Consider the following 576,716-nt stretch of genomic DNA (forward strand, 5'->3'; position numbering starts at 1 on the left):
CTGACTTGGTGAACTCTGCTAGAGAATCATTAGTCCAAAATTAATAGCTAAGCATTGACGTTTTGTTTTGTTTTTGTCAAGACAGGGTTTCTCTGTGTAGCACTGGCGGTCCCAGAACTCACTCTGTAGACCATACTGGCCTCGAACTCCAATCTTCCTGTCTTTGCCTCTTGAGTGCATAGATTAAAGGTGTGTAACACCACTGCCCCACAAACACTGTAATTTAAAAAAATTAATTGTAGATGATTTGAAAGCAATCATTGTTAGAAACAGAAATAAATTTGTTTTGTATTGTTTTGTGGTACGTGTAGGCACATATTCTACCATGGAATTATACCCCCAGCTCAGAAATACTAGTCTTGAGACAATCTCCATTTACTATATTATCACATTTTTAATATGTAATTATTGGGACTGGAGACATGTCTCAGCAGTCCCTCTGGAGGTCAGTTGCTAGCATCCATGTCAAGAGTCTGTGGTTAGAAGTACTTACTGCTCATTCAGAAGTAATTGGAATTCAGATGCCTATTGGATGGCTCCCAACTGCCTGAAAGTCAAGCTCCTGGGGATCCAATGCCCCCTTATATTTGTACACAAGTGCACATATACATAAATAAAATAATTTTTTTAAGTTTAAATTCTAGAGGCTCAGCATGCTGGCACATACTTAAAATTCCAGCACTTAGGTGGTAGAGACAGGAGGATCAGAAGCTTGAGGCCAGCCTAAGCTACACAGTGAGTCCCCATCTTAAAAAAAACAAACAAACAAACAAAAAACCTACCATATAAATTGCAACTCAGGAATGTATTGACCATGATCTATTTCTAAAGATCAGCAAATTCATCTTTTTTTATTTAAACAATTCCCCATTTAAGTATGCAGTTTTTATGTCAGTGAGATGGCTCTGCAGGTAAAAGCACTTGCCACACAAGCCTGACAAACCCGAGTTGGATGTCTAGAACTTGTAGTGTGAGTTGTCATCTGACCCCCCACACACACACACACACCATGGCATGTACATAGCTGCACAGATACAATAATAATAAATAAAAACTAACAAAATAATATTCTGAGGAATCTGAGAAATACATTTGGGATTAAATTTAATAGAACATCCATGGAGAATGTGTAAAAAGATTAGAAAGTACTAAGTTTAGACCTAAATAGTACTAGAATTCTATCAGCTCATGAATAAAGAAGAATCAGTGACTTAAAGATATCGCTGTTCCTTGAAATGGTACATAAACTCAAACCCATTTCAATGATAATTCCAGTAACCTTTTTGAAACTTGGTAGGTGATTTAAAATTAATATGAAAGGAAGAGAGAGAGAAAGGGAAGGAATGAAGGTAGGATGCCGAGTGCACTGTGTGTTACAACTTCTAATGAAGAAGGCAGGCGTCAATCAGTGTAGACTCTGAACCCCATGTGTGTATGGAATCTTGCTCCATGACAAAACTACCCCTGCTGTTCCCCAGGAAAAGGTGACAGTTGGCAACAAAGATTAGGGAACAAAGGAACAACAGACTTTCCCAGAGATTATAGAAATACTGCATATGGGTTGTTGCAGTAGTCCCTCAGGTCTGTCTTATAACATACCACAAAGTGAGTGGCTTAAAGCATTCAAAGTTTACATTCTCACAGTTGTGCAGGCTAGCAGTCCAAAATTCTGCTCCCTATGAACTTCAGGGGAGAATTGGTCCTCTTTTCTTCCTGGTGTCTAGTCTTTGCCTGGTACCTCTGGTTTCCTTGGTGTATAAATGCATCACTTCAGTTTCTGCCGCCAATGACAGGAGTGTTTTCTTCCCTGTGTATGAATCAAGTCAGGGACCATATACAGAGCAAATACCAACTAGATGGAGGTACACAGGAAAAGTTTTATTAGTCCTAAGAAATGATGAATATGGAAGGGACGTTTACAATTTGGAGCATAGATTAAATACAATAACAAGCAAACAGTGAAAAGGTGATTCATTTATGTTTATTACAATTAAGACTTAAAATCACTAAATGACATTGAAAGTGATAAAGAAATTAGAAAATGCTTTCAGCACATAAGGTCAACAAAGGATTTATATCTGTATATCTATATACAGTAAACTCCAAATTGATGGTTAAAAAGAGCTAGTAGGAAACACAAAGTTAAACAGATGGCTAAAATAAACCGGGGGCTAGGGGAAGTCAACTTTATTAGTAACCAAAGAATTGTAAGTTAAACCACAATGAATGCCTTTATACCCACCAATCTAGCAAAAATTGAAAAGTGTTAAAATAACAAATTTTCTTTGAGCCTGTGAAGCAGTGAAAACACTCTCTGACCAGAGTATAAATCATAACTACTTTGAAAAATGGTGTAGGGTGTATTACATAGGAAGCAAGTTGGACAGTGTGGGTACCTTGTGTCCAGCATTTTACTTGTGGGCATGTACGTGTCCCCCAGGAGATGAACGTACATACAAAGGGCATGAACATAAGTTGTTCATGACAACATGGCTTATAGTGGTAAAAACTGCCTAGATGCCCATCAATGGAATGAGACAGGCAGGGGGGTCTCGTGTTGTAATGTTGAAGTAGCTATGTAGCCAAGAATGACCTTGAACAGTTAATACTTGTGACTCCATCTGCCGAGTATTAGGATTAAGAGGTATGCACCTCCACACTCACCTTCACAATGGTATCCTTATTGTGACAGTTACATCTAGAGCTGATTGAGAAGAACTAAGGTTTTAGAAGAATAAAGTCATATAATTCCATTTATAAAATGAAAATATTAAAATACAAAATATATGTTAAATAAAAAGGGATGCAACTTGGGTGGGATATGAAAAGGTAGATTATACAAGGGCTTCTATGTACTGGAATCATTGTGTTCCTTAAGCTGAGTGGAAGTTGTACAAATTTCTTTTGCATATATTAAATACTTAATAAATAAAAATGTTTAGAAATTGTTTTGAACAATGGGAGAATATTAGAAATGTTCATCTCAATCCAAAGATAATTCAAGTGCTGAATACTTAATTTAAAATGTTTTGACTTCTTTATAGATGAAAGAAACTGAAAACAGGAAGGAGGAAGAAAGGCCTGCTGATACAGTTGTCCCATATTTTTGCGTTGAAATAGCTTCTGCCACTGTGGACCTGACAGCGTCCCAAAAGCCAGTTGTAGGGGGTTAGCTGAATTCAAAGCTTATTCACAGTATGCCCATTTCCTGCTCATTTTGTTTCCTTGGCATCTTAAGTATTTGAAACAGATGGAAAATGGTTCAACATTAGAGTCTCTTCTAACATGTCAGCCTTTAAGATTTCAAAATGTGAGTAGGTGACTAAAATTCCAATTTAGTCAAAGTTGATTATAGGCCATTCTTAGGGCAGCCTTGCTTTAGAACATTGGCTTTCCCTTGAAATATTCTTAATGATACCTTACACTTGCCCATTTCTATTAAAGTCACATCGTTAATAGAAAGATTGAAATAAAACCAGCTTTTGTTTCATTCAAGTCTATCTTATCACGGTATTCATCATCTAGTTAGTAGTTGAAAAACCCCAAACCTTTATCACAGAAAACAGCATGGAAACTTTCACTGTGAATCCTAGTTAAAACAAAACGGCTAAGAGTGAGGGTGGTTTGAACTGATTCATGTGACCCAGAATCACTTCCAAAGACAACTAAGAGGAAAGACATTTTGAGAACTGGCAGGGGTTTATGGTATCTGGGATGTAGCTGGTTGTTAAGTGCTTGTGTGCCATGCATGAAGCCTGAGTAAACTAGACATGACACTTGTAATCCTAGCAATTAAGAAATGGAGGTGCACACCTTTAATCCCAGCATTTGGGAGGCAGAGGCAGGTGGACCTCTGTGAGTTCCAGGCCAGCCTGGTCTACAAAGCTACACAGAGAAACCCTGTCTCAAAAAAAAAAAAAAAAGTCATTGTAATTCTAAATCATCTACAGTAAGGTTTTTGTCACTTTTGTAAGTACTGGAAGCGTGTTTATACATTTTTTAAAAAGGGGTGGGCAGCAGACATAGCCAGAAGATGGAACATAGTTCTTTAGAAATTTAAAGGGTCCCTCTCAGATTGGAGCCTAAAGATCAGATGCCAAGGAGTGGGGTAGCATGCTTTCACGGTGTATTATCTGTACATGGACACTTCTTCATAGCTGCTGGATGGCATGGCCAAACTTGCCCTAACACTAAATCTTAATTATTTGTGTTCAGTTATGTAATTTTAGTGTCGAGTACTCTGATATCTATGTGCTTAAACTGCCCATCCTCAAGTTGTAGTTTTCACTCTGAAAGTCCTTTGACCAATAATATCCCAGGTTCTCCGAGCCATATATCCAAGGCTTCTCTTACCTAAGCAGGCAAGAAAAAGAAACAGCAAAGATAGAGTCAAAGTTCTTGGGAATTCTGAAAGGCTAGGTAGATCTTCTCCCTACAGGGCTAACCCCAAGGAATACCTTTCCAAAGGTAGTCACAACATTAATGTTCCTTCAAGCCCCATCTGCACAGGTTGCTCTCTGTGCCTTCTTCAAGGTCAAGTGAATGCTGCATTTCAAAGCCAAAAAAGAGAAAGAGGCTTTTTTGACTCTCAGGACTCCACCACGAGGGGGACTAAAGCTCATACAAGAGTCATTGCCCCACCCCACCCCCTTGTGGTCCTTAAGGTTTCTCTCTCCTTGTCAGTCACCAGAACTATCAAAAGACAAGATTAAACTTTGATGGAGATGATGGTGGTGGCTGTACACCTGTAATTCCAGCACTTGGAAGGCTGAAGTAGAAGAATGATTTTGAGACTAGCCTGGGCACTACATAGCAAGACCCTAATCAGAAGAGAAGAGAAAGAATAACTGCATCAAATTTAAAGATCTTGGTTAGCTTTTGTGATTCAGCAATTCCTTGTTCTGTCAAATAGAATGTGTCTGATGAGCTGAGCAGAGGTTGGTTCATAATCTGAAGACAGAAGTAGAGCAAAAGGCATATTGGTTGTTTCTTCAAAGTTACATTCCCCATAAAGGTTACTTTGGAAGGACAGGAGGCTGAGGCATGAGGATTGCTGGGTGTCAGAGGACAGTCTGATCTATACAGTGAGTTCCAGACCAGCCTGGACAACAGTGAGGCCTTGTCTCCAAAAATAAAACAAAGTAGAAGAAATCTCTTATCATGCCAGCCAGTACTTGCTTATTTAGAGATTTGGCTACTACCTTTTACTCTCTGACTTCTTGGGTCCAAAAATGGACTTATTAGGGTTTTTAACTGTCGAAAAACTGACTTCATATTGCATTGGTCAGGTGGGCTGAGTACAGAACTCAGACCAAACCAACAGCCTGTTGTAAAGTTTACTTAGGTTGTGCTCAGTGTGGTTGTTCCAAGCCTGCTTTTCCTTACCTGCCCTTCATCCTAGAAAGGACTGCAGGAGGATGCACCAGAACCCAGCCAAGCTTGCCTGGTCAGTCTTTCATCTCCAACAGAAATGCATGGCCACATACTTCGTTTACATTTGCTATCTAATGCCCAGGGAACTAAGGCTCTTGTAGGGGGCCCCTGTGCAGGGTTATATTAGGATGAATGGTGTAGATTCTGACTCCAAAGTCTAAATTCTTTCCATTGTTGACTCTTCCCTTTTTAAGTTTCCTCTTTTGCCACATAGCTTTTCTTCACTTTCTAAAGTGTAAATTGGATTGTGTAATTGCTTTTTTTTTTTAAGTAGATTCTGTTTCCTACCTAAGACAAAGTTCAAATTTAGCCTGAAAGAAATGACTTTTGATGGTTATGAAGTATACACTGAAATAGTTAAAATGATAATTTTTGTCTTATATTTTGTCACAGTGGGGGTGTGTACATATGGTGAGGGGACGAAGCCTGTGGTGAAAGGCCATCAAACAAGCTTTTTTGGAGGAGGCAGTATCCTGAGTCTAGTAGTAATCAGGGGACCCGAGAGCAGCCATTAAAGTGCCAAGCCATGAAGCCCCTTTGCTTAAAGCAGACCAAATGTAGACTTGGTTGGGAAAGCTATGAAAGGCCGTAAGTGATCTTAAGTAAGCACATTACTTCATTTTATAAAGGTCACTGGCTACCCTGTGGAAAAATCTGTCAGGTGATGGCTTCTCAGGAACAGGACAGACAGACAGGCTAATAAGTCATAGTCATAACAGCACCACTAATATGTAGAGCTGCAGCCGTTAGGAAATATGGGGCTCAGAGAGATTTCCTCATTTGGAGAAATCTTTCTGTTGCATTGCAATGCTACATAGAAATAGTTATCCCCAAAACTGAGTAAGATACCTTGGCCACTAATCACTGTTTATATTGAGAAAAGAATATTGAGATCCATATGACAAATAATGGCAGAATAAGATAAACTCTTTCTGGAAAAACCAAAAAGATGGGCAGGTATTGGAAAGAGCTGACTGTGCTGTGAACAGCATGTGATGAATCTTCTGGGTGGTTGCATATGTGAGTGTGAACAAGAGAACTTGTGCAGAGTGCAGTGCACAAGAACAGCACACCGAGTGCATGTACATATGAAATCTGAACATATGAAATCTGTGCTGGATTTTGATCAACTCTGGTGTTTTGGCTGTGATGTTGTATTCTAAGATGTAACTTTTGGCAAAGTCATTCCGGTGCTCCCCTCCTGGTATTTCTTAAAATTGCAAGTGTATACCAGTTTTCCCAAAATAAAAAGTTTAACAAAAGAATTTTATTTGGAGCTCCTATTTTTAAATATTTTCCTCCTTTTTGTTTTTCTGCTGGGGGTTGAACCTCACACATGCTAATTAATTAGCATGTTAATATCTTTGAGTGATACATTCATTTCAAGTATTTTTCTCCCTGTTTAATAGAATTTTACATAGAAAGTGTGGTGGGTTTTGTTTATTTGGTTAAGAAGGGTCTTACATATCATGGGCTGGTCTTTGAACCCACTATGTAGCTGAGGATGACCTTACACCTCTGGTCTTCTGTTCTTCAGCTGGGAGTTTATGTGGTACTGGGTATGCAACTCAGGCCATGTGTATGCTAAGCATTCACTCTACTGACAGCTACATCCCCAGCTCCAGTAATAGTTTTGTTTGCTATTTTGTTGCAGAATGTGTGACTGCTTAGTCCTTTAACCTTTTAGCATTTTTGAATGGAATATACCTTATAATTCATGGAGACATAGCATCAAGTCAGTGTGATTGGTGGTGTCATTTTATTTCCTCAGTGACGTGTAAAATACTGAGTCTCACTATCTTTGGTTTCCTAGACTTGATGACCTTGCTGTGATACATTTGATTAGTGAATTGTTGGTTCCATTGGAAAAGAAGAGTAGATGGCAAAAAGCGTGTTAGACAATGCTTTCTGGTTTGCCAGTTACCAGGAGTTGGCTTCTTTGCTCCAGACCTACCTCTCTCTACTCCATCAGGTGATGCTGAATCTGGGCTCCTACCCAGTGTGTCACCTGGCTCTTGGCTGTGCAGTGCTGAGAAGGGACATAGCTAAAGAAGGAAAAAGGCCCTGGCTGTTTCCCGAGCCCATGAGGGGCACTTGGGCAACATTTCTTTACTCCAATGGCAGCAGTTCCTTCCTGTAGCATCAGCTGAATGAATCTAGTTTTCTCTCCTTTCAGGATCAGTACCATGGCACCCTCTGTGGTGATGGCACTAAACCAAAGTCCCCTGCTTAAAGGCACATGGCCTTTCCTCATGTGTGCCCCCCTCAATGCACAGTGGGAAGTTCTGACTTATCTCTCCACATCCCTGTCAGTGACTAGTTAATAACTTTATACCTCGTTAAAAATTCTTTATATTACCCCTTATGTTAAAATTTCTCTGCTAAAATAATGAGTGTGGTTTCTGTCTCTTGGGTGGACCTTGACTGATAGCTACTCCATAGGCCCGCCAGTTTGAACATGCTCTGTATCTGCACATCTCCCACAGTACTCTGTTCCCTGCTGCCTGTGACCTTTTGAAATGTGAGATTCACCCAGTTAACCATCAGTAGGCTCCCATGCTGACAGTAAAAGAACATTATTAATGAGGCCCACAGAGCCATGAGTTGTCCAGCCCCATCTGCTAGATCTGCTGGACCTGCCTTCATCTCTTAGTTGGCTGAGAATGAAACTGAGAAAGAGGCCACTTATTAAGGAAGCCATGATATGTCAGCTTGCTGCCTTCTGTAATAATTATGTAAAAAGAACTATAAAACTGTACATAACCTCTGAAGCTGTATTACCACCTTCTTTAAATAACGCTTGCTTCTTTGGAGTTGCCATTAGTTCCAAATGCAACATTTGACTGCAGCACAAACACAGTGTACAGGTACTTGTTTCTCCAGAACTTTTACTCCTGTTGCAGTACAATGCCTGGAGCAGCCGTGGCTTCCCTTCCTTTCCCTCTAAATCCTCTCAAACTTTCATGTTGTGCCAGGAGCTCTGTTCCCTTTCCTTTAAGCAGAGATAGCATATATCTTAGTTGTCTTGGAGAAAGCTTGGAAGGCCCAGCGCAGGTGAATGGCTTGTCTGGATCCTGTGGGGGTGTCATAGCAGAGCCAGAGATGGCAACACCCACCTTGTATTTTTTGATGACCATGAACCATCATGTGTGAGGCAGTGCTAAAAGAGGATGCATGTGTGTGACTGTGTAAGTTAATTTCTTTCTAGATCTGAGTTCGAGACCTTGAACTTGCCCTTCCCACTTCCAGCTGACTAAAAAAGGTGTCCTAGAACTGTGTAGTGTTTGGGGCGGGGTGGAGTGTTTGCCAGGAACTGAGCCAGGAAAATGTTACAGGAGTAAGCTTACAAGACAATAGGAAGAAACCAGACTTGCCTCAATAAACTGCTGTAGTTACTCTAGTATGAACACGTAACAGTATTCTACTCCCAGCCAGAGTTCAGTATGCAGTGCATTAACAGATCTCTAGATCTTACCTCACCTGTGCTCCTACTCTAGTTTCTGGCAATCACCATCTTACTTTGGTGGTTGGCATAGATTTGCCTGTGATACTGGAATCATGCCATGTGTTCTTCTGTGTTGAGCTTATTTCACTTAGCACTATGTCTGCAAGTTTTACCCAAGTTATTGCCTGTTGCATATTTTAAAGTTATTTCTGTATACTTTTTAGAATATAACTGTTTTGAGGCTGCTTGTAATATTCCTAGACAGTGACTTAATACACTAGAACCACCACTGCTATCACTACCATCTGCACTGGTGATCAAACTTGGGACCATAGGCATGTTAGGCAAGTATTTTACCATTGAGGTACACCCCAACCCCAGAAATTATTTTTAGCTCCTGTAACACAGCACCTTACTGATTCTACGTGGTAGTGATGTAGAGAGGAAGCATTGCTGGAGAGCATTGTAGGTGAGAGACTTATATTCCAAGAACACCTGTGTAGTTGGTTGTTATTTATTCTTTGCTCTTTTGCAAGCCCCACCACCCAGCTCCCAAATAAACACACACATTGAGTCTTACTCTTTCTTATGAATGCCCCGCCTTAGTTTGGCTTGTTTCTTGCCAACTTTTCTTTTTTAATTTTTTTTTTTATTTTATTTATTATGTATACGGTCTTCTGCCCACACGCCAGCAGAGGGCACCAGATCTCATTCAAGGTGTTTGTGAGCCACCTTGTGGTTGCTGGGAATTGAACTCAGGACCTCTGGAAGAACAGTCAGTGCTCTTAACTGCTGAGCCATCTCTCCAGCCCCCAGCCAACTTTACTTAAATTATTCTGACTACCTTTTGCTTCTGGGCTTTTTCCTTTTCTTTCTTCTGTATCTCTTACTTTCACTCTTACTCTGTGGTTGGCTATGTGGCTGGATGACTGGCCCCTGATGACCTCTTCCTCTCTTGCTCCCCCTTGTTTCTCCTTCTATTTATACTCTCTGCCTGCCAGCCACACCTATCCTTGTTCCTGCCTTGCTATTGGCCGGTTCAGCTCTTTATTAAACTATCAGGTGTTTAACTCTGTGAAGGTGTGATTCACTGCTCGTCTAAAACACCTGATGACCTCTTCCTCTCTTGCTCCCCCTTGTTTCTCCTTCTATTTATACTCTCTGCCTGCCTGTTCTTTTGCTTTAAGAAGCAAAGGTATCTATTAACTACCTTTCCTGGCCCAAACTTCAATTTGTGAGTGGAAGAGGGTAGGGAATTATAGTTGGGTTTTGGTAATAGTAGTTGAAGGTCTAGTTAGGGAGACATGGTAGAGGAGATGGGGGTGTAAATTAGAAGCCACAAGAGTGACTTCAGGAGCTGGGCTTGGAGTAGAGGCTTGGTTTCGCTGGGGAATACAATGTTAACTACCTACCCCTAGATGTTTTGGAGGAGCCACAGGCATAAATCTGATCTTGGAAGGCATTCTGGGAAGAAGCCCAGCCTGCCTTTTGGTTTTTCAGGTTGGTTTGGGCAGGTGGCATCATGCTGGAGTGAAGTTGCTGTCAAAAACAATGTGATGAAAAATCAGTGCACCTAGGCTGGTATGGTCACCAGTCGTAGAGATGTGTTTGGTTGCCTGTCCTTCCAGGGAGCTCAGGCTGAGCTTCTTAAAGGCAGGCTGTGTCTGGTTCACAGACCCTGGAAAACACCTGGCACTTAGTAGGTAGGCATGGGCTATTTTTCTTAAAAGAGGAGTAAGCAGTCTGGTCCTCAGGTACACTTTTTGAAAAGCAGGTGTGGAAGGGAGGAACTCCAGCAAAGAGGGCTGAGTAATAAGGATCCAGCAGGAGGCCAGAGACTGCTTCTACTGGTGCACCAGGAAAGTAACAATTCTCAAAATGATGACAGGAGCTTACTTTACCCTTGTGTACTGTGACCTCCCACACCACTAACTTCTCTAACCAGCTACTATCTATTCTGCAGACTTAGGCTGGGAAAGCTGATGTCACCAACAGCCACCCAGACCTGCTCCCTGTGCCTGTGGGCTGCTTATTCCTTCTTCCTGTCCTTGTGTTTTTGCTCCCATATGGGCCTCCAACGAAGCCCTCTTTACTGCTTACCTGAAAAGATTTCTGCCTTGCCTGAATTCTACCTTGCTAAGCCCTGGTGTATTTTTCTACAATATCGATCGATGCCTGCAGAAATCACCAGGTTTGCCTGTTTTCTTTTTCTGGAATGTAAGCCCCAGTTTGTGTCATGTTCTACTCTTTGTACAAGTTGTGGCCTGTAAGCTATAAGAGGCTTGAGAGTGTCAGGGTGGGGGATGTTGACTAAACAGTTACTACCTTTGTTTTAAGCACTTCATTTGTAAACGTGAGGAACCTTCTGAGCAATATACTAAGATCCTGTTCACAACTGATGTCCTTGAGGACTGCTGTAGCAGGCAAGGGGTCTTTCTAAACTGTGGGTCATGACCCCTTAAAGGGTTCCTATAACTGAATGTGGGTATTATGAAAAACTTGGCAACACTAAGGTTTCTGAAGATGCTGTGACTAGAAATTAGCTCAAAATCAAACACAACACATTTCAAGTTTTTCTGGCAGTGTTCGCCAGTGTTGCATTTATGCAACTTGGCTGCAGACTGCAACCTTGGTTCTGAACACACACCGGGTGCACTTTGCACTGGGCATGCCCACACACCTCCAGATACTGCCTAAAACACTTCAGCTCCTATTTAAGACTGTTTATGTTATGAATTACAGTATTTTTACTGTGTAGACAGTTTCCTGCTCTTATGGAAACATACAGCTTAATTTCAGAAAACAATGACTTTTAATATTAATATCTCAGTAAATGTCAAATTAGTATATCTTTGAATTGCTATATTTTAGAATATTTGAGTTTAAAAATTGCTGTTTGAAATCTGGGAGCGAGTTTACAGCTATAATCCCAGCACTCCAAAGGCTAAGGCAAGAGCCTGGGCTACAGAGTAAGCCCTGTTTCAATCCCTTCCCCAAATTACTGCCTGAGTCTCTAACCAGGGTTTTATAAGAACTGGTTAAATGAGGGTCTAGAAAGATGGCTTTCTGTGTAAGCTTGAGGACTTGGTTGAGTCCCTCGCATCATGTAAAATGCAGGGCATGGCCACACATACTTAAAAATGCTGAGGACAGTCAGAATTGCTGTAGGTTGCTGGCTTGACAGCTTAGCTCTAGGCTCACTGACAGACCCTATCTCAGTGGAAGAAGGTAGAGAATGACAGTGGGACACGTGATGTGCTCATCTGGGTTTTTGAATGTGTATGTGGACATGAATACCCACACATGTGTGCACATGCACCATATATATAATAAACCACACTCATATACACAAATTGAATCACTAAGTGAATTTTTTCTTGTGACAAAGATAGCCTCCTACAGTTTCTAAAATGACCCTAAGTATACTATTCTCTGCCATTTTGAATGTGTATTCTTGCAAAGCAGCACTCTCAGCATTACTGGTTATAAAGTCAAGATGTCAGTCAGGACTGAAAAACACTGAAGATGCTCTATGTTCTGCATCATCAAATACAGCCAAGATTTAATTCATTTTGTAATAATAAATGTGCATATCCATCTCTTAAGTATGCAATTTTGCTTTCTGTCTTTTAAAAAAATACTACAAAGGGCCAGAAAGACTGTTCTTTGGATAAAGGTGCATGCCACCGGGGTTGCCTGGTACATGTCTCAGGCAAAGAGATACCACAAATGGAAAGGATTTTAAGAATTTCTGCCCTAACTGGCCACCAAGCCCCTGAGCTTTTTAACTGTGAGGTGAGGGTCATGGGGTTTCTAGTAGGGATCCTCACTGAAGGATCCCCATTGTTGGTGACTACACATGGGTTGCCATCTGAATTGTGATTCAAAAAATAACAGTGTGACCTGGAGCTAGGGTTAAAGGCAGCCATTGAGTGTATCAGGTGCAGTTTCTACTTGGGGGTAAGAGACATTGTGTTCTTATGCTCTCTCCACCTCCCACCCTCAGCAAGAAACCTTTGTCACTGTCAGCTTGAGAGTAAGTAGGAAGGCTGGTGGGGGCTGGGAGGAGGACTCTGACTCTGCTCAGCAGGAGACAGCAAATAGGTGTATGAACTCTCTACACTCTGTCTTAGAAATTGCTTACCCTTTTTGATTGTCCCTTTATGGCTTGCTTTTAGTGCTTTGTGCCAAATTTCTTGTTTCCATTCTTTTTCCTAATTTAAAATTTTTTATAAATAGCAAAAAATGCACACACAGAAGTGGAGAGCAGTATTGTGGGAACTCTAAGTTGGCCAGAATTAGTAGGCTAAACACACCTTCCTGCACATTCCCTTCCCTTTTAAAGCCTTTGTTTTAGGAAAAAGGAAATTGGTGTATTTGGAGAGCAATTGTTGGCTTTTCATGACAAGACTTGTCAGTCTAATTTGGTAAGGGCCTAGAGCTGCGGATAGAATGAATAGAAAAGATAGAGCTGAAGCAGCCATGCTGGGGAGGAAACAAAGCCCTGGATATTCTGCCCATCTTATGGGATACCAGTGAAAGCTTTCTGGAGGTTTTCTTGGAGCAACCTCCAAGTGTCTAGGGCCCTCCCACTCCCCATTCTACCAGAACTCAGGCCAGGCTACCACGTGGAAAATGCTAGTTCTTTTGTTTTCTGTGGTGCAGCATGACAAGAGTTTTCATTTCTGACCGAGGCCTTCTTGTCTAGTATACAACTAGTCTCCCTCCTAAGATAAACTTTAAGTGTCTAGTGTGGGTTCCAGCTGGTGTTTTTTAGGAACAGTGTTCTGCCTCAGCAGAGCACTAAGAAGCAGACTTACTTGTTTAGTTCTTTCTTGAAGCTGGTTCAGCCAGCTAAAGGAAAGAAAGGAGGTGGCTGCCATCTTGGAGTTATTGTTCTCTCTGTCTCTGTCTTCCCCCATCCCCTTCTGCTATCCCCTGCTCAAAGAATCCCCCTGGGGGAATCTGCCTGTGCCCCTCCTTAGCCCAGGTGTACTGTGTTTGAGAATTAGATGTTGCTTGGTAGGCAGGATGGTTAGTTAAGAACACTGGCTGCCTTTACAGAAGACCTGGGTTCAATTTCCAGCACCCAACATGATGGCTTACAGGTACCAGGCACATAGGTGGTGCACATGCATAAATGCAAACAACGTGCGCACAAATGTAAAATAAAAATAAATATTTTAATCTTTCTTAGAAAAATATTTTTAAAATAATTTTTAAAAGTAAAAATTGAACATACCAACTGTAAAAAGGTTGCACAGACAGGCACTGGCAATATGCTCATCTGGTAGAGGAACTTTCATGCAGGCCTGATGATGACCTGAGCTGGACCCTTGGATCCCACAGATGACAGAAGAGAGCTAACTTTGGAGACTTGGCCTTTGACCCCCCCCCCCATATATATGTTGTGGCACACACATGCCTCAGCATTCACACAAACTTTTTAAGGCTGTACAGTTGTTTACAGCAGTAGCGGTAGCAGCAGTCATTTTGTTTCCTTCCAAAGGTATCTGTCCCTATATAAAGATTACCTATCAACTCTCTTTTACTTATATATACTAAAGCATGAACTGTGTTTTGCATCTTGCCTTTTAAATTGAGCAGTGTATCTTAGAGACTTAGTTTTGTTAGTGCAGAAGGAGCTTCTTTATACAATTACATACTAATCCCTGAGTAGATAAGATATTTAACTAGTTCCCTAACCTTTGTCATTACATTGTTACAATGCCTCGTTGTCCTCATCGTCGTCGTCGTCGTCCTCTTCTTCTTCTTCTTCTTCTTCTTTCTTCTTTCTTCTTCTTCTTCTTCTTCTTCTTCTTCTTCTTCTTCTTCTTCTTCTTCTTCTTCTTCTTCTTCTTCTTTCTTCTTCTTTTTTTTTTTGTTTTTGTTTTTGTTTTTGTTTTTTTCGAGACACGGTTTCTCAGTGTAGCTTTGGAGCCTGTCCTGGCACTCGTTCTGGAGACCAGGCTGGCCTTGAACTCACAGAGATCCATCTGCCTCTGCCTCCCCAGTGCTGAGATTAAAGACGTGTGACACCAACATCCTGCACAATGTGTATTCTTTGCATATACAATCCCCTACATGTGTAATCGTGAGTAATTATTTTCCTGTGCTAAATTCCAAAAAATAAGATAGCTGGGTCAAAGACTATTTTAATTTTGATAAATAACTGCCAGGTTGTTTTGCATAGAGATTTTGCCAGATTACATTGTCACCAACAGTGGTGTCTGTGGGTGCCTGCTTTCACTGTTGACAGCACTGCTGTTCCATATGTTTCCTTTCTCTGATGTCCACCTCTTCTTTTCCCCACTGGGTTGGCTCCTCATTGATATATTGGAGCTCATGTAATGTGGAATCTATCTAGCTCATGGCAATATAAAGTACTGGCGTTGTTTTCTCACAATACTGACTTTGTTCACAGAAATTTATAGCTGATAGTTATATTAACATTTTCTATAGTCAGATATGTTGTCATTTGTTATGGCTTCTGAGTTTGTATCAATTAGAAAGTTTATCTATTCCCAAATTACATATTTTAAATTTTGCGCTGTTTCCTAGTATGATTCCCTCCCTCTTTTCCTTTTTTCTTCTTCCTTCTTTACCCTTCTGGAGCTTATTCTTTGGTGTAAAGAGTGAGGTGTGTAGATCTCATTTTATAGAGATAAGTGCTTTCTTGGGAGTAGAGCGTCTCGTACTCATAGCTGTTTATCTGATTCCTGCAGGTAAGTGTGTGATGTGGGAGAGGCCAAAGTGGGAGCTCCTGTGCTAGCTTATCTGCACAGCTGTTTTCACAATCTTCATATCTCCCATAGTAGATCAAAACTGATTTAAAAGTTGGATAATTTGGGGCTGGAAAGGTAGTTAAGAGCACTGGCTGCTCTTCCAGAGGTCCTCTGAGTTCAATTCCCAGCAACCACATGGTGGCTCACAACCATCTGTAATGAGAATCTGGTGCCCTCTTCAGGCCAGCAAGCATACATGCAGGCAGAACACTATACATAATAAATAAATCTTTTAAGAAAAAAGTTGGATAATTTGCCAGAATTCTTGCCATTAATGTTTAAAATACAATGTAATCCTTTTATATCACATTTTATTTATTTATCCATTAATTATTTCTGGGGTGTGTGTATGTACAATGTCATGGCACACATGTCATAGACAGCATGTGGGAGTTGGTTCTCCTTTCTATCAGTGTGGGTCCTGGGGTTAAATGCAGATCATCAGGCTTAGCATAAGCACCATTTACTCACAGAGTCATCTGTCTTGCCCTACAATGTGATTTTTCTTTTTTAAAGATATATATGTATGAGTGTTTTGCTTACATGTATATCTGTGTGCCATATGCATTTCTGGTGTCCTAGGAAGTAAGAAGAGGGAGTTGGATTCCCTGGAACTGAAATTATGAATGGCTGTGAGCCATATGGGTGCTGGGAATCAAACCCAGATCCTCTGCAAGAACAAGTGCTCTTAGCCACCAAGCCATCGCTCCAGCCCCCTACAATGTGATATTAAACTGAGTTTCTCCTCCTTATCCCTGACTACACTGTAGAAGAGGGGAGGACACCTGGGAGAAGAAATGCCTGTCACGGTTGACTATGTTTGGGTGTAGGGTTATGAGACAGAAATTCAAGAGAACTTAAAAGATCCTTGGAGTAATGAAACACTTCAGAATTAAAGAAATACCATGTGTATTCATTAATAGAATCTTTACATTCAAGCCATACATAGTGTGCCAGCTGCTATGTGAGCTTTGACACAGTTTAGGGTCATCTGAGAAGAAGAAATCTCAACTAAAATGCCTATGGGTCTTGTTTGCTTGGGTTTTTTTTTTTGTTTTTGTTTTGATTGTGGCCAGTACTACCCTTGAGGCATGTGATTCTGGGGTGTATAAGTAAGCAGGCTGGGCAAGCCATGGGAAGCAAGCCAATAAGCATCACTCCCCCATGGTCTTTACATCAGCTCCTGTCTCCAAGTTCCTGCCTTAAGTTCCTGCTTTTGGTCATGTTTATCATAGCAGTAAAAAGGGTAACTAATACTTCCTTGAAAGAGGGGAAAAGGCCTTTTTAGTAGTACAAAAAGTATCTCTCAGAAAAACATAAAGTTTACACATAGCTCTTACTAAAATCCTAGACAGTTAACAAGGTTCTCTCATTCATTTTAAACATAATCAGGTTACCTAAATAGAAATTAGGTGCTACACTGTGTCTCTGTGAAGACTTGGATATCATTTCGAATGGGCTAGGCATTCTCTATCTGACCTCATAAATTAAGTGTTGCTATGGCTGTTACCAAAGGCTATATGTAATTCATATTTTAGATTTTAAGTCATTTCCTCCCCCCCATGCAATTTTAATTGAAGAACTGGGTCATATGAGTTCACAAGTCAACCTTATTCTGTAGTTCATTACTTACTACTATTAAACATGTTTTCATTTAGAAATATACATTTCCTTCAGAGTAATTCAATTATTCCGTTTTCTAAATTTACATAACAACTACTGGCATACAAGAACAAGACTTTCCATTTTTACCATTCTGAAAATAGAGTACAAATTATAAGCATTGAGAAGTAGGATACAACTGTCACCTGTGGAATCTTTTGAATTCAGGGTTGCTTTTCTTCTGTGCTAATTTTTTTTTTCATACCAAGATAAGTGTCACAAATAGCACCCTTTCTTGTAGCTTTTCCCAAATTAGAATGCCAGATACAAACTAAATGGGAATGGTACAGTACCACCAAGAAATGAGCTATGACTGAGATTGTCTTTGGAAAGTAGGTAGATAGAAAAAGGGTAGATAGATCATTCACAAACACTTTTCTGGATTACCAAAGAAGTTGATGCTCTGTCATGTATCTGCCTGGCTCACTTGCTATAAACCTTCATAGATAAAGTCCAGTTTGTTTTTTAAGGCACAAACCTAAAGGAATGTGTATATTACTTTAAGAACCAAACATAACTGGACTCTTCTGATCCTCCCTGTGTCTGTTCCATCATACCTGTTAGGGCTAGACTGAGGACTTATGATCAGCGAGGAATGCAATATACTGTTTTGAGTTCGTTTTCTTCACATGGATTCCATAAACTTTAATGTTGCTTTAAAATAGTCTTAGGACATCATTAACCCTCATTTATTCTGTGTGCAAGTGTAGCCTGTGGGAAGGGATAGCTTGGTGGTAGAAGAGGGCCAGGGCTCCTGATGCTGTTGGCAAGAAGTACCCTAGGACCACAAACCTCTTTTCCCCTTGGATGTGCTCAGCTCCTAGCTTCCAGTCAGCACCTGAAGAAAAGAGGCCCTGGTGTGTATGGCCATGGTAAAGCACTCCCTTTTCCAGGTCTTGGCCACTGACGCTGGCCACTGATGCTGTTGGATACTCTGAATTTAGTCAGACCCTATACTTGAATTGCTTTTCAGTTACCATAGAGTGGAGTTTCAACTTAACAGTCTTAATTTATTTCAAAAGTTAATTATTACTGCTGATGTTATTTGAAGTGGGATCTTACTCTGTGGCCCAAGCTGGCTTTGAACTCGGGGCAGTCTTCCGAAGTGCTGAGCTTACATGCACGAGTCACTACATCCAGCTATTTAATCTTTTTTAAATTAATTGTTTTGTTACTGTGTCTGTGAGCATGTTGGTGCCACAGAATGGATTTGGAAGTCAGAAGAAAGCTTTTGGGAGCCTGCCTTTCCTCTCACTGTAATATGGGTTAATTACCTGCTAAGTCACCTCACCAGCCATGTATTCTTTTAATATAAAATAAAAAGTGCATTGGCCCATACCCAGAGGCAACAGATAGCACAAATTTGCCACACCTGAGTGTTTGTGACTGCATCCCCATCTACTGTTAATGTGTTCAGGTTCTTCTAGGTATGTGTACCTTGGTGCAGTGGGTTCTAAGTGACAAATTTATTTTCTTTTATGGATAGGAACATAGTTATCACTCTTGTAATAAGTAGTTCTTCACAAAGCTTCCTTTTCAGTTTCTTGCTATCAAATGTGGAAGGTAGAGTGTTTCTCTGAATTGTGGGGGTTTGTTGTAAGTTTTTGTTTGTGGATTTTTCTGGTTTCTGAGTTTCAAACAGTTCTTTGTGGCTCCAGATTATAAATACTAGAGTATGGGTATAGCCATTATCACAGTGCTATTTCTTAGCCTGTTTGGGTATCAATAGCATTACTACTATTAGACTGCCTTTAGGAGCCTGCCATACTCATTATATATAGGAAAGAACTTTGGGGAATAAAGTGGGGACATAGTGTTAGCAAAGTTTCATTTACCAAAATTTACCTTAAAATCTAAGGTAAAGTACCCCCCCTCCCCCGTCTCCATGTTTCTGTCTCTCCCTCCATCCTTCCTTTCTCTTTTCCCTCCCAACCCCCTTTTACTAGCTAACCCAGAACTTGCTATGTCACTGTGAGGTCAGACTGGCCTTGAACTCCTAGAGGATCCCTGCCTCTGTCTCCCATGAGTGCTGGAATTAAAGACATGTGCCACCACACCTGTCATAAGGGGTCTTTTGAATTTGAAGAACCTTTGGGTTTTTTTGTTTTTGTTTTTGTTTTTTGGAGACAGGGTTTCTCTGTGTAGCTTTGGAGCCTATCCTGGCACTCGCTCTATAGACCAGGCTGGCCTCGAACTCACAGAGATCCACCTGCCTCTGCCTCCCGAGTGCTGGGCTTAAAGGCATGCACCACCGACACCCGGCAAAGCTTTGTGTTTTAAGACCGTCAAATCCACAAGAATGAAAAATATACTTGATGTAGACATTGCTGATTGAATACAAGAATCCAGAGGGGTTAAAGCAACAAGATAGGAAGGTAAAGATGAGAAAGGAGAGGTCATTGTGTTGAAAGATAAATTTTGTGTCTATCAGAGGGGTGTGCTGCTAGTGCAAAACCTCCATGTTAGAAGTCTGTGATCTTGACAAATAGTGTGCACACTGAAGATGGAATCTCACTTGATAAAATGAGAACTTGTTCATAGGACTAGAGGAGTTATTGTGCTGTCATGAAAGCAGATGCCATTTAGGAATTTCATCTATAACTAAAAGAACCTTTTCTCTTTCTTGTATTCAAGATAAATTGGCATATAATAAACTGCTTGTATTTAAACTGTACAATTTGATACATCTTGATTTTATATATATATATATATATATATATTAATATGTTCTTTACCATCAACGTGTCCTTTTACCCACTTATCATCCCTCCTATCCATCTTTTCTCACCTTTCCCCAAACCTCAGTTAGCCTATCTGTCTACCTTCTGTCACAATAGATTAATTTACATTTCCTGATATTTTTGGGCAAATGGAATAATTCAGCAGCTCCTTTAGTCTGGCCTCTTTTACCCATCATCATTATTTTGAGGTTTATTTGTATTGTGTACATCAGTACTTCATTACTTTTATTGCTGAGTAGCAGTCTGTTGTATTCTGTATCTTAATTTACCCATTCACTTCTTGAAATACATTTGAGCATTTCTGGTTTTCAGCAATTACAAAGAAAGCTGTCATGATTGTTTATTTGAAAGTCTTTGTTGGAGGCACACTCTTTGCAAGTGCAATGGCTGGGTCATAAGCAAATGTATGTTTCACTCCTTCAGAGCTTGACAAACTGCTTTGCATAGTGATCACATCATTTCGTAGCCCCGCTATGAGACAGTACAGTTGCTAATGCCAAGCACGATCAGAGTGTATTATTAGTGGAGTGCTGCTGTTTGATGTTTTGATACATGTAACACTATGCATTATTTTACACAGTTCCCAAGGAAGCTTGAAGATGTTATGTGTTACTGACATATTGCCTATCATGCCACAAGATGCAGCTGAAGGCAGGAGAAATGTCTGTACCCTTCTGGAAAAAAGTGAAATGCATTGCTAAAGTTTTGTAGTTGTAATGCTATGTTTTCTTCCTGTGAGCCACTTGAAATGATTTCTGTCTCCTAGCAGTGTTTGGCCATGTCTTCTAATTTAGTATCATGTACAAATTACATTAGCATCCCATTAACACATCCAACAAATGAAAAAATGTTAAGAACAAATCCAACAAAGATATTTGGAGTACCCTACTATATAATTTCCTCTGCCTAGATGGATGTATTCCAACAGGCTCCCTTTCTTATGCATTTGAAATTAAAAACACTTTCAATGAGTAGTTGGAGCACTCTGTTTAACTCTGTTCACTGCACTCCTTTTGTTACTTTTTCTCTTCCCAAATATTCATGTGGTATCATTAATCCTTAATTGGTTTTGATTGGTAATGGTTTGTGCCTAGTTATTTTCTTTCTGTTTTATAAATTGCAAGGATTACCTTTTGTCTTTTAAGGACATACGTACTTGACAAATCACAGGTATTAAATGTCATTTGAAAAATTGTGTTTAAATCTGTTGAGGGGAGTTCTCAGTAGGCAGATACCAAGTGGCATGCACTTCTTTGATGGGCAGAGATAATTAGTGGTGATGCCATCTCAGGGGTCCTTGAGGATCTGAAAGCCAGGCTCCAGGGGAGCTTTTTTCTCCTCTTGGACAGTCAGGAAACTGCTGTGACATTTGTAAGCTTCAGGACCACATCATCCTTGTCCTGCTGTATGACAGGATGTGAATCTGTGTGTTCCCCATTGAAGTTGTACATAGGTGCTCTTTATGGTAACATAAAGGACTTTGTCTTTTGTTATAAGGAAGTCTGGGAAATAGGCCAGAAGGGACTTGGAATTGGCATTGGTGTTAACAGAGCTGAGGTTCGTACCACCACAAAATGGAATAGCAGCTAAAAGAATTACTATGAACAGTGTAGTGTAGGAGAGAAGCATTCTGAATGACCTTGTGGCATCTTTTGTGCTTAAGACAAGAAACACTTGGTTAGCAGAAAACTATAACAATTGGAATGTGGCAGGATGAAGTGTAGATTCTAGGATATTTTTGGAATTGAGTGTCTAGGGTTGTCAACTAAAATTTTTCTAAAGTTCTCAGACATGACTTTTCAAAATGGTTTAAAGTATGGGTCCTGGGGCTGGAGAGATGGCATTTTTTGCTCATGCAGTGGACCAGGGTTCAGTTCCCAGCACCCATATGATGTTTCACAGCTGTCTGTAACTCCAGTTTCATGGGATCCATTGCCCTCTTTGGATCTTTGCGGGCACCAAGCACACCCATGGTACCTATACATACCTGCTTGTGAAACTCTACACATGAAATAAAGTGAGTAAAAAAATTTAAGTATAGGTCCCTGGAATGTGTTAATTAGAAGACAAAAAAAAAAGGTAGTAGTTGATGTATTTTTTTTTTAATTTTTGTGGTGATAATTGTAGATTTCATGTGCAGTTGTAATAAACAGTACAAAAGAATTTTGTATACTCTTTAACCCAGTTTCCACTAGTGGTAACTGCTTATAAAACTATATAGTACAGGATCATAGCCAAGATTATGACATTAGTACAACCCATGGATCTTACTATTTATGTATGTATGCACATAAATAGTTCTACACAGTTCTGTCACATCTCTGTCACTATGGAGACAGGGCACCTTTATAACCTCCTCTGCCTTGCCATCACCTGCAGCCTATGGCAACCACCCACTTGTCCTTTCAGAAATGTTACGTAAATGCCATCAGACAGTATATGATTTGGCTCCTTTCACTCGGCAGGACTCCCTGGATACACACTAATAGCAGTTTGCCTCGGGCACGTTATCCATGTTGGGAGTGTGACTGTATCTGTTCAGGTCTGTCTACTAGTCTATGGAGTTGTTTTTAAACTCTGGAACTATAAGAGCTGCCACTTAGACACCCAAGGTGTTGGGGTGGTCTTGGAAGCTACTGATGGCCAACTATCCAGACCTTTATAAAGGGAAGATTCTCCTGAATAACTGCAGCCATTTCCTGTCCAGTTGAGCCTCAGCCGTTAGTTTAAACTGATTGTTCGTTTTACTCTAGTGACTGTACTAGCCAAGATACTCACAGTTCTTCCTTTCCTATTCTTCATGGGTGATCTTTTAACTGGGCTAACACAGTGTGACTGCATATGTGCTGTCATACAGTACACAGCCTTTGGCATTGACTCTGTCACTCAGCATAACTCCCTGGCAATTTATCTAGGTGGTGGTATAGTTTTTGCTCATCCTTTGAAACACCAATGCCACAGCAAGCTCTCCTCATAGTACTCAGAAGTGCATGGAGATGGAGAACTGAACACTAAGAGCATAGGCTCCCCCCCCCCCCCCCGTTGCCTTTATGGTTAACAGGTCTGGTTGATAGCTCTAGGAAGGCCAGATGCACTGGCCCTCTTTGCTGTTCAACTCTTGGCCTCTGCATAATACTCAACATCAAGCAGATACCATAGGAATAAATGAATGAGGCAGAAGAGAGTATTTTCAGTAACAGTCTGGGGCTTTGGGAGTGTCACATGGTAAGCATAGGAAAGTGTGAGAGTGTCAGTAGACTGGCTGTGGCTCTCTGCCTCCCTCTAAGAAAGTAAGCCCCTAACAAACATCAGGCTCTTTACTAGTCTTAACCTTGTCACCTCTTCTCTCCTCTCCTTTTCCTTTTCCACTTCCCCTCTCCCTCCGGCTGAAGCTCACAGTGTTGCCCAAGCTCTCCTCAAACTCCTGTACTCCAATGTGCTCCTGCCCCAGGTCCCCAAATGGCTAGACTACTAGCACATAGTATGTGCTGTCTGATAGGAGTTTTCTCCATTTAGATCTCTATTCAGGTGCCACCATCTCAATAGTGGCAGCAAATGTCTCACATTGCCTGTCTCTTCATCCAGCTGTATTCATGGTATTTGTCATGATTTTCTGGCATTGTGTTTCTTGTCTCTTTGTCCAGCGTGTCAGCACTCTGTAGACAGGGACTGTTTCCTTTGCTTGCTGTTATGGATCAGTAACTGGTGTGCCACAGTCATGAAGTGTGCTTATTAGATTTTAGCCATTACTTGTGAGACTTTCTTTTTTCCTTCCCTGAAACAGGGTTTCTATGTAACCCTGGCTGTCTGGAATTTGTTCTGTAGTCAGGCTGGCCTCAAACTCACAGAGTTGTCTGCCTCCCTGAGTGCTGGGATTAAAGGTATGTGCCACCAATGCTGGCTTTGAAGCTTTTCTTTAAACATTTCTCCTATTTAAAGGACAGAAAGCATTGTTCACTCTGTTGTTTTTTTTTCAACTTGAACCCAGGGCTTACATATGCCAGGCAAGTGCTCTATCACTGAATTACACACACACACACACACACACACACACACACACACACACACACACACACACACACACAATTGGGGGGGGATACTTGCAGTGTTCACTCTTTCGATGATAGGTATTTACATGGAGCCCCTCCTTTGTTCTCAGTACCTGTGTGGGGCAAGTGACAGGAGTCAGGCTGATACCACCTCCATACACATCCATGTATTGAAGTGTTCAGGATGCCTTCTCTGGATAAGTCCTGTTATAGTAGATCTCAATATTGATACCCATTGGAAGAGGTAGCCTTTTGGTTGGGGGTGGGGATACTACAGGGTTTTGTGAGTCTGATTCTGTGTCCAGTGTAGGAAGATGTCTGCCTTATGATTTTAAAATGCCTTTATTCTGAGAGCACTCCTATCTCTTATTGCTCCTTGATACTTGTCATTCCCTGTGTAGAGTGTGTTCTTGCTATCCACAGGGACCAGTGAATGCCTTGCCTCAATGGTCTCCATTCCTAGGCCATCTTACCAAAAGCCTTTCCCATGTCAGATAAGACACTGCCCTCTTCTGCCATTCTCCATCAGTTCACCCTGCCCTGTCACCACCTGAAGCATGTATTTTAGGCACATATTTTGTTGCATGCCCTGTTTATTCCCTGTTCCCTCAGCAAGCTGAAGCCTCACCTTGTCCCAGAACTTGGGAAAGTGCCTGGTTCATGTTGAGACACCTAGTGTTTGTTAAAGAACAAAATCCATTTCCAGGCCACCTGGTAGAAAGACAGGATTGTGTAAAACACAGAGAGGTGTCTCTAAGCCACATCCCTAACAAGACCAGGTACACTACTGAAAGCCATTTTATTGACTTTAAGGTTAATGATAGCATAATGTCTGCCTTAATATCTGCAGGATAACAGTTGTCTTGTGTACAGAAGAGGGCAAATTTCTTTGGAATTTGAGTTGGTAAGGAAGATTTCATTGAAGCAAGTGGGTATGAGAGCTAGAATTTGACAGTAGACAATAAAGGCACTTTGTTGGTGGTGGTAGGTGTGCAGAATGAATGAGTAGGGGAAGTAGAGGTTGTATTTGCACCCTGAGTGCCAGCCAGTACTGGGGAGTTGTAATCCAGATCAACTGTTCTTAGCCTTCCTCTGCTTGGTGTCAGGCTGCAGGAGCTTTTGGGCAGATTTCAGAAATGTCTGCTCCATTGTTCTTCAGTATTGTGAACTTTCATGAAGAGCAGGATTCTTCTGTACCACAGCTCAGGCATTATTGGATGTTATTCAGGTATTGACTTTCTCTCGTGTGTGTGTGTGTGTGTGTGTGTGTGTGTGTGTGTGTTGTGTCTTTTGTTTGCCTATATATACTTCAGTTCCTCCAGTACAAACACATGAAAGCAGAAAGAACACAGATTTGCCTCCCACAGGGGCAAGTGCTCGTACCTGGTAGTAAACCCAGCTCCTAGACAATGCCCCTTCTCCTTTTATGTCCAGTCTGCAGAACACGGGTAAGCAGATGGGCTGCCCTGGCCTGGCAGCCCCAGTTTCTAGCCAGGAAGGAGTCCCTGGGGGCTGTGAGGGATTTGAGGAGCCCTCAAATTTCATACATATTTGGAAACTGAGTCCACCTGGAGACAATATTGCCTGGCAAGTAGGAAATCAGTTTATACCTACTGTATGTGCTGAATTGATTCAGTAACAGTTTGGAAGGGAAGAGGTAGGTACAAGAGAAACAAATCCACCTGCCATTTATACTTAGAAACTGTGGATGGTTAAGGGAAACCCACCTCCTCACCTGGCATTTACATTTGTTTTGCATTTACATTGTTTTATTTATTTTTGCATGTTTGGTAAAGTTTTATTACTATTTTTTAATGTGCATTGGTGTTTTGCCTGCATTTATGCCTGTGTGAGAGTATCAGATCCCCTGGAACTGGAGTTACAGACAGTTGTGAATTGCCATGTAGGTTCTGGGAATTGAACCCAAGTCCTCTAGAAGAGCAACCAGTGCTCTTAACTGCTGAGCCATCTCTCCAGCCCCAACATTTGGTAAAGTTTTAATATGTAAATTTAAGGAATATATTTGTATCAGCAGTTTTCAAGCCTAGTTGCATGTTAGAACACTTGGGAGGAGTAGTTTTAAAAATCCCAGGGTGATTCTTATGTCACCAAACTGGAATGCTGCCCGGGTGACAGTTTTGTGTTTGTTGTTTAGGAAAACAAGTCTTGAATTTAGAGTTCGATATGCTTTTGAAACATCCCTTTTTGCTTGTTTCCTGAGTTGCTCTGAGAATGAGCCACTGAGCTAGTGCCCAGGAAGGCATTTGCAGCCCTTTCTCCAATGCTGTAGTGGTTTTTGGCAGACAGAGATTCATCTCCTGTACTCCTGAAATGTGACCACCAGAAGCAAAGATCTAACCCTGCACAGTGGTTCTCCAGAGGCTGAGGCAGGAGAATTGCCTCAAATTTGAGGTCAGTCTGGACTACACAGTGAGTCTAAGACAGCCTGGCCTGCTACTGTGAGACCCTGCCTCAAAATAAACCAAAACAAAATACAGTATTGGTTCCTTACTGCCATTGACTCTTCAGCCCCCACTGAAGGATTTCCCTCCCACTATTGCCTCCTAATTGCAACTTTTTGAGCCTTTGTAGCAAAAAGACTGCCTGGTGGTTTGGGGCCTATCTCCTTAGTTTCCCTTTACTCATAGCAGGTTTTCAAGCTTTCCTTGACTTTGACCTGGGAAACTTTCAAACCATTTATTTTGTAGTTTGCCTCTTAGCTCTCATGGTGCAGTTTTCTGATAGATCCCCAGTAAGTCTCCATGATGGCAACAGGGAATAGATTATTTGATTGAGGTGGTGTCTGCCAGCCTGCTATTACTCTTCCCCTTCAGAATAAAAAGTTGTTTTTTGTTTTTGTTTATCAAGACAGGATGTCTCTGTAGATCGGGCTGGCCTCGAACTCACAAGAGATCCGCCTGCCTCTGCCTCCCTAGTACTGATTAAGGTGTGTGCCACCACAGTGCACAATATTTTGTAGGTAGATTCTTAAAACTCTTTGAATGTCCCATTCCTCTCTCATAATTTATTCATTTCTTATTTTTCCTTTGGCCTTTGTGTTTTACTAATTTATATAATGGTTTATAACATCTTCTAGCAATACTTACAACGATCTTATGTCACCCCAGATAGTGGAATCCCCTTCAGACTGTCTTCTAATTTAAGGACTCCTATTTTGTGGCAAGCAGTCTGTTTTCATATTAAACTTTCCGGGACTGAACCCCTGAATTAGTGTTTTGGTATGCTCCCTCCCAATAACTGGTTCTTTTAGTTAAGAATGGTACTTAATAGCTGCAAGTCTTTGTGCTAAATTGGATTTAATCTCTGCCAGCTTACCTCTAGTTTCAATGGGATTCCTTGCCGCAGGGAAATAAGGTAGATTTTGACCATCTGAACACCCAATGCCTTCCTCTGGCCAGCACACAAATGTGTGCACACACATGCTAGCTAAATAGGCTATTACTATTTGAATATTCCTTATTTTGTAGCCTCACAGTTACAGATATAGGGAGGGAGGGTGGGGGAAAGGAGAGAGAATAAGTACATAGGTAGTTACATGTATATGTTATGTCTGTTTATTGAAAACAATGAGTACATGTTGGTCACCAATTTAGATCCAACTCCATGTGTTTGGTTTTTTCCCCATTGCATTTTTGTAACTCCTTTTTTTTTTTTTTTTTTTTTTTTTTTTTTTTGGTTTTAGAAACCTGGATGCTGTTGTCCTACTAACCTACTTTATTGTCACCCTTCTATGTGCTAGTGCCTTCCCATTGCCATTGGAGTGGGTGTCCTCCTTGCTCTGCTTGGGCTCTGAGTCAGTACAGGGATCTTTTAGAGCTCCCCAAATGGTATTTCTTATAGATAGGGAACACCTGAATTAAGAGGCGAGTCCCACACTGTTTGAGTCAAGCAAGTCAGTGGTGGGCTTTCAAATATAGTTTGGCAAAGTAAAAATTCCCTAAGAAGGTAAAAGGTAAGGAGAAGACTTAAATTCTACCAAGATGCTGTTGAAAAACAAAAAGAAAAAACAGGGAGAAAGCAAAGCTTGCCTCCTAGAAAGCTTTGAAAAGTATTTGCTTTGAATAGAAATATCCTTCTAGTGTACATGAATTTCATTCTCTTCCCTGAATTACTTGTTTATAGGAAAGAATTTGAAAAAGTTAGTTGTTTTTTGAGAATGTATCTTGTTAAAAAACCTTTTTTAGTGTAGCATTTTAAATATAAATTTAATTTTGGAAATTTTAGACATAAAAATGACAACTTGATTTTTAAGCAGGAGATGTTTGGACTGTGACTGTCCCTCTTCTGTAAGCAGTTTCACTATGCAATGTGGGAACTAAGTTGTAGTAACAGGAACTCTCATCCTCTCCTTTTGCTCCATGAGAGGCATCACAGCATCCCTAAATTTAACAGGAAAGTAAATAATTTTTTAAAATACTGTTTTGTGGATTTTTGTTTGTTTGTTTTTGACAAAGTGTCCCTATGTAGCTAGCTTATAACTCAGCAATCCTCCTCACTCTTTCCCAGAGTGTATCCCACATGCTGGAATTACCCACTGCCATGTCTGGTGTAGGAAATTCTTGTTTTCTATGGGGAAAATACTGATGGTCTATTCATGAGTGCCCACTTTAGTTCTTGCCCTGTTTGCTTTGTGTAGTTGAATGTTTTTGACTAGATCCACTTTCTTCCCTAGACTCTACTCCCTCTGGAACCATTTTTGTGGGTTTGCCACTTGCAACTTTATTAGTTCCTTGTTTCTTTAATCTTTTTATCTTGGTCATAGTCTAGATGATGTCTGTGAAGCCATGAGCTAATATGTTATTACTTAAAATCCTAACTGCCATAGGCTGTGTCTGTTCCCTGCTGTGGGGACTTCCCACAGCTATGTCTCTGACTGCTTTCCTCACCAAGGTTCAGTTGGTGAGGGGCTTGTTGCCCAGTGGGAACTCTGTAGTTGAGGTTATATTCTTGGTTAGTTGGCCTTTTTTCTCAGTAGATACATAGAATGAAAGCTGTTGGGCATTAGAATAAATGTTATATTTCTTTCTTTCTTTCTTTCTTTCTTTCTTTCTTTCTTTCTTTTTATGCAAATAGCACGAGGCTTTAATGCAGTTGTTTAACGAGCTAACCCCTAGCTTGGGCCTTTCGTCCACCCACTATGGCGGATGGCTCAGGAAAGACCAATAAATGTTATATTTCAAAGGTACTTTGGATTTGCAATGTAAATTGTATAATTTTAAGATGTAGCACAATTCCTCAACTGGAGGTCTATTAATATGCATTGGTGTTTTGGGGGGGGTTGGTTTTGTTTTGTTTTGTTGTTTGTTTTTGTTTGTTTTTCTGCTGAGTGGAACAGATTGACTTGATTTGTGTTTGTAGGAAAAAGATACAGCTATGAACCCACATACCTTCCTTAAAAACACATATAGTGAGATCAGATCTGAACTCCTTTGGTGGGGATGGGGGAGTGTCGAGACAGGGTTTCTCTGTGCAGCCCTAGGTGTCCTGGAATTCACTCTATAGACCAGGCTGGCCTGGAACTCACAGTGATCCGCCTCCCGAGTGCTGGGATTAAAGGCGTGTATGTGCTGCTGCTGCTGCCACCACCCTTTTAATTTATGCTTTTGTTTTAGGAAAAACAAAAAACAAAAAAACTGGCAAGTGGTGCATACCTGTAATCCCAGCTCTAGGACAGAGGGTTACAGTTCAGAGGCCAGTAGATTCCTAGGGTTTACCAGCCACTCAGTCTACTAAAAACAGCAAGCTCTAGGTTCCATCTCAAAAAAAAAAAAAAAAAAAAAAAGAGGTGGAGGGGCTAGAAGAATGGCTCAGAGTATTTGCTCTTCTTCCAGATCAATTCCTAGCACTCAGTTGGTGGTTCACAGCCTTCTTTAACTCCTGTTCCTGAGATCCGATGCCCTCTTCTGGCCTCCTCAGGCACCAGCACACCTATAGTACAGACAAAACACCCATACCCCTAAAATTAAATTAAATTTTAAAAAAAAGCTAGAGTGATGGAGGAAGAAACCCAGTCTATTAGAAGCCATCTATGTATTATATTCAAAGCAAACCCACTACTAAGTAAAAGTACATTAATAATTCTCTTGAATGTGTCTATATACAGATACTATAGAAATGCTTGTAGGCCTCTTTGAAACCAAGCTTAATGTAATGGATGTTTTATGAAAGGGATGGCAAGCCATGACATGGGAATACCCAACAGGCATGAGTTTTATATGTTCTTTTGGTTTAAGTAAGTTATTAGTACTGTGATCTTTGCTACAGAAGTGGAATGTAGATGTGTGTATATAACCTTTACAGTGTGTTACTTCTTTTACAGAGAGAAGGAGCAAGAAAGGGAAGAACAGTTAATGGAAGACAAGAAAAGGAAGAAAGAGGATAAAAAGAAAAAAGAAGCCACCCAGAAGGTGAGTTGGGCATTTAGGTCTGTCTTCATATTTGCCGGGCATCCATAATTAGTGACTGCCTTACTTGAATACCTGATAATGCTGCCCAAGACATTAGTTTGTTTGAAAGTTTAAAAATTTGAATGGATGGTGGTGGGCTGAATGTCTACTTAGTAAAGTGTGTTTTGAGTTCAGTCCTCAGCACTGGAGGGAGAAAAAAAATGAATGATGCCAGTGTAACTTTATTAAAACATTGACTTTCATTTAGGGCTAAAATTAAATTTCTTCCAAACAGAAATTAAACATGAACCCCTTTTCACTGTATTCAGTGGCAGCTTACTCTTTCCAGAACCATTCCTGAGTAAACCATATTAAATTCCCATTCATGAGAGAGGTGTAAAGAAGGACTCCATTCATTCATTAGGCTGATGCTGCAAAAGGAGCATTGTGTAATGTTGGCAGGACTTGGATTCTAAATGTCCATCTGAGAATTGGCTGTTGTAACAGCACCAGCATTATAAGACATTCAAACATGATTTAGATTTGTTGCTTACAACTGGGAAAAGTATTGACTCTTACACAACTGATCTTCAAAGTAGCATTCCAAGAAATAGTTACAATGGAGTAAAGCCTAAATTGTAGTCATGAATTGGTATGTGGACCAAACCCATTCATTCTTGAATAATTGGGGACTATAGAAAAATGTACGAGGGCTTTTCACTAGAATGGAGCCTGAGCAATTAGTAGTGGGGAGCAGGTTTGTTTGAAGGTACTTTTCCAGAGTGTAGTATAGTACGGTTAGCCTGTCCTTTAATGCAACAATGTAAAAAGCACTCTAGGGAGTCCTAAGAATAGATTGTTTAGGTCAGACTCAGTCTAAGTGTGCTAGGATCTGTTTTGAAGGCTGCTTAGCTACAGGACATGCACTCCACAGATGACCATGTTTTCATAGATGGTAGTGATCCAGAATGATTACCAGCCACACATGACTTTTAAAAACCATGGTAGCTTTCATTTAATTACATTTTGGATAATATATTGGAAGTATATAAAACAGGGCCTACATAAAAATGCACCCTTTTTGTTTTTTTTCGAGACAGGGTTTCTCTGTGTAGCTTTGGAGCCTATACTGGCACTCACAAAAATGCACTTTTTAATATGAATTTGTTTCTCACCATATTTTTGTTTCATCTTTTATTGTTTTGTGAATTTCATACATATATACAATATATATTTTGACTATATTTGCTCCTCCCATTCCTCCCCCCACTCCTCGGATCCACCCCACTGCCAACTCCCAATATCCTGTCTTCTTCATTTTTTTATAGCCCACTGATTGTAATTTGTACTACTCATATAGTCAAGGGTGTGGGGCCATCTACTACTATGCTTAGTAAGGGCCTCACCCTTAAAGAAAGTTTACCCTGCCTCAGAAGCCATCAATTGTCAGTAGGTCCTCAGCTAGAAGTGTGGCTTCTAAGACCCCTCCCCTCTTGGTGCTGGATTATTAACTGGGTTGGTTTTGTGCAAGTGTTTTCTAACTGCTGTGAATTCGTAAGTGCCGTGATTCTGTCAGGTCCAGAACTGTTTTGGTCCTTCTAGCTCTTATTGTCTTTCTGCTCCCTCTTGCTCTGTGGTTCCTGAGCCTTGGGGGCATAGCATTAATTTTTAATAACTCTTCCTACAATGTTTGATGGTCAGTGTAAAAGTGCTTTAGCAGATTGACAGTTTGTAAAAGCGGGTCAGATGTTGTCTTAACAATGTAACAGATCCATGGCTAGGAATCCTGCTTACTTGCTTTGGGATTCTTTTCTTTTGTGGACCTCTTGTGGTTTTGCTTTTATATTATAAGGAGTATATGATGAGTGTCCCTGTGTCATTGCCCCCCACACACACACACACACACACTACCCTGTAGCAATATCAGAAGTAGTTTCCATCTGTCTTCTAAAGATTTCCACATACACATCCCCAAGCCCATTATGTATTTAGCAACTCATCATTTTAGGCTTTTTCATAGAGTCTTACTTATTACTTGAAGTACTTTTAACAAAGCATTCATAAAATTTTGTTCAAAATTTGCACAATTCAGTCTTATATTCTGCTTTATAACTTTTATGATAGCAGCAGGTATCAACTGAACATTGGCATGGCTGTCTGATGTAACCCTTTACCAAAACCCTGCCGGGGGTGGGAGAGGGGTGACTATCTCACTAGATAAATGGGTAATTGAGATCACATAGACTTGGTTTTCTTTTTATATTATTATTTATTTAACTTTATTTTATGTGCATTGGTGTGAAGGTATCAGATCCCCTGGAACTGGAGTTTTAGACAGTTGTGAACTTCCATGTGAGTGCTGGGAATTGAACCCACCCAGGTCCAATTCCACAGCAGCCAATGCTCTTATCCACTGAGCCATCTCTCCAATCCCAGACTTGGTTTTCAAATCTTCCTTTACAACCACGATTGTTGCTTTCAGGATGAGCCCCTCCTGCTTTTTAAGGTTGAGCTCAAAAGTATTTGAGTTCATACTCAGGAGGGAGTCTTTTTGTGTTAATGTTGAGTTTAGTTTCTGGCCATAGCTGTTTGATTTTCTGAAATTAGAGCAATCAGAATGTCTATTCCCAATACAGGGACTATATCATTTAGCAGGTAGATTTTTTTTTTTTTAAGTTACGGGGTTTTTGTTTTTTGTTTTTTGTTTTGCTTTGTTCTGGTGTGTTTGTTTTAAATTTAGATTTCCTCCTAATCTTAGTTGTGTGAGTACAGCTAGACATATGGACATAACTTCTAGAAAGATGTCCAAATTGACTCAGTTGTTTTGGATTTCAGCTAAGCCTGGGCACTGTGTATCCTGACAACTTGAATTGCTTGAGTTAATAGAATTAAAATGCTCTTATAATACAGTACTGAATTTAAAAGCAAATCTGTTATTTGTTTTGCAGGTCACGGAACAAAAAACCAAAGGTAAGATTTTTATCCTCTTTTTGTGTTTAGATTTCACTCTGCTGTTGACTCAGCCTGCAGTGCACTCAGCAGAGAGTGGGTGCACAGTAATTAAGGTGGGTTGTTTGTGGCCACTGAAGAGAGCAGTAATGACAAACTAAAAGCACTCAGCATTGTCTTTCTAGTTGGCCTTACATTTTTAGAAAGCAAAAGGGTAAATATTTTGTTTTAAAACTGTGTGAATCATGATTTTGAACTGAACTCTTTCAGAATTTTTAGTAGAACAGTGACAAACTACCAGCTCCTAGTTTCAGGTGGGAATTGCAGAGTGCACTTACCCATCTTGGTACATGGAATGCATCAAGTCTGAAACTGGAATGTCAAATCTAAAATGTTCACAGCCTTCTGAACTGGGGCCTGGACTGTGGTTTGGTTTGGTTTTTTTTTTTTTTTTTTTTTTATACCAAATTTTGAGTAAGTTAACTTTGCTTTAAAAAACTGATGTGTTGCAAACAGAAGCAAGTGGCCCTTAGGTCATTCTCAATCTAATACTGTCCTTTTCTGTGGGTTTTTTTTTTTTTCTGCTTCCCTAGTTCTAATTATGTAGTTTGTGTTTTGTTTTTAATGATGGTCACTGGATTAGCAAGCCTTAAGAATGGGAGGGAAAATTCCTTGAAATAATGCTTACTTTTGAGCACTTAAACATGTGGTTCTCCATTGGGTGTGCATTAGAATAGTTCAAATAGTCATCAAAATACATGCACTCAGGCTGCTGCCAGATGTTGTGTATCTAGGCTGGAACCCTTGTAGATGTACTTTGAAGTGTCCATGAAACCTCAGAACATGAAAACCATTGCCTTGGCTTAAAAGAAAAAGTCAGATAAGGGTAATGGAGACTTGGATTTGATGAGAGTCCCTTTAATGAGGAGGTGGTTTGGGTGATTTGGTTTGATTTGGTTGATTTTGTGACTAACAGGCCAAAGCATGCCATTCTGTGATAGAAGGCCAGTAAAGGTGGTCCATCTTCATGGGTGTTTTATGTAAGGATAGCTTTCTTAGGAAACCTAATTATGAAAAATAAATTCTCAAATAAGTACATATTAATGTATTATATTTCGAATCAAAGGTTTATCAAAGACTGTCCTGGGACTTTGTAGTGATTTAGAAAGTAAATTGTGAGAAACTGTTGTTATAATTATCTTAATTGGTTAGGAGGATAATGTTCTCCTCCTTGTCTAGTTCAGCCAGTTCCCAACCTACAAGTAGGCTTTCTTCTAGAAAAATCCATCAAATAATATGCATTTTTTCCCTAAGTCTATTTAGAAGTATACTTTGTGAATGGACTTTGGAAACAAATATTTATCAGACTTGGCGGGGGGGGGGGGGGTGGATTCACTATATAGCTATAGCTAATCTGGACCTCATGGTGTTGGACAAGCTGGCCTTGACCTTAAAATGATCCTCCTGCCTCTGCCTCCGAAGTGCTACGATTATAGGCACATGCTAGTGGCCTATTAAAGGACTTTTACAGTGGGCATTGGTGTTTCTTGACCAGCCAGGCTCTGTGTTGGTAAAACATAAGGAATATGGTAGAACTTGGGTTCCTAAGCCTGGCCACTTAAGCCTGCTTCTAGTTTATAGAAAACAAAGCTCACTAGGCAGTTTTTCTCCAGATGGTAATAACGATACCAGGTTTTCACGAGTTCGAGCACACGCACACAGAGTTTTCTCTTCTGCCAAAGTTTTAAAAGTCAAACTTTCCTTCCTACGTACTTCCCTCTCCTTGGGTCTTTTTCATACCTACTGTAGATGAAACATACTTCCCTGTCTCCTTAGTCTTCCTACTCCCTCAATGAGAAAATCAAGTCACATTATCCTAAAGGGAGGGAGATGAGGCCTAGCTTGGGTCTCTAAGGATTTAATTGTTGGAACCAGGGAAAAGGCGGGAAGTTTTAAAAAGCGCATACATATGTACATGCGTGTATACGTTTCTATTTCTATTTGAGGAGTGTCAGACTCACCAGCCTTGCTAGGTTTGTTCCATTTCTTGGTCAAGTCTTTGTTGGGCACTTTCTACCTTGTTCTTTTCCCTGAGCTGACATTTCTGGGTCCTGTTCCTCCCCCGACTGACATTCACCTTCTTAAGCGATCTGCCCTTAACTCTGAATCTACTCTTTCCCCAGCAGAGAAAAAGAAAAGACTGTGTTGGTGCCATGTCTTGGGTTGTACAAGGACTGAAGTAAGATTTTTCTGTATTTCAGAAAAACAGTGGATTGGTTTTTTTGTTCTTCCTTTATCTTCCACTATTAAAAATAGTACAGTAAGAATCCCAGAGAGGAGAGTAGGACAAGGACTTCAGTTAGTTCTCTGAGGACATGGGCTAGCTGTGCCTACTCAGCTAAAAAGAAGAAAAAGCACTTGGGCAAAAATTTAGATTCTCTTTTGTAGATATTAGACAGGAGCAAAACAGTCCCTATAATCAGGCACTAGGTCAGATTTAACTAGGTGAAATTTAACAGGGAAAAGGGTAAGGCTAGGGTTAAAAGCCCAATTACATGAACTACATAATGGCAGAATTTGGCCATAACAATTTAGCCTTGTTAAAGGGTGCTATAGGATGATGATTGCCTTAATGAGAACTATCAGTATGGAATGAAATGACAGGTTTCTAAAAACTAGCATGACCTTTAGCTGCTACAAAGTATCCAGACTGGGAATTGCAGGTCTGTAGATGTCAGTATGGAAAGGGAAGTCTCCATGGACTATGCATATTTTGGGTCAGGTTGGCCAAGAAATTTATCACTTCAGGCAGTTTTAAATATGTGGGGTTGTTTCACTCTCATGTCTTCCTAACTGGGGACCCTCAGGTGGGGCTCTGGTGGCTAGAATGGAACATGTCCACAGTAAATATCTGGGGTTTGTTTTGTTTTTTCCAGTGAGGCTTATTTTGACCCTAGACATACCAAGTATGAGTCAAAGAAGTGGGTGCAAGCTTCCAGATCAATGGGTCAGTTTTTTAGAGACTGTGGTTCAGAGCACTAAATCATAACCTTGCCCCCCTACCCCAGTGGCACATATCTTAAGGGAAGCATTTCCCATGGTCATATCTTGGTTGTGTGTCATTTACTACACTGGCTTCTGAGTTTTTTTCAGGAAGCATAGTATAGTGAGTAATATGGTAGTGGTTCAGATATACTAGCTACAAGGCCCCCAGGTTGTAGAGGCACTTGTGTGTTCTAATAGGTGGGAGCATTTGGTTAGAAATGGAACTAGGGCCAGTGAAATGAATCATTGGGTGAAAGTGTTTGTCATTCAAGCCTGATGATCAGGGTTCAATCTCTAGGTTGGTGGTGGAAGAAGAAAACAAACTCTCAGAAATCGTCCTCTGACCTGTTCACGTTTTGTAGCATGTACACACCTGCATTTTCTCTCATACATAACTATACACACACAAATAAACAAACAAATAGGGAGGTAGGGAGGGAATTGCCTCTCTCTGAGTGAATATGAGCTGTTAGAAAACATACGTTTGAATAAATGAGCGTCAAATTCTCATGTGGGAAGAAACAATGATGGACAGTGCCTGGATAAAACAGTGGTGATAGCTGGGCGTTGGTGGTGCACGCCTTTAATCCCAGCACTCGGGAGGCAGAGGCAAGCAGATCTCTGTGAGTTCTTGTAGACCAGAGTGGTCTACAAGAGCAAGTTCCAGGACAGCCTCCAAAGTCACAGAGAAACCCTGTCTCAAAAACCAAAGGGAAAAAAAAAAAAAGAGGAAGGAAGTAGAGTTGAGCTTTGGGTTCCTAGGGAATGATGTGTGTGTTGGGTGAGGACAGACTGAATCTTAAACACCTCTAGGCTGGAGCGCAAGTTTGGTGATGACTTCACTGTTCTATGAGATAATGGAGCTTAGGGCTGGGACCAAGTTGGAGGGGAGCAGAGAGGATAAAAGAGACCTAAGTTTGAGATAATGGTTTAGGAAACAATTACACAGTGATAATTAAAGCTTCTGCAGAAGAGTGTGTTCTCAAACAGCTCAGTGTAAGAAGTAGGGAACCCCACCTGTTTGTATGGGTAGATGGAAACAACTAACTACTGCAAGTGTCCTCAGTCCACACACACAGACAAATATATGTGATTCAAAAGAAAAAACAACTTAAAGATGTAAACTTATGTGCTCCGTGTGGTGACTTGTACCTGTTATCCCACCCAGACTTGAGAGACTGAGGCAGAATAAAGCTTGTTTCAAAATTCCAAAGTGAGTGAGTGTATGTCTGTGTATGCACATATAGTTAATGGCCAAACTAGCTGCCCTTTTGGAATTATAATTAAAAGGATGTTCAAAAGCAAGGGCTGCTACAAGCTAAATCTGACCTGCTGCTTATTTTTATACTGCCTGTATACAAAATGAGTTCTTTATATTATTCAGTTGTTTCAAAGAACAGCGTCCATGAGAATATAAAATTCCTGGCTCACCACCCCTGAATAAAGTCTTACTAAAGCCACAGTTTATGCCTACTTTCACTCTTCTATTACACACTTGAGTTGCTGAAGCTAAAGCCTTATGCCCAATGAAGGCTAAATATCTACTGTTTGACCCTTGCTCCACAGTATGGAGGACCCCAAAGGAAAATGAGGAAGAATTGAAGAGCTATCCAGAGTAAATTCAAAAGAACCGGTAGTCAGGAGCTGCAGGCATGGCGACAAGTGACCAGTGCCCTCTAGACTGGCAGTGAAGACACTGGTGACTGGAGGAGGAAGATGTTGAGTACAGAAGCCAGTGTGTGTGAGTGGAAAGTGAAGAAGTAGAGACAGTGGTGGAGGTCACTGAGAATTGTGGTGTGGGTTAGTCACCCACGAGTAGGTCTGCCTTTGAGATTTTAAATGGTTAACCAAAAATAGTATATTTTCTATACCTCTGTTTTTGTTTGTTTAGTTTTAATTTTGTTTTTGTTTTATTGGGGATTGAATCTAAAATCTCTTGCTCACCACAGAACTACATCCCTATCCCTTTTACAAACATTTCCAGATGAAATTTATGTATGTTTTTGGTCTCATTAAGATAAAGTGATGCTAGCTTGTATTGGTTCTGTGTACTTGTTGGGTCTGTTGTGCAAATATACAGTTCAGAAGCTTGCCATGTACAAACGTTTCTTAAAGAACTCATGGGAAAATGGCACCTTGCTGATGCTTTCAGAATGAGGACAAGTAGAAGCTGAAACTGCAAAAAAGAAAAAAATGTGTAAGTTAAGAGAATAGGAAGGGGAACAATTCAGTCAATAGAGTATGTAGTTTTTAAAGTATACGAGTAGAAATTAGAAAAATTGGACACAGTATTCTACAGTGTTTTATTTCCTGTGAGACAGAGACTATATTTATTTGAAGCATAGACTTTGGTTTGGTTGTTGTTTTGGTAGAATTGAACCAGAGTTGAGCTAGGCAGGCAGCCACATCAGCCCTAAAGCATAATTAGGCTTTCTCTGGCAAAGAAACTAAGACCTTGAGGCTTTTGAACCCCTACACCTATTTGGTTCAGTGACTAGAGTAGCTCATTTTTGAACTATTTATGCTTCAGCCTACAAATCATTGCTATTGAGAAGAGAGGCCTGACAGGCAACACATTCAGACTTGGTACTCTCTGATACCTGACACTCTCGAGGTACACTATTCTGATGTCTTAGCTTTGAACTTGGGGAATCAGTAAAAATGTTTCTGCTCCTGCCTAACAGTTCCTCCAGTAGATGTCAAGGGTTTTGCTTGACTTTAAAATGTTGCAGACTGAATTTATTTATTGTATGTGCATGTGTGGTCACAGGACAACTTGTAGGAGTCATCTCAATCATTCTAGCATGTGAGTTCCAGGTATTTTAAGCTTGGTTACAAGCACCCCTACCCACTAAGCCATCTTGCTGTCCCTCATTTGTTTAAAGTTCATAAAGAAGTATAATAAAGAAAATAATTAGCCAGGCAGTGGTGGCGATCGTCTTTAATCCCAGCATTTAGGATACAGAGGTAGGCAGGTCTCTGAGTTCGAGGCCAGACTGGTCTATAGAGCTAGTTCCAGGACAGCCAGGGCTGTTATACAAAGAAACCCTGTCTTGGAAAAGAGAAAGACACAGAGGGGGAGAGAGGAGAGGAAGGGGAAGGAGGATCTGGCCATGCCCTCCAGCACAGTTTGCTTTTCAAAATAAGACCTGGAATTTCAGCAACTGGGCTCCAGAGATAGCACCATGCCAGAGGAAAAGTAGTGGAGCTGTGTTCTCATTATCACATATGTCCTGTCTTTGATATGATTGGGAGAAAATGCCACATGGGAGTTGTACAAAGATTTTTGTACAATGTATAGCACTCACCAGGGTTTGGTAGAGTAGAGGTCCTAACCCATTTGTAGAATGGCAGTCTCACAAACTAGCTGGGAAGAATTCCCCTAACCTTCCAGAAACAAATACTTCATTTATCAGTTATCTGCCCATCACCTGCTGTAGGTTATGCAGTGGGCACTGTGTTAACATTAGATGGCTGGCTTACGTTTTTACTCTGCTCATCACGTTACAGCCACCTCCTTTTTACTGGGACGCCAGTACTATATTATAATTGGCTAGGAATAGGCATATGAGTTTCCTGGAACTTACTTCAGCCAACTATTCTTTTCTCCTGTCACTCACAGTATTCAGTAATGTTCAGGGGTGGCTAGTCTGGGCCCCTGTTTTCTGATGATGTATCTCTCTCCTCATAAAGGAGCCGACTAAACGGCAACATGCTGGCCCAGCATCAATTCAGCAGTCAAAGCAATACTGCTACCAGAGCCGGCTGGCAGGGGTTGGGCCTCAGATTATTTCTGTAGTACTGCCAACTGGGTAGATTTTCTTGCAGAAGTGGATGATCTTTTTTTCAGGAAAGTATTTAAAACTCTTGTTCAAGAATAAGTACTGATTTTATAAAAGAAATGTAGAGTTGTGGTCTTTTGTCAGGATAAAGACAGAAGGTGCAGCGCTAGGAACCTCTGTAAGCAGGGTTGAGGTAGGTAGGAGCCAGTAGGTCCAGCAGGGTGTAGTAATTTCATGGTTACTGTGCGCATTTCTATGCTGTTTGACATTTTATAGCAATGAAAATGCTAAAATGGATTTTCTAAAATAAAAGCTAAAAGATTTCTAATGTTTCTGTTATGTAAACTGTCCCTGATAAGCCTTTGCATCCAGGTGGCTGTAGGAACCAAAGTCAAGTGGAATTTTGTAATTCTCTAGGTCTGTAGTCCTCTGTAGGTGCCAACTCTGTATCTGTCTTACAGGGAGGAAAATGAAAGATGGTTTCTGTTCTTGAGGGACTTACGGCCAGTGAGAGAGAGGTCTATAAGTAGAGATTTCTCATGTAATTCACTGTGTTGCAGGAACATGGAGAAAGCATTCTCTACTTGGCTTCAGAACAGTTCACAGAGGTCTTCAAAGACATGGAGTGGTTGTCTATAAGTTAACTTAGAGCGTTGCTAACAAGCCTGACAACCTGAGTTCCAGCTCCGGGACCCACATGATCAAAAGACCCACCTCCCTCAAATTGTCCTTTGGCTTCCATGTGCTTACCATAGCATGTGTACACACAGAATAAGTAAATGTAAATAATAATTTTTTTTCCTTAAGAAATTGGAGGATATCGCCTGGCATTGGTGGCACACATTTAATCCCAGCACTCGGGAGACAGAGGCAGGCGGATCTCTGTGAGTTCAAGACCAGCCTGGTCTACAGTGTGAGTTCCAGGAAAGGCTCCAAAACAGTACAGAGAAACCCTGTCTGGGAAAAAAAAAAAAAAAGAAAGAAAGAAAGAAAGAAGAAAGAAATTGGAGGATAAGAAGGTCCCTTGGGCTACTAAGGATTTGAACACAACCATTTCTACCTTCCAGGATTTGGTGAAAGTGGTGATTATTTCATTCCCCACTTAATTGACCGAATGTGCTATTTTTGATTCTTTGTTACTGTCATCTGCTGCCACCACTCCTACCTTAATAAAGTGAATATCCTGGCAGGAATTTGTAAGGCTGTCCCTTGAGAACAGAACAAAAGATTTGTCTTACTAGAATGGTCTCATGTGAGCTTTCTTAAAAACAGACTTTAGAAAAATATACTTAATTTCAAAGACTTTCCTAACTCCTGTCTTTCAGTGCCCGAAGTGACGAAACCAAGTTTAAGCCAACCAACGGCCGCCAGCCCAATTGGCAGCTCTCCATCGCCACCAGTCAATGGTGGCAACAATGCCAAAAGGGTGGCAGTGCCGAACGGACAACCGCCAAGCGCCGCCCGCTACATGCCTCGGGAGGTGCCACCGCGATTCCGTTGCCAGCAGGACCACAAAGTGTTACTAAAACGTGGGCAGCCCCCTCCGCCGTCCTGCATGCTCCTCGGGGGTGGGGCAGGGCCTCCTCCCTGCACAGCACCTGGAGCAAACCCAAACAGCAACGCACAAGTGACAGGAACGCTGCTGCAGAACGAAAGTGGGACTGCACCAGGTAAGACTCTAGGGGCCAGCTTCAAAGGGAGAGAGAACATTTTCCTTGTTTATTTCCTGACAGCAATTCCACTAAAATCATTGCTAATATAGAGAGTACTGTGCAGAAGATGGGAGAGGATCCCAGCATAAAGTATGCACAAGCAGTTCTCTGAAGCTGTGTTATGGTGTCTTGACATGAAACGCTAATAATAGCATCCTTTACCTCCTAGGTTCTGTGGTTCATCAGCTGTGTTCAGGAAGTGAGACTTACATAGGGATTTTTCTAAATCTTCTAGAATCTTAAGTTTCCAGAATGATCACATAGTTGTATAGAATCTGGAGAGAACACCAGATAATACCATTCAGTAGTTTTTTAACTGGGTTTTTTTCTTCTTCTTCTTCTTCTTTTAAATCAGTGTTTAGTTTTATAGCCCTGGATTTTTATTTATTTATTTGTTGGTTTGTTTGTTTGGTTTGGTTTTTTGAGACAGGGTTTCTCTGTAGCTTTAGAGCCTTGTCCTGGAATTCACTCTGTAGAGCAGGCTGACCTTGAACTCACAGAGATCCGCCTGCCTCTACCTCCCAAGTGCTGGGAGGCGTGTGCCACCACTGCCCAGCAGAACCCTGGATTTTGAGCTTTGTTAAGGCACTGTAATATAAACATGAGAGTTCTTTCTGTCTTTTGAAACAGGATCTCTTGATATAGCCCAGGTTGGTGTCAGACTCACAATCCTCCTGTCTCAGCTTCATGAAAGTGTGTGCCACCAAGAGTTTTTAATGAGTTACATAAATAAATAGCAAAGAGTTTCCATTCCCTTTAAAAAAATTAATGTGCCTTTTTATATTATATTAAATTTTAAATCTTGAACTAGACAGAGAGAGCTCAGCAGGTAAAGTGGTTGCCACCAAGCTCAGTGGCCTGAGTTCCATCTTCAGGCTCCATCCATGTAGTAGAAAGAACTGATTTCCAAAAGTTGGCTTCTCACCTCCATATGTGTGTCATAGCACACATACAAATAAATAAATAAAGATAATTCTACAAATACATTTTGAAGAAAAAAATAGACTTTGAATATCATTAAGCATCCAGTCTCAAGGTGTTAAGACTCTGTGCTTTCTCATATGTATATATTGACAGGGTTTCTCTAGCACTGGCTGTCCTGAAATTTGCTTTGTAGACCAACCCAGTCTCAAACTCAGAGATCCACCTGCTTCTGCCTCCTGAGTCCTGGGATCAAAGACATGTACCACCACCACCCGGCTAATTAATATATATATTAAGATTTTATTTGCTATGTAACATTGTTCTACGTGCATATTTGCCTACAGATCAGAAGAGAGCACCAGATCTCATTATGGATGGTTGTGAGTTACTATATGGTTGCTGGGAATTGAACTCATGAATTCCGGAAAAGTAGCCCGTGCTCTTAACCTCTGAGCCATCTCTCCAGCCCCCTATTTTATGTAATGTTATTTTTAACTCATATTAACTGAAAACTGCTTGGTTAATGGAGAAATTAGTTTAGAAAAAAAATCACTAAAAACATTATTAGCCCACCACCACCACCACTAAGAATGGTACATTCTACTGAAATATGTACTGAACCGTACTGATTTATCAGATTAATCTCTTTAGGAGTTTGTACCAATATGATCCATACTCCTGTATTTTGGCAGCTAACTCGGGGACAGTCATTCAGCAGAGGCTTATAGAGCAGAATGCACAGGCAGGCCATTGTGTGGAATTCACATGTTAGCAAGATAGGCTCTAATGAAAAGATCAGTGTGAGAAAGGAAGGATGTGAACAGAGGGTTACCATACTGAGGAGAATGGATCTTGTTGGAGAAAAATGATTTTTCAGGTGACAAGCCCAGAAGTGGATCCATAGATGAAGTGACACTTGAAATATGTCCATAAAGATGAATAAATCTCATTGGATTTGGGAGGAAAAAACAGTAGATCCAAGCCTAGAGTGGTGCCAAGGGTCAAAAGGTGTGTTTATGGACTGTAGGCATCTTTGTGGAAAATTGTATAGGATGCACCGGGAAGACTGGTTGGCATTAGAACATCTTGGTAAAGCCAACCTAGGGGTTTTGCTTTTCTGTGTATTAAGGAATTCTTGAAAACTCTCAGAACAATGATAGAACCAAAAGGGTATTTTAGGAAAACCACTCTAGCCACAAGTGTTAGACTAGCTTGAAGAAATGTAGCACGTTTAAAGTCTATTGCATTTTCTCAGGATACAAGAAGGTCCTTCTGTGTCAGCAGGAGTGGCAAGTAGGTAACTTTGAAAGCTGGTCTGGAGCCAGGCAGTGATGGCACAAGTCTTTAATCCCAGCACTCGGGAGGCAGTAGCTCCTACCTCTGTAAATTCCAGGCCAGCCTAGTCTACAGAGCTAGTTTCAGAACAGTTAGGGCTGTTACACAAAGAAACCCTGTCCCGAAAAACAAAAAAGAAAGAAAGCTGGTATGGACTTAGTACATACAACAGTAGCCAATGACAAAGGAAACTCCAGCATGTTCTCATAACTCAGCATATAATGACCCGATGACCTGAGTTCAGTCCCTAGGACCCCCATGGTATAAGGAGAAAACCAACCCCAGCTAATTGTCCTCTGATCTCCAAATTGGTACCATGGCATGCTCACATATTATGCCCACTCGAACACACACATACATACATACACACACACACACACAGAGAGAGAGAGAGAGAGAGAGAGAGAGAGAGAGAGAGAGAGAAGTGACCCTAGGCACTGAGTTAAAATCCCACAGGAAGCCGGGCGTTGGTGGTGCACGCCTTTAATCCCAGCACTCGGGAGGCAGAGGCAGGTGGATCTCTGTGAGTTCGAGACCAGCCTGGTCTACAAGAGCTAGTTTCAGGACAGCCTCCAAAGCCACAGAGAAACCCTGTCTCTAAAAAAAAAAAAAAAAAAAAAAAATTCCCACAGGAAGATGGACCAGGTAGATCCGCTGGGGCAGTCAGAACTCCAGGTATAGATGACAATGTATGTGCAGCTATGGCTAACAGATGATCTCTTTTCCAGAGTCAACCCTTGGAGGTGCTGCTGCTTCAAATTATGCAAATTCCACTTGGGGCCCGGGAGCCTCCTCCAACAACGGCGCCTCCCCCAACCCAATTCACATCTGGGACAAGGTGATTGTAGACGGGTCTGACATGGAAGAGTGGCCTTGCATTGCCAGCAAAGACACTGAATCTTCTTCCGAAAACACCACCGATAACAACAGTGCCTCGAACCCTGGCTCTGAGAAGAGCACTCTGCCAGGAAGCACCACTAGCAACAAAGGAAAAGGGAGCCAGTGCCAGTCTGCAAATTCCGGGAACGAATGTAATCTTGGGGTCTGGAAGTCTGACCCTAAGGCTAAATCTGTTCAATCTTCCAACTCTACTTCAGACAGCAGCAGTGGACTAGGAAATTGGAGGAATGTGAGTGGTCAAGATAGAATTGGACCTGGCTCTGGCTTCAGCAACTTTAACCCAAATAGCAACCCATCTGCCTGGCCAGCATTGGTCCAAGAAGGAACTTCTAGGAAAGGGGTGTTGGAAACAGAGAATAGTAATTCCGGTGCACAAGTAAGCACAGTAGGTCAGGCATCCAGGGAACAGCAGTCAAAAATGGAAAATGCGGGTGTTAATTTTGTTGTCTCTGGCAGAGAACAGGCTCAAATTCATAACACTGATGGACCAAAAAATGGAAACACTAACTCCTTGAACTTAAGTTCACCAAACCCCATGGAAAATAAGGGAATACCCTTTGGGATGGGCTTGGGGAACACCTCCAGGAGCACTGATGCCCCTTCACAAAGCACTGGAGATCGAAAGACTGGGAGTGTTGGGTCTTGGGGTGCAGCTCGGGGGCCTTCTGGAACTGACACAGTCTCTGGACAAAGCAATTCTGGAAATAATGGGAACAATGGAAAAGACAGAGAAGACTCCTGGAAAGGAGCTCCTGTTCCAAAATCAACTGGGTCAAAAAATGACTCTTGGGACAACAATAACAGGTCTACGGGTGGGTCCTGGAACTTTGGCCCTCAGGATTCTAATGACAACAAATGGGGTGAAGGGAACAAAATGACATCTGGGGTCTCTCAGGGAGAATGGAAACAGCCGACTGGGTCTGATGAGTTGAAAATTGGAGAATGGAGTGGTCCAAACCAACCAAATTCTAGCACTGGAGCATGGGACAATCAAAAGGGCCACCCCCTCCCTGAAAACCAAGGCAATGCCCAGGCTCCCTGTTGGGGAAGGTCTTCCAGCTCCGCAGGAAGTGAAGTTGGAGGTCAAAGCACTGGAAGCAACCACAAAGCAGGAAGTAGTGACAGTCATAATTCTGGCCGTCGGTCATACAGGCCCACACATCCTGATTGCCAGGCTGTCTTGCAGACTCTTTTGAGCCGAACTGATTTGGACCCCAGGGTGCTCTCAAACACTGGCTGGGGCCAAACTCAAATTAAGCAGGACACAGTGTGGGATATTGAAGAGGTGCCAAGGCCTGAGGGGAAATCTGACAAAGGAACTGAGGGGTGGGAGAGCGCTGCCACACAGACCAAGAACTCAGGGGGCTGGGGAGATGCACCTAGCCAAAGCAATCAAATGAAGTCTGGATGGGGGGAGCTCTCAGCCTCGACAGAGTGGAAGGACCCCAAGAGCACAGGAGGCTGGAATGACTATAAGAACAACAACTCTTCTAACTGGGGAGGACGAGCAGATGAAAAGACACCTTCCTCTTGGAATGAGAGTTCCTGCAAGGATCAGGGGTGGGGAGGTGGGCGCCAGCCCAACCAAGGATGGACTTCTGGGAAGAATGGTTGGGGTGAGGAGGTTGAGCAAGTAAAAAATAACAATTGGGAAAGTTCTGCAAATAAGCCTGTGTCTGGGTGGGGTGAAGGAGGGCAGAATGAAATTGGAACTTGGGGTAATGGTGGGAATGCAAACCTAGCTTCAAAAGGTGGGTGGGAAGATTGCAAAAGATCTCCTGCATGGAATGAGACAGGCAGACAGCCCAATTCCTGGAATAAACAACACCAACAGCAGCAACAGCCACCACCACCACCACAGCCCGAGGCTTCTGGTTCATGGGGAGGCCCACCCCCTCCACCTCCAGGCAATGTTCGACCTTCTAATTCCAACTGGAGCAGTGGGCCCCAGCCTACAACCCCTAAGGATGATGAACCCAGTGGTTGGGAGGAGCCATCCCCACAGTCAATTAGTAGAAAAATGGACATCGATGATGGCACTTCAGCTTGGGGAGACCCTAACAGTTATAACTACAAGAATGTGAATCTATGGGATAAAAATTCCCAAGGGGGCCCACCGCCTCGAGAACCAAACCTGCCTACCCCAATGGCCGGAAAATCAGCATCAGGTAGGCACCCACCCACTCTTTTTTCATAGGCTTTAGTAAAAGAAATCCTGGGCTGGAGAGATGGCTCAGAGGTTAAGAGCACTGACTGTTCTTCCAGAGGTCCTGAGTTCAATTCCCAGCAACTATATGGTGGCTCACAACCATCCGTTATGAGATCTGGTGGCCTCTTCTCGCATACGTGTAGGCAGAACATTGTATGCAGAACATTTACTTACTATGTAGTAAGTAAAAATAAATCTTTAAAAAGAAAGAAAAGAAATCCTATCTGAGGATAGTTCCTCCAGTTCTAGCTTTGTTGCTCTGATAACCTCTTTCCATAGAGCACTAGAGATGGCATCTGCTCTAGTACATTACAGTGGTCATTCTTGTTACAAGGAAAAGATGACAATACTCTTGGTCCCTAGAGTAATTATTATTATTAATGGTTTGTCCAAGACAGGGTTTCTCTGTGTAGCTTGGCTGATTTGGAACTAACTCTATAGACCAAGCTGGCAGATCTCCCTGCATCTGCCTCCCAAGTGCTGAAATTAAAGTCTTGCACCTGGCTAGGTTCCCAGAATTATTTTTTTGCAATTGTATTGGTCTGTATAATTTTAAAAAAGCAACCACCATACAGCTTATTCTTGCCAAACAAACTACTACTAGTTTAAGAACTAAAGAAGAAAGAGATCTACTTTCTTTCCCTCCTGGCTCTACCTGTGAACCCACCCTCTGTGCTTTTCCCCCAGCAAAGGAGAACACTCTGGTGTTTTTTCAGAAGCCATCACAATGCTGTATCACAGCTGGTGTCTGGACAGTTGGACAGTTGGGGGGTCTCCAAATTTATTGATGCTCTCTGTGTTTTGGTGCTCAAACACAGAGACTTGTGTATGCTGAGTAAGCATTCTGTATTCCCAGTTCCATCCAGTGACTGAATGGTTGGCTGTAGAAAGGAATATACTTAAAAGATGATCTTAGGACAGTCAGATATTAAACTGTTCCAACAGCTCTTAATTCTATTCTCAGGTTGGCTCGAATGTCCCTGTAAAAACTCACCAATCGGGGCTGGAGAGATGGCTCAGAGGTTAAGAGCACTGGCTGCTCTTCCAAAGGACCTGAGTTCAATTCCCAGCAACCACATGGTGGCTCACAACCATCTATGACAAGATCTGGTGCCCTCTTCTGGTGTGCAGACATACATGCAGACAGAACACTGTATATATAATAAATAAATAAAGATCTATTTAAAAAAAAAAAAAAACTCACCAATTTAGAAAATGCACCTTTCAGGGTTGTTTTATGGTTTTAGTTAAAATTAATCATAATGTGAAGTTTCCCAGTATTCAAAGTGAATCTAGTTTTTAAGTAAATGTAATTAGGAACACTAATTATCATGCAAAGTGACTGTTTTTAACTAGCTCCTTTAAAAAAAAAAAACTAAAAAAAAAATGAGGACAGAAATAGAGACTACTCTTTAACTTCTTATCTAGAATCACACTTGCTAATGCTTTGAAATAAAACTCTTCAAACTGCACAGAAAAGCGAAATACAATAAATGAGAGAATCTTAGCCTCTTGGGTTTCTCACCATAATCTCTTAGAATTTGTTTCATTCATAAATCTTGCTCTTATCTATTACAAATATACCTAAGCTTTATTTATTTATTTATTTTTATGGGGGGGTTATATTTCTTTAGTGTTCATCTTGCTTTTTTTTTGTGGACTTTTTGGGGTAAAGACAGGAATTCTGAGACTGGATCCCAGGACCTTTCCCTGGGTAGGCAGGCAGTATCCCTTATTTATGTCCTATGTTTAAGCTTTTTGTAGCACACAATAGTTCTTTCTCTTAATTGTTTCATATATAATGTTCATTTTATGGGCCCAATATTTATCCCTCTGGTAGATACTTAAGTTGCACTTTACCCACACTTGATGTAACCTATCTTCTAATATTTAAAATGCTTCAATTTTTGTACATATAATTTCATCACTTTACTACATATATCTAAAGTAAAATTTCCTGGCAGTGGAATTTCAGAAGTCATGTACATTAGACCTTTGAAAAGTCACCTTGCCAGATGCCCTCCATGAAGGTTGAATTTGTTTCTGCCAAGATAGTATAATTGTGTCTTTCCCCTTTAATTCCACTGGATGTTAAATGTTCAATGGATCCTTAGAGACATGCTTTTCTTTCTTTCTTTCTTTCTTTTTTTTCCCAGTCTGGAGCAAAAGCACACCACCTGCTCCAGATAATGGAACTTCAGCCTGGGGTGAGCCAAATGAAAGCAGTCCTGGGTGGGGTGAAATGGATGATTCTGGAGCATCGACCACAGGCTGGGGAAACACACCTGCCAGCGCTCCCAATGCCATGAAACCCAGTAAGTGGATTTGGTTTATAATTTGAGGAATTCCTTGTTAATTAGAAAATAAGGTGTTTTGGTGAGGGCTGTTTTATTTAAAGTGTTAAGTCAATGCAATTCATAACCTGAAACATCAAACAGCAGCAAATGGTACTGAATATTGCTGGCATGTGTTCAGGTGTTTACCGTGACCTAAGTTATTTATATTGCTGATTTAAAAACAAATGAATGGCCAAGCACTAGGAATGCTGAAGCCCACAGGTTGGTTTCTGTGAGTTCAAGGCCAGCCTGGTGTATGTAGTGAAATCCAAAACAGCCAGGGCTCATGGTGAGACCCTGTCTGAAAAAACAAAATAAAATAGAATATAACAAAATAAAAACAAATGCAGGCTCCTCAAGCACTTGTCCTCACATGTTACTGAGTTTGTTCCCTAAACCCACATTGTAGAAGAGACCAACTTGAGTAAGTTGTTCTTTGACAACATCCTTGCACATGACCCACAAACAATAAATGAAAGGAAAAAGAAACAAACTAGATTTAGTATCTATCCAGAACTGTAATTTGAATATTGTGCATTTTTACCCAAAAATGTAAATGTGTTCATTGAAACTACTTTATTTCTCCTTTTTTTTTTTTCATATAATTAAGACATGATTTCTCAGTCATCTACTCACATAAGATTTTAGGTGTGTTGGGGGTTGTTTGGTTGGTTGGTTTTTGCTTTTTTTGGTTTTGTGGGATTTTTTGTTTGTTTGTTTTTGTCTGACAAAGATGTCTTTGAAGTTCTTAAATGAAGAATAAGCTACATTTGATGTAACTGGCCATTTGTAGTCGCTAATGCACAAACTATTACTTGATTGAATTGAGAATATAGTATCAGGCGCACATTTCTACTTCACTAACTTTCTTGAACATGTTACATCTCTCTTTCCTGCTTAAGCAGACTTAAGATTTAAGAGTTTTTGGTTAGGCCAGACGGTGGTGGCACACACCTTTAACCCCAGAACTTGGGAGCAGTGGCAGGCTTATCTCTGTGAGTTTGAGACCAGCCTGGTCTACAAAGTGAGTTCCAGGACAGCCAGGACTGTTACACAGAGAGACCAAATTAATTAATTAATTATTTTATGGAATTCTCAAAACTTTAGATAAGAAAAAGAATTACTTGTATCCCATGATATTCAGGACTTTGTGAGGAATATGTTAGATTTAATCCAGAATTCACAACCATGCCTATGGGGCTTTGTTATATTTTAAAAGTCTTCATCCACTCCTCCACTTCATAGACTTCTGGAGTTTTCTGAACACCTTGTTCTCATGATTTCCATGGTGAAGTCAGTTGTTTATCCTGGGAAATAGGATCTAGTTGACTTGAAATAGATCCAGATTGCTAAAGAGGCCTCACACAGATTGTTCAGCAGGACTGTAGAATTTTCACCCGTCTTTCTCAGCTTCAGAGTCACCTTTCCACCACAAATCCATCATTTCCCTCCTGTGCTTTGTAAATGTGTTTTGTTAGTCAAGGTCATTTGTAGTTGTAGCTTGTGTCCTTTCTCTGGGTGATTTGAATGTCTAATGCTAAGAGGAAGGAATAAATCATTTAGCTGATAACTGGCAATGTGATCTTCCACAGCCAAAAATGCCTTACATTTGATATTAAGTCCTGTGATTAAAATCAGATGCTCAGTCAGACATGTAGTGGCTCATATCTCTAATCCCAGAACTGAGCAGAAGTCGGCCTTGTCTACAGAGTGAGTTCCGGGACAGCCAGGGATACACAGAGAAACCCTCAACAAAACCAAATGCTTTTCTGTTGAGTATTCAGGGCCCAGTGCTAGGCAAATGCATAGCCCTGAGCTTGTAGCCTCAGACCCACTCTTGAGAAAGGAGGCAGGAGGGAGGAATGTGAAGAAAGAGAGGAGGTTAGTTGGAAGTCAGAGGACATTTTTTTGGAGTTGATTCTCCTTTTTTTTTTTTTTTTTTTAAACAACAGATTCCAGGGAAGCACCTTTAACTACAAGGCTGTCTTACTGCCCCCCCACCTTAAATTTTTGGTTTTTGGGTCAAGGTCTCGATATGTAGTTCAGCCTGGCCTGGAACTCAGAGCTCCCAGGTGTTGGGATTAAAGGTATGGTGTCACCATGCCTTGCCTGCCAGTCCCTTTTTTATGGGAAACGTTTGTTAAAAGTTCAGCTCTTCTCTGAAAGAAAGTAATCATCACTTAGCTACACATTTCTTTTAACTTTTATTATTACTTGTTTTATGTGCACAGGTATTTTCCCTGCTTGGATGTCTGTGCACCACATACATACAGTACCCTCAGAGGCATTGGACTCCCTGGGACTGGAGACAGGTGTGAGCTGCCATGTGGGTGCTGGGAACTGAACTTGGGTCATCTGAAATAGCGATCAGTGCCATCTCTCCCAACTCATTTTTATAAAGAGATCAGTATGATATATATACTTGGTTTTAAATTCCTATTGCTTGTCAGTACAGTAGGTGATATAAATCCTATGCTTATAGAATATACATATAATGCAGGTTATATAAAATTGTAATCCCTTGTACCATCTGTCTGTTAATACTTTGAGTAACAGTCCTGCCTATTGCTTTTCTGCAGAAAGTCCCTTTGTGTGGCTAGGATGAACTCTGTGGGAGAGTCGTGGCATTTACTTATACCTGCTATAGCGTGGAGTGCTACAGTTCGAAGAGCAAGCCCTGTGCTTTGCAAGTGGGAACTCATTTGGCTCTCACAGGCCTGGTCTCAAGGATAGCAGCTGTCACTGGAAATAGTACAGAGAAGAGCCATTTCCCAGCTCCCCACTCCAGTTCTGTACAATAGTTTTGAAGGAAAATGAATGTTTACTTACAAGCTTCATATTAACAATATTTGTTTAAAGGGTATGTTAGTAGAACAGACTGTCCAGTATCCACCCCCAGCTGTCCCATCTTTCTTTTCTTCCCCCATTCTGTCTTCTATATTTTCTCCTTTCTCACTGAAGCCACATCTAGTATTCTCCTTAGCTGATGCATTTCAAATATGTCTATGGACCTAATAAGCTTCAACTTTCCATGGCCTTGTGTTTTTTTATTCCCATTCTTATTTTAACCTCATCCCAAACAAGGTAGACAGCTGGTTTTTTTGGCTATACCTATTTGGTAGTATAAAACAAAGACTTCACGGGGCTGGAGAGATGGCTCAGCAGTTAAGAGCACTGGCTGCTCTTCCAGAGGACCTGGGTTCAATTCCCACCACCTACATGGCAGCTCACACCTGTCTAAAACTCCAGTTCCAGGGGATGCCTTCACACCAATGCACATAAAATAAAGTTAAATTATTTAAAAAAACAAACAAACAAACAAAGACTTCACTTCAGCAGCCATGCTCATTAAGAGAAATCAGTTTCTTCTCAATGAAATGTGAAATGTATATTCACTCTCCCACACATACATACTTTTTGCTGATAGTGTGGGACAGTGTGGGATTGTTTGGGATAGTATCTGAGGTAGTCCATGGAGGCCTCAAACTCCTCCTGCCTCAGCTTCCCAAGTGGTAGGATTGCAAGTATACACCACCACCCAGTTCTGAAATTTCTTATAATAGTGATGAGTTCTTTTTAGTTTTGAAATTGCTATCTGCGGGGCTGGAGAGATGGCTCAAAGGTCTTTCTTCCAGAGGTCTGAGTTCAATTCCCAGCAACCACATGGTGGCTCACAAACCATCTGTAATAAGATTTGGTGCTCTCTTCTGACATGCAGGCAGAACACTATATAAATAATAAATAAATAAACCAATCTTTTAAAAAGAAAATTTGCTATCTACTTGGTTCAGAGAAGAACCATAGAAGCAGTCAAAAGAGCTTGATTGTATGGTCTGTTGTCTACTCTCTTTAAGTATAATTCATTTGCCTTACCATGTAGCTAGAATAGACAGAACTGCAAAGATATTAAAATGCTGCATTTGGAAGGAGCGTCTCTAGTTTTGTTACATGTACTTACTGCAAAGAACTGATAGACTCTTTCCTTAAAGATACCAAATCTATGCAAGACGGCTGGGGGGAGAGTGACGGACCGGTCACAGGAACTCGCCATCCTAGCTGGGAAGAAGAGGATGATGGAGGAGTCTGGAACACCGCCGGCTCTCAGGGAAGCACTTCCTCCCACAACTCAGCCAGCTGGGGACAAGGAGGAAAGAAACAAATGAAGGTAGTGCTTCAGAAATGCTCTGACTTGCTTATTTGTTCCTAGAAGGCAGAACTGAGAATGTGCACATGTAAGGAATGAGGCAGCTGGCTGGAGTCACTGAGATTCTAAGTCAAGGGAAAAGGGTTTTTTTTGTTTTTTGTTTTGTTTTGGTTTTTCAACACAGGGTTTCTCTGTATTGCTTTGGAGCCTATCCTGGAATTCGCTCTGTAGAGCAGGCTGGCCTCGAACTCAGAGATCCACTTGCCTCTGCTTCCCGAATGCTGGGATTAAAGACATGTACCACCACTGCCTGGCAGTATTTTCTTAAAAATTAGTAACTACTTCCCTTGTTTTCCTTCATCTTCCTATCCCATGACCTTGAAATCTTGAATTATAGAAGTGTCACTGTGGGTAAAATATAATTGGTAACATGGAGGTAGTTAAGTTTTGGGTTCCATGTTATAATTTAAGTTTCTGAGGCCTGCTTTTAAAATTCCTTATGCTTTTGCATTTGAAAACAAAGAAGTCCTATGGATGTAAATTGTTGTGAAAATGTAGAAAAGAAACCAAAGGAAGATAATACTGGCTTTCCAGTGGTGATGGGTCTTGATTTTACCTGATTCACCCCAAGGCCCAGAGTCCTTCTTCCAGTAAAATGAAAGCCAGCCCAGTTTTTAGCACTGCCATAACTAAATGCTGTCCTCACATCCTGTGCCAAGCTGTGCCTTCCATATATCCCCCTTTCCCTATAACAACCAAGTTTCCTTTTGGATTATCATTTTATTACTTACCTTACAGTCCTGGGGATGGAGCTCAGAGCCCTGTGAATGCTAGACAAGCACTCCACTATTGCTTTTGCATAGGGCCCTGGTATTTCATCTATAGCCATGATCTTTGCACCTCAACAACTTTCTTGGCAGATGATTCTTTTCACTCTTGCTTTCTCTTTTACACACACACACACACACACACACACAGAGAGAGAGAGAGAGAGAGAGAGAGAGAGAGAGAGAGAGAGAGAGAGAGGAGGAGAGAGAGGGGGGGCTCGGAGAATAAGGAACACACACCCTATGTCTAATTTCACCCTGAAACCCCTGCTCACCTGTGAAATGCTTCCTAGCCAATATTTTCCTGGGCTTCAGATCCCCCATACTGTCTAATGAGACTTTCAGGACGTCTTCACCCCTTGGCTGGAAGCTGTGAGTTTCAGTACCCTGACTTTTCTTCTGTAGCATGGAGCAGTTGGTTTCTCTTAGAGACATTGGTTGAAGCAGTTCTTCATAGGCTCTCTTTCCCTAAGGGCTTGACTTTCCTTACTTTAGTCACTAAAAAAATTGCACTGTGCTGCTCAGCATCTTGGTACTTTCGTGTTGTCTGCTCTGTTTTAGCAGTCTTAGTCATCTACAAATTAGCAGTGGATCCAGAAAGATCCTAATTGAAGCCTCCTACTTAATTGGGAGTTGAATGTTTCTACTCTGATGCCAGTGATTCTGACCTTCAGTACTAAGGACTGTTTTTTGTTTTTTTAATGTGATAAAATACACATGATGTAAAAATTGTCATCTTAACCATTTTTAAATGTGGAGTTCAGTGGCATTAAGTATGTTCACACACAGTTGTGTTCCTCTTAAAGCTGAAAGATTGTGCTAGTAGACTCACTATCTCTGCTTCCTTCAGGACTTTTTTTTATATCTTAAGTAAATATAAGTATCCCATTACTTCAAAAAAAAAAAAAATATGTCTTGAGCCAAGTGTGGTGGCACACAACCTTAATCCTTGAAGTCCTTGAAGACAGAGGCTGGAGGATCGGGAGTTCAAGGTTATCCTAGGTTATATAGTGAGTTTGAGGGCATCCTGTCTCAAAAACAACAACAATAATAACAATTATGATGTATCATACGTAGCACATGGAGTTTTTATCTATAGGATGCACAGGTGCACAAAGCCCAACCCCATCCCACAAATCCCTGCCTTCACAGGAGTGAGAATGGAGCAGATGGAGAAACCAGAGCATCCTAAGAGTCATAGACCTACCCTACTCTCTTGTTCCTGGAGGGCAAGTATAGTGTCTTCGTCCAGGACTCTTTCCCACTGAGAATGAGAACCAGTAACCTTATGTGAACCAGATGAAGAGCTTCCCTGGATGTGTTCTACTTTGCCCCCACAGAGGGTGATATCCAATTCAAATAGGCTCCTTCCTAAGCAGCACTTACCAGTAGCAGTTCTTTCCCTAATAGAATCCTGCTGGGGTCGCAGGAGAGCATCTTACTGGAGGTGACCGTGGTAGCATGCACAAGTTAACATTTACACAATCTGTTACTGACTTCTTTCCATGTAAAAAGTAGAACCTCATTTTCCAGTTCACTGTGATGAGTAGGAGTAGAAGCATGACTGAACCTAGGGCTTATTAACCATTAAAGTAAAAGGGAAAGTGTCAAAATGACAAGCTGTTAGGTTCAGAAAAGTTAATTCTCAGCTCTGCATTGTCAGTGTAGTTTGTAGCTTGGGGGACTGTGATAAGCTCTGTGACTGAGATGACACATTTCATTTCTGCAGTGCTCACTAAAAGGAGGAAATAATGATTCATGGATGAATCCTCTTGCCAAACAGTTTTCAAATATGGGATTGCTGGTAAGTTTTATTTTTCTCATGTGTAAACATCCCAAATTTCAGGCTTAGTACAAACTTAAGGACCACTGCCATGTGCAGTACAAAATTACAGATTTAAATACAAGTTAGCCCTTAGAGCTAAGCAATATTATTTTCTATTTTATTAAGTGATATATATCGACATTAAAAGTAAATTGTCTTTGTTGGAAAGGTGGAGACAAAAAAGACACTTAGATTGACATTTGTACCAGTGTTTTCATCATTGTTTTAAAAAAGAAAACTATAAAACTATGGTAGGATTCATTATCTAGAGAATAATTCATGCAGAATCTCTAATTTCCTTATCTCTTGGGAATGCTGTTGGGACGTCCTGTCCTGGTTGCCAAAAGACAAATGATTCAGTTTGGTTACACAGTTCAAGATTTGATGCCTTGACAAGTCACCAGAAGAAGTTGTCATCATTTGGCTACCATTTGTGGAATTTGATCCTGCACACTTAAGAATGAGTTTATTTCTCTAAGCAGCTGTTGAACTAGTCCTCTGTCCATAACTGTACTGAGGTTGATTACATGTGGAATTGAATGTTAGACATTTAATTAAGCATGGATGGCCATCAGTTTACAGTTCACCACAGAGGGTCTTGTGGGGTACTTCTGGTAAGATGTGGCTTTCACATGAAAAATGGCACCTTTTCTCTAATTGAAAATGTGTATAATTGTTTCTCACTTGTGTTTGCTTTGTTTTGTTCAGAGTCAAACAGAAGATAACCCAAGCAGCAAAATGGATTTGTCTGTAGGTATGTATCAGTCCACAAATAGAACTGGGGTGTATTCATGGCCATGACAGGCCCTTGGGATCTCCTACGCAGCTTGAGTTGAGGCGATCAGATCAATAGATATTTGATTAATGCTTTTCTCTGTATAAGATTTCATGCAAGACCCAGTATAGAGGTTGAAAATTCAAATGACCAAAGAGCCAGGAAAGAATGTAAAGGAATGTTGTGTGCCAGGTGAACTGGTTAACTGTGAAGAAGGAGTTTGCCTCAAAAGCCAGCCTTGCTCTACTGGAGATAGTTTTTGCATGAAAAATACAAGCTTGATTGGACCATGCCTTACTAGCATCAAGATTTTTTTCACTCTGTTTTTGTTTTGTTTGTTTTATTTTTTCTGAGACAAGGTTTCTCTGTGTATCCCTGGTTGTCCTAGACCAGACTGGCCTCAAACTCAAGAGATCCACTTGGCTCTGCTTCCCAGGTGCTGGGACTAAAGACATGCGCTACCAACACCTGGATCAGATTTTTTTTTTTTCTTTTAAGTACTGGAGGCTAAATTCAGGTTTTTTAAAAATTATCTGTGATACTGCTAGACTAGATAGACCCTTAAGTTGACACTCTGTACCCCAGGGTAGTTCTTCACTGACATACTTCTCCATTGTGACTAGGGCAAAGGGAGGGACAGCCCTTTATCTGTGGGAATTTTCCCAGTAATGCTTCCACTCACCCTAGGGAGCATAAAAAGAATCAAACTAAGAGTGAGAGCAAACAGTCCTGGGTAGCAGTGGCAAATAGTGTTTGACCTGTAACACAATGATGTTATCATTCAGCAGAATTATATCTGAGAAAGAGGGAAGGAAACGGTCATTGAACATACAGTCCTGGCTGAGCAAGCACTGTTGACATGATCAACTGTGCTAAATTCTTAAGCTTTGAATTTTAGGGCAACAGGTGTGCCTCTTGGTGTTTGTATTCCCCTTAAGTGCTTTAAAACTCCAACTGTGTATCTAACTGGTGCTAATAAGGAAAACAAGTAACTTCTCTCACTGAGAACATTTGAGTAAGATGTATACATCCAACACATCAATTGTGATCTATATATTGTTTAGTCAGTTTTGCCTCAAGGCTCTCCTCAGTCTTCCACGGTAGATAGTCTGTAGCAGGTGTGTATTTAATTTCTAAAAGTTGGACCATATGTACTCCAGGGACAGAACAAGCCCTGAACCAGTGAGAACTCTGCTGGTGTCATTCAAAGAGTAGAGAGAATTTGTTCCTAGGACCTCAGAGAGCAGGTGGGCCAGGTCACATGTGGCTCTTGAGGGAGATGTTAATTTTTTTTCTTTTTTTGAGACATTGACTCTTAAAGTTTTTATTTATGTACTTTAAGATAAGAAATTTGATGTGGACAAGCGAACAATGAATCTCGGGGATTTTAATGATATCATGAGGAAGGATCGACCTGGGTTCCGTCCACCTAATTCCAAAGACTTGGGAACCGCAGATAGTGGGCCTTACTTTGAGAAGGTGAGTTGCATGCTTTATTTAAGTTATGTGTTCTTACTTGTCTTCTGATAGCCAGTTCTAGAGAAAGCATAAACTTAACTGAATTCAGCAAGTAGAACATAAATGTCACCAGCATTAATGTAGCAACATGAAAATAGCTGATGTCAGTGAGCGAGAGCCATCTGTCCTTACTGATTTTGTGATGGAACTCTGAGTTTTGAGATATTCATGGAGTTTGGGAGAGGTCATGGGCACTGAGAGACAAGCTTACTCTGCACTCTTGATCCTGCTGCTGTGCCAGCAACAGACAAAATCTGGGCTTTGTGCAAAATATGTATCTCCTACGAGCTTGAGTTGGTCTAGAAAAGCTCTCCATCTTTCCCACTTCCCTATTAGCTTGTGTTTAGGTAAATGGTTTATTTTTCAAATTCTTATTGAAGCAAGTAAGTTTTACTCACTTGTTCTGATTTTTAACATTTCTAATGAAATTGTTCCTTGATTCAGAATACTGTTTCATAATGCTCCTAATTCCCCATAAGACATTAAAATTAAAACATGGAGATCTGGGCCCATAGCATTGTTGCCAGTCTGGTGACACCATATTCACAGGAAGATTGACTGGCTTCTGCTTCAGTAGCCATACTACCAGAGTAGTAAGTATTAGACTTGTAAAAATAAAGTGTCTGGCAACCCTTGTCCTTTGCAGTGGGCTGACAGGGTTACTAACTTAGAGGAAGAGGAAGTCTCTGTGAAGTAGGATGACAGATATATTGGGCAAAGTGTGACGATTATTATCAGATCCAAATTTCATCCTGGGTTATTGCTAATCCACTCTGTTTATTTCTAGTGTGTCTCTCTTTCCCTTCTTACATTCTGTTGCTTCACTAACCAACACTCATTGTGATTGGCTAACTCCTACTACCTTTCAGCTGACTTTGCCTTTCTCCAATCAAGATGGGTGCCTTGGGGATGAGGCTCCCTGCTCTCCCTTCTCCCCTTCTCCCAGCTACAAGCTGTCTCCCTCTGGTTCCACACTACCCAACGTCAGCCTTGGAGCAATCGGCACAGGGCTCAACCCCCAAAACTTCGCTGCTAGACAAGTAAGGAGGCCTCTCAGATTTGTAATTGCTTGGCTGTGGCCTCACCTTGGCCCTGGTCTTCAGTTTATTGCATCATTTGTCTGTCTTGGGAAACTTGTTGATTACTGAATGCACAGAATGATACTAAGTGTAGGTTTTACATCTTTTAGCCCATAGAACCCATCTTTCTTCATGTTTCTCAACATGGATTTTACTTTAAATCTGTTTCTTTTATCTCTTATTTTTGGTTATAACTAATTTAGGGAAATCTGATTGAGACTCTATAGGTACCTTATATAATCTAGTAATATATTTGCCACTTTTTAATATAGATTATATGTTTGGCTGGAGAGGTGGCACAGCAGTTGCTGTTCTTGTAGAGGATCTGGGTTTTGTTCCCAGCACCCATATGGCAGCTCACAGCCTCCTATAATTCCTGTTTCAGGGGATCAGACACCCTCTTCTAGCTTTTGCACTCACCAGGCATACACATGATGCACAGACATACATGCAGGCAAAATACTCATACATAAAATAAAAATAAATATTTTCAAAAGCTATTAGAATATATGATAAATAGTATTCCTAGGGTCTCTTGGTTAGTTTACCTACTAACTAAACATTAGTAGCAAAACTAGGAAGATTAAGAGTAAATATTTGGGGGGCTGGAGAGATGGCTCAGAGGTTAAGAGCACTGACTGCTCTTCCAGAGGACCGGGAGTCAATTCCCAGCACCCACATGGCCACTCACAACTGTCTGTAACTCCAAGATTTGACTGTCTCACATACCTACAGGCAAAACACCAATGCACATAAAATAAAAATAAATAATTTTTTTTAAAGGAGTAAACATTTGAGGATTACGTCATCTTAAAAAAAATGTCTAGCTTCTTGGGCCTGGGGATTTGTCTATCATCTTTAGAATTTAAACCACAGTGGCTGGACTGTAATGGTGCACACCTTTAATCCCAGCACTCGGGAGGCAGAGGGTAGATCTCTTAGGCCAACCTGATCTACAGAGTGAGTTACAGGACAGCCAAGGCTACACAGAGAAACCCTGTCGAAAAAAAAAAAAAAAATTAAAGGACATAGAAAAGGAGATCCTTAGTAGTGAAGCTATAAAAAGTAGTTATTGCTCAAACATTTGCAGTTGCCAAACCAAGGGCCACACAGTAGCATCAAAACTGGCAGGGTCCATCGGGGGATTGATGATTCATACTTAACTCTTATGGGCCTGAGGGACACAGCAAAGATGCCAGGGTCTGTTTTAGTTTTATGGAGAAAACAGGAATCTGGGGCCACCAATGCTATTATAGCAACATCTCCCAACAGTGGTGTTTCCCTAACTCTAGTTCTGTGATTTCACACTTATCACTGTGCCTTTCATTTGAAGATGAGCCCAAGAATATAAATTATACAATGTGTGGTTCAATCCATTTTGTTTCATGTGATGACTTTTTCTTTTTTAAGATTTTATTTATTTATTATGTATACAACATTCTGCTTTCATGTATATCTGCACACCAGAAGAGGGCACCAGATCTCATTACAGATGGTTGTGAACCACCATGTGGTTGCTGGGAATTGAACTCAGGTCCTCTGGAAGAGCAGTCAGTGCTGTTAACCTCTGAGCCATCTCTCCAGCCCACATGTGATGACTTTTACATGAACATTAAAGGCTAAGGTAAAGCAGGACTATTTACACCATAGTCAAATTGTGCACAGTCAAATTGTGCATAGCCAAATCCTGTGCAGATTTAAAGTAGATTGTGTTGTGCCCATGTATTCAGATTAGTTATCTCTGGATTGGAATCATAGACTGCTTTTCTATTTCCTTTAATCTCAGTGTTTTTAGTCTGTTTTTTATTTGCTTATTTTATAGTTTCCTAAAGGGGATGGCTATATGTAGCTTATTTGAACAGAGAAAAACAATGTTTTGAGGATGCTTATTTTATATTAAGGTATAGAAAATATAAAATGCAAATGTGGTTCAAGGCTCACATAAATACCTAATGCTATTAGTAGGTAAACTCAAATTTAATAGACCAGCCACCAGCTTGGCATTGGACGTTTTTTTAAAAAAAGTAATTCATTGTCTTGAGGGGATTACTGCAGAGTCCATCAGTACCTGGTGGTACAATATGTCCCTATCCAAATACAGTTCTAACTGTTTCAACTGCTTTCCTATGGAGTTTGTTACATTTACTTCATAATTAAATGATAAAACTTAAACCTGGCATGGCAGCACACTTTTAAACCCAGTACTTGGGAGGCCAAGGCAGGAGTTTGAAGCCAGCTTGGGCTATAGTGTAAGATCCTCTCTCTAATAATATTTTTCCTAAATCACACATTTACTCAGCTTGCTAGTTTTGTTTTAAATTATGTAAATTTATGAATTAAACCCTGGGTTAAGGCAAATAACCCCAGTAATTAGGAGGACATAGACATAGTCATTTTAGAACTTCCACATATACCAGAAAAGCTTGAACAGTACTCAGATAAACAACCACTACATGTATATATAGCCTTTGAATTACTGTCTTCTTAATTCCTAGATTTACTGTTTTTGAAGGCTTTATATATATGTTTATCCTCTGAAAATCATCAAATCTGAGCCAAGAAAATGAGCTCATATTAATATAACAGGAAAGCATTTTTATAGACCACTATTGGCTTGCTTGTACCCACTTCAAAAAACATCAGAATGCTGTGTGTGACTTCAGACATCCTTCACTTTTTGTCAAGAAGCCGAGAATCTTACAAAAGGAAAGGCTGAGATTTAAAATGACTCTAGCTGGACTGGAGACTCTCAACTATAATCCCAGAACTGGGGAAACAGAGGTAGACAGATCTCTGAGTTTGAGGGCCACCCTGGTCTACAGAAGGAGTTCTAGGATAGCCAGGGCTACACAAAGGAAAATAAATAAATAAATAAATAAATAAATAAATAAATAAATAAATAAATAAATAAATAAAGTGACTTTAAACTGGGTGCAGTGATGTGAGTTAAACAACCCTTGGGAAAATAAAGTTTGTGGGTGAGCTTTGATCTTTTTATGATATATACAGATTTTAAATGCCATTTCTACTTTGTGTTTGTAGTCATTTTTAGTTTTAGTGCTTTTTAAGTTCCTTTATTTGCCTGTAACAATCTCTTAATCTAATTTTGAATCATTAAAGCCATCACAGTATCTTTAGTATTCTGGAATTTAAAGATGCTACTTTAATTCTTTAAGATTATCTTATCCCTGTGTTAAACTGAAAATGATGACCTCACTTTACAAATGCATTATTAGCTGTCTTTTCTGAAGATGTTAAGTGGGGTGTTTTCAAATGAGTGATTGGTGGGTCATGGATATTTGCAAATGATTTGTGCATCCTATAGACCAAGGCTTTATAAAGTTGTGAAAATGCCAAAAGGAAGGATTAAACTGGTACAGAAACAAAAATGGAAAATGACTGTATCATGGTTTTAGTAGACATCAAGAAAGAGTTCCATAGTTTTGTTAGCACAGAGGGAAATTCATTTTACTTTGTTCTTGAAATGAGGAAGGAGGCTTTGGGTAAGATACCCCTAGTGGGTCCTTTAACTCAGGCCTTGAACAGGCCAAGACATATGATATAGAGACTCTCAGGAGGCCAGGTGTGATGGATGGTGCATGCCTCACTGTCAGCCTCACTGCCAGCATGAGCTGCTTAGTAAAACACTGTTGAGGTGGGGGTGGGGTGGGGGCAATCCTCAGACAGAACAAACAGTGGCAAGTCATTAAATGGGTTTCTTTCCTGAAGAACTTTCCTTAGCTAGAAACAAATAAGAAAGGGAGGGTCCCAAGAGCTCAGTTCCCCCTGCTCTCATTGGAAAATTAGAAAGGAGCTCAGTGAAGTGGTTCATTGGGAATCATGGAATTGAGTTGTTTTTTTTTTTTTTTAAATTAGGCTGATATTTATGTTTTTGAATGAAAAGTTACAGGTGAGTAATGTTTATTTCCATGACCCAGAATGAGATTGAATACATCCTTTTCTTATCTTGATGTGAGACTGATGAACATTTACAATATAGCAAAGAAAGCCAACAGATTCAGGACAGGGAAGTGTGCTCAGAGCTAGAGTGGGGTGGGGTGGGGTCCCTGTGGATGGATAGCTGTGATTGATTAAGCCAACTGATTGAGGGAAGTGATGCCAGAGTGTTACTGTACAAGTGATACTTGCTTATGGTGTATATTTTTACCCATGTGCCTTTTAAGATGGATCTCAGATTATAAAGTTTGAGAATTAAATTTAAACCCAGACTTTTGTGGTGGCACACACCTGTAATACCAACACTTAGGAGACTCACCTTGACTTTGAGCCCAGGCTGACTATAGAGTGAGACCTGTTACAGAAAGAGCAGTTGTGAAGTTTTGCACAGCCCGTTCCTTTCAGCCACAAACAATGTAGTGCTACTTCTAAATTTGACTGAATTTTTTAACTAAATTTTTAAAGATTTTATTTATTATGTATACAATGTTCTGCCTACATGTATGCCTGCAGGCCAGAAGAGGGCACCAGATCTCATTATAGATGGTTGTGAGCCACCATGTGGTTGCTGGGAATTGAATTCAGGCCCTCTGGAAGAACAGTCAGTGCTCTTAACCTCTGAGCCACCTCTTCAGCCCCAAATTTGACTTTCAGTTTATAGAATTTATCAGACTACCTCTGGTGAACGATTGGCCTGTGACTCTGTTTGAGTAACTGTCCCCCAACATCCCAACATGAAGATCCCCTCAGTTCTAAAATGAATGCTATCATTCCATCTTGATTCTTCTTAGGAATAGAAACTAGAACTGCTGTTTAACTATTTTCTTGAACTGACAGAACGTCCTGACTGGTGCTGTTCCCTCTGCAGGGCGGCAATCATGGTTTGTTTGGAAACAGCACAGCACAATCGAGAGGTCTGCACACTCCAGTGCAGCCACTGAGTTCTTCTCCTGGTCTCCGGGCACAAGTGCCTCCCCAGTTTATCTCCCCCCAGGTAAGCTGGAGTTAGAGAACATGGAACTAGTGGCCTGTTGATACTGCCGGGTTGGTGCGCATTAAAGGGACAGCTGGACATTTGCCAAATCCAGATGCCAAGTGCAAGATTGTTGGAACAGAATATCAGCCCCCCTTTTTAAATTGCATCATGCATACAAAGTCCGTCCTTTGCAACTACTAATTGTCTAATACTGTATTGGTTTTGTTTTATTTTTGTTCCTAATTAAAAATAGTTTGTAGTCAAGCTATAGTGACTCACACCTTTAATCCCAGCACTTGGGAGACAGAAGTAGACGGAGGTCAGTGAGTTCAAGGCCAGCCTGGTCTACAGAGTGAGTGCCGGGACAGTTATACAGAGAAACCCTGTCTTGGAAAACAACAGCAACAACAAAACCAGTTTATAAATTCTAAGGTAACTGTGTTCAGAAAGAGAATGCCCTCAGGGATTTGCCTGAAGATACACAGAATTATGAAATTCTTAGTTTTTCTGTAGAGCTCTAAGGAGCTGTATGCTAAAATACTGATTTCCTACTCAGAGAGCCCTAGAGCTGGTGAAGAGGCCAGTCTGACAGGACTGTGCAGAGGCAGCAGTTAGTGTGATAAATGTCAGATAGCCAGCAAAGTTTGGGACCAGGGTGGTGTTTCACCTGCTTAAATGTTCCTGGCATCACTAGCAGTGACATTTAAACTGAACCTTTAAGAGTAAGTTCAAAATTCTGATTTAGCCACATTAAAGAGACCTTCCCAGCCACAGGAACTTTGTGCCATTGCAATGATAGCTGGAGTTGGTGTGTGAAGGAAAGGATTAGTGTGAACAGGTTGATAGAGATGCATGCAATCCTCAGTGGGATGAGAAGAAACTATACAAGGAATTAGGGACAGAATATGGCAAAACTATGTTTGCCTTGCTCAGGAGTTTTGTTTTTTTAGAGACAGGGTCTCACTATAGCCCTGGCTGGCCTTAAAATCAGAGATCTTACTGCTTCTGCCTCCCCAGTACTGGCATTAAAGGCTGTGCCACCACACCTTGGCAGTGTTAAATCATTATTAATGAATGTTTCATTAGATACATTTACCTTAATTTACTTAACACTCTTCCCCTTTTATTGGATATTAAATTGTTTCTAAATTTTTACTATAATAAGTAATCTGCAGAGAAATTCTACAAAAACCTTCATCCATATTAGTTTCATTCTATGTAGTGCAGACTGGCCTTGAACTCATGATCCTCCTACCTTAGCCTCCCTAGTGCTAGGATCACAGGCATGGGCCTATATTACTTCTAAACTTAGTTGTCCAGAATGCAGTTTTTGAGGTTTTGTTTGTTGCTTTTATAAAGAAGAGACACTGAAAGTTACATTTATCACAAGGCTAGGAATGTTGTTCAGTTGTAGGAAGTTCACACAGCATGTGTGAGGTCCTAGGTTCTTTTCCCAGTATAGCCAGGAAAAAAAGAAAGAATTGTTACAGCCTTTGTTTCTACAATTGAGTATCCCTCCATCACTGGGGTATTCAGAAAGTAACATTCTAGTGGCTTTTGATGTACCTTTACATTTCTGCCATTTTGCTCCTGCAATGCATTGTTAAAAGCCATATTGATTGCTGGGAGATCTTCACTTTCTCCAGCCCAGCTGGAGACTGAGGGCTTTTAAGCCAGGGTAATTAACTCTCCACAATGGCTATATGCAAACATGCATGTTAATTACTTTGCATCCTAGGTTTTAGCAGCCATTTTTTCCAAGAGCATAGTGGTGATGCTTTTTGGTCTTTTTGTAACTCTTAGGAGACACTGTATCTATAGCCTGCAGAGGCAATGGAGCAAGACCTCCTGAATATAACTCATAAAGTCTAAAACTTAAGGAGCATATACAGTGGTGCAATATAAATATCATAATGCCTTATGTTGGTGTGCTCTTCTATATCTGGCCATCTTTAAATAGTGTTATTAATTTGGCCCTTTTTTATTTTAGGCAATGAAACCATATAGTATATATCAAAGACTATACAAAGCCAGGCAGTGATGGCATGTACCTTTAATCCCAGCACTAAGGCAGGCAGAGGCAGGCGGATCTCTGAGTTCAAGGCTAGCCTGGTATGTAGATCAAGTTCCAGGATGGCCAGGGCTACACAGGGCTACAGGACTCTCTTGGGAGAAAACAAAAGAAAATATATACTATATGTAGTATATATGAAGTATATAGGGAAATTGTAGAAGGTATGTTCCACATACTTGTCATAAAACTGTGGTGGGAGCCAGACCCCACAGTCATGGTATGCTCATATTGTGCTGTGAATTCAGCAGTTCAAAGAAAGATCAAATATGTTTTTAAGATGGGTAACACTCAGCATCACCAGGATGGAGAGGAAGTAAACAACCTCACAGTAGAATTGATTGGGTAACCAGTTGTGGCTGAGATCATGGGGGGAAAAAATGAGTTGATATATAGTTGATATATAGCAAGTCTGAACTTGATCAGATATTTCTAGACTAGAAAAGATAGTCATGCATTCTAAAGGATGTTCAGGGGTGGTGACTTGAAATTAATAGGGGACTGCCAGATTGCCAGGTGTAGTAGCACATGCCTTTAATCCCAGCACCCAGAGGGCAGAGACAGGCAGATCTTCAGCATGGTCTGCATAGTGAGTTCCAGGACAGCCTGGGCTGTGAGTGGTAATTTCAAAGGACAGGGCAGGACAGAGAAACCTCCATTGACAGCTTAGTGAGTAGTGGGCTCTTTTCAAGCTGATCAATTTCAGGCTGGGCAAAAGTTCTGCTTGCATCCTTCTAGATTATCCTCAGCTCTACCTAGCTGGTTCTTCGTTTTCATCTATGGTCTCCATGGGGCAGCAGAGTGCCAATAAGTAGACAAAAATTATTTGAAAATAACTTGGTGAATTACTCTTATTTAGAATATTGGCAGTGTGTTCATTTAGTAAGCACTTATAGAGTATCTACATAAAGATAAATGCATTAAAAAAAAAAACGAGAGACCTATTTTCATGGGTTCAATATTACCTTGTGAGGGTGGAGCTAGGACTGTTGCTCCTTGATAAGAGGGCTTGCCTGTCACTGATTCAGGCCTTGGGTTTATTCCTCATCGCTGCAAAAAGTAAAGAGAACTCTGGGAAGCAAACATTTAAAATACTGTTGGTTCTGATTGATATGGAGCTTACAGTTGAATAGAGAGTTAGGATGTGATCACTAGAGAAATAGACCTGAGGCTATATTAGAAAAAGTCTGGCTTTGCAAAGTTCTTAGGGATGGCCACATCTACTTGGTGTTAGACTGTACCTAGAAAATGACTTTCTGTTCTTGGTTCTGCATTGAGAAACAGGTGAAAGAAGCAGGTGTGTTAGCTTGATGGTGGAGAACTGAAGAACCGTTCTGTGACATAAGAATGGATATTTACAAAGTACATTTCTAAGTCTTTAGCATAGAGCAACTCAAATGTCTCAGACAACACATGGAGGTTTTTATTGGTTGGTTTAGTTGCTTAATTACTTTCTATTCCTGTTTTTGATGTAGACAAATAAAATTCAAAAAAGGTTAAATAAGGTGCTTGTTCTGAGTCACAGCTTAGAAATGATAGAGACTGGGATACGTGCCTAGAAGACTGTCTCAAGCCCTAAAATCAGTTTGCCTGCCTGCTGCCTGCTGCCTGCCTCCTTTCCCTTCCCTTCCCTTCCCTTCCCTTCCCTTCCCTTCCCTTCCCTTCCCTTCCCTTCCCTTCCCTTCCCTTCTGTATTTATTTACTTAGATTCTGTTTAGATATTTATTTGGTTTTTCAGGGCAGGGTTTCTCTGTGAAGCCCTGGCTGTCCTAGAACTCTTGCACTGTAGACCAAGGTGCCCTCGAACGCAGTGATCTGCCTGCCTCTACCTCCCAAGTGCTGAGGTTAAAGGCGTGTGCCACCGCCGCCTGGCTTTTTTATTACTTTTAATGGGTCTCTATGCATTGTCAGAATGGCCCAGAATTCCAGGGATCAAGAGATATGTCTGATTCCCAAGGAGTTGTGACAACAAGGCCTTGCCCCATTAATACTGAATAAGCTCTTAGCCCCTGTGCTGTGTGGAAGTTTTAGGGTTGTTCTCTATGGTTCAACTGACAGTGGTACCAAGAATAAAAGTATGGGGGCGTGGGGGCTGCTGGAGAGATGGCTCTACTCTTCCAGAGGTTCTGAGTTCAATTCCCGGCAATCACATCAAAGCTCACAACCGCCTTGAATGAGATCTGGTGCCTGCACTCTTCTGGCCTGCAGGGCACATGCAGGCAGAAGACTGTATCTTAATAAATAACATCTTAAAAAAATTCCGGGGGGTGGGGGGGCTTTAATCCCAGCACTCCAAAGTCAGAGGCAGGTGAACCACCCCAGCTTCTGGTAAACATTTGTTAGCTCTAAGCAGTTTAGCACATTTTGTTATATGGCATGTTTCAAATGCTGATTTCTCAATTAGAGAAAAGCCATATTGTCATTATTTTTTTTTAAAGATTTTTTTCCCTGATTTAAATTTTCATCATTTTTACTGCAAGAAATTAGAAAGTCTTAGGTGAAAATGGAAAGGTTCTTAACAACCTCACAGCCCAAAGATAGATAACCATTGTTAACACTGTGGAGTATCCTGCAGAGTTTTCTCAAGAAAACAGCAGTGCTTTAGAGCTATCAAGAGACAACAACGACAAAAAAAAGTTTTTATTTTGGTAAATTCTAAGGATTTTTTTCCTTTCTTCTGTTAGGTTTCTGCCTCAATGCTCAAACAGTTCCCCAACAGTGGCCTGAATCCAGGTCTCTTTAATGTGGGGCCTCAGTTATCTCCTCAACAAATTGCCATGCTGAGCCAGCTTCCACAGATTCCCCAGTTTCAGTTGGTAAGTAGCATGTTTTCTCCTGTTGCTAAAAATGTTATTTGCTTCTCTTTTTGCTTTGCATTATTTTCCTTCTCTTTGTCTCTTTATGTTCAAACTTTTATCCAGATGATTAATTATGATTAAAAATTGATATGTCCATTTGCCTGAAGATAACCTTAATTATAGACTAGGAACTTGGTTATGAGTGCTCTGCATGTTCACTCCATGTCAGTCTTAGGAAGCTGTGGTTCCCTTCTCATTGTTTTGTAGGCATGTCAGCTTCTCCTGCAGCAGCAGCAGCAACAGCAGTTGCTACAGAACCAGAGAAAGATCTCTCAAGCCGTGCGCCAACAGCAAGAACAGCAGGTGTGTGGGTGGGGAGGTCCCCTGGTGCTCTGGGTGAGGATGCCTTTGACTGAACAGCTACTGTGGGATACTGGCTTATCTGTTCATTTCTCTTGGGTCCTTCCTTAATGGATGCTGAACCTGCAGCTAGCAAGGATGGTGAGTGCTCTCCAACAGCAGCAGCAACAGCAGCAGCAGCAGCAGCAACGGCAGCCTAGCATGAAGCATTCGCCATCTCATCCTGTTGGACCTAAGCCACATTTGGACAACATGGTACCCAATGCACTGAATGTGGGACTCCCAGACCTTCAGAATAAAGGGCCAATTCCTGGATATGGTTCTGGTATGTTCTGTGTTGTAGAAAGTACTTAGTGTAAAATCTACCTATCCAATCCTGTAGTAGCAGGTGACTTTGCTTTTTTTTAAAATGTTATTTATTTTCTTTCATAAAAATTTGACGCCAGCCTGGTCTACAGAGTAAGTTCCAGGACAGCTAGGGCTACACAGTGAAACTGGAGGGTGTGGGGGGGGGGGGATTTGAGATTTATTTTTATGTGTTTTGATTGCGTGTATGTCTGTGCACCACACATGTGCAATGCCCTCAGAGGCTAGAAAAGGGTGTTGGATCCCTTGGAACTAGTGTTATAGGTGATTGTTAGGTGTCATGTGGGTGCTGGAAATCAAACTCTGTTCCTCTGGTAGAACAGTCAGAGCTCTTAACTGCTGAGCCATGTCTCCTGCTCCCCTCTGTTTTTGCAGTGGATAATGGTATGCTATAATCCCAGCACTGAGATGTGAAGACAGTCCTTGGTACTCAGTGGCCACCTAGTGTAACATAATCTGAGAACTCCAAGCCAATGAGAGACCCTATCATTTACCAAAAAAAAAAAAAAAAAAAAGGCATCTTCTGATTATCCACAAAGATTGACACCCCCCCACCATGCACACATGTTAGCACACACATGAGCATCCATATAATCATACATGGAATTCATACACGAACATATACAAGCCAATTAAGTATTTATATATCCTCTGCATGCTGCCCATGGCTGAGGTTGTATCTATAAAAGCATGTACAAGTTTTAAGTGTTTCACTTCACTGATATGACAGTTTTTTAAAAGGTGGGGTATGGCACAAATAAGGCTAATTTTTTACATTGAGAATTTCATCTCTTTAGAGATGGGCAGCATGCTGTAAGCAGGGTCCATTCAGTGAGACAACACTAATTTAAAAATAAAAAATAATAGCTGAGTATAGTTGCACATATCTGTTAATCTCAGTGGTTAGGAAACTAAGCCAAGAGTATTTCAAGTTCAAGGCCAGCCTGAGCTACATAGCAAGGTGTTAGGGTTTTTGTTTGTTTGTTTCTTTAATGGCATTTAGAATTTATTTTGGTAAAGAAGATACCAATCTGTGTAAAAAGGAAAAAAAAAAAAAAAGACTGAGAAGACCTGAAACCTGTTCCTGGACCGGCTGCTTTCTGGCCTGACCTACTAGGATTTCTAGCTTGAGCTAGGAAGTAGTTAACAACTAGGGTGTCTTTGACCTGAGTCTCAGCTTTAACTAGCTGTCTTCTTACAGGTGACCTGAGAACTGACTTAAACTCAGAATAGCCTCTCTGAGACTACAAGTGGTAGAGTGAATACTTAATAAGTACAAAGCCTGGCTTCTGTTCTCTGTTCTGAGAGGAAAAATACCTTTCTTCCACTTGACATAGGACAGGCCCTTTCCTGCACTTGCTTGCTCTTCTCTGGGCTATAGAAGGTCAGTGTGGCCAGTAGAGGGAGCTTCTCTTCATGACTTGCAAAGTACAATGGTGACTTTGCTACCTTCTCAGTCCTGTTTTCTTTAAGGGGTGAGCTTGAGCGAAGAGGCCAGTTAGTATAGATGTGGAGGTGCTTCTGACTGTAGACTTCAGACACAGCATACGAACACAAAACAGGACATCTTGCCTGTAGTGAGACTTTTTTCTGGTCTGCCAGCTCGCAAATAATGACACAGAGACTTAATATTGATTATGGAAGTTTGGCCTTTAGCTTATGCTTTTCCCTGCTAGCTCTTATAACTTAACTAATCTGTCTTTATTAATCTATATTTTGCCATGTGCTCAGTTACCTCTCTGTTCCATATGTCCGACTTGTTCTGTGTCTCACTGGTGTCTCCACTCACCTACATTCCTTCTCTTCCTCTCCCCAGAAATCATGCCTATCCACTCAGCTCTTTATTAAACTAATCAGAAGGTGCCTTGGCAAAGACACATGGCAAGTCACAGTGTACAAAAAATTATCCCACAATATTTCCCCCTTTTGTCTAAATAAAAAGGGAAGGTTTTAACTCTGACACAGTAAAACCTTATACAGTAAGGGCAATTATCAAGTCAGAATACATTCACAATGTCCAGTCCGTATGTATTTCTCAAAGTCAGAGAAAGTACTCTATTACCTATCCTATCCTAGTGAATCCAAAGTTTTATACCTAAGCCACTTTCTATCATAACTTGTGTTGCCAACCTAAAAATACCTTTTTGGACCTTAGAAACAGCTTCTTAGATAAACAACTTAAGCTTTTATGTTTCTCGGCCTTATAAACTTTACTCCTCTTATGTAAGTTTCTTTTCTGAATTTGGTAACAAGGAAAACTGTAACTATCTATTCTTCAACCCCATCAGAGACCCAAGAAGAATATATTAACTAAGTAAACAGGAAGTGCAGAGCAAGCAGCTCCCAAAACTGTAGAAATGACAGAAACAGCTGGCTGGCTGAACAGTCAACCAAGGTTCCTCTACAATGTTGGGGCATCCATCTTTGGCCTATAGGCCTAGAATATCTGACAGACTTTTCTGTGAAGCAGAAATTTTGTAGGACTATCCTACCCTGACTTGACAAAGTTCAGTGGTCACCTTTTGTGTTCTGCTTGTCCAGTATGGAGAGCATACTTGTCAGTAGTCGAGGCAAGGGCAGTTTCTTGCCCAGTGGCTAGCTTTGCCACAATGAAAACAAACTCCATAAGGAGAATTTTTGATGCCCATCCTCTTTTTTTTTTTTTTAAATAGATTGGTGCTGCCAGGAGCATACCTATCTCACTGTCATGCAGAGCCTTAGGTTATTAAAACATCTTTTTTTTCCAATAATTTGTTTAACTTTATTTTATGTGCATTGGTATAAAGGTGTTAGATCCCCTAGAACTGGAGTTACAGACAGTTATAAGTTGCCATGTGGGTGCTGGGAATTGAACCCAGGTCCTCTAGAATAGTCAGTGCTCTTAACCACAGTTCTATCTCTCCAGCCCCTTATTAAAACATCCTAAATGCCATATTTTGTAGGTCTCAGAAGTGTTTGAAGATCACCTATCTAAAATATATGCTTAACCTTGAAAACATACCTGAGTACAAATTTTATTATTATGGATGACTAACTACTAACCTAGTTTGTAATAATAACTTTCAAGGTTAGAATTATGTATTACATTTTTTAAATAAACTGTATGGGGCTGGGTAGTGGTGGCGCACGCCCTTAATCCCAGCACTTGGGAGGCAGAGGCAGATGGATCTCTGTGAGTTCCAGGCCAGCCTGATCTACAAAGAAACCCTGTCTGGCAGGGGCGGGGGTTATAAAGAAATAAACAAACTGCATAAGCAATACCTTAAACAAGAGTAAAAACATAGATATATAGATATATAGTATATTCTGACAAAAATAACCTTAAATTTGTATCAATATACAAAAATACATACCAATATAAAATATTTGAGATTAATAGTTTTATTAATAGTTGAGATTAATAAACTACTTTGTAGTTTAAAAGTATTCAGTATTCTACCCTTTTAATCTATCATTACTATATTCCTCCTTTTCTTTTCAGAAAGAGATTCTTGAATCCAACCTCCCTCCTTTAGTTTCCTCCCTTAACATGACCAGTAAAAATTTCCTCCTAAACATGACAAACATCCATAACCACCAAATGACCAAAAACTACCCACCCACCTCTTGGGAATGTGGGTGGCATATTCTTTTTATTTGTTTTTGTTTGTTTGCTTGTGTTTGTTTGTTTGTTTGTTTGGGGGGGCAGGTTTCCAGACAGGATTTCTCTGTGGCTTTGGAGCCTATCCTGGCACTCGCTCTGGAGACCAGGCTGGCCTCAAACTCACAGAGCTCCGCCTGCCTCTGCCTCCTGAGTGCTGGGATTAAAGGCATGTGCCACCAACACCTGCCCCCCCCTTTTAATTTTATTTATTTGTTTGTGGGGTTTTTTAAAATAATCTTTTAATTATCTCTTATGTACACTGGTGTTTTGCCTGCATGAATATCTTTATGAGGGTATTGGATTCCCTGGAACAGGAGTTACAAACAGTTGTGAGCTGCCAAGTGGGTGTTGGGAATTGAACCTGGGTCCTGTGGAAGAGCAGTCAGTGCTCTTAACCACTGAACCATCTCTCCATCCCCATTGTTTGTAGTTTTTCAAGACAGGGTTTCCCTGTATAACAGTCTTGGCTGTCCTGGACTCACTCTGTAGACCAGGCTGGCCAAACTCAGAGCTTCTGCCTTTGAAATGCTGAGATTAAAGGCATGCACCACCACACCTGGCTAGACTTATCTAATTTTATTTAAATATTTTATTTTTATTAATATTAAACTATATAATATTTACATAGTATACCTAGTGAAGAATAAAGCTGTATATAATGGAAATTATGAAAATAAAAATAGGACCAACAAGACAGCTCAGTGAGTAGAAGAACTGCCACAAAGCCTGACAACCTGGTTTTGATGAGAGTTCACAAGTAGATAAAGGTCACCATAGAAGTGCTCCTGAGTGCAGCCATTAGGGCATGGTCCACATCCTGGTGCCATCCTGGTACTATACGACAGCAAGAAGAGTCTTTACCAGCCAGTCATATGCCTCAGCATACCAGGCAAGCACTGTGCTGTGGACTACATGCAGTCCTCAACATTTCTGTTTGCACTAAGTTTTCCTCTTAAGTTTGGGTTATAGATTGACTCTATGATGTCATTGTTTTGGCACTCAGCCCCCACATTTCCAATGAAGCGAATGCCTTTCTTAAGCTTCAGTGAGGTCTGCTCAGTTCTTGCCTCTTCTAAGGTTTATGACTCATTTCCTACTCTTCCTATGTCACAGAAAAACTCAATAGTTTAAGTTAAATAGCATTAATTTACTAAGTTTGAAAGACATTATAAAGGGGGCTGGAGGGAGGCTCAGCTAGTTAAGAGCTCTGGCCACTCTTCCAAAGGACCCAGGGTTCAATTCCCAGCACCCACATGGCTGCTCACACTGGTATGTAATTCCAGTTCCAGGGCTTCTGATACCCTCACACAGACATGCTTGCAGGAAAAATACCAATGAACAGGGACTGGGGATTTAGCTCAGTGGTAGAACGCTTGCCTAGCAAGTGCAAGGCCCTGGGTTCAGTCCTCAGCTCTTAAAAAAAAAAAAACCATTGAACATAAAATAAAAATAAATTATATATTTTTTAAAAAGGCATTTTAGAGTAACTAAATTATTATGTGAGGACAGCCTTGCTGTTGGTTTTTTTACTCTTTACTCTTTTGGCTTTTTTATTCTTTTGGGGGGCCCACCACTCAATTCCCAAATAAATCACAAACAGAGGCTTATTCTAACTTATAAACACCCGGCCTTAGCTTGGCTTGTTTTTTGACAACTTCCCTTAACTTAGATTATCCCAGCTATCTTTTGCCTCTGGGCTTTTTCCTTTTCTTCCTTTTGTGTATCTCTACTTTCCCTCTTACTCTGTGGCTGGTTGGGTGGCTGGCCCCTGGCATCCTCCTTTCCTTTTATCTTGCTCCTTCGTCTTTTCACCCAGATTTCTCCTTCTGTTTATCCTCTCTACCTGCCTCCCTGGCCTATCCTTTCTCTTGCCTCGGTATTGGCCATACAGCTCTTTATTAGGTCATCAGGTGTTTTAGACAGGCAAAGAATCACAGCTTCGCAGAGTTAAACAAATGCAGCATAAACAAATGTAACACAGCCTCCTTCTCTCCTTACCAGTCCTTGTGTCTTTGTCATCTTTGCCCAAAGCTGTGCTTTCAGAAGCCTGCAGTTGCAACACCTTGGCCTGCTTGCCTTTCCAAGGCAGAAGTGTAATGTGCAAGGAGCAACATATTTAGCCCCAGGGACTCACAGACAGCCCTCTTTCTTCCAGAGCCCCTGTTCTCCAGTCTCATTTTATTTCCGTTGTAGAAGATAAGTTTGCTTGGCTTTATAATCTCCAGGCTGGAAAGATGGTTCAGAGTGTGTACTACTCTTGCAGAGTACCTGAGATCGAGGTCCCATCACCCACAACTGCCTGTAACTTCAGCTCCAGCTCTGATGCCCTTTTTCTAGCCTCTGCAGGCACTCTTACCCACACACAGTTACACATAGTTAAAAATAAAATCTACTCACCACCCTCACCCTCCAACAAGCAGTTGGGCTACATTATAAATGTGTGGAGAAACAGGGTTATTATAGAAATAAGAAACATTTTAGACGAAGGGCAAGAAGGTGTCAGATTCCCCCTCCCCTGACTTATACATTCATAAAACCAAGCCAGACACTATGATAAGCCCTGGGGAGGAGAATATAGCATGGGCCTCCATGGGACTTGCATCTATAGAGCTTGAGAAAGAGCCATCCTAAGGTACCACCTTACATTAGGAGAGCAGAGTAAGAACATCTGGGCTCTGACCTGGCTGGAGCCCCATAGAAAGCCTGTTGACTGAGGTGTGTGTTTTACCCTATCCACCCACCAACCCTCGTTTCTGGGCTGTGATAGAAGTCCCCTCCCCAGGACACTAGCTTCCCACAACTCATCTCATTTTCCTGTGGTGATGTATACCATTTCACTGCCTTGCTTTACCCTGTAGTTTCTGTTTTGAGTGTCAGCTCGAAAATTGCATTGTGACCCAGTGGAGAATGGGTGACTGACCCAGTGAGATTACATTAGGGAGTCTTTCAGGTTGTATATGGCTTTCAGTCTCTGGTACTGTGTGGTGAGAGAGCCTGACAACACTGAACTCAGAATCTCTAAAATATGCCTTCTATAACTCACTCTGAACATTGGCTTTCAGCTTGATCTCTCAGGTTGCACCCCAACCTCCATGTGTTACCACTTTTACTTCTAAAACAGTGCTCTTGTGCACAAGTCTGTCTCTCTCTGTCTGTCTGTCTGTCTGTTTCTCTCTCTCCTCTCCCTCCCTCTCTCTCTCTCTCTCTCTCTCTCTCTTTCTCTTGCTCTCTGTCTCTTTCTCTCCTTCCCTTCTCTCCCAAAATTTCTTTTCCGTTTTAGAGGAAAAAATAAAAAGACTCTAGCCACTTAGCAGACATAGACACACTGAAGTGTCATTTGACTTCTTGTCATCCTCTAAGCACACTTGAATGTCATGAGTCAGACCCTTTACTGGTTTCTCTCCTGGCACCCTTAACACAACTTACTCTCCCATGTTAGTGTCAGAAGTAGCTGGAGAGTGGTTGAATCTGGTCAGCTGTCTGGCACAAATATTTGTTTGCTCAGTGAAAATGTGGGTGCAGGAAGACAATGACATGTACCTAATTACATGACAATGACACCCATTTTTATACCATTAAAAAAAAAAAGACAGCAGGACCCAAGATTAGAGTTTGAAATCAAGTGGCTGATTCTGTATAAAGACCTTGTGAGTCAGCTGCAAATTGTCAAAAGGTGTTCTTGGGTTCTTCCTGGGGTAATTGGTTTATTTATTTCTTTATATTTTTATTTTTTTCAAGATAGGGTTTCTCTGTAGCGTTGGTTGTCCTGGCACTCACTCTATAGACCAGACCAGACAGAGATCCACCTGCCTCTGCCTCCAGAGTGCTGGGACTAAAGTCATGTGACACCAACATTATCATCCTGCCCCAGCCTTGGGTACTCGGTTTCTGGTTCAAGACATAAATAGACATAATTGTGATCTCTTTCCAGGCTTCAGCTCTGGTGGCATGGACTATGGCATGGTTGGTGGCAAGGAGGCTGGGACTGAGTCTCGCTTCAAACAGTGGACCTCCATGATGGAAGGGCTGCCTTCTGTGGCCACACAAGAAGCCACCATGCACAAAAATGGTGAGAGAGCATCCTCATGTTACTAACAGAATCTTTTGACCCCTACTCAGTCCTTGAGCATGTTTTGTTGGCTTTGTATGTGTGTGTTTGTGTTTTCTTTTTAAGACTGGGTCTTCTTTTGGATCCCAGGCTGGCCTGAAACTCCCAGAAATCATCCTGCCTCAGCCTCCACAGTGCTGCCATCAAAGGTATGTCCCACCACACTATAAAAGTCAGTATTTTGGGGCTGGAGAGATGGCTCAGCAGTTGAGAGCACTGATTGCTCCTGCTCTTCCAGAGGACCTAGGTTCAGTTCCTAGCACCCACATGGCAGCTCATAACTGTCTGTAACTCCAGTTCCAGGGTACCTGACACCCTCATGCAGGCAAAACACCAATGTACATAAATTTAAAAAAAAAAAAAAAAAAAGTATTTCAGGCCAGCTTGAGAGGCTGAAGCAGGTGGATCTTGGTGAGTTCAAGTAAAGCAAGTTCTAGGCCAGCAGGAGTTACGTAAGACATTATCTCAAAAAAAAAAAAAAAAAGAAAAAAGAAAAGAAAAAAAGAACCTTCTTTAGTTAAATAAATGAATATTTCAATGTCTTTCTTGTAGCTCATGCTGGACTTAAACTCAAAAAGTCCTGCTGCCTTAGTCTCCTGTGTATTGGGATTAACAGTGTATACCATCATGGCTTCTTTTGTGATCTTTTATTTTTTTTTTTTTTTAACTCTTGTATATCAGTGCACCACATGTATGAAGTGCCCTTGGAAGCCAAGAGAGGGCATTATATTGCTGGGGACTAGGGTTAAAAACGGTTGTAAACCTCCAGGCAGTGGTCGTGCACATCTTTAATCACAGCACTCAGGAGGTCGGGGCAGCAGTTGAGGCCAGCCTAGTCTACAGAGTGATTTCAAGGACAGCCAGGGCTATCTATGCAGAGAAACCCTGTCTGGAGGGTGAGGGTGGGAAGTGGCTGTAAGCTACCATATGGGTGCTGGGATTCAAAACCATGTCCTGTAGAAGAGCAGCCAGGGCTCTTCACTACTGAGCCATCTGTCTAGCTCCCTTTTGTAATTTTTTGTGTACAGATCTTTAACTTTTGCTAATGAGTCTCTTGATATTTCCAAATAATCAAGATCAGATCTATCAGAGGAAGAGTACGCTTGCAATTCACATTACGAGGTATTTAAAGGGTTCTAGTTAAGGATGGCATAATGTCTCACTTGTCATGGGATTGAGGTTATAATTATGAACTTGGGCACCCATAATATTAAAACCCTATTAAATCAAGTGGCTGAGAGAACAGGATCCTCTTGTTGAGGTGTTGGTTGGTTGGTTTGGTTTGGTTTGGTTTGGTTTGGTTTTCTGAGACAGGGTCTTGCTAAATATTTGTAGTCCATGTTAATCTCAAACTTCTGGCTTTTTGTTTTTTTGAGAGATTGGAGATCAGTATCAGATTTTAAAAGCCCCTTCCCTAAACTGGATATAGTGCATACAAGTTGAAGACCAGCTTGAGCTACATAATTTCAAGGCTATACTGGGATGCATAGTGAAACCCTGTCTCAGCAAAAGAAAAACCTCCCTCTGAACTCCAAAAGAGACTAGAACATGAGCATTCATAAGGATTGGATTTTTTTTCCAGAGCTCCTTGTTCTTTGTGAATTAGTGTCCCGCCAGGACAGCATTGGAGTTGTATTTTGAGTGTGGATTAGCCTTGCTGTCCATAATTTTGTTGAAGGGTTTCTCCATTTTCCTAGAAAAAAGATAAGAGGTCTGGACCTTCTTCAGCCTTTGATGTGTTGTTTCATTTGTCAATATTTCACTTGGACTCAGAGTTGTCTCTATGAACATCAATAAAAATAATTTCTGGTTCTTGCCTCAAAGCCCTGGCAGGCTCATCCAGGCCAACTCATTCAGTCTGCAGCCTTTCAGGTTTCCATCCATTATAAACTCTCTTTAATAAGCCCATTATAAAGCCTCTTTAGTAATCCCATCCAGAGACTGGAAAAGGAGCACCCAGAGCTCTCTGCCTATCCCTATTAAGCATGATCAAAATCAAGAATAATTTACTGAAATTACAAAATCTGTTTTATGGATTGAGTAACCCAGTCCTGTGTCATCTGCACCTCTGGGCACTTCTCCCTTAAACTAGTGATTTGCCAGGTCTGAATAATATAAAATAGCATGTGAGAAGATGTCTCAGAGGTACAATATCCTCTCATTTCCTTAGCAGCCCCCAAGATAATTGATCTTTTCATTTTCCATTACCTCACTACTGTGCCTCTGAAACAGATTTCTGTAACTGTCATCAGAAAAGTCAGTGTCCTCTTAGCAGAGAATGGAGACTATTTTAATAATATCCCTTTTAGTCCAAACCAAACAGATTGCTTTATTAAATATTTATTTAAGCATTTTAATACATTATTCTGCAAATCATTTTATGTGCTCATGATCACCACTCTAAGCCTATGTCAAATGAACTTTATTTGGGAAATAAGGAAATAATCTTCTATAGGCTCCTGAATTTTTATTTAAAATAAAATTTGTTATTATTGTTAACTTAAGGAATTTTAAGCTTTCAACTTTTCCTGCATGAAAATGATTGAAGAAGGCACTAACAAAGCCACAAGAATACCCCTGGGAATACAGTGACAAAGAATTTGCTGTTCTCTGTATGTGAGGCGGCCCTGGGTTCAGAAATGTAGAGTTCATTGCTGACATGCTGGCAAAGACCTTGGGTAGGAATTCCACCTCAGTGATTTGAAATTTAAAGCAGCTGTAGATAGATGGCACATTGCAGATTCCAGACAACCCAGGCTCAACCAGCCCTTAAGAGCAGGAATTAGAAAGCATTGATAGAAAGCTCACATAAAACTCTCCAAGGTACTAAATTTGTTCAGAGTTTTTCCCATTCCTTACTTTTGAGTGATTAGTGTAGAAACCATGGAGATACTGTGCTTCATAGTATATATGAGTCACTGACTTTATAACACCATGGGGCTTTCAGAATAAGAGCATTCCTGCATAGGTGAGAAATGGAATGAATCATTTTGTTCATGCTGCATTAGTGGTAGGAGACGGGACGACAAACAAAACTGTCTTTGAGTTCCTTTAAAAAAAAAATGACGGGTAAGAAAGTTCTGTTTATTAGTTCTGTTTATCTTTTTTAATGTTTTTAAATTTCTTATTTTATCTGTGTAGATGTTTGGTCTGCTTTTATGTCTGTGCACTGTTGCATGCCTGTTCCCCACAGAGGTCATAAAAGGACATTAGATTCTCTGGACTGGAGTCAGAGACAGTTGAAAGCTGCACTGTGGATTCTAGGAATCAAACCTGGGCCATCTGAAGAATATCCAGTGGTCTTAACCTCTGAGCCATTTCTTTATCCCCCCAGGAGATCTTTCTTAAACAGTTAATTATTTCTCTCTTTTCTCAGGCTCTATTGTGGCCCCTGGTAAGACCCGAGGAGGGTCACCATACAACCAGTTTGATATAATCCCAGGTGACACGCTGGGTGGCCATACAGGTCCTGCTGGTGATAGCTGGTTACCTGCCAAATCTCCACCAACTAATAAAATCGGAAGTAAATCCAGCAATGCCAGTTGGCCTCCAGGTATTGTTCCTAAAATGCTTTTTCTAGAATAGTGCTTCTGTTTCATTTAGGTTCTGAACAAGATTGTGCCACTTGCTTTACTGAGGAAGCCCCGTGCTTTCTTTTCTGCATTAGTAGTTATTGTCTGATGAAGGCAAGGCATGCACCCTGATATGTGTGCCGTGGGAAAATAAAAGATCTTCAAGAAATGGGGAGTTAAGAATAATAAGTGGCCTTGCAGCTATGTATAGGATGCTTTATAACATGAGCTCTTTAAAGTGTGTATTGAATCGATTGACATATTCATTAGTTAGATATGTCATTTATATGCCTCAGGTACACAATGATGGGTTCAGTAAGATTCATGTGTCTCTCTTGCTCCCTCCTTCCTCCCTCTCCTCCCCTCTGTATTCTGTTTTTATTATAGAAAATTTAATAGCACAAAATTACAAATTAGTATTGTTCTTCTGTCTATATGTAATTCAGACATAAATGGATAATTACATTTTATTAGAGTAAAACAGTGCCAATTGTTCATATATAATACATATTGCTATTCTCAACACAATTGGGGAAATGTCAGTTTGTTAATGCTATCACATAGCTTTAAGTATCGAGTCAATGGATCCATAAAAACATGATAAGTTTTCATATATAGTTTTTCTCATGATCTGTTTGTTCCCCACTATCCCTGAACAGTCTGTGAAGCAATGGTCACTTATATTTCATTTTATTATGTGCATTTGGGGCAATATCTAATTAAAAAAAAATAGGAAAGATCACTGGTCTCAAGCCCAGATTTTCTCATAGTTCTTGACCTAACTTCATTAGGCATGAGCTCCTTCTTTCCCTTAAGACTTGAATTCCAGCCGGGTGTTGGTGGCGCACGCCTTTAATCCCAGCACTCGGGAGGCAGAGGCAGGCGGATCTCTGTGAGTTCGAGACCAGCCTGGTCTACAAGAGCTAGTTCCAGGGCAGCCTCCAAAGCCACAGAAAAACCCTGTCTCGAAAAAAACAAAAAAAGACTTCAATTCCTCTAGTAGCTGGAAAAATCATGTGTGGATCCAGACTTTGAACATGATCCCGTTCTCTACCAGGTGAATGGGTAGACAGTGTACTAGAGGACTTGCTATTGGCAAGAGCATTTATTCAGAGTAAACTTTTTTATTTCATGATGAAAATCCGATGTACAATAGATTCATTGTTTAGACTTTTCACAGAGTCATGTTTTTTTTCTACTAAACAATTATTTTAGCATTATAATAATAAATAAAAGTCAGGCCTTTACTTTAATCCCGGCACTTTCTTCATGTCTCAGAATTCCAACCAGGAGTGCCATGGAAAGGTATCCAAAATATTGACCCTGAATCTGACCCCTATGTGACCCCAGGAAGTGTGCTGGGGGGTACAGCCACATCTCCCATTGTAGATACTGACCACCAACTGCTGCGGGATAACACCACAGGTAAGTGAGCACCTGTGTGTAATCTATTTGTGGTACCTGATAATTTAAACAGAAAATGGAAGACTGTTGCTTTTATTGTTCTTTTTATTGTTTGGTTGGATTTTGTTTTCCCTTCTCTTTAATTTTAAATAAAATGCTTACAACGTTTCCCTGGTTATACTGACATTTGTTTCCAATATTTTCATCTTCATTTGTCACTTCAAGGGTCTAATTCTTCCCTCAACACCTCGCTGCCTTCACCTGGTGCCTGGCCCTACAGTGCCTCTGACAACTCCTTTACCAACGTTCATAGCACTTCAGGTACTTGGTGGCTTTTCCTCTCTTGCTTGACAGTTGACTGTTTATCAGTGGCATTTACTTCCTAAGGAGTGCCTATAAAGGAGGTGAAGAGCATGGGTCAGCACAGATGGGGGCACAACCTTCCTTTGCATTCACCATTCTCTCAGGGAGCTCCTAGTCTTACGGAGATAGGGTAGGGCTAACACAGGACTACTTTGGTCAAAGCCAATGGGAATAAAATGTCATACAACTGGGGATATTCAGAGGACACAGTTAATGACCTGAAAACCAAATGCTTCTGTTAACCAGCCAGCCAAGAAATCAAGGGCTATAGGAAGAGATGGGTTAATCCCGATGAGCATTGAGGCAACCAGTGATAGCTTACTCTTCCCCCAAAATCTGACTTAGAGACAAAATGAGAGTCAAAAAGATTAACTTGCCAGTAATACCTATTGAGTTCCTCATTATTTGGTGGGGTTCGGGGGAGGGCTAATTGGACTTTTGTCATTTATTTGTTTATTGAGACTTCATGAAGAATGGAAAACTAATAGCAGCTGGAGAGATGGTTCAGTGGGTAAAATGCTTGCTGTACAAGTATGGAAACCTGAGTTCAGTCCCCTGCACCCACATTAAAAAAAAAGAAAAAAAAATCAGGCAGGGCTGGAGAGAGGGCTCTTCAGGGGTCCCAGGTTCAATTCCCAGCACCCACATGACAGCTCACAACTGTCTGTACCTCCAGTTCCAGAGGATCTTGCACCTTCACAGACATACGTGGAGGAAAAACACAATGCTCTTTAAAAAATAAATAAATCAGGCACAACTCAACACACCTTTAATCCCAGCATTCAGGAAGTAGAGACAGGTGTAGCTCCATGAGTTTGGGGCTAGCCTGGTCTACATAGCGAGTTCCAAGACAGCCCATACATAGTGAAACCCTGTTTCAAAAGAAAAAAAACCTGAGCTATGGTACGTACAACTAATCCCAGTGCTTGGGTTGCAAAGACAAAAAGATCCCTGGGCTTTGCTTGTAGCCAGTCTATCCAATTCAGTGCTCTACAGGTTAAGGGAGAGACAGTATCTTAAAAAGAAAGAAGTTGTATCGCATCAACAATGCAACAGTAATACTATATGCTAGCTGAGTGTTCCTACAGGCATTATAGTAAACTTTAGCGTGAGCTCCTTTTTGAGTTTCTCCTACTGTGTAAATGGGTTACCCTCATTCAATAGATAAACTGAGATGATTTTGAATGAATTCCTGCAGGCTGGCATGGGTTAAGACCCTATGTCAAATACCAAACAAAAATATTGTTGTATTTCCCTGTGTCATACTTAACAGGACTTCATTTACCTGTAAGCTGGCACAGTACTTATTACACAAACCGGATGACCTGGTCTGATCCCCAGATCCCACAATAGGAGAGAACCTCCACATATGTACCATGTTGTCCACATGTACACCCACATTCACACCTGTACATGTACACCATAATATAATAACGAAATGATGAAATTTTTGTCTAATGCTTGCATTTGTTTGACTAAGAACCCTTTAGGTTGTTTTCTTTTGATACAGGGTCTCGCGTAGCTCAGGCTAACCTCACATTCATTTCACTCCTCCTCTCACATGCTCTTATCATAGGGATGTGCCAAAACTGGCTAAGTACTGAGATACTAGTTACCTAGGTTGGTCTGCGTTCCCTTGGGCTGAAGCAGTCCTCTGCCTCAGTCTCCCCAGCAGCTTGCCCACATAGACACGTGGCTACCTTCTCTGGCACTCATCTAGTTCTCTCATTCCTATAAAAGCCCAGATTTCAGGAATTATCTCCTTGCAGTTGGACATTGACCTGAGACTTCCCTAAGACTGAACTTGCCTATCCTTATAACTTTCTTTTCTCCCTAGCTCAGTCCCTTACTATTTACCTCACCTTTCCTCTCTTCCTCATTCCCTGGGTCCCAGGCCCTGACTCTCACTCTCAGGAATATATTTGACAGCTGTAATTTTCCTCTCCACTCACTTGTTCCGCTCTGGTGTCACCCTAGTTTGTGCTGAGTCTTTTGGAAACTTTGTTGCAGCTTACTTAGTCATAATGTACCTGTGGCCTCTTACTTCTCTGCCCCCATTAAAACTGGAAAGGCCTTACACTGAACCTGAGTTTTCTTTTTCCTGCATCCCTGAGCACATCCTTTAATGTAAACCCTTCAGATCTATCTTTGCAGAGCCTCTGCCAGCAGCCTAATGCTTTCTGTCTTCTGTGTATTGAACATATGTTCTGTTGCCAAGGTTAAAAATTTGGTTGTTCTGTTTCCCATCTAAACCAGAGGCTCTGCAAGATAATTGTGTTATCTACATTACTGTCAGGTACCTTAAGCATAGTAAGCAATAGTACTTATTTGATAACTTTGTTTTAGATTTGTTTATTTTATTGTATGTGTGTGAATGTTTGCTTGTATATATGTGTACCACATATGTGCCAGAGTGCCCACAGATGTCAAAAGAGGGCATGGGGTCCTCTGGAGTTTCGGTGGTTGTGAGCCACCATGATGGAAATCAAACTCAGATTTTTGCAACAGTAACAAGTATTCCAAACCACTGAGCTATTGCTCTAGCCTTATTGATTATTTTTAAAATCAATGTTGGTGTCAAGGCACAAGCAGTGCATTATTTTCTAGTTTTGTTTTGTTTTGCTTTTCATGGTAGTCAGTGAACATTGAGTGAGTACTCCAATTCTATTTGTGTTAGCAGTCTAATAACCCTGTCTATTATCTTGACCTCCTTAGGAATACTTTCTCCATGAATTTATCTTCTCTTTTCAGTTGTATTTACCCATGAAAGTAGTAGGAGATTAGTTACCTTATTAAATCTTGGTTGGTTCAAAGTCATTTTAAAATTTCATATTCAGCATGCTCTAAGAACAATTATTTTCATACTGGTCCCCCCCCCTTTCTTTTTTTCCTGACACACAGGGTTTCTCTGTGTGGCCCTGGCTGTCCTGGCATTCACTCTATAGACCAAGCTGGCTTCGAATTCACTGAAATCCGCCTGCCTCTGCCTCCCTGTTGCTGGGATTAAAGGCATTTACTACCACTGCTCAGCTCATACTGCTCCTCTTAAAATATATGCTTCCTGTCGGGTGGTGGTGGCACATGTCTTTAATCCCAGCACTCGGGAGGCAGAGGCAGGCGGATCTCTGTGATTTCGAGACCAGCCTGGTCTACAAGAGCCACAGAGAAACCCTGTCTCGAAAAACAAATATATATATGCTTCCTTCTACTTTTCAATGTTTTGAAACAGTTATAGAATATATATGTGTGTGTGCAGATAAAATTTGTGTCTATTTGTGGGCAAATGCCCATGTAACCTGATGCTTACTGACTTTTCTCTTTTCACAGCAAAGTTCCCTGATTACAAATCCACGTGGTCCCCAGATCCCATAGGACACAACCCCACTCATCTCTCCAACAAGATGTGGAAAAACCACATCTCCTCCAGGAACACTACACCGCTGCCCCGCCCACCTCCTGGCCTGACCAACCCCAAACCGGCATCTCCCTGGAGCAGCACAGCACCCAGATCAGTCAGGGGGTGGGGGACACAGGACTCTCGGATTGCCTCGGGTGAGAAGGATCTGCTAAGCAGGAATAGCTGTTTAGCACTATGGGGAGGGCTGACCATGGAGGAGAGCATGGTTGTCTGGTAGAAGAAAAACTATCTTTTGATTGAAAAGTTGCAATCAGTACAGATGAAGGGACCCAGAACCTCTATAGGGTACTTGAAGTACAAATGAGCAACTGTAGAGGGGGAGGACAGTGGGAGGGAATACTATCTCACAAAAAGCAAATGAATTTACTGGGATCAAGGACTAGAAGAGACCATGAAGGTCAGTGTTAGACAGACAGACAGACAGACGGTCTGAATGAAAATGTTCCCCTTTATAGTTCCCTGAGAATGTTGGTGATTCGGGTGTTCTTTTTGTTTTGTTTTTCTCACTCTTCCTCATCCTTTTTCTGTTGTTTGCAGCCTCTACCTGGAGTGATGGTGGCTCTGTCCGTGCTAGTTACTGGCTGGTTCTTCACAATCTCACTCCACAGGTAACCTTATTTTCTTGTGCTTTTCTAGATAAGGCTTGATTTTATTTAAAGAAAGAGAAACTGGGCATTGTGGCACACACCTTTAGTCCCCAGCACTTGGGAGGCAGACGCACGGAGATGTCTGTGAGTTCAAGGCCAGCCTGGTCTACATAGCAAGTTCTAGGGGTACATGGAACTTTTGTCTCACAAAAAAGGGAAGAAACAGTAGAGGAGCTTGGCAGATACTAAAGCTTATTTATGAGACTAGAGAGATGGCTCATGGCTTAACAGATGACTGTTAAGAAAGCTTGCTGGTTATGCGGAACACCCAGTTTTATTCCCAGCACCCACATCAGATGCCTGTAACTCCAGATGTAGGAGGTCTGATGCCTTCTTCTAGCCTATAAAGAAAGCAAATTTATTTCATGGCCACTGCAGAGGTCCTTTCAACAAGATGGGTGCTGGCTCCTAGGCCTCACCCTCACCCTTACCCTCACCCTCCTGGTGCTAGAGGTGAGCAGGCGCTATGAAGCAGTGAGAATGAGGTCGTATGACCTACTGGTCAGGAAATGTGTTGTATAGATATGCCACTTGGATGGTATGTTTTAACCACATACAAAAACTTGTTACCAGAAAGGACTTGGAAGATGGCCAAGCTGGTAAAGTTCCAGTTGGAAATTTCTTAGGCCTTTTAACATCCTAGTGTCTAATAGGATTCTCTATGGAGAAATGCATTTCTGTTTTGTTTTTTTTTTTTAAATGAACACTCTAAGATCTTTTTATTTATTTATTATGTATACAACATTCTGCTTCCATTTATATCTGCACACCAGATATAAGGGAAGGTGGATCTCTGTGAGTTCGAGGCCAGCCTGGTCTATAGATATAGCAAGTTCCAGGACAACCTCCAAAGCAATACAGAGAAACCCTGTCTCAAAAAAAAGGGGGGGGGATTAGAGCTGCCTAGTAAAGATACTAATGTCACTCCTAGTTTAAAGTGGTTAGTAGAGCAAAGTTGATGCATGGGGCAGTTGACTTTCCATCACCAAAAATGTGTTTAAAGGAAATCTGTCTCCTGAAAAGCAATTTGTGCCAATTGCTGACGTACTTACGATTATTTTCTGTGAAGAGCTAACATGAACTGCTGAGTTTTATTCTTCAGACTTCCCACTGGTGCTGAAAATGGAACTTAGGACCTTATGTATGTTAGGCCACTGTTCTACCACATTACACAGCTTTTTAAGGCATTCCCAATTGTAACATTCCTTTTCCAATACAGTGAACTGAAGTGTTGGAATTAAGGCTTAAATAAATATATTTAAGATCTTGTTGAAAATTAATCCATAGAGTAAATAGGTTTGTTCATAAAACTCCTGTGTTGGAAAAATTATCCATAATCCCTTCAGCCCTTGGTCAAATGGACTTAGTCAAAAAGGAGTTCCCCTCTTTATATGGTCAGAGGAATGTAATAGTATTGGAGTGAATTGTTTTTGGACTAGGCCAGTTTTAACTGTCAGTACTTTTCTTGTCTGTCTCTGTGAGATTATTTATTGAGGAGGCAGAAAAAATAAAGTGTTAGTAATGATGTTGATAACTTTGCATGGTATCTTTAATTCTCATTTCTGTCCTTTTGAGCTCTACAAATCAGCACACACGTGTTTGTTGATCTCTTTTAAAAATGAGGCTTATGTTTTATGGCACTTATGTTTTTATTTTTAGTTATTTTTATATAGAAACATTACAAAATAGGAATAATGGGTCTTAGCGTCGTTCTTTAATTGTCCTAGAATTAATTTCCCATGCCTCTTCTACATCTTAGCTCACAAGTGTTGTTATCTCTTAGATTGATGGGTCAACCTTGAGAACGATCTGCATGCAGCATGGTCCACTGCTGACATTCCATCTGAATCTAACCCAGGGCACTGCCCTGATCCGGTACAGCACCAAACAAGAGGCAGCCAAGGCCCAGACTGCATTGCACATGTGAGTACTGTATCCTGCAGACGCATGATGCACACAGGAGTGTTCTGGCCCTGAACAATGACAAACATGCACAAAAGAACCTCAGTCATGGCCAGGCATTGGTGGCGCAAACTTTAATCCCAGCACTCAGGAGGCAGAGGCAGGCGGATCTCTCTGAGTTCGAGGCCAGCCTGGTTTCCAGAGCGAGTGCCGGGATAGGCTCTAAAGCTACACAGAGAAACCCTGTCTCAAAAAACCAAAATAAAAGAAGAACCTCAGTCATGTATACATGCAAATACTAAGGTGTGCCAGTCTTTCTACCTAACTCTGTTTGCATTGTCTAACGTATGTCATAGGCTCATAATCAGAACTTCAAATGTAAATAATTTGTACAGTAAATAGATTGTACCACAAACAAAAACAATGTTTATGAAAATGCAAAACATCCCAAATGCTATTATTTTTCATGGTAGAATCTAGCTGCTTACTGTGGTAACATGTAGATAAGAAATTTTATTTGTTTTTTTGTTTGGGGTGGTGGGTGGGTTGGTTGGTTGGTTGGTTTTGGTTTTTCAATACAGGGTTTCCCTGTGTAGCCCTGATTTTCCTGGAACTCACTCTGTGGCTGACCTACAAATCATAATCCACCTGCCTCTGCCTCCGGAGTACTGGGGTTAGAGTCATGTGCCACCACTATCTGAACTACCTGGCCTTCTTTGACTCTTTGTTGTTGTTTTGGTTTTGTGGTTTTTGCTCTTGTTTTGTTTTTCAAGACAGAGTTTCTCTGTGTTGCTTTGGAGCCTGTCCTGGAACTCACTTTGTAGACCAGGCTGGCTTTAAACTCATAGAGATCCTCCTACCTCTGCCTCTCAAGTACCAGGACTAAAAGCATGTGCTACCAACACCCAGCTTTGTTTGACATCTTGAGACAGGGTTTCTCTGTGTAGCCCTGGGCTATCCTGAACCTCACTGTGGAAACCAGGCTGGCCTTAAACTCATAGAGATCTGCCTCTTCTGCCTCCCAAGTGCTGGGGTTAAAGGTGTATGCCACCACACCCAGCCCAAAGAAGAAATTATATGTAACGGGGTTTTGCATGAAGTGGACAGGAGTGGATCAGACTCTGACTATCCTCTTTCCCTGGTGAACAGAAAAATGTTGACTCCATTGGGCCACAGACACCATGACAAAAATCCACAGAGAACACAAACAAGTGATAGTCAAGCCCCAGCAGCAAGTCCTTCCCCTGGGATGGAAATGGTGCTCTAGGTGTTGGCACTGGCTTACCTGATATTAGTGGATGTCCTTCTTTATCTCACATGGAGCAAACAAAACAAAACAAAAGAAACCTGACAATCTTCTTGCTTTTGAAGACTTGGGATTTTTTTAAAATACTTTAGATTCACAGCAAAATTGAGAGGATGGGACAACTTCCCATAATAACCCTGACCCACTCCCTCAATAATACCTTATCAATATCACTCACTAGAATGGCCCATTTGCTACAGTTTATGAACATTCATTGGTAACTAATCCACCAAAGTCCACAGTTTACATTAGGGTTATGGTTACATTCTGGATCACTGTTGGTGGTTGATGTGAACAAATATATGTTGATAGATCCAATATCACATCATTGTGTCGTTCAGGTTAGTGCCATTGCCCAAAATATCCTCTGTGCTCTATATTTACTCTGTGTCTCTTATCTCTGTCTCCGACACACACACACACACACACACACACACACACACACACACACACACACACACACACACACACACACACACACGCAACCAACCATACAGATGGACTGGAAATGTAGCTTAGTTCTTGCTTAGCATACATAAATCCCTAGGATCAGTCTCCAATACTGCACAAACCAAGCATAATGGCACACACCTGTAAATTTCAGCACTTGGAAGGTAGAAGCAGAAGGCCAGCCTGGGCTATGTGAGACCCCCACCTCAGTCAATCAATTAGCAAGCAAACACAGTGGCAAAGGGCTGACAGCATTGACCCCTCCCGTGCTTGTCATCTTTTAGGTCACCTTGCTCTCTTCTTCCTCCTCCAGGTGTGTGTTGGGAAACACTACCATCCTGGCCGAGTTTGCCACTGAGGATGAAGTCAGCCGCTTTCTGGCTCAAGCTCAGCCCCCTACACCTGCAGCAACCCCAAGCGCACCTGCCACAGGATGGCAGTCACTGGAGACCAGCCAGAACCAGGCAGACCCTGTTGGACCTGCGCTGAACCTTTTTGGTGGGTCCACCGGGCTCGGGCAGTGGAGCAGCAGCGCTGGTGGCAGCAGTGGGGCCGATCTTGCTGGCACTTCCTTGTGGGGCCCCCCAAACTATTCTTCTAGCTTGTGGGGAGTCTCAACAGTGGAAGATCCCCATAGGATGGGCAGCCCTGCTCCTTTACTACCTGGTGACCTTCTGGGAGGAGGGTCGGATTCAATCTGAACTTAGAACTTTCAACTCTGACCTCGTGACCTTTTTTGGAACAGCAGCAGCACTAACTTGACCTTTTCGTTTTTTTTTTCAACTTGCAATAAATACATTTTTAAAAGGAAAAAAGAAAACGGAGAGAGAAAAAAAGGTGGGTCATTGACAGACTGTCTGAGCACATAGTTGCCTCCCTTAAAACTTCAGTTTTTTCGTTTGGAATATGAATCCAAAAAGAGAACATATCACTCTTGAAATACTTGAATCATGAACGCCAACCTAGAAAGACAATGTGAAGCAAGTACACATACCATTTAAATTTAAACACAAAAAAATTAAAAAAATTAGTTTCTAGTTTTTCACTTTTTTCATGTTATATGGAAGTTGTTGCTAAGAAACATATATACTGAAAAAATAGCTTTTTAACTTTGTTTGCACTGGGTGTGTTTCCGTCCTTAGGTCTACCATGTTTGGGTGGGGGGAAATTCAAAAGAATTGTTGGGGGAGGGGGGAGGGAAGACTTGACGGAGCCTCACTTTAAAAACAAAAACAAAAAAAATCTTCAAAAAAAAAAAAAGGAAAATTTTTGTGATTGGCTGGTTGATAAATACCAGTGTGTTCTGGCACATGTAACTGCCCAGGCATGCTCGTTCTGGTATGTGTGTGCACGTGTGTTCATGTGCATTTGTGTGCATCCTCCTCTCTGTCTCTGTGTGTGCCTGCGTCCTCCCTCTTCATCTCACCCCACCCTGATTTCTCAGAAAGCTGCATTGCTGACAGTTCGCAGGCTGGCAGGCCGGCCATCTGCTTTTTATTTTTTTAGCTATGAGAACACAGGAGCACAGGGAGCTGCTGCAACTCAAGCCACTTCTTCGGGCTGCATTGAGATGAAGGGTGCTTTTCAATGATTAGAGCAGTAGCCAGAATGTGAGGTTCCCCGGCTTTCTCTTGACCTAGCAGCAGAGCAAAGCACTGCCAAGTCCAGCAGTTGAGGTGGAGGTACCTCTTAGAGCACCTGTTGCTCACTTCTGTGCTGTGAAATGAGCTGCCCCTGGGCACCCAAGAGCTGTTAAGTCCCGAGCAGGCCTTTTTGTTACTTTGAATGGGAACAGAAGATTCAGTAATTTTTAAATCATGTGATGCTTCAAAAGCAGAAACTGTGTTCCCACTTCTATGTAATCAGGTGTGAGGACTTTTTTAAAAGGAATCAGGTAATGCAAATTAAATATTCTTATTGTTTCTCATTATCATTTGAGGAAAACAGCAAATTGTGAGCAGCCTCCTGGAAGCATCGCAGCTCCTCCCTCTCTGCTCCTCTCTCGCTGAGCATTACCTGTGCCAGGCCATGGCGTGTTACAGCACCAGGCCATCACTGACAGAAACGTTTACTTAACGAATGTTCTTAAACCAGTGTGTACTTCAGGCTTCTCCCTTTGTTTCTCTGTGTTGTGTTTCCTGTGTATGTGGTTTTGCTTAGGCAGAAATAACTTAGCAAAGACTTAAGTATTGCACCTTGTTTTGGTTTTGACCTCTTTTTCTTCCTTGTAATGTTGGGGGGTTTGTTTTTTGTTGTTGTTGTTGTTGTTTTTTGGTATTTAAAGACTTTTTTTAAAAAAGCATCAATGTAGTAGTTCTCTGGGCCGAACAGGAGGCAATGTTTAATCCATAGTTATCAACAACATGTATGTACTTACTATGTTGGAATCAAAATATATCAAACTGCTTATTGTGAAGAGAGTGAAAGCAAACCTGAAGGGGAACCCTAACATACAAAATAGATGGGGGGGGTGGGGGAGATGTGTGCGGGTAACATGCTAGCACTTGTGTGGATATCCCAGTCTGCATCGTACTGTTTGTTCAACATGAAGTGCCGACATTCTGTACCAGCAATTACCTGCCCATTCCAACCCCTGGTGGGAGCAGACCTCTGCTGTCCTCTGTGACTTGCTGCTATTGAGGACAAGGGAGTTTTTCTTTCTTTAGCATCTTCAGTGAAGGATACAACAATGCCTAATGTATTTGACTTTCAGCCTGTCTCTTTGTGTAGGTGGGTATGGGGGTTGTGGATAGGAAAATGAAAAACAACAAAAAAAACAAACAAAACCAAAATTGCATGTAAGTGGCTTTGTGAGACAATGAGTGGGAAGTTCTGTAGTCTTCTTAGCTTACCCTATTGAATATAAACCTGGCTTCAGAAGAGGTTGACAGGCTTGGTTCCTGTGGGCACTTGTGCTTGCCAGTCTGGGAGCCCTTGGCAAGTGGGTAGGCAAATGAGTTTGCAGTTCTGGTTTGTTCCTACAACACCTTGTTCACATGGACTCAGCCTTCCTCCTGCTCTCTGGTTTCCATCACCACCATCCCCCTCCCACCTCTGCCCCTACAAAATGTCTCCTTCCAGCCCTGCTGACTCTCAGTGTTTGAGCAGAGCTGTGTTGTGGGTGGTGATGTCCAAGTGAAAGCAGCTTATATTCAGACATCTGCGGACTAAAGGCTAAATCTTAGTGTCTCCAGACTCCTGGGAGCTTATGGAGACTGTCCACTGCCGCTCTTGGTTCATAGCCTTGCCTGCCCTCTTCTCCTCCTTCCCCTCCTCCTCTTTCTGCCTGTTGGGTCCTTGACCTGCACTATGGCTTAGTTGAGTTCCTTACGATACTACGGTGAAAGCCGGGTGCTAGAGCCCCTCTTGTTTACAAGACATAATGAGGGATTTGAAATATGTAAAAATAAACACGAGAAGCTAAACTGTTCTTCCATCATAAGCGTAAAGGGAAAAAAAACTAAAAAACTTTAAAAAAAAAAGACCAAAAAGTGCGCATATATATATATATATATATATATATATATATATATATATATACACACACACATATATATATACACATATAAATATATATTTTAGATGAAGACTAACTCTGGGAGCATTTAACAGTGTTTTTGTTTTTAACATTTATTTTCCTGCTTTAAAATTTGCAAGCATTCTCAGGAATTCTAGGGTAGGCAGCCAGTTTTTTGAAGATGGTTTATTTAAACGTATCTTATCCTAGATAGACAGCCGTTTCTTTCCCGTTAGTAAACTTTTACAAGTTCCTGAAACTTCAAAAAGTTTAAACAATTTTTACTTACAAAAATGTAAAAAGTCTCCGAATGTTATCATACAGGGGAGTTACACATTTTAAGATGCATAGAAATGTTTTTTAAAAATTTAGCAGCAACAAGTAAATTCATTATCTTAACAACAGTCGGAGAAGGATTAAGTTTTGTGAGCGCTGTCAACGGCCTCACTGAATAGGGTAGTATTTGGTGTACATGAGTAGGATTGCCACCACACTGTTAGCTTCTGTATAAGGCTAGGCTGGCATCTCCCCAGTCATGTTTATGTTCTCTGATGCAGCCCTTCTCCCTGTCTCTCCAGCCCCATCAACAAAAGAAAGGAATAAAGAAAGAAACAATAATTTAAGGAAAAAAATTGGCTCTAAACTGTATAAGTAGTATGGTTGTTGGATTGCTGAGAATCTATGTAAAGAGTTAGGAAATATTTTAAACAAATCTTAAATAGAAGCATTACTAAAAGAAAATTACCTATGGACTGTTCTGTTCATGAAGACTGTCTGTTTCACCTCCATCTGTTACAGGAGGAGGAAACAGAAGAATCTAATAAGGAACAAGTGGTTTTGCTTTTTTTTTTTTTTTTTTTTAGCTCCCAGCTACTGTTGTGCTTGTTTTAAATGCTATTTTGAAGATCTGCTGCTTACTGTCCCCATCCTGGGTGGTGGAGATGTGGAGTGTTTCCTTTCGATTTTGGTGATACTGAGGTCTCCTTTTGTATTCCCTCCTGGGGCCAAAGGTCATGGCCACAGCTTCTTTTCAAACTTTAAGCTTCCCAGTGGGAAAGAAACTCCAGCTCCACAGGTAAAGTGAGTGGGTGGGGTTGCTACCTGCATTCTCTGAAACCGCTTTAGTGCCTTCGTACATACACCCAGACATCCTGAGCAGGGGACGAATGTGTATGTGCATGTGGTCCAGCCACTCCACAGTTAGTAAGATGCTTGCTTATAAAGGAAATCAGAGTGGTTCTGGACAGGCCCCACAGGCAGTGGGCTAAATCAAAATAAACAAAAATTGAAGTTAAATACCTTTTTTTTTTCTTTTTGTCTGATAATGTGGGATGCCAAGTTCTTTCCTGTGTTGTGTGCCCTCCATAGGTGCTGACTTTTCCATGTGTAGAGAAGGGTGACAGTTACAGTGACCGGGAAAGTCTTTTTGTGCTGGGCCAGTGGAAGAAGGCTCCTGCTTCTCAGCTTCTGTTTTCCTCTGTCTTTTCCCTGCCCCTCCCCTTCTTCCATTTGTCACCTTTCTGGAAGCTTTTGTTACTGATTGGCAATGACCCAAGAAGAGAGGATGTGGTGAGAGTGTCTGGAAGGTGGAAAGCCCTTCCTTTCCCATGGTATTTATTCTTTAGTAAGAACCCTGTCTACCAAGACATTGGGCAACTTCATTATACATGGAAAAATTCAGTGAGCATACCCTTCCAGCACGTTCTGACATACATACAGAGGCTTGCTAGTCACCACCGTATAGATTAGTTTGTGCTTATAAGTGTGAGCTTTCTGTTTTATACTAGGTGTTCCTTGTGGGCTTTTTGTTTGTTTTGTTTTGCTGTAAACAACTCCTTGTTTTGTTTTTCCAGAGTTTCTCTGTGTAGCCCTGGCTGTCCTGGATCTTGCTCTATAGACCAGGCTGGCCTCAAACTCACAGAGATCAACCTTTTAAATTCTTGCTTAGTGGTAGACAGACTTATATATGTCTCATGAGCATCACAGACTTGTTTCTGTCTACCATATGAGTAGCCAAAAGAAAAGCACAAGTGGGGGAAAGAGCTGTCTTCCATCACTCGGGAGAACCTCTGCTGCTGATGAGACCCAGTGCCATGACCCCATTTAAGGGTTGAGAAACACACAGGTCTCTGATACACTGGTTAAAAACACAACAACAACAACAAACAAACAAAAACCAGTAGCCCATATAGCATCTCTTGGTCTCAGCCCTTAATCCTTGAACTTATTTCCAATTTGTAACATTCATAGGAATGAACTTAGCAGTATAGCAGTGCTGGTCCACAAACAACAAAGACTCCACATTGTATGTCTACCCTTGGTGTCCCTAGTGAAACATGGCCTGTGTATTGCCATTCAGTTAGTACCACCAACAGGGTTTTGTATCGAAATGGCTTGTGGTCTAAGAATTTTCCCACTTCTGTTATGAATGTAGCGTGTTCAAAATTGAATGTGATGTGAAAGATAATACTTAAGAGGGGGAGAAAGAAAGGGAGAGGAATTTTTCTGCAAAGAATTTGGAAGGGTTCTAGTAGTGTACCTACCAGAAACTGAACATTAACTTACTGCAAACACTTCATTCTCTTCTTGTAGTTTGGTGCTGGGGATGAAACCCAGGACTTTGCCGTGCTAGGCAAGCATGCTCTCTATGCCTGAGCCACATAATTCCTCTAGCCCTATACTATCACTGTTATCCTTTTCTTAGAAGGGGTGTGATTTTTGTAGGGTTAATAGCCAGACTCTATTTCGCTGACCTCAGATGCTATGTACTTAAATAAATTTCTCATATTCTGCCATTTTGACACTTAAGTGTGTCTATGCTGAGCAAAATGTGTACAGCAAGCCTGCTTTCCAGTCAGTGTCCATGTGACATTTTCATCAAGCTTGGTTACATCAGCCATCTCTAAGATTGAGGCACAGTTGAGTATAGAGAAGGTCCCATTCTTCCATAACCTGAGTTAAAATATGGCATAGTATCGCTTTGGATTAGTATTTTTTATTCTGACTAAAGGTCTTCAACTAGGAGCAGAGACATTCTTTCTTAGCTGTGGGTTTGTTTTTTTTTTTTTGTTTTGTTTTGTTTTGCATTGTTTTGTTTTGTGTTTGTTTGTTTTGTTTTAAGAAACTATTCTGCAGTATTTTTGCCAGGTTTTGTCACAGTCCATGTCAGTGCATTAACTATACTTCTTAATGTCACTGCAAAGAAAAACCTTATTCTATGATCATGTCTGTCTTCTGTGAGTGCAGCTAGGATTATTCTAGACTGTGTGCAAGTGACTGTCCATCTTTAGATTCCAGTGGCCATGCAGAGCCCTTTTGCTCTTTATCTACAAGGACAGGGCTATTGAAGACATCATCAGTCTTTAAGAAAAACAAGAATGTCCCCAAAGTTTGTATACTCCCTATAATAATGCCCTATGGCTTACAGCCAGTGCCAAAGGTATGCTTTATCAATAGAGGTGATTCCATTCATCAACAATAGTGTTTTTATTCTCCATCTTAAATTTGACAGAGGGGTAGCCATACCACATTCTTTAGATTTGAAATCATCAACTCCAAGAATCTAAAAATATAGTAACAATAAAAAGTTAATAGTGGTCCTGGCTTGGTGGCACACACCTTTAATCCCAGTACTTGAGAGGCAGAGCCAAGTGGATCTCTGTGAGTTCAAGGCCAGCCTGGTCTACATAGCAAGAGAGCCTCTGTTTCATAAACCAAAACCTGAACCAAAATCAGTCGTCGAAAAACTGCCAACAATCCCCACACACACACACACTGCCAAAGGCGGACATGAAAAAGATACAAGATGATCAAAGAGAGGTACTAGTCAGTGGAGTGCTAGGTTCTGCCAGCTCAGCATCCATTCTGTCCCTCGTGTGTATGGCCACCTGACTGGGTCCTGAGCAGTCAATTATTTCCATCAATTAAATGGTTTTTAAGATAGTAGCAAAGTGACAGAAATGTTTTTTGCCTCTTGGAATTTAAATACCTCTTTCTGGTCAGGTGTGCATGGATTTGTTTTCAACAAGAAGTGGCCCATGCCAGGAAATGGAGAGGCTCTGCAGAGCTGAGCGTTGTTCCTGGTGGTGACAGATTTACCTTTCCATGGGAGGGGACAGGCCAGGTACACTTTCATAAGCAAGAAGTGTCCTATTTTAAATAAAAAAGAAACAGTGTTTCCCTAGATCGATATGTGCCTCTACTTAGTTTTTACTTCTTTGGAAATAAACTTCCAATTTGACCCATTTCCAGCCAGTACCAGTAAATTGGGATGACTTCTTCAAAAAGGGAAACCATTCCTTCCTGCATTTCTCTTTCTTCTCCCTGGCTCCCTGGACCTTCTGGTGGGTCATTCAGTTCTTGGGCCACCGGAAGGGTACTCTCCCCACTCCTGGGGGCTGTAATGGGACTAGAGGCAGATGGAGCAGCCTTACTTTATGTGACTGGCCTTACAGCAGGAAAAGGTGGTAGATGCTGAATGTGTATGCCAAAAACAAAGGTGTGTGTGGTGGTGGTGGTGGGGTGTTCTTTATGCAAAACAAACCCTTGGGAATCTTTCAAGAAGTCACATACCTTGTAAAGGGAGGATGGTCACTCACCAAGTGATAGGTTTTAGCTTGAAACTTCTTTTTGCCATAAGTTTGGGGTTATGTTACAATAGTTGTGTTTAAAACACTACCCCCTTTAAATTTTTTCCAAGGATTTAGTAAGTGTAGTATTTCTGAATGTGCCTTTGTCAGTCCAGAGACCAACTGTGGTCTGTCAGAGTCTCCTGGCAGCCCCCAGACAGCTGTTGGATTTTCATGAGCGCCCATTTTGCATAGTGTGGTTGTGCTGAAGCGATTCTGGGTCTCAGGCCCAGAGGTTATGAGCAAAGCCCAGGCTAGTCCAGTGCAGGTCAGCTGTGTACTTCTGCATTCTCTAGTTGCATGTGTGAGTGAGTGTGTGTGTGTTTCTGTAAGCACTGGAGCAATTGGGATGCAGTGATTTTGGTGATCTGTTCATGCATGTAGAGAAGGCCTTTCTGGCTTTACGCTGCAGAAGGTGGATTTTTCACCCTCTCTGCCTTAGGAGGCCCTGGTTTTCCCAAATGCAAGTCACAGCAATGTTGCTATTTATGTGAACAGGGTATTTATTGCACACAAAGAAAAAGGTTTTGAAAGAATCAAGACCAGTGTTTAAAAAAGAAAACAAACTCTGAAATCATATTGTAATTATTGAGAACTGTTGTAGTTAAACCAAGAAATCTGTAGTCTCTTGTGTTTTTCAATGACCCCACCTCTCCCACTCCCTATCTTCTAAAGAAGGACCCTGCTCCACCATCCTCAGAGCTCCCCCACAGAAGAAAGCAGTCTCCTAGGTTCCCTTAGCTTCATTCAGGAAGACAAAGGGAGGCTTTACTCACTCCTGGTTGCCTTGGGATGTATTCTTATGCAAATGTGAATTTAACAAGAGGTTGTTGGGTTTGTTTTTGTGGGGATTTTTGTTTTTTCAACCACAAAAAAAGGTCCTTATGTGGTCATCCTTTCATCCTTGCTCCATTTTGTAACATGAATTTGTAACTATGCATTTTCTGAAAAGGGGAAAGAGGGGGAAAGAAGTCAATTTGCATCTTTATATTTTCCAGTTTCTGTGTCCATGGTCCACGTCTGAGAAAGGAAGAGGAGGGGAAGCTCAACAGGTCAGCATAGTGAGGGCAAAAGGGACCTCCCAGATCCCGCCCTCTGGCAGGTCTAATTTCGAAGCAAATTGGGGGGGGGGGGAGTCTGCCATGCCTGTCCATCATTATGGTGCAGGATTCTTGATACTGGCCATGCAGTGTTAACCCAGGGCAGCCATGGAAGCTCACAGGCTCAAGTATTCTCTGAACTCAGAACCCTTTCAAGCTCAGGAAACCATGCCGCACTCTGCTGACCTGAGAGTTCATCTTTACATCATTTTGAAAACTCCTCTTTTGCATTTCTTTGTTGTCAATCATTGCGAAGGGAACCATTCCTAGTTCTGAGCTGAGAAAGAGGGCTGTTGCCTGCTGTTGATTGACAAAAGCAAAAAAAAAAAAAAAAAAAAAAAAAAAAAAAAAGGCTTCCCTTCCCTGTCTTTTATCGCTGATCTCTGCTTCCCTCACCTGTACTGAGCTGGTGGTGCAGTGAGTTGTGGAGCACTGGAAGGCCTTTGTACTTCCTCTTCTTTGTTCTGACAATTCCTTTGTGGAGTGGGACTATGCATTACCCTGGTCTAGGCATTATTACAACACATAGTAGCAGAAGTGAGAGACGTTCAGCCTGTATCCAGTGTTTCCCACACAGCAATCTCTGTTATGTTCACAGTACTGTAATGAGTGACAGACTTGATCACAGTCTTTTTGTGTCTGTGCGAGGTTACACAGGCATGATCTTATCAGGGTTCCAAATCTGCTCAATTGCCTTTAAACAAAGCAAAACAACAAGAAAATCCTGATGTTTCAAGTGTCTGACGCAAAATGATACCTCAAGGTACATTTGCCCTGCAATGTAAACCCTTCGCTCCTCTCCTTTCTTGACATCAGTGAGCTATTCTTTATAAAATAAGCATGTTTAAATAACCGGATAAGTCTTTGAAACATTTTCTTTGCTGTGAAAATAACCTTAAAATATGATACTTGCATTTTAAGCCATCAGAAGTTTCAGATCTGAATTCTTTTCATGTTGAAGAAGAAAAGCAAAGCAGGTCAGTGGGGTAGAGCTTTGGGTTTGTGGTATGGCTGTTTTCTCCCAGTGTTTGTCCTCCCCACAGCACAGGACAGCAGACCACTCGCTGTGCATGCCCTACCTAGGTGCCATCTATTCTAGCACCAAGGTCCCAGGATGGAGAGTGTCTGAATTTCTCTCTTCCATATATGCTCCATCCCCTCCAGGGACTTGAAAAGGTTTTGCACCCAGGGACCTTGAGTTCTCTGCCCTTTTTTGTTCACATGCACACACTTCTTTCCCTTTAGTGTGGTTCTTAAGTTCCCCAGTGGAGTTCAGTCCCTGGTATTGCAGTCTGTCCTGTGGCTTTTTCCTGCAATGCTCTGGAAATATATTTCTTACTTAGAAGGAAACTCATCTGAGGAGACATGCAAACAACCCTGAAAACCCTGTGTATCCTCAGAGCTTCCATGTTGCTTAAAGCTGACATTCTTAGAAGAAACACAATGCTGCTTGTGAGGGCATTGACAGCTGCTGCCCTCCTAGACTTGGGCTCCCATGAGACAAGATTAGAGGACTCCTCTCTTATCCCACTTTAACTCAAACCCTATCTGCCAAGCTCTTTAAGTGCTCTCCCTGGTCTTGTTCAATGACGACTTCCTTTGAGGGAAGAATCTTGATAAAAGTGCATGGGCGTCTCCTGCCCATCTTCTGACTGGCACTGTTCACTTGGATTTTACTTCTGTAGTTTGTCTGGAGACCCTTGCCTATCAATGTGCTTCCTCTCATCGCTAGGGTTCTGCCTGCCCTTGTTTTCCTCTCTGATGTTCCCAAAGGGCTTCGCTGATGTCTGCGCCTCTTTCCTGGGATGTCCCCTTACTCCACCCTTTGTACACACCAGTGACCAAAGTGTATGCAGTGGTTTCAACACAAGACATCAAAATGGTGCAGGCACCTCTAGTGTGCTCACAGACATGTGCACAAGATTCTGCACCCTTGGCCTTAATTTCAGCACGACTTAAGGTGCAGGAACATTTTTAACAGGTTTAAAAAAAAATCTCTTCTGGGAGGGAAAATAAACCAGACCCAACCACTCAACTATCCCCACTCCCCAACTCCCCACAATCTGCTTACAACTTCTCATTCTGCATCCACCCCAGCCCTGCTCTGCGCAACCAAAATCAACAACAAAAGCAACCTGAGGTGAGGTTTCTGGACTGTTTTATCTTTCTCCCTTTAGATGGAGATACAAATGCTGCTTTGGGTTCTGTAATCCTAGGGGGCTATGTTTACATAGTGAAATTCATTCTACCAAATCAGGAAACAGTGAGTGGGAGACCCTTCAGCAAGAGGTCACTGAGGCTGAACCAGAGGTGAGAGGACCTGGGGATGTGGCAGAGGAGGAGAGAGATGCTATTTAACTCATTGTGACACCCTGTTCACTCCTTCCTCTCTGCTCTCAGTGTCCCTTTTTGCCCCTTTAATCAAAAAGGTTTAGAGAAAGGCACCAGAAGGAGGCTGAAGTTTTAAGAGGCAGCTTTCCAACCTTGCACACAAACAGAAGGTACCGCAAAAATCCTCTCATCTGAAACACTCAGCAGAAACAACCTATCAAAAGGACTAAATCGCTGCACACGTTGATGCTCTCTGCAAGTTACCTATAAGTGTTTTGTTTTCTTATACTTGAAATTGCTTTTATATTATTTTGGTGACTTTCTTTTCTCTCTTCCGATGGGCAATAGAAACTGCAGGTGATAAGTTTTACAGATGTTTGAGGGGAGAAAAGGATGTGGCATTGTCTTTTTTAACCTAGAGGTTCAGTCAGACTCCCATATGGCAAAGTTGCTCATCTTACTGGTTTAACATGGACACAGAAACTAGGCACTTTGGTGGTTCACTTGCACGGCAGGCCGGCCCCCTTTCTATATTTTATTTTACTTTTTTAGTATAGTGGTACTTAAAATCACTGGTTCACTTAAAAGAAATGTTAAACTCTACTAATGTACAAATAAGCTGAAAAGTTGCATTTTATGTGTATTTTTTGCCATAGCAGGTACTGTATTTCTCATGCTGGATTTCAAAGTGTGTATATATATATATATATATATATACATATACATATATATATATGTACATATATATGTATATATATATATATGTATATCAAAAACAAACTGAAGGGTGGTGTTTTACCGGGTTGTGGCAGGTTGAGTAATAAGGAATGAAGTCGTAGTCATTTCATTAAAACTGAGAGGTGATGTAATGCATATAGAAACGTTTTCTGAAAGGTTTTTTTTTTTTTGGAGGGGGGCTTTTAAACAGCTTATTTTTTGTTTAGTTTTTATTTTATTTTGGAAAGATATGATTGTATTATGTGCAACTCAGTTGCTTACATTATAACTACAAATATTTTTGAGTTCCTGGAAAAAGAAAAAAAAAAGAAAAAAGACTAATAAATGTGTTTGGCTGCTAAGCATTTACTATTGTGGTTTCTGGATTTGTTGTGTTTAATCTGCACTGAGTCCTTCAATATCCCCCTCCCCTTCTGGTCCACACAAAAACATGCCAGAAGTCCTACGTTTTGAGTTTGAGCCTTCTTCTGAAATCCATGGTGGTCAGAAGTCATTCAAGCACTTGAGTGGGGTGAGATCCACCAAGCGGTAAAGTCCATGCTTTGTATGTGCAAGGCAGAGTTCAAAACCTAGCACTACAAGAAAGCTACCCGGAAGAACCTGTGCTTAAAAACACTTGGAATCATCTTACATACCATCCAGTTCATTCTTCATAAAGATTGTAAACATTGGCCAGGTATTATGGCTCACATCTTAATCTCAAGCAGGACTGAAAGTTGAAAGTTAGCCTGGAACTCTAGTGAAATCTTGTCTCACCAAAAGAAAAACCAAAAACCAAAAACTCAAAAACAAAAACCTGTGGATGTAGCTCAGTGATAGAGTGTGTTAGATCCCAACTTTAATCCCAACTTTCTTTTTTAAAAAATTTATTAATTTTTATTTTATATGCATTGGCGCTTTGCCATGGGTGTCAGGTCCTCTGGAATTGGAATTCCAGACAGTTGTGAGCTGCCATGTGGGTGCTGGGAATTGAACCTAGGTCCTCTGAAAGAGCAGTCAGTGCTCTTAACCCCTGAGCCTTCTCTCCAGCCCTAATCCCAACTTTCAAAACAGAAGAAAATGTATATAAACACTGGGACATGTGGGATGAAGTGCACATCTTAAGGGTCTGCCTATCCCGAGCCCACATCTTGTTTAGATTTTAGTTTGACAAATAGAGATTAGAAAAAAAAAAAATCATGAAAATCTTCATTGCCAAAAAGGCTTTAAATTTCAACTGGCAGGCCGCGCGTTGGTGGCGCACGCCTTTAATCCCAGCACTCGGGAGGCAGAGGCAGGCGGATCTCTGTGAGTTCAAGACCAGCCTGGTCTACAAGAGCTAGTTCCAGGACAGGCTCCAAAGCCACAGAGAAACCCTGTCTCAAAAAACATACATACATACATACATACATACATACATACATACATAAAGTCAACAGACAGGGTGAATGTGCAAGTTGTAATCCTGATTCTTAGAAAGTGGAGACAGGAGGATGAGTTGTTCAGGGTCTTTTTTGACTATGTATAACAAGTTTGAGCAAGCCTACACTATGTGAGAGCCTCCTTTCTCACAAGTCCACAAAGAAAATCCATCATGTCTTAGGGCACTGTCACTCCTTCCTCCTGCCTCCCAGCTATACACTGGAAACTTGCTCCCAGGATCCCAGATGTGCATCTCTGACTATGGCATGGCTTCCTGTCCTCCTGGCTCCTGTTCTTTGATGGTATCCTTTGCAGAAGTTACATTCCATAATGTCAGGATCATGCTGTTTAATGTCTGTAAGCTCCACTGCTCCTCCTTTCCTGACATTCAAGCAGTTTCTGGTGGGAAAAGGGGTCAAATATGTAACCTATAAATGTACACTTAACTCCCTGCCGAAAGACCTGAACACTTCTCAAATTCCTGCATTTCTCTGATCCGTTCATTTTACCACTGCACTCCCAATTATTTACCCAAATTTGCTAAGTCCCAGCTACTCAGGAGGTTGAGGCAAGAGGATTCCTTGAGCCCAGGAGATAGACACTGGCTTGGGCAACACAGCAAAAATATCTCCCTCTCTTTGTTTTTTGTTTGTTGTTTGCTTGTTTTTTAAGACAAAACCTCATGGGGCTGGAGAGATGGCTCAGCAGTTAAGAACACTAACTGCTCTTCCAAAAAAGTCCTGAATTTATTATGTATACAGTGTTCTGTCTGCATGTGTCCTTACATGCCAGAAGAGGGCATCAGATCCCATTACGGTTGGTTGTGAGCCACCATGTGGTTGCTCGGAATTGAACTCAGGACCTCTGGAAGAGCAGTCAGTGCTCTTAACCTCTGAGCCATCTCTCCAGCCCAATAAATAAATAAATCTTAAAAAAAAAAAAAAGACAGGACCTCACTCTGCAGCCAGACTATCCTGAAATGCCTTATGTAGCTCAGGCTAGCCTCAAACACTCGGGTCCTCCTGTCTCAAGCCTCTCAAGTGCTGAGATCACAGGGATAAAACACCACACCTGGTTTTACCACTGCATTAGCCCAACTGATTTCTCATGTCCCGTCCCCTATACCCTTCTAGTTTATATGCAATAGGATATATTTCACAGTACAAATATGATAAAGTCATGTTCCAACCTTTAGTGACATCCTAATAGAATAACTAAGAAAGTTTTCACATGGCTCCCAAGTACCTGTACCCCTGCCCCCAGACTCACTACCTATCCTCTTCACACCTCAGCCTAATTCCATCTCACTGTTGAATTGCAAGGCCTCCCCTTTGTTTAGAGAAGATGGATGATCCTCATGAGTAATAGGATGCTATAGCAAATAAACAATATGTGATGATCATCCACTCTTGTGATCCCACCACGGTATAAACCTGCCTGAGGCTGAAAGGCAGAAGAATCCCCTCAGGCTTGAGGCTAGCCTGGGCTAAAGGGGCTAAAGGTAAGACCCTATCTCAAACATAGAAAAAAGTTTTTGTTTACATTTTTGTTACATTTATGCATTTGGGCTGGAGGTGTCAAAAGATGATTTTCAGGACTGTTCTCTCGACCACATAGGCTCTGGAACTTGAACTCTAGTTATCAGGAAGCCCCTTCATCCACAGAGCCATCTCTCTGGCTCAAGGTTTTTATTTTTGTTTTTTGAGAACAAGGCTGAAAAACAAGGACCTTAAATGGGAAAAATATAGGCCAGAGATGCAGATCAGTAATTAGACACCTGCCTTACATATGGGGCCTAGACTAAGGTCTAGTGAAGGAGGAGACAGTTATAAACAAAGCTGCTGCAGATGTAGGTACTTACCTAGCATACACAAAGGCAGGGGTGCTAGGAGCTCAATCTTGTAATCCTAGCAGTGGGGAAGTAGGGACAGGAGGATAGAGGTCAAAGGTCATCCTTGGCTACACAACACGTTTGAGACCAGACTAGGCTACATGAGACCCTGTCTCAATGAAAAACAGGAATAAAGATGGAATCAGAGAGATGGCTCAAGGGTCAGAAGCACTTGCTCTTACAGAGGACCTGGGTTCAATTCCCAGAACCCACATGGTAGTTCACAACTATCCCTAACTCCTGTTGCAGGGGACACAGTATCCTCTTCTGACCTCTGTAGGCATCAGGCATGCAGGTGATGCATATACATACATGCAAGCAAAACACATAAAAAATGAATAAATCAGATTTTAAAAATTTGAAGACCTGGTATTTGAATTAGGCCACAAGAAAGGCGGAGGGAGTAAAACTCCCTGGCATGCAGAGATGGCTCAACAATTGAGAACACTGGCTGCTTTTGGGGTGGTGTTGGTGTCCGCCTTTAATCCCAGCAACCAGGAGGCAGAGGCAGACAGATCTCTGTGAGTTTGAGGCCAGATGGTCCACAAAACGAGTTCCAGGGCAGCCAGAGATGTTACACAGAGAAACTCTCTGAAAAAAAAAAAAAAAAAAAAAAAAACACTGGCTGCTCTTCCAGAGGGCCTGGCTTCTATTCCCAGCACCCGCTAGTGACTCACACCCTTTTCTGGCTTCCTTGAGCACAGCATGTGCGTGGTATGTGGTGCACAGACTTACATGCAAGCATAAGACACATACACAAAATAAAAGTAAAAAGTCAAAACTAATTGAGAGATGCTGCTTCAGTGACAGCCAAATGGACAACGTATCAAGGCACCAATCAAACACAGCACTTTGGAGGTCTCGTGGACTCACAAGGTAAGCCTTCTAATCAAAGAAGAAAAGGGGTGGGAGAGTATGAGTGGTGGTGCAGGCCTTTAATCCTAGCACTCGGGAGGCAGAGGCAGGCGGATCTCTGTTTGTTAGAGGCCAGCCTGGTCTAGAGTTCCAGGACAGTCAGGACAGAGAAACCCTGTCTCAAAAAAAAAAAAAAAAAAAAAAAAGGAAGAAAAGAAAAAGAAAGAAAGAAAGAAAGGAATTGAGGAAGATAGGAAAGGGAGGAACAGAAATTACAATGCTAGAAAAGCAGAAGAGAAAGACAAATTGGTTGAGCTCATCGTTCCAGGCAGAGAGCCATCATATCTTCTTGTCTTCTCGACTCACTGTGCTCCTGGGGAACATCCACCGTATTTTTCAGTTGAAAATCCTAAATACCAAAAGATTTCAATAAGTCGACCAAGGGACAGGGCCAAAAAAGTATGAAAATGCTGGGAATGGCTAGTGAAGAGACAGCCAGGAAGCAGGGGACTCCACACTAAGCAGACCCCAGGGTAGCTCTTGATGTTTAGCAGAATAATTCCATGCATTAACACACACACACACACACACACACACACACACACACACACACACAGAGGCACTGGAGAGATTGCTCAGTGGTTAGGAGCACTGGCTGTTCTTCCAAAGGACCCTGGTTCAATTCCCACACCAACATGACAGCTCTCAACTAATTGTCTATTGCTCCGATTCCAGGGGTCTGGCATCTTCACCAACATAAATACAGTAAGCCACCAATGCATATAAAAATAAAAACATTTAAAAAACAACAGTGTGAGTTCAGGACTAGCCTGGTCTACAAGAGCTAGTTCCAGGACAGCCTCCAAAGCCACAGAGACACCCTGTTTTGAAAACACCCCAAAACAAAACAAAAACCACAACAACAGCTAAGCACAGGGCCAAGCTCCAGGAGTCCTGTTAAAGAGAGAGAGGGAGGATTGTTTGAGTCAGAGGGGTCAAGGTCATGATAGGACCCACTGAGACAGCTGACCTGAGCTCTTGGGAGTTCTCCCCAATGTGAACACACAGCTAGGGAGTCTGCATGGGACCAACCTAGGCCCTCTACGTGTGCGACAGTTGTGTAGCTTGGTCTGTTTGTGGGGTTCCTAGCAGTGGGATCAGGACCTGTCCTGAGCATTTGAGCTGGTTTTTGAGAACCCTTTCCCCATGCTGGGTTGCCTCTCCCAACCTTGATGCAGAGGAGGAGCTTGGTACTGCCTCAACTTGATGTGCTGTGCTTTGTAGACACCCATGGCCTGCCTCTTTCTGAATGGAGACTGAGGAAGAGTGTGTGGGGGGGTGTAGAAGGGAGGTTGGGGGAGAGAATGGGAGGAAGGGAGGGAGAGGAAACTGATAGGTATACAAAATAAATGGAAAAAAAAAAACCAAAACACAAAAAACAGTGTGGTGTTTAATCCCAGAATCAGGATGCAGACGCAATGGGATCTCTGAGTTTGAGGCCAGCCTGGTCTATAGAATGAGTTCCAGAACAGTCAGGACTGTTGTACAGAGAAACTTTGTCTTGGAAAACCAAAAACCAACCCAAAGCAAAACAGCTGGTCATGGTGACCCATGCCTTTAATCCAGCACTCAGAAATCAGAGGCAGGTGGATTTCTATGATGCATTCAAGGCTAGACTGAACTACATAGTGAATCCCAGGCCAATTAAGGCTACAAATTGACATTCTGTCTCAAACAAGTGAAGTCAGAGAAGGAAGTAGGACCAAGTAGAAAACTAAAAGGTAAAACTATAGTTAGACGAGGAAAAAGTAAGGGAAGACCAAGTAAAGCAGAGGCAAGCAAGAAGGCTTGTAAGGCTTGTGCCAGGTTCCCAGAGCCCAGAGACTAACCCAAGGAGTCGACACTCTGCTGCAAAACCAAAAGGTTTCTTTTTATTTCAAACTGGCCAGCTAGGCTGTCACTGCATGGTGGGTAAATGAGATGCCAACCAGCCAAAAAGAGAAGCTTTTAAAGGGGCAGACCATAAGGTTGAAGGCCACAAATTACAGTGTTTCCATGTTTACTTAAGGTCATACAAAGTACAGAGTTAGTCAGTAACTATACATTTTAAGTGAGATACATTTGAGTGAGATAAGACAGGGCATGGGCTTGCAGGGTTACAGGGTCACAGGGTCTGTCAGTTATCTCCTGGGCTGGGGGATCTTTATGACCAGCAATTAGCAAAGGAATGTTGACAGGAGTGGTGGATGGGTACCTCTCCTCTGAGAGCAGGGGATCAGGCACCAGTCATGGCACTCCTGATTTAAGGAATTAAATTTTCCTTTATCATTAGATGTTACCTTTTCAGGGCCTAAGTTTTTAAACTTTTATTAATTAGAATTTTTGGTCCCTCAGGCTAAGAATAGTTGACTTCGAAAGCATCTGTGTGGAAAGAGAACAGTGAGCCACTAAGCTACATCAAAGCAACTATATCCCTGAACCAATCCAGAATCCAGCCTGCTGCTGCTCAAGGACCTTGGGCCAGGCATGAGTTGTTTTGTTCGATGGACAACGTTTTCTGGGAGAAGTCAGGAGGCACTAAGGAGCTATGGAAAGAAAGCTTGAGGAGGTGACTACAAGGGAGGCTGGGGAGGAGGGAGCAGTGTTCAGATCTAATGTTCCTGCCTATTTTTGTGGCTGAACTATGCTTCTCTAGGTGGGTATTTGCCCACCTATCAATTGTTTAATGAGTATGTACTCTCTGCCAGCTATGGTGCTGGGTAAAGGTAACCAAAGCAGATGATGGAATCTCTGTCTCTATGACAGTGGTTCTCAACCTATGGGTTTTATGGTTGGGGGTCAAAATGGTCGAAGCATCAGAAAGGCTGAGAGCCACTGCTCTATCAAGATTGTTGTCAGTTGGCAGCCATGGTGGTGGCACAGGTCTCTAATTGCAGCATTTGGGAGGCAGAGGCAAGTGGCTCTCTGTGACTAGAGGCTGGCCTGGTCTACACAACAGTTTCAGGACAGGGATACATAGTGAGACCCTCTTTCAAAAAGACAAAATATAGCTGGGCAGTGGTAGTGCATGCCTTTAATCTCAGAACTTGGGTGGCTGAGGCAGGTGGCTCTCCGTGAGTTCTAGGCATCTCTGTTTAGTTGCTTGGGTTTGTTTTGTTTGTTTTGTCTGGTGGGTGGTAGTTGTTTGAGACAGGATCTCAAGTAGCCCAGGTGGTCTTAGAGGGTCTTAACTTACTATACATAGTTGAGGATGACTGAACTCCTGATCTTCCTGCCTGTGTCTTCCAAGTGGTGGGTTTACACAAGTGTACTACCATGCCTGGCTTCTCAAAACAATCTTTTGTTTGTTTTATGTTTTTTTTAAACAATTATTTAGAGTGCATGTATTTTTATTTGCCCTTTCCTGTACAAATAAACATAGAAGTCAATCAAATTTTAACGTTATTTTTAGTTCTTTTAAAAATGTATACGATTTTCATCTTTATTCTGTCCCAGAAAATTTGAATTGTGGGTCTGATTTGTTCTCGAGAGGTTACACACTGGGTAATTCTGAGAGGCTGCTCTGTGAGCAGGGAACCTGCACGCGGGCTCTGAACTTGTGTCTCCCACTGAGTCTGGCTCCTGAGGGACAGCAGTGCTTCCAGACTCCACTAGGGCTCCTTCCAGGCGTCCCTACGAATGCTTCTGGAACCTTCCTTTCTGTGTGAAAGGCTAGTCCTAATGTGTGTTCCCCAGATGGATAAACTGAAGAGGTACAGAGCGGGGCACCGACTTAGGAAGCTTCGATCGTGCTTCGTATAAACCAAGAGAAAAGCATTGACCCTCAACAGGGGTGAGCGAAACTTGACGTACTTCCACCACCCAGGTCAGCGACACTGCTAGGGACGGAGCCAGGGAGGAAGTCCCGCCCAACGCGCGCCCAGGCTTCCGCTTGTGGCCCTGCTGCTCGTGTCGACCCGTCCCGTGTTAGAAATGGCTGCCGCCGGATACTCTGGCGATCCTGAATGCTACCATTCTCCCCTGGCGTCCCGCTATGCCAGCCTCGAGATGTGCTTCCTGTTCAGCGACAGGTACAAGTTCCAGACGTGGCGGCAGCTGTGGCTGTGGCTGGCGGAGGCTGAGCAGGTAACTGGCCGTGCCCGGCGTCGCGCGGGAGGTCACAGCCCGAGCACCTGCTGCCCGGGCAGCAGACCCGGAGGCCTGCACGTCCTTTGGAGGACCTCGGGTTTTGGGAGTTAGTTTCCTTCCACAGCACAGCTCGAGTGGCATGCTATGTAAACCTTGCAGGCTCGCGGGGAACGGCGCTTGCAGCCAAGCCTGCCGACCTGAGTTCGAACTCCAGGACGACTTGGTGAAAAGCCCGAACTGGCTCCCACGCGCTCATGCATACATACACACGGACACACACACAAAATAAGTAAATTGCAAAACAAAAAAAATTTTTTAAACCGTGTAGCAAACTTGGTGATTTCCCCCCACCTTTTAAAAAAGAAGGTATAGCCGGGCAGTGGTGGCTCACGCCTTTAATCCCAGCACCCGGGAGGCAGAGGCAAGCATGAGTTCGAGACCAGTCTGGTCTACAAGAGCGAGTTCCAGGACAGCCTCCAAAGCCACAGAGAAACCCTGCCCCGAAAAACCAAATAAATAAAAAAGAGGTTGTGGTTTTTTTTGTTTTTTGTTTTTTTTTAGAAATGTTTTGCCTTAATGTATGCATGTTCACCACGCACATACCTGGTTGCCAGGAGAGGGAACTAGTTAACAGCCTATTGTAAGCTGCCATGTGGGTCCTGGGAACTGAACTTGGGTCCTCTGCTTACTCTTAACCACTGAGTCATATCTCTCCGCAGCCTGAGTTGAGCCCTTAGCTGCTTTGCCTTGCTCGGTGCCTTTGAAGTTAGTGACAGCTTTGGAATCTGTTTCTGAGCTGCTGTTGCCTCTTCTTTGTATGTGTTTTGCTCTGAGATGGGAGGATCTGGGCAGGTGTTTATTACAGAGGATTCCTGGGTTTGTGGGGTTGATTTGGTGGTGGTTTGATTTTGGTGTTGGGGGAGAGGATTGGCTTGTCTGTCTTTTGAGATAGCATCTCACTGTGTAGCATGGCTGGCCTGTGGCTGGCTTCAAACTCAGAGATGGGCCTGCCTCTGCCTCCCAAGTATGAGATTAAAGGGGTTCAACAACACAGCCACTTTAATAGTTTCTCTTACACAGGCTGCATGTACTATTGTTCAGTCCTTTTTTTTTTTTTTTTTTTCAGTCAAGGTTTTCTCTGTGTAGTCCTGGCTATCCTGAAATTTGCCCTGTAGACCAGGCTTAAACTCTGATCCACTTGCCTCTATCTCCTAAGTGCTAGGATTAAAGGCATTCGCCACCACTGCCTGTTCTCAGCCCAGTATTTTTAAAAATGGATGGGGGGAGAGGTTTTCCAGAGAAGGTGAAGGAACCTGAAGGTGATCCAGAGAGCTGTAATGTTTCTCAAGTTTAAGAGCAGGTTAGCAGTGTACTCACCAAGAACGCAGTGGCTAGGAAACAAGCCTTCATCCTGCATTCCCAGTCCAGCCCCTCCACTGTGCTTCCAAACACCTCATTTCTCCAGGGCTGCCTCTGGCGTCTGCACTGCTTTAAGGCCTTTTCAGTAGTCTAATAGTACTTAAACATATAAATTGTGTGTGTTCTCTCCATTTAAGGCAAAAAAGAAAAGTTATAGACTGGAGAGGTGGCTGAACATAGCAGTTAAGGGCTTGAGCTGCTCTTGCAGAGGACCTAGGTTGAGTTCCCAGCACTCATGTCAGGCAGCTCCAGGGATCCAACATCCTCTTCTAGACCCTACTGGTACCTGTACTCACGTGAAAGACCACACACACATACACACACACGTACGTTGCGGGTTTTTTGTTTTGTTTTTTTCGAGACAGGGTTTCTCTGTGGCTTTGGAGGCTGTCCTGGAACTAGCTCTTATAGACCAGGTTAGTCTCGAACTCACAGAGATCCGCCTGCCTCTGCCTCCCAAGTGCTGGGCTTAAGGGCATGTGCCACCACTATCTGGCTCACACACTCATTTTATTTTAATGACTTTTTTGAGATTATGATATAATTGCATCATTTCTCCCTTCCTAGTTCTTTTCTAGGATTGAGGCCTCATGAGCTTCACCCCTTCCATGTTAGCATGGCTATTGGTGTCATCCTTATTTAGCTCTTGTTTCCGATGCCATGTTGGTGAAATTTCATGAGAACAGCTTCTCTGACATTTCTAGGAGACACAATCTCACAATAAACCCCCTTTCCTCTAGCTCTTACAATCTTTCTGACCTCCCTTCCACCATGATCTGTGAGCCTTATGTGCAGTTGTGCTGTAGATGTATCAGTTGGGATTGGGCTTCACAACTCTGTTTTGATAGGTTGTAGTTTTCTGTAGTAGTCTCAGTCCATTACGAGAAGTTTCTTTGATGAGGGGTGAAACCTACAGTTAGTATATGGGTATAAAGACAGATATTTAAAATGTAGTTTAAGCTGGGCGTTGGTGGCGCACGCCTTTAGTCCCAGCACTCAGGAAGCAGAGGCAGGTGGATCTTTGTGAGTTCGAGGCCAGCCTGGTCTCCAGAGCAAGTGCCAGGATAGGCTCCAAAGCTACACAGAGAAACCCTGTCTCGAAAAACCAAAAAAAGTAAAATAAAACAAAATGTAGTTTACAGATTGTGCTGGTTTAGTAAATGGCCATTGTGGGTTCTCCAAGATCCATGACTTCACTAGCCTGGGTAGTTGGCCAGGTTTCCAGAACTGGGCATGATTTCCCTTCTGTTTGAGCATGTCTTAAGTCCAGTTGTAGAGCTGTTGGTTATCACCAAGAAATTCGCACCACTATTGCAACCTTGGGGTTATGATGTCATGCTGGTCTTTTTTTTCTTTTTCTTTCTTTTTTTTTTTTTTTTAAGATTTATTTATTTATTATGTATACAGTGTTCTGTTTGCATGTATGCCTGTAGGCCAGAAGAGGGCACCAGACCTCATTGCAGATGTTTGTGAGCTGCCATGTGGGTGTTGGGAATTGAACTCAGGACCTTTGGAAGAGCAGTCAGTGCTCTTAACCTGTGAGCCATCTCTCCAGCCCCCTAAAAAAATCTTTAAAAAAGTTGTTCCTTGCTGGTCAGTGGTAGTGAATGCCTTTAATCCCAGCACTCAGGAGGCAGGGGCAGGCAGATCTCTGAGTTCAAGGTCAGCCTGGTCTACAGAGTTCCAGGACAGCAAGGGCTACACAGAGAAATCCTGTCTTGAAACCCCCCTCCCAAAAATGTTTCTTATAAAGGTTACTTATATTAGCTTACCGATTTTTTTTTTTAAGCCACGTCAGATAAGTATTTTTCTTGTACCTGTTTCACGGGTGAGGAACTGAAGCTTGAGGAAACATAAGCTATTGGTTTTCTAACAATAGAGAGAGTAGGACCTTACGTGCAGTGTGCTCTTTTTTGTACTCTTTTCCTTCATCTGATATCCACAGTCTGTAGATGAGGGTGGTAGTGTGCAAGCCGTGCTGGAGTCACTGTAGTTTATAAGTGGCCTCAAGCTGAAACTGGAGTATAAGGTTTATCTGGTTTACATGTGTTGATGCATACATAGCTGTGGGTGTGGATTATCTGTTAGAACACTGAATTAGTAGCAAAAGCCAGCTGTGGTGGTCCACACCTTTACTAAAGCTTTACTTTTATTTTACTTTTTTATGTGTAGTTGTGTATCTGTATGTGGATATGTGCTTGGTTGAGTGCAGGTGCAGTGGAGGCCAGAGGACCCCCCCTGGAGCTGGAGTTACAAATGGTTTTGAGCAGCTATGTGGGTGCTGGGAACCAAAGTCAGGTCCTCTGCAAGAGCAGTAAATGTTCTTAACTGCTGAACAATCTTCACAGCCCCAGCACATGTGTTTAATCCCAGCATTTGGGAGGTAGGGGGAGGTGAATTTCTTTGAGTTTGAGGCCAACCTCATGTACATAGCAAGTTCCAGGCCAGCCAGAATACATTGAGACCCTGTCTCACAAAAAAAGAAAAGAAAGGAAAAGAAAAAGTAGTAGCATACATTCCATAATAACTGGTTGAATTGGGGAAATGGTGAGGTGCTAGAGTGATGATGGTTCAGCAGTTAGGAGCCCTGACTGCTCTTCCAGAGAATCTGGGTTCTTTTCCCAGCAGCCACAGGGCAGCTCACAACCATCTGTAACTTCAGTTCCAGAGGGTCTGAAGCTTTCTCTGGCCTCCTCGGGCACCACACGCACACATGAGATGTATACTATACATACAGGTAAAACATAAAAATAAATCTTTTTTTAAAAAAGAGAAATGAACTTGTGGTGGTGGGTATTTAATCTCATTGGATTAAAGGCAAAGGCAGACAAGTCTCTGAGTTCAAGGCTAGTCTGGTCTACAGAGTTCCAAGACTACACAGAAGCTCTGTCTGGAAAAAAACAAAACAAGAGAGAAATGAAAGATTAAGAGGAAGACAAGAGACTCAGCATCAGAAGTATGGATCTGTATCGGTGGAGTGAGGGTGGGGTACACATGGAGGTTACCTGACCAGCCTTTGTGGAATGGATTCTCTCCTTCCACCTCTGCATGAGTTCCGGGCTCTCCTTGCAAGTGTTTTAGCAGCTGAACCAGGCTTGTTTCCTTTGGAGACCGTGTTTGATATGAAGTCAGAATTGTTCTGCTTCTCCTTCCCAAGCGCTGGGACCCGGCATGAATTGCACTACACCCAGCATTATGGAATTGTTCATTGAGTTGCTGTAAATACATCTCAGTCAGGTGGAAAGCCACCACACTTTGTGCACTTACGTGTCCTGACTAAGGATTAAATAATAAATAGAACAAAGGTCTCTTCTTGTTCAATATGCCTCAAGAGAGCTGAATGGGTTAATTAAATAAATGTGTGACAATGTCATATATAGTGTGCTAGATAAAACCAGGCTAAAGGAACAGCATTGACTGACACAGGATGTTACATGGATTTAGAGAAGGCCCTTCTTGATGTCATTTGAGCCCAGAGACTAGAACAAGAGAGGCAGGAGTTAACAGTCAACATCAGGACTCTGTTGTTTCCTGTTTCGGAGTTTTCTGAGGAACCCATATATTTGAACTTGTTACCCCAGGTTTTAATTTAAGAGTTAGTTCATTTTACATACTTGAACATAAAGGTCACTGGATTTTGTTTTGCCTGTTCTGCAGACCCTGGGTTTGCCTATCACAGATGAACAGATCCAAGAGATGAAGTCAAACCTGAACAACATTGACTTCCAGATGGCAGCTGAAGAAGAGAAGCGCCTGCGGCATGACGTGATGGCTCACGTGCACACGTTTGGCCACTGCTGTCCGAAAGCTGCAGGCATCATTCACCTTGGTGCTACCTCCTGTTACGTTGGAGACAATACAGTATGAGCCTATGCTATTTGTCCTTGGGATTCGGCCTTTATAATGTATTTGTGTGTTTTTAATTTTCCAAACTTTCTAAGGGCCTTCATAACTGCTGTCGGTTTTTGAAAAGAAAGGATAGTATTACAAGTTCTTTTTTAATTATTGATTATTTTATGTGTTTGGGTGCTTTGCATGAATGTCTGTGTACTATGTGTATACAGTGCCTGTTGAGAGAGAAGAAATTGTGGGATCTCTTGGAACTGGAGTTACAGCAGGTTGTTAGCTGTCATGTAGGTGCTGAGAATCGAACCCATGTCTTCTGGAAGAGCAGCCAGTGAGTGCATTTAACCACTGAGCCATCTCTGTGGTCAGCCACTGTTCCTGCCTCTATTTCCAGAAAGCTGACCTGTACATGAGTTCATAGAACATTTCTGCAGATGAGAAAATGTAAAGAATGGTGTAAGAAGCAAGCTGTGATTACACAAGTAGAAAAGCCAGGGGCTCTGTGGGTTGTGTGCAGTAGAGTAGGAGGGTCATTTGGATCCACAGCACCCAGCCTTAAAAACAAACATTAGTGAGGCTACCTCTCAAAAGCACACAAGCCCAGGAAGAATGGCTTCAATCAACACTTGTCACACTGTATTTGAGACCTGAATTTAGATTCCAAATAAATTTCAGATGAAGATGGAGTTTTTCGAGACAGGGTCTCACTCTGTAGTTCAGGCTGGCCTTGAACTCAGAGATCCTTTTGCTTTTGCCTCTGAGTGCTGGGATTAAAGGCCTGTGCCACTGCCTAGCTTTTAATTTTTGAGATGGGGTTTCAGGACACGATTATGTTACCTAGAGTGGTCCTTTGCTGGAGCGCTCTACTTCCTGCTTCAGCCATCTTGAGTAGTTGAGTACAGGTGGGTGCCACTAGGGCCAGCTCCTTTTTAGTGTTAAATAATGCATAATTAAAAATATCTTTGTGTAATTGGTCAGATGTGGAATAATCCTCTTAATTGGATTTTTGTTGTTGTTTTGGTTTTTTGAGACAGGGTTTCTCTGTGTAGCTTTGTAGCCTGTCCTGTAACTTGCTCTGGAGAGCAGGCTAGTCTCGAATTCACAGAGATCCACCTTCCTCTTTTGCCTCCCAAGTTCTGGGATTAAAGGAATGCACCAGCACCACCCGGCTGGAAAATATTCTTTAATTACGTATATTTACTTATGGGGGGAGTGAATATGCAACCATGGTGTGAGCTTAGGGGGGTCAGAGGACAACTTGTGGAAGTTGACACTCCCTTTCCAGCCTGTAGGCCCTTGCGATGCAGCTCAGGTTAACAGTCTTGGCAAGCACCTCTGACTACTGAGCTATTTTGCTTGCTTGGAAAATCTTTTTTTAAAAGTTCCCAGTCCCCATGATTTTTGTGACATAGGGTATGTTGTGGAGTTACCCAAAATACTTTCTTTTACCTCTGACAAGAGCAGCTTGAAGGATTGTGGATGTAGCTCAGTGGTAGGCCACTTGTCTAGTATTAGTGAGGCACTAGATTCTTTCCCCAGAGCTGGGGAAAAAAGAAATCGCAATTTCTTAAACCTTGATGTTTTAGATCATGCCTTCCTGTGCTAACAAGGATAGATGAACAGGGCAGGGTGACTTAAACCTGTAATCCCACCACTCAGGAGGCAGAGGCAGGGAGATCTCTGTGAGTACAAGGCCAGCCTGTCTACATAGTGAGTTCTATGACAACCAGGGATACATAAACCTTGTCTCAAATAAATAAATGAAAAGGTGAGGAAAAATAGGAGAATACTGATGGAATGAATGTGCCATATAAGAAGATAAAAACTTCACAGACTAAACCACACACTGAACAGTAACGGTTTTGTACCTTATAGGTCCCAGTAATCCAGTAGTCATACCACTCTGTAAATTGCTCCCCACTCCACAATAGCATCTCCTGTAGCCAATGCCAGTCTTTAGCTTGAACTTGCTGTGTGCAAGGAGACCTTGAGTTTATCATACTCCTGCCTCCACTTCTCAAGTGCTGAGATTACAGGTGTTTGCCACCATTCAAAGTTAATGATGCTGGGAATGAAACTCATGGCCTGGTGCATACTGGGTGAATATTCTGTCCACTGAGCTACATCCCCAGCCTAGCTTGACACTGTTTAATGTGAAATCATTGAATTTTCCTTTCAGGACCTGATTATTCTGAGAAGTGCATTTGACCTGCTTTTGCCAAAGGTAAGATGTTGAAGTTTCCTACCAGTTTAGGTGCGTCATAATAGGAGTTGTCTGAAATTATAAGTTACTCCATGCAGTGTCGATACCTAAAGCTAGTGTTCTCAAGTCAGGGACTGGGTATATCATCTGTGGAGATAATTATCTCTTCTTAGGTTAAAACATAAGGTACAGTGGTTACACATCTTTAATCCCCACAGTGGGGAAAGAGGTGGATGGATTTCAAAACTGAAGGCTAGCCTGGGAGAGTGCAAGTGGTTGCTTTTAAAGCACAGCCTTTTAAATGTAGCAGGTGCAACCAGAGACGAGCTGCTGGAATATTTTGTTCAGGCCATGACTTGGTCCTGTTATTTTGCAATGGTCTTAGAATAGTTTATGACATGTTAGGGAGTTGACTCAGTTTTGAAATGTTGGTTCTTATAATCCTTTCCCAGATACAAAGGTGAAGTAACACAAATGCTGTCTTCCCTGAGCTCAAGATGTAATTTCATGTTAAATTTTGTGAACATGTAGCTGAATTACATAAAGAACTCAGTTGGATTCACCCTCTTCCCTCCACATGATCTTTCTTGTAGCTTGCTAGAGTGATCTCAAGACTTGCTGATTTTGCTAAGGAACGAGCTGATCTGCCCACCTTAGGTTTCACACACTTTCAGTAAGTGATAAGATAACTGCCGGGAAATTGAATTTAACTGTGTGCACGTTGAGGCCAGAATCTCAAAGCATAAGCAGATATCTTTGGACACTGTTTGGAAATGTGCCCGAGACCTTGATTAGAAAACTTTTCTGGGGACTGGGGCTGTTGCTTGGTGAGAATGTGATTGTCTGGCATGCTTGAACTCTTTTGTGTGTGGGGGGTGGGGGTGGGGTTGGAGTCAGGGTTTCTCTGTAGCTTTGGAGGTTTTCCTGGAACTCACTCTGTAGATCAGGCTGGCCTTGAACTCATAGAGATCCTAATATCTCTGCCTCCTGAGTGCTGGGATTAAAGGCGTGCACCACCACGTCTGGCTAGCATGCTTGAACTCTTGAGTTCAACATCCAGCATGGAAAGAAAGAGTAAGTAAGCTACACTGAAGCCATGCATCGAGACATACAGCTCCTGGGTGGCCTGAGGTAGGAGGATGGCTTGAGCCCATGAGTTCTAGGCTACACTAAACAAAATAATAAGACCCACCTCAACAGTGAGAAATGTAACTTTGTAATAGTCATGTTTATTTATCTATCTGTGTGTAGCCATGACAGTGCAAATGTGCTCAGAGGACAACTTGTAAGAGTCCATTCTTTGCTTCTGTGATGTGGTCCAGGGATTGAACTCAGGTCATCAGGCTGGGCAGTAACAACTGAGCTATCTCACTGGCCCAGGAATTAGCAATTTGTTTATGTTACTTAAAAGCAAAGACTCTTTTTTTTTTCTTCCTTTCTTAATGTGTGTGCATGTTTCGTCTGCATGTATGCATGTTTTTATACACCACTTGCATGTTTAATGCCTAGAGAGAAAAGGGCATCAGGTCCCTCATGCTAGAGTTATAAATGGTTATGAACCATTATGTGGAATGAGCCCAGGTCCTCTGGAAGAGCAGCCAGTGCTTTTACCACTGAGCCCTCACACTCCTTTTTATTCTTTCCTTAAGAGTCTATCCCAGGGCAGGAATACAGACTTGAGGAAAGCATTATGTCAGGAGGTCATTTATGATATTGCTAGAAACAGTCTAAATGACTGGACTGATGAGAATAAATAATTAAATAAAGTATGTTGAGTCCCCTGTACTGATGTTTGAGATTGCTGTGTCTAGCACAGCAAAGTAACTTGCTGATCTTCTGCTCTGATCTGAGTACTCTGTCTATTCTGAAAGCTGCTGCCAGGAAGCCGCTTCTCTCAGTGTTACAGCAGGCACACTGGGCACGTTAAATACCGGGGAATTTAGCTGATTTCTTCACAGATGATATGGAAACAAGATAGGCTTGTTCAGGGGCTGGAGAGATGGTGCAGGGGTTAAGAGCACTGGCTGCTCTTCCAGAGGACCTGAGTTCAATTTCCAGCAACCACATGGTGGCTCATAACCATCTGAAATGAGATTTGGTGCCCTCTTCTGGCCTGCAGGCATGTATGCAAACACTGTATACATAATAAATAAATCTTTTTTGGTTTTTCGAGACAGGGTTTCTCTGTGTAGCTTTGGAGCCTATCCTGGCCCTCGCTCTGGAGACCAGACTGGCCTCGAACTCACAGAGATCCACTTGCCTCTGCCTCCCAAGTGCTGGGATTAAAGGTGTGCGCCACCAATGCCTGACTAATAAATAAATCTTTAAAAAAAAATGTTGCTCATAAGGCAGTGTGAGGGCCCTGGTGGCGTAGAACAGAGTGAGTTCTAAGATAGCAAGGGCTACACAGAGAAACCCTGTCTCGAAAAACCACGGGAAAAAAAGACAGTGTGGAAGTATGCTTAGGTTTATGTTATGGGGAAAAGAGAGAGACTTAAATAACACAAAAAGCAGGTATAGTGATACACTCCTTTAATCCTAGCACTAGGAGGCAGGGCAGATAGATCTCTGTGAGTTCAAGTCCAACCTGGTCTGTGTACAGATTCAAGGCCAGTGAAAGATACATAGATCTTTTCTGAAAAGAAAAGAAGGAAAAAAAAATGTAGATGGGGGCTGGAGAGATGGCTCAGAGGTTAAGAGCACTGGCTGCTCTTCTAGTGGCCCTGAGTTCAATTCCCAGCATCCACATGGTGGCTCACAACCATCTGTAATGAGATCTGGTGCCCTCTTCTGGTGTGCAGGCATCATACAGACAGAACTGTAGTACTAAAATAAATAATTCTTTTTAAATAATGTAGAAAGATTATCATCTTGTTAATTTGGCTACCCTGGCTTAGGTAATAATAATTAAAAAAATTTCCCCATTTTGGTCTGTGTGTTAGCAAGAGCTCTCCTAGAGCTATACTCCAAGCCCCATAGTTTCTGCTTTTCTTTTTATTTTGTTTGTGACAGGTCTCGCTGTATAGCTATAGCTAGCTTGAAACTCCTGTGTAGGCCAAGCTAACCTCAAACTTGAGCTCTGCTTGCCTCCTTCTTCCAGGGATGAATAACACGAGATTAAAGGTGTATGCCACCTCACCCAACACTAGGCCTGTAACTGATTTTTAGGATAGATAAGCACTTCTGTGGTTACTAAAAACAGCCCTAAAAAGATGTGTCATCTTTGGAATGCTAAACTGTTTTTAGTATATTTATAGTATATGATAATTAGCATCTTAATTTCATATCTCCATCGGCAATCACTTCTGCCACCCTCCCCATCCTGGCTAGCACAATGCTGATTTTTGTATATTTGCTGACCTCAGAGACTTCATCTAAATGGAATCATGTAGAGTATATGACCTTGTGTGAATGACTTCTTTGCTGTAAAGTGTGCATAATATTCATAGTGCATCATTTCTTCTTATGGCTAGGCAGCATCCCATTCCATAGGTGTGCCTTATTTTGTGAGCATTTGGGTTGGCATTTTACAGCTGTCATGAATGGTGTTGCTATGGACATGTCCACACAGATCAGTCTGAGTGGAAGTCAACAAGGAAGTCTTGTTTAGATGTCCTTGTGTGTCCTTTATATAGTGATGTGACTGGATGTCGCTGGCTGTCTCAAGCATTTCTTGTCAACCTCTGGGAATATAGCCTTAGCCTTTGATTCAAATACTTCAAGGGGCTGCTGATTTAAGTCAGTAATCATGTCTGATTAAGATGTATGAGACTCTGGATTCCATCCCTGGGAACTTGAAAGGAAAAAAAAAAAACCTTTAATAAAAAAAATTTTTTTTTGTTTTGTTTTTTAAGACAGGGTTTCTCTGTATAGCCCTGACTGTCCTGGAACTTGCTCTGTAGACCAGGCTGGCTTCAAACTCTGAGATCTTCCTGCCTCTGTCTCCTGAGTGTTGGGATCAAAGGCGTGTGCCGCCACCACCTGGCAAAAATGCATATTCTCTTAATGTGTATTGGGGCCTATGGGTGGGGGTAAGAGGACAGTTTGCAGGCTCTTGATTCTCTCCTCCCAGCATGTGGGTCCCAGAGACCAAACTCATAGTGTCCGACTTCTCAGCAAGCACCTTTACCCATTGATCCATCTTACCAGCTTATGGTTCTGTTTGTTTAAAGATAGTGTTTCCTTGAGTAATAAATACATGCTGGCCTCAAACCTGCCATCCTTATCCTCCCCAGTGCTGGAATTATGGGTGTATTAAAAAGGTTCTTGGTAAAGCGCTATGCTAGCACCCCTTTATATTTATTTTGTAGTAGCATTGATGCCCCTTCATCCTTCTTTGCTTTGGCTTTTGGCTTTTGTTTTTGTTTTGTTTTTTTGTTTTTTGTTTTGGTTTTTCGAGACAGGGTTTCTCTGTGGCTTTGGAGGCTGTCCTGAAACTAGCTCTTGTAGACCAGGCTGGTCTTGAACTCACAGACATCCACCTGCCTCTGCCTCCCAAGTGCTGGGATTAAAGGCATGCACCACCAACGCTCGGATTGTTTTTGTTTTTAAGATCTCTTTATTATGTAATAGTGTTCTGCTTGTGTGTATCCCTGCAGGCCAGAAGAGGACACCAGATCTCATTACAGATGGTTGTGAGCCACCATGTGGTTCCTGGGAATTGAACTCAGGACCTCTGGAAGAGCAGACAATGCTCTTAACCTCTGAGCCATCTCTCCAGCCCCTTAGCTATTGTTTTGTCTTTACTAGTTTCTCCAGTTGTTACATTATTCGCTTTCTAGCTGGTAATGGTAGCTGTCAGGTGCAGGTAGGCCTCAAGGTGGGACCTCTGTGTTCTCTTTGTACTCCTTTCAGGCCTGCTCAGCTGACCACTGTTGGGAAACGCTGCTGCCTTTGGATTCAAGATCTCTGTATGGACCTCCAGAACTTGAAGCGTGTCCGCGATGAGCTCCGCTTCCGAGGAGTGAAGGGCACCACTGGCACTCAGGCCAGCTTCCTGCAGCTCTTCGAGGGAGATCACCAGAAGGTATTCTGAGGGACCAGCAAAATGGATCCTTTAGTAAATTCCAGGACCCACATGGTGGAAGGAGAGAACCAGCTCCTGCACAAGCTGTCCTGTTTCCATACTCATGTCATGTGAGTGTATGTTCACACACACACCCAAGATAAAAATGTTTAAAGAATATAACAAAATAGATGCCCACACTGCATTCATCTCTTAATGTATGCAGTACCCAAAAAGAGATAGTCTGAAAGTGACCTAAGGGACAGCTCACCTCAGTGGTGCTAGCCACAAGACAAGGCTGCCTTTGGCTTGAATCCAAGACCTGGCAGGATGACCATTTGAAGTATACCCAGACTGCAATTCTTTTTTTATTTTTTTTCCCCCAAGACAAGGTTTCTCTGCGTAGCTTTGGAACCTGTCCTCAAACTTGCTCTGTAGACAATGCTGACCTCATACTACTCACAGAGATCTGCCTGCCTCTGCCTCCAGAGTGCTGGGATTAAACGTATGTATACCACCCAGCACTCTTTTTTTTTTTTTTTTTTTTTTAATTTTATTTTATGTGCATTGGTGGAAGGTTGTTGGATCCCCTGGAACTGGAGTTACAGACAGTTGTGAGCTGCCATGTGTGTGGTGCTTGGAATTTAACCTGGGTCCTCTGGAAGAGGAGCCAGTGCTCTTTTATTTTTGGCTTTTCAAGACAGAGTTTCTCTTTGTAGCCTTGGCTGTGCTGGGATTAAAGGTCTACACCACCACCACCCAGCTTTTGAACACCTACATTTCTAACAGGATGTATCTTGTCTTTCTTAAAGGTGGAGCAGCTGGACAAGATGGTGACAGAAAAGGCAGGGTTTAAGAGGTATATATCTGGGGGAAATGCTGGCTCCCTGTTAATGATGGGCCTCTAGATTCAACTGTTTCTTCTTTTCCTCCTCCTTCATGTGTGTGTGTATGAATGTTTTACTTGCATGTATGTCAGAATAGGGCTTTCTATCCCCCTAGAACTTGAGTTACAGATGTGCTGGGAATAGAGTCCAGATCTTCTGTGAGTGCAATCAGCAAACTTATGCCAAGATATCTCTCTCTCTTTAGTCACTTATTTGTTGTTTTGTGCATATGGGTGCTTTGTCTGTGTGTATGTCTGCATATCATGTGTATGCAGTACCCCTGGAGGCTAGAAGAGGGTGTCAGGTCCCCTAGAACTTGCCATTTCAGACAGTTGTGAACTGCCATGTGAGTGCTGAGTATCAAACTCAGGTTCTCGGGCTGGAGAGATGGCTCAGAGGTTAAGAATACTGGCTGTTATTCCAGAGGTCCTGAGTTCAATTCCCAGCAACCACATGGTGGCTCACAACCATCTGTTATGAGACCTGGTGCCCTCTTCTGGTGTGCAGATATACATGGAAGCAGAATGTTGTATACATAAAAAATAAATAAAATCTTTAAAAAAAACAAAACAAAACCCAGGTTCTCTTCAAGAACAACAAATGAAGCTGGGCTTGGTGGAGCATGCCTTTTATCCTGGTACTCAGGAGGCAGAAGCAGGCAGATCTCTGAGTTTTAGGACAACCGTGGCTACATAGTAAGATTCTGTCTCAAAAAACTAAAAAGAAAAAGCAAGAAGATGAGCCATCTCTCCAGCCCCTGGTTTCCTTACAGAAGCCTTATGCCTATTGCTGCTCTATTTTGGGTTTGTTTGTTTGTTTGAATTTGAATTCCAAAGTCTTCCAACCTTAGCATCTCACGTTCAAGAATTACAGTCATCAGATGCCATGTCTGGAAGTGTCACTGGTTTTGTTTCTTTCCTGGGACCCCCTCAGTGAATTAGTGTAACTCTAATCACCTATGTTGAGCTCCACCAGGCTCTTCCATGATTCCTTTCCCTTGGCATCTCCTGGAGCTACAGGACACATAGGCATAGTAGCTTCCGTTTCCTCCTCAGATCAGAGCACTTTGCTGGGGATTAGTAAACAGGGGAAACAACTTTATTCAGGAGCCAGTTGTCAGCATAACTGAACATACCAGGAAGCCAAGCCATCACTTAGGATCATTTTTGGCTTATATGTATCACAGTCACTTTTTTTTTTTTTTTTTAAATAAGGTTTCTCTGTGTAGTCTTGGCTATCCTATTGCTTGCTATGTAGACCAGACTGGCCTCAAACACAGAGATGTGTCTACCTGCCCCTGCCTCTATAGTGCTGGGATCAAAGGCATGCACCACCACACCCAACTGACAGTTACTTTTTTTGTTGTTGTTCAAGACAGGGTTTCTTTATGTAGCCTTGTAAACCAGGCTAGCCTCAGACTCTCCTGGGATCCACCTGCCTCTACCTGGGATTAAAGGCTTGTAACACCACCACCTGGTGACAGTCACATATTTTAACATAGATCTCTTTTTGTGTTTATTTTCTAGAGCTTTCATCATCACTGGACAGACCTATACACGAAAAGTGGACATTGAAGTGCTTTCTGTGCTGGCCAGCTTAGGGGCATCAGTGCACAAGGTAAGGGTGACAGCCTGTGGGGTTTGGGGTGGGAACTCTAAGGAATCCTCAGACAGACCAAAGCAGCCCTGGGCTTTCAGTTAATTGTATCTCAGTACATTAGTCACAATAATTTGGTACCTGTAGGAAAGAGGTACCAAATTGAGGTGTGCCAAAGGGAAAGAAGTTATTCCTACATCTACAACATATTCACCTATTGAAGGAGATGTTAACATTGAAATTCCCCAGCCAGATATAGTCACATATGCCTGTAATCCCATCACTTCAGAGGGAGGGGAAGAATTGGCTCAGGGTCCTCTTTGGCCACATAAGAAGTTCAAAGCCATCCCATGCTACATGAGACCCCTTCTTAAAGAGAAAAAAAACGATAATCATAATGTCTTTCCATGATCTGTGTCTCTTTCTTTTTTGCACTCACAAGTCAGGGTCTTACTGTGTGGCCCAGGTTAACCTCAGACTTGAGCGACTTGCTGAGGTTATAGACACATTGCCACACTCAGCTTCCTCATACCTGACACTGTTCTTTGATTGGGAATGTTTCTACTGCTGTTCTGTGATGCTTGGAATCCCAGGCCCTCTGCATTCCAGGCAAGCACTTCACTACGGAGCCACCTCCCTAGTCTACACTCTTTGCATTTGTCATCTCTGCTTTTCAAGAGTAGAGAAAAGCCTGAGTAGAAACTCTCTGGGAGCTCCTAGGTAGGTAGGCCTGGCCTTGAACTCAGCAATAACACACACTAAGAGTTTATCTCCTGCCCAAGAGTGTCACCTGCCCAGCAGTGGTGGCGCACACCTTCAATCTCAGCACCCAAGAGGCAGGCAGATCTCTGTGAGTTCGAGGCCACCCTGGTCTACAGAGGGAGTTCCAGGACAGACTCCAAAGCTACATAGAGAAACCCTGTCTGGAAAAAACAAACAAACAGCCCCAAAAGAGCTTATCACCTGTGTGCATCTGGTCCCCTGTGTAGCAAGTGTGTAGCATGATTCCTGGTCTGCCTCCACAGATTTGCACTGACATACGCCTCCTGGCAAACCTGAAGGAGATGGAGGAGCCCTTTGAGAAGCAGCAGATTGGTGAGTATAAAGTAGAGGCTGCTGGAGAGGTGGGTGCACGTCCATGACTTTCCAGTGTGCACCTACCAGATGCTCATGCTCTTGCTATCCCAAGATGCCTTTCTTTCTGCCTTTGCATCCTGTCCTCTTCTGTGGGCAGGCTCAAGTGCAATGCCGTACAAACGGAACCCCATGCGCTCTGAACGTTGCTGCAGCCTGGCCCGTCACCTGATGGCCCTTATCATGGACCCACTACAGACAGCTTCTGTGCAGTGGTTTGAACGCACCCTGGATGATAGTGCCAACCGGTCAGTGATGGGGACAACATACGGAGCACATGGGAGGAGGAAGGAAGGAGGGAAGCAAAAAAGACATACTTGAATGTGCCCACTTTCTTCTTTATCCTCAAGAAGCTTTGATTGGAGCAGTGTGCTTGGTGCTTTGCCTCTAGTGCAGGGATTGAAGAGTGACTGCTTACAACTTAGGAAGGAAGTGTTAGGATGTAGCTCAGTTGGTAGAATGTGCTAGCCTAGTATGCACGAAGCCCGGGGTACCTCCTAAAAACTAGACACGGTGGCACACACCTGTAATTCCAGCTCTCTGTGGGGGCAGAGTTGGAGGCAAGAGCATTAGAAGTTCAAGGCCGGGCTGGAGAGATGGCTCAGCAGTTAAGAGCACTGACTGTTCTTCCAGAACAGTTCAATTCCCAACAATCACATGGTGGCTCACAACCACCTTGAATGAAATCTGGTGCCCTCTGCTGATGTGCAGGCAAAAGACTGTATACATAATAAATAAATAAAATCTTTAAAAAAAAAAAAAAAAGTTCAAGGCCATCCTCGTAGGGAGTCAGCGTCCACCCTGGCCTAGAGACCCTGTCTTAGGAAACGAGACATAGGCCCTTAAAGGATGATTAGGAGGTCATAGGGAGCTACCTAGTCAGCAGCTTATGGTGCCCTTTGGCTAAGCTGTGAACACAGATAGCAGCTAGTCTACGGAGAATCTAAAGGCCCCCAAAGGAGTCTAGCTTTGCTATGAAAACCTGTTTGTTCATGTTCTCCCATCTGTTTCATATTTTTTAAATTAAGGTTATTTTATGGGTACAAGTATTTTGCCTACATGTGTATGTTTGCCTGTGCACCATGCATGCCTGGTGCCCACAGCTCAGAAGAGGTATTGGAATCCCTGACCTGGAGTTACGTATGATTGGAAGTTGGCCATGTGGGTGCTGGGAACTGAACCCAGGTTCTTATAAGAGTAACAAGCACTCTTAACTGCTAAGCTATCTCCTGTACAGGTTAAATAATCTGTAGATTGCACATCATACCTGATACTGTGTAAATGCTGGGTGAGTAATTGCTGTCACTGTGTTATTTGGGGAATAAAAGAAACTGACTGCCAAAGTAGTTTATTTTTCCAAACTTTATTGATCTGTGGGTAACAAAAGCCATGGTTGTAAAACTCTCAGATACAGAAGGCTGTGGTAGATGGTAAAACCTAATTCAGATGGCCTGCAGAAATTGCCCAGCATCATTGAGGGAGTCCTGTGCAGGTGGCACTGAACAAGTTAGACCATGTAGATGGAAAGGAAGGGTGTGAGTCCAGTCAGACAACTGGAAGCCTAGGTGCTGACTGGAGAACTTGGTGACATCTACTGAGACAGAACCTACTACAGGGGAGAGCACATTGGTAGCAGTGAGCAAGAGACAGTGAGGGAATGGCCAGTTCCTGCTGGAGTCTGAGATGGAGCCTTGGGTGTAAGGTCTGCTGCTTGGGTAGGCAGTAAGGACTAAAAGTGGAGATATAGGGGTTATGAGGACATTGGGCAGTTTCCTTCAGTCTCATGATGTCCTCACCCCAGAGTATATAAGGCATGAAAAGCCAATAGGGCAGCTTCTTGGTGTGTCTCTGACATTTGATTAACTGAATGCCTTTGTTTCGTAGACGGATCTGTTTGGCTGAAGCATTTCTCACTGCAGATACTGTATTAAATACCCTACAGAACATTTCTGAAGGATTGGTGGTGTACCCCAAAGTAAGAGGCCTCTGGATATGGGAAGGGCAGTGCTCTGAAGTGAGTGTATTGGGGTACTATAGGCTGGCCCAGGGGAAGCTCTTCTACCAGACCTCATTCTTGAGTCCAAGACAGCATAAGGAAGCAGATCTGTTTAATTCATAGAAGTTCATACAGACGGAGAAAAACCTTGAATTAATTGTCTTGACCTATGAGCAACTCAGGTAGTCAGGCAGAGAAAGTGGCACCAGTTGCCTTGTTTTATTTTGTGAGTGGGTTTTTGTTGTGGTTGGTTGGTTGGTTGGCTTTTATTTTTGAGTCAGGGTCTCTCTGTGTAGCCCCTTGCTGATCTGGGCTCACTATATAGACTAGGTTGGCCTCAAACTCACATAGAGTGTCCTACTTTGCCTCCTGGAATTCTGGAATTAAAGGCCAGCAGCACCACACCTGGCCATTTGCTTTGATGTAGATACCTAAACCAGATGGAGTCTTCTCCATCATGTACTCAACTGCAGTAGGGCAGTGAAGTTTAGCAGATGGAGGGAGGGTAGATGATGTGTATGAATGTCATTGCATATGTGTGTGTGTGTCATGTATGTGTAGTTCCTGTGAAGAACCAGAAGGAGCTGACATCCCTCAGGACTGGAGTTAGCAGGTGATTGTAAGCAGCCATGTCATTGTTGGAACCAAACCCAGGTCCTGGGCAGGAGCAAGAAGCACTCTTAAGCACTGAGCCAGCTTGCCAGCCAGATTGTTTTTTTTTTTTTTTTGTTTTGTTTTGTTTTTTTTTTTTGTGTGTGTGTGTGTGTGTGTGTGTGTTGTTTTGTTTTAAGACAGTGTTTCTCTTTGTAGCCCTGGCTGTCCTGGAACTTGGTGTGTAGAGCAGGCTGGCCTCGAACTCACAGAGATCTACCTGCCTCTGTCTCCCAAATGCTGGGATTAAAGCCATGCGCCACCACCACCACATTTAAATTGTTAGGGTTTTGTTTTTTTTGTTTTTTTGTGTTTTTTTTTTTTTTGAGACAGGGTTTCTCTGTGTAGCTCTGTAGATAGACCAGGCTGGCCTGGAACTCAGAGATCCACCTGCCACTGCCTCACTTAAATTGATTGTTTTAAGGGGTATTCCCATGAAGCTGTTTCTGAAAACTTAAAGACTTTTTTTTTTTTTTTTTTTTTTAAGAAAGGGAGGGAGGAAATCTGGATTTGTAAGAAAACCAAGAAACACTGTCCTTAATAAAAGCATTGAATCACTCATCTCTGTCAACTGTGGCAGTTCATAGCCCTACTGTGCATTTTCCTGATCTACTGGGTATACCCTGGCTTCATAATGTTGAGACATCCGTCTTGGCCCTTTTAGGTAATTGAACGGCGCATTCGGGAAGAGCTGCCTTTCATGGCCACAGAGAACATCATCATGGCGATGGTCAAAGCTGGGGGCAGCCGACAGGTATGTTAACAATGAGTGAAACTGGGTACAGTGGCGCACACCTTTAATCCTGCACTCAGGATGCAGAGGCAGGCGGATCTCTGAGAGTTCAAGGCCAGCCAGGGCTACAGAGAGAGATTCTGTCACCCAAAAAAGGTGAATCAGAAAAATGGTTGTCATCCGTGTTGTTCTTTTGCTGCAGCTGAGGGTGAGCGAAACACGATCTACCAAACTTCAACAAACCCACATGGAGTTTATTTGGGGAGCGGAGCAGAAATGAAAAGAGGACAGGCAGGAGGTGCTTGCTTATATAGGGAACAGTAATGGTTTAGAGTGAGTCTCAGCAGTTGAGGCCATTGAAACTGGAGTCATGGAGCTGCTGTTGCACAGCTCTGCGAGGCTCCAGTTCCACATGGTGTCTGCCCTTATACAGCCACCTAACACATGCATGATGCAGCCTTTGACAGCTGTCATCAAGGAGCAATCCTGGGGCAGGGAGAGAGCCTGAAGATTAGAGAGGCCTTGTGACCAGGAAAGGTTCCTTAAGGTGAAGGCCCAGGCCCAGGAGAGGGCTGGCATGGAGTTACAGGCAGGTACTGAGAGAAAACCACAGGGCGGGAGGAGAGAAGTTGGGCGCAGGAACCAGGCAAGATTGGGTTGCTCAGGACCCAGGATGAGGGAGAAGCCAAGATGTCAGCAATCCCACCTCTTCTTATTATTAAAAAGTAGGAGATTAAACAGCGGATGTCACGTAAGGCAGGAATACGGGGCACTGAATCGTCCAGCTGACTTAGGGAATGTTGACCATCTTTTGGGGGGCGGGTAGCTGGGGTGCTGTCACGTCCTGGGGTAGCTGGTTGTTTCATTGTAATCCATGCTGTATGGAACTCTCTGGCACCTCTTAGACCTTTACAGTCACTCAGGAGGCACAGATGGTTGATTTGAGGGCACTGGACATGCTTGATGATCTTTGTGTCTCCAGATCTGTGGCCACTGGCTGGCATTCCTGCAACAACAGCCAATTGATTGGATTAGGAATTTTGAATGACTTATTGGGGATACATAGAGAGGAGATTGATGAGAAGGGTGTAATTAGTAGAAGCAGGAGCGTTCAGAACAGCCTGAGAGGAGGAAGAGGAACGAAAGCATATGGGGTTCCCAGTCTGGCACAGTGTTGTTGTAGGGGTGAAGCCTTATTCTTCTGAAATCAGGGACAAGGTAGTTGACCTCGGTGTCTTCCAAAGCTTAAGGGAACAACGTCCTGTATATGAATGAGGGTTGAGCTTCAGGTGGAGAAGTAAAGGGTTTCAGGTGGGATAAGTGAATCCATTGGGGGAGGCCCTCAAGCTTAGCAGCCGTTGGCGTTATAAGAATTACCTTGAAGGGGCCCTGCCATTTTGGGGAAAGGAGTGAGGGGCGTTAATTGGGGATGCACAAGGGTTGGCACATGGTTGAGGTGTAGGGAGTGGTCAGTAAAGTTCCATAGGCGGGAACAGAGATGATGAAGTAAGGGTGTAAGCAGGCGATCAGGGAGAGGTTCCTGAGGGGAGGGCGGAAAGACGTGCGTAAAGGTTGAGTACCACAGAATGGAGAGGGACCACTGCAGAGTTAATGGGCCAGAGGCCTTAAACTAGGCTGTGGGTCCCATTAGATTTTTTTAATTGCCAGTATAAGGTGTTAAAGGGGGAGGATATAGGATGAAGCAGTTTTTTTTCTTAGCAGGTCAGAGATGATAGGTTTAAGTCCCCTAACTAAGGCTCTGGAATGGGAGTGGGTACTGGACTCAAGTAATGTACCTCGAGCGGTCCTGTAACTGAATGACAGTGGGGGAATGGTGTCTAGCCACAGAAGGGTTTTGGGTGTCCCAGACTTGGGGACACTGAGAGGCTGGCAAAGAAAGTAACACATTGGAACCAGTAGAGTGGGTGGCTAGGAGTAGGAGGAGAGGAGCCGCTGGCGAGTCTGAGGTTAGGCAAATGGGGGAACGAAAGAAATAGAAGCTCCTACTTTGGCTAAAAGACCCCTTCCCAGGAAGGGCACAGGACAGGCAGGTATAACCAGAAATAAGTGAGTGAGGAGAATTCCCCTGATAGGAAGGATTGTAGCCAGGCTGGCTTTGGTAGTTTGGGAGCACATAGCGGCCCGAGAGCAGGTAACAGGTAGGTGCAAGAATTGGGCAGCTGGAGTGGCCCACTGCTGGAGAGAAAAAAGCTGGAGCGGGAGAAGGAGCAGAAGGAGTAGGTGGATGTTGAGGACGAAATGGTAGAGGTTCATCAGCAGGATCCAAACCAGCTGGAGTTTCCTCTGGCTCCGCTTTCATAGCTAAAAGGGCACGAGATGGAGAAGAGAAAGAGGAAACAGAGTGTTTAGCAAAGAGGTAGAAGAAGGCTTGGATATATGGTAACTCCTTCCATTTACCTGTCTGCTGGCAGTAATTGGAAAGGTCCCGTAAAATATTGGGATCCAAGGAGCATGGCCAATTTGACTTAGGGGGTATTTAGGCCATTTCTTTGTACAGAGCTAAGTGAGTCTGGGTGCCTTCACAGATGACATTAATTGAAGGGTTTTCAGATTTTCTTTTTTCTTTTTTTTCTTTTAAAGATTTTATTTATTATGTATACAATGTTCTGCCTGCATGTATGCCTGTAGGCCAGAAGAGGGCACCACTTCTCATTACAGATCGTTGTGAGCCACCATATGGCTTCTGGGAGTTGAACTCAGGTCCTCTGGAAGAGCAGTCAGTCAGTGCTCATAACCTCTGAGCCATCTCTCAAGCCTATCAGAGGTAATTGTCATTGTCAGCAAAAGGGATCAGCTGTGACCTTAAAGATTATGGCTGGGGGTGCCCCCGCCAGACAATCAACAGGCACTCCTACAGGTCCAAGGAAATATTTACACTGACAGGGAGATGGGGTGCCTTCCCAAATTGTAGTGAAAGACCCCCGAAGAGGTACTTTCGTAGAAGGAGACCCGCACCCAGGAATCAGCGAGACCACGAACTTGGATGCAAAACCGCAAGAGGCTTTATTGGAGATACGGGTACCCGGGCGACTTAGCTTCTGTGAGGCCAAGCGCGCCAAGCCAAGGGAAAGGGGTCCTTATATAGGGAAAAAGGCGCAAGCTAGAAACAGGGATTCTATTGGATAATTCTAATGAGGCATTGTACAGAGCTATTCTCATTGGTCAATGTAAATGAGGCGCTATACAGAGTTATTCAAATGAGGTGAAATACAGAGTCATTCAAATGAGGTAAAGTACAGAGTCATTTCTATTGGGTGGTTCAAATGAGGCACAGAGCCATTCCAGATCAGCATATTCTCAAGGTCTGGTGTCTGGTACAACAGACTCAATTCCCCATTCCCCCCTCCGAGTCCAGATGGCTGACCTTGGGGGCGAGGGCCTTGGGACGGAGTGTTTCTCATCGGGCGGGGGCTCAGGGGCAGGGCCCCAGGCCGCCTCACTTGGTGCTCGCCCTCGTGCCGGCCCACCTGGTGCTCGTTGCTCGGCCCCAGCCCCGGGGCGCGGCACCAGGCGGGCGGGCCTGGGTCGCCCCGCCTGGGTGAACCTGCTTGGGAGGGAGCCAGCCGCCAGGCGTGTGGGTGCGCGCGCGTACGGGAGTGTCACCGAGAGAGAGAACGAGCCAAGGGGCGGGGTCTTTCAGTAGCTGGTGTTGTGCAGGATCCCAGCGGGTAGATAGAAAGTGGACTGTCAGTTCTGGATCAGGATCCCTGAGTGTCTCCCGCTGTCAGGTCTAAACACCCAGTTATGATGAACTAACACCACCTCACTCTCTCCCCAGGATTGTCATGAGAAAATTAGAGTGCTTTCCCAGCAGGCCGCTGCTGTGGTTAAGCAGGAAGGGGGTGACAATGACCTCATAGAGCGCATTCGGGCAGATGCCTACTTCAGCCCCATCCACTCACAGTTGGAGCATTTGTTGGACCCCTCTTCTTTCACTGGCCGAGCACCCCAGCAGGTAACTGTCCAGGATGCTTTCAGGAGTATTGTCTCTACAATGCTGGTTGTAGGACCTTGACCTCTGGGGCTGTGGGAGGAATGTGAGAAGGGCCACGTAGAGAGGCTAAAAGTATAGTAGAGGTTGGCCATGGTGGCATGGGCCTTTAATTCCAGGGTGGGTTACATAGTGAGTTCTAGGCACTCTAAGGGTTGCATAGATGTATAGAGAGACCCTGTCTCAAAACAAACTAGTAGAGAACCCTACCCCCACCCCAAGGTCTCAGAATTCTATCCCACTGTGGTATCATCAGAATTAAAATGCCTAGAGCATGGCAGCCAGCACATAAGCATCATAGAACACTATCATCCAACAGTTTGAAATGAAGAGCTTGTTTTGTTTTCTCAAAGATCAGAACCATGCTTTTATATGCAATGAGCAACTTGTTTAGGCCACAAGGACTCATGTCACAAAAAGCCCAGATTCTTTCCAGCACCAGCTCCAGGGAATTCAGTGCATTCTTCTAGCCTCCATTAGCTTCGGTATACACATGCAGACACACACAGAGACATGCGATTAAATAAAAATAAAGATCATGAGGACTTTGAGCCAAGGCAGTGGCCAGTACAGACAAGGGGAAGAAAGCTGGTCCCTTGGAAAGTGGTCAGATGGGAGTGGGACAGAGGATGGAGAAATCAGATTGCAGTGTGGCTGCCTGGCAGACTTTAGAGCAACTGAAGAGGCACAGGTGAACCCGCCTCGGCATGCTGGTCTTTGTGGATGTGCCCGGTTGATGTGTTTGTGTCTGGGAGACATGGCCAATAGACAGTTGAGGACAGCACATGCTTAATGGAGGAAGTTTTAACAGGCTAGATCTTAGTGCTAGAACTGGTTTGAGGAAGGTACTAACATTTTCTTTTGTGTTTGCTCGTCTTTGGCAGGTCCACAGATTCCTAGAAGAGGAGGTATATCCCCTGCTAAAACCCTATGGGAGTGTGATGGAGCTGAAAGCGGAGCTCAGGCTGTAGAGTAGAAGAGAAGTAAGGAAAATCATTGAGAGCTTGCTAGTTATGTTGTTGAGAAATTAATTCTGCAGTGGAGAGCCACACCGTAATCCTAGCACTCAGGAACCAAAGGCAGGTATGGATCTCTGTGAGTTCAAGACCATCCTGATCTACAGAGCTAGTTCCAGGACAGCCAAGGCTACACAGAGAAACCCTGTCTCATACAAACAAGCAGACAAAAAGAATGTATATTAAATTTTGTTGCCTAGGGTTCATAATAGACAGGCGTACATTCTTGTTTTCTCCCATCTTGTTTTGGCCTGGAATTCACAGAGGATCTACCTGCCTCTGTCTCCCCAGTAGTGGAATTAAAGGTGTGCGCCACCATTCCTGGTTCTTTTCTTCATTCTTTACAGCAACAGAATCTAGCTCATACTTTTATCCTTTCCAGCTGCCTCAAGTCTGCAGTATTTCCTGATTTACAATGAGGCTGTGTTCCCATAAAGCTTTGTAAGTTCACCTATCAAACATTGTAATGTGCTTGGTACCACTGTAGCCTTCAGTCAGAGAAGGTTGTAGAGCACAAACCCTATCGGTAATACAGTCAAATGTCTGGTGTAGTTTCCAGGGTCTTATGCAGGCACACCTTGCCACACACTAAGCTAGACTCTTCTTTAGTCCTTTTCTCAAGTGTGTATTGGACTGTAAAGGAGCAAGAAATTCCTGGTCCCTGTTAAAAAGGGATGAAGTTGAAAATTCACCTGGATCCAGTGATTCAGTATCATCAGATACCTGATTTCTGTTCTTTTTGCCTAGATTAATGAAGTTTGTAGCTAAAGAGCAGGAAAGAACGGTGTTGCTGGGTCCCTTTAGCTCAGGTTGTGCCTATTTCATATTTTGAAGAGGCTTACTTATCAGGGAAATGCTAACTGGGTAAATGGATTCCATTGTGGCATCTGCCAGTCTTTGATCTTTGTTAAGTAGATTGGAAGCTGGTTAGACAAGCTAGTCAAAGCTTGAGTGATGAATTTTCCAACTGGAAGTGGGGGGGGACTTTAGATGTAGCCTTGTCTCGGGCTGCATATTTTGGTGTAGATGAAAACAAAGGGCTAGAAAGATGGCTAGCTCAGCTAGTGAAGGTCAGCCTGGTTTACACAGTGTCAGTCCAGTCCAGGCTACATAGACAAACCCTGCCTATAAAACAAACATGAAGATAACTAGGAGAATTAACCAACTTGGTAATAACTGAGATTTTATCTGGCAAGGTAAATGTAAACAAGTTGACCATAAACTCAGTAAGAGCCAGAGCTAAGGGGGTTGGAGAGATGGCTCAGAGGTTAAGAGCACTGACTGTTCCAGAGATCCTGAGTTCAATTCCCAGCAACCACATGGTGTGGCTCACAGCCATCTATAATGAGATCTGATGCCTTCTTCTGGTCTGCAGACATACATGTAGGCAGAACACTGTATACATAATAAATAAATCTTAAAAAACAAAAAACTCCTTGTAGAGTACATGTGACCTCTCCATAAAGATGGGTTCTGTATATTGACTACATGAGACATCTTTTGTTTTGCTTTGTTTTTCGAGACAGGGTTTCTCTGTGGCTTTGGAGGCTGTCCTGGAACTAGCTCTTGTAGACCAGGCTGGTCTTGAACTCACAGATATCTGCCTGCCTCTGCCTCCTGAGTGCTGGGATTTAAAGGCTTGTGCCACCACTGCCCGGCTACATGTGACATCTTAAGATATGGTCTTAGTCATACAAATAGAGCAAAGGTCGGGCTGTAAACTACCTCTGATCCTATCTGTAAAGTACATATGACTTCTCCCATATAGATGGGTTCTATATATTGGCTAAAGAACAATACTCAAGATAAGGGTCTGAGGAGGATGATTGAGATAAACATAAGAGTTTGGGGGAGCCAGGTATGGCCTGGCTATACCATATTGCAGAGGTCACAGTCTGTTAGCCACATACATTCCTAGTCTTCAGGTCGGGAAACAGGTTATATGTCTGTTTCAAAGAGGCACACACCCCTGTCTGTATTTAACATTTCTGGTTTCTCTGGTGCTTATCTGTGAGCACAAGGACCTCTGTCCCCTACAGCATAGCGAGTGCTTTAACTACTGGGCTGTCTCCCCAGATTTCCATTGTACTTTTTTGAGACAGTCTGATTGAACCAGGAGTTCACTGATAGATAGGTCTAGGGTGACTGACTACCCAACAAACCCAAGGGTCCTCCCTCCTTATGCCTTCTCCCTAGCACTGGATTATAGGAACCCACCACCAAATTTGTCTTTTTATGTGGTATTGAGGACTCAAACTCAGGTCCTTGTGTTTGAATGTTTAAACACTCTGCCAAATGAGCCATCTATCTCCCTGGCCCAGAAAAATGCATTTGTAAACCTATTGAACACCATAGTTGCATCTTCCTTTTACTTCCCCTTCTCCCTCCTGAAGGTCTCTCAGTGTTGGCCTGGCAGGGCTCCAAGTCTTATTATGCTCAGGTAATCCTGACCCAGCTTCCTTAGTAGTTGGGACTACTTGTATACATTACTGCTCAGGACTTCCTTTTGAAAAGAAACGAAGGATCCCTGTAGTTCAGCTATTCAGAAGGATGGAAGTTTACAGTCTGCTTGGGCTACAGGTTTGGACTTTGTTGTTTTGTTTGTTTGTTTCAGTTTTTTCCAGGCAGGATTTCTCTGTGTAGCCCTGGCTGTCCTGGAACTCGCTCTGTAGATCAAGCTGGCCTTGAACTCACAAAGATTCACCTGCCTCTGCCTCCCAAGTGCTAGGACTAAAGGCGTGCGCCGCCACCACCCAGCTTGGGCTACAGGTTTAAAGCCAGCCTGGGTAACCTAGCAAAGAAACAAAAGAAGACAGGATGTCGCTCAGTTCATAGATTGTTTGTCTAGCATGCCAGAAACCTTGGTTTGATCTTCAACACAGCATAAACTGGGCATGGTGGTACACATTTGCAATCCTAATAATCAGCCTGCAATACAAGCTACTATATCTCAAAAAACAGGGTGGGGGAGCATGCCTCAAAAAGGGGGAGGGATTTGAGATAGCTTAGGGCTGAAGGAACTTGCTGCCAAGCCTGATAACCTAAGTTTGACCCCCAAGATCCACACAGTAAAGCTTGGACCTCCACATGCATGCCTTGGCACACATGCACATAACATACATACATGTCACAACATCAAAATAGGTAAAATATAATTAAAAAGAAAAAGGGTTAGGGAAGCAGCCAGAGTAGCACATGTCTGTAACCCAGAAATAGGGAGGCAAAGGTGGGTAGATCTCTGTAAGTTCAAGGCTAGCCTGATCTACATAGTGATTCCAGGACACTCAGGATTATACCGAGGCCCTGCTGGGGGCAGGGGGGTGGGGAGGATTTTGATTTTGAGAGATTAGGGATATAGTCGGTGGGAGAGGACTTCAATTTCAAAATGGAGGCCCATGTTGAGTCCCCTGTACTGATGTTTGAGATTGCTGTGTCTCGCACAGCAAAGTAACTTGCTGATCTTCTGCTCTGATCTGAGTACTCTGTTCTGAAAGCTGCTCCCCTCTCAGTGTTAACTGGGCACATTAAATACCAGGGATTTTAGATGATTTCTTCACAGAGCATATGGAAACAAGATAGGCTTGTTTAGGGGCTGGAGAGATGGTGCAGGGATTAAGAGCACTGGCTGCTCTTCCAGAGGTCCTGAGTTCAAGTACCAGCACTCACATGGTGGCTCAGAGCCATCTATAATGAGATCTGGTGCCCTCTTCTGGTGTGCAGGCAGGAACAATGTGTACATAGTAAATAAAAAATTTAAAAAATTAAAAATTAAAAAAAAAAAAGATAGGCTTGTTCAGCTAGACTTTTGTGGTGACAGCTGGTTTAGCCCGAGTACTTTGAATGGGTGAGTTTGTGTGTTACTTTGGTCTTTTGTTCCCTGTATTTACACACTTGTGATTAGACTAAGTGCAATCTGTTTCCCCTGCGACTCTAATTGGAACTGCAGGTTTGCTGGAAAAGAGAAACTTTCTCTAAAATCGGATTTATGATCAGCCAGTGTTGAAAACCCTGACAAACTGGAGAGATGGCTTAGAGGTTAAGAGCACTGGCTGCCCTTCCAGAGGTCCTGAGTTCAATTCTCAGCAACCATATGGTGACTCACAGCCATCTGTAATGGGATCTGGTGCCCCTTTCAGACCTGCAGGGATACATGTAGACAGAACAGTCTATACATAATAAATAGATAAATTTGAAGAAGAAAACCCTGATGGGAATCACACTGGACAGCAGGGGTTGGGCAGATCACAGGACAACAGGCTTCCTATCCAGCTGCAAACAGCTGTACACTTTCAGTCCTCTTCTGTTGATATCAAATCTCATCTTTGTTACTTGCAAATATATCCTTAAATAAAAACACAGTAGTGGAATCTGGACTGGCATAAACCCTGTGGAGTCAAGTGAGCTGGGACTGTACACAAAGGGGTCTGTTACAGAACGTATCCAGAAGATACCATGTTCTGGGGCTGGAGAGATGACTTTCGTGGGGGAGGGGGGCACTTGCTGTTCAAGCTTGAGGACCCAGGTTCAGATCCCAGTACTCACTTTTTGTTTTTGTTTTTGTTTTTTGAGACAGGGTTTCTCTGTGTAGCCCCAGCTGTCATGGAATTCCCTCTGTGGACCAAGCTGGCTCTGCCTTCTAAGTGCTAGGGTTAAAGGAATTTGCCACCAAGGCCCAGACGGTACCCCCTTTTAAAAAGCTGAGTGTGTTAGCACTGGAGAGATAGCTCAGTTGTTACGATCACTGACTGCTCTTCCACAGGACCCGAGGTCAATCCCAGTACCCACATGGCAGCTCATAACTGCCTATAGTTATAGTTTCAAGGATCTGACACCTTCACAAAGACATACACAGGCAAAACAAATGCACATGAAATAAATTTTAAGAAGCTGGGTGTGGCCACACATGCTTGTAATTCCAGTACTGTGAGCAAGAGAGACAGGAGGATCCATCGGTTCAGTGAGAGACATGTCCCAGGGGAAGAGTGGAGAATAGATGATCAAGACACCTAATATCCTAGCCTCCCACACATATACATAGATGCTCACACCTGGACACACATGCCCATAACCACATATATACATACATGATTGAAAATAAATTTTAAAAAGAAATACCATATTTCTTCCCAAGATCAAGGCTCACCAACCTTTAAGTGTCATCAGTGGGGAAACAAGGCTGAGTGGTTTGCCTGACACAAAGATACTTGCTTGACTTGACATAGAGAACTGTGAATTGATCAACATTTAAAAAGCAGGTGGGATGGGGCTGTTGGTACACATTTTTTTTTTTTTGTTTATTTGTTTTGTTTTGTTTTCCAGACAGGGTTTCTCTGTGTAGCTTTGGAGCCTATCCTGGCACTCGCTCTGGAGACCAGGCTGGCCTCAAACTCACAGAGATCCACCTGCCTTTACCTCCCAAGTGCTGGAATTAAAGGCGTGCGCCACCAAACGCCCAGCTGATGGTATACATCTTTAATCCCAGCACTCAGAAAGGAAGAGGTAGATGGATCTCTGTAAGTTCCTGGACAGCCTTGTCTACAAAGTGAATTCCTAGACAACCAAGGCTACATAGCAAAACCCTGTCCCAATAATAATGATACATCTAAGAATATTTGGGCAGCACAAATTGAAATTGGGTGAGTAGAGAGGACAGGGTGGATCCAAGAAGAGCTGGGAGTGTAAATATGATCAAAACACAAAGAACTAATAAATAGTTTTAAATGGGGCAGGATATGGTACATGTCTGTAGTCTAAGCCCTTGGGACATGGAGGCAGGAGGATCAGGAATTAAGGGTAGTCTCTGCTACATAGTAAGTCCCTGGTCAATCTGGATTACACAAGACCTTTCGTCAATATATAAATAAAGGGTGAGTTTTAGGCTAGCCAAAACAGTGGCAAAATAGAGAACTCTTGAGTTGGAAGTCTACATAGTTTCGGGACAGCTGGGGCTACATAGGCCCTGTCTCAATCTGTGTCAATCAAGCAATGGTTAAGCCAGCAGAGCAGGTGATATATAGCATTAACATGTGAAAAACATGCAATTTTTGTCTCAATAAACTTAGATGGTTTCAGATTTCAAGTTGCAAGGTAGTACAGCTATAATTTCAGCACTTGGGAGGCAGTGGCAAGAGGCCCCGGTGTTTGATACCAGCCTAGTCTCCGTAGGGATTCCCATCTCAAAATAGTAATTTCAGATTTATTCAAAAAAGTGTTTACCTCTTCAGTCCACTCGTTCATTCTTATTGGCATAGTTGCATGATAACAGTTGTCAAAAATAACCAGTATTAATAGGTTCTTATTAACTGAAGTCTTCAGTCTTTAGCTAATGGCCTTTTTCTGTGCCAGAATTCCATATGGAAGAGAAATTCTACTGCTGTGAAGAGACACCATGACCACAGCAACTCTTTTAAAGGAAAAAACATTTAATTGGGGTGGCTTACATTTTCAGGTTCAGTCCATTATCATCACGGTGGGACATGGTGGCATAGAGGTTTGAGGGCAGAAGTGGTGCTAGAGACATAGCTGAGAGTCCTACATCCTGGAGGCAACAGGAAGTAGTCTGTGACACTGGGAGTAGCTTGAACATAGGAGAACTCAAGTTCTACCCCCACAGTGACACTTCATTCAACAAGGCCACACCTAGTAGTGCCACTTCTTTGGGGGGGTTCTTCAAACCACCACACATTTAGTCGTTAACTTTTTCTGTAGAGTCATGAGCACACCATCTACTCACCCCAGATAAGACACCCACCCACAACCAACTAGAGACACAATTTTACCTAAGTCTAGCTTGGTGAACCTTCAAGTTTACTGGCTTGCTTACAAGAGCGTGGGTAACCCCAAAATAACTGCAACATTGAAAAGTCTCATGACAGCAAACATGTCAACTTCCCCATAGATGGATAGATGGGGCCCCCACTTCAGTTAACCTTCCAGTTGCCGTATGTTCCTCTTAAGTCTATATTGAAGCTGGGCAGAATTATTTATTTATTTATTATGTATACAACATTCTGCTTCCATGTATAATATCTGCACACCAGAAGAGGGCACCAGATCTCATAATGGATGGTTGCTGGGAATTGAACTCAGGACCTCTGGAAGAGCAGCTGGTGCTCTTAACCTCTGAGCCATCTCTCCAGTCCCCAAGCTGGGCAGAATTATGTATGTCTGGGGAGAGGGGGCAGGAAGGGTAGCTGGAATTCAGGTGAGGGGCTGATGTCCCTCTGCCCAGTGCTTGTATGCCAACAGTTCTGACTGGGGGTGGTTTGTGGGTTGTCACAGCTGCCCTGATAAAGATGGTAATGGCTACTCTGCTTGAAGAACAGCATTCCATAGCAATCATTGTAACATTTTTTAAAATACTGGAATTCACATACATTACATACAAGTGAAGGGGTTAAATTCCCACTTTTACAACTGAATTTAGGTTTCAGTTCTCTTAAGGACACACAGGTGTTTCTCCCAGCAAAGAGCCAATTATCCACTGTACCTTACATTCAGAGTTGAGGGAGCAAACAGAAGATCTAAGTCAGCCTCACAGTATCTCAAGGACAAACCCAGCAGCTCCTTTCTGGGTCATGTCCAATCTCATATAGCTGTGTCCCAAATTGATACAACTAAACCTCAGGCAATTAGAAATATACTAAAGTAACTGATGCTTGCTCAACCAATTAAGTTTGAGATGACCTAATTTCTCCTGAAACTCCCCTTAGCTATGCTTAAAAGAAGCCTGCACGTTCCTCTCTTCATCATTGCCATTTGATACAGGTGTCACCCTTGCATGCTGGAATATTAAACCCTCTTTGTTCTTACATATTATTTGAATCTGGGGTCTTCCTTCAGTGTTTCCTTAGACCCTTCACAAGATATAACTTTTACTGCAGATGTAGTCTAATGAATGGACATTTTTACCTTGAAAGTTCAGCTAGTTCTGACTACAGAATTTGGATTCTCTGCTGGAGGTCTGGTGTGATATACGTATCACCTTGTAAATGCCATGTACAGAGAAATTCTGATAAACCAACTTTTTGTTTTTTAAAACATGATCTCACTTGGTAGTTTTGGCTGTCTGAACTTTCTGTGTAGACCAGGCTGTCCTCAAACTCACAGGTCCACTTGCCCAAGTGAGGAGACCTGAGATTAAGGGCTGGTAAGCCAACTTTCTGAAGAAAAGGGTTTATTGGTGAGTGGATGGTAATTTGCCTTCATGATTAGTCCTAAGTGGTGTTCACACCTGTAATTCAAACACTTGGGAGGTGGAGGCAGGAGGATCAGGAATTCAAAGCAATAGAGTAAGTTCAAAGCCTGCCTGGGATACATGAGAATCTGTCCCAAAACACAAGAGGCTAGTGAGATGGCTCTGTGGACAGTAGCTTGCTGCCAAGCTTGAGCATGCGCATTTGATTTCTAGAGCCCACATGGAAAAGGAGAAGACTCAGTTGTCATCCAACCTCCACATGCATGCCATGGCACGTGGAACAGCAAACACTAAAATAATTATAAACGCAAAAATGGGAAATAAAAGCCCTGCATCAAGAAACTGAGCTACATTTCTGGTTAGAATTTCAAGGCCATCAGAAGATGAGGCTACTAGGACAAAAGGTTACATGAGAATTTAAGAACTACTTCAGAGTCCCTCATTTTTTTAAAAGATTTTATTTATTATGTATATAACATTCCATGTTTATCTGCACTGCAGAAGAGGGCACCAGATCTCATAATAGATGGTTGTGAGCCACCATGTGGTTGCTGGGAATTGAACTCAGGACCTCTGGAAGAGCAGCCAGTGCTCTTAACCTCTGAGCCATCTCTCCAGCCCCTTGTTTTTGTTTTTTAAGACAGGGTTTCTCTGTAGTTTTGAAGTCTATCTTGGAACTTGCTCTGTAGACCAGGATGGCCCCAAACTCACAGAAATCTGCCTGCCTCTGCCTCCCAAGTGCTGGGATTAAAGGTGTGTGCCACCACCGCCAGGCTCAGAGTCCCTCATTCTTAATCCTCACGAGGGAACCCCTGAGAAATACATGGCTCATATCCAATAGTAAGACGAAGTGTGTTTAGGGGAAGAGATGCTGTCTCCATAAAAGTCACCAGTCACTTTCCATCCTCTGATGTTCTTCCCTGTCATTGCCATGGCTTGAGGGCATTGGGAAATGGGCTTTTGAACTTTGACTGTAATACCTCTTCCATGGTTTTAAATTTTAATAAGACAGCTGTCTTTAAAATGTTCTAATTAGGATAGTGCTGCTTATATGAGTATAGGCAAATACATCTGAATTGTAATGCAAAAATCCAAACAAGGTTTGGGTAAGAATTTAACCCATATTTCATTAGATAGATGAGTTGTTCACTTTCCCCCCAAGTATGAAAAGAGAATAGCAGACTTTTAGGGGCTAGAGAGATGATTCAGCAGTTAAGAGCACTGACTGCTCTGCCATAGGACCCAGGTTCAATTCCCAGCACCCACATGGCAGTTCACAACTGTCTGTAACTCCAGTTCCAGGGCTCTGACACCTCACACAGACATAAATGCATACAGAACACCAATGCACTTAAGATAAAATTTTTTTAATGTTTATTTCATAAACCATAATGACACACACCTAGGAATGATCTCTCTGCATACAGGAGATGAGACAGGACTATCAGAAACTGAAGGTCATCCTTGGCTAGAGAGTTTGAAGCTAGCTTGGGCTACATGAGACCTGGATTGGGGGCTTTCGAGCATGCCCTCCCCCCTCTCTCCTCTCTCCTCTCTCTCCAGAGAAGTTCTGTCTCAATACAAACAAATGGTTTCATTTATTTTGTGATAGCCTAGGATAAATTAATATTACTTTTTTTGTTTGGCTTGGTTTAGTTTAGCTTTTTTGAGATAGGGTTTCTCTGTGTAGTCCTGGCTGTCCTGGAACTGTAGACCAGGCTGGCCTAGAACTCAAGAGATCCACCTGCCTCTGCCTCGAAAGTGCTGGGACTAAAAGCTTAAGCCATCTGTGCCCAGCTTCTCTCAGCTCTCAAAATCAACTTTTTGATTCAGAGAACTCTGCCATTCTGGTTTTGGTTGGTGAAGCTTCTCCTGTTTGAGTAATGGGGCAGGTGCTAGTTTTCTCACTCTTGTGCACACTGGGGCAGCTCATCTAAATTATGTCAGTCCATTTCCAGAATTGAGAGGGGCCTTTCCCTGAGCATTCTCTGTCCAAGGAGCTTTTTCTGTCTTCCTGATTTCTGACTAATGTAGCCTAGACATATTGGTAGAGTTCTTATATAGCTTCATGAACCAGACATGGTGGCACACCCCTTTAACCTCAGCACTTAGAAGAGGCAAGCAGATCTCCTGAGTTTGAGACAATCCTGGTCTATACAACAAACTCCAAAGCTACATAGAGACATCTTGTCTAAAACACAAAAACTGGGGGACTGGAGAGATGGCTTAGCAGTTAAGAGCACTGTCTTTTCTTTGAGAGGACCCGGGTTCAATTCCCAGCACCCCATGGCAGCTCACAACTGTCTGTACCTCCTGTTCCAGGGGATCCAACACCTTCACACACAGATACAAATGTAGGCAAAACACCAATGTACATAAAATAAAAATAAATTATGAAAATATGTTTAAAAAAAAAAAACCTGAGGGGCTGGAGATGGCTCAGCTATTAAGAGCACTTGTTGCTCTTTCAGAGGACCTGGGTTCAATTTCCTGCACCCATGTGATGATTCAGAACCATCCGTAACTCAGTTCCTAGGGATTTGATGCCTTTTTCTAACCTCCCCAAGTACCTGGTATGCACATGGTACACACACATGCAGGTAAAACACTAACACATAAAATAAATCTGTAAATTTGTAATGTGTGTGTTGGGGGAGGGTGGCACACAATTAGAAGAGGTGCTGCAGCTGAGAAGACAAATGAATTTCTTAGATAATGAACGCAAATCCCATTTTGCCACTTACTAGCCCTCGTAATTTTGATTGATCCTTCTCTAACCATCGTCGTACGACAGTCCTCCGAGCAAGACGGCTTCCATCATCATGAAGTTGCACCTGTTTGCTCGAAACCAACACAGTAGGGTTTTTTGACTGCTGGCATCCCTCGTAGAAGGAGGGGCTGACGAGGGTTACTGTGCCCCCCACCAGAGATTACAGCTGCTCCTTATAATCTCTGGAGGCAGTTCTGCCCCGATTGCTCATGGCCTCGGGAATCTCAGAATGTGCTAGATTATATAGGTTTAGGGAAGCTGAAAGCAGCTCCATCTACTCAGCTATGGTGAAGACGAATGGCCGTGTGGCTGCTTTGTGGTCACCCATGCTCCTGCAGGCAATTCATCACCTATGATCTATAAGTAAGCCTAATAGATTCGTTTGCTCTCTGGGTTGAAGTTCAGTGTTATCATACTTGGATCTATCATTGGGACCTTATAAAAAATGAGTAGATATTTATGTTTCCTGGGGAAGGAATTCTTGACAACAAATGGGAATGATACCATTCACTCTGTGTTCATCTCATTGTTGTGCTTGAGCCTGCCTTGTGTTTTGTAGTCTTGATTTTCATTCACCTGGGCACAACTATAAACCAACACTAGGAACCTTAGAAAGCAGCTCTTAGATGAAGTGTCTTTTCATATTTGGGTGAAATGTCCCTTTAATGCTGTTGAAACAGTTGATAGCCCTTCTGAAATGGGGCAAGAGCATTTTTAAGCTAGATTCCTTACCAATAGTGACAGTGGCAATTGTCATCATTCTGGACTGTTCTTTGGTACTGTGTTTAAACGTTTCTCAAACACATCGAGTTCTCACAGCAACCTTAAGGTCTGGGTTCCCATGGATACGCTATGTTAAAGGAATGACTCAAAAGCAGGCCCCCAGGCTCCACACACTGCATCCTTCTTGGTCATAACCTCAACCAATTAGTGCTTCCCCTAGGGCCTGACTAATGGAAAACTGGATTAAGCTGGTTTGGAGGCTTGTTCTGTGAGCCTGGAAGAGAAGCCCAGTCTCAGGCCTTGTGCATCGACCCCATCCTGACTGCTCCAAAATAACCCCGAGCTGCTCACAGGACGGACCAGGCACCTGAGGCGTCTCCAAAAGGAGGCCTGGAATGCGGAGTGGGCCAGTCTCTTCATAGAACTACAGTCCCCAGCATGCTCCGCAGCCGCCGGCTCTGCGGTCCGCGCATGCGCGGAGAGGCCGCTGCGCGCTGACTGGGAGCCAGCCTGGAGCAAGACCTGCTGAGGTGGCCGCGAGACAGGTGAGTTGGGTGCGAGTCTCCTCACGAAGCGGACGCTCACTTGTCCCTAGGGTGGAGGCCGCGGGCAGCGGTGGGGGCTGAAGGGAAGGCTGCGGGGAAGACGCCGCCTCCGGCGGGGGCAGCAGGCTGGTGTGGCGCGACTGCTCCCACGGTGACCCGAGACGCGCGTGACAGACCCACCCCTCCGGCGGCTCCGGGCGACTCCGGGAAACCGCGCCTGACGCGGGGACGCCTGTCTGTGAAGCGGGGCTGCCGCGGGCGTCTCGGCAGGTGGAAACTCCTTCAGAGCGAACTTGGGTGTTTTCATTTAAGACTCAGGTTCAGCATCTAGGCCGAGTTTGTGCGCGCTGCCGTGTGTGAGCATCGGAGAAACTGAGGCGAACATTTAGGCAGGGTCGCCTTGTGAGCTTCCGGTTGGAGTTCTGGAAATTACTCTGAAATTTTGGCTTTAATATGGCAATAATGGGAAATACAGATGCTTCAGAGTTTCTTTTTTGGTGACAGATTGTGTCGAATCGTCCAGTATCATGCTGTATAGGAAATTTGTGATGGGTCCCGGTGGATTTTGTTTTGTTGTTTTTGTTTTTGGTGGGATAGTTAGAGATGACCCAGAGTGTTTTTTTAAATCCCTTAAAATAAATTTTTCTAGTTAAATTCAAATTTGTTTTTGAGACAGCGTTTCCCTATGTAGTCCAGGCTGGCCTAGAACTCAACAATCTGCCTGCCTCTGCTTCCCAAGTGCTGGGTAAAGGTTTTCACTCGCAAGCCCTGAAAATTCAGATTTTTAATCGGACTAATTTTCAGTTTCACCTTTTATTTGTAGTTTTTCTAACTGGGCTGGTGACTAAATTTAAAGGTACACACATTTCCTAGTTCTTTCCCCCATTATTCCTTTTGTTAGCATCCAATTCTTTCTGGACTCTAAGCATTAGTTACCTGTGTTTCACATACTCATTTCTTTCTGTTCTCCATGAGCAATTTGCTATTGATTCTAAGTAAAGGTTGGTACCTTGCTTGTTGTTGTTTTTGATAATCATAATCAAGTATAACTGTTATTTACTTTGTGATGGCTGTGGAACCCATGGCCCCTCTCCACTACAGAGCTGGTCCCAAATCCTTACTGTACCCTTTTTCTCATTTATCTCATCTTGATTTTTTGTTTGGTTGATTATTTAAACTTTTAAAAAAATTTTTTTTTTTTTTTGTGTGTGTGTGTGTGTGTATTCACAAGTGTGTGTAGGGTACCTGCAGAAGTCAGAAGATGGCTTTGATCTGTAGAGCTAGAGTTATAGGCAGTTGTGGTGAGACTATTACGGTTTCTGGGAACTAAATTCAGGTTCTCTGCTAGAGCAGTATTCACTCTTAACCACAGAGATATGGCTCCAGCCACTGATTGTCAATAGCTAGTCTGGAATTTTTCTGTTGTAGACCAGTCTAGGCTTTCTACCTCTGTCTCTTAGATGTTGAGCTTACACATGTATCACCACACCCAACTCTGTTTTTAACCACAGATCTGTGTGAGAGGGGAGGTATTTGGGTTGATGCATATGACCCACAGACAAACATTAATTTAATGGGACTGTGGGAGTCCTGGATGTGGCTTGGGTAGAGTGCTGATTTACCATGGTGAGACCTTTTGTTTAGTTCCTAGCAAGAATTAAGGTTGTGAACAAAAAGTTGTCTTTACATAAAAACGCACTAACCTTCTTTCTTTGTGAATTTGGGAACTTGTCACATTGACAGAAGAATGAACTGGGGTGGTATGCCATAGAAGTGAGAGAAAGTCTGAGAAAGTGACTCAGGACCATTTCTTTCTTACATTGTGCCTGGAGTGGCTGCAAGAGCATCTTATTGGCTTAGAGTCCCAAAACAAAAAATATTCTGTGTATGTATTTTCACCTTATCTCTTCTTTGTTATCAATGAAGATTTTGACAGAAGTCCAAAATCTCATAGATTTGGTAAGTTAACATCAGTTTCATCAGCTTCTTCTCCAGACTGTGCCTATTACTCAGGGATAAGAGCAGTAAATTTCCACAGAAGCCATTCATGAGCTCACACTGTCATAAGGAAGTGGGAATAGCACAAAGGGTGGTACACAGAAGAAATAAAGATCCTGTTTGTCATTTCATGTAACACTAACTTGGACAGGAAATCCGGACAGGACAGCTAGTTTGGGAGAAGTTAGAACACAGGAGTGTGGCTTCTACTTGCCTCAATAATCTGTTGGAAGCAGCTACTGAGTCCCTTTTGCCTAATAAACACTGTAATTGTCACAGCCAGTTGTAGGTGTTAATTGTGTTTTACATGTGTGTAAATAGGGCCTAGAGGTTAAATGATTTTCTCACAAACACTGTGACAAAGCAAACTTTTACTCAACTCCCTCTAGCTCTAAAACCCCCAGTTTCTCCCCCTCCCCCATAATGCTTGCCGAATAGCCTAGAACTCAAGATCTTCCTGCCTCCACATTCCAAGTCCTGGAATTACAAATGTTCACCAACATGCCCAGCACTCCTGCTCTCTTGATGGTGTTTTGTATTTCCTTATCAACAAGTATATTCAAAGTGTTAGGGATGTGGCTTAATAATAGAGCACTTACCTACTTTGTACAAGGCCTACTATGTATGTACTGTGTTTAATACCAGCACTGTAAAGCAACAACAAATGCAACTATGTTTAAGTCTTTGCTCATTTTTGGTTCCACTCCTCCCTTTTAATGTAATACTTGGAATTAAACCTAGGGACTCTTATATGCTAGGCAAGCTCTACCGTTGAGTTATCCTCCTAGTTCAGTCTTCTCACTGTGATCATATTTCCCCCAGAAATTACATTTCTCCCATTTTGTCTTATTTATTTATTTATTTATTTATTTATTTATTTAATTTTTTGGGGAGACAAGTTCTCTCTTTTATGTAGCTCTAGCTGTGCTGAATGAAACTCACTCTATAGTTCAGGCTGGCCTTCAACTCATAGAGCTCTGCCTGCCCCTGCCTCCTGAGTGCTGGAATTAAAGATGTGTGCCACGATACCTGGCCTATTTTCCTTTCTATATTTGTCCTTAAAAAACAGATTCTGGGCCTGGGAATGTAGTCTAGTTTGTGGGTTGGTTGTCTAACAAGCATGAAGCCCTGGGTTTGATCTTTAGCCCCAAGTGCTTAGATATGGTGGTACCTCCCTATAATCCCAGTGGAGGCAGGGGAATCAGTTTACAGTCATCCTCATCTACGTAGATAGTTTGGGCCAGTCTGTGATATACAAAATTTGTCTCAAAAAATGGGGGACAGATTCTATCACTCTTTCATTTACTTCTTAGTGTATTACAGTCTGACTTCCACCCTCATGAACTTCATTCAACCATGTACTGGATATCTACAGTGTATCTGACCTTCTGTATATTTTGCCCTAAGGGTTTAGGGTCTAAAAGGAAAAAAGTTGGAAACTGTTGGTATCGTATGTTAAATGTCTACATCAAAGTCTTTAGTCTTGGGAACTGGGGAAAGATGCTGGGCCTCTAACAGAGAGAAACCTTACCTTTATTTAGAAGTAGTATTGGCCTGCATGTGTGGCTTTTCTTCCAGGGGGGAACACCCCACCACCACCACGAGAAGTGATATGGTTGAAAGATTAAGTGCAGGCTTTGGAGTCTGGCAGACTAGGAACTGAACCACAAGTGTGTCTTTGTAATACCAGCTTTCAGGGTGAGCTCTTGAAAAGTAGGGCCTTTGTCTTGTTCACCACCTTACTTCTCTCTCTAGATCAACAGTAGGTGAGGAATAACTTGGAGGTTGAATGCCTCATGGGATTGTTGTGCTCAACATGGTAGAGATGAGTGCTTGTCGTAGTAGCATGTGACTAAATAATGAGACTAAGTTTTCTGTGTGGTTTATCAGCTGTTTTGACAACACTTGTGTTTTTTAAATATTACAAATATAATAAATCATTCCTTTTGAAAATGTAGGCTCATTGCCTTATGTTCACCATTCACAAATGAGACATTAGCCTTTTTTTAGTTGGCACAGTTAGCTATTATCTGTCCCTGGAACAAAGGTGGTAGAAGGGAGAGCCAAATTCTACAAGTTGTCCTTTGACTTTGATGTTGATTGTGCACAAACTAGGTAAAATGGGAGAGGGGAAGGAATTGAGGAGCTTGGGAAGATGGCTCACTGGTAAAGTGCCTGCTGCACAAGTATGAGGGACAGAGTTGGGATCTCCAGCACTCTAGTGGTATATATCTATGGTGGTTTGAATAAAAATGGCCCCATAGGGAGTAGCACTATTAGGAGGTGTGGTCTTGTTGGAGTAGGTGTGGCTTTGTTGGTGTGTCACTAGGGGGTGGGCTTTGAGTTCTCAGAAGCTCAAGCCTGGCCAATGTGATATTCACTGTCACTTCATGTGACTTATCTAGAAAGTCTAATTTTGCTTCTAGAATACCTCTGGCATCCTGTTTCCATTGCCTTAATCCATACTCTCACTGCCTCTTTTCTGGTTCACTGTGAATATCTCCTAAGAGGTTTTTCTGCCTCCAGAATGTCTTCTACTCAAACAAGCAATAGATTAGTCTGGCTGGCAGCACAGTCTTTCAAGCCCAGTTCCTTCTGGAGTCAGGAATAGGAAGATGACACTTTCAAGGCCTTCCTGGGCTCAGAGCAAGTTCAAGGCCAGTTTGGACTACTTAACACTAAATAAAAAGTTATTTAAAAAAAATGAGATGGAGATAGCACTCAAGGGTAGAGCACTTGCCTAGCAAACATGAAATCATGTGTGGGGAACTAGAGGGACGACTAAAAACAGATTAACATCCTAAGAAGCATAGCTGATTATATATGCTCCTAATTCATTTCAGGTGGTGGTCCATTTCAGGATGTTCAATCCTTCTCTGCCTTATTCTTAATTTTTATTTATATGTGTATACATATATGTTTGTGTGTATATGAATATATACCACGTGTACACACGGTAGAGGCTAGAAGAGGGTGTCAGAGAGTCCCTGGTGCTGGATTTAACAGGCAAGTGCTGGGAACCAAACTCAAGTTCTTTGGAAGATCAAAATACTCTTAACTGCTGAGCCATCTCTCTAGCCCCACAACCTTATTTTTTGAGACAGAGCCTGTCACTGAAGCCTACCTTTTAGCTGAAGTGGCTGGCCATCAAGCCCCTGGGATTTGCCTGTCTTTGCTCCCCAAATGCTGGGGTTACAGATGTTGTCTTAATTAGACTTTAATGCTATAAAGAGACACTATGACCACAGCAACTCTTTTTTTTTTTTAAAGATTTTATTTATTTATTATGTATACAACATTCTGCTTCCATGTCTATCTGCACACCAGAAGAGGGCACCAGATCTCATAACGGATGGTTGTGAGCCACCATGTGGTTGCTGGGAATTGAACTCAGGACCTCTGGAAGAGCAGTCAGTGCTCTTAACCTCTGAGCCATCTCTCCAGCCCCCACAGCAACTCTTATAAAGGAAAACATTCAGTTGGGGCTAGCTTACAATTCAGATGTTTAGTTCCTTGTCACCATAGCAGAAAGCATGGCAGCATGCAGGCAGACATGGTGCTGGAAGAGTAGCTGAGATTTCGACATCTTGATCCCTGAGTTTGAGGTCTGCCTGGTCTACATAGCAAGTTCCAGGACAGCCAAGACTACATAGAGAGACCCTGCCTCAAAAAACAAAAATCAAAAAAAGTATGTGCTACCATGCTCAGCTTTTGTTTTGTTTTGTTTTTTTCAAGACAGAGTTTCTTTGTAGCTTTGGAGCCTGTCCTAGAACTTGCTCTATAGAACAAACTAGCCTCAAACTCATAGAGATCTGTCTACCTCTGCCTCTTGAGTGCTGGGATTAATGACTATAAAATGACTAGAAAAGCAATGAGAGGGCTGGAGAGATGGCTCAGAGGTTAAGAGTACTTGCTGTTCTTCCAGAGGTCATGAGTTCAATTCCCAGCAACCATATAGTGGCTCACAACCATCTTTAATGAGATCTGGTGCCCTCTTTTGACCTGCAGAGACATATGCAGACAGAACACTGTATATATAATAAGTAAATAAATCTTTTTTTTAAAAAAAAGCAATGAGACCCTAGAGTCTATCTGTTAAGACAAGCAAGCTAAGCCACAGAGTTTAAAGGAGTTAATTGAAAGATAAGAGACACAGTCACATTGGTTTGGTTACTGTAAGTTAAGGATTCAGGAGACCTGAGTATATGCACTGACTTAAAGGTAGTGGAGAATAGCCGGATAGTGCATGCCTTTAATCCCAGCACTCAGGAGACAGAGGCAGGCAGATCTCTGTGAGTTCAAGGCCATCCTGGTCTAAAGAGTGAGTTCCAGGACAGTAGTGAATAGACAGAAGGTGCTTAAGAGTAAGATACCACAAAGGAACTGGACTGAAAGGCTACTATGGTGCAAGAGCTAACATGTAAAGGGAGAATCCATTTTCTTCTAAGTGGGAGGTAAAAAGAGAATGGAGAAAGCAAGTGAAAAGACTACACAGCGGGTTTAAAGATATATTTTATTGTATGTATATGTCTGCCTGTGTAGAATTTATGTGTATCCTGTGCCTGCAAGAGCCCCTGGAGGTCAGAAGAGGGTTTTGGATCCCTTGGAGGTGGAGTTACGATTGGTTGTGAGTGACCATGTGGGTGCTGAGAATCAAACCTGAGTCCTATGCAGTACCAAGTGCTCTTAACCACTGTCCTAGGGTTACTGTTGTTGTGATGAACCACAGTGACCAGAAAACTTGGGGAAGAAAGGGTTTATTTCTCTTGCACTTCCTCTTCATAGTTCATCATTGAAGGAAGCCAGGTCAGGAACTCAAATGAGCAGGAGCTGATGCAGAGGCCATAGGTGGATGCTGTTTACTGACTTGCTCCCCCTGGCTTTCCCTCTGCCTGGTGTCTTATAGAACCCAAGACCACCAGCCCAGGGATGGCACCACCCACAATGGGCTGGGCACTTCCCCATCAATCGCTAATTAAGAAAATGCCCTACAGGCTTATCTGCTTACAACTTGATTTTCTGGTGAGATTTTCTCAATTGAGGTTCCCTCCTCTCAGATGACTATAGCTTGTGTCAAATTGGCATAGAATAAGCCAGCACAACCACTGAGCCATGTCTCCAGTACTCCCCCCCCCCCACACACACACACATTTTATTGCTTTGCTTTTGCAGTGCTACAGATGGAACCCAGGGCCTGTGCTTCCCCAGCATGTCACCATCAGAGAGCTATATTGTCAGCCCAACTGTAATTTTGACCTCAGCTCTTCTTAGGCTGTGACCAGCCACGGAGGTCATCAGAATTGTGGGGAGTTTGAATTAACACTGAAGGAAATAAGATAGAAAGTTAATGAGACCCCCAGCATGTAACCCCGACACTTAGGAGACTGAGGTAGGAGGCTTAATACAAGTTCCAGCCAGGTTGGCTACAGAGTTAATTCCAGGACAGCGTGGGCTGCACAATGTGACACTACCTCAAAGAACAGAAACAAAGCAAAAGTCAGAGATGCATGATGAAGCTTTAAACCACAGTAAAGATAAATTCTGTGTAAATTGCTCCTTGGCTTTGTTCAAAAGGAATACATGTGGGATTAGCTAAGGCAGGAAAGTTCATTAAATTGTTAGGGTTACTTTAATATAGTGATGTTAAATATCCTATAATGGGATATTTAAGTATATGGGCCTTATTTATTCTGCAGTACTGATGGTGAAATCCAGGGTTCATGCATGCTAGATAATCACTGTTCCCAATGTGCTGTTCCCAGCCCTCATCCTGATTACTTAGATCACACATGTCAAGTATGGAATATAAAGAACTATCACAAAACCCCTAAGATATTATATAAGGCAGGTCTGTAAAATGGTAATAAGAAGATGAACACTGCCATTCTTGGCTTTCTGTGTGGGTGCTGGGTGTCCAAACTCAGGTCTTTATGGTTGTGCAACATACACTAATGACTGATTTACCCCTCCATTTTTATTTTATTATTTTTGTTTGTTTTTCAAGACAGTGTTTCTCTGTGTAGCTTTGGAGGCTGTCCTGGAACTCGCTTTGTAGACCAGGCTGGCCTTGAACTCTGCCTGCTTCTGCCTCCTAAGTGCTGTTTAGTTTATTTTCATCTGTTTTAGAAAGGGTTTTGTAGTCTGATGATGGTGGTGCCACATGCCTTTAATCCCAGCACTAGGGAGGGACAGACAGACAGATCTTTGTGAGTTTAAGGCCAGCCTGGTCTATAGAGCTAGGACACCTAGGGCTGCTACACAGAGAAACCTTGTCTTGAAAAACAGAGAGAGAGAGAGAGAGAGAGAGGGAGGGGGGGGAGGGAGGAAGAAAAAAGAGTCTTCTATATATCCATCTCAGGCTGGCCTAGAGTGTAGCCAAAGATGACTTTCAATTTCTGATCCTTCTGCCCCTACCTCTATAGAGTACTGAGTTTTACCAGCTAATACCACCATACACTATGTCCGTAGGGTGCTACAGATAAAACCCAGGGCTTGCTGCATCCTAAGCAAGCATTCTACTAATTGAGTTGTATTACTAGTCTCTCTATGTCACTATACATTTAAAAAAAAAAAAAAGATTTTTCAGTGGGTTTTTTCACTAGTTGGCCCTCAAGTAACTTTATTTTCCTCAAAACTTCCTAGCTGTTTTTTAGAGCTACCTGAATGTTGAGCTTCAATTAGCTAACACGTTTCATTTTCACTTCCTTAATGGTGGAATAGATGGGCTGTGCAGATACCTTGCTTTGGCTTTCCTCATTACCAGCCAGATACTGTCAAGCTGTAAATATTAGAGGAACTTGAAGGCCTCAGAGAGATGATGGTTGTGAGCCTGACCAAGTTCAAATAGGAGGGCTGCGTTTCTCTAGGTTGCTGAACAGGAAGGGGCAGCCTGTTACTTGGCGTCTGCTCCAGGGGAGGTTCCTCTTTGCCCAGTCTGTGTTTGCCCATTGTGTGTTCTATAGAACACTGCCACACCTCTCTGGCCTAAAGGAACATTCTATCCCTGGTCACAAAGGAAATATTGACTTAAGGAAGGGACAGTAGCCCCAGTTACAAACCTGTAGGAGCAGGAACTGGAGGAGAAATGAGTAAAGAAGTGCTTTGCTCTTCTGCTGACCCTGGTTTTTGAGGAGGTTGTTGAGAAAGTGGGAGTTTATCTCAGATGTCACATTCAGGGATGTCAAAGGTGGTGGAATAATAAACATGTTTTCAACAAGGGTCATTGGGGTGTTTGGGGGAGGACCAGTTCTAGAAGGTTAGCACCAGTGGCCAATTATAATCAGGCCCCATGCTCTGTGAGGAAGCAAACAGGCTCCACTGGGGAAATACACTGTGGCAGGTATTACAGCGCACATTGAGAGCCAGTGAGAGATAGGTCACAGGGTAGTTAGGTATAAGTCAAGTCAACAAATTAGGCCTTTTCTTTCTTTTTTTTTTTTTTTTTCTTCTGAGATAGGGTCTTTATATAGCCCTGGCTGTCCTGAAACTCACTCTGTAGACCAGGCTGGCCTCAAGTGACACTGAGAATTGAAGGTGTGTACCACCACACACAGTGATAAGTCTTTTTTGAAAGAAAGCAAAAAGGGTTTAAAGAGTGGAAGGAAATAATTGGGTCCATTCTAAAAAGATCATGTGGTTTTAAGATAGTGGATAGGAGAGGTGGCAAGACTGGAGGTGGAGGTCCTATCAGAGAGATTTGTGATAATGTTGATGGTAGGAAATACTAGCTCCTTCTTAGCATTGGGTTAAAAGGAAAATCAGTTTCAGAAGGCATTAGGAAAGTGATGTGATGATAGACAGGTTCTGTTGTATCTGGTTTTATATGGGTTCTGGGAATCCAAACTCAGGTAGGTCCTTATGCTTTCATGACAAGTGCTTTTATTTTATTTTTTATCTATGTATGGTGTTTTGAGACAGGGTTTCTCTGTGGCTTTGGAGGCTGTCCTGGAAGTAGCTCTTGTAGATCAGGCTGGTCTTGAAATCACAGAGATCCACCTGCCTCTGCCTCCCTAGTGAGGGGATTAAAGGCATGTGCCACCACCACCTGGCTCCCTGGTTTTATTTTTTGAAACAAGATTAATGTAACCTAAGCTGGTCTCAAACTTACTGCATAGCCCTAAATGGCTTCAAACTCTTGGTCCTCCTTCCTTAACTTCCCCAGTGTTGGGATTATAGACCTATGCCTGTTACATTAGCTGTATCAAAGGTGAGACTGGAGAGATTGCTGTCAGTTAAGTGTTTTCTGTACAGGCATAAGGACCTGAGTTCAGGTCCCTAGCACCCACATAAAAAGCCAGGCAAAACTGCACACCTATAATCCTGGGTGACAGAAGGGCCTCTGGGGTTTTGCTGCCCAACTAGTCTTGCTGAATTAGTGAGCTCCAGGTTTAGTGAGAGAACCTGTCTCAAAAAGAGGAGGGAGGTGAATGGAACAATTACTCAGAGGTTAAGAGCACTGGCTGCTCTTCCAGAGGATCTGGATTCAATTACTGGTACTCACACGGTGGCTAAGAACTGTCGAACTCCTGTACCAGGGAATCTGATACCCTCTTCTGGCTTCAAAGGCCAGAATATATACATATATGTACACACTGGCAAAATACCCATGTATTTAAAATTAAATACATTAAATCTTAAAAAAAAAAAAAACTGAAAAGCAGTAGAGAAAAATACTTGGCATTGACACAGACACATGTGTACGTAACAGACACATGCAGACACATGCAGACACTACACACAAACACAAAAGGAAAAAATATACAAGAGTATTAAGTAAAATTCTGCCTACTGCCCAGTTTACTGTGCCTTCTATTTTATGTGAAATGTATGCCCCTATTTTTTGCATATTTTCACATTTTGGTTTTGTGTTTTTATTTTTGAGACAGTCTCTCTGCATAGTCTTGGCTGTCCTAGAACTCACTATGTAGACTAGGCTGACCTTAAGTGACAGAGTTGTTGCCTCCTGCCTCTGCCTTCCTAGTGCTGTGATTAAAAGTGCACCACTACCCCTGGCTGACTCTACAGGTTTAAACTAGGTCTGTTTATTAGAGTTCTTGGCATGGAGAAAGCCTGCAGTAAATGTTCACTATTAAGTATTTCTGGGCAGGTTGGTTAGGAGCATAGAGGAACTGGAACACTGTGCTGGCTAGTTTTTATGTCGTCATTTTGACACAAGATAGAGTCATCTGAAAGAGAACTTCAATTGAGAAATGCCTTCATAAGATCAGGTGGTAGGCAAGCCTATGGGCTACCCTGGGCTAGTAGTCCTGGGTTCTACAAGAAAACAGGCTGAGCAAGCCATAAAGAGAAAGCCAGGAAGTACCATTCCTCCATGGCATCTGCATCAGCTCCGCCCTGCTTAGATTCCTGCCCTGACTTCCCTCAGTGATGAACTGTTTCCTGGAAGTGTAAACGAAATAAACCCTTACTTCCTTGAGTTGTTTTGGTTCTAACAGCAATAGAAACCCCAACTAAGACAAACACTAAACACAAACTGAGGCAGAGGGAGGGAGTATTAAAGAAGCTAATGCTTGAGCATTGAAGAAGAAATAGTCAGATGAAGTTTATTGTGAGCAGGACCTAAAAAATATTGTACATTGGGAGTTACTAGGTTATTATCCTCCAGTTAACACCTGCCCTAGATCAGACTCTGGGCCAGGTACTAGATATAGGACAGACAGACATGTACATAAACAGTATGAAGTAGCATCTATCAATGATTGATTCTTTCAGGAGAGGGAAATAGATGAACATGGGAGTTGGAAAGGGGAGGGTTTGTTACAGGGTTTGAAAGATTGGTCAAAGGGTAATTCAGACTACTGGGTCTCAGTGTTTTCCTTCGCAGACCCAGCAGCGTCAGCACCAGAAAGGTGATGTCAGCACAGTCAGCAGTTTGAGATCTGCCAGTTAACATATCCTTGAAGGGGCCTGAAGAAATGGCTCAGTGAGTAGAGACATGTGGATCTCTGAGTTTGAAGCCAGTCTGGTCTGAATATCGAGTTCCAGGCCAGCCAGAGTTAGCTACATAGTGATGCCCTGTTGGTTTGTTTGTTTGTTTGTTTGTTTTCTAAATTTCTTTTTGTGTATGTATCTGTGTGTAGTGTGTACATATGTGTATGCATGTGCAGGTGCGCATGTATCGAAGCCCAAAGTTGACATCAGGTGTCCTTGATTATTATTTCCATCTTGTATATTGAGATAGAGTTTCATGATAAGCATGGAGTTGGCCATTTTGTCTAGTTAGTCAGCTTCTGGGATTCCTTGTCTTCACCCTCCCACCTCTAACCCCGTGTGCTAAGATTACAGGTAAGCAGCCACACCAGCTCAGCTTCTATGTAGCGTCTTGGGATCCAAACTCCCCTTTGAATGCTTACATGTTAGCAAGTGCTTTATCTGCCGCACCATCTCTTCACCCAGGTCATGCTTTTCTCTTGACTCTCTTACTTGTTATGTGTGTGAGAGTGGCATCTGTGTGGAGATCAGGACACCTTTCAGGAACTGGTTCTTTCTTTGAGCCATGGATTCCAGTGACTAAACTCAGGTCAACAGGCTTGCACAGTTTTACCCACTGAACCATCTCTCACTGGCCCAGGTTATACTTTTCTTAAGACACACCCTTTTTATTTATTTATAATTTTATTATTATTATTTCTTTTTGTTTTGTTTTTTTTTCCGAGACAGGGTTTCTCTGTGGCTTTGGAGGCTGTCCTGGAACTAGCTCTTGTAGACCAGGCTGGTCTCGAACTCACAGAGATCCGCCTGCCTCTTCCTCCTGAGTGCTGGGATTAAAGGCGTGCGCCACCAACGCCTGGCTGTTTTTTTAAATTATTTTCCTTTACTTTTATTGTATGTGTATGGATGTTGTGCTTGTATGTATATCTTTGTACCTCGTACATGTAGTGCCTATGGAGGCCAGAAGAGGGTATTGAATCCCCTGGGACTGGAGTTACAGACAGTTGTGCGCTGCCTTGTGGATGCTGGAATTGAACTTGGGTCCTCCAGAAGAGCAGCCAGTGCTCTTAACTGCTGGACCATCTCTTTAGTAGCCAGCCCCAGAATTTTTTATGTTGTTTAGAGGGTTATTAAAAAGGTCAAAGGATTTAGGCGGTGGTGGCACACACCTTTTTTCCCAGTACTCGGGAGGCAGAGGCAGGTGGATCCCTGTGTGTTCAAGGCCAGCATGGTCTACATAGTAATCTCCAGGCCAGCCAGTGCCACATAGTGAGATCCTGTCTCAAACAAACAAACAAACCCAAACAAAAGGAGAGTCCACAGCACAGGAAGATTTGGTGGACTTTACAGAGCCCCCATTGAGGGCCCTACCCTGCCTGGGGAGTGGTGGGTGGATGGGGTGGAGGGTGGGCTGGGGGTGGGGGAGGAGGGTTGGGGGTGAGGGTAGGGAGAGGGAGAAGGGACTTGAAATAAGCTTGTTCCCTAACCAGAACTAATAAAATAAAAAAAAAGGAGAGTCCAGAATTTTTTTTGTCATACATTATAAACCTAGTGGCTGTTTATAATCTAGAGACTGTTATTTGTTTGTATGACAAGGTCTTGTAGCCATGTAGCCAGTTGTCTTCCCTCCTCCCACCTCTCACCAGAGAGCTGATTTGTCTAGTTGCTGCAACTTCAGCTTTCATTTGTGTTTACATTTTAATATGTTGCCAATGGTAAGATGGTCCTGTGGGCATTTGCACAGAACTTGGGGACATGGAACTGTTGTAAAAATAGGTTTTCCCCTAGGAGTGTAGTTTGCTCTTCTCCTTGATAAGTATCTTGTTTTCTGTAGGCTGCTTTCATGTCTTTTGCTTTTGAAAAAATATTTCATGTCAGCATACTGGGAATTGTCTGCAGCCCCATATGAAAGCTTGGGTACCTGGGATACCTTGTCCATCATTTACATAATAAACCTGGAGCTTGCCAGCTCTAGTTTCAAGGCATTGCAGTCATTTTCCGGTGTTTATTTAGACTGTTGGGGCTTCCTACAATAATTTGAAAAGTGACGGCTTTACCATTTAGCAGTTTAAGAAGCTCATATTTTCCTAGGTTACGAAGATGTCAAATTCAAGCTGTGCTCTGTTGGCAAAGTGTTACCTACAAATGAGAGGGGAAAAAAGTCCTTTTCACAGTCATAGACTATTTGCACTTTCTCCCCTCTCTCCTCCACTTTTTCTCCACTTGATTTTGCATAAACATTAAATCCCCAAAGAAGGGAATTTGAGGTGGTGAGTAGTAGCTTTGTCATCAGTACCATTCTAAGTTGTAATTATTTCTAATTATAATAGTATACTATAACACTACCTGTAATTAGTTAATTAATGAATTAATTTGGAGATAGATAGTTCTGGCTGACCTGGAACACACGGTGTAGACCAGGCTGGCCTCAAACCTGTGGAGATCTACCTATTTCTGCTTCCTGAGTGTTGAAATTAAAGACTTGCACTACTACACTGAGCATTACATTTTAGTTATTATTTTGGGCTGCAGAGATGCCTTGGTGGTTAAAAGCACTTGTTGCTCTTGTAAGGATCCAGATTCAACTCCCAGCACCCTATGTGATGGCTCACAACTATCTGAAATTCCAGGACCAGAGACTTGAATCCCTTCTGATCTCCTTGGGCACCAGAGCCATACATACATACATGCAGGCAAACACCGCTACACATAAAAAGATAGATCTTGAAAATCTTTAAGTTATTATTTGATTGTTTTGTGTGTAGAGGTATTTATGCCAAATATATACATATATGTGCACCTCAGAGGCCAGAAAAAGACATAGGATCCCCTGGAACTGGAGTTACAGACAGTTGTGAGCCACCATTTGAGTGCTGGGAATTGGACCTGGGTCCTCTGGAAGGGCAGCAAGTACTCTTAAGAGTTTTTTAGTGTTTTTTTTTCTTTTTTTATTCTGTTTTTTTTTTTTTTTTTTTTTTTTTTTGAGACAGGGTTTCTCTGTGGCTTTTGGAGGCTGTCCTGGAACTCGCTCTGTAGACCAGGCTGGCCTCGAACTCACAGAGATCTGCCTGCCTCTGCCTCCCAAGTGCTGGGATTAAAGGCATGTGCCACCAACGCCCCGGTGGGAGTATTTTAGTGTTTCTAATGCTTAAAAAGTATCAGGCTAGGCTGGGCTGTAGTGGCATACACCTTTAATCCCAGCACTTGGGAGGTAGAGGCAGGTGGATCTCTGTGAGTTCGAGGCCAGCCTGGTCTACAGAGCAAGTTCCAGGACAGCCAGGGCTGCACAGAGAAACCCTGGGGGAGGGGGGAGGCAGAAAAAGAAAAAACAAGTTTCAGGCCAGATATGGTGATGCATCTCTTTAATCTGAGCATACAGACAAGGCAAATCTCTGTGAAGTTGAGGCCAGCCTAGTCTACATAGCAAGTTCCAAGACAGCCATGGATGTGTAGAGAGACCCTATCTCAAATAAATAAAGTTTTAGATTTTCCAGTTAAGGATACTTCCCTAATAAAGTCTATTTAGATTTTCCAAATTCTGAAAAAATCTGAAACCTCAAACAGTATAGTCTTGAGTACTTCCAAAGAAAATAACATAAAAAAAAAATAAGACCAAGCTGGGCATACTGGTAAATGTCTGTAGTTCCAGCACTTGTGGCTGAGGTGGAAAGATCATTTGAGTCCACAAGTTCAAGACCAGCCTGGGTAACATAGGTCAGATCATAAAACATATAACAACAACAACAATCCAAGACCAGTAGACTCCACATTCCTGTCTAATGAATTTAATGGCTCAATTACCTTTTGTTTGTTTTGAGCCAGGATCCCATTATATAGACAGCTGACCTTAAACTTGCAATCCTCTTGGCTCTGCTCCCTTGCTCTGTAAACCAGGCTGGCCTTGAACTCAAAGATCCTCCAGCCTGTCTCCCAAGCGCTGGGACTAAAGGTGTGCACACACCTAATCATCTCTTAAAGGTCAAGCCCTTTATACTGTCACAGTGGCAATACCCAATTTTTATTATTTAATAAAAACTTTTATTACAATTTATTTTTTATTTATTTTATTTTATGTGTATGAGTGTCTTTGCATGCATGTATATACGCCTGGTGCCCAAGGAGGTCAGACAAAAACACTGGATCTCCTGGAACTGGAATTGTGGATGGTTGTGAGCCACCAAGTAGGTGCTAGGAGCATCTAGAGTGGCCTTTCTTTAGTCTTTCTCAGACTTTCCCAGCTCTGAGCTAACTGCTCTTATAAGGTTATCTGTTATCTGTAGTTTTCAGCATTGCTTCATTCATCTCTTTACAGAGGAAAAAGTGATCTTCGAGATCTTAGGTGCAACCAGAAATCAGCGAGTGGTTTTGCGTATTTTGGTTCAGCCTTTGCTTTTCCTAGCAGATGCCTGTAGAAAGCCACTTTTCTGGCAGCAGCCCTGCTGCCTTGTAGGGGTATAGGTCCCTGCAATCCATGTCAGGAGACCACAGGAAATGAGCAGTACCTTTGTGCCTGCATACAGCGGCATATTTGTCTAGCAATATGGGTTGGTAAGCTGGGGAAGGATACGTGTCATCAGGACTGGCTCCTTTAGCATGTGCATTTAATTGTTACGAGTTTCTTCAGAGCACCACCAAAGTGCAGGTGCGGGGGGAATCTGGGGTGCAGTGTGGGGAAAGGACTGAAAGGAAGCAACAGCAGGGGCCAAGAGCACCTTACCCTGAGGATAGGCATTTGACCTGAGGATAGGCTGCATCAGTTACAGGTTTTCTAAAGTTTCTGCTTCTTTTTTTTTTTTAAGATATTTATTTATTTATTTATTTATTTATTTATTTATTTATTATGCATACAACATTCTGCTTCCATGTATATCTGCACACCAGAAGAGGGCACCAGATCTCATAACGGATGGTTGTGAGCCACCATGTGGTTGCTGGGAATTGAACTCAGGTCCTTTGGAAGAGCAGCCAGTGCTCTTAACCTCTGAGCCATCTCTCCAGTTTCTGCTTCTTAAAACCCCTATGGCAACAGGAGGACAGGTAACAAGGCATGAGTAACTCCTTGGGCCACTCCTGTCAATTCCCAGATGGTGCTTCCAGGGAATTTTCCACAGCAACTAGAAGCTGAAAAACCTGCCTGCCCAGCTTAGCAGTATCACATCTGGGAGGCTTAAGGACAGGCTGAAGAACTCTATGTATCCATATATACAACACACACAAAAATAGCACAGATGCACACATGCATACAAAATCCAAAGCTGAAGCTCGCAGCCTGTTAAAACGTATCCACAATCTCACCATTTCTCAATGCTTTCATCCAGGCAAAGCCCACATCATCTCCTTCTGGGCCATCTGCTCTGGCCCTGAATTCTCTATAGACTTCTGGGCATCTGAAGAGTTTATCTAATCCCATCAGATTTTGCTTCATGGCTGTTCAGAACCTCCTGATCTCTCCACTCTCTGAGAATAAAGGTCAAATGCCTATCCTCAGGGTAAGGTGCTCTTGGCCCCTGCTGTTGCTTCCTTTCAGTCCTTTCCCCTCACTGCACCCCAGATTCCCCCCGCACCTGCACCTCCTGCATCTGGATATCTCAGTGAAGTTCAGGCCTTGATTCCTTGCTTCCCTTGGACCCTTGCTCAGACCTCAGCTCTCAAAGGCTCTTTCCAATATGATACAGATAACCCCTCTCTTCTGAAACTCACAATACCATCTGGTTTTCAACTACTCAGCGACAGCCTGACTTTGTTTGCAGTTGGGCTGCCTAGCTCAGGACTCAGTCATTGTTTGCTAGGTGACAAGTGAGTAGGAGGCTGCTAAGAAGGGAATCTCTGATTGAGAATTGTCTTCCAGCCCCTCTGCCCTCCACAGCAGATGTCATTTCCTCCACTTTAAAAACCTGTTTTCTGGGCTGGAGAGATGGCTAAGAGGTTAAGAACAGTGGCTGCTCTTCCAGAGGTCCTGAGTTCAATTCCCAGCAACCACATGGTAGCTCATAACCATCCATAATGAGATCTGGTGCCCTCTTTTGGCCTGCAGGCATACATGCAGGCAGAACCCTGTATACATAATAAATAAATATATCTTAAACAAACAAACAAACAAAACCTATTTTCCTCCATGCTTTTTGCTCTGCCATGTTTTCAGACAGGGTCTTATTTTTCAGACAGGGTCTTACTATGCAGCTGTGGCTGGCCTGGACCTCACTATATAGACCAGGCTGGCTTCAAACTCACAGAGGTCTGGTTGCCTCTGCCTCCTGAGTACTGGTATTTGTCACCATGCCTGGATGCCCTGCTCGTCTTCAAGAATAACTTTATTTATTTTTATTTTATTAGTTCAAATTAGGAACAAGCTTGCTTCAGATGTCAATCCCTTCTCCCTCTCCCTCTCCCTCCCCTCCCCCCCAACATCCCACCTGCCCCTAGCCATCCCCCCTCCACTCCCAGGCAGAGTAAAGGCCTCAAAAGGGGCTCCTCAAAGTCTACCACATCATCCTGGGCCAGGCCTAGGTCCTTCCCTATGTGTCCAGGTCAAGAGAGCATCCCTTCACAAGGGATGGGCTCTCAAAATCCCTTCTTCAAGAATAACTTTAAATGATCTCCTTTGTGGTTATGTGCCGAGTCTTAGGATCTTATCTGGGGATATGTTACATCAAACCATTTGATATTGGTTTTGTAGGCTATCATACACAAATACCAGAAATTTTATTATGTCTTAATAATTTTTAGTGTACTACAGTCTGGACCTAAGTCTCAGATACCAAGTCATTTTTTTTCCTCAACAGTCATTTTCTAGAAATTACTATGATCCCCAGTTTCCTAATGGTAAATCAGATGGTATGCTTGAGGGCCTTATTTGCATTATTTTACTTAATCTTCATGTGTTAGACCCCCGGAAAACTCAGGTATCGGGGTCCCAGGCCATGACCGAGGTCACCCCAATCACCAGGCAGATTCAAGAGCTTGCTGCAAACTGCATGAGGCTTTATTGGTGTTTTTTTTTTTTTTTAAGATTTTATTTATTTATTATGTATACAACATTCTGCTTCCATGTATATCTGTACACCAGAAGAGGGCACCAGATCTCATAAAGGATGGTTGTGAGCCACCATGTGGGTGCTGGGAATTGAACTCAGGACCTCTGGAAGAGCAGCCGGTGCTCTTAACCTCTGAGCCATCTCTCCAGCCCCAAGGCTTTATTGTTTTTTAACGAGCTAACCCCATGTTAGCGCGGGTCTTTCACCCACCCGCCATGGTGGATGGCTCGCAAAAGACAGCTCAAACTAACTGCAGAGAGAGATCTTATAGGGCAGCGTAAGGGGAGTGTCTAGGGGTACACAGAGGCTCACGACTGGTGTGCCTCCAGGCTTGGAGGGCTTGCCCTGTGTTGATTGGCCAACTGGTTGTTATGGCCCATAGGCCCTTCCAGGGTGGTTGCTATGCTCTGCGAGTCATTGCTGTGCACTTGTCCGTAAATCACACTCAGAGTCGTAAAGCATAGCACCACCAGCTAACTTCTGATTGGTTCCTTGTCACGAGGCAGGCGCCTAACCTCTAGTGAATTAGACAAGGTCATAGCGAGCATGTGTTACTGTCATGGCTGCCGAAATGGGGAGCTGGTCCCTTCACATGATCTTTGTAAGGCATAGGTGGTGGTATTCATTTTATTGATAAAGAAAACTGAGATTCACAGAAGTGAAAGATAATTGCCTAGGGCCTAAACAAGTGGAGATTAGCATAACTGAATGATGCCAGAATCCAGATCCCCAGAAGACATTCCCCTCCCCCTTGCCCTGAGAGATATCCCCTCTCTCTTTGTTTTTTGTTTTCTTTTTTTTTGTTTTTGTTTTGTTTTTAAAGATTTTATTTATTTATTATGTATATAAATTCTGCTTCCATGTAAATCTGCATATCAGAAGAGGGCACCAGATCTCATAACAGATGGTTGTGAGTCACCATGTGGTTGCTGGGAATTGAACTCAGGACCCCTGGAAGAGCAGTCGGTGCTCTTAACCTCTGAGCCATCTCTCCAGCCCTTTGTTTTTTTGTTTTTGTTTTTGTTTTTTTTTTTTTTGAGACAGGTTTCTCTGTGGCTTTGGAGGCTGTCCTGGAACTAGCTCAGTAGACCAGGCTGTCTCTGCCTCCCAAGTACTGGGGTTAAGGGCATGCAACCACCTTACTGTGGTACAGACTATGAGCTCTGAAGTATCCAATTAATGCAAAGCAAGTTTTAGGACAGCCAGTGCTACAAAGAGAAACCCTGTCTCAAGAAGAAAGAGAGGGAGAGAGAGAGAAATGGCAGTAGACATCTCCTAGTTGAGCGGTGGATTGGACAGAGAGGACTCTCCTTCCAGGATTGAGGTGTGGTGTGGGACAACCTCCCCTTTGCTCTCTTACAGGACAGATGAAGCCTAAGGAACCTCATGACCATCAGAGATGCCAGTAATGACCATCTAAGCCTGGATCTGTGAAGACCTGCTACTGTCTACCGCACATGATGTCAGGTGGGGACAAGGCCTGCATACTCACCAGGGGCTGTGGTAGAGCTGACTTCCAGTTTCATAATTAACCTTCTGTGGAGGCAGAGGAAGATGAGGCATTGAAGGCCTGCCACAGCATATAGCAAGTTTGAAGGAAGCCTGAGCTATGAGACCGTTTCTCAAAAACAACCCAAACAACTGAAAAGCAATCTTGTAGATGAGAGAGGTGAAAAAGGGGGAAGAGAAGGTTTGGGCTCTTGGGTCAGTGACTGAAACTGTCTTTCTCTGTTCATGTCTCTAGCTTCTTTCTCCTCTGGCCTGTGAATCCTCCCACTATGGTGGGAAAGGAGGTAGAGTCTGAGTTTAGGTTGGACGCTGGTGGTGTACACCTTTAGTCTTAGCATCCAGGAGGCAGAGGCAGGTGGATCTCTGAGTTCAAGGCCATCTTGATCTACAAAGTGAATTCCAAGGCTAGGCTGTTACACAGAAAAACCCTGTCTCAAAGCTAGAAAGAAAAAAAGTCTGCGTTTATATGTTGGACATGCTGCTGCTGCTCTTCCACAGTGCTCAGTTTCAGGTTTCTCTGCCAGCCTTATCAGTCCACTCTGCATAGCCAGTACTTTCTATGTGATTTTTTGTTTGTTTGTTTGTTTGTTTGTTTTAGACAGGCTCTCACTATGTACTCCTGGCTAGCCTGGAATGAGAACTCACTAGGCTGGCCTCAGGTTTAGATTCGTCTGTCTCTGCTGGGATCAAAAGTGTGTGCTACCATGCCTGGTGTTTCTGCTTTTCTTGATTGTTCTCTCTGGTCTTTGTAGGAAATCACATGCCTTCTGCCAGTGGCCCTTTTTCTGCCCTGACTCCAAGCATATGGCCCCAGGAGATCCTGGCAAAGTACACACAGGTATAGCAGTTGACATAGACAAGTATCACCCTGCCATGCTCCCATGCGGATGGCCCCCCTCCCCCTCACACAGGGTCACAGGCTCCCTACTGGAGATGACATTTTAGTGTCTTAGGCCTGTAGGACTTAGTCATTAGCTAGGAGGAAGACTGTTATGGAGACACAGTTGAATTCAGTCATGGTAGTGACCCTTTGTACTTTAATGATGGCCAGAGAAGGCATCATAGATGGGTAGCCTTTATCAGGGTAGGTTTTAGCGGTCAGCCATATGGGTGGCATCTTTTGGAACTGCTTCACAGTGGATAGACAGCCTGCTTCCTAATCCTGATTCTAGAAGGAAGAGTCTGTGGACCAACCTGAGTTCTGCTATGATGAATTTGGTTTCCGTGTGGACAAGGAAGGTAAGACACAGCCTCTTCTGTGTGTTCTTCCTGATGTCCTTGAGAGGATTCTCGCCCTGTGTTTTGCATTCCACCACGTGTGACCTCTGAGGTCTGGGGGTGGCATTTAAAGAGTTAAGGACAGAGTATATCTGAGAGTGATGTAAATTTATGGGAACTTTTGTTTTGTTTTTTTTGAGATAAATTTTATTGATCTTTATATAACATAGCAGTTATGTATATTTTTAAAAAGTTACACAGTGCAGAAAGGGATGATGATTAAAGCAAAATGAAGGCCAAGCACGGTGACACACACCTTTTATCCCAGCACTTGGGAGTTTCAGGACAGCCAGTGCTCCAGAGAAACCCTGTGTGGTGGGGAGCGGTTTTTTTAAAAAAAAGAATCCATAGTCCCACAATTTGAGGGAGCTGCTGCTGCATGAGGTATTCGTTCCCTGACACTATGAAATGTCACATTACATCAGGAGCATTTCCTGTTACTTAAGGATTTTAAACATTACTTTACACATCCTTAATGGCAACAAATTGATTGTGATACTTCTGCAGCTGTTTTTGTTTGTTTTGTTCTTTGAGACAGGGTTTCTCTATGTAGCCTTGGTTGTCCTGGCACACTCTCTGTGGACCAGGCTGGCCTTGAATTCAGAGGTTCACCTGCCTCGCTTCTGGATGCTGGCATTAAAGGTGTGTGCCACCATGCCTAGCATAGCCGTTTTTCTGTAAGAGGGCATCTGACTAGGTGCTCCAGCTTGTTGGGAAGGCCGCCTGCCAGATCCATGATGGCCTGCCACCAGGAATAGCAGGATTGCTTCCTTCAGCTGAAGCTCTCAACTTCACATCACTCATATTTGTAACTCAGGCATTAGTTTTCCTTGGTGCTCTAATTTGCAAGAAAATGGAAGTTAAAGCTCAGGTTGAGAGGGTCACAGAGAACTTTCTAGAATGATGGAAATCATTTGTGTTTTGATAGGTCACCAGATTTAGAGTCCAGAGTGTTCACAACCACATGTGGAACAGTGTTTTGTTTACTGACACCCATCAAGATGCACACTTAGGACTTGTGCATTTTCTCTGTGAAGTGTGGCCACGGTTGAGGTTTTTAAGAACTAGGGTAAGAGCTTGGCTTAGGGTGAGTGCCGAGGAGGCTCGGTAGGCAGGAATCACCACACAGATTGTTTGCTGGCCACAGACTTTATCTTCTTGTGTTCAAGGGGTTCATGAAGCTGTGGTGCCTGTGTTTTCTTTCCATTTATGTCCTCAAAGATGGTCTTGACCACACAGAGTTCCCATTCTGGTGAGGAGACAGGCTGTAATCAAGCAGAAATAAAGTATGCTCGGGGCAAGAAGACCTATGAAGAGCTTTCGATGTATAGTAAAGGGGAGGTGAAATATTTACATATAAAGCAGTTGAGTAAGGTTTTTCAGGAGGCCTAGAAGGAGGAGATGGAGGGAGTACAACTGGGGAACGACAGTGACAGGTGTGCAGGTCCCAGGAGTGAATGGAGGAGGGAGGGAGGGAGGAAAAAGAAAGGGGTGAGAGGTGAGGGCAGAGTAGCAGACAATGGAGCACGAACGCCTTTGGTCTTCAGCATGAACAGTGACATGAGCTGACATGTCTTAGAAAAGGTCTATGTGACTGCTGTGGAGGCCAGTGAGATAGTCACTGCCATGGCTCTTATAAGCAAAGGTTGGTGTCTTGGTATGGACCAGTAGTTGGGCTAGATAAGAAGCAAGAAAATCCAGAGCCCGTGAGATGGCTTGGTGGGTAAAGGTTCTTGCCACCATGCCTGGTGAGCTGATTTTGTTCTTGGGACCCACATGGTGGAAGGTGAGAACTGATTCCCAGAAGTTGTCCCTGACCTCTGTACCTGCACTGTCACATACATGTGCTCACACACATATATACACAAAGCCCATTGTATTTGCAATGGATTGAATTTGGCTTTTAGGGTACAAGGAGCCCCCCGGGGCCTCTGGAGGATGGAGACATGGGTCTGGGGCTGCTTTAAGAAGGGTCTGTTTCGTTTCCTTGCCACTAAGAAGACTGTGTGGCTAGAGCTCTTGGGAGGCTGTGGACAGTGGAGACACCTAGCCTGGAGACAGCAGTAAGCCCCATAAGGACAGACCAGGCTGCTGTGGGGGATGTGGGGTGAGGAACATGTTTTCCTTCCTCCTCTGTTCTCTCTTGGTGGAAGGTTCTGAACCTGGATGCAGCCAGATGGCAGGTGCACCCATGGTGGAGGATCCCCCACAGAGGCTACGGTGGCAGGCCCACCTGGAGTTTACCCACAACCACGATGTAGGGGATCTTACCTGGGACAAGATTGCAGTCTCCCTCCCCCGCTCTGAGAAACTCCGCTCCCTAGTGCTGGCTGGCATCCCACATGGCATGAGGCCACAGGTGAGATGACCACAAAGACAAAGACCCCACAGAGAGTTGAAAGTGCCCTGTCTGTTACAAAAGAAACTGCTATGTGACTTCTCCCTTTAGTTGTGGATGCGGCTATCTGGGGCACTACAGAAGAAAAAGAACTCTGAGTTGTCCTACCGTGAGATTGTAAAGAACAGTTCCAATGATGAGACCATTGCTGCCAAACAGGTAACACGGGACAGCCAGTTAGTTGGTAGGGAGAAGCTGCTTGGCAGAGCCCATGTCACCTCTGGGACTGCCCCTTGTTGATCTCCTTGGCAGGGTGAGCAGCCCCTTCACTAGTGAATGTGGCCTGGAGTAAACTTGCTCCTTTCCAGGTCCTTCAGTGCAATAGGCAAAGGTATCCAGTGTGTGGAAGGACATGCAGGAGATGGCTCCACATTAGAAAGAGCAGGAAATTTTAAATACAGATCTGGGTCAGGCAGGTGGCTTGTGTGGGCTCAATTCCATACTTGATGGGATCTAATCCTGGAGAAGGGAGGGTTAGCCTTGGCCTCAACGGTAAGGAATCCCCTTTGATGGGACAGAAGCCTACTACAGCTTCTCTCCTTTACTGGGTGGGTGTCCGTCTACAGTTGCATCAAACAAGGTCTTGTGGGGTGGGGTGGGGATCTGACAGATTGAAAAGGACCTGCTCCGCACCATGCCCAGCAATGCCTGCTTTGCCAACGTGAACAGCATTGGGGTGCCCCGCCTGCGCAGAGTCCTCCGAGCACTGGCCTGGCTCTACCCAGAGATTGGCTACTGCCAGGGCACAGGCATGGTGAGTAGCCTGGGAGGCAACTAGGGTCTTCTCTAGCCTTTTGTGAGGCATATTTTCCCTCAAGGTGTTATAAGGATGGGAGGCAAGTATTGACCTGGGAGGGCCATGGGAACAGGTTTCTTTTCCTAGGGGCCCTCTCAACCAGACTGAAAAAGTATGCCTTCAGGAGGTAACCCCAAGAGCCCTTATCTATTAGACTGGGGCAACTTTTCTGGCTCACTTGAATACTTGGGTAGAAGCCCCATGTCCCCCTCTCTGGCTAGGTGGCTGCCTGCCTCCTGCTATTCCTGGAGGAGGAAGATGCATTCTGGATGATGTGTGCCATTATCGAAGACCTGCTGCCTGCTTCCTACTTCAGCACCACCTTACTGGGTGTCCAGACTGACCAGCGGGTCCTGCGCCACCTGATTGTTCAGTACCTGCCTCGCTTGGACAAACTGTTGCAGGAGCATGACATTGGTGAGACCTGGCTGCCTTCCTCCCCCAAGGTCCCATGATCCTAAGATGGTAGTGCCAACTCTGAGGTTGCATCAGCAAAAGGCTGATGGTCAGGCTGGTGGCAGATGCTCTCGTGGTTTGTGTTGCTCTTGTCTTCTGCATTCTGGCCCCGTCCCTTCCTCTCCTCTCTGCTGCTCTTTGGGAGCTGCCTCACTCCCGTCCAGGCTGTTCCCTGTCAGCCAAGCCTGGTCTCAGCCGCTGTGGCTTTGTTGTCTGTTGACAGAGTTGTCCCTGATCACACTGCACTGGTTCCTCACGGCATTCGCCAGCGTGGTACATATCAGACTGCTGCTGCGCATCTGGGACCTGTTTTTCTACGAGGGCTCCCTGGTGTTGTTCCAGACTACGCTGGGCATGCTGCGCCTTAAGGTGCTTGTAGGGTCTCCTGCTCCCTGGTCTGGGCCACCTAGTTTCCAGACTGAGAACAGGAAAGCATGTACCAAGTACAGCAGCCTTGGTACCCTCCTCTGGGGGGACACTGAGATAACTGAGCCTTCATCATAGTGGTGCCTGAGAGAAGCCCTGAGTGTGGGTGTACATGGGGATTTTCCTGGGCCTGCTAAAGGGCACAGATTTCTGAGGAGGGTGCCAGTGCCATGCTCCCTTACCTTCCCCACCCCCCAAGGAGGAAGAGCTGATACAGTCAGAGAACTCAGCCTCCATCTTCAACACGCTGTCAGACATCCCAGCACAGATGGAGGATGCCGAGCTACTGCTGGGGGAGGCCATGCGGCTGGCTGGCTCCCTCACTGATGTGGCTGTGGAGACCCAACGCCGCAAGCACCTGGCCTATCTCATTGCAGACCAAGGCCAGACCCTGGGGACTAGTGCCACCACCAACCTCTCTCAGGTGGGCTGAGTAGGTGGGCTGAATAGGGTGGCTCTATCTTGGAGAAATCATGGTGTTTCCAAAGCACAGAGTGAGGGGCTGTGGGAAACAGACTGGCCCTCCCCTGCTGAGCCACTCACTCTCCATCCCACCCAGCTCTGCACATGCCTGCAATGGCCCATTTAGACCATCAAACGGCCACTAGGGGGTGACTTAGGCTTCCTTGGTAACATGCATTCCTGGACTCTGAGCCAGAAAGTGAGTAGGACATTGTCCCTAGCCTGAGCTGAAGATCTGGTTTGATCTCAGTGTCTCCTTCAGGCCATTAGAAATGTCCAGGCACCAATGAGACACAGGCAAGTTAGTGTCTTCCCATTCTGAGTGGCTACTTTGGTCACTGCTGATGGGCTTTCCTCCCCACAGGTTGTACGCCGCAGGACTCAGCGGAGGAAGTCTGGCATCACCTCCCTGCTCTTTGGTGAGTAGCAGTGTGGGTTTGTGCTGATTCTTCTAGAGGTTGGGCAGGGCCTGTTACCATGCCTGTGTGCCTCCTAGGGGAGGATGACCTAGAGGCTCTCAAGGCCAAGAATATCAAGCAGACAGAGCTGGTAGCTGACCTCCGAGAAGCCATTTTGCGTGTGGCTCGCCACTTCCAGTGCACAGACCCCAAGAACTGTAGTGTGGTGAGTGGCAGGCTCCCCTTCCCCAGTCCATTCATGGTACTGAGGCTCTTCCTTCATGGTGGGCCTTTCCTTTCTGGCAGGAGCTGACCCCAGACTACAGCATGGAGAGCCACCAGCGGGACCATGAGAACTATGTGGCATGCTTACGCAGCCACCGGCGCCGGGCCAAGGCCCTGCTGGACTTTGAGCGGCATGATGATGATGAGCTAGGCTTCCGAAAAAACGACATCATCACGGTGTGTGGGGGCCTGGCACACATGCTGCCTGCTCCCTGCCTTCCCTGCTGAGAGCTGATGCTGCTGGGCATGAGGACATCCCATGGTTTGTGCAGGCCCTGAGCCCTGTCCTCTTCTCTCTTTCAGATCATTTCTCAGAAGGACGAGCACTGCTGGGTGGGTGAGCTGAACGGCCTTAGAGGTAAGGGCTTCTGTCTGCTACAGGGCTGCCAAGAGAGATGAGCCTTTGCTGTGCCAGTCCTTCCTCTTCATGGCCTGCCCAGCCTCAGACCCCTGGCCTCTGAGGGAGCTTTCTTTCCTCTTGGTCTTCTTGGCATGCCTGACCTGCTTGAAGGTTCTGGGTGGTTTGGGGAGACTTTTGCTTTTGGACCTTGGGGACAAGGGTTGGGATGGTTGCTGCTGTTCCTCACATGGCTACTTCTTCCCACAGGCTGGTTTCCAGCCAAGTTTGTGGAGGTCCTGGATGAACGGAGCAAAGAGGTAGGAGTGTAGAGCTGCTCCTTGTAGCTCATGGTGTGGAGGCATCCTCCTGCCTGCCAGGTCCATGTCCCAAGTGAGCCCTAGCTTGTGGCAGCTGCCAGGAGGACAGGAGAGGGTGGATGCCTGCAGGTGCCAGGCTTGGGCTTCTCAAACATCCTCTCCATCAGTACTCTATTGCGGGGGATGACTCTGTGACAGAAGGAGTCACAGACCTTGTGCGAGGGACTCTCTGCCCAGCCCTCAAGGCCCTGTTTGAACATGGACTGAAGAAGCCGTCCTTGCTTGGAGGGGCCTGCCACCCCTGGCTGTTTATTGAGGAGGTAATCACTGCGGGCACCTGGCCTTCTTCTCAGTCCCAGCCCTACAGGTACCCATGGTGCTCACCTCAGCCCTTCCTGGGTCTCTGGAAGAGGTGGAAAGAGCTAGCAGGGTGGTGGCATTTGCTCACTGTCACTGCCCTCACCCTCATACTGTGTCTTGTTCACCACAGGCAGCAGGCCGGGAGGTCGAGAGAGACTTTGATTCTGTGTATTCCCGCCTGGTGCTCTGTAAGACATACAGGTACATACATAGTACCTGTGATACCTGCCTGTGTCTAGCACGACAGCCAGTGATAGCACTCTTGTTCTTGCAGGTTGGATGAAGATGGCAAAGTCCTGACTCCAGAAGAGTTGCTGTATCGGGTAAGTTAGGACACTTGCCAGTATTCTTGAGACCTCTCTGGCCGGCCAGCCAGCCACCGGGCACTTGAGTGACATTGTACCCTTCTCAGGCTGTGCAGTCTGTGAATGTGACCCATGATGCTGCACACGCACAAATGGACGTGAAACTCCGCTCACTTATCTGTGTGGGGCTCAAGTAAGTGTAAAGAAAGAGAGGTCTTCAGAGAGTACCCTACAGGGCAGAGCCAAGGTGCAGGGTGGGGGTGGGGGTGATCCTCAGGGATTCTGGACCACTTGGGAGGCCCCACCTTCCTGTGGAGGGTGTGCAGGAGCTCCTGGGAAGGGGATGCAGGCTGGGGTCCTCTGGGCCCAGCCCCACCCTCCTTTTTCCTTGTTCCTAGTGAACAGGTACTACACCTGTGGCTGGAGGTGCTCTGCTCCAGCCTGCCCACTGTGGAGAAGTGGTATCAGCCCTGGTCCTTCCTGCGCAGCCCTGGCTGGGTCCAGATCAAGTGTGAGCTCCGGTGGGTGAGTGGGCAGCTCTGCAGGGCCTGGAACTTGGTATTGGAGGCTGGTGGGTTGGCAGAATAGCCCAGAATGACCAGACTGTCCTTGGTTCCTAGCGTCCTCTGCTGCTTTGCCTTCAGCCTCTCCCAGGACTGGGAGCTCCCTGCTAAGAGAGAGGTGCGTATGTGGCTTGGTTGGTCCCTGGCATTGCTTTTGCCAGGAGGGCTGTGGTGCAGTCTGGGCTGAAGAAGTGACCTGTGTGGTTGCAGGGTGGTCCCTGCCAGTGACTGGGGCTGTTGTGTGCACAGGAAGAGAAGCAGCCACTGAAGGAGGGTGTTCAGGACATGCTGGTGAAGCACCACCTCTTCAGCTGGGACATAGATGGGTGACACTGCTAGCTGCTCTCCCTTCAACAGAAAGAGGGCAGAGCCCTGGCCAGGACCCGTGCTCAGTGTCCAGGCCTCGCCACCCCATGCTTGACGTTGGCAGAAGAGGACACTGGGGGCCGGCTCAGCCTCTCTCCTTACCATGTTCCTGGGGGAGTGTCTTGCCAAGGTCCTTAAAGAAGTCCTGGGTGCCAGCCATATGGTGTACTAGCCAAAAACCTTGTGAAGAGCCACACCTGTGCTGGTCTCTGCTCAGGAAGGGGGCAGGTTAATGGCAGATAAAGTCCTCTTGCCCTCTTTGATTGTAAATAAAACTCATTTTGTGAGAGAGCCTCCCATCTTTTGTTTAGCCAGGCCTGAGTTCTATCAAGACTTCCCCACCAAAAACCACTTGAAATGGTTTGACTCCTGGGCCCTTGCTGAATATTTGTCTCATAGTGTGACCTCTAGATGCCATCATGGAAAAGGCCCAGGATCCCAGTCATATCTCTCAGCCCTGATGGACCAAATACAACAGACTGGCAAGTCAGTGTTTTTTATTTTATTTTAAAAAGTTCACACAGCTTCCCCACTTTTGTCCCAGCACTGGTTTTGATGGCTCTGTCCCTTTTCTATATTGAATCAGGACAGAACAAGGCTGGGGTTGGGCAGAAGGTACCTCCTAGCCCCCAGCAAGTATAGCCAGGACCCACCCACCCTCACCCCCATCCCAAGGCCAGGGTGGCTGCAGTGGGGAGATGGGACGGAATGTGGGTGGGTAGAGAGCTCCTGGAGAACCTGGAAGCACTTCTGCCCTTGTGGCACTAAGGAGCCAGGAAGCAGGGCAGGATGGCGTGTAGGCAATGGCAGGTGTCTGTCTGCATGTCAAATGTGTGTGGGGTAGGCCTAGGCAGCTGCATGCCAGGTTGGGTACTGGGCCATGTGGCTCCTCATGATGACCCTGTATGAAGTCAAGCAGCTCTCTAGGCCTTTTGCATGTGAAAGCAGGTGGAGGTAGCCACACCCATCTCCCCCCACACCTAAAAATATATGTATATATGTAAGTTGATATATAATATAGAGGTATATACACCTATACAGATTTTTGCCACCAACCACTAAATGGTTATACTATACCAAGATTAAAATGGCAGGAAGCCACCTCTTGGGATACAGGGTCCTGGGACTGGCTGAAATAGGGAATGGGTAAGTAGAAGCCTGGCCAGTTTCTTCCTTAAAGGGAGAGGAAGGTAGGTTGACTCCAGGGCCAAACTTCAGCAGATGTGCACCTCTGACCTCAGAAAAGGAGGTCAAATTGAACTGGGTCTGGCCAGCTTCCCACAACCAACCTCAGCATGGGCCCAGAGTTGTTTCTTGACGGCTTGTATTCCCTGCCCTGGATGAGCCTGAGCCAGGTGTAGGGTCTTGGCTGCAGCCTCCAGGGACTGTGATTGTCAAGGCTCCCAGTCACAGGTAGCACACGCTGGCTATGGTTCTGTGGCTCCCCAACTTCAGACCCTTCCCTAGCCTAGAGTCAGAGAGCTACAAGCAGGAATCCCAGTGGAGCTGCAAGTCGTGGCCATCCAGGAAGTCCGTGGAGAAGAGGCTGGGGGCTGCAGTGCTGAGGGGAGCCAGGCTGAGCACAGGGCCACCAGAGGACAGCTCCAGCCAGTCCATGCTGTCCAGGTGGCCATCAGCCAGGTCCAGGCCCATACCACTGCTGGGCTCAGGAGCAAAGTGCAATTCAGAGGTGTCCATGGGTGATGGGGGGTGGTCCAGGATGGCAGAGCTGCTTAGCATCTGGCTATGGAGGTCATCAATGAGGGAGAGGGGCTCTGGCCCTTCGTGCCCACTCGTCAGCAGTGGCAGTCCCGTGCTGCTTTCCAGAAAGTCCTCTAGGCGCCCTGGGAGAGTTGGGGAGGCGGGTGGAGGAGCAGCCTGGGGAAGTTCATTCGAAGGCGAAGGTGAGGGTTGTGGTGTCAGCAGGGACCCACAGGCTGCTGTTGGGGGTGGCTTCTCCTTTCCTGGTAGGGATGGTGGCTCCTTGAAATATGCTGAAATCTCTGCCAACAGAGACAACAAATGGGGTCAGAAACCAGGTTTGAATATGCACAAGAAAATGATGGGACAGTCCTTACCAAAAACCAGAGAAAAATCTGACTACAGACTTAACTATAGGAGATAAAACTTATAACCTGGTGGGAGCTGAGGATAAGTGGTACAGTGCTTGCCTAGTGTGCATGTACCAAAAAAATTAAATGAATGAAAAGACGTATCACCAAATGGAAGTATTTGCAGGTCACAGATTTGATAAGGGAATTCATATACCCAGAATATATAAACAGTTTGTAAAACAACTTCATTTTTATAAAAGGGCAAAGGAGGGGATTTCTCCAAAGATCTACACATGGCTGTAACGGTTCACAGCATCACTGGTCATTAGGGAAATGCAATGCGTTGCCCTGGGAAAATAACTACTTCTTACACAACAGTCTGGCTACTGTCAGGTCAGAAGGTAGGTGGTAGTGGTCAGGAAGAACACACATGAGGTTCCCAACACCAGAAGTGTTGGTGAGGAAGTGGGGTCACTGGAACCTGTGTGAGGGAAGGTGAAGTCGCTCACAGAGGTTTTAAAAGCAGTATTGGCTGGTTCTTCAAAACATCAACAAAACCAGTTTGATCCAGCAATCTCACTTGTGGATATGCATGTACCAAAAGACTATGACAGCAGTAGTGACAAACAGTTCAAGTGTCCAGTGATGGACAAGTGGATGAGCCTTGAGGACAGGTTAAGTAAACTAAACCATTCACATACAGACCAAAACCACAAGAGCCCACGTACAGAGTGGGCACACTCAGAAGGGATGGGGGCTGTGAGGAGTTTCATCTAAAGGTCCAGTTTTAGTTTGTGAGAGGTAGACATGGCTGTGCAACACCAATGTACATAATGCACCTCAACTGTCAAGTTTTGTTATATGTGACAAAACTTTGTACAAACCCTCCAGGTCTTTGTCTCAGATCAACTATGCCCGTCTAGCTGTTCACTGCTTCCCAGATGCCACCACCTGCCTTTCTCTGGTATCCTCAAGTGTCCTTTGGGGGACTAGGTAGCATCTTAGCTACTCTTCCTCTGCCATCCCTTAAACAGCAGATCTCAGGGGTTACAACTCCTTCATTAATCTCCCCTTGTCCCGATGGGGTTTGTTCTGGACAAAGTGGCCACTGAAGCTCAGGCCTAGGGTGTTCAGCCACTTGCACTGGTCAGAAAGGCCATTAAGGCTCCATGGCAGACTCAGCACCAGATGTTCCCCTTAAGCCTGAGACCTCCTGAGTATCAGGCACTACTCCCCTGGCAGTACCTCTACAGTTCACCACAGTGTCACCTGTATAACCAGTCATTGCAGCGGGGAGGCCTTGTCAGACCCCTGCTCTAGGCTATGTACACTACGCCACCTGGGGCCAGGCCCCTCGTGATGTGGCCATGACCTGATGCTCTTCTGCCCCGTTCCCTCAACTCCACAGCCCCTAAGATAGTACCCTTCTAGGGCCTGCCCTAGAACCCTGGCTCTTCTCTGCCCCTTGTCACAGTGCTGTTGTTCAGGTATTTGGACGACTCTCCTCACACTCTGTAGACGGCTCTACAAGGATAAATGCAGGCCATGTTCACCTAACTGCAGGGCTGTGGAAATCCAAGGAATACATGTCAAAGGACTGTGCCTGCCCAGGCCTTCAAGATGGCATCATAGGCCTGTGACCAGAGGTAAGGAAGGCAGCTGGGGATGGGGTTTTACCTCCACTCTGAATAAGAATGTCAAACAGATCATCCATCTGCTGACTGGAGGAGCCATTTTCCTGTGGGAAAGAAACAAAAGAACATGAAAATCCAGATACCATCTAAGCTCAAGCTAGACAGCCTAGTTTGTGCTTCTGCCTTGCACTGCGTGTTCCCTACGCTCATCCCCCAACCCATGGGGGGCTGAGGCAATGCCCGAGGCTGCCTACTGCCTTAAAATATATATTGTACATGCATGAGTGCATGTGCATGCCATAGCATGCAGGGGTCAGAGGGCAACCTGCAGGAGTCAGGTGTCTCCTACCATGTGGCTCCTGAGGCTCAAACTGGTTGTCACGGAAGTGCCTTTATCTGCTGAGACATCGTGCTAGCACACCCCAGCTCCCAGCATCCTCACCTGCTGCTTAGGCTGCTGACTCACACTCTCCTCATACCCAGGTGGCTCCTTCTTCAGCAGAGATGTTGGGGCTGCAAATGAGGGCTGAGGTGGGTGCTCCAGGTCCATCTGGGCAGGTGGGCCAGGGGCTGGAGAGCCAGGCTGGGACAAGGTCTGAATGGGAGAAACAGTTGGTGAGGCTATAGGCAAGGCTCCAAATGTGCCAGGGTGGGGAAGGGCCTCCCTCACTGCCCACAGGCAGTTAGCTAATGAGCTTTTGGGAGGTTTCAAGAAGGCCACTCTAGGGAGTGGATCCTGAGCCTGAGATTACAGCCTCCACAGGACAGGGTTCACTCTCCACTCATCCATGAGCCACCCCAGCCCCTGCCAGTCAGTTACCTGCTGAGGGCTCCCAGTGGACAGGCCAGGGCCATCTGCGCTCTTGTTGGTCACAGTGAGGATGAGGTGAGTCCCTGTAGAGTCAGTGACCACAGTAGGGGGAGTGACCCTCTTGAGGAAGCTGGTGCCCTGTGGGCCCAAGAGCAGCTGGGGGGCAGAGGCCAGATCTGGCTCAGGTGGCCCAGCTTCCTGCTTCACCACCACAGGTAGGGGCCCTGGAGCTGGGGCCTGAGCATCTCCATGATTGGTAGTGGGAACCACCAGGCCAGGACCAAAGGCACGAGGAGAGTCCTGCGGCTGGCAGCTCAGCTGGCAGCTGGAGAAGCTACTTTCCCGCTTCACAGGGCTGCTGGCTGGGGCTGGCTGCTGGGCCCGCTTCTGCTGCTCCAGCTGTAGCCGAAGCAGCTCAACCAGCTGCTGCTTCTGCTGGAGCATTCGGGTCAGCTCCTCAATCTGCTTGTCCTTCTCCTGCAGCATCTGGTCCTTGTCCAGTCCCTCCAGCTCAGCCCGTGCACCAGGGCTCAGACAGCAGGATGCAGCACGGGCACCCTCCTCCTTCACAAGGATCTGAAGTGGGGAGGCCTGCAGTGTGAGCTGTGTCAGTGGTGACGTCACCATCTCACCAAAGGCATCCCCTGGTGTGGAATTCTCATCACCCGTGCTGAGCAGTGAGCGCTCTGAAGGGGTGGGAGACACAGGGGGTGTGGAGCCTGTGCTGCCAAACTTCACCATGCCATTGCTGGTTACTGTGGCCACCACCATCTCTGCTGGTGCCAGGCCTGCTGTTACAAGAGCTGGTGCTGTGCTCAGCCGGGCCGCAGGGAAGGCAACCACTACCTCACCAGCCTTGGACAGGAGAGAGGTGGTGGCAGGGGCCTTCGGGGCTCCTGGAGCTGGGCTAACTTGGTCGTGGTAGGCACGCAGGCGCTCAATAAGCTCTGTCTTGGTGCCTGAGACGGGCAGTGACCGCAACTTCAGCTCCTGTTTCAGCTCTGCCACCTGCAGGAGTTGAGAGTTAAAGCAGTCTGGGGTGGGGGTGGACAAAGAGGCCTGGGCAGGTGATGGGACAGGCCGTGAAAGGTGGGTGCCTAGCAGTCCTTCATCTGGGTTCCACTGGCCATTCCAGATGACTCTTGAGTCCTCTAAACAGACCCTGCAAAGCCCTCCCCTAGAGTATTCTTCCCCAGCCCCACACGGTGCCTGGGGCTCAATGACGGCACTGGCTGCACTGGATGAGGAAAGCTCACTCGGGAAGCAGAGACAGGCGGATCTCTGTGAGTTTGAGGCCAGCCTGGTCTCCAGAGCGAGTGCCAGGATAGGCTCCAAAGCTACACAGAGAAACCCTGTCGGGGGGGGGGGGGGAGCAGCTGGAGTCTATCAGCCTAAGACCCTCATGAGTTTAGTTTTGCAGGGATCCAGGTCATGACACAGGAGGACAGTGTTCAATAGAAGACTTGGCCTATCCCATCTTCTGATCAGGGACAGAGAAAACAGGGTGGGCCAGGCTGAGCCCCTGGCACTGACTGGCAAGGTGGAAGTGGGTGAAATTGACAGCCCTGCCTGCTCTCCTCCCAGAGGAAACAACCCCCTGTTGCTACTCACAGTATACCACACAATAATGGAGAATACAAGATTCCCTCAACCCCAGCTGCACACATATACAGAGGCACTGACGCTGTTATGACCACAGGCCAGAGAGGCTCCAAGGTGCTCCTGTCATGGCAGATCAGGTCTGGAGCCTGCTCAGCCTTTCATCTCATGGGCATGGGACATCACCGTCTCTGCCTAAAACCCACCCCTTATTCTTCATGGCAGAGGCCTAGTCTTTCAGTGAGAAGGGGTCAGCCGCCTACCTTCATGTCATCCAGGTTGGCTGGCAGGGCTCCTGGTTTGCCAACTAGTGCAGTGCAGTTCTGACGTGCCAGCCCACTGGGCCCTGGGGTGCCTGAGCTGGAACTGCTGCTGGTGGAGAGGCTTCGTGATGGGGTGGGGGCACAGCTTCCGGGAGTCTCACCTGCCGGCCTGAGACAAGACAGAAACAAGCAGCTTCAATACTGCCTCATCTCAGCAGGTAGCGGCCCCAACGGCAGAGTCTCAGGGACTTGTGCTCCTACTTGGGAGGGGCAGGCAGGATGGCCTGGTAGTTGTAGTGCTGCTGCTGCTGCTGCTGCTGCTGCTGGTTGAGGATCTGCAGCTGCAGGAAGAGCTGCTGCTGCTGCAGGATCTTGGCATAGGAGGAGTCCATGGCGGGCGCCCCCTTGTCCTGCTTTTGGTCCGGAGGGATGTACTGGTGATACTTGAGTTTCTTCACCTTTGGCTTCAGCTCCTTGGCCTTCTTGCTACGCTGTGACTTCTCACTGGCAGACTTCGGTTGGCTTTGCTGGGAGGCCACAAGACAGTGCATCAGGGGCCACCCCAAGAAGGCATAGCCTAGCCCCATACCCAGCATCTTCTGAGAAGGTACCCACTCCTACTCAGTGAGACTATCCCTGTCCTAACAGATATGGCAGGCTGGAGGGAAGACCAACTGAATGTATCTGCACAGGTGTCACCATGACCCTGAGCAACACAAAAACAAGGAAGCAGAGCTAGAGCTGAGCTGTGCAATATGGTCATGCTCCAAAAGCACCACACCAGCCTCCGAGAGTCCCACCTAGGAAGGAAGTGTCAGCAACCTGGAAACAAGCAGAAGGCACTTGCCCAAGGCTCCACAGTGACCTTGCTCTTGACCTAGCCCAGGATGCCACAATCTTCTGTTTGTGTCCCATAGGCTCCCAGCTGGCACAACTTTAGGGCCTAGATGGTCAAGAGGACTCAGGCCAACCAAGAAAGGTCAGGGGGCAATGCTCAAAATACCTGCCCTTGGGGGCAGATGGAGGTAGATGAAGGCCAGTTATCAGGGGAGTGCCAGAGAGTACAGTAGGAACCTAGAAATTCCTGAGCAGACAAAGGTGACACACGGGTAGAAGATCAGATAGAGTCTTGGCCAGGTGGCACTGATGACCAAAGGAAGGTCTGGGCAGAGGCAGCCCACTGGAGGAAGACAACATGGATATATGGCAGTGAGGAGCTGGGCTTTTGGGTGCCAAGAAGAGGTCCTGGTTTTGTCAGTGTGTCTGACAGCAGAACACTGAGTAGATGGGCACCCAGACTGCAGATGAAAGAGGTGGCCAAGGGCACCCTCACCCCAAGGGAGGAGTCAGGGAAAGTATAAGGAAGGAAAGCCAGGGGAAGGCCAGGGATCTCAGAGACAGGGTACTGCAGGAATGGAGGGTAGCTACAAAGCTAGGACCTGGGAGGTGATGGTGCTCGATCTACTTCTGGCACCAAGGAGCCAAACCACAAGCCACTAAGGAGTGCATCAGCAAAGAGCAAGCACAGACATTGCTCTGTCAAATGTGTAGCATGAAGAGAGTTAAAGAGAAGCTGGGGACATCTAAGACATCCATGGGCTGTAAAGAAGACAGTGCAGCTCTCAGAGCAGTGTCTACTGAAGAGGCCTATGCCAGGGGCCATCAAGGAATGTTACAGACTGACAGAGTCCCCTAGCCAACTGAGCACTGAATATCAGAAGAGAACCTGGACAGCTCCTGGGCTGCGAGCCATCAGCCCCTTACACACGCAGGCCGTGATTGGCCATGGGTTGCCACGTTGGTGTAGGCTCTTTATGGGGAGGGAGCCAAGAGAATGAGAGAGGCAGCAAAAGAGGACATTGTAGGGGGCTCTGCAGGGCACACACGCTCTGACACTGACTTCTCTGAAGCTCATAACACCAACCACCTGTGCACACAAGGCCAGCAAGCCCAACTCTGTCTGTGCTTCCATAGTCCCTACTCCCCCAGTTGTTTCAAGGGAAGGTGAAAACATACTGGTTGCAGGGCCAGTGGCATGGTCCCAGGCACAATATTGTCACTGCTTCAGGAGGCAAAAGATGAAGCCTCAGACATGAATTCCTGGCTCACTGTGCTTGCCATGGGCTGAATGTGGTGGCCCTGCTGCGACTCACAGTAGAGCTGTATTCCCCACTATGAGGTTATGAGGATAGTGGCTTAACTTGTATGTAGAAGGGGTCTTCAGAGTGATTAGGAATACATAAGGTCATCATAGGATGGAGCCCCTGTGACTGAATCCTGGACACTAAGCCCTACTACCATGGGCTGGTGCTGTAAGCCAAGAGAAACCCCATTTAAAGAAAGAATTACAGACCAGCAGTGGTGGCGCATACCTTTAAAATCCCAGCTCTTGGGAGGCAGAGGCAGAAGGATCTCTATGAGTTCAAGGACAGCCTGGTCTACAATGCAAGTTCCAGGACAGCCAGGAGTACAAAGAAACCCTGTTTCAAAAACCTTAACCAAAAAAAAGAACCCAAAACATTTTAATTGTGTGTGCACACATGTGAAGATCAGAAAACAACTGTGGAAGTCCGTACTTCCTTTCACCATGAGCGTGGGTCAGGATGTCAGGCTTGGTGGCCAGTGCCTTTACCCAGTTTGTTGTTAGCAACACAAACAGTCTAAGATAGTGTTCAGTGGGCTATGACTGTAGGTCAGTGTCACCATGGGAAGTACAAAGATCAGAAGACAGCCCCACATGGCCTTAGGTCAGGTCTCTGACCACTAGAAGATGTACACCCCCACCCCTTGCATTGTTCCCACAGGGAAGGGAGGACAGTGACCGGCAGAAGTACCTTAATGAGTGTGGGGGCAGGCTTGGCAGTGGGGACGGCGGTTCCGTTGGTGAGGCTGGGAGGCAGCAGAGGTGTGGGAGGCAGAGGAGGCTGCTCTGCCAGGAAAAGTGCTTCTCCAGGATCAGGACCCACTGGGAGTTGAGAAAGAACCTGGGGGGGACAGGGGAGAAGTGAGGACCCTGTCACCCCTGCATGGAGTGTACTTTACCTGCCCTTCTATCCTCATGGTCAGAGGACAAAGGGTGAGTAGCAATCATGGGGATAACAGCAAGTACAAAGCCAGGTTGTGGGGAGAGGACTAGAGAAGGCAGGCAGGAGGCAGCACATCGTGGAACTGAGCACCAGCAGGCAGCTAGGAACAGAGTCAGCAAGAGTGGCCGAGCCAGGGAGGCTGAGAACCCAGCCGCAGGACCCCAGCCCCGCCTTTATGCTCAGGCTGCTAGACTTAGGGTCCACTGCTGATATCAAGATGCTGGCATCTGAAACAGGACACCCCCCCCCCGCCCCCATACACACCTATCCCTCAGGCATAGCAGGAACTGCCCATCTTGCTCAGGACAGAGCTCTGACTCTGGGCAGCCTTGGCAGGTGAGAGGAAGAATCTGGAAATAGGTAAACTCACCTGAGTGGGTGATGTGGAGGTGGCACTGGGCAGTGGTTCACTGACTCTGGACTCCAGGGGTGATGGCACTGAGCCCTGGGACTCATGGCTGGCAGGCTGCTCAGGGGATAAGGCATCACTGCTGTCCTCATCGAAGGAGGAGCTGTCTGCTACCTTTGGGTAATTCACCTGGCCCACTGAAATGCAAAGCCGGTGTGAGACTGCTGCAGCCAGAGTACAGGTAGGTGGTGGCAAGAAAGGTCGTCAGGACCCAGCCCCAGGTCTGAGAGGCACAGTAAAGAGACCTTAGTGACCACCCTGCCTTGGTGTGGAGCTCAGAAGCACAGTCAGCATTCCGAAACAGGCTTGCTAGAAGCCACCTAGGTTACTGACGGGCGAATGAAGCCCTAATTTGGGGCCTCATGTCTTAATTCCACACTGTTTCGTTTCCTCCGATGCTTTCTTTCAGTCCGCAGTGAGGAACGTGGGCCTGCTGCTGAGACAAGGGGACAAGCCAGGACAACAAAGGCCACAACAGCTACGGCTCGGAGGCTATGGAGGGAGGGTCCCTGGGAAGGGACACCCATCTTACAGGTACACAGGGTCAGTGGAACCCAAGACATAGCGCCTGGGCAACAAAGGTGCCCGGACAGTCTGCTGCCGTAAGTACCCTGATTGGCCCAGAGCCACACCCTGACAGATGGCTGAAACAGGGCAGATGCAGGGACAAGGGCCCCAGTGTAGGCATGGAAGTGGCAGCGAAGGAGGCGGAAACACAGGCTAGGAGGATATGTCAAGAGACATGTCACAACCACTGCCTCCACAACCAGGGGAAGAGGTGGAACCCAGATGAAAAAGAGGAACAAGCCCACAGCCTCTTCCTCTCCTGCCATGACCTGAGGCTTTCTAACCCAAGGAACTGAAGAGGAACATAGAAGTTTCTCCCTCACTAGTGACTGTGCTGATGGACTCGGAATGTCTCCGTGGAGTTCGCCCTTCTGTCCCCTCACGTGTCCCTGTACTTCATGCCTATCCTACAAAGGTATTTTTCTTACTCCCAGCAAGGGGAGTAAGAGACAGTTCAGAGGCAGCAGCCAGGTGGGCCAAGCACCTGATAATGATGATCGGCCACAGAAGCTATAGCTCACACTGAGCTGGGCCCACCCCAAAGAAAGCCGTTGGCCATGCTGAGAGGATGGAGACCATGTACAGGCCAGCACACAAATCCTCCATCCTCTCCTTTACCCGGCCATGTCCTGGAAGCAGAGCTAGATGGGCCTTGCCTGCCCTCTGAGAGGTGATGGCTAAGGGACTTTGGAGCAGAACACATGCTCATCTCAAAGTGCACACTGAGGGAACACTCAGTTCTGAGGGGAGGGGATGACAGGAAATTGAAGTGATTGAGTGGCCCAAAGAGACAGGGGACGTGTGTGTGCACATGGGCAAGACCAGGCCCTCGACACACCACGCCTGTCTGGCTTCCACTTCCTCCCAAGTGCCTCCCCAAACACCTCCTCGCATCTCCCTGTTCCATGTGTCTAGGCTAAAGTTCCCGTTTAACTCAGTCCCTCTGAAGCTCCTCACCAATGATGGCTTCCTTCAGGCTGGACTCCACAGGCAAGATATTCTTTTCTACCAGCTCCATGGGGCCAGGCCTCTGTGCGATCTTTTCATTGAGGTCATCGGCCAGCCTGGCTCTCTTCAGTTTCAGCTGCTTGGCCTGGAGAGAAGGCTCAGCCGAGGTCTCTACCGTGGGAGAGAAGGGGTTCAGAAAGATGAAGGAAAGGTCCTGGTCCTGCCCTGGGACCTCCAGAGCAACAGGAGCTGACACAGCAGAGTGAAAAGCATGCCCAAGCAGAAGAGGGTGACCTGGCTTCCAGTGTCACAGGACAACCAGAGCCAGGCCAGCTCCGAGGAGTGTCTGAGGTGGAGCTGCAGCCAGAGGAACACTAGGTAAAGGACAGCGCCTGCCCCACCTAGACCAGGGCCACTGAGGCAGACTTTTCTTTGTTCTGGCTCTCAGTGGCGTCAGCTGCAAAATGTGGGGCTCTGACTTGAGAAGGTGCTCTTTAGGCTCCCAATGACACCAAACCTTTCCTCTGCTAAAACTGCAGAGAGAAGGCATGGCTGGGCCAGCTGCAGGGTGTCTTGGTGAGTGTGCCTGCCCTCACAGGTGCTTAGGCAAATGCCAGTGAATGAATGAGTGAGTGAGCAAGTGAGCAAGCAAATGAATCAAAAAACAAAGTGCACTTTTTATAAGAGACAGACTCTGTCCTGCAGACAGAAACAGTTCTATACCAGTGGGTGGTGGGCCCAGGAGAAGGGCCAGGTCAACCTAGGCGAATGAATCCGTGCTTCTCACACACTCCCAAAAGCCAGTGGAGTCACATAATTGTGTCTGACTGTGAAGCCAACAGCCGGCCCCTGCCAGCAGAAGACGGACAAGAGCAGAAAGCAGGGCAGCTCAAGAGCAGAGTGAGAATGGGGCCAGGCCGGGAAGCACCTCACACCTCACACACCTTCCAGAATATGCATTCTGACCAGCTCTGATCTCTCTGGCCGGGAACGGATCTTCCGCTTCAGATAGTCCTCGGTCTATGGAAAAACACACCAATAAATTCTCAAGGCTGGACATACACTTATGTATAGACAGGACCACAAAACATGATTTCGCTGTAGTGGCTTGGTGACCTCAGGGTCACAAGGCAAAGGGAGGTGTGAGAGTATACACCAGCCTCCAGCTGCATCTGTGCATCCCTCTCAGGCCACTATTGTATGTATTTAAAACTTAATACTTTTTTGTTGTTGTTTTTCCAGACAGGGTTTCTCTGTGTAACTTTGGCTATCCTGGCACTCACTCTGTAGATCAGGTTGGCCTTGAACTCACAGAGATCCGCCTGCCTCTTGAGTGCTGGAATTAAAGGTGTGCGCCACCACTGCCCAAAAATGACCAGTTTCAACAGAACACTCAGTGTCTTTTCCGCTGTCATTCTTTCATGTAGTTTGATTCTGCAGAGATGTAATCATTTTGGATGTCGTTTTATGTCCTGTTTCAAAAACCTTGCATTGCGTGATCTCAAGAGCATTTTTAATTCAGTCTGAATGACTGCCAAATGCAATACTAATTTTGATACATGGTGTCAAAGCTCTAGTTCCTTAAAGTCCAATGTCCTCATTTCTGCATTTATTAGATGCTGGAGAACTAAACCATTTCCTCAACAGCCACTGAGCCCCTGCTGCTTGAGACTAATTATAAGTGTATATTGACTGCAGAGCCTATACACTTCACCTCTGCAACAGCATTTTTCAAATTACAAGTTAAGACCAGCCTAAGGAAAGGAGAACAGGATGGGGCAGGGTAGGTTAGAGTGGGAAAAAAAGTTATTGGGGCACATCACTTATAGTAGAGGTCAGCCTGGTTCTCATGCTACTGGTTGCTGCCCAGGATTTGGAGGCAGGCCTAGAACCTGAGCCTAGAGATGCAGAAGGGAGCTGTGGCCTCTGGGTGCGTCAGCCCCTCTGCAATGAGCAGGGTCAGCTCTCACAGACAGTGGCTCTAGCCGTGGCCCAGGTGGAATGTAGCATCAAAAGTCTGGAGGAACTTCCAGCTTAGAAACTCAGGCAGGTGCTGAGTGGGGACCTGGAGCACCCACCAGAGAAACCATACCTAGTCACATACATCTCTTGTCTCCTAGGTACCGGGTCATAGCCTTTGTAACAAACAGTAAATCTACGAAGGATGCCCACTGGCTAGGGCCTGGCATCCTAGAAGTTACTAGGGATGGACAACCAGAAAACCAGCCTGCTCCTGGTGCAGAAGGTAAAGAAAGAACTTTGTGGCTGATGTCACTGAAAGCACTCCTGGGGCTGGAGAACACAAGCAGCTGATAGGGAAGGAACAGCCACACATGGTAGTCTGTGTCTGATAGGTCCTCTGGAACCTGAGGCTGCTACCACAACCAGAAATGGGTCTCCATGAGATGCTGTCCACACAGGAGTTACAGAAATAGGGAGCAGTGTTTTGACCAGAGTCCCCGTAAGGAATCCTCTGGAAAAAAGCAGACAGTGCTGTCTCTTACTTAGATGCAAAAGTAGCTCATCAAAGTTCTGAATTAGTATAATTGAGTAAAGCAAATTATGCTGTGACCAATCCATTTTACTTATTTTTCATATTTTAATTAAGACAGCCTTGTGTGTGCTTAAATATTAAAACTGTTATTGCAGTTTGAAAGTCATTTGTGAACAGATGGGCAACATATAAAATGGTTCAGTGGGTAAAGCTGCTCGATACTGAGCCTGGTGACTTCACAGTGTGATCTCCAGGACCTACACATTGAAGGGAGAGAACCAACTCCTGCAGTTGCCCTCTGACCTACACACACACACCCTCTAGGTTTGAGTTCCCACATTATCACTTTCTAGCTTGACAGATTATTAACTTCTGCTGCTTCTAAAACAAGGGGACAGTTTCTAAAACAAGGGGACAGCACCTAAGTCCTGAGGGCTCCTGTATGGACAAATATGAAATACACAATGTCACAAACAACAACACTGTAGGACACTGGTGTCTAACCAGGTCCCACTGTTCCCTGTGCTGATCTGCCTAGCTATAATGCTGACCCTTTCTCCTTGCTGGGCCTTCTCTGGTTCCCATCAAATGGATGTGTGTGTAGTTTGTTTCTGTTTCTCAGTACCCATGACTTCATTCTTCCTACTTGCTAACAGTTAACCATGATTTTCTAAAGAGAAAAACTCAGGAGTAAGTATATTAGTCTCTAAAGATAGTGGGATGCCCGGAAGCAAAGGCCAGCAGTCCTCCAGTGGGAGCAGGAGAGGAACCACGAGCTGGCCACTTCTCCATCGCCACCCACATCAGGTGTAGGACATTCCACAGGGTTCAGAGGGAACTGAAAGGGAAGGATGGGATGCAGCTAAGGATCTACCATCACAGGGAATGTGGTTTCCAGTGTACCCCAGGCCTGCTTTAAAAGGGTATACATGGATGTTGCCTGCTTCAGGGCAGATGAAGATGGAAGCTTACGGGAGTGCCCACAAGGCTGTGGGTGGTGACCCCAAGTGAAAAGCCTGCACATGGGTGACACTGTCACAGATCATCTACATAAGGCTCAAAGGAGTTCAATGGAGGGGCAATGAGTGGTCTTCAAGGCCAGGTTTGGGGAGGGAGCTCTGACACCTTCACAAGGCCTCCAGGGCACTAAAAGGGTCTACCAGGTATGGTGGCTGGGGAAGGGTGAAATAGGAAAGGCCAGAGATGTCTATTATTTAGAGCTAGAAGATGTGGGCCGACCCCAAAGTTGTGCTAACTGAAAGGAAAAGCAGCTGGGGGATGGTGTCGACGGCACACTCTAGAGGTCTTCCGGGAAGGGAGCCTTACCCTGGCCCGCTCCAGGCTCCTTCTCTGCTCATGAAACGCAGCTGGACTTTTCAAAGCTGTTGAGAGAAAAACCATAGAAGCATTACTTTTAGAGGCTGAGGCTGGCTCAGTGCTAGAGTACCTACTTGGCACAGGCAAGGCTCTGGGCTCAGTCCTCAGCACCACCACCCAAACCCCAAACAGCAGAACACAACTCCTAGTGATGCATCACATAGAACACTACAACTGCAGTAGAAAGAAGAGCCATCGAGACACCCAAGGAAGTCTGTGTCTTTATGGCTGGTCACTTTAGGGCCCTGTGGGCAGCAGTCCCTCCTAAGCTTCACTTCAGTCCTACACACCCTTGGTCTCATCAGTTAAGCCTCCAAGACTGCCTGGTTCAGAAGGGATGTGAGCGGATCTTGCTTTCTCAGTCTCCTTAGGAACTGCAGTGGCCAGATGGGATTAGACCAAAAGGCTTGTCTTCTCAGCGCTGTTTCCTTCTTCAGCTGGCACCAACAGCACTGTCAAAATTAACTCAGCTTCATCTTGGAAAACTAAAAAAATTTCAGTCATTGTTGGCTGGCCCTGGTGAAGGGACGCATATTACTGTTGATAGAAGGCTGGGTCCTATTCTGGAGCCTAGGACTATCACAGGGACCTCAACTTCTGTCTCCAGTGGCAAGTCCAGCCACAGCCCCTCTGCAAATGCACCACGAGCACCCCACGTCTCTTGTAAGGTGACATATCCAATCTAAGACACTGGGGAGGATGGGGAAGCAAGTGGCTCACTTCACTAGGGAACAATGGCAGTAGGTGAGAAATATGCAAGACTGTGGTCAGTTTCACTTCTGCTGCCCAAGGCTGCAGACAGCTGTGAGACTGTGTGCAAAGATAACCTTCCAGGCTGCTGGCTGTGGTAGGAGGGTAAGGGTAGGAGCTGCTAAAAGTAGCAAGAGCACAGATAGGACCTATCCTGCCTGGCCGCTGTGCTTCCGCCCCTTACTCCCGGGGATAGGCCTCCCAAGAGCATGCTCAGAGGTCCCAGCAGCATTATGCTTAAAGACAATTTAAAAAATAGTAATAATATCTAGATGGCGGCCGCACACGCCTCTAATCCCAGCACTTAGAGGCAGAGGCAGGCGGATCTCTGTGAGTTCAAGGCTAGCCTGGTTTCCAGGACAGCCAGGGCGACACAGAGAAACCCGGTCTGGGTGGGAAAAAGTAATAACAAGAAGAAAGAAAACTTCATTTTAAAAGCTCAGAGAACCCTTCCATTTTCTGACAGCAGGGGGAGCTCTAGACCTGACAGACAATTTCAAGATCAACCAGCAAGGGTTCCCTCCTCAACCTGGTCAACTGAAGGAAGCCATTCCAGGGAACCTCCCAGGCTGCCCAGAGGGAAAGAACCTGGTGGCCCTGGCTCCTGGCTCCACTGTGCAAGGCTGTACCCACAGCAAAACTGGCTTTCAGGGACTGGAAGCAGAAGCCTGGTTTGAGAGTGATGGGTTAGCTGTAGGATGGCTTAGAACACAAGTAAACACCAGGAAGCTAACCCTGGTCACCAGCACCCAACAGCTGTTGTGCTTGTTTACTGTCAGTCTGCTGTGACCACACCCCCCACACCAGCATATCAGGGGTGCTTCCTCCACATCTCACAGAATTTCCCATTCTTCAAGTGCCAGGCTCACAGAATCATTCAGTAAGCTAATGGGTAGTTAAGAAGGGGATTCTAAGTGGTCAGAGATGGGATGTAAGAGAGCTCGAACCTTCAGTTAACAGCCAGGACCTAGAGCTCAGATACCGGTTAAAACCTTGGAAAAGTTCCCTGGTCAAGGGACCTGTGTCCCAGTACTGAGTCCTAACTACTGGTATGATGCAGGGTGTGACTGATTTTTGGAGACTGAGACTTTGCCCACCTCCTAGAACACTAAGATGGCTCTGTAGTTAAGAGTGTTTGCTTATGCAGAGGATCTGGGCTCAATTCTCAGAACCCACTTCAAGCGGTTCACAACAGCCTATAACTCCAGTTCCAGGGGATCAATACCTCCCTTTCTAGTTTTTGAGGACATCTGTATATCTAGTACACTTTACACACACACACACACACACACACACACACACACACACACACACACACACACACACACACACACACACAGAGAGAGAGAGAGAGAGAGAGAGAGAGAGAGAGGGAGAGACAGACAGACAGACAGACAGACAGACAGACAGACAGACAGACAGAGACAGACAGAGACAGACAGAGAGAAAATAAACTCGATTTTTAAAGTCAGGCTGGGCATGGTGGCACACTTCTGGTCTACAGAGCTAGTTCCAGGACAGCCAAGGGTTATGTAGAGAGACCCTGTCTTAAAACATACAAACAAACAGATGAACCAAATCCATATCCACATGGCCACAAGTGTGCACCCACCACCCTGTGTAAAGCACTGCTGCTGTAAACTTCGGCTGAGCCACTGGCTTGATTCTCTCAGACCAGCTAGTTCTAGGCTTCAGTTAAACCCCTGGCTACCTGAATTTCCTACACTGGCTGCCCCAGAGGTAACACACAAACTTGGCTTCTAGAAACATGTCTCACAAGCACCCCTTTGCGTACTGAGAACAGCTGCCACCACTGCAAGATGGTGAGAAAAGAAATGGCCACAGTGGACATAGCTTCTGAAGCCACTGAGTTAAGGGCACTTTCTCACAATCTTGTTTCTAATTTAAATTAAAAAATGAAAAAAAAAAAAAAGCTAGGCGTTGGTGGCGCATACCTTTAATCCCAGCGCTCGGGAGGCAGAGGCAGGCAGATCTCTGTGAGTTCGAGGCCAGCCTAGTCTCCAGAGCGAGTGCCAGGACAGGCTCCAAAGCTACACAGAGAAACCCTGTCTCAAAAAGCCAAAAAAAAAAAAAAAAAAAAAAAAAAAAAGACCGAGCTAGCAGATGATAAGTCCTAGTCATTGGCCAAGCAGCACTGTACCTAATACAAGTCTCTCTGTGCATTAATTTGGGCCCTAACTCGGGCGGGCGGCTGGCATAAAGCGCACACGTGGCAGTGGGGCCCGGGCAGCTTTTGACGGTAAGATTTATCGTAACAGCATGGGGGCACAAAAGAAGAGCCAATGGGCCCATCTGAGAGACTCCAAGGCTTCCAGACCTGGAAAACTATAGTTTAAAAACCAGGGCTTGCTCTCCTTGGAGCAGCCTTGGGTCTTACACAGACTGGAATGCAGAGCTGGGAGAATTCTTGTGCTGGACAAGGCTAGGAAGGCAGGAGACTGAGAAGAGACCAGGAGAACTCAAGATAGCAATGGCAAAGCCATGAAGACTCGTTTTATAACAACTACATCCTAGTCTCTAAGGACTACTGTTCCAATTTTATACGGTGAAGCCAGAACTGGCTGAGATGCAGTTACCCACCAGAGCACAGAGGGGGGATCCCATCCAGACCCTCTTACGCCTCCCCTTCTTCCTTCATCTAAACCTGACCAGCATGTTGGTTCCTGTTGGTCCTCGGGCAGCTTATCTAAGGTTGTGTTTTTCTCTCTCTCATTCTGAATTTTACTCCCTGACAACAGGTTTGGCCGCTTCAATAGCCACTTCTGCCAGGCAGGAGGAGGGGAGAGCAATGGCTCCTCTTTTAGTCCCCTTTAGTCTGTGAAGACTTCTAGCTAAGCATGCCCCAGGTTCATGTGGGAGGGATCAGAGCTGAGCCAGCAAGCAACCACTCCAGAGTCCCTGGGGTTTAAGGCTGTGCAACACCTGTGTGTGCCCAGCCAGCTTTATTAAAGCACATAATAGAAGGTGGCTTGGTGATGGAGACGTAAGATGATATAGGCAAAGCCCATATCAAGTGACACTGGGGAGCACAAGTCAGCCAAGCTTCCATGTTAAGGAGATGGGACCCAGGGAAGCAGAGAATGGTTTAAAACCCTGGCCTTGGGTAGTTGGGAAGAACAGACTCTAAGTGTGCAGCAGGAGGGGATGTGGTCCTGTGGACTCTGTTTCCCCCCTTCTTCACTGCCTGGAAAGCTTTGCCAGGCAGGTCCAGAACATCACTCATTCCAACTGTCACATTCCCAGAACTCCAAGAAGGCAGTCTGCAAAGAGATGCATGCCCCCCTAAGACCCATGCAAACACCAGAGCTGTTAAGAACACACAGTTCTGGGGACAGGGAGCAGTTCCGATCCTTTCTCCACCCTGGGGATCTGGTGACACTCTGAGCAAAGGCAAGTGTGCAGCTTGGACTGAGCAGAAGAACAGAGAAGCCTCAGACACAAGGGCACACTGGCCAAGAGCTGTGGCATTCCTCATCACAGCTTAGTCACAGACTGGGCTCCACCCCAGCCAGCTGTAAGCAGTTGGTACTCTGGACCTTCTCGCTAGCACCTGTTTTCTTCCTGCCTGACAAACCTGCTGCCCTTAATGAGCACATTTGTATATTAAGAAAATAAATAGAGTTATGGTTTCCATTTTCTCAGGAGGGATCAGAGCTGAGTTCTAGGTGCCTGCAAGGCAATGTTCATGAGCTGAAACAGGAAGGGCATCAAACCAGAACCTCTGGAACCAGTTCTAGATTTACTTAAGTGTCCAGGCAAGTGAGCCTTCTAGGGCACACCAGGTAGTTCTGGAAATGCTCTCATCATGGACAGCTCTTAGCCAGCAAACCCAGTTCCTCATTCCCCACAGACCACCCACCTAGGTCTGTCTGTGTGCATGTAGACTGGGTCTCTACAGATGCTGACATCAAAAAGGAAATGGTGGTTCAGCCCTGGCTGCACTTCAAGCTCACTCCAACTCTGCACTCAGGGGATGCACGCTGTTAACAGCAGATCTTCCACATTCAGCATTTCTTCCTAGTTGTGAGGGTTAGGTTTTTAAATACACATACATACATACATACATACATACATACATACATACATACACACACACACACACACACACACACACACACACACACACACACACACACACACACACGGTTGTTTTTGTTTTTCAAAACAGGGTTTCTCTGTGTAGCTTTGGAGCCTATTCTGGAACTTGCTTTGTAGACCAGGCTGGCCTCAAACTCACAGATCTGCCTGCTTCTGCCTCCTGAGTGCCAGAATTAAAGTCGTGCACCACCAACGCCCGGCTTCTTCTAAAAACATTTTTATGTTTATGTATGTCTGTGCACCATGTGCATGCAGTGCCCTTGGAGGCCAGAAGAGGGCATCAGATACCCTGAGACTGGAATTTACAGATGGTTTTGAGCTGCCATATGGGTGCTGGAAGTTGAACACACGTCCTATGGAAGAACAGCCAGTGCTCATAACTGCCAGGCTATTTCTCCAGCCCCCTTTAAGTTCTATTCCCTCCCTTCCTCCCTCCCTTTTTATTTCTTTGGGACAGTGTTTCTCTGTGTAGCCTTGGCTGTCCCGGAACTCATTCTGTAGACCAGGCTGACCTCCAGCTCACAGAGATCCACCTGCCTCCTGAGTGCAGGGATTAAAGGTGCGCTGCCATCAACTCTTGAATCTTCTGAACGGGACTGTGCTGTACATCCATCTGGGGGAGAACAGACCAGCAAACTTTCCATAAAGTAAATGCCAGAAACCGTGAATTTTCCCAAGTGTGGTTCAAGACAAGGGCAATCTGGTGGAATTCAAGGGCCTCTAGACTCCTGGGCTCCAAGAAGTCTTACCTTTGGTAGCTTGGCAATTTTGGTACCACAAAAATTTGAAAATTATAGCTGGGCGGTAGTGGCACACACCTTTAATCTCAGCACTTGGGAGTCAGAGGCAGGTGGATCTCTGTGAGTTTGAGGCCAACCTTGTCTACAAAGTGAGTTCCGGGACAGCCAGGACTGCTACACAGAGAAACTCTGCCTTGAAGAACCAAAATAAACAAGTATTGAAAATCATTATTTCACTAGTTTAAAGAACAAGAAGAAGTGAGAAAGTGGAGCTTAAAATGTGCTCATTCTCCAACACCCCCTGAGTGATGAACAGTGCATGTGGAAGGACTTTGTGAACTTTCTCAACAGCCTGGTTTGAATTTTCAGCTCTGGGATATGAGGACCATCTGTCTATGACATCTGTAAGCCCACTGATTGCCAAGGTTGACATTTCAACTCCGCTGACTTCATGGCTAAAGAGTTCTAATTTCTGGAGCTCCCAGAATATTCCTGGGAGAGGGCAACTCAGTAGCAGAGCCTAGCATATGTGAGGTCCTGAACTGGATCTGAGGTACAGACATTTTCCTCAGACCTGGGCTAGAACCTGTTCCTGCTGAGATGATCCCACCTCCTGCTGACTGGAACTAGGTGTTCCACCCAGCAGGGGAATTGCGCAAAGCCCAGACAGATGAGGAATAAAAAGGGCCCCTCACATACTATGGAGGGCATAGGTTGGCTACACTGCTGATGTGCAAGGGCTGACATGAGCATTAAGGAAATGATTCTGGGATTCTATACCCAGCCAAGGACAGCAAACCCACTGGAGTAGCTCTGAGGGCTTAGAAATCATGTAATGAATTGTGGGTGCTTGCTTGGACAACTATCCAGCTGGAGACAATGCAATATTCTTCAAGAAGCGTCCATAGCACAGAAGGAACTAAACAGCCCCAGTTTAACACACAGTATCATGACAGAAACAGCTGCCCATAGACTTCCAGTCTCCCCAAATGACAAGCATGGCCATCAACCTGGAAGGCCAACAGTGATGGTCACTCTCACCTCTGTCTCCCCAAACATGACCTCCTGACCTCACCAATCACAGGACCTCAACTGGATGCTGTTTCAGTTTCAAATAAACCCCTTCCCTATCCTGTCTTTCTCACACAGCTCAGGCTGGCCCTGACCTTGCTTATGTAGCAGAGGATAATCAGTCTTGAGCTTCTGCCTCTCCTGCCTATCTCCCAAGGGCTGGGATGACAGGCATGTGTTACCTCACTGGTTTACATGTTGCTGGGGTCAGGACCCAGGGCTTCATGCATGGCAGGGAAGCACTCTACCGTGTGAGCCCCACCCCAGCCCCTTCAAGCATTTCCAGACTTGAAGTTTCCTGTGTGGGTTAGTCCCACTATAGACTGTTTCCTTCAGGAATCGGTAACAGAAAAGCAGGGCTGAATCTGCCTCTGTTTCTGACTGGCAGTGAAACCAAGGGCAAGTCATGTGACTTCTGAGGCTTCTGTCCTCATCCACAAAACGGCAACTACCCTCACTACCACACCCAGTGATTATTAGCACTGAACAAAGTGAAAGCGGTCTGCTGTCTACTAAGCTGGGTTAAGATTAAGGCCCTGTGTTGCTGCTACATTTTCCTCCCTTCTTACCCTCTCAGTACCTGCATGAAGTAATCCACTCTTTGTCCTTATGTTCAGCCGACACACTTTGCCTACCAAAATATCTGCAACAAAGACCACTAATCAAAGAGTCATGTCAGCAGTTCTAGGGCCTGACTACCACAATATGAACCAGAACGAAATCTGTGAGAACCACAGACAGTTTGACTAGAAAAGGGACCAGACATCTAGGGGCAAGCAAAATCCAAACTAAGAGTCATGAGCATTTTTCAACACATATCCTGTTTTGGTATGCAGGCGTGACACCACCCTTGTTTTGGTACTTGGCTGTCACCCCCACACAGACCAACACAAAAGCCAACGACCAAGAATGAAGATGGGTGCAGGAGATGGCTCAGCCAGTACAGTGCTTGTGAGAACATAATTAAATCTCTGGAGCATATGGGTTTTGTTTGTTTGTTTGTTTGTTTGTAAAGCTGGATATAGTTGTAACCCCAGGGCTGGGAGACGGAAGGCTCTGGGGCCTGAGGAACAGTACCCTCTGCCCTCCACACACATACACCCCATCCATACACACCCAGAGAGGATGAATGCAGGAGGCAGAGATCTGCTCTGAGATACAAGTTCCCACTTGACCCACAAGTGGTGGGAAACACCAAAGCTAGGAGAGGAGGTACACAGACTAGTACACACAAATGTCAAAGACAGGGTACACTAAGGGTTAAAATACCAGGGCCAAACACTTGGAATCTGGTTGCTATGGCTTCTATGAATGTTTCCCAGAGGTCTGTGTGTTAAAGACTTGGTCCTTAGCCCGGCTAATACCAAGAAGTGATAAACTCTATAGGACAGAGAGGATTTGAAAAAGGTGAGGATAGTGGGACTCCCAAGCCCATCCCTCTTTCTTTCCTCCACTTCCCAACTGAACAGCTTCACTTCACTGTGCACTCTCACCATGGCATACTGGGTTTCCACTGGCCAGTCAATCATGTATCACAATCTCAAAACCATGACACTAGCTATTCTTGCAGAAGACACAGAGTAGGTCCCTATCACTGACATGATAGCTTACAACCATTGCAACTAAACCATCACCATCATGAGATGCAACCAGCCTCCACTGACGCGTCCATCATGATTTCTGTCATCTGTGTGTGGTGCTGAGGATGAACCTCAACCTCAGGATGCTGTGCTTCTTTCTTGTCTTTCAGGTTTTGTTTTGAGACAGGTTCTCAGATGCAGTATGTAGACCAGCTGTCCATTACTGTACTCTGTTCACTTTATATTTACACCTCAGATATTAAAGACAAACTATGAAGAGCACACCACCCTTCTGTTCTTTTAAAAAGATATTAAAATTATATAAAATCTCCACCAAAAAGATTACTTGGAAGCCCATCATGACAGTGCACGCCTTTGATCCCAGCAGTAGGGAGGCAGAGGCAAGCTGATCTCTCCAAGTCTGAGGCCAACTTGGTCTACATAGCAATTTGTAGGACAAAGTTACATGTTAGTGTCACCATTTCACAAAACAAAAGATTAGTTGGAGGCCAGTGAGATGATCTGTCAGCAAATATTACTTGCTGCTAAGCCAGATGACAAGAGCCTGATCCTTGGGACGAACATGGTAGGAAGGAATCAACTCCCTCAAGTCCTCTAACCACCACCCCACCACACACACACTGTGACACAAATCAACCCACCCACCCACCCAATACATAATTTTTGTTTTATTTTTGAGGCAAGGTCTTTCTACATAGCTCTGGCTGTCCTGGAACTCCATCTGTAGACCAGGTGGGCCTCAAACTCACAGAGATCCACTTGCCTCTGCCTCCCAGAGTGCTGGGATTAAAGGTGTGTGCTACTATGCCGGCCAATAAATAAATGTTAATAGAAATTTAAAAAAGACTTTCTCTACTCTGTTCAACAAAGCTTGCCCTTGGTTTTCTTATTTAGATTCAGGCACAACACACAATCAACTCCACACTATTTTAGAAGTTGTGAGCAACTGGCCCAAGAAGGAGGCTCTATGTCAGTCACTGTTCACTGAGACACACACACCCTGGAACAGCAGGAAGAGAGACAAGGACTTCAGTGTCCACCAAGAGTGCAACATGAAACTCCCAGGAGCCATAGGCCTAGTTGGTCTTCCTGAGATAAAAGAAAGCATTCCAGGGACCACATGCCCACATGGCAAACACAATTTTCTCTGGGCTTCAAATCTAGGGATCAGTCTAGCTCATTCCTGAAATACATATTTTACCAGTGTTTATAAAACAAGAAAAAAGAGAACCCACAAAAATTAGAGCTGCAACTACAGTTAAACAGTTGCATTCCTGTGGAAAGAACACATTGTCTCATATGAGTCTCTGCTTTAACCAAAAAGAAGATGATGATGAAGAGGAGGAGCTGGAGGAAGAACAGAGAGAGAGGAAAGGGAAAAGAAAGAATGACAAAAGGATAGGAGAATATCTTTTCTGCCAAAACCACCTGTGTCTGAAAGGGCAGACGGGCTGTGCTGAGGCTCTGAGAGCAAGTCTGGAGGCAGGAGGAGCCTGAGGCAGCCAAAACTCAGGATGGGCAAAGGTGTGTTGGGGGTGGGGTGTTTCTAAGCATTTTCTGGAAAGAGTGGATCTTGGCCAAACCACTGATTAACAGGGGTAGTAATTCAGAGACTAACATATAGGCTTTCTAGCAACTTCCAGGTGGACTTGAGAAAATGGAGACAATGGAAGCCTGGAGAGACAAGGGTCTGCCTTCTCTGGCCCCACAAAAAGACACTCATCTATGAAGCATCTACTGAGACAGAACATCACATCCTTGACAATATCATCCTTCGCTAAAAACAAACCACATTTTCAGGCATGATTTGGCTGTGCAGTTGGCCTTTGTTGATTTTGCAGAGGACTCTGGTTTGATTCAAAGCACCCACACAGCCATTCACAACTGCCTGCCACTTCAGTTCCAGGGGATCCCGATTTTCCTTCTGACCACACATGCACAGGGTGCACTTACATGCATGCAAAGCACTAATGCATAGTAAAATAAATGTTTAAAAAACATACATGCCTTTGAAAATAAGCAAACATTTCCCTGAAACTACAGCTTTGTCACCTTGATCTTTAGTAGGAAAAAAAGGTAGTTTATAGCTTAACAAGGCTTGGTGCAGTCCACCCTCCCCCGACCCACAAAGAAGAATTTAACTTGATTGGAAAAGGGAACGTAGTAATGAATCCACCACTTCATAGTGTAACCTTTTGTCAAAGTAAGTCATCTCTTCTGGGTCAGATAACAGGAAATCTTCAGCAAACACTGGGGCCTAAGAAATGATCACTTAAGACAGGACTAGCTGTGGGTGCTAAGTGGCAGACTGTCTCTGTGTAGGCCAGGTGGCCAACAACCTCAGTTCAAGATGGACAAGAGGGTCAGACTGCAGATCTGGAGGGATGGAGTGAAGCTGGGTCAGTCTATTCAGACCCCTGGGAACCCACAGCTCACTGCTATTCTGCAGGGTCAGCATAAGACACACAGGGCTTACACACAGACCTACAAACCATTCATAATCAGCTAGTGGAACCAGTTATTCTTCTGCCAATGTGTCTGAGCACCTCTGAGGAGGCCTTTGGATGACACTAATTAGATGTCCTCATATCTTCTGAATTATCTTAACCAGTCAGACATAAGAGTCACTAATGGCACTGGCTAGACACAGGGGAACAGTATTAAAATGTAAAGACATGGTTCAAAGTGGCTTTTCAGGTAAAGGTGCTTGCTGCCAAGTTTGATGATCTAAGTTTAATTCCTGAGACTTGAATGAAGAAGAGAAGTGACTCCTGAAATCTACACACATACAGACATATACGTACATATAAATACATATCCACATACACACACACATATATTCATAGGCGCGCACACACACACACACACACACACCTACAAACCATTCATAATCAGCTGGTGGATTATGACAGACACATCACCCACACACACACACACACACACACAAAGAAAAATAAAAAGAACATGGTATAGCTTGGATAGCACCCAGCAGGAAGAGCATTTGCCCAGCATATGAGGACCAGGGCTTGATTTCCAGTATCAAAAACAAAGAGAAGGAAGAAATGAGGGAGGGATATGAAGGAATTAAAAAGACAAGTTCGAGAGGATCAAGCCAAGTCCCCAGAGCACATCAAGGACAAAGATTTGTTCCTCCACTTATGTGCCAAGGTGTCACGGTTGCTCTGTTTTGGCTCGTGATGACAGATGAACAGGCTGTCTGCAGCACCAGAAACCCTCCTGCTTTTTATTCATTGTCAAGGAGTCTCGGCAACACAGGGAGAGAAGGAAAAAGCCTCTTCTCTTACATCCAAGGAGCCACAAGAGTTTCCTTATCATTTGCCTGGTCAGAACAACATCCACATTTGCCTTCTTAAAGGGTTATATACAGCTGGCCCTGTCAGAACACTGTTCCTACCTCTGACCTTCACATGAGAGAGAGAGAGAGAGAGAGAGAGAGAGAGAGAGAGAGAGAGAGAGAGAGAGAGAGAGAGAGCCTGTGTGCGTGCGTGCACGCAATGCACCAGTCTCTGAGTTTTCATCCTGATTACAAGGAATGGACTGAAAGACCTGCTTGTTTCCTGCATGCTCCATCTTTCCTTTTCCTCACAAGCACTAGAGAATGCTCAGAGCCAAGACTGTGTGGGCCCCCACTTTCTGGCACTCTGTATTTGATGGGTTTAAGTGGTGTTATATTTGAGACATGTGCTTACATAATGAGAGTAAGGGATACTGGGAAATGGTCCTGTGTAGAGTACATCAGAAGCCAGCTCCATACCCACAGTTGAGACCCATGAACAGAGCACATGAGCCACAGAGAAAGGTATGTGGGAACTAGAGGACCTTAATCCCCTAAGTCTTAGGAGAAGGCCACTCCTGATACTAAACAGCACACAGAACAGGAACAACTGTAATGGGCAAGCAGTCGCAGAAGCACGTCACACCCTGCAGATCCGCTGTCTGAGCTCAGTTCAACAGGCCATCCTACATGGGGCTGCCAATGAGGGCTCTGGGGTAAGCTGGGTTGATCTTCCTTCCCACAGTTACAAGGGAAAAGAAAAAAGACTGGATGAAAAGATTTAAGGTATAAACCAGGAATAAAATACAGCCATGATAACCTTGTCCCTTCTCTGCCTTGGCTCACCTGTACAACAAACTTACATGTAAGTCAGGTCAACCAATGGACTGTAAGTGGACACTTGGAAGTAGCTGTTACTTTTCTGTTTGCCTGCTGGCACTGCCCATGCTTCCCTTAAAAGGCTTAGAAGTGGGGGTGAAGAAAGCAGTAAGCAACAGTAAAGGGTGACAGTGGGAAGGAATGCTGGGCATGGCAGGACTCAGGGAAGGCCAGGTGACTCTGAGGTAGGGTTACTCACCACTGTGGGTTAGCAAAAATAATGAGCCTCTTAGGGAGCTAGGACCCTAAGCCTGCATTCCCATGCACTGGTGAGAGGAGAATCTCACACCTGAAACTCTTCTAGGCTTCAGCTTTCTTTCTCACTATCTTTCCTGCTCCCATTTCCTCCTAGAGAAGTTGAAAATCAGCACTATCCATGAGGGAAAGCCCTGGCGGGTGGGGAGACACCCTCAAGGAGCCATTCCACTCCCATAGAAGAGGTAAGCATTCCCAACCATGGGACAGGGACAACCCAAACATGCAATTAGACTTTAGGACAGCTTGAGACTGAGCTCTCAGTAAGATGGGAGAGTTTACTGGGGTTATTTCAAACACTGTGACCAGAATTCTAGCCAGTTTGCTATCCCCTCCCCCCACACCACTTTGCAATCAGCTGTCTTCACTCATCTAGGGCCAGATATTTGGGGACAGGAACACAAATAAGTGACTTCATCTAAGAGTTCGGGTAGCTGGAGGTACACACAGACAACTGCAATTTCTGAGCATCACACTACAGAAGTGCCAAGCAAGTGACTGGTCAGCTCTATCCAAATGATCCCCAGTGGCTGATGAAAGTTGAGAAGAACATGGGCAGCCCAAACCTACTGCCGGCAGATTCCACAAGGCTCTCAAACTGCGATGTATTTGCAGCCAGTCCATCATGGATCTGCACTCAGTGGACTGCCGAAACCCAAACTTTGGTTGCTTAATGTCTGGAGGGTAGGTATGAAGGCAATGTGTTTCTTTCATCTTGATGTTGTCTAAAACCACTTTAGGTACAAAGTGGACATTAAACATATACGCCCTTTGAGAAGGGTTAAGCAGATGAAGCTTGCTCCTTGATGAGGTTTGCAGACTGGCAGTTCAGTTCTGGAATGTTCCATAAAACACACCTGCCTGTCAGTAGCACTGCAGTCTACTGCTCCAGCCCTGACACTGGCAGCTGAGGTGGGAACCCTTCTCTGGAAGGCCACAGACTGTAAAGAACACAGGTGAACCATGCTGCAGTAAAGTGTAGTGAACAAAAAGATTGACACCATGATATGAATTAAACACCATCCTCAATTATTTAGAAGCCTTCAGTGGCTTCCAAATATACTTACAAACCAATGCACCTTCTCTCAGGGTACCCCTTACTCCTGGCTCATTATACTCCAGACACTGGCTTATTTGATATTCCTTTTCTGTTTTGTCTCAAATTATTATCTGTCTGGCCTTGAACTCCTTCTGCCTCAGCCTCCCAAATGAACAAATTATAGGAATGTGCCGCCACACTAGATTTGCTGGACAGCTTATCCAAAGCAACTCCAATTTTCTTCCTGTTACTGTTAACACATCCACCAATTTAATTTATTACACAGCACTTACCAAGCTCTCAAATTATCTTCATTTGTCTCCATTTCCCCCCTTATCAGTCTTGCCTTTCTAACCATAAATCTCCTGAAAGCAGGGGCAGATTTATATTACACTGTCAACTGCACACATTACTACTTTGGTTTTTTGTTTATTTGTTTGTTTTTTTTTCAAGACAGGGTTTCTCTGTGTAGTTTTGGAGCCTATCCTGGCACTCGCTCTGGAGACCAGGCTGGCCTCAAACTCACAGAGATCCCGCCTGCCTCTGCCTCCTAGTCCTGGGATTAAAGACGTGAGCCACCAACGCCCAGCTACACATTATTACTTTCAACAAGTGACTGACAATATGGATACCATGGTGGCAGCAGGGGAGCAGGCACTGAAGTGAGGCAGAGATCAGTTTTCTCACGAAAGCAGGCATTGCTGATTGTGTGGGGGGTGGGGGTGGGGGGGGTGTGTTGTCTTCTTCAGGGTGGATTCCAGTGGTGATGACATAGCACCAGGGGAGGGGCACCTGTGTGATCTGCTGAGAACTCACTAAGAAATGACAAAAGAGCAGACCGCTGGCTCCCAACCTACACTATCTACAGTGTTCTTAGTAGTCAAAGCAGGCTTTCTTGTTTCTAATAAATTCTAAGTTTGGTTTCATTTCTCCCCCAAGGGATGCACAGCCAATGGCCCAGTGTCACAGCAGCTCACCAACAGCTCCATTCAGGCATGCACACACCGATACCCGACACGGGTGCCTTAGGATCTCTCTAAAATAAACTGCCGTCCACTGACAATACCTGTCCACAAGAGCAAAGCAGAGTTTTCTCTCCCTAACACCTAGCATGGAGGCAAAGTGTTTCTGCTCCTCTCATGAAGGGAAATTGTAAAACCCAGTTTAAAAGCAAAGTACTATTTGCGGACCCCCTCGAAGCCTACCACTGCTTGTTTCACTGATGGTGAGGAATCTGGGTGACTGATGACCCAGTCATCAAGAACTTTTGATGGAAAAGTAAGAGACAGGTAAGACTGGAAATAAACCTGTGGCCTTTGCTGTTTGACGATCCTGTGCCACACAGGAGCCACACCAACACAAACATCAAGTATACAAATGGTGAGAAAGAGACACTTACGAGGCATGATCCCTTGGCTCACCAGTTCCTCTCGGGTCCTCCGCTGCTGGAGCTTCAACTGCAGCACTGCATGGCAGCAAAGAGAGAAGACAGGTGAAGGTCAGTCAGCCATTCCACCACAGCAGACACATTCTCAAATGTAGAAAAAGTCCAAAAAAATATGTTATAATATTAAAGGAGGATCCTCAAACTGCAACTGTGTGTAACTGCAGAAGTGGCCTGACAGCAGGGTTTCCGCATTCTGCTGTGGGCGGCAAGAGGAAGTTGCGAAGGGTCTTGCAGGGCGATAACAATCCACAAACTACACTCTTGCCTCTTGCTTAAAACCTACAGGAGTCAGCCTTCCTCTTGGGACTGAAAACACAATCCTAAGCTCAAGAAAAATACAATGGGACCAGCAACCAACACAAAGAGCTTCCCAGTTGCTGTGCAGGTTTTCAGTAAGTGTTTGCACATGGACATGCTGAACCAATGCCGCTCCTCACAGAAACCAGTGGTGCCGTGCCGTGCCGCTTATTTGTAAAATCTTTTCTTTTGGATCTAAAAATTGTGGCCATTTTCACCGTACACCACATTCCTCTAGACTAGAAGATACCTTGCCATTAACATGGTTCTGTTCTTTTTCTCCATTTTTCACTCTGGGCCTTTCTTTCTCTGTTGAGAAGAGACAACCAAGTGGTAAGACTCAATGCACATCCGGGTTAGTGGAGAGAGAGGTGTCTCTCCGAGCGCTATTCTGCAACACTGCTCAATGAAACAACAGGGTTTTTTGTTGTTGTTGTTGGTTTTGTTTTTTAAATTAAAGTAAGCATCAACCATCTCTATTCAGAAGAATGACTGGCACAGCTGTGGTTTGTAGACTGAGAAAAGTTGGGGGGGGGTTAGGAGGACCCCACAGCCAAGGCAAGTAAGTCCCCTTTCACTCAACAGGTTTCAACTGCAGGCCCTGAGAGCCACATCTAAGGGGAACATATGTCTCTTAGGAATGGTGGTATACTAGAAGGGGACTTTTCTACATAGCAGTTTTTAGAGGCATCCAAGGAGGGGAGAACAATGACTAGGCTTTTGCCTATGTCTCAAAGTCATAGGTACAAAGCAGAACTTCTCTTCCTCCCCAAACTCCATTTGTGTTCCAAACTATAATGTCTGAACCCTGTTCAGTAATTCTGCCTCCTCAAAAACTGTTGTTAATTTTAACACTTTTCCAGGCTGCCATGGTGATCAAACACCCCAACAAGAATGTTAAGTTTTACTCTTCCTTAATTACCATAGACCTTTCTCCATCTTTAAAATTTTATTTTTGCTTAAAAAATGCCCATTTTCTTCATCTGGTCTCCCCTACATTCAGCATTACTCTGGGTTACCTATGCCATCTCCTACCAGTACAGTGACGCATTCTTCTGTGTGGTTGATCACCCCTGTATATCTCCCCTTTCTGCTGTGTGTGGTCACCCCTGGACATCTCCTCTGCTAATTTATAAGCTCCTTGAAGTTTAAAAAAAAAAAAAAAAGTCTTATTAAGCTGAGCACAGTGGCTCTTAACTATAATCCCAGCCCTCTGGAAGCTGAGGCAAAGGATTGTTATGAATTCCATTATCAGCCTGGGGCTACAAAGTAAAAGTTTGCCTCAAAAAAGAAAAAAAAAGGAATATTATTTGTATTTTATTACAGTAGGCATTTAATAACAGGAGTCTGGGAGACATGTCTGCCATTCCAGCTACACAGAAGATGGAGGCTGGAGATTCACATGCAAAGCCTACCTTGTGTGGTAGTATGAATGTAACTGGCCCCCATAAGCTCATTGGGAGTTGGCACTATTAGGAGGTGTGGCTTTATTGGAGTGGGTATGGTCTTGCTGGAGGAAGTATGTTACTGTGGTGGTAGGCTTTGAGGTTTCCTATGATTGAGATACCATCCAATGTTAGAGTCCGCATGTCCTGTTGCCTTCTGATCAAGATGTAGCCAGCACTATGTCTGCCTGCACGCCACCATGCTCCCCACCATGATAATGGACTGAACCTCTGAAAACTGTAAGCCAGCCACCCCAATGAAATGCTTTCCTTATAAGAGCTGCCATGGTCATGGTGTCTCTTTGCAGCAATAGAAACCCTAACTAAGACACCTGGCTATAAAAAATTGATTGACTCTCAAAATGATGATAGACATGATTTTGGAATCTAACAAAGAGGTTGTTATTTACAAATTAACATTGTTTAAATAAAGTCTTAGCTTAATAGATAAAAGCAACAACTATGCCAGTGGCTGACATTTTATAGCGTGTACTGTGTCCCAGACCCTATTCTATATCCCCTGGCTGTGTGTGTCATGTTGTGGTAATGGGGATCAAACTGGGGCACTGTGCATGTTAGGTAAATACTCACAACCCTATGCATTTATGTTTTAAAATCACTTCACTTTCATAAGATCCATAAAAAGATGGGTATTACTTAACCCATTTTACAGGTTAGGAAAGTGAGGCCCTCAGAGATTAATTCACCAAATTTGTCTCACTAATAAGGGGAGGAGCAGGATTTGAACCCAAACAATATGATGTCATAACCTGAGCTCCTATCTTTGTTTCTCCCAGGATTTTCTGCAAGTCAGCTCTGCTGAGATAACAGACCTCCTGGGTTCATTATCTGGTGCTGAGGAAAACCACTGGTTCAGATTAGGGTCAAAGGAGATGAGGTAATCGACTTCAGTGGAGGAATTTAACCTAGGAACTGACTGCAGAGTAACATAAATGCAAGTCAACACAGCAGTAAGACACAAACAGCAATGGTGGGGTGTCACCATGTTACATGTTTGCTTTTGGCTTCAATGACTGACATGCTTTTAACTTATTTAACTACATGTCTGTTCCCCCCCACACACACACACATACTCAAACACACACACCCTCAGGCTGGGCTTGTAGCTCAATCAATGGTCTTACCTAACATATACAAGGTTCTGAGTTTTAACCTCAGTACTGGAGAAGGTGGGTAGCTCTGCAAAGATGGCTAGGATCAGTATCTCCTTTTACAAATTAGAACACAAACCTCTAAATTTTTTGTTTTGTTCCATGCAGCTTAACAGGAACAGAGCTAGGGTTCCCGCCCTGGTCTCTGTAATTCTCAGGTGTATTACTTACAGTACCCATTCATAAGAAAGGAAAGGGAAAGCCAGGTTAAACAAGACAGAAGAGGATAAAAGGGTAGCCTGTCCTCTTCTACAGTATTTCTAAGACCTGGTGTAAGGAAACCTACTAGAGAATGCGTAAATATAACAAATTTCAGAGAACAGAGAAACAATCAATTAAAGCCTGAACATTTCAAATAAGAATAAGGAATAATTAGTGAAACAGCTATCACAAGAACAATTTTGAAATACCAATTAGTGGTCCTAAGTAAGCCATACAAGCTAGGGTCATGAGGGCCATTGTACAATTGTGTTGTTGTTTTTGGACACGGGGGTGGGGGTGGTGGGGGGGGTGGTCACTTTCTAATCTGGTTTCTTCTCTTTTTCTTCCAATTCTTTGTAAAACCTTTTATATTTTTAGGTGTTCTGCCTGAGGATATTTATTTGCGTACTACACACATTTAGTGCCTGTGGGTGTTGAGTCCTCTGGAACTGGAGTTATAGCTGTGAGCTGCCACATGGGTGCTGGGAATTGAACCTGGGACTCTTGACCACTGAGCCATGTCTACAGTTGAGTCTTCCAATTCTTTTCTGGCAACTGCTCAGTTTACTTACCATCCATTAGCTATAAATGCATTTGCTCATCTATATACAGGCTGCCTCCACAAACCCATTTACAGACAGATGATACATTAAATTTGTGGGTTTGGTAACAGTATATGTGAAAGACATGCCTGTGCACAAACAGGCTTTTTGTTGGCTTTTTATTTATTTGGGGAATGATAAGGAGATCTAAACAGTTATATACAGCAAAACAGGAAAAGTATGCCAAATTCTTACCCCCCCACCCATATCTCCCCAGACTAGCACGGTCTGTTTCATAGGTAAAGGAACTTGCTGATAAGCCTGACCAAGTTTGATCACTGGGACCCACACAGTGAAAGAAAAGAACCAATTCCTCCAAATTCTTTCCCTCCCTCTCTCCCTCCCTCCCTCCCCTCTGTCTCAGGAGCACACACACACACCAAGTTCAAAAAAATAAAAATAAATAATTTAAACTGGTTTTAAATATTTCTTGGGACAAGTGGACAAAGCGCTAAGTCTGTGGCCTCTAAAACACAGTCTCAATAAATAGCAAACCCAACCTAATTCAGCAATGGACACCACTAACTAGCTTCAAATCAAAGAAGTTATTTTCCAGGGAAGGTCCAGAGAAGGGATTGGAAATTTATTCATGCACTGTACACTGTAGTTCATACCATATCCTTAAATTTGCTTAGTGGGCAGATTCAAATTTATAAAAGCACACAACCTATCACTTAGAACCAGACTACTCTGAACACTCTAGTTCTATTCTTATGATGTATGATTAAAAGTAGGTGAAGTGGGGCTGGAAAGATGGTTCAGTGGTTAAGTACACAAGCCCAGGTTCTATGTCTAGTATTTATATGGAGGCTCACAATCACCTGTAATGTCAGTTCTAGGGGATCCGATGCCCTCTGCTGGCCTCCTCAAGCACCAGGCATGTAAGTGGTACATGGACATAAAAAAATACCTTGTACATATAAAATAAAACTAAAATTAAAAAGAAATTAAATAGGTAAAAAGTGGGACTTGGGGATATAGCTGAGTTGGTGAAATACTTGACTAGCATTCACTAGGTCTAGTACCACAAAAACTAGGTGTGGTAACACATCCCAGGAATCCCAGCATCTGGGGGACAAAGGTAGGAAAATCAAAGCTGAAAGTCATTTTTGGGCAGTGATGGTGCACACCTTTAATCCGAACACTCAGGAGGCAGAGGCAGGTGGATCTCTATGAGTTCGAGGCCAGCCTGGGCTACAGAGCAAGTTCCAAGACAACCAGGGCTATACAGAGAAACCCTGTTTCAAAAAAAAGAAAGTAACTTTTGTCTATATACTCAGTTGAAGTCCAGCTGAGGATACATGTGTGGTAATATCTTGCTTGCACAAATAAAATCTGTCTGAAGGTCAGAGAATGGAGCTCACCATAGAGGTCTGGAGGTCTGTACAGACAGACAGGAAGTGAGGCACCTGGTTGGAAACAGGATATAAACAGGGTGAAACAGGAACTTGTGAGAGACACTAAGGAGGTAAGGTGTGGCAGTGTCTTGCTCTTTCTTCTCTCTCTCTCTCAGCATTTTGACTCTGGGTTTTTATTACTTAGACCAATTAAGAACTCCATTTACATTTATGAAATCTTGTTTCAAAATAAATAAATTTAAATTTAGGGAAGTTGTGGAAGGTACCCTGAGAAGATATTTTCCAAGTTCTTCTGTTAGGTTACTTTCAGCAGCAATACTTAGTGTAGAAGCTGGGAGCAGGAGGTGGGGAGAGTGTTCAGTATTCATTCATCGAGCAAGAACTAACACTGCCATAGCAGGTCCTGTGCCAGGTATGTGATGTGTTCAGGGAAATGTGAGACACAGCAAATCAGTGACAATAAATAAGTACAGGTTGTGATAAATGTTTGACAGGAAATACTTGAGAGTCAAGTCTGAGTCTGGGAGCCAGTTTTTCCTCCTTTTATGCCCTGCTAGCTAACTTGTAACATTTTCTCTTTACTGCAGAGCCAACTGTCTAAAACAGATTTTTAGGCCAAACATAAAAATAAGCCAGTCAGAGTTCATGGCTTACACCCTTGGCATTTCTGTGCCAACTGCCAGTATGTGCATTCATAAAAACTCAGAGGCAGATATTGAAGTTCAAGCTGAAGATCAGAGAAGCAAAGCAGCCAGCCACTAGGAGGTTCTCACCTCGACTCAGACCAAATAAATTTGGTCAGACCAAAGGGACGATCCACCAAACCTCAGATTGCATCTCCAGACTGCACTGCTCCTCACCAAATCTCACACTGCTGCCTGAGACTGCACCGAGCTCTTTATATTCTCTCTACTGCTGGGATTTTTTTTTTAAAAAAAAAGATTTATTTATTTATTTATTTATTTATTTATTATGTATGCAGTGTTCTGCCTGCATGTATCCCTGCAGTCCAGAAGAAGAGGGCACCAGATTTCATTACAGATGGTTGTGAGCCACCATGTGGTTGTTGGGAATTGAACTCAGGACCTCTGGAAGAATGGGCAGTGCTCTTAACCCCTGAGCCATCTCTTCAGCCCCTACTGTTGGGATTTAAGGCATGAGCTCCTATTTCTCTTTTAGACTGATTCACTCTCATGTAGCCTACTCACATAGATCCACCTGCCTCTGTCTCCTGAGTCCTGGGATTAAAGGGTGTGGCATTTATGGCTGTGGCTAGTTTTGCATTCTGATTTCCAGGAAAGCTTTATTAGATCATAAACAGCATATCACCACAACCTCTGATCCATCCCATCTCAAATTCCTTTTTGGTTTCCTATCAAGGCAGCTGGTTTTTGTTTTTCTTTTTTTTGGGGGGGGGGTTGGTATTCTTTGAAGAAACAAAAGGGTCTGCTATACACCAGACACTGCTTTGCTGCAAAGGATGCTGTGAAAACCAGATGGATATAGTCACTGCCATTAGGGAATTTTACAATTGCACGGGAAATGAACATCAAGTAAGTACTAACAAGTGTTAAGGGTGTTTTCAAAGCACAGACATTAGATCCTAATTAAGTGATCAGCCTATTAGACTTAACTCATTCATTTTACACTTCCAAGTCAGAGCTGTTAGGAACGCTATCTGAAGAGGACTGATTTTCATTTTCATGGGAAAGGGGGACTCAATGAATCACCTGCTGTAAGACAGTAACGTTTACTCATGGGTTATCAAACATGAGTCTCCATCAGTGCCCGGCACAGGATACCCCCCAACAAGTTATGGTCCAGGGAGCCCCAAAAGCCCCTAAGACAGCACAGGCTGAGGCTGTTGCCATTATTTTCTGGGCCATCTGTACTAGGACAGTAAGACTCTCATGAAATAGCTGAGAATACTACATGCTTTGGTGTCATGATGAGGAAACACCCTTCCTGACACACATCTTTCATAGTGTTAGAAGGTGCTATGCAAGCTTCTAGGGGAGTGAAGACATCAATGGTCTTACTCAGTGTGTTATAGTACCAGACAAGAAGTGCTCTATGGTACAACAGTGCCATGACTGCTATGGGAGAAACCAACCACTTTCTGGCTGGATGTGAGGCCTCCTTCACAGAGGAAATTCATCCTGGTCCTGTACACCTACGCAAAAGCACACAGCAGGGAGGGTCACAGGCCTGTGGGGGGCTCCATGTTGTCAAATGGCCTTCTAAATAGGTTAGTGTAGATTAGTGCTGTTCTCAACCTTGGTCAGAGAAGCTTCTCTCTGCAGTGGTCATAGTTGTCACAGTGCTGAAGATAAGTAACTACTGAGTGCTCAGCTGTAGATACAACATCTCTAGAAACCCTACCCCTGTATAAGGCTCAGGGAACATAATGGAGGAGGAAAGAATGGGAGAACCGCTGTGTAATGTCTTATGAACATGTCATGGCCATTGCACACATAAACTCCCAATAGCTGTGGTTACCTGCACACAATCAAGCCAGTCAGTATTCCAGTGTGGATTTCGGGAGAGAGATCAAAAAGTCCCACCCCAGCTGAAAAACTATTGGCAGCTGACGGCTTCTGGGAGGAGAGACCATTGAAGCATTTTATAAATTAAGGTGAAATCAAAGGACATTAGAGAAAGCAGTACTGGCTGCTGCCCTGACTTACCTAAATCAAGCCACTTAACTTGTGTTAGCCTCAATTTTCTCACCATCATGTCATTTTGGTAGTGATGTGCCTGCCAAGTGTGAGTATCTTTTGAATAACTCTAACAGGTAGGTCTTAAGGGAAGCAGAACTAGAGATGCAGCAAAAGCGATAGAGCATGGCATTGCCAAGTAGGGCCAGTCATCTGGCCATTACCGGGATACCTTGCTCCTGATGCATTAAGGACAGGGTGGTGTGCAAAGGCCTGGAGCTCATGAGGGTCCTGTCACAGATGTGCTGCCAAGGTGCACGGTCACCTGACTCTGAACAATGGCAGGATGCCGAGATAAAGAATGGTTCATTTTCTGGATTGAGCCTCCTGAAAGACTTCTGTGGTCCGTGCTAATGCTGGAGGCCATGTTAACATCTGTGGTCTGTGCTGTCACCAGATGCTGTGTTGATGTCTGTGATCCATGGTGCAGCAGGAAGGCACATTGATATTAGTAGCCTGTACTACCATTGGGGACCATGTTGATGTCCATGATCGGTGCTGCCTCTGGAAACCAGGTGGAATTACATGATCCATGCTGCCACCAGCTGCTATAGGCAGGGAAGCTCCTTTTGCAGTGGATGGATGACTGCAGTCTCATGACTGAGTGTGAGGGACATTGAAGGCTTCTGTGACAGTCCCCACCTCCCCATAGAAACAGTCTAGACAGTAAGCTAGCTATTGAGAGTCCTTAAAATTTGTGACAAAGATGCTGAAGTGTAGCTCTTCACAATTGATGGCTCCGGGTGGGGGTGGAGTGGGGAAGGACTCAGTTGTCTCTAAGGGACCAGTGACTGGGAATTTGAACATGCTCCAGTGAGTGTATGGGCAACACAAACTGGACTTGGTGGGTTTCTTTTATTTTGGGGTGGAGTGGGTGGGCAGGGCTCACGAGTGGGAGGGTGGACCTGATCAGGTTGCACTGTGTGAAATTCCCAAATAGTTAATGAACATATTACGTTTGGGGGAAAAGAAGAAGGGGAAAAAGACAGAAGAGGGGAGGGTAAGAAAAGGAAGAGCAAAGGGGAAGGGCAGGCCAGGGCAAGGCAGGGCAGGGCAGGCCAGGGCAATACACTGCTTCCCTCTGGAAGGCAGCTCATCTGTACTCTGTTCACAGATTCAAGTCCCCCTGTAAATCTAAAGAGCATGACCCAGAAAAGGGTATAAGAATTGGCAACATTCATTACTGAAGTTAAATGTACAAATTAAATGTATTCAAAGTATGTACCTAAAATTCTGAGTTGTCAATGCAGAGTAGTATAGTAGTTGAAAGACACAGAAAGATCCACTTATTTTTTGTCAGAGAAAAAAGGAGCAGATGAATTTCAAGGTCCAAAGTTAACACAAAAATTAAAGAGCAGAAGACAATGAAAGCATATTGTCTTTGGGATTTTATTGACCCCCCCTGAGGCTAGAACTGAGTATGACCAAGTATGCTTGTGATCCCAACATCGAGACGATCTCTAGAAGAAATCAGCCTAAGCTACACAGTCAGACTCAGTAGAAGGGGTGGGGTGTGAAGGAAAGAGAAGGAAAATCATATGGTTAAATAAATCATGGATGTCTTAGGGTTTCTACTGCTGCAAGAAAACGCCATGACCAAAAAACAGTTGTGGAGGAAAGGGTTAATCTCCCTTACACTTCCATATTGCTGTCCATTATTGAAGGAAGTCAGGACAGGAGCTCAAATAAGGCAGGATCCTGAAGGCAGGGGCTGATGCAGAGGCCATGGATGGGTGCTGCTTACTGGCTTGTTTCAGAGAGATAGCTTGCTCAGTCTGCTTGGCTGTTTTTGTTTGTTTGTTTGTTTGTTTGTTTGTTTGTTTGTTTGTTTGTTTGTTTTTGAGACAGGGTTTCTCTGTGTAGCTTTGGAGCCTATCCTGGCACTCACTCTGTAGACCAGGCTGGCCTCAAACTCACAGAGATACAACTGCCTCTGCCTCCCAAGTGTTGGGATTAAAGGCGTGCACAACTACTGCCCAGCCTGCTCTCTTGTAATAAACCAATTACAATGTAATACTGTAAAGATAACACCATAGAAGAATCTTGATTCTTCTACCCACCTCACAGATTTCAAACTTGATTGCATTGCTGATAAGCTCCACCATTCAACCTTTTCACAAGTCCATAATTTTTTTCTTCCATCTATGTCACCAGTTAATTTCTTTTCAAATAATCTATTTTTTGAAGCCAGAAATAACACACCCCTTCAAAGAGGTAAATATTTTCCATCTAATCTGATGCTATTAGGAATAAAGCAGAGCTTTTGCTGAAGTTCCTCTCCTGGCTGGGAAATCTGAGTACTTATCCATCTAGCCTAGTAATTTGTAAAACATAGGCTCATGAAACCTAATTTAAGCAATTAAGTATGGAAAAATAAAAGATCTGTGTTGTTTAATAGTACTTATACAAAGGTGAGAACATACCCCCAGGGTCCAAGTCTCCTAAGACTAACTTTGCAGAGGATATTATCATCATTTTATAGATATGTAACTTGAGTTTTGAAACAATCAAGCAACTTGTCCAAGGTCACAGTAACAATTAATGGGCAGAGCAGAACAGAGACTGGGGTCCAGCCGTGTCCAAATCAAAAGCCTTAAGCATAGTTCCATATTGTACCTTTCCTCCATAAAACACAAAAATCAGTCATGTTTTAGAATGACACTTTACATCAGTACAATCAAAATGGTACAGCTGGAGGATCAAGAAATTACAGCAAATAGGATGCTATGCATACAGTATGCATCAGAATTTTCTGCAAAGATTGTTTGTGTTCACAGGAACCACACAACTAATAGGACAATGGTGGACACATCTTCAAGGCACTCCAAGAGGCTCCTAGAGACAGAAGTCTAGAAGGATGCAAAACCTCCACAAGCCATCATCCCATCCCAGCTCTCATAAAGCTGTTTCATAAAGGAAAATCTAGTGAAGAGAACAGATAGTGACTGAGGGGTAAAATGCATGAAGTCTTTTTGAGAATAAAACATGACTCACATAGAAACATAAAAGATAGGATAAGCCAGGAATGAGGCCCAAAGAAACTGGGTTCAAGGGAACAGAAGTAGCAGGTGCAAAAGACATGGAGAAAAGACTTGTCTTGAACATGATTTATATATGAAATGAAGAATCTAAAAGGATGGCTGCAAGATCACTGGGTTCCATATACAAGTGCAGCTATTTGGGCCATGTGTTACTTCTGTTTTATAGATGAAGAAACTGAGGTTCAAAGAGGTAAGTAGCTGGTGGCAGAGCCAGTCAGGCAGTGTGAGAGCTAAAATGCATTACAGGTTAGCCTGACCACAGACATCTGAGGTCTATTCTAGTATATCATAATTGCTGCCAGAGTGAAAAAATGTTGTTACATATACTAGGTAAAGTAAATGCTTTCTGACAGGTTCAAGAGCCTGGGCTAATGGGCTGCAAGACAGCACACTGGGTAAAGGTGCTTGCTGCCACCAGGTGTGGTGGTACCTTCTTTAATTCCAGCACTTGGGACATAGAGGCAGGTGGATCTTTGAGTTTGAGGCCAGCCTGGTCTACAAATTGAGTTCCAGGAGCCAGGGCCATTATACAGAGAAACCCTGTCTCAAAACAAAACAAAAAAAAGGTGGTGCTTGCTGCCAAGGCTGACAATGACAACCTTAACTTCAATCCACAAATACTACTTGGTAGACAGAACAAACTCCCATAAGTTGTTCTTTGACCCACACATGGGAATTATGGCGATATATATAAAATCTGAGCCACGTGGTGGTGATGCAAGCCTTTAATCTCAGCACCAGGAGGCAGAGGCAGGCAGATCTCTGAATTTGAGGCCAGCCTGGTCTACAGAGTGAATTCCAGGACAACCAGGGGTTACACAGAGAAAGAAACCCTGTCTCAAAAAAATCAATCACCCCCCTCCCCAAACCTAAGCAAACAAACAAAAACTATTTCAGTGTAAATTGACTCACTTTCCAAGCAGGTCTATCACAGAGCCAGGCTTCGTGGCACACACCTTCAGGAGGCAAAGGCAGGTGGATCTCTATGTGTTCAAGGCCAGCCTGGTCTAGATAGTGAGTTCCAGGTCAGCCAGAGCTAAAAAAAAACTCCATAGTGCTAGAGATTTGGCTTAGTGGTTAAGAGCATGCACTGTTCTTGCAAGGAGCCTACTCCCAGCACCCACATCAAGTGGCTCACAGCTATCTGTAACTCCAGCTTTAGTGGGATCCAAAACCTCTGGCCACTAGTACAATACACTCATGTTCACAGACCCACACACCTACACATAACTAAGAATAAAATTTTTAAAAAAATGAACTTCATCACATAAGATCTGAATGCAGTGTGCAACGGCACCAGAGCCTCAACCGCACAGCAATAGATGGCATTGCTCTCCTTGAACTAAGAAGGACAACCCAAAACTAAAGTATCAGGAGTGCTGTTTCCATGGTGTTATCCTGTTTCCCTGTGACATTAGTTGTTTATGTTCAGGAATGTCTAGATCCTCATCTCTGTGGGTGTGACTGGTGTTGACAATCCACCCAGATCTGTCAAGGGCTGTGACAGGTGAGCAGATTCTGAACTTGGATTCAGAATTCCACCAGACAAGACAAAAGATAATCTTCCTAGATCTATGCTTTAATGTCTGTATCTTTAGATACATGGACCTGGAAAACATAAATCACATTGAAACGATTATGAAAAGCCTGAGGAGGCCTTCGAACTTCGTTGGAATTCTGTAAGTACTTAGAAATTTGGAGTGCTTTTTTTCACTTAAAGTATTTGAAGTTGTGATAAGTTTATCCTATTTCTTTTCTTTTAAAACAAAAAAAGGGTCTCATCATGTAACTCTAGCAGACACAAAGCTCACTTTGTAGACTATGCTGGATTCAAACTCACAGATATCTACCTGAATCTGTCTTCCAAGTGCTAGGATTAAAGGGTATTTAATTCCTTGAAACTTCTGATGTTTGATTTTATGTTTATAATAACAAATAAAATTTCCTTCAGTTAACATTTAGGGGGAAATTTAAAAATTAAGTTCTCCTTAAAATAAATAAATTTTAATATTAAAAGAGATCTTTTAAAAATTTATTTTATGGGCATAGTTGTTTCGTCTACATGTCACAGCTTGTGTGTAGCTCAAGTATGCTGTTGTCTTCGGAGTCCCAGAAGGCATCAGATCCCCTGGACTGAGTTCCAGATGGTTGTGAACTGCCATGCAGGTGCTTGGAACTGAACCTGTGTTCTCTGGAAGTGCCAGTGCTCTTATCGCTGGTCTTTAGGAAGAATCTTTACTAATGGAAGGGTTAGAGTGCAAAGCGGTGACCAGAAAGTGAAGATTTGCACATGTGTTTTAATCTCTCTCTCTCTCTCTCTCTCTCTCTCTCTCTCTCTCTCTCTCTCTCTCTCTCTCTCTCTCTGACAGGCAGAATGACACCAGCAAGTTCATGGACCTGTATTGCCACCACAATTCTCTTTGAGCAACTGTATCTTTGTTGCCAAGGATCAGGCATCCATCCAGATGAATGTGGCCACGGTTGACAAGATCACAGGCAGGTTTCATGGCCAGTTTAAAGCCTGTGCCACTTGCAGGCCATTCACAGGATGGGAGAGTCAGATGATTCTACTGTCCAATTGGCTAAGGCTGATGGCATCATCCAAAGAACTTCTGGTTAGAGGAAATTTGTGGATGCGGGTCATAAGTAAACAATGAGAACCCCCACCCCAAATTCTAGATATTATAAACTGTTAGCTAACTGAATTAGAGATTTAAAAATAAATCTTGGGAAAGGCTGCAGCGAAATTTCTACAGATAAAATCTGTAAAATTGAACTTCATGCAGTATGGAAGGATAGGAGCTACAAGGTCAGCAGCTATGGTGTTGGAGAGTTATTCTCAAGCTCAGACCCATGTAGGAGAAGCCTGGGCCATTTACCTGTCAAAAATTCCCACAGCACTCATTCCATGACTCGTTCCATGGCCAGATGAGAAGAAAAGGCATGTAAGTGGGCCACACAACCTTAGGAGCACTCACACTGTCCCAAGAATCACAGCTCTATTTCCTGACACTTGTGTGGTTGGATCTGCAAAGGGGACATCCCACTGCTTCAGGCTTTGCACAAAATTTTACAGAAGAAATCTGCATTGGGTCAACAAAGAAATGAGACTGGTGCCTTCCATTACCTTCAGGAGTGATTTCCCTCTTACTGTCACAGAACTCACCTCTTTAAGTCAAGTTTTTGGCTCCTGCAACTTGGTACATGGTTGGAAGGAGACTGGCCAGACCATGAGTTCAAATAAAACGTAAAACAACATCACACATACCAGAGGAATACTTTTTTTTTTTAATTTTTAAAGACTTACGTGTTTTATGTATATGGTGCTCTATCTGCATGTATGCCAGAAGATGTCATCATACCCCATTACAGATGGTTGAGAGTCACCATGCAGTTGCTGGGAATTAAAGTCAAGACCTCTGGAAGAGTTGCCAATGCTCTTAACCCCTGAGCCATCTTTCCAGTCCCCTTTTATCATTTCTTTATGCTGAGTATACTCAAAATTCCTATTTGGAAATACCCAATGCATTACTGTTAACTGTATTCACTAAGAATGTTTTCTTTTAAAATGTCCCAACCAGAGCCTGTACTTCTCCTCTTGTATTTTTTAATCATCCCAGTATCAGCATCCTGAAATATCTTCACTCTACTGTTTCAGAAAAATGAGTGAGATTTGTTTGACAACCTGTGTGTCTACTTAAGCAAGACCCCTTCTCCACTGACTCTGCTGATTCTCATGAGCCAGAACTACAGCAACAGCTGGGGATCATTAAACTGACAGAAATAGCTCAGGAGACTCCAATGTGTGTGAGTGGGGGAAGGAGAGGTTGAGTATCAAATTAAAAAAATCAAAAGGGCAACAGGCAAGTAGGGGGCAGGGAAGAGATGAAGCCTAAGGACAGTGTCTTGTCTATTTCCTTTACATCCAGGGTGGACATAACAAATGAAGAGACAACTGACTATACCAAAGCTGCCTGACTCCTACCTATTCTTAGATGGAATGCTTAGTCATGACTAAGAATGTGACAGGCTGGGCTGTAAAGAGAGGGAAGTAGTGGAATGCTAGTCTGGCCTCAAATCATCCTCTGTCTGGAAGAATCATTCAGAGCTGACAGTAGAAACCAAGTCCAAGAACAGGGGCTGTGAGAATATATGGCAATTCCCGCTCAGGCCTAAAGCATTCATTTCTTCAGCTGGAGAGGACATGGGCTATTCTTGTTAGGGCACAGCCACTTCTATCTGCCCCCTGCCACCTCACCCGGCTCCCCCAGCTTTTGAACCTGGCAGGCTTTGGAAGATTGGTGCAGGAATGTGCCATCTGCCTGGGCCGCAGCCCAAGTGAGTTCAGCACATACCTGCATGCTCCAGGGGAGCTTTATGCAGATCACCCCCAAAGGAGGAAGCTTGCATATCCTGATCTGCACATTTAATTTTGACCACTTCCAGGACCCTGAGTACCTTCACCCCACACTTGCCTGCCAGGGGGTCTACTCAGTATCACCACGACCTTTCCTAGTAGGGAAGTCCTGTAACTAACCACACAGGACTGTAGGTTCTGTTTCCCCACCTAAAATCCTGGACAGGAAATTATTCAATTGCAGATACCATGACTCCAACTTGCTTTGGTAAGAGTGTTTTGTTAGTATACAATTGCATGAATTCAACTGGACATTTTATTTGATGACTCTGGTGACCCACTGAAGAAAGCTCCATCTTACTATGTAGCCCTGGCTATCCTGTAACTCTAAACCAGGCTGGCCTCAAACTCACAGAGATCTACCTGCCTCTGGCTACCAAGTGCTGGGATTAAAGGTGTGTGCCACCATGCCCAGACACTTGCTTCTTGTCTAACCACAAATCAGACAGCAAACTGTGTTCGTTCTTATCCAAAATGCACCAGTCTTGTCTTAATTATATTTGAACCTGGTTTTCCATAATGAATCCAGATACCTCACAGTAACTGGTTAACCCTGAATATCTTAAGTTATATTACTAAGAAAGGCAGAGGATATTAAAACAGTAAGTCCACCTGGGACTAAAAAGGAAGGGGTCTGAATTAAATAGTTAATGGAGTTCATTCTGAGGGGATAACATGAGAGGACAAGCTGCATGCTGGCCAAACTACTGTAGTTACACCCACAGTTCACTGTGTGCAGCTTAGGTGGGTAGAGTTGCATTTCACATCTCTTATCAACTTTTAACAGCATGCAACCTTTAACATTTGAAACGTAATGTCATACATATTACTACTAGTTCTGTACTGTGTACACCTTGTGTAGAAGTGAAGATGAAAGCAAGGAAGGAGCAGAACAAGTTCATATAACACCTGACAGAAACTCACATATGACTTCATTTCACTCAAGTGATGACTGAAGACACTAGAAAATCAGAAACTGGTTTGCTAAAGCTCAGAGCAACATGGCCACACATCATTGGCGAGATGGAATTAGGAAGTCAGGGACAAGACAACCTGCTCCATGTTAAGACAATGACTGCCTATCACAAAAAGGAGTCTACCCTCTGAGGAATTAATCTATGACACCTAGTGACCTGACTGACACCTCTCAGGTGGAACAAAATGAAATTCACCATCTCTTGGTCCAGCATCACATACTAAATCTAGCTGAATAGCATTATAGAAATGTTATTTTCTAATGTCACTGAAGGCTAGAATCATCCACTGGAAACTGACTAAAACTGGACTAGGGGACTACTCAAAAACCTCTCAAGTCAATTGAGAATGAACACATCTTCCCATGGACACAATACTGCCCTCTAGTGCCCAGAAGCATAGTAATTCTCAACAGTCTCAGTAAACTCACCTCTAGTGTGCACAGTATGGTTGGTGGTCTACAGAAGGCTTTTGATATGCACTTGGGAGGACCAGACAGAAAAGGCTGGGTTTATTACAAACACTAAAACCAAAGACCATAAAAAGTGCAAAAGACCTTCAAGTGACTCACAAATACAACAGAGAAGATAACTGTAATATGCCCAGTCAGACAGCTCAGTGATGAAGATGCCTGTCGACCCACAAGGTGGAATCCACAAGATGCAAGGAGAGAGCTCTGTGGTGCGGTGCACACTTTTAATCCCAGCACTCAGGAAGGCAGAGAGGCAAGTGGATCTCTGTGAGTTCAAGGCCAGCCTGGTCTAAAGAGAGAGAGTTCCAGGACAGGCTCCAAAGCTACAGAGAAATCCTGTGTGTGTGTGGGGGGGGGGCATCAACAGACTCTGAAAGTGCCCCCCCCCAACTGTAGTGTTTCAGGCATGAATGTGCCCGTACACATCTACACATGTACAAAGTAAGTAAATGTCTAAAATTTGTAAGAAATAAGCTTAGAGGACTGGAGAGATGGCTCAGAGGTTAAGAGCACCGGCTGTTCTTTCTTCCAGACGTCCTGAGTTCAATTCCCAGAAACCACATGGTGGCTGGCAGATGTCTATAATGAAACCTGGTGCCCTCTTCTGGCCTGCAGGAATACATGGAGGCAGAATGTTGTATGCATAATAAATAAAGAAATCTTTAAAAAAAAAAAAGAAATAAGCTTAGAGATAAATAACTAGAGAAAAAACGGATTCTGTAATATTCATGAAGGCAGCAGTGTACGAGAAACCTTTGAAACACTTCCTAAACTGGAGATGAACAGCAAGAGCCACGGCCGAGAGGTAGGAAGTACTGTAGGAGTAGGAACACAGCCAGCACTCTTCCAAGTTAGCTGCAATATTAAGCTGGTGAAGAGGAATAAAGGCAAGCAGGCTGGAAGAGAAATAGGGAGGGAAGAGAACTCAAGAAGCAGCCAACAGGAACATTTGCTATCTGCATCTAACTGAAATCAAGTAAAATGAAACTTTTGGTTTCTCGGTAATGTTAGCCATATTTCAAGTCACAATGGTCACATCTGTCTCGTGACTACCATGCTGGGCAGTGCAGACACAGTACTGGGCAGTGCTATACCAGAGGGTGGCATGAAACCACAAAACACCATCTCCAAGACTGTTCATTCCTCCTTTAAAAACAACAATCAGGCATATCTGATCCTTGCCAAAGTTAATTAAAGAAAAGAAAAGAGGGCTGGAGAGACGGCTCAGGAGGTTAAGAGCATTGGCTGTTCTTTCAGAGGTCCTGAGTTCAATTCCCAGCAAGCACATGGTGGCTCATAGCCATCTGTAACGATGCCCTTTTCTGGCATGCCGGCATATATGGAGGCAGAATGTTGTATACATAATAAATAAATCTTTTTCAAAAAAAGGAAATTACTGTTATTAGGAATTTATCCATAATAGTGAAACAAGATTAACATACTTCATTTTCACTGGGTGTCCTAGGGTATTCAGCATAATCCGTTTCTTTTGTGAGTTTAAAAAGATAATTAGAGAAGACATGATCTGAGTCCTCAAAGGTGTGTTCAAACTGTGGTAATGTGGTAATGCAGACCAACACTAGGTCAGAAACCTACTTATAAGGGGAGGTGCCACTACCATATGGTTCCTGAGTATGTTTTTGTAGATAACAGTGTTGTATTGCAATGTCAAAAGACTGGACACACCTGTAGATGTACAGAATTCCACAAACAGAGTGAGCGTCTCAACTACCGTTCCTATCCTGCTTAAACAAGTCTGCATTTCTACTTATACAGCTTTTCACACAAATGCAAATATTCTTTGCTGTTTTACTTCCAATGCTAGCGCCTGAGCCCAGGACTTTTATTTACACCAAGCTAAATCTGCAAAGACCTAGCAAATTGGGGCTCTGGAACTTTATAACACTCTAGATTCTACAAAGTAAAGGGCTGCAGCCCAATGATTAAAGTCTTCCCTCTGTAGAGCCATGATATTTCTCTCACTTAGATCCAGTATACTTCTAATTTAAAAAACAAAAACAACTGCCTCTCAATCTGCTCTTAAAACTTTGCAAACTGGGCACTGAAGACCAGTCTGCAGCTGATTCATTCACTGCTGAACCCTCACACTCAAGTCGTTCTGTCAGAACCCACAAAGACCCAAGGGGAGCTCGAGAACTCAAGAACGCTAAGCTTTAGAAAAGCAGCACTTGCACAGTTAATGGCATAAATTAATGACTGCAGATCATTCCCAAGCTAAGAAACTGATCATTCTTTGCCATCCAAATTTGGTAAAATTTTGATGAAGGCTCTATTCACTCCTACCAATAACCCAGAATGCTAATGAAAAGATTTTCCTCAAATTAAAAACTTACTGCAGAACTTAAATGTATCTACTCCATTCTGAAAAAAATATTTTGTCACTAGTTTCAGAATAGCAAAGAAGGCTGCTGTAAGGGACAGAAGACAATAAGGCCATCATCAATAGCTCCCTATTTATTTATAGCCAGAGAGATTTATTGATAAGATACTGCACTTGACCCACAAACAGAAGCAGAGTTTCACCTTATTACAGCTTTTTTTCATCACTTCTTCTACAACACACGTTTACTCACTATTGGAGGAGGGCTGAGGCAGGAGAAACATCCTTATCACTGTCCTAACTGGTTTTCAAATGCATACTACAGTATTATGTCCAATTATCAATTTGTTGAATGTTCAACAAGGTTTAATACAAACACTGAAAGAATAAACCATCAAAAGTCAAAGCTTGAGTGACTCTGTAGTCACTCAAACAGGCAGGGGGTAGATGACAGCAATACATTCAAGTGTGTGTGTGTGTGGGGGGGGGTGGCATGCAAACCCCAAAGCGATAGTTTGCTAACCTTCCCGCAAACTGTGGTAAGGGTTCAGGCACACTGCTGAACAGCTGTTTTTCCTCGGCTTCAGGACAATCCATGAGAGTGGCAGGATCCTGTAGGCAGGCTGACAAATCTTGGTCTTCTCCAGTGTGCTGGAGATATAAGACTCCAGAGGCCAATATTGCAAGAAGCCCGTCTCCATTCCTGCCCTCCTCAGAGCAGCCATTTATTATCTGCTGAGGGTTTGATTAGCATGGCTCTTTAAGTTAAAATGGGCACTTCAGTTTTGCAGTGTAAAGGGTTGCAAGAACAGCAAGAGCCCAGGTTTACTTAGGGAGTGGGGCATTAAAGTACTGACAGCAAAAGGGTGGACTCGTAAGTCTCCTGGCAAAACATTTCTCCTGTCAGCACTGGGATTCGACACTGATACCTCCCCTCCACTAACCAAATGCCAAAAACCAGGCCTGGGATGATTTCAATGTGTAGAGCTGGAAGACGCAAGGGCTCCCTCAGAGAAAATGCTCGTAGCAACCAACCAACCTCATTCACCCAAAATAGTAAACAGTTGGTTTCTCTGCTCAGAACCAAAAGGCTCCTGCCAGACAAGTGTATCACATGATCAGGTTCCCTCTTCTTGCCTCTGCCTCCCTTCTTGTGCAAAGCCTGTACTGCAGTAGAACAAGGAGCTAAAACACAGCACTATTTTATTTTACTTGACAACTGTGTTAAAATATTTATAGATGAAAGATACCCAAATATGGGGATAGGAATTCAGGAAGAACTGACTTTGAAAAAAGCCATATCCCAGCACCTAGATGAGAACCATAAACACAACAGTTAACATGGCAAATGTGCTCAATGAATGAATGAAGGGATAGCTAATATTGCAAATGTGTTCAATGAAGGGACATTTCTTAGCAAACTGTGAGTACCGTGTTGATAAACTCTAAAAGAAGATATAGCTTATTACATATTTGACCTTTTCATTTCAAAAGAAAACAAAGGCTGGCCTTCCTTTTTAGACAAGCAATTCCTGGAGCTAGGCAGTGGTGGCGCAGGCCTTTAATGCCAGCACTTGGGAGGCAGAGGCAGGTGGATCTGAGTTCGAGGCCAGCCTACACAGAGCGAATTCCAGGGCAACCAGGGTTACACAGAGACTTTAGCGGGAGGGGGCAGAACAACAATCCCCGGCTGGCCTCAAACTCTCCATTCTTAACTCCCAGTATAGGGATCAGAGGTGTGCACAACCATGGATGTGTTAGTTTGATTAAAGATGGTCTCCATAGGTTCGTATATCTGAATGCTTAGTCGTCAGGGAGTGGTACTATTTGAAAGGATTAGAAGGATTAGGGGTGTGGCCTTTGAGGCTTCAAAAACCCATGCCAGAACCAAGCTCTCTCTGCTGTAGATCAGGATGTAGCTCTCAGCTACTCCTCCAGCACCACACCTGCCTACTGCCATGCTCCCTGCAATGATAATGGACTAAAGCCTGGAAACTATAAACAAGCTCCCAATTAAATGCTTTCTTTTATGAGTTGCCATGGTAGTCATGTCTCTTCACAGCAACAGAATACTGACTAAGATAGAAATTGTTACGAGGGAGCAGGGTATTGCGGTGACCGGCCTTACTACACTGCCTGTTGAGGAAATATGGAAGAATTTGGGAATTTGGATGAGGAAAGCAGTTGGACACTTTAAGTAGGGCTGGGTCATCCTACTAGGAACTTGGAAGACAGCATTGAGGGTGATATGAACTATAACCTAAAGGCTGCTCTTGTGATATTTTGGCAAAGAATGTGACTGCTTTCTGACCTCCTCCAAAAAGCCTGCCTGAGGCAAAATTGAAGAGTTGTGGATAAACAGCACTGGCAGAGGAAATTTCAAGACAGCCCATTATAGATTGTGTCATGTGGTTATTAGTAATCACTCTTATGAAGATCTATACTGAAAAGGAGCAAGCAAGCATAGAGAGCAAGCGTCCTTCTACCATGCCCTCTTCTATATAGGAAGCCAGCAGAAAGTGTGGCCCAGATTAAAGGTGGGTCTTCCTACCTCAAAAGCTCTGGATTAAAGGTGTATCTTCCCACCTCAAAGATTCAGATTAGACAAAGGTCTTCTCCTTTCAAATGATTTAACAACAACAACAACAAAAAAAATCCCTCCCAGGTGTGCCCAGCCATTTGAGTTTTAGTTAATTTCATATGTAGTCAAATTGACAACTAAGAATAGCAATCACAAGGACTAAAATAAAGTATCTTAAGAGCTGGCTAAGGCAGAGATCATAGATTGAGACAATAGTGGTAGCCCATGAGACACCTGAGATTTATAACCTTGTACTGTCACCTTCAAATTACATTACCATTTTACTCGCTTAGATGGTGTAGTCTCATCATTCAACCTTTGGGAAGGTGATCAAGAGAGTTATACCAACAGGCTGAATTGAAATATTTACCCAGCTGACTACAGAAACAGCAGCCACCATGACACTCACTGGCATTTCCACCTCTAAGGAGGTCAGCTAATAAGGCTGGCGGTGCAGAGACAAGCCACCATATGCTCCCCACATAAGGTTTCCTGGCATGCAGAAGTTGAGCAAGGTGTGCAGTACAGAGGAAAAGAAGCACAAACTTCTATGCTGAGTAATTTGTTCCAGGAAAAAATAGATGAAGTTCAGGAATATAATGTGTCATCATATTTGCCACAGCTCCTAGCTAGCTAGGAGGTGGGCTATCAAAGTCTCCTTCTTCCACCTCCACACAGTGAAAATTGCTAAGTATTAGTGAAACAGAAAGGAAAGAACATAGACAATCCTCTCACCAGAAACTCCTAGTTCAGCCACACCCATTTCCAACAAGAGCACCTGTGGGTATTACTCAGCCATCAGAATAGAAATTCCAGGAGAATCTAGCACTGAGAATGGGGAACAACTATGCCTCTTGGACACAAATGCTCCTCTGTAAACAGTTTACAAGTTTCTTATAAACTTAAACTTATTACCATCTAAGCCAGGAATCCCATTCCCAAGTGACTTGGTATTCCTATTGTTTTGACAAAACACCATGACCAAAAAGCAAGTTGGGAAGGAAAGGGTTTATCTGGCTTACACTTCTACACTGTAGCCCATCACTGAAGGAAGTCAAGACAGGAACTCAAATAGGGCAGAAACCAGGAGGCAGGAGCTGATGCAGAGGCCGTGGAGGGATACTACTTACTGGCTTGCTCCTCATGGCTTGCTCAGCCTGCTTCTTATAGAACCCAGGATCACCTGCCCAGATATGGTACCATCCATAATGTGCTGGGTCCTTTCCCATCAATCACTACTTAAGAAAATGCTGTTCAGGCTTGCCTATAACCCGATCTTATAGAGGCATTTTCTCAACCCAGACTCCCTCCTCTCTGATGACTCTAGCTTGTGTCAAGCTGGTATAAGACTAGCCAGGACACTGAGTGCCTGGATAAAAACATGTACCCCTCTAAGGGCCATACATGAATATATAGGTCAATAATTTCCCCAAACCAGAACATCTTAAATGTTCTTTGACTTGTGAATTGGGGGGGGGGGAGAAAATTGTGATGTACCAATTCATGAAAATAATATTCAGCAGTTAAGCAAACAGCCAGGCAGGTGGTGGTGGCGCATGCCTTTGATGCCAGCACTTGGGAGGCAGAGGCAGGAGGATCTCTGTGAGTTTGAGACCAGCCTGGTTTACAAGAGCTTGTTCCAGGACAGCCTCCAAAGCCACAGAGAAACCCTGTCTCAAAAAAACAAAAACAAAACAAAACCACCAACAAAAACAAAAACAAACAAACAACCAAACCACAAACTGCTGCCATAGCAAGCACACTCTGGTGCTGTGTTATCTTTCTCAAAACCCACTAACTACATTCCTAAAAAGGAGATCACTAACACAGAGAAATTGTCTTTTTTTCTTTTGTTTCCTCAAAAAGTGGACTACAAAATGTTAACCCATCAGGATGGACCAGTGAGGAATGCAGGCTCTGTATGTCTGTCTTTGCCTTCCTTTCTCCTTACCTAGAATGATCTAGAGGAAGACTATCGCTGATTTTCAGAACTTATTGTGGTTCTCTCTCTTTGATTTTTTTTGAGACAGGGTTTATTCATGTAATAGCCCTAGCTGTCCTGGAACTCACTATTTAGACCAGGCTGGTCTCTAACACAGAGATTCACCTGCCTCTACCTCTTGAGTGCTGGTATTAAAGGCATGCACTACCACTGCCTGGTGTCTTTGCTTTTAAAGCTTGTTTAAAAAAAAAACCAAAAAACAACTCAAAGTTTGGATAAAACACAAGTCCATTGTTTGCATACAAAACTATTTCTAGAACATATATGTATATATATGCTCTAAAGCTAGAATGCCTGGGACATAAGTGCTATGTCTACCACTTGCTAACTATAAGACTTTGAGATGTTTTTAATTTCTATGTCACCATTTCCTCATTTACAAACTAGGGATGAGATAATCCAGTTACAGGGTCACTGCAATCAACAAATTAGCACATGTATAGAGCAATGAGGACAGTACCCATTCTATATTCATTCAGTACACAGGAACTGATGTTATCACCCCATATGTGACATGGACACAGACATATTCATACACACAGAGCACAGAGAGGATGGCAGGAATAGAAAGGCTGTATTTTCTTTTTCTTTCCCTCTTCTTCCCTTTGGTGTGTATCTTCAGATTTCTATGAATAAGTTTTTTTTTTTTTTTTTTTTTTTTTGGTTTTTCTAGACAGGGTTTCTCTGTGTAGCTTTGGAGCCTATCCTGGCACTCGCTCTGGAGACCAGGCTGGCCTAGCACTCACAGAAATCCGCCTGCCTCTGCCTCCCGAGTACTGGGATTAAAGGCGTGCACCACCAATGCCCGGCTTTTTAAAGCCCATTTCCCACACTCCCAAACAGTGAAAGCAAGGATGCTTGCTAAAAATCAGGGATCTTAATTTTCAGTTTTAGCTATACCGCTTATTGCTTGGCTATAATGTCTCAAAGTAACACTGTCACTTCCAAAGACCTCAGTCCTTGCTATCATGGCATTTGACAGTTTGGGTTGTTTACAGACCCAGCAGTGGATATACCCATTAATACCAACTCTCAACCTGACAGCACTCTGCTAGGAATTGAGTAACGGGTACCTATGTGGCTGGGAGGAGTCAGAGCAGGCCTCTAGCAAGAGGACACATCTGAGGGGAACCCAGAATGGTTGGAGGCCCTATTTGGTGGCACATAATCTTTAGTCCCAGAAACTGGGAGAGGCAGATGAAGCTCTGTGAGTTCAAGGGCATCCTGGTCTACACAAGGCACCCTGTATCAACAACAAAAACACCCTCAAAAACCAGAATGATATTCTGGGGGAAGGTCTGTGTCAAAGTTAGATGAGCATTCTAACCAAAGGAAAAGAAATGCACAAGAGTTAAGGGTATGACAACAACTGCTTAAGAAACACAGAATAAAGAGACAGAAATGTAAAAACACACACACACAATTTCAGTGCACAGGCATGAACAGGAATGAAAGAAAGCAAAGAAGCTGGGCAGGAAGTGAGCAGTGAGCACTCAAGACCGCTATTAATCTCCTGGAAAAAAAAAGGAGACAAGGTGTACTTTATTCTTACCTAAAAGACTATGAGGACATGGCTGGGGACATGGCTCGGCTGGCTTGTGTACATACATGAAGTCCTGGGTTCCTTCCCTAGCACTGCAAACACTGGGCATGGTGGCATGTGCCTATAATGTAGGCACTTGGGAGGCCAAGGAAAGATCAGTTCAAGGCAGGTGGGACTATGTGAGAACCTGACTCAAAGGTATAATATGCTACAATAAGCCTGACAAATTTCACGATTTATATTTATGTGTACGAATGTTTTGCCTGCATGTATGTATGTATGTGTACATGTGTGCAGTGCTGACTGAAGCCACAAGAGGGCATGAGATCCCTAGAACTGGAGTTAGAAATTATTGGTAGCTACCATGTGGGTGCTGAACCTGCAGCAACAACCAGGCCTCTTAACCACTGAGCCATCTCTCCAGTCCCTAGTTACAAAACTTCACAAACAAAAAAAGTCAGTAACTTTTACTCTTCAGAGCTAACTGCACACACTTGTTTATTCAATAAATACCATGTGTTCACATACATTAGATTGGGGTGGTGGGGGGGAGAGATAGGCAGTGAACAAATAAACCACAGAGCAACATAGACCAGCACACTGCTCTTCAGCTGCCTGAGACCTGTCCAGATCATATCTTGTTTAGAAACTGGACAAAGACTGTGATTCCACGGCTGAGAATTTCACCTGGAATCAGATGCCCTTTGTTCACTTCTGACTCTGGCTAAGTCATTTTTGCACCTGGAAACTGGGACACCACATTCATAAAGGTTTAGGCAATTTAATGAGATAATTAGCCAATAATCTGTATTAACAGTACTGAAAATAGTCAACTAATCATCCCCCTTTATTTACTTTTTGATATTATACCTTTTAGGACAGCTCATGGTCTCCCATAGCACAGACAACAGATTTCATGGGGTGGAAAAACAGGGAAAGAACAAGGCACAACAAGGAATTAACATCACTAGATCCATATTTTAGTGAATTCAGGATAGTGATCATAAAGACATCATGCCTGGAACCTAACATTCCTTTAGAGCTTTCTAACTGTTAACATCTTCCTACATCAGATGACCTAATAAATTAAAGAAAAAACATTACCCCAAAGTAGAGAGCTGGTCACAGTCTCTCCTGGGATTTCTTGTTCTGCTTCTCTGACTAATGGTGAGTCACTTTAGAGACAGTACAGGGCTCCAGCAAGCCATCAGAGCAGCAACATTGCCAGAGTACACTGTGGATGGACCACTCCTGCTCATGGAGATCTCTGAGACAGAAAAGCCAAGACGAAAGGAGCGTGTCTAACTGCCATTGAATAAGCATGTCTTCAGAAAGAAAAATGGTACAGCATTTAATGTTTCTTAAGCAAATGACAATGAGAAGGACTACTAGACCTGCCTTCTCAATGGTCACATTTTATTTTGTTGAGAATGGGACTATGCAGCCCAGGCTGGCTTCAAAACTGCAATCTTCTAGATGGTGTAGGGTTACAAGAATTAATTCCAGCACCTGGGAAGCAGAAGCAGAGACAGGCAGATCTCTATGAGTTTGAGGCCAACCTGATCACATAGAGAGTTCCAGGCTAGCAGGGCTTCATAGCGAGACCTTGCCTCAAAACAAAACATTGCAATCTTCTGTCTCACTCTCCCAAGTGCTAGGATTCAGGTATGTACCACCAGGCCTGGCTTTGAAAAACCCTTTAACTATCTGTCTCAAACAATTCATTCTTTCTTGCAACCGATTCTGAAATCAACACTATTTATTCACTTAGGCAGACCTGTGAAAACATATTTATTTTCTGAAAGATGTTCAGGGCTGCTGTTTCTGTACAGTTTGGGTGTGTGATTCCAAGGGTTCTATGAGCCACAGGAATCTCTAAGACAGTGTTTTTGGCCTGGGGGTTAAATGATCCTTTCCCAGGGGTCGCCTAAGACCAGTGGGAAACACAGATATTTACTTTACAATTCATAGTAGCAGAAAATTACAGTTATGAAGTAACAATGAAAACAATTTTACGATTGGGGGTCAGCACAACATAAGAAACTGTATTAAAGGGTAGCAGCATTAGGAAAGTTGAGAACCGCTGCTCTAAGGAAAGGTGGGGTTCAGTAGAAGGTGGTTAGGAAATTGGGGGTGCTGCCTTCATAACTGATATAGCTCTCATTCCTGTAAGAATAAGATGCAGTAAAAAGAGACCCTGGCACCTAAACCCCTCTGCTTTCCTGTCTTGTCTTGCTATGGCACATTCCTCTCTCATGCATGCTCCTACAATGATACCATCCATGTTGTAATGTAGCCGAAAAGCCCTTACCAGAGACCAATAGAAGTTAGCACCTTGCTCTTGGATCTCTATAATTATGAGCTACAAGAATCTCTGTTCTTTGTGAATTATCCACTCTTAGGTGTTTTGCTATAGCAATAAAAAATGGACTAAGGGCCAAACTGATTCTACTTAAAACTTTCCCCTTATAATTTCCTCTATAAGTTACAATCAACCATGTGATATTTCTGCTCCAACACAACAATTTAAGAAGCAGAGGAAATCTGCACAAGTTTTCCAAGTTCAACATTCAATTTTGTTGTTGTTTGTTTTTGGAGACAGGGTTTCTCTGTGTAGCTTTGGAGTCTATCCTGACACTTGCTCTGGAGACCAGGCTGGCCTCAAACTCACACAGATCCGTCTGCCTCTGCCTCCTGAGTGCTGGGATTAAAGGCATGCGCCACCAACGCCCGGCCTCAACATCCAATTTTTAAAATGATTTATTTTAATTTTATGCCCATGGAGGCCAGAAGGGGGTATCTGGTCTTCTGAAACTGGAGTTACAGATGGTAAGCTGCCATGTGGGAGCTGGGAAACCAAACCTTCCGCAAGAACAGCAGATGCTATTAAATGCTGAGCTCTCCAACCACCTCAGAATTTTTTTTTAATGTTCTAATAAAGTCAAAGTCCACACCCACAAACACAGAGAATATCACACTTTTACATCTCTTTCCCTTACTGGTGGTTTCCAATCTCCTCTTTGGTGACATTCCTCTGTGGATAATTGTTTCTTGCCCCTGGAATATTTTTTCCTCATCTCCTACCACAAAGGATGCCCATTTACCACCTTCTTCTACTGTCCCCTCCCTACCCATCAGGGAAACCAATAAAAAGATATGGAATATATGCCCTGGCCCATTTAAAAGACTGCTGGCTGTGCCGTGTGTTAGCAAAAGCCTAAAGAAATCTTAAGAACAGGTTCTGCCCTTCAAGAGTGTCCAGCTAACAAGGGTGAACGTCTTGCTCATCTGTGCTTTACCATAACCCCTGTGTTACTTTCAAACATACTCTCACTCCCACTGTCAGTGGAGCAGATATCAACAGCCAATTTCTCTACATTATGAACTGTCAAAAAACAAACAAACAAACAAAAAACAACCCACAGATTCTGAAGGAAAAACTGCCAGTGGATGTTAGACAACACCCACCAGCTCTTTCCCATACTTTGTGGTTCTTTACTTTTTTTCCAAAGCTGCCAGGGCCCCTCCATCACACTTCTCTCTTCACCTCACCTCTGTAAGGGCACTGGAATAATAATTTTTCGGCAACTCCATATATTTCTTTAGAAGTTAAAGAAGCCAGAAGCCACACTCACCAGGGGCTCCATACTGCGTTCGCAGACTTCAGTCCTCTAGCCCTCATAATACACAAGGATTTAACTACCTGCTATTTGTAGTATGGAAATGCAACGTTTTACTCATAGTATAGTGAGGCAACCAAGCTCCCTCAACTTCATGAGACAATTCCAATTCCAAATCCTTCATCATTTTTAAAAAAGGGGAATGTCCATCATACACGCTTACTTGAAATTCTGATACACACAAACACAGTATGTTCTGGGAATGGTTCTGGGAATCACACCCAAGTTCTTGGGCATGGGAGGCGAGTGAATACTAAGACTGTCCTATAGAGGGCTACATCACTTGTTGCTTTTGCAGAAGACCCAGTTTGATTCCCGGTACACATATAGTGACTCAGAATCTCCCATAACTCCAATTCCAAGGGATATAATGCTCTATTCTGACTTCCTTGGGCAGCAGACATGAACATGGTATCCATACATGCAGGCAAAACAACATAAAACACATAAATCTAAAAAAAAAAAAGTAATCTAGGATTTAAAAAACAAAACTAGGCTCGCAGAGATGGGCCAATGGGTAATACTTTGCCATTCAAGTGTGAAGGCCAGAGTTGGATTCCTAACATCTATGCACATGCTGGGTGATCTTGACAGCCCGCCAGAAATCCAAGTCCTCCAAGAGAAAGGGGAGCCCCAGAGCAAGCTGACTAGACTAGCCAAATCGGCAAGCTCTGGGTTCTAAGACCTGGCCACAGTAAAAACAAAGTGGAGCTCAATGGAAGAAATCAACCTCTGACTTCTGTATGTACATGCACACATATATGTGCACCCACACACATAATTATGCACATACACATATAATACATATACATTTATAGTGATTAATACAATTAGCACAGAAAGCAAAAATACAATTAGTACACTTATATGAAACAAGTCATTCCACAGTTTTAAATATAAATGGTGAACTTCAAGCTAAGTTACTAGCTCTCAGACAATATCAAGACGTGTTCATCTGGTCAGAGTACAGGCCTGGTTCTGAGTGCTAGAATACAGCCACCTTTCTGTTAGGAAGCCACAATTTTTCTGATTAATAAAGCCAGACAACTGATATAAACAGTTTAAATTTACTTCTTTTTCAATGAAAAATAAGAAATTTGAAAATTACTCTTTGAATCCAGACTTTATATTTAAATGTCAGCCTTACAACTGAGCATAGGTGATGCACACCTGTAATCTCAGCACTTGGGAGGTGGAGGTAGAAGAATCAGGAGTCATTTTCAACTACACAGTGAATTTGAGGCCACCCTGGAATACAGGAGACCAACTAAAAAGCAAACACACAAAAAACAACCAGAAAAGAAGGTAGAGTACCAGGCAGTGGTGATGCATGCCTTTAATCCCAGCATTTAGGAGGCAGAGACAAGCAGACCTCTGTGAGTCTGAGCCCAGCCTGGTCTATAGAGCCAGTTCCAGGACAGCCAAGGCTGTTACACAGAGAGACCACCCTGTCTTGGGGGTTGGGGGGGGAATCTAGCTAAGTTCCTGGGTAGAGAGATAGTAAAGAGTTATCATTTAGCATCCATTAGACCAGCCAAAAAATTAAAAGACTGGCTGGGAGGTGGTGCCATATGCTTTTAATCCCAGAACTCAGGAGGCAGAGGCAGGAGGATTTCTCTGAGTTTGAGGCCACCCTGGTCTATAGAGTGAGTTCCAGGACAGCCTAGGCTACACAGAGAAACCCTGTCTTGAAAAGAAAAAAAAAAATTTAAAAGCATGTATAATACCTATATCGAGAGAGGGAGGGAGGGAGGGAGGGGAGAGAGAGAGAGAGAGAGAGAGAGAGAGAGAGAGAGAGAGAGAGAGAGAGAGACAGGAATCTTGTACATAGCTGTTTTCTACCAGTTACATCCACTATGTGCTTTACATTTTTCTTTCTTTCTTTTTTTTTTTTTTTGGTTTTTCGAGACAGGGTTTCTCTGTGTAGCTTTGGAGCCTATCCTGGCACTCGCTCTGGAGACCAGGCTGGCCTCGAACTCACAGAGATTCGCCTGCCTCTGCCTCCCCAGTGCTGGGATTAAAGGCGTGTGCCACCAACGCCTGGCTTTTCTTTCTTTTTTAAAGATTTTATTTGTTTGTTCATTTATTTATTGTATATACAATGTTCTGCCTGCATGTGTGCCTGTATACCAGAAGAGGGCACCAGATATCATTATAGTTGGTTTTGAGCCACTGTGTTGCTGGGGATTAACTCAGGACCTCTGGAAGGACAGCCAGTGCTCTTAACCTCTGAGTCATCTCTCCAGCCCCAAATTTTCCTTTCTTTGAGGCAGAATCTCATAACATATCCCAGTGGCCATGAACTTCAAGTGACCTTCCTGCCTCAGCCTCCTGCATTCTGGGAGTAGAGGCATGCCACCTAAAAAGGTCTCTTTTCTTGTATTTCTTAAATTATGGTTTAAAAAAGAGGCTATATGAGTCCTGTACCACCCCCAAATATAAATAATCTGACAATAGCATGTACTGAACTAAAAAGGCTTCCCTTGACCCATCAAGTCCACCTCTAGGAATATTCTGAAACACCTACATATGTTGATTCATAAACCTGTTGAGGATAGTGACACATGCCTGTGACCCCTACACTTACATGTAGGTCAGGAGGGTCTAGCTCAAAGTCGAGCTAGGCTACACAGTGAGTTCAAGGCCAGTCTGAAGTATATCGTGAGACACTGGCTGGGATTTAGCTCAGAGGTAGAGAAAAGGAGGGAAAAGGGAGAATGAGAGACAGAAAAGGGGAGGGGATGACATGGGACAACAATAAAGACATAAAATACAATCCCCTTTAAGAACAATTCAATAAGATGGGTATAATGGTGCATGCCTCTGATCACAGCACTCAGTACTCGCCAACGCAAGATAAGTGGTGAGTTCCAGGACATCCAGGGCTATATAGAGAGACCCTCTCTCAAAAAATGAGGGAGGGAGGGAGGCAGGGAGGGAGGGAGGGAGGGAGAGGGAGGGAGGGAAGGGAGGGAGGGAGGGAAGGAAGGAAGGAAGGAAGGAAGGAAGGAAGGAAGGAAGGAAGGAAGGAAGGAAGGAAGGAAGGAAAAAAATAAATCTCACTCAACCAAAGCAGAAACCCGGGCTGAAGAGATGGCTCAGAGGTTAAGAGCACTGACTGCTCTTCCAGAGGTCCTGAGTTCAATTCTCAGCAACCACATGGTGGCTCACAACCATCCCTTATGAGATCTGGTGCCCTCTTCTGATGTGCAGATATACATGGAAGCAGAATGTGGTATACATAATAAATAAATTATTAAAAAAAAACAGAAATCCAATTCACTGGACAAAAAACAAGAACTGTGCTTCTACATATGTGGATCCAGAGAGAAAAAAATGGAACAGGTTACTGACAAGGTTTTAAGGTAAGGACACACCCTAGTGTGTCCAAAAAATGGAGAAAACAAAAGGCAAAGGAATGCTAAAACCCCACAAAAGACTGCATATTTATTTATTAATTAATTTTATCATTTTATTTTGTGTGCCTGGTGTTCGGGAAGGCCAGAAGAGGGTGTTGGATCCCTGGAACTTGAGTTACAGACAGCTGTGAGCTGCCATGTGGATGCTGGGAATTGAACCTGGATCCTCTGGAAAAGCTAGAGCTCTTTACCAGCCCCAACACTGCTTTTTTTTTTTTTTTTTTTTTTTTTTTTAAGAAAGGGAATACCTCCCAGCTTTTTAGATAAGGTCAAGTATAAAATAATGGGAGGAAGAAACACCATGGAGGAAGGTAGTTTGCCCCTGACACTCCGCTCCTAACTTCTACTGTTCCTACTTAACCAAGAACAGGTCAGTCAGGGGCCCATACTGCAGCTATAGCTTTTATACACACCAGAAAGATATCTGTGGATCCTGCTGATTCACTGGTTTTAAAAATCACCCTATTCAGCCACAACAAAATCCCAGAAGGTGGGTGCTGACCTGACCAGAGACACAAAGAAAAAGAATCTGAAAGTGAAAAGGATCAGTTCCTGGAGAGATGCTGGTAAAGGATCTAAGACACCACAGGGGATTTCACAAGCCACTCACTGATTTCCACAGTTTTGAGACTGCTCAACTGTTTATTTCCAGGAGAATAAGCCATGGATTGGGGTTAAATCACCACTGTAGATACCTAAGTCTATTTTAATAAATCAACAGCAATTTTTAAAGGAGAACAAAGTTTCAGACTTAAGTGCCTATATAAAATTATGCAAATGTATTTAAAATTATATGTATATATGTGTTTATATGTGGGTATTTGCATATGTGTTATGGTGCCCAAAGAGGCCAAAAGAGGACTCTGGATCCCCAGAACTGGAGTTATGGGTTGTAAACTACCCCAATGTGAGTGCTGGGAACTAAACTTGTAGCTGTAAAAGCTCATAACTGCTGAGCCTCCTCCCCAGCCCCTGTGGTAAGATTTTTGGGTGCTTTGTTTTGATTTGGGTTTTCTACCCAGAATCTCATTTGGTCTAATAGCCAAATAGAATAAACTCAGTACTTATTAAAATTGAGAATTCTGACTAAGACACATCATGGATCACCAAGGAGTATACTGCAATCTTAGAAACCAAATTCTTACTTTACAAAAAGTACCCCCAAGCCCAGTAACTATGAAAAGAACCTATTACTAATACTCTTCCACCTTAAAGAAACCTCCAGTGCCACCTAAACCTATAGTTCTACCGATGTGGGAGAGGTCAAGGCTGAAAGATCTGTTGAGCCCAGGAGTTTAAAACCAGCCTGAGTGAGGTATAGCAAGCCCATAAGACTCTTATCTTCCAAACTAAGAAATAAATGTAAAGTTAAAACAAAACAAACACATTTCCAACTGAGAGTATCAATGAATGTAAATAAGTCTCAGAGCAGCCTATTTGTTCATATCACCAACAGCTGTCTTCCCTCCAATCCCCCCTATTTAACTGTGACAGTGATAACAACAGAACCTAGGGCTTTCAGGCATGCTAAGCTCGCTTCTATTATGCCAGGTATCTTGGTCCGTGCTTTACACCATCAGCACCTTTTCTCTTCAAAGTGGTCTCAATCCTGGTCAATTTTGTCCTTGAGGGGATATATGTTGATATTTGATATTTGGAGGTATTTTTGCTTGTTACAGCTAGAGGGCTGCTACTGGCATATAGTAGGTAGAAATCTCTCTCTCTCTCTCTCTCTCTCTCTCTCTCTCTCTCTCTCTCTCTCTCAAATGTCAACAGTGCAAACCCTGCTGGTACCCTATGGAGAGTTGCTATTTTTTCCTGAAAAAGAAACTGAAGCACACAAAGATAAGAAACCTGCCAAGGTCACACATTCAGGGAATGGAATGCATAGCCTGGGATGTAGACCCACTAGCTGAGCTCCACTGTACAACCTCTTGAGCTCACACAAGTGAAAAGGCTGACCCACATCTTCTACCAACCTTCTGAGTTTCTCTCCCTTTCCCAGACTCCAGACTTGTTACAGAGCATGACTCATTTGTTTATTCATTTACTACTTGGTCTGTCTATTCAACTGGCATTCACAGAACAACCACTATGTGCCAGCAATTGCTCACACCAACTCCAGGAAAACAGGATGGGACATCTCAGTTCTTGCAGCACATATGTTCTTCACTCACTTGCACAATCTTTTCTAGTCCTTGGACATGCTAAGCATGTGCATACCACAGATGATTCTCTCCTTCATTTTAGATAGTCTTTTCTCAAAAAGGCTTCCCCGATCATCCTTCTAAATTGCCTATAAATGTTTTCCATCTATTCCATATCCCTGCTTTATTCATTTATCCCAGCACTTACTGCTATTATTATGTCTTTGTTCATTGTCACTGACATCCTCACCATCAACAGGGCGCAAGTACCACTTAAAAAGCACGCCTGCACACAGTAAGCACTTTTGAATGACCATATCTCATGTGGACTTTGCATTCATCTCTCTGCTCTCTCTTTTTTAGCCCTTCCAATCTGGCCTTCACACTGAAACCAGAACAAGGCCCCCACCCTGAAACCAGAACACTCTAAAATGAAAAATCCCCAGCATTGACTTCCTCATGTTCTTAAATGCCTCTTGTACCACTAAATTAGAGTCTAAGACTCACTTCTCACACTTTATACTTGCAACAGTAGCCTTATCAGTAAAAGCTAAAAGTGTACTGAGCACTTGCTGTTTGCCAAACACTGGTCTGGGGACATTATTTATTTAGCCCCAATCTTCAAGTTAGTGATTATTGTCTTGTCTATTTTCATATGGGGAAAATGGAGCACAGAGACGTGTCTAGAACAACCAGTAGGTGGTCAGGACAAGGTGTATGCCTATACTTGTATCTGTTACATTGTGTAGTTCTATTACTGACAAAAGCACATCAATTCCTCAAATAAGCTTACTTTTCTCCAAATCATCACTATTCTTATCTCCCTGGCAGAAATCCCTCAGGTCATAGGTTAAAGATCCCCTGTCCCCCTGCAAAGCCTTCTTGGAATGTTTCCTAACTTGTTTGGATGTTCCTGTCCTGTTTTTCTACCCCAGCCCCCTTTTCTGCTATATTAACTAATCTACCTTCACTGATTAACTTCAGTTGTGTACAAAAATGTACTATGTCAGTCTGATGCCCCACTGTACCCCTAGTACCTGACAGAGCCCTGGAATGCTAGGGCTGCAGTAGCTGATTTCACATGGCACCAGCACCATGAAGCACACTGAGGACCCCCTACCAAAAGCAAAATCATGTCCTTAAGAATTCTGCACATAGCCAGGAGGTGTTGGTGCATACCTTTAGTCCCAGCACTTGGGAGGCAGAGGCAGGCAGATCTCTGTGAGTTCAAGGCTAGCCTGGTCTACAAAGCTACACAGAGAAACCCTGTCTCAAACCACCCCCCATAAATAAAATAAAAAAGGAAAAATAATTTTGCACATATGCCATATACCTTAATCTTAATATTTATTATATATGATTTATTTAAAATAATGTGTCTTTTTCCTGCATGTTTTCAAAAAGTATTTTATGTATCTGTGACCTTTGAATCGACTTTCACAAGCTTAGCACTTAAGAGGTAATTACTGTGGCTTCCTGTTTCACCATACTCTCCCATCTGCACATGCTCCCACATGCCACCATGATGTCATATAGCCAAAGGGGCCCTTACCAAAGGCCAAACTGATGGGTCTCCTGATTCTGGGCTTTCAGCTGTCAAAACTATGCACTAACTCAGCTCTTTCCTTATAAAAAACCTTTAAAGTGATTCTGGTGTGTTAAGAGCACTCATTACTGCAACCATTTCAATACTGATTGCAAATGAAAGTTAATAAAGAAATAACTACTCAAGATCTTTTGTTTTTGTTTTTCGAGACAGGGTTTCTCTGTATTGCTTTGGAGGCTGTCCTGGAACTCGCTCTGTAGACCAGGCTGGCTTTGAACTCAGAGAGAGCAGCCTGCCTCTGCCTCCCAGTGCTGGGATTAAAGGCGTGTGCCACCAACTATTCAAGATCTTAAAATGACTTCTTTGGTCGAGGCCAAATTCTAATTTAGTATCAGGATCCTCATTAAATATATATTCAACCCAATTTTCAAACCATCTTTTGCCTTCTATTCTAATCAAGGTAAAAAACATTACTCTGCTTCACACAGGATGACTACTCTTGGTTTCCAGATGTTTGCTTTTGGATTTCTTTCCCAACGTAACACCATTGGGTTCACTTCTCCTGACTCTTCTATTAAATCTGACTTAAGTCTTTGGTCTAGCTTCAATCTTACCTCAAAATTTCCTGACTTCATTCATCTTTTCTTTCTAAGGATCTTATAGCCCTGCCCCCATATACATCCAACAAGAGCATGAATTTATTTCTTGAGTCTTAGAATCACTCTTTAGGAAGTTGAGAGACTCCTGAGGCACAGCAAGTCTGGGAATTCCTAAGAAGGGTTAAGTAGATTAAGTAGGGATAATTAAGCTCTTGCTAACTAAAGAAGTCTGATACCCCTGAGTAGCATCAGCCCTCAATCATCCATTTTCTCTTGCTAACAGGAGAAAACAGTACAAATAGAAAACTTGTAGGTTGAGTGCAGCTGTGTCCTTCAAGGTGACAAGATAGCCTGTATTTATACTACACAGTGTAATTGCCTGCAATTTTCTACAACGTCATGAAGACACCACAAATGGTTTAACCACACAATTCCTTCCTTTCAGGGCCCAGTGCCTGCTCAGCTTATGACTCCATTTTGGCAAACATATATATGATTTTTTTTCATCAGTGACACAAAACATATAAACAGTTATATAAAACAGGTAGGTATATTTAATCTGCTGGTTCACATCTTCCCCTAATACCAAGATTGCTGGTTCTTTAGGATCAAAGATCCTAACCCTTGTGGGCAAATATCTTCTTTATATCAAAGTGCTCTTCTAAATACAAAACACTAGTAAGAATTAGATTTGCTTTAAAAAAAATCCTTGTTATGATCTACTCTTAGTATAATTCCAAAGTTGAGAAGTCAAATCTTCCCATAAACCAGAGAGATCGGCCTCAGCCTATGGCTACTCTCCCTAGTGAGAGTTTATACAACTCAAACTCTGGCAATATCCTTCTTGTGCCAGTCAATTTTCTTTTAATAGCACACCACACAACTGAAAAAGGTAACACTGACTTTCCTACTAATTTGTGATTTATTTCAGATCACACACACACACACACACACACAAGTGTGCTTTTTTCTTGTCCCCTACCAGCTCTGCTGTCCCTTCTAGAAAATCTAACTTTCTTTAGGAAGGTCTCACTGTGTAGCCCTGGCTGTCCTGGAACTTTCTATGTATACTAAACTGGTCTCCAGCTCCCAGAGATCTGTCTGCCTCTGTCTCCCCAGTGCTGGGACTGAAGGCAGGCATCACTGATTCCAGTCCTCTGCCTCAGTTTTTCTTCTTCATACCTGGCAGAAGCTATGGTTTTGGTTTTTTTCTTCCCCAAAAGGGAATCCAAAATGCCTATACTTATCTCTAAAAAACTTTAAAAACATTTTCAGTAACCTAATGGCAATAGCTTGCTACTAAAAAATTTCCCAGCATTTAACTGTTTTGGCTGATTCTGCTAAAAAAAATTCCTACCCCTTGGGGGAGGGGAATTAAGTAAAAACACTACCAGCTTCCAGTTCCCTTAGGCAAATCTCCAGCCCTAGTGCAAGGCCATGAGGTTAAACATTTCTCAATGACGCAGACTCACTCAGAAGGAGGAACAAGAAAGAAAGAAGAAAAAAAAAATCAAAATTTACTCTTCCCAGTGCAGTAAATCAAGATAGTGGTCAAGGCCTTAAAAAAAAAAAAAAAAAGGCAGCTTAAACTATGTACTGTGTGTGCTGCCAAGACTTGTAGTGGGAATACAGAAACCAAATGAGAGCCGTGGAACTTAAGGTACCTGCAGACCCAGTAGGACAGCCATGTCCATGGGCATGCTTCTAGGTTCCCTAATTTCCAGGATATTAACACGGTATGAATATGTGGGTACTGTGTAACATGTATACCACTATAACAACTAAAGCAGTGACTGAATCAGTGGTTGTACAGTTGGGAAAGCCAAGGGGAACCATAGTTGATCAACTTCCTCAGGAAAGACTATAAAAGTTGATCACAGAGAAGACAAAGTCATCTGATGGGCTGATAAGGTTCTTGGGCTTCTGGCCACCTGCAAACAGATAACAGGATGAAGTAAGATCAAATCTGTTCCCCAGGGATTGATCTCTACAGTCAGTAAATACGTAATGCGTCCAAGAAATATCAATTATGCAAGCATCATCACACGTATACATTGTTTTACTTCTCAAATGCTTTCTATTCATAAGTCCTTAAATAAATTATTACATAACAGCCACATGCCAGAACCTAGGGATTCAGAAACAAGATACATCCCTGTTTTTCAAGAATGTGCTTTCTGTAACTGTGAGACCAGTCAGGAATGCACTCACTAAGGTACTTTGTGGTGGCATGCACTAACTATAAACGAGCACAAGAAGGTTGCCAGAGAGATGGCTCAACTGTTAAGAGCACTGGCTGCTCTTCCAGAGGACCTGGGTTCAATTCCCAGCAACCACATGCTGCCTCTCACAACTGTCTGTAACTCCACTTCCAGGGTAATCTGACACCTTCTGCCTTCTGAGGGCACTGTATATAGTGTATACAGTACACAGATATACATGCAGCCAAAACACTAATACACATCAAATAAAAAAGGAAAGAAAAGGGGGAGGCACAAGGAAAGAGACACTCCTGCATGGGAACAGTACACACTGATAACACATCTCAAAAGAGCTAGTGGACATTAACAGCCTAACATGAAAAAGAGGAGTGGTCAGAGCAGAGGCCAAGAACAGAAACTACAAGGGCACAAGCAGCATACTAGCATTCCCAGAACCTAAGAGGCAGTCAATATTTGTGAAGACTGTAAGGAAAATAGCCCACAATGAAAGATTAAACATACACATAAAATAGTTAAACCCCACAGTAAACCAAAGAATTCCAGGTAGGAAAGTCAAATGATCAAAACTGATTTTTAGGAAAAGTATTTTGGCCAGGTGCTGTGGCTCATGCCTATAATCCTAGCACTTCAGAGGTTCAAGTAGAAAGACTGATAAAAATTTCAATCTGGCCAAGGCCAAAAAATGAGATTTTTGCCAGGCAGGCAGTGGTAGCACATGCCTTTAATCCCAGAACTTGAGTGGCAAAGGCAGGCGGATCTCTGTGAGTTCGAGGCCAGCCTGGTCTACAGAGTGAGTGAGTTCTAGGGCAGCCAGGACTGTTACACAGAGAGACCTTGTCTTGAAAAATGAGAGAGAGAGAGAGAGAGAGAGAGAGAGAGAGAGAGAGAGAGAGAGAGAGAGAGAGAGAGAGGGAGAGAGCACTCAGCAGTTAAGAGCACTTGTTGCCCTTGCAGAGGACCTGGCTTTTAGTTCACAAATACCCACACATTTGTTGACAGGGAATCCAGGGAATCCAAATCCTCTTCTGGCTTATTCAGGTACAAGGCACACATGTGGTTCATATACACACATACAGCCAATACATTTACACAAATGAAATAAAAATAATAAAGATTTTAAAATATTGGCTGGCCATATGGTCCAGCTAGTAAATAAAGGCACCACCCACAGCCAAGATTAAAACCTAAGTTTGATCCCTGGAACCTACATGTTAGAAGCAAAGAAATGACTCTCCCAAGTTGTCTCTGACCACAAATATGAGGCCCCCAAATTTCTTTAAAAAACAAAAAAGAACAGGAGGTAAAGAGGGACTCTAGGCAAATGAATAAACAATAGATCATAGGAGACTTGGCTTCTAGGCAGGGCAACCAATTAGAAAGGCCACTGGAAAAAAAAGCTAAAAGTGAGAATATGATCTAGGGCAGCGAGACAAATTATGAAAAGTCAAAGAACAGCCTATAAAACTCAGCCACAGGTGTGAGGAACACAGGAAAGGAGAGAAACCATTCTTGGGTACTAAGTTAGGGATCACAGGCTCCAGGGTAGTCTCAGGAATGGTGACATCAGCTTTAAATGCATGTGAATTGTCTAGGTATCCAGACGGAAGAAGCAGCAGCTTAGCAGAGTCTAGAATAGGACCAGGTCAGAGCCACCTGGTAAATGGCATTTGAAGCCACAGGTTAAGATGAGTTTAGTGAGAGAGAATGTGTAGACTAAGGGGGAGATTGGTTATCTGTATGGCTACTCCTGCTCTATCTGAATAACTCCCTGGAAGAAATGGGGGTTCACAGAGGTTAGAAAACTCACAAGACTCAGGAGACCCTTCCTGCAGCTCCATGGTTATATAATCAGTGTACAATGTGCTGGGAAAGATTCGATCCTCTGGTGACACAGCTGCTACAAGTTGTACTGGGGACTCTAGTAGTACAGCTTTCCTGAGTTGTCACCCATGTGCCTGCCAAGTGATAAACTCACTCATGCTCCTCTAAGTAGCCCCAACAAACTCACTGGTTCACCAAGCTGGACTTGAAGGGAGTGGTTTCTCCAGCCTGTCACTGTTCTATGTTGTGCAAGCAGAAACAGACTCCCCAGGAAACAATGCAGCAGGGGGCAAGGCTGAGCCAAGAACAAACTTTGAGAGTGAACCATGGACATAAGGACAGGGGCAAGCTACTGTAGAGAAGACATCCTAAAGTTTAGCTATCTAGCACTTGAGCCCCTTTCATTAGGAGAAATTCCAATGGCAAGGAAAACAAGAGAAGCCCTCTTGCTTCCACAGAAACAGATTTCCCCTCTCTGGGTTCCCTGGCCTCTAGATTACAAATGAATAACCCAAGTAAAGATGACGAGATTCTCCCATCAAGGACTTAGAATATGAAGAAATTACACAAAAGTGAAAAATATAATCAGAACTACCCCTAGCAATGTGGGCAGTTCCAAGACCAGAAGGAGCCCACCAGAGACCAGGTAAGCAGCAGGGGCAGAAACAGACCTGTGGGCAGTGCGTCATCACTGGGCTGCCAGTGGCCTGGCTGTCACTCTGGCTAGCCTTTGTCAATTTTCTGCTCACTTTCTGAGCCTTGTTAATTCAACGATATCCAATAATTTTCCAGGTAATCTACTTCATGCTCAGTCTTAAAGCAAAGAACCCTGAAAAGTACAGAATGAAGAGACATCGAACATACATCAGGTACAACTGAGGCTCAAAGGCAGTAGGATTGTGTGATGTCACACAGTACTTCCTACTGACGGTTATCCTCAAGAAACACTTGATCACTCAAGTGAGCAAGACTGTACCGATACTCAGGGAAAAGCCAAGGGACACAGAGACCACAGACTTGAGTCTGAGTTTGTCTACCCACGTTCTTCAATCTTGGTACAAAGGGGAGGCTGCAAAAGCACACTAGACCCCCTAGACACTAGCATCCAGAAACAGACAACCAGGCACCTTACCATCACCCTCCCGGGTCACTCCTCCTGGACCATATAAAGGACCCCAAGTTCAGAAGCAACTTTCTATCCTGGCCATGAGAACCACTGTGGGAATGAGAAGTCAAGAGCTTTCAAAAGATGATGATTTCTCAACTTCATTCCTTTTGGATATGTCACAGCCAGGAAGACAGAAATCGGAAAAAGCAGCCTTCACAGGCTGCCAGATCCATGTCCGAACCCAAGGGATAATTAGCCAGTGAGGTTTTGTAGAGCTGATGTAATGTTGGCAGAGGCTAATGTTTTAGGGTTGAGCATGTAGCCTCTTGATATTTAGCTCCAGGGCTAAAAGGGATGACATCCAAGAAACCCATACCCGTGACACCACCCCTAGCAATCTACATTTAAGACTCAATTGTAAACTTGAAGGGATCCGTCTTTTCATGGTTAGTTTACAAAGGCATTTGCTTAACTAAAATTTTCTAAATCTTATTTTATGTAACTCTTTTGCTAGAAAAGAAATTTCTACTACTTGCAAAGAACAAAGAAAATTTATAAAGTAACAAAAGAAAGACTTAGAAGAAAGGGAAGTTTCCCTAGGAGTAAAACCTGCCTGTGGCGCATTAATCCTCAGCCAGCACAGCTAGTTAAAGCTATCTGTGTCCTTATGAAGACAGCTTTGGAAACAGTCTGAGCCAAAGGTTTCCAAGAGCTCCACACAGCTCACAAAAACTGTCAATCTTCACCTGAGAAGCACTCTGCCATGCAGGAGGTGACCATCAATGCACTCATAAGTACTGGACATTAACACTCTTGGTTTGAACTTGAACTCTTGCTTCCAAAAGAACACTTGCCATTTCAATCAAAACTGTTAGTCCTTTGACTTAAATATGCCACAATGACCTACGAAGGCTAGGACAAATTAAGTACATCAGAAAGAGAAACTTGTGTGTGTGTGTGTGTGTGTGTGTGTGTGTGTGTGTTAGGATCTTACTTATGCCACAATGACCTACGAAGGCTAGGACAAATTAAGTACATCAGAAAGAGAAACGTGTGTGTGTGTGTGTGTGTGTGTGTGTGTGTGTGTGTGTGTGTGTGTGTGTGTGTGTGTGTGTGTGTTAGGATCTTACTTACTTAGCCCAGATCAGGGCTTATTTAGTACAGAACAGGCAGGCCTTGAACTCAGAGATCCTCCTGCCTCAGCTAAAATTAAAGGCATGCACCACACCCAGACAGAAAGAGAACCATTAAAGCCCCAACAAATACATCAAAACACAAAATGCACCCAAACACATACACACCAGTTCTTTACCGATATAAGAGTCAACTCTTAGTTCAACCCAGGGCATATAGATCTTCATAATCTACACACACACACACACACACACACACACACACACACACACACACACACACACACACACACACACACACACGAGGGTCTTGCTTCTCAAAATAAATTAGAAATTAATGGTTTTGGTTTGTTTAATGCCCCCCCCTAGGTTTTTTGAGACAGGGTCTCTCTCTCTGTAGCCCTGGTTGTCCTGGAACTCACTCTGCAGATCAGGTTGGTCTTGAACTCAATCTGCCTGCCTCTGCCTCCTGAGTGCTGGGATTAAAAGTGTGTGCCACCACAACCCAGTGATTGTCAGGTTTATGCAGCAAGCATCTTTACTCAATGAACCATCCTGCTGACCCCAAAGACTACCCTACCCCCCAATTTGTATGTGAGTGTTTTGTCTATATGGGTCCATGGAGATCAGACAGGGTCATCAGATCCTCTCAATTATAAGAAGGAGCTAAAGAGTCCTTGTTAACAGGACAATTTATATTTTGTTCTTTGGAGAAAGATTATTCTATAGAACTGTAGAGCTGAAGATCTGACTTTCTTCTTCCCAATTTCTGTAATACTTCATGATTAGTCTGTTCATTCACAATATGGTTAAAATAGAAACAGTAACAGATAAGATACCTATTTGGGGGCTAGAAAGAATACTCACTATAAAAACAAGAGAACCTAAGTTCAAATCCCCAATATCCAATAAAAGCCAAGCAAAGCCACACAATGAAAGATCCTGTTGCAATAAAAAATAGATAAATAGCCGGACGTTGGTGGTGCACGCCTTTAATTCCAGCACTTGGGAGGCAGAGGCAGGCGGCTCTCTGTGAGTTCGAAGCCAGTCTGGTCTCCAGAGCGAGTGCCAAGATAGGTTCCAAAGCTACACATAAAAACCCTGTCTCAAAAAACCAAAACCAAAACCAAAACCAAAAAAAAAAAAAAAAAAAAAAAAAACCAAAATCAAAAAACAGACAAATGAATGAATAAATAAATAAAGCACAAGCAAGGTGTGGTGGCATACACCTTGGAGGCAGAAGAAAATGGATGTCTATGAGTTCAAGGTCTCCATAATGAGTTCCAGGCCAGCTAAGGGCTACACAGTGAGACTCTGTCTCTAAAAGGGGGAGCAGGGGTAGATATGGAGAGAGAAAAACACCCAATACCCTCCTTTGGTTTCTAATGTTTTTAACAAAACAGAAATATGTAACACCCAAGCAGTGGTGGCCCATGCCTTTAATCCCAGCACTGAGGAGGCAGAGGCAGGCAGATCTCTGAGTTTGAGGTCAGTCTCGTCTACAGAGCAAGTTCCAGGACAGCCAAGGATATGCAGAAACCCTGACTCTAAACAAATAAACAAAAGAAATATACAACAACAACAAAAATCCATAAACAGGGGGCTTGAGAAATAGCTCAGCAGTTAAGAGTACTTGTCCAGAGGACCCAGGTTCAATTCCCAGAAACCACATGGAGGCTTACAACCATCTATAACTATAGTCCCAGGAGATCTTATACTCTCTGGCCTCCTCAGGCACCATGCATACACATGGTGTACATACAAGCAAGCAAGACATCCACACACATAAGTTAAAAACAAACCTTTTTGTTTGTTTGTTTGTATATCTCAAACATATACAAGTATATGCACAATGAAGAAACACGGAGTGAGAATGTGAGGAAAAGAGGAAGGGACATTCTTTGAGACCTGAAGGGCAAGTAGGAAAGAATAAGGCAGATTAGAAGTTAAGAGGGAAAGGAGAAAGGGGAAGAGAAGAGATGAAGCCTAGGAAGCAAGAGGAACAAACTCGAATGAATGAATGAATGAGTAAGGAGCAAACTAGAACAGGAAGGAGGTAAAGCCAGAGGAGGGCAGGATGAGAGAAAAGCCACACACACCAGCAAACTCGCCTATTAGTATCAGAACACAAATACCCTACACTAGGTATTATTTACATTTTTATTCTTATTTGTTTTGGTTTGGTTTTTCCAGTCAGGGTTTCTGTGTAGCTTTGGACCCTGTCCTGGAACTCGCTCTATAGACTAGGCAGACCTCAAACTCACAGAGATCCATCTGCCTCTGCCTCCTGAGTGCTGTAATTTAAGGTGTGGTGGCCCAGTTTAAATTTTTATTCTAAAACAACCAGAATGTTTATGCATATGGAGAATCACATGTTTTCCTCTAGGTTCTCAAAAATGTCTTTCATGTAATAGTATGGTTTGAATTCCACTAATATATAAAATTTTTTTTCTTCAAATTCACAAACTTTTCTGGAAGTATGCAGACCAACCACCAAAGCCAGTTTTAATCATAAAGGACTAAAAGCCTAAATGCAAAAGCATCTTCAGGATCAACTAGTATGTGGTTATTTTAGACCCTCTCATGGGGCGGCGGCAGTAACTCAGCGTCTCAGGGCCTTCTCAAGATAGCAAGGAACACCTTCCCAACCAGAGCCAGCCAGACCTCTCACAGCACAAGATACCACTTTAATTCCAATGCACAGGCAGCATTTCTAATACACATTTGTGGCAGGTTACTTGAGTTTTGCTTAGTTTCAACATATGGCACTGGCTCCCCAACAGCATCAATCTTCATCTTGTGACAGGTAAAGAGTTACTACAAGGAAGCTTCTAAGTGAGGGTCACAGTTCATTATATACCTATTTACTCCTAGGCAAGTTCAAATGTAGAAAAAGACTTGTCTCTCTGCAGAGAAGAAGGCTAGAACAACAGAATTTAAAAGAAAAAATTGGAAGGTCTCCGTTTCTTGTTTAACAGTCATTTCCTAGTGTGGGAGAAATGGGGGGTAGCGTCTAAAAGAAGACAGGTAGGTTACACATGAGGATAATGGAACAGAGAAACCCAGAGGATCAGAACTGTCTACAAAAAGTTACCATATAATGGTGTGAAGGGTTTGAAGTCTGTTCTAAAGGAAAAGAAAGTGCAGAGGTAAAGAACACAGATTCTGAAGCCAGACCATCTGGATAGACTCTTAGCTCCACCCTTATCAGGTGTGTGGCACTGGGCAGGTTTCATACCCACTTTGTCCTTCAATTCCCTCTTCTATAAAAAAGGATAATAAAGGCATTGAGTTCATACTGTTGTTGTGAGAACTATGAGAGTTATGGAAGCTGGAACACAGTCCCATAATTGTGCTGGTGTGGTTTATAATAAGGACATATTTGTTTGGTCTTCATCCCCACTCCTGGCATTAAGCTACTAATTAATGGAAGCCTAGCATTTCCTAAGCGGTAAGAGTGACCAAGGCACTGGCAGCCTTTGTGATTCACAACAAGCCTGTGCAGTGAGTGTAAGTCAACATAGAATTTAGGAAAGAGGCTGCAGTCAGAACCAACCGAATGCGAGGTTAGAAGACTAAAACCAGATTCCTACCCTCACTTGCCGGGTCAGAGAGGAATCAGGTTGAGAGTGGTGGCATGTGTCAATAACCTCAACACTCAAAAAGCTGAGGCAGGAGGATAAGTTGGAGGCCACAGATGCCTATGTAATGAGATGCTGTTCTGAGGAAAGGGGGAGGAAAATACCATCTGTAGACAGCAATATAATCAATTGTGCCTACAAAGGAAGCCTCCACAAGCCTCCACAAATAAAGACAGGGTCAGAGAACTTCTAGGCTGGCAAACACATGGAGTGCCAAAGGTGACATGATCAGAGAAGTCATGAAGTCCCACATACTGCTCATGCCTTGTCCTCTGTACCTTTTCCTTTGGCCGTTTCTGAAGTATATTCTTTTAAATAAATGTAACAGTAGGTGAAGTGCTTTCCTCAATTCTGTGGGCCATTCTAGTAAATGATCCAACCTTCACAGGGGATTATGGAAACCTATCATGTATAGCCAAGTCATGCAGAGACTGTAAGCACATTGGTGACACTACCACTAATTTAAGGCTGAGTGGTCTATGGGACTGAGCTCTGTGCTCAGGAAGTCTATACTCATTCCAGGCAGCTAGTAACAGACCTGGTGTCAGAAAGCCAGGTAACTGGTTGTTGTGGGGGAAGACACAACCAGGGACCCTCAATCAAAATTGTCAGAGGTGTTGAAAAGCATAATATAGGGCAAGTGAACTTTTCCTTCCCACACATGGCAAACCCCATGTAGGTGCCAGCTATCACGGTTTTATTGTATGGACTTTGGTGGGACTCCTACAAAATCCACTTAGAATTCTAGAATGTGCCTCTTATGTTTTAAGGTTGTGTTTGCTTACTTTTGCATTTTCTTATTTGGTGTTTTTAACCTATACCACCCTTGAGGAAAACAACAGAAACAAGGTTTGTGCCTGGCATCCCTGAATCCCTAAACTAAACCTCTAGCACCAGGGCAACAAAGGAAAACAGAGCCTTCACCATGTGGCACAATCTATCAGGAGTACCTAAGAACTGAGAGAGAGCAGGTGGAGGGTGGGAGGAAAGAGGCTCACAGAGGTGGTCCTTCTCACATATCCCTTCTAGAACTCTTCTCAAACCTTGACAGGTTTTCTATAACAGCTATTTAGTCAGCCTACTTCTTGGCAAGAGATCAGGTTGAGACCAGGGGCAATGCAGGTGGGAAACTTACTTGGCCTTGGTTGTTTAAGCATTGCCTAGCAGTGCTACCCAGGCCCTTTCGTCAGGAGTCATTCTAACCAACCTCCTATGCCCAGATTAACTGAACACTCCAAAGTGCTAGTGAGAGGCGACCACCTCCACTTATTATACTGCCGATGATAGAGGGGACCACTTCCACTTGTTATACTGCTGGTGAGAGAGGCAACCACCTCCATTTGTTATGCCAAATATGACATTCTTCAACTTGCACAAAGAGGAAAAGAATGCAATAAGATAGCCAGAAACAAACTGGAGCAATTGCACCATGCTAGGCCACAAGGCAGAAGGTGCAGGCTGGCTGACACCAACCTAGTTCACTGTGTAACTTAGTGCCAGAACTCAGCATACCTAGCCTGACTTTTTGTAAGAGCTGCATGAGTATTCCTACCTAAAGGTCACTTTAAGCTTGCAATTATACATAGTTTGTTGTTGTTGTTGTTGTTGTTGTTGTTTCGAGACAGGGTTTCTCTGTGTAGCTTTGGAGCCTATCCTGGCACTCGTTCTGGAGACCAGGCTGGCCTCGAACTCAGAGATCTGTCTGCCTCTGCCTCCCCAGTGCTGGGATTAAAGGCGTGCACCACCAACACCTTATAGTTTTATAAGTTTTAAAAATCAACTTTATTGAACTTTAGATAAATCCACTCACTTTGCAGCTCATGGACGTATGTTCACCTGTATGTAACCCCAGAACAGCTGAGAGAGCCCACAAGTCTCAGTACCTTTCATTTTATCAGGCCCTTGAGTAATTTCCTTCCACTTTTGTTTGTTACCCCAAAAACCTACACAAATTTTTTCCTCAGATTTTCTTTTCTTTTGAAATGGGGTCTCACTATGTTGGCCACGCTGCTTTTGGTCACCTGCTTCAGCCTACCAAGTAGCCAGGGCTACAGCCACATGCAGACCCAACCCAGCTGTTACAGAATTTAAAACCTAGTTAACTCATACCACACAATTCACCAAGCTCCATATGCTCAAGCACTATTGAACCCCAGTGCACCTTCATTAGCTCATCCACAGTCACAGCCTTGGCAACCTCTCGTTTGTTTCCTACCCAGAACATACTTGCATTCTGGACATTCATATAAATATAATCACAGGGTGACTTCTTTTACACCTATCTTCTTTCACTTGCCACAGTATCTTTTTTAAAAATTTACTTTATTTCATGTATATGAGTGTTTTGCTTTGATGTATGATGTAGTCTGTGTATCACATGTGTGCATGGTCTCCCTGGAGGTCAGAAGGTGGAGTTGAAATTAGTAGTTAAAGAGTTTAGCCTGCTGGGCGTTGGTGGCACACACCTTTAATCCCAGCATTCGGGAGGCAGAGACAGGTGGATCTCTGTGAGTTCGAGGCCAGCCTGGTCTCCAGAGCGAATGCTAGGATAGGCTCCAAAGCTACACAGAGAAACCCTATCGCAACCCCCCAACCCCCCCCCAAAAAAAGTTTTGAGCTGATGCTCAGGTGTTAGAAATAGAACCTGGATTCTCTGCTTAACAGCTGAGCTCTCTCCAGATCTGTCACAGTATCTTAAGGTTCATTGACTTTGTAGCAAATGTCAATGTTTCCTTCCTTGCATGGCTGACCAGTATTCTACTACATGGTCATATCACACTTTAATTTGCTTTTACCATAAGATGGACTGCTGGGTTATTTCCACTTTTTGGCTATATGAATAATGCTGCCAACAACTTTTCTTTAAAATATTTATTTATTTATTTGGGTTTGCATACATGAGTATGTGGTACATGTGTGGAGGTCAAAGAACACCTTGTGGAAGTCAATTCTCTCATTCAACCAAGTGGGTCCAGGGATCAAACTCAAACTCAGGACACAAGGCTTGTCGGCAAGTGTCTTTACCCACTGAGCCATCTTGCCAGTTCTGCAGGGAATATTTATGTACAAGTTTTTGCAAAGACAATGTTTTGACTTTCTTTGCCTAAAAGTAGAAATGCTAGGTCATATGGGCTATGCTTTAATTTTTTGAAAAACTGCCAAACTGTCTGCATTTTTTAAGCTAAACTTTTTATTTTGAGCTAATTATAGATCTACACATGCCTGTAAAAACAAGGCATTCACACATCTTAACCAGTTTCCCATATTAATCACACATTACAAAGCCACAGTACAGTACTGCAACCAGTGAGAATGACAGTCAAAACAATGCCTAACTTTTCCACTGCTTGGCCTCCTATAGACAGTATAGACAGAACCACACCCTTACCACCCTCAGACTCTGACAACCACATCTCTTCATAATTCTACATTTTGTCAAGCTTGGTGGCAGAGGCTTTAATCCCTCATGGGACATGGAAACAGGCAAATCTCTGTGAGTTCAAGGCCAGCCCCTAAACAACAACAACAAAAAAACCCAAACTTCTAAGTTTATACAAATATCATACAATATGTAACTTTTTCATTCCATGTAACTGTCTTGGGAGTTATTAATAGTTTTTTTTTCCCCAACACACACAATACATCATTCATTTTTTAAAAGAATGGAGCAATATTCCAGTCTGTATTTTTTTTTTTTAAAGACTGTGTATACCCAAGCATGCCAATATGGATGCATACCACAGAGCCTGGAAAAGGGCACTGTGTCCCTCTTGAGTTGCCCTACATGGGTGCTAGAAACTAAACTTAGGCCCTCTACAAAAGCAACAAGTTCTCTTAAACACATAGCCATTGCTCCAGCCCCATCACAGCCTACATTAAAAGAAAAAAGAAATTAGAACTGGAAAGATGACTTGCTGAGTAGCAGCACTGGCTGCTCTTCCTGAGGACTTGGGTTTGATTCCCAGTACCCACATGCCAGCTCTCCAGCTCCAGAGAGATCTGACACCACCTTCTGGCCTCTATAGGCACCAGACACGCACATGATGTACAGAGACACTGGCCAAACCACCAATATGCACAAAATAAAAAAATTAATTAAAAAAGATTTATTTTAATTTGTATATGTATGTACATCTTGCATGTGGGTTTGTGCTTGCATGGAGGTAGCCAGAGAAGCCAGAGGCATTGGATTCCCAGGTAACAGAATTACTGGCAGTTTTGAGCTTTTGTTACAAAAATTGGGCCCTCTGAAACACCCATCTCTGCAGTCCCACAGACTCCATTTCTAAGAATGCTTATGAATTGAGAGTATATAGTAGAATCTGGTTTCTTACATTTAATACAATGTTTATGAAATTCACAGAATACAGACATGTTGGTGGTCTGTGAATTGGCAAGTGTTCATTTTTTTTCCTTTTTTTCATTCATTTATTTAGCTCATAAATAAAGTCATGCACAATTATGGTACATAATACAGTATGTTCACAATGGCATGGCTAAATTAAACCAATTAACATGTTATATCACACATATTCATCATTTTTGTTTTGAGAACACTTAAAGTATACTATCTCACAACTTTTAAAATATAGCATATTGTTATCAACCATATTTATCCTGCTCTCAGTAGACCTCAAAACATCACAGAGTCCATGCCTCTTATCCAACTGCAGTTTTATATCCTTAAACCAATCGTTTCTCCATTGTTAAAAGACCCACATTGAAGCCTAATAGCCACAATTCTGCTCTCTGTTCCCAAAAGTTCATCATTTCTTGGTTACACATAAAATTGAAATTTTGTGACATTTGTCTTCCAGTGTGTCACTTTATTTATTTATTTATTTATTTATTTATTTATTTGGTAAGCATATAACTTTACTACTTACTAAAGATGAAATCAAATTTGCATGCACAGGTGAGCACTCACTGAAACACCTTGGATTCATCACATATTTGAGTTCATTAGCATATAGATAGATAGATAGATAGATAGATAGATAGATAGATAGATAGATAGATAGATAGACCAATAATGGCAATGTGGTATGCATCAATAGCAGCAACAGCTTTTCCAGGTTCTGCAGACATTTGAACAAAATTGTAGAGACATCCAGCACACTCCATTTTAAAAAAAAAAAACAAAAAACAAAAAACAAACCAAAAAAACAAACAAACAACCACAACAAAAAAGTAAAAAACAAAATCCCAGAAAACAGCACAGTTTTGTTACTCTTGTGATACTTGGCACCATTTTTTTTTTTTTTTTAATTAGCTTCTCAATCATCATCTGGGAGGAAACCATTCTGAGCAACACCATTAAAAACAGCTCTGATAAAGCATGATTACTACTATGTATCATAAAGCAGGTCCACATATGAGTGAGTACATATCATGTTTGTCTTTTTGTGATTGGGTTACCTCGCTCAGAATGGATTCTTCGAGTTCCATCTATTTTCCTGCAAATTTCAAGATTCCATTGTTTTTTTTCTGCTGAGTAGTACTCCATTGTGTAAATGTACCACAATTTCTCTATCCATTCTTCAGTTGAGGGGCATCTAAGCTGCTTCCAGTTTCTGGCTATTACAAATAATGCTGCTATGAACATGGCTGAAGCAAGTGTTCATTTTTATTGCCAGTATTCTAGTTTATATTAGCACTGTCTTTTACCTGCCAACAGCCATTTAGGTGGTTTCTAGTTTTGAGTGATTAAAAACTAAGGTGTTATGAACCTTTGGCACAAATGTATGTTTCCATATTTCTTGTGTAAAGATCTAGAAGTTGGACTGCTGGATAATATACTAAATATATCTAACTTTGTAATGCGTTGCCTTCTCAGGTCACTATGGGCCATTTCATATTCCATACTATGACTCCCTACTGCTTCACATTTTCACACACACTTATAATTAACAGTCTTTTCCATTTTAACTATTTGAATGGGTGTGATGGGTGTGTATTCCCCTTTCTTTGTGGCTTTCATTCCTATGCTGATCAAAAACATTTAGGGACTTCCAAGAGATCCTTGTTAGCATCTTTTTTTTTTTTTTTTTTTTTTTAACAGGGTGTCACTGTGCATGTGGAGACCCACACCTGCCCAGCATCTTAGCATCACACATAGTGAAATGTCATACCCAGATGTTGCCCGCTCACACTGGGTGTGTGACAGGCGACTGTAAAGAGGTTGAGGTAGGAAGATCAGAAGTCCAAAGCTATCCTCCTCTACCATAGTGAGTTCAAGGCCAGCCTGGGCTACATGAGGCCCTGTGTCCCAAAAAAAAAAGGAGAAGAGAAAGGGAGGAAGTTAACGTACTTAAATTAACTTCTGATTCTCTGTTATAAATCCTCCTGATTCTATATAAAGCTCAGGCAAACAATCTGAAAACTGGTTTTCTGGTAAGGAGCACATGGGTTAAGACTTTCACACTTAAAGATAAGGGATGTGGCTTAACTGGCAGAGTACATGTCTGAATTTTATTTCCAGAACTGCATACTTTGGGATGGTGGCACACATCTGTAGCCCCAGCACCCAGTAGGCAGAAGCAGGAGAATCAAGGTCATCTCAGGCTACATGAGAAACCTTGCCTCTTAGAGGGGGAAAAGATTTTCAAAGAACAATGCATATTATAGAAATCCACTTAATAATTAAAGCACTAATACTATATGCTTAAGAAGTCAAATTATGATTACCCACCAAAATTAAAAAAAAAAAAAACAGTGTATTTTCAGCTTACTGAACCTTGTGAAAGTTTCAGTCAAATGAGAGGTTAGTGTGCATAGGAAAGATCCAGAGCTCTGCCAAGAACACGGCCTAACACAAACACTGCAAAGATAAATTTCAATAAATCTTACAAAATAGAAACAAAGGCAAAATGTAAAAGGGATTTATCTAAACAATTCAGTGGGAACACAGCGTATGAGATGGCATGGCCTTATCATGCACTGTTTGCTCAGTGCTTGGACTTTACGCATCTTAAACCTATTGTTCTAGCTCCTAGCCCACTCCTAACCCAAGACACCATGCTTTCCAGCTACTTCCGCCTCTTTTAACCAAACTACACATGTACACAGGCATGAAAATTACTATGGGATTTATCTGAACAGAATGTTCACCACAGAAAATCAGAAAGATGGGCTGGAGAGATGGCTCAAAGGTTAAGAGCACTGGCTGCTCTTTCAGAGGTCCTGAGTTCAATTCCCAGCAACCACATGGTGGCTCACAACCATCCGTAATGGGATCTGATGTCCTCCTCTGGCCTAAAGGCACACATGTAGATAGAGCATTCATATATGTAAAATAAATCTTTTTTAAAAAAGGAAGGAAGAAAAAGAAAGAAAGAAAATCAGAAAGATACAGAAAACAAAAGATCCAACAAAGAAAATCTCTAGTCAAGCCTTACTTCCTGGAAGAACTATTAGTATTTTGGTGGACAACCTCACAGCCATTCTTTCCTTCTTTCCTCTCTGTCTCTGTCTCTGTCTCTGTCTCTGTCTCTGTCTCTGTCTCTGTCTCTCTCTCTCTCTCTCTCTCTCTCTCTCTCTCTCTCTCTTCTCTGATGGGGGATGTCCTTCTGTAGATATGTTTCTCTTACTGGTTGATGAATAAAACACTGATTGGCCAGTAGTCAGGCAGGAAGTTTAGGCGGGGCTACCAGATGAGGAGAATGCTGGAGAGAGGAGGCAGAGAGAAGCCACCAGGAAGAGATGCCATGTATCTACTGGGAAGATAGGACCTCGGAAGTTCTCCAGTAAGATAAAGCCATGTAGAAATACAAAGATCAGTAATTATGGATTAATAATCAAGAGAGAGACAGCCAGTAAGAAGCTATACTTTGAATATTCTTGTTAAAACAAATATTTTCCTATCTTTTAGTTTTCTTTAAACAATTTCTTACAAGAATTTTAAGGCTAAAGAAAAAGAATTTTAATGTTTGAGTTGTCAAATACTAAGAGAGTTGTAAGGAAACCCAGGAATAAACCTTATAAAATTACTATAGCTGTGTGTGGTGTGTGTGAGAGTATGTGCATGTGTGCAGGTACACAAGTCACTGCACACATGTGGGGGTTAAGTAACTTTTCTCTCCCCATCTTCACATGGGTTCTATGTACTGAACTCTGGTCACCAAGCTTGCTCAGCAAGTGTCTTTAACCACTGAATCATCTCTCCAGCCCAAGAATTAAAAATTATACACTAAATAGAATTAAAAGCTGGGTGGTGATGGCACATGCCTTTAATCCCAGCATTCAGGAGGCAGAGGTAGGAGGATGTCTGTGAGTTCAAGGCCGCCTGGTCTACAGAGTGAATTCCAGGACAGCCAGGGCTACAGAGAAACCCTGTCTTAAAAAAAAAAAAAAATTAAAAACCCCCCAAACAGCAACCTACTGCAATAATATTTTTCAAATATGGTATTTTCTATGTGGTAGGAACTGTGACAAGCACTTCACATATGTAAAACAGTCCCTGGGATAGGTATTATTGCATTACTAGTTTATGGAAGATGTGACAGAAGTCAAGCAATGCCACTGCCACAAGCTTAAAGGCAGCAGGGTCAGAAACCTGGTCACCACCTCCTCCTCCTCCTGCTCCCACCTCTTTCTAAGTGTTAGAGACTGAGCAATGAGCCTAGGGTTGCACACTTGAAAGGCAAGCACTACTCACTGCGCACTACACACCGCAGCTCCAGCCTGTGCTTCACACTTGCACTTCTCAGAACTTTCTGGGTAAGATTCGCTCCCCTTTTTCTAGCTCCTGAAGACTTCAAAGAGCTTTTGTTATATGGGTTCTATCTATCGATATTTCATCTTGCTAGAATGTAAAACAGAAAACTTTTCACATCTAATTCTACATTCATTTGTTGATAAACTCCATCATGTAGCTTTAGAAAAATATCCTATACACTCATGATACCACAACAGTTAAAAAAAAAAAAAGGGTAAACAAGATTTTAGAACATATAAACATTTCTATCTTGTACCATTTGAAAGAGATCAGGATATTAAAGGGTACACAACCACACCCTGAAAGCCACTTTGTACTACTTTGCAGTCTCAATTGGGGCCTATCACACATTGATTTAAAGTAGTGGTTCTCAACGTTCCTCCTCCTCCTCCTCCTCCTCCTCCTCTTTTTTTTGTTTTTTGTTTTTTGTTTTTTGTTTTTTTGAGACAGGGTTTCTCTGTACAGCTTTTGGAGCCTGTCCTGGAACTTACTCTGTAAACTAAGCTGGCCTTGAACTCAGAGATCCACCTGCCTCTGCCTCATGAGTGTTGGGATTAAAGGCTCTCAACCTTCCTAAGCTAGTTCCTCATGCTGTGGTGACCCTCAAACGATAAAACTATTTTGTTGCTAATTCATAACTATAATTTTGCTAGTGTTATAAATCATAATGTAAATATCTGATATGTGACCCCCTAAGGGGTTGTAGCCCACTAGTTGAGAACGGTTGTTTTAAAAGCATACTCTGACAAGCATAAAAGCCAAGGTCAGATAGCAGCCAAGATGCTCATCAACAGATAATTAGATAAGAAACGTGATTACACTTACAGATATACAACAAAGGCATTTTATTCAGCTATCAAGAACAACCAAATTGAGCTGACATGGCTTAGCTGGCAAAATGTTTATCATGTAAGCATAAGGAGCTCTACAGACCCAGCCCATGTAAAAACCTGGGCATGGTGATATGTGACTATAATCCTAGTGATGGGGAGGCAGAGACAGGAGAATCCCTACAAGCTCTCTGGCCAGTTAGTCTAGCTGAATGAGTGAAATCCAGGTTTAGTGAGAGATAAAAAAGTGAAAAGCAAGAAAGGAAGACACCTGTTGCCAACCTTTGCCTTCATCCATACAAATACCTCTCTCTCTTTCTCTCCCCCGCCCCCACACAAAATGTGTCATTACCAGCTAAACAGGGTGGAATAGGATATCACCATGCTAAGCAAAATAATCCTGACTCCAAAAGAAAAATACCACACTTTATCTCATATGCAGAATCTAGACTTGTATGTGTGTATATGACATGGGAGGATGACAACTATGAGGAGATAGATTCCAAAGGGAGGGGGAGAACAGGGTAAATGGGGGAAGGGTAATCACATTTCCTTTACATGTAGAATCTAGATTTAACATAGATATGCACATATATGACATAGAAGCAGAAGTGAAGCTATTTGGAGGGAAGGAGGAGACCAGAGGTATGGGGGGGCAGATATGAGTAAAGTACATATTTTGATATTGTATGAAACCTCACAAGTATGAAGAACATACTTCCCTAAAATACATTGCAATTTTTATGATCATTTGTTAAGAATTATCATACGTTAACTATATCCAATAGTCACATACACAGACCAATCCCCCATTCAGTAGCACTTACATTCTGAGTAATAGCTACATCAAGAAACTGATGAATAAAAGTCAAGAGTCTATCAAATGATAAATGGTGTAGAGAAAATGAAGCAAGATTTTACAATCCCTGGCCAGAGAAGGGCTAACTGAGAAACTAATGCTTAGGCAATGATCTATAGGGGTGAGGAAGCCATGAAGCAAGTGAAGAGTGTTCCACTTAGGAATAGTGAATATGAGAGATCTAGCACGGGGGGCTGAGGCATCAGGGACAGTAAAGAAGAAAGCATGCAAAATGACTGAGGGAGGGCAGCAGCCCCAGTTCTCTAGGATGGACAGGGCTCTATGAAGACCTCTTTACACAGTGCAGATAAGAGCCATTAGCAGGTCCTGAGAAAATATCATCTGACTTTGACTTTAAATGGATCATGAAAGTAAATAAAGATCTAAACTACCTGAGTTTATTGAGGAAGGTATACTCTATTTATTTAGTATGAATATGTGCTTTTGAGGGACAAAGGACAATTGTGGGAGTTGATTCTCTCCTTCCCCATGTGGGACCCAGAGATCAAACTCAAATCATCAGTCTTGATGGCTGGTGTCCTTACCCATTAAGTCATCTTGCCAACACTTTTTTTTTTTTTTTTAAGATTTTATTTATTATGTATACAACATTCTGCTTCCATATATATCTGCAAACCAGAAGAGGGCACCAGATCTCATAACAGATGGTTGTGAGCCACCATGCGGTTGCTGGGAATTGAACTCAGGACCTCTGGAAGAGCAGCCAGTGCTCTGAACCTCTGAGCCATCTCTCCAGCCCTGCCAACACTGTTTTAGAAAGGTCTTAAACTGTAGCTCAGGCTGGCTTGGAATTGTATGTATACCCTAGACTAGATCTGATCTTGGGAAGCCTCCTCCCTTGACCTTCCAAATGGTGGGGATATCTATTAAAAACCACTAGAACATAGAAATAAGTTCCATCTCTTATGTGTCTTCATGCTTTTGAGTTTCAAGTTTCTACTATAGATGTAAAGGAGAATCATAGTGATTAAATAATACACACAAAAATATAATTTATGGCCAGGCGGTGGTGGAACATGCCTTTATTCCCAGCACTCACGAGGCAGAGGCAGGCTGATCTCTGTGAGTTCGAGACCAGCCTGGTCTACAAGAGCTAGTTCCAGGACAGCCTCCAAAGCCACAGAGAAACCGTGTCTCAAAAACACCAAAAAAAAAAAAAAAAAAAAAAACCTAAACAAAAACTATATATTATGGTAGCATAGCATACATTTTTCACTACTGTATCTCTTTTCACCAGTTTAATTTCCCCTTCTGTGCTCACTCCACTGTTACCACCTATTTCATGACTTTGCATGACATTAAGGAGGCCTCCAACTGTGATACCATGAGCTCAGCCCAACACTGCTCTTTAGCATTAAGAAGTACAAGGCAAAGAAAGTTGGGTTTTGGGTGTTGGTGGTAGCATAGGGCCTTTAGTATTTTTCCTTGTTATTAAAAAGAAAAATTTAAAAACCAATGCACATGATAATCATAAAAGTGAGTCTCCAAAATAGTAATACTGAATAAGCCTCATCTTTGTTTAAACTGGCACTGTTTTAATAAGGCTAAAATCATGGTTCAGAGTCTTGATAGCCTGCTTCATCCAAAGAGAAACAAAAAAGAGGGAGAAAAAGAGAAGTGAAAGAAGAATTCAAATTCCTTTGATCTGGTTCTTAACTCTGAGAGGCTCGGATAAATCAGTGAATCAGAGAAAGGGCAGTCAAATGTAAGCCAGAGCACTGAGGACAGCAGCTGTCTGTCTGCTACCTGTCCCGTGAGATCATCATCCAGGCCAGAGAAGACAGAGCAGGATGAAGGTGGGCAGAGAATGGCAGGTCTGTGGTATTCAGACCTCACTTCCGGGGGGGGGGTGTGAGTATATATCCAGACACCAGGTTTTTTTAAATCTCCTAATATATAATTCTGCCAAGGAAGTCTGTCTTACTGTTACGGAGGAATGAAGGAATGAAGTGACAGAGTGGTGCTGGCTGGAAAAAGGCAGGGAGTTGCCTGCTCAGGGTCAAACACACTCTGTCAGGACTGTGCCCTAGCATACCTCCATTCAGAAAGACACCCATCAATGCTGTGGCCCTATATTATTCCTTTAGGGCCAGTTTCAGAAATTCTACAATGTCCATTTCAAATCGTTTTCTAATTGTGACAATCCAGACAGATTCCCATGGCAGTGACACAAACTCTAGTCATGGTTTGACTGGTTTGATCTATCTAATGACACACATCATCCTAGACAGGACACACTACAAATTCAGGGAAGCAAAAGAATGTCAACTTTGAAAGCCATGAAGCTTTGGATAATGACTGGTTAAACAAAAGATGATGGCCACTGGATTCATTTATTTATGGAAGAAAAGGTTATAAAATACTTTTATAAAGATCTTCATTTAGAGCCAGGTGTTGGTGGCGCACACCTTTAATCCCAGCACTGGGGAGGCAGAGGCAGGCGGATCTCTCTGAGTTCGAGGCCAGCCTGGTCTCCAGAACGAGTGCCAGGATAGGCTCCAAAGCTACACAGAGAAACCCTGTCTCGAAAAACAAAAAACAAACAAACAAAAATCTATCTTCATTTAAAGGCTTATGCTTATTAATAAAAAGAATTAAGTCAAACAAAATCCCACCATTTTTCTAGTGCCTACCATATGCCACCACCAGGAGGTCATATACAGATGAGTGTGTAAGAAGCTGGTAAATAAAGGCCAGAGAGAGACGTCAGGTATCATACAACTGCCTGTAACTCCAGCTCCAGCTCTGGCCTCTATATGCACCAGCATCTACATGAGCATGCATACACACACACACACACACACACACACACACACACACACACACACACACACACACACACACACACACCCTTTTTTAAAAATAAACCTTTTTTTCAAAGGCGCTAATGGTCTAGTTAGGAAGCCACATGTAGGGGATACCTGGTATGCGTTATGATGGTGGCACTACAGGAAATGACAGGAGGGAGGGTGATCCTACTGAGACAGGTTTCACAGAAAGGCAGCACCCAACTGGATCCAAAACAGCTTGAGACCTCCAGCAGTGTGAAGGAAGTAACCCTCACAGACACTCAAGAATGCCCTGTCAAAAGCTCCAAGCACTGGGTGAAAACTGCTGCTAAGCACAGTGAACCCCAAACTATTATATCCAGCACCTTAAAACTTTGCATCTTCAATTCTTTCTGAAGGGTTCAGTTACTTTATGGCATGAAAAGCATTTCTCCTAGAAAGCATATACTCATGAAGGTACAGATGAACAAATTTCTTGGCTTTAACAAGAATCAGTGTTTATTGACATTCCACAGCAGACACTTTCCATTTCCGGTCATGATGGCAATGCACTCCAGTGAAGTTTCACAAACCTATCTGTGGTGGCAAATGCTTTTGAACATTTCCTAACTTAAGAAATGGGAAGGTCACGTCCCTAAACCCAGTTTCTTTGCTTTTATGAACATAGAAAAAAGACAAAGGCCAACATCTATCATCTTCTTGAAGACCTTTGGTCCTACCTGTATCCAACAGCCTTTTCAATTTCATCCTCACTTGTCTTACATACTGTTGTCCTTTGAAAGTTTTATGAAGTAGCTGGTCTGACAGATGGGTGACCAGCCCTGCCCTGCCCAACATATGCCATAGGAAAACCTACTCTTAGACAAGAAACTACAAAGAACAGTCCTTTCTTTCCCTTTTAGAGCTAGGAACACTGAAATTATCTTCGGGGAAGAAACCTTTAACCTGCACTATGAGATGTTACTGTCTGAGATAGAAAGAATGACCTAATATTAAAAACTGCCCCTTAAAGTAAAATACACACTTGCCCACACAGCAGGAAACTGGAATACAGATGGGAAAACTGAGTCAGTTTTACCAGGAGCTACTGAGATACCGCATCAAAGACAGATGGGAAACACTGAGATAAGCACACTATTTTGTTTAGAACACAAAGCTCCAGAGATCTGTGGGAGGGAAAGAAAAGGCAACCTGAAAGGCATAGCACACAAGAACAAAAAAATTCATCTGATAGATGACTCGTTATGGTTGTGTTTGTAAACCACAAAGAAGAGAATGGCTTGGACCCTTCTTCCCTGGCCCTTCCTGTCAATGGCAAAAGCAGGGCGGCATCTGCTCTGTCTTCAGCTGATGTGTATTGGGGCTGACAACACACCACCTAAGCACTCCCCAAGGAGGACAGAGAGCAGTCTTGCCAGTCATTCTCTGCATGGGGCCAGGGGTAGGGGTAGAGAGTGCAAATGCCACTTGTATGAATCTTTCTGAAAACACTACAGATTACATTTTAGTAGAAGTCTAAAAATAAGAAAGGGAACATTCTCTATTTTTAGATATCTGACTTACAAGTTTTAAAAACACCAAAAGTAAAAGAAACCATGAAAAACTATCTGGAATTTTTAAATGTTTTAAGAGAAGCTTTGAACTGAAAAACTATTTTTAGAGATAGAATTTCAAAAATCCTGCATTCTTTCTGCTTCTCTATCTCTAACGTTTAACCCAATCCTGTGCTTTATCAAGAGCATTCCCACAGACGCTGTAAAGATGAAATGGGAAGGTTGTGACCCAGAAGAGAAGAACAGTGGAGGAAAGCATCGAAGATACTTTCACCATGACATAAAAAGAGTAGGTTTGTGACTAAAGACACACAGCATCAAAAGCAATTTAATTACCGTTCACTAAAAGCAGTATCAAAGACTGTGATAAAATGGTTAAAGAAAAGCAAGTAGGTCCCCTGACTGTGTACTCTTCAGCTCACTTAGCATCGAATTCAAGGCTACATCTGAAAAACTGAAATATGCAACTAAAGAATTTTTTTTAAAAAAGATAAAAACCTGAAATGAAATGTTTATTAAATGATGTATGTTTCAGCTTCCCATCTTAGCCTAGTGCTAGTACAAATATGCTCAACCATTCTAAAGATGCCTGTGGCAAATGAGCTTTTCAGGAAATAAGGGAATTACCTGACTGCACAGCCATCATTAACATCTCCGGCTCCAGCAGAGTCATGACGATTCTTCACGGAAACAGCTCACAAACACAAAAAGTCCAAGTCACAGGGAAAGTCTAGAAAGGCCACACGAGCTTTACAAATCCAGTCTCATGTCGGTGCTGTGCATAAAGGAGAATGTGAGCACTCACCACTCCCCTTCCCTGAGAAGACACCAATTCTCCACCCTTCAGGCAAGTCAAGATGGCCCAGAGTTGAGTGACTGAAAGACAGGAAGCCCAGTGCTCCGGAGAAGACCTGAAGTTCGTGGTTAGAGCAGTGGCTCCTCCCCTCCTGTCCTCTCTAGGGGGAGGGGAGGAGCACAGAAAGAGATCAAACTGCTTTCCTCTCTCTTTTAGAAATGGGAAGACGAGGTTTTATTCAAAGCCCTACAAGAAGGAATTCTGGGGTTAACGCAGTTTTGGATAACAAAGCAAACACAATCCACACTTAATCTTACGAAATAAATATTCGAGTATCACATACACATCAACATACATACATACATACATACATACATACATACATACATACATATAAATATATATGCCACATAACTTTGCTAAGAATCTCAACAGCCTTTCTCATACATGGTATTTATAGGCAACAGCTAAGGAAGCTGACTAACTACAGAAGTTCAACTGTTTCCCCACCCCCTCTCCAATTAGAATATGTTTCTAAAAGCCATAGGACACATTCCAGAGCAGCAATCTGCTTCTCATATCTGCCGGTCCTCCTAGAGAGCTCCTCACTGCCAATGGTACGGTACATGCTAGCTGTGAACAGACAGGGTGCCACAGCTAACTTTCCTACAATGCTCTATGCTCATGCTGGATGTAGGGTATACATGGGAAAATCGTCCTTTCCCTTATAAAACTTCAGCCTTTTCCTACTACACAGAGCAACTCTTCTGAATAAGAATGGACACGGGCATTTTGCTTTTGTAAAGATTCAGGCATTATGCTGACCTGCCCCTGCCACCTGGCAGAATGCACTCAGGCAGTACCCTGGTCAGCACGCAGGTACAAAGGACCCCTTTAAAAGAAAGACCCCCCACCCATTTATGCTCTCTTTCCCTCTCTGTTTTCTGCTGTTCCCCTGGGGCAGACAGGACTTTTTCTGTCCCACTCTTCTCTGTCTCTCCCCCCACCACCACCACCACTTCCCTTTCTAATAAAATTTCTCACTTTAAGCTCTGTCTGCCTGGCATGTTTGTCCCCCACCTCAGAAACCCTTGCCTGCCACGGAATCTGCCAAGGTTTCCCATGGGCTTCATCATAACAGCTTTACCTAGGGAGCAAAACCTAAGATCCTTTTAAATTGCAGATAGAATTATTTCATTTGCCCCAAATTAAAAGGTCATTTATTTCTTTTGCAGTGCCTTTTAAATAACTGATATTCACAATAAAATGATATTAAGATACTTCTGGGCCATTTGATGGACTTTTAATACCCTAAAACCAGAAAGCTGTTGGATTGTTACCTAGAATTTTTTACTCTAGGTAAAAAATTTTATACTAGGGCAATCTCAGCCTAGTGAATTCTTACAAAGTCAAACAAATGATAAATGGAAACACTAGGAGACCTTTTAAAAGAACAGTTTCACAAAGAGGGCAAGGCACAAAAGAAAAGGCAATGCAGATTGGAGGTAGGGAGGTTCTGTGGAAGAGGAAAAACTCCCTTTCTTTTTTCACTCTAAGAACATCATGTTTAAGAACTGAGCTCTCTATAGAGCTGAGGGAATTCGTCAACAGGCGGTGGAGTGGCAGCCAGTGTGGGTGCACGCTGCTCTGGGAGACAGAAGCATTCTCACGGCCCCTTCTGGCAACCCAGCTCCAACTGTCATAGGGAAAAATCAGAGAATTTCAACGGGGACTGCTTAAGAGTCTGGTCAGAGGTTAGCAACTTCAGAAGAAGCATCCCCAAAAGGCTGAGTCATCCCTTTGACCCTCTGGGGCTGTACAATATGCTATATGAAGGATTTTGTTTGTTTTGTTTTTCCATATGAAGCAAATTGTCACTCACATTTCTGTACTCAAGAGGGAAAAACTGTATAAAGACTGAAAGAAGGTCACAGACTGTTTCCCTTCTGCCAGGCACCTCTCTGCCACAGAAGTGCTTACAATGCCACCCATGTCAGTGTTCAGCCCACAGGAGACACAGACACTTATATGGTGATGGACAATAATGGGTAATAGCAGATTTTGGCTTATTTTACTTTTTCACTGCAAATCCTACTCATATGAACTTGGGACAAAAGAAACACAATTAAAAAAAAAAGCTGTTTTTAAAACAGAAATCTAAATAAGTAATTTTTAAAATCCAGAAAAATATTTGCTTAATGATCAAATTTTGCTTCTATGTCAAAGAACATCGGGATGGCTATTCTCAGTTGTCAACTTAACTACATCTGGAATTAACTAAAAGTCCAACTGCCCTCTGAGGGATTTTCTGAAGTGGGAAGACCCAGTTGTAATCTGGATCTTTGAGGTGGCAAAATTGATCTTTAATCTGGACCACACCTTCTGCTGGTAGCCTTTATAAAAGGCATGGAAGAAGGGAGCTGGCTCTCTCTGCTTCTCTCTCTCACTAGCAAGTTCATTCCTTTCCTGGCATGAAAGCCTACTTCTTCAGGATTCCACATACTGAAGACCGGCTGAGACATCCAGCCTCATGGACTGAACAACTGGTTTCTTAAAATTTTTGTTGGTAGACAGCTATTGATGGACTATCTGGACCACAGCCTGTAAACTATTCTAATAAATCCTCTATGGATGGATGGACAGACAGATTCACTCACTTATTCATTCATTCTGTAAATTCTGTTCCTTTAGAAAACCCTGACTAATAAAAACATCTACACATCCACAGTAATTGTGCAAACAGACTTTAGGATAGGCTCCCCAGTTCCAAAGTATTGAATTCAAAGTATTGAAAACTTCAGTTCCACAATTTTTGTGTAAATTGGTAATATTTCATTAAAACAGAACTAAAAGTTATACTGAGAAAGCATACAAAACTAAAGTATATGCTCCCTACACTGGGCTAAGAGCACCAAGGGAGAGAATAACCAAATGTGAAATAAAATGAAAGCTTTGATTCTAGTCATAGCTCTCCAGCTAATCAATGCAAACTGAACATGATCTTAACTCACTAAAGGGACATGATATTACAGGCATCAGTATATTTTTTTGTTTTTTGTTTTTTTGGTTTTTCGAGACAGGGTTTCTCTGTATTGTTTTGGAGCCTGGCCTGGAACTCACTCTGTAGACCAGGCTGGCCTTGAACTCACAGAGATCCATCTTCCTCCTCCTCCCGAGTGCTGGGACTAAAGGCGTGCGCTACCAATGCCCAGCTAGTATAGCTCTTAAATGCTTAACAAGTGTTAGCAATTAGTTAACACATTTAAACAATGTGAAATAAAATAACTTCGCATATTGAGTTTACATTTCCTCTATTCCCACCCCATCAGATACCAATCCCCCAAAGGCCTTTAGTCTTCAGAATCTGGAAAACATAGAGCAGTGGCGCAGACTCAGACCCTGATAAGGACTAGACTGACAGGTCCAAAGGTACCTTTGGCTACATAGTGAGCCTATGACTTCAAGGAAAAAAAAGACAAAGAGAAGAGGGGAGAGGGAGGAGAGCAGTATCACCAACAAACTTTTCTCCTGGATGAGTCCCTAGGAGAGTGTTAGGGCATCCAGACTCTCTCGGGAGCTCCCCACTCCCCAAAATACATACTTTGCTACCTCTCTTAGCTTGCTTCTCAGAATTCTGAATGACTACTCTTTCTCTGCCCCTCTCAGGACACCCTTCGATTCTTTTATATTCCCAGGCAATCCCATTCTTCCTGAGTTTTAACTTCCACCTAAATTTCACCCCATATCTAGCCCTGAAATCTCTCTACCTAGTTATCTTAAGCACGTATAACCAAAGCAGAACTTTCCAGTATCATCACCCTGTACCACCCCCTCAAGAGATATCTTTTCCTTCTTCCTTTACAAAGATCCCAAACCATAAACTTACACACCTCTCAGCCCCAAACCACTAATACGTTACTAAATGCAAAATTAGTTACTAAATGTAACTGATTACCTCATAATATATTCCTTAAAACCATTCTTTTTGTTCTGTCCCTCAACCATGCTTCATTCCAGGCCTTTAAATGTTACCCAAAGTACGCAAATAGTATTAACTTACAGAAAAATTTAAACACATACTAAGATAGCAAAGAACTGTGTGATAAACTATTTATGCTACCATCATTTACCTGGAAACTCACATCCATGTGGCCAAACTTATTCCAACAGACCTACAGTGCTCCCACCACCACCACAGAGCACCCACCAACAATGTGTCATCCATCCCAAAGCAAATCCTAGGCATCTAATTTTCTACATATCGAAAACACAAAACTATCTAGTATAACTGTAGTGCTACAACACCAAAATATTTTTAATCCCTTAATATGATCAACTAACTAGTGCTTAAATTTCCCAGCTATATCATAGATTTTTAGAGTTGACTTATTCAAATTAGGTTCACAGTTAACAACACATTTTTATCTCATCAATGTGTCTCTTAACATTTCTTCTTTAGTCTTGCACTTTATTTGCTGAAGAATGCAGGCAGTCTTTCCCACATTTTGGATTTTGCTGTTTTCCCATAGCACCGTCTAATATATATACTGTTCTATCCCTCCTCATTTCCAGTTATTGGGAGTTAGATAAATTATGTTATCTAAGTTATGTTAAACCTTGGGGCAAAAATACATCATAGACTGTAGTTCCTCCTGCAGCAGTGCTATGATCTGCAAGACCCACATGATCTACAAGGCATGCACAGCTTTGGAGTTGACAAGAAAATGAAGAAAGGAAGACACAGGTACAGAAATCCTAAAACTGGGTAGTCGTGCATTCTAACACTCCAGCAGCAGCCCAGAAACTCAGCACATTTATGTTGTTGATCAAGAGTACAGGTGTATTACACACATCTGAACAAGGTGGCAGTCATGTTAACTAAACTTAGTAGGTCTCTGTATACAATGTCAGGTCTCTGTCATTTGGGAGGAGGAAACTATGGTAATTTCTGCATACACTGGTCAATTCTTCAACTGTTCATAAACACTTATACTTGGTCCAGAGGGAGGCTTTGCCACTGCTCTGAGCCTAACCCAGGGAAGGCTTTGCCATTTCCATAGGTCTGAAGAATTAGGTTCTTGACACAGCCATGCCCATGTCAACAACACACATTCATTCAGGACTCCATCCACTCCACTTTTCTTATTTATTTATTTATTTATTTGTTTGTTTGTTTGTAGACAGGGTGTTAACTCTGTAGCCCAGGCTACACTCAAATTTGTAGCAATCCTACTTCACCCTCCTGTGGGCTGGATCACCAGCATGAGTCACTTGCAATGTTTCTTATTTTGTTTAAATGGAAGTCAGAGGATAACTTGCAGGACTATGCTGGTCCTGGGGATAGATAGAGCTCAGGCAGCAGCCCTGGAGGTAACTTCTTAATTGTGTTGCTCTTGTCCATTCTTGCCTATTTTAAAGTGGTTCTTGTTACCAACCAATTCTTTTGCTGCTGTTGTTAATTTCTTCAGATTTATTCTAAGTTTATTTATGTATATGTGTCTATGTGAAAGTATACCACACATGTACAGATGTCCCTTGCCAGGAATTTGATGTTATCCTAACATCTTGTGTTTTTCCTTTTAAAGGAATTGCCAGTTTGTATATGAATTGGTTTATGTAATGTTTGTTTCATCTTTCTCTCTTTCATTCAAATATCAGTTAATGACAATGAGATTCTCACCTGTCTTGTTCATTACTCTCTAGTATTAGAACTCAATTGAAAGGAGTCCCAGAATAAATTTTCCAACATTAAAATTGTTAAACACTTTTCCAACATTAAAATTGTTAAGCACTTTAAGTCAGTACACACACACACACACACACACACACACACACACACACACACACACACACACACACACACACACACACGCCTTAAGTAATGTTCAATCAAACTATTATCATGTAAAAAGTACAAACTGTTTTAAATACTCAACGGGGGAAAGATAAAAAATATTCAACAGCATATAAAAATTATTTTATTTATTTATCTATCTATCTATTGTCTATCTATCTATCTATTTATTTATTTTGATTTTTCCAGACAGGGTCTCTGTGGCTTTGGAGGCTGTCCTGGAACTATCTCTTGTAGACCAGGCTGGTCTCGAACTCACAGAAATCGGCCTGCCTGTCTCCCAAGTGCTGGGATTAAAGGCGTGCGCCACCACCTCCTGGCTGCATATGAAAAATTTTAAGCTACAGGCTAAATGGGAGTAGGACACATAGTACACAAACCAACGGTGCTAATATGGAAGAACAGTGACGGAAGCACACCACAGACTGGCAATGGTTTTCTCTGGGATGAGGGGTGGTCTATGAGGAATTACCTTTGTTGTTTCTAATGTCTATTTTTTTGGAGTACGGGGTTCTATCTGGTATCTGCTCACCAAGAGCCTGGCTCAACATCTGATGAACAAGATGGAAACCTGATTATCTTTAAGACTGGAATGAAGTAGTTTAGGAAAATCTCTAAGTCACTTTATAAATATAGTCATTTAATGAATTTTAAGATTTGGACATTTTCAAGTAAGACTAAATCTGGAAAATCCTTGAGTCCTTCCTGGGGAACAGTTTTAAGTCTCTTTTCTTTTACCAAGAAAATATTGTAATTTGGATCTGGAGCTGCCCACTCAAGATTTTTACTTCTCTCAACAATTCATTAGTACCTCCTGTGCAGCACTGTGGTGAAAAGCACATAGGCGTCCCCTTACTGGAACAAACACACAAAATTGGCCCTTTCTCCCCTGGCTATAAAAACATGCAAACCAGAAACCAGGAATTCTTAAATCACACACTTTGAAGGGAATAAATGTGACCTTTTCACTTCCATTCTCTCTTTTCATACAGCCCAGCAGCCTAAAAAGCAGACCATACATTCTCTTTCAGGAAGGTATTTGGGATCAGCTAGAGAAAGGGAAATCAAAGAAAAGGTTACATTTACAACAGTATCTAAATATAGAAAACATTTAAAGGGAAATGGAGAGCTGAGGCTATAGCTAGCATGCAGGGCCTCAGGTTCAATTCTCAGTGCCACAAAAATAAACAGGGAAAATTAAATGGAACAAAACACATGAAATACCACCACAAAGGAAATTACAGAACTTTCATACAGAACTCTAACACACCAGAGAATAAGTGTGTCACAGCACAATAATCTAAAAATACCAATTTACAGACTTAATGCCATTTCAACTAAATCCCTACAGCAATACTGAAGTTCAAAAGGAAATGAAAAAAAAAACAAAAACAAAAAACAAAACTAAGAAATTCACCCTTGGAAAAGAACAAGATAGAAGGAGTTGCTTCTCACTTGTAACATGGTTTATTCCAGTTACCATAATTCAAATTATGAGGAATTTGAGTAGGCAAAGATTGAAGGGCCCATGGAACAAACACAGCACTCAGAAACACACTACACATCAGTAAATCCTTGCACATGAAAAATGCCACTTTGTGATCAGTGTGGAAAGAAGAGACTTGTTTGGAAATGGCAATCCATTTGAGAGGGAAATAGGGACTTTACTTTTAGCCCACATAAAATCTTTTCCAGAAACACAAGTTACAAAACTAATTATAAAGTACCCAGTTACAACCAGGCCTGCAATTCTAGTACTCAGGAGGCTGAGACAGACAAGCAGTTGTGAGTTCAAGGTTAGCTTCTGCTATACAGGAAGATTCTGTCTCAAAACAAACAAACAGAACAAACCCCCTAAAACCAAACAGTAATGGGTGGAAAAAAAACTAGACTATATTAAACTTAGAAAACTTTCATCAAGGAATACTTCAAGAGGGATTGAGGGCACAGCTCAGTGGTAAAGCACTTTCCCAGCAGGTCTGACATCCTGAAATCATACCCCACCACCCCACCCCACACACAATTAACAACAACAATCAAAAAAGATACTATATGGGTTGGAGAGATATCTCAACGGTTAAGAGCACTGGCTGCTCTTCCAGAGGACGCAGGTTCAGTTCCTAGCACCCACCTGGCAGCTCACAACTGACTCTAACTCAAGTTCCAGGGGATCTAACACCTTCATACTAATGCACATAAAATACATTTAAGGAAAAATAGATTTTTATTTTATTTATTTATTTGTGTGTGGGGGTGTGTGGGGGTGTGTGTGTGAAAGACAGACAGACAGACAAGCCAGGCAGATTTTTTTCTGTTATGGAATAGTTATTCATAAAAGCATGTAATAGATAGCAATGAAAATGGACAAATCACAGATGTACACAAGATAATGGAATACTAGCTATGATGAGCAAAGAGGAAATTTAAGTCATATACATTTCAACTAAGTGATACATATTATTTAGGAATTAATATAGAGTTAGTAAAAGAGAGTTATAGCACATTCACTTACTAAGTGCCAAAGCTCCTTGACACTGGAGCATAGGGGAGAAGGCGTTCCAGGCTTCTCCAAGCTCAGGGTGGATACAATCCACAGACTTTTCAATGTGTCCTTTTAGACCTAGATGCTCAGCTCAAAGAAAATAAAGGAGTGGTATTTTCAAAAACACACACCTTGGGCTTTCCTTACCAACTTTTCCCAGTTTAGGCCACCAAGATCTGGGGTAAACAAAGACATCCCCCTAAGGTAGTGGTTCTCAATCTGTGGGTTGTAACCTTTTGGGGTTGGATACTAGATATTTACATGGATTCAGAACAGTAGCAAAATCACAGTTATAAAGTAGCAAAGAAATAATTTCATGGTTGGGGCTTCCCACAATATGAGGAACTGTATTAAAGGGTCAAAGTGTTAGGAAGGCAGAGAACCACAGTCCTAAGGGCACCAACTCTTTGGTAAACAGGTGTCAGAAGCCTAACTACCAAATGCCCCCTTAAAGGTTCCTACTAACCCACTGCTTTTCCACATAAGTCATTTGGAGTAAAGCACATCTGAGAAGCCAACCTTTCACTTCTCCACACACAGTACAGCTGTGTACATTTCAATCTCCAGGACTCCCTCTGTGCTATTTAATACCACACTCTCTTGCATCACAGTCTCTTCAGGGATTTTCCATTTCCATTCCAAGCCTGACCTCCCTACAAACTAAGGAGGAGGAAGAAAGATAAAAGGTCCAAGCAGAAAAGATAGTGAACAGACAGATGGGGTGAAAAAGCCAAGAGTAATGTCAGTAGAGGAAGGCTTTACATGTCTGCAATGGCTGGCCATGTGAAACTGCAGAAAGATCAACAGGATAAGACTGGAGGGCCCACTTCATCTACAACAAAAACAGCACTGATGAACTGGACAGGCAGTTTAGATCAAAGTGCAGTACTGAAGTCTCTAGGATATGGAGAGTAAAGATAGTGACTAACAGTGACTCTTGAGAGTTTGAACATAAGGACAAAGACTTTACTATATAATCTAAGGGGGAAAATTCAGACAGGCTAAAGATCACCCACCTATCCCCACCTCAGTCCAATACCTCCAGCTGCCTTCTGTCCCACTTTATTGCCTCTTCATCAGCCCTACCTTCCTCTACACAAAGACCAGGCACAGAGATTTACTGAAGTCTGCTGCCTGTCATCCTTCACCCCATTCGTCCTCCCTCAGAGGACATCGTCTTTACTCCCCACCAAGGCAGATCCAGCACCGTAGGATCATCCTTGTATCTCCACAGGAACCCACATCTGTTCTATTGTATTACATTTATTTATTTCATTTATGTGTGCAGGTCCATGAGGCCAGAAGACGGTATTAGATCTCTCAGAGCTGGTCACATGGTGCTAGGATCCTAACTCAAGTCCTTGGTATTGCCCAGCAAGCATTCTTAACCACCGAGCCATCTCACTAGCCCTTTCTATTTTTCCCCTCTTCCATCTTCCCTTCTAGATGAACTTTTTTCCATTATCATGTAAGTAAGCTGACATCTCTTCATCTGGAAACGGGATAAGAAATGAGAAAAAGGCCAGGCCGTGGTGATGCATGTCTTTAATCCCAGCACTTGGGAGGCAGAGGCAGATGGATCTCTGTGAGTTTGAGGCCAACCTGGTCTTCAGAGTACGTTCCAGGACAGCCAGGGAGAAACCCTGTCTCAAAAAAACAAAAGAGAGAGAGAGAGAGAGAGAGAGAGAGAAAGAGAGAGAGAGAGAGAGAGAGAGAGAGAAGAAAAAGAATATACAAAAATCTTGTGGGAGCACCTTACTTCCAAAACAATCAGCTAAGAACTATAAATATAAAAACCAATTGTTGTAGCTGTGTATGATAGTGCATGCCTTTTACCCCAGCACTTGAAATGCAGAACTCTCAGGAGTTCAAGGCCAGCCTGGTCTACAGAGGGAATTCTAGGCCTGCCAGGGATACACAGTAAGACCCTGTCTTAAACCAAACCAAACCAAACCAAACCCACCATTGTTTGGGAGTTAGAGGCAGGCAGATCTCTGTGAGTGAGAGGCCAGCCTAATCTACAGAGAGAGAGTTCCAGGACAGGCTCCAAAGCTACAGAGAAACCCTAACAGTCAGCTATGTATCAAGAAAATAAAGTTTCTGTCCTTATAAAATGTACTATCAAAAGTGAGAATACAAATAATAAACACACACAAATGATGGGTGGTAAAAGGCAGGAGTAATGGGAGGTGCTATTCAATAGAACATGGGGAGGGAAAGGCTCCCTGAGGAAGGGTGTTTGTGCAGCAACAGCACAGATTCGTGTGTTCAAGAACAAAGAGAACTGAGGAAGGAGGATGTCAGTGGCAGAACACTAGCCTAGCATGCAGGAGGCCTTTAGTTTGACCCCTAGCACTGCAAAAATAAGTAAGAAGAAAAGAGGGAGTGGGTAAGGAGGTTGAGTAGGATGGACGGGAGGAAATAAATAGCAAGAAAGTCAGTATGGTTGGGCCAAAGTGGCAAGAAATAAAGTCAGAGAGAGACAAGGAAGGCCACAACATAGAAATGCAGTCTGACCATAAGCCTCTTGGGAAGGCACTGCATGATTTGGGGAGCAGTGCAATACTAATACCAACTTCCAAAGGCTCACTCACATTGCTGAATGGAGAATTCTGATTACAACAGCAAGTAAGAAGTGTGATGGTAAAGTCAACAGAGTAAAGCAGAAGAAAAGGGAGGCACCTAACTTAAGTATGGCTTAGGAAAGAATCATCAATGATGTCTGAACAGATTCCTGAAGGACAAATAGAGATAGTGGGGAGAACAGAAAAAAGTGGGGATCAATGTGCTCAGTCCAGTGTGAAAAAGGAACCGAGTTTTTAAAAAGGTTTAGCATTTCTTTCCTTTTTCTTTCTTTTTTTTTTATTTAAATTAGAAACAAGCTTGTTTTACCTATCAATCCCAGTTTCCTCTCCCTCTCCTCCTCCCCTGCCTTTTTTGTTGTTGTTTTCTGAGACAAGGTTTCTTTCTTTCTTTCTTTCTTTCTTTCTTTCTTTCTTTTAAGATTTTATTTATTTAATATGTATACAGTCTTCTGCCTGCATGCCAGCAGAGGGCACCAGATATCATTCAAGGTGGTTGTGATCCACCATGTGGTTGCTGGGAATTGAACTCAGGACCTCTGGAAGAACAGTCAGTGCTCTTAACCGCTGAGTCATATCTCCAGCTCCAGGGTTTCTTAATATAGCAGTCCTGGCTGTCCTGGAACTTGCTCTGTAGACCAGGCTGGCCTCTAACTCACAGAGATCCGCCTGCCTCCTGAGGGCAGAGAGCAAACATTTTTGGTAATGTTTTATCATTTCTTCAGTTGTAAATACTGGTTACAAACAAGTGTGTTTAATCTGTGACAGCTCAACAGAGAAGACACATGATGCTGTATTTCAGCAGTGCACCAATGTCTGAACCTTACTTTTGAAGTGCATCATACACATAAGACGGATTGAGAGTAGAGATGAACAAATGTATAGGGAGTGTTGGAGGTAGAGCTCAGAAAGGTGGCACATACCTGTAATCACAGCACTTAAGAGGCTAAGGCAAGAGCACCAATAAGGCCAGCCCACTTCATACAATGAGACCCAGTATAACCCCCATTTCTCACCCTCCAAAAAAGTCAATGGTAGAGGGCTGGAGAGATGGCTCAATGATTGAGCACACTTGCTACTTGTCTTAGTCACTGTTCTGTTGAAGTAAAGAGACACAATAACCAAGGCAAATCTTACAAAACAAAGCATTTAATTGGGGCTTCCTTACAGTTTCAGAGGTTTAGTCCAATATCATAATGGTGGAAGCACTGTGGCAGGAAGGCAGACACAGTACTGGAGAAGCAGCTGAGAGTTCTACATCCAGCCGGGCGTTGGTGGCGTAAGCCTTTAATCCCAGCACTTGGGAGGCAGAGGCAAGCGGATCTCTGTGAGTTCAAGGCCAGCCTGGTCTACAGAGCGAGTTCCAAGACAGGCTCCAAAGCTACACAGAGAAACTCTGTCTTGAAAAACCAAGGGGGGGGGGTTGTTCTACATCTAGATCCATAGGAAGCAGGAAGAGCAAGACATGGGGGGGGGAGCTTGCTTGGGTTTTTAAAACCTCAAAGCTCACTTAAAATGACACACTTCCTCCAACAACAAGGCCACACCTACTCCAATAAGGCCACGCCTCCTAATCCTTCTCAAGTAGTGTCACTACTTGACGACTAAGCATTCAAATATATGAGCCTATGGTGCCATTCTTATTCAAACCACCTTACTGCTACTGCAAAGGATCCAGGTTCAATACCCAGCACTGACATAATGACTCACAACCATCTACAACTCCAGTTCCAGAGGATCTGATAGCGCTCTTTTATACTTTGCAGGCACAAACAGGGTGCATCCATACATGCAAGCAAAACACACAAATAAAATAAAAATAAATCTTTTAAAAGGTAATGGTATACTCTAAGAAGAGAACAAACAGTGTTCATCACTAACTCTATTGTGTATTTTAACTTTTTTTTTTTTTATAAAAAGTATCTCTTTTGTTGCTATTGTTTTGTTTGCAGAAATTAGGTAACCTTAAAACATGGGAAACCTAAAGAGTAAGAGCAGCCAAAACAATTTAAGAAACAGATAAAGATCATCCTATTAAGATTAATTAAAACAACAGAAGATAGAGATAAGGCTAGTATTTTTTTTTAGAGATTTTATTTATTTATTATGTATACAACGTTCTGCTTCCATGTATATCTGCACACCAGAAGAGGGCACCAGATCTCATTACGGATGATTGTGAGCCACCATGTGGTTGCTGGGAATTGAACTCGGGACCTCTGGAATGGCAGTCAGCTCTCTTAACCTCTGAGCCATCTCTCCAGCCCTAAGGCTAGTATTTTGTAAAGAAACTACAGTGATTAAGAGATTAGATCACAAAATACATACATCACTAATTCATAAGGTAAATAAATATTAAATAATAAACAAAGGCTGTAGAAGAACACATGGTTCCTGATCTAACAATGGTTCAACATACAATATTTTTTACTTTCTGGTGGTGCAAAAGTAGACCGATGCCACTGCCCTCTCTCACAATCTACTAGCTTTATGTGGGGCTACTGTGCCCAGCTGCAGTCTCATGAAGGGTGCTGAGCCTTTCTAAGTTAGGTGAGGTTACAGGCTAGGCTGTGACGTGCAATGATTTGGATATGAAATATCCTGGCAGGCTCAAGTGCCTGACACTTGATCCTCCATTGGTGATGCTGTTTTGTTGATGCTATACAAGTATTTGCTGAACTGATGAATTAATGGACAGAATGGGTTGGAATTAGCAGAGCAGCAGGAAGGCAAATTAAAGCAGCCACAGTAAGAAATGTTGAATTCAACTAAAATAAGCTGTTTCTCTGTTTATAAGAAATATTTAGCCAGGTAGTGGTGGTGCACGGCTTTAATTCTAACACTCAGGAGGCAGAGGAGGGCATTTCTCTGAGTTCGAGGCCAGCCTGATCTGCAGAGTGAGTTCCAAGACAACCTGGGCAACACAGACAAACCCTGTCTCAGAAAACAAGAGAAAAATGGGGGAAAAAGAAAAAAAAAAAAAAAAGAACTATTAAGACAAAAATCTTTCAGACATGAAGCAGGACAAGGATCTGTGACATCATGAACAAGGAGACTCTGGTTCAAAGCAAGAAATATAGGAATTTCTTAAGGACTCACCATTCTTCCGCTCACTAAGTGGAGGCAAATTGGGGTTCCTGCCAGGATGGAGGCCCAGGGTCAGCTCGGGCTGCAGGGACAGCTCCTGTAGTTCATTGGCAACAGCTTCACTCTGGGGGCTGGGGGCCGCAGACAGGGACAAGAGCACTGGTTCATCATCATTTTCGCCACACCCTCCTCCGTCCAGCCCATTCACAGCAATGACGGAAGGGGGAAGGCACACCACACTGGAGAAATCCACCTTGGCTTTCGTGACGGTAACCTAGAAATTGGGGAAGAATATACCAAGTTTAGATGGTACAATGAAGAAACTGAACTGCTGAGCATATATGGAATACAAATGTTCCAGGTTGTGGCACTAGTATACTATCAACTTGCTCAAAAGTGTAAGACATCATCTCTCTTCATAGTTCAGGTGAAGCTCAAATCTGTGATGCTCCTGCCTCAGCCTCCTGAGTGTTTGGATTATAGGCGTGCACTGATGCAACCAGTTAAAAAGATTTTTGTAAGATAAGTGAGCATGGTTATTAAACTCTCAGAGTGCAGATTTCAAGTTTGCTGCTGTCTTCAATTAACTCAGAAGGATAACATACAGTTAAAAGCAACACACAAACACATGTAATGGGTTCAAAGGAAATGCTAATCAAGGAGAAATAGCTGCGAAATAAACGTTACCTTTCAATTACTAACAGAAAGTATCCTGAGAAATAACACAGACTGAATAGCCACAAGGCTGAATTGGCACAAAGCATCATCATACCTAGGATAGAGAATTAGGAAAAGTACTACTTTGTAAAGGAATGTAGAGACGTCTGCTGGTGATGGGTTAGGGTAGCCAACCATTACAAGGATATTCAGTCACAGTACACGGAACTAGCATATTAAACACAAAACTCTTTGTGTGCTGAAAGCATTCCCACAACACGGTGAACATTTCTAGGATCTGCTGTGCTTTCTGCAAGAAACGTGGCAAGCACCAGCCACACAAAATGATACAGTCCAAAAAGAGCAAGGATTCCCTGTATGCCCAGGGAAACCTAGAAACAGTAGCTACGGTAGGCAGACTACACCTATTAAAAAAAAAAAAAAAAAAAAAAAAAAGGAGGGGGGGCTAAACTACCAAGACTTTGCTGAAGCTGAGTGTGTTGAGCCTAGACGAAGATCTAAAAGAATGCTGACTGATAAGAGATTCCGGCACTCTGAAAAAGGGCAAAGTGATCCAATTCTAAGCAGATTTTGTTGTGAAGACAATAAAAGCATGAGCTTTTACTTAAAAACAAACAAATAAAACAAACAAAAACTCCTTACAGCATTAAAAGATCTTTAAAATTGACAAAGAGAAAAAAATTAATGACAAAGAGCCTACAGGTAAAGTGATCCATGTCCATAGCCCCAGAAGACTGAGACAGGAGGATCATTAAGCCCAGAATTCAAGACCAACTTGAGCAATAAAAAAAAAAGGAAAAAAAAGTTCCCACCCTGCCACTAACCAATCTCAAAGACAGCAAGTAAATAAGAACAAAGAATTGGTTAGGGGTATAGCTGAGTAACAAGACACTTAGAACATGTCTAAGTCACTAGGTTCAATCAGTACTACTAAAACAGAAGCCAAAACAAAGCAAAAACCCAAGTACTTCCAACAAATGAAACTTGATGGCTGCATCAGTTAAGAACACATGCATTCTCTGAATACTGTTACTAAAAAATCATTTTAAACATATTTTGAATGTGGAAATGTTGACTCAAATTATTTACGAGTAAGACATTTTAAAAAAAAGACCTGGAATTATGTTAAAACGAGATTTTTGTTTGCTTATACTATTAAAGTTTGGATTTTCTCTTCTTCCCCAGATTTACATATTTTAAAATCAGATTAAATTGTATGCATTTACCATGTACACATTATACCTTGAAGCACAGACATATTATTATGGTGAGATATTTATGATTTACTAAAGCTTGCCTGAGGTTCAGAAAGCAAAGTCAGCCACAGGCCATAGAAGCCAGGCATGCACCTTTAATCCCAGCAGCCAGAAGCTAGGAGATGGTGGTACATGCCTTTAATCCTAGGACTCCGGGTAAGAGGCAGATCTCTGTGAGTCCAAGGCCACCCAGATCTACACAAGAGTGAATCAGTCTAAAAGAGAATTATAGCTCACATCTTTAATCCCAACATTAGAGAATTATATAGGACAGAAGCAAAGTCTCAGAGAGGCAATTGTTCTCCAGCCACACAGAGGAGAGGCAGCAATGTGAAGAGCTCTTGCACAGATCAGCCCTTTCAGTCTGAGCTAGAGGTGAGAGCTAGTGGCTGGCTGCTTTGCTTCTTTGATATTCAGCTTGAAGTTTGAACCCCAATATCAGTCTTTTAATAATTCATGTTACACATTATGAAATGATTGTTTGCTTATGGATTCCATGTTTTTCTAGAATACTTACATTGTTTTTTTTCTAGATTTTATTTATTTATTATGTATACCACATTCTGCTTCCATGTATATCTGCACACCAGAAAATGGCACCAGATCTCATAATGGATGGTTGTGAGCCACCATGTGGTTGCTGGGAATTGAACTCAGGACCTCTGGAAGAGCAGTCAGTGCTCTTAACCTCTGAGCCATCTCTCCAGCACCTTACATTGTTTTGTTTTGTTTTGTTTTTGTTTTTTTTTTTTCTTTAATGAAAAGGTTAGATTTTAGTCTGGAAAGGGAAACTGGTGTTCCCTTGATTCTATAGTGCGGACTTTAGAAACCAATAAAATACTAGACAGCCATCATATTGAGAAAAGGCACTAAAAACTAAAAGACCATTACATTCCACCTTACCGTCAAGCAAGAGTGTACGGGTGAGGAGTCTCACACCAGGGTTGATGACTTCCCCATAGCAGCATACACAGGAGCCTGCCCATTTGGTCAACCCTCTACCATTTACCCCAGCATCTTAAGAAACCGTGAAGCCACATACAATTAGGGAAGAATTACATACCAACAGTCAGGAGGTTCAGGAGAGAACAGACAGAATCTCAAGTAAGGGTTCAATGACTTCCCTACCTCTCCTATGAGGGGACACCAACAGTCAACAGGCTGGTCTTGAGAGTCATTTCCAAATGACCTAGTTAAGATGAAAGCAGTTATGCTCCAGCATAGTGCTACACAACAGTTCCAAACCAGACAGTGGTTCTGGTTTGACAAGTGTTTCTATCTGCTCATATATAAAAAATACTTCATAAATATGAAACAGATTTTAAAAGGTAAGATGAGAGCAATGAGGATGGAAGATAACATAGTTAAAACTAAAGAATTTCAAAGTCAACTTGTGCAACACAATATTACCTACAGCAACTTCCTGAAAGACAGGTGGGGAAGAAAAGCAAGTGAACACAGGATCAAGTCCTCCTACTCACTGACCTTAAAAAATAAAATCACATATTCTTCAAAATGTTTACTTTTCACTAATATAGAATCAGTTCCTCCTGAAACGATTAGAATATTAACAGTATTGTTGGAATTCTGACCTTTGACACTGATATGTTACTATCCCAAGATACAATAAAAATCCACCCTATGGGATCATGTTTTTTTCCTAAGGAAACATGAAGTAGACTGTATGAGTCCATAATTCTGGCATTCATTTGGTATATTATTCAGTATCTGCAGAAAATATTGAAAAGAAACTTTGGGGAACATGCCCCCCTCCCAAATTCCACTGCTAGACATAAACGGAAGTGAGGGTCAGCTTTTGTTAATGAGATGGAAGGTGAGGTCTGGCTATGGTGGCCTGGGTGGACCTTGAGTTAATCCTCCTGATTCAGCCTCTCAAGTATGTTAGATTGCAGGCATGTGACAGCAGCTTAGACTACTCCTGGCTAGTTTTTCATATTAAAACAAAGTGGTATTTCCCAGAACACAAATTACTAATGAAGATATCAGATTTCATTGTGACTTGGATCATGACTGTGTCTTTTACCACCTAGAGCAATAGAAATAGAAAATGCAAAGACTGTTTTAACAAGAGTTCTTTCAGATTTTAGTGCTTTGAGTTTCTGTTTGTTGTTTTAAATAGGGTCTCATGTATCAGAGGCTGGCCTCAAGTTTGCTATGTAGTAGAGACGTCCCTTGAACTCCTAATCCTCCTCTCCTCAGTACTGGGATTACAGGCTTACACTGTCACCATCAGTTTTTTGCAGTCCTGGGGGATCAAACCCATAGCTTCCTGCATGCTAGAAAGCATTCTGTCAAATCATTTAAATGCCCAGCCCTCTTGATCCTCCATCCTGATTTTAATATCTTAATAGTGAATAAAGATACACATATTTATAGAACCATTAAATGTTTGAATAAAAATCACTTAAAATTTTACATGTATACTTTATTGTTGTGTGTTTTATTGAATAAATTATATGTTACTGTGGCATTTTTTCAGGTCTCGTGTTATAGCCTTTAAAATGCCCACATCAGAGTACATCACAATAACATTCTTTCACAAAGGCCACAGGGCAGTAAGATTAAATGAAAGTATACAATAGTATATTACTTTTTCTACATGTGTAGAAATTTTAAAAAATTTAGATGTGATGTGTCTGAGTGTTTTGCCTACGAGTTATGTATGTGCACCACATGCATACCTGGTGCCAGGGGAAGTGAGACGGCATCAAATCCCCTAAAACTAGAATCAGGAATGTTTGTGAACCACCATGTGGATTCCGGAAACCAAACCCAGGTTCTCTGCAAGGGTAGTCAGTGCTCTTAACAGATGAGTCCTCTGTCCAGCCCCCTTGATAATGTTCTAATATTTAAAATTGTAAATCACATTTATTATTTGTGTGTGGAGGCCAGAGGACAACTTGCTGGAGTCAGTTTCCTCCTGCCATCCTGTGGCAATCCTGGGATGAAACTGGGGATCAACAGTAAGTGCCTTTATCTACTGAATCATTATACTGGCCCCATTTTAATGTTTGCATATGATTCTTGGAGCTAGAGAAATGGGTTGGTGGTTAAGAACACTGTGGGAGTTTGAAAGACAATGGCCCCATAGGCTCCCAGATTTGAATACTTGGTCACCAGGGAGTAGTACTATTTTAAAGTATTAGGAGGTGTGACCTTATTGGGGGAAGTGTGTCAATGGGGCTGAGCTTCCCACTTTCAAAAGCCCAAACCAGGACCAGTGTCCCTCTCTTCCTGATGCCTATGGCTCCAGATGTAGAAATCTCAGCTACCATGTCTGTCTGCACACCACCATGCTGCACATCATGAGGATAATGGACTAAACCTCCAAAAACAGTAAGCAAGTCACAATCAAATGCTTTCTTTCATAAGAGTTGCCATGGTCAGCTGGGTGGTGTGCATTTACAATCGCACACGCGCACATACACAGAATTTGTGCACATCTATATATACAATCAATCAGTGGATAATTCAAACAAAGCTTCAGTAGTAGAGCACTAGTCAACCATGCATGAAATGTCCTAGGTTCAATCCTCATATTGATTACAAAAATCTTCCACAAGCAACTTGGTGAAACATAAAGGAAGGTTACCAGAAACAGACCAGAAGTCAGTGAAGGAAAATCAATGACAAAAGAGAAACAACTTTAGCATAAAATAAACGTTTTGGCTGAGAGTGGTGGTGCATGTCTTTAACCCCAGTACTTGGGAGGCAGAGGTTGGTGGATCTCTGTGAGTTCAAGTCCAGCCTCGTCTATTGAGTTCCAGGACAGCCAGGGCTACATAGAAAAACCCTGTCTTGGGAGGGGGTAACAAAATAAAATTATATATATATATATCCAGCAAATACATTACTCTCTACTCATTTTCAAATAGCCTAATACCATATGTACAGATAATCCCAATACAGTATAACAATGTAGAGCCAACAGCCAACACTGAAAACTGTGCAGGTGTCATCACTATGGATCAAGTGTCCCTGCTAGTTCCTAAGCATCCCTAAAATGAATGCTTCAATGTTGTGAGTTAATAAATCTACTGAATTCAAGGCCATTTTCTGGTCTGCTGCTTCACATATGATCGGCAGCAGCTAGAACAAAAACAACATGGGGGCAGGGTCATCTCCCACAACCCATCTGTTCCCTCTCTCTCAATTCCACTTTGTCTTTCCCCACCCAACCCCACCCCCTTTCAGGCTGCATGCCTTCGGTCTATCTCTCCTGAGCAACATATGTACCCAGAAGCAACAGCACAGAATGTGTCAGAGAATGAAGAGCTTGAGGAGGCAGCTGATAACTCTTAAACACAAGTCTAGCAGAGGTCATATGCCCAATGACAAAGCTGGTTTCATACAACCAAATGTTATGGTCCTTCTGAGGATGGGATAGTTCTTTTGATCATTAAGTTTTCTGCATGAAAACTTTTAATCAATTACTAGCCTTCGACTTTTAACTTATTTTTAAGAGATGATACACAAACCCAGAAAACTGTATCTAAACAGATGTTTGTGCATGTATATACCCTCACATGTATAAAATCTGACATGAAGGACGCAAATCAGTTTAAGTATTTTGTGGGAGCTTACTGGATACTGTTTTAGGTTGCCCAGAAGATAAGGAAAACAAGTCTCAACTAACTGTCCATACTCTGTCACTTCTAACCCTATCTATGATCTTTACATGACTTAACTATTCAGGACTTCTAGAGATGGTCAAGAAACTGTCTTTATCTTGGAAATCATGAAAAATAAGCAATACAAGAGTAACAGCCTAGCATGATGGCTCATGCCTGTAATCCCAGCACTCATGAGGTAGAGGCAGGAGTGTCTCAAGTCCAAGACAGGCTCCAGAGGCCAATGAGATGCTAAAGACATTTGCTGTGCAAGCCTGGAGACCTAAATGCAATCCCAGAAACCAACATACACCTGGAAAGAGAGAACCAACTTCATAAAGGTGTTTGTCCTCTGACCTCCACACAAGCACACCATGGCACAAGTACCCCCACATCATGCACACACACAAATAAAATAATTGTTTATTGGCTGGGCGGTGGTGGCGCACGCCTTTAATCCCAGCACTCGGGAGGCAGAGCAGGTGGATCTCTGTTGAGTTCGAGACCAGACTGGTCTACAAGAGCTAATTCCAGGACAGCCTCAAAGCCACAGAGAAACCTTGTCTCGAAAAACCAAAATAATAATAATAATGATAATAACAACAACAATAATAATTGTTTAATGAAATAAGAGCCCACACAGATTGCAATGTAGCAAGGGAACTTTATTTTGGGGAGGGGAGGGGAAGAGACTGGCCTAGGCTATAGGTATAATGAGCTACAGTCAGCCTGGGCAGGATTGCGTGGAGAAACCATCTCGAAAGAAAGAAATAAAGGAAGGGAGAGAGGAAGGGGGGGGGGGAGGAAGGAGGGAGGGAGGGGGAGGGAGGGAAGAAGAAAGAGAAAGAGAAGAAAAGAAAGGAAGGAAGGAAGGAAGGAAGGAAGAAAGAAAGAAAGAAAGAAAGAAAGAAAGAAAGAAAGAAAGAAAGAAAGAAAGAAAGAAAGAAAGGAAAAAAAGAAAGGAAGGGGGAGAATGAGAAGCTGGCTAGTTCCAGCACTCAGGAAACAGAGGCAAGTGGATCACTTTTAGTTCTAGGTCAGAGTGAGTTCTAGGACAGTCAGGCAGTCAGGGCTACACAGAGAAACCACGTGTAAAAAGAAAAAAAAGAAAGAGAGAAATGATGAAGACAGAAGAAAAAAGATATATCCTACCTCAAAACAATAGAAAAGCACAGGGAACTTATGTGGCAGAAGAAAAGATAGCTACAAATTCTGACAATTTCCCTCTTGATGACTGGCAAGGTCTGTTTCACTTCCCCTTGATCTAAGTTGGCTGCTGCCTTGACCAACCTAAGTTGGCTGCTGCCTTGACCAACTGAGTATACTAAGGGATGCTAGCCCAATTCCTACAATGGATTTTAAGACAGGCAGACCAAGTACACAACTGAAATCCCAGCACTTGGGAAACAAAGCAAAAAGATCCTGAGTCTGAGGCCAGCCTGGGCTACATAGTGAGATCCTGTCTTAAACAAATTAACCAAAATTGTTATAAAGAAATAGCAGCTTCTACTTCAGACTCTTGGCATGTTGTGTTCCCATGTAAAATGTTACTGACTACACATTAAAGAATAGGATCTAACATTTCCAGACATCTCCACAGCTGTAAGAAATGTAAGCAAAGTCTTCTGGCATATTCCAATCAAGCCAGGTACCAGTGAATGCCGTGTGACCCCAGCTAGCTTTATGTAGTTAACCCTGTACAGATCATCTCTACAAAACAGTGAGATAGCATACACAGTCACAGACTTCTAAATGGCAATGTTGAAAATCAAATGATTATGGAATAGTGGCTTAAATTCTGGGTGTGTGTGGGGGGGTGGGTATTTTGGGTTTAGAGTTTGGTGTGTCTGCTTTGTTTCGAGACAGGGTCTCATGTAACCCAGACTGACCTCAAACTTACTATGTAGCCAAAGCAGGCCTTGACCTCCAGATCCTCTTGCCCCCATCTCCTGAGAGCTAAGAGTACAGGAATGAGCCACATGCCTGGCTAAAAAGAGCATTTTTTAAATCTAGAATTGTCCATAGCCCAATAATTATCACTCAATTCTGAGGGGATTTTAATTTTTAAAAATGACTTTCCAAGCAATCTTTTAGAAGCTTTCCATAACATAATCTACAATAACTAAAGAAGAAGCAAAGAAAGCAAAAGATAGAGGAGCCAAGTAGCAGAAACTCCAACCCAGAGGAGAAAGAAATGCAATTCCAAGAAGAAAATAAAGGCAGGTACTGGACAGCCCAACAGCAGGCCAAGATTGGAAGAGGATGAAAAGTCACTCAAGGGAGCTATGGTTTGATTGTACCCCCTCCCACTCACATGTCAACAGTATTTAGAGGGGGTTCTTTGCTGCCTTACCATTTGATACCTTCCAACATGTTTATGATACAGCAAGGCCATGCTGATGCCATGCTCTGTGTATTAAGTAAACTTATTTAAAAATTACCTAGTCTCAGATATTTTGTTATAAGCAACAGAAAACAAGACAAAGATAAAGTAACTTAGTAAGTTTAATGACAACAGCTGGGATATAATTTACTGCCATGGGGAAGCTTATACTCCTCCAGGAGAGGAATATATACATGAACAGAAACAGACAGGCGAATAGCCAGAATGGGAAATCTAGTTTGGCAAACCACATGGTTCAAGTACAAAGGTTGTATAAGAAGTAACTGGAACAGAAAACTAGGTCTTTAGTTCTAGAAAGTCAGAAGCAACATTGTCCATGTTTAAGAGAATTGGCACATCTGAGTATTAGTATGGAAAAGAAGACTTAGGAGGAAGGGAAAACTACACTTCATAAGATAAAACATTTAAGTATACTGAGATCTTGAACTTGAGTAGTAACGAGAGCTCAAATCTAGTGAATCAATGTTGAGTGAACAAGACAGCCTTTTTATGGGAAATGAAGTGTATGTACTTGGTTGCAGGAGATAAAAATAGAAGGATGAAGTATCAAAGATGACTTCAACAGCTAGTGTGGTAGCACACACCTATGTTCCTAGAACTCAGGAAGTCTTGTTAAAAGAAACAAATAAGAAAGGGGGAATTTTTTCTGAGGAGGTAAAACTTATTTCGCACATTAAGTTCAAGGTCCAAGGCCAAGTTATAAAAATGTCATTTGGGTTTCCTTTAAGTATGAAAGTAGGAAAAGAGAAATTATAAACAACACAAGAACAGAAGTGAGGGGCTGGAGAGATGGATAATCAGTTAAGAATGCTTACTGCTCTTGCAGAGTTCCTGGGGTTTTGCTCCCACATTGGGCAAAGCACAAGCACAAGTCTCTAACTCCAGTTCCAGGGGAGCCAACAGGGTCTCCACTGGCACCTATACGAATGTGGAGCACATAAACTCACTAAGGCATACATACACCTGACTTTTTTTAAAACAGATAACCTTAAAAGAGATTGAGAACAAAAAAGTAGCAAGGATGTAAGAACAAGTCAAGGTATAAAAACTGCAGAGTGGATAATTAGGTTAATGTTAATTAGTTCATAAATTTGGAACAGAATGGCTAAGGCAGTGAAAACACTATCAAAGGAGGCTCAGTTGGAAACTCAGGCATTCTCAGCCTCTAATTGCCTACTTAGGCTCTCAGGCCATCCCTGAGATTCATAAATTATCATATATGGCCAAGTATCTAATTATATATCAACACTGTCCATTCATACTCTTTTAGAAGGGCAATACGGCTGTCACTTTATAATGCTGAAGGGCAACCAGCTGTCCCCAAATTTAAAGATACAAGTAAGTTCAAGGGCTTGCATAAAGGGGCATAAACTTGCTAGCTGGAAGCAGCAGAAAAAAAAAAAAAAACAGAAGTTAAATATGTATTTCATCCCCACACTCTATTCCTATTTCACAAACTGTTCTCTATATCAGTCCCAACAAAGTCCTTCCAGCATCTACAGCTTACCCAAGAGGGGTTGTGTAGGAGAGGCAGCATCTTCCCTTGCCTGAGCAACCCAATCTTAAAGATCTTCTGGGGTAGATTTGACTCTTGCCACCAGGCACTGTTTTAGGTACTGTAGTGTTCAACAGACAAAATTTCTCTGCTGGGCTGAAGTTTACATTATACTAGGAGAGTCATTTAAAAATAAATAAAAGTTGGGTGTGGTGGCACCATTCATTAATACTTGAAGGCAGAGGCAGGCGGATCTCTGTGAATTTGACGCCAGCCTGGTCTACATAGCAGGTTTTAGGCCAGTCAGGGCTATATAGTAAAACCTTGCCTCACCAGGCATAGTGGTACACTCCTTTAATACCAGCATTTGGGAGGCAGAGGCAGGTGGTTCTCTGTGAGTTCAAGGTCAGCCTGGTTTACAGAGTCAGTTCCTTGACAGCTGGGGCTACACAAAGAAACCCTGCTTCAAAAAAACAAAACAAAACAAAAAGACCCTGTCTCAAAATAAATAAAACAAAAGTAAACAGCTATAAATAAAATAATCTCAAGTAGCCACAAATGTTATATGCTTGGGACCAGGTAGCTAATTTAGATTAAATGGTCAAGAAAGGTCTTGTTGAGGAAATGCTATCTGAGCTCAATTGAGAACAGTCAACACTGAATGACTACTTAATATAAGAGAGGCACTTTACCTGTCTGTATCCAATCCGAACAACACAAGGAGCTATTTATTTATTTATAGTACCCAGATTTAAAGCTAAGGGAAGTAGGCACTGAAAGGTTAAGTTATTTGACCCTGCACAGTCAGCTTCAAAACCTATGCCTCTAATTACCACACAAACACACTCACTGTACCTGAACTCGGTAAGAGACAGTAGTGCAGAAGGAGCACAAATGCAAACTGAGGGCAGTGAAGCGGGAAGAGCTGGAAGAGAGTTATGGTGGATAGGGAAGACAGATGCCACCGGAGGTTCTAAGAAACAGAATGCAAGGTCTCTGTTCTACCATTCAAAAATCACTTTGGCAGGCACACAAAGAATGGCTGTAGGGAAGCTATTTACTTTAGCCTGCTTCTGACTTTAGAGTATAATTTACTATCTAGACTGTCCCCAAACAACAATGGAATGTTCTTTAGATTCCAGCTATGATATGTGGCCTGCATGTTATTATCACCACATTCAGTGATACTATTGTTATCTATCTTGTTATCATGAGTTATCATGAAAGTGCTCTGAAAAGTATAGAACTATTAACCACAAGGTAGTGTTTTGTTGAAAGCCTTTAATATAAATTTCACAATTTACCTTAAACCATCCCTCGTCTGCAAATAAATGCTTGAAACCTAAAGCACTATATCAGCAGATGATCTCATCACATTCTTTGAAGTTTACTCATGCCCACAAACATCACAGGTATGCTTCCTACGATTCGCAAGCAATCCCTCTTTTGTGGTGCTCAAGTTCTTCAATTTTTAAATGTGGAATTCCATTGTGTTTTGAGATTTCTTTTATAAGAGATGGAGACATGGATACTTTGGCATGCCCTTGAATGTAGTAGCATCTTTATTCTGTCAACAGATCTGAGGTACCGACTTAGGGTGTGACTTTGGTGTTTGGACATGATCCTTTATAAGGAAAAGGAGGGGCCTTGTGTGCTCTCCCTCTCTTGGATGTTGGTCTGAGCATCCTGGATTGCAGCATGCTGTGCCTCCAGAGGCATAAGACTGAGACTGCTATTTACCTTCATTGTGTAAGTGTTCCCCAAATAAATATGTTATTCTTTATTTGGGCGTTTGTGGACTTCCTTAATCAGCCCTTCATTTGTTATGTATCAGATTATGTATATTCACCTAAAAATTATGTGATCTATTATGAGAAAGCATTCAGGATAGGAATTTTTTAGTCACTTTCACTCCTCCACTAAGTCTCTATGTGCCAATAAAACAGCGTAAGCTGAAATGTGGCCAGGCCACAGAAAAATCTGCAGTACAGAAAATTTGCTATAGCAATCCATTCAGATGGGAAATGCATGAATGAGACAGTAACTTTGGAATGAAAAACCTGTTGAGACAAATCTCACCTAGGCAGAGGAAGGAAGGCTTGTACAGTACTGTGCTTTGTTTCCCACTACAATGGAGCATTTAAAGAGAATCTGCACTCCCCAGGGCCAGCAGCCTCTTACCCTTCAGTTTCCCAATGGGCTCCTTCACAGTACCACACGAACATGCTCAAGCCTTACAAAAGAAACCATGAGGGGTTTTCTAAATTTTCAATCCAACATTTATAAGCACTTCAAATAAAAAGCTGCTGCAGTTCTTAAGGAATATCCAATATAACACAGAGAGGAGCACCTACCTACCTATGGCTGAAGTATCTGAGAAGCACCGTAAGAAGTCAGCCCTATGGAGAGATGGCTCAGCGGTTAAGATCACTGACTGTTCTTCCTGAGATCCTGAGTTCAATTCCCGGCAACCACATGGTGGCTCACCACCACCCTGAATGAGATCTGGTGCCCTCTGCTGGCATGTGGGCAGAAGACTGTATGCATAATAAATGAATAAAATCTTTAAAAAAAGAAGTAGTAGTAGTAGTAGTAGTCAGCCCTACTGAGTAGAGCAGCTGAGTGCCTGTGGGTGCCCTGTGGAGGGAAGGATGGTCCGGACAACATACAACTGTACTGTAATATTAAAGATAAAACATACAGGTGATGGCCAGGATGTCCATGGTTTATTCTTGCAATTACATTTTAATTGTAGAAACTAGCTTTAAAAAATGACTTTGTGTGTGTGTGTGCGTGTGTATGTATGTATTGCATGTATGTATGTATGTATGTATGTATGTATGTATGTAAAAAGGTGGATATACAAATGCCACATATGTAGATGTCAAAGAACAACTTTTAGAAGCTGGTTCTCTTTCCACCATGTGGGTCCCAGACATTAAACTCATACCAGACTTGGCAGCCAGTCAGCCAGTGCCTTTTGCCCACTAAGCCCTCTCAATGGTCCAAAACTAGTTTATTTTTATTTTTATATTTATTTATTTATTTAGTGTGTGTGTGTGTATAAAAACCAGAAAAAAATTCATAGGAAGGAGTCCACCATTCTCTCCTTCCCTCATCTGGGTCCCAGGGATCAAATTCTGGTCATCTAGCTTGGAGAAAGTCAACTTTACTTGCTAGGCTGTCTTCCTGGACCAAAATTAACTCATTAATTAAAATAATTTACTCTGATAAATTGTATAGGTTACTATACAAAAGCAATGGCTATAGAGTTACCTCCATTTTCAGTTTCTTATGCTTATTAAAAGCCTTTGATCAACACAGAACTTCTGGAAACATTGAATCTTTTATAATTTAAATAAAAACCACTCCTAAGCCATGACTCATTGCTCCTCTCTTCTGACCACTTCCTGCTGTAGACAGTACCACTCTGGACCAGTGAGATAGTTCATCGAGTAAAGGGTTCTTGCCACCAAACTTCACAGCCTGAACCCAACCCCCAGATCCCTTAGTGTTAGGAGAGAACCAACTCTCGAAAACTGTCATCTGACCTCCAAATGTATGCTGTGACCTGAGTGCACATACTTGCTTTCTCTCTTACAGAAATAAATACAAATAATATGTAAGAGAAACATTTAAAGCATCACTCTTAGTACCTATTCTGAAGTGCAAAGTGCCAGAATGACCTGAAATGTCTGCACAATTATATTTAAAGTCTTAAATGGGGAGGGAAGGAAAGGAAAAGACCTTAATTTTCTAAATGAAAAAAAAAAAATCAGTCATGTGAAACATAACACTTTGGTCAACAACAGAACAACAGACCACACATATGATGGTGTCCCCTAAGATGTTGCTTGTCCTAGACACCTTAGTTTCTGTAATCACACTCTGTGTTTGCATAGTGACAAAAATCACCTGATATAGTTCTCAGACTGCACTTCCATAATTAATCAGCACTTGTCTGTAAGTATGACAAAAGTGCTACCCACAGCACCGTGAAACTTCCTATATTATATATGGAACAGCAACTTGTTTTGTTGTTGTTGTTGTTTTGTTTTTGTTTTTGTTTTTCGAGACAGGGTTTCTTTGTGTTGCTTTGGAGCCTATCCTGGCACTTGTTCTGGAGACCAGGCTGGCCTCGAACTCACAGAGATCCGCCTGCCTCTGCCTCCTGAGTGCTGGGATTAAAGGCATGCGACACCAACTCCCAGCTTGTTTTTGTTTTTTGAAACAGGGTTTCTTTTTCTGTGTAGCCCTGACTGTCCTAGAACTCACTCTGTCAATGAGACTGGCCTCAAACTCAGAGATCCACCTGCTTCTTCCTTCCAAGTGCTAGTATTAAAGGCTTGTGCTAACAGCAATTATTACTATCACCTTTTCTTTTCTCTGCTGGGAGATCACATCTATAACCCCAGGCATGCTAGGCCAGCACCCTTCCAACTAACTGAGCTACACTCCTCAAACCCTTGAGTGCAATTACTGTAAAAATACATACAATGGGAAAAACCCAGCCGGGCGGTGGTGGCACACACATTTAATCCCAGCTCCATCATTGGGCAAAATTTCCACATTCTGAGGCAAATCAAAAAGACCAAAAGCCAGCCTCCCTGGCCAATGACCTGAGGAATGACTCAGAGATCTGTCCAAAAGCAGAGGCTATCCACAAGGACGCTCCCAAATTCTCCACAAAGGAACTGTTTTTATTTAAACAGACTGGGGGACTCAAGCCTGAAGGCATCTCAGAAAACAGCTCCTCTTACTTGGGAACAACAATCTAGACCACAGGATGGCCAGCTCAGCAGTGAGAAGCAGGAGAGGAAGCTAGAAGTGCTCTTCTAGGCTCAGAACAAACCTCAAGACCCCAGCTCCAACTTAAATGGTCACACTGACAAACAATTTACACCACAAGTCAGTGGGGAGAAAAAAGGTACCAGAGGAAGTACTGGACAGGCAGACTCTACTGTTCAATGTAAGGTACCAGGGAAAAAAAGATGCACATGAAGCACTTTGCATTATAGACAAACAGGAGTTCAATGCGTCAAAGGTCTCAATGTAAAACATAAAAATGCTACCAACAAAACAGGCGTGAATCTTCACGACTTTCAATTAGGCAAGCTTCCTAGATATGTCACTTAAAACTTTTTTTTAAAAAGTGGGAATGGGAAGATAGCTCAGAAGGTAAAGGTGCTTGTCACAAAGCCTGAAGACTTGAATTTAATCACTAGCATCCATATAGCAAAAGGAGAGAACTGACTCAGAAGTAATCCTCCAACTTCCATATCCCCCCTTCCTTCCCCTCTCCCTCTCTCTCTCTCTCTCTCTCCCTGACTCCCTTCCCCCCAAGATAAACAAACAAAAGCTGACATTCATTAAATGGTATATCAAGGGATATACCATTGGTAATATCAAGGGATAATGGCAAATGTAGGGACAAGGCCTATAATCTCAGCACCTGGGAGGCTGAGCTTCCCCACAAGTTCATTATATAAGGAGTTTGAGGCCAGTCATGGCTTCATAGATGTAAACAGAAAATATTTACCAATCTTTATTTAGTAAGGAATTAAAATCATATATAAGGAAATCTTGAGATTTAAGATTTTTTAAAACAAGTTTAAAATATGTAATTTGAAGACAGATTTTAAAGAAAGCATACACATGGACAATAATCACATCAAAAGATCATCATTAGTCAGTAGGGAACATGTAACAAAACCACAATGACATACTACTTCACACCCACTACAACTACCAAAGTCAGATATACAGCAAGTGTGTGAAAAGGATGTAAAGAAATTAAAGCTTATATACTGTATAATCCCTGTGGTAGTTGCCCCCATAAGTTCATAGGGAATGATACTATTAGGTGTGGCTTTGTTGGAATAGGTATGGCTGTTGGAGGAAGTATGTCACTATGGGGGTGGGCTGTGAGGTTTCCTATGCCCCAGTGTCAGATTTGACTTCCTGTTGCCTGCAGCTCAAGATGTAGAACTCTCAGCTCCTTCTCCAGCATTATGTCTGCCTACATGCCTCCCTGTCCCACCATGATGATAATGGACTAAACCTCTGAAACTGTAAGCCACCCAAATTAAATGTTTTCATTTATAAGAGTTGCCATGGCTGGAGAGATGGCTCAAGGTTAAGAGTACTGACTGTTCTTCCAGAGGTCCTGAGTTCAATTCCCAGCAACCACATGGTGGCTCACAACCATCTGTTATAAGATCTGGTGCCCTCTTCTGGTGTGCAGATATACATGGAAGCAGAATGTTGTATACATAATAAATAAAATTAAAAATAAAAAAAAGAGTTGCCATGGCCATGGTGTCTCTTCACAGTTATAGAAGCCCTAAATCAATGCCAATCATGTGAAAGTTCAAAACAAGGAAACACACAGAAATGAAAGTATAAAGTGGCCTTTTATTTAGGGGAAAGGATGTATCTGGGGAATGAGGGGTAAAAGAGAAATAGCATAATTTCATTATGAAGTGATTAAAATGTTCTAAAATCAACTGTGGTAATGGTTGTATGCCTATAAACTCACTAAGAAGCATTAAATTGTATATTTTAAGTGTGTAGAATTGCAGAGTTTGTGAATTTTGTCTCCATATAGCTACTTTTAAGAAGATTAAGCCAGGCAGTGATGGCCCATGCTTTTAATCCCTGCACTCCAGAGGCAGAGACAGGCAAATATCTGTGAGTTCGAGGCTGGCCTGGTCTACAGAGAGAAACCCTGGGTGGGGGGGGGGGATTAAGTGGGGGTTGGGAGGCTGGAAAGATGGTTCAGTAAGTAGTTAAGAGCTTGTTGAGTAGTTCAGAGGACCAGGGATCAAATCCCAGCACCCACATTGTGACAAACAACTATTTGTAACTCAAGTGTCAGGGAATATGACATCATCTTCTGGTCTCCCTGCATACTACATATAAATGGTGTACATACATGTAGGTAAAATATGTATACACATAATTTTTTAAAACTAAAGTTCAGTGTGATAGCTCAGCAGATTCTTGCTGTCAAACCTGATAATCTGAGTTTGATCCCTTGAATCCATTTCATAGGAGAGAACCAACTCCCACAAGTTATCCTCTGACCTTTGGAGATCAACATGCATATCTGATGCCTTCAGAGGTCAGAAAAGGGCATCAGATCCCCTGGAACTGAAGTTACAGATGTTTGTGAGCCAACAGTGGATGATGGGAACCAAACCCGTCCTCTGGAATAGGAACAAGCACTCTTAACCACTGAGTCCTCTCTGGGAGGGAGGAGGGAAGGAGAGAAGAAGGGAGGCCTGCCCACTGCCTCACAACACCAGCAGGGCAGAAGAAATCAGCCAGGGACCCACCCACAGCTACTCAGGTGCAGGCAGGCAGCACTACAATGAGCAAATATGTGGTGGAGAAATGGGAGAGAAAGAGAGACAGAGTAGTTCATATGCTATGAAGAGAGGCAGGACTGAAGACAAGACAGTGGAAAGGAGAAAACTGGTAAGTGGCATATTCACTGCTACCTGAGGCCATGTGCTATCTAAGCCTGTGGTGCTGTTGAGAGCCATGTCTGGGTCCTACAGCAGCCAGGATCTGTGTTGATGTTCATGGCCTATGTTACCACCAAAGGCCATGAGGATGCCTGTGGTCTGGACTGACACCTAAAGCCATGCTGATGTCCAAGGATTGTGCTGAGCAGGCCCTGCCTCTCCAGTCTGGTGAACTAGTCACAGGAGAGCTGCCGCCAACCCTCAATGGCCCTGGGAGAGCTGGCCTCACTGACCCTGTTCCTTGCCTCTTGCCAGCTGAAGCATGATAGAATGGTGGTAGCATGGTTAAAGGAGAGTTGGCCCTGATGGGGTGGGAACAGGAGTGCTAGCCCCAATGGTATGGGTACAGGAGAGCTGACCCTGCCCCTCACCTGGAGGTAGGAGGTCTGGGTGGAAGCCTGGGTTAACCAACTCACTACCACCAAGGCCCACATCCAGGGTTTTTAGTTGGTCCACTTCAACCTCTACCCCATCTATGACCTGCTGGAGAGACTGAAGGGACCAGTCCTATGGAACTACAGCCAAAGGATCCATGATATGGGGCAACAGCAGGGTATCAGAGAGAAGTCTCCATGAGGGTCCAGTATTGATGGTGTAGCAAAAGCCAGAGGCCTCGAAACAGACCAATGAATCATTGCAATGAACATTTGCAAGTAAAGCTGTTTGGACAAATGGGTATACTGTGAGACACACTGCAGCTCCTAACGCCACTATGATGAATGAGTATATGATGGAGAGGTAGGCAAGAGGGAGGAGCAAAGTGGGTTTTATTTTGTTTTGTTTTCCTTTGGGGGGAAGCTATAAGGGTGGAAGACAGACACAGAAGAACTGGAAGTTGAGTGGGATTGGGATGCATGACGTGAAAATCCCAAAGAAGCAATAAAAATTATGTTAAAAAATGTCGGGCAGTGGTAACGCACCCCTTTAATCCCAGAACTTAGGAGAAAAAGGTAGATCTCTGTGACTTCGAGACCAGACTGGTCTACAAGAGCTAGTTCCAGGACAGCCTCCAAAGCCACAGGGAAACCCTGTCTCGAAACCCTCCCCCACCAAAAAAAAATTGCATTGAAAAAAAACAAAACAAACCAAAAAAAAAAAAAAACTACATTGAGATTCCACCCCGTGCTAGTCAGGATATTATCAAGAAGCACAAAATAATACACACTGGCAAGAATGCAGGGAAAAAGAAACCCAGGCACACCACTAAGGGAATGTAAGTCACTATGAATGATCCTCAAAAAATAAAACTACAACTATCACACAATCTACTTCCTGGTGTACACTCCAAACAATCCATGTCAGCTTACACTAGAGGTGCTGCAAGCCCATGTTTATCAAAGCACTGCTCACAATATTCAAGCTATAGTCAGCCCAGGTGTCCATCAGCACAGGAATATATGAGGAAAACAAGCTTTATTTAGCTATTAAAAACTAATATGTCATTCTGAGGAAACTGCATGGAATTAGAGATCATTATACCAAGCAAAATAAGCCAAATTAAAGTCACAAATATAAAACTGCATGCTTTCTCTCATGTGGAATTGGGGGGGGCACATGAGATTAAAAGGGGCACTATCAGCTTGTCTGCCTATTGTACTTGTCAGCCTGTCTGAGTTCAAGGCCATCCTGGTGTACAGAGCGAGTTCCAGGAGGGCCAAGGCTACACAGAGAAAACCTGTCTTGAAGCACCCCCTCCCCAAAAAGGAAGAAGAGGAGGAAGAGGAAGAGAAGGAGGACTGGGGGGGGGGAGGAAGAGGAGGAAGAAGGCGGCATCTAGAATCTTCACCTGGTAGCAATGACTGCAGGTCCAGAGCAGAGAACACAGGAAGAAACTAATCATCTACATCTTCTGCTCCCATAGAGGTTTATAAAAACTTGCCATCTGCACAGTATTGTGTACATCCGGACAATTTTATAAATGTAGTTCTGGAATTCTGCATTTGCATAAGTGAGTATAACACTAAAAATGTTCTTCTAAGCATTAGGATTATAGAAAAGAGGGGAAGAAATGTCTCCCATTGCCTCAAAATACTGACTAAAACTGACACAATTTCTGAATTTCTACATTATGTATGTTTTTATGTATGCACACATGTGTGCTGAAGCCAGGGTTGACAATCAGTTATCCTCCTCAATTGCTCTCCACCTTATATTTTGTGACAGAATCTTTCACTGAACCTAAAGCTCACCAATGAGCTAGGCTGACTAGGCCAACAAGCCCCAGGGATCCTCCTGTCTCCACCTCCCCAGCACCAGTATTACAAGGATGCACACACCATCATGCTCAGGTTTGTTTGTTTGAGACAGGGTTTCACTATGTATTCCTGGCTGTTCTGGAATTCAGTATGTAGAGTATGTTGGCCTTGAACTTAGAGATCTGCCAGCCTCAGCCTCTGAATTCCTGTATTAAAAATGTGTACCTCCACACCTGGTTCATGCCTAAAATTTTGGAGGCTGATGGGGATGGAACTCACACTCCCATACAGAGTAAGCAGTTTACTAAGCTATCTGCCCATCCCACATTCTGAATCCAAGAGTCTGAAGAGACCTAAACTGTCCAATGATTGCAGATGATTATATAAAGTTCAGAAAGGTTGCAGGCAATGTACCCAAAGCCACCAAATGAATCCGGGGTAAGGTCAGGTCTCCTCACTCCCAACTCAGGTTTTTTATACTATTATATTGCCTTTCCTATAAATAAATAACCAAACAGGTGTGGTGAATTCTAGGCTGTTTGGTTCAGCACATTATCCCACCCTTTAAAAAAACCCAGTCTTGAGCTGGGCGTTGGTGTCACACGCCTTTAATCCCAGCACTCGGGAGGCAGAGGCAGGCGGATCTCTGTGAGTTCGAGGTCAGCCTGGTCTACAGAGTGAGTTCCAAGACAACCTCCAAAGCAGTACAGAGAAACCCTGTCTCGAAAAACCAAAAAAAAAAAAAAAAAAAAAAAACAGTCTTGATGGTGCATTATCTTATCTACTGAGAGGGCGTTCTCCTAAGTCCAGAAATTCAAAACCAGCCTGGGCTCTACACACCCACTCACCAAGATACATAATAAGTAAAGATACACAAGAAGAAATCCAGAACTATTCCTGCCAATCTAAAGGAAAGAAGCTATTCATAATACAAAGCAATGTGGTAATGAAACATCAGTACAGCCAAATTATAAGGACCACAAGGTTGAGGAGGTTGTCTAGGCCTCCATGTTGATAAGCAAAAGGCTCCATGCTGTATCATGTGCTCAATGCCTGAGGTCAAAATTATTACTTGAATTTTTGCATCTTAAATTTTTACTAAAGTATTACAGGACTAGGTATGTGATAGTACACTGCAGGCAAGTATCAGGGTCTTTTTGGGGGTGGGGGTTTCGAGACAGGGTTTCTCTGTGTAGCTTTGGAGCCTATTCTGGCACTCGCTCTGGAGACCAGGCTGGCCTCGAACTCACAGAGATCCATCTGCCTCTGCCTCCCGAGTACTGGAATTAAATTTCAGAAATGCAAAAAAAAAAAAAAAAAGAAAGAAAGAAAGAAAGAAAGAAAAGTAATTGCCCAGTTACTTATTGAGTTCCAGTCCAGCCTGAATTACCGTGAGATTCTTTCTGCAAAAAGAAAAAGACTTATAGAAATGAAGTGATAACAGCTATACATTATGAATGCATTAACAGGCAAGACAACCTTCCCACAGGCAAATGATTGAGATGAGCTGGGTGTGGTGATAACTGCCTATAGTAACAGCAGCTGGGAGACAAGGACAGGAGTTCAAGTCCAGCCTAGTTTACATAGTAAGCTCCAGGTTAAGAACTTTTTTCAAACAAACAGCTCTGAAGTGTTAATTTTCATGTGTATTGTGCCACAACGTGAAAAAAAAGGGAAAACATAAAGTACTAGTCATTGGATGATATGACTAAAGACCATTTTTAAAGCATCAAGCAGTTGAGTGGTGATGGCACATGCCTTTAACTCCAGCACTCAGGAGGCAGAGGCAGGCAGATCTCTGAGGTTGAGGCCAGTCTGGTCTACACAGCAAGTTCCAGGACAGCCAAGGCTACACTGAGAAACCTTATCCTGAAAAACTAAAATACAGCATCAGACAACTAAAAGGAGAACAAAGCTGGGTGAAGTACATAAGTAGTAATAAATGGGCTTGGAGGGTGGCTCAATGGTTCAGAGCCCTGGCTGCTCTTCCAGAGGACGCAGGTTTAATTCTCAGCACCTACATGGCAGCTCACAACCATCTGTAAAACTCCAGTTCTAGGCAATCTGATGCCCTCTTTTGGCTGCAGGCACCAGGCACACATGTGGTGCACATATATACATGCAGGCAAAATACCCAGAGAAAATGAAAATAAATAAATCTGTAATGAAGAGGAGAAGGGACAGCAACAGCAGGTGATTAGGAAGTTACTGGATCCCTCTGTCAAGGCATCTCCTTTCTTGCCCTCCCCGTCTCAGTCCTCTTGTTCTCTTCCCCCCTCTCCTTACTGGAAAAGTAAGAGAGAGATGAAGTATCCAGGGCAGGAGTAGAACAAATAGCCAAAACTATCTGGACTTCAGATACAATTTAAAATATAAATATAAATATAAATAATATATATATACATACACACACACACACACACACACACACACACACACACACACACACACACAAATAAGGCAAGAGCTGAAAATACAGCTTAGTGGTAGAGTTCTCATGTGCAAGGCACTGAGTTCAAGCCCACAGCCACAAAAAAGTAAATCATAGGTGATTTTTTTGTCTCACCAGCCAGCTCCCAAGTAATCACACAGAGACTTATTATTAATTATAAATACTTGGTGAAAGTTCAGGCTTATTAAGCTAACCCATATTTCTTATCTACATTCTATCATGTGGCTGGGTACCCTCCCATAGCCTGTTATGCTCATCTTGCTTCTTCCTGTGTCTTCTGGCGACTCCATCCTTCTTCAACCCAACCCTCTCTTCCTGTCATCAAGTCTCACTTAGCCTTTTCCTTCCTACCTACTGGCCATTTAGCTCTTTATTAAACTAATGAAAGCAACACATCTTCAGTGTACAAAAAGATTATTCCACAATATTTCCCCCTTTTGTCTAATTAAAAATGAAGGTTTTAACTTTAATATAGTATAACTATATACAATAAAAAGTTATCAAGTAAGAATTACAGTTACAATATCTAGTCCAATTGTATTTGGCAAATTTTATTTACAGGAAATATTTTATTATCTATCTTATCTTTGTGAGTCTAAAGTTTTACACCTAATTTACTTGTTATAACTAAGGAAAACTGTAAGTCTAACTACTTAGTCTTTAACCCCATCAAAGATCCCAGAAGGATATAATATTACCTGATGACCTGGATATCTGGCTGGCTGGACAGTCACCCAAAGTTTGTTTTGCAATATGGGGGCATCCACCTTTGGCCTATAATATCTGAAAGACTTTTTTTTTTTTTTTTTTTTTGTGGGGAGAGGTTTGAGACAGGGGTTTCTCTGTGTAGCTTTGGAGCCTGTCCTGGAACACTCTCTGTAGACCAGATTAGCCTCGAACTCACAGAAATCCTCCTGCCCCTGCCTCCCGAGTGCTGGGATTAAAGGTGTGTGCCACCAACGCCCAGCCTGAAAGACATTTTTGAGAAGCAGAAAATTCTGAAGGACTGTCCTACCTTGTCTTGGCAAAGTTTAGCAGTTGTTTTCTTTTGTATTTTATTTGTCCAATTTGGATAGCATACTATCAGCAATTGAGGCAAGGGTTAAAGAAGATCAGGTTTGAATCGAGTAAACCCTCTGAAAATCCTGACTGTAGACATAAAGAAATAAACCTTAAACAAACAAAAAAAAAACAAAAAAGACCTACACGACAGAAAAAAGGTACCAGACACCGATGAAAATGAATGGCCCAGGTGGTCCAGCCTCTCAAGAGTGCCTCCATTGCCAGTACCGGCTATGGAGAGACATCCTGGCTGGCATGCCCCCCTGCAAACTCTCCACCCCATTGCTGGATGGGGCTTCCCCTGGCTGTTCTTCCCTATATAACCCAGCCATTTTGGCTTATGCTGCTCTCCTTGCCTCTTCTGTTGTTTGCTCTCCCTCCTCTCCTACCCTCCCCCCTCTCCTTACATGGCCTGGTGCAGTCTGCCAGTCATGTTCAGTCTGGACCCTTCCAGATACCTCTGACTATGCTCTCCCTCATATCTACAATAAACCTTCTCCTCAGCCCATACCTAGGAGCAGTCATATCCTCCTTCCATTTCTTTTTTTCATTTACCATGCAGTAGACATAGACACTGAAGTGCAAGAAATGGTATGTGGACTCAGAGCACTAAGTCAGAAGTGAATCTACTGTTATCAAGTCTCACAAAGAAAGGACAGGATAGAGATCATCAGAGAAGAAATTTCAAAGATGATTTCCTTCAGCAAAGTCTCCAAGTGAAATTTCTTTTTTCTTTTTCTTTCTTTTTTTTTTTTTTTTTAGATTTTATTTATTTATTATGTATACAGTCCTATGCCTGCATGCCAGCAGAGGGCACCAGATCTCATTCAAGGTGGTTGTGAGCCACCATATGGTTAACCAGGAATTGAACTCAGGACCGCTGGAAGAACAAAGTCAGTGCTCTTAACCACTGAGCCATCTCTCCAGCCCCGAAGTTTCTATACATGTATACATAAACAATGGGGCATAGATTTAAGGGGAAATCACTAGGTATTATGTGGTAAGTTTATCCATGTAAAATAATATGCCAAATACCCGTTTGATCCTTACAACAACCATATTAGGTACTGCTGTTCTCCAATTAGGCAAAGGAAAATATTGAGGCTTTAAGAGATTATCAACTCCTACACTACAGCTAAGTTCAGAGAATTCTAGGCTCCTATTAAGAGCTGAACTGTTCCAGAACACACATGAGACAGGAAGATTTTAAAATTGAAAAGTGCAGAAAATGCTAATATTCTAGTAAAGAGAAACCATGAAAAGATTATCAGCAAAATTCCATGATCCAAGGAAAAGTAGATGTACATCCCAACACTCTCAAGCAACTGCTTTTAAATTTATTTATTTATTTATTTATTTATTTATTTAAGACAGGGTTTCTCTGTGTAGCCCTGGCTGTCCAGGAACTTACCCTGTAGACCAGGCTGGCCTTGAACCCAGAGATCTGACTGCCTCTGCCTCCCAAGTGCTGGGAATAAAGAAAGGTATGAGCTACCACAGCCTGGCAAAAAATTTTAATTATACTTTTTTACACACTGTCTTTCATATAACATTCAATTTTAAACACCGTTATCCATCCAATTTAGTTTGTTGCTCTAAGAAGGCATATTTCTATTCTGACAACCATGTGGAACTTGTGTACAAATATCAAAAGGTATCAAACAGTACCAACTTACAGGTTATATATTGTTAGGGAGGAGGTACTCTTTAAATGAGTAAATTGGCTAGGCAAGAACTTAACAAAATTATGAGACTGACATCATCAAAAAGAGACAAAACAACATCAGGAGCCTTTAAAAACCTCAAGTGGGGCTGGAAATAACAGGTCATGTGGTAGGATACCTGCCCAGCACCTAGGGTTCAAGTTCAATCCCCGAATAGCACTGCATAAACCAGAACTAGTGGCAATCTCAGCACTGTTACAAAGTCAAGCTCACCCCAGCTACTTAGTGAGTCGGGAGCTCAGCAGGGTTACATAAGATCCTGTCTCAGAAAATAAATAAAATAGTAACAACAACAACAATAATAATAAGTAAATAGGGGCTTGAGAGATGATTCAGTGGTTAGGAACATCAGCTGCTCTTCCAGAGAACTTGAATTCAATTTCCAGCACCACATCAAGACCCTGTAACTCCAGTTCAAGGGTATCTGATACCTCTTCTGGCATCAGTGGGCACCTGAACTCACACACACATACACAAACACACACACACACAGGACTTTAAAACTAAATGCAAAGGAAAGTGTTTACAAGAGCAAATGTGGTAGTGTATAAACCTGTAATCCCAGCCCTGGGGAGGTGGAGAAAAGAGGATCAGGAATCCACAGTCTTTTCAGCTACACAGAGACCCTTGCCAGCCTGATCTACATGGGACCCTATCTCAAAAACAAAGTGTTTAGAAGCAAAATATTACTGAAATGCACATTTCAATCAGGCAAATCAGAGTAAAAACTCAATAAAGTTGTTCTTTTAAGAGGTATTTACTAGTCAAAACAAGAAGAAAAATAACTGATCATTTCTCTGACTAAACCGTAAGAGGGAAGTAGCCAAAAGGAAACATACTGAATTTCATTTAATAGGCAGGAAACTAGCAATAAAAATTTCCTAAGTTAAAAAATATTAAAATGTGCCAGGCGTTGGTGGCACATGCCTTTAATCCCAGTACTTGGGAGGCAGCCGCAGGCAGATCTCTGTAAGTTGGAGGCCAGCCTGGTCTCCAGAGCGAGTGCCAGAATAGGCTCCAAAGCTACACAGAGAAACCCTGTCTCAAAAAAAACAAACAAACAAACAACAAAAAAATTAAAATGCCCATTTAAAGGGCAGAAAGACAACAAATCAGAAATCCTAACTTCAACAGCAGAAGGAATACTGCAGTTAATTTCATAACAAAGACGAGAACTATGCTGATTGCACAGGAGCCTGTGACTGAGGAGCACAAAGGCAATTCCTCAAAGGAAGTTTCCAGAAAGAACTTAAGAGTAGATAATCAAATATAATCAACTTCAAGAGAACATGTGGTCATTTCTTTAGAAGCATAAGGACAACAGTTAATTCCCTCAGCTAATCTAAACAGCCAAATGAGGAAGGGTTTTTTTATTGTTGTTGGGTTTTTTTTGTTTTCGTTTTTTGGTATTTTTGGAGAAGATAAATTTGCATTGGTTCAGGGACTTTTGCCAGTTTCTCAAAACAGAGGTCTTATACTCTATTAACTCTATTTGCAGACAGAGACAGACATGAAGCAAAATCACACCTATAAACAACCCGATTCGGCCAGGCAGTGAGTGTGGCAAATGCCTTTGATTCCCAGCACCAAAGAGGCAGAGGCGGAAGATCTCAGAGCTCAAGGCCAACCTGATCTACAGAATAAGCTCCAGGGCAAGCCAGGGCTACGCAGAGAAACCCTGTCTCAAAAAACAATTAAAAAAAAAAAAAAAAAGAAAGACCCAACCCTGATTCACACTCACTTTGAGTTCTGAAAATGGTAACCTACTTTGGCCTCCTCTGCAAACCCTGGGTCAAGAATCTCAACTTCCCAAAACATCAGTGTCTCTAATTTCAAATCTCCTAGTCTCCTCCCTGACTTTGGCTAAAGCAGTTGCATTCATAGAAGATTAAAAACAGAAAGAAAATTCTATCTCTTGGAGGAATTTTCTTTCCTTTTCCATAAAGTAATATGCTAGTAGATGTACACAAAGTAACAAATCAACATACACTTGTTTCGCCTGCATCCCTACATTTAAGGTTAAAACAGTTCAACACACTGATTTCCACAGCAACATCATCCACGTCCATCTAAAAAAACCACACTGTCAATTGATGACAAAATTCAAAACAGAACATGTGAAAGAAAGGGCTCTGCCTAAAACTAACATGCCTCAGTGAATCTCATTCTTTCTCTTCCATTAGTTCTCACAGTATTTACATAAAGTACTTATCAACTATTATTACTCTGATCTAAAAACAGAACAATAGAAAGTAATTTTCTGAGTGACCAGTAAAATTCAGACCAGTAGGTACTAAGCAATGATTTTTTTTGTTGTTGTTTTGTTTTGCGAGACAGGGTTTCTCTGTGGCTTTGGAGGCTATCCTGGAACTAGCTCTTGTAGACCAGGTTGGTCTCGAACTCACAGAGATCCGCCTGCCTCTGCCTCCCGAGTGCTGGGATTAAAGGCGTGCGCCACCACCACTGGGCCTGAAGCTAAATTTTAATCTCCCCTTTCCCCTCCTTTCCTCTGCAAGTTTCTAATCCAAAACCATGCTCCTCCTGCTACAGGAAGCACCTCAACTACTTTTCCTCCTCCTAGCAATGTACTAAAGATCCCTGGTTCAGTGAGAAAGCCAGTCTCAGTGGCTCAGTGACAGGGTACTTGCCTAGTATATGATAGGCCTTGGGTTTAACCCCAACACTGTGGTGGGGGGAAGGCCTATGCTGGGGAAGCAGCAAGATGGCTCAGCAGGTAAAGGTGCTGGCTGCCATGTCTAATGACCTGAGTTCAATCCCAGAGATCTTAATGTTGGGAAGAAAAACAACTCTCACAAGTTGCCCTATGTTCTTCACACATGCACACAGCTTACATGCATGTGGGCACCTCCTACACATATACTACAGTGTAAAAGGCAACTACATTAGGAGCTGGCATGATGGCTCAGCAGGTAAAAGCACTTGTCACACAAGCCTGATGTTTGGATTCCAGAATCTATGTTTTAAAAAATTCAGAAGTGGGACTGGAGAGATGGCTCAGAGGTTAAGAGCACCGGCTGTTCCTCCAGAGATCCTAAGTTCAATTGCCAGCAACCACATGGTGGCTCCCAACCATCCGTAATGAGATCTGGTGCCCTCTTCCGGCGTGCAGGGAAACATGCAGGCAGAACATTGTATACATAATAAATAAGCAAAATCTTTAAAAAAAATTCATAAGTGATGGTGCATGTCTGTACTCCCCAGATTCCAGTGAGACTGAGGTAGGCACATGAGAATCCACCCTTCCACTCCACAACCTCTCAAGGGCAAACAAAACACAGCAGCAAACAATGAGAGACTGACTCAGAAGGCAGAAGGCGAGGGCTGACACCCAAGGTTGCCCTCTCACGTGCACAAGTGCACGGCAGCAACATGCTTGCCCTCCGCCAACCTCACACACATACCCCATACACATAATCAAAAATAAATTATCTTTTAAAAACCTATGCTACACCAGGCACAGTGGCACACATCTTTAAATCCCAGAACTTGGAAGGCAGAGGCAAGTGGATCTCAATGAGTTTGAGACCAGTCTGGCCTATGTAGAGTTCAGGGCAGTCAGAGCTATGCAATAAGATTCTGTCACAAAACAAACACTAACAACAACAAAAGTGTATGCTATTCCAAGTGCACAAGCACAAAGACACTGACCCACATAACTCCATGTGCAGCTCCCAGGTTCTCTGGGAGATTCTGAAGAGTACTGCTGTTTTGGACATCAAGTTCTAGATTATACTGTCCTCCGGCACTGATGGGAAATAGGGTCTCACCATACTTAACATGACAGAAAACCAGAACTATATGAACTTTAATGAACCCTCTAATGATAAATGTTCATTCAGGAAAATGTTTGGGGACCCACATGAAGCTGCTACCTGGAACTCTTTGTGGGCATCTGATATAAGACAGACACATGAGCCAAAGTCATATATGATATGGTTCTGCTCAAGTCTCAGTGACTAAGATAGAACTGAGATTGACATGTAAAACAATCTTGTTTCTAATTTAAATTAAAAATGAAAAAATAAAAAAAGCTAGGCATTGGTGGCGCACACTTTTAATCCCAGCACTGGGGGAGGCAGAGGCAGGTGAATCTCTGTGAGTTCGAGGTCAGCCTGGTCTCCAGAGCGAGTGCCAGGATAGGCTCCAAAGCTACACAGAGAAACCCTGTCTCAAAAAAAACAACAAAAAAAAGTGACCACTCCAATTCAAACTGGTTTACATAAAGAATCAATACAAGAACTTCTGTCTTCGATCTGTTCTACAACCACTGAACTTCTACATTATTTATACTGTTTTTTACAGTATCAATTTTTTTGGGGGGGATGGGGTCTCTCTATGTAGCCCTCCTGGAACCCACTATGTAAACCAGGCTGACCTCAAATTCCCAAGTGCTGGGATTAAAGGTATGTACCACCACATCAAACTATTCAATACATTCTGCCAAGACACCAGATGCAACACACAACACTGCACACACCATGATAATCACTGGGTCTCCATAAAACTGTGTTTCCCTAACCAATTTCTAATCTGATCTATTCTACCTAAATATAACTGAAAACATTATCACATAATACATAGGGAGGCAGGGAAAAGTAAATCAACTTGGAACTACCTTGCTCACAATTTTCACAGAAATTCAATTCCATAACAACCACACTGTTCAATCGCTAAATAAGCAGTGCTTCTAATCCACAAAGGGCATTTAGATGGCTGCTCAAATCCTTCCTGTCCGCTACATACTGCAACAGTTGGCCGAGCTGTCAATGGCAAAAAAAAACCATTCAGGTGGAATTAAATTACAGGTAACAACAATTCAGCACTTTCTGTGTGCTGGGTACTTGTCTGAACACTTAAATGTACTTATTTAAGCCTCATAAGAGAGCCCTGTGAGGTAAGGAACTCCTTTTACATCCAATGACAACAGCCCCAATCCTCTGACAATTGCTCTTGTAAGAAAGTTAAACATTGTCTTTTAAGGAAATGTGGGCATTCTCCACCATTACAGCTGGGATGCTTGAGGGGCTGGCATCTAGAAAGACTCCAGACTCATCTGTTCACTATGTATTTCTGGAGTTGCTACAATGTGTGGAGTGAAGAGTACACTGTCCTCCAGGAGCTGAGCAACCCACCAGCCCCATCAGACTAAATGACAAGAAATGGTTCCAGACATGGAAGGCCTTGTCAGGGGATAAAGCCTCTTTGTAATAATATTCAACTAAAAAAAAATCAAGGTCAGCTGTCCTGGAATTCACTTTGTAGACCAGGCTGGCCTTGAACTCATAAAGATCCTCCTGCTTCTGCCTCCAGAGTGCACCACCACACCCGACTTACAATTTTTATTATTACCTCAGATTCAACTGAAACAATTCTTCTAAAACCTCCCATTCCCTAGAGTTAATGTTTTTCACCCCCATGTGCTCCCACAGCTGTTCATTGCTCTATCAGAGCCATTCAAATTAACTGTACACAGGTTCCTTCACTTTGTCCAAGCGAGAAATCATCCTTTAAACACCCCCATTGCCTCCGTGCTTATCGGGGCTTGGCACATATTCGGTGTTCACTACTGAAGGCCCAACTGGCCCAAATTCACAAAATGAATTACACTAGAATTAATTTTATTAGTACATTTAAATAATTCTGCTAGACACAATATAATGCACATCTATGTTTTCATGAGTATGATTGCTATATTATTAAGCCAACAATAAGGCATAAAGGTTACAACAGATCATTAAAAAGCATTGAATAGTTTTTCTGTTTTTCCTATTTTGTTTTGTATTATTGGTTGAGACAAGGTCTCATGGAGGGCTGACTGACCTCACTCTTGCTATATAGTTGAATCTGGCCTTGAGACTTCTGATCCTCTCTGTACCTACCTCCCAAGTGCTGGGATAACAGGCATGCACCACCAAGTCTGGAAAACTGACAACAAAACTCACCTTCATCCATGCCAACTGAGCCAGAATCTGATGATAAATTAAGTGATGGGTTAGATATGAGGCAGGGTCCTTCCCAACTTTGCATGTAGAGTATCCACCATATGTACAGTGGCTTTTTTCAGGGACAATGGAGATCACATTTAGAAATACAGTAGCCAATCTAGTTTATTTTCAGAAACTTTCCAAATGGTTGGGCTTAAGAACCTAGAGAGTAGCCTTTTGCCCTGCTGAAAGCAGAGGGCAGCAGATCGAAAAGGAGCAACCCCTCCTAAAGTGATTTTGGCACTGCTTAAGGTAAAGGGGGGGGGGGGCAGCGAGAGCCTCAGTGCAAAAGGCCTTTGAATGTCTATACTGCTCATAGTTTATTACTAATTTTATACATGCCAATGTTCATTTAAAACACAATTTGTGGCATGGAACTTTACAAACCTTCTAATGTGCTGGTCTATCCACATATTAGTCAAGCCTGCCAGGTCTCAACATGCCAAGCTTAAAATACTATCCAGATCTTGTGCAAAGGTATGAGCTCAATCTTTTATTCACAGGAAAAGGACTCTGAGGAGAACGACTAAGAATAACAGGACTTCATTGGAAGCTAGGACTGAAAAGGTCTGTTCCTAAATAGTGGCAGGTTTACTTTGGAAAACAGAAAAAAAACATCTGAATAGAAACAAGATACAAGTTAATGACAGATTTCTTACAGTAATCTCCAGATGAGGTCCTGCATTTTAGTTGAAAGTTCTCAAGGAATGTATTCTGGAACTGATTTGAACATGAGACCATTTTGTGTAAAGGTTGTTTTAGTCACCCTCTGACTAAGCCTCTTCAGAACCCAGGTCTACTTCACTTCATAATGAAATGAACTCTATTTTTATATGAGCAGTAATATAAACAAAGTTCTTCTAACCTCTTATTATTTTTTTTTTTACCAGCTTTAGAAAAATGATGACAAAGTCAGGACTGGTCAAGCTTTTTAAATGAAAGCCTCAGGACCGAAGCTTTATCCAACCCTTTCATTCCCAATTCAGAAGACCAGTGTACTGAGCAGTTATTTTATAACAGAGAAAGTGGCTCATAGGACATTACAAGGCCAATGGGTTTGGTGGTGGTCTGTTTTGGAGAGAGGGTCACACCAGCCAAAGCTGGTCTTGAGCTCTTTTCTTTCGGAGGCAGAGTCTTACTAAATAGCCTCAGCTGGCCTGGAAGGATCAGGATGGCCTAGGACATCTGCCTGTCTCTATCTACCTCCTGAGTGATGGAATTAAAGTTGAGTACCATCTTGCTCAGCCCAGAGACCGAATTGTTAAATGACTTGATCACCTGCCGGTGCACTGTACTCTCTTTTCCATCCTTGCCCTTTCTTATCCCTGTCTCTTCTTCCTCCATCACTCCCTTCCTTCCCTTCCCTTCCTCCCTCCCTCCCACTGTTTGAGACGGTGTCCCTATATAAGCCCAGGCTAGCCTCAAACTCATTCTTCTGCCTCAACCTTTAAGTGCTGATATTACAGGAATATGCCACCATATCAGCTTGCAGATATTTTTTGAATAAACATTTGATTTTGGCTTTCTTCCCAAAAACAATGTAGAGCCATTTATAACCACGCAGTGCCAGTTAAATGAGTAAATTCCTACTTCTAGTGAAAACCACTCAGAGCATTTCTGGCACCTCAACTCTTCTCAACTGTCAACAGTATCATCAGTTCTTTCTTGATTATCTAAAGCTAGTTATTTACTCTCATTCACTCCTTCCCTGATCTGTGACCCCCACCACCTCCTCCAGGTTTTGAGTGCAGTGATCTTTGGAATGCATAAAGACAATAGCCTCGCTCTGGATAAGGAAAGTTTGACAACAGTATTTGTCAACAAATGTTTGAAAACAAATTTTCACAAGTATTTAATCAAGAGTTATCAGATAAATAAATGCATTACCTTTCTCATTGCTAGGATAGCAATACTGGAAACTTTTATTAAAACTCCATGGTATACACTGGCAAAGCAGGTAAAGGTGCTGTCACCAAACCTGACAACCAGAGTTTGATTCCTTGAACACACATAGTAGAAAGAGAAAATGGACTCCCACGAATTGTTCTTTTCTTAGCTCCAAAAGTATGTCCTCACACATATGTACAAATAAACATAAAATTTTTTGATAAAAAAAGCAAATAAAAATCTACAATAAATTGTTTTTCAACTATCATAATGGTTGTTAACAAATAACTTAAGATGATGTGGTCTGGCATGATAGCATACACCATAACCCTAGCTCTTTGGAGACTGAGGCAGGAAAACTTGAGGCCAGCCTGGACTTCATGATAAGACCAGTCTTCTTTCTTGCTTTATTTGTATATACAGGTCTATGTAAATGTGTGCACTGTGTATGGGTGCCCACAGAGCCTGGAGAATCAGACCCCTGGGAGCTGGCTCCCCAGGCATTTGTAAGCTGCCTCATGTGGGCTCTGAGAACTGAACTTGGGTTGTCTGGAAACACTCTTAACTATTGAGCCATGTCTCCAGCTCCAAGAGTCTATGTTTACAGAGAAGTGGGTGGAGAGGGAGAGGGAGAGGAGGAGGGAGGGAATGGGAATGAATAAATGAATATGGCCATAGGAAGCTTCATATCTAAGCTCATACTCTTATTAGCCATAGGACCTGAATCAAATAGGCTCTCTATACTTGTTTCCTAATTTAAACTCACAAAACTATTATTATTAGTACATTGTTGTTGTTGTTGTTGTTGTTAGAGCCTGGCATGTTGGCACATTCTATAATCTCAGCACTCAAGAGGAACAAGAGCTCAAGGTCAGCCTGGACTATACAGGAATCTACAGGCCAGTTTATGCTACATAATGAGATACTGTCTCAAAAAAAAAAAAAAGAAAAGAAAAAAGAAAGAACGAAAGAACGAAAGAACGAAAGAACGAAAGAAAGAAAGAAAGAAAGAAAGAAAGAAAGAAAACTATTATCATCTATCTTGGAAAGTGACTGTGAAGGTTACAGAGTGTTAATGGTAGCATATTCAACTATACAAACTACTTTGTTGGTACTGGCTCTAGGCACTGTGAAAGCGTCAACTGAAGGAAAGAAGGGTTGGAGAGAAAACTGTGCTAGAGAGATGGTTCAGCACTTGATGCTCTTGCAGAGGACCTGGGTTCAGTTCCCACATGGCAGTTCACAACCACCAGGGGATCCAATATCTTCTGGCCTCTACAGGAACCAGGCACAAATGTATGCTATACAGATACATTCAGGCAAACACTCATACACATAAAATAAAAATGAAACTGTTTAACACCTCACAGTTCATTTATTTAACTTGTTTTTTTCAGTATGAGATATCAAATGTGATCCCAATCCACAATAGGAAGCAATCACCATTCCTGCTCAACAGTTATCAATTATGGAGTGTCGTCCTGCGCACTCTGAGATATATCACCACCATTCATGGCAAGACATCAAGTTCTGCCCTCATGGAACTTACTGTCTAATGGAACAAGATGTATAGGCAAAAATAAGACTACCTGGTTCTTAGACTGGGTAGAGTGGTAGAGTGAAGACTTGGGTTATATTCTCAACACCAAAGAAAAATAATAATGACAACAGCTGCATGTAATATGAATCTCTCAATCTCCCTCCCCCACTCTCCTCCCCACCCCAAAGGAAAATAAGAGCCATTAGGGGCAGAGAAACTATTTTCCTTTTCTTAGACAGAGCCTCATGAACCCAGGCTGGTCTCCCACACCCTATCATTAGAATGGGCCTCACTGAGAAAGTACCAGCAATGCAGAGGACAGATGGTGATAAGAAATGTAGCCTTGCAGATATCCAGGGAGAAACTATTCCAGACAGAGGGAACAGACAATATAAAACCCACAAGGCAGTCCTTTTCGAGAGAGAGCAAGAAGTCAGAGTCACTGTAACAGCACCAACAAGGGAGAGCAGAGAAGCAGAAGGAGTTAACAGAAGACTGATAAGGTAATGGGCTTTCACTCAGAGTGGAATAGGGAGCTTTGGAAGAGAAGGGACATGACCTGAATTGTACAAAATGAATGATTTGGGCTGCTGTGATGAGAAGAAAAGAACGGAATTAACTATTTATGTAGTTATGAATAGTCCACAAGACAGAGTGGGCAAGAGTGGGAGAGAAGTAGTTGATTACAGACAGGATAAAGAGAAAGAAGTTAAAATTTTAATCAGAGCACTAGAGTCTATAGGTGCATGGAACTGCTGAGACACTCAGCAGTGAAGAGCACTGCCTGCCTTGCAGAGGACCAGGGTTCAGTTCCCAGCATCCACATGGCAGCTCACAACCAGCCATAGCTGTAGCTCCAGGGGCCTCTGTGAGCACTATACACACATGGTACACACAGCCATACACACAGGCAAAACACCCACAACACACAAATAAACAAACAGTTACCATAAAACAGGAGAAATCTGATGATAGAGAAGTTCAGAGGGAAAAAAATGAAAACAAACCCAGCAATCCTTCCTTGCATACTTCCACTTTCCAAGATTTCATGGCTACCAACAATCAACTGCCATCTGAAAATAACAATTAAATGGTGCCGGGAAGCAAAGTACAATGACTGAAATGCTGACAATGCATGCATACATACATACATGAAAATGTCATAACGAATCTCATTATTATATACATTAATTTTAAAAAGTTAATAAAGAGCAAACTGGAATATCACCAAGGAGCCTAAGAACAAACAGAACTTCTAGGAAGAGGTAATGTATATACTATGACCATTATTAGCACATCCTGGTTCTGGGTCAAGGACACTGCCATCTAAGTGCTGGATGGGGATTATCATGTGTCAACAGACATTTTCCAAGTGATCACACTTTAAATGCTAAAGCCACAGAGGTGATGGTGGCAAAATCCCTATCTAAGGCACTGTGTAATGAAGACTTTACTAGAGGATTTAACTAAGAGTTGCAGGAGTAGAAAAGAGTGAAGAAAAGTATGGTTTTTCCAAGGAACTGCCAAAACATGAGATCACCACATCGACTATCTCTTATGAACCATAGGCAAAAGAATTGCTAATTCCGGATAAGGAACAAGCAGGGCTGCAATCCCTGCAGAACTGGGACCTGTGGCCTCTTAGATCCAGGTTGGATTTTTTGTTTTTTGTTTTGTTTTAATTAAAGGTGGTTACAATGATTTCTATTCCCCTTCATTTTCCCACAAGGAAGTGTTCTAGTGCAACCATTAGTTCTGTGCCAAGTTCTCAATTTCACAAGATAACAATTCTTAAAAATATATACTGAAAGAAAATAGAGCTTTGGCTTCCCGTTCTATGGGAAATTTCATTTGCAGGCAATTTACAGCAGTCTAGGTGGCAACTCTAACACCCTCCACACAGCTGACCACATTCACATCATACTGTGTGACTCTGCTCTGGAACAGTGTCTCCCTCCCAAGGTTTTAAATTCTGAATCTTCTGGATTGTGGGGTTTTCCTTCTCTTTCCTAATTGTGACTCTCGGAAATTTACCCATAACAACTACAGGAATTGACTCTATTAAATCCACAAAGCATATTTCACTCTTGTTTTATAGATACCTCCTAAAATATTTAGAACACATGTCAAAGAGCATCATTTGTCTTTACACATCTCCAAAGAGAAAAACGTGTGAGTTTTTATTCATTAGTACCCTCCCTCCACCTAACAACACCACAGCACATTCCAGCAAACTGTCAGCAATTATAATGGAGTATATGCTTTCAATAGTGAGTCAAACCTTGGGTGTGGTTTATACATGGAAATTCACCAGCTGGCATGCAGACTCAGATTTAAGGGGACAAATGGAATTTTTCTGTCAGACTTTTCAAGAGTTAACTAGTTTTTAAACTGATTATATCTTTCCAAAGTATTTACAGATGAAAAGGTAGAATGTCTGCAATTTAAAATACTGTTTTAAAATATGTAATAGGAGGGAAAGAATAAAGTTAAATAGAATTGGCCATATGCTGCAAATTGCTGAACATGGTATGTGATAAGGCTTGACTTGTTCACATCAGTCTCTACTTTCATATATTTGTAATTTTCCCTAACACCGATTTAAAAAATCATGGCAGGCATGGTTGTGCATGCCTATAATCCAAGCATTTAGGACGGAGAGGCAGGGAGATCGGAGTACAATATTATCTTCAACTACATAGCAAATTCAAGTCTAGCCCAGAACACATGAGGCCTGGCCTCAAAAAAAAAAAAGAAGATTAAAAATTAATTTTAGACCCTGGGAGTGGTAAAGTGATGCCCTAGTGTGTCTGTGACACTAGGTTTAAGGCCCAGTATCAACCTTTCCACTGATCAAAAAAGTTAGCTGCAAAGTTTGAGATTAATATAGAGGGGGAGGGGAGAACTGAGGGCTCTAACAGGAGAATGAGACAGTGAATGGAATTACCCAAAACTCCAACTGCCCTGCATGAAATAGTCAAATAACAATATAACATAAAATAAAACACACTGAAAAATTAGTGTCAAGACCTAGAGAATTTTAAAAACTTGTAAGGAACAACGAGATTCTTAGATTCAATGAACATTATAACCCACCAAAGTAAAAGTTATTAGCTTTTTAACATATATATTATAACATATATATTATAACATATATATATATATATATATATATATATATCATATAACATTTCAACAGCTATTCCCTTCTGAACAAAAAGTAATAAGGACAACCATTAAGAACATCAATTTAAGTACCAACCAGGGCTATAGACACAATGAACTAAACCCTTCCCCTCCAGGAATAAACCCATCATTATGTAAAAATTTATTTTTATAATAAAAGCATTGTCATGAACATGATGCACCTGGTATCGCAGAACAAACAACAGAAGACCCTAATCCCACAATGACAAAGAAGAAAAACTCCACAGACAAGTGTGTTGTAGCATGTGCCTGTAGCCTAATACCCAAGCTAGGAGAGAACTGCTATTGAAGGTTAGCCTGGGCTACACAGCAAGTTTGAAAAGCGAGGCAGTCTGAAAGCTATGCAGAGACCTTGTCTCACTCAAAATACAACAATAACAGAAAAAGAAAATTTTATCAAAGAAGATGCTGAATACATTAAGTTCTAAATATTTAACCCAAAGACTGACAGGGTTTGGCTGTTAGCTTTATTTTGTTTTGTTTACCTATTTTTGACCTTCATTTTTCTTTCAGATACCTGAGGTATCTTATTTTCTTAGTAAGCAGAAATCAACAAACTGTCATTCGTCAAGTGCCAGTATGTGCTAGACAGAAAGGATAAAACACCTTTAATTCCAACAGGTGGACCTCTGTGTGTTTGATGCCAGCCTGATCTACAGAGTGAGTTCCAAGACAGCCAGGGTTACACAGAGAAACCCTGTCTCTAAAAACCAAATAAATAAATAAATAAATAAATAAATAAATAAATAATAAATTAAGGAACAAAAATATGACTCTTCTTTCATGGAGTTTATAATCTAAGAACACAGAAAGACAAACAATAATTAGGCATGACACATGCTTTAATACCAATACTCTGGAGGCAAACGTAGAGGCAGACAGAACTCTCTGAGTTCCAGGCCAGCCAAGGTTACATAGAGAGACCCAGAGAGAAAGGGGGAGGGAGGGAGGAAGGGAAGGAGGGAGGGAGGGAGGGGGAGAGGGAGAAGGAGGGAGGGAGAGAGAGAGACCCAGAGAGAGGGAGAGGGGGAGAAAGAGAGAGACCCAGAGACCCAGAGAGATAGAGAGAGAACATTGGCAGCAGAAAAGTGCTTATGTTAAGACATGGTGCCGAGGAAAGAGAAAAGAACAGATATAAAACCAACCGATGACAGCAGGTGCAGCTGGAAGGGAAGGAAAGAGATGGCAGATAAGGCTGTGAGACTGCAGACATTATGCTTGTACCCTGTAAGTCATATGAAGAAGCTTGAATGCTATTCTAAGTATAGTGGGGAAACCACTAGAGGTGAGAGAAGCAATAATTCAGTTCATGGGCTGTGTGTGTGTGTGTGTGTGTGTGTGTGTGTGTGTGTGTGGTGTGTGTGTGCATGTATGGATATGGACATGTGTGGGTCAGAATTTTGGGGGCATCTGAGATGGCTCAGCAAGCCTGGCAACCTGAGTTCAACCGCCAGAACCCACATGGTAAAAAGAGAAGTTGTCCTCTAATCTCCACACATGCTCTGTAACACGTGTACCCATATATATACCCACAAAAATAATAAAAAATGTAAAAAAAATACTTTCAAAGAATGTTTAGATGAGGTGACTCTCTTGAAAAGCCTGCATTTATCTGCTAGTTATACACTGGGTATATATGGGTATGTATATATAGAGGTACATATCTCCTTACCTTAAGCATCTTTCTACCCTAATGTTCAGCTTTAAATCTATATTAAAACCTTTGCTTAATAAACTCCAAGTCTGCTTTTTAATATTTATTTATATATTTATCTGTTTGTTTGCTTTTTAAAAAGTAAATCAAACCCCATAAGTGAGTGTGACTGGTGGATATCACCTCTGTCCCACCACCACCCTAAGAGCTGAGATTTCTTAGTCTCCAGGTGAGCAGAAGTAAGCTGCTTACTTAAATACCATTAAGTCCCGCCTTTGCCTACAGTTTGTAGTTTCTGTACTCTGTGTATATGATTATTGCATACAAGTGACCATGCCTCTGGGGTCTGAGGAGTTGAAGAAAGCACACATGCCTGGGCTCACCATTCTCCTCTCTGCCCAATTGCCAACATCAGTTAGGTTCCTATCTGCTCATCTGGCCCTGGATCACCGTCACTTTCTTATTACTATGCAAAGTAGAAGATTTTCTTATAGTCAGACACACACAACACACATGGACACAAACACGGACACAGACAGTTTTGGTTGACCCATTCTCTCCCCTCCCACAGTCAGCTTTTTGACAGACAGGAAAGGAGCAGGGGCCTTCCTCCAGAGCTTTCTGAGACATTACGCTTCAATGAACAGTTGATAAGGAATGCGATTGCATAACCTTTTCTTCTACTGCCAACTATGTTCCAGGTGAGAACACTACTATGAAAGCAATTCTCATTTTCTTGTCTGAATTTGCCAGATCTAAGAAAGCTGCCTAAAGCAAACTTACTAATTCTGTATAAAATTTATTTCACATTCCAAAGTCTGTACAAATTCCAAATTTCTTAGAGCATTTGCAAATGATAAGAAAAATAAATTAAACTGCCAATTTCAGGGTGTGCAATTAAATAAGGTTAAGAAGGGTCCCAACAAAGTCATAGAAAGATTTAACTCAAATTATTTAAAAAACAGAATATAAGAAAAACATTTCTGTTGCTATAATAAAGTTACTGAAACTGAGTGTTTATAAAGAAAACTGGTGCATTTAGTTCTCAGTTTTGGAGGGAATGTCCAAGATCAGTGGTGGCCTCTGGTGAGAGACATTGGGGGTGCATCAAAATACAGCAGAGGATGAAGGCTAAGCACATGGGTAGCCTACTCTAACAATGCACTCACTATTGCAAGAGCTAACTGATCAACTGAGAATTACATCAATCCTTTCTTAGAATAGCACGCTGACATCTGATAGCCTTGCTTCTTTGAAGGCCCACCACCTTCCACACTGGAAACCAGGTCCAGCCTAGCACTTAAGCCACTAGTGTGCAAACACCCAAACATTAGCAGAGGAAAAGAACCAAGAGCTTCTGGGCATGCTGGGTGCACAATTACAGTCCACTTAACACTGGCAGAACCCCTACAAGTGTCTCCCCAGTGTACTGTAAAGACACCAGGACCTGACTTCCATTGCCTCAGGACATCACTAGTAAATGGAATACAAAGCCTTCCCTCCTCCCTCTCATTAAACAAACATTTAAACAAAGATCGAAACTACAGAAATCAAACCCCTGCTTACTGGGCAAACTGGCGCACTACTTTCTCTCAAGCCTAGTTATCCCACATTTACAAAGGACAAAAGGGCATAACCAGCCACACCTTAAAGCTCAGAGATTTTCTCTTGAGGATCATTTAGTTTGGTGTCCTTGACCAATCATCAGAAGAGCAGATGGACAGAAATACATTTCTGAAGCAAATCAGAGCCCAACATAGCCCCACAAACCCACGAAGCTGCAGTGGAGGAAGGCTCAGTGGTGCAGAATGTACTGCACATGTGCAAGGCCTAGTGTTCAAGCTTCAGCATCCCCTCACCCCTTCCCCTAAGAAAATTCATCAAGCTACCACTGCAAGACCATGGCAACCTGCTTCCTCCAATTCACTGATCACTGAGTGGTCACTCCCAAGCTGGCATATAAAAATCATTATGTTTCATTTATGTCAAGAGTTTACCTTTTAATTTTAAAATGATTAACTTTTTTTTTTTCATCAGGTATTAAAGCACTGGCCATTAGAGGCAGAGGCAGACAGATCCAGGCCAGCCAAGGCTACATAATTAAGCTCTGTCTCAACAACAACAACAAAATTTAATAACTGCCGGGCATTGGTGGCGCATGCCTTTAATCCCAGCACTCGGGAGGCAGAGGCAGGCAGATCTCTGTGAGTTCGAGGCCAGCCTGGTCTCCAGAGCAAGTGCCAGGATAGGCTCCAAAGCTACACGGAGAAACCCTGTCTCAAAAAACCAAAAAAAAAAAAAAATTAATAATTATTTTTATATTATTTGCACTGGTGTTTTGTGGGCATGTATGTCTGTGTGAGGGTGTCAGACTTGGAGTTACGACAGTTGTTAGCTGCTATGTGGGTGCTGGGAATTAAGCTAGGTCCTCTGGAAGAGCAGTTGGTGCTCTTAACCACTGAGTCATCTCTCCAGCCCCCTCAACAAAAATATTTTAATATACACCACTAATCCCAACACCTGGGAGATGAAGGAAGGATCAGGAGGTTCAAGGTACATAGGAGATGAAGTCCAGCCTGGGCTACACAACAGTCTGTCTCAAAAAACAAATGGCTAGTCTAGAGAGACCGTTCTGCAGTTAACAGTGCTCAATGCTCTTCAGAGGGCCTGGTTCCCAGCACTCACATCAGGCAAGTCATCGCCATATGCAAATCCAGTTCCAGGGATCCAATGCCCTCTTCTAGACTCTTGAGTTCTCTCATACACACACACACACACACACACACACACACACACACACACACACACACACACACACACTCTTTTTAATCTTTTTTTAAATCCCTTTTCTTCAGTAGTATAAAGCAAGCAGCCTTAATTAAAATTAAACTCAGTGGGTGACTTCAGGGAAAAAAAAAAGACATGAAAGAGGGGGATGTGTTGGAAGAAGTGTTCCAGAGGGAATGAAGGGGTAAATATGATAAAATATATACATATATGAGACTGTCAAACAGGGGCTAGAGAGATGGCTCAGCAACTAAGAGCACTTGTTGTTCTTGGAGAGGACCCAGATTCTGTTTCAAGCACCCATGTGGTGGTTCACAACCATCCATAGCTCCAGTTCCAGGGGATCAGATGCCTTCCTCTCATCTTTGGGCACCAGACACTCATTCTATACGTATTCTTACTTGCAGGCAAAACACTCATACATCTATAAAATTTTCTAAATAATTTTAAATTATCCAATTAAAGTTATTTTATTGAACTATTTTAAGTCAACTCTACCACTCAGATACTTCTGAAATTGATTCTGAAGTTGACAATTCTTATATAAGTTATGCTGAGACAGCATGACATCGTCAAGATTGCTGGAACAAATACAGTAGTAACTATAAAGGTCAAATGTAAACCACAGAAGGACCCTTAGGAGACATCTAACTTAACAGTCCAACTTAACAGAGGAAACACCTCAGACACAGAGGTTAGGCAACATAACAGTACCAATGTCAAAGCTTATTATTCACTGAATGATGACTTTTTGAATTGTTATTTTAGGTGTATGTGTTCTGCTGCATGTAAGTCTGTGTACCATATGCATACCTATTGCCTTCAGAGACCAGAAAACGGCACCCAATCCCCTGGAACTGGAGCTATAAGTGATTGTGAGTCACCATGTGGGTACTGGAAATAGAACCCTAGGTCCTCTGCAAAAGCGGCCTGTGCTCTTAACCACTAAGCAGCTATTCCAGCCTCAGAATGAGGGTTCTTAAACTCCAAGGGTACTAACAATCCACTGGCCAGCTAACCTCTCTCTAAAATAACTGCTGCCACAAATCAGATAATGGTAATACTCGCCAGGTAACATATACTAAGGTTTTACATATGTTAGCCCATTTAATCTCACCACACTCCTACTTGTGAGGCATTATCAGATTCATTTTATAATGAATAAAACAGAATCAAGCCTAAGTCTTAACCACTAGGCTTCTCTCTTTACTCTCCACTCATTCATTACTTGCTAACCAACTATAGTTTTTTTAGCTAGTGAGTACTGGGCTATTAGTACTGAAGATGGACAAGGTCCTTCCTGCCTTTATAAGATTTATAGTAATGGGTCAAAATTTGAGTACTAGATATGTTACCAGAAAATGTTTAGAAAAACAAGTAACATGTTAATAACAAGAACTGGCATTACACTGCCAATTACACTGCCAATTAATGAGAACATTAAACATGAAAAGACTACCACCTCACACGGTGTGGTAGTTTAAATGTAATTGGTTCCCATAATCTCACAGGGAATAGCACTGTGGGCTTTGCTGAAGTGGGTATTGCCTTGATGGGTGAAGTACGTCACTGTAGAGGCAGGCTTTAAGGTTTCCTATGTTCAGGATACTACTGAGTGTCTCAGTTCTGTTAGAACTCTCAACTATGACTACAGCATCATGTCTGCCAGCATGCCACCATGCTCCATGCCATGATGATAATGGACTGAACCTCTGAAACCCCAATTAGATGTTTGCTTTGTAAGAATTGCTGTGGACATGGTGTCTCTTCACAGCAATAAAAACCCAAACTAAGACACACAGTAAGGACACAGAGAAACTGGAGCCCAAGCTCATCATTGGTGGGAATACAAGATTCAAGTATATTTAAGTCTTTGATAGCAAAAATAACTAGACAAGATTTGAACCTATCAAGCATGCATTTGAAGTAACATTCCAAATAATGTAAGTCTTTGCCATTCTTGGCATAATATTCTTGGTAACAAAACATAGAACCTATTTCTTCCTCCTTTGGCATGATATTAAGTTTGGACATGCGTAGACACAGTCCTGAGGACAAATTAGAAATGCCCAAGTTATACACATTCAGGATTCCTACACCAATTTCTCTTTTTCCTCACTTCCATATTCCTGTCATATTTCTCTTGCTCAGTTCCTCTGACTTGTCAGCAAAGACAAACTGACTACTGCAGAGGGAAGGCAGTTCATTAGGCTTTTACTGGACTCCAGTTGCAGCCCTGGGAAATGCCTCTTCTTAGGTTACTAAGCTATTATCAGATAGGAGCCATTCTTAATCTCCCTGGAGTGTGTGCCAAGTAGAGGCGGAGGAGAAAAGCCCAGGTCCAGTTACCTAACACACTTCGTATCCTCTATGGACTCTGAACATGTTATATAGCTTCATGCATGGATATGCCCCTCTCTTTTTTTTTCATTTTATGTGTACAGATGTTTTATGTGTGTACCTGCATATATGTCTATGTACCATATGCCTGTCTGGTACTCAAAGAAGCCAGAAGAGGGCAACAGATTTCCCTGGAACCAGAGTTATAAACCCAGGGTTCTTAAGTGTTGAGGCATCTCTTCAGCCTGTTTTATTTTATTTATTAAACCTGTTTAGCATAGATAATACATGCCATATATGGGGAAAATGATATTTATCAAGTATAGCTATTACCCCAATGATGTTAAAATACAGAAGAAAAAGCCTCGGAGCAGTGGTTCTCATCCTTCCTAACGCTACAGCCCTTTAGTACAGTTCCTCATGGTGTGGTGACCCCCAACCATAAATTATCTTTATTGCTACTTCATAACTGTAATTTTGTTACTGATAAGAACTGTAATATAAATATCTGATATGCAGGCTATTTGATATGTGACCCCCGGGGAAAGGGCAGTTCTAACACCACCCCCCCACCCACCCCACCCCACCCCCACCCCCCCCCCCCCCCCACCCCCCCCACCCCCACCCCCCCACCCCCACCCCCACCCCCCCACCCCCCCACCCCGCAAAGGGATCACTGCCCACAGGTTGAGAACCACTGCCTCAGAGGAAAAAGGATTACACGAGAGTATTCTGAACACATTTGTGATTATATGATTAATTCTTACCAAACAAAAAAGTTGATTTCTACAGAATTCAGCCTCCTGCTAATTTTTAAAATGGCTGAGCAAGAAGTGCTGGTGCACACCTTTAATTCTAGCATTTAATGAGGCAGAAGCAAATAGATCTCTGTGAGTGTGAGGCCAGCCTGGTCTACAGAGTGAGTTCCAGGACAGCCAGAGCTACATAGTGAGACCCTGTCTCAGAAACAAAACAAACAAAAATGACCAAAGGCAATGGAGAAAAAGAAAGTTGTCCCAAGAATATAAAGCAGCGTGACCAAATTTAAGAACATGACCCTCATCAGTACAGATGGTTCTAGCTGGGGGCCAAAAGAAATGAGGGTAATAACTCTACTTGATGACCTATAAAAGTCTTTATTAGCTGAAACCAAACTTGATGAAGACAGCATACAGCTATAGCCTGACTACAAACCATTACACAACTTGATTTCAGCAATGGAATTAAATCAACCCACTCATCCTTTATAGATCTTAAAAGAAAGGTAGAAACTTGCCATGTCTGCAGAACTTCAGAATACTACTCCAGTTTTTCACTCATTCTCATCTGAGGAGTTATCAGGAAAGCTGTATTGAGTCTATTTTTCCTCAGCTAGCAAAATATAAACACACAAGAGCAAAAAATTTAAAATTAAAAAAAAAAAGAAAACTGAAACAGAAAAGCTAACCCAGGGGCTGGAGAGATGGTTCAGCAGTTAAGAGCACATACTCATCTTGCAGACAACCTGAGTTGGGTTCACAGAACTCATGCAGGAAAACTCACAACCCATCTATAACTCCAATTCAATTAAGTCAAATGTAAACTTCACATATAATCAACTGGCAACTGCATAACTCCTCAGTTAGCAAGTGCTTTATTCTGTCAGGGTAATACACATGGCAGATCCTCACAACTATTTGAATGAATAATCTCAAAGGACAATTACCAGAGGAAGCCAAACAAAGCATCTCCATTAAAGTGGCCAGCATTGAAAACAGGAGAAAAGATGTAATTCCTTGTCCCAGTGGAGCTACAAGAGGGCACATCATTCACACATTCCTTCCCTCAAAAGAAATGTGAGGCCCCTGTACAGCCAGGTGCTCTTGTAGTCAGCATATGCAGTCAAAGTGTAAATCAGTTCTCAGAAACTTTAGGACCCAAATCAAACACAGCACACAAACATCTTTTATGGGCTGGGGAGATGGTTCAATGGGCAAAACACTTGCCAAACAAGTGTAAGAACTGAGTTCAAACCCTAGAACCCACATAAAGCCAGGTGATAGCACACATCTATAATTGTCTGCCAAGATGGGAAGCAGAGACAAGGGAATCCCCAGGCGCTTGTGGACCATCTAATGTACATGGCAGAAGAAAACAAAGAGCCTGTTTCAAACAAGTTAGACTAGACAGTGAAGAACAATACCCAATGCTATCCTCTGACCTCATGTGTGTACTGTAATATAGACACAGGCCTGCACTAAGAAGGACAGATACTTTTTAAAAGCATCTTTTGTGTAGCCCAAAGTGTTGCAATAGTGTTTCTTAAACCAACTATGAAGTGTATTTTATAGGGCTGAAGAGATGGCTCAGAGGTTAAGAATGCTCACCGCTCTTTCTGATGTACAGAGTTCAGATATAAGCACCCACATCAGGTGGCTCACAAACACCTGTAACTCCAACTCCCTTCTTCCCTGTCTGAGCACCTGCACACACATGTGCACATATACATAAACAAACACATACACACTGGCATAATAAATAACCTATAAAACATAAGGTGTAATTTATATACAATAACACACATCTTCTTAACATTCAATTGCAATTAATTTTTGATCAGCATACACTCTTGTGCAACCATCACTACTTTTTAAAACTTGTTTTTAATGTGAATATATGAGTGTGTGTACACAGGCAGATGCCCAAGAAAGCATCGGATCCCCTGGAGTTGGGAGTTACAGGCTATTGTGCACCAACTTATTTTGGTGCTAGGAAAGGAGGAACTTGAGTCCTCTGAAGAGTAGCAAGTACTCTTAGCTATGGAACCGTCACTTCAGTTCCAGAGTCATCACTCTGAATCAAGAAAAAGCATTCCCATCATCCTATGTGTTTCTTTTGTTTTGTTTTGCTAACAATCTTCCACAGGCACAAGCAACCTTTCCCAGCAAGTCTGTATATGTGGTGTGTACCAGTGCAAATGCACATGTATGCATGCATGTGTGTGTGCTTGTGGATGCCCAAGTTGACATGGGGAGTCTTCCTCCATCACTCTCCACCTTATCTTTGAGGCAGGGTCTCTTGAATAAATCCACAACTCACAGACACATCTAGTCTAGCCAGCTAGCTTGCTCCAGGATGTCCTAACTGCCTTTCAAGTACCGGAACCACAGGCAGCTGCCACTCATTTTGTTTACATGGGCTCTGGGGACCCAAATTCCATTCCTCACACTTGAGCAGCCCCAGCCCTCCCTCATCTAAACTTTTATCGTTACATATTGGCTTTTCCTATTCTGGGGCTTCACATATACAAGTTCACATAGTATGTTCTCTTTACTGTCCACTTTCATGCACATTTTTGGTTCATTCACATTACAACAATTCATTCCTTTGTATTTTTTTCCCCCAAATGTTTCGGCTATTACAAAAAAAAAAAAAAGTCTACGAACATTTACATTAAATAGGAATTAAAACATTACATTACATTACACAGGAATTAAAACCTATGTTTTAATTCCTCCTGGGTAATAAACATCTAAGTACAATATTGCTGAGTTGCGTGGTATATATGAATTTAACTTCATAAGAAAACAAACTCATTTTGAAAATGACCGCACCAGCTGGGCGGTGATGGCGCACGCCTTTGATGCCAGCACTCGGGAGGCAGAGGCAGGTGGATCTCTGTGAGTTTGAGACCAGCCCGATCTACAGAGCTAGTTCCAGGACAGCCTCCAAAGCCACAGAGAAAAACAAAAAACAAAAAGACAAAAATCAAAAAAAAAAAAAAAAAAATGAAAATGACTGCACCATTTTTCCTGGTCCAGAGGACTCCAGCTGTTACTCATCACCACCAGTGCTTGGTCTCTTTTTTGATTTTAGTTTTGCCTGCCTGTCTGAGTGTGCACCACGTGTGCCTGAAGAGATGTCAGATCCCCCAGAACTGAAACAACAGATGGTTGTGGGTAACCATGTGGGTGCTGGGAATCAAACCCAGGTCCTTTGGAAGAACAGCCAGAGCTCTTAACTGCTGAGCCATTTTTTAATTGGGTTGTTTGTCATACTATTGGGATTCTTTTTGGGGTTTTTTGCTTCTGTTTTGGGGGGGTTTCATAAGGAGTTCATAAGGATGTGGGAGGGGTTTTGGTTTGTTTGTTCTTTGCATTAAATTAAATAGAAATTAAATTCAAGGCCTTGCACTAAGCAAGCGTTCTACCATTGTAACAAATCCCCATCCCTTGATTTTCAGAGATAGAGCTTGCTATGTAGCTCAGGCTGGCCCTGAACTTAAGACCTTCTTGAAATTAATTCCCAAGTGCTGGATGACAAGTAACTTGACAGTGAACTGTATCTGTTAGCTTGCTTAAGCTATAGCTCCCAGTTACTCAAGCATACATTCAAGGTCCTGTGAACATACTTTGTAGTTATAATTAACATCCATAATCAGTCAATACTTGCAAAGAAGACCAGCCTACATAATATGAATGGACTGGATTCAATTCACTAAAAAGCCTAGGAGCAGAACTGCTCAGTGTGGTGGCATACCTGTAAATGGACAGCACGGCACAGCATACACCAGCATCCAGGAGCTTTGGCAGGAAGACAGGAAAACCGTGCTATACACCAAGACCCTATCTAAAAAATAAGTAAATCAATTTTTAAAAGGCAAAACTTCAGATTCCTAGGAGAAATTCCACCTTTGGATGGCAGCAGCAGTAGCCTTGCCTCCTATCGTTTTCAACAGCCAAGTTTATGTCAGACTTGTTAAGCCAACCCTCATAATGACATAAACCAACCCCTGCCATAACCTTTTAGTAGATCTCTCTTACTGGTTCTGTTTCTCTAACTAAGGCTGACTGATACATTTTGGTGCCTGCAAGTGAGATGCTACTGTAACAAATACTTTAAAATGTGCAAATGTCTTTGAACTGAAAATGAAGAGGCTGGAAACATATTTAGAAGCATGAAAGAAAGGGTCCAGATTGCCTTAAACAGGCTGCTGACAGAAGTGCAGGCATGAAAGGTACTCCTGGTAAGGGCTCAGAAGCAAGCAAGCAGACACATAGCATAGCCACATGCACCGTTTTAGAGCATATAAATATCTGCCTGGGTGTGGTGGCACACACCTTAATCTCAGCACTCCACAGGCAGAGACTGTCAGGTCTCTCTGAGTCCAAGGCCAGCCTGGTGTACATGGATGGTGAGTTCCAGGCCAGCCAGAGTTACATGGTGAGACTATCTTAAATAAAGTGAAACACCAGAGGATAAAAACACCTTCACAACAGAATTCAGGTGAAAATATGACTGTTAAGAGTACCTTTAATGGACTAAGAGGGAAATGAGGAATGGTGGTATGTAGAGGAGGAAAGTATAGCTGACCTGTACCCTAACTCTGCATAGGAAGTGGAGCTTCCAAACACACACAGACTTAGTGAGTTTCTGAGCAACATGCTGAATGTGTGGCCTAGTTTCTTCTTACTACTTATAACACCATGAAGAGGAAAAACAAATTGATGACAGAAATGTTAAATAAAAAATAGAACTAAGGGCTGGAGAGAGGGCTCAGGGTAAGAGAGCTTGCTCCTCCAGGTTCAGTTCCTCCAGCTATGTTGGGCACCTCACCTATGACTCCGGCTCCAGGAGACATAATGCCCTCTTCTAGCCTCCAAAAGTACCTGAACACATACACAGACACAGAAATATACATAAAAATTTTTAATTAATCTTAAAGAAACAGGACTTGATGATTTGAAAAATTCTCAGTTTACCTTGATCACAAAAGCTGCTAAAATTAGGAGATTCACTAATAAGAAAGTATTTGATGGAGAAAAAACTATGGGCGTGGCTGAACAACCTTTTACTAGGGCTAAAGAACTGTGACTCATAGATTCCCTCAACCAACCCTAAGCAGAAGCTAAGAATAGAGATGAGATTATCCAGCAAAGCTCTATGGAGGACCCTCTTGACTAATAAGAATTTCTGAGATATACACAGGAGATCCTCAAAGTTTCTAAGAATGCTTTATGAGCAGAAATACTGCAAGCTTGGACTTAAAGAACAAGATGAAATAAAGAACAATAAGGCAAGGATTGTATATCAATGGTAATTACCTAGCATGTTGAGACCCCACAGATTCCACTACTAGCACTAGTGGCTATGAGAATTCTACATGGAAGAAACAAACTAATGAAACAACTCAAACCAGTAACAAGATTTATTCAAAGAGTACTTAATTCTGGGCTGGAGAGATGACTCAGTGGTTAAGAGCACTGACTGTTCTTCCAAAGGACCTAGGTTCAATTCCCAGCACACACATAGCAGCTTACAACTGTCTATAACTCCAGTTCTAGGGAATCCTATACCCTTACATACATACAGGAAAAACACCAATGCACATAAAAATAAATTTAAAAGAGTACTTAATTTTGTATTTATTATGTGTGGTGTGGGGTGTGTTTGTATGTGGGCACACACACATACCACAGGACATATGTGGAGGTCAGAAAACAACTTTCAGTAATTTTTTTTTTGGGGGGGGTGTTGAAACAGCTTTGGAGCCTGTCCTAGAACTAGCTCTTGTAGACCGGGCTGGTCTCAAACTCACAGAGATTTACCTACCTTCTGCCTCCCAAGTGCTGGGATTAAAGGCATGCACCATCACTGCCTAACCCGCTCTCTTTTTCTACCATGTGGGTCTTCAAAGACCAAACTCAGATCATCAGGCTTCGAGATAAGTGCCTTTACCCACTAGGCCATCACTGTGGCCTAATGTCGTATAGGCAGGGTTTCTATTGGTGTGATGAAACACCATGATCAAAACTTGGGGAGGGAACAGTTTTTTCAGCTTACACTTCCACATCACAGTTCATCATCAAAGGAAGTCAGGACAGAACCTCAAGCAGGGAGAAACGTGGAGGCAGGAGGTTCCTCCTGCCTGATGCAAAGGCCATGAAGGAGTGCTGCTTACTGGCTGGCTCCTCATGGCTTCCTCAACCTGCTTTATTACAGAACACAGAACCACCAGCTCAGGATGGCAGCACCCACAATGGGCTGAGCCCTCACACATTAATCACCAATTGAGAAAATGCCCTACAGGCTTGCCAACAGCATGGTTTTATGAAGGCATTTCTTCAATCTAGGTTCCCTCCTCTCAGGTGACCATAGCTTGTGTCAGGTTAGCATAAAACAAGCCAGCACACCCAGAATTTTTTTTTTTTTTTTTTTTTTTTTTTTTTTTTTTAGTATTTATTGTGTATGTGTGTGGCAGTTAGGACATCTTGAGGGGTTGTCTTCTCTTTTACCACTGGGTTCTAGGAATGAAATCCAGGTCATCAGACTTGAAAGTAAGTGCCTTTATTTGCTGAGCCATCTAGTCAGTGCAAAGGGGAGGAAAGTGTGACATGGGTAAATCTTAAGGACGTATGCTAAGTGAAATACAACAACCTCAAGAGACAAATATTACATGCCTCTATAGATATGAGGTACTTAAAAGTAATAAAAACCACAGCAATAGGGGCTGGAGAAACAGATCAATGGATAAAAGCACTCCACATGCAAGCAGGAGGATATGAGTTCAGACACCAATACTCACAGAAAATACTGATATGTGCTCAGGGCTGTGACCCTGGTACTACTACTGGGGCTTGCTAGCAGTCAGCATCACTCCAGATACACTGAGATCTCCTGTCTTAACAAAATGAATGGAAAGTGATAGAGCAGGACATGACATCTTCCTCTGACCTCTGCATATGCACAGACATGAGTACTTGTACAAACAAGTATACAAACCACACACACACACACACACATACCACACAGGAACAAAAGATGCCACAAGAGTGGTTGCCAGGGCTGGAGAGAGACGAGAAAGGGGAGTTATTGTTATTGATTATAGAGCTGAAATTCTGCAAGATAGCTGGAGCTCAGAGATGGAGGACGATGATGGGCAGTTGCTATGCACCTACCACCAATAGCACACTAGAAAATGGATATGGATGAATGTTAAATATATTGATATACATTAGTTACTTCTTAGCAATTATAATTTCATATTAATAATACCAAATTTATGCTGCTGTTTAACAGGGAAAAAAATCCAATTCGCTGCAAACATATACTACCCTTCAGGAAAAATAGCTGGGCGGTGGTGGCGTATGCCTTTAGTCCCAGCACTCAGGAGGCAGAGGCAGAGGCAGGGGGATCTCTGTGAATTCGAGGACAGCTTGGTCTACAGAGCAAGTTCCAGGGCAGGTTCCAAAGCAATGCAAAGAAACCCTGTCTCAAAAAAAAAAAAAAAAAAAAAAAAGAGAGCAGATACCACAGGCATACACCACAGGGGCAGTCTCTAGCCATAGAGAATTATTCTGAGATTTTGGAACCTACCAAGTCAAGTTCCCTATCAGATCCTGAAAACATCTGAGGCCCCTGCATTTTCTCTTTCTTAGGATGGAAATGTTCATAACTGCTATGCTATGCCTACTACCCCTGTCCCAGAACAACAGATACCTTCCACCTTTTGGGGAGGAGATAATACATAATTGTGATAATACCAAGTTGTATTTTGGGGGCCAGCAACATGATCCATCAAGTAAAAGCCCCTGCTGCAAAACCTGACAATCTGAGTTCAATCCCCAGGACCCACATAGTCCAAGAAGAGAACCGCTGCTGCAAACAGTCCTCTGACCTCCACATTTTCACAACACATGCATGCACAAACAAAAAATGTAATTTTTTAAAAGATTTACTTATTTATTTATTATGCATACAGTGCTCTGCCTGCATTCCAGAAGAGGTCACCAGATCTCATTAAGGATAGTTGTGAGCCACCATGTGGGTGTTGGGAATTGAGCGCAGGACCTCTGGAAGAACAACCAGTACTCTTAAACTCTGAGCCATCTCTCCAACCCCAGGAAGGATTCTTTATTTTTTTTTTTGACTTTTTAATGAATATATTTTACAAATACACTGGAGAATCATGCAATGCTGCCTGCATTGGGTGCAATCCTGGGCCACAAGTCTGCACATTCCTTTGCAACTGGACCTGTGATAGCAGAGCCTTTCATCTCGCCTTTATTGTTTACTATGACCCCTGCATTATCTTCAAAATAAAGAAACACCTCATCTTTTCTTCGATATGACTTTCGTTGTCGAATTACCACTGCTGGATGGACCTTTTCCCTTAGTTCGGGTTTGCCTTTCTTAACTGTGGCCATCACCATGTCGCCCACGCCAGCAGCAGTAAGTCTGTTCAGTCATCCCTCGATTCCCTTCACAGAGATATACAAATTTTTGGCACCTGTATTGTCAGCACAGTTGATCACAGCTCCTACGGGAAGACCCAGGGAAATCCGGAATTTCACTCTGGAGGACCCACCACGTCCTCGCTTCGACATCTTGGACGCCCGGAAAGAGTCAGAAAAGCAGGAAGGATTCTTATAACTCTGAATACTGTTCTCTTTCTGGTTTTCTTACTATCTGTGCACTGTTCTTCTTACCTTGTTTACCCCCAATCTTTTTTTGTTTGTTTCGTTTTGGTTTTTTGTTTGTTTCTCAAGACAGGGTTTCTCTGTGTAGCCTTGGCTGCCCTGTAACTTATTCCATAGACCAGGCTGGCCTCGAACTCAGAGATACACCTCTCTCTGCCTCCCAACTACAGGGATTAAAGGAGTGTTCCACCATCACCCAGGTTTAGCTCCAATCTTTTATAGATGAAAATTCAAATAACAACATGATAGATCTGCAAGGAAACATGTTGAAGGGCATGGAAGCCATAGGAAATATATTTAGGACTCTGCCTTTTAAGCCAAAGGAGACAGATCAGGAAAGGGAGTTTCACTGTCTGCTGAGTGTTTACTGAGCACCTACTATGTGCCATGCCAGCCACTATGCTGAAACTGGGCATAAGCAGCAGGAAAGAGATAGCTTCTGCCCCTAACATCAATAAAGCTTATGGAAAGGGAAGACAGAAGTAATTGTGCAAAGGGCTGAGGATGGTTGGCAAAGTACTTGCCTCAAAAGTGTGAGGACCTGAGTTCAAGCCACAGGACTCATGTAAAAAAAACTGGGCATAGCAGCACATACCTACAATCCTAGCAGTGTGGACATGGGGTGCAGAGAGAGGCAAATTCCTAAAAGCTCACTGGCCAGCTAGTGTAGCAAAGTTCCAGACCAATGCAAGACAATGGAAAACAAAAGGAGGAAGGTACCTGTGGGCTATTTTTGGTTGTCAACTTGACAACATCTGGAATTAACTAAAATCTAAGTGGCTAGGTACAACAATGAGGGATTTTTCTTAAATCACTTGAAGTGGGAAGACCCACCTCTAACCTAGGTCTTTTGAGGTAGGAAGATGCACCTTTAATCTAGACCACATCTTCTACTGGCAGCCTATCTAAAGGACATGGAAGAAGAAACCTTTTGCTCTTTTCCTGCTTGCTCTCTGGCAAGTCCATACCTTTACTGATATTAGAGCCTACTTCTTCGGGATTCCTGCATATACTGAGACTTCTAGTCTGTGGCCTGAACAAATACAGAATTCTTGGACTTTCTGCTAGTAGACAGCCATTTTTAGACTAGCTGGATCACAGCCTGTAAGTCACTCTATTAAATCCCCTTTATGGGGGGGGGGGGGTCCATTCTATAAGTTCTATTGCTCTACTGAACCCTGACAGACCAACATTGTTCTCTGACCTCCACACAAATATGCACATGTACATCATACAAACAAACATACATACACATGCAAAATAAAATGAATATATAAGTGACTTGGCTAGTGCTACAAAAGAAACTATCAGCTAAGAAAAAATGAACACGCATTAAATGTCTATCATGTACTAAACATTTTATACGTAACTATTTAGCTCTCACAACTATCCCATGAGGAGTTGAACCTGGGTCCTCTGGAAGAATAGCCAGTGCTCTTAACCTCTGAGCCATCTCTCCAGACTATCCTATGAGAAAATGGACATTCAAAACAATTAGTTCTCTTGCCCAGGACCACAGAGCAGTGAAGAGCAGAGCCAGGACAGAAAACAGGTGCATCTAATCCCAAAGTGAATGGAGAAGCCTGCTATGCAGAAAAAGGGGCAAAAGCAATGAGAATGTTAACTTTTGAGAACTTCTGCTCTAGGAAGAGCTTTCTAAGTTTTCTGCACTCACCTAACGAAGGTGAATGTTGGAGAGCATTCAAAAATCCCTTAACACTCTCCAAATAGGACAAAAGGCTACACTATAATTAACTCAGTTTTATTTAGGCACCCAACAGGTTACTAGACATGTTGAAAATTCCATGGATAGCTTGTCCAAATTGCCAAAGTTATGCCCAGTTTTCAAACATTTTGTTTCTGCAGGTTCATGTGAAGAATCAGCTTTTAGGTAAATGTTAGAATAAAGAAAGAATCATAATTGTGCCACATTTCTGATTTAGGATAATCACCTGATTCAATGTACAAATACCATGACAAGCACAAAATGAACCATTCCATCCTTTGAACCTCTATTAAAATTTATTTCATTTCGGGGCTGGAGAGATGGCTCAGCAGTTAAGAGCACTGACTGTTCTTCCAGAGGTCCTGAGTTCAATTCCCAGTGACCACATGGTGGCTCACAACCACCTTGAATGAGATCTGGTGCCCTCTGCTGGCATGCAGGCAGAAGACATAATAAATAAATAAAATCTTAAAAAAAAAAATTGTTTCATTTCAAATCATGAATACATGTTTACATTTTCTTCTACTACTCCCATTGCAGGCCATCCCATCCTTCTCATTAAGAAAAAAAAAAAAGTCTGAGCAGAAATAAACAGCAGTAACAATGTGAACAGGTCACTGGATTTATAAAACACAGCACCACTGCCTTCAACCTTCAAGTACAACTCTGCAGAGATCCAAAGTATGAAGCCATAAATGGAACTCATACCCAGAGGCTAGGGCAGGAAAACTGAGTTTAAGGCCAGACTGGGCTAACAATATCCTGTCCCAGTCAATCAATAAAGGTGAAAAATACAATATAGACAGTTGTGGTAACACACAACTTTAATCCCAGCATTCAGGAGGCAGAGGAAGGCTGATCTCCATGAGTTCAGGCCAGCCTGATCTACATCATGAGTTCCAGGACAGTCCGAGCTACATAGACCCTGTCTCAAAAAAAAAAAGGGTAAGAAGATAGGGAGGGAGGGAGAGTGGGAGGGAGGGAGGGAGGGAGGGAGGAAAGGGAAGGGAGGGGAAGGAGGGAGGAAGGAAGGAGAGAATGTAATATATATACTTGAGCAAAGGCTCCAGAATAGAAGCTTTAGTTCAGAAACAGTAATTATCACTTAAACCAATGGTTTAAAAGAATATAACACATTTTGATGTCTAAATTCTTGCCTCACCTCTACTTTTTACTTCTGAACCTCTACCCCTAGTACTAGGATTATAAGTATGTGACACCAGATCTGGGGATCAAACCCAAGAATTTGTGCATGCCAGGAAAACACTCTACCAACTGAACTACATCCCTAGCTCCTCATTTCTACTTTGTAAAAGAAAGCGTGCATACGGCAAACTCAAAATGACATTAGTGTACTTCATGGGACACCACTTGTCTAGCACATGCAAAGTCTTAGATCTAATCCCCATCACTGGAAACAAGTCTACCTAAAGAATATCCATTATATTACTACATATAAAATCAAGAGCCAAGTATGATGGTTCATGTCTGTATTCTCAGCACTTGGGAGGCTGAGACAGGAAGACTCTCAGGAGTCGTAGATCAGCCAGTGCTACCCAATAAAAGCTTCAAGCCAGCCTGGCCTATTGTGATAAACCCTATCTCAAAAGTTTTTAAAGTTAAGCCGAGCATTGGTGGCACACACTTTTAATCCCAGCACTAGGGAGGCAGAGGCAGGTGGATCTCTGTGAGTCGAGGCCAGCCTGGTCTCCAGAGCGAGCGCCAGGATAGCTCCAAAGCTTCATAGAAAAACCCTGTCTCAGAAAACAAAACAAAAACAAACAAAAAAAAAAGTTTTTAAAGTTGTTAAAATCTGGACTTCTACCAGCCATTGGTGGTGCACGCCTTTATCCCAGGACTCGGGAGGCAGATGTAGGACTGAGCTCAGTGAGTTCGAGGCCAGCCTGGTCTACAGATCGAGTTCCAGACAGGCTCCAAAGCAGTACAAAGAAACCCTGTCTCAAAAAAAAAAAAAAAAAAAAAAAAAAAAAAAAAAAAAAAATCTTGACTTTAGATATAGCTTAGTGATAAGTCTTTTGCCTAGCATGTCCCTTGGATTCAATCCTCAGTAAAACAAAGGAAAAAAAAAAAAAAAAAGCTAACATGTCAAGCATCGTAACAGCAAAGGCAACGTGTTCTATCCTAAAGTATGAGGAGAAGATAACTTTCCAAGTTCCTGTGGATTTTTGTGGTAGTGAAAATATGTACAAACCAACTATGACTGAGAGGCCCTGGCATCGCTTACACAATTTACAATTAAAAAGACACTGAAACACTGACAAAAAAATTCTAAAAATTTGGACATTATAGTATACCCTTATTTGGTTAAGTATTTATTGAGCAATTTATGATGTGAAGTCCCTTGTACAGTTCTCCGATGCAGGAATGGCAACAAAACACATATAAGGAATACAAACAAGAGTATTGTGAAAAAAAAAAAAAAAAAGTTATTTAGCTGGGCGATGGTTGAGCACACCTTTGATGCCGGCACTCAGGAGGCAGGCAGAGCAGGCGGATTTGAGACCAGCCTGGTTTACAAGAGCTAGTTTCCAGGACAGCCTCCAAAGCCACAGAGAAACCCTGTCTCAAAACACCAAAAAAAAAAAAAAAAAAAAAAAAAAAAAGAGTATTGTGAAAGTTCTAACACCTTGACTACTGTCACAAAGAATTCTCATTCTGCCACTTCCCACTAATCATGCAAAAGACTGCACAGGAACATTCAGGAGGCACAATGCTGGGCAGCTGGTGCACATTACCATAGGAAACCAGCTCACTTAATTCAGACAAATATGATCCAAATACTGACTGTGACCTTACTGGGTTTGTTCCTCTTTAAGCAGTGCCTACCACTTATGTCACAGAGCTGCTTTTGAGAACTGATGAGACAGGCACAATGACTATCACACAACCTAACAGTAGCTGTTATACTTTGACTATAATTTTATTGGCTACTGGACAATGGAGAGTCAGATATTTTTCATATTATACCTACTATGATTTAATTTTTTTATATTGAAGCAAAAATGTTTCAAAGAATCAAAGTCACCCTAATGAACTTAAAATGACAAACAGCTCACCTATGTTCAAATTCAGTTATCAAACTGAAGGTACACTCCAGATTACAAAATGAACTATCCAAAGCTGAGCATGTAACGCCAGCACTTGGAAAGCATAGGTAGGAGTTCAAGGCTACACTCAGCTACATTTTAACTCCAAGGCCACTAGAGAGTTAAAAATAAAAAAATCTAACTACACTTCATCAGGTCTCATTTGCAAAGGGGATTTCTAACTGTATAATATTAAGTGTGAGAAATAACAAGCCAAACACAACACGAAAATAAAAATAACATACTTAAAGAAAAGAAAAATGACTTCACAACACTCCTTCCAAGGACCAGACAGCGCTCTCACCACAGCTATGCATATAGGCCTTAAACATGGTGTGGAAGTGGCCAGACTCAGTCACTAGACTCTCAAATCGTTTCCTGTGGGAAACTAAATGGTGAGAGGGTTGAACTACAGAATAAGAGTCCCCCTCACAGCACTCTGGCAAGTCACTTAAAAGTTCTGCTTTAACACCTGCAGAAACTGAATCTAATTATCTTCCCTCTTTGGACATGACAGAGTTAAGGATCCAGGTAGTTTTTGCCAGGTATGGTAGTACATGCCTATAACGCCTGTAATCTCAGCATTTGGAAGGTGGAAGCAGGAGGACCAGGAGTTCCAGGCAAGCCTGAGGTACACACCACCTTGTCACATAAAAGAGTCTGTCCAGTTGGTAAGAAACAGACCCACATTTTCCTGATAGACAAAATCATGTATTTGTGCTTCAAGACCCAGAAAGTGTAATCCATTTCTATTTCCACAGGTTAGTTTCATCCTGAGGCAACCTATGGAAAAGGACCAATGTCTGTGAGTAGTTTGTCCCAACTTGTGGGGTGTCACACTACCTGTTCTTTCCACTCCAAAACGTCCACACTCCTGACTGTAAGCTCCTTTTTATTTTAACTTCCTGTACCTTTCAAATCCTCTCAGATTAACCTCTCCGGAAGCACTGGCCACACCTGTTCTCATTCTAGGTACTTTCACCTCTAATATATCCCTTTGAAGCAGCCCTAAGTACTGCATCTGGCTAAACCCATTCTGCAGAGCGATGACTCAACCATTCAAAGGACAATGTAAGAAGACAGACACCCTTAGCCAAGCAATTGTGCTCATGGTTTAACTGTGCAGTTAACCTTAATAAAGCTGCTGGGGGTGGGTGTGTCGCTGTATACCCCAACCCAACACTCAGGAGGAGAAGCAACAGGCTCATGAGAAGAGTTCAGAGTCAACCCGGGCTACACACTGAGTTCCAGTACAAGATCCCATTTCAAAAATAAAGTAAACAAACTAGCAGGAACTCTACTTTGTAAAATCAAAGTATCTTGACTATGGGGTGGGAGGGAGCACAGCAAGATGGTGCAACAGGTAAAAGCATCTACCACCAAGGCTTGACAACCTGGGTGCAAGCTCTAGGATCTACATGGTAGAAGGGAAAAAAACAACTCCTGCAAGTTGTCCCCTCCACACACACACACACACACACACACACAGAGGGAGAGAGAAAGAATTACCTGGATTACATAGGTGAACTAGAAAAAAACAAATTGAAACACCAATGGCTGACATTTAAATGCCTCCTTCTGAATAAAGAACCTACCTACAGTCCTTCATTCATCTCTGACCCCAACTTCATGCACCATGTCGATATATATGCCACTGCAAAGAACCAATAACCATGAATCAGGGCAATAGGCATGGAGGGTTGTTTTGAGGAGCTTACACTGTTTAAAATCCCAATTTAGCAATATACAGTGGATACTACCTTCATCCCCATTTTACTGCTAATGAGTCAGAGCCAGGAGTAGAACCACACCACTCCAGCCCAGACAGCCTGACTCTAGTGTTTACATTAACTACCAATACTCTATAGCTGCTTGCCTATCACTCTGATAACTTATCATTTTCTCCAGTATCAGAAAAATGACTCTACCTCACTTTACAGAGAAGACCAAATATTTGTCCTTAATGTTAGTGGTAATAAAGTCTACTTAAAATGTCCCACATAGGCTGAGGGTGTAGTGCAATGGGACAGTACTCATCCAGCATGCACAAGGCCCTGGGTTCTAATCACAGCATCTCAGATCCTTACCTGGCATTCGTTTCTTACACCATCCCTTCCCACAACGTGCAGGAAAAAGGATACTAGAGAAATACAGTATGTGACTTCTAAAGCTAAATCACAAACCCAGGAGGGCATTCAATAAGCTTTGTGGAATCGAGTCATCCCCCTGCACCAAGCTGTCAGCTATATGGAGCCACCATGGCTATCTTAAACACCTGTTTTGTTATTTCAGTTTTCATTTTGAGACAGGGCCTTATGTAGCTGAGGATGATCTTGAAATCCTGATACTCCTGCCTCTACCTCCCAAGTACTGCCACTACAGGTGTGCACCATCATGCTGTTTATATGGTGCTGGGGGTAAAGCTCAAAGTTGCATACAAACCAGGCAATCACTCTACCAACTGAGCTCTATGCCCAGCCCTTAACACTAACTTTGGAGGGAATAGATTACATAGAAATAGACAGAAACACATTCATTCTCTGGAATTGTACACCCCTTAATAGTTGATTTTCTTGCATAGTTGGTTGGGGATTTTATTGTTTTGTGGTTTGTTTGCCTGTTTTTAATATGTATGCATGTGCGAATGTGGTATGTACATATGTGAGTGCCCAAGTATGCATATGCGATGACCAGAGAATGGTGTCTGAGATCAGCTACTGCTCTCTGACTTATTCCTTTGAGGCAGTGTCTTTCCTGGAACATTGTTTTCTGGGTTTTTTTGTAGCAAGGGCTCTTAACAGCTGAGCCACCTTTTCATCTTGTTTTGTTTTCTTGAGACAAGCTGGCCTTGAATTCTCATCTTCCCAACTTAGTTTCCTGAATTATGGAATTTCAAGGGCAAGCCACCATGCCCAGGAAGATTCCTTCATTTTCAGACTCCATTAAAATCTATCAATATAAACAGTGACCACTTTCCTTCCAATGGACATCCATTTGTAAGTCATGCCTTATGTTTACATCACTTCATCTACAATCCATCAATGTCCTTTTTTTTTTTTTTTTTTTTCAAAGATTTTCTAAGTAAAACCCAACTGAAAGCCTGGCACAGTGATGCACATCTTTAATCCCAGCACTCAGGAGAGACATTGGCAGGCAGAGCTCTGTGAGTTTGGGGCCATCCTGGCCTACAAATCCAGCTCCAGGACAGCCAGAGTTGTTACACAGAGAAACCCTGTCTAAAAAAAAAAAAAAAAAAAACCTGTGTGGTGATGGCACATGCCTTTAATCCCAACACTCAGGAGGCAGAGGCAGCTGGATCTCTGTGAGTTTGAGGCCAGCCTGGTCTATAAAGTGAGTTCCAGGACAAACTCCACAACTACAGATAGGAAACCCTGTCACGAAAAACCAAAAAACAACCAACTGAATTATTTTCTCAAGCAGGAAAAAAAATGTTCCATGTGTCAATCAGCTCCAACTCTCATCCCAAACAGCAAACACACACATTCTATACAGAGTAAACATTTAATTCATGCTAATTTTATATTCAACAAGTATTTGCTGAGCATCTACTATGTCTCAAGAAGGGCCTTTGAAGCTAGGTAGAAAAGACACAAGTGGAGCATGCCAGGTACCTGTGACCCATTTACCAGGAACCTAATGCAGAAGGATGACATTAGCCTCATTCAAGGCACATCACGGGCAATACAGCAAGAAATTTCCCAAGAGGAGGTATGGGAGGGAGAGAAGCAAATAAAAAGAAAAAAAAAAGAAGCTGGACATGGTGGCTCATACCTATAATTCTAGCACTTGGGGGGGGGGGGCAGGGGAACTGCCCTGAGTTCTAGGCTCCATGGTAAGTTCCAGGCCAACCTGTGCTACAGAAGGAAATCTGTCTCAAAAAAAAAAAAAAAAAACAAGGGGTTAGTAGAGTGCACTTATAAGCATGAGGCTGTGTGTTCAAACACCAGCCCGGGGCCGGGAGAGGCAGGGGAGCACACAACTCGTTGACCTAATGCCTAAAATGCAGTGGGCATCAGAGAATGTTATAGTGTTAAGTTTCATTCCCTCCCTCCTGCCCAAGGGCTCATAACTGCCTTCAGAATACTTATCAGGAACCCAAGCTTGATTTCTTCTATCTGGAATGGTCTTTATCTCTTTCATTGGAATTAAGATGCACCTCAAACACCATCTTCTCTTTAAGCTTTCTCTTCAATCCAATTAAAAACAAAAAAGGGGGGGGCTGCCTAACACTCTTCTACAATTCTGGGTTTGCACCTAGACTTTATTTCATCTTATTAAGACCACCTGTCACTTTCTGCCTCTGTAGGCCCCTCAAAACCAGGGACCACCTTTCACTTATCTTGTTCGCAGCTCAGAAAAACACCTGGCACATTACAGGCCTGGAACAAAAGTCTGCTGAATGAATAAATGAAGTCATTACTTAAGAAGTATTCATAATTACTACTGGGTGACCCAAATTTTATGGTTTCGCCCTTTATGGGCTGAGATCCTGTTTTATATTTTTTTTAAATCCCTCCCTCACAGGATTTGGCAGAGTATTAAGGACATGGAAAATCTGCAATAAATACTTTTGGATGATGGTAGACACATTACAATTCTATCTCTCATGATTTAACTCTAAATAAAAAATTTTACCCTAGTGAATATGGCTTTGGAAAACCTTGTTAAACAGGACACTTCTTAAAAGTGCTGGCAAAGAGCTGGGTGGTGGTGGCGCATGCCTTTAATCCCAGCACTCGGGAGGCAGAGGCAGGTGGATCTCTGTGAGTTCGAGACCAGCCTGGTCTACAGAGTGAGTTCCAGGACAACCTCCAGAGCCACAGAGAATCTCTGTCTCGAAAAACCAAAAAAAAAAAAAAAAAAAGTGCTGGCAAAGAACGGAACAAAACGCTAGCCCTGGACTAGACATATTTCTTTGGATGTCTCTATGAAGAAAGTAGTAACAGTTTGCTTCTAAGGTGCACACCTTTAATCCCAGCATTCAGAAAGCAGAAGCAAGCAGAACTCTGAGTTTAAGGCCAGCCTGGTCTACTTAGCAAGTTCCAGGCCAGCCAAGGCTACAAAGAGAGACACTACTGGAAGAAAGAAACTAACGAAGGAAGGAAGGAAGGAAGGAAGGAAGGAAGGAAGGAAGGAAGGAAGGAAGATGAACAACAACTACATATCAAAAAGCCCTTTGATTTGCTATGAAAAAAGCAAACATCATTAGATTAAACTCAGTTTAATAACTTCCAGGCAAGAGTTCCCCTCCCTACAGTGATGGGGCTGTAGGCCAGTTGGCTGTACCACTTCACCCCTGGAAGGCAACTGATTTTCAACAATAAAACTGCATAACTGATTTTTTTTGGTGGAAGGGGGCTTCTAAATTAAAGCACTTAAGTTTCACTTCTTGAACATAAAGGTTACGCTACAGACTTTAGCTTCAGTCCTCAAAAACTTGCAATGTGGGGTCATTCCAGACACCTTATGGATTTAAAAAACTATGTAAACCCATGAAGCATAGGTGTAACCGCATCATTTTTAAGTAATGAGGTTCACATTCTTGTCTGCACACACTTCCTGCCAAGTACAAGCAGGCAAGCAGTAAACTGGCCACCAATCTGTCCTTCAGTTATATCATGTAACAAAGAGAAATCCTGACGAAGACAAGCTGTGCTGGTAGTTACACACCTACCCAGTAGTTCTTTTCTCGACATCAGAACACTGGTCATCTCTTGGACCCTTTGTATGTGTTGAACACCATGTCCAGCGTTTTATTTGAGTTCTTTCGTTTAACATCTACATTCCAATGTAATAGGTACTGCTATTTCCACTTTCCAGATGAGAAAACAGGGGCCACAGATTTCTAAAACGTGGGTTAGATAATCTAACTGGAAAAGCTCCAGCACTAAACACTGTATAGTATTAGTGCTTTCTTATGGAGCGGGGAGTGCAGAGGTCATCAAAGGTACGCACTTGTACACTACACTCCACAACACACATACATACATACATACATACATACATACACACACACACACACACACTACACTCACACACACACACACACACACACACACACACACACACACACACACACACACACACACACACACACACACACACACACACACACACGACGGACACTGCTTTTGCTTTGGCGGTCAAGTTTCAAATCTGCAAAGCCCTGCAGACCTGGCGGCACCCACGCTGCTATACGGTCTTCAGGTCTTCCGATCCAGGTGAACCCCTTGCCATGAGAAGCCTGAGGATTGCACCTGGATCCTTCGTGCTTGCATAAGGGCCGGGAGAAAGCGCCTGACCGGTCCATGCAGATTGCACACACCCGGGGAGCAACCAGGGCGGGAACCTAGGCTGCTCCCTAGCAAGCGCAGCCCCGCAAGGCGGTGCACAGGTGCACGGTCGCACCCGACTGCCCTGCCGAGTGACCAGAGCTTTGCGACCCCAGCCCCTAGGGAAAGGGCGGAGGACTGGAGGACCGCAGGAGGCAGTCCCGGGCTCGGAGCCCACAGCACCCGGCCCGCCCAGGGCGCTCACCGAGGGGTCGCAGGGAGAAAGGATGCTGGCGCGGGGCGGGGCGGGGCCAGTGGGGGAGGGGGACCCTGCCCGAACTCTCACTCACCGCCTCGTTCGCCTCCCGGCCCGGGCTCCGCGGCTCTCCCCGCTCCGGTGCCAGCCGCTCGCGTCTCCTCCCGAGACTCAGACACCGGTCAGGGTGCACAAAGATGGGGCGAGGAAGGCGCCAGCCGAGGGAGCGTAGCGAGCAAGAACGAGGGGGTGGGGAAGGTGGGACGGTGACTCGGGCCGCCGGGGACACCTCAGACACGACCGCCGCCGGCTCCACTCAGCCACGGAAGCTGCGGGCCCTCCCACCACACCGGGTCCCGCCTCCGCCGGGGAGCGACGGCCGTGCCGACCAATCAGAAGCATAGCACGATCAGGGCTTGCCCGACTAAGGGGGCGTTCGCAGAAGGAAGAGGAACGAGGAAGGCTAGTACGGCGGCGCGACTTCCTGTGAGTGACAGCACACGCCAGCCAATCGACAGCTGCGAGATGACTTCATCGCTGAGGGAAGTCTGGAACTGGCGGAGCTGCGGCCAGGAGGTGGGAGGAGGTCGGGGCTGAGTCGGGGGCGGAGCCTGGGTCTTAAAGAGACCCGTAGCCCGTTTGATCACTCTGTCAACGAAAGGGTGACCGTGAAGCTACCCAGGGTTCGGTGCCCAGCCGAGACTTTTGAAATAATCCTTCAGCCTCTGTCTCGTTCGTTTTTTCCGGATGTCTTTACTCCGCGGGGACTCCCAAATGGATTACTTCACATTCACGCTTCCGAAAGGAGACAATAAATTCTGCTCTGGCTTGAAGCCTTGAATTCCGTCATGCCTCCGCCCCACCGTGGCCCACCTCCTTTCTCTGAATCATTTCTCCTATGGTCAAAGGATATTGACAACTCCCGGCCTAGACTGTTGAGATCATTAACAGCGAAAGAGCTTGAAGCTGGAGAAAAAGGGTTGAATGAGCCCTAGAGTCCTGAGCGTCTCTTCCAACTTTAAAATTCTGAACTGCTTGTGTGTAGCCAAAAAGTGTGTGATGTGTGTGACAGAGTACATAACTCCAACATTCAAAGAGATTGTTGACTGTAGCCATGCAAGGCCCACCCTGTCAAGTTGCTAAGAGCCACTATGAAGGCAGACCCCTGTCTGCCCCTGTCTGGGACACCCCCAACCCCCAAACAAAGGAAGAGCAACGCTCAAAAGGAAAAATAATTGAGACTTGGGCATGGTGTTTCAGGAGCACTTTCCCTAGGGAGATATATATATAAACAAACATCTACCTCTCCTTTTAGGGCACCTACAATTGGATAATCCGAACTACTATTTCCCCAAAGTCCAACCTGGGAAACTAATGGGTTTTTTGACTTACTTAGAAAGCATGACTGACCCTCAAAGCAGCGGGACAACCAAAAGGCTGCACCCTACCCAGCATGGATGATGACATCCCCATAGCTGCACAGACTGAGTCCACAATTTAGTTAAATTCATAGTCTACATATTCTGGCCAGGTCACAAGACCTCAAGCAGGTTGGGGCAGAGTTACATACAGCTAGCTGGGAGATGCAGGAGGGAGTAATTGGGATCAAGTAAGGGTCCAGTGACTCTCCCCACCCACCTTTTTCAAGGCAGGAACATCAACAGTCAACAAGTCCAAACTTGAGGGTCTCTGGCAAGCAGTCATAGCTGCTATAATGACCATGATAGCTATGGAGGACAGTGCCACAGGACACAGGAAAAGGTAAGAGAGGCACTTTCCCCAGAGGTTTTGGGAAAGTCACCCAGGACGCAGAATAGGAGGAACACTGTAGAAGAAGCAGCTCATGGGGGCATCCTTACTGTACATGGGAAAGCACAGTGACTGAAAGGGGACAACTCATGTTACATCTCAGAGGCAATCATTCTGTTGGCTTCTGTTCTCCCCAGAAGTCTCCCAGACTGCTCACTGGTACAGCGGCTCCACTGGACAGCGAAAAGGAGACGAAACTCTTTCTGTCTGCGGCAAAAACCAGCCCAAGCCCTGAGTAATTCCCAATTATTCATTTCTTAAGTCAGCCTCAAGTTCAGTACCATGTGTCTCACCACAGAAACTTAGAGGAAGGCCAGATCCTGTGGCCCCTTAGTCACACCTTCCCTCCCAAGAGTTAAAAAAACAAATTCCACAAAAGCCCTAAAAATAATATGTCATCAACAAATATATATACTATATAACTTACATAGTTATTATTTAAATTATTAATTATTAAATTATTAATTAAATAAAAAATATATTAAATGATCTCATGTAGCCCAGACTGTCCTCTATTTTGTGCAATAGTCAAGGATGACTTTGAGTTCCTGATCCTCCTACTTTCACCTCCCAGAAACTGGGATTATCAGCATGTATCACCTGGCTCAAAAGGTACCTCCTTAAGGGGTAAGACAGACGAGATTCGGTAAACCATAGCTTTGGGGTACCTAGGCTAAGCAGGGGGAAGCTAAGGCAATGCTGAGACTTTAACACCAAGCTGGGTCATGACTAACAGATGATGCAGAAGCACCCTCAGAGGAGAAAGTCCTACAGCCTGGAATTATTGGGGTGGGGAAGATTACCCCAAGATAAGACCAGGGCAGGGCACTCTGGATATTGTCCACAACCCTGGTGAAAAAGCCAAGGTGAAAAGGAAACAAAAATGTGTATTGTTAGTTACAGGAAGAACAATATACCCATTCACAGCTGCCTGCAAGGCAAGCTCCTTAGACCTGACAAGCTCACCACCTCACACCTGAATCTTCTCTTCTATGAACAATCTAAATTGTATATTGTGTATATATTTTGTGTATACACATGTATATGTATATATATATATATATATATATATATATATTTAAAGGACTGTATTTTTTATATTTATTTAATGCACAAGGGTGTTTTGCCTGCATGTTTGTCTCTGCACTATATTTCTGTCTGGTGCCCACAGAGTCCAGAAGAGGGTGTCAGATCCTCTGAAACTGAAGTTATAGATGATTGGTGAGTCGATATATCAGTGCTGGGAACTGAGTTCAGGCCCTTTGGAAGATCAACCTGTGCCCCTAACCTCTGAGGTATCTTTCTAACCCCCTGCTGTATTTCTTATCCATGTTCTGTTTCCATCTAATCTTTGACCTTGCTTCTACCTAATGCTATCCTTTGAAACTACACAGAACAGGGTGCTAGAGAAATGGTGCAATGGTTAAGAGCACGTACTGCTCTTGTGGAGGACCTGAGTTTGGTTTTAACTCCCACATAGCTCTATAACTCCTGCTCCAGGGGATCCACTGCCTCCAACCTCTACAGGCACCGGTACACACATGCACATATATACCCCAACACAGACAGACACATGTAATTGAAAATTATTAATTTTTTTGTGTTTATGGTGTTTTATATGCCTATATTTCTTGACACCCCATGTGAGCCTTGTGCTCATAGAAGCTAGAAGAGGACATTGGATCCCCTGGAACTGAAGTTACAGATGTTTGTTAGCTGCTATGTAGGGACTGGGAATCGAACCTGAATCCTCTGGAAGAGCAGCCAGTGCTCTTAGGCCCTGTGCCATCTCTCCAGACCTTAAAAAAATTTTTTAAAAGACTCAACCAGGAGATGGTGGCACACACCTTTAATCCCAGCACTTGGGAGGCAGAGGCAGGTGGATCTCTGTGACTTCGTGGCCACCCTGATCTACAGAGAGAGTTCCAGGGCAGCAAGGGCTATACAGTCTTGAAAAAAAAAAAAAAGAACAACTACACAGAATGTGTTTAATTGTACTTTGCTCTTTCCCAGTCCCACCCACCCACCCATAGGGTTTCTCTGTGTAGCTTTGGAGCCTGTCCTGGAACTCACTCAGCAGACCAGGCTGGCTTCGAACTCACAGAAATCTGCTTGCCTCTGTCTCCTGAGTGCTGGGATTAAAGGTGTGCACCACCACTGCTCAGCTTATGTTCTTTTTTTCTTTTCTTTTTTCCTACTTTCTAACTGTCCCCAAAGCAATGGAGATGGTGTCTCTTTTCTTGCTATTGTTCCTCAAATGACAATTCTCATGTGGCCTATTGACTTCAAGTGGACCTTCTTCACTTTGTCAGGGTCTTTGGGTGACATGTATTATTTTTGTCCTTATAGTAGACACTCTCTCTTTCCTGGCAAGGAAACCTGAATGTCCTCTGGGAAACACTCTTCCCTACGATTCATCCCTATAAGTAATGGCTGCCTTATTCACATCCCAGGAATGAACCTATGCTCCAGTCCTGACCAACCACTGCACTGTTTACTGCTACAACCACCACCACCACTACTCCCATCACCAACTGTCACCACCACCGTCAGCATCAGCAAGGTTCAAAAAGTCTTATTACCCAAGAGAATCCAATCAGAATGAGTCCTGAGACTTCTGTTCACCTACTGGTATGGAAATGTTTTCTTTGCTGCATAGTACTCCTGAACTGTCTGCTGACAACAAATCGTCAGCAAGAATCACTTGGAGAATAATACTACATAAAAGCAAACAGAGGGCTAGGGATATAATACATTGGTAGAGCACTTGCCTAGCATACTCATGACCCTGAGTTCCAACACACACACACACACACACACACACACACACACACACACACACACACACACACACGGGGAGGAAGGAAGAGAGGGAGACATAAAAGCTAAACAATTGAGCCAGGAATGATGGTCACAACAGGTAATGACCCTGAGAACCTAGATCTAATTACTTAATTGATTTCTAGATGTCTTGAGCCATTAGAAACAGAACATTTAGTGTTTGGGGTATAGTTGAGTTGGTACAGGCCTTGCCTAGTATATACAAAACCTTAGATCCACTCTCTAGGACTGCCTAAAACCAGGCACATGTCACATGCCTCTAATCTGAGCACTTGAGGGGTAGAAGCCAGAGGATCAGAGGTTTACAATCATCCTTGGCTATATAGACACTTTGAGGCCAGCCTGGGCTACATGAAACACTGGTTCAGAAAGAAGGGAAGAAAGAGAGAGAGAAAGAATACCTATAAGAGAGAGCTAATAAGCAAAATTTACTGAGGGATGACAAAGAGCCTGAAAGGGAGGAAGTTGAGCAACACAGGAAAAGGGAAAGAGCCCAGCAACACCTACCTTGAGCTTGTCTTGGCCTGATCTGCAGCTGGAGTGCTCTAACAGACTGAAGCACAGGAAGCTTTTTATGTCTCAGTTTCTCAGTCACTAGCTGTGAGCCTCCAGGGAGTGATGATCCCCGGAAGCAGGTCTCTTTAACTGAGGGCAATGTTTGGAAATCTGGGGGCAACCAGAAACCCTTGGCAGCTGAACTTCTCTGGCTAAGGTGACATGAGAGGGGCCGGGCTGACTTTGCCTCCTCTCCAGAGTTGGGCTTCTGATGTTGGCAAATGTAATAAGTAAAATAGCTGGGTGTGACCAGACTGCCAGAGCACAATGAAGCCATGGCTTTCCTTGACAACTGCTCTCACCTATTACAAGCTAAACCTTTGTATTTCTGTCAGCAAATTGGGTGACTCTGTTGGTCCTTTAGCTTAAGCTAACGTTATAGGCCATCCTTTCCATCCCACCCCCAGCTTTTCCTCCATAAACTAGTCTAATTAACTCTTTTTCACACTTTTTGTGGGGGGGAGGTGGCTGAGATATGGTCTCATATAGCCCAGGCTAGCCTCAAACTTACTATGTAGCCAAGGATGACCTTGAACTCCTGATCCTCTTGCCATCATCACATCTCAAGTACTGAGATTATAGGCACACACCACCATGCCTAGTTTTCTCTTGTATTTTTACCAACTCTTTGTGTGTGTGTGACAAGGGCCATTTTGGAGTCTAACCCAGAACTTTGTGGCCTGCTGGGCAAGCCATCCAGTTATGGGCCTACATGTATGGTCCCTGCGATTAATTCTTCAATACAAATGTATGACTTTGGGTTTAACTCTGCTAGTAACCAGCATCTAAGTGTCATTTTGTTCACGTTTCTTTCTTTCTAAGACAGTGTCTAGCCCTGGCTTGCCTGTGACTAGCTTTGTAGACAAGGTTAGATTGAACCTCATAGAGATCCACTGGCCTCTGCTTCCTGAGCACTGAGATTAAAGGTGTTCGTCACCATGACTGCTCACTTTTTGTCTGCGTTTATCCACTGCTGCAACTTGTTTTTTCCATTCAACTATCTCATGGCTTGGCTGGCCACCTCTTCTGATTTTTGAAGGGCAAACCCAATGACAGAGCATTTTGGCAGATTGCTAGACATTGGTCCCACACATACAACCTGTAATCCACATGCCTAGAAAACATACCCATTTATCCTTCCTTCTCTGTCCCTCTTTCTGGGTAATTTCTCCAAAGGTATTCTCTGGATCTTGACTGAACTGTCCTCAGTATACACAGTTCCTTTCTTTTACTTAACTTCTCATTCAGGTGGGGCATCTTGCCTGGAATGTCCCCTCTTCACTTTCTATTTGAATCCTAACTCTCATCAGACACTTCTGCCAGGAAGCCCTTTGCTATTTCTCTGATGCACCAGGATCTTTTCTTTCTCTAACAATATGCAGCTCCTAGGCCAAGCACAATGATAACTAAACACCTTAAGGGTAAGGTGAAAGTTACCTGGTGGTAGCCTGATGCTGTTATGATGCCCATAGTCCAGGTAAGGAAACTGAGGTTTAGTGAGGCTAAGTACCTTACCCAATATCCCCAAACTAACCACTAGCAAAAACAGAATCCAGATCTGAAAATTAGAATTCAGGAGAAGATTCAGCAAGTACTTATTGGCTGTGTACAGAGAAACAGAGGAAATAAAGATTAAATAGTCCAAGTATCATAATGTATGCCTTTGATTCCAGCACTCAGAAGGCAGAAGCAGGAGGGTCTCTCAGGGTTCAAAATGAGCCTGGTCTACATATTGAGTTCCAAGCCAGCCAGGGCTACATAATGAGACCCTGTCTTAAAAAGAAAAAAAAGCTGGGTAGTGGCATCACGTGCCTTTAACCACAGCACTTGGGAAGCAGAGGCAGGTAGATCTCTGTGACTTCGAGGTCAACCTGGTCTACAAAGCTACACACAGAAACCCTGAATCAAAAAAAAAAAAAAAAAAAAAAAAGCCAGGCAGTGGTTGTGCACACCTTTAATCCGAGCACACGGTAGTCAGAGGCAGGTGGATCTCTGTGAGTTCGAGACCAGCCTGGTCTATTAGAGCTAGTTCCAGGACCCTGTCTCAAAAAAACAAAAAACAAACAAAAACAGAGGTAATTTTTGCCATAGGCGTGAACAGCAGCAACAGATGACATAAACAGCAACTATGATGTGAGGACACTAGACATGAGAGCTTGAGTCTGGTGGGGTCCTGTAAAGCCACAGGCAGGTTTGTTTGACAGACAGGAGGGAGGTGGGGCATGCCAGAGAACTCTGTAAATACAGGGCATGTTTGAGCAAGGGAGATAACTGGTTTGTTTTGGGAGATAAACTCAAATGCTTATTTGAGGTCCTGTTGTCAAAAGCAAAGAATGCTTGAGAGCAGGCATTAAACCAAAATAAGCCAGGTACCTGGTAGTTCCATGCCTTCTTTTTTTTAAAATGTGTTGTTATTGATTGTGTTTTTGTTTGTTTTTTTTGTTTGTTTGTTTGCTCGTCTTTGTTTTTATAGACAGGGTTTCTCTGGGGGATGGTCCTGGCTGTCCTGAAACTCACTTTGTAGACCAAGCTGGCCTCGAACTCACAGAGATCTACCTGCCTCTGCCTCTGCCTCTGTATTCCAAGTGCTGGGATTAAAGGCATGTGCCAGCACTGCCCTACTTTGTGTTTTTCTGTTTTATTAGACAGGTTATCAGTCTGTAGCCCAGGCTGGACTTGAACTCATGACCATCAGCCTACTTCCACCTCCTAAATCCTGGGGTTATGGGTGTAATTACAGCTGCCATGACCAGGCAATAGTTTGTTGGTTGGATTGGAAGACTCTGAAATAGATTTGGGGAACTGAGGATAAACTATGGTTAGCAGGAGATTGGGGGAGGAGGGAGACTTGTTATTGCTTGTTTTTCACTATTGGGGATCAACCCTGAACATGCTAGGCAAGTAAGTGCTCTACCACTGACTTATATTCCAAGACATATTTTCCCCTTACAGTCTACAAACACATTCTCTTGTTCTTTCCCCTAGAAATCATCCTTGAGAAGTGGCAATCACTTTTTAGTGTTCCCATGATAGCACGGCAGGGGAACTGTAGTTGACAACAACAAATGGAATGTTTAAAGTAGGTAATAGAGAGGGGTTTGAGTATTCTTAACACAAAGTGATGCACAAATAGATAGACAGACAAATATGCCAATTGGCTTGATCTAAGCAATATTCTTAACACAAAGTGATGCACAAATAGATAGACAAATATGCCAATTGGCTTGATCTAAGCATTACACATTCTGGATCTGTAATGTCATGTCACACTGTATACCACAAATGTATACAATTACAATGTGTCAATTTAAAGCCTTTGGGCCTTGGTGACATAAACCTTTAATCCCAGCACTCAGGAGGCAGAGACAGGTAGAGCTCTGTGAGTTCAAGGCTAGCATGGTCTACAAAGTGAGTTCCAGGACAGCTAAAGCCACACAGAGAAACCCTGTCTTGAAATAGCAACAAAAACAAGAAAAAGTTTTTAGCCTGTATGTGGCCCTTGGAAGGTAGAGGCAAGAGGATCAGGAGTTCGAGGCCATCCTCAGCTAATCATTAGTTTAGGCTACATCAGATCATGTTTCAAAAAACAAAAAAACCCCACAAATAAGTGAATATATGTAAATATATATTCAAATCCCATACAATATATACATAAATACTCATAACCTCTAAACTAATAATGCTTTTTAATGTGTAATAAGCACTCAGCAAATATTTTTAAACTGAATTGAATACATAAACAATGTGATTAAAAACAGAGAGGCTGTGGAATAGTGGCATATATCTATACACTTGGAAGGCTGAGGCTGGAGGATTGCTCCACATTTGAGGCCAGCCAGGAGTTCATAATGAGATCCTGTCTCAAAACAATCAAGGGCTGGAGAACATGCACTGCTCTGGCAGAGGAGCTGAGTTAGGTTCTCAGCAGCGTTGTTAGGCAACCCACAACCTTAAGTGCAGGGGATCTGAGTCCTCTACTGGACTCTACAGGCACTGCATTCAGGTGCAAATACCCACACATTTGCACATAATTTAAAAATAAAGACAAATAATAACACACTGAAGCTCTTTGATAGCACCAGGAATCTAGTTTTGGTTTTTGGTTCTGTTTTTTTTTGTTGTTGTTGTTGTTGTTTGTTTTTGCTTTTTGTTTTGAGACAAGGGTCTCACCATGTAGCCTTGGCTGGCCTGGAATTCACTATACCAACCAGGCTTGAACTCACAGTGATCCTGTCCCTACTTCCTTAGTGTTGGTATTAAAGGTATTGGCTACCACACCTAGTTTGAAATCTGTATTTTACTCAGTGTGTACCAGTCTAACATCTCAATTTCCCAATGCCATTTTATGGCTGGTTGCAGCCTTATCTCCATCTCACAGATAAGAAAAAATGGAGGGTAAAACAAGTCAGGTGACCAGCTGTCAAAGTTTGCAGGGACAAGGTAAAATTTTGAAACTTTGGGTGGGGAATCCCCACAGGCAAGGGAAACTCTCAGGGGCTGCTCCACCTACAAAATACTTTCTTTATCTTTCATTCCACAAATCAGGCCATCTTGAAAATCTGACCTACTGGAGTTTATTTTGTCTTTGTTTATTTTGTAATTACAAACAGTACCTCCCACGTCCCACAGCCACACCAGGCTTTTGCTAGTCCTTTGCCCGACTCTTCTTCTGGTAGTTTGGAAAATATGCAAAAATAGCGTGTTTTGCTTTTGTCATTGTTCCCCCCCCCCATGATAATCTCATTTCTTTTACTTGCTCAGTCACAGGGTACAGATCAAACCTAGAGTAGAGAGCCTCCTGCATGCTAGGCAAGCCTCCTGTCACCGTTACACTTCTATTCCTAAAACCTGTTCTTACCTTCGCCTGTGTAGTATTTGGGGCCTAGGCATCTAAAAGGTCAGAGAATCACAAAATGGATGAGTTTTCATCTGGGAGTGAAGGAATCCAAGCTGGGGCAAATCTTTGCTGGAGGATTGGCTAATCGATCTACTTTATAAACTGTTCTTTGGCGCCCCCTCGTGGTTATGGTCACATCTCTTTAAATTTTTACTATTTTAATCCTTCCTCAAGAGGCAGAAACAATTAACATCCCAAAGAAACTAAACTGAAGATAAATACTAAAGCTGGTTGTGGTAACTCATGTGTGAAATCCCAGTACTTGGGAGGCTGAGGCAGAAGGACCACAGCAGTTCAAGGCAAGCTGGGTTATAACATGACTTCCTGATCAGTCTTGAATACCCAGTGCTGAACTGTGGACTGAGTCCCTGTAGTCAGTTTAGGTTCTGTTACCCACCTCCTCAGTGTTGAACACTGGGCCTCAGGCATGCCAGGCAAGTACTTGACTGCCCAAGGTCAACTCTAAAACACAGAACAAGCAAGATTAACCCTGCATTTGCCCTGCCTCCATCACCACACTCTGTACTCACCCTGCCTCCATCACCACACTCAGATCTGAATCTAGCAAGCACTAGAAGGAAAGTTAGCTCTATCCCCAAACATGCTGCTTGAGGAACCCTGAAGGCAGTAGCTTGAAACGTCACTCAGTAGATCACAGGTATGCACCACTTCACCTGCCTGGCCACGTTTGCCTGTGGCTTCGATTTGTTTATTCTTAATGCCTGCATGAAGACATGATAGCAGATATATCCATCCTACTCAAACATAAACGGATTGCATACTGACCAGGATTTCCCTATAGAGCTGACCGTGAACATTCTTGGGTACACGTGTATTTCTTTCAAGGAACTTTTGAGTCAAAGGGAAGGTGGATTTTCAGCTTTGGCATTTTGCTGTCTTAGCTAAGGTTTCTATTGCTGTGATGTAACACCATGACCAAGAAGCATGTTGGGGAGGAAAGGGTTTATTAGGCTTACACTTCAGCATTGCTGTTCATCACTGAAGAAATTCAGTACAGGGACTCAAACAGGGCAGGATCCTAGAAGCAAGAGTTGATGCAGAGACCATGGAGAAGAGCTGCTTACTGGCTTTTTTCCTCTGGCTTGCTCAGCCTGCTTTCTTATAGAACTCAGGGCCACCAGCCCAGGGATGATACCACCCATCATGGACTGGGCCCTTCCCCATTGAGCACTAATTGAGAAAATGCCCTACAGCTGTATCTCATGGAGGCATTTTCTCTACTGAGTTTCCTTCTTCTGATAACTTTAGCTCATGTCAAGTTGACGCACAAAACCAGCCTGTACGCCATCCATCTCTCTACATTTCCGGTTCTTTATATTTTATCTAGCCAAGTGGTATTGGAGAGCGACATGTTGCCATTTAATTTGGATTTCCATGGGGGCGGTAAGAACCTTTTCATATGTTTGTTTGAGTTTTGGTTTGGTTTTGTGTTGTTTGGTTTGGTGCTAAGGATTGAATCTAGAGCCCTTGTGTTTGTTGAGCACCTGTTTTACCACTAAACTACACTCTTGAGCCCTTATCACTCATAGTTACAGTCACTCCAGTGAGTATATAAGCTTTTAATAGGTCTCACTCACCTCTGCTGTGATCCCATTACGGATTTTTCAAAAAGCCTTTAGTTGTTTATTTTTTGAGGCAAGATCTCCCACACAGCCCATCCATCACTTTACAGCCTTGAACTTGCTATATAGCTAATGATAATAACCTGCTGACTCTCCTGTCTCCCCTTCAAGTGCTGGGGCTATGCTCAGTATGATTTTAACATTTCCCTGATGACTCTGGAGCCAAGGTCCTTTTAGATGTGTTTTGGTGACCTCTTTTGTAATGTGTTCAAATCTATCCATTTAAGAAAGGTTGGAATGTCTTATTGAGTTAAAATAAATTGGGGGGGGGGTTCAGCATATAACGTTACTTTTTTTTTACATAGTTATTTTATGCCAACTCTGATTATTTGAGTTCAATCCCTGCCCCCACTTGGTGAGAGGAAGGACCTGACACCTGCAAGTTGTCCTTTGACCTCTATGTGTGTGCCATAAATTTAAACCAACCCCCAAACCCTCAATGATATCTTTGGGGCTAGTGAGATGCCCCTGTGAGTAAAGGCTCCTTCGGGCAAGCCTGATGACACCAGTTCCATCTCTGGGATCCACACAGTAGAGGGGGGAGAACTGACCTTGCACATTGTCCTGTGACCTCTCATCATGCAATGTACCATACCACCAGACATACATGCACACACAATAAATTTTAAAATACAATAAAAATTTCTCACGCCAGGCCTTGGTGGCACACGCCTTTAATCCCAGCACTTGGGAGGCAGAGGCAGGCAGATCTCTGTGAGTTCGAGGCCAGCCTGGTCTCCAGAGCGAGTGCCAGGATAGGCTCCAAAGCTACACAGAGAAACCCTGTCTCGAAAAACAAAAACAACAACAAAATACAATAAAAATTTCTCAAAAAATCTTTGTAAATCCTTTACTGGATTTGCAAATATTCTCTCCCAGTCTGTGGCTTGTCCTTTTCTCTCCAGTGCTGGGGATGGACCCCAAGGTGTCAAAGCATGCTGGACAAATGTAGCACCAAGCTTAGCTTCCAGCCCTGCCTTTGATATCACCTCAAAGAAATCTTTTTCTAATGAAGATCACAAATATTTTCCTCTTGTGTTTTCTTCTTTCTTTCTTTCTCTCTTTCTTTCTTTCTTTCTTTCTTTCTTTCTTTCTTTCTCTCTTTCTTTCTTTTTCTTTTCTTTTCTTTCTTTCTTTCTTTTTTTTTTTTTTTGGATTTTCAAGACAGGGTTTCTCTGTGTAGCTTTGGAACCTGTCCTGGAACTCACTCTGTAGACCAGGCTGGCCTTGAACTCACAGAGATCTGCCCACCTCTGCCTCCTGGGTGCTGGGAATAAAGGTGTGTGCCACCACCACCCAGCTTTATGTATCTTCTAGAAATTTTGTGTGTAGTTTCAGGTTTTGTTGTAGTCTACCACACACCACCTTTTTTCTTTTTACTTTTTATTTTGTAGGTGTCCCCATCCTTGATTTTTAAAGTCAGGGTCCTACATATCTCAGATTTGTCTCAAACTCACTATGTACCCAAGGATGACTTTTGAAATCCTGGACCTCCTACCTCTCTTCCTCAGGAGTACTAGAATTATAGGTATACACTACCATTAGTAGGTCTACATACAGTTTTAGAGATTATAGGCCTGCACTACTATTCCTGACCCACCTAGTTTTCATTCATACTTTTTTCTTTTTAAAAAAAATCTCTGCCAGGCTGTGGTGGCACACACCTTTAATCCCAGCACTCAGGAGGCAGAGACAGGTGGATCTCTGTGAGTTTGAGGCCAGCCTGATGTACAGAGCTAGTTCCAGGACAGCCAGGGCTACACAGGGAAATCCTGTCTCAAAAAACAACAACAAAACCCCAACAACAACACACTGAATATATATAGCTATTAGATATAGATATAATTTTGTGTGTATGTGTGTGTACTCACACCCCAGCCTTTGTGAGGTGGCAAGATGGCAACTTGCAAGAGTCACTCTTTCCTTCTAACAAGGCTTGCTGGGGATCAAACTCTGGCCACCAGTATTGAATGGCAATTGCATTTACCCACTAAGCCATTTACTTTTCTTTCCCTTTTTTTTTCTTTCTTTATTTTATCTTATTTTATTTCATGTGTATGAGTGTTTTGCACACATGTATGTATGTGTACTGTGTGTGTGTGCAGTGCCCATGGAGGCCAGAAGAGAGTGTTGAATTCCCTGGAACTGGAGTTACAGGGAACATGGGTCTTCTGCAAGAGCAAGTGTTCTTAAACACCGAGCCCCCAGGTTCGGCATAGACTCACATCTATGGTCCATTCTGAGCTACTTTATGTGCTGCATGAAGGAAGGCTCTACATTTGTTTTCTCATATTGGCTATCCCCAGTGGCATTTGTTGACAGGTCCATTTCCTGGTGAATTGCCCTGAATTTGTAGAAATTCAACTGACCACAAATAGAAGACTCCCATTATTTATATGTCCACCCTTACACTAATGCCCTGCTGCGAGAAGTACTATGATAAATTTTGAAATCAGATGTAAAATTTTCCCAACTTTGTTCTTTTGAAAATAAAAAGTTTATTTCCAAACTGTATGTTCTGGACTGGAGGGATGGCTCAGCGCTAAAACTGCATACTGCATTTGCAGTTTGGTTTGGTTCCTAGCATCCATATGCCGGTTCACAACTGGCTGTAACTCTAGATCAGTAGACACTTTCTCTCTGAACTCCTTGGGATCCTGTATGGACAGGGTGCACATATATACTCAAGTACAGACACACAGACATAAAAAGATAACCCTTAAACAAGCAAACAAAAACAAAACAGTAAAACAACACTTGCCAGGCATGGTGGCCCACACTTTTAATCCTAGCACTCAGGAGGCAGAAACAGACAGATTTCTTTGAGTTTGAGGCCAGCCTGGTCTACATGGTGAGCTGGGACTGTGTAGAGACCCTGTCTCAAAAAAAAAACTAAACAAATAAACAAAAATCCTGTATGTTCTGATGTAGTTGCAATAAAATATAAGGCCTGCACCACTTAGCCTAATTTATTTATTTATTGGTTTTCCCAAGACAGGGTTTCTCTGTGGCTTTGGAGGCTGTCCTGGAACTTGCTCTTGTAGACCAGGCTGGTCTCAAACTCACAGAGATCCACCTGCCTCTGCCTCCCGAGTGCTGGCATTAAAGGCATGTGCCACCACCACCTGGCTCTTAATCTGGTTTTTTGAAGTAAGATTTCACTATGTAGTCCAGGCTGGCCTCAGACTTTCAGCAATCCTCCTGCCTCAGCTTCTCAAAAGTTAGTGTTGCAGGTATAAACTGCCACACCCAGGTATATTTAATTTTTATGTGGTGTTTGACTTTTAGCTTTTGTTGTTTTGGTTGTTTGAGATAGAGTTTCACCACATAGTGGTGCTCTCTGGCTTGCCTGGAACTTGCTGTGTAGATCTAGCAGGCCTTGGGCTATGACAATCCTCTTTTCAACCTCCCAGGTCCTGGGAATACAAATGCACACCACCACACCTGGCTTTTAAGATTGCCTACTGAAGTATATTAGATTTTAACAATTATAAGTATGCTATGTAAGAATTACTTTAAATGAGGAAAAGGCCATTATTTTAAACTTCATTTAGAGGGACTTTTTTTTTTTAAATGGGTGCTTTTTTTTAACCTTTCTTTTTTTATTTTATTTATTTATTATGTACACAGTATTCTGCTTACATGTATGCTTGGATGCCAGAAGAGGGCACAAGATCTCATTACAGATGGTTGTGAGCCACCACGTGGTTGCTGGGAATCGAACTCAGGACCTTTGGAAGAGCAAGCAGTGCTCTTAACCTCTGAGCCATCTCTCCAGCCCCTAGAGGGGCTTTTTACCTACGATTATTCCCTGAGTTTATGAACATCACTAAAATACTCGGAACAATAAAGTAAAAGGTACAAACAGATTACAAACATGAAGACTAGGGAAAGCAGAAAATTCAACCTAGGGATCCAACAAGGTGAAAGGCAACTGGAATGCTGGGAGGTCACGTGGTGGCTTCTGGTGCTCTGGACACTCAGCCCCAGATTGCACAGCAGAACCCCCTTCATGTTCCTGGTCCATAGAATGATGGTTCCTGGCACAGACAAGTCTCCTGCTGGCTTTGCCAGTGGCATCCAAGCTTCTCCAGTCCACTCCTGCCTGTTTTGTTTCTCCTCTTGATTTTAATTTTTTCCCTTTGGTGTTTTCAAGACAGGGTTTCTCTGTGTAGCTCTGGCTGTCCTGGAACTTACTTTGTAGACCAGGCTGGTCTCAAACTCACAGAGATCCACCTGCCTCTGCCTCCTGAGAGCTGGGATTAAAGGTGTGTGCCACCACCACTGGGCTTGATTTTAATATTTTTTATCTTTTGAATTTTTTATACTTGTAACAATGTACCTTGATCATGTCCATTCCCTGCTTCCCCTCCTGTGGTTTCCCCTTTCTCTTCCCTTTTCACCCAGGGTCTTCCAGTGATAGCAAAGTGGGTCAGACAGAGCCTCACCAGTCTTGAACAAAAACTCAGACTCCAGCCAGGCGGTGGTGGTGCACACCTTTGAGACCAGCCAGGGAGGGCACACAGAGAAGCCCTGCCTCATAAAACAAATAAACAAATAAGAGCTTGGACTCTGTGAACAACTTGGAGATACAAAGCCCTTAAGAAGAATGTGTAACTTGAGCAGATGTGCGTTTTTTCACTCTTTCAGAAAACCTTTTTATTATAAGGGAAAACCACATGAAACAAATGTCACGCATAATGAGTTCTCATAAAGCAAATCCCCTTGTAATTACCTTGAAAACTTCCAGGTCAAGAGATGGAGCTTTGCCAGCCTTACTCTCTCCCCAGAGGAAGTGCTCACCTCTGTGTTTGGTTTGCTTGGCTTTTGGTTTCCTTTTTTTTTTTTTTTTTTTTTTTTTTGAGACAGGATCTCAAGTAGCCCAGCTGTCCCTGAACTCCTATGTAGCAAAAGATAGTGTGTTAGTTACTTTCCTGTTACTTTAGTAAATACTCTGACTGGAGCAACTCAAGGGAGAAAGGGCTACTTCTGACTTATAAGCTTGAGGTGTCACATCATAGACAAGAAGCAGAGTGAAGAAAGTGGACTTCCTACAGCCCAGCTGCCTTCATTTTATACAGTGGAGGGCTAAACTAAACAGTTCAGAGGTTTACTCCATTATCATGGCAGGAAGCATGGCAGCAAGCAGGCAGACATGGTCCTGGAGGAGTTGAGAGTTCTACATCTTGAGCCTCAGGCAGCAGGAAGTGAACTGTCTTCACACTGGGTGTAGCTTGAGCATATGATACCTCAAAGTCTGTCCCCACAGTGGCACACTTCCTCCAACAAGGCCACATCCACTCCAACAGTGCCACACCTCCTAATAGTGCCAGGCATTCAAATACATGAGTCTAGGGGGTCATATCTATTCAAATCACCACAGCCTTGAATGCTTTGTGTGTGTGTGTGTGTGTGTGTGGTGTTTGCAAGTGCAAGTGTGGTGTGTATGTGTGATGTGTGTGTATATGTATGGTGTGGTGTGGATGTGGTGTGTGTGTCTGTGGTATATATGTATGGTGTGTGTGTGTGTGTGTGTGTGTGTGTGTGTGTGTGCAGTGTGTGTCTGTGGTGTATGTAGTGTGTCTGTGTGTGGTATATGTGGTTTGTGTATGTGTGTGGTCTCTCTGTAGTATGTGTGTATATGTGTGGTGTGTGTGTGTGTGTGTGTGTGTGTGTGTGTGCGCGCGCGCGCGTGCTCGGAGTATATGTCTGTGGTGTATGTAGTGTGTCTGTGTGTGTGTATGGTATGTATGTATATGTGTGGGGTGTGTGTGCCTCTCTGTGTGTGGTCTATGTATATGTGTTTGTGGTATATGTGTATATGTGTGTGGTATATGTGCATGGTGTATATGCATGTATGGTTTTTGTGTGGTATGTATATATGTGATGTGTGTAGTATGTGGTATATATGTATGTGGTATGTGTGTGTTTGGTATGTGTGTGGTTTATATGTATATATGTGTGTGTTTGGTATGTGTGTGGTTTATATATGTATGTGGTGTGTGTATGTGTGTTTGCTATGTATATGGTATGTATATGTGTGTGGGGATGTGTATGGGGTATATTGCATGTTTTTATAATGAGTGGTATGTATGGTATTATGTGATATATATGTTTGTGGTATGTGAGTGTGATGTGTGTATGTGTAGTATGTGTGTGGTATATGTGTGTACAAGGCTCCAGCCTTCCTTTTATCAAACTCCTTTCCTCAGATGTCTTTAGTTTTATCACTAGAATATGAGATGTAGATAGTGTGGGTCCATTCTTCTTTCAGTCTATTAGAATTGAAGCCTGCAGAGCATCTACCACTTGGCCACACTGCCAGCCTTTTCTTTTTCCTTTGACACAGGATCCACTTGCTTCAGCTCTGGAAGGCTGGGATTATAGGTGTGTGCCTTGAACCCATCAGCATTTTGATCTCTCTCCCTAGAGTAGAGATGCAACCAATCCAGGCCAGTGGGGATATTCCCTTGGGCTTTACCAGGGTCAGTCGGAAAGATGTTCTCTTTCCCCCTCTAACTCCAGAAGTTTTTTTTTTTTAAGATTTTATTTATTTATTATGTATACAACATTCTGCTTCCATGTATATCTGCACACCAGAAGAGGGCACCAGGTCTCATAACAGGTGGTTGTGAGCCACCATGTGGTTGCTGGGAATTGAACTCAGGACCTGTGGAAGAGCAGTCAGTGCTCTTAACCTCTGAGCCATCCCTCCAGCCCCAGAAGTTTTTGTTTTATTCTTGAGGAGTCTCACTGTGTAGCCATGGCTGAACTGGAACTTCCTACATATAAAGACAAACAAATGTAGGCTCTGAGCTGTCCATAGCTGTCTTGCTTGGACTCAACAAGTGGCCCAGAGATGACAAGCAATCCCATCATAAAGGTAGAGAGAGAGCAAGGGACAGGGTCCTTCTGATGTGACTAAAGTCTCTGCATGCAGCCATGCCCAAAGCCCTCATCATGACAAGCTCAGAGGTATAAGGATCCCAGAACTTGGTGGGCCTCCCTTTGTGCTTTGAGTCCTACCTGGCTGGACAGGTGTTCTGAGTGATTGTTTATTTAGCTGTTTCGTGTAGCCTTCATACACTTGTTCTGAGGTGAGATGTTTTTCTCTTTGCCTGATTGGTCAGTGGTACTCAAGGCCCCATTGCACCTGAGTCTTAGGAAACTAGAACGCAGGGAAATGAATGCAGCATTGATGAAGTACAGCTAAATGATGGTGGTAGAGTAACGGTACCAGCTCCCTGCACTGAGCAGGAACAGCCTGGTGAAAGCAATAGGGAAACATAATCACAAGGGTTCACAGCACAGAGGGCTGGCACCTTGCTGGAAGGACAGGTGTGGGTTTGAAGCCTGGCTCTATGGGCAAGCCAGGTGACCTTAGGCAACTTACTCCAAGTCTTTGAGTTCAGTCTTGTCAGGCACATACTTCTATTGTAATCCAACACTGCCCTGCTGGCTCTGACACACAGTGAGAAAATGAAGGTTCCCTCCCCTCAACCCGGGTCTTACCAGGATTTCCACTGTGTATTGAGTCCCTGCTCTGTGGGTGGCCATGCACTCCCACTGTGGTGTGCCTAGAATCTGGATCCCTGGCTCGGCCTGGACCCTCTTAGATTGTTTGTTCCTCCCCACAGAGATCTCTGCATCTCTGCACCACAATGTTTGCAGATAATTACAACTAGTGCTGTGGCTGAGAATATAGCTCCGCTGGTAGAATGTTTGCTTAGCGTGCACGAAGCCCTGGGCTTTGAATGAAAAATGGGGACCTGACTGCTCCTAGGTATGTGGTTGAGGAGAAAAGTGTTATTGTAGATATGAGGGAGAAAACAGCCAAGAGGCATCTAGAAGGTTCCGGACTGAACTGGAACATGGGGACAGGCAAGAGAGGAAGAGAAGGAAGGGGCCAGAATCAGACCAAGAGAGAGAGAAGAACCAAGAGAAACCAGGAGCCAAGAGACAGCAGTGCCAAAATGGTTGTTCCGTAGGAAAGAGAAGGAGGGGGGATCGGAATGCCCATGCCGGTTCCTGGGAGGGAAAGGTTTTGGGGGGTGGGGTGGGGGGTGAGAAGTGCTGGGAGGAGCCACAGGAACTAAGTGAGACTTGTTCCAGGTTTCTTTAAGACCTTACAGGTTTGACCCCCCACCATCACCACAAAACAAAACAACAACAAATTCAGATGATGTGGTACAAGTTTGTCACTCCAGCACTTGGGAAGAGGATGCACGGAGATGAAGAGTTTACGCTCCTCCTGGCTACATGGCCAGTTTGAAGCCAGCTGGGCTACATGAAAGCTCATCTAAAAACAAAGAAAACAAAACCAAAAAGCTATTGCTGGAACCCAATGGTAAAGGAATGAAAAAGAAAAAAAAAAATCCTATCACTTTGGAGACTGAAGCAGACGAATAGAGTTCAAAGTCAGCCTAAAGCTACACACTGAGTTCAGAAGTGGAAAGTGGAAAGACCGCTTGGGTGGGAAAGTTATTGTTACTCTGAAGATGGAGAAAATGACCATAGTCGTTTGGAAGCTGGAGCGCCAGTTAGCCTGGAGTGTACAGAGTGGCAGAGGAGCAAAATGACTCCCAAGAGTTGTGGCTGACCACCAGCTCAAGGCATGACCCACAGGCACACCTGGAGACTTGAAGGTTCACTGTGGGGTCAAGCTAGTGAACTGCAAGAGAAATCAGGAGAGCTGACTTCCAGACCATTGTAAGTGCTGGATTCTACCTCCAGACAGCAGGAGAGACATAAGCAGACTGCTCCCCTCACCCCCACCCCCACCCTCCCACCTCACCAGGGGACTCTAGTCAGCTAGAACATGGCAAACAAGGCTCTGGCAGGCCTTGTCCTTGTCCCCCATTCCCTCTGTCTTACTAAAAACCGTTAGATTACTTTCCCTAAGCAAGCCACCAAGGTCTATTCTATTCCCATATTTGGCTACTTCCTCTTCCCAAGTGAAATATTCCTTTACACTAATGTGAAGATGTACCACTGTGACTGATTTAATAAAAAGCTAAATGGCCAATAGATAGACAGGAGGTATAGGCAGGAGTTCTGGACAGAGAGAGCTCTGGGAAGAAGAAAGAAGTTGACAGTCAGATGTTGAGGAGGCAGAATGTTCAGAATATAGGTAACTGAGCCATGTAAAAGAATGTAGATTAAAAGATATGGGTTAATTTATGTTATAAGAGCTAATGAGACAAGGCTAAATTATAGGTCAAGCTTTCATGATTAATAACTCTCCATGTTGTTTTTTTGTGAGCTGGCAGCCAAAAGAAAAATCCACCCATAACCAAGGTCCAGCTATCAAAGTATTGAAGTCCAGCAATCAAAAGCTCCCTTTCACTCACCTAACTAATATGCCCAGTTAAAATTAAACACTTCATTCTAACACAGAGTTTCCCCCTTTACCTTATAAACCACCATTTGTCTCTGAGCCACATCTGTCTCCTCTCTATCCAGAGACTGTCCTTTGTTCCTCTGGGCCAAATATCCCTGTCCGTTCCATTGTTCCCTTCCCCTTCTCCCTCATCCTCTCTCCGTCTCCTGTTTTTGTCTCTTATTGCCTGCCCTTTGTCCCTCTGGGGTAAATAAATCTCCTTTGTGCAGAGAACTTGGTCTCAGGGTCCTGAATTGATGCCAGGTCTTTCAGTCCCCCGTCTTCTCCCCTGGCCAGGTGGTAGGATTAGGTGAGGTGTAATGGTCCATGATGACCTTGAGCAAATGACTTTGGCAGTCTTTGTACAAAGGCAGCAGTTTATTGTTTGGTTGGTTGGTTTGGTTTGGTTTTTCAAGACAAGGTTTCTCTGTGTAGCCCTGGCTGTCCTGGAACTCACTCTGTAGACCAGGCTGGTCTCAAACTCACAGAGATTCGCCTGCCTCAGCCTCCTGAGTGCTGGGCTTAAAGGTGTGCACTACCACTGCCCAGCAAAGGCAGTAGTTTTGAGTTGCACCCTGGAGAAAGGCAGCACCAGCAACTGTTCTGCAATGATGCATGATGCCTGCCCTTAGCAACTCAGCTTGTTTTGAAATTCCTCTCTCCTCTGTGAGAATCTGCTAGCTGTTCCTCTTGCCTTCAGTTACACTGATTGGTGTATGGTAGTCACCAACTTTTCGTTCTTGACTTTTCAGTTAATTTGTCTGTTGTATATGTGTGTAGTCTATGCCATGTGGAGGCCAGAGGATGACACTGGCTGTTCTGCTCTGTCACTCTCTGATTTATTCCCTTGAGAAAAGGTCTCTCACTTAACCTTGAGGCAGGCTGCCACCCAGCCAGCCCCAAGGTCTTCCCACACAGTGCTGATGACATTCCAGGCACTGCTTTTGTTTGCATGAGTACTGAGGATTTGAACTCAGGTCCTCACGTGTGTGCAGTGCAGCAATCACTCTTATCCACTACCTGCCTCCCCGATGATATAGGTGATTGTCTGAATGGTTTATTTTATTTTTGTCAGTCTTCCAGGAACAAAATGAAGCACGACTTCTTCCCATCTCAGAGTTCACAGAGCACAGGCCTGTGGCTTTGACAGGAAAGAGCAGTCATTCTTCCTAAAAACTAAAGTTAGTTTTAGCCAGGTGAGATGGTGCATGCTGGGGCAATGATCTTGGACAAATAAGCTTTCATTCCTGTAATTTACCCAGTCTTAGATTTTTTTAAAAATGATAACAACAGGATTAGGTTATCAATCAAGGAAATTACAACTTGGTAATTACTGTAATCTCTTCTCCCATCCCTTCCCTCCCCACTAGATGCCTTGCTGTATCCTGTGGTCCCAGGAGACCCCAGTTAAGCCCATGGACTACTGAGTCAGCCTGGGCCGGGGTGGGGGGGAGGGGGGCGGGTGGGCAGCTGAGATGGCTGTGACTCAGTCCTGATGAGCTGCACGCTGCCTGGAAAGCTAATAAGCTTCTGAGGCAAGCTCCTGTGACGTGGGCTGATGCCGTGAGCGGGTGGGGATGAATGAATTGGAGTGTTAATGTTCCTGGAGCACTTATGAGGCTAAGATGTTCTGTGAGCAGGAGGGGACCATCAGGGGCAGTCACTGCAAAGGCTGCCAGTGAGGACGTGAGCTTAACACCGAGGGTCTCAATGGTGCAGCCCAGACCTAGCGGTGTGACCAGCTGCTGTCCCCACTACCCACAGAAGCCCCTGACCCACGTATGCTCATGTCTCTGCCTTGGAGCCAGATGGGGGCCCTTCCTTCCAGGCCCTCCTCCTAGTCTTCCAGCCATTCTAATTTTTGAGAAGCAGGAGGAGGTGAGAGTGGGAGTATAGCTCTCTGGTAGGCCCTCTTTCCCCTCTACACAGCCCACCCCAAACTTAGTCATAATAACTCATGTCTTTGTCACTTTCTAGGGAGGGGAAACACAGAGAAAGAAGCCAGGATTCGGGGACTGGGCCCGGAGAAGGATGAAATAGAGATTGAGACAGGAAAACCAGGAGAACGTGACTTTGGGACCATCCCAACCTATGCTGATTTCAACACAGAGTCTGCTTTGTGCCACACCTCCAACTAGGGGATGTGGACATAGAAATAAATAGGACATTATCACTGTCCTCAGGGACCCCAAAGTCTGCCCTGGGAGACAAGAAGAAAAATGGTTAAGAGCTGGGCTTTGTGGGGCATGCCTATAATCCTAGCAACTCAGGAGGCAGAACTGGGAAGATATCGTAAATTGGAGGCCAGCCTAGGCTACACGATAAGTTCTAGGCAAGCCAGAGCTACATACAGAGATCCTGCCTCAACAACAAGAACAAAAGGTCAATTATAGTAGACTGTGCTAGTGCCCTGGCCTGAGGACAGCTTGGAGAAGGAAGATCTCAGTGACAGAGAGAAGAAATGCAAATTTCTAAGCCAGATCTCTAGCTCTGCCTGGTCCAGCAGGCTGGGCAGATAGGTCTGAAGGATGGCCAAAGTGGTCTCTTGGAAGCAGGGAGTTTGGTTTTTGTCTTTCTGGGTTTTACTTGTGTGCTGGCTAAGTTTCGTGTCAACTTGACACAAGCTAAAGTCACCTGAGAAGAGATCTTCAATTCAGAAAATGCCTCTATAAAATGGGGCTGTAGGCAAGCCTGAACAGCATTTTCTTAACAATGGGCCCAGCTCATGGTGGGTGGGGCCACTCCAGGGCTGGTGGTTCTGGGTTCTGTGAGAAAGCAGGCTAATAAGCCATGAGAAGCAAGCCAGTAAGCACCACTTCTCCATGGCCTCTGCGTCAGCTCCTGCCTCCGGGTTCCTGCCCTGCTTGAGTTCCTGTCCTGGCTTCCTTTGATGATGAGCTGTGATATGGAAGTGTAAGCCAAATAAGTCCTTTCCTCCCCAAGTGGCTTTGGACATGGTGTTTATCACATTAATAGAAACCCAAACTAAGCATGCCAGCTGCTAGTGCTGGTAGCTTTCCTGGCAAGAAGTATCCTGTCAGCAAGGGCCATTCTCTGCACCAGGGAGCAGCCAACCATAGTAGCTGGAAGTTAGGTGACCTGTCTGGCAAAGCTACCTGGGTGGTATCACAGGCATCCACAGATGTGTAGATGGCCAGCTGTTTGATGGGGACAGAACAGGAGGTGGCAGAAACACAGGAGGACAAGGTCATTCCGAGTGAGAGGTCAGTATAGGCAAAGGCAGAGGAGCAGGTAGACAGGCTGAGATACTTGAAGGCCAAACCAGTGTCACATGGATATGTGGGATGGAAGAGGCCAGACAGGTTGGCAATTCTAAACAATTTGCATTGTTTTTTGATTGTTCATTTTTGACCAAAGGTCTCATGTTTCCAAGCCTGGCTTTGAACTTGCTGTGTAGCTGAAGCTGAGAATGACCTTGAACTTCTGACCCTTTGCCACTCCTACCTCCCAAGTGGATTAGAGCATGCATCACCACACCAGGTTTTGTGAGATGCTGGGGACTGGATTAGACAATCACTCTATGAACTCAGCTGCTTCCCCATCCTGTTTTCATGTTTATTTTAGATTTATTTATTTAATTTTATGTGTATGGGTGTTTTGCCCACTTGTATGTATGGATGCCAGAAGAGGGCATCAGGGTCACCTGGAACTGGAGCTACCGACAGTCATTAGCTGCCATGTGGGTGCTGGGGATTGAACTCAGGTCATCAGGCTTGGCGGCAAGCACCTTTATCTGTTGAGCCGTCTTGTCACCCTATTTTTATTAATTTATTTTAAGATTTATTTTCAATAGTGTAGACATGTACATCTGTATGTGAGTGTGTACAATGCCTGCACAGGCCAAAGGCATTGCACACCCTGAAGCTGGAGTTCCAGACTACTCTGATCTGCCTGAAGTGGTGCTGGGAACACAACTCCAGTGCTCTCACCTGCCCTATTTATTGATTTATTTATTTTGATAGCAGGTTTTATTATGTATCCCTGACTGGTCTTAAACTCTTGATGCACCATGCACGGCCAACCCCCAGTCATTTTTGCAAACATGTATCCAACATCACAGGCAGGGCCAGCCAGACCAACTCTGTTCAGACATGCAAAATTAGGAATCATCTGGACCCAAGTAAAGTGAAGGGGGAAAGGAACCATCAACAACATATGGCCGAAGGGGCTGTCTCTGAGTGTTGGGAACACAGACCCAGAGACCAGCTGAAAGCCAAGTCCATTTCCTCCATGCCAGCATTTGAAATTGGGAAGAAAGCATGGTCACCAGGGAAGCCCACAGAGGAACAAACATAGAACCTGAAGTTAGGAAAGCTGCATGTGTGCTCTACAGTGCCAGCTGGATGGCCCTGGGCAAGTCACCCAGCTCTGAGCTCCTCTGCCCCTACATCTGTCACCAAACATCCTATTGGTCCCCAGGGGATCATCTTGAAATCAGACCCATGTTTAAAACGACTATGCAAACTTTAGTTACCAAAGCCTGACACAAAAAAATAAACTCTCAGCATGGCAACTCTGGAGGCAGGCTCATGGCATTCCACTTGCCATTTGGCACCAAGCAGGTTGGAGATTCACTGAATGACACAGCAAGTGAGCAGGGGAGCCAGAGCATGAAGCCATCTAAGTGATGGATGCCTGGTACTGTCAGCAGCGCCAGCCAAGACCCAACTTCATGCTGTAGTTCAAGGTTAGGGTGTTTCCTTGGCGTACCATGTGTGTAACCGTGTGTCTGAGGTGTTCCATGGGCAGCCCAGATGTGTAAGAGGAGCTGCATGAGATCCCCAGGAGGCAGAGTGACAAATGACAGTGGAAGCAGGAGACAAATATCCAAGTGGGATATTTGCCTGAGGACTAGAGAGCAGACTGGATTTCTTCTTTTATTTTTGTCTTTTCTGTTTGTTTTCAATTACATTTTACTTATTTATTTATTGTGTGTGTCCAGGTGTGTGTGTGCTTGTGGAAGTCAGAGGACAATCTTTGGGGGTCATTTCTCTCCTAACATCAAGTAGGCCCTGGGGATGAACTCTTGTCGTCAACCTTGGCTTTAATCCCCTACCAAATGTACCTTGTTGGCACCTGGTTTTGTTTTTCTAATTGTTGGGAGTGTTTGAAACCCAGGATGACCTTGAACTTTTGGTCCTCCTGCCTCTACCTTCTGAATAAGTGAGGACTATAGATGTACAACACCAAGCTTGGAGTATGTAGTGGTGAGGCTCAAACCCAGGGCCTCGTGGATATCAATGGAGCTAAGAGTTCTCATGTAGATGAGGCTAGCCTTGACCTTCCTACATAGCCAAGGATCACCCTAGACCTTGAACTCCCAATTCTCCTACTGCTTCCATTTTCCCAGTTCCTCCATCTTATAAAAGTAGATTTGTAGTCAGGTGTAGTGGTGCCCACATGTGGTCTCAGCACTAGGGGGGCAGAGGCAGGAGAATCAGGACTGCTTCAGCTACACAATGAGTTTGAGGCCAGCATGAGTTATGTGAGACCCTATGTCTTAAAAAATAATCATAAAATTTAAAACCAGATTTGCTATGCTGACATTTACACATCATAAAAAACATCCTTTTAAAGTATACAGTTCAGATGGTGGTGTACACCTGTCATCCCAGCACTCAGGAGTTAGAGATCAGAAGTTCAAGACCATTCTCATTTATGTAGCCATTTTGAGGCCAGCCTATGTTGCATGAGACTCAAAAAACAAACTGAAACTGAAGTGTAGAGGTTAATGGTTTCTTAGTGTGTTCACCATGATACTAATCAACAATAAACGTTTAGAACATGTCCCGCATCCCGTGAGCAGCCATTTTCTTTCTCATCTCTCTATCTAAACTCCAGAATTGAGAAAACAAGAATCTGTTTTCTCTCTAGATTCACCTCTTTTAGACATTTCATTAGATATGTATGGTCTTTGTGAGTGTTTTTTTTTTGTTTTGTTTTGTTTTGTTTTTTACACAGCACAATAATTTCAAGATCCATCCAGGAAGTAGCTTTCATTTGTACTTTTCTTTTTCTTCTTTTTTAATTTACTTTTGTTTTATGTGCTTTGGTATGAAGGTGTCAGATCGTCTGGAATTGAACAGATAGTTGTGAGATGCCACGTGGGTGCTGGGAATTGAACCCAGGTCCTCTAAAAGAGCAGCCAGTGCTCTTAACCTCTGAGCCATCTCTCCAGCCCTCTATTTTTCTTTTTCATGGGTGGATACTATTCTTGTTTGTTTGTTTGTTTTGAAACAGTGTTTCTCTGCATAGCCCTGATTGTCCTGGAACTCACTCTGTAGAGCAGGCTGGCCTCAGGGATCCACCTGCCTCTGCCTCCCTAGTGCTGAGATGAAAGGTGTGTGCCATTACTGTAGAAGTAAAAAAATGTGTTTTTGTTTGTTTGTTTATTTTATCCATTTGGTAGATAGAATTTTCAGATGTTTCTAGCTGCTATAAACATTTATGGATGAATTTCTGTGTGGATATTTTTCAAAACCTTCTCTTGGATGTGCAGTCAGTTCTGGCCATTTAAGGGTTCAGTCAGTGTGGGTAGAGATGTAGGGCTGGGAAGATGCATCTGTCCTGAAAGTGAAGATGCCATTCCTCCTTATTCCCTAATCAGTACAGCACAGCAGCTATTTACATCACATTTACACTGTATCAGGTGCCACAAGTTATCATTTACAGTGTACAGAAGCAGGGGGGCTGAGGAAGGAGGACTACCAAGACTTCAAGGCCAGCCTATGCTACAGAGTGAAACCTTGTCTCAAAATAGAAATAAAATAAATTTAATTTTTTTAAAAAAATTAATGTGCATTGGTAATTTTTCCTGCATGTATGTCTGTAAGGGTATTGGATTTCCTGGAACTGAAGTTACAGACAGTTGTGGGCTGCCATGTGGCTATTGGTAATTATATCTCAGGTCCTCTAGAAGAGCAGTCAGTGCTATTAACCATCCAGACATCTTTCTAGGCTCTAATTTAAAAATTTTAAAGTACATGGGAAAGCTCAGGGTTCTGGGTTCAATATATAACAGCACCTTTGGATGTGCACACATATATGTACACACAAATATATATGCACACACATGCACACACATACATATATAAGTTCTTGGGACGATGTTTGCAGGTTCTAGGCAAATGTGCTGTTTTTTATATATAGGACTTGAGAATCTATGGAAACTTGTATCTTTGTGTAACAATAAGTCTTTCCACCAAAGCCACCCGAGCCCTGCTACCACATGGGCGCTTTCTGCCAGGCTGCCCAAGTTCCACCCACTGCCACGTTAAGGTCCCAAGTAACACAGAGATTTATATTAGGTATAAATGCTGTTTGGTCAACTGACTAGGATTTCTTGCTTGCTAGCTCAGTCTTAAGTATCAACCATAAAGACTTATTTTATTGGACGCCAGCTGCCGGGGTCTTTTCTTGCCAGCATCACATGGCAGCTCCAGAGCAGAGCAGGAGGAAGAGAAAAAGGAACAACTTCCTTCTTGCCCTTGCTTATATATGAGTCTGCCTGCTATGTCACTTCCTGCCTGGATAACAAGACTTCTTTTTTTGTTTTTTGTTTTGTTTTGTTTTTTGAGACAGGATTTCTCTGTGTAGCTTTGGAGCCTATCCTGGCACTCGCTCTGGAGATCAGGCTGGCCTCGAACTCACAGAGATCCACCTGCCTCTGCCTCCTGAGTGCTGGGATTAAAGGTGTGTGCCACCAACGCCTGGCATCTTTTTTTAAAAAAGATTTTATTTATTTACTATGTATCCAACATTCTGCTTCCATGTATCTCTGCACACCAGAAGAGGGCACTAGATCTCATAAGGGATGGTTGTGAGTCATCATGTGGTTGCTGGGAATTGAACTCAGGACCTCTGGAAGAGCAGTCAGTGCTCTTAACCTCTGAGCCATCTCTCCAGACCCACAAGACTTCTTTACTATATTTCCCAGAATCCTCCTTGACTCCTAGTCCTGCCTAACTTGCTGCCTCATTGGCCAAACAGTACTTTATTCAACAACCAATAAGATGAACATACACAGAAGGACATTCCCCATCATCTTTGTGATGTTTTAAATTTTTTTTTCTTTTTTGAGACAAGTTTTCTCTGTGTAGCCCTACCTCTCCTGGAAAACACTTGGTAGACCAGGTAAAGGCATGTGCCACCACGCTAAACAGATTATTATTATTATTGTTTATTTTACAGGTTTGGTGTCTTGCCTACATATATGTCAGCATACTATGTGCATGCCTGAGCCCTCAGAGGCTTGAAGAGAATGTTCTGTCCCCTAGAAGTTGAGTTATAGATGGTAGTGAGTGGCCATGTGAGTGCTGAGAATCCAACCAGGTCCTGGAAGAGCAATCATTGCTATAAACTGCTGAGCCATCTCTCCAGCGTCCCTCTTCAGGACATCTTTGTTTTGTTTTGGGGTTTTGTTTTTAGGGATTTATTTTATTTTCAGGTGTGTGTGTGTTTAAGTGTGTGGGTATGCAAACAGTGTGTGTGTGCAGGTGTCCAAAGAGCCCAAAGGTATCAGTCATTTATTTGTGAACCACCCAGTGTTTCACAACTGGGAACTGACCTATGGTTCTTTGTAAGAGCAGTAAGCACTCTCAACCACAGAGTTGTCTCCCTAGACCTTACAGTTTGTTTATTTGTTTGTTTGTTTGAGACAGGATTCTGGTTTGTAGTCCAAGCTGGCCTTGAGTTCCTGACCTTCCTCCCTTGCCTCCTTCTGAGTGCTCCACACTGAGCTCTGGGCAATATTTCTCCCTAATAAAGTGTTCAAACCTTAATGCCAATTGGATTTGTGCTCTTGATGCTGACTATAAAGGGTCATGGACATGTCCCTTTCTTTTTCCTGACTATGGATGGGATAGTAAGAAAGGAGCACCCAGGAGATTTCCCTGGGATCCATTCTTGCTCCTTTCCATTACCTTAGTGAAGGAGCAATGACTCACCCCCTCTAGACTTGAGACCAGTCACCACTGCAGGGAGGGCAGCCTAGCTAAGTGGAAGGCTGAGCCTCAACTGAGCAGAGTCATCAAAAGTCAATGCTAGCTGCTGGAGATGTGACTCAGTGGTAGAGTGCCTGGCTAGCATGCAGAAGGCCCTGACTCTACCCCAGAGCTGCAAACCAAACAGAACCCACAAAAATTAAAGCCTGTGATGTCTGGTGTCATAGTGAAGAGTCATTGGCCACCAGGTTCAGAGTGTCCCTTCTGTGTGTGGAAGAACTCAATGGCCCTAGGTATGGGCTGACAGAAGGGTGGTAGTGATGCCTGAGCAGGCTACAGCTGCAGTGGCAATCATTTCAGAGCCTGCTTGTCCTCCCCAGGGCATAAATCTCACCTTCAAATGACAAGGAAGAAGTAGGAAACAGCTGTGGCAAGTTCGTGACAGCTGGCCAAGATGCTTTGGTCATCTGTTATTTGATGCTTAGGCATTTGGTGTCTACCAGAACCTAGAAGTAAACATGGGTTATTTCTGCAAAGGAAGGTAAGAAACAGTTTGAAGAGAGCAAGACTTAGGACCAGGAAGCTGGGTGTGGTGGTGCTGTCTCCTGAGTGCCTGTACTGGGTTGCTGGGCATGGTTGGTTAATCCCAGCAATCAGGAGGCAAGGGCCTGTGAGTTCCAGGACAGCCAGGGCTACATAGAGAGACCTTGTCTTGAAATGCCAACAAGCAAGCAAGCAAACAATAACAATGCAAAAAATAAAAACAAAACCCAAACAAACTAGGATTTCAGGCTGGAGAGAGATGGCTTAGTGGTTAAGAGCACTGGACGCTCTTCCAGAGGACATGGGTTCAATTCCTAGCACCCACATACCAGTTCACAACCAACTTTAACTCCAGTTTCAGGGGACCCAACACCTTTTTTGGCTTCCTTGAGGAACAGGCATGCAAATGGTGCACAGACATACGTGTAAGTGAAACACCCATACACATAAGATACATTGTTAAAGGTTTACTTATGTATGAGTGCTTTGGATGCATTTACACCTGCACACTAGAAGAGGACACTGGATCCCATTAGAGATGGCTGTGAGCCACCATGTGGTTCTGGGACTTGAACTCATGACCTCTAGAAGAACAAAATAGCCTGTGCTCTTAACTGCTGAACCATCTCTCCAGCCCCTAAAATAAAATAAAATAAAGAAACCTAAAAATAAAAAACCTAGAATCCTCTACTGTGAGGCATATCACAGCTTACTTGGCCTTGGCATCCTTGGCATCCACTGTAGAAAGCCAACACCTTGTGGGACCTTCAAGTTCTCTAGTGTTAGGTGGCAGAACTTGTACCACACATACCAGGTGCAGAGTTAGTTTTCTCTTGCTCAGGGCTTTGTGCAGAGCTGGCAGCTTTTTTTTTTTTTTAAGACAGAGTCTCATATATCCCATGATAGCCATAAAATAACTTCGTAGTGAAGGGTGACCTTGAACTTCTGATCCTCCTGCCAGCACATCATGAGTGATCCTATTACAGGCATGTACCACCTTGCCTGGTTTATATAGTACTAGGGGCTTTGTGCATGCTAGGCAAACACTGCCACCTGAGCTATATCCCTGGCCCCAGAACTTTTAGATATCTAGAAAATGGGTTGGAACAGCACACCTGAAATCAACAATACCCTCAAATCCCTGGGGACTTTCAAAGCACTGAGCCTTTTTGGCAGTGGGAGATAGAAGGTACATTGTCAGGCACTATAGACATGTTCATAATACCAGGTCCCAGAGCCCTTATTGAGATGTCAGACCTTGGTGTTTTCATGGCATCTCTGTCACATTTAAGGTATTTGTTCATTTCTGTTCCTTGGCCCCTGCAGCATGATGTCATCCGTATACAGTGGAATAGTGTGGTATCTTGGGAAACAAGGAGGTGTTAGAAGTCTGAGAAGTGAAGAGCTGTCAAAAGAGCTAACAGCATCCCATGACATGATGGAGTAGGTGATCTGATGACCCTGATGGATGAGAGCAGTTTCTGATCTTTTCTGCTCCCTAGAATAGAGAAAAGGCAGTTGCCAGCTCAATAAGTGCATATCAGGGATGGAATTTATTTTCTCTATCAATGGGACCACATCAGAAATAGCAGCTGCAACCGGAGTCACCACATAATTAGGTTTATGGAAACCCAGTGCCATTGTCCAAGACCCAGATGCCATCTTCACTAGCCAGGGTGAAGAATAAAATAGGAATTTAGTAAAATCATCGCCCCAGAGTCTTTCAAAGCCATGAAGGTGAGTATTTTGTTTTTGAGGGGTGGATTATTGGCTTTTAAAAAATTATTTTTATTTTATGTGTATGGGTGTCTTGCCTACATGTGTGTCTGCACTATACATGGGCAGGACCCACAGAGGCCAGAAAAGGGTGTTAGATCCCCTAGGACTGGGATTGCAGATGGTAGTTAACTGCTATGTGGGTGCTGGGAATCAAACTTGGGTCCTTTGAAAGAACAGTCGGTGCTCTTAACCACTAGACCATCTCTCTAGTTTCCCTCTCTCTTTTGAGAATGGGTCTCATGCTGCCCTTGGCTGACCTGACCTTGAACTCACTGAAGATGCATTTCTGATCATCTTGCCTCCGTCTCCATAGTGCTGGGATAAGTGATGTATATCATCCTTGGCTAATTCATGTGGTGCTGGGGATGAAACTCAGGGCTTTGTGCATGCAAGGCAAAGCACTCGGCCTATTGAGCCACAGCCTCAGCCCCTTGTGGGTTTTGTTGTTTTTCTTGTTATTGCTAGAGACAGAATCTTACTTCATAGCCCAAACGGACCCAAAACTCACTATGTAGCCCAGAATGGCCATGAACTTGTGGTGATCCTCCTGCCTCAGCCTTCCTTTGGTGCTAGGATTACAGGCAAGAAACACCACAACAGCTTCCTGATATTATCAATATCTTCAGTTCCTTGGAGGAAGCCAGATTTCTTTTGTTGATCAATCAGGAGTTTCCACTTGGCTCTGCTCATCATCAGATCTCTTACTCTGCTGAACTGAGAACCAGTGTAGTAATTCTGCCAGTGCCTGGGACATCTATTCCAGGCATGTATCTAGAGGCATTGAAATAAATAGGTTTGGAGAGCTACAGGGACTTCTGTAAAGCCATTCCAGTCAAGTCCGTTGATTAGTTGATCCATCTCAACGCTGTTCTGACAGTAGCTCCCAGTGGAGTCCTGATCAACAAAAATTCCTATTAACCAACAGCCATTGCCTGCTTATCACCAAAAGGCCCAATACTGAGCTTCTACTGCATATAATCATCCTGGAAGATGGGCTTAGACCCCAGAAGGACTGAATCAGATTCACAGGTCAAGCCTGTATCCTTGCAACCTCTTTGTGCATGTGCAAGCACTCATTAGACGTCAAACCCAGGGCCTCAACACATGCTAGATGAGTGTTCCACTAAGCTACATTCCCAGCTCCATTACCCTTCCTGGGAATATCCAGGCTCCATTTCTTCCAGGGCTCTGGAGTAGTGACTGCTTCATGCTTAGACATTGGGAGACAGATTGTCCTAACAATCATTGTGGAGAAGGTCAGACTCTTGTGTACCATACCTAAAGGATTTTATTTATTTATTTTTATTTTTCAGTGCTGGAGGTGGAACCTGGGATTCTGTGCACACCCGGTAACTGCTCTACCACTGAACTGTAGCCCCAACCCCTGCAGTTTTTCATGTTTGCAAATCAAGCACAAAGACAGCAGGCAGGCTGCTGTTTGTTCTAGGGACCCTGTGATGACTAGGCACATCATTCTCTGCAGCTGAAACTATCCTAGTGACTGCCTCAGCCCTGCCTACTGTAAAAACCCCCTTACCTCCCTCCCCCAAAAGAAGGTTGGGCTTGGTTCCTACAACCCCAGAATCTATGCTCCCTAATAAGTGGGGGAAGCCACTCTAACTCCCACCAGAAGCTCCCAGCAAGGGCTGAGCGTTTCCTCTTCTTCCAAGGGACTTCTTAAAGTCTTACTTTTCCAAGAGGTTAACTTTTAATATGAGGGGAGCCATGTCTATGCTGGGGGTTAATTTTATTTTGAAAGCATCAGGAAGCCACTAACCTGTTTTCTTCTCTTTCTTTTTCTTTCTTTCTTTCTTTTTCTTTTTTTTCTTCCCCGAGACAGGGTTTCTCTGTGTAGCTTTGGAGCCTATCCTGGCACTTGCTCTGGAGACCAGACCTTTGATCCCAGCACTTGGGATGCAGAGGCAGGTGGATCTCTGTGAGTTTGAGACCAGCCTGGTCTACAAGAGTTAGTTCCAGGACAGCCTCCAAAGCCACAGAGAAACCTTGTCTCGAAACACCCCCTTAACCCCCCCTCAAAAAAAAAAGAAACATGCAGACTGCAGCTGGGTCCTGGGAAGGACAGAATAGTGGGTATCCACAAGAGGGATGCATGGAAGCCTTATGATGCCTTGGGCAGGGTAGATAAGTGGGTGCTATGTGGACGTCAGGGAAAAAGAGTTCATGACTATAAACAGGAAACAGGATTGTCTTTTTTTTTGCCTACATGTATGTCTGTGTGAGGGTATTGGATCCCTTGAAACTGGACAGTTGTGAGCTGCCATGTGAGTGTTGGAAATTCAAACTGGGTCCTCTGAAAGAGCAGCCAGTGCTCCCAATACCCTCTCTCCAGCCACCAGACTCCACCTTTTTAATGATTTTACTGGGGATGAAGAACAGACAAGAGCCAGAATGATTGGAGTAGGTCAAAGTTCTGTTCCTTAGAGGAACCAGAGACAAAAGCAGCCTTCTCCAGACATTTGGATGATGCCAATTATAAAGCTCTGTCTCCAAGCACCTTGTCTGGGGAAGCAGCATAGACTCTCTGGCCCACAGCATGCTTGGTGAACAGGCCGTGAGGAGAACTCAAATTGAAGGACATCTGTCCAAAGATGCTTCATGTTGCCCCCAAAATTACACTCTTTGAAGCCAGGAACACATTGTTACCTTTGTACATTTACCCAAACCTGAGAGCACAGTCATCAGACCTTTGTGTCAATGAACTAAGTAGAACACAAGCTGCTAGCCCTGGTTGTACTAAACAATAGCAGGGATGAGGCTTGGAGGCAGAGCTCCACTCTGCACCAGTGAAGTCTCTTCAATGTCTTTCCTCTCTGGGTGCATCAAGCCTCTACCATCTTCCCAGTGTCTTAGTGTTCCCCGTCCCGCGAGTCTTCTAAGTGGATGGAAGGAGCCATAATCTACAAAATTAGATGAGGTTTTAACTCATATGAGCCCAGAAAAAATGGCGACTTTGCCATTGGGATTTCACTAAGAAAAAGGACTTGCTACTCAGTTACAAGGAGTGGGTTCAACTCTCTGTCCCATGTCCTTTCTGGTTCTACCTCTGATTTCTTTTGCTTAAACAGGAATATTGGCAAGTAACAATTGCATACATTTACAGCTGCAAAGTAGCTTTATGACATGTGTATTCAACTGGTGTAGAATCTTTACGTGGAGCTAATTACCCCATCACCTCAGAAGTACCCTGCTTGTGACATTGTATCCTTTGACCAATATCTCTTCAGTATCTTCTCTGGAGTCTGGGCGGTGGTGGCACACATCTTTAATCCCAGGGCTCAGGATACAGAGGCAGGTAGATCTCTGTGAGTTCGAGACCAGCCTGGTCTACAAGACCTAGTTTCAGGACAGCCTCTAAAGCCACAGAGAAAGAAACCCTGTCTCGAAACACCCCACCACTACTACAAAAAAGTTTCATATTTATTTGCTTATTAGTTTTTATGTACATTGGTGTTTTGCCATGGGTGTCTGGAACTGGAGTTACAGACAGTTGTGAGCTGCCATGTGGGTTCTGGGAATTGAATGCAGGTTCTCTTGAAGAGCAGTCAGTGCTCCTAACTACTGAGCCATCTCTCCAGCACTTTATTTATTTTTGAGACCTCATATTTCATTTTGGCCTCAAATGGACTGAGCAGTTAAGAATGACCTTGAACTTCTGATTCTCCTGTCTTTTCCCGAATGCTGGGGCTACAATGGTACACCCACACTCCCAGCTCATGCTCTGTTAGGAAGAGAACTTAGAGCTTCCTGAATGCTAGGCAAGTACTCTATCAACGGAGTTACATCCCTAGCCCATTGGGTTAATTTTCTATCTGCTCCCTCAAATCTTCTTTCCTCATCTACTCTGCCCTGGGCCCCAGAAGAATGATTTTCAGACTGTATCCACAGGGAAAGATCAGAAGGCAGTGGGTCAGAAGGCTCAGCTTATTGTTCTTTGTATCTCCTGCCTGCCGCATGCCTGGCAGTTCTTTCTGGGTTCTGCTAGCTGGCCAGCTCAGGTCTGCACATGGGAATGTCACCGAGCTGTTGCCAGCTCCAGACACTGCTGCAACATCCTTCATGGACTCCTCTTTAGTGGTACCCACACCTTGGTAAACAGACAGGCCCTTTATTAAAGTCTCTTTCTGCTTTCCCACTTGCTCCTTCTGTTTCCTCCAGACACCCTGATTGATCCAATCAATAAGCATCATCTCACCTGCTGCAGGCATTCCAGGAGGCACCTCCAGCCACAACAAAGTTCAGAGGAAGCAAAGGAGATAATTCCTTCATGCTGTCTTTGCAAGAAGGAAATCTCTGCCAAACGGCTTGCACACCACCGTTCCCCTTGACTACCATTGGTAGTAGTGAGTCACACACTCTCTCAGATCCCCAGGAAAAAAAAAAGAGTCAGGAGACTAAGGGGCATGTGGGTGTTCTACTGGGAAGTGTGATCCTAGGAATCAGGGATGAAAAAGGAGCAAGCAGGACAGCGGGAGACATGGCATATGGATTTCTGGTCCACTCCATGCCAAGTTGGCCCTGGACTGCTGAGAGGTCATAAGAAATGCTCATGATGACATATCCTGAGGGAACAAGGAGAAGGCAACTATCTGTGACTTTCATTACACACTGAGCAAAGATGCACCCCAAGAAGCACTGACGCAGCACTAGCAGATCCTCTTTGTGCTGTGCTGCACTGACACCTGTCCTCGGTGGGGACTGAGCAGAGTAGCTGCTGCAGAAGTGGTGGAGTAGGAGTAGCTGGGGGCATCTAAAGATACATTCTCTCCCGCTGCAGACACAGAAGCTGTGGACCCATTCAACAATAGCTCCCCACTGAGCCTCTCCACTGGCCTCTGGCACTTGGCAGAGTGTTGAGAAAGGAGTCAGAGGACTCAGACAAGTGCAATACTAGAGTGGAAATTACCACGTGAGGCTAAAGCACAGACCAGTCAGTCCTTCAGGGAAGCTCAGAGAGCACGCATCTTGGTTTCCCATTGCTATTGAGACACCACGATCAAGGCAGCTTAGTAAAGAAAGCATTTTGTTTGGACTTATGGTTTCAGAGGGTTAGAGTCCATGATGGTGGAGCAAAGGTGTGGTCGCAGGCACAGCTATAGGCTTACATCCTGATCTACAAGTGAAAGCAGAGGGAGCTAACTGGGAACTGAGGCATGGGTTTTTGAAACCTCAAAACCACCTCCAGTGACACACTTCCTAATCCTTCCCAAACAAGGTCCACCACCTGGGGACCAAGCATGGAAATGTCTGAGCCTATGGGGGACATTCTCATTCAAACCACTGGAGCATCCCCTTCACTAACTCCACAAGAGACATGTAGGTCTGAGGGTATCACAGAGTTGGGGTACTCCTCCATCAGAGATGTACTAACCATCTACTGTACCCATGGCTAAACTATTATCGGATTTTCTTTTTCTTTGTGTGTGTGTGTGTGGTGGTGGTGGTGGTGTGTCAAGCCCTGAAAATCTGATCCTCCTGCCTCTACCTCCTAAGTGCTAGGATTAGTGGCATGCACCATGTCCAGTTTATGAGTGCAGGGGAGTGGGGTTTGTGCCTGTGAGACAAACTCTTAACAACGGAATTGTATCTTTAGTTCCTATCTGGCTTTATTTAAGTTCTTCATGCTGGTGGCTCAAGAGGCTAAGAAAGAGGAGCTATAACAGCTGATAGGGATAATCAATAGTTTAGCCTGAAGAACTAGGCATGCTGATGTCCAGCGGCAGCAAGGAAGGGAATGGCTGGAACTCAAGGGAGCTATAGGGTGTCTCTCTGTGCTTCTGAGTCCATTAATAAGGGTTAACAGGGCCGGGTGGTGGTGGCGCAGACCTTTAATCCCAGCACTTGGGAGGTAGAGGCAGGCAGATTTCTGTGAGTTCAAGGCCAGCCTGGTCGACAAAGTGAGTTCCAGGGCAGCCTCCAAAGCCACAGAGAAACCATTTCTCAACCCCCCCCCCCAATAAAGGTTAACAGGCAACCGTGGCAGCCAAGGAGTCCGACTGTGCATCTGGTCCCAGTGTGGTGACAGCAGATGATTGTGGATCTGCTGGAGCTGGCCGCAGGAACCTCTGCAGAGAATGCTCTAATGCCTATGCCGACTGAGACTGCTGTCCCTTGCTAATCTCTGTGTGGACTTACTCTCTTACGCTCTGATAATTGTCCCAGAGTCCCAGACAAAGCCTCAGAGACTTTGGAGCACTAGAAAATAAAACCTCCATAGTGGGTCCAGACTGATGATGTGTGGAGGGAAGTTGGGTCTTTATGTATCCCAGACCCTGACTTTTGCCAGCATGGAAAAGCCCAGAATCACCTTGGCCCACAGGCAAGGGCTAGCAATCACCACGTAGCTAAGGAGATGTTTGGAAGTTACCAGGATGCAGTAAGGGTCTAGGGTGACCTCTGGCGTGCTTGAGGACCAAGGATGCTTCAGTCTCAGCCACTGGGAACAGTACCCTTGGCTCCTGCCACATGGTCCAGCATCCTCAAGGCAGACGGCTGGTTGCTTCCCCCTTTGTTTTTGCTGAGACCTGGATGGTCATGTAAAGCAAGCTTGGCGACCCCTGTGAGCCCAGGAGACAGCCCCAGGAGCCAGTGAGAGGAAGGTTCCTCCTCATGGGGCGGCTTGAGCCTAGCTGCTGCTCTGCAGGCAGTCAGGAGTGGGAGCCGCAGCCGGGACCGAAGAGGTTAACGTGCATCTGCCTCCGAATGTTAATGTGTCTAGGTGATGTCAGTGGGAGCTGGGAAGGAGGGAGTGGGGCGAGCAGTTGGGCTCAGAGGCAGCAGAGGCTGCCAGGCGGCAGAGGAAGACCCTTTTCTGGACTGCAGGGCTGGCTCACGCTCGGGACAAGGCGGTGGCAGGCACTGGAGGCTGCCGCAGCCTGCGTGGGTGGACGGGCGCTCAACTCCAGGGAGCAGGCGACCTGCACCGGCTGCATGGATCTGCAAGCCTCGTTGCTGTCCACTGGCCCCAATGCCAGCAACATCTCCGATGGCCAGGATAATCTGACATTGGCCGGTGAGTCGAGTTAGAGTCCTCCCTCCTCCGGGATGGGTGTGGAAAATGGGAAGGTTTCACCTCTAGAGCCAAACTGCCTAGGAAACTTTATCTTACAGTTCTCGATGATAAGATCTGCAGTCTGCTTTGCCTGGAGGGGAAGAGGAGAGGAGGGGACACTAGCTAGGACAGAAGGGGTAGGAAGAACAGAGGTGGGGCAGAGGCACATCTAGAAATAACATGGGCTGGTAGCGAGGAGGCGTGAGGCAGACAGGGAAAGCTTACTGGTGAGTCCCAAATATGCTTTGCATGGGGGAAAAAAAAAATCAAGGCTGAAAAAGCAAGCAAGAGAGCAGGCGGGTAGCATGTGGGAGCCAGCGGAAGCTCTTTGATTCACCGCTACCCTGGGCTCAATCCTCTGGCCTCGCACTGGGGTAATGGGGTCTGAGTGGTCCTTGCTGTCCTCTGGCAGAGGCTGCTGGGAGCAAAAGACATCATAGGGCGTGAGAGGATTAACTTTTCTGGTGAATTAAGCTTCTTGACATTTGCAGAAATTCTAGCTTTGAAGGAGAAAGGGAGGAAAGGGAAAGGTGAAGGGTTTATGTGGAGAAAATTCTCAAGCTTTTGGGGTATAACACAGCGTCAGTCTCAGCCCTACTGGGGAAGCCCAGGCTCAGGAGACATAGCCCAAGGAAATCCCTGTCAGGAAGCCTGGGGAGGGCTGGGCTGTTGAGCCTAAAACACATCCCACACCCACAGTGACAGTCACTCCTGCGATGTGCCTAGGAATCTGTATAAAGCCTTTGGCCAGCTGTCTGTGAGAAGATGAGAGTGCAAATAAGGAAAACCACACACACACACACACACACACACTCCAGTGCATTATTGAATGTCCTTCAAGTTTTTTTGACAAGGGTTCCTGGTGAATCTTAGGGATGTGAGGCTGTTCTCAGGGGACATATGGGAGTCTTGACTCCTGGTCCTCCGAGTAAATGGCTGAAGTATGTCCTTTGAGTAACAGGTGGGTCTAGGAAATTCAGTAGGGGTATTCACCAGGGAACAGTGGAGGAGGGTAAGGGAGAGGATTAACAGTAGGTGGGAGATGATACAGTGACTTCAAGCTGAAAGCGTTATCATGAGAAGTCAGCAGGAGTGCCATTGGATGGCAGGTCGTCAGTCTCTACAGCAGATGGCAGGTCACACTTGCTCTTTCTGTCCCCAGGGTCACCTCCTCGCAAAGGGAGTGTCTCCTACATCAACATTATTATGCCTTCTGTGTTTGGCACCATCTGTCTCCTGGGCATTGTGGGAAACTCCACAGTCATCTTCGCCGTGGTGAAGAAATCCAAGCTACACTGGTGCAGCAACGTCCCAGACATCTTCATCATTAACCTCTCTGTGGTGGATCTGCTCTTCCTCCTGGGCATGCCTTTTATGATCCACCAGCTCATGGGCAATGGGGTCTGGCACTTTGGGGAAACCATGTGCACCCTTATCACAGCCATGGATGCCAACAGTCAGTTCACCAGTACTTACATCCTGACTGCCATGGCCATTGACCGCTACTTGGCCACCGTCCACCCCATCTCCTCCACCAAATTCCGGAAGCCCTCTATGGCCACTCTGGTGATCTGCCTTCTGTGGGCTCTCTCTTTCATCAGCATCACCCCTGTGTGGCTCTATGCCAGGCTCATCCCCTTCCCAGGGGGTGCTGTGGGCTGTGGCATCCGCCTGCCAAACCCAGACACTGACCTCTACTGGTTCACTCTATACCAGTTTTTCCTGGCCTTTGCCCTGCCCTTTGTGGTCATCACGGCTGCATATGTGAAAATACTGCAGCGCATGACATCTTCGGTGGCCCCAGCTTCTCAACGTAGCATCCGGCTGCGAACAAAGAGGGTGACTCGCACAGCCATCGCCATCTGTCTGGTGTTCTTTGTGTGCTGGGCACCCTACTACGTGCTGCAGCTGACCCAGCTGTCTATCAGCCGCCCCACCCTCACATTTGTCTACTTGTACAACGCGGCCATCAGCTTGGGTTACGCCAACAGCTGCCTCAATCCCTTTGTGTACATAGTACTCTGTGAGACCTTTCGGAAACGCTTGGTCTTGTCAGTGAAGCCTGCAGCCCAGGGGCAGCTTCGCACGGTCAGCAATGCTCAGACAGCTGATGAGGACAGGACAGAAAGCAAAGGCACCTGACACTTCCCCTGTCACCTCCAAGGCAGGTCACCACATCAAACCATGGGGAGAGATACCAAGGCAAACCCAAGGCTACCCTGGGAGAATTCAGAGGCTGGAGGCTGGGGGCTTGTAGCAACCATATTCCATGGGGCCCATAAATTGCTAGGGAGGCTTTGGGGGGAGCAGCCAGATTTTGGGGGGAACTTCAAACCTCAGAAATCCCCTTTGCAGAACAAGAAGAAAATGGTGGTTTGACTGGTCCCCAGGGGGGCTCTATCTGTTAGCTCACATATGTCTTTTTCCCAAGGGAAGAGAGATTGAAGGTGCCTGGTGGTAATCAGGCAGGGGTAGGAGGTGGACAGCTAGGGTCATACTGTGAGATTGTACAAGCCGAGTGCTCCCTCTCCTCTCTCATTGGTGTGCAAAAAGGCAGCCTTTCTTCCAAGCTGGCGACCATCTCTGAAGCATGCTGCCTAAGCTCCAGCATCCTGTGTGGGTTTCACTTTCTCTCTAGGGGGATGCATGTTTACAAAGGGGTGGGGCTCTGAGCCCACTGGAGTTTAAAAAACAAAAGAGCCCAAAGTGTTGAAAGACCCAATAGCTGAGAATGACAAGGCGACCTAGGACGGATGTGGATCTTGAAACTAATAAAGAAAAATGAGGGTAAGGAGCTTTCACAGTGACAGGGACATTCTCTTACAGGGCACAGCTGTCAGTCCATGGCTGATTCAGAGTGAGCATCCATGTATTCTGCATGTGTCGGGGGTCATTCCACTGCCTGAGATGTTGGTATCATCTTTGTGCTTGAGCCTTCCACTCCCAAATCAAAACGAAATAAAGGCGAATCTCAACCCAGGTCATTCTGGAGGTCCCTGTGTAATTGCTTGGGCTTTGGGGACACAGTTAGTCCTACATAAGGAAAGAGGGGTCATCTGACTATAGTATTTAGATCTTGTTTGGGGCTGCATTTTAGGGAGGCTGAAGTAAGGGATCTGTTTTTCTAAACTCACAGAGGAGTTAGTGATATTAACGGAATTACTGTGAATCCACCCAATTGCAGAGTTGCTGCTGGACTCCTGTTATTATCAATGCTGCCTCAGTAGGCCCCTAAGTTCTACCCCCATGTGTCTCCTCCAGACTCCCCCCATGCTGAGTCACCAGTTGCAGGGCTGGCTGTTGGGGGGTTGGGGGAGGGGAGTCTGAGCTAGCCTCTGCAGCTGAGATCTGTTTGACACTTGAAAAGCAGATGGCAGCTCAGGCCGCTGGGAGGCAGTCATGGCTGGCTGCTGTTTCTCAGCTCTGCCATCAAGAGTCATGGGCATGATGCTTAGCAAAAGTTAATGAGAGAGCAGGAGCAACTTGTCCAGAGGTTTTCCCGGAGGCAGACCCTCCCCTTGCTGGTCACTTCACGCTTACACTTCATTGCAGAGTTAGAATACTTTAGGCAGCCTCCCCAGGTGCTTGGAGAGCAGTATTTCCTGACCTGAAATGAGTACTCCTCCCTCCTAGCAGTAGGGCCTCTAGCAGCCATAGGCAAGCATCAAGTGTAGTTTAGGTGCAAGTCTGGTGGGGAAAAACAAGATTCTCAGGGCAAAACAGATGTGGTGGTGCCTGTGTGTAACCCCACTGTGTGTAACCCCAGTGCTAGGGAGGGTGAAGCAGGAAGACTTAAGAGTTCAGTAGACGGGGGTGGGGAGTGGGAAGGTGGGGGGTGGGGGGGTGGCGAGAAGTGGCAGAGTGGGTAAAGGGCTCCTCACACATGTCTGGTCCCCCAAAACCCACACAGGTAACTGTGGAAGGAGAGAGCTGCCTCCACACCCCACACCCACATCTCCCACAATAATAATAACGTTTATAGGACAAAAAGCGTTCAATTGTCAAAGAGGGTGGAAAGAAAAGAGGATAGGGAGGAGCGCTAGGAAATGCTGTCTTTGGGACATGACATGGTCATTTAGTTCAAGGCCACACTGACTACACAAAATTAATCCAGTCTTAAAAGAAACAGCTCACACAAAGGTGATCTCAGCACCTAAGATCACATTCCTTTAATCCCAGCACAAGGGAGGTGGAGATAGGAATGATATGGCTGGGCAGAGAAAGGAATATGAGGAGGAGGAGGAGGAAGAGGAGGAGAGGAGGAGGAGGAGGAGGAGGAGGAGGAGGAGGAGGAGGAAGAGGAGGAGGAGGAGGAGGAGGAAGAGGAGGAGACAGGCTATGAGGGCCTTTTGCCTCTGAGGATTCATGGAGACAGAATTGCCATTTCAGTTAGATAGAGGTAAGATCTACTAGCTTCGCTGCTTTGCTTCTCTGATCTTCAGCTTGAACCCCAATATCAGTCTCTGGATCTTTTATTTTTTGTGTTACAAAAAAAGTCTTGCCGGGCGAGTGATGGCACATTCCTTTAATCCCAGCACTTGGGAGGCAGAGGCAGGTGGATCTCTGTGAGTTTGAGACCAGCCTGGTCTATAAGAGCTAGTTCCAGGACAGGCTCCAAAGCTACAGAGAAACCCTGCCTCAAAAAAACAAAAACAAAAACAAAAACAAAAAACCAACAACAACAAAAAAAACTCAAAATTAAAAAAAGAGTCTTACAGAAAGAAGCCTTAAGGTAAATCCTAAGAAGAGCAACTCTACTCCACCAGTGGAGAAGGTGGCTTCCCTTGACAGAGCTTGTCTATGAAGAGATTTCCCATGACCTCCACACCCATAGCCCTCCAAGGAAACTGGGAACCAGGTGAGATGGCCTCTCCTAGGAATACGAGTGACAGAGCCAACAGCCAACAAGGGTAGACACCTCAAAAGCTCCAAGGAAGCCGGGTGTTGGTGGTGCTCGCCTTTAATCCCAGCACTCGGGAGGCAGAGGCAGGCAGATCTCTGTGAGTTCGAGGCCAGCCTGGTCTCCAGAGCGAGTGCCAGGATAGGCTCCAAAGTTACACAGAGAAACCCTGTCTCAAGAAACCAAAAAAAAAAAAAGCTCCAAGGAAGGGCCTTCCTACCTTAGACTGTTAATCCCACAGAGACCAAAATGGAAGCAAAATATGCCCAGCTCTGGGCATGAGTGGGTGGTGATGTAAACAGGAGAAAGGGCAGAAGATGGGAGTGACCTGGGACTAGGGAACAGCACTGAGGAGGGTGTTAGGAAGGCTGAGAGACATTGTTGGCAGGAACGGAGGATTATGGGAAGGCTACCAGGCAGGTTCAAGGAATGAGTACAACTTCATTGTCTCCTTTCAGCTCAGCACTTGGCAAGCAAGAACTGGGCTGGGCACTGGAAGAGAGTTTGAGAAGCATGAAGACTATGATGTGGCTCTCTCCCCTTCCTTTTCACTCCACATATCTCACAGTTAGCCTGTCTCAGGAACCTCACTACATAATCTCCCCAAACCCAGAGAACTTTCAACGGTGCTTCTGTGACTCTCCTTAGGAAACATCTCTTCTCCAATTGTGAGGGTGACCTTTCTAAAATTCTCTGTGGTAGAGGAATTCCACAGCCTAGCTTATGACTGCACAGCATAGCAGCTCACAGGTACAAAAGACCTCTCCTAGGAATACCTCTCCTGGGAAGGTCCTCTGAAGGGACCTTCAGCAGACAGCAAGGGCACCATGCAACAGGACTAACAGTTACTCTTTTGTTTATGCATCATGCTTTTAATTTTACTAGTGTGTGTGTATGTGTGTGTGTCCATGTACACACATTCGTGTGGAGGTCCGATGGCAACTTTTGCTTCTCTTTTTTTACCATGAGTTCTGGGAACTTAACCCCAGTCAGACAAACTCCTCTAGCCAAGGAACCAACTTTCCTGCCCCCTTCACTTTTGCAACTTTTACCTTTGACATTTTGGTTTGGTTTTGTGTTTTTTTCTTTGCTTTGTTTTGTCAGACAGGGTTTCTCTGGAAAACTCATGTCCTGGAACTCACTCTGTAGGCCAGGCTGTCCTTCAATTCAGAGATCCACCTGCCTCAGCCTTCTGAGCATGAGGATTAAAGGTGTGCACCACCACCTAACTTCCTTTGACCATTTTAAGCATATAGTTTGGTAGCACTGAGTACATCCACATTGTTGTGTAGCCACCACCATCATCCACCTTCAAAATATTTATCATCCCAAACTAAAGCTCCAATTAAATACTAACTCATGGGCTCAGAGAAGGCTCAGACTGAGGAGTGTTTGCTGTGCAAGCATGTAGACCTGAGTTCCAGCCTTGAATCCAAGTAAAAAACAAAAACCCCCACCCGGGTGCAGTGTAATCCTAACACTGGGGAGGCAGAAAGAAGAGTCCCTGGGGCTCCCTGGCTAGCTGGTTTAGCCTAATCAGTGAGCCCCAAGCCAATGACAGATTCCAGCTCCAAAACCAGGGTGCGACAGTGAGATGGCTTAGTGAATGAGGTGCTTTATTTTATTTTATTTTATTAGTTGAAATTAGGAACAAGCTTGCTTCACATGTCAATCCCTTCTCCTGAATGAGGTGCTTTCTACACACACAGCAGTAAATAAATGCAAAAACACAAAAGTAAAAAGGCATAAGCATGGATGGCCCCAGTTTGACCCCTGGCTTCCATTTGCACCCATGTGCCCCTGGCTTCCGTTTGCACCCATGTGCACACATGCCCACACACACACCCAAAATAAATAAATACAAACTTATTTTGTTCTCCCCTGCCTCCAGCTCCTTGAAATCACTGTTCTATGGATTTGACTATTCTAACAGCTCCCACGATGGAACTGCATGCTATTTACCCATGATTTGTAATTGGTGTATTTCTCTTAGTGTCATGTCCTAAAGTCCATTGATATTGCTGTAGGTGTCAGACCCTTAGGGCTGACTGCTCTTCTCCTGTATGTAGTCACCACACCGTGTTTATCTACAGTGACTGATGGACACTTGGTGTCATCATCATTTGGCTATTGTGGGAAGATAATGCTACTATCAACATATCTGTGTTATTGTGGGAAGATAATGCTACTATCAACATATCTGTGTTGACTATTGGAGTCTGGGCTTTTAGCTCCTTTGGTTATATACTCAGAAGTGAAACCGAGGTATCTTTTTTTGTTTGTTTGTTTTTTTGTTTTTGTTTTTCGAGACAAGGTTCTCTGTATTGCTTTTGGAGTCTGTCCTGGAACTAGCTCTTGTAGACCAGGCTGGCCTCGAACTCACAGAAATCCGCCTGCCTCTGCTGCCCAAGTGCTGGGATTAAAGGCATGTGCTACCAATGCCTGGCAAAACTGAGGGATCTTATGGCAGTTCTATGTTTAGTGTTTTGAACCTTCCAAACTACTTCCTGCAGCTGCTGCATTACGTTCTACATTCTCATTGGCAACACACCAGGGGCCCAATTCTCCACACCTTTACATTGGCTTTGTTCTCCTCTCCTTCTTCTCTTAAATGAAACCTGTTCAATAGGTGTAAATCAGTCTTTGCTGCCTCATCATTACTGATGTTGAGTACCCCTTCATCTGCTCAGCCTTTGTTTGTATAGCTTCTTTGGAGAAATTTTCTTCAAGTTCTTTGTCCATTTTTTTTTTAATTAGGTTGTTCTTTTGTTATTGTTAGAATGATATTTTACTCAACTCAAATTAGTAATAATTGGATCTGGATGCCTTATTACTAGGAAAATATAGATTAAAAAAAAAGAAAAATCAACAAAAATCCTGTTTTTTCTCCTCTGCAGTTTAATGAAATTCTTGCCCTTTTTACAAAATTTAATAGTGCCTGTCAGATGACTCAGAGGGTAAATGCACTTTCCATCAAGCTTGCTGACCTGAGTTCGATCTTGGGGAACCATCTGGCGGAAGGAAAGAACCTCCTCTTATAAGTTGCTCTCTGACCCCCACATGCATTCTGTGGCACACACGTGCCCCTGAGACACATACTCACACTTAAATACATAAACACAATTAATTATTTTTAATTTTAGGGGTCAGGGAGATAGTTCTGTTAGCACAAACACCCGAATTTGATTCCCAGCACTGATGTAAAAGCTAGGTGTGGCTATGCACATGTAAAATCCTGGCGACAGAGACAAGCAGTTTGCTGCTCAGTCAGCTGAGCCTAATCATGGAGCCCCAGGTCCCACTGAGAGACATTGTCTCAAAAAACAAGGAGGATGGTCCTTGAGGAAGAAAGCTATATTTTCTTCCAGCCTTCACACAATTACATACATGCAACTCACACATTACACACACATGCACACATATCTAACCTTCACACAAATTGAGAATATGGCTAGGGAGTGGCTATTTGAGAAGGATTGGAGGGTATGGGCTTGTTGGAAGTAGGTGTGGCCTTGTTGGGGGAAATGTGTCACTGGCTTTGAGTTTTTAAAAGCCAACACCAGGCCCAGTCTCTTTCCCTCCTTCTCTCTCTCTCTCTCTCCCTCTCTCTCTCTCTCTCTCTCTCTCTCTCTGTGTGTGTGTGTGTGTGTGTGTGTGTGTGTGTCTGCCTGCCTGCCTACAGATCAGGATGTAGCTCTTAACTACTTCCACAATACCATGGTTGCATGCCACCATGCTCCCTGCTGCCATATTCCCTGCCATGATGATGATAGACTAAGCCCTTGACTTAAGCAAGCTCCCAGTTAAATGCTTTCCTTTTAAGAGTTGCCTTGGTCATAGGATCTCTTCATAGCATTAGAATAGTGACTAATAAAGGAGTGGGGTTAGTGACTAAGACACCCTTCAAAGCCTGTGATCAGCAGTAAGTCCAATAGATCCAGTAGCTTGAGCTGAAGAGGTCAGGAAAAGCAAAGCAGCTAAAGAGTGGTGGGTGGCTTTCCCAAGTGTACCTCTAGCTTTCCATCTCAAAGGCCAGAAGAGGACAAAACTTCCAGAAGGTCGGAGATGGGATGTGTAAGCCATCACTTACTTGTCTGCAATGCTTCCTCCTGAGAGGGAAAGATGAATGGTGGTCATACCAGGCTGTGGAGAAGGGTAAGAATCCTTATTAAAGAATGAGAGAGGGCAAGTGAGATGGCTCAGTGAACCACAGTGCTTGTCATACAAGTCTGCCAACATGAGTTCAATCCCCAGAACCCACAGTAGACAAAGAGAAATGACTCTGAAAAGTTGTCCTGTGGCCTCCACATGTATATTGTAGCCCATATGTGCACCTGCATTCACTGAAAAACCAGACAGACAGACACACACAGACACACATACTCATTTAATAAAACACATTTTAAAAGAGAAAGTGAATAACTTCTTTTCTTTCTTCTTTTGTGGGAGGTTTCTCTCAGACAGGGTCTTAGCTCTGGCTGCCTCAAACTCACAGAAATCCTCCTGCCTCTGCCTCCTGAGTATATGCTGGGATTAGAGGTGTGTGCCAGCATACCCAGCCCACCAATAAGCTAATGTTTAGAGATTTCTTTGGTTTTTTATTTAGGTTGAATAAACCAATTTATATTCCAGATTGGGAGAGAAGGTGTGGTGGTAGTTTAAAAGAAAATGGCCCCCAAAAGGAGTGGCACTATTAGGAGATGTGGCCTTATTGGAGTGGGTGTGGATTGGAAGAAGTATGTCACTGTGGAGGCAGGCTTTGAGGTTTCATATACAATCAAGCCACACCGAGTGAGACAGACCATTTCCTGTTGCCTCTGAATAAAGATGTAAGAATTCTCAGCTCCAGCACCACATCTGCCTGCATGCCACCATGTCCTGCCATGATGATAATGGACTGAACCTCTGAAACTGTAAGCCGACACCTCAATTAAATGTTTTCCTTTATAAGAGTCTCTTCACAGCAATAGAAACGTTAACTAAGACAGAGGGCTGCTGGCAGCCAGGTAGGTCAGTCCCTTCTCAGAAACCCCAATGGATGTTCATGGCCAGATCCTGTGTGTCACCAACCTACTGTGACTCAAGTGATCCCTGTGGGGTCACTGCCCCTCTGAGCAGCTCCTGCTCTCCGCACAGGTACCCCTGGCCTGAGGCTATCACTAGTTCAAGCCTGAGGGAAGGAGAAGGAGTGAGGGACTCCAATTAGGAAGGATGGGAGCTGGCTGGTAGGCCTTGAGATTCCTGCAGTCTATGTCAAGGCATGGGGAGGTATTCCCTGCCCTCTCCTCCCAGGCCCACCAAGGTGCCCTGCTTCTGAGCTTTGAATGCTGAACCTCAGTCCTTTACTTCCTCTTGCCTCCCAGTTCCGGGGTCTCCAAATATCTTTTCTGTCCAACCTGGAGAAATGCTACCAGTCCACCCAACAGGAAATCGGTTCATGCCTAGGAAGACACTCGAGACAGGGTTTCTCTGTGTAGACCTGGCTGGCCTCAAACTCACAGAAATCCATCTGCCTCTGCCTCCCAAGTGCTGGGATTAAAGACATTGGACAACACCACCCAGTGCTGCTTGTTCAACACTCTTAAAGCAGAAGCCAACATCTGGCTGCCTGGAGGCTGATTCTCAGTTACAGGGGCAGGACAGTTCTTTTGCTTCTTTCTTCCTCCTCCTTCCTCCTCCTCCTCCTCCTTTTTTGTAATACTGGAGAATCAAACCCAGAACCTTGAGCATGCTAGGCAAGTGTTCTACATCCCTGGCTTAGATGTGTTTTAGGTAATCTGTAAAGTTACTAAGCTAGTGACCAACTTTTAAATTTATAGATTTACTTAAAATGTTGGTCTTCTATTGCTGTGACAAAATGGCTGAAGAAAAAAAATCAGCTTAACTGAAGGAAAGGTGTTTTAGGCTCAGGGTTTCCGCCATGGTCACTTAGCACTGTCATTGGGACTGGAGGGAGATGGAACAGTGGCAGACTGCTCACCTCATGTTGATGGGAAAGCAAAGACAGGCAGACATACCCTGGCAAGGTTAAGAGCCCTGGTGATGCAAAGCACCTCCAAGTAGTGTTGCCTCCTGGAGACCAAACCTCTGTGGGCCTGTGGGAGGGCATTTACAATTCCAACACTTAAAACTCTGTGTGTTAACAACACCAACAAACAGATAAATCAAGGCCTGTGACATGGCTCAATGGGTAAAAGTCTGTCACCAAATTGACAAGCTGAGTTCAAACCCAAGAACACACAGGGTAGGAGAGACCAACACCCCACAAAGTTTCCTATAACCTCTACATATGCTCAGTGGCATGCACTATATATACATAAATGTACCTTCCCTCACAAATAAATAAATACTAACAAAACTCTCTAAATGGCAGGTCTGGGGAGATGGTCCCCAGCACCACATCAATGCTAGGAAAATGTGGCATCCTGTCTGTAATTCCAGTGCTAGGGGGCCAGAGACAAATTCCCCAGAGCAGTCTTGTTAGCTTAGACTAGAGGGTGGGCAAGCTCTGGGCCCATGTGAGAGACTGCAGCTCAACATAGAACATGGACACAAACTGCTGGCTTCCACATACATGTGCATCCCAACCTATACATATGTACTGTGTACATCCCAACCTATACATACATCCGCATCCATATGGATGTGTGTGAGGGAGGGCAAACGAATACCAGGGCTCTCTTGTGGAGGTCAGAACAACATGCAAGAGTCCATTCTCTCTTTCTACCACATGGGTTCAAGGGACAGGACTCAAGTTATCAGGAAACCATTACCTCCTGAGCCATCTCACCGGACCTCAGATGAATCTGTCATTTCTGGATCCATTGTGAAACCTCGTAGCTGCCTCAGTACGTGATTAATCTCACTGTGCCGTGTGTCTGGGATGTTCTCTTACTTGTGAGTTATTGCCCTGTCTCTCCATTGTAAGCTGTGGTTAGAGAGGCTGATTTCTCTCTATCCCCCAGCTCTCACACACTGCTTTGAACAGCACAGGCACTTAGTTCAGAATGGTTGGCTGGTAACGCAGACACTCCTCCCTAGAAGTGGACACTGATTGTTTTGTCCACAAAATCATCTTCCTTTTCTGGGAACTGTTTACCATCTCCCGCCTCCCACCTCCTGGTTAAAAAGGAAGCACTGCTCCCGCCCTGCACACACTGCCCTCCCCCACCCCGTTCATTTTCTTCTGAGTTCCAGAAAGGAACACACCGTCTCACCAAGTTCTTGGAAGGGATCAGCAGTTATGACAAACATTTGTTGAGTGTGTGCCAGGGACTGCTCTGAATGCTGCACAAACATTGTGTTCAAGTTCGTTAATTCCCTACAAGGCAGGTAATATTATTTTGTTTTGAGACAGGGTCTTACGCAGTCCAGGCTGGCCTTGATATGTTGCTAAGGATGCTAATCCATCCATTTCTATTTGGGTGCAGGTGGACCTCCATGTGAGTTATGTGCCTTCCTACTTCCACCTATGCTCAGACCCAGGGAAATGGGAACCTCTGATTGGCTAGTAAAGGTCACATGTTCACCACAGCAGACTGTTTCATTGACCCCAACGTGTGTGTATGGTGTGTGATTTGTGTGGTGAGAGATGTGTGTGATGTGTGTCTTGTGTATGGTATACACGATGTACATATGTGTTAAGTGAATGGTGTGTATGACATGAATGTGGAGTGTGATATGTGTGGGATATTCTTGTTCGTCATAGTCATGAGATGTGGGGTGCTTTGTTTTTTAATCTTTATGTGTTTGCATCCATATGTGTGAGTGATGGTTCATACGTACATGTGTGTGAGTGATGGTTCATACGTATGTGTGTGAGTGATGGTTCATACGTACATGTGTGTGTAGGTCAGAGAACAACCTTGAGTATCATTCCTTACATTCCACCTTGTTTGAAAAGAGTCTCTTGCTGTTTTGCCACTATGTACACCAGGCTAGCTGGATCCACCTCGAGTACTCTGTTTCTGCTTCTGATTTACCTAGGAACACTGGGGTTACAGACACACATTGCTAAATCAGAGTTATGAAGGTACTGGGGGTTTGAACTCAGGTCCTCATCCTACTGAGTCATCTCTTCTGCTCCCTTTAATTTATTTATGTGTGTGTGGTGGGTGGCAGTTCCCAAGGAGAACTTCTTCTACTGCCTAAGCAGAGTGACGAACGGTAGGTAAATGAGGCAACAACTGTGCTCCCCATTTAGAGATGAGTGCGTGGAAAACAGAACAGGGCAAAGAAGCAAGACATAAAGATCAAGGATTTATGAGCAATTGCCATGAGGACTTTGTTTAGGAAGGTAACTTTGATCTTGATCGTAGTGCCGATTCCATGAAAACTCTGGACTTTGCCCACCCAGGTGCACATTTGCACACATTTTACCATTGCCAAAAGGGGTGGAAGGTGTAGAAACTCCACATCAGAGGCCAGAGGCAGAGGCCCTGGTCCCAGAGCTATGCCCAGCATGGGATCACAGAAATGGCTGCCTATGCAGGTAAAACCCGCAAGAGTCAAGGGGAGACCAGGAACTGTAGCATGAATTCTAATTGGTCTTAATAACAGAAAACCTGGAGTCAGATATAGGGATTAATGCTGAAAGATCAGAGGAACAGAGCAGCCAACCACTAGTTCTTACCTCTACTGAATCCTCAAACCAAAGGGGCAAACCTATCCTTATGAAACAGCCTGAATGCCCTGAGCTCCTGTCTTCTCCCACCTTATATTCCTTTCTCCAGCCAGCCATATTCCTTCCTGTCTCCACCTTCCTAGTGCTGGGATTAAAAGCGTGTGACTCCCAAGTACTGAGATTAAAGGTGTGAGCCATCACCGACTGGCCCTGTTTCTCTTTTAGACTGGATCAATCTCAAGTAGCCCAGGGTGGCCTTGAACTCACAGAGATCTGTCTGCCTCTGCCTCCCAAGTGCTGGGATTAAAGGTATGCACCAACACTGCCTGGCCTCTATGGCTAACTAGTGGCTTAGCTCTACACTCTGATCTTCAGGCAAGCTTTATTTTGTTAGAAAAAAAAAAATCACAACAAGGAACTGTTTCTCCAGTTTTCCCAGGACACTGGGTTCACTGAACTTGTTCTGACACCAACTGCCCAGAACTGGTATAAACCCTACAGGTGGGAGAAGACAGGAGCTCAGGGCATTCAGGCTGTTTCATAGGGATAGGATTGCACCTTTGGTTTGAGGATTCATTCCCACAAGATGGGCCCTTTCTAATGCTAATCCCAGCAAGTGGGTTCCTTGGTTACCCACAACATCTTCCCAATTTGGCTCCAAAGCAGATATTCCTCATGAGTTTTCATGGTCAGTAATCTGCTAAAATATCTCCCAGGAAGCCCATCCAGCATGGATCATGGTACCTGCCCCTAGAGCAAGGGCAGGCAGGACTCCTCGACTGGGCTGCCAATGGGGAAGTTGGAGGGGACAGAGTCTTAAGATAACCCCATAAATAGTCATAGCATTTCTGATGGAAATGCTATGACTCACCAAAGAGCAGTCGGTCTAAGGGAAAAGGGCTGTGAAGGACAGTCCTGCTAGAGATCCTCCCCCACCATGACCTATGGGCCAAGGAGGGAGGGCAGTGATGAGGGGAGGAGGCCTTCCGAGAAGTCACTGTACCTGTGCAAATGGTCTCCTGCTTGAAGGCACTCAAGGTCATGGGATGAATCTTGGGGTGTCTCAGCTGAATGTTTGTATTTTGGGGTGTTTCTGGGGTCTGTTCTGCCAGGTATAATAAGAAAGCACTATGGGTAACCTGGTGCTAACAGCAGCTTGGGGCAAGCCAATTTATTGCAAAGGGAAAACCAGGCCAGTATGTCTCTCAGAGATATGGCTGGCTGTATCTTGGCTTCTGGATGCACTAGAAACAAACAATGAAAAACAGAAAGCCAGCAACATTCTCCAAGTTGACAGGGTTCTGGCATGTCAGATAAATGGATGTGGAGCACAAGCTCCCCTGGTTCCTGCACCTGACTTGGTGTCTCCTGTGACCAGTTGGCCCCTCTACCCCCTCAATGGAAATGCCTAGAAGCACTGGGCCTCTCACCTGCTGCTTCTGAAGGGGCTCTCCCCTTCCCTTTTCCCTCCTCCTCTCTTTCCTTGTTCTTCCTCAGGATATAGAGTAGAAATCAAGAAATGAAAAACTAAGAAATATTTTCAGAAGGAACCAGAGGCAAATTCAGACTTTCATAGCACCTTTCAGGCAACATGCTTCCAAAAGTTGCCCCAAACTCTACCCCCTGCTTGGTCTCTATCTCCTTGATTGGTCAACTTTTCCAGCCTCTATGTCAATACTCCCCAAATCCCTCCCCCAAAACTCTGGATTGAACTAGGGATCCTTTGGCATGTATGTTTAAATGTTGTGCTTATTTATGCAGTGTGTGTGCCACAGTACATATGTGAATCTCAGGAGACAACCTCAGGTGTCAGTGTTACAGAGATCACCAAAGATGACCACACAGACACAGCCCAGAGCCAATTGAAAGTCTTTATTCTGAGTTCAAGGCCAGCCTGGTTTCAGAGTGAGTTCCAGGACAGCCAAAGCTACACAGAGAAACTCTGTCTCAAAACAAAACAAAACAAAAACAATAATAACAAAAAAAGGAAGTCGTTATTCCAGCCAGCTGGGACTACACTCAGGTATTTGTGACCCAAGTGTAATACTGAGCATTTACAGCAAGGGGCTTCTAAGGGCAGAACCTCCTGCATCTCCCTCCCTTAGCAGCTGCAGCATTTTATGCAAGCCGTTTAACAGACGCCAAGATGAGCTAGAGCTGGGGCATCTTGACCTCGGGCTCTTAGAATAGAGATGGGTAATTTTCCAAAGGAGACTCCATCAAGAAGGTCAAATTCTAGTTAGACCTAAAACGCCTCAGCAACAATGCAAGATGGAGGAGCCCTCTGCACTGTCTGGCCTTGTCACATCAGTTCTTGCTTCCCATCCTTTTTGGTTTGTTTTTGTTTCTGTTTTTTAGAGACAGGTTTTCTCTGTATTGCCCAGGCTGTCCTGAAACTTGCTCTGTAGATGAGGCTGGCTTCAAATTCAGAAACCCACCTGCCACCTCAGAAGTCCTGAGATTAAAAGAATGCACCACCATGTATGGCTCTTGCTTTCCATCTTACTTGGCACAGGTCCATTTGTTGTTTTCCACTGTGTGCGCCAGACTAGTTGGCTCACAAGCTTACGGGGAGCCTCCTGCCTCTGCCTCTCATCTCTTTATAGCAGTACTGGGATTGCGGGTGTTTATGCTATGCATCTGGCTTTACAAGGGTCCTGGGGATTTGACCTCAGGTCTTTATGCTTCTGTGGTAAGTGGTTTTATACACTGAGTCATCTCCCAGCCCCCTTCCTCCCTTTCTGACCTCTTGGTCCAGTGTTTCCCTCTGTGCCTGCACATCTCCACCACCACAGACTCAAATACGGCAGAATTCATGTCTTCATAATCCCCGCCCCCCTCCGCCCACATCATCTCCCTCTGCAAAATGCTCCAACTGGACTCAGCAGTGTCTGTCCTTTGCCACTCATCCCTGAGAAGGAAAACAAAAAGAAAAAGAAAATGTCTTGGGAGAAGGATTGTGTGTTTAAGACCAGAGTGAGCTATATAGCAAGACTCAGTCTCAAAAAAACAAACAAGAAAAAGTGGGGCAGTGGTGGTGCACGCCTTTAGTCCCAGAACTAGGGAGGCAGAGGTAGGGGAATCTCTGTGAGTTCAAGGCCAGCCTGCTCTATATAGTTACACAGAGAATCCCTGTCTCGAAAAATAATAATAAAACAACAAAACAAACAAACCAAAAGCAAAAAGCAAGAACAAAGTCCTGAGCTAGGAATATAGTCCAGAGAACCTGTCCAACAAGAACTAGACTCTGTGGACTCTGGGTTTCATCTTAAGCACTGGGTGTGTGTGGGGGGGATAAGCACAGGTTTATATTAATTAGGTTTAAAGGGTGGGATTTAACAGCTGCAAGGGACCTCATGGCTTTACAGGGCATCTGTAACATATCCCTTGTTTGTACCCCATCACTGCCATTTCAATCCTCCTCTGTCAGAGGCCTCTGTTTGCTAAGGAAACAGGGATGCAGAGAGGAGGAAATGGGTGCTCAGCTGTGAACAGCCCCCGAAATAGTCCCGATTCTGAAGCAAGGAAGAGCTTCCAAACCCAGTCTGCCAAGGATGCTCTAAATAGTTCAAGCTCATGGAAGAGATCCACAGCCTTCCTTCCCCACTGGGCTGGGTTCCTGAGCTTCATTCTGTGTGTTTCAAGCGGAAAGAAATCATCTATAGACAAGATGCAGTAGAGGTTGTCCCTAGGGTGACCATGAAGGGATGGAGGCAAGAGTCACAGAAAGTTTCATGTGCATGTCTCAAGCACCTCTGGGGGCCAATCCAGGAATTAGGAAGGTTCATACTAGAAGAGATGAGGAGGAGGAAACAGTTAGAAGTGGGGGTCCTTGGCCCTCTCTCTTATTCAACCCTAGCAGGACCCTCATACTGGGACAGGCACTAGCTACACTCAGCAAGAACAGAGAAACTGAAAAACCTCCTGTAGATTCATCATTAAACTTAAACCAGAATTATCCTAGGTCCCAGCCCTACCATACTCCCGGTGTAGCTGAGCCCCACCCCAACCCAAAGAGATGTAAGCTGCCTGCCTTTATGCACAGGTGGTCATCTAGGGGGTTATGTGGATGGAACATGCTGGAGTCCTTTCAGCCAGCGAATGAGGATTTCTTACCACTCCCCCACTCCTGCCTCTCAGAGGGCAGAGGCTCACAGTGCCAGTACATCAGATTAGTCCCAGGAAACACAGAAGCAGCTTCACTCCAGTGCCTCAAAGCCAACAGAGATCAGCCTCCCAAGACCCACCCCTGAAGGGACTTGGCACTGTATCCAGAAGAGGTCCTTGTGGGTGGGACCTAGAAGGAGCTGTGTTACTAGAGAGTGGTCACTAGTCTCTTGAAAGATGTCACCATGCTGTGGTTGCCTCTGGGATGACATTTAGACAAATTCACTGGTACAAATCAACACTGCCATTTACCTCCAACCTCCCTCCCGGCTCCCCTCTGCCACCATGCCCATCTCACCCCACTCCACCCCATCAATTAAAAAAAAAAAAAGGCTTCCTATAGAAGAGCTCCCATTAGAGAGGCCAACCAAGGGAAGTTTCCAGAAGCTGCTAGACTGGGATCTGGTCCATCTGAAGTTTAGAAAAATCATGTTCTGGTACCTGCCTAGGCTCACTGAATACCTCCATAGCCCTTGGCATTCTAGAAACCGAGCAACCCCAGTCATCATTTCCCATGTTTCTGCTGGAGGTTTGAATGCCGGCAATGTCAATGACCCTTCAGATCGGATGGACTCAGCCCTCTACGCCCACAGTGTCCCCAGAAAGCCACTGCTTGACGATAGGAGGCAGGTGCAAGGTGAAGAGAAGGAGACTCGAAGAACTGGGTGGGGCAAGTCCCTCCAGCTTTTGTTGCTTAAAGGAAGATTTAATAAGTAGCTGCCATCACATCAAGGAGAGGGGCCAGTCCCTCCGCAGTCTGGTTTGTTACTCCTAAGTGTCTCACAGTGGGTGAAGATGACCTTGAGATCCAGGCAGACCCAGGATCTGGGGCAAATCACTTCAGCCTGGTGCAGCTGCCTCAGTTTTCAGTATGAGCATAGCAGCAATTGGGAATAAGGGAGGCCACTTTACAGAGCTGTTAGAACTAGATGAGGGGCTGTTAAATATCGTGGCCAGCATAGAGCTTGACTCAGAACAGGTGAGAAACTGGAGAGAGAGACAGAGAGAAAAATCCATTTAATTTGGCCCATCATCTCTCCTGCTCTCCCCCAGCTCTTAACCAATCTGCACTTTCGGGATTGAATGCCCCAGGAGGGAGCAGTTCAGAGTGACTTTGAGCCAGGCAGACTGTTGACCGGGGACAGAATAGTCCACCTATACTTCTGGGGAAAATCAGAAAAGACAGTACAGTCAGTGAGTGGTTTGTGACATCAGCCTCTGAGTCCAGGTACCTAACTGGCCTTCAGACTGCAGCAGGGATGAGGCACAGTCAGCTCCACACCCAGTGAGGGAATTAGGGGAATCACGCTTTTTTTGGTGACAGTTGGCCACAGATAGAAAGTGTGCTCTCACCTCAGTCAAAGAACACCAATTCTGTCTTTCTTCCCCAAGTAACGTGGAAAGAAAGGAGTCCCTGCCAGGTGCAGAAGAAAGAAGAAAGCCCGCTCTTGGCAGCAGGGGAATCAGGTTGCCACAGCAACAAGCCTCTTCCCAAGTCCACTCATTATATGGCTTTTGAATTAGACTTCCTCTGTGTATACACACCAGAGGCTTTGAGTCCCCCCTGCTTGCCACCAACTTGCCTCCCAGGCTTCTCCCCAGGAAAGTGCCACTGAAGGCAGCCACTGACTACTTCTTTCAAGGTCAGGTATTACTTGCCCCTGGGATGCATATTTACTTGTTGGCTTACCCTAGGAAGAGCACAACGGGTACCCAGGGTGAAAAGCCCTCTGTCTGCAGTGCTGGGAGAGGCAATGAGAAGCACTTGCTTGAGCTTGCAGATGTAAATGCTTGCAGACCCATTGAACTCAACCCTCTGGGACTCTAGTTCCCGAGATCATTTGCACTCATGCACATATAGCCATATGCAATTAAAAATAATAAAAATGAATCTTTAAAACAGAATCAATATTCATTATTTTTATAATTTCAGTAAGCTTATAAAAACAGAGATGGAATTAATAAGCCTGATCTAATAAGCTTATAGTTCAAAAGACACAGAGAACTGGCAAGAGGTGGTGTGGATACAGGGGAGGGAAGAGGGCGGCCCTCACACTTATGGCACCTACACTCTCATGGGCAGAGAGTCGCCAGGCCATCAGGCAAGTGAGCTTGACTACGGCACAGCTGCTGACACAGAGAATGCTGTGTAAAGCAAGCCTTTACCCACTGGGTGATCTCTTCTCACACCTCTGAGGAGGTGATGCTTACACCATGAATAGAAGGAAGAAAAGGAAACAACCACAGGAAGAGAGAGAGGACTGGGCACCCCAGGCTCAGGAGCAGCAATTGCAAAGACCCAGAGCCAAGAGACAGCTTGATTCAAGGTAGGAGAGCAGGTCATTTTGGTGAGAGGAGTGCAGAACAAGAGGGTGAGTGGCAGGTAGTGGTGCAGAGGCTGCCACGTGTTCTCAGGGCAATGGGAAGGCACCACCGCTGGGTTCCAAGCAGGGAATGCCAGGACCCGGTCAGTTGGTATATGTGCAGATGAGATCATCCGGCTACTGTGATGCTGTGGGTGAGAGAAGAAGTGGAGAGACAGAATAATGCTTCTTTGTTAGCTTCCTGCTGAAAGACATCAATGACGGTTTGGTTTTCGATGAGGTTAGAAAATGGCTGGTAATTACAGAAAGAGGTGAGAAGAATATGCTTTTACAGAAGCCGTCCACCCATACACACAAAACAAATGACACTTGTTATCTTAGCTGGGGTGGGAGGATAGTTACGGCCAACTGTTCTCAAACTTTAAGGAGCCTCAAGCTAGTGGAGTATTAGTCAATGAAAAATCCTAAAAGTCTAGGAAGAACTGGAGATGAATCCCTCTCCCCTCTCCTGCATCTCTTTCTGGCAGAGTTTCATGTGGCCTATGCTAGCTTCAAATCTGATGGATAGCTGAGGATAACCTCCATTTTTTGATCTTCTGTATCCATCACCCCAGTACAGGGATTTCAGGTATGTACCACCAAGCTCAGTTTAATGCTATCCTGGGAATCGAACCTAGAGGTTCATGCACAGTACGCATTCCACAGCATCCCCAGCCAGATTCTACATTCCTAATAGATTCCTGGGTGTTGCCATAGTCGCTGGTCTATGAAACACATTTGACATAGCAACATGTGATGAAGCTCCATTTTCAGAGCTTCTGGAAATATCAAATTCTTTGGTAAAAAGTGTAATTTGGGACTGGAAGTACAAGGTCAGAAGAATGCTTGCCTAGCATGCGCCCTGCTGGGTTAAGTCGCTAGCTGACTAAAGAATAAACTGTAGTAGCTCAGGCCTGAAATCCCAGCACTTGCAAATCAGAAGCAGCAGGATCAGAAACTCAAGGTTATCCTTGGCTACATAAGAAGTTTGAAGCTAGCCTGGGCTACATGAGACCCAGTCTCAAGAGAAAAAAAAACAAAACAAAACAGTTGATCTCGTGCTAGAAAATAGTTGATATTCTCCAGCTATACTGAAGTATAATTGACAAATTAAAAATTGTATATATTTGAGGCCAGCCCAGAACTTGCCAGAATGAGTGCCAGGACTATACAGAGGAAACCATGTCTCAAAAAATAAAATTAAATATATTAGCCAGATGGTGGTGGCACAAGCCTTTAGACCCAGCACTTGGGAGACAGAGGGAGGAGGATCTCTGTGAGTTCGAGGCCAGCCTAGTCTACAGAGAGAGTTCCAGGACAGGCTCCAAAGCTATACAGAGAAACCCTATCTCAAAAAGAAAGAAAGAAAGAGAGAGAGAGAGAGAAAGAAAGAAAGAAAGAAAGAAAGAAAGAAAGAAAGAAGAAGTTGAATATATTTACAATATACATGTAATGCGTTGACACATATACACTAGGAATTATTGCTAATAAATCAATCAAGCTAGTTAACACATCCACCACTTCACATGTTACTGTCTGAAAGAACATTCAATTTCCTCCTCCTTTTTCATTTTCTCCTTCATATGGTTTCACTACACAGGCCAGGCTGGCCACTCTTATGATCCTCCTGCCTCAAGCCTCCTGAGAGCTGGGGAGCCTATCCTGGCACACACTCTGTAGACCAGGCTGGCCTTGAACTCACAGAGATCTGCCTGCCTCTGCCTCCCAAATGCTGGGATTAAAGGTGTGTGCCACCAACACCCAGCCAAGATCTACATTCTAAACAAAGTTCAGAAACATCACACAGCCCAGCTGATTGCTCGTGTGTGTTTACGGTTGTTAATTTCAAAACTCATGCTCAGATGTGGTCCCTCATGGAGCAGTGTAGGAAGTGAAGGAGTCTTAGGGAAGATTAGTGAAGCTCTACTCAGACTGTTAGTTCCCTCCCCTCTACAGCAGGCTGTTACAAAGACAGGCCACCCCTTCTGTGCTGTCCCTTCTACACACACCTTCTTGGTCTACTTTTCTGTTATATCATGATGTATGTAGCATCAGACAATCGGTGAGCGAAATAAACCTTCCTTTTTAAGTTATTCAACCTCAAGTACTCTGTTTTGGCATGGAAAACAGAGTAGACATCCTGTCTACACTAGACGGGATTTGAATTTGTTCACCTTGCATAACTGAAAATGTTTTACATTGTGACAGAATCTTCTGTCTCTATTCCCCAGCTCCTGGCAACTTTACATTTCTATGGGTTCAGCTTTAACTTTTTTTTAACCTGGGGCCTGCGTATACCAATTTAGTGCTCTATGCACTGAGCTTCACCTCCTGTTTAAACTCAGTTGTTTTTTGTTTTTGTTTTTTTTTTTCAGATTCCACATATAAGATCACAGTGTTTTTCAGTGTCTAGTCTATAGCCCCCAGCAGAATGCCTTCCATGTACATTTAGGTTATTACAGTGACAGGGTTCCTTCTTTGTTTTCTTCTTCTTCCTCCTCCTCCTTCTGGTTTTAGAGACAGGGTTTCTGTAAGCCTAGTTAGGAATGACCTTCCTATTGTTTAGGGTGGGAATTGGAAGGAGGTATTCGTTTGGACACCTCTTTCAGGTTTCTCCATGTAGCACTGGCTGGCCTGGAACTATTTGTGAAGACCAGGCTGGCCTTGAATTCACAGAGATCCACATGCCTCTGTCTCCCAAGTGCTAGGATCAAAGACATGTGGCACCACCATCTGGCTATGGTTCATTCTTAAAGAGAAGATAGCTGGTGGCTAAAGTGTTTACTGCATAAGAGTTTAGAGCCTCAAAATCCAAGAAGATGCTGGGTGGGGGGCATGATGACCCACTTGGTATTCTAGCATTGGAAGACAGGGGATTCCCCTGAGCAAGATGGCTAGGAAGAATACTTAGATTGACAAGCTCTGAGTTTGATTAAGAAACCCTACCTCAATGAATAAGATGGAAGAATGATCCAGTATGATACCTAACATGCACCTTGGGCCTCCATGTTCACATGAACACCCCACACGTGCATGCACACACTCATACAAACACACACAGAGAGAAAAGGGAAAATAAAGACTGAATAATACTCCATTGCAAATACATATTGCATTTTATTTATGCACTCATCTACTAACAACTAGGTTGTATCCATAGCAGCTATCTTGGATACTGCTACAATGAACATGAGAGTTTATCTCTTTCATTAAGATACTGATTTTGTTTCATTTGGATATTACATATGTCGAGAAGTGGTACTGTTGAACTATATAGCAGTTTCATGGGTGTGTTAATTGCTTTTCTATTGGCATGACAATACACCATGACCAAGATAACTTATAAAAGAAAGCATTTAATGTGGCTTAGGGTTTCTGAGGATTAGAGTTCATGACAACAGCAAAGTGAAGGGATAGCTGAGAGTTCACATCCTGATCTATAACCACAAGGCAGAGAGAGAGAGAAAGCTAACTGGGAATGGCTTGGGCTTTTGAAACCTCAAAGCTCTCCCCCAGTGACACACCTCCTCCAACAAGGCCACACCTCCTCATCCTTCCCTAATAGTTCCACCAACCACTGACCAAATATTCAAAAATATGAACCTATGGGCGTCATTCTCATTCAAGACACCACGATGCTTTTTTTCCTTAAAGAATTTTCAAGATGTTTCCCATAATGGCAATAGATACCAACTTCCATTCAAAGCAAGGCTGCTCAGCATCCCCTTTCCCCACATCCTTGCTCAGCACCTGTTTTACTGAAGCTTTATTGTCTGTTTGCTTGGATTTTTTTTTTGGCTTTTGAGACATGACTTTACTATGAAGCCCTGGTTGACCTGGAGCTTTCAATCCTCCTTGCCTTAGCCTCCTGAGTGCTACAATCCCAGATGTATATCACCTCACCTGGTTCAGAAGAAAGAATTCTTTTAAGAATTGTGTTTATTATTATTGTAAGTCTGCGATGTGTGTAGGGGAGGTATGTGTGTGCTCGAGAACCACTGGGCATGTGTGGAGGTCAGAGGATAACTTGAGGGAGTCAATTTTCTCCTAATAACTTTATGTGGGCTCCAGGGATCCCACTCGGATTATCAGGCTTGCTTAGCAACCACGTTATCTGCTGAGTCATCTTACTGGCTCTGAAGAATAATGCTTTAAATTTTGGGAGTTTTAACTATTTTTTAAGTATAGGAGTGTTTTGCCTGTGTGTGTGTGTGTGTGTGTATGTGTGTGCCACCTATGTGCCTGGTGTCAGTGGAGGACAGAAGTGGACATTTTGTCCCCTGGAACTGGAGTTATAGATGGTTTTGAGCCACATGTGGGGGCTGGGATTAAACCTTGGGTCCTCTAGAAGAGCAGCCAGTGTTTGTAACTGCTGAGCCATTTCTCCAGCCCAGAAGAATAGCTTAGGTAAACAGCAAGCACTTACCAAAATGAAGAACTGTATTAAGTGCTGAGGAGAGGGGCTAGGCAGGCAGGAGAGACATAGTTGTGAACAGGGCACTGTATCCCAAGTCATGGCGATGGGTGCATGGACAGAGAGTCACACCGGGGTGTCAGGAAGGGAACCTTGGGGAGGGCAGGGCTAGTGTAGAATCCATGGCAGGCCAGAATCCATGACTCATAGGCCAGTGACAGTGAGTTTACCTTTGCTGTAAATCTTCTGGCGTCAGGCATAACTTGTCACCGAACTCCCAGGTCCAGACTCTGGGATTGAGTCAACAGCTGTGCACAGGAGCATCTCCCTTTCAGTCTCTGGGCCTCTGTTTCTTCCTCTGAAAACAAAACAAAACAAAACAAAACAGACATTAACTGATAAGGATCGTGTGAAGACTCCTTTATGTATTGTTACTGAATGTTGAGCGAACACTGTGACTCAAAGCATACATCCTTACTGCACACCAAGCATCTAGTATGATGATTGGCAAGCACATGCATCACTGTTTAATCCTTCAGAGGGGTCTGTGGGCCCAGGAGTATGAATGCCTATTCTGTAGGTAAAGGCACAGAGGCTTGGAAATGTTTTAGCTCTTAGAAAGAAGCCTGTGCTCTGCTCCGGCCCTCTCCTGGAGCTCTCCATGCTGAGGGTGAAGCCCCAGGGAAGGAGAAGGGATCAGGATCCTGAGTCCTACATTCCATTTCCCACAGCACTCCTCAAGCTAATGCCCAGATGCCCGGTGTCCACTCCCAACGCTGCAAAACAGAGCCGTGCTGCCTCCCTGGGCTTTAAACACCCACGCCCGCAGAAGCCGGCAGCCACTGGGGTCAGGTTTAAGTGTCTTTGGTCCCCAGACTGTGGCATGTCCAGCTATTTACTCACTTGGCACCTCGGAGGCAGATGAACCAGAAATCTGGAACTCAGCCTGCCGGGGCCACATTACAACAAAACCACCCCCACCGCCTTGTGAGATGAGAAAGCTGGCTCTCTCAATCTATCTTCATCCTGCTGGTTGGATGCAAATTGCTTCCTCCCACTGAGGCGAAAGAAAGCTGATGGGTGGGATGGAGTGACTGGCGGGGGTGTGCAGCTGACTGTGGGAGTGGGGTTAGTGACAGGACACCCCAGGAATTCTTTCCTCCTCCTCCTCCTCCTCTGACTCCACCCTCCCCCCACCTGCCCCACGCTCCTTTAAACACCTGCGCTTTTCTTCCCCTTCATCCCCAGCTTTTGGCATAGGTTTTACAGACTATGGGATTCCAGATCACTGTTTCTCTTGACCTTGCATGGGGCAGGAAGCACTATGGAAGACCGGAAGTAACCAGAAACAGGCTACTAGGGCACTGGGCAGGCTGCACTAAGTACCAAGGGATCCTGCAAAATATTAGGGGACAGGGAGGTAGGCGTTTCACTTCACTCTGGGCAGGAGAGGTCAAGTTGACCTTTATAGGTATTGCTTGCGCATAGGGGTGTGTGTGTGGGGGGGGGTAAGTGGAGACATTTTCACACACTTATATGTTTATGCCTGCCAAATGCTTGTGACTGCTTACAAAAAATGCAATATCAAAGAATGAAACATTATCTTTGGAAACTAAAGAGAAATTCAGAGGAGGGAAATAATGAAAGCCCATAACTGTGCAGTAAGTTGTCCTACACTGTTGTTAATGTGATCCATAAACTTGGCTTTGAAAACCCCAGCAGTCCAAAGCAGAGAGTGAACAATCTAACACAGGAAATGCAGAATCCACAAAAGAAAAAAACTGGAACTTCACAAGAGAAGCGACACCCTGCCTCCAAACTGAAATTTGGGAGGAATTCTTACATGACTCCGCCCAAATATGAACAACCATTTCTTGTTAGATTTCTTAGGCTGAGTTGTGTTGCCAAAATGTCACTCAAGATCCTAATATCCATTATTTATAATCCCAGAAATTGGAAACAGTGTAAGTGCCCCTCAAATACAGTACTGTCCAAATGTCTGATGGAGTATTATACAGTTATTGAGAGGAAACAGGAACAATTTAGTTACTCACGTGAAACAGTTTCTGAGATGTGCTAGGAAACGGAAGAGGCCAGAGGCAGAATGTCTCTGACAGGGCAGTGCTTGTGAAAATGAAATAAAAGTCATATGTACTTCTAAATGCTGGGTAGGACCTTAGTCTTTCCTGGAAGGAATTGTACCAAACTACAACTGATAGAAACTGTTTTTCTGGAAACAGACTTTTCACTACACAGCTGTTTGAACCTTCTGAACTTTGAAGCATGGGAATATGTTATATATCTAAGACGAATCATTAAAAAGTATGAAAGTAGCCAGTGGTGGTGGCACATGCATAGATGTGATCTTGTTGGAGGAAGCGTCTCACTAGGGTTGACATTTCAAAAGTCCCTGCCAAAGTCCAAAGCCTCTCTCTCTCTCTCTCTCTCTCTCTCTCTCTCTCTCTCTCTCTCTCTAGACCAGAGTTCATTTCTCAGCTACTGCTTCAGTGTCTACCTGCACACCACCATGCTTCTTGCCATGGTAATAATGGACTCAACCTCAGAAACTATAAGCAAGTTCCCATTAAATCGCTTTCTTATAATAATAGCCTTGGTCGTAGTATCTCTTCACAGTAATAGAACATTGACAAAGATAATGGGTAACTCCAGTTCCAGGGGATCCAGTGCAAAAGAAATACAAATAAAAGGGGAAAAAAACCCAGAGTTTTGTTCAGAGTAGAAAACTTAAAGCTGTTACAAAATTGCTATAGTTTGGATCTTGAAAATCCCCCAAAGGCTCTGCTGTCAATGGCATGATGCTACTGGGAAGTAGCAGACTTTTTAAAATGTTTATTTTTATTTCTGTGTGTGCCTGTTTGTCTGTATGTGCACCACAGAACATTGCTGTGGCAACAGCCTGAGGTGGGGAAGGCTGTCCCCTCCTGGTGACCAAGAAGCCAAGAGGAACAATAGCAGAAGGACTGGGGCAAGGTCTATGGTTGTTTCCTTAATTTCCCATTCAGATTTTTCATTGTTATTACATGGAAACAAAACTGACTTAATTATGTTTAGATTTATCTATTTTATGCGTATAGTGTTTTGCCTGCATGCATGTATATGTTCCTGATGCCTGTCAAGGCTAGAAGAGGGCATCCTGATCTCTCAGAACTGGAGTTACAGACAACTGTGAGCTCATGTGTGAGTGCTGAGAACCAAACTTGAGGCCTCTGCATGAGCAGCCAGTGTTCTTAACTGTTGGGATGGGACCTAGCAGAAGAAAGCTAATCATTGGAGGGAGGTGTGCCCTTAAAGAGGAAAATACACCCCCCCATCCCTCGCTTTCCGGCTGCCAAAGATTTGCACCACCACACAGTGTCCACTGTGATGCACTGCTTGACCACATGTGTGGGAGCAATGGAGAAAGCCAATGATGGACTGAAACTTCTGAAACTGTGAGCCAAGATAAGCCTTTCCTGTTCACAGATTAATATGATCAGGTATTTTATAACAGTGATGGAAAGCTAACTCAGATGTCAGTTTATCTAAAGTAGTCTACAGTTCTAAATGCAATCTCCATTAAAACCCTAATGACTTTCTTGTGTGTGAGTATTGGGGGGGAAATCAGCTCTAAAATTCTCAGGATCTCAAGAAACCCTAAATAACCTTTGTCCCAGGCGAGCCGGTTGAAGGAACAAAACTGGAGGCCTCATACTTCCTAATTTCAAAACTTTCTGCCACAAAGCTACCATAGTCAAAATAATACAGCATGCCCCTAAGGACATGTTGTATGTATCAGTGGACTAAAACGAAGAGACCAGAATGCAACGTGTGATGCAATGATACTGACAAAGAGATCAGGGTTGTTCAGTGGTGGAAAGAGGTCTTCTCAACAAATGATACAACATCTATATGCCAAACAAAAACCAAAGTGGAATGTTTCCTTTATAACATATACAAAAATTAACTTGAAAACAAACCAACAACAAAAACAACAACAAAATGGATCTAAGACCTAAATACAGGAGCTAAAACTTTAGAACTCTTAGAAGGAAACATAGGGAAAACCTTCACAATTTAGTAGTGAGTTCTTAGATATGAAAACAACAGGGTCAGCAAGCTGGCTTAAGCAAGTAAAGGTGCTTGCTGCAAGCATGATGACCTGAGTTTGATTCCTGGGCGCACAAGGTAGAAGGGACAATTTACTCCTGAATATTGTCCTTTGACTTTTACATGTGTGTAGCCACACACATACAACACAATAAATAAATCAGTAAAAAATTTAAAACTGAAAAAAAGTGGGGACTAGAGAAATGGCTCACTGGTTACTGGTATTGGCTTCTCTTCCAGATGACCCAGGGTTGATTCCCAGAACCCACACGATGGCTCATGACCATCTGTAACTCTAGTTCCAGCGGACCTAACATCTTCTTTTGGCCTCTGTATGCACTGCACACATGTGGTGCATACCTACATGCAGGCACAACACCCATACATATAAAAATAAATCTTTTAAAAAATTGGGCTTTATCAAAATTAGAAATGTTTGTGCATCAAAGAAAGTAGTCAGAGGGGAAGACCAAAACAGAGAATGGGAGGGTGTGTTTGCAAACTGTCTACCTGATGAGGAGTTAATGATCAGACTATACAAGGAACTCCTAAAAGCCAAGAAGAAAATGCATTCATTTACAAAATGAGCAAGAGAATTGCCCCCAAAGAAAACATACAAATGGGCAACAAACTTAAGAGAGATTTTACTCCAGTAATCTAGAACATCATAATAAGATTCCCACCTCACGCCCACTGAAATTGCTATGATAAAAAGGATAGAGAAAGTGTAGGGGAGGCTGTGAAGTAGAGACTCTTGGGCTCTGCTGCTGAGAATGCAAAGATGGCACCATTGCTGTGGGAAACTGCCTGGTGACGCCTCAAAAATTAAAAACAGAGTCACCATAGGATCTTGTAGTTTCATTTCTGAAAACAGGGACTTGAATGTTCTCGTACCCCTGTTCATAGTAGCATTGTTCTTAGGCATCAAAAGATAAATGCAATATGAATGTCTACCAATACATATAGGTGGGGCCAGGGAGATATGAGATACAAAATGGTGGAAAATGGTGCTCGTCGCCAGCTTGATGCTATGAGTTCAATCCCCAGGGCCCATGTGGTGAAAAGCAAGAACTGACTCCCTTAATTTGTCCTCTAAATTCCACATACATGCCATATCATGTGTGTGCCCCAATAAATAAATGAATAAAAAATTAAAGTAAATTTAAAGAAATCTATAAGTAAACACAATGAAAGATATAGTGGGGTTGCAGGCACTGGAGGGCTGGTTCCCAGGATGGTACCATTAGGAGGCTATGAAATCACTGGGATGCTTAGGTCATTCAGAGGTATTCCTGGAGGGAACTGTGAGACTCCAGTCTCTTTCTCCTTTGTTTCCTGGCATGTGAAGTAGTTTTGTTCTGTCTTATACTCTGCTATGACAGATGAACAACAGGCCCAAAACAATGAAGCAAATTGATTATGGTCTGAAGTCTCTAAAACCATGAGACAAAAATGAAATCTTTTTCTTCATATTTTTAACCCCACAGATTCAAGGAGAAAGACTACTGGCCTAAATCATCGTGGCCAAATTAATTAAATCAAGCAATTAATTAAAGCAAAATTTTTAAAATTCCTGTACATGGGCTACCTCCCCCTAAGGTAGGTATTGAGTGGTCAGCCTTGGACATGGGTAAGATAAGGGCTTTTATAGTCTAGGAGTAGGGGTTTCTAAATGGGGGGATATGGCAGACAAATAGGAAGGGCCACAGAAACAAAGACATGCTTTCAAGGTGGTCATAACAAGGTAGTCACAACAAGTGGTCATAGCAACAGGTGGTAATAACAAGGCGCTCATAACAACATGGTCATGATAATCTTTTAAAACAAAGGCATGGTTGCTGTTTCCTGGAACAGGCAGAACAGAGCCATTTGTACTTAAGGTTACAGGTCGGACATAACCAAATCCAGGAATGAATCTCCTTTGTCTTTACTAGAAGATGGCTTTCAAGCCTAGGATGGAGGCAGGCTGATTCATCAATAAGTTTAATTATCTCAGGCATTTTGTAACACTGGCAGAACATTAACACGATGCGTTTGCATATCCAATGCTATTCAGCTTTTAAAAGGGGTGAAATTTTGACACAAGCTGTAACATGGATGAAGTTGCACAAGCACAAGTTTAAGGACTTTGAGCTTAAGTAGAACAATCCAGTTTCAGAAAGCCAGGCACACCCACCTAAAATCCCAGCACTGGGGAGGTGGAGACAGGAAGATCATTCTTCTAAGGACAGAGTCATTCTTCTAACTCTGTGTTCCAGCCAGCCTGGGGGTATGTGGGACTCGGTCTCAACAAAAAAACAACAAGGGCTAGCAAGAAGTTCAGCAGGAAAAGGTACTTGCCACCAAGTCTGACAACCTGAGTTTGATCCCCAGAACTGACACGGTGGAAGGAGAGAACTGACTCCCCCAAGCTGTTTTTCTGGCCTCGAAGTGCAAGCATCCCACACCACAGATGCACTCACACATACAATGCTCAGCACAAACACGGATCATGCACATCACACTTCATGTTACACACACATCACAAAGACACAAATATTGTGATCATACTCCATACCTCTCCACCCACTACATATCACCCCATCACATATGCCCTTCCCACACAACTGCATGTCACATATGCCAGAAATGTAGCAACCCCCCCCCCCGCCCCGATCCACACGAACCATACCCAGCAACACAGACTACACACCTCTTCGTATGTAGCACACACACACTGATCACTTGGTCAGTGGGCTCATTCAGACCCAGCCTGGCATGCAGACTGAACCCAGGTGTCTCCTGAGTGCTTGAAACATAAATGAAAATGTGCTGCTTTTCTGCATCAACACCCCTTCCTTCTTCTCACTGCCTCAGCTCAGTAACTCATGTGAGTCAATCATAGATGTGTGATTTCCAGGGCTCCAGGGAAGCCTGAGCCGCTCCTCCCATCCACCAAATTTGTTGCTTCCTGCCCTATTCTGCAATTCTACGGGGAGCTTCATTTTGCAGCTTAATACCCTGAGAACGCAGAAGACAAAATCCACAGAGGGAGAGTAACTCTAGGCTTCAGTTAGCATGAGAAAGTAGTGGGTGAGACTGGGGAGCCAGGCCTGGGCTGGTTTCCAGCCGTGATGGGAGGAGAATGCTTTGCTGGGTGAGGTATGATCAGAAAGGCAGTCAGCCAGTGGCACCAGGAGCTGGGGTGGGAGCTGTGCCAGCCTCTTAAGAGTTGTATCTGGCCAGCCATCCTTTCTTTTCATTGCCAACAGGGTGACAGCAGACCCTGGCCAGCTAGCCAGATCTTGGAGGCAGTAGGTAAAATGGATGAGATGCTTCCAATAAGCAGGGACAAAGAGTTCCAGCCCTGTCGGGGTAAGAGCTGCTTAGAGGGACTGCACTGTCCCCAAAGTCCAGGGAAAAGTCCTGTGCTCACTCATCCCCTCTCTGAACCCTGCCTCATTGCTCTAGTTAGGATTCGAGTTGTTCCCCCAAAGACCTGTGTGTCAAATACTTGTTTCCTCGGAGTGGCCCTAATTAGAAACTGTGGATCTTAGAGGTGGGACCTAGTGCATGTGGGTGAATGGGTGCGGTGTGGAGTTGGGAGTGAGGGAGCGTGTGGGGCAGATCCTAAATCATTCGGTTAGCTTTTAAAGGGGTGACTGCAACTCCAGCCCTTTCTCAGTGTCTCTCTTTTTCCCTCCCTCCCTCCCTCCCTTCCTCATCCCCTCCTCCTCCCTTCCTCCCTCCCTCCCTTCCTCCTCCCTTCTCTCTCTGTCCTAGCCATGAAGTAAGCTGCCACAATGATGCTCTCTCTGCTTTGCCACAGTCACAGCCAAAGAACCAGCCAGGCATTGACTGGACCCTCCAAGGCCTTGAGCCACAACAGCCATTCTCTATAAGAAGATAACCTCAGCTATTTGTTACAGAGACACGAAGCTGACTGTATTGTCTCTTTGCTGTGACAAAAACAACTTACGGCTTTGTTTTAGCTCTGGTTTAAGGGGAACAGTTCATTATGTTATAGAAGGCATGATGGCAGGAGCTTAAGGCTGATGTCACCTGACACCCACAGTCAGGAAGCAGAGACAAACACTGGTTCTCAGCTATCCCTTTCTCCTTTCTATAGAGTTCAGGATCCCCATCCTGGTGCCATCCACAGTTAGGATGGGTCTTCCCATCCCGATTACCCGAGTCTAGGTAATCTCTCACAGGCATTGTCAGAGGCTTGTATCCCAGGATTCTAGATCCCGTCAAGTAGACAGTACCAGCCGTCACACTAACATACCCACCATGTCCTTCAGAGCCAACAGTGTACTCTGACCCTCATGACTTAAGAAAACCTGTATCTATGAATTGAATAACTCTTTGTAAAGTGTATTTTAAAACAGATGTGGAGATGCATGCCTTGAATCCCAGAACTTGGGAAGGACAGGCAACTGGATCTCCATGAGTTCTAGTCCAGCCTGGTCTACAGAGTTAGTTGGAATGTGATCTAGTAAATTCCTTCTTTCTACATTTACCTGCCCCCTCCAACATCACGTCATAAATAGATTTTAGTGACAGCTAGTAGTCTGAGAGCCAAGGACTGTCTGGTGACTTAAGTAACATGGCCAGAAGAAGCTGTAGGTACCCTACCAGACCTGCACTCATAGCCACACCACCACCCCTAGCTACTGAAGATATTGGCAAGAAGTGGCCCCCATTAATACCTTTACCTAAAGCTTGCTATTTGGCTAAGAATGCCTGGGAGCTTGTGGCCTCTTCCTAGGGCTGATGAAAGAGGACAATAGGCCTAGCCCTTTTGTTGGGAACTGCCTCTGTGTGGTGACTTCTCCAGAACACTGCACTCGACCAGACTGAGGCTGCACCCCTAAAACCACATTTTATCCAGCACCTTCCCCTTATGGGTTTCTCCAGAAAGTCCCTACTCAGTCAATCCCTTGGCTGAGAATCCTTACCCCAAGGATGAACGCTCTCGGGTCTTACCCAGAACTAAAGACTCTTGTTTTACATTTAACAAAATCCCAGGTGTCTGAGTTTCATTCCCTGTTGCTGTGGTAAAACATCCTGACAAAACCAACTTAAGGAAGATGAGGTTTATTTGGCTCACAGCTCCAGGTCATACATAGTCTATCACTGCAGGACATTAGGGTGGCAAGAACTTGAAGCAGCTGGTCATGTCACATCCACAGTCAAGAGCAGGGACCGGTGGGTCAATAAATGTATGCTGGTACTCATCTCACTTTCTTACCCTTATTTATTTTTGAGACAGGATCCCTTCTTGTAGCCCTGGCTGTCCTGGAACTTGCTATGTTGACCAGGCTGGCCTCGAACTTGCAGAGATCTACTTATTTATGCAGGTGTTGGGATTAAAGGTATAGGCCACCATTTGCAATTCCTCTTTCCACTCTTACACAAATGCAGAATCTCCTACCTAGGGAATAGTGCTACAGGGAGTTGGGGAAGGGGGGGTCTTCTCACTTCAATGAATACAATCAAGGTAGTAGTCTCGTAGGCTGCAGAGATGGCTCATCAACTGCTCTTGCAGTAGACCTGGGTTCAGTTCCTAGTACTCACATGGTGGCTTACAACTATTTATAAATCCAGCTACAGGGGATCTCATGCTTTCCTCTGGCTTCTATGGAAAGTTGCACACTTGCACACACATAGTGCATGTACAAACATGTAGGCAAAACACTCAGATAAAATAAATATTAAGCCAGACATTGGTAGTGCACGCCTTTAATCCCAGCACTCAGGAGGCAGAGGCAGGCGGATCTCTGAGTTTGAGGCCAGCCTGGTCTCCAGAGCAAGTGCTAGGATAGGCTCCAAAGCTAGACAGAGAAACCCTGTCTTGAAAAACCAAATAAACAAATAAATATTAAAATCTGAGTGTGGTGGTGAATACCTTTAATCCCAGCACTCAAGAGGAAGAGGCAGGTGGATCTCTGTGAGTTTAAAGCCAGCCTGTTCTATAGAGCTTCCCTAGTGTGTGTAACAGCCTGGGTTCAGTTCCCACCATCATAGGAAGAAAAGAGAAAAAGGTACCAGACATACTGGAGTGAGGGCCCAACCTTCTCTGGTATGTCCTCATCAGAACTAATTCTATCTACACGTTCCTATTTGTAAATAAGGTTATGTTCTAAGGGACTAGAAATGACGCCTGCTGGAATTCAAACCAGAAGACCAGCTCTGTCACTTGTTAGCTGTGAGATGGTAGTCATAGAACCTTGCTCTCTCCAGCCACAGAAAGGTGTAACTCAGGATGCTGTGTCTAGAGAGGAATTGATGAGATCCTGCATGGCCATTTCCCACGCAGTACCTGGCCCATGGTAACAGCTCAGCACACCGTGCCGCCCAGAGGCTATCATTACAGCCCTCCATCCTCCCCCATCTGTACCAGGCCACCCCCACACGCAAACAGACTGCTGGGTAGGAGAGCTGAAGCCTTACATCTCCCCCAGAAACCCATTTTGTATCAATGAAAGATTACCTGAGCCTTTCTGCAAGTTAGGCTTGAGGGCCCATTATTTAAATGCAACTGCCTGTGACAACTCTCTAAGCAGCAAGAGACCTGAGTGTCTATGGGGGCGGGACTGCTTGGGTGAGTCCAGTATTCATGAAAGAATTCAAAACAAACAGCCCCTTTGGCTCACTGTGCATGATTGGTAAATCAATCTTCCCAGGGCAATTTCCTGTGGCCCGGACAGAGCCCTCTCCCTTGCCTTCCTGCTGCTCTGCTCCCCCTAAGCTCTAGCTCCAACAAAGGGGTGAGTGTTCAGCTTTTCTCTTAATTGATGCCCTGACAGCCTGGCATCTGCCTGCCTTGTTCTCTTCCACCTGAACGTGTCAGCTGTTTCTGGAATGATCAGTTCTCTTCCTGATCTGGGTTGATTTTATTCGATCCGTGACAAGTGAAGGTCATTTTGATAGTCTCTAGCCGCACCCCAGCTCACAAAAACAACATCAAAAGATCACCCTGAAAAAAAATCACCCTGAACTTTGCAAGCTTCTGGCAGGCATCACGCTTCTCACATGTCACTCGGAATCTTGTTAAAACCAAATGAAAATTCTGCAGGTCTGGGTGAGGCCCAGCACTCTGCATCCCTTTAAACCCTCAGATGCAGCAGTTGGAGTTGGTCCCCTGACCATACTTTGAATGGCACATCTCTCAAGGTTGATAGAGACACCTTGTACAAGACAGGCCATGCAATTAGGCTTCTTCCAGTACTAGCAGGGCAAGAGGAAGCAGGAACCTAAGTACCTGGGGCATTAAAGGAAGCCCCTGGATGAAAACAAACCACAGGGAATGGGGGACTATGTTCTTCTAGACCTGTTCTTCTAGAAGGGTCCCTCTAGCTATGGTCTACTGTGTGGCGAGTAGAACGGGGTCAGATGAAAGCATAGAGGCTGTGAGAAAGACAAGGGCTAGAGACACAAGTAAAAGGTGCCTCACAGGGGTGATGTCTGACTGGCAGTGGAAGGTGCTGGGTTATAATGAAAACCCCACACTTAGACCCTCAGTCTGGCAGGTGTGAAGGAATGAGAAAACCTTCCAAGGGGGCTGCATGGGGTGGTGTCCTTAGGGAAGATGGAGGCCAAGAGAAAATATGCAAAAAGTTGATGAGGAAAGGCACATGGCTCTCTGACACCTGGGGTCCCAGTGGTATGGCCCATGCAAGAGGCTTTCAGTGGGAGTCAGATGTGAAGGCATATGGTGACCCACATGAATGACAGCAACTGGGGCCTCGAGGAGTCCAGTGGGAACCCAGGGAGCAGCAAGAAACAAACTCTACCCAAGATAGCCATCACTGCTCAACTCAGTGGCTGGTGGATGCCCCTTGATCTGGTTAGGCCCCTTTTTTGGCTTCCATTTGATCTTCATTGTTTCTTGTTTGTCTCATTAACTTTTAGACTTCCTTCTCTTCTAGAAGCATTTAAGACCATACATTTCTCTGAAGTATGGCTTTCACAGCATCCTGTAAGTTTTGATATGAGACAGGCTCATTTCCTTCTGAAGAATTTAATATGTAATCTTCTTTGTTCTCTGTGTTAGTGAGAGAAACACTTTTGAATTTTCAAATACTTTTAATGTTTGCTTTTGTTTTTGCTTGTGGGGCCGGGGGTGGAATCCAGGTCTTTGCAGGTTGCCCACTGCCTCTCAAACAGATGCTTACCTTTTTATCTTTAATTTCATGTCTAGCTTCTGTTTTACATTTTGTTTCAAATTCTTTGTTTCTAAACTTTCACTCTGTTCCAGGCTTCAGAAGGGTGAGCAGGGATTATGGTCTGTGTGACAGCGGTTTCGTGCTATGGAAAGAGGAAGACAGAGGAGTATTACAAGTCAAGTGTGCTTCAGTGGAAAGGGCTTCATAAAGTTTAGCCATACAGAACAGGCTCAGAGCAAGCTAAGTTCTGGCTCAACTGGAACAATATGGAAAAATTATATAGAATTTCCTATTACCCCACATTGTAGCAGATCCACTTTTACTTAATCATTTACCTTTAACAAATTAATTTTTAAAAATTGTTTCTTTTGAGACAGGGTCTCACTCTGTAGCTCTGGCTGTCACTATGTAGCCCACTGTGTTACCTCAGCCTCCAAAATGACTTCAGGAGTATCTTCACAGATTGACTCTTTATCCTAAACCATGCACTTTGACATGGGTCTGATGGTTTGAAAAGTTTTTTTCTTTATGCATTACTAGAAATCCTGTCATGTTTGTTTGTTTCAAGTAGCCCAGGCTAGCCTTTAACTCCCACTCTTCCTACCTCTGTCTCCCAAGTAACCCAGGCTGGCCCTCAACTCCTGATCCTTTTATCTCCATCTCCCAAGTGCTGGGGGGCGGGGGGAATCCTTTTTGTTTGTTTGTTTGTTTTTGTTTTTGTTTTTCGAGACAGTATTTCTCTGTGTAGCTTTGGAGCTTATCCTAGCACGTGCTCTGTAGATTAGGCTGGCCCTGAACTCACAGACATCCGCCTGCCTCTGCCTCCCAAGTGCTGGGATTAAAGGTGTTCGCCATCACTGCCTGCCCCCCTCCTTTTTTTAAATTCACATTTGTGTTAAGAATTGCAGCAGAAATGAGGTCTCTTTCCCTCCTTAGAAAATCCAATATTGTATAAATTGAGGCTTCCAGCAAGTGATGATAACAGTGGAAGCAAAGAGTCCAGTCTCAAGGTTAGCAGGTCTCACTGAGAGGGCAAATAGCAAAGGACATCTGTCCACCTCTATGCTGTAAAGGAAAGCCCTCTCCAACAGTGCCAGTGTGTGTGTGATGAGCAGCCCCGGGTGTGCTGCCCTCTTAAGCTTATGGCTAATTTTTAGGCTAAGGTTGAATTGTAAATTCCTTTAAAGAAAATGATTGTCTTAAAAACAAGCACTACTTTTAAAATGAGGGATATGAGGTGATGGGTGCAGTTTCCTTAAACCAACCTATCCTTCTCCATCTTCCCACAGACAAACAAACACCTAAGAGCTTGTCAATTATTTTGGAAATGGAGTGAATTATTAAGACCTTTCGAAGCAAGCATTTCAGGAGAGACTGTGGGGACTATAGTCAGTCAGAGGCCACAGCACAGACCTGTTTATTGCCTGCCTCAGATTCTGTCTTTCTGCTAATGCCTAACTTCTGGCTTTTGTGATTGTTAATGGCAGTTATCAAGTGAGCTCCTCTGGGCTCCGTTTGTTCCTGCTCTTCTGAGTGACATTTTCCCCATTTTAATGGCCTAGAAACATAATGAGCTGCATGAATCACAAGTAATAATGATAAAAAGGAATCAAGGTAGAAACAAAGCTGGCCTCGTTACCCTGAAGGAGCCGCATTCTGATGTAGAAAGGGAAACACTGAGAACACAGTGTGGCACATTTAACAGGCCCTCTTGAGTGTTGCTCACCCATCAAAGCACTGGTATGCATCCACCCATCCATTGATCACTGAGGAAACTGAGGACCAGAGAGGCTAAGTTAAGGGTTGTGTGTGTGTGTGTGTGTGTGTGTGTGTGTGTGTGTGTGTGTGTGTGTGTATTCCTCTGGAGGCCAAAGAAGGACATCTGTGCCTTGCCCTACTCTTCCTGCCTTATTCCCTTGAGACAGGGTCTCTCACTGAATCAGAAACCAAATTGGAAACTGTATTGTTTGGCTGGCTGGCAGAATTCTCCCAGGATCTGACTGTATTTATTCTCCTTTACCTCCAGTGCTGAAGCTGTTAAGTGCGCACCACCATCCTTGGCTTTAAAAAGCAAGTATATTATTTATGTGTATGTGTGTATATGCACATGAGTACAGTGTCCTGGAAGGTAAGAAGAGAGTATTGAGCAGGGTGGTGGTGGTGGTGGTTTAATTCAGCACTCGGAAGGCAGAGGCAGGCGGATCTCTGAGGGTTCAAGTCCAGCCTGGTCTACAGAGTGAGTTCCAGGACAGGCTCCAAAGTTACACAGAGAAACCCTGTCTCGAAAAACAAAAGAGTGTATTTGTACTAAATGAACATCTGTCTTGTTTTGTTAACCTTGACCATAAAAGTCACAGGTGTAGAAAGATGAGTGTGGCAGTTGGGGGAGTGTCTCCTGCCAGCACTATCTTTTCCACGTTGCCTGGGTAAGCTCCTCCCAACTCCTTAGATCTGGTGTACAGTTTATTCTGCCGGGAAACAGTCTCTATGATACCCTTTGAGCATGCAATTTGTATATAACTGTACAATCTAACTCACTGCTTGGTATTACAATGGATTTTCTTATATATATATATATATATGTATATATATATATTGTGTGTGTGTGTGTGTGTGTGTGTGTGTGTGTGTGTGAGAGAGAGAGAGAGAGAGAGAGAGAGAGAGAGAGAGAGAGAGAGCGAGGGCATGCGTGCACATGCATACATGCATTTGTGTGTGCACACCACAACATACATGTGGAGGTCAGAGCAAAGGGTTGTTTGTGTGTCCTCCCACCCTCCTTAGACAATAGCTCCTTGGAGTTAGAACCCATGTCTCATTCGTCTCTTTACTCCTAGTATAGGGCCCAGAGTCTGTAACAGCAAGTGCTCAATAAATACCTTGACCAGGACAACACTCAGCACAGGTTCCCTGGTGAGTAAAGTTCTGAAGTTAACAAGAATAACTGATAGGAGGTGTCTTCCTTCAAATCCCACAGGCAGCCACCATCTGTGTCCAAGTGCACAGTCTGTCCTGAAGGTAGGAGTTTACTACCACAGGAGCCAGGATGTGCATGGCCTGCCCCACTTTAGAGGAAGATGAAGACAAGTCTCTTAAAATTCAACAGAGAGGGGCTGGAGAGATGGCTCAGCAGTCAAGAGCCCTGGCTGCCCTTCCAGAGGACCAGGGTTTGATTCCAACCACCCACATGGTGGCTCACAACCAACTGTAATTCCAGTTCCAGGGATCCAATGCCCTTTTCTAACTTCAGAGGGTACTGACCCACACCTACATACATGCAAGCAAAACACTCATACATAGAGAATAAATTTAAAAAATCAGCAGAGAAACCAACTCACCCTCTCTGAGATTTGGACAGTTCTGTGCATAGGTAAAGTAAGCAGGCAGTAGATGTGGGCTGCTGTCTTTCTGCTTTATGAACTTGTTTCTGCAATTCTCACAAAGTCTTTTTTTTCAAGTTAGATCCTTTTATATGTAAATCATATTCTCAGAGGATATTTATTACTCCTAGCATCATAAATCCAAGGCAAATTGGAAAGATAGAATATAGGTCACTTCTGTAATAATCTTATCTTTGGATGCATGTGTATGTGCATGTATGCATGCATGCGTGTGTGTGTGTGTGTGTGTGTGTGTGTGTGTGTGTGTGTGTATGCACATGCCATGCACATGTCTGCATTTGACCACAAGAGGAGGATAGAGGTCAGTGTTAGGTTTCTTTTCATGTGTGTATGAGATACCTGTGTGTTTGCATGTTTTGCAAGTGTGTGGACACACTTCTACCTATTCTTTGAAGCAGGATCTTACAGTCAAACTCAGAGATCTGGGTATGCTGTCTTGCTAGTCAGTTCACTCTGGGATCCCATACCTCTGCCTTCCCAGACTGGAATTACAGGATGGCTGTCAAGTCCATCTGGAATTTATTTGGGTTTGGGGATCCAGATTCCAGGCCTCATGCTTGAGTAACAAGTGGTCTAACCATCAAGCCATCCTATCGGCTCCAGCATCGGTTGTCTTTCTGAATTACTCTCCATCTTACTTGAGACAAGGTCTCTCACTGAACCTGGAGCCTGCTGATCTGGCTACACTGAGCCCGTGAGCCCCAGAGATCTCTGGTCTCTGCCATCCCAGGGCTGCTATTACAGGTGCTATGCCTTCTTCTTCTTCTTCTTCTTCTTCTTCTTCTTCTTCTTCTTCTTCTTCTTCTTCTTCTTCTTCTTCTTCTTCTTCCTCTCTTCTTCTTCTTCTCCTCCTCTTCCTCCTCCTTCTCCTCCTCCTCCCCTCTCTCATTTAGGTCCTCATGCTTGCTCAGCAAGCACTTTACAAACTGAGAAATCTCCCTAGTCTATTATTTTGACGTGTTAAAAAAGCCACCTTTTGGCTGGGCAGTGGTGATACACGCCTTTAATCCCAACACTCAGGAGGCAGAAACAGGTAGATCTCTGAGTTCAAGGCCAGCCTGGTCTACAGAGGGAGTTCCAGAACAGCCAGGGCTACCCAGGGAAACCCTGTCTCAAAATGCAAAACAAAACCTACAAACAAACTGACAGCATTCAGGTGAGATCCTCCCTCTCCTCCAACAGGGTCTTGCTGTGTAGCCTAGGCTAGTTTTGAACTCATAATCTTCTTGCCTCTGCCTCCTGAGTTCTGGCTGTACACCCCCATGTCTGGCTTCTTGCCCTATTTTTCATCTTCGTGGAGACTTTGCACATGGCTGGAGGAGCCTGTCCTTGCCATTCACAGGCCAGCCGAGAGAAGGCTGCCGTAGGCTGCTATCACAGAATGAAGGTGTGTGAGGACAGTGGGGGACCCGAACAAGAGGTATGGGAAGATGTGGTACCCTCTGCTAATCCTTTCTGTCTCCTGTCCCCAGAAGCATTAACTTCAGATTTATAGGTCAGATTCCTGTGAGTTTGCTTTCTGTGAGTTGGGTAGTCACTGACCGAGGGCCAAGTTTATTTGTGTAAGTACAATGTCAAACATATACTATGTAGTTAAAAAGAAATCACTGAACTGAACAGACAAGAAAATCTACAACAATACAGGGTCAGAGGAAACCAGTTTGGGAGGGAGGGGGTATTAGAGAAGGTAATCTTGGATCTGTACCCAAGTCAGATGAGAACCTATCCAAGAGAAAAGGCTCAAGAGAGCGTCCCTGGCAGCGACCCTGGCAGAGGGCTTAGCAGGTGAAAGGAGGCATGCAGCACAGTGCTTTGCAGGCTTGACCAAGGGCTCAGTGCCCTCCCTCACATCCCTCATCAACCCCCTACAGGGCCACATGCTCCTTGTCTGTATTTCCCACTGAATCCTGGGTACACAGAGACCATGCCTGCCACTTACCTAAACATTATGTTCCAATTTCTGTTGCTGCAATCTTAACTCCCAACATGATGTTATTGGGAGGCAGGGCCTTGGAGAAATAATTAGGTCATGAGAGCTGATCCCTCATAAAGAGGATTCATGTCCTTAAAAAAAAAAAAGACAAAAAAAGACTATTTTTGTTTTATGTGTTTTCCCTGCACACTACACAAATGTAGTGCCTGAGGAGGCCAGGAGAGGGCATTGGGTCCTTTGGGGTTTGGGAACTGAACCCAAGTTCTTTGAGAAAGCACCCAGTGCTCTTTACTGCTGAGCCATCTGTCTAGCAGAGGCCAAGGAACTGGCTTGCCTTTTTTTCCTATCATGTGATTGACAGTCTGCCACCAGGAAGTGGGCTCTCATCACAACCTGACCATGCCAGGATGAACTTGAACTTGAAGGCTCTAGAACTGTCAAAAAGGGGAAATTGTTTCTAAGCTGTCCAGTCTATGGTACTGCATCATAACATCCTAAGCCATGTACACAATGTCCTACTTATTTATATATGCCCAGAACTTGCCACAGGCATGGCACCTAAGAAGGAAACTTAACAACTGTTGACCAAATGGCATTGGGCTCAAGTTCAGAATTGGTCATAATGTGGGCTTGCCACTAACAGTTTACAAGTATTGGATAAGAAAAAGGAGACATAGTTAGGACTACCCCCAAATTAGTTTAACAGATGAATGGATAAATGAATGAACAAATAGATAAATAATAGAAAGTGTCTATTTCATTGTTGTGCAAAAGAGAAGTACTGGTAAAAGGGTGCTGGAGAGATGGCCCAGTAGTTAAAAACACTGGCTGCCCTGCAGAGGACCTGGGTTCAATTCCCAGCACCCATATGGTGGCTCACAACCATCTTCAATTCCAGTTCTGGGGGATCTGATGTCCCTTTTGGCTTCCTTGGGCACTCCAGGTACATGGTACACATCCAGGAAAACGTCATACACATAAAACACACTTTTTTCCCCTAAGAAGTAAAGGACAGAACTTGAAAACCAGTTCTGCAAATGTTGATGATATAAATGTGTTCACACACATCTAAAAACCTTTCATTCAATAAATGCATTTTGAACAAGTGAGTAGCCATATATTCCAGTTCCTACTGTGTGCAGGCCCTGCAATTCTCAGACCATTTGAGTGCAAGAATGTTGGACTACGCCATGCTCCATGCACGGTCTTCTCTTTCTATTATTAAGGTACATCACAATACGACATGCTTCATTGTTGCATCTTCACGCATGTGTTCTGCACTCTCCTCATCTTCACCCCTGCATAGGATCTTCCTAGTTTTCTATCCCATGCTATAAAGTGGGGAAAGATCCAGTAGGGGTGAATATCAGCTCTTAGTTAGACCATCCATGTCCCTGGGCATTTTGCAGTGCAGTGACTAAGAAAGAAATCAACAATGTCAGCACACCCCCGCCTTGTCCACACCATTGGCCTGGATGAGCCTGCAGTTTCTATAGCTACAAGCCTGTCTCTTAGGGAGCACAGTGCACCACACAGTCTCCCTAAAGGGCCACATCTGCTTGTTGTAAGAGATGCAGATCTCAGCTGAAATAGATGTTTTCTTTGGAAACTTTAATTAATAAAGTAGCAGTCGGTGTGAAACGTGACAGAACAGGGCACAATAGGAATAAATGGGCCTGCTCATCTCAGATGGAGATAAACAAGCTGGTTTATTATGAGGACCCACAGGAAGTGCAAAGCCTGACCCTGCTATTATCTGTTCATTGCCATGCACCGCCAGCCACTGGACATGGCATGTTTCCAGAAGGTCTCCTTTTGTGGAGGAGACATGTTGGAGAATAGGAAAGTGAAACCCTTTTTAGGGTGTATAGTAAGTACAATGGACTTATGTCACACTATCTAATACTAAAAATGGCACTTAATTTCGCTATACTTGCTTGCATATTAGTGACTTTTTTTTTCCCCACGGCTGAAGACCAAATCCAGAGCTTTGTGGATACAAGGCTCTGTATCCCTGTATTAACGAATTCATCTAATCCTCCGACACCCCTCTAAAGTGGTTATGTAAGACAGCCACTCGTCACAAGAGAAAAGCAAGCTTCAAAGATGTCAAGTGACACACTAAAAGCCACTCAGACAATCAGAACAAGAATAAAGGGAGCAACCAGAATTTGAGCCTGTGTTCCCTGTCCCTGTACACAGTGAGCTTGCTACCGAACCAGTGACAATTAGAAAAAAATTTTTTAAAAAAGCCTACTTTCAGTCTGAAGTCTAGGGAGAGCAACTGAGATGAAATAATTTTTGGGTAAGCGAAGATGGTGGATGGATCATAAGGATTCATGCAGAGAGCCACATAGCAGGCTTTCATGGACCAGGGCCTTGAGCCCCAGAAAAGCTGCATGGAACCTTCATCAAGAGGAATGGCTTTTGTCATTTTTCCAGGGTTAAAAAAAATTAATAATATGCTATATTTGTCAGAGGACTTTATTTCCCTGAATTTATCCACTTTCTTTCAGAATTAAATTCTAATAGTCATACTAAAACAACACAGTTGTTCCCCCAGCAAAATAAAGGATCTTTGTCTAAAAGCATAAACATAGTTAGAATAGAGAGACAGGAAACACGAATATTGGCCCTAATGTCTTTGACCTGTGCCAATGTGCCAATAGCAAAAAAAAAAAAAAAAAAAAAAAAAAAAAGCCACAAGGGCATGCCAGACACTGGTTCCTGAACACTAGCTCAATTTATTTAGTCTTCCCCTAAGCCAGTGGTTCTCAATCTCCCTAATGCTGCAAACTTTAATACAGTTCCTCATGTTGTGGCGACCCCAACCATAAAAATTATTTTATTGCTACTTCATAGCTGTAATGTTGCTACCATTGAGTTGTAATGTAAATGTCTGATATGCAGAGTATTTGATATATGATCTCTGTGAAATGGTTGCTTGACTCCCTAAAGGGGCCAAGACCCACGGTTGAGAACCATTACCCTAATTCCTGTGAGTAAGAAATCATAGTCATTTCAACATAATTTTTGAGGGAACCAGAGTAAACTAGCTTGCCAGAGGCTACACAGCCAGCAAGTAGGACGGCTGAGACTGCTAACTGCTGGGCAAACTGGAGGTGACCCACACCCTTCTTGAGGAGAGAAGCCTGGGCAAGAGAATCCTGGCTTTCTCTGGCCTCTCCACTTCAGCATCAACAGTTCCTACCGTGTGAGCCACAGCACTCCCTGGCATCCACTGGGTCACATTAACACCGGGGGACCAGTGAGATGACTCAGCAGATGAAGGTGCCCACAAGACTAGCTTGATAACCTAAGCTCAATCCCCAGGACCTAAATGATGGTGGGAGAGAACTGATTCGGCAAAGTTGTCCTCTGACCTCCACACATATTCCATGGCCCACATGCTTGTGTATGAGAACCCACACATACAAAATAAATACATGTGATAGACCAGAAAAGGGGTGGTCGATTAGTAGTTAGGGTTACAGGTATATGTGTGTGGGGAGAAGGCTCAGCAGTTAAGAGCGCTTGTTGCTCTTGCAGAAGACCAGTGCTCAAGTCCCACCACCCACATGGTGGCTTACAACCACTTATAACTCTATTTCTAGAGGATCTGAAGCCATTTTCTGACTTCCTTGACGTACATGTAGTATACACATAAAATAAATCTAAAAAATTTAATCAATCAATAAAAAAATTTAAGTTAAAAGCTGGGCATTGGTGGCGCATGCCTTTAATTCCAGCATTCGGGGGGCAGAGGCAGGCGGATCTCTGTGAGTTAGAAGCTAGCCTGGTCTACAGAGAGAGTTCTAGGACAGGCTCCAAAGCAATACAGAGAAACCCTGTCTCGAAAAACCGCCCCCCACACAAAAAATTAAGTTAAAAAAGGAATTACAATTACTAGAATTGCTGAGCGGTGGTGGTGCACACCTTGGATATCAGCACTTGGGAGGCAGAGGCAGCCAGATCTCTGTGAGTTTGAGGCCAGCCTGGTCTACAGAGCGAGTGCCAGGATAGGTCAAAGCTGTTACACAGAGAAAACCTGTCTTGAAAAAACAAAACACACAAAAAAATTTACAGGAGTTGAGGAGACAGCTCAGTTAGAATGGTTGCTATGCCACAGCCCTCCAGAATTCACATACAAGTCAGGCATGATAGCAATCACCTGTAATCTCAACACTGGGGAAGTGGAGACATGTGGATCCCAGGGCTTGCCGGCTGGCCAATTAAGCCAAATTGGCAAGTTCAGGAGAGACCCTGTCTCAAAAAAATAAGTTGGAGAATAATCAAGGAAGACATCTGATATTGACTGCTGGCCTCCACACATAAGTACACACACACATACATGCACCCCACATGCATACATGTATGAACGTGCACACATAGTTTCAAAACCACATCCTCTCACAGGGGAACTAGGTATAATTGCATGAAGAGCAATGGAAGCAAAATGCAAATTACTTGTTATGGGGACCTAAATATGCACATGTCAATCACAGCTTTTTAAACATACATATCGATGAAGGTTGCTTGGCAGTGAACTCTTGGTGAACATTTTTTCACCCATTTAGCTAATTGCTCCAAGTTTTCCTCAGTAAAGAAATTTGTAAAATGAGAGCATAAAATTTTAAATCATGTTGAAGTTGAGAGTAATTTAGGGAAAGTATCCTTGGGATGAAGGAGTATGGACTAGAAAATAAAACAAGATGAAAAAAAAGTAAAAGTTCTGGTTACTATGGCAAGAGTCTGTTTTAGAACACAGCCCCGAATGCCCCCTCCTCCCTCCTTCCCCTTAAATTCCAAGAGCATTTGAAATGATTTCATCACTAAGTGGCTAATACAATTACCACAATTACCATGGCAGTATGGCCAGGTGACCCATTAAGGGCCCTCACAGGTGACCCTGGGAAACGTGGCCTTCCTGCGTCCTCAGCGTTAAATATGCTAAGAGAGGATGGTATCACACGCGCCACTGGTGTTATTGGCAAGGACCTCTCTGGCCCTCCTGGCAGAATGCAAGTCTTCATTTTCATCTTTCTGCCTCACTTGGTTGAAGCCATGGGTGGGTGGGCGGGGGATTGCAAGGCACAGTCTTTGCTCGGCAGCTGATCCAGTTCTGTCAATAACGTCTCCTAACTGTGCACACTCATCCCCTCATTAAACTTTGGCAACTGATGGAATTCCCTTTCCAGATAAAGCTCATAATCCATTCCAGAGACACTTAAACTTGAGAGCATTGCTTTTGAAGTGCTGGCAACCAAACCCAAAGCTTCCTACACTTACACATGCCAGGCAAATGCCTACCACTGAGTTACACCCCCACTCGAGGGCTGTCACCTCTACAGCCCCGCATCACCTTCAGCCAGCATTCAGAGCTATTGTGTTAGAATACACAATGAAACACGGGATACAGTCTTTATTCCTGTGGGACTTCTCCTGTACCTTTGAAGGAACAGCAATGGAAGATGTGCAGGTATTTTTAAGCCCTTAAAAGTAAACCACCTTGTCATGCCAGTCATTTTCCAGAATAACTTCAAGCTTCCTGGGGTGGGGATTGTGCCATATTTCTTCAGTGCCTCCACAGTATCTCAGATACAGTGATACACTGAGAGCTGTTTTAAACTGAGAACGGCGATTGTATGACACTCTTAAACACTCAGTCATATTGCCCACTCATCCAGCAGGCACTCTTGCTGGAAGGATAACTGAGTGTCCCTCCTACAGCAGCTTGGTTACGATAAGCCAGCTTTACCGCCAGAGGACCAAGGGGAGAAGGGATTTTAAAATCACATCTTGAGAAATAAAAACACAAATTTAGGAGCTATCTGGTCAAAGTGAAACAAGCCACATGGTTTCCAATGTGGAGTCCCTCTTAGTGGGCTCAGTGACTAATGTAAGAGGCCTGAAGAGACCGCCTGTCACTCCCCCCACCGTGAAAAGGTGTTAGATGATCTAGGTAATAGGTCTTCCACAGACACCGCCTGCCATTGCCTCGACCTTGTATAATAAATAGTATACAATTATGTGAATGTGTTTGGTCATCATCCCATTTCTAGCCCAGAAGGGTCAGTGAGATGGCTCAGAAAAGGTGCTTGCCCCTGAGCCTGACAGCTTGAGTTCCAAAGTGCTAATCTAATTAATCTTAACAATAAAAACCAGGAGTCAAATATCAGGGTAAAAACCTGGAAGATCAGAGAAGTGGGGAGCAGCCACTAGTTGCTTCCTACCTGTCTCCTTCCTGCATCCAAAAGTGGCTGTGATCCTGTCTACACCTCACCTTATCTCTTCCAGTCTTCACCTGGGCCTGTGCCACCACTGCCTGGCTTTTATGGTTAACTAGTGGCTAGCTCCACCATTGATCTCCAGGCAAGCTTTATTTGTCAGAACACAAATAAAATATCACACAACATAGTTCAGCTCCTAGAACATACATAGTAGAGAGAACCAGCTCTCCCCAGGTTGTCTTTTGACATCCACCCCCCCACACACACACACAAAATAAATGTTAAAAGGGGAGAGGGCAGAGAGATGGCTCAGTGGGTAAAGGTAACTTGCTACCAAGCCTGGTATCCTGAGTTCAGTCCCTAGGACCCACATGTTGGAAGGAGGAGAGGAATGACCCTTGAAAGCTGTTCTCTGACTGGCATATGCACTCACATGACAATATTTTTGTTTTTGTTTTTGGAGACAGGGCTTCTCTGGGTAGCCTTGGCCTGCCTGGAACTCCTTCTGTAGACCAGGCTGGCAGAGATCTGCTTGCCTCTGCCTCCTGAGTGCTGGGTTAAAGGTGTGTACCACCACTGCCCAGTACAAAATTTTTGTAATGTTAAAGAAATATGAATTGGTACTAGAAAGATGGCTTAGCAGCTAAGAGTATGTACTGCTCTTTTGGAACACCAGAGTTAAGTTCCCAGTACCCACACCAGGTGGCTCTCAAACCCCTTAACTCCAGTTCCAGGGGACCTGACACTCTCTTCTGGCCTTCTCAGACATCTCCACCCACATGGCATACACAGAGACACACATGTAAGTAAAAAGTAAGTAAAAATATACTTTATAGTTAAATAGTTTCCAAAATGGTATATTTGTGTGTTGGTTAGATAATTGGCGTCTCAAAGCACCCAAGCCTCAAGGTTAAGGCTGGTTACTAGAAATACCAGGTGCGGCTGAGGCTTTCAGCCCCACCCCTAAGCATGGGAGCAAGAGGAGAAGGGCTGAATTGATCCCCAGAAAGGGCAGTTGTTTAATCAGTCACGCTTGTGTGATGAGCGGTGAGGTTTGCAGAGCATCCAGGCAGCCAGGCATCTGGGGTGCCTGGGGTTAGTACTGTTCTCTTCCTACATGCTTTGCCCTCTGCATCTCCTGCTTTTCCCTCCAGATCAACATCTGTATCCATGGTGATATCTTTTCTAATAAATTGGTATGTGCTTACGTTTGTGCGTCCATGTCCTCCAAAGGCCCCAGCTTCGATCTGTTGGGAGGTAGTAAACATGTTAAGAGATGGGGGCCTCAGGCCAAGGGTGGTGCACTCCTTTAATCCCAGCACTCAGGAGGCAGAGGTAAGTGGATATCTGAGTTTTTTGAAGCCAGCCTGATCTCCAGAGGGAGTTCCAGGACAGGCTCCAAAGCTACAGAGAAACTGTCTCAAGAGATAGGGGTAGGGGGTGCTGGTGGGAGATATTCTGGTCTTTAAGTATGAACCTTGATGGGGATGGTGAGGCAATGGTCTCTTTCTCTTTCCCTTCCAGGCCCTGGCTATGTGCTCAGCAACTTTGCTTCTTACTATGCCATTCATTGGGATGTACCTCATCACCCTGGATCCTGGACTAGAACTTCTGAGGCCAGGGCAATGGAAACCTTTTCTCTTTGTAAGTTGATTGCCTTGGGTATCGGTTATAGTAATGAGTGACAAGCATTCTTTCTAAGTTCTATAAGCCATGCAGGCAAACTATTCAGACCTAAAGAGGGGAAGTCCAGCTTACAGCTAGTTGATCAGAAGTACAGACCACATCCTGCACTGGCATCTGACTGGGCACTTTTTTTTGGGGGGGGGGGTTTTGAGACAGGGTTTCTCTGTGTAGCTTTGGAGCCTATCCTGGCACTCGCTCTGGAGACCAGGCTGGCCTCGAACTCACAGAGATCCGCCTGCCTCTGCCTCCTGAGTGCTGGGATTAAAGGCGTGCGCCACCAATGCCCAGCTGACTGGGCACTCTTATGGGACAGTGTCAGAACAGAATTCAACACCCCCAGCTGGTGTTTGCCAGAGATCTGCCAGAGAATTTCTGGGTTATACATGGGCACCAGAAATGGAGCATCATGTACTGTACTGAATGAGTGGAGAACAGAGCAGGGCAGTGGTGATGCACGCCTTTAATCCCAGCATTTGGGAGGCAGAGGCAGGCAGATCTCTGTGAGTTCAAGGCCAGCCTGATCTACAGAGCTAGTTCCAGGACAGCCAGGGCTACACAGAGAAACCCTATCTTGAAAAACCAAAAAACAAACAAAAAAGAGTGTAGAACAGAAAAGGCCATGGGATATTGGTTTGCTCTTTACTGAACCCCAAACTGGGAGACACATTGTCAAGTACAATTAGAAAATTTATGATTTGCCATAGTGTGTGTGTGTGTGTGAGAGAGAGAGAGAGAGAGAGAGAGAGAGAGAGAGAGAGAGAAAGAGAGAGAGAGAGAGAGAGAAAGAGAGAGAGATAATGATATATAGACTCATTTGTGTGATTGTAAACATTTTTTTGGGGGGGGGTGGTGTTGAGACAAGGTTTCTCTGTGTAACAGCTCTGGCTGTCCTGGAATTTTCTGCGTAGACCAGGCTGGCCTCGAACCTGCCTCCGAGTGCTGGGATTAAAGGTGTGCATCACCACTGCCAGGCTGCATTCTTTTTATTATTACATTTAGATATGTGCATGTGTATGTACACACATGATCTTGCATGTGTGTGAAGGTCAGAGGATAACCCACCGGGGGTCACTTCTTGCCTTCTTTTCATTATGTATGTCCTGGGGGTTGAATTCAGGTCCTCAGGCTTGACAGCAAGTGCCTTTACCATCTGAACCACGTCACTAGCCCATCTTCCTGAGCTAACTTCCTGTCTCTTGGCATAGAGATGTCATTTTTTCAGAAGAGGCAACCAAGGTGGATTGGCTGTGTGGTGAATTTCTCAAGCTGAAGCTGTCACAAATGGTCTCTGTTCCTACTGGAAAATCTCCTAGTCTGGTTTTCTTCATCACTGAATGACCCAAACCCTTCTCCCTTGCCCCGATATCTTCGAGGATATATTGTGGTTCCTATCACTTCTGAGTTCCCTACCTCTACAATCAACCTTGAGCATCTGTTCTTGTCCAGTCCACTGAATAGCTTACTATCTCTGTCTCTGTAAGCCCATCCCCTGCATCTTTGATGTATAATCTCCCCTGCACATCCCTATGAGCTTCCAATAACCAGGGTAAAATTTAGAGTCCTTCACAAGACCTCAAGAGTACGACCTGACTCCTGGCTTCCTTATTAACCTCACCTCTCTTGCTGGCTTGCTCACACACCCTTGCCACAATGGCAGTGTTCATGAGCTCAAGGTCTTGACTGTTAAGTCTCAAACCCTGGGACAAATGGTGGAGATGTCTATTTAACATATCAAAGAGGACCTGGTTGCCGGGTTCCCCTAGCATCCATTAGTCCCTATCTGTTACAGGTTATAGCTGACATACCAGGGTCTCTATTCCCAACTCTCCAGCTCAGAGGCTATTCCCTATATAATCCAACCATTTTGGTTATGTACCCCTATTTTGTACCTTTGGCCTCTTAGCTGCTGCATCTCATTTCCTTCTCCTTTCCCTTCCCCCTCTCCCCACATGGCCCAGCTCAGTCTGGCCATGTCTGCTCTGGACTCTCCCAGATGTCTCTGCTTCTGGTTATGCTCTCTGTTGTAGAATATGTGTTTAACTACGCAAAGATGTGTTGCATTTGTTTATGTTGCGGAATATTTACTTAACTATATAAAGATGTATTGGCATTTGTTTAATTAGGTAAAGATGTCGCTATTTTACCTTGCCTTCCTAAGGCACCTGATTGGTCTAATAAAAAAGCTGAATGGCCAATAGCCAGGGAGGAGGTATAGGCGGGACTTCCGGGCAGGGAATGTAAGTAGGAGGAGAAACTTAGGCTCCAGGAAGAAAGAAAAAGAGACACCAGGGAGCTTCCAGGGGCCAGCCAGACATGGAGGAAACAGGAAAGTAGGACATACAGATGAAAGAAAGGTAAAAAGCCCTGAGGCAAAATATAGATGAATAGAAACAGGTTAAATTAAGTTAAAAGAGCCAGTGGGACAAGCCTAAGCTAAGGCTGAGCATTCATTCTAATAATAAGTCTCCATGTTTTTTTATTTGGGAGCTGGTTGATGGGGCAGAGAAAGAGCTCAGCTACATTCTCCCTTTCCTCCTACAAGAAATTTTCTCTTCCACCACACCTGGGGGCATTTATGAACTTTCCTTTTTCATTCCCTGACTAAGGGACTTGCCTTGCTCATGAGCTGGGACTGCTCTTAACTTTCCCACTTAGGATGCCATCTCACCACCCTGTCTGGATAGGCCCTCAGTCAAACACTAGAAAGTTCCCTATTTACTTCTCTGTACTTTATCCCCATTTGATATTTACTCTTGTTTATTGATGTGACTTTTTGGTCCATTTCCTCCACAGGTAGCTTCTTCAGAATTATTCTTGTTTCCACCACTGAGCCCCTTCTGTCAAGGACAGTTTCTGCCACCCAAAAAGCACTCTAAAGGTACCTAAGTGAACATCACTTAACAATTTAAAAGCCGTCAGTGGGTCTCCATTGTGTGGGGCACATTTCTCAGCTCCTTCTCCACATACATCTCTGGTTAGATGATTTCTGGTCATGGGGAGAGTGTTCTGTGTGGTATAGTGTGTTTAGCAATAACTGTAATTTCTACACTCTGAGTCAGAAGTCCCTCCCTTCTCCTGACAATCAAAATGGCACTAAACATGTCAAATGTACCCCTTGAAGGGTAAAAATTACTCAACTGAGATCCACAGATCTAGAGTAGACCAGTTTCACCAGAGAGCTGCACAAAACTCAAATCCTAGGCTTTTATCAGCTGCTGTGACCTTGGAGTCTCTGAGGTCTAGGTCTAAAGTGACTAGTCACAGTAACAAGGGACATGCTGGACTCCAGGATGGGCCCACTGTAAGGATTCAGGCATTATGCTGGCCTGCCCCGTCACCTGACAGAATGCACTCAGGCAGTACCCTGGTCAGCCCAGGGTTCCATGGTTGCATAGTCTGCATCCAGGTGCAAAGGAGTCCTTTAAAAAAAAAAACAAAAAACAAAAAACCCGCCCACTTACACTCTCTGATCTCCTCTCTTTTCTCCGCTGTTGCACTGGGGCAGACAAGACTCTGTGTCTCTTATCTCTTCTCTTTCTTTCCCCTTCTTCCCCATTCTAATAAAACTTCTCACTTAAGCTCTGTCTGCCTGGCACGTTTGTGTGTCCGGTGCACTGCTCCCCGCTTCGGTCAACCTCGGCTTCCATGGAATTTGCCAAGATCCCCCACGCACTTTATCTTAACACCCACCCCTTTGTCCTCCAGTCAGTCACTACTTTCTCGGCATCACTTCTGTCTTCAGCCACACTGCTGTCTTGTGGTTTCCTTTCTCTGAATGTGTGTCTATTATGTGTGTCCATTCTTCCTAACAGAGACTTGTTTACTAATCCCGGTCCCCTCTCTCTCCAGTAGTAAGACAGCCCTTGTTTTGCTAATAGAGGCAGAGAGATCACATGATCTAAGCCTACTAGTTGGAGAACCAACCAAGAACCAGGAGATAAGATGTCCATGTGATCACAGGATATGTCAGTCAGTCAGTCAGTCAGTCAGTCAGTCACTCCCCCCATCCCCTGTGCCACCACAGCTCAGCTCTCTTGTTCATTTTTTTTTGTTTTGTTTTTGTTTTTCCAGACAGGGTTTCTCTGTGGCTTTGGAGGCTGTCCTGGAACTCGCTCTTGTAGAGCCGGCTCTCTCTCTCTTTTTTTTTAAGATTTATTTATTTTATGTATATGAGTGCTCTATCTTCGTGTATGGCATTATGCCAGAAGAGGGCACCAGATCTCATTACAGATGGTTGTGAGCCACCATGCGGTTGCTGGGAATTGAACTCAGGACCTCTGGAAGAACAGCCAGTGCTCTTAACCTCTGAGCCATCTCTCCAGCCCTCTCTTGTTCATTTTTAAAATGACATTTGTTTGTGTGTATAAGAGTGTATGTATGTAGGCAAGTGGAAGTCAGAGGACAACTGTGGGAGTCAGTTATTTCCTCCCACCAGGAGGGTTTGAGGACAGAACTCCCGTCATCAGGCTTGCCAGTGGCAAGGGCCTCTAACCTTTGAACAATCTGGCTGGCCTGATCAGTCTCTTTCTTTTAGTAATTCTGACCATCATTATATTGAAGTGTTTGAATCTATCATCAGGTTCATCTTGCTTCAGACTTCCTGTCGTTTTATCTTTTACCAGAAGCCTACTTGAAAGGCCTCATGACCTTTTTATTTAGTTCTGCTTTGTGGAGACAGCATTTTGTTATGTAGCCTGGAACTACTGGCATGCACCACCAGACTTGTCCTCTTGTCTTTTCTTATCTGCAAAGTGCTTTTCCCACAGACATTAGCTAGTTTTCCTTTGCCTTAGCATTGGCTTGCTATGTCTACTTCCCTCTCTTCGCAACTTCATCTTGCCTTAGTTGTGTTTTCTGTCTTCCCCCATAGGTAAACTCTGCTTTGATTAAAGGCGTGTACCACCACCGGCTCTACTTTGATTTTTAACACTGCTTCTGAGATTTGTTGGCACCACACATTAAGAGTTGTGCCTGGCTTCCTCTACATAGCATTGTGTAACTCATCCATGTTGTCACACAGAGCTGTCATTTGGTCCCTTTCATGGCTGTGTAAAGTGCTCCATTGTACAGATTAATGTGACAACTGCTGTTTATTCAATATTAGATTATGTTACTTTTTGGCTGTTATGAATAATCCTGGGCTAACAGTCACATGTTGGATGACAGGAGAGGCCAACTGACAAAAACTGATTAAGGGTTATAGGTGAGGTACACGGGACTAGACAAGCCCTGAACAAAGCAAACAAACAACTCCATGTAGGTTACAGAGATGCCTCACACCAGACTCATTCATCCTGAGCAGAGCTGAGACTGGGACCTCTGGCATAGAAGCTCCCAGACAGGTCATGCCAAGGAAGCTCCTGCACTTTAATCCAGGAGAATTTCTTCCTCAGTTGACGTCTCTTGTTTTGTAGAAACAAGAGAAATGCCTGAAATCCTCTCTGGCAGCCTGATCCTCAGCAAATTACTGGAAGAAGAGAATGTTCTCAGATGCACACCCACAGAAGGCAAAGTGTTAATAATTAACACCTAGGACAGGACAACATGTATCAGCAGATACAGAAACGCAAAGCAGTCCAGACCAGACCACCCTGAACAAGCCTGGAGTCTGGAGTGAGCCTCTGAACTGACAGAGCAGCCAATCGTGGGGAGACGCATTGCCTGTGGCAGCAGCAGTCACATTAGGACGATGTGCTAAAGCAACAACTGAATTAGATGCATCCTATTATGTCTACTGTGGCCAGGGGTTGTCAGCACTTCGAGAAGATTTAATTAAATGGTTAAAAAACATAACCAAGCAGCAAGCCAGGACATTTTAGTGCAAAGCAACAATGAAATGATGCTGGGAAAGCTGGTGGTTAGTGTATCTATATGTATTCCTTAGGGTCCAGCACAGGGCAGGTGTGCAGTCTTAAAAAGGAACTGGAAAACCCACAGTTAGCATCACATTCAACAGTATGAGACTGCATGTTTTTGCCAGTAATCAAGAACAACACAAAAATGTTTGATTTTACCACTTGTATCCAACATTGTATTTAAACTCTAGTTGGAGTAATCAGATAAAACATTAAAGCCATCTACACTGGAAGACATGAAATTCCTAAGAAATATATTAAAAAATATCAATACCCCCAAATTAATTGTATTCTTATATACTCACCAACAAGCGGGGCTAAGCCTAGTGGTGGTGGTACAAATTTAATCCCAGTACTCAGGATTAAAGGTAGATCTCAGTGAGCTCGAGGCCTGCCTGGTCTACAGAGCGAGTTCCAGAACAGCTAGGGCTGTTACACAGGGAAACTCTGTCTCAAAAGACAAAACAAAGCAAGACTGGGGTTTGGTGTATAGAACACATCAGAATGTGAGCATGGCTTAACTCCCAGTGCTGAAAAAGAAATCTGTCTACAATAAGCAGCAAGAGGATAAGATAGGGACAGCATGGTGGCACATACTTTTAATCCCAGCACTCTGGACCCAGAGGCAGGTGGGCCAGCCTGCTCTGTATAGAGCTCCAGGCATCTCAGGCCAAGGTAGACACATCATATTGTATCATATGGTGAAAACACAAGGGCACTAATAGTGTACCAGAGGAGCCACAGTTACCCTTGCTACGATACATTACATCATAAGAACTGGTGCTCAAGATGATGCTTTTGTTTAGCCCAACCAACTGAATACCCAACCACACACAGCTACCTCCATATATATTCAACAGTGAATAGTTACTGGGTAAATATTTACTTGAGTGGTACCCAGGACATGTTAATGAGGATTCAGGGCTTTTCATCTGGTGACAGAGGGAGAGAAGTAAAGAAATACAAGTGAATGAAAAAGGGACTTGATAGAACTCCAGTAAGATCATGAGCATGTTGGAGAAGTGTGCACATAGTAGGGACATTAGTCACATGATGGGCCTGCCCTTCTGCACAGGGGCATGGCAGTGTAAATCCTACCTCAAAAAATGACAGAGACTAGTGGCTTTCAAAGTTATTCTAGTAGATGCTTGACAATGACTTTTCTCCTGGTCATTGCTTATATACTGAATCTGCCTCTCATTTTGGAAAGAGAAGCAGTGTTAGTAAACCACTGAACTTACTCGCTAAGCATATTAAGCTAAATAATGAAAATCACCAGTGGCTATTAAGTGTGTATTCCCTAGATAGACTATGGGATTGTTGGCTGGGTTAGTGCTTAGAGTCACAGGCCCTCCTGTTGGGTCCTGCTCTGTCACTCACTACTGGGTAACTCAGTTAACCATCTAAATGTGTCTCACACACAAGGCAGATGCCATCTATCTGGTCAACCTCAGAAGTCTGAAATCAGATGCCAGGTTGCTTCTCACCTACAAAGCCCTGTGACTTTCTTAGATGGCAGTTCTTACATATTGGAGTTCTTCATCACACACACACACACACACACACACACACACACAGTCTCGTGTAGACCAGGCTAGCCTCAAACACACCATGGTGTTTCTAATGAGCATGCTTCAAATCACTATTCACCCATGTATGACAGTCTTTGTGAATGGCACAAACACGCTCGACAAATACCCATGAACTAAACTGACGTTTCAGTACTTGGGGCCACAGATTGATGAGGAGTCCTAGTCAGCCGTAGCCTAGATGCTGCAGCAGTCCCATTTATTTCACACAATGTAGAAAGATGGACCCATGTACACCAATACGCTTGAAAGGTGTGTCCCACTGACTATTCAGTTCATGGGTTGTCAGGATGCCACCTACTCTCTGCCACTCTGTGCTTTTCTGCCTGCTTGAGCTTTTACACAGATGGTGTTAGCTGTGCACCAGTCAAGTTGTAAGTTTTTATTAGTGGCAATAAAAGCCACAAAGAGGTGGACACTGCCAAAGACTGGCTTCAATGTCTCTGCTTTAATTTCTGTTAATATTCGGTGATACAGAGTTTACCTTCTGCTCAGAAAAGATTATCAATTATAAATGGCAATTCACAAGTTTAGGCACATGCTTTGGAAAGGGGATAAGGAAGAGAATGACATTTCAAGACATCACCTACTCTGTTCTTTCCCTAGTTAGATAAAAAGGATGCTTGCCCCTGTGTTCCAGCTTCAATCTACAGATCCTTTTCAGGGTGTTCATTAAATGTGAAGAGGCTTCTTTTCCTGGAAACAGATTTCACCAGGCACCTCTGGAGGCTGGAGACGGTACTGGAGGCTAACTGCAATGCCCTCTGGTGGTTTAAAATATTTTCCTTAGCTACAACAGTAAAATTAAAAAACAAAACTATCCATAAAACAAAACAAAACACAAATGTAGCCATTTTTTCTCTTAAAAGGGAGCTCACTTATAAATCTGGAAGTCAGCTGGGCAGTAGTGGCGCACGCCTTTAACCCCAGCACTTGGGAGGCAGAGGCAGGCGGATCTCTGTTGAGGCCAGCCTGGTTTACAAGAGCTAGTTCCAAGACAGCCTCCAAAGCCACAGAGAAACCCTGTTTGGAAAAACAAAAAACAAACAAAAAATAAATCTGGAAGTCAAAATTGTAAAACTCTTCAATACTTATAAGCACATTACAAATGCTATTCTATGGCATCTGGGCAGTGGTGGCACACACCTTTAATCAAACTCAGGAAGCAGAGGCAGGTGGGTCGTTGTGAGTTCAAGGCCAGCCTTGTCTACAGAGCAAGTTCCAGGACAGGCTACAAAGCTACACAGAGAAACCCTGCCTCAAAAACAAAAACAAAAATGCTACTTCATGGCTTAAGAGAGGTGAGTAAGAAAACAGCAACATCGATCTGGTGAAGACTGGATTTCCTGATGATCACCAGGGTTTATCTGTAGGTCAGACAGGCTTCAAAGCTGGCCTTAAAAACCCCCGATCCATATAGCTCACGGCTGCCTGTGCACGGATTGGCTGCAGCATGGGAGCAAGATTGTCAGACTTCAAGACAGGCCTTGATTGGTGCCGGCATGCCTCTGTGAAGGGTCAAGCAGCTGCTAAATAGCTCCCTGCTTGGCTGCTGAGCCCTGGTAGTGACCTGGCAGAGGCGCCAGTAAAGTACAAGGCAAAGGCACAGGACTCTGGATGAGAGAACACCCCAGAATATGGCCAATTCATGGACAAGCCTGTCCACTATTCAAAAAATAGCCCTGGTACTTGGAATCCCAGCAAGTGCAGCAATTGCCTACATAGTATACCGAAGATACAGGAAAAGCAGAGAAGAATGATTGACATTTGCTGGACAAGATGATATATTGAGATAGAGGTGGTTTTTCCCAGGAGGCTGTGAAGCTGATCACTGGTGGACAAGGAGCAGAAACATAAAGGTCTCTTGGGCAAGGAGTGCTACCTCTCACCCTCCATTGCTGAGGTTATTGAAGATAAGGTTATTTGAAACAGTCCTTCAGTATTTCTTTATGAACTTTAGTTTAATACAAGTAGAAGAAATGGAGAGTCAACTTAGGAAATGTAAAATTTCCAGTATGTGTCTGTATATCTAGAGAAATAAAAAGAATGTACTTCTGCAAAGAGAGAGAGAGAGAGAGAGAGGGAGAGAGAGAGAGAGGTGAGTAAGTGATGAAGGGGGGCTGAAGATGTAGCTCAGTTGTCAGAGTGTTTTCTTAGCACACATGAAGTCCTGTGATCCCCAGTACCACATAAACCAGGCACGGTGGTACATGGCAGTCATCCCAGTACTCCAGAGGATGAGGGAGGAGGATGCAAAGCTCAAGGTTATCCTTGGCTTTGTATCACTGTGATGATACTGCATGAACAAGGCAACTTATAAAAGAAAGAGTTTAAAGAGTGTAAAGAGTGTAAAGAGTCTTACAGTTTCAGAGGTTTAGAGTCCATGATGGCAGAAAAAAGGCATGGTGGCAGGAACAGCTACTGGTGAGTAGGAGGCAGAGAATATCCTAGGAATGGGGAATCTTTTGAAACCTTGAAGCCTGTCTCCACTGATATATCTCCTCCAGCAAGACCACATGGCCTGCTCCTTCCCAACCATTTCTACCAAGAACTCATACATGTGAGCCTATGGGAGACATTTTCACTCACAATACCACAGCGAGTTTGTGGCTAGCCTGGGATACCTGTCAAAAAAAATGGGGGTGGTATGATGAAGAATTCCAACACGTAGAAATTACGATCTAACAAAGTCACATGATGTAGGAAGTTGTGCAGACATGGAACCAAAGCCCGAAGGACAGAACTGTAGAAATATAGATGCCTTGGGATCTTCAGGATTCTATAAAAGATATGATTAAGGTCTTGTGATGACAAATGGTAAATAGGAGGTGCCTAATTAATAGTAGCTATTGTTATGTTCTCTTAGTAGAGGGTCCACAATCTCAGCTACCGCCTGGGTGAGGACTTTCCACTATTAATGTGCATTATTTACTTTGGTATGTCATGTGACTGCAGGGTTGTTATGGAGAGTAAATGTATATAGACCATGCAGCCCACTCCTCAGCCCTGCACCTTTCTTCCCATTCCACTTCCAGTGGAATTTCTCCTGCAGCTTTCCAAGCAGAGGTGAAGAGTGTCCATGCTGATGAATGAGTAACACTGTAAATCAATCAGCAGGGCAGTGGGGGAGTGCACACCCTGGGTACACCAGGCACTGGGCTCTGTCTGGGGGTGGGTAGAGGATATCAGACAAGGTAAGTTTTTATTTTCATTCGTTTCATTTTTTAAAGTCATAGCCTCTGTACATAGCTCTGGCTGTCCTGGAATTTATTATGTAGACTAAGGCAGCCTTGAACTCACAGAGATCCACCCTCCTCTGCCTCCTCAGTGCTGATTTGAAATGTGTGCTGTGATGTCTGGCCTAATTACTGTCCTTATGTTACCCAGATTGAGTTCAAACTCACAATGTAGCTGAGGCCTAACTACTGTTTTGTTGAGACAATGTGGTGGTGTAGTCTATAGAGTTTTTACAATGTTGGTGAAAGACCCCGCCCCCTGGCTGGTTCTCTCTCGGTGACACTCCCGTACGCGCGCACACTCCCACACGCCTGGCGGCTGGCTCCCTCCCAAGCCGGTTCACCCAGGCGGGGGGCCCTCGACCCAGGCCCGCCCGCCTGGCGCCGCGCCCCGGGGCTGGGGCCGAGCGGGGAGAGGACGCCCCCCCCATGGGGAACCTCCGTCCCAAGGTCAGCCATCTGGACGCGGAGGGGGGAATTGGGTCTGTTGTACCAGGTGCAGACCTTGAGAATATACTGATAACTCTGTACCTCATTAAATTGTCCAATAGAATCCCTGTAACTATGCTTTTCGCTTCTGCACTGTGCTTTTTAGCTATATAAGGACCCCTCTCCCTTGGCTCGGGGCTTAGCCTACCCAAAAGCTAAGCCCCGGGGTACCAGCGCTACTAATAAAGCCTCTTGCTCTTACATCCAGAGTTCGTGGTTTCGCTGATTCCTGGGTGCGGGTCTCCTTCTGAGGTCTTTCATTTGGGGGCTCGGTCCGGGATTGAGACCCGCCCAGGGACCACCGACCCAAGTCTGGGAGGTAAGCGTTGTGCGGATCCGCTGTCTTGTCTCGGCTTGTGTCTTGTCTGTCTGAATCCGTCTTATGAACTGCGCCTGCGTTTGCAGTACCCAGCTGAGTACATTTCGTATTTGGCGGCTCGGAGGAGGAACTCCCGGCCGCGGCTCCAGGAGACGTCCTGGCAGCGTTGGAGCCTCAGTGAGCTCATTTGTTTTCTGGCTAGGGTAGATGCCTTAGCGCTTGGAGCCTCAGTGGGCTCATTTGTTTTCTGGAGTTTTACTTTCGACTCTCTGTCGAAACTGCGCTGCGAAAGCCTGTTCTGTGTTGTTCCGTCTTTGTTTTGTAGTTGATGTGCATAAACGCAAATGGATTACTCTTTGTTCCTCAGAATGGCCAGCCTTTGACGTGGGCTGGCCGCGGGATGATACCTTTAACCCCCAAACTATATTTCAGGTAAAAGACACCCCAAGGGCCCCCCCTTCCTTTCCCCCTCTAACCGCCCGCCGCCGCCCCCGCCAGAGGCAGAAGCGGCCGCCGCCGCCTAGGTCCCCTTAACCTCAGAGGAGAAACAGCTGCCCAATGAAATTGATGCAGCTTGCCCTCTTAAAAGACCTGAATGGGATTTTACCACTGAAGCAGGTAGGACGTCTCTATTACCGGGTGTTCGCAGCGGGTCTGGGGGGGGGGCAGGACGCCGACCCACCAATTTGGCCCAGGTGAAGCAGATGATGCAGAGGGCGGAGGAATCACCTGCCGCTTTTCTAGAGAGACTAAAAGAAATATATAGGATGTATACTCCCTATGATCCGGAAGATCCAGGGCAGGCCACCAGCGACCTGGACAGGGATCAATGTGCTTTTTGCTATACTTCATGAAAAGGGGACTTTGACAAAATTTTTATGTTGACTGAAAAATGAGAAAAAAAAATGTAGGAAACTTAAATAATAAAAAGGAAATTTGTCTAGGAATGTCTAAGAGAGTCAGAGAAATGAACTAAAAGGTTATAGAAAATTAAAGCAAGCAAGTCATAGCAGAGAAGATTGTTACAGAAAGTTATGGAGGGTCAAAGCAAGTTGTAAAAGGTCAGAGGAAAGTTGTTAAAAATCAGAAAAAAGGTTATTATAAGTCAGAGAAAAATGTAAACTGTGCTATGGTTTCTCATGTCTAAAATTTTAACCATATTAAGCTAATTCTGTTTTATATATACTTGTTTTAAAATGTTCATATGACTTGACTGGTCGCCATTTTGCTAAAATTAAAAAAAAAAAAAAAGAATACTTAAACCGCCATCTTGACTAAAGATGACCGCATGGAAATTAGAGGTACCATCTTAGAAACAAGTTTTTCAATTGAGATTTACAATGTTAATGCTTCTATATATTACAGAAAGACCTTAAGGGAATTTAAATTTCTTTTTAAAACCAGTTTTTTTATGTTTGTTTTTATTAATGTTTGTACTTAAAGAGCTTCAATTTAAAATTATTTTTGAGCAAAGCCTGACAATGTAAAGTTTTTGTTTTATGAAAGATGCTGATCTATTATATGATATTACAGTTTATATTTTAGAAATAAGTTTAGGATGTTGATAACACACACCTTTAAGCTCAGGATGTTGGTAACACACGCCTTAAGTTTAGAACATTGGTGACACATGCCTTTAATCCCACCACTGGGGAATAAGAGGCAGATAGATCTTTATGAGTTCAAGGCCTGCCTGGTCCGGCAGATCGAATTCCAGGACAGGCTCCAAAGTCACAGAAAAACCCTGCCTAAGAAAGAAGTTAAGCTACTGTTTAAGGAATATAAGGTAGCTCTATGCAGTTTTAAGTTCAGCTGTGCTGTTTCAAACATCTTACTAAGTTAAAACCAGTTACAGTCAGACTAAAAATTATTTACAGAAATAAGACCTTACCTAGCCACCTGTATACTTAATGTGTGCTTAAGGCAAGTAATTAAAACAGACAAACAGACCTCTAATGCTTCAGAGATCTTCAGAATATGGCATTTAAATTGTTATCTTTAAAGTTTATAATGTCAGACAGACTGCCAGATCCTGACAATGACCCGAAGATTACAGGCACCTCAGTTCCTGCACCTGGACCAATGAGCAGATGCTCAGATATGAAACCTGCCGCCTGCCAGAACCTGGCTGAGACTGTGGACAAAGCTGCTGGGCACTGGAAAATTGATTGTACCCCTTTGCCTAGACAAAACAAGGTCAGTCTTTTCCATGTCCCTCTTCCACAGAGAGAAAATAAAACCTCTCACAATATAGGCCTGGCGAAGATTGTTGTTCTTTGAGACAGCTGCCTCCAACGATAATGGAGAAACTTGGATTTGGCTAACTGTATATGGACTTGCTTCTAACTGGCTTCTGTCAATTTTTAGTAGATTCGGATAAAATATACCCTTCTCAGATCTCTGAAATATTACTGGTTGTCAGCTTGACAGCATCAGACAGTCAGATCCACTATAGACTAGTCAGTATGTTAGCTGATAAAATAATGACTATCTACTGTTCAGGCACAAGCTCAAGGTTTTTAAGTTTATTTTGGTTGTCATCTAAGTACAAACTTAAAGGGCTTTTCATCAGGCCAAAGGCACCTCTGTCCAATCCATACCTAGCTCTCTGGACAGAAGAAAAATGTACATGCTTATAGCCCAAATCTGTAGTTTTTGCTAGGACTCAAAGTTATAAATATGTTCTTGCTGTTTGAACAGATATCCAGATATCTGCTTTTTCTGCACCGTGGGCTTCTATAAATAAGTTTTAACCTCTGTTCCTAGTTTAAATATGTCTTAAACAGGTTTCTGCTTCTGACAGACATCTGAGTACCAGTTGCTGACTTCAGACTGTTCTAAGTAGACTGCGAACCCTAGACTTGCTATGGATGTGAACCAGTCTGCTGATATGGACACCCCCTATCTCTGCAACAATGTCTGCTAACCAGAAGCCCCTGATGGATTCCCCATTGCCTAAATTCCTTTTTGTTTTTGACTAGCATTTCAACCTTCTGGGGTCCCTAACTTCGTCCCAAAGTCAGCAGGAAGCAGTTTGGAAAAGAATTTCGCCGTCCATTCTCCCTGGTTGAAATGCTAAGTCAAAGGGAACTCCCTTGCGTGGAGATGCCAGTACCTATCACTCCCTGATGGGGACACTAGAGACTGGGCCCTCCTACTCCCCCTAGCATACCCCTAGGCCATATGGGCTCACACCTTTTAAAAAAAAAAAAAAAAACTTATAAAGACCAGAGGGACCATCCTACCATTCCCCATTCCTACCAGATCGGGGACACTGTCTGGGTCCGGCGTCACCAGACCTCAGCGTCTACCAGTTGTGAAACTGCCATGCAGCACAAGCTCACATTGTCTGAGGTCTCAGGAAAGGGGCTATGCATAGGCAGGGTTCCTCCCTCATATCAAGAGTTATGTAACCAAACAGAGCCATTATCTCAGGACAGCCGATGCCTGGTTGCCCCTTATGGAACTTATTGGGCTTGCAGTACTGGGTTGACTCCCTGTGTCTCTACCACTGTTCTCAACACCACCATTGACTTTTGTATATTGATAGAACTTTGGCCCAAAGTCACATACCACCAACCTGAATATGTTTACAGCGTACTAGGGAAATCAACCCGATATAAGAGGGAGCCAATATCCTTTACCGTGGCCCTATTATTAGGAGGGATAACAGTGGGGGGCATAGCAGCCGGCATAGGGACCGGAACCGTTGCCCTACAGGGAATTAATCATTTTAAGCTTCTACAACAAGCCATGCACACAGATATCCAGGTCCTAGAAGAGTCAGTCAGTGCACTCGAGAAATCCTTAACATCACTCTCTGAGGTAGTCCTGCAGACAGAAAGGAGGGCTATGTGCTGCCCTCAAGGAAGAATGCTGCTTTTATACAGACCATACAGGAATAGTTAGAGACAGCATGGCCAAGCTTATAGAAAGACTTAACCAGAGACCTCTGAATGAAAGATTCCATTCAGTTACAAGAGAAATGGGGGAATGAAAGACCCCGCCCCCTGGCTGGTTCTCTCTCGGTGACACTCCCGTACGCGCGCACACTCCCACACGCCTGGCGGCTGGCTCCCTCCCAAGCCGGTTCACCCAGGCGGGGGGCCCTCGACCCAGGCCCGCCCGCCTGGCGCCGCGCCCCGGGGCTGGGGCCGAGCGGGGAGAGGACGCCCCCCCCCCATGGGGAACCTCCGTCCCAAGGTCAGCCATCTGGACGCGGAGGGGGGAATTGGGTCTGTTGTACCAGGTGCAGACCTTGAGAATATACTGATAACTCTGTACCTCATTAAATTGTCCAATAGAATCCCTGTAACTATGCTTTTCGCTTCTGCACTGTGCTTTTTAGCTATATAAGGACCCCTCTCCCTTGGCTCGGGGCTTAGCCTACCCAAAAGCTAAGCCCCGGGGTACCAGCGCTACTAATAAAGCCTCTTGCTCTTACATCCAGAGTTCGTGGTTTCGCTGATTCCTGGGTGCGGGTCTCCTTCTGAGGTCTTTCATTGGCACTAGGGAAGCTGAAGAGGATAAAGTTCAAAGCCATTGTGTGCTGCAGGCCAGCCTCACCCACCTGGCAAGACCCTGTCTTGAAAAACTACAAACTCTTATAGGGGCGATAGTGGTGCACATCTCTAATCCCAGCACTTGGGAGGCAGAGCAGGGAGATCTCCAAATTTGAGGCCAGCCTGGGTACAGAGAGTTTTAAGATGGCCAAGGTTACACAGAAAAACCCAGTCTCAAAGAAAACCAAACCAAACCAAACCAACCCAACCAAACAAACAAAAAACAATGTGTGTATGTATAAAGAACATACAACATAAATAACAACAAAAACAAAAACCTACAATCCCCTCCCCACCAAAAAGCAGAATGGCCAGCCTAGCCAAGGAGGGTAGTTAGTTACAGGGAACCTAAGGTGTTCTTGCTAGTTGATCTTGTACAAGGAAAGCTAAACTGTTCCTATTATGATGAATTTAAAAATTTTAATAACACAATTTAGAGTCTGAGGACCTTATCATCTCATTAGACCCAAGTTTAAATGTAAACAAGACTGTCAGGAAAGACAGGGTTGCTGATAACTCCACCCTGTGCAGGGTAGTGGCCCATAGCTCTTCCCTCTCCTTCATTTCAACCTTTCTTCAGTGCTGAGCTCTAGGCTGGAATGCTTTGGGTTTAGTTTAGAACAACGTAGAGAAAATAAAGCAGCATCTTCTCTCTAACTGACAAATGTTATTTACTTACTCTGTCAAGACAATCCTCTGCTTGGTGTGATCCCAAGGCAAACCTCATCTTCTGACCTCAAAGGCCATGACAGAGTTGGATCCGGCCTCACAGACTACAAAATGGCTGGAGTGATTAAAAGCACTGGCTGTTAGTCCAGAGGGCCTGGGTTCAATCCCCAGGGTATCTGATGCCCTCTTCTGGCCTCAGTGTGCACCAGGCACCCATATGGGACATACATACATACATACAACCCAAACACCTATTGAAGGGACCAGCTCCCCTTTCGGCAGCCCTAACAGCCTCACACGTGCTTGCCATAACTTGCCTTGGTCACTTAGAGGTCAGATGCCTGCCTTGTGACAAGGAACCAATCAGAAGTTAGCTGGTGGTGCTATGCTTTACGTCCCTGGGTGTACTTTACGGACAAGCGCACAGCAATGACGCACAAAGCATAGGAACCACCCTGGGAGGGCCTATGGGCCATAACAACCAGTTGACACAGGGCAAGCCCTCCAAGCCTGGAGGCACACCAATCGTGAGCCTGTGCGTACCTCTAGACACTTCCCTTACGCTGTCCTATAAGATCTCTTGGGAGGCCCTAGGAGCTGTCTTTTGCTAGCCATCTGCCATGGCGGGTGGGTGAAAGACCCGAGCTAACATGGGGTTAGCCCGTTAAATTACAATAAAGCCTCATGCAGTTTGCAGCAAGCTCTCGAATCTGCCTGGTGATTGGGGAGACCGTAGTCGTGGCCTGGGACCCCGGATACCTGAGTTTTCCGGGGGTCTAACATACATATAAGAAATTTTGAATTAAGAATATATTTGTGTGTGTGTGCGCGTGTGTGTGCATGGATGCTCAAGAATGCACACGAGCCACATGTATGCAGTGTCCGCAAAAAACAAAGGAGGCCATTGGATTCCTGGAGCTTGAGTTACAGGTGGCCATGAGCTGCCACAATGTGGATGCTGGGAGCAAACTCTGGTCCTCTGGAAGAGAAGCAAGCGCTCTCAGACGCTGAGCCATCACTCCAGGCACACAAAATGACTTGAACATTTACATAACATCTTTTCATCAGAACTTATCAGCGGAAGAAATCTAAGATGTCTGTCTGACTCCCACACTGAATAATGAATTAGAGAGGCAGAGCTTGAATATTTATCCTTCTAATCCCAGAAATTGGCATGGTGTTTGCATATGGCAAATAGTCAAAAAATGCTTTTTAAATCCATGAGCAGAACATTAGTCTCAAAACAGGAACTAGCAGTTTGATGAGGCCATCCATATGGTACCGATACAGGGACCACTGGTTGGCTGACCATCCACTCTCCCTACAGGCTCCAAAGAAAACGAGGACAAGGCACACACAAAGCAGCCAGCAGCTGGTACAGGGTGGCTGCCTGTAAAGCAAAAACTAATAAATGTCTAAAGAGTGAATAAAATCAAACTGAAGCCATGCTGGGCTGCATGCGTGAAATCCCTTCACCTGGAAGGCAGAGGCAGGAGGATCAGGGTCTGAAGTTATACAGAGACTCTGTCTCAATAAGTATGAATTAATTAAAAAAATACCACAGTACAAAAATTACAGAAACAAACTCAAAAAAAAAAAAAAAAAAAAAAAAAGCTGACAGTGGTGGTGTATGCCTTTAATCCCAGCACTGGGGAGACAAAGGCAGGTAGGCTCTGAGATCTGCCTGCCCTGGCCTCCTGAGTGCTGGGACTAAAGGTGTATGCCACCAAAGCCCATGTGGTTCTAGAGATCTGAATTCAGTTCCTCATTCTTGCAAACACTCTTACCTACGAAGACCCCCTTTTTTTTGGGGGGGGGCGCAGGTTCTCCTCAAACTTGTTATGCAGCCAAGGATAACCTTCAACACCTGTTCCTCCTGCCACCACCTTCTAAACAGCTGGGATTGCAGTTGCCTGCTCTATGCCTGGTTTTTATTTTTAAATGTATTATTGTTTTGTGTGCACCTGGGGGATAGGCATGTTTGTGGAGGTCAAAGGGCAACTGGATTTGGCTCTTTCCTTCCACCTTTTCATGGGTTCCAGGGATCAAACTCAGTTCACTAGGCTTGTGTGGCAAGAACCTTTAACCCTGACCCACCAGAAAGTTATCATTCTGAACTTTAAATTGTCACTTTCTTCTCTTCTATACACACCCTAGAAAACTTTCTTTTCTATGCAATTAGACCCACTGAGCAACTTCTATGGGACTAAGTAGTGCACCCCACAAACATTGGCTTAACACAACGTCTTTTTATTTAATGGGAAAAAAGCTTGTAGCATCTCAACCAGCCCACATTATTGCATGCCTAAATACCTTACAAGTGAGCCTTCCTATCTACTTAGTTATTCTGACAACATGCAACACTGACAGGTAATTAACGCCCTGCCATCAGGACTCTCTCTTAGCCCTGCGGCATTTGACTCCAGAAAGTCCCCACTCTTGAGCTTTTCTAAGGAGACCAGGTGAGTCACTAGCACAGCCAGTGACTCTGCTATTGAACACAGCATGTTACTGAGCAACTGACAATTTCAGGGAGGGAAACCTAATTTGAAAACTGAATAAAATAAAAACATCATTGAATTTGACTTCTCATTATTGCTTTTCCCTTTTTATACATAATAAATATTCCACACTCATTATTGTCTCCCATTTAAAAAAAATGGAACGCTTCACAAATTTGTGTCAGTGTGGTGGCTTATCTTGGTTGTCAACTTGACACAATTAGTCACCTGGTGTATTAGTTGATGTTCTCTAGAGGAACAGAACCAATAGAATGAATAAAGTATTTATTTGTAAATTATTTAATAAATATTAAAAGAATGCATTAAATCAGCTTAGGAGAGACTGAGAACCCAGTAGTAGCTCAGTGCTCAAGGTGGGGTACTCAGCAGTTGGAGCTTAAGGCTTCAATCTATTTCATTAAAGGAAACACCGTGATTGATCAGCAATCACAAAGGTCTGCATGAGTCATGCTATCATAGACATCACTTTACCTGTGTTGTCCATTAGAGTCAGGCCATTATAAACAATGCTTGGCCTGTACTGCCTGTTATGAGTCAGGCTATTATAGACACTGCTTTGCCTGTGCGGCCCATTATGGTAACTACAGTCCCTTGCCTTTGGCAATTCAATGCTGCCACCTACCCCTCTTGCTACTCCAGTGCCCAATGAAACATATTGCATTTAATTTGACAAATTGAGCGGCAACAACTCCAATCCTAAGGCCTAGCACAAGAAGTGCAATGACAGGTCCTCGGATGTGCCCCTCTCATCATTTTGTGTCTTACAGCATTACTGAAGGGCATGCCTTCTGATTAGGTTTTAAACAACAAAACCACTCAGGCATTCCAATTCCCCTGAGCTTTAGAAATCCCTCAACATGAAGCCAAAGACTAGCAGGCATCTCCAGCTCCTTCTCAGCAGGCCATCTTTTCACAGCTACTCAGGCAACCAATCAAATAAACTCATGGTACCTTTAACTTTGCAAGCTTCAATAGTAAATGCAGAATCTCTGCCTGATCTGGCTTTACATTCCTTCTACCACTATCCCACTGTCTTAAAAATCCATATTCCCCAGATGTCTGCTTGAACTTGTGAACAAATTCATTAGGTTCTTGAGGGTAATACTGCAGGTGGTGGGGATGCATCCTCTGCTAAGAGGGAGGCTACTTCCTCACCAAGACTGAATCTGAGGATTCAACGCCACATCGCGTCTTTCCACACATTACCAACCCAAGCCACAGGATCCTACTCTTTTCTACTCAGTGCTCTCATTTTAACTGCTGGCACCCTTAGAAGCTGGGAATTACATCTGCATTGTAAGTCAGCTAATTGCATAAGGAGGGCTTGGGTTTGGTTTTCTGCAACTTGAGTTCTAATGGCTGCTGGAGTCTCTTCCAGGGCACACTTAGGAACCTTTAGATTCTGTATGCACACCTGGGGACCATCAGTTTTATTGCTCAACTTTTTTTTTTCTTTCTTCTGCTTGGTAACTAACTATCCAAAGACACTAAAAGGAAGCAGACAGCATCGTTATTTTTCCGAAAATGTTCAAAGCTTTTATATAAAGTCACTAAATGCCTTGTTTCGCACAAGAAGTGAATCAGGCGCATCAAATGCGTTTATCTTGCATAGTGTTATGATAAAGCTCGAGGGGGCCTTGGTGGATTCCACAGGGGATGAGGTGACTGAGGCAGAGGACAAACATGCCAGGCAGACAGAGTTTAGTGAGAAGTTTTATTAGAAAGGGAAGGGAAGGGGGAAGGAACAAGAAAGGAGGTAAAAAGACAGAGAGAGGACAGAAGAGAAGAGGGAGACAGGAAAGGTCCTGTCTGCCCCAGGGGAACAGCGGGAAAGAGAATGTAAGCTGGCGCAGGTATTTCTTTTAAAGGGGTCCTTTACACCTGCAGGCAGACTATTTAGCCATGGAATCCTGAGCTGACCAGGGTACTGCCTGAGTGCATTCTGCCAGGTGACAGGGGCAGGCCAGCATAATGCCTGAATCCTTACACACAGTTCTTATATTTTTGGTTGTGAGCCTAGCCTTTAATGGCTGAGCCATCTCTCCAGAACGCACATAGTTCTTTAAATAGTTCACACCATAGAATTTCAGTGATAGCCACACTGCTAGAGCAGTCTTTAATGACCATGGGTTTCATCCATTTGGAGAACCAGCTCCAGATACCACCAAGCCTATTAGAGAAATTCATCCTTACAATTAATTGTTCCTCCAGAACAGCTCCTAGTACCATAATTTTTATTAGTCCATGTTCTCTAGAGGAAAAGAACCAGTGGAATATACATATATAAAACACACATATATAACATGTATACTATATACATGTATGTAAAAAAAGAAATTACTAAGCCAGCTTATATTGAAACAACAGGTGTCTCATCCCTGAGGGGCTGAGCACTCAGTCCACAAGCCTCGATGTCTCAGCAGTCCCAGTGTGGTGCTGTTAACTGGACAGTTTCTGGAGAGCCACTGGTCCTCAGTCAACAATGGAAGCCTGGAAATGCTAGTTCTGATAAAGAAAGCAGCAGCAGCAGCAACAGGGAAACTCGGCAACAAGAGGGAAGGGAGCCCACAGGGACAAAAGGCAAACAATCTTCCTTCTGTGAATGCCTTTTACATCTGGGATGCTACAAGAAGGTGCTACTGCACTGTGGCTGGGTCTTCCCACATCCATGAAGCAGTCAAGACAATTCTTCAGGTGAGACTCCCTACTTGGGTGATTTTAACTTGTGGCAAATTGACATTAAAACTGGCAATCACACCTGAGAAGGGGGAACCTCAATTGAAGACTTGCCTCCATGAGACTGGCCTATGGGAATGTCTGTGTAGCTTTCTGATTGCTAATTGGTGTGAGAGGTGTGAGAGGACCCAATCCGCTATGGGCAGCACCATCCCTTGGCAAGTGTATAAGAAAGCTAGCTGAACGACAGGTGGTAGTGGCACACACCTTTAATTTCAGCACTTGGGAGGCAGAGAGAGGCAGATCTCTGTCAGTTCGAGGCCAGCCTGGTCTACTGAGCAAGTTTCAGGACAGCCTCCAAAGCAAAAAAAAGAAAGAAAGGAAGGAAGGAAGAACAGAAAGCTAGCTGAGCAAGTCAGAAAGCAGTGTTCTTCCATGATTTCTGCTTCAAGTTCTTGTCTTGAGTTCCTGCCCTGACTTCCCTCAATTACGAACTGTGACCTGGGAGTGTAAGATGAATCAAGCACCTACTCTCCAAGTTGCTTTTGGTCATAGTGTTTATCACAACAGAATGCAAACTTTAACAGTCACTTTGCACAGCGGTCATGCTAATCTCTGTATCTTTCCAATTTTACTTTCTTCTGCTGAGACAAGAGCCTCACGTAATGGGCCTCTAATTCAGTTTCTAAGAAGTGGTTAGCTACTCCCCTAACACCTGTTGTCACTATTGCACCAATATACCTTGTAGGCAGCTCACTGTTGAAGGGTTGATAGTTGGGCGAGACAGCTTATTACCTTTCTCTCTGGCAGCATGTATAGAACATTCCAGCACTATGAATGCTAGTCAGTAGGGGTGAAGCTTCTAGTTGAGCACCAGCTCAGTTTCTCGATGTTCAATGACGTACGTGGTGTATTCAGCAGCAGGGCCTTGCCAGCCATTGGTTGTGGAGGGTAACCAACAGCACTGGCAATAGCCTGTAATACTTTCTTGGGGGGGAGGGAGGGGGCTCTTATGAGGCCCCTTTGGACAACAACTCAGTAAGATGCAACTCACTCCTGGTACTGGGCTTTTATATGGTATATTATCATGTCTAATTGGGTCATTGTTTCCCTCATTATATGGTAATTCCTTTTATGCATTTTAGGAAGCTTTTCAAAATTTACCCTTCCCCATATTCCCTCCTTTACCCTGTTTTCCCTCACCTCCATTTAGTCCACCTATACTAGTTTCCCTTTCATCCCTTTATAAAACTGTATTCTAAACAAGATTTGGGGGCACACACCTTTAATTGTAGCACTCCAGGAGCAGAGGCAGGTGGAACTCTGTGAATTAGACACCAGCCTGATCTATATATCAAATTGTAGGACAGCCAGGACTACATAATAGACCATGTCTCAAACAAACAAAAAAAGCAAACCTATATTCTATTTCCCCTTCCTTGGAAGATCACATAGTCCCTCCTGGTCCCAGGAACTTGCTATGTGGTCTCAACCTCAGAGATCTGCCTGCTTCTGCCTGCCAAGTTCTGGGATTAAAGGGATGAGCTACCACACCTAGCTTTTGGCTTTTGTTTTATTTCTTGTTTCCTGAGAAAGAACATGAAATTGGGTGGATAGGAAGATGGGAAGGATGTGGGAGAACTTTAGATCAAAATACATTGTATAAAAAAATTTTTAAATATAATAAAGAATAAAAACATGACACTTCGCCAGGCGTTGGTGGCGTACGCCTTTAATCACAGCACTCGGGAGGCAGAGGTAGGTGGATCTCTGTGAGTTTGAGACCAGCCTGGTCTACAAGAGCTAGTTCCAGGACAGCCTCCAAAGCCACAGAGAAGCCCTGTCTCAAAAAACAAAAAACAAAACAAAACAAAAGCATGGCACATCAAAAGAAATACACAAAGAGATTTTCTTGGTTCAAATAGCAGTTAGACAAAAATACACAACAAATACTGTGCAGTGCTTTAACACCCACACACCTGTATTCTGCCCTCAGAACAGCCAGAAGAGGGAATAATTTCACTTGACAGTAGGACACTTTGAAGGTGAAGTGACTGGTTTGTGGCCATGAGGCCATTATTACATATGGAAACTGGGCCCAGGTCTGACTCAAAATCCAGAATGCCTTCTATAAGGCCACAGTTATGTTTACCCCACCAGCTATATCCATAATCAGTATGATAGTAATAATTACCATTGATTTTTATCTAGCTCTTACAAAGCAAGCTGTGCAATTTCCTTTAACACTGGTGATCACCCTATGATCTGCTTTATCAGGAACTTCACTCCAGAGCTGGATGGATGGCTCAGTGGTTAAGAGTTTCCCACCAGAAGACTCCAGTTCAGTTCCCACCAACACCCATGTGGTGGCTCACAACCACCTTTAACTCTAGTTCCAGGAGATCCAATGCCCTCTTCTGTCCTCCTTAAGCACCAGACTTGCAAGTGGTGCATAGGCATACATACAAGCACTCATACACACAAAATAAAGGATTTTAAAAAGTGTGTGTGTGTGTGCGTGAATGAGAGAGAGAGAGAGACTGCAGTCCACAGTTAAGGAAATTGAGTTACCTCAAAGTTCAGTGTCAGTGACGATATGTCTAGTCCCAGAACCCCCCGTTCTTTAATCTTCCACCAGAATGCAGGAAACTCAACTCTAGTCCTGGCTCTATCTAGGCAAATCCTCTGACAGTTCTGTTTCAATTTCCTTGTTAATTAAATGGTGCCATCCTTACTTGTCCCTACCTACTCCACAGAGATACTGGGATGATGGAGGGGAAAAAGCAAAAGCCTTAGAAGGGAAATTACTATATAAATCTGGATACTGTCAGATTTCACTCAGTCCCCACTGCACAATCATAAAGGGATTTAGCTGATATCATTAGCTCTCACACACCCTGTGAAGTGGGTGGGAAGTATTATTATCTTTACTTATTAAAGAGCAGAAGTGCAAGGAAATGACATAATATGTGAGCTGGTAGCAAAGGTGGGAATACTGTCTAAGGTTTCTCCCACCGCTTATGTTCTCACGGTACAGTCTATTTCTTAAAACTAAGTTAATTGTAAAGTAGTCAAGGGCAGAAGCATCAGTGCTCACTTCAAAGCAGAGATTAAATACTTACAGAAATGAACATTTCCACTGCAGTGACATGATGTAATCTCCAAAGTTCTTTACCCTCATAGTCTAAAGAAATTATATGATCAAGCGGGGGGTGGGGGGGTGGAGCATGCTTTTAATCTTGCACTTGGGAGACAGAGGCAGGTGGATCTCTGAGTTTGAGGCCAGCCTGGTCTACATGGTGAGTTCCAGGATAGACTCCAGAGCTACACAGAGAAATTCTGTCTGGAAAAAGAAAAACCAAACAAAAAAAAAGAGACTATATGATTCAAGAGGAAAAAAATCCTATTTCCTTCTAAGGGACACCAGCTCTTTATCATGCTCAATTAACTTGTTACTCACTAAAGGCTACAATGCTAGGTTTTAGTTTCAACTAGTGAGTCTTTTACATTCCCCAAAGTAAAACCTTATTACTAAACTGTCCCTTCTAAGAGCAGAGAAGAAAGGACCAGGTGTGGTAGTACATGCCTTTGATTCCAGAATTTGGAGGCAGAGACAGGGATGTCTGTGAGTTTAAGGCAAGCACAGTCTCCATAGTGAGATCCAGAAGAGCCAGAGCTACAAAGTAAGACCCTGTCTTACTAAAACAAGCAGACAAACCAACCAAACAAAAAAGGATGAAAATGAAAAAGATGTCAGAGAAAAAGTAGTATCAAATACATCCTCAGACACAAGCGACCTGCGTGCCGGACTGAGTTCGCACCAGGATCTGAACACCGAACACCCAGAGGCAGCCCTGCCTCCATCTGCTGGCCCAGGTAGGCCAGGAGCTATTTCTGGTTCCGGTTCGTCGTCGCTGCTCAGAGCCATCTGACACAAGCGACCTGCCTGCCGGACTGAGTTCGAGGGCGGGATCCGACACACCGAGGCTTGGTGACAGCTCTGCCTCCAACTGCCAGCCTGGCAGGACCCAGCACGCCTGAACACTGCCGACGCCCGGGTAACAGTGACACCTCCATCCACGAGAAGAGGACTGACATCAGAGTATTGGATCTGATTGCATCTACCAGAAGAGAACCTTGGTTCCACACCCACCAGGAGAGCAAGAAACTCTTGCTACACCCACCAGAAGAAAGGATGAGAAGAGGACAAGGTAAAAGCACATCCAACAACAGAAAACCCAATATGACACCACCAGAGACAAGGAACCATACTCCAGCAAGACCTGAACATCACAATGCAGATGAACCAGAAGAGAATGACCTTAAAAGCATCTTCATAAAAATGATAGAGGACCTCAAAGAGGACATGAGAAAATCCCTTAAAGAAACGGAAGAAAAAACAAACCAAAAAATACAAGATATCAATAAGTCTCTCAAGGAAACAATTCAAGACCTAAAAACTGAAATAGAGACAATAAAGAAAGCACAATCTGAGGGAATGATGGAAATAGAAAAGCTGGGTAAACTACAGATGTAAGCATGACCAACAGAATACAAGAGATGGAAGAGAGAATCTCAGGAGTTGAAGACACACTAGCGGAAATAGATTCATCAACCAAAGAAAATCTTAAGTCCAACAAATCCCTATCACAAAATATCCAGGAAATATGGGATACCGTGAAAAGACCAAACCTAAGAATAATAGGTATAGAAGAAGGTGAAGAAATCCAACTCAAAGGCACAGAAAACATATTCAACAAAATCATAGAAGAAAACTTTCCCAACCTAAAGAAAGACACGCCAATGAAAATACAAGAAGCCTACAGAACACCAAATAGACTGAACCAAAAAAAAGGTCTCCTTGCCACATAATAATCAAAACACCAAATATACACAATAAAGAAAAAATATTAAGAGAAGCAACGGCAAAAGGCCAAGTAACCTATAAAGGCAAACCTATCAGAATCTCACCTGACTTTTCCAGGGAAATTCTGAAAGCCAGAAGGTCCTGGATAGATATTCTACCTACACTAAGAGACCATGGATACCAGCCCAGACTACTATACTCAGCAAAGCTTTCAATCATTATAGATGGAGAAAACAAGATATTCCATGACAAAACCAGATTCAAACAATACATATCCACCAATCCAGCCCTACAGAAAGTACTGGAAGGAAAACTGCAACCCAAGGAAGTTAACTACAACCAGAAAAACATAGGCAATAGATAATCCCAATTTACCAACAGCCAAAAGGAAAAAGGGACAGAATCCCACACATAATCTTGCCACCATCACCAAATCAAAAACAAACAAGAATGAACAATAATCAATGGTCATTAATATCCATCAACATTAATGGTCTTAACTCCCCTATAAAAAGACACAGATTAGCAGAATGGATAAGAAGACAGAATCCTTCCTTCTGCTGCATACAAGAAACTCACCTCAACCTCAAAGACAGACGGTACCTAAGAATTAAAGGTTGGGGAAAGATCTTCCAATCAAATGGACCCAAGAAACAAGCGGGGGTAGCAATCCTAATATCCAACAAATTGGACTTTAAACTAAAACAGTCAAAAGAGATGAAGAAGGTCATTTCCTCCTCATCACAGGAGAAATCCATCAGGATGAAGTCTCAATTCTGAACATTTATGCCCCAAATACAAAGGCATCCACATTTGTAAAAGAAACATTACTAAAACTCAAATCACACATAAAACCAAACACACTTATAGTAGGAGATTTCAACACCCCAATCTCACCACTGGGCAGGAACACCAGACAGAAACTTAACAAAGAAACAAAAGAACTAATAGAAGTTATGGCGCAATTGGACTTAACATATCTATAAAACATTACACCCAAATACAAAACAATTTACCTTCTTCTCAGCGCCACATGGAACCTTCTCTAAAATCGACCACATACTTGGCAACATAGCAAACCTCAACAGGTATAAAAAAAATTGAAATAACCCCCTGTGTCTTATCAGACTACCATGCTTTAAAATTAGAATTCAACAACAACATGAACTACAGAAAACCTACAAACTCATGGAAATTAAGTAACACCCAATTGCACAATTCATGGGTCCAGGAAGAAATAAAAAAAGAAATTAAGGATTTCCTAGAATTCAATGAGAATGCAGACACAACATATCCAAACCTATGGGATACTTTGAAAGCAGTGCTTAGAGGAAAGTTCATAGCGCTAAATGCCCACATGAAGAAACAGGAGAATAATCACACTAGCGAATTAACAGCACAACTGAAAGCTTTAGAAAGCAAAGAAGCCAATACACCCCGGAGGAGCAGATGCCAGGAAATAATCAAATTGAGGGCTGAAATCAATAAAATGGAAACTAAGAGAACAATACAAAGAATCAATATAACAAAAAGTTGGTTCTTCGAGAAAATCAACAAGATAGACAAACCTTTATCCAAACTTACCAAACAACAAAGAGTGAACATGTAAATTAATAAAATCAGGAATGAAAAGGGGGACATAACAACAGACACAGAGGAAATCCAGAGAATCATCAGGTCTTTAAAAACCTATGTTCCTCAAAATTTGAAAATCTAAAGGAAATGGACAATTTTCTGGACAGATTTCACTTACCAAAATTAAATCAACAACAGATTGATTTAATTTAAATAGACCTATAACCTCTAATGAAATTGAAGCAATCATTAGAAGTCTCCCAACCAAAAAAAAAAAAAAAGCCCAGGGCCAGATGGCTTCAGTGCAGAATTCTACCAGAAATTCAAAGTACAGCTAATACCAATTCTCCTCAAAGTATTCCACACAATAGAAGCAGAAGGGTCATTACCAAACTCTTTTTATGAGGCTTCAATAACCTTGATACCCAAGCCACACAAAGACACAACTAAGAAAGAGAACTACAGACCAATATCCCTCATGAACATTGATGCAAAAATTCTCAATAAAATATTGGCAAATCGAATCCAAGAACACATCAGAGAAATCATCCACCATGATCAAGTAGGCTTCATCCCAGGGATGCAGGGATGGTTCAACATATGAAAATCCATCAATATAATCAACCATATAAACAGACTGAGGAAAAAAAATCACATGATCATCTCACTAGATACTGAAAGAGCCTTTGACAAAATCCAACACCCCTTCATGATAAAGGTCCTGGAGAAATCAGGGATAACAGGAACATACCTCAACATAATAAAGCAATATACAGCAAGCCAACAGCCATTAAATTAAATGGAGAGAAACTCAATGCAATTCCTCTAAAATCGGGAACAAGACAAGGCTGTCCACTCTCTCCATACCTCTTCAATATTGTCCTTGGAGTTCTAGCTAGAGCAATAAGACAATAAAAGGAGATCAAGGGAATACAAATTGGAAAGGAAGATGCAGATGATATGATAGGAATTGCAGATGATATGATAGTCTACATAAGTGACCCAAAAAACTCTACCAGGGAACTTCTACAGCTGATAAACACCTTCAGCAAAGTGGCAGGATACAAGATTAACTCAAAATAATCTGTAGCCCTACTCTATACGAATGACACATTGGTGGAGAAAGAAATCAGAGAAGCATCACCCTTTACAATCGCCACAAACAACATAAAATACCTTGGAGTAACACTAACCAAAAAAGTGAAAGACCTGTACCATAAGAATTTTGAGTCTCTAAAGAAAGAAATTAAAGAAGATACCAGAAAATGGAAAGATCTCCCATGCTCTTGGATAGGCAGGATCAACATAGTAAAAATGACAATCTTGCCAAAAGCAATCTACAGATTCAATGCAATCCCCATCAAAATCCCAACACAATTCTTCACTGACCTTGAAAGAATAATTCTCAACTTTACATGGAGAAACAAAAGACCCAGGATAGCCAAAACAACCCTGTACAATAGAGGAACCTCTGGAGGCATCACCATCCCTGACTTCAAGCTCTATTACAGAGCTATCGTCCTGAAAACAGCTTGGTATTGGCACAAAAATAGACAGGTAGACCAATGGAATAGAGTTGAAAACCCTGATTATTAACCCACACACCTATGAACACCTGATTTTTGACAATCCGAATATATACACTGGAACAAAGAGAACATCTTCAACAAATGGTGCTGGCATAACTGGATGCAAACATGTAGAAGACTACAGATAGACCCCAGCCTTTGCCCTGCACAAAACTTAAGTCAAAATGGATCAAAGACCTCAACATAAACCCAGCCACACTGAACCTATTAGAAGATAAAGTGGGAAATACCTTTGAATTAATTGGTACAGGAGACCGCTTCCTGAACATAACACCAGTAGCACAGACACTAAGATCAACAATTAATAAATGGGACCTCCTGAAACTGAGAAGCTTCTGTAAGGCAAAGGACACAGTCAGCAAGACAAAACAACAGCCCACAGACTGGGAAAAGATATTCACCAACCCCACATCTGACAGACTGCTGATCTCCAAAATATACAAAGAACTCAAGAAGCTATTCTCCAAAACACCAAACAATCCAATTAAAAAATGGGATACAGAACTAAATAGACAATTCTCAATAGAGGAATCTAACATGGCTGAAAGACACATAAGAAAGTGTTCAACATCCTTAGCCTTCAGGGAAATACAAATCAAAACAACTCTGAGATATCATCTTACTCCTGTCAGGATGGCTAAAATCAAAAACACCAATGATAGTTTATGCTGGAGAGGATGTGGAGAAAGGGGAACACTCCTCCACTGCTGGTGGGAGTGCCAACTGTACAGCCACTTTGGAAATCAGTATGGCGACTCCTCACGAAAATGGTAATCAGTCTACCACAAGATCCAGCAGTTCCACTCCTAGGCATATACCTAAAAGAAGCACATTCATACAACAAAAACATCTGTTCAACGATGTTCATAGCAGCACTATCTGTAATAGCCAGAAACTGGAAGCAGCCTAGATGCCCCTCAACCAAAGAATGGATGGAGAAAATGTGGTACATTTACACAATGGAGTACTACTCAGCAGAAAAAAACAATGGGATCTTGAAATTTGTAGGAAAATGGATGGAACTCGAAGAAACCATTCTGAGCGAGGTAACCCAATCACAAAAAGACAAACATGATATGTACTCATTCACATGTGGATTTTAGACATACAGTAAGGGATTACCATCCTACAATCCACACTGCCAGAGAAACTAGTAAACAAGGAAGACCCTAAAAGAGACAAACTTTGTCCCCTGGAGAAGGGGAAAGGGTCACCATCCCTTGAGCAAATTGAGAACATGGAAAGAGTGGGGAGGAAGCTACGAGAGTGAGAAGGGAAGAAAAGGAAGGATGCAGAGGTCATGAGGAAGCAGAAATTTTGAGTCAGGTGTAGATTAGAAGAAAGGACATATGATAGGTAGGATTTTAGTTGGGAGTGGTGGTAGAGGAGGGAGGGAGGGAGAAGGGAACTGGGATCATCATGTAATTCAATCTTGTTATTCAAATATATATATATAAAATCATTACCAATTCTTTTTTAAAATATTTTATTTATATATTATGTATACAACATTCTGCTTCCATGTATATCTGCACACTAGAAAATGGCACCAGATCTTATAACAGATGGTTGTGAGCCACCAAGTGGTTGCTGGGAATTGAACTCAGGACCTCTGGAAGAGCAGTCAGTGCTCTTAACCTCTGAGCCATCTCTCCAGCCCCTCATTACCAATTCTTATTAGCTGAAGTATTACTCTCTGTGTTTTCCTCTAGTAGTTTTAGAGTACCAGGTCTTATGTTGAAGTTCTTTACCCATTTGGTTTGGGTTTTGTGTCAAGTGAGAGACAAGAATGTGTTTTCAAAAAAACAAAACAAAACAAAAGAATATGGTTTCAACATAGATGGATACTGTCTCAGCCTAGACACATGGGGGAGGGCCTAGGCCCTGCTCCAAAGGATATGACAGACTCTGAAGATCCCCCATGGAAGGCCTCACCCTCCCTGGGGAGCAGAAAGGGGAATGGGATAGGGAGTTAGTGGGGGAGTAGGGGAGGAGGGGAGGTAGAGGGTACTGAGATTGACATGTAAAACAATCTTGTTTCTAATTTAAATAAAAGAGTAGGAAAAAAAAAAACAAATACATTCCACAGCATAGACACTTACCTGAATTATATATGTGCTTTGGTTTGGAGGTTATCCTATCTTGAGATCAACACTCAAGTTTCAAAGTGGACAGCATAACTAAAATGATCATGAAAGCACACTAGCACCATCTACATCATTCTCCTCCTCTATGGAGCCCAAACAGTAGTCTTGTGCTTCCCTCCCAAGACCTCCAACAGATATACCCAAATCTTACAGTAAAATAGAAAGTAGTGGGCCAGGTGTATTGGTGCATGATGGATCTCTATTGAGTTCAAAGTCAGCCTGGTCTACAGAGTTTGTTCCAGGACAGCCTAGGTTACACAGAGAAGTCATGTCTAAAATAAAACAATAAAAAAAATTAAAAAAAAAGAAGAGTAATGGAAGAGTGGGGCTGGGGAGATGTCTTAGTCAGAAAGTACTTGCAGACCTGAGTTTGAGCACCAGGGCCATGCAGACACAGCGAGGCATGCCTATCCCCAGCACTGGGGAGGTGCAAACAGGTAGATAGATCCTGGGAGCTTGCTGTCTAGCTAGTCTAGTCAAATCAGTGAGCTCTAGGTTTAGTGAGAGACCTGACTCAAAAAGATAAGGTGGAAAGAGACTGAAGGTGATACTTAATGGCAGTCCTTGGCTTCCAAGTTCAAGTGCACATATCCACTTGCTCCCACTCAAACACACACGTACACATACAGTGGTAATAGGACCAATTCTGTCTTTAATGGGGAATGAGTATTTAGTTTAGCTCTTTTTGTTTTCTAGAATACCACAAAATTCCTTCAGTTATTATCACTTAACAACCACACAATTTGAAATCACCATAGGAGTAGGAAGGGAAATACAAGAAATTTCTAGAGTCCAGACCACATAATACTCATCACTCTCCGACTGACTGAAAAATAGACTTACACAATGTGTCATTTTGTCAGAGAGAAAAAAACCAAAGCACAAGAATCAAAGTCATTCTACTAAGAGGAAGCCACACTCCTTCCCTGCCAAGAGGCGGAGAATAAAGAATTCTATGAATGTGAAGAGAACTGGCTTTGTGGGTGAGTGGTGTGAGCTATCTGGATTCACTCCCGGCTGTGTGCTCTGATGGAAGGAATTGATGACATGGGATTTGGAGATTTCTCAGAGGCCGTCTTTCCTACAACAATCTAGTTTTCCCTTGAGAGAAATATTTATCTGACTTCTGCAATCAAAGTCGATCCCATCTTCTATTGGGCCAGTTGCCCCAAGATCTCCTGAACTTTATTATAGATGGAAATTACCTGGGGATCATATTAAACTACAAAATGTGACTCAAAAGGCCTGGGCTGCAAGCCTAACAGGCTCTCAGCTGATGCCAATGCTACTGCTTGATGGGCCATATTTTACAGTAGTAGGACCCTAAGGGATTGTTTCCAAACAGAAATAACCTGCATCAAATGCTTCTGAAAATACAGTCCATACAGATCTACAAGGCAGAGAGCCTTCCAGAGTCCTCTTGAGTGTCTGGTGCTCAGTGAACTTTTACAATCTTCCTTTAATCACCTGCTTGCACACTGTCCCTCCCAGTCACTGGTCTACTGCTGTGATAAAACACCATGGCCCAAGCAGCTTAGATAAGAAAGCATTTAATTTGGGGCTTAGGGTTTCAAAAGGGTAGAGCCCATGACTATCATGGTGGAGAGCATGGTAGCAGGCAGGCAGGCATGGCCCTGGAGCAGCAGCTGAGAGCTCACACCTTGTGGCACAAGCATAAGGCAGAGAGAGCCAAGTGGGACTGGTGTGGGCTTTGAAACTTAAAAGTCTGCACCCATTGACACACCTCCTCTAACAAGGCCACACCTTCTAACCCTTCCCAAACAGTTTGCCAGCTGGGAACCATTCACACATGAGCCCATGGGGGCCACTCTCATTCAAACCACCACACACACAGATTTAATACCTTAATAAAGAGCAACTTTCATGAATGTTTTTTTGTGTGTGTGCTGACAATTTATTGAGGCTTGTCTAGTTGGAGCTTGCATGAATGGACATACAACACCAGGGCTTCTTTTTTGTAATAAAAGACAATTCAAAATAAATATGTATTTAGAAAACTACGTCAAACATTAATGAATAATCAACATTTACAAATTTTAAGAAAATCATTTAGGATTAATAATTTTCATTTCCCCCACAAAATAAACAGCTCACTTAACTCATGTTAAGCAGGAGGAAAAGAGTCAGACAGACATAAAGTCAAGCCCACAGCACAGTCATCATATTATTTTCAGTGAGGAGAATCTTACCAAGATTAAGACACATAAAGTATCTGAGGAGAATTCTGGTACTGAATCGTCCAGAACTTGGGAGAGCATTCAGGGAAGAGAACAGGTGGCAAAGTTGAGAAGCTTCAGATGGAAAGTCCAGACCCTCAAAAAAAATTAATAAACACCCCCAAACCTACATTTTCAGGTTTCAAATCAGTCTAACTGCCACCCCCAAATCCAACCAAACACCGTACAAATTCAGTTGGCAATAGGTCTAGCCAACTATACTCCCTATTTAGCCTTTGATGCCTTTCCAGACAATGACAGAAATGTCTGTGGTGTGGATGGAGCCAGAGGAAAAGAAGAATGATGCCTTGTCTCTCTGTGCAGCATGGGCATCTCCACACTGTCCTGTGGGAGGACCTCAGTGCTTGTGTGTGCTCTTCAGGCCCATTACGGTGAAGGTAGCAGCTGTCAGTTTCTCGTATACAAGGAACATGAGGGCAGCTGTGAGCACTGTCTGGAGCAGCTTGGCTTCAAGGCCTTTGTAGAGTCCCATTATTCCAAAGCGCCTGAAAGGAAAGAGGTTGGGAAAAAATAGATTGTCTTTATAAAAACCAGCTCTTGTGTTAGAGAGATCTGCTGCCCCGATAGCTTCTCTCTGAAAGGGTTTTTCTTTAGAATCAAAACAAGCAATGGAGAATTTCAATTCTAACAGATGTCTACTGGTGGAGTACTTCTTAGCTTTGAAGGCATTTAGGGACAGATGAATTTTAGTATTCATGAGCCATTGATACTTTGTCTTTATTATAGTCGTCATTAATTAGTGGGATGCTGGCAACACCACACCAGGAAGCAGATCCCGAATGCTTCTGGAATCATGGTAATGCCCAAACCAGAGATCTAAGAACTTCTAAGGTCCCCAATTCAGTCATTTCAACTTAACAGTCCCTAAGTGGTAGGAAAGCCATAGATTAGTTTAGATAATTTTAACCTTAACAGAACTAAGGGAAGAGACAGAAATGATTCTCAATCTGATTCTCAGACTGCCCATACATTTGGTTCTAGGGCACAACTGAAATTTGGCAAGCACCTAAGTCACCTGAAGAACTGGTTAAAATACAGATCTGCTAGCCCATTCCCATTGTATCTGACTCACTAACTTCAGGACAGGACTCAAAAAATTTGCATGACCAACAAGCTCCCAGGTGCTGAGAAGGAGCATGCTAGCCTGGGAACCAGCACTTAAGAGCTCCTCAGAGATTGCTTTGGCTAGAACCTCAAACTGAAAGCAAGTAATCACTCCAAAGCTATTTGCTGAAAGTGAGTTAGTCTCTTATGCTAGTTCAACAGCAATGCCACCCTGTGGATTGACATTAAGACTACTTGGGTGTCTGAATCAAATTAGTTTATAAACTTGCTGTGGAAATCTATTAAGGGGAATCATGTGGAACATAGAAATGAACCCATGCATTTCCTGTGCTCTTCAGAGTGACATCCACCCACAGTGGAAGTCCCAGGGCTACTGAGACTTTTCAGGGACTACCTCTTGGGAGAGAAACAAGAAGAGAAGGGGAAAAAAAAAAAAAAAATATATATATATATATATATATATATATGCATTTAACTGGCTTCAAGTTGTTGCGGTTTTTATTTTGTTTTATTTATTTGTTTTTGAGGCAGGTCTCACTATGTGGTCTCAATTGTCTTAGAACTTGCTCAGTAGACCAGGCTGGCCTCAAACTCACAGAGATCCACCTGCCTCTGCCTCCAAAGTGCTGGGATTAAAGGAGTATACCATGATGCCTGGCCTCTTCTTTATTTTTTCTTGGTGCTAGGGTTTGAACCCAGGGCTGTGCGTGTACTAGGCACAGGCTCTGCCACCAAGCTCTGTTCCCAGCCCTGGGGGTTCCCTTTACAAGGGAGTTCTGTACATTTATAATTAGCAAGGAATAGGACCTGAACTTTTCCACAATTCCCCCAAACTGCCATCAAATCACAATAAACTCCTAAACTGAGAAACCTGAACATAAGGAAGAGGTTTCTGAGGCTGCTGCAGCACTGAAGCAGGAAGAGCTCATCCGAACACCCCTACACTAGTCTCCCAGCAGAGTGAGGCCACTGAAAGAGAAGATGGAACAGGAAACATCTACAGAGCTCACTTGACTCGCTGGTGAAGAAGGTAGAGAACATTCCGAAGACTCCCCAGTGTTCTGTTTTCTGGGTTTAGTCTATGACGTCCAAACTGGGAAGGAAGGAAAGGAAAAAAGAGAGAGAGAGGGAGATAATTACTACTCATCATTGTTTTCCTTATCTTAAATTTCATTTTTTAAAAGATTTTTTCTCTCTATTGCTTTGGAGCCTGTCCTGGAACTCCCTCTGTAGACCAGGCTGGCTTTGAACTCACAGAGATCCGCCTGCCTCTGCCTCCCTAGTGCTGGCATTAAAGACATGCACCACCAACGCCAGGCAAAAGGTTTATTTTTAGTTTAATCATGTGTATATGTATGTCTACATAAGGGCATGTGCACACTTGAGTGCTGGTGACCACAAAGTCCAGAAGAGGGTGCTGGATCCCCAGGAGCTGGAGTCACAGGAGGCTCTGAGCCTTCTGACATGGGTGCTGGGATGTGAACTGGAGTCCTCTGCTCTTAACCACTAAGTAATTTCTCTAGCCCCTCTTCATCTTAATTTCTACTTAGTAAATTACTTTGGAGTAACATCTCATAGCATAGCATTTGAAAATGAAAATATCTAATTAGTACCACAGATTTTATTAATCCCTCTTTTTCAACTAAATAAACCAAAGTAAAAAATACTTTTCAATAAAGGAAACATTTTTGTTGTTGTTATTGTTTTGGGGGTTGAACCAAAGGTCTTCAATATGCTAAAACAAATACCCTTACCAAAAACTTACATCCTCAGCACCAATAACTTTCACTTTTACAGAGAATTATGGGAAACCTCTTACCAGCAAAGACAAAAACAAAGCAGAAGCACATGCCTGGGTTATTTAAGGCACTTCTATTAAGAGCCAATTAAAAATAGCACATTAAAAAGGCAGTTTAGCAAAAATACTTCTCATAGAAAGTTGTGGTTTTAACTAATACACTGCTGTGGTGGTTTGAAAGAAAATGGCTCCCAAAGGGAGTAGCACTATTAGGAGGTGTTGCCTTGTTGGAGGAAGTGTGTCACTATGTAGGTGGGCTTTGAGGTCTCATATATGCACAAGCCACTCCCAGTGGAACAGACAACTTCCTGTTGCCTGAAAAATGCCTGTTGCCTGAAAAGCTCCTTCTCCAGCACCATGTCTGCCTGCATACTGCCATATCTTGCCATGATGATAATGGACTAAACCTCTGAAATGTAAGCAAACCACCCCAATTAAATGTTTTCTTTTTTAAGAGTTTCCCTGGTCATGGTGTCTTTTCTCAATAATAGAAACCCTAAGACAACTACTTTCATTTTCTCTATCAATAAATCCTTCAAATCTTCTCTCTAGAACAAGTTTTTAACTGTATCTTTTTGTGGTGCTGGGGATCAAACCCAGGCCCTTGTACATGCTAAATAAGCCCTGGTACAGTGGTATTCTGAGCAACACAAGAAGTGCCAGCACACATATCCAATCTGTCCACATCCCATCTCCACTGCTGCTAACCTAGTCCAGACTATCAAGCTGTCACCTGGATTACTACCTGCTTGGCCCTCTTTCTCTTTAGCTTGGGGGGTGGAGGACACGCCTGTGTGCATGGGGGGGGGGGGCCAGCAAAGAGGGCCTTTGTTGCCTTCTTCTCTGGATCCCTGCTGTACTGCCATAAGACAGGTTCTCACTGAACCAGAAGATATGTCTTTCTCCACCCTCATACTCCCCAAGCCCATGCTGGGGTTGCAGGCACAGGAAGCAATGCCTGATTCTTTCAGTGGGTGCCACAGATTTGAAATCAGGTTCATATGCTCGAAGAACAAACACTCTTTCCCAGACCCTCCCTCTCAGCTTCCGATCTATTTGATCTATCCACTGCAGAAGAGCCTCACAGGCTTTCTGAGATCACACTACTTCCCACCTTAAAGTCCTTCACAGGCTTCCTGCTGGGCTGAGAGTAAAATCTTCCAGCCCACTTTCCTCACCTACAGATTTCCTCTGATTCTTTCAGACCCCTGCTGTGCAAGCCATTCCCAGCGACAGAGGCCTCCTTTCATTTTTTTAAGATGAAGCAAGCTCTCTCAACATGGTGCTCTCCCTCTTCTGGGATGCACTGTCCTCCCTCTTTGTACAGCACAAGCTTCATATTCCTTTGTACCTTATTTCTGTGGGCCTCCTCAGAAGGGCAGGCATCCAGCCAAATGCCTAGGAAGAACAGCTCCTCTTTTGTAAGCCAGTGCTGTTCATGTCCTTAACAGCTGATTCAGCTTATAAGAATTACTTGGTTCTTTCACTTGCTGTCTTCTTGAGGACAGGGGCTACACCATATCCTCAGCTTCTCACAGAGTGTCTAAAAATGTTTGAATGTATAAACAACCAAATTTATGAAAAAAACTGAAATCTGAACGTGATCTGGAAAACTTAAATCATTAATTACTTGTGAGTGAACTAAAGGCATTAACTTCTGATTTTGTCAAAGGTCATCTGTTCCATGGCACACGGCAAACAATGTAAATGGGAAGAAAGCAAACTTGGGTTGTCCTGAGGTCCTTGAGGAATCTTTTTGCACATACAGTTTTCCTGAGATAATATATTATTAAGAAATTCCAACATAAACCTCATTCCACATCATGCAGAAAGCCAACTGAAAGCTGTAAGCCTGCAGACTACTGCACACAGGGAAAAATGGGCGAGAACACTCAGGTGGAGACCCTCCTGCATTACTGATTTTAGGATGTACTTTAGTTGTCACTGGACTCACTTTAGGGAGAACTCCCTGCACTTACCCTAAGAATTGACTGTACCGTCTGCATGGGATAGGTGACTGTGGTGGCAATCGCTTTGGCTATTGCACCAATGATGAACACATCCAGAGAAGAGAGCTGGAAAGCAGAAAAGGAAGCATTTCAATCGGGCAAGCAGACAGGCATTTCTTTTAGTCACTTTTAAAATTAGGGATTACCTTCATCCGCTTCTTTAAAAGCTGCCGTTTTAAGCCTTCGTAGAACATGAATTGGATGGCAGGGTTGAAGACCAACAGCAAGGAGGGAAAGGTGCCATTCCACAGAGCCAAGATTCCTTCATCTCGAATAATCTGGTGGAATGCATCTAAGCAAGAAGGCAGGCTTTTGTAAAGCACCATGACAGTGTCCTAACTAGAAAAGACAATTGTTCTGTCATCCTCTTTCTGATGATATTTTGGAGGCAGATACCCTACTTAGGTACCTTTCTGTTCATTTGTTTGTTTTTAAAGATTTTCTTGCTATGTAACCCAGTATGGCCTTAAACACTGTATCTTCCTGCCTCACACAATAGGTGTGGACTGCCATGCACTGGAGTTAGCTACCTTTTGTTTTGTTTTTCAAGACAGGGTTTCTCTGTGTAGCCTTGGCTTTTCTGGAACTTGCTCTATAGACCAGGCTAGCCTTTAACTCACAAAGATCCACCTGCCACTTGCTTCCCGAGTGCTGGAATTAAAGGCATGTGCCACCCCCAACCCCAACTACCTTTTGATAATCATCAAATTCTAATGACAACCTCTATTATATGTAACTTTTCCTGACAATCTGGGTTTAGAATGCTGCACTGTCAGCACACCTGGGAACTGTATTGAACTATAAACCACATATTTCACAAGGCCTAGCATAACATAAGATCTTTTCTTAGAATCTATGAATTATAAGAAAGCCACTTCTGTTACAAAGAGAAATGCAAGTCTGGCCATGTGGTTCTATCAAAAAGCAGAAGCTAGGCTGTACATGGTGATGGCACACTCTGGCAATCCCAGCATTCCAGAGGCTAAGATGGTAGGATCAGCACTTCAAAGCCAGTTGTACAGTGAGACCTTGTCTTTAAAAAGCAGAAGTTTAAAGTCATCAGATACTATCCTTGTATCTTCATCCAAAGACAACATTACAGATAGAAGGTGTATTATTCTTTAAAAATATTAACTTGGGCTGGTTGTGCTGTAAACACTTGTAACACCAGCACTGGGGAAGCTAAAAGACAGGAAGATCTCATGTTTGAGGCCAGCCTAGGTTCCATAGTGAGATTGTCTCAGAAATAGTAACAAGCTGGATGTGGTGGGTCACACCTGTGATCTCAGTGCTTGGTGGGACTGCTATGAATTTGAGGCCAGACTAGGATATACAGTGAGTTTAAGGACAACTTGGGAAATGGCAAAATTCTGTCTAAAAAACAAACAAACAAACAAACAAAAAACTAAACCCCTTGAGCTGGGGATGTCACTCAGTCAGTAGAATGCTTGCCTAGCATATACAAAGTCCTGGGCATGGCATTGTGATGCCCTTCTGTAATCTCAGCTCTCAGAGGTGGAGGCAAGAGGATCAGAAGTTCAAGATCATCCTCAGCTATGAGTTTGAGGCTAGTCTAAGCTATAAGACTCTGTCTTAAATAACACAAAGCATAACACTCCTTAATATAGGTGACAATGGTGCAACTGAGACAATATACAAGGCCACTAGTAGTGGGTCCAAGATCTACCTTTAATGCACAAACTGACTTAGTGGAGCCCATTCTATATGGAGAGATACCTTGCTCAGCCTAGACACAGGGGTGTGGGGGTGGAGAGGTGCCTTGGTCCTGCCTCAATGAGATGATGGGACAGACTTAGTAGACTTCCTAGGGGAGGCCTTACCCTCTCCCAGGAGCAGATGGAAGTGGGGGAAGGGCAAGTGGGGAGGAGAGGAGGGAGCCAGAACTGGGATTGGAATGTAAAAAATAAATTAATAAAAAAAATGTTAAAAAACAAAACAAAACAAGGCCTGGTGGTGGTGGTGGTACAAGCCTTTAATCCCAGCACTTGGGAGGCAGAGGCAGGCATATCTCTGTGAGTTCGGGGCCAGTCTGGTCTACAGCGTGAATTCTAGGACAGGTAGGGCTACGCGGAGAAACCTTGTCTTGAAAAACTAAAAAAAAAAACCCAAACCAAAACAACAATGACAACAACAAAAAATATTTAGTTTAGGGGTGTAGCTCAGGGGTAGCACACTTGAGGCTCTTAGCTTTAATAACTAACACTTTAAACTCACATATTCACAGTCTCTCCCTGTTTCCCCATCTACTCCTTGGGAACAGTATTCGTCTCTACCCCTTGTCTTAGGCTTGTTATCAGGTAAGATATGAACAGGGACGCAGTAGGTGCTTTCGGTGGTGTTGTGCCATTGTTATGAGAAGAGTATGTTCAGAGCTGAGGAGATTCAGCTATGGTCAGCCCAGATGAGTTCCTATCAACCACAGACACATAAACAAATAGTTTGCTGGGATCTGAGGCAGTCTGCTAGACAGCTTTACTGTGGAAATGGATTTCAAATACAATATCCCAGAGATACCTACCAATAATGCCTTTGTAGTTAGTTGGTATAATGTCTTCATTCCGAAATTTTGCCCCTTGCAGCTTCAGTCTGGTGTTTACCACCCAGAGTGGAGTCGTTAGCAACACATTCACCACTCCTTAAAAACAGAGAAAGATACCAATAACACAGTGTTACCTACTAATCTTTGTTGTATTAGGTTATACATAATACTCCATTTATAACTCTGCCACTGTGGGGTACAAACGCTGGGGTACAACACATTACTGCCACTAGAAGTGATTTGGAAGCATGGCTGGTAGCAGTGCTTCCTCACACAAAAAGAGTGGAGAATTTCCTTACCCACTCAATGACAGCAATCATTTGCTGATTAAAAAAATAGCATTCAAAATGGTAAATTGGGGATGGGGATTTAACTCAGGGCTAGGGCAGCTGTCTAACACATGCAAGGCCTAGTTCAATCAACCAGCAATGCCAAAGAAACAAAACACAAGGTTACCCAAAAAAACAAAGTAACAGTTTGATAGTTTTAAACACAATTGTTAAATAAGAGTCTCTGAGAGGGAGGAGTATTCTATTGACACCATGCTAAATCCAGGTCAACATCAGAGAAAACAAGTGCCATCTCTCAAATAAAGATGCTCACATGGTTGGGCGGTGGTGGTGCAAGCCTTTAATCCCAGCACTTGGGAGGCAGAGGCAGTTGGATCTCAGTGAGTTCGAGACCAGCCTGGTCTTCTATAAGAGCTAGTTCCGGGACAGCTTCCAAAGCCATAGAGAAACCCTGTCTCGAACCCCCCCCCCCAAAATAAAAGCTCACACGGTGTTAAACAAGTACAAAAGGGGGGGAGGACAGGGTAACATTTCCAAATGCTTCAATCAACTCGACCAAAAGCTCCCAGAAGAGTTCATCCATCACTCAGAGGATTAGGACAGGCAGCAGCAGGCAGCATTCACGAGGTGTTACAAAATACATGAAAACAAAAGGTCTAAGAGCACTGTGATCCTTACAAGCACAAAGATGAACCTTGGCTCCATAAGTCTGCCTTAGAGCAGCACTGTGAGCCAGATACTTCTTTGAAAACACATGGTCCCAAGTTAACAGCATCTTGAGATATTAAAACTTCCTCCTCATTCTGAAATGATTAAAGAAAATACCATATAGGATTGTAACAAAGTGCCTGACAAGTGATGTATACTTTGTAACTACAGGTTAACCAACGAAAAAGCCGTGGGTTTGTATAAAAGAGCTGTCTGAATCCAGCTGAGCCCTGAAGAACACAGAGGAACAATCCTAAAGGAAAAGAAGCCCCCCCCCCACCACACACACACACTTTACTGAAAATTCTTTAAACACAAAACAGATGAAAAAAATGTTTTCATTTAAGGAATCTCAAAACACCCTATGGAGGAAACAGTTTACCTTTAATAAGGATAAACCTGGTGAAAGGCCAAAAGACTTAAATCTATCCTTTTATTTGTTGTGTACAGTTACCAAGTAAGATGTTTTTCTGCTTATTTTCCAGGATGTGTGCCAACATATTTTCCCCCAAATAAAAGATAGTATCAAGTAATGTTATGAATTGCATTTCTATAGATTGACATAATACCAAGGAGCCACCTGTAGCAGACTATTCATACATTGTCTTGAGGTATTGATGATGATCTGAAAATTGCAGAAAAATCCTTGCAAACTCTAAAAAAGCACCAGTGCCCCATAGCCCAAGACACATGCTCATCTGCCCAGAGTTCAGAATGGATACCTACTTAATAATGTACAGAGACTTGATATTTACACTTCACAGAGACATATCAGTAACTGGGAAAATCAGGCCAGAAAGTCCTAGTAACTATAAGCACTGCAGCAGATGAGATGGACAGGGATTCTGGCACCCTGGAGCCAAAGAAAACTGAGTGTTACAGCTCAGACAGAAAGGAATTCTGGCACTTGGGAGCCAAGGAATACTGGGTGTTACAGCTTGGACGTAAAAGTATTCTGGCACTCGGGAGCCAAGGAATAAGCAGGTTGCAGTAAGCATAGCAGCTTACAGCCCTTCTCCAGGGAAAGGCTTCCCCAGGGAAGTTGTTACAGTCTGGCTCTAGTTCCCTAGAGTGTAACAACTAGGGAAAGCGTTCTGTCCCGTTTCCCCACCCCAAATATGACAGCCCTGCTCAGCTCCTGTCTGCTCTGGCTCCAGCGAAAAGTTGTTACTTCTCTCCTCCACAAAGAAAGGTCTTACCCAAACCTCATTCAAGAGATTTATTGGGAGGGAAGAATTCAGGAGAGTGACTGCCTTTGCTGGTGTGGAAGAAGACAGCTGGACAGTCACAAGCTGAACAGACACAGGGTTTATATAGGGATTCTTAGGGGTGGAGTTTTCCCAGGGAGATTTCCAGAGTGGGGATTGGTCAGATTTCAATCCCTGAGCTCAGAATGGCTAGATCTCCAGCTCAGGGATTCGTTGGTTTTCTGCTCAGGTTCAGGGTCAGATTTGGCTCTAATTTCAGGATCAAAGTGTTTCTTTCACTGGTCCTTTTTAGCCTTTTGGCTCTAATTTTAGGGCCAGGGTGTATTTCTTTTCACTGGCTCTGATTCCAGAGACAAAATGTGTTTCTTTAGCACTGGTTTCAGGGTCAGGGTTCTTTTCTTTGGCTCTGGTTGCAGGGCCAAAATGTGTTTCTTTGGCTCTGCTCAGGGTGTGTTTCTTTGGCTGGCCCTTTTCCCTATAGTAACAGTCAGCGGCTTTTGTTGCTCTCTCTCTCTTTTCTTTTTCTTTCTTTTTTTTTTCTTTTTTTTTTTTTAAAGAGAAAGAAACACAGTAGAGTTTGGAACCCATGGATACCACAGAAAAGCACAATATATGCACCTTCCCAAACAAGTGAGATGCATTGCCCATTAAACAGATCCTTTAGAAATAAAAACATCCTTCAAGCTCTATTCAAGAAGTAGACATACACAAAACACTTGAGGAGCAGCGCAGCCAAGACTAAGATTCAGTCATTTCCACGTTCTCACTATTAATACAGCAGAAAGACTCCAAGGTTCTAAGGACAACCTCACATACAAAGTGCACCACAATATTTAAATGAAGGGATCTGAGACCTTAGCATCTGAGACCTTCAAGTACTTCCTTCATCTTCTAAGTCAGGATGGGTGGGGAAGTGCCTTTTTTCCACAATAATTTTATGAATTCTGGGGAGGAATATACTCAAAATATTTGACAATGCTTTTTTGAAAATTCATCAAAATTTGCAACTTACATAATCAAGCAAATGGCAGCATTCCAGAGCTACTCATGACTAACTCCAGTCCCTAATAACACCATAGGCAGCCCCTCAGGGGAGCTGGGGCAGCACTCTTGTTAGTTCCAATCTGTGGGTGTTACTTTAGCTCTAAGACCTGAGTACTAATTAATACTTGTCTTACCTAAGGGGAGGGGATTATTTTTCCTTTGAGTATCTATGAATTTACTTTTTCTTTTCCTTTTCAGAAATAAATTATTTAGGAGAAAGCAGAACCAAAATCCAGAGCTGTGAAACACTAACCAAACACATAAAAAATACTCTCCCACCCTGGCTGGCAAAGGAGCCAGGTACACCACCCTAAATTCAGCAGTTACTTCGCTAACTTTTAAATGTAGGCTCTTGGAGGCTGGAAGAGGCTCTACTCTGATGTCCACTTATTTGCCTAAAGACCATTCTTGACTGTCACAGGAGAGAAAACTGGGTTCTGTTACTACACCTGGATAGACTGTCACAAACTGTCTCTCCAGCCAATTCACTTCCAGAGAGAATCATATAAACCACTCTGGTGTGTAGGCCCACTCATTCTAATAGTCATTTACTATTACCACTAAAAAAAGACCTCTTTCTCTCCTACAAAGAAGGCTGCATAGTTTATTGTGTAGCCACTGACCTGAAGTTGTATCCTGTGCAATTTAAATACATTTGTTTTATTGTATATCACGTTGTATTCCTCCCTAGAGAAGTAGAGGGTGTTTGTGACTATCATCTGTGTACTGGATGGTTTTATGTATCAACTTCACATAAGCTAGAGTCATCAGAGAGGAAGGAGCCTCTGTTGAGGAAATGCCTCTATGAGATCCAGCTATAAGGCATTTTCTCAATTAGTGATTAACCGGGGAGGACCCAGCTCATTGTGGGTGATGCCTTCCCTGGGCTGTTAAGAAAGCAGGCTGAGCAAATCAGGGGAAGCAAGAAAGTAAGCAGCACTCCTTCATGGCCTCTGTGTCAGCTCCTGTCTCCAGATTCCTGCCCTGTTTAAGTTCCTATCCTGACTTCTTTCAATAATGATGTGCCCGCCAAAGCCACAAAGAAACCCTGTCTCGAAAATAAATAAATAATAATAATAATAATAATAATAATAATAATAATAATAATAATGTGTAAAATGGAAGTATAAGCCAAATAAACTCCTTTCTCCCCAACTTGCTTGCTTTTTGGTCATGGTGTTTCATCATAGCAACAGAAACCCCAAGACTAGTGTAGTTCGGTATTGCTGTGACAGACCTAACCATGTTTTGGGAGGATTGTGGAAGGACTTTGGAACTTTGGATTAGAAAAGCCAGTGATATTGAGAGCTCAGAGGAGTGTTCTGTGGGAGCTTGGAAGATAAGAGTGTTGAGAGCAGTGCAGAAGATGGAGGCCTGCCTTGTGAAGTTTCAGAGGGAAAATTAAAGACTATCAGGACCATTTGTTATTTTGATTTAAGATCCAGAGTTCTGGTTAGCTGGGGCTGAAGAATCAGCTGTGATTAACAAGGTACCAGAACTACTGAAGTGAAACCTTTATGTTTATGGAACAATTGATGTTGGCCAGCTGAAGCTAAGAAATTAGCAGTGATTAAGAAGAGACCAGCAAGGCTGGAGAGATGGCTCAGAGATTAAGAGCACGACTGCTCTTCCAGAGGTCCTGAGTTCAATTCCCAGAAACCACATGGTGGCTCACAACCATCTGTAGTGAGATCTGGTGCCCTCTTCTGGTGTGCAGATATACATGGAAGCAGAATGTTGTATGCATAATAAATAAATAAAATCTTAAAAAAAAAAAAAAAAAAAAAAAAAAGAGAGAAGAGACCAGCATCACTGAGGTGAAATCTTCTGGGAAGTGTTTCCTGAGAGCACAGAGAAGCTGTGTTCCAGAGGCAGCCAAGGTTTTACCTCATGCTGGCAGCTGGTCTTGGTGATATGTAAGAGTCACCAAGGTGGTACTGGTTTTGAAGGCATGAGAGGTTTTGAAGGTCATGGAGAGCAGCTGAAGCTTAGCACTGTGAGAGGCCAGGAGAAGTGAAGCCTCAGTGGCAGTTGAAGGCACAGGACTGAAGGGATCATGCAAAGAAGTTGAGGCTTGGCACCATGAAAAAAGCATGTGAGAGGCTATTGGTGAAAGTGCAGCCCAGTTGCAGCAGAAGACGCATGTTTTGGAGATGCTAGCACCATGGGATGACCACCAAGAACAGCAGCAGCAGTGGAGTGGAGCCAGCCGAAGCCTAGAAGACAAACTGTGTGTGCTGCAGAGGGCAGGTTGGAGAAATGACCCAAGCCCTTTGGAGGAGTCTAGAAGATGGGGGTTGAATCCCAGATAATTGGACATTGAGTTATTTATACTGTTGGAATTTGGTTTTGCTTGGTTCATACTATGACTGTGCCCCGATCTTTCCCTCCTGAAGTAAGGAAGTATTTTTAAGGGAGCCTGCAGATGAGACTTAAACTTTTAAAACAGATAGGATATTTTAAAGAGACTGATTATTGTTTCTTTTTTGGTTTTTTGAGACAGGGTTTTTCTGTGGCTTTGGAGGCTGTCCTGGAACTAGCTCTTGTAGACCAAGCTGGTCTCGAGAAATCACTGCCTGGCAAGAGACTGATTTAAAAAAAAAAAAAAAAGATTTATTTATTTATTATGTATACAGTGTTTTACCTACATGTATGTCTGCAGGCCAGAGAGGGCACCAGATCTCATTACAGATGGTTGTGAGCCACCATGTGGTTGCTGGGACTTGAACTTAGGACCTCTGGAAGAGCAGCCAGTGCTCTTAACCACTGAGCAGGGAAAAATTTGCATTCACTGTACCAACTCTTAATAATCCAAGTCAGTTAAGAAATTTCAGTGGAAGGTTTTGCCACAGGGAATGTTAAATAGTTCTACCTTGTGCCAGCACTTCGTACAAAAACCTTTGGAGATAATTTATAAGAAATTTCTTCAATCCATACTTTATCATTATATGGATGACATTTTATTGTCAGATTCTAAGAAGGAGATATTAGAATGGATGTTTGAAACAGTGAAGGATGTTCTACCTCGTTGGGGATTACAGATTGCCCCAGAAAAGATACAAAGAGGAAATTTTATTAATTATTTAGGTTATAAAATAGACTTACATAAAATCAGGCCGAGCCGGGCATTGGTGGTGCACGCCTTTAATCCCAGCACTTGGGAGGAAGAGGCAGGCGGATCTCTGTGAGTTCAAGGCCAGCCTGGTCTCCAGAGTCAGTGCCAGGATAGGCTCCAAAGCTACACAGAGAAACCTTATCTCGAAAAACCAAAAAAAAAAAAAAAAAAAAAAAAAAAAAAAAAAAAGAAAGAAAGAAAGAAAGAAAGATCAGGCCGAAAAAAGTACAAATTAGAAGAGATCATCATCAAACTCTTAAAGACCTGCAGAGAATTGCTAGGGGAAATATCTGAACTACAGATAATAATTGGAGTAGAAGGACATGCCTTAAAGCATTTAAAAATGGTCCGAAAAGGAGACAACGACGTAAACAGTCAACGAATATTATCTGCTGAAGCGGAAAAAGAATTACAGTGGGTGGAAAAAAGAATATTGGACGCACATGTGGACCCTAATTTAGACTGTATTCTGGTTATTTTACCATCCAGAGAATACCCTTCAGGGATTCTGATGCAGAGGGAAGATATTATATTAGAATGGATATTTCTGCCACATAAACAGAATAAGAAGCTTAAGATGTACATAGAAAAGATTTTTGATTTGATTCTGAAAGGCAAATTAGGACTTTGTCAATTGACTGGAAGGGACCCAGCAGAAATTATAGTACCTTTAACCAATGAGGAAATTTCCTCCTTATGGAAGGACAATGAATACTGGCAGATAACTTTTACTTTCTTTTGGGAAACAATTAGCAATAATTATCCCAAAACTTACAGAATTAAATTAAAAAAGACAATTTGTATCCTTCTACATATTGTAAAAAAAACAAAACAAAAAAAAACACCTATTTCTGGAGTCCTTACCTTCTACACTACAAATCAGGTAAGGCAGGATATAAATCAGGGGAGATAAGTAAAGTAGTTCAAAGTCCATATAACTCTGTACAGAAGCAGAATTATACTCAATTCTTATGGTACTTATGGATTTTACAGAGTCTCTCAATATAGTTACTGATTCTCAATATGCAAAGAGAGTCGTTTTACCATTGAGACTGCAGAATTTGTTCCTGATGATACAGAATTAACTTCACTGTTTATACAATTACAAGAAACAACCAGAAACCAGAACAATCCTATATATATCATACATCAGATCCCATACGGTTCTGCGAGGCCCACTAGTACAAGGCAATGAGACTGATCGTTTATTAATAGGAAGCATGCTAGAAACCTCAGAATTTTATAAGAAACACCATGTAAATAGCAAAGGTTTGAAAAAGGATTTTTCCATCACTTGGCAACAAGCCAAGGAGATAAGTGAGAAACTGTTCATTCTATAATCAAGCTCCATTGCCAGCAGGCTGTAATCCTAAGGGTATTTGGAGAAATAAGGTTTGGCAGATGGGTGTCTTTCACTTTCCAGAATTTGGAAATTTAAAATATGTGCATCATACTATAAACACATTTTCAGGGTTTCAATGGGCTACTGCTCTTAGCTCTGAAAAGGCCGATTCTGTTATAACACACCTGTTAGAGGTAATGGCCATTATGGGTATTCCTGCACAAATAAAACCTGACAATGTTCCAGCATATGTCTCCACCAAATTGGAACAGTTTTTCAAATATTATAACATAAAGCACATAACTGGTAAACCACACAATCCCACAGGACAAGCAGTAGTAGAGAGATCCAATCGTACACTGAAAGAAATGCTCCATGAACAGGCTGGGGGAACGAAAACCCCCAAACATAGGTTACATAATGCTTTATTAACACTAAACTTTCTTAATACTAATGAGAAAGGGCAAACAGCTGCAGAAAGACACTGGATTACAGAAAAAACTTCTGAACTGAAATAAGTCGGTATACTTCAAGGATGTTTTGACCTTTGTATGGAAACCAGGACATGTGTTATGTCGGAAAAGAGGTTTCGACTTTGGTTCCACAGGAGAAGGAAAGCTTTGGATACCATCAAAGTTGATCAAGATTCGAGTAGAACAAGAAAAACCTCTCAATGAGGAGAAATGACAGGTCATCCACTAAGGTATATCTCATAAACTATATAGAAACCTCATAAAGGAAGGGAAGTGTTTTGTTTTTATCTTCACAGGAAAACTCATCTCCAGGGAATAAAAGGACATTGAATGGATAGATACCTGAAGAAGTGAGGATAGGTATCCAAAAAGAACCATCAAACAAAAGGAATTTGTCATATGGTAAACTCTAAAAAGGTCTCTATATAAAATCTATTTCTCTATACTTCCTAGTCCCTATTCAGTTAAACCAATGCTGGCTTTAGAGTTAGATTTGGCTTTCCTCCTCTAAATCCAAGCATGTTGCTAAAATAAAATTCAGAGTTTCTGTACTATATCAAGAATCCAATTGATGTAATACAGAATAAGAAAAAATTTGGGGACTGTCATTTGTCTATTCTCAGCTCTTTCTCTGAAAGTATAAATTCCCTCATAATTATTATTTTCCTTATTGTTGCCTTTCCCGGTATGCATATGTTAATATTTCTCTGCAGACATTAATGTTTAAGCTCCCTACAGCCAATGAAGAACTTCCTAACAGCAATCCTTGAAGTCTCCGGAAAGAAAATGGACCCCACCTCATCGAGTCCACTGGATCCAACTGGATGTGTTTGAACTGACACTCTGGCCAGAGCTTCAGGTACTGACTTAAATCAAGACAAGGACTTCAATCAAGATAAGGACTTCAACCTAGACCTTTAATCAAGCATCTCCCACCAAACACAGACTGGATACATGTGTTGCAGATAATCCACTCAAGACTTTCACTACTCTTAACATTTTCTTCCTACAGGACCCCACAAGGCTATAGTTGTCCCATTTCAGCAGGAAATAACTCGAAGAATAATATGCCCCCTTTCCCCACTGTTGACACTAAGAATAATGTACACCTAATTAGGGCTCGTTTCCTATTGTTTAGGGTTGGGTTTGGAAGGAGGTCTCTTTCAGATGACTTTAGGGTTTAGATGGAATAGATATAGTTAGGATGTGATATAAGTAGATTATTATATCTTCTTGTTATTCACCTTTATGATTGTTAATTATAGATAACTTATACTGTTAAGTTTAAATCCTGTTTAGACTAAAAGGGGAATTACAGGGAGAAACCCTCATTAGAGGTACCACTGACCACGCCCACCTGGGCCTGGTCAGAGTTATGTAACAAGGGTTTAAGGAGGAGGGAGGCATGCACGAGGCTCTCTTTCGCCTGGCTGAGCTGACTGGCAAGCATTTCTGGGTCCGTCCTGCTCAGGTGCAAACCTGGTCACTGGCTCCCTTTCGTGAGTACTTTTCCCCAATAAACTACTGGTTATCAGCCTATTTCTGACTCCACTTTGTAATCATCAATAGGATGTTAAAGAGTCCCACCTGTGTCAATATTTTGTACAACAGTCATTAGAAATAATTTGTAAACAGTTCCCTCAATCTATGATTTATCATTGTATGAATGATATCTCACTAGTTGATTCAGACACACACAACTTAGAAAAATGTTTGAAGAAAATTTTGCTTTGTTGGAGATTGTAAATTGCTCCTGAAAAAAATACCAAAAGGAGATTCTATTATTTACCTAGAATATAAGATAGGTTTATAAAAATTCAACCACAGAAAGTACAAATCAGGAGAGATCAATTACAAGCTGTAAACAGATGTTTCCTGTCCCAACCTGTGGTCCCAAATAACCAATTCAGAGGCTGAATAAATGCTCGACTGATAGCCCATGTTTGTTACTAGCTAATTCTTACATTTAAATTAAGCAATATTTCTATTTATGCTTTGCCACATGGCTCATGGATTGTTACCTCATTTGTTACACAACCTGCTTGCTAGTTGGATGGCTGGCACCTCCCAAATCTACCCTTCTCCTTTCCATCATCCTTAGTTTGGTTGTCCTGTCTTTACTTTCTGCCTGGCTACTGGCTGATCAGCATTTTATTATACCAATTCTAGTGACAAATCTTTACAGTATACAAGAGGATTATTCTACAGCAACAAACTCTTAATGATTTTCAAAATTTGCTGGGAGATATTAACTGGCTATGGCCCACAACTGGATTAATAACTCAAGAACTAAGTAATTTATTTCAAAACTTACAAGGTGATAACTTACATAGTCCAAGAAAATTATCAGTTGAAGCTGAGAGAGAATTGACTTTGGTAGAAAAGAAATTACAAGATGCACATGTAGATTGTTTGAATCCAGAGCTTGGTTGTATTCTGCTTATTTACCTTCTACACATTCTCCCACAGTAAATTCTTATGCAGACAGAAGATATCTTAGAATGGATATTTTTACCACAGAAACAAAGTAAAAAATTAAAGACCTATGTAGAAAAGATCTCTGAATTGATTCTGAAAGGAAAATTGAGATGTCATCATTAGCAGGAGTGGACCCAGAAGAAATTGTGGCACCTTTTACTAATGCTGACAATGCCTCAGTATGGACAGAAAATGAACAAAATTAACAAAAAGCTTGCAGTAATTTTTTTGGAGAGATTAGCAATGAATATCCCAAAAGCAGGAGACTTCAGTTTATAAAGAGAACTAATTGAATCCTTCCTCACATTGTATAGAGAACACCATGGTATTATTATATTTTCCAGAATCTCTTACTATAGTTATGGACTCTCAATATGCAGAAAGAGTTGTTTTACATATTAAAAACACTGAACTTATCCCAGATGATTTAGAATTAACTTTGTTGTTTATTCAATTACAAGAAATAATCAGGAATAGAAATCATCCTATATAACACATATGAGATCCCATATGGGCCTACCAGGCTCTCTAGCACAAGGTAATGATGAAATTGATCAGCTACTGGTAGGAAATGTGCAAGAAGCCTCAGAATTTCATAAGAAACACCATGTTAATAGCAAAGATTTGAAAAAAGATTCCCCTATCACTTGGCAATAAGCCAAGGAAATTATAAGGAAATGTCCTGTTTGTTCTTTGTATAGGTAAACTCCACTACTTGCAGGAAGTAACCCAAAGGGTACACAAAGAAATGAAATTTGGCAAATAGATAGGTTTCATTTTGTGGAGTTTGGAAAATTAAAGTATGTACAGCATACATAGATACTTATTCAGGATTTCTTACTTTCTTCTTTCTTTTTTTGCCTATTGCTAGGTTTTCATGTATTTGCACAGTTTGTAAATTTAGTTTTATTGCCTAATGGGCAGAAGACACAAGATTCTGGGATTTCAATTTTCTGTACATATTGAAACTTGTTTAGTGACTTAATCTATAAACTATCCTAAAGACTGTCCCATTAGGTGATAGAAGAAAGTACTGTTGGATATCAACTCTTCTTGGTTGACAGTCTAGTTTAACTCTGATGTTTCTTGTAGTGATATCTTATTTGTACAAATAAAACTTGTCTGAAGATCAGAGGGTAGAGCTTGCCACTATCTAACCAGAGGTCTGGAGGTCTGTACAGACAGACAGACAGGAAGTGAGATGGCTGGGTGAAGAAGGGAATATAGGCAGGGGGAAACAGAAACTCGGTCTCTTTTCTGCTGGGAAGCTAGTGAGGTAAAGGTGGCTTTGGCTTGCTCCTTCTTCTCTCTGATCTCTCAGCATTTTCCCTTATATCTGACTCTGGCCTTTTATTATTAAGAACTATTAGAACTCCAGTTACAGTCCCTCTACTTATTCAGGATTTCAATGGGCAACTGCTTTGAGTTCTGAAAAGGCTGATTCAGTAATTACACATTTATAAGAAGTTATGGCCATCATGGGGATACCTTGAATAAATTAAGACTTATAATGTTCCAGTATGTCTCTAGTAAAATGAAACAGTTTTTTGTATATTATAATACAAGATATATTACAGGTATACCACACAATCCACACAAGCAGTTATAGAAAGATATAATTATAGTTATAATTACACTTTAAAAGATATGCTTAATAAACAGGAAGGGGTAATAAAGACCCCCAGACATCCATTGAATAATACTTTATTAACTTTAAAATTTTTAAATGCTAATGAGAAAGGAATGACAGCTGTGAAGAGACAATGGATAGTAGAAAAGAACTACTGAATTAAATCAGTCTGTACAATTTAACGATGTGTTGACCTCAGAATGGAAACCAGAATATGTGTTACATTGTGGAAGAGGTTTTGTATTTTCTTTCCACAGGAGAAAAAAGCTATGGATACCATCAAGATTGATAAAGATTAGGTTCCAACAGGAGAGACCTCTTGAGTAGGAGAGGTGAAAGTTCATCAAATCACATGGCCATTTCATCTAAATTAAATTATAAGACTAATACATGTATTTCATTTGATCAGGCATAACCTGCCAAAAAGGGAAACTCCCCAAAGTTAGAGTTGGGGCATGGTTTTGTTTTTTTCTTTCCAGGAGAATAAAAGCATCCAACTAAGGAATCTGAAGACCATTGGACAAATAAGACATCTGAAGAAGAGGACAAATGATCCAGGGAAAATGTCCCAAGAAAATGAATAAATTGGCATAATGGTATATTTCCACAGAAAAAAATCATAAATCTTCCCAAATGTTTGTTTATGCTGTTCTCTATAGACATATAAGGCAAATGGTCTTTTTGCAGTACCAACTAAATTAAAATTTAAAGCTGGCTTTGGAGTTGGAGCATGGCTCTTTCCTTCTCTAAACCCAAGCATGCTTGTTAGAGGAAAATCCATTCTCTCTCTTATGTCAGAAGAGCCTCCTGGTATGGGACAGAAGAAAACCAAAATTAAGGGACTATTCTATTGTCACTAATCTCATAATCCTCTGGTTTTGACTCTTTAAAACTTTTCTTAAGGTATAATATTATCTCAAAATTTATAAGATTAGTATATATATTTAGCCAGGTGGTGGTGGCTCATGCCTTTAATCCCAGCACTCTGGAGGCAAAGGCAGGCAGATCTCTGTGAGTTCAAGATCAGCCTGGTCTACAAGAGCTAGTTCCAGGACAGCCTTCAAAGTCACAGAGATATATATTTAAACATTCTGTCATAATATTAATGATCATATAAGAGTACTAATTCTAGAAATAGGCTTCATCTAGCTTCCTGTGTGTGATTTCAGGCTTGAGTCTGAAGCAGGTAATTAGGAATTAAGCTTGTGTACTCCAGATGTATTTAACAGATTATGGTCCTATAGCCTCTCCGAGACCTGCTGCATACAACATTTAAAATGTTTAACTTTTTTTGCAGTGAATTGTGACCATTCCTAATAGTGACCTTTGAAGTCTCCAAAAGGATGATGGGGCCCCATAAAGATGAATCCACCTGGAATGTGGCTACAACAACACTAAGCTGACAACCACCACCCAAAGATCAAAGTTTGTATTACAAACTACTCAGGACAACTTCAAAGTGGTTAGTTAAGATGGTCCAGCCTCATAGACTACTCCAGTCAGGACTTCAGGTTTAAGTCCCAAACTTTCCAATTATACCGAGAATGAGTAACAGCTACCCCTCCCAGAACTTGATCTTTATCTCATTTTTTCCCCAGGGTTCTCTAACTACTACAAATTGTGCCCAAATGTGGGGCACCTACATCCATGTAGGACCTGAGAAAGCTTCTAAACACACATAAAAAGAGCCAAACTCAGCTTCCTAGTCTCATGTCTCTCATGCCAGCCACGGTACAGACTCCTGCCAGGTCTCCTGGCAGCTGCCAGCATACCATAAGCAAAGTGGAATGGTGAGTTCCCACAGTCTCTGACACAGGCCACTGCCTGTAGGTTATAGCTGCCAGCATGCTGCATGGCAGCTTCAGGGTTTTGCTCATGCAGACAGAAAAGGTTACAAATCCTTAATAAAGACAGATTCAGATGGAGAAAACTTCTAATCAGGTTACATTGTGTTTTAAAAAGTACAAAGGCTTAGAGAAGAGAAAGGGTAGAGTCAGTAATAGTTTAAAAATAATAAAGTCCTTAAGAAAGGAATAGAGTAAAAAATATATAACAAGCCACATAAAGATGGAAAATACACAGAATCTAGATTCTGTATGTTATTGTGTTGTCTTTAGATTATTTCTTTTGTCTGTTTTTCTGGTTTTTGTTTGTTTGTTTGTTTGTTTTGGCTTTCAAGACATGGCTTCTCTGTGTAGCTTTGGAGCCTGGCCCAGAACTTACTCTGTAGACCAGCTGGTCTCGAACTCACAGAGATCCGCCTACCTCTGCTCTTGAGTGCTGAGACTAAAGGTGTGTGCTACCACCAACTGCCTAGATTATTTCTGGTTGCTAATAAAGAAACAATAGCTGCTAAGACACATGGATTATGAAAACTGCTAAATGAAACCAACCAATATACTTTAAAAATTTCTTGACTTCAAAATGGAAGTCAAAAGATACGTTACTTTGGGGAAGAGGTTATGCTTTTATTTCCACAGCAAATGAGAGGCTGTGGATTCATTCCAGGTTGATATGGTTCAGGTTTGATTGAGGAAGATCCCCTGAAAATCCGGGCTACAAATATAAAGAAATAAACCTATAAAAACTACAAAACACACCTGGTGTTGGTGGTGCACACCTTTAATGCCAGCACTCTGTAGGCAGAGGCTAGTGGATCTCTGTGAGTTTGATGCCAGCCAGGTCTACAGAGTGAGTTCCAGGACAGGCTCCAAAGCAATACAGAGTTTTAGTTTTTTAGTCTCAAAAAACTAAAACAAAAAAACAAACAAACAAAAAATCCAAAAAACAACCTACAAACACATAATGTATATTTTACCTGTTCAAACATAATACAAAAAATCATCTTTAACTGACTTGTGCACACCACATATTCCATACTTGTAATGTATGACACCTTTAAAAGTTTATGTATTTTCAGAACAAGGGGACCAAACACCAACGAAAATGGATGGCCCAGGTCATCCAACATCTCAGAATGCCTCTGTTACAGTTTTTGAGTTCTGCATTCTGATTAGCTTCAATGCTGCTGGTTGAGATGATTCATCCTCACAGACTACTTCAGCCAAGACTTAACCATTATCCTGAATTTTCTCAATTTTCCCTCAAAGATGTTAGCACCCCCAGACAACAGGAAGCAGTCTAGAAAATACAATACCCACATTCTAGAAAGATAAATTACGGGTATTTGTTATCATTTAAGGGGGATTGGTTACAAGTTGGTTTTGGTCACAGTAAAAAAAAAAAAGTGCTAAACATAAGAGTTAAATTCAGCTGGGTGTTGGTGGTGCATGCTTTAATCCCAGCACTTGGGAGGCAGAGGCCGGCATATCTCTGTGAGTTCGAGGCCAGCCTGGTCTTCAGAGCGAGTGCCAGGATAGGTTCCAAAGCTACACAGAAAAATCCTGTTGGGGGGGGGAGAAAAGAGTTAAATTCAAAGATCTCTTTGTAAGTTGATAAAAGGTAAATTAGGTATAAAACTTTAGACTGACAAAGAGAAGGTAAATAATAGAATATTTTCTCTAATTTTGCCAAGTACAAATAGACTGGATATTTTAACTGTATTCTTACTTGATAACTGTTTTTGTTGTATATAATTTTATTATGTTAAAGTTAAAACCTCCCTTTTTTAGCCGGGCGTTGGTGGCGCACACCTTTAATCCCAGCACTTGGGAGGCAGAGGCAGGTGGATCTCTGTGAGTTCGAAGCCAGCCTGGTCTCAGAGTGAGTCCTAGGATAGGCTCCAAAGCTACACAGAGAAACCTTGTCTCGGGGGGGGGGGGGGGCGGCAACCAAACAAAAAAAGTTAAAACCTCCTTTTTAATGAGACAAAAAGGTAGACATGCTGTGGAACAATCTTTGCACACTGTATATATGTATTGCTTTTACTGTTAACAAAAAGTTAATTGGCCCATAGCTAGGCAGGATTTTTGGAGCAGAGAGAATGCTGGGAAGAAGGGCAGAGTCTGAGATGTCACCAGACAGACAGATAGGAAGCAGGACATGCAAGAGAGGTAAAAGCCACAAGCCTCGTTACAGCACATAGATTAACAGAAATGGATTAATTTAAGTTGTAAGAGCTGGCTGGAGACAAGCGTAAGACATTAGCCAAGCATTAATAATTAATAATAATTCTCTGCTGAGACACAGAGAGACTCTACTAACACACTGAAGAGGAGTTCCCAAAGAGATACCCACCTCCATATTCATGATGCATATTCATAACAGCAAGAGGTGGGCGAAACCCTAATGTCCATTAGCAGATGAAATGATACACACAATTCGATGTGTTCATACAACAGAATATTATCTAGACACAACAGGGATATAGATGACAAATGCTACAATATGGATGAGCCTGGGGGGTACTAAGTAAAATTAGCCCATTACAAAAGACAAATGCTGTATGATTTCACTTATATGCAGTATCAAATGTAATCAAATTCTCAAAGGCAGAAAGTAGAATGAATGATGGTAATGGGGAGGAAGGGTGGGGAATTTACTTAGCGGTATGTAGTTTATAAGATAAAATCCTTCTGATGTCAATTTTAAAATGCAAACATACTTCACATGACTAACCTTAAAATGGTTACACTGACAAACCTTTTATCATGTGCTTTTATCACATTAAAATAAACATGTCAGAAAAACTGACCATACTCCCTGAAGCACAGGGAGTGCTATAAAACCCACTATAATAATATAGTGCTGAGAGGGGTGCTATAATAATCTCTTAGAGGATATATGAAGCACAGATCAATATTAAAATATAAAGATATTTTGTACCGAGAAAACCTTGTTACCTGCAACAAATCCAACCACCAGATCTTTTCCTGTAGAAGAACGTTGACCTTTGACCCATACTGTTTTGAGGCTATTAAAAGTGTAGAAATAGACAAAATTGGAACAGCAGAGACTTGAAATAACTGGAAACCACCCTCGGTATGGTGCCAGGCTATGGAAAAAACACAATAAGCAAAGTAAAAGCTATGGTCAAAAGCCACAGGAAATTGCTAGAGAAGCTTAGCAAGGTTCAAATGTAAACTGATCCCCAAAGGCTTATGTATTTGAATGGTTGGTGCTAACCCTTCTCCCTGGGAAGTCTATAAGAGGCAGAGCCTTGCAAGAGGGACTAATCACTGGGGACAAACCTTGAAGCTTGACAGCCCAGTCCCACTTCCTGTGGAGGCAACCTGATCAGCTGGTATGCCTGCTGTGATGACTGTAAACTGTCTTCAAGTATAAGTCAGAATGAACCCTCCTTCCCTTAACTTGGTTCTAATTAGGCACTTGGTCAGAGAATTGAGAACAGTAATTAATATGAAGCCCAGGAACGTCTGGTCCACATGGACAGTATCAAGGTTTAAGAGTGGGACATCTTCAGGGCCTTAAAAGGGTCTCTCCATGGATGCTTAGAGTTGCAGGAAAAGAAAAATGGTCACACAGTAAGTAGCCAAATCACATGTCAGAAAGCACATGGACAATATGGGGGGAGGGTTGAGAGAAGGAGAGAGAGCAAAGGAGAAACAGTGAGAGGGGAAAGGAAAGGTAGAAGGAAAGAGAGAGAGGAGGAGAGGGGAGGGAAGAGAAGAGGAAGAGAGGGAAGGAGGGAGGATGAGGGAGGGAGAAGAAGAGAGAAAGTAGAGAAGAGGGGAGGGAGGGAGAGAAGAAGGAAGGGGGGGAGAGGTTTCATGATTCTGTTCAGCCTGACCCTAAATTCCTGTCCTAAGCAATTCTTACCCAGCCTCCTGTAGAGGAGGGACTACAGGCATTCACCGTTATGCTACCTAGGCACTCATTTTTTTTTTTTTTTTTTTTTTTTTAGTTTTTTGAGACAGGGTTTTTCTGTGGCTTTGGAGGCTGTCCTGGAACTAGCTCTTGTAGACCAGGCTGGTCTGGAACTCACAGAGATCCACCTACCTCTGCCTCCTGAGTGCTAGAATTAAAGGCATGTGCCACCAACGCCGGGCTATATGTGTGAGTCTTAAGTGAACTGTGTGTATTTGTCTTGTGCCGTGTATATGTATGAGTTTTATGTGATTTGTGTGTGTATGTCTTGTGTGGTGTATTTGTGTGTGTGTCATGTGAATTGTGTGTGTGTTTTATGTAAACTGTGTATGTGTTTGTGTGTTGTGTGATACTGACATTTAAACTAGGCCCTGTAAAGGCTAGGCAAACACAATGAGTTAAACCTTCCACTACTAAGCAACAGTACTGTTGCTCTCTAATACATTAAATCTCCTAGAAGGCTCCATAATCAAAAAGAAAAATCAAATGGTGGGGTGGTGGGGGCTAGAGAAATGGCTCAGCAGGTAAGGTCACTTGTTATTCTTTCAGAGGGCCTGAGTTTGGTTCCCAGCACCACATGGTAGTTAACATCTATATATGACTCCAGTTCCAGGGGATCTGACATCCTCTTACGGCCTCCTTGGGCATCAGGTACTCATATGGTATACAGAATTACATGTAAGCAAAATACTCATACACAGAAATAAATCTAAAAATAAAGATCAACTGACTATCAGACCTGTAAGGAATTAAGAACAGATATGCCTCTATTTGTCAGGCAATTACAAACTCTCAAGAGTGTAAGCTTTTAAGCAGGGACTTCTGAGTCCTGACATGTGAGTCTCCTAACAAACCACTCTAAGAGAGTTGTGAAATCGGTACTCACAGGCCTTCTTCCTTAATAATCTCCAGGAGCACTGCATGCGTAGTTTTCGACTTTCTTTTTTCATCAACTGTAGGAATGAAGAGAATTATTATCTCTAGCACCATTAAGTTTTCCTAAAATGTCTTCATACCACCTGCACAAATTCTCATCCATTTTTTGAACTCCCTACTTTGCCTCAGATCTTCCAGTGTGTCTAGCCATGGCTTACTTCCCCAGAGTAAATTCCTTGGGTTTCATATTTTATTCAGAATTTTAATTTAAACCCTAATTTCCACAGTAAATCAGAAATGTTATTTCTGGGGTTTTATAGTGCCCTTTTTCTTTTATTTTTATATTTATTTTTTTCCAAGACGGGGTTTCTCTGCATAGCCTTGGCTGTCCTGGAACTCACTCTGTAAACCAAGCTGGCCTCAAATAGGAGATCCACATGCCTCTGACTCCCAAGTGCTGGGATTAAAGGTGTGCACCACCACAACCCAATTCCAGTGCTTTTCCTTAAAATATTTATTTTTAATTGTGTGTGTGTGTGTGTGTGTCTACCTGTGTGTGTACATGAGTGAAGGTGTCCTTAGAGGCCAGAAGAGGATGTAGGATTCCCTGGAACTGGAGTTAATGGGAACTGAACTTGGTTCCTCTGGAAAAACAGTACATGTTCTTAAACACTAAGCCATCCCTCTAGCTCCATACACAATGCATCTATCCTTTCCTTTCTTCCTTCCCTCTCTCCTTCCATCCCTACCTATGTGTGCCTCTGTGACTTGATGTGTGCTACATGTACACAGGAAACCTCAGAGGACAGAGGGCATTAGATCCTGTGGACCTGGAATACAGGCAACTATGAACCTCATGATGTGGGTGCTGGGAACCAAACATGGACCCTCTGGAGATCAGATGCTCTTAACTGCTGAGCCAGCTCTCCAGCCCCATATAGTACTCTTTTAAAAACTAACACACATGTTCTCATTTTTATTCCCACACCTTATAAAATAGAAAGTAGATTACCATCTCCTTTTTCTTTTTTAAAAAAGGATTTATTGATTTTATTTTCTATGTATGAGTGTTTTGCCTGCATGTATACGTGCACTGCATGTGTGCCTGGTGCCCAGGAAGTCAGAAGAGGGTGATGGATAACCTACAACTGGAGTCACAAATGGTTGTGAACTACCATGAGGGTGCTGGGAATTGAACCCAGGTCCTCAGCTAGAGCTACAAATGCTCTTAACCTCTGAGCCATCTCTCCAGAGGTTATTCCTTTTATAAAAGAGACCAGGAAAACAAAAGCAAAGTCAGGATTAAAACTCAAGTTTCAAAGGTTCTGGCTTTCTGCTACTTCTTAACCTAAATGAATAAAATTAAAAAATTCCAGAAGGACAACATACTAATTTTTTTGTGTGTTATCACTGAAAAAAAAATGCACTTCAATTTACTTCAAATTTCCTGCCCATACTAGAAAATTAATCTAAAACATAAAAATGTAGAAATGAACCAATTTCCTCAGAATTAAAATTGGTACCAGTATATTTTATGAAATGGCCAGTTAGTCAGCCCCTAATAAAAGCAATCTGGCATTTATTCAAAATCACACATTCATTTACCCCTTGATTCAGAAGAAATCCCATGTCTGGGAATTTATCTCATAAAGTTTACAGAAACAAAATGGTCTATGAACAAATCCATTCTTACATCATCTTTTCAAGAACAACAATAACAAAAATGTGAAGCAACCTAAGAATTTTTCCACAATAGGGCAAGGGTAAGCAGGTTATGCTGCATCCACACCAGACTACTTGACAACTGGAGGACTGGATGAAGAAAGAAACCACTGCCTGGCTGAGGATGGAAAGTCTGGGGGCGCTGGAGAGATGAGTCAGCAGTTAAGAGCACTGCTGCTCTTCCAGAGGACCCAGGGTTCAATTCCCAACACCTGTGGTGGCTCACAACCATCTGTAAGCCCAGTGCTCGAGAATCTGATGCCTTTTATGGTCTCTGTGGACACCAGGCACATATGTGGTACATGAATAAACATCGAGCAAAACACCCATATGCATCAAATAAAACCTAAAAGATAATTATTTAAATGCATGGTCTAGAACAAAGCGTGCTTTTTGTGTAGAAAATTCACAATCTACTTTACTTGCTTGTTATTCCATGAAGTCTGAAAACCAGGAAAGGCTGACTGACAGTTTCATGCTTCACATCTATACAACACTGGACTCTAGACTCTGCAAACATTCTTTTTGTTTTGCTCTGCCTCTCTCCATTCTCTCTTCCTCCCTCCCTCTCTAAAAGGTATCAGTATAGCTCCTGTGTTCAAATGGTCCACAAGTCTCAGCCTCCCAAGTAGCGGTGACTACAGGTGTGCATACAGAGCCTACCCTACACTGCTATTCTGAAGCATGTCCAAATCAAGAAATCTTGGGGCTGGAAAGATGGTTCAGCAGTAAAGAGCTTGTACTGCTCTTGTAGAGGACCTGTGGTTCACAACTGCCTGTAACTCCAGGGATTTCAACACCTCTGGCTTCTAAAGCCATCTGCACTCATATGCACAGACCCCCAGATATACTGCATACATATAATTAAAAGCAATTTTAAAAACTAAGAGACAGAGAGAGACAGACAGACAGACAGACAGACAGACACCCATCTTTCGTAGCAAGGAATACCAAAGAACCAACACAAAGGCAGTAGTGTTAACCTACACTGGTAAAGGTGGAGTTAAGGTATCCCTATACAGCACTCCTTCCTATGAGTTTCACTTTGTGAACCATATAATTACCTACCTAAAAATTCTTTTTTAAAAAAATAATTTATTTATTTTTGTTTTATTTGCATTGGTGTTTTTAGGGCATGTATGTTTATGTGAGGGTGTCAGACTTGTAGTTACAGACAGTTGTTAGTTGCCATGTGGGTGCTGGTAATTGAACCTGGGTCCTCTGAAAGAGTACTCAGGGCTCTTAACCACTGAGCCATCTCTCCAGTCCCTACTACCTAAAAATTCTAATCACAAGCAGTAGGCATAAAGTGTTTAACTTTTAAGCTAGTTGTCAAACTCTCTTTATGCAAGTTGTGGCATCAGTTTATAATTTCAAGTTGAGCTAGGTGGTGGTGTATGACTTTAATCCTAGCAGAGTCAGGCAGGTCTTTGAGTTCAAGACAAGTCTGGCCTACAGAGTGAGTTCCAAGACAACCAGGAAGACACAGAGAAACCCTGTCTTGAAATACCAAAATAATAATAATAATAACCATAATAACAACAGCAACAACAATAATAATTTCAAGTTGAAAAAAAAAAAAAGAGAAAGACAATTACAGCAAACTACAAAATCCTGTAGTGTCAGAGATAGGTTAGGAGGACATGTCTAGACTAGCAAGAGCAACAGGTATATGTCTCCACTGCTTCTCAGTCTCCTTCCTCTTCTTAGATAGCCCCACTCCTTTAAAAATGCCTACTTTAGCCAGGCAATGGTGGTGCATGCTATTAATCCCAGCACTAGGGAGGCAGAATGTAGGGGAATATTATTTTAAGGTGTGTGACTTTTGTTTATGGTGCTGTGAAGCTGTGTTACTGTGCCTGTCTAAAACACCTGGTGGTCCAAATAAAGAGCTGAATGGCCAATAGTGAGGCAGGAGCAAGGATAGGATGGGCTGGCAGGCAGAGAGGATAAATATAAGGAGAACAGAGGAAGGAAGAACAAGGGAACCAGGAAGGAGAACATCAGAAGTCAGCCACCCAACCAGCAACGGAGCAAGAGTGAAAGAAAAATTATAGAAGAAAAAGGAAAAGCCCAGAGGCAAAAGATAGACAGGTTGATTTAAGTTAAGAAAAATGGCTAGAAACAAGCCAGGCTAAAGGTTGGCATTCATAACAAAGAATAAACCTCCATGTGTGATTTACTGGAGAGCTGGGTGGTGGGCTCCCCCAAAAGAGTCCAAAAAGCCAAAAGATCAAAAATAATTTTTACTAGGGCAGAGGCAGGTGGATCTCTGTGAGTCAGAGGCCAGACTGTTCTACAAAGTGAGTTCCAGGACATCCAGGGCTGTTACACAAAGAAACACGGTCTCAAAAAACAAACAAAAACAAAACAAAGATGCCCAGTTTTAGCCTCAAAAGACATCCTGAAGACAGAGCTCAGGTGTGGAGTATTTAGCTAGCACATATAAAGCCTGGGTCTGACTATCTATTGTAAACAAAAGCCATGGGGTATTAGACCAGGCTGCCCACCAAAACTCAGATCCATCTGTTCTGTCCTGAGTGTTGGGATTAAAGATGTCTGTCACCACCACCAGACAGGGGATATATATATATATATTATATATATTATATATATTATTTATTTTTTATTTTTGGTTTTTCGAGACAGGGTTTCTCTGTGTAGCTTTGGAGCCTATCCTGGCAATCACTCTGGAGACCAGGCTGGCCTCGAACTCACAGAGATCCACCTGCCTCTGCCTCCCGAGTGCTGGGATTAAAGGCATGCAGCCAGCAACAGGGGCTATCTTAAGATATCTTTTGTCTCCAACAGCAGTGTTAACTTGGCCGGGGCCCATAAAGATGGCTCAACTCCATCTTGACTAAAGGCGAGAGAGTTCAAAACTGTCCTTATACCTATAAGTCTGTAGCTTGGCTATTGCAGAATGTTTCGGCCTTGGTAGTGGATGTCTTTATCTAAATAACAACAGACTTGGGCTCAGGTGTGTTTACCCTTGACCCTGAAGGCCAGATAGCAGGTGTGGCTACCAAAATACCTGGAGGATTAAGGGAAGTAAGTCTAGTTGCCCCTAATACATGATAATAGATGTCTTCTGGCATTGTCCCCACTTTTGGTTGGGTATTTAAGTATGTTAAAGAATAAACTCAGGGTGTTAGACATCTATCCTGTGTCTCTGTCTTTTCCTTTAATATCTTTAGTTAGCCTTTCTTTAGTTCACACTCCCCCTCTCAGGTACGAACTGTGAGCAAGTCGGCTGGCTCCTACTACAGTTTGGCAAACACAGCCTTCCCACAGTCCACACAGCAGGTTTGAGTCCAGTCCTGATTTCACTGCCCCCTCATTCATTAGGCAGTACAATGCCCTAATGTAGAAATCTATTACACATACAGCATATTCATTGACCACCTACTTTTGAAACATCTTTTGTTGTTGTTGTTGTTGTTTTCTGAGTCAAGGTTTCTCTGTATTATTTTGGAGCCTGTCCTGGAACTCACTGGGTAGACCAGACTGCCATCCTGAGTGCTGGGATTAAAGGTGTGTGCCACCAACGCCTAGCCTGAAACATCTTTTTTAAATGACTGCTAAGAAAAAAATACCTTTTTCAAGTGTGGGCTTGCTATATGGTAAATCAGTGACATGGCTTTCAGAAGGGAGGTGTCCTGGTGTACTGGCATGAGTAAATGAGCTGTATGTAGTGTCTTAGTGTACTGGCATGAGTAAATGAGCTGTATGTAGTGTCTTAGTGTACTGGCATGAGTAAATGAGCTGTATGTAGTGTCTTAGTGTACTGGCATGAGTAAATGAACTTATGTAATCACTTTTTACTGTGAGGAAATTCACCTGCCTCAACGTCCCTTGACTTAACCCTTCAAGCCACCCTTTTCTGTTCTAAGAGACTGCAGAGCCTTGGTATCGAAGAATATGTTTTTCTCTCTGTTTGTAATAAATTATTTATTTTTACTTTATGTGCATCTGTGTTTTGTCTGCATTTATGTCAGTCTGAAAGTATCGGGTCCCTTGGAACTGGAGTTACAGACAGTTGTGAACTACCATGTGGTTGCTGGGAATTGAACCTGGGTCCTCTGGAAGAACGGCCAGTGGTCTTAACTGCTGAGCCATCTCTCCAGCCCTAAAGAATACATTTCTTAAGTAATTACTAGTCAGTTTATAATAGAAACTATTCCTATACTTAGTATCCAGGCTTTTCTGACTGCACATCTGGTAATTCCCACTATGGAAATTGCTACAGGTGACTCTCAGTTGCTACAATTCCCCTCTAGAAAACAATATTGATGTGTGTGGGGGGATACCCAGTGGTTGAGCACAAGTCTAGCTGCTTGTACAAAGCTCTAGGTTCAACCCCTAGCATAGAAAGAGAAGTGGAGGATCAACTATTTAAGTCAGGTGCAGTGGTGCATACTTATAGTGCAAGAACTTTAGAGGTGGAGGCAAGAGGATGAGTTCATGGTTAGGAAGAGAGAGAGAGAGAGAGAGAGAGAGAGAGAGAGAGAGAGAGAGAGAGAGAAGCCAGCTCAGACTATATATAACCCTTTTACAAGACCAAACAAGGAAACAGACAACAGTGGTTGTGTAAACAAAATATTCTTATCTTGGTGCAGTATGTAATAGAGAAATGTTTGCTTCCCAATGTCAGAAGATCAGTAATGTGAACAACACTCACCCTGAAGTCGAAGTCTAGCAGTATCCAAGGGAAAGAACACGGTCATGGCAGTCACACTTCCCTGCAAAGTTTAAAAACAGCTTTAACCATTACAATAACTTAAACATGGCCACAACTTAAAAAAAAAAAAGTGTGGTTTTTAAATTTTTAAATTTGTTTTATGTGTATAGGTTTTTTATCTGCATGAGGGTCTGTGCATTATCTGTATACTGTGGAGGCTAGAAGAGGGTGTCAGATTCCCCAGGACTGGAGTTCAGATGGTTATGAGCTGCCATGTGGGTGCTGGGAATTGAATTAGGATCCTCTGCAATAGTAGCCAGTGTTCTTAACCACCAAGTTATCTCTGTAGACCCAAATTGCAACTTTTTAAAAAAAAATATTTCTAGTTTATTTATTGATATTTTATGTATGAGTGCTCTGAATGCACACCAGAAGAAGGCATCAGATCCTATTATAAATGGTTGTGAGCCACCATGTGGTTGCTGGGAATTGAACTCAGGACCTCTGGAAGAGCAGCCAGTGCTCTTAACCTCTGAGCCATCTCTCCAGACCCCTTGTTTATTTGTTTGTTTGTTTGTTTTTTGGTTTTTTGAGACAGGGTTTCTCTGTGTAGCTTTGGAACCTATCCTGGCACTCACTCTGGAGACCAGGCTGGCCTCAAACTCACAGAGATCTGCCTGCCTCTGCCTCCCAAGTGCTGGGATTAAAGGCGTGCGCCACCAACACGCCCAGATTGCAACTTTTAAATGATCAAAAACTTATTAGTACAATAAGTTAAATTAAATTCTTACCAAATACAGTATTTTAATCTGTTGGGATTATTCACATTCACAATTCAATTAGATACTTAAAAAAGACAGTTTAATTTTCCAGAAGAAATCTTTTCTGTCTCTCTGATGCTGAAAAAGAAACAAAACTATAGCACAATTGAAGACAACAGATAAATAGAATTTTGATTTTTTTTTCTCAGATCAGTTGCTACTATAAGGCCTCTGATACTCCCCAAAATCAAAATAATAAATAATTAAAAAACAGCTAAGTCAAGCATGGTGGCACATATCTTTAATTCCAGAATTCAGAAGGTAGTAACTGACAGATCTCTGAGTTCAAGGCCAACCTGGTTTACATAGCAAGTTCCAGATCAGCTAACATTATGTTAGTTATAACCTTCTCTTTTTATTTGACAAAAAGGGGAAATGTTGTGATATTTTGTTTGTGTTCTGACAAAGCTTGCCTAGAGATCAGAGGGTGGAGCTAGCCACTAGTCAAACCACCATAGAGTTCTTGAGATCTGTACAGAGGAGACAGGAAGTGATAAGTCTGGGTGGAGACAGGAAGTGATATTTGTAAGGATAAATCTTTCCGCCAAGCTGCCTGAGCCCCGATGCCTCATGGGCACCCAAAATAACACACAGAGACTTATGATAGTTACAATGCTGCTGGCCAGTGACTAGGATTTCTTACTTGCTAGCTCAGTCTTAATTATCAACCATAACTAATAATGTATAGATTTTATAAAGACTTATCTTATTGAGGACGCCAACGGCAGGCATCTCCTCTTGCCTGGATCACATGGTGGCTCCAAAAAGGAGAGAGGAGGAGGAAGAGAATGATTTCCTGCTTGTCCCTGCTTATATTCTGAGTCTGCCTGCTATGTCACTCCTGCCTGGATCACAAGACTTCTCGTTACATTTCCAAGAATCCTCGACTCCTAGTCCCGCCTAACTTGCTTCCCTATTGGCCAACAGTACTTTATCAACCAAGACAAACATATACACAGAAGGACCTCCCCCATCAGATAAGGCAGGGTGTAGACAGGATCTCAGCCCTTTGGTGGAAGGATTTGTAGAGGTAAGGGGTGCATATGGCTGCTCCTTTGCTTCTCTGATCTTCAGGCATACTTTGTCAGAACACAAACAAAATATCACAATAGTAATATACTTATTAATGTATAAAAGACTTACAAAATCTTATACTTTACTGGCTTTGGGAGCTTTTTGTTTTGCTTTGTTTTTGAGATAGGGTTTCTCTCTGTGGTCCTGGCTGTCCTGGAACAATCTGTAGACCAGGCTGGTCTTGAACTCAGAGATCCACCTGCCTTTGCCTCGTAAGTGCTGGGATTAAAGGCATGCATCACCACCACCAGGTATTGTTTTGCTTTTGAAACTGAGGTAAAATTCATATTATATAAAACTAGCCATTTTAGAGTACATCTTCAGGGCTGAGGATGCAGCTCAGCTGACAGAGTGTGCCTGCCTGAAAGGCACAAAACCCTGGACTTGACTTGCCAGTTCTGCATATACTGGGCATGGTGCACATCTGCAATTCCAGTACTTGGAAAAGGCAGGAGAGAAGTTCAAGATCATGTTTGACCATTTGACAAGCTGAAAGCCAGCCTAGAACATAAAAGTCTATATTTCAAAACAAAAATAAAACCCAAAGACACAATTCATAAGCAAGTGCTCTCCATTTCCCCCTCTACTCAGTCTCTGGCAGCCACAAATATGTTTTCTCTTTATTGACATATACATTCTGTGTATTTCCTATAAGAATCATGCAACCCACAACCGTTTCTTATCCTACACTCAATAGTCTGTGTCAATTGCTCATTCCTTCTCATGGATCAGTAAACCCCATCATGTGTATGTACACTACACTCATGATTTAGCAGTGGCCAGGTGGTGGTAGCATACCCTTTAATCACAGCACTCAGGAGGCAGAGGCAGGAGGATCTCTGAGTTTGAGGCCAGCAAGGTCTACAGAAAGAGTTCCAAGATAGCTAGAACTACACCAAGAAACCATGTCTCAAAACAGACCAAAAAAAAAGGGTGTGTGTGTAGTGGTTGTACAACATTCTTAATGTACTAACCACCATTGAAGTGCACACTTTAACACCTCAATTATAAAATTGGTCCCCACGTCAGCCTGACATAATAGGGACTGCCATGCTGACCATTTTACAGTTGGGAAAATGGCTAGAGAGGTTCAGCAGTTCCCTAACAAGATCAGAACTCAAACCTGGCAGCCTCTTCAGAGTTCACACTTACTGTTACCTGCAACAAAGTATTTATTTTAAATGCATGCCTTATACCAGGCTATATAAACACATGGTTTTCAGAATCTGAATGAAATTTCTCTAAATATATTCATTTTTTTCTGAGAACAATTTGTACACTTATACAAAGTGAGAAGTCACAAATGAGGAAGCAGTCATGATGTACCATACTGCTGTGCCAGTTAGACACAAAATAAACCTATTGAGTCCCACAGAATTCTAACTATCTGAGTAGGAGTGCTATTGCAGACTATAATAACAATTTACAAGAATCTATTTCTAGAGAAATCTATTTCAGAGACTTCATTCTTTCACCAAAACTGTTCTGATTTACAACATTCTGTGCTGGGAGAACAAGTAAATTCCTATACTGTATTGGTACCTGCAGCCAGGAGGTGGTCCCTTCAGCTGGAAAGAAGGGTCTGGGGCCAGCAGCTAGGGTCAGCCCAAAGGCAGAAAGGCAGAAGCAGGATGAAACCAGCCATGCTCGCCATGCACTATTCATAGTTAAATCTCAGATTCAGCCAAACATACAACTTCCTTTCACATTTTTTAAAAGTATTACATTTATTGTGTGTGGTACATGTATGGGGGTCAAAGGACAATTAATTTGTAGAAGTTGGTTTTCATCTTCCACTACAATAGTTCTGGAATGGAACACAAGTCATCAGGCAGGAATTGAGCCATTTTTCCCACTGAGCCATCTCATCAGCCCTTGTGTATGGATGCCCATAAACCCCCCAAAACTGGAGTTGTAGGTGGTTGTAAACTGCCCAATGTGGGTTCTGGGAACCAAACTTTGGTCCTGTGTAAGAGCAGCAAATGCTCCTAACCACTGAGCGATCTCTCCAGCCTCACACATATGACTTACTTTCATTTGTCTATTTTTTTTTTTTTTTTAAAGACAAGGTCTCATTGTGTAGCTCTTGGCTGGTCTGGAATTCTCTATGTAGACCAGGCTAGCCTTGAACTCAGTGATCTGCCAGACTGTGCCTCCTGAACGATGGGATCACAGGTGTGTGACACTGAACCCAGCTCTTTTTGTTTAGGTTAGTGTTTTGGGTTTTTTTGTTTTGTTTTGATTCACTTGCCCTGCCTCTGTTCTACAGTGCTGGAGGTTTTAGCAGTGACTAGAAATGAGGACAGGGAAGGAATTAAAAAGGGCTTCCATTTTCCAAATCAAACACCAATATAATTGTTCAAGACAGAGAAACCCTATCTTAGAAAAAAAAAAGTTGTCTCATGTGTAGGGTGTTTTGTCTGAATGAATATCTGTCTACCTCATGTGTGCCTGGAGCCTGTAGAGGCCAGATGAGGGTTTTGATCCCCTGTACTGGAGTTACAGATGGTTGTGAGATGCAATGCGGGTAGCAGGAATTGAACCCTGATGCTCTGGCAGAGCAGTCTGTGCTCTTAACACTGAGCCATCCCTCCATCTCCCTCAATCCCCCTGTCCATATTTTGGCCTTCTCTCTCTGTGTAGCTGAGAATGACCTTGAACTCCTGATCTTTCTTCATCCATTCTTTCAGTGCTGGGATTACAGACCTGTACCATTATACAATTTATATAAGGTTAAGGATTCAACCTAGGGCTTTGTGTATGCTAGGCTGCCGTGGACCACATGGCAACCATTGCTGCTTGACAAAGTTCCAACATTTCAACTTTCCAGATCACAACCTTCCAACACCCCTTTACTTTCATTTTTAATGATTCCCACTTTTGAAGTTTAGGTGGGAGGAGTCCTGGAGCTCAACACTAGAAGGATGAGGGGAAAGGAAAGAAGAGAAGAAATGCATCTTGGGGGCTGGCACTTGCTGCCAAGCCTGACAAGCTGAGTTTCATGCCTGGAACTCGCATGATGAAGGGGAGCTGTGTTATGAATACAGCCATGAGGTGGGACCTTTGGGGCAGGTGAGGGACCTGAGAGAGAAAGAGAGAGAGAGAGAGAGAGAGAGAGAGAGAGAGAGAGAGAGAGAGAGAGAGGGAGGAGGGAGGAGAGAGAGAGAGAGAGAGAGAGAGAGAGAGAGAGAGAGAGAGAGAGAGAATTGACCTGTCTCCTCAGAGAAATGGCAGAAAGAGAAAGTAGGCGGAGCTTGTTTCTTAAAGGGACCTTCACAGCTTTGGACAGAGCCAGGGTACTGCCTGCAATGTGCAGAGGGGTGACTCAATGGTTCCCAAGGAGTGGGGCCAGGTTTACCTGTATTACAACAAGCTGTCCTAAGATCTTCATACAATTGCCATGGTGCACAGGCCAAATGCACACATTCCACTATAAATAATGTTAAAGAAAGACATACATTTTTAGAGCCCAGTAAATACGCTTCTTCTTACCTTCTTTCCAATTTTTTGTTTGTGTGTTTTTTTGTTTGTTTTTGTTTTTCTGGGCAGGGTTTCTTTGTGTAGTCCTGGCTGTCCTGGAACTAGCTTTGTACACCAGGCTGACCTAGAATTCAAAAGATCCACCTGCCTCTGACTCCCTAGTGTTGTGATTAAAGGCATGAACCACCAATCCAGTTTTGGAATATTGCAAATTTTTAAAAATGAATGATATTTGAAGATTTTTAAATTTTATTTATTTTTTATTTTTTATACGAGACAGGGTTTCTCTGTGGTTTTGGAGGCTGTCCTGGAACTAGCTCTTGTGGACCAGACTGGTCTTGAACTTACAAAGGCCCAACAGCCTCTGCCTCCTGAGTACTGGGATTAAAGGCGTGCACCACCAACACCCATCGAATTTTGATTTTAAAGACAGGGTCTCGATCTACAGCCCAGACTGACCTTAGAGTCCCGAGATTTGACATTATAGGTATGTACCACTGTATCTGGCTTCCAAGGTATTTTGATGGCCTGATATATAGATGTCAAAAGTTTTGGGTCACATAACATCACTCTTGCTGGTATTCTTTTCTTATTTTATGTGTATGAGTGTTTGTGTACCACATGCGTGCAGTTCCTATGGAGGACAGAAGAGGGTGTCAGATACCATTAGATCAGAGTTAATGATTGTTTTGAGTTATCCTGTGGTGCTGGGAATTGCATCACGGTCCTCTGGTAAGAATAGCCATAGTTTCTAACTGCTGAACCATTTCTCCAGCCTCTAATTTTCTTTTGAAGAATCACTTGCCCTACTGTATACAATCTTGACAGGACAGAAAATCCACGTGTCACCCTCCACTGCAGCCCTGAAGAGGCCTCTAAAGGGTCCTTTTGCCCATACCTTCCTTTCACACCTGTTAATTACAAGAGGAGTGTCAAGGCTTGCCTGGGCACAGAATGTTGAGGTCTGTTAGCAGGAACTCTTTGCAGGACTTTGAGTCTTAAGCAGAGTTCTGTAAGGCTAGAAGGGCAGGACAAACCCTCTGACTCCAGGGTATCTGACAGTGACTATTTCAGAGATCTTCTAGTAGCTATTTGTCTCCTTTCCACTCCAAGTTTTTCAGCTTCCCCACTGACAGAGCAGGTCTCAAACAGCCTTTAAAGAAAACTCATCTTAATGCTTAAAGTACCCAGTCTGTTTCTCCACCCTACAACCAGGGAACCCTAACTGAGTCATATGGAATACTCTTTATCTTCCAAAACAAACACACTCATAACAAGCAAACAGAAAAATCCCAGGATATGGAACTCTACTAACAGTTATATAAACAACAACAAAATCTATTTATGCACATTCACTGTATATAAACAGACAGAACAGAGGCCAAAGATGTAGCCACATTTTGTTTTGTTTTGTTTTTTGTACGTTTGTTTGAGACCGGGTTTCTCTGTGTAGCTTTGGAGCCTGTCCTGGCACTCGCTCTGTAGACCAGGTTAACTTTGACCTCAGAGAGATCCACCTGCCTCTACCTCCCAAGTGCTGTGATTAAAGGCGTGTACCACCACCACTGGGCATGTAGTTACATTTTGACAAACATTTTGTCTGACCAACTTTAACTCAAACTTCTTTGCATAACATTGCAGACTATTTGATAATCTCAGCTACTCAAGGATGCAAGAGGATGTCTTGAACTCAGAAATTCCAGGCCAGCCTAACCAATATAAAGACTGCCTTGCTAGATAAAGAAAGCAAAGCAAACAAACAAACTACATCAAGATGACTTAAACAAGCAATTGGTACAAAAGAAGCTCCCTGAAAGTTACTAATCAATCAGGCCAGAGAGATGAGTTAGCGAGGATAAAAGCTCTTGCTGAACAAGCCTGAAGACCTGAGTTTGATTCCTGGAACCATGTAGTAAAAGATAAAGCTGACTCCCACAGTTGTCCTCTCATCTCCACACAAATCCCAGCAAACTGAGTAATAAATAAAAATTTTGATGTTACTGATTAATTGTGACAATTCTGAACCCTCTTTCAGTGTGCAATCTACCTTGTGTAAGTTCTACAAATAGCACTTTTCAAATTCTAGACTATGGAAATCTTTTACTTATAAATGGATATTTCTGGGCTAGGAATGTAGTTGACTAAGTCAGCAGAGCTTGCCAATCATGTTTGTGCTCCAGTTAGAACCTCCAGCTTGCCCCTGAATGATCTGGAAAGCCCCATTCCAGTCTCTCTCTCTCCAAACCTAACCCACTCAGAGAGTCTCTGAACAAAGGCAAGACACCAAAAAGCCCAGTTCCACATTCTTGGTGGCTACTGCAGCTTCCTCCCTTGAAGTTGCCAGTTGCTCAACTCCTGGCCTAAAGCACTCAGCTTTTGACCATACTTGGACACAAACCCAGCTTGTGGCAGGACATGTCATCACCCCTCATCTACAACCTATGAAGTCTCTGTGCTTTAGTTTGGGGACAAAGATTCTCCTGGTCTCCATCTCTGGGACTGGAGAACTCACCCCAGAGTTGCTTTGCTCAAATAAACCTGTTGTTATACTTTTTCAATTTGGTTTGATCCAGTTTACTGTGCTGGTGGAGAAATTGGGAGGGGGGGTCACAGAAAATTTAATAGTTTGGAATCCCGGATTCAATCCTAAAACCTAATGCCCTAATCTTAAAATGTAGGAGCTGGAAGCAAGAAGATCAGAGTTCAGGATAAGCTTTGGTTACACAACAAGGTCAAAGTCAGCCTGGGCTTAAAAGAGACATTTTTATATGTTAAATCTTTCAAAGATGATCTGATGATAACCAAAATATAAAATTATAAATCTAATTATACTTGGTTTTTTTTTTTTGACTGTTTACATCTGAAGTCAGTGAATGTCATATAATAATGACCAACTGAAGTTACAGCATCTTTCTAAAGCATTATAATTCTTGTTTTTAGATACTTAAAGTTATCTGTAATTATCCCAAGGTATGGCACTAAAAAATCTCAAAATTAGTAATTTAACTTTTAAAATATGATTGTACATTGGGTCTGGGAGCACACCTCTATGGGAGAGTGGGTGCTTAGTTGTATATGCCAAGCTTTGTGTTTGATACCCAGCATTGAAAAAAAGAAAGTATGCATATTGACGTAGCATTTCACCTGATGTAGGAGAATGCACAACCTAGAAGGACCTACACAAACAAGCCAGAAATGACAATTCAAAGACTGTAAGTCAACATCTTAAACAATCATTCAACTGCTTCTACTCTTTGGGTAGGAAGTTATTCCGCATAGCCATAGCAAGGCCACATAGCTACTTAGGGCACTTGATGGCTTAGAGACCAGGTTATGTTATTTAACCTTAATATACAGGCCTGCTAAGAATTTGAAAACAACTCTTTGACATGACAGTTGAATAATTAATTAATTAATAATAATAATAATAATAATAAACAGAACACACAGCACAACAATAAAACATGGCCGGTTGTAGTGACACACACTGGGAGGATATCTGAACAGGAAAAGACAGGAAGATCACAAGTTCAAGTCCAGCTCAGGCTACACACACACATAAACACACACAGCTGGTTAAGGTGGCACATGCCTTTAATTCCAAGGATTTAGGGGGCTTGAGGCTAAAAGATTACAAATTTGAGACTATTCTGGGCTACACAGTGAGACCCTGTTTCAAAATAACCCAAACCAAAACAACATACAAAGCTACTTTTCATCTATCTACCTACCTACCTACCTATCTATGAATACTACTTCCCTCACAGAAAGCAAGAGTAAAATGAATTATTCGTATAAAAGCATATAACAGATAATTTAGGGGGCAAACAGCAAAATCAGGATGCACAATTTCAACTGAAACTTTTTTTCCTTCTTTTGAGACAGGGTTTCTCTGTGTAGCCCTGGCTGTCCTGGAACTCACTCTGTAGACCAGGCTAGCCTCAAACTCAAGAGACTTGCCTGCTTTAATGCCAGCACTGGGATTAAAGGTGTATGCTACCACTGCCTGGCTTCAAGTGAAATTTTAATTAGAAGAAAAATAGGCAATATATCAATGAAAATGGTGTTTTGTAGATTAATAGATATATATCATCTCTGCCTATGGTCATGCTTTATCACAGGGCTCAGAAAACTGGTCTGTGAGCCAAAACCAATGTACTGTCTGTGTGACAACAGCTCTATGGGAAACAAAGCTCTGCCCATTAATTTACTTATGGTCTACAGCTGCTTCCACACCACACCACCATGGTTGTATTGAACAGCTATGACGGAGAATGTACATAATACATAAAATATCTATCACCTTATATTTTAAAAAATGCTTGCCATCCTTACTGATTTAATAGCACTTACTCCAGTACTGTCTGACTTCTGCACTGGAACCAACAATTAATGAAGAAAGTGACTTTGTTTCTATATTCTTAGAAGCTAGAAAAGCATACAGCCTAGAGAATGAACTCAACTAATGGCATGAGATATGAGAAAGAAAAAGTAACAAGGATTTTTCTTCTTCCTATTTTCTGTTGCATTCCACCTTGCCCACCAATCCACCAAAACTGGTCTTCTCAGTTAACCACTGGACTTATCATTTTTATAAAATCCAGTAATTAGTTCTCAGTCCTCACCTCACTTGACCTTCTGGCAGTAGATGGCCCACTTGGACAACACACTTCTTCCCGAAATACTTTCTCCAAACAGCTGGCAGAGCACTTTTTCAGTTTCCTCCTACCCCAGTAACTCTCAAGTTTTCTTTATATCCAAAACTTGCTTCCCTACCTTTAATGTCAGCCTGATTTTCCACTCCTTCACTGTCATTTTTCTTAGCCCATGTTCACGTCTTGGTAAGTTAATAATTTAATATCGGCTACTCTCAGGGACTTCAAATTTAACTAGTTCAAAACTATAACCAAGTTTATCTTTTCCCCCAAACCCATGCCTTCCCAACCACTGTCAACTCACTCAGGAGAAAGAGGAAGACCCATCATGTTCCTTGAGCCAAAATTTTGTCAGAGACAACCAAACCTAATCTACACCCAACCTATCACTAAACTCTGGTGGCTCTTATAAATACATTTCAGGTCAATGATCACTTACTACTTTTTCTACCACCTTTGAATAAGCCACAACCATTTCTCGCCTGAATATTGTGCCTTCCTCACTCTACTCTCTACAGAGAAGCCTGGAAGAGCAGGTTTGAAATGTAAATTAGTAAATTCAACAGCTGACTCTTTCCTACACAAAGTCATGAATAATTTGATCCCCATTTGAATTTCCACTCCAGTCACACAGGTCTCTGTGACCAACTGAAAACACGTCAAACAAACTTCCACCCCAGTTCTTTCATAATGTGGGAAGGGCTTTTCTTGTTGATTTGAATGAATAAGGCTTCTTGAATAAGACTTCATGTAATAGTCCCACACCTCAGTCTCAAGAGTCTAGGAGAAAACTATCATTTCTTCTGCTTTGCAAATTACCTAGTAAATAAATGACAGAACTGGAATTCAAAAACTCAGATTCCTCTTTATGAAACATGAGAGGTCCCTGAAGAAATATGGGGGGCAGGGCGTTCAGAAATGGTCCACTGAACAGACAGTAATGGTCTACAGTGTTTCTAAAAGGCTAAAGGTAAATGTTGGTCAGGAGTTAAGGAAGGACATGAGAAACAGTCTGAGGAAGAGAACCAGAAGAGGAACGTCACTTCTTAACTCATAGTCACTACACATGTAGTGGATGACACCAATCTTGATTTTAAAAATCAACAAAAACAACTTTTTCCTGGCAATAATGTTCATCAGAGATATTCTACCATCTATTGCCACTTGCCTGCGGTAAGAAGTGACAACAGACTGTCAGTAAGTTTACATTAAGCTCCCCAGCTTCACACCAGGACCAGTAAAAGAAGTTTGTGTGCAGTGAGGGTGAGGTAGAGGGATGGCGAAGAAAACAGCAACTGTCTTATTCCCTCTGAACAGTTGTGAGAGCTAGTCCAGACTGGCTCTGGGAGAGTGCGGCAGGGGCAGGAGCAGGGGCAGGGGCAGGGGCAGGGGCAGGGAGGGTGGTGGGTGCTGGCCTCACCCTCACTCTTGAAGCAACTTTGTGTTTATGCCCTTGCCCCAGTCGTGACAGACTCAGCCTCCACATTTCCCTCGTGCTCATCTCCCGGCCCCATCCCAGGACAGACTTCGAAAAGCCCCAAACCCCTCCTTACCACGGCTCCGGCCACGGCGTGTACCAGGCTTTCGTAGGACAACACCGAAGCCATAGCGCCACACTTTCCTCTCAGCCCCGCAGTGAGGACTCCTCAAAGGAGCGACTCAAGCCCCACCTCTCAGACGCGCCTGCCTCCACAACAAGCACTTCCGGGTCACAAGCTGCCCCCTGTCGCCCGGGAGAACAGCCGCGGATGTGGGTATGGAGGATCCAGGACCGTCCGTCAATACCGATTGGTCCGGGAAGAGCAGGGGGCGGGACGATGCTAGGCGGACGTGGACAATCAATGCTCAGAGCGCCACCTGCCCATGTTCCTGGCTCCTCATTATGTTTGCAAGCAAGCTATCAAGGTTAGTCATGCCTATTGACAGAAAACGCAGGAAAAAAAGGCCCCTAATGACGTCTGCACCCCAATTCCTTACAAAATACATGTTCGCAGACTGAGGACGTAGTTCAGTTGTAAAGTGCTTGCTTAGCACTCCACAGACACCTGTAATTCCAGCACTCATAAAGTGGAAAGAGGATCAAGGGACTGGAGGGCTGTCTCTGTTAAAAACTCTACCGCTCTTAGCGGGGAGATGGTGGTGCACACCTTAAAATCCAACACTCAGGAGGGAGGCAGAGGCCAGCCTGGTCTACAAAACTACCCAGAGAAACCCTTTCTCAAAAAAAACAAAAACAAAAACAAAAAACAAAACAAAAGCGACTACTGCTCTTGCAGAGGAACTCATTATAGAAGAGCAGTCTTTAGTACCTAGCTTCCACATGGTGGCGACTGACAATTCTAGGGGATCTGACCTCCACGGGCTCCTGAAGCACTGAGACATACACATTTTGTTAAAAGAATCATTAGTTGAGTCACCTTTGGCTACATAGACGGCTTGAGATCCTGGGTCTCAAACCAAACCCCACACCCGCCCCTGCCCAAGTACCATGGAGGTGAATTAGGCCAGCCTAAACTCTAGAAACTGTCACAATAAAGTCACACCTCCAAGACAGACGGTCACAGCTAAGATGGTGACAGGTGAACAGCTCCATCCTTTGTCTTCATCTGGCCACCTCCAACACCCCATCACCAACCCTGCCACTGGATATGGAATCAGAGGGCTAAGGCATGGTAGGCAATCACTCTAGCACATTTGCTTGAACTGACAATTTGAGGTTGGATAGATGGCTCAGCACAACCCTCTGTAATCCAGTTCTAGGGAAATCCAGTCTTGTCCTCTGAGGGCATCAAATGCACTCACATAAACACAAGCACTCATGCACATAAAAATAAATCTAGAAGAAAAACGCAGTAAGTTTTAAGTTTCCACTGTGACACAATACAAAGTGTCAAAGAATTGTCCAAACTTTCAAAACTTTCTATTCACTGGGCGTTGGTGGCGCACACCTTTAATCCCAGCACTCGGGAGGCAGAGGCAGGCGGATCTCTGTGAGTTCCAGACGAACCTGGTCTACAGAGCAGGACAGGCTCCAAAGCCACAGAGAAACACTGTCTCGAAAAACAAACAAAAAAACAATAAAAGTTGGTATTGTATTTGTTTTCCCTTCAAGCCAAAACGTATTTCTATTTGTGCATGTTAGTGCAGTGCATTTGGAAGCCAACAGGGCTACAACCACCTGGAGCTGGAGTCACATGCAGCTGTGTGTGTACTACCCAACATGGGTTGGTGCCTGGGAACTGAATATAGGTCCTTTGCAAGATGTGCTCTTGACACTGAACCATCTCTCCAGCCTCAACCACATAGCCATATTAGTTGCATATGCTGCTGGTTATAATTATACCTTAAGTTTAAAAAGACCAAGAACTTCAATTATGCCACCCATTACTATTCAGAGAATAGTGATGTTGTATTCAGCACACATAACTGAATATTTTATTTTATCACTCATTTGAATGTCCATTTTAGTTTTCAACTTCTACACACACACCAAACTCACCCCTAGACAGGGTTTCTCTGTGTAGCCTTTGCTGTCCTGTAACTCACTGTAGAAAAAGCTAGTCTAGAACTCAGATCTGACTGCCTCTACCTCTGGAATACTGGGTTTAAAGGTGTGTGCTGCTACCACCCAGCATCCTATTTCTTAAAACAGCAACCAGGCATGCTGACACACTATTGTCCTAATACTAGTAGTTGGGAGGCCGAGGCAAAGATAAGAATTCAGGCACCAGTCTGGGTTACATAGCAAAAGCCCAAATCACCACCACAAAACAAGCAAAACAACACAATAGCCAGGCAGTGGTGCATGCCTTTGATCTACACAATGGGTTTCAGTTTCAAGCCAAAGTTGCATAGTGAAATTCTGTCTCAAAAAAATTATTGCTTGAGTGCACACATGGGCCCTCAAACACAAAGTTCTGTAATAAGAGTAAGGGATTCATTAAACAGCTAGGAAGCCAGAAGTGTGTCTGTGAAAATCCTTGCTCCACAAATGTTAGACTGAGCAACTATCAAAATGCTTCAGTTTCTTCATCTATAAAATTGCAAAGCAATGAAGGTACTTACCTTGTCCTATTGGGATTTACGGCATCATCAGAGGAACTTATTACAGCAGTGCCTGGAAACAAGTTCTACTGGTGTGATGTGTTTAACTCAGGTTCATTACCCCTAGATATTAGCCAATTTCTAAAACAGAAGTCATTTCTCCTTTATGAAGCTGTCTCCACTGGGATTTGAAAACATAGCTATTAATGCCATGTATCATCAGCATCTCCACATTTGTCTCCCTGACCATGCTTCCCCTTTCCTCAGGTGTTAAGACAGACACCAGAGCAACTTCTCTGGACCCACATAAAAGTTACTTACTTCAATATATGGCAGAACTGCTAACTTCTTGGAAGCTACCAAAAGAAAGTAAACCTCTGAATTAATTTAGGTGAATGTGAGAGGGGGCCATTTTCAAGTTTTTAAGTCTTGCTATACAGTCCAGATTGGCTTCAAACTAGACTCCTCCCTCACCCCCTCAAGTGCTGGGATATGTGTGAACCACTAAACTATTGTGTGTCTCTATTAATATTTAGCAATCCATAGCTCACTGTACTTACAAAACTTCAGTAATCATTGCAACAATAACAACAAATGTACCATGCTAATAAACTGGGAAGGTCAAGATTCAGTTTGAAACCGTGTTTTATTTTAGCATTTTAGGATATCAACCACATTATCTTTAAGCAGAAAACCCTTTTATCTTCTTATAGCATTTTCCTTATAGCATCTTTAGTGGGAAAAAAAAAAAAAACAAAAAACAAAACCAAAAACCCCAAAATTTCTGGTGTAGAAATGATACTGAGTCCTTATTGGGGGAGAGGGGAGAAGAAGACTGTATTTGTTTTTGTATCTGTGGAACTCAGAAGTCTAAAACCAAAGGACACAGTTTTCAGAAGAGCAATTTCACCCATTTATAGTAATATTTGCAGTATTAGAATATAATCAGGTGATATATAGCCAGAGTCCAAGAGAAGCTGATCTTCAGCAATAATGCACAGCACACCATGGAAAATATGAAACACACTTGGACAAAAAGAACACCGTGCAAAGTTCAAATTTAAGAATATGTGATGTTTTTCAAGGACTTTATACGCATGCTCTGTTCAAATACAGCTTTTTCTTACATGTAACAAGATGCATCAGTGTCTGCTGTATGAAGCAGTTAAAACCTGCATCAATATATGATTTCAGATATGTGCTAATTTAAATATGGACTCTGGATTTATGGTTTTCTTTATCCTTGCAGCAGAAGAGAAAACAGGCATTAAATACATCTAAGTATTTAAGAGCTAAATAGGACAAATGAATCTTTCATTATATGTAAACAATGAAACTCTTCAAAATACAAAGATGTATACTTCAACATGAACTTTAAAATTGAAATTGTTTCTCAATTTCATAAGCATACCTACAACCAAAGGGAATCCTTCTTTCCAATGACTTCTGATGTGAAAGGAGTTCACAAGTGTAAAAGTTCAATATTTAAACAAGCAACCCCATGGCCAAGTAAGACACCACAGCTGTTACGGGTATGGCCCTATAATTACCCTATGTGCTAGATATGAAATTAAACTAGCAATAAATATACTTCCCACAATTATGCTGAGTGACAGAAGTGAGGATATTAGCGAAAAGTCACTATCTTTAGTTCAAGATGATTAAGGAGGGCAAGCAGACAGGTATTTCTAATAAGAAAGGCAATTTTTGACAAACATAGAAAGCATTTTTTCCTCTATATGAGAATGACATGGAACATTTACTTCAAACAGTGGACAATGGCAGAACTCAATATTGTAAGTCCACTGTAACACTTAAAAATAATAAAAACAAAAATCGTCCCTGCAGCTCAGTGTAAGATTTGAATGCAGCTTACACAAGGTCAACCAAAACCTCGGAGTTGCTGCTGCTCTATCCAACACTTCAGTCCTACCCAGGTCAAATCCAAATACTGGTGGTCCCAAGAGATTCACTGAAATAGATCATTTTGAAATTAAACACTAAAGAAAGACAAATCAAGATGTTTCAGTAACCGTATGTCCAACTCAATCAATTTAAATGGGTTTTATTTGCTTCCCACTAACAAATCTTTATTTCCATTCATGAGAGCAGTAAGTCGACCATATTCAGCTTCCTTGCCCAGTAATTCAAAGGAAAACCCCAAAAAGATTAGTAAAGAAAAATGTAGGAATTAACACCCCCTAAATTTTTAAAAATATGTTTAAGGTTGAAAAATGTTTTAAGTTTGTAATTCCTAATAGGAAAACATTATCTGAATGAAGACCCTAATGGCAAACCACTGTAAAATGCTTCAGCCGCATTTGATGCAGAAAGGAAGGGACTGGATTATCTTCGAAGCACCCCAGCTCTCCGGATGAGGTCAGAGGTACACTGGTTTGTATTATTGCAACATCCAGTAAGTGAGCTAAGCTGCTCTTCATTCAGCATTGTTATGACATTATGCTTGACCTCCAAACTTGGCTGACAATTTACTGATGAGATTCATAACCTTTGGGTTGCTCTGATATTTTGACATATTTGCTGGGTTCTGGGCCACATCCTGGAAAGCCACCATGACTTCTGGATCCTGAAGAAAAAGAAAAGACCGAGGTAAGGTACATTGAATTTATTTAGGTATGTATGGTGCTTTCTTTTCTTTCTTTCTTTTTTTTTGATTTTTTTTGAGACAGGGTTTTCTCTGTGTAGATCTGGCTGTTCTCAACTAGCTCTATAGATGAGGCTGACCTGGGGCTCACAGAGATCAGCCTGCATCTGAGTGCTGGGATTAAAGGCATGCACACCACCACCTGGCAATGTCTGGGTTTGGTAACTTACTTAAAGTACCCACTGGACTAAGTTTAGTATTCTAAATCTCAAATTTAAAACATGTTTTAAATAAAGAGGTAAGTTTTAGAATACTAAATGCCCTAATAGCAAACCAGTGTAATATGCTTCAGCCATATTTGATATACCAGGTTAGCAATTTCTTCAAAGTACCCAAGCTCAAGTCAAGTTTAATTCTGAAACTTGAACTAAAAATAATGAAAAGGAAAGCACTTTAACACTGATACAAAAAAACACGAATAGCTAATTCTTAAAATGAACTTTCAAAAACGTAACCTGTAAGGTGGTTCAACAGTTAATGGTGGTGTGTGATATTTTGATTGTGTTGTGACAAAGCTTGCTTGGAGTCAGAGGGCAGAGCCAGCCACTAGCTGACCAAAATTAACCATGGAGGTTTGGAGGACTATAGATAGATAGAGACAGGAAGTAGTAAGGTAGGGCTGAGAGAGGATCTTGGCCCTTTTGGAGGAAGAAAACAGAAGAGGTAGGAAGTCACTGGCTGCTCCCCTGCTTCTCAGACGCCAAGCAAGCTTTTATTTGAAACAACACAATCACACAACATAAGGATACCTGCTGCTCTTCCAGAGGACCTGAGTTTGGTTCTCGGCACCTATGCCAGGCACCAGGTAGCTTACAATGAACAGCCTGTAATTCCAACTCCAGGGGGATCTGGCAGTATGTACTCTATACCTGAACACATCTGGCATGCATAACTACACAAGCACATACATATACACAGAAAATAGAGGCTGGAGAAAGGACTCAATGGCTAAGAGCACTGGTTGCTCTTGCAGAGGAGCTGGTTTGGGTTCCCAGCACCCACATGGTGACTCAGTTAGCGGGCTGTAATGCTGGCTAAAGGGGATCTGATGCCCTCTTCTGACCTCCAAGAGTCATGCATATAATGATATATACATGCATATAATGACATGCAAATAAATGTTCATAGACATAGAGTAAAAATAAACCTTTCTTTTTGGAGACAGAGATGTATAGGCTAGCTGTCCTTGAACTCACAGAGATCTGCCTGCCTCTGCCTACCGAGTGCTGGCATTAAAGGTTTGAGCCAGCAGCACCCAGCAAGACAAATCTTTAAAAAATTCATCTAAATTTAGAAAAATGCCAGACTGCAAAATTAGTTAATTGATAACTAGGAGGAAAAATAGCAAAGTGTGCTGTCATCACATGTAAGTAGAAAAGGAAAGCTTTAATGATCGAAGCCCAACTTTGTTCTTCCAAACTTTACCTGCATGGCCGCAAGAACCTCTGGGTCACTGAGGATTTCATTGAGTCCAGGCATTCCTGCCATTCCAGGCATGCCTCCTCCCATGCCAGGCATTCCTCCAGGAAAATTACCAGGCATTCCCCCAGGAAAACCACCTACAAGGATAAAGGAAATAATTAAGGACATCAGCAAGTTTCTATTGAAACTCTACAATATTCAAGTGTGCACGTGAGTTAAAAGGACACCCCTGGGAAGTCAGCACAGTCTATTCTCAACACAGTAGGCTATCAGGTATAACTTCTAATTTTTCCTAAAAGCAAATGAAAAATCAGACTTTTCTCCTTTCTGTACTTGTTTTTCATTACTTAAAACTGTTCAACAAAACTAATCTTGCCTTAAAAATAAAGAATCAACATGTGCTGATCCTCCCAAAACATTAATGCCAGGTATGACATTGTTTTTTTCTTTTGTTTGGGGTGGTGGGAGAGGGATGAGGTGTTTCAATACAGAGAACGTGTCCTTGAACTTGCAATGAATGTTATGCGTTGACCAGGCTGCCCTGAATTGATTTCCTCCCTCTGCATTCTCAATGCTAAGACTGCAGGTATACATGACCATGCTGGCTCAATCATCTTTGAATTTTTCACACCTGAGTATTATTTGTCTGTTTCAATTTAATTCCTGTCAATCTAAGCTTGTTTTATTTAGTTTTGACATTTATCTAGAGCAGTTATGCCTCGAGTCTTACCTAAAATATGGGTAACAAAAAATTTATTAATTTATTCTTTCTCTTTTTAGTTTATTGAGTGATGAGAAGTCTTGTAGAGCCTGGGCTGGCCTAAAACTTGCTCTGTAGGTGAAGCTGGCCTAGAAATCCTGAACCTACAGCCTCCACCTCCTCGAGTCTGTGTCTTAGTTAGGGTTACTATTGCTGTGTTGAAAAACCATAACCAAAAGCAAGTTGGGGAGAAAAGGGTTTATTTGGCTTACACTTCCACATCACTGTTTATCACTGAAGGTGGTCAGGTTAGGAACTCAAACAGGGCAGGAACCTGGAGACAGAAGCCATGGACGGTGCTGTTTATTGGCTTCCTCAGCATGGCTTGCACAGCCTTTCTTATAGAACCCAGAATCACCAGCTCAAAGATAGACAGCACCACACATAAAGGGCTGGACCCTCTCCCATCAATCACTAAGAAAACACCCCACATCTGGATCTTACAAAGGCACTCTCTCAATTGAGGTTCCCTCTTTTCAGGTGACTCTAGCTTGTGTCAAGTTGATATAAAACTAGCCAGGGCCATCTGAGATGACAGGTGGTGAATTTATGGTGGTATTTATGAGTCCCATTCTAAACTATCAAAATCTTTAAAAATTATAACATACAATTAAAAAAAAAAGAGGGAGGGGGTGTGTTCTGTTTAGGTGAGGTCTCACCTATGTAGCCCAGATTACCCTCAAATTCATGGCAGTCCTTCTAATCCCTAACACGATTACAGGCACATATCACTACATTTGGCAGAATTTGCACAGCTAATATGCACTCCTAGTGATCATTTCTAGAGTAATTCTCTAGCAAAAAAACTTCATTCTTCTAAGCACACTATTAAATTGTAAAACCACGTTATTTTCTACTTCTATTTTTCAAAGATTCCATTTGTCTATGAATATGGGTGTGCCCAAGTGAACCCTGACACCAGAGAGGGCATTAGATCCCTTGGAACTGGAGTCCTGGCTAACTGCTGCCTAGTTTATTATTTGAATGCATGATCTGAACTCCTCTCCTCATGACTGCACAGCATGCACTCTTTTTGTTTGTTTATCAAGACAGGGTTTCTCTGTATTGCTTTAGAAGTTGTCCTGGAACTCGCTCTGTAGACCAGGTTGGCCTTGAACTCACAGAGATCCGCCTGCCTGTGCCGGGATTAAAGGCATGTGCCACCAACACCCGGATAGAGCATGCACTCTTAACATCTGAAGCATCATCTCTCCAACTCCTCTATTTCTGTATAATAAAAAACCTCTACTGGAGACACTCTGAAATGACAATTATGCCAAAATAGGGCATCCTAAAGAGAAAACTCCGTAATATTAATGTATTCTACAGACACAGAATCATGACAAAGCTGTAATAAGTAAACACAATGAACAGTCATTTGTCATGCTCAACAATATATCAAACTATAAGCACTAGTAACCATAGGCAGGGGATAGGAAAAACAAACTTCTAAGCTTCTCTGCAGTTTGTTCTCACGGGCTCTCAAAGATCAGTTCCTTCCCATGAAAAAATTACTGAAACAAGGCTTGCTAAATTAGATACAAGAATGCACAGAGAAGAGCTGTATCTAGTATTAGTTCATATCAATAAAGCTTTATAATAAAGCAAACTGGTGATCAGATATTTATTTTAAGCTAGAAGCTAGCTATGAGCTATAATTTTTCAATCTTTTTAACACTGATGAACATGTTGCATGTTCTTTTCCTTTTTGGTTTACTTTTTTGAAACAGGGTTTCTCTGTGTATCCCTGGCTGTCCTGGAAAATTTGCTCTGTAAACCAGGCTGGCCTCAAACTCACAAAAATCTGCCTGCCTTTGCCACCACTGCCCAGATAAGTTATATTTTGTAGCTTTGAAATAAATGGTTGTCCCAATGGTATGTAAGCATAAACTGGTGCCTAAATTTTCTTTGAGTGAAAACCAGTTACCACAAAGTAGAAGACAGCCTTTACTACGCAAACAAAATCCAATTTTAAGAAGCATATTGTTTATATAAACTTCACACTCCCTCTTTTAGGCAGCAAAATGGTGGCTCACAACATTTGTTATGACATCTGGTGCCCTCTTCTGGTGTGTAGATATACATGGAAGCAGAATGTTGTATACATAATAAATAAAATCTTAAAAAAAAAAAAAACCAAAAACTATTTTCTCAGTTTCTTTGCCTTCTCACACCTATCTGAACATGAGTACTTTGCTAACACTCAAAACCTTTGTTTTGATATTAATTTCTGATTATGGAACATTTGCAAGAAAGAATAAGAGGACCTAGACGGTTAGCTCAGTAGTTAGAAGTGCTTGTTGCTCTTTGAAAAAAAGAAAGAGTTCAGTTTACAGCATTCACTTTGGAAGGCTCACAACTATTAACTGTTAATTCAAAGTCCAGGGGACCCAAAGAACTCTTAAAAAATGAGAGAGGAAGAGGGACAAAGCAGGGAAGGGGGAGAGTGGGGGGGAGACAACAATGGGACGGTGGGGGGGGGAATAGACGACACACGACATAAAGACAGAGACAGGAGGGGCATATTCTTTCTCTCTGGATTTTCAAGACATTTTTAAGACAGGGTTTCTCTGTGTAGCTCTGGCTGACCTTGAACACACAGAGATCTGGCTGCCTCTGCCCCCTGAGTGCTGAGATTAAAAGCACGAACCACTGTATTTGGATTTTCTTTTACTCTAGCCCTACACTGAAATGCCAAAATGTTATTGTTTGGTTTTTACTCGTTTGGTCTTTGGTTCTTTTGGGGAGACCACCATCCAGCTCCCAAATAAATCACATATGGAGAGACCAGCCTTTGCTTGGCTTGTTTCTTGCCAGCTTTTCTTAAATTAGCCTGTCTACCTTTGGCCTCTGGGCTTTTAACTTTCTGTTACTTCTGTGAAAACTCTTACTCCATACCTGCCTGGGGGGCTTCTCCCTAGCATCCTTCTCTCCTCCCAGATTTCTCCTTCTATTTATTCTCTGCCTGCCAGCACCACCTATCCTATCTCCTGTTTCACCAATGGCCCATTCAGCTCTTTATTAGACCAATCAGGTGTTTTAGACATGCAAAGAATCACAACTTCAAAGAGTTAAACAAATGCAGCATAAACAAAAGCAACACATCTTCACCTCATTAAATGTTTCACAGCATAAACAAAAGTAACACACCTTAAAATAATATTCTAGAACAAGCCACCACTCCTGGCCATATTCTCTTTCATACTGAACTTAAAATACTTACATGCCCAAATTCTCTTTCTTTTTAAGTTTTGTATTTTAGGAGTATTTTGTCTGCATGTATTACATATATACCTATATACATATACATCACGTATATTCATTACTTTTTTTAACTATTTGTTTTTAAGACAGGGTTTCTCAGTGTAGCCCTGGCTGTCCTGGAACTTGCTTTGTAGACCAGGCTGGCCTCAAACTCACAGAGATCCACCTGCCTCTGCCTCCTGAGTGCTCCAATTAAAGGTGTGCAGCATAATTACTCTGCTAGCCCTATGTCTTTAGGCAGTATCCCCATGAATATAAATATTATCACATGTAACAGGACATAATCTTACTGATTATGTAAGTAGATTACATTATAATAAATTAGTTGGAGTAAAATACTGAGCAATCAACAGCTATTAACTTTTCTTAAAACATATTATAAATGAAAATATAGGGGGAAAATGTTTTTATTCCACTAACAAAAAACTGTTAATGAAAATGAACTTTATAAAGATTAACATTCAGGGCTGGAGAGATGGCTCAGAGGTTAAGAGCACTGACTGCTCTTTCAGAGGTCCTGAGTTCAATTCCCAGCAACCACATGGTGGCTCACAACCATCCGTTATGAGATCTGGTGCCCTCTTCTGGTGTGCAGATATATATGGAAGCAAAATGTTGTATGCATAATAAATAAAATCTTAAAAAAAAAAAAAAGTTTAACATTCTTTGGAGTTTCAAGAACTACCTCTCCCCATATATAAACACACCTGGGCTTCAAAATCAGGAGATAGCTTATTTATTATACTAAGAGGTTTTCCTTTAAAATACCTGGAAAAGAGCCATACTGAGCTCCAGACTGTCTTCTGGCTTCTTCTTCCTTGAAGACAAAATGAAAACAAATTATAATACAGTAGAAAAACAAGAACAAAGAAAGCTTTTTACCCCAATACCGAAACCTTCAACAGAAATTCAGGAAATCAAAATCAAAAAATAAAACAGAAGACAGAATGATAAGGTTCAACAAACAGATGAACCACTTCCGACAACCCCTGGGGCTTATTTTAATAATGATTTCTGGCATTTTACCTCCCTGAAAAGTTAAAGCACATATGCTTCTACTTATGTAAGCTATGAATTCTCACTTGTTTTAAAACTCCAAAATGAAAGGCCATGTCTAGATTACTTCCTAGGTTCATCTCTTCTACATTCTTACAGCAAAAATGTAAAAGTACACTGAAGAAGGCTTCCTGAGCTGTTTTTAAGAACAAAGAATGGCCAATTAGAACCTACCTTCATACCCAGTTAGAAACCATCATCAATGTAAGACTGTAACCCAGTAGTACAGCTCTTGCCTCACATGTGTGAGGTCCCAGTTCAATCCCCAGGACACAAGAGAAGGAAACCAAATAAATATATACATATAGGTATATTTTTATAAACCATGACAAATACATACATTATATATACAGTATGATGCTTATTAAATGACCCCCAAATTAAGACTTACTTATATATAGCTATATAGCTACATGTCCTTTCAGCAATGCTAGAAACAAGTAGACTACAACTGACAAAACCAATTGTTTCCTCCAGAATTGAAACAGTAAACCCTGTAGGGAAGCTGTTTACACAACTCAAAATACCTTTAGTCTCTGAAATTGACCAGAGGCTATACTGTGTGCTCCAGGTTCCCAGCTTTTTGTGAGCTGTCACCCATGCGGGGTGGGCTTTGGTGATGCAGCTGTCTCTAAGTCATTATTCTCCTATAAGTAACCCCTCATCCATTCCTGTAAGTAACCTAAATAAAACTCAGGGTTCACCAAATTGGACTTTGTATCCATACTTAGGTCTGTTGTGGACTCCCTCCTGGGGTAAGTAGACATGTGTCTAGCATCTCCCCAGGAAAATTCTTGTCACACAACATTATTATACAAAGGTACATGGGGAAAAACAAGGAGAGTATTAACAATACTGGGAAAACCACCAAAAATCTCTCTCTACATTTCTACAATACAACTGTATAATTATTTAAAAAAAAAAGAAAGAAACTTATTTTTTCCTCTTGAGATACGACTATATAGCCAAAGATGACTTTAAACTAAAAGTACCCCCCCCCATTCAGCATCTAGAATGCTGGGATTATAGATGCACAGCTAGAATCTTTTTTGATAGTCATGAATCTACAGCTGGAAAGTTAGGAATCATAAAAAAACAAAACAAAACAAAAAAACAACAACAACAACAAAAAAAAACCACAGGGGAAGAATCCTATGGGGAAGGACTAGTACCCACACAAAATTTAATTAACCTGGCCAGGAAATTTTGAGTTTGGATGGGGGAAAGGGTTGCCCTGCTGTAAATTATACTCTTGGCCCAAATTTACAAATTTAAAAAAATGAATGTAAGTTGGTGAAATGCAAGCTCATATAACCTTAGAAACTAAAAACAGAAAGGACAGAATGAAAGGAGACTCTTGTGGAGGGCTGTCACCCCATATGCTGCAGCCATCATGGAAAGAGAGAATTAGAACAGTGTCCTGAGGTCTCATCTACTGGGTTAGCTACAGCAATTTACCCTTTGGGCTCTCTCATGCTCCTCTCGAGCCTTCTTCACCCTTTCTATTCTTTCTTTTATCTCTCGCTCTTCACGTTTGCGCTCATACTTTCTCCGATGTTCAGCAATTTTTTGTGCCTAGAAAGAAGAACCACAGGAAATAAATTTGCCTGAAATGTCTGATAAAGTCAAGTGAAGAAGTTTTGTTAAGAGTTCCTTCTTCCAGAGTGGCGTTGATGACACACGCTTTGAATGGCAGCCCTCAGGAGGCAGAGGCAGGCGGATATCTGTGAGTTCAAGACCAGCCTGGTCTACTGAGCGAGTTCAGGACAGGCTCCAAAGCAATACAGAGAAACCCTGTCTTGAAAAACACAAAAAGAGTTCCTTATTCTAATAGTGACTTCTTTACTATATAGCTCTAAGAAATGACAGAGACACCTTACAGAAAAAGAACCTAACTCATGGAAGCTGGAGGGCGACTGAGGAGGTTCCATACCACTTTGAAGAGCTACTGGTACCTCAAGGTTGATGAGGAAGAGACACTTCCTCAGTTGTATAGCACAGCTCCTATAAGGAAATCCTAATAAAATTCAAAGGGTCAAAAAGAAAAAGCCATGAAAGTGTAAGGGGAAAGAGAAACTAGCTGGAGGGGGAGACTGGGAAAGAGAAATGGGAAACAAGAATGATCAAAAGGTATCAGGTACATGTGTGGTAGTTTGAATGTAATTTGATCTCATAAGCCCACAGGGAGTGGCACTATTAGGAAGAGAGGAAGTGTATCACTGTAGGGGTGGGCTCTGAGGTCCATGTGCTCAAACTACACCCAGTGACACAGTTCCCTTTCTGTTGCCTGCGGATAAAATGTAGAATTCTCAGCTCCTTCTCTAGCACCATGTCTGCTTCTATGCTGCCATGTCCCCAATTAAACGTTTTCCATTATAAGAGTTGCTGTCATCATGGTCTCTTCAGAGCAACAGAAACTCTAAGACAATATGTAAATGAAAACCATTATTATGTATAATTAACACAAGCTAGTGAACTCATTAAAAATGACCAAACATAAAGCCAGGCTTTAAAAGCAATGTCAAGTGCATTACACACAATGAAACAAACAAAAAAGAGCAAAGGGGGGAAGAGGGGAGGAGAAGAGGGGAAACAAAGGTCGGTATGTAAAATAAATGAAAATATGTTGAGTGAAATGAAGAGTATAGGATATACAGTTTAAGAGAAAATGTCTAATCTCAAACAGATGACAAAGCTCAAGGATAAATACATTACAAATTTTAGGACAATTCTTACTTGAAGGCTTCTACCTACTATATAGCACTAATGACTCACAAGTCACATATCAGTCAGCAAAAAAACTATCATGAAAAATGTCTGCCACAGGAAGGCAGATACTCAAAACACATACCAAGTTTTTGCTATAGTCTGCCTATATTTAAAGTTCCTTGTCTATGAAATGGGGGCTAGGTGGAGCTGGAAAGACTGCTCAATGGTTAAGAACACTGGTTTCTCTTGCAGAGGACCTGGGTTTGATTTTTATGAACCACACAGCAGCTTACAACTGTCTTTAACTCTAGTTTCAGACAACCCAAATGTCCTCTTCTACCCACTGAAGGCACTGCAGGAACATGGTACCCTGACACACATGCAGTCAAAACACCACACACATAAAATAAAGACAATGCTGTAAACAGATGGGGGATATGCCAGAAACGATTCGTCTTGGATCCTGGGGTATAGTTTTGTGGTAAATGCATGATTAATACACACAAGGCCGTGAATTTAACCCCTAGAAGCACCCAAAAAGGGGTGGGGGTGGGGAGCAGAAACAGGCCTTTCAAATACGTTGGAGATGAATAGTTGCTATTCAAATGTTACTTTAGTGTCTATACAATTATTAATAACTTTACGTTTTAGAATATTTTCAACAACTAGTTTGCTAAGTTTACAGTAATAAAAATTTCAAAAAGCTGGGGAGGGTGGTGCCCGTCTTTAATCCCAGCACATGGGAGGAAGAGGCAGGTCATCTCTATGTTTGAGGACAGTGGGTTCCAGAACAGCCAGGTCTACACAGTGAGATTCTGTCTTAGGGGCAAAACAAAAGACTTGTACATATACGTTCTATAGTTTTTGGATCAAACATTTTCATTTAAAAAAAAAAAATCTTTTGGGGGCCAGTGGTGGCACATACCTTTAATCCCAGCACTTGGGAGGCAGAGAAAGGCATATCTCTGCTAGTTCTAGGCCAGCCTGGTCTACACAAACGGAGTTCCAGAAGAGCTAGAGCTACACACAGAGAAACCCTGTCTCAAAAAGCAAAATTTATCAGTAATAAAGACTCAAAAAACAAAATAAACAAAAACTGAACTTGAAATTCACCTCAGAGAGGTCTTCCTCCTTTGCACACACCTATGATGTAAGGAGAGGCAGGTATCAAACATAACCCTGTGTTACATTTTACGGTGTTCAGTTACTTTTTTTTTGAAACAGTGTCTCTTTATATAGCCAGAACCCACAGAGATCTGCTTGCTTCTATCTCCCAAGTTTTGGGATTATGGCGTGTGTACTACACCTTTCTGATTTTGTGTGTTATTCCACTTGCAGAAAAGTCATACAGCCTATTCTCTAACAGTGTTCAAAATGGAAACATGACATACTAATGATGTGTCCACGCAGCTTTAACCTCTACATGCTTCATCACCTGTTTTTTCAGACCAAGTGCAAAGCCATGGAGTCTTACGTAATGTTCTGACATACCCGAGGTTGAACTTCTTTCAGCATTGCACTGGCATCCTCATCATAATCCAGTTTACAGGCAAGGGCAAGATCATGAGCTGCTTCTTCCCAGTGACCCAGGAGTCTGAAATAGATGTAAACTCATTGGAAGAACCACTTAAAAATGCAGAGTAACAGAAAAGTTTTCACTTAACTATTAACTACAAATTTTTATCACCAATTTAAGCACTGTGTTACTTTGATGGTTAACTTTCTAAAAACCTGAAGGAACTGAAATTTATACAATAATTCTGATGTATTTAAAAGAAGGAGGTAAAGCAATAATTTTCTACATGAAAGACATTTCACATGGTATGTTCTATGTAGGCCTGAAGGTGAAAGCCATGCACATGTGCCTGCTTTATTGAGAAAACAATCAAAACCAGTACTCAGAACTAAAATACCAGGGCGGAGATGGAGACCATGTATATCATGATATGAGATACTGCCACCCTCTCAAGATAAATGCAATAAAAACTGATAAAGCAAAGCCTAAACCCAAATATAAACAGAAATGAGACTATCACATTCACAACACAAACACAAAACTTGAAATTATCTTTCTAAATATTTTGTTTTACCCACATTTTTTTTTAAATATTTATTTATTATGTATACAGTGTTCTGTCTACATGTGTCCCTGCAGGCCAGAAGAGGGCACCAGATCTCATTACGGATGGTTGTGAGCCACCATGTGGTTGCTGGGAATTGAACTCAGATCCTCTGGAAGAGCAGTCAGTGCTCTTAACCTCTGAGCCACCTCTCCAGCCCTTAGCCACATATTTTAAATGGGCTATATTCTTAAAGACAACCGAATGCCAAGAAAACCTCTACAGTTTATTTGGAGGGTGTGCAATGCTAAGTTAGTAACTATGAAACACTGTTAATGTGATAGGTTTAGAAAATCACATAAGGACAAAGACTTAAAAGGCAAACATTTAATTTTAAATTGAAAATCTCAGCATAAAGTCAACTTCATTCAAATCATGAATTTATAAAGATTATTTCTGTAACAGAAGCAGTAAGTATACCCTACCAGGCAACTTTTAGTGTTCACAAAAATGAACTATGGTTTCTTAGAAAAATTGGTTTATTCTAGTCTCCTACCAGTCAGTGTACAAGATTAGTCCATGTTGGTACTAGACAGCAAATAACCACTTGAGGACTAGTGGCTAACTTCAAAGAAACCAACAACATGTGGGTATCTACTGGACTTACACAGCATTAATATATATATTTTTTTCAACCTTTCCCTTTTCTCTTTGACTTCCCTTCATAAAAATCACTACTGTGGGTCATTTAACACATTTGTGAAAAGAACATCCCTTCTCTCTAGGCTGTGGTGGCACCATGCCTTGGATCCCAGCACTTGGGAGGAAGAGGCAAGTGGATCTCCGTGAGGTTGAGGCCAGCCTGGTCCACAAAGTGAGTTCCAAGATAGCCAGCACTGCTTCATAAAGAAACCCTGTCTTGAAAAGCAAAAAACAAGGGCTGGAGAGATGGCTCAGAGGTATTATTTGCTCTTCCAGAGGTCCTAAGTTCAATTCCCAGCAACCACATGGTGGCTCACAACCATATATAATGTGATCTGGTGCCCTCTTCTGGTGTGCAGACATACATGTAAGCAGAATACTGTTATATAATAAGTAAATAAATGTTAAAACAAACAAAAACGAAAGAACTCCCATTCTCATCTCTATTTACATTTGACCTACACCAGCTTTTCAATCTACCTGAAAGTCACTGGACTTCCCTAAGGCATATCAAGCACTAAGTTTTACCACTAGAAATGACTACTAGACTGGGTGAAACTGCCTTTTTATCTAGATTTTCTTTTTTTTTTGAAAGTTCCCAGTAATGAATAAAGAAGTTCAGGCTTGTGTATTCAATATAGGATCTTCTCTCTTTGACTCTTTCCCCCCCCTCAAGACAGGGTTTCTGAAAATGTATAGCCTTGGCTGTCCTGTAACTCACTCTGTGGACCAGGCATGAATTCAGAGATCCACTGTCTCTGCCTCTGAGTGCCGGGATTAAAGGTGTGCAGCACCACTAACCAGTAACATCCAGCTTTTTAAATCATGAGTTCTATAGGTCAAACTCAGTCCTCCAAGCACTGTAACAGCTAAGCTATTTCCCCAGACCTCTTTGCTCATTTACCTGTGTGCTTTCCCTCGCCACTTGTATGGCTGAGCTGAATCAGGGTTTATTTCAATGGCTCTGTCACAGTCTCGAATGGCAGCATTTGGCTTCTGTAATTTGACGAAGACACTAAAAAATGAACGTAATATTAAGAAAAACCTGAGATTTCTACAGAATTTATTTCTACAGAATAAACAAAGGATTATAAAAAGTCTACAAAAGGTACTTTTGTACTTAAGTGTTCTTACCTGGCTCTCTTTGCATACAGAATAGCCAATCGAGGGTTTAGCTTGATGGCGTCAGTGAACAAGTCAATGGCTTTCTGCAGCTCACCTGAAGTTAAATAAAACTTACTAAGAAATATCCAAAGAACAAAAACATTAATAAAATACTTTTGACTTTTTAATCTGATAAAGAATTATATATTCTTTTTCAGTCTACTTCTTTATATTTTTGGTTGTGAGCCTAGCCATTAACAACTGAGCTATCCCTCCTCAGTCTACTTTTTTAAAAAGAGAAAAGACTAGTAGAGACGGGAGACATAGATCAGTGCTATGTACTTTCAAACAAGCATGAAGCATTGTGTTGAGCAGTCAGTACTGTAACATTTTTAAAGTAAGGGGCTGGAGAGATGCCTCAGTGGTTAAGAACACTGACTGCTATTTCAGAAGACACAGCACCCACATATAAGCTCACAACCAACCATCTATATAGCCTTAGTTCCAAGAGATCTGGGTACCAGGACACTCTTATACATAAAAATAATAAAAACAATTTTTAAAAATATTTAAGATTTGGGTGTGGTGGCACAGGCCTTTAATCCCAGCACTTGGGAGGCAGAGGCAGGAGGATCTCTGTGAGTTCGAGGCCAGCCTGGTCTACTACACAGGGTGCTCCAGGACAGCCCAGACCCTTACACAGACCTGGTCTTAAAACACAAAACAAGACAAAAAAACTACAACAACAACAACAAAAAAAAACCAAACAAACAAAAAAAAAAGGAAAAAAATTTTTAAAGAAAAAAGACAAAGCAAGATGACATACATTTGTAAACTCCAGCATCCAAGAAGCAGAAGTCAGAGCACTGCCAATTAGAGGCAAGCCTAGGCTACACAATTAATCCCAGAAAACCTAGACCTATATATAGGGAGACTGTCTCAAAAGAGATGACCCATATTGTATTATCAGAGAATGAACTTCTGACTCTACACATGAAGTGTGCATGTGTACCCCAATCCCAAGCAAAAAATTAATAGGGAGCTGGAGCACTGATTAGGAAACTTAATGCTCTTGCAGAGGACCCAAGTTTGGTTTCCAACACTCACAGGGTGGCTTACAACCATTTCTAACTTCAGTTCCAGGGGATCTAAGGCGCTGTGTTTTGACCTCCAAGGGCACCAGGCATACATGTGGCACACACACATACATGGAAGCAAAATCATACACACAAAAACAAATAAATCTTTTAAAAATCCAAAACATTGCTGGGCAGTAGTGGCCCACTCCTTTAATCCCAGCACCAAAGAGGTAGTAGCAGAAAGAAGGACCTCTGTGAGTTCAACTCTAGCATGGTTTACAAAGAGAGTTCCAGGTAAGCCAGGGCTATTACATGGAGAAACCCTATCATGGGGAAAAACAAACAAACAAATCCAAAACATTAAGCACATGCAAAAAAATAGTAAGCACATTAATTTTACGCTGTCTTAATTTTACTTGTTAGAAGAATTAAGCTTAAAAAGGATTAAGTATCCAACTAATTTCACAAGGTTGGTAAGAAAACAAGAGTACTGATTGAATTCACAAAAATGGAGACATTTAAACCATTAAGACATTAGTCTTTATTCACTGTTACCATTATTTGTCTGTGTGTTTTTATAAATGTATGCCCACAATTTTGGGCCCAGAAGATGGCATTGGATCCCCTGGAGCTGGACTTAAGCACATTTGTTTGCCACCCAATATGGGTGCTAGGATTCTACCTCCAGTCCTCGTGACAAAGGAATGGCAAGCATTCTTAATCACTTAATCTCTCCAGCCCCACATTCTTAGATTTATGTATAGTGAATCACATTCATTTATTCTTCTTTGTGTATGCATGTATGCAGAGAAGTCAGAACAACTTTCAGAAGTTCATCTCCTTCCATCATAGGAGTCCCAGGGCTTGTACTCAAATTGCCAGGGTTGAGAGCAAGCACCTTTACCTACTACGCCATCTTGATGGCCCAAAACTTTTTTCTTTTTTTTTTCTAAACTAGCCCTTTTAAGAGAGGCTATCCAACAAAAACAAAATTACAAGAGTTCTTTGTGTAGATCAGTTTAATTCTCAGGGGCAAATAAACTATAGTTTTAAAATAAATGTCAAATTTTGTTGGGAAAAATATTTACCCAATTAATGAATATGGGATTTCAGCAGACTTCACAAAAACAAAACACACAAAAGTCTTATTAGTGCCAGCAGGGGTGGCACACAACTTTAATAATCCCAGCACTCAGGCAGTTGAATCTCTGCAAGTTTAAGGCCAGCTGAGGCTACTCAATGAGTTCTAGGATAGCCAGGACTATATTTTGAGAGACCATCTCAGGAAAAAAAAAAAAAAAGTCTTATTAGTACTACTACATGTACGTATATATGTTAGTTACAGGTAATTCTTTCTGGTAACAAGAATATACTATATTCTAAACTAAAATTTTATCCTTAGTACCAGAGTTCAAAGCCAGGGCTTTGCACAATTCCACTCAAAAGCCCTACCACTCCAGCACCAGATTCAACAGTTAATTCCCACTCCACATCCAAATCTATTTTTTTATTTCCCATCTCCCTGAACAAATAAACTGTTTTCTGGAAACAGCCATTACTTTATATTTTGTAAAACATACACTCAGTCCAAGTTGCCATTTGAGTGAAAAGCTGACAGTGTTAGTGCCACAACTGAATTCAAAGTAAGGCACTTGTGCGAGTGATCAGGTGTTTTAACTACCTACTTTTCTAAGCCAAAGTGACTTTGCCAACTCCAGGTCACGGTTTTACTCAGAATAACTGATTTAGAATGTTAATCTTTGATCCACTGAGCTATACTATAAAAGCAGAACTAGGAAAAATTTATACAGATTGACAGCTTGCCTGCAAGCAGGAAAACAGAAACAACTATTAAATGTCATCATTTTTGCTCACTCTTGTTAAGACTGTAAGGAAAACAGACAATATGTAAAAATGAGTGAGAAAATAAAAAAAGGACTAAGAAGATAGCTTAGATGCATATAGCAGTGGCAAAGGAATTCAGCAGCTCACAATGTGCCTTGGACCCAGGCTGTAAATGTACACAACTAGTATGAGGGAGCTCTTTTATTTTATTTCTGAGTGGGATGGGGTACAATAACAGAGGGGTTAGAGGTTAACTCTGAGTGGGTTTTTTCTTACTTTGTGGGTTCTGGTCATCAGGACTTGTGGCAACCTCATAGCCCACAGCCACTGAGCCATCTCACTCATTGGCTGCTAAAGACTTTAATGAAATTACATACATACACACATACAAAACTGCAAGCATGTGTAACTTAAACAGATAAACAGCCACTTAAATAGCAGGACAATTAAAACTACTGTAGAAAAGGACTGACTAAGACACTGGCTACCAACAATGGATTTGGATTGGAAGGGGAAATTGGAGAGCAACTTCACATGAAGTAACAAAGCACAAGTACAAAGCATTCTACAGCAGTGAAAATCTGACTACAATTACAATTACATACACACACACACACACACACACAGGTAAGGTTTGTAGGGCTGGCTAGCAAGATGATAAAAGTTCTGCGCTTAACACTGGAAGGAGAGAACTAATTCTACAAAGCTTGCCTGGATATTCCTAAAAAAGATTCAGACTCAGTTATAAACTGCTTAACTGAGACCTTGGGCCCAATCCCACTACACCGTGTGCTGTGTGTCCATGTGGAGGGACACAGTAACAAAGCTATATACACATAGTTGCACATACCTCTAATCTCAGTACTCAAGAGACTGAGGCAACAGGATTACAATTGGAGGCTTGCCCAAACTACATCAAAAGGACACTATCTCTAAAATACATAAACAAACAAAATGGGGGGCTGGAGAGATGGCTCAGAGGTTAAGCACACACTGCCTGCTGTTTCAAAGGTCCAGAGTTCAATTTCCAGCAACCACATGGTGGCTCACAACCATCTGTAATAAGATCTGGTGCCCTCTTCTGGCATGAAGAAGCACATGCAGGCAGAATACTGTAAACATACTAAATACATTTTTTTAAAATGTAAAAGATAGAGATAGTTATAGTGTGACCTTAGTAGGTGGGAAGAACATCATGATAAGTCTTCAAATGTTATATAAAGTACTGGCCCTTAGGTAAAACACCAGTTCTTGGGTGTGAAGGCCATCACACAACTTTAATTCCAGCACTCAGGAGACAGAGGCAGGTGGCTCTCTGTGAGTTTGAGGCCAGCCTGGTCTACATAGGGAGTTCCAGGCCAACTAGAACCACATAGTATGAACCTGTCTCAATAGAATAAAATGACAGCTTTAATAAAGAAAAAAACAAAACAAAAACCAAACCAAACCAAAAAACCCACAAACCCAAAACTTCAAACCTGTAGAATACAAAGAATAAGCAAGCAACAAGGACCCAAACTAAAAAGATGGTACAATAGCAGGAGATGGCGACAAAGCCCAAATCCCCCAGCATTCAGCAGCTGAAAGAGGAGGATCTTGAGTACAATAAAAGGCCAGACCTGGCTACACAGTGAAGTTCTAAGCTAGTTCTACTACATACAGAGACTAACACTTCTCCCATGCAAGCCCCAACTCTAAAAAGTCAAGCAGCCAATACAGAACAACACTGTCAAACTCATCCTAAAATAAAACTTGAGTCATCTTCTAAATCAAGCACAAATGTGCATCAGCATGTGACTTAACTATGACAATGACAAGCCATACAAGTTGTGAAGCAGTCTGTGTTAAATGTTACTGGTAATTGTCACAACAGTCAAGTTACTGTAACTAAACAGAAACAATACCAAGCTTCTCTGATCATCTTATTCTAGATTACATTTTTAGGGGCTTGAGAGATGGCTCAATGGTTAAGCGCTCTTGTAAAAACCCAAGTATCATTCTCAGCACCACATGGCAACTCACATCATCTGCAATTCCAGTTCCAGGGAATCTGACACTCTCTCTTCTGGTTTCTACAGGCACCAGGCACACACATGATGCACACACATAGATGCAGACAAACACAATCAAACATTCAAAAAAATTAATTAAAATTTTTGACAAGAGCAGGAGGGAGCATGCCAAGGAACACATGGGGGTCAGAGGGCAACCTGTGGAAATGGTTCTCTCCTTCCAACACAGGGATCAAACTCAGGTCAACTCAACTAGGCTTGGTATGAGTCCCTTTGCCTGCTACGCCAGTATGCTGCCACCAACAGCAATTTTTTGAAGACCTAAAATGCAGGGACTATACTCTCAGTTTAACAAGTGTTTAGCCTATGAACACCACTTATGAAAGGTATTACACTATGTCAAGTTATGGATTGCCAGGATTTTGTTTTGTTTTTTTGAGACAGGGTTTCTCTGTGAACCTTTGGAGCCTGTCCTGGACCTCGATCTGTAGACCAGACTGATCTCAAACTCAGAGAGATAGATCCCTCTTGCCTCCTGAGTGCTGTGGGATTAAAGGTGTGCATGACCACTGCCTGGTTTTTTTGTTTGTTTTGTTTTTGGAGACAAAACAAAGTTTCAGTATAGCCCTGTCTGTTCTGGAACTCCTTCTGTAGACCAGGGTAGGCTCAAACTCAGATCTACCTGCCTCTGCCTCCAAGTGCTGGGATTAAAGACTTACAACACCACCACCTGGCCTCTTTCATCTTTTTAAAAGCTGCTTCTGAGTAGAGAAAGGTCATGACACACAGGAAGAGGCTAAGCCAGACCTGTCTATACTAAAGTAATGTAACTGATGCTGAATGATTTTAGACTCTTAGCTATGAGGAAGGGAATGGGTGGACAATAGGATCCTAACATCTTCGGTATGGTAACTCAATACCTTCATGTTGACACCATTAACAGTCACTGCAGTAGAATATTCACACTATTATAAAAATACAGCAAAAAGAACACACTACTCACCATCATTTAGGGCTTCAATGGCAGCCCCCTTCTTTTCATTTGCTTGATCCATCATCTCCTCAGTTATCTAACAGAAAATTGAAGGTTATCTCAGAAGTAGCGAAGCAAGTAAGAGAAGGGAGCAATGTGAACTTTAAGAATGACAGTCAATATCCACACATTCATGTACTCACCTCTGGTAGTGAAAAATTATAGTGTTAACCTTTTATACTACACAGTTCACACCCTGCCTTAGATAGAACTTTTGTTTTGCCTTCTTCCAATTATCTTTCCTCCTCCATGGGAACTATCCATGAAAATTAAATCTAGTCTCTACATAAAAAGTGAACTAATGCCTTTCACACTTCAATCAAAGAAGGCATAAGTCTATTCCTTTCTTCCCATAAAAATCATGAGCACCTATACTAGTTATGAGAATAAATACCAAGAACAATGCAGACGAAGACTAACAACAACACATGCAGAATCTCCTATTTAAAGTTGAATGTCTGGGCTGGAGAGATGGCTCAGAGGTTAAAAGTACTGGCTGCTCTTCCACCTGAGTTCAATTCCTAGCAAACACATGGTGGCTCACAACCATCTGTAATGAGATTTGGTGCCCTCTTCTGGCCTGCAGGTATACAGACAGACAGAACACTGTATACATAGTAAATATAAATCTTTAAAAATTAAAAAATAAATTAATAAAATAAAGTTGAATGTTTAGTGTAACTTTAACCATATCCACTTTATTACCTCTACTGTGTGAAATACCTGCAGGTGCCAACTAAGAAAATGAGCTCTGCCATTAAAAGCTTTAAAAGCTCAGCTTTAATCCTAGGACTTAGGAGCTCAAGGCCAACCTGGTCTCCACAATGAATTACAGGACAATGAGAGCTACACAGTAAGTGTATAGGTGGCGGTGGAGCAGTAAGAGGCGATGAAAATAATCTGCTATGTCTAAGGACAGAAAGGAAAGCCAGCTATCTTTATAGCTAACTAGAAGATTCAATGGAAGTGACAAGTTATTCGATCTGCAAAACAGCAACAATACAAAACACCAAGCAAGCCAGCTGTGTGCAGTAGCACACACCTTCATCTCAGCATTTAGGAGGTGGAGGCAAAAGATTTCTCAAAACCCAAGCCACCTTGGTTTACTGAGTAAGACTCTTACAATGAAAAATAAAAACAACAACAACAACAACAAAAACCCAAGTCAAGTTTCCTGTACACCACACACACACAAAAAAAAACCTGCATAAAACCCAAACCAAGCCTATAAAACAGTTTCCAAGACCACATAAGACTTTCACAAACAAGAAAAAGTATAATTCTATTAAAGAAACAAAGGCTTTCATGAAAATTTTATGCCACATACCTGACAATGGCTTTATATATCTATGTGCAACCCAGGATACACAAAGTGTCTCACTGAGTCTGACATATTTAACTGAACAGGATTTCCAAATGGACCTATTTTCAAAAAAACAATGTAATTTCATTCTTCTTTACAATTTAGTAAAACTCCACTGTGTATACACACACACATTTCCTTCAGCTTGAATGAACATGGCCACCATAGGCCCATTTACTTACATGCTTAGACACAGTTAATAAACTGAGAAGTAATAGAAGTATGGCCATGTTGAAATAGATGTGTTCTTGTTGGCTGTATATTGCTGGGGGTAAGCTTTCAAGTTTCAAAAGCCCAAACCAGGTCCAGTGCATCTTTCTCTGCCTGCTGCCTATGGCTCAGAATGTAAAGCTCTCAGCTACTGCTCCAGCAGCCTGTCCCTGCCATGAGATAATGAACCAACCCCTGAAACTGTAAGCAAGCCCTCAATTAAATGTTTTCTCTTTTAAGAGTTGCTTTGCCATGGGGTCTTTTCACAGCAATAGAAGAACCCACTCACCTGTTGACAGACAACTGGCCAAGTCCCTAACTTGGTCTATTGTGAACAGTGCTGCTTTAGGCATAGATATGTTAGTGTGGCTATGGCATGCTGACCTTATTACAGATCTGTATTCAAGAGGGAAATGGGACAGGGAGAGAATACCTATGGTCAAAGAATCTATTTCAATCTGTCTTTATGAAATGGAAAAGGATAATTACTCTGATTTGATCAGTATACACTTATATGTATTGAAATTATCATGCCATGCTTGAAAAATAGCTTTATGTTAAAAAGAAAGTAAATTTGTTAGATATATATGCTAATTGTACTTATTGAAATATTTTGATCTAAGTTATTTATTAAATGCCTATGACAAATTATAAAACATGTTTTTAAGAACAAAGTCAAAAACAGTTCAAATAACTAAACAGCAAGCCATATGAAATCCCAGGGTAATTTGAGACAATACATTTTTAAAAACTAAGCAATCTTCACTTGAAGAATATAGAAATATGAAAAAAAAGACAAAAAACAACCCACAAGAAAGGCTGCAATTCACCCTTGTAGCGAATGTCAAACCTAATAGCTTGGTGGTTTTATTTATTTATTTTCTTGAAGATAATGCAGAACACCACACACAAAGTATATTATTACATTCAGATGAAGACAATAAGGATGGGTTAACCAACATGACTTCAAATGAATCCCAAGCCTGAAATGCCTACACGGACAAACATATGTCGTAAGCACAAGCTAAACTTCCTTCACACAAGAGACAGTCATGTAGAAATGGAGAGCGGAAAGCACTTCTGAAAATCCGTAACTGGGCTGATGAGATGTCTCAGCAGGCAAAGGTACTTGCCACCTAGCCAGATATGAGTCTGATCTCCAGGACCCATAAGATAAAAGGTCTGACCTCCAAGTACACACACACACACACACAGAATAAACACTTAAAAACCAAATTCCAAAACCATGAAGCAAGTGTTCATTAAAATTCTGTATTACTAATGTAAACAAAAGCTATCCTGGAAATGAAAATGGTCCAAATTAGTACACAGCCTTAACTCAAAGCTGTGAGGGAAGCAAATACATTCCTTTTGGGAAGAACATACCACCTACAAACTATCACCGGAAAACACGGTCAAAATACTACATAAAAGCAAGGTACAATGTGCATACTGGTAATCCTAACACCCCAGGAGGTTTTGCTAAGTTTGGATCCAGCATGCGTCATATAGCAAGAACTTAGCTCACAAAAGTAAAACAAACAAAAAATCCTAAAATTAATTGATGTCTTACAGCTAAGGAACCTTAAAAAACAATCAGCATGCAAGTATCAAGATAAACCAACAATCAGATTCAAAAGTAAAGGGAGAAGATGAGACAGAGTATTCATAATTCAACATTGACAAAAGATTACTGAGAAAAAGGCCAACATATCTACCTAATCAGGATTCTGGAATAAAAGTAGAAATATGAAGCACTATCTGAAAGAAGCAATAATTTAAAATGTTCTAGAACTAAAAAATGTTAACCCTAGAATGACAGGGCAATTCAGTGAATCCCCAGCAGAAGAGGAAAAACTAAGACTAATATAAACATCAATAAATAGTATGTACATTCGATAAAAGTTTTTTTTTTAATGGTTACCCTAAGTACTTAACAAAACTGTATGAAATTTATGGGGCCAGAAATGTTAAGAAAGCTATTGAAAGGCATTGTAAAAACCTAAAATTAGATATCACATTTATGAATGACCTCAATATTAAGAGGAATTCTCTCAACTTCACTTAAATTTAAGGCAACTCTAATCAAATCTCCCTACCCCATATATCTTTCTTTCTCCTCCCACCCGTGTGTGTGTGTGTGTGTGTGTGTGTGTGTGTGTGTGTGTGTGTCTTGTTGGGCAGGAGACCAGGGCACACTAATTCCAAAATTTATTGAAAAATTAAAAACACTAAGAACAGCTAAAATATTCATCAAGTTCTATGAGTCCTTGGTCCTACCAGATAACAAGACTTAGTACACAGCTGTGTAAGAAAATGAAGCATTAGTATAAAGAAAGAAATTAAGACACGCAAAACAATAAAGGATTACACATAGTAAACAGTATGTTAGCATTGATAAAAAGAAACTTCAATAAAGGTTGAGTGAATTAACGACAAAATACAAAGCTTTAGAGTTGGGTATGATGATATGCTCTTGCAATACCAGTAATTGGGAGATTGAAGCTATAGGATCACCTTGTTTGAGGACAGTCTGGGCTACGTAAAATGTTCAAATAAATTAATAAGTAAATGAGTGAATGAAAAATCAGAAGGAGAGCTTCAGATATAGGTGGGTTGAGTGCTTGCCTAGCATGTACAAAGCCCTGAATTACATCGACAATATCCTCAATTGGGCATAGCGGCAAGACCTTTATTTGGAGCATTTGGGTAGCTAAGGCGAAAACTTCCAAGTCAGCCTAAGCTAAGAGACCCTGCCCAAACAAACAAAAAGTGGGGAAGAACATAAGAAAGGAAAAAGACAACATAATAAGAATTGGGGAAGGGTCTCAACAGGACTGTACAAATGCCCACCAATGACCAAAATAGATCAGAATATGCTCAAACCTATTAGCAGTCAGGAAAATATAAGCTAAAAGCCATAAGAACAGACTAGCAAAGATGACTCTCATAACAGGTGCTGAAGATTCATTACATTACCGTTTAGAAACTTCTTTCCTTAGCAGATACCACGAGACATTTAAAGAAGTACTGTTGCCCTTTGGAAGGCCACTGATCACTGTTCATTTAAAACTTTTCCACACCTCATTCCCCAGTACCATTTTTCACCCTTTGAGGAAGAGCTCCTTGTGACAAAACCATTTTGAAAAAATGTACCACCAGATACTCGATCAAAAGACAATTCTAAGCTGAACATGGTACCACAAGCCTTTAATCCCAGCACTTGGAAGGCAGAGGCAAGCAGATCTATACAAGTTTGAGGACAGTCTGGTATACAAAGCAAGCTCCAGCACCACCAGGGCTGTTGTACCAACACTGTCTCTAAAGCACAAAACAAAACAAAACAAAAAAACAATTCTAGGGGGTTCAACAGTTAAGGGCACTGGCCTCTTTTCCAGAACACCTTAGTTCAAGTCCCAGCACCCACATGGAAGCTCACAACTATCTGTAATCTAGTTCCAGGTATCAACACCCTCTTCTGGCTTCTTTGGACATCAGACATACACATGGTACACAGACATATTTGCAGACAAAATACTCATACACATAAAATAAAATAAAAAAAATCATCTCAGAAAAAGACATTTCTAATTGTAGGTATATACTTTAGGGAAACAATTTTACTGACTAATTAAACTGAAGTAAATTTAAAGTAAAACAAAATACAAGACCTCAAAGATTATAATTAAAAAAAAAAACACCATGGGAATTGACAAATATTCTCGATAGTAAGACTGAAAAATGTGTCAAAATGCTGTAAGTCAAAGGAAGATTTATTATACAATTCTTGGGAAGTCATGTTATAAAATAATCCCCAAACTGAGGAACTTCACTTTCCTAAAATAAGTCATGGAATTTACCTCTGCATTTTCATCTCCCATTTCTTGAGGGGCACCAGTGTCTGGCTCAATTACACCGTCATTGTCAATTTCTGCAAAGTTAAAAACCATGAAAATTAAAACCTAAATAAAAAGTGTGGTATAGCCTAATAGCCACAACTTACTTGAAATTATTAAAATCAGATGAACTTTGCCTAGTGTGTTGGACATTGTAGGTATTATAAACAATAACTCAGAAAGACAATGAACTAGTTGCTAGTGTAACTATGAGCTAGTTTCACTTGAACTCCGATTTTTTTCTTTTTTTGGTTTTTTCCGATACAGGGTTTTTCTGTGGTTTTGGAGGCTGTCCTGGATTTCACTCTGTAGACAAAATACTCATACACATAAAGTAAAATAAAAAAATCATCTCAGAAAAAGACATTTCTAATTGTAGGTATGTACTTTAGGGGAACAATTTTATTGACTAATCAAACTGAAGTAAATTTAAAAAAGTAAAACAAAATATAAGACCTCAAAGATTATAATTAAAAAAACACCATGGGAACTTGAACTCACAGAGATCCGCCTGCCTCTGCCTCCCGAGTGCTGGGATTAAAGGTGTGTGCCATACTACCACCTAGCTTGAACTCTGATTCTTTACAAAGTACTTGCCTGTTAAAAATAATTACTAGTAACTATTAGTAGATAAGCCTACTACTTAGGGGTATGCTGGAGAAAAGGTTCTGTGGTTAAGAGCCCTGGCTATTCTTTCAGAGGACACAGATCCAATTCCCAGCACCCATGTGATGACTCACAACCATCTATTAACTCCAGTTCCTGGGGATCTGATGTCTTCTTCTGGATTGAGAGCAACAGGTATGCATATGGTGTAGAGACCCACATGCAGATACCTGTACACATCAAATAAAAACTTAAAAAAACCCAGGCATTGGTGGCACACGCCTTTAGTCCCAGCACTCGGGAGGCAGAGGCAGGCGGATCTCTGTGAGTTGGAGGCCAGCTTGGTCTCCAAAGCAAGTGCCAGAATAGGCTCCAAAGTTACACAGAGAAACCCTGTCTCAAAAAAATCAAAGAAAAAAAAAAAAAAAAGGAGACTACTATTTGGGCCAAATCAGATAGTTATTGTAGTAATGTACACAGAGTATTACATAAAAACACACCACTGATTTAGTCTCTAAAATTCACTTGGGAAATTTGGGTCAGAGAGATGGCTCAGCAGGTAGAATGATTCCTCCAAAGTCTGAACTTGAATTCCTTCCCCAGAACTCCACTCGGTGAAAGAGAAAATTGTCTCCCAAGAATTGCCATCTGGGGGACTGGAGAGATGGCTCACAGGTTAAGAGCACTGGCTGCTCTTCCAGAGGACCTGAGTTCAATTCCCAGCAACTACATGGTGGCTCACAGCCATCTGTAATGAGATTTGGTGCCTTCTCCTAGCCTGCAGGCATCCATGCAGACGGAACAATGTAAACATAATAAATAAATCTTAAAAAAAAGTTGTCCTCTGACCTCCACAAAACCTTTCCCATCAGCAAATTAATAAACTTCTCAAATTTTTCCAGAGATGTACTGCAATGTTTTTAAAGACATTTATGCAAACAATACAAGTTATAGGGAATAAATGTACCCAATGACAAAATATTTTATTTTAAGAAGATTAACTTTAAAAATCAGGTGTAGACAAATTCTCAATAAACACAGGAAAAAGTCTGTAGGTCAATATTATAAGCAAACTAGTAAATAAAACCAGTTACCTGACACTGAGGCTGAGGGAAGTCTGCCTCAAATTCAAGGTCACCTGTGCTACACCGTTCCAGATCATCCTGGGCTACCAAACTGAGATGATGCATCAAAAAGTAACTGCTAAACAAAAACATGGCCTACAGGATTGAGTCACCAAGTTATCTAACATGTTACCAAGTGCTCACCTAGATCACTCTCCTCACTTGATGGTTCATCCGTCTTTATGTTTTCCTCTGTCTTATTATCTCTTTTTTCTTCCTAGCAGAAGAAAATTAAGTAGTGCTGTCAGAACTTAAAAACATAACATTTTATGTGTTTGTGCATGCATATAAAACATATATACATATAAATTTATACCTTATATATTTCAGTTAAGTATCCTTCTTTTAAACCTTTAAGATAAGGCATTTTAGAATTTGAACTGGCTTTAAAAAGCAAATACAATTCATATATTACACACTAGGCAGCACTCTTTCACAGGCACTGTATGCTATGACTCTCCATAATTTAACATCTTGGCTGCAAATGAAAACTCGGGTCTATAATCACAGCATTCAGGTAGAAGCCTGAGGTCAGCTTACGTTGCATTACACTCTGCCTCAGAAAACAATATGGAAAATATTAATATTTCATACAAAATAAATCACACTATTCCTGACTAATGGTAAAAAATCTAAACAGACAAGACAGTAGGGTCATTTGAGGACAGGAATTTGAGATCAGTCTGGGCAACATAAGACTGTATGCAAAAGGGAGCGTATCTTCAAATTGTGGGGGGGTTTGTTGGGTTTGTTGTTGTTGTTTTGCTGTTCTTGGTTTGTTTTTTGGTTTTTGTTTTGTTTTGTTTTTTGAGACAGGGTTTCTCTGTGTAGCTCTGGTTATCCTGAACTCTGTAGACCAGACTGGCCTTGAATTCAAGAGATCTGCCTGCCTCTACCTCCTCAGTGCTGGGACCGTGTACTTTAATGCCAAATGTGTCCTGAACACTTCAGTTTTCAAAGGTTGCTCAACTGCAAAGAAAGCATCTGTAGAACTGTAACACATAAAGAAATTAGAAAGAATTGAAAAGAGAACATGATGGAAAGCACACTTCCTTCCCACCCTCCAGCACCTCACGGCTTTTTATCTACTCTGATACAGGAGGGACAAAAGATACATTTGCACTGTCTTCTCCTTTAATGAGGCTATATATATTAGAGAAAATATCACTACCAGGTAATCTGTATCTACGTATCCAACTGTCAGTAGATCAGAAGTAATTTAACTGTACTTTTTTTTTTTTTGGTTCCTTCCTCCTTTCAATCTTATAAAAATCAAAGTTAGGCCAAGAATAGTGGCATATACCTCTAATCCCAGCCTGATCTACAAAAATTCCAGGCCTGGCCAGGATACACAATAAGACTATCTCAAAAAAAAAAAAAAAAAACCCACAATGGCTCAGCAGGTAACATATCTACTATAATTCTAAAATATTTGTTAAATAATAAATGTACAAGTTATGTTAGCATATACTTCTATCACTGAAAATTTTGTTTTTTTGAGATAGTGTGATTTGAGTGGCCCCCATAGACTCATATTTGAGTGCTTAGTCATCAGTGAGTAGCACTATTTGAAAATCCTTGTTGGAGGAAGTGTATCCCTGGGAGTGTGGGCGGCTTTGAGGTTTCAAAAGCCCAAGCCCAGTGTCTCCCTCTGTCTGCAGATCAGGATGGAGGTCTCAGCTACTGCCTACCACCATGCTTCCTGCCACGATAATAATGGGCCCCTGAAATTGTAAGCAAGCTCTCAATTAAATGCTTTCCTTTATAAGAGCTGCCTTGGTATTGCTATCTCTTCTCAGCAACAGAATATGGATAGCCTCCATATGCAGCCCACATTGGTCTCAAACTTGCAATTATCCTGCTTTAACCCCACAAATGCTGAGATCATAGGTACACACCTCCACACCCAATTTGGACCAGTTACAATTCTAATACAGGGCATATAGATATATAGGGTGACATATGTACATATATTCCTATGTGTGCAGATTACATTAACATAGAGGCAAAAAGATGTTGAGTGTCTTTATTAGTAACTCTCCACCCTATTTGTGAAACAGGGTTACTCAATTAAATGTCTTCTTTCACCTTTTCATATATATATACGGAAAACCTTTTCATGTTTGGTGTTTATATGTGCAATTTGTCTGTAGTAGCTTGAATGAAAATGGGTCCTAGGGGCTAATATATTTGAATGTGTGGTACTTATTCAGTAGAACTGTTTAGGAAGGATTAAGAGATCTAACCTTGCTGGAGGAGGTGTATCACTAGGCACTGGCTCTGAGGTTTCAAAAGCGTATGCCATTCCCAGTTAGCTTTCTCTACCTTGTGCTTGTGGATCAAGAGGTGAGTTCTCAGTTACCCATCCAGCACCTACTGCCATGTTCATGGACTATAACCCTCTGAAACTACAAGACCCCAGTGGACTCTTCTATAAGTTGTCTCAGTCGTGGTATCTCTGCACAGCAAGAGAAAAGTAACTAGGACAGTACCCATGATCAAACAAGTGTCAGTGAGCTGCACAAATTTGCCTACCTACCCATCCCTAAATTTAAAGGAGTATGCCACTGTCACAAAAAACTTCATCCATCAAGCTGATACAAAACTACGGTCACCTGGAAAGAGGAAACCCTATTGAAGAACTGCCCATGTCAGAAAGGACTGTAGTTATGTCTGTGAAGTACCTTCATAACTAATAATTAATGTAGGAGAGGCTAGCCCACTGTGGGCAGTAATACTCCCTAGGCAGAAAAGTAGCTAAGCAGGGTGGTGGTGGCAGACTCCTTTAATCCCAGCACTCAGGAGGCAGAGGCAGGCAGATCTCTGTGAGTTCAAGACCAGTCTGGGTCTACAATAGTTCCAGGACAGCCTACAAAGCCACAGAGAAACCCTGTCTCGAAAAACAGGAAGGAAGGAAGGAAGGAAGGAAGGAAGGAAGGAAGGAAGGAAGGAAGGAAGGAAGGAAGCAAGCAAGCTAAGCCAGATGTGGTATATACCTTTAGACCCAAGCAGCGGCAGTCTACTATCTATACGTAGTTACAGGCCAGCCAGAGCTACACAGTAAGACTTTATCATATATACATATATAAAGTAGTTGAGTTAATAAACAGCATTTTTCCATTCTGTCTTAAACTTCTGCCTGGCATTTCTTATCTTCCTGGCTTTCATGCAATATTAAACACGCCACAGCCTTTTCACCCCAAAGTGTCAAATTTGTCTGCAGTCTGACACCCAAACCAACTTGGTCAGATCCACCACAGCAACAAACCCATGCTTCTGGGCAACAGAAAGCAAACTAGGACAGAAATTAATGCCACAAGTATGGTCACCACACACAGCCTTACACTGAACTTTTAGAGCATGAGAATTACCAAAAACTATGGGACTTTTAAAGTTTTACATTTTATATTAATATATGACCTTGGACACAAGAAAGGAAAGGTCAGCCGAGCATTGGTGGCCTTTAATCCCAGCACTCAGGAGGCAGAGGCAGGTGGATCTCTTGATTTTTTGAGGCCAGCTTTGTCTATAGAGCAAATTCCAAGTCAGGGCTATACACAGAGGCCTGTCTTGAACCCCCTACCATCACCCCCCAAAAGAGCTGAGTATAATGGCTTTATGTTACTGTCACCATGACTAGAAACAACTTGGGGAGGAAATGGTTTATTTCAGCTGATAGGTTACAGTCCCATCATAAAGGGAAGCCAGGACAGGAGCTCAGGGTGGGGACCTGGAGGTAGAAACTGAAGCAGACACTATGGAGGAATGATGAGTAGTAGATTGCTTAGATAAAGCCCAAGCCCACCTACCTAAAGTTGGTACCTCCCACAGTTGGCTGGACCCTCCTACATCAATTAGCAATTAAGAAAATGTCTCACAGATAAGGCTGCAGGTCAGTCTGATCTGGTCAATTCTTCTAGTGAGGCTCTCACTTGTGTCAAGTTGACAGGTGAAGCTAACTCCCATTTCATCCCTTGTCAATCTTGACAAGCATGATTTTAAACAATGACCTTTCCTTTTGGGGGGGGGGATCCTGAGTAATGGGATTAAAGGCATGCGCCACCACCGCCCTGCAACACCCAGGTTTTTAAGTATGGGCTGAGCCCTCTTGTAAAAAGTATAGCAAGTATTTTAAAACTGAGCCATCCTGTGAGCTTTTGTTTTTTTCTTCTTTGGGGAGAGGGTCTCCCTAGGTAATCCAGAATGGCCTGGAGCTCATTATGTAACCTCAAGATGACCTAAATTTTCAATCCACCTGCCTGTCTCAAAAATGCTGAGATTAATCCCAGAACTCGGGAGGCAGAGGCAGGCAGATCTCTGTGAGTTTGCGGCCAGCCTGGTCTTCTATAAGAGCTAGTTCCGGGACAGCTTCCAAAGCCACAGAGAAATCCTGTCTCAAACCCACCCCCCCCCACCACCCAAAAAGCTGAGATTACAAGCATCTATTTCTTATACAAATTAGTTAAGCCTTTAGGGTTCCAAGTAGGACAGATTTTCTCATTAAGACAATTAGAAAACTTGGGAAGAAAAAACTCTCAGTACAGGAAAAATGAAAGCTACTGAAGAATATGTTACCTGTTATTTGCCCCCTCATATCCAAACTTCAACCATGGACAACCTCCCCTGATCTTGTCATTCTAAGTGTGCTAAAGCAAAACCAGGATTCAAATTCTTCATCCTCAGCAATTTCCCGTCAGGTAGCAGGGAGGAAGAATGAGAATGCTCTGAGGTATTTATTTCCTCTTGCTGCTACTAAAGAGACAATGACGAGCATACAGAGTTTGCTATTTACACAGGTGATTTATTCTAAAACAGCTGGCATCCAACTCCAAATTCCCAGTTTTAATTCTGTTTCCAGATTTGGTCTAAGAAATTTTTTAAAGACAACAAATTTAAAAGACCATACTTCCAAGTGAGAACATTAAGAATAATAAAACTTGTGAACAGCAGTTAAAAACAAAACAAAAACCCACACCTGTTAAAAAATAATGTCTTATCCCTAAAGTAAAAAAAAAATTGAACTTACCTTGACTTTGTCTTCTGATGTAACTTTATGAGTAGCAGGTGGTACTTTACCCCCCATGCTTAAAATAAGAAAAAGACAGTTGTTTAGAATATATACCATGAGTTCACTAAAAAGCAACAAACATACCTTAAAAGGCTTAATGTTTTGATAACCTTTCAAAGCTTAGGAAGAGAACACTCTCAATTAATATGAATGCTTTGTTATGAGTAAGTCTGTCAACTTCAAATTGTTTTGGGCACACTAATTAATGAAACTTTTCCCCTATCTCTTATGAACCTAATCAACTATTATAGCTCTCAGTACCCATTCCCAAAGGAAAAACAAAAGGCAGAGAAGTCAGTAAATACACAATGATGAAATCACTTCCTAAGCCATTAGCTCAGAAACTAGGGGGTATGGTGTGTGGCAATTTTTTTAAAAAAAATTTATTTATTATGTATACAGAATTCTGCCTGCATGAATACCTGCAGGCCAGAAGAGGGCGCCAGATCTCATTACACATGGTTGTGAGCTACAATGTGGTTGCTGGGAATTGAACTCAGGTCCTCTGGAAGACCAGCTAGTACTCTTAACCTCTGAGCCATCTTTCCAGCCTCTTGTCATTTCTTTTTTAAATCTTTTATTTTTGTTATTATGTGTGGTGTCAGAATGCAAATGTACAAACAGACTTGAGAAGACATTAAGGAGTCAGTTCTCTTCCATGATGGAATCCCAGAATCAGCCCAGGTAGTCAGGTTCAGTTAGCAGGCAAGCACTTCTCCCTGCTGAGCCATCTTCTCAGTCTGCCTTTTCTTTTATGACTGACCATAGCTGCACTACCCACATTGACATTCCTTCCCACTGGTAGAATCTGTGTGTAAAGTATAGATCTAAGTTGAATTTAGATGAGCATCAGTTACACTAGTTATCAACAATTCATGAAAAATTTTAGTTACTCAATCATAGACTTTGCTATTACCCACTCAAAATTTCTAACCTTTGTGGATATACAGTATCATTTCACTGTATTAAGTCCCTTTTCTCATATATATATATGCATATACATATATATATGAATATATATATAAATAAAAATCTTGGACATCTGAAGATCCAGTTTTATAATGTTCAATTCTCATCCAAGTTTTCATTACATTGTCTTTTTTTTTAAAGATTTATTTATTTATTATGTATACAGTGTTCTGCCTCCATGTAGGCCTGCAGGTCAGAGGGCTCAGATCTCATTACAGAAGGCTGTGAGCCACCTGTGGTTGCTGGGAATTGAACTCATGACCTCTGGAAGAGCAGGCAGTGTTCTTATCCTCTGAGCCATCTCTTCAGTCCTCATTACATTGTCTTATTCATGGGCATTTTAAAAATATTGTGTCCATAAGCCTGTGTCAGTTTCATGTATTACAAATACCTTCTCTAAATATGTGGCATGCCTTAATCTCTCTTAATAAACCCAACATGAAACAGAAGTTCAAATGCAAAGCAACAAATGGAAAAAAAAATTTTTTTTTTTTTTGCTTTACCTTAAAAAAAAAAAGTTTAGGTGCTTGAAGCACTCATTGTTTTTGCAAGGACCCTGGGTTCAGTTCTCAATAGTAACATAGAAGAAACATTTATTTTTATTTTGTGTATTAAGTGCTTGTCTGCATGTATGTATGTGCACCAAGTGCATGACTGGTTGCCCTGGAAGCCAGAAGAGGGTGTCAGATTCCCTTGGGACTAGAATGACACAGCAGTGAGCAATGACTTGGGTGCTAGGAAAGTACCTGGGTACTTGGGAAAGCAGCCAATGCTCCTGACAACCATCGAATCTCCCCTGCCCTTCCTTTTACTTGTTAAGACAGAGTCCAAATGTTTATGTTACCATTTTCAACCAAATGTGGCATTTCTTTTTTTTTTTTTTAAAGATTTTATTTATTTATTATGTATACAACATTCTGCTTCCATGTATATCTGTACACCAGAAGAGGGCACCAGATCTCATTATAGATGGTTGTGAGCCACCATGTGGTTGCTGGGAATCGAACTCAGGACCTCTAAAGAGCAGTCAGCGCTCTTAACCTCTGAGCCATCTCTCCAGACCCATGGCATTTCTTTTTAAGGACCACCATTCAAGAAAAAAATGGCCCGGCGGTGGTGGCGCACCCCTTTAATCCCAGCACTCTGGAGGCAGAGGCAGGCAGATCTTTGGGAGTTGTAGCCTGGTCTACAAGAGCTAGTTCCAGAACAGCCTCCAAAGCCACAGAGAAACCCTGTCTCAAAAAAGTGTGGCCAGGTGGCGGTGGCACACACCTTGAACCCCAGCACTGGAGAGGTAGAGACAGGCAGATCTCTATGAGTTCGAGGCCAGCCTGGTCTACTGCCTACTGCCTCTATGAGTTCTAAGACAGCCTCCAAAGCTACAGAGAAACCCTGTCTCGAAGAAAAAGAAAAAAAAAAGTGTACTTTTTCTGTTTTAATTACACACACACACACCTTCCATTACCCAATAAACTCAATCAATAATGGTTCCTATATGACAAAAGATCAGAGTGATGGGTGGGAGGTGTGGCAAAGTCTTAATTACAGCACTCAGGAAGCAGTAGCAGGAGTTCAAGGCCAGCCTGTTCCACAGAATTCGGTCCAAGATACCCAAGGCTATACAGAGAAACCCTGACTCAAAAAAATCAAAAAATATTTTAAAAATTACATGATCCAAAATGCCTTAATTTCCAATTCAAAAAGGCAAAATAATTTCATAAGGAACAATCATATAAACACCTCAAACATTTCTACACTAAACATTTCTACATTAAAAACAAAACCACTTTCAAAGGTACACAGTAACTCAACATTGGCTCCTTAAAGTTAAATTTTAATGAAGACACAGGGATTCTTCTTCTTTTTTGGTTTTTGGTTCTTTCAAGACAGGGTTTCTTTGTAGCTTTGGAGGCAGTCTTGGAACTCTCTCTGTAGACCAGACTGGTCTTGAACTCACAGAGATCCACCTGTCTCTGCCTCCCGAGTGCTAGGATTAAAGGCGTGCACCGCCACCATCACCGTCGACACAGGGCTACTTAAGCTGTGTTTTTCCTAAGTTCCAAACTGCAGTGTCAGGAATGTAGGGTGACATCCAAACATAGTTACAACAGTTTAACTCTGTGACATGAGAGCCCTGCCAAGAAATGTAATTCTCAGAAAAGCTCAGACAAATCCAAATTGAGGAAAATGCTAAAATATCTGGCTTTTAATACTCAAATTGTGAAAATCATGAAAGCCAAGGTAAAACTGAAAGCATTTAGAATGAAAATGAAGCAGCTGTTTTGTAGGCTGCCATTATTAGTAGGAAACAAACACTCATTGGGGTTGAGCATGTTGGAATCAATTTTGAACCAGAAATTGTTCCAAAATAAAAAAAAAATAAACAAGGAAATTATTTTCATAAGCTATACCTCATGTTTCTCTCACATTCCAAATTGCAGTTCACTACTCCAAGTCCGAACCAATTTTTCTTTCTTTTTTTTTTTTTTTTTTGTTTTTCGAGACAGGGTTTTCCTGTGGCTTTGGAGGCTGTCCTGGAACTAGCTCTTGTAGACCAGGCTGGTCTCGAACTCACAGAGATCCGCCTGCCTCTGCCTCCCGAGTGCTGGGATTAAAGGCATTCGCCACCACCGCCTGGCTCCGAACCAATTTTTCATGCAGATTATTTTGATCAAAGTTCCAAAACTTAGAATAAGCTAGCTTCCTGCAAAAAGTCAGCATTTGGACTCTTTAAGAACAAGGCTTTTTGTTGTTGTCTTTAATTACCCATCAGGAGGGATGGGGAAAAAATCTTCCTCAAATATGATCACTCAAAGCTTCATTCCTAATTATCTTGAGAGTTAAAATCTTCATCTGCTTTGCACTATTATTTAAGCACATGTACAAACACTGGGGTGTTAGTCTAAATTCTGTACTGAGGGTAGAAATGCATTCTATCCACGTTCAAATGTTTACTCAATGTCACGTTCCATGAACTGTGCTACATAGTAGAACATGAAGACATATCTTGGGGACTTAATTATCACCGAGTGCAATGATTAAAGTAGGTATAAGATACAAAGAGAAAGTAATTAAATGGAAGAATACCATCTCAGACAAAGGTACCCTCTCAATAAAGAGTTGAACAAAAGTATTGCAAAATGTGTTTGTTGAAAAGGATAGTCTACCTGGATTCACACTATTACTGTGAATTCATTTAGTTCTATTTCTTTGTGTAATTTTTAACCTTTTTTTTGAAGACGGTCTCACTAGCCTTCACTGACCTGGAGCTCACTATGTGGACCAGGCTACCCCGAAACTCAGAGATCCACCTGCCTCCTACCTGCCAGATGATGGCATTAAAAAAGTGTCACCCACACCCAGCATCTTGTTATCTTTATTTCACTCTAACTTGAAACTACCACTTTTGGGTGGGCATGTGGTACAGTTGGTAGATCACTTGCCTAGCATGCTATGGATCAAGTCCCTAGCACTGAAAACTCATTTTTGTATGTATATGTGATAATTTTAATTGAGTTTATTATCATTTCTTCTCTGCATTCTTGTCCATCATTGCAAATCAGGCTAAATACAGAGACTGCCAGATACAGGAATACTCATGTTATTAACACTCCTGTTACTAGGCAGGAGTGGTGCACACTTTAATCTCAACACTCAGGAGGCAGAGACAGGTGGATCTCTGAGTTTGAGGCCTGCCGGGTTAACAGAGTGAGTTCCATGACAGCCAAAGTTATATAAAGCAACCCTGTCTCAAAAATAAAATAAATCCTATTATGTTATTAATAACATGTTATTAACATACTTTAAACCATTTCAGAGTTCTCTTTTCCCATAAAGTCAGTGTCCACTCAAATTTTAAATGCTGAAAACAGTACCCTGTAAATGCTGCCATTGTTCACAGACTAACTTTATATTTGATATAAGAATTCATTGGTTACCTGGCAGTGGTTACCAACACTTGGGAGGCAGAAGCAGGCAGATCTCTTGAGTTAAGGGACAACCTTGGCTACACAGAGAAACCCTGTCTTAAAAAAAGAAAGAAAGAAAGAAAGAAAGAAAGAAAGAAAGAAAGAAAGCTTTAACTTTTAACATCCCTAGGAGGAATGAGGGAAAATAAAACCCCAATATTCTGTTTTTAGTAGCAATTTGTTTATTTGGGGACCCTTCCTTTAACAAGATACGAGTGGATCAAAGAACAGAAATATCTTCAGCTGTAGGTTAACAAGCTGATCATAAGGGAAAAACCACTAAAACCCCAGTCCTCAATTCTTAGTCCTAACAATTATCTAATGGCAACTTGTCGATTTTTTGTTTTTGAGAAAGCAAAAAAAAAAACAGGATTGTTGAAGGGTATGCACCAGGGCTGAAAGCCATGTTATACAGGTACACCACTAGGCCTACAAAATAGGATTCTTTTCCATTGTTTTAATAAAGTTACAATAATAAATTCTTAGAGTTCTATTCATTTAACAAGTACAAATCCTAGAACGGCTATAAAATTGGCAAAGAATAAAAGGTTTAACAGGAGAAAAAATGTCACCACACAAAGCAATATTTTAACTTGCTTCCTGAGACTATGCTTGTTCAAAGAAATACTCTCATGTTTTTAGTAATCACCAGCCCCATTTTCCCCATAGAAAATTACTTCAAATAATAACAAAATTATTGTTAATGTTGTAGAGCAGGACCTATTCATCCTCTTGAAATGCAATCTAAGAGTTTTATACTTTTGGGGGTGAAAAGTAGGATTCCTCCTTAATCAGGGGTTTGGCCAGGCTACCAAAGCCTCAACCTGCAAACTAATTGAGAACTTAGGAACATGTGGCCCTATTCTTCCCACATAATAATTCCCTGCTAACAGGTTGTTTTTTTCTGGGGGAGGGGGATGCTAGAACTAGTATCAAGCCTCCCACTAGAAGTAATTTTTTAAAGTTTCTCTTCCTGGAGAAGAGTTACAATCCTCCTTTTGTCAGCTGAGGAGCCTCCCCTCCAATATGTAGATTGCTAAACTATTAGAAACTATTTATAAAACAATTTTTGTGCCATTCATCCATATTCTTCTCTCCCCCACCCCCGCCTCTTTTGAGGCAGGTTTTCTCCATACACACACACACACACACACACACACACACACTCTCTCTCTCTCTCTCTCTCTCTCTCTCTCTCTCTCTCTGGCTGTCCTGGAACTGGCTCTGAAGACCATGGTGACCATGAACTCACAGAGATCCATCTGCCTCTGCCTCTGCCTGCTGGGATGAAAGGCATGTGCTACCACCACTGGGCTCATCTGTACTCCTAAACAGTACTTAGTTATACAGATATATTACAAGGGTTGATGCCCACTCAAAATGGACCTCTTCTCTCATAATCAGCCATGGACCACAACTCGTTTCTTTGTTAACCCTTGAAAAAGAAGCATCAGGCCGGGCGTTGGTGGCACACGCCTTTAATCCCAGCACTCGGAAGGCAGAGGCAGGCGGATCTCTGTGAGGTCGAGGCCAGCCTGGTCTCCAGAGCGAGTGCCAGGATAGGCTCCAAAGCTACACAGAGAAACCCTGTCTCAAAAAAAAAAAAAAAAAAACAAAAAAAAAGAAAGAAAGAAAAAGAAGCATCAGCTTTGCCCTTTAGTAGGATTTAATATAAAGGTTGAAGAGATTAGGGCTCACCAGTTAAGAGCCTTGCTCTTCTTCCAGAGAACCTAAGTTTATTTCCCAGGACCCCATGATGTTCACAACTGTCTGTGACAACAGTTCCAAAGGATCAGATACTTAGTTTGGCTTCACTTGAATGAGTGTGGTGCACTTACCAAAGTGCAAGCAAAATACATAAAATAAATACATCTTTCTAAAAAAAACTTTAATTGTATAAAAAATGTCCTCCCTAAGTGGGAGTTATCAGGGATTTCATGAGACTGGTTAAGGAAAGCCATTTCCCCCTACTCAAAGGAATAGAATCTGAGTTCCTCCTGTCCCTGGAGAGACACTACATTCTTACATACCCAAAACATTATTACATACTGGGGCTGAACCGATGGCTCAGTGATTAAGAGTATTTGTTGCTCTTACAGAAGATCCCAGGCAGCATTCCCAGCACTCACAATAGTGAAGTACAGATATCCACAACTCTACTTCCAAGGGATCCAATGCCCTCTTTTGCCCTCCCTGGGCCTCAGGAATGCATATACTTGCAAAACACTCAATACACATAAAATAACAAAATATGAAACAGCCGGCGTGTGTGTGTCTTTAATCCCAATACTTAGCAGAGACAGGTGGATCTCTATGAATCTGAGGCCAGTCTGGCCTACACAGCAAGTTCTCAGCCAGCAGAACTACATGGTGAGACACTGTCTCAAGAAATAAATAATTAAAATTTTAAAAAGAAAAAATTACGTATTATTTATTGAGGCCTCCCCTAAAGAGTTAATCCAACTGGGCTTGTCAATCACCTGGCCAGAAAACAACCTCTCAGAAAAGCTGATTCATCTGAAGATACGAAAAAAATAATTAACCTTAAAGTAAAGCCCATAAGTCCTTCCCTCCAACACAGCTCCTTTCAGACCTCCACAGCTAAGCTTGTTTTTTCCGGGTTCTAAATAAAAAGATGTAACTTCACCTTTCCCCCATCTCTTCTTTGAATATTAACTGAAGTGCTTAACAAGATCGACCTGACCCTGAATTCTCACTTTTCTTGACGACCCTCCCCCATTTCAATAAGTGCTGGTAGGCGTCCACTGCGGACCCTAATTTAGAAGGCACGACTTAAATTTCTCTTCATCTCCCTTCTCCCTGGCAGCTACAGAGATTTATTTACAACTTGCCTGCACTGTTCTTCCCCCCCCCCCCAAAATTCTAATGGTCCCCAAGCTTCCTTCTGATTCTGCCCTAAAAATCTTTTTTTATCAACGAACCTAAAACAACGAAAGGGAAAAACCAATTCCCGAGTATGCTGTTTCCCAGCAGCTGGTACAATATCTATTCACGGAATTCCTCATACGCAGGAGAAATACTCTCTAGTTGGTCCTGCAAGCATGCTGGCCTTTCAAAAATCATTTTGCTACAGTGCCTGAAGTGGCAGCGCTACAACTAACGCGGGCAAAAATGATTCCCAACACAATTCCGGTAAGTTACCACTATTAAGATAGTATTTAAACGATATATGGGTCAAGGAGACTTAAGCAAGACGCCAGTTTAAAGAAAAAGCAACCCCTCTACAAAAGCTTTGTCTTGTTTCGCGCATTATTTCCAGTGCTCAAATCCCCACAATCCTCCACATCCATTTCTCCCAAAACACACCCCCCTGGGGAGACGCAGCTCTACTCTCTGCTTTTCTACCCCTTAAATCACGCAAAGCTCCGGATCCCCCCGATAACCTCTAAAGCCACTAGGGAGCGAACCACGAAGGGGCCTAGATCCGCTCTCCTCCGCCCCACGCTAGCTCGGGCCCAGCTCCCCCCTCTCCCCGTCCCCAACGGTCCGCGGGGCCCAGGGCTCACCTCTCCACCCACTCCCTCAGGAAACGCATTTCCTCGGTGTGCAGGACGTTCGGGTCCTGCTTACACATCTTCACGAAAGCCCGAAGCTCGCTCACTTTGCGGGGATCCATGGTCTGGAGGCGGGAGGCCGGAGGCGGGGGGCGGCGGTGGAAGCCCGAGGCCAGGCCCGGGCGCGGCTAAACGTGATGGAGGAGAAGGGGGCGGCTGCCGCGAGGCAGAACAGACTAGAACCTCCCCGGCCGCTGGCTCCGCCCCCCCAACGGCCTCGTGACCCCGGTCCTTCGCTCGCTCATTCCTACTCCCTCTGTCTCTGGACTTGGAGCACCGCCTAGAACCTTCTAGAAGTGTAGCTGTCCGTGATAGTGCCTGCTCCTAGACCCGAACATTCTTATTCGTATTCTTTCCTCTGACCTACTTCCTGGGATAGATGAAGGACCTTGCGTGTGTGCTTTCAAGCGGGAGGCAGGGAGGCATTCGGAATAGGATAATCTGCGAAGGTGGAAGTTAAGCAGAACAAGATGCCCTCTGGAGGCTGGGTAGGGAGCCTATGTGGCGGACGCGCCAAAACCCAGCCGGGTGATGTCACCGCTCTGCGCCGCTACGGAAAGAAAGCCCGCGAGCGGCGCCTGCCGGAAGGGGCAGGTCGGTTAGCTGGTTTCCTGGCGACGCGGCCGTGCTGGCGGCTTCTTTGCCTTCAGTTTGTGATTTTTCTTCCTGACGCGTGTGTGTTGACCATGCCTTCCCTGCTCTCAACCCCCAAGCTGGTTCCGGTTATAGCAAGACTCCGCTGCCTCTCAGGTTAGAGTCTTTCCAGCCAGTGTCCCTTTCCCTTGGAGAAGCCTCAAGTAGCCCAAAGAGCTAGAAGTTGATTCCTGGTTCTGGACCGTTCTGCTCCTGGGCCCCCACGGATTTTCCTTTTAACTGGCTGCTCTGGGAAAGTGGGCTTTAGTTTCTGATATTCTGGGAAGCTGAAATAACTGAAGAGAAGGGAACCCCGAGGGACTGCCTTCAAAGATACTCGAATTCAGAATTTTTACCTTTACCTTTTATCATCACACTTGGCTAAAGTGTTTCATATCAAGTGACATTTGTTTCTGTTAAGGCAGCGTAAAATCGGGTTTTCAAAGGTTTCGTAGGAGAGCTATCTCAAAAGATAGAAGAAAGGTTGAGGAACAAATGTTTTGTGCAGTTCAGTTTACAAAGTACTGGAGGTAAGGGGAACGTGCCTAAAAGTTATATGAACAGTCGAGCTAATATAGCGCGGAGAACGCCAACCCTTCGTGTACAGTATGGTAAGCAATTAATCTGATAAACATAAAGTCTTATACTGAAAACTGAGTCATCCATCTTGCAAGGGTATCTGATAATAGATTATATTTCAGATGAGGTGTGCAAAATGTTAACCAGAAAATAGGGTATTTGACATTAAAAGTTGCCTTGCCATTTGTGTGTAATACTTAGATTCGCTGAAAATGAATTTTTATATCAGCTTTCTATTTAATTATCCATTGCAAAGAGCTTGTTCTGTAGTCCTAGTAGTCAAGTTGTGCCTTTGATGGGAATGAATGAAAATAAATGTGATTGATCTACTATAATCACAGAGACCTGTGACAAGACTAGAGCCAGCTTTTTGCTTCTAATCTTTAACTTTCTCGAAGCTTCGTGTAAATCCTGATTTGATCCAGCTTTAGGACTGGATAGTAAGTTCAGCATCTTACTATATTACTTACTATATTTCTTAACTTAATGAAGAAGTGATATTGAATCTTCGGTTTACCAAGGAACTGAAACACAATTAAGGATGATGTTTGTTACATGATTATGTCTCGTCTTTTGTACCACTTTTAAGTCTTAATTCTGTTAGCTAGAGTCCTTTTGCACCATCTCATTTTGTGACCCAAAAAGTGCAGTTGCCTCCAGCTACTTTTGAGTCAGTAGTTATTGTGGCTGCATCTCTACTTCCCCACTGTTGCTCACAGTCTAGAAAAGTGAGATAGAAAAGCAACAAATGACACTGTGGCTGAGTGATTAGACTTGACCCAGGGATTTGGGAAGATAGGAATGCATTTCCCTGTAAGTATTGTTATCCGTGGTTTAACTTTCTTGTGACTAGGACTTGGAATATCTGTGGTGTTGGTTTCTCTTCTTTTTTTTAATATATTTTTATTAATTCTTTGAGACTTCCATACAATGTATTTTAATCATTCACCGCTCCTCCCAGAACCTACCTCCCCAGCTACATTTGGTTGTCCTTTAGAAAGGCTCTAGAGCAGTGATTTTCAACCTTCCTAAGCTTCGCCCCCCTTAATACGGTTCATGTGGTGACCCCAACCATACAATTATTTTCGTTGCTATTTCATAACTACAATTTTGCTGTTATGACCCATATATAAATATCTAATCTGATATGGGACCCCTGTGAAAGAGTCTTAACCCCCAAAGGGGTCATGACCCACGGTTTGAGAACAAGTGTTCTAAATTAGACTATTGGCTGCCATAAGAAGTGTTGTGCACTCTTTTATCCCAGAACTAAGGAGGCAGACGCAGGTGGATCTCTGACTTTGAGGCCAGCCTGGTCTACATAGTGAGTTCCAGGACAGCCAGAGATACATAATTAAGACCCTGTCTCAAAAAGAGAGGGGGAGAGAGAGAGAGAAAAAAAAACTTTCTCACTTGAAGAAGGCATGCATATCTGAAGTGAGAGTAGTTTTTTTTATTTTGGTTGGTTGATTGTGGGTGATGGGGATTGAACCTGGAGCTTGGCCAAAAATAAGCACTGACTCTACTACTGAGCTATACACCCCCAGCCCTGCAAATGTTGGTAATTTAAAGTCCACTTAGTTGATTTATTAGATGGGATATGCTGCTAGTCATATGAGAAGCTAAATAAACTACCAGTTGTACATTAAAAAGTTGCTTTTTCTTTTGTTTTGTTTTGTTTTTCAAGACAGGGTTTCTCTATGGCTTTGGAGGCTGTCCTGTTACTAGCTCTTTAGACCAGGCTGGTCTCGAACTCACAGAGATCCACCTGCCTCTGCCTCCCTAGTGCTGGGATTAAAGGCATGCGCCACCAACGCCCGGCTAAAAAGTTGCATTTTCTTATGTAAGTCGTTTAAGATACATATTAAAGCTGACATAAGAAAGGAAGTTAACTTCAAAACTTGAGCACCAAATTTAAACACTAAAAAGTTTCTCTCCTCATGATAAGCTGATAAAAAGGCAAATAACTGCGGTATAGCATGCACTGATGAAATAAGGGTTCCCTGTTGTGGAGAAGGAAGATGCAGACACACCTCTAAAAGAGATTTGAGACTTGAAAGTCTCACCAAGCAGATTGTGAGGATCATCTGGACAGCAAATGTTGTCTCAACCACAGAACACTAAGAACAGTGGTGGTACTCAGCATTTTCTTTTTATATGGATGGTAATTCTTTGAAATATTTTCCTGGGTATTTTAAGGTATTTATATCAAAAGGATTATTTGGTCAAATGCATAAGCTGCAATCTGTACACTCCCAATGGCCTTAAGTTCTAAAAGGGAGATGATATATTTAGCAATGATTGGCAAAATGTATTTGTCCATTGAGCCCACTTTCCTGAGGTAAAGGCAGGCACTATCACTGCCTGGCCCTTTTTTTTTTTTTTTCTATAGAGAAAGATAATTAAATCTGAATTTTTAGATAAAAGTGGATAAATGGTCAGATATAGTGACACATTCCTGTAATTCCAGCACTTAGAAGATAGAGGCAGGAGGGTCAGAGGTTCATGTTCACCCTTGACTTCATAGCAAGTTCAAGGCCAGCCTCAGCTACATGAAAATCTCATAGAAGAAAAGAGAGATGATTTAAAGGACCTATCATTACAGTCTTACTGTTTCTGAGATGTTGGGGTTTGGTTCTTGAAATGGATTTTCTCTTTCTTTCTTTCTTTCTTCCTTTCTTTCTTTTTAAACCTTAATCCTGCATGGAGACAGACTAATCTTACTAAAGGACACATTTTATGTAAGTCGCATTTAAAAATGCCCTAAGCTTTTATGATTTTATTTTCTGAAAACAACTTTGGGTGCTAATTGTCCCCATTTTCTCCTAAAGGATATATTACCTTTCCTCCCCACTGAGAATCAGACAATACAAAACAAAAGCTCACATATGCTCACATATGTCACGAAGTGGTAACACACACATTTAATCTCAGCACTTGGGAGGCAGAGGCTGATGGATCTCTTGAGTTCAAGACTGAGGCCATCCTGGTTACAAATCAAGTTCTAGGACAGCCGGATCTAGAAACCCTGTCTTGAAAAGCAAAACAAAAATTTGTGTCCTAAACTCCAAAATTTCTTTACTCTACCTCTTTAATCAAGAAACTAAAGAAGCTAGCAGATCCTGCTTTACTTATCTATCTCCAGTTTGTAGACTTGGTGACTTTTGTTTGCTTAGTGCTATGTGTACATCACATACCTAACCCTGCTCAGCAAGTAGTAGGCCCTCAAATAGTAATGTTCAATGAAAAGAATATTGAGAAGCAGCATCATGAAGATGAAAATATTACAGAAAGCTAAGACATAACAGTGTTGAAGTAAAAGGGTTTTTTGTTGTTGTTGTTGTTGTTTGGGGTTTTTTTTGGTTTTTCAAGACAGGGTTTCTCTGTGTAGCTTTAGAGCCTATCCTGGCACTCGCTCTGGAGACCAGGCTGGACTGGAACTCACAGACATCGTCTGCCTCCCGAGTGCTGGGATTAAAGGTGTGTGCCACCAACACCCGGCAAAAGTTATTTTTTAAAAGGCAAGTTTAATAGAGTATTTAGTTCAAACCATTTGTTTGGTTTCTAATATGTTTGTAACTCACAGTTTTTTTTCTACCAACATGATTCTTAAATGAAATGGCTCTGGGTATTTTACAGTAACACATTTGTAGATCCTACATACAGACAAGATAAAATAAGGTTTCATATCTGGGGAGAGAGTGACTGATAGCCTGCAGCTCATGATAGCCAGGTTGTTCCAAGGAATCTGGAATAATACTAGACATTTTTAATTGTAGTATAATACACATTAAATTTAGTTTACCATATTAGATATTTTTTAATGTGCAGTTCATTGGTATTAGTATATTTACATTGTTGAGAAGTGGGGTTCCAGAATGTTTTTATTTTGCAGGTCTGAAGCTTTGTACCTACAAAATAACCTCTTTTCCACCTCCTGTCTGAATTAGACTGCTTTAGATACTGTGTTAACATTATTCATTCAGTATTTGTCTATTAGTAACTGGCTTATTTCACTTACCATCTTAAGATTTTAGTATTCCAAAAGCTCATGTATAGTGTAGCTAATGACAAGATTTTTTTTTTTTTTCAGTTAAAACTGCCCTCAGAAAACAACTAAGCCACAGAGGCAGGCAGTATGCCAGGATTTTTTCTGAGAGAGAGAGAACGAGAACATGTGTGTGTGCCTGCGTGTCTGTGTATGCGTGTATGTACTTGTGTGTGCATATGTGTGTGTTTGTGTGTACTCAAGTGTGCAGGTGTGTGTTGGCGTGTGGGTGTGGGTGGGTGTGTTCGTGTAGGGGGGGTGTTCATGTGCATGCAAATACTCACAAGTGTGACTGTTCAATGGTTTTTGTTAATATCTTGGGCTCCTGATGAGCATCTGGTTGCTTCTGTCTCTTAGATACTATGAATAGAGCTGCTGTGAACATCTTTGTGCAAATATGTCTCATTATTTCAAACTCAAAATACATGTTATAGTCTGAACCTATGTTTTTTAGTAGGTGTTCATCTCCTAATGCTATGTACATTTGCCAGGGATTTGTGATGGTATTAATTAAAGGAATTAAATAGGTTACAAAGTCCACTGAAAAGTATTTTTTGCTCAAACAGCTCAAAAACAAAATGTTAAAAAAAAAAAACTTTGCAGTTTTCCATAGTTTTAAAATCATTATTGCCACAAATTCATCTTTTTTCTGACATAAGGTTTCACACTGGCCAAATGTCCACAATCTTGGTTAAAAAAGCCAGGTATGGTAGTGCACACCTTCAATCTCAGCAACTGAGAGGCAAAGATAGGTAGACCTCTGTAAGTTTGAGGCCATCCTTGTTTCTTTAGCAAGCTCCACGCCAGCCTGGACTACCTAGTGGAGACCTTGTCTCAAAAACAAAATGAACACACATACTTGGGAAGGGGGACGGGACGATGACTACCTACTCTTACATAATATTAACAAATATTATCTATAAAAAAAACCAAAACACACAAAAGTGTGGTGTTCAAATGTTATATGATCATAATGTGTTTAAAGAGTCAATTAGCGATTCCTTTTGTTTGGCTTCTTCTTCTGCCCCTCTTTATGCTTCTTCTTTTTTCTCCTGCCACCTTCTTTGAATCCTGCTGAGAAAATGGAAGGATCCTTCTTGGTGGTGACCCAAGGTGTACTTTGTTCATTATTGTCCACAAAATTATATTGAGATATATTTGGGGGACTGTAGTAATTTGGTGAGTAACTGTTGAATGCCCGTCTTCTCCAGTTATGTTTTCCTGCAAAGCCCTCTTCATCTGCCACACTATTTACAAGAAAGGATCTCAACTCAACATCATCTTCAGCTTCTCTTTCTTGATGCTTCTCAAAAGTTTTCCTTGTATTGATATTTCTTCCATTAACAATTTTGCCTGAATGTGTAATTGGTATGCAATTGCCCATCCCAGTATCATCAAATGCCAGGGAAGAGAATGAAGCAAGGCTCTCATGCCCCAGTGAAACATAAGACGTATATCCTGTGTCATAAGAGGACAGCCTGGCAAACACTGAGTGGTCACAGGCACGTGCACGGGAGAAAGGGGATCCTATGCCTTGGCTTCTGCTTTCATTAGCGATCCTTGAGCTGCTCAGAAGGTCCTCAAGCGAGTCCTCAAAGAAGTGAAATGAAAACGGGTCCCTTTCACCAAAAATTTCCTTAAAGACATCATCTGCCTTATGGAATGTGAAACCATACTCACTTTCATCGTCAAGATGACTTCCACCTCCATTTAATCCTTCCTTGCCATATTTGTCATAAATATTCCGTTTTTCACTGTTAGATAATACTTCATATGCCTCAGCAACTTCTTTGAATTTTTGTTCTGCTTCCTCTTTGTTTTCTGGATTTTTATCAGGATGCCATTTAAGTGCCACTTTACGGTAAGCTCTTTTAATGTCCTCTGTTGATGCGTATCTCTGCACTCCTAGAACTTCATAGTAGTCCACCATAGTTAGACAGAGTATTAGAAACAAACACCCTTAATAGTGAGCACTGTGTTTTCCTTGCAGCTCAGGCTCTGTTGCTGCTGGTGATGGTAGAAGTGACTACAAACAGGCACATTTTTATATTGAAGGTAGTATTAGTGCTGTGGGCCACTGCTGAAAGATTTGAGGGTTCTGATTATGTGACAAGCAGAGGGATAAGCATATGTCAGAGATGCATTATGGTGTCATACTGAGGTAGAGATAGGGTTTGAATCTTCCAAATGCAATTTCTCCAGAGTCACTCTGTGCTGAACCACCTCTGCTGTTTCTCCCATATCTTCCTGGAAGCTCTGGATAGTGCGTCAGTGTGATCTGTACTATTAGCCACAGCATCCCTCTTATATATTCTGACTTCCAGATTACTGAGCCTTAATTATTGCAGTTCTTCTGGTTTTTGTTGGTTGGTTGATTGACTGGTCTGGTTTGTTTGCTTTTTTGTTGGTTTTTATTTTTTGGTTTTTTGTTGGTTGGTTTGTTTTGAGACAAGGTTGTTCTGTGTAGGCCTGGCTATCCTGAAACTAACTCTCTAGACCAGGTTGGCCTTGAACTCAGAGATCCTCCTGTCTTTGCTTCCCGAGTGCTAGAATTAAAGGTGAGTGACACCATGGCCCAGCTTCTATGTTTTGATTTAGAAAAATAAAGACTTAGAAAACTTTGTGAGGGGAGTGTATTCAAGCAGCTAAGGAACTTATTGCAGTCAGAAGACATACACACAATAGAAGATTTAAATAAGTAATTTAATTATAATAAAAACTATGATGGAAGATACACCAAATGGATAAACTAGTGTGAGAGACACCCTGGGCTATGGTATCAAAGAAGACGTGCTAGTAGCTTACTCTTCAAGCTTTCTGCCAGCAGTGAGTCATTTGAGATGATAGGGTCTGTACCTACTTAATGTTTATTATAAAAACACAGGTAAAAGCCACAGAGCCCATGCTATGTACTGTGACTGTGGCCCTATTTTCCAGAAGGAAAAGGAAAAGTGTGAAATAAAGCTCTTAGAAGCTATACATTTATGTATTCATTATAGCTACTTTATACTAGGCAGTTTTAACTTATGGTGAATAAAACAACTAATTTTCTATTGTAATGGGATACAAAAAGAGTAAGGTACTTCATGCCTGTAATTCCAACATAGAAGGCTGAGATGGGAGGACTATGGAGGGTTCCAGGCAAGCCTACACTACAGAAGACCCTGTCTCAAAAACTAAATAAGAAGGTTATACAAATTGCATAAAATACTGGACACACTCAGGGGATGCCTGCCTTTAATCTCAGCACTCTGGAGACAGGTAGGTGGATTTCTGTGTGTTGGAGGACAGCCTTATCTCATAATGAGTTCCAGGACAGCCAGGGCTATGTAAAGAGACCCTGTCTCAACACCAACAAAATGCATAAAACATCTTGAGAAAATGTGGTATCTTAAATTACTACCTTTATGTTCTCAAAAACAAATGAGAAGAATGTGGACAGAGCAGAGGGCTTTTTCACATTGGTTATAGAAACTTGGGAGGGGGCTGTATCACAGCTCCTCAGCCCAGTGCTGGGGTTGGATGCAAGAGCCTGAGGCTAAGTGATTAATAAATGTACTGAAGGAATGTTGCTGCATAGATACCAGAATCTGACCAGATAAAACAGTTTAAGGAGTTCCTGGGAACCTACAATAAACTTAACAGAAACCTGCTTTTTAGAGTGTGTTAAAGACTTCACAAGAGAGGTGAAGCCTGAAGAGGTTACCTGTTCAGAACTTCACTTACAGAAATATTTAAAATGATGCAGAGAGGGCTGGAGAGATGGCTCAGCAGTTAAGAGCGCTGCCTGCTCTTCCAAAAGTCCTGAGTTCAATTCACAGCAACCACATGGTAATGAGATCTGGTACCCTCTTCTGGCCAGCAGGCATACATGCAGGCAGAACAGTATATACAAAATAAATAAATAAATAAATAAATCTTTAAAAAATAAATGAAATGACACAGAGAATGTCCATGAGATTTCAGGACTATCGTTGAGCAGAATGAAGCCCAGGACTCCTGGGCCAGCCCAGGTAGAGAAGTCCTGAGGTCCAAACTTGCTGAAAGATTGCCAGCAGCTGTTGCACTGAAAATGAGGGTTCACCTGGAAGATCTCTTGAAGCACAGCAAGAGTGGTGGTAAGCCATTTGTCGTGACTACCTAACCAATGGAAACTACTAGAGAAACAAAAATCACTCTTCACCAGAAAGAAAACAGAAGGCCTTACTGTTGAGTCAAAATGGTATGATGTAACATTGTTGAGGCCTTAAGATTCAGCAGTGTGGTCACTTTGATTACAAAAGTAAACCACTGTTCCTTTCTTTGTGACTGTTAATTTTAAAAGCAAAAAATATGTCCAGTCATGTATGGAAAGAAAAAATGCATTACTAAAAGTAAAATAAATGAAAATATCACTAACAAGCGGGAAAGAGAGAGAGAGAAGCTTGCGGGAGATGACCTTAGAGTTTGTCTGGTTAGCACTGCTGGGGATTGATCCAGAGCCTAGCATGTGAAAGTTAAGTGCTGTACCTTTGAGTTACAGCCCAACTCAGACTTCTTTTTTGTTTGCTTGGTTTTGTTTTGTTTTTGTTTTTTCAAAACAGGTTTTCACTATGTGGTCCTGGCTGTCCTGGAACTCTCTCTGTGTAGACCAGGCTGGCCCCGAACTTAGAGATCCGCCTACCTCTGCCTCCCGAGTTCTGGAATTAAAGGCTTGTGCCACCAACGCCTGGTTCAGCCTCTGACTTGTAATTTTATTCCTTCTCTTCATACAATTGTATTCCTTTCCCCCCATTGGTATGCTCATACTCTCAGTCATCCTCTCATGTGTCCTTCCCCTGCTAGAAACTCTAAGGAGCAAACACTGCTGTGTTCTTGAGAAGGTTATTTCTCTGGAGGTTTTTAAACTTGTATTTAGGCCTGGTGGTGGTAGCTTGCTGTGATGACATTCATGAACTAGCTTTTCACTTCCCCCATCTCAAGGGGAAGTAACTTGAGTGATTTCTGTTGAGAGCAAGCATCACCTTCTGCAGTCTCACACAGATATCTCTTATGAACGACTCTATGTGTCTCTCCTTGTGATTGTACCCATCTTAAGATAGCAACAGTTGCTGTGTTTATGAGTCTAGCTCTTTATTATACGGTATTGTAATGTTCTGTCTTGTCTCATCTCCACTGTACTTCATTTTGACTATGAGGGCAGTCTACTCTTACGTCTTGCTTAGCATGTGTTCCAGTTGTATCCTAAATAAAATAGTTTAATTAATGCTAACCGTGTTCACATTGTATGTCAGCTATGACTAAGAATTTTTTCACACATTACTTTATCAGACTTAACATTCCAAGATTAAATACAATAGCAAGTACTTGTTTTCTTATAGCTAACATAATCTTAGTAAAAATGTTAGTTCTATTTTTCCAAATTTTAGAACATAGCCTCAGGCTACCCCTGAATTCCTTTCTGACCCTTGTTTGCTTTTACTCATTCCTCCTCTTCCTACTCATAGCCCCTTATTTTTTTTCCGTAGCCCCTTATTTATATATTCATATTATGTTACATGTTTGGAGAAGGCACCTTCTACTTGGTGGTCTAAAGTGTGGAAGTAAAGATCTTTTCTGTGTTTCTTAGGGTCAAATACAGGCTGGCATAGAGAAAGAGCTACAAACATATTGGAAGGAGGAGGAAAGAAATGCTAATGTGTATTTTGTGAGGATCCAAACTGCTGGGAATAGATACAAGTGTGCTTGCTGTGAAGATGTTCCATTGCATCCTTTGTTTTTCTTTCTTCAGGATGCATGTCATGTTTATATCAAAGGTACTCCTCCCTCCAGCCTGTGCAGAAGAAGATTCCAAACCGGTACTTAGGCCAGCCCAGCCCAGTTACACATCCACACCTCCTCAGGCCAGGTAAGGCCTTTGACTATAACAACCACCTCTCTGTTTAGATGCTCTGTCTAGAATAATGCTGAGTATTAAAATTTTTTCTCACTAATTGTGTGTCATGATTATACACTGATAGTGTTGTTAATGTGCCTGAGGGATTGAAGTTTTAATCTTATTTTAATTAAGTTTAGATGAGTCTGTGGAGCTCTGGTATTATATTGACATCCAGTCTAGAACAATAAATGCAATAAACTATAGTTCAGAATAACCAGTAAGAAGTATATATTTTGGGGCTGGAGAGATGGCTCAGAGTTTAACAGCACTGACTGCTCTTCCAGAGTTCCTGAGTTCAATTCCTGGCAACCACATGGTGGCTCACAACCATCTGTAATGAGATTTGGCGCCCTACAGGCATACATGCAGGCTGAACACTGTATATATAATAAATAAATAAATCTTTAAAAATAAAAAAAGAAGTTTATAGTTCAGGATTCTTTTTATAGGTATGGGTATTTTGCCTTCATGTATATCTGTGTACCACTTATGTGCCTCTTACACTAGAAGAGGCCATTGTATCCCCTAGAACTAAACTTAGAGCAGGTTGTAAACCACCATGTTGGTACTGGGTACTGAACTCGGGTCTCTAAAAAAGCAACCAATGCTTTTAACCACTTACCATGTCTAGCCTCAAATTTCAGGAATTTTTAACCAGAAATTTTAAGTTGTAGTTTCTATAACCATTTTCTGTTGATCTTTTGTTTCTATTTAAAATGTTAAGTGTTCATTTGAAATTTTGCTTTAACAGAATTACTTCAATGTAGGTTGAACAAAATTTCTGGATGCTTGTCACTGTGAGAAGTGTCCGACTCAGTTGATAAAGGTCATACAAAAGACTGTGAAGGTTTCTTCTGTTTCTAGAGTTGCTGCTAGAACAGGTGCCATCACAATTGCTCAAATTAAGACTTGAAACTGAGCCAGGCAGTGGTGGCACAGGCCTTTAATCCCAACACTCGGGAGACTGAGGCAGGTGGATCTCTGCGAGTTCGAGACCAGCCTGGTCTACAAGAGTGAGTTCCAGGACAGCCTCCAAAGCCACAGAGAAACCCTGTCAAAAAGAAAAAGAAAAGAAAACAAACAAACAAAAAAATACTTGAAACTGTTTTGTGTTTAGGAAGGCAATGGTGTGTTTATCAATAGCATTCTGGAGATGGGAATAAAGCAGGGTAAAACCAAATGCTTTTGTAGGAAAAGTCAGATTTTTGAGAAAAATTACTTATTCCTTCCTCCATGGGAAGATAAATGTATATTTCTGTAAGTTTCTATGAAAGCACAAGTGTTAATAATGTAAATTCCCTTTAGAAATATGTTACTCTTTCACTGTTTCCACTCAGTGAATGATACCAGTGTGTCTCTTAGTGAGGACTTCCTTTGGCTGATTCTTCATCAGACTGGAATTCCTGCAGGAAGTTGGCTGACACTCAGGAAATGCAGCTCACCACTGAAACACACAAGAAATCAGTTTTTCAAAGCTGTAAGGTAAGCATAATAGTAGTCCAGTTGATACTAAAGACATTTTTACCCTACTGACCTACCTGTAGTTTCTGTTTAAAAGGAGAAGCAAGGATAGAATTGGTACTTAAATTTACCAGCTTTGAAATGATTGATTTCTTGTGGTGAAATATTTTATGTGGTAAGCTGCATTTCCCAGGCCTTGAGCCTCACAATCATAGGAAGATAAATCACTTCATGTCTAAATTGCTTTGCTCTCCACATTATGTACAATTTTTTTTTTTACTTTTACCTTTGTCACAGATCTGAATATTGTTCTGAAAAAAGAAAAATGATTAAAACAACTTGAAACTTGATATTAATACTCAGTCTCAATGCCCATCACAAATAACATGAAAATTTCCTTAAATAAGAGAAAAATAGAAGCCTGGTGGTACACGCCTTTAATCCCAGCATTCAGGAGGCAGAGGCAGGTGGATCTCTGTGAGTTCAAGGCCAGCCTGGTCTACACTCTCCAGGACAGCAGGGCTATACAGAGAAATCCTGTATAGAAAAATTGAGGGGGTGGGGAATACTTTGAATAGTTTTTTGTGAATGAAGATTCATACTTTTTGTATATTCTCTCCTCTTGTTCACAGTTTACATGTGGGAGTCAGAAAGTTTGCTTTTTTTTTTTTTTTTTTTTTGCCACAGAAATATGAGCTGTTATGCTTGGAAGTATGTGGCTACTCTTCAGTATTATACCAGTATCTGGTCAAAGTATTGTGTTAGGAGCAAAGGTCAATAGCATAGGCACATACAAGCACATGTATGCATGCTTACATACATGCATACATAAAATCATGAAAATCATACAGTTTAAAGGGACCATCTGCCCTGCCATTAAGCATGCAGATCTTACAGGGAAAC

General features: G+C 42.9%; 10 protein-coding genes across 31 annotated transcripts in view; 5 read left to right on the forward strand and 5 right to left on the reverse strand.

The window, feature by feature from the left end:
• The first annotated feature begins 30,470 nt into the window (after positions 1-30,470).
• On the forward strand, positions 30,471-92,268 carry Tnrc6b (trinucleotide repeat containing adaptor 6B). Of its 4 annotated transcripts, XM_027404049.2 has the most exons (23): positions 30,525-30,543; positions 33,471-33,492; positions 38,083-38,257; positions 41,624-41,968; positions 44,998-47,337; positions 49,535-49,693; positions 53,704-53,879; positions 56,415-56,489; positions 57,219-57,264; positions 58,628-58,764; positions 59,673-59,843; positions 64,708-64,833; positions 69,571-69,702; positions 69,952-70,047; positions 70,174-70,369; positions 77,985-78,122; positions 81,538-81,714; positions 83,012-83,158; positions 83,363-83,458; positions 86,828-87,052; positions 87,456-87,526; positions 89,349-89,488; positions 91,537-92,268. In XM_027404049.2, exons 3-23 carry the CDS (start codon positions 38,233-38,235, stop codon positions 91,922-91,924), a joined length of 5,406 nt encoding a protein of 1,801 aa, XP_027259850.1. In that variant the 5' UTR covers positions 30,525-30,543; positions 33,471-33,492; positions 38,083-38,232; the 3' UTR covers positions 91,925-92,268. The 4 variants fall into 4 exon arrangements, with proteins under 4 accessions (XP_027259849.1, XP_027259852.1, XP_027259850.1 ...); XM_027404048.2 differs by lacking the exon at positions 38,083-38,257 and having other exon boundaries at positions 30,471-30,543; XM_027404051.2 differs by lacking the exons at positions 38,083-38,257; positions 59,673-59,843 and having other exon boundaries at positions 30,471-30,543; positions 91,537-91,924.
• Positions 92,269-111,638: 19,370 nt separating this feature from the next.
• Adsl (adenylosuccinate lyase) lies at positions 111,639-136,628 on the forward strand. The gene is given in 13 exon segments (NM_001244045.1): positions 111,639-111,809; positions 116,889-117,092; positions 119,257-119,301; positions 119,874-119,953; positions 124,135-124,306; positions 125,098-125,144; positions 126,699-126,789; positions 127,794-127,863; positions 128,003-128,150; positions 129,787-129,877; positions 131,214-131,303; positions 135,082-135,258; positions 136,179-136,628. Coding segments are annotated over 13 exon segments (1,455 nt in total). The 5' UTR covers positions 111,639-111,656; the 3' UTR covers positions 136,266-136,628.
• Positions 136,629-148,291: 11,663 nt separating this feature from the next.
• Sgsm3 (small G protein signaling modulator 3) lies at positions 148,292-178,078 on the forward strand. Of its 11 annotated transcripts, none has more exons than XM_027404057.2 (22): positions 148,292-148,545; positions 168,891-168,995; positions 169,790-169,875; positions 170,210-170,276; positions 172,466-172,674; positions 172,765-172,872; positions 173,324-173,467; positions 173,731-173,926; positions 174,189-174,334; positions 174,591-174,815; positions 175,218-175,272; positions 175,350-175,477; positions 175,558-175,713; positions 175,840-175,894; positions 176,144-176,193; positions 176,361-176,513; positions 176,684-176,754; positions 176,828-176,876; positions 176,966-177,051; positions 177,257-177,369; positions 177,479-177,539; positions 177,632-178,078. In XM_027404057.2, exons 2-22 carry the CDS (start codon positions 168,986-168,988, stop codon positions 177,687-177,689), a joined length of 2,226 nt encoding a protein of 741 aa, XP_027259858.1. In that variant the 5' UTR covers positions 148,292-148,545; positions 168,891-168,985; the 3' UTR covers positions 177,690-178,078. The 11 variants fall into 11 exon arrangements, with proteins under 11 accessions (XP_027259858.1, XP_027259862.1, XP_027259860.1 ...); XM_027404061.2 differs by having other exon boundaries at positions 148,295-148,545; positions 177,257-177,383; XM_027404059.2 differs by having other exon boundaries at positions 148,295-148,545; positions 177,671-178,078.
• Positions 178,079-178,267: 189 nt separating this feature from the next.
• On the reverse strand, positions 178,268-350,359 carry Mrtfa (myocardin related transcription factor A). 3 transcript variants are annotated; one of them, XM_027404054.2, is made up of 15 exons: positions 350,115-350,359; positions 333,699-333,788; positions 284,347-284,608; positions 208,178-208,243; positions 192,979-193,034; positions 190,103-190,178; positions 189,168-189,329; positions 187,605-187,780; positions 186,983-187,132; positions 184,410-184,675; positions 184,149-184,317; positions 182,296-183,294; positions 181,918-182,070; positions 181,519-181,579; positions 178,268-179,790 (listed from the first exon to the last, which is right to left on the reverse strand). In XM_027404054.2, exons 2-15 carry the CDS (start codon positions 333,723-333,725, stop codon positions 179,270-179,272), a joined length of 3,144 nt encoding a protein of 1,047 aa, XP_027259855.1. In that variant the 5' UTR covers positions 333,726-333,788; positions 350,115-350,359; the 3' UTR covers positions 178,268-179,269. The 3 variants fall into 3 exon arrangements, with proteins under 3 accessions (XP_027259855.1, XP_027259854.1, XP_027259853.1); XM_027404053.2 differs by lacking the exons at positions 284,347-284,608; positions 333,699-333,788; positions 350,115-350,359 and adding exons at positions 270,101-270,203; positions 270,279-270,509; XM_027404052.2 differs by lacking the exons at positions 284,347-284,608; positions 333,699-333,788; positions 350,115-350,359 and adding an exon at positions 270,101-270,509.
• On the reverse strand, positions 338,076-338,578 carry LOC100770739 (60S ribosomal protein L23-like). The gene has a single exon (XM_035440778.1). It carries the CDS (start codon positions 338,369-338,371, stop codon positions 338,126-338,128), a length of 246 nt encoding a protein of 81 aa, XP_035296669.1. The 5' UTR covers positions 338,372-338,578; the 3' UTR covers positions 338,076-338,125.
• A 38,809-nt stretch (positions 350,360-389,168) lies between the features above and the next one.
• On the forward strand, positions 389,169-391,640 carry LOC100765019 (melanin-concentrating hormone receptor 1). Its single transcript, XM_027404313.2, is given in 3 exon segments — positions 389,169-389,340; positions 389,343-389,459; positions 390,661-391,640. Coding segments are annotated over 3 exon segments (1,269 nt in total).
• Positions 391,641-473,456: 81,816 nt separating this feature from the next.
• Slc25a17 (solute carrier family 25 member 17) lies at positions 473,457-518,347 on the reverse strand. Its single transcript, XM_027404065.1, has 9 exons — positions 518,195-518,347; positions 506,612-506,672; positions 500,219-500,285; positions 498,348-498,499; positions 481,237-481,353; positions 478,844-478,989; positions 478,668-478,763; positions 475,901-475,983; positions 473,457-474,310 (listed from the first exon to the last, which is right to left on the reverse strand). The coding sequence occupies exons 1-9, from the start codon at positions 518,246-518,248 to the stop codon at positions 474,163-474,165; spliced, it is 924 nt and encodes a 307-aa protein (XP_027259866.1). The 5' UTR covers positions 518,249-518,347; the 3' UTR covers positions 473,457-474,162.
• Positions 518,348-522,724: 4,377 nt separating this feature from the next.
• Positions 522,725-563,370, reverse strand: St13 (ST13 Hsp70 interacting protein). The gene is made up of 12 exons (XM_027404069.2): positions 563,128-563,370; positions 554,622-554,679; positions 549,740-549,812; positions 547,830-547,900; positions 542,367-542,433; positions 536,458-536,542; positions 536,228-536,338; positions 534,053-534,155; positions 531,311-531,427; positions 529,565-529,613; positions 524,776-524,909; positions 522,725-523,272 (listed from the first exon to the last, which is right to left on the reverse strand). The coding sequence occupies exons 1-12, from the start codon at positions 563,235-563,237 to the stop codon at positions 523,144-523,146; spliced, it is 1,107 nt and encodes a 368-aa protein (XP_027259870.1). The 5' UTR covers positions 563,238-563,370; the 3' UTR covers positions 522,725-523,143.
• A 90-nt stretch (positions 563,371-563,460) lies between these two features.
• Positions 563,461-576,716, forward strand: part of Xpnpep3 (X-prolyl aminopeptidase 3) — a 53,023-nt gene continuing 39,767 nt past the window's right edge. For 5 of the 7 annotated variants that reach the window (XR_003483068.2, XM_035440780.1, XM_027404066.2 and 2 more), the window contains exons 1-2: positions 563,461-563,925; positions 574,206-574,322. Coding sequence is in view for 6 of the 7 variants with exons in the window: in XM_035440780.1 (XP_035296671.1) it covers positions 563,646-563,925; positions 574,206-574,322 (397 nt within the window). In the remaining variant the exon portion in view is untranslated. The other 2 variants (XM_027404068.2, XM_035440781.1) reach the window with 2 other exon arrangements.
• On the reverse strand, positions 569,427-570,526 carry Dnajb7 (DnaJ heat shock protein family (Hsp40) member B7). The gene has a single exon (XM_027404070.2). The coding sequence runs from the start codon at positions 570,363-570,365 to the stop codon at positions 569,427-569,429; it is 939 nt and encodes a 312-aa protein (XP_027259871.1). The 5' UTR covers positions 570,366-570,526.

The sequence above is a fragment of the Cricetulus griseus genome, chromosome 2, assembly GCF_003668045.3.
Source record: "Cricetulus griseus strain 17A/GY chromosome 2, alternate assembly CriGri-PICRH-1.0, whole genome shotgun sequence".
NCBI classification, from domain to species: Eukaryota; Metazoa; Chordata; class Mammalia; order Rodentia; family Cricetidae; genus Cricetulus; species Cricetulus griseus.

Coding starts and splice junctions, on each gene's coding strand:
- Tnrc6b (XM_027404048.2), top strand. CDS start 30,487: ATGGAAGACAAGAAAAGGAAGAAAGAGGATAAAAAGAAAAAAGAAGCC. Junction 70,370..77,984: donor AATTCCTGGATATGGTTCTG/GTATGTTCTGTG, acceptor ATCTCTTTCCAG/GCTTCAGCTCTGGTGGCATG. Junction 83,159..83,362: donor GCTGCGGGATAACACCACAG/GTAAGTGAGCAC, acceptor TGTCACTTCAAG/GGTCTAATTCTTCCCTCAAC.
- Sgsm3 (XM_027404055.2), top strand. Junction 175,895..176,143: donor TGAGCTGAACGGCCTTAGAG/GTAAGGGCTTCT, acceptor TTCTTCCCACAG/GCTGGTTTCCAGCCAAGTTT. Junction 177,540..177,670: donor AGCTCCCTGCTAAGAGAGAG/GTGCGTATGTGG, acceptor TTGTGTGCACAG/GAAGAGAAGCAGCCACTGAA.
- Mrtfa (XM_027404054.2), bottom strand. CDS start 333,725: ATGCTGTGCCGTGCTGTCCATTTACAG. Junction 187,781..189,167: donor CCTGAAGGAAGCCATCATTG/GTGAGGAGCTTC, acceptor TTTGCATTTCAG/TGGGCCAGGTGAATTACCCA. Junction 183,295..184,148: donor CCAACCTGGATGACATGAAG/GTAGGCGGCTGA, acceptor CAACTCCTGCAG/GTGGCAGAGCTGAAACAGGA.
- LOC100770739 (XM_035440778.1), bottom strand. CDS start 338,371: ATGGTGATGGCCACAGTTAAGAAAGGCAAACCCGAACTAAGGGAAAAG.
- Slc25a17 (XM_027404065.1), bottom strand. CDS start 518,248: ATGGCTTCGGTGTTGTCCTACGAAAGCCTGGTACACGCCGTGGCCGGA. Junction 478,990..481,236: donor TAACTACAAAGGCATTATTG/GTAGGTATCTCT, acceptor CTTCTTGCTTAG/ATGCATTCCACCAGATTATT. Junction 478,764..478,843: donor TTTTAAAGAAGCGGATGAAG/GTAATCCCTAAT, acceptor TCTGCTTTCCAG/CTCTCTTCTCTGGATGTGTT.
- St13 (XM_027404069.2), bottom strand. CDS start 563,237: ATGGATCCCCGCAAAGTGAGCGAGCTTCGGGCTTTCGTGAAGATGTGT. Junction 536,543..542,366: donor CATTGAAGCCCTAAATGATG/GTGAGTAGTGTG, acceptor ATTTAACTTCAG/GTGAGCTGCAGAAAGCCATT. Junction 531,428..534,052: donor TGAAAGAAGTTCAACCTCGG/GTATGTCAGAAC, acceptor TCTTCTTTCTAG/GCACAAAAAATTGCTGAACA.
- Dnajb7 (XM_027404070.2), bottom strand. CDS start 570,365: ATGGTGGACTACTATGAAGTTCTAGGAGTGCAGAGATACGCATCAACA.